Raw genomic sequence first — 549,789 nt, 5'->3', positions numbered from 1 at the left:
GAGATCACAAAGTTTGCCCCCAGCTTCTGCTACAAACCAACCAACCCAGCCTATAAAGGTTCCTGGAAAGGTGGCTGCCCCAGGACCTTTGCACTTGCTTTTACTCTGCCCACTCCCTTCCAGTTTCAGCTCCTGCAGGGCTGCCTCGAAGCCTTCCTTGGCTGCTCTTGGGTGGGTCAAAGCCCCTCTTGTGTGTCCTTCAGGCACTTTGTACCTCTTCTTTACAGATGTCATTTTAGATTTATTTGTGTCTTTATTTGTTTGTTTTCTCTCCAATGGGACTGAGCCCGATGGAGGCAGGGCCAATGTCCGGGACCATGTCCAGAGATTACTACTCAAGGAGTGATTAAGGCCATGAACATAATCTGCAAAGTCAAGACAAGTTGTGGCCTTAGAGTGCGTGGGAGGCAGGACATCAGTCTGAAGAGAAGTACCCTCTGGGAAAAAGGGCCTGTGTGGCTACTCTTTATTCAAATGGACATAATGAGTAAGCACTAAAGCCACAGGAGATGGCAGCTATCTCAAGAGAAGCACATTCCGCGAGACCTGGGGACCTTGCAATACAGATCCCCCACTCTGCTCTCCTCTGCTCTCTCCCGGTCAAAGCTTCTGTCAGCTCTTAGGCGGACCATTAAAAAATTCTCCCACCCCACTTCCACTCCTGCTCTACAAAATCCACTTTCCACACAGCAGCTAAGAAAATTGTCCAACAATCTAAATAAAATTGTGTCACCACCCTGTCACAGCTCAGTGTGACTCACCACCCCAACCCCTGGGCTGGGTGGCCCCCTGCCACCTGGCTTTGACCTGCCCCTCTCCCCACCAGCTGTGCTCCAGCCACGCTGGCTGCTTTTGGGGACGTCAGACATGCTGAGCTTGTGCCCACCCCAGGCTGGTTCCCTCCACTGGGAAAGCTCTTTCCAAAGATCTCTCCACGGCTGTCCCTTCTCTCATCCAGGTGCCCATCTGACTGCTACCTCCCGGGAGAGGTGAGCGCCTTCCCTGGCCTCCAAGCACGTAGCTCTCACACTGTGCTATTTCACTGTCTTCCTAACTCTTATCCCTGTCTGCGTGGTTGTTTTTCTCTTGTTGATGTTCATTACTGTCTTTTCCTCCCAGGGCCACGATCCTGAGAGCAGGGCCTCCTCGCACAAGGCTGGAAGGGTGCCTGGGACCGGGAGCAGCGAGCACAGGTTTGCAGAGGGGAAGAGTGAACACATTTTGAATTAACACCAAGGAAAATAACGGTGAGTGAAGTGGAGGAGAAACAGAGTCTTGGGATTGCGAGGGGCCTAGATTCATCATGGCAGCCCTGACGTGCACTCCCAGAGCCCGTTTGACCTCTTGCAGTGACTGAGAGCTAATTACGGCTCAGTGGACGGACATAGGGGGATAAACAAAAATAGCCAATAAGGTGACCCTATCACAGGATCCAATGAGGCGACACTGCATACTTTTCAGGAGCTAATTTAACAATCCCACTCTGCTTCACCACTTGGCATGACATGTATGAAGCACATGCACAGTGGAGACGCAGGCGTGTAAAACAATCGCCTAAGTTGCTGCCACAAGGGAGGGGACGGGAAGTCGAGCCTCGGGAGGCAGTCGGAGGTGAGGCCTGGCTCTGGATTCCAGCTGTCTCAGCGCTGGTGAAACACCCGCAAAGATGAAAACGGTTGATGGGGGGAAATGGCCGTCACGATACAGTCACGTGCCCATAAAGATGTTTGGGTCAATGACAGACCACATATAGGACACTGTACCTTTTTCTATGTTTAGGTATATTTAGATGCACAAATACTCACCCCTGAGTTACAGCTGCCTACAGTACAGAAACTCGCGGTACAGGTGCACTGCCTGGGAGCAACAGGCTGCACCTTTTGGCCTAGGTGTGCAGTAGCCTGTACTATCTAGATCTGTGCACCCTATGATGTTCACACAACAGAATCGCCTAACAGTGCATTTCTCAGAACATCCCCCTGTTGTCAGGTGATGCATGACTGTCCCTAGCACATAGTAAGTGCCCAATAAATATTTGTTTCAGTTCTCTCCCGATTGTTTCCACGGGGCAGACGACTGTAGCGCTGGGCACAGGACCACTCTGCTAGAAACGACATTTCCAGACTCCCTTGTGCTGCATGGGGCTGTCTGACCAAGTTCTGGGCAACGTAAGGGGCAGCTTCCTGGTGGGGCCTTAGACCCTGGGTATGACGCATGACCCCTCCACTCTCCCTTTACACGCCCCGCCTTGGAGCCCCTGGGCTGCAACCCAGCTTCTGCCACAGAGATGAGCAGTATGCCCTGGGGCGTGACAGGGCGCAGGAGGGTGTCACTGTTGGAGCAGAGCATCCCGCCAGCCCACTCCCAGAGTGGGTGCTGGGGCAGGGGGAGTGAACATCTGTCTCAGTTAAGGCCTTGCGTGGGGCGGGGTTAACAGCAGCGTGGCCTTTACCTCGCTAATGCAGGAGTCAGCAGGGAAGGCTGGACCCAGGCACTGACCTTTGAATTGGACATTGCAGGACAAGTAGGGATGTCAGTGCCATGGGCGCAAATGCCAGGAAAAAGGAGCTCCATTGTATGCCAAAGCCTGGAGTCCCTTGGTCAGACTTTCCTGCCTGTCAATCACACAGATTCCTGTCCTCACCTGACCCCAGCACCACCACCTCGGGTCAGCCCTGTGACCCAAGGTTCTGGAAATGCAGGGCTGGACACACCAGCTGCTGAACAAAGCATCCAGGACTGTGGGAAAGCTATCGAGCCAAGAGTAAACGGCCCCAGATCCCATAGGAATTTGAACTTGACAGCAGGCTTCTGCTTCTTATCTCTTCTTTTAGGGCAGATGTCACTTCTTTTAAAATTGTGATGAAAGGTATAGCCCCTTCCCTAGAAAGTGTTTCTCTCCCCACCCTCCACATTTGAACACGTTTTCAGACACTGAAGAATCCGGGCTCTGGATTCCAGCGGAAAGACCTCAGGGGCAGTGGTTGCAATCAAGAGAGGGGCCTGATCAGATCTGAAAGCCACGAACTCTCACGGCAGTGTGGTGACCAATAGGTGGGAGGTGAGCTCAGGTGGCAGGTCCAGCTAACAGGGCTGAGAAGCAAGTGACCGTGGGGGTCTAGACCAGGCGGTGTTCAGGGCATGGAGGAGGTGGATGGGCTAGGAAGGGGAGGCAGGCATGTGACCAGTGGTAGGGGCAGATTCAAAGGTGAGAGGGGTTTCCTGCAGGGAAAGCCCCGTGGTGGGGGCCAGTGGAGAGCGGGTACAGGGACAATGACTTCAGTTCTTTGACATCTCTGGGTTACAACAATGAGTGTAAGGACTGCAAAGAATTTAGGTGGTGATTCCTGGAAAGCCCTGGAAATTCAGGTAGAAGTTTGGAGAGGGCCCAGGCTAACATTCTGATCCTGGTGGAGTACGTGTGACAGCCATGGAGTATAGGTGACAGTGATGTCCTGGCCTCCTCTAGGGAGGAGCTGTGAAGTGAGACAGAAAGCAAGGTCTGGAGGAACCCACCTCCCAGGGGCAGGCAAACTGGAGCCCCCACAGAAGGGGAGAATTAGGGGAGACAGAAAGACCAAGGGGCAGAAGGTCAAGCCCAAGGGACCCTGAAAGGCCACTGGATTGGGCAGCCCAGAGGTCACGGGAATCCCTTGACAATGTCTTTTTCTTTTGCTAACTGTGCCGTGAATGTCCTTGTCCTTACTAAAATCACCGCCAAATATTCAGGGACAAGGAGACATGACCTCAGCAAGCTACTTGCAATTGGTTTAGGAAAACATACATGTATATTTAGAGACACAGTGATAAGGCCAGTGTGGCAACGTGCTCCCAGGGGAGAATCTGGGCGCAGGGTTTGCAGGAGTTCTGGCTAATATTTTGCAAATGTCTTTAAGTCTGAAATGCTGTAAACATTAAAATCTCCTAGATGTAAGAAGAATACTTTGGGGAGCCCAACAGTGGTGGCTTTGCCTGCATGGACCAGGCTTTGGGGAAGCTTAGGGTGACGGAAGGAAAAAGGGAGGAGACAGTGACAATTTGAGGGGTGAGATTTTGTTTAAAGATGGCGAAAGTGCCTGGGCTTATTTTAGGGCTGAAACAACTGACCCAGAGAGGGACTGCGAGGGGAGGGGGCCAGAGAGGGGCGTGGACGGTGCCCCCCAACCCCCAGCCCCGGCTGCAAGACGCAGGATCCGGCAGAGAGGTCAGCCTGGGGCCGGAATGGGGGGGCACTCTTCCAAGGGCGGGCGCAGGGGGAGGAGGATGGTGGGGATGTCGGCCCCCAGCGACCAAGTGGCCCCAGGAAGTGACCGCCCTTTTAAGGCGCACGCGGGCGGTGCCGAGTCAGCGTGGGGGGCGCGGGGGTGGGAGTGCGGTGGGCCCCCACCGCTCCTGGGGGCCGGACCCCGACTCGGCTGCAGACTCGGGGCGGCTCCCGGCCCGCCTCTCGGCCCCTGGTCTCCCCGCGTCTCCGCGCTGGGGGCGTTTCCGAGGGAGCCGGGCGGGGGCACCTTCGGGCCGCCCCTGCGCCTCGAAGACCCTCGGGCTCATTCGGAGCCAGTGTCGTTCTCTCTCCGCTCCTGCACCTGAGCCCGCTCTGGTGCTCGCCCGGCAGCAGGGCGGGGTGAACCCCGCTTTCCTGCCCTGATGCGGGGGTAGGGGACGAGGAGACGGGCAGACCCGGGGTCAGCGGGTTCAGCGCCGGGCTTGGCGCGGGGAGGCTGCCAGGACCCCGCGCAGGCAAAAAGGGGGCAGCGTAGTGACCGTCCTCTCTCGCAGTGGGCTTTCATTTCACACAACCCTCCTTCCGTGGGGGACCCCCTGCAGGTGCAAAAGCGGATGTGGCCGGGCCGGGACTAGGGTGAGGCGAGTGGGCGCAAAATCTAGGGAGGGGCGCCAACCCCCCATCACCCCAGTGATGGAGATAAATAATATTTTAGTGCAATGTTTTTAAAAGTCTAAATGTATGCGAAAAATTCATGTTGAACAAAATATGCCAGAAAACCTACATAAAGGCTCAGCGGCGGGAAGCTGATGGAATGCCGCGCTCCCGCAACGCCGGCCTTCCTAGGTGGACGGTAGCACGGAGCGCCGAGGCTGGCAGGTTTCCATCGTGGGGGGGGTTTGCTTAGCAAATAGATTTGTCCTTGGAGGTGACTTGGACACCACCAGGCCTGCGGCTGGGACTGGACGGGTGGCTGAGACCGGGTCTTTGGGGTGGAGCCACATTTGGGACTGTCAAGAATTGGAGATGGGAAGGGTCTTGCCCCAAGGGTTTGCAGGCTTAGACACGGCCACACAAAACGTGGCCGCCCCCCGGGTGACAGCCCAGGGGGCCACCCAACCTCCAGAAGCACGGAAGGTCCTGGTCACTCTTGTGCCTACCTTTCCCCTTGTCCCCTGTCCAGCTGGGTTTCCCATAACTATTTTCAAGAAAGACACTTGGATTTTTAGAAAATGGAATTTTGGAATCCTGGCCTCAGACCACTGTCATCCGCCCTCGGATGGCCGTTTCCCTCTGTGGTCAGAGCTACCACGTCAGACTTTTGAGGAAAGGGATGATTTAGTTTTTGATTCACCCTGAGGATCAGACATGCACATCCTTTTACACTTGTTTGTCTCTTGGGGGCTCAACGCGGTCCCACGGAACCCACTTCACAGAGACGGCGTGCGGAGTAGAGAAGTTTCATGACCTGGCACGGTCGCCCCGAGGAACTGGAACTGGGTCCTGTTAGGACACCCACTACCTCTCCCTCCACCCGACGTCTGAGGGGACGTGCTCTCTGCCAAGGAAAGGGCCACTGTATTGTATTTATTTTCATTTTATTTATTTATTTATTGTTTATCCCTGCGAGGAGGGGACTGGCAGGGGACAGGGGGTGCCGGGTGGGGAAGACCAGGAGCCACTTTAGAGATATAAAAAAAACACAAGGAGTGACATGGATGGGTTTCAGAGCTGCTACAAGCTGGCCCCCTCCCACGTATTAATCACGGTGACTTACAGAATTTCCCAGGGGCTGCCCAGAGAGGGTGTGAACTTACAGTCCAGGAAGGCAATTCCGGCACAAACTGGATTTGGACTTGAACATTCGGATGTCTTGGCTGTGTATCTGGCCTGCTGGGGCCTGGTGGAGCATTTAAGGATAAGCTCTGGGGCTCTCAGCAGCGAGGCACAGCTCAGCGGACTGCACTTCATCTCAGTTCTTTCACATCCGCCTGGAGCAGCTACACGGTCCATTATCTCTCATGAGTCAGGGCCTTTTGAATTTGTTTTACATTTATTCTGAAACGACCCAGAGTTGGCTGAAGTCATCCATCATTCAGCTCTAGACTGTCAACCCACCCCCGACCCCGTTTCCTAGCCATTGAGTTTAAAAGAAAGGAACAGAGTATAATGCTCTTTTGTTTGATTTTGCTTTCACTCTTTCCGGAAAATGGGTCTGTGAGTGGGAGTGGAAGGACTGACTGCAAACCCATAGTGTGAGACAGAGACTCTGCAGCCGCTGGTGAGTCGCCTGGGGGCGCCCTGCGTGTGTGTGTGCGCGCGCGTGTGTGTGCGCGCATGTGTGTGTGCACGCGTGTGGTTCTGGGTGGATGGATGCACCTGGCATAAGAAGATGTAAAAAGGCAGAAGAGCCATCAAAAGAGAGAATTGACCCCCTGAACTGGCCTTCCCTGGGGGCTGGGAGAGCTCCCACCAAGACCACCTTCGACCTGGATGCCTTCAGTGCAGCCTCTGCCCCCCTGGGAAATGATTCACTGCCAACGTCGGGTGTTTCGTCGTCTCTCCTTCATGCCTACCCCGCAGGAGACGGTGCCCTTGGTCAGCTGGACACTTGCCGAAAGCATCCCCGTCGTGCCGGGCACTGGTCATGCCCGAAGATACTGACCCATCCTAAACAGGGTAGGCAAAACACCCATGCCCAAATCAGACTGGAACTGCAGGTTATTTAAAACAATGCTTTCTTCTTGTGATTTCCTGTATGTCTTATTAATTTAAAGACTTCTTTAATAGTTATGAAAATTATAAAGCTCATAAGAGCAAAAAAAGCAAAAGGACTTTTAATGCTACAGTCGGTGTAACTGTCTACTTTGTCTAACTATGTGGTATGTCTGTGATTTCAGCCTAGTTTGCTTAGATATATAATGAAATTAATTCTATTTTCTTATGTTTATACTTAGGAGATGGGATAAGTGCATTCCAAATGTGGTTTTGTAAAACACTGGGCTTTTTGAAGGACTCAGCATCCACTGAAACTGATGAATGACTGGACGGCAGAAGGTGGCCAGATATGGACTTAGTTCTCTCCGCCCGGAGCTGCGCTCCTGTGCCTTGTGTGTTACGTCCAGGCGGGACGGCAGGCCCGGCGTTAGTGCTGACAGGCGCGGTGAGGGCCAGGGCACATGACCCTGGGGCTGAGTTCCTGGGACTGAGTTGCTGAGCAGAGGCACGTGGCAGTAAAGCACCTGGAAGCTCTGGGAGCCCCGTCCCCTGCATTTAAGGTATTCTAGGACCAAGCTTTTTAGAAAACCTAGAAATAAGATATTCATTTTCTTAAATGATTTACCCGCTTCTAAATAATGGCAGTCCCATCACAACCATAATTTATTTCAACATCAGTAGTTTGAAGTATGTAAATTACATTTATGTTGTAAAAAAAAAAAAAAGTTTCACTGAGCAAGAAAGAGCACAGGGCAAACATTTAATTTATGTAAGAGGAAAACATGTTTGTCATGAGTTTAGAAGCCCTCATTTGTATGTTAGCAATTTAATATTGATTTAAAGGATCCTTCTGTTTCCTACATAAATCTGCCTCTAGGGGGCAAGATTCTATTTCCCTCTACTATGGGTTTCTACACAGTTCTAAGGGTAATATAACTAAATTTCCTTTACAAATTGAAGGGGATCAGGATATGCCACCCCAAAATATACCACTTTGGTGCGAGGATTATCTTTTTTTTTTTTTTTTTGAGACAGAGTCTCACTTTGTTGCCCGGGCTAGAGTGAGTGCCGTGGCGTCAGCCTAGCTCACAGCAACCTCAGACTCCTGGGCTTAAGCGATCCTACTGCCTCAGCCTCCCGAGTAGCTGGGACTACAGGCATGAGCCACCATGCCCGGCTAATTTTTTTGTATATATATTTTTAGTTGGCCAGATAATTTCTTTCTATTTTTAGTAGAGACGGGGTCTCACTCTTGCTCAGAGCTGGTCTCGAACTCCTGACCTCGAGCGATCCACCCGCCTCGGCCTCCCAGAGCTAGGATTACAGGCATGAGCCACCGCGCCCGGCCGAGGATTATCTTGAACTGAAGGCAACTGGGAAAAAGCAGACATAGGAAAAGCTTTCTGCCCTTCCCCCCCTGCCTAAAGGCAGAGCATAACTCCCTTGCGGAGGCGTCCCTTTCTCTGTTATACCAGGAAGGTGGGTGACTCTCATTGCCGGAGATGGCCTGACATGAGTGCATAAACAAATGCACTAAATGACCCTTATCTTCCATTAGTTTTCCCCATATAGTCACCTTCCCACAATTTACTGCCCCAGGAAGCCCATCTCCTTTTCCTTTGTCTTATCACTACTCCACATTTTATCACCCTTTGTTAAAATGATATATAAGCCCCCTGAGTTTAACCACTTCTTTGGGTCTTATTTCTTTTCTGTGAAGGCCTCCGATCATGTAACGTTTAAAATATTAACATCGAATGAATTTGTATGCTTTTCCTCCTGTTAATCTGCCTTTTGTCAGTCTCATTTGCACACCCTAGGGACAGAACCTGAGAGGGTAGAGGAAGGTATTTCCTTCCTCTGCAATATTCTCTAATTAGATTAAAGATTGGTGTTCCCATGATTTGATCTGTAAGATCATATTATATAATATATAATTTTGGGAAAGAAACATCCGATTTATCACCATAGCATTGATCCATTTGAAAAATTCTTTCTAGACCGATTTGTGTCCTCTTCAGCACCCTAAGAATATCGGTTTCCTCAGTCCGGAGACAGACAGATGAGAGACACGTCGTAACTGCAGAGATTTCCAAGGTTAAATAAACTCACAAAAAACAAATGTGAGTGCTTCTCTCCCTTGGAGCGTTTTCTCCCCATCGGCCAGTGATTCACCAGGGGCTGCTGCCACTGGCTGTGTTGATGGGTCGTTATTTGCTGATGATACCCAAGCCTTTTTGCTGACCCTGGGTAGGAGACAATGTGAAGGTGTGAGGAGGAAGTGGCTTCCAGCTGCCCCCAGATGAGGGTGGGGATGAACCACAGCACAGAGCCAGGGAGGGTCATCACCATCACCTTTGTGCTCCTCCTCCTCCCTCCCTTTCATCCTCCTCCTCCTCTTCCTTCTCCATCTCCTTCTCCATCCTCCTCCTCCGTCCCCTTCCTTCTTCATCTCCTTCCTCCTCCTCCTCCTCCTCCTCCTCCTCCTCCTCCTCCTCCTCTTCCTTCTCCTCCGTCTCTTTCCCCATCCTCTTCCTCCTCATGTGCACGTGTATACTTTGCCTAGCACCAGAGCACCTACCTCGTACGCCTCATCTCACAGCCACGGAGGATGGAAACCCCTCCTGGGACTCCGCTCCTATCCAGAACACCAAGACCTCAGATCCTGGGGTGAGCAGTGACCAGTGTGCCACGTGTGTCTTCCTGTCTGAGGAGAGGGGCAGATTCTAGCTGGTCACCAGGTGCAAACAGAAGACCTATCAGCTCAGGGCCAGTTTTGGCTCCTCCGAGAAGATGAAGAGCTCCCAGAAATAATTTATTCATTAGTCCAACAACCACCCAGAGCATCCGTAATGTGCAGGCACTGTGCTAGGCACGGGCTTGTGGGGCTGGACGAGTCAGAGACGGTCCTGCCCTCAGGAGAAAGGGAACCAGCCCTACCATCTATTGTGAACAGATGGAACAAGCATCCTAAGATTGTGATCACTCTAAACCCAGGACAAGATCAAAGAGATCAGAGGACTGTGATGTAGAAGAAGTAAAAGGGCCTAGCTGCTCCTCGGAGCTGGAGCTAATACAGTGGGAGACTTCCCGGTGTGGAGACCTGTCCCTTGGCTCATGCTGCCTTCCTCGGGACATCTTCAAAGCCAGCAGCGTTGTATCTGTCAAGGAGGAAAAACTTTTCCTCTACACTCTTAGGTTCTGCAGTTGGGGTCTGCAAATTAGACTGATGAAAGACAGATTAACAAAAGAGAAGGCATACAAATTTTAAGTGATGCTTATATTTTAACAGAGGGCAAGGAGAGTCAAGACCCAGAGTCCAGCAGGGTGGGAGGAAGGTGCCATAAAGGAAGGAAACTAGGAAGGCACGTGCCACTGGGGACACAGGGAGGCCCAGGGAGAAAGCACATCTTCTGGAGAAGCAGGGCTGGGGAGTTCTTTCTAGGAGAAAGAGGTGAGTCACAGGGGTTGGGTACTCTCTGCCAAGCGGCATGGCAGGGCCGACTGGCGCTGACATGGCCGTGGAGATGTGCCGTCTGCGTGGTGTGTTACGCCCCAGCCTGTCTGCTGACACCGCCCGCCAGAGCCCCCTGGTCCTTGCAGCACCATTACGAGACTGTGGCGGCCCGGGCCCAGCACTGGATGAAGCAGAGCGGGGCGTTTCCTGACTTCTTCCTACTGACGCCGGAACAGTTGAAAGGCAAGATGAGCGAAGTGAATGGTTGGTTATTTGGATTTTGACTTCCTGGATCCTACACACCTTGAGATACCGAATAAAGAGGCTCTGAGCAAGAAGTAGAGCCCGGGGGCCAGGGACAAGAATATGTTTGTCCAAGGAAGCTTTAAACTGAATGTTGCAGAGGATGGAGGAAATGCTCAGAATCAGTGATTTGCTTGCCGTGGAGGACAGTCAGGCAATGCAGAAAGAACTAAAAGACAGGAAGGACCCAGTGAATCACACGGGAAACAGGACATTGATCAGAAACAACACTTGTGGCCCAGAAGGGGGCCTCAGGGGTCAGAGGTCTCAGAGGCTGTGGAGTGAGACTAAGAACGAAGCAGATGGTACAAGAGCAGGTCGTGCCACATCCAAAACAGGGAGACCGGCCATGAGTCTGAGGCGTGTGGGATGAAGAGGGACTTACGGTGATGACAAGCGAGGGACAGAAGTTACACTGTTATCAGAGCGACCATAGGCCACCTGGACGCAGGAGGAATTCTGTCTCGATTCACACAGAGCTCCCCAAATGGGCAGAGCACTGAGTGCAGGGGCAGGGCATCTGCCGGAAGCTTCTGTTCACCAAAATCAGATTCCTACTGAGCATCAGCTGTGAGCCAGATGCTGTGACAGGTGCTGGGGACAGTGGTGAACAAGACCGACATCTTGGTGCATGCCCCCTTGCAGCTGACGTTTGGATGACAAGAAGCAAAGAAAAGCCAAAACTAAACAAGTAAACAGCCCAGTGAATACAATAACTAAGTTAATTTAGGTACGCTAAAGAAACAAGGGGCTGAGACGGGACATAATTGAGGGAGACCTACAGAAGGAAGCCCCCCCAGGATGTGAAATTCACCCTGAGGCCTTAGAGCAAGGGGTAGCAGGAACAGCAAGTGCAAAGGTCCTGGGGCAGGAAAGAGTTGGACATATTCAAGGAAAGGAAGGAACAGGTGGGAGTGGCGTGGAACGGGGTTGAGGAGCAGGACAAGGGCTTTCAGAGTTCTCAGCAGGGGGTGGCATGATCTGCTTCATGTTTTAAGAAGGCCATTTTGCTGCTATGTGGAAATTAGATTTCAGGGACTTCTGAGTAACTCTTGCCTTGCCTTGTTAACAATTTCATGTCTCCCAGGAAAAGGCCACTGTATGGCGAGACTGTCAGCCAAGCAGAACTAACAGAAACGCAGAAGTAAGCGACTACGTCATCTGAGGATTTGTGATATCTGAGAAGGGTAACACGGACAGGATTGGATGTGTTTCCTTTTTTTTATTTTACTTTTAAAAAAAATTTCAATAGATTCAGGGAGTACAAGTGGTTTTTTGTTATATGGATGAATTGTACCTAACAGGTAGTTTCTGATCCCTGACCCACACCTTTCCCTCTGCCCCGCCGCCCCCAGCCTCCCAGGTCCACTGTAGCACTCTGCATGGCCTGGGTGTGTTTTCTGACCTTCAGCAGAGAGACTTCAAGAGGCACTGAGGAGACTTGTGATTCTAAGACGTGCATCTCAAGAGGGGAGATCAGTTCAGAAAAGCAGGAAATTCCGACTGTGTAATTGCAAATGACTTTCTTTCCAATGAGGAAACAATGGACAGTGACGATAAACATCATTCCTTTTTAGGAACAGTTCCCTAGAAAGGAAAGAAAGTTACCCACCATGGACAAATACAAGACCGACAGAGGCCTCGAAGGATAATCTCAGGAAAGCAAAGCACAACGGAAGGGAAACTTACAAAGGATCAGCAGCAAGGAAAAGGCTTTCACCCTGAACCTAAAGCACGAAGCCAGGGGCGCGGCTGGGACAGAGGTGCGGTGCTGCTGGGAGGCGGAGAAAGGGCATTCCTCTCCTCTCAGGTCGTTTCTGCGTTCCTATCAGGGCTATCTTCGGGCATGTCATCATTCACTGAGTAATGAGCCAGAAACCTGACCCCAGAGGGGCAGGCCACCCTGTGACTACATGACAACCAGGACAGAGCTCTCGAGGGCAGGGGTTTCTGCTTGCTTTGCTGTCTGCAGCCCTACCCTCGACACCTGACACCAGGTGACAACGCAGGTAGTACAGTGTGCATGATCAAGATACGTGCAAAATACCCAGGCCACAGACTCTCCCTGAAGGGGACGTTTGCCCTTTGCTTTTGGCCTCCTGACCTCTGCTTCGGCTGCCTCTGCTGACTGGAAGCCTTGGCGGGAGGTCTGGCTCACCTTCCTGAACAGTCTCAGGGACGGACTCCCTTCCCTGGGACTCTGAGGCCTGGGGCTGGCTGACGGACACTCTTGACTGGCACGTGTGGAAGCAGAGACTGTTGGGAGGTTTTGCCAGTGGAGATTTTGTAGGCAGCAGCACTGTCACCTCTGTCCCTGCGGGCACCCATGGCCTGGCCCTGTGCCGGGCAGCCAGCCTTCCCTGGTCTCTGAATGGCTTCTCTTTCTTGAACACTTTTTATTCTGAAATAATTATAGATTCACAGGACGTTACGGGACCGCGCAGAGAGGTCCTGGGTACCCTTCACCCAGCCTGCCCCCACGCTGCCGTCGCCCGTAACCACAGTGCACGCCAGGACCAGACCCTGGTACGGGGTGCGCAGTCCTGGCTGTCCAGAAAACCCAGCTCCCAGTCTTCCTACCGGCTGCTGCCCCACCCAAGTGTCCTTCCAGTAAATTATCTTGCTGTCTCAGTTAACCAGGGTCGGTTTTGCCATCTGTAACTGAGAACCTTCATGGGTCCAGTTCCGATTCGAAAGGTTAACACGACAGTAGGGTCCAGAGGCCTCCCCGCCCGTGGAGCAGTGGAGGCGCCTGATGGGGTGGGAGGGGGCCGGGAAAGACAAGAAGGGAAAGAGAAGCTCACCAGGACGTGTCTGGACTTTATTCCCCGAGCGGCAGGGCCTGTCACAGGCTGACAAGACCAAAGAGGCCTCTGGCTGCAGATGAGGGATGGGTTGGAAGCAGCCGGGTTAGGAACTGATGATAAATCAGCCAGAGACGTGATGGGGCAGGGGCGGGGGAGGCGATTCAGGAATGATTCAGAGTGGACTCGGCAGGTCTGGGACGTGGGGACGAGGAGGAGGGGAGAAGGAGGAAGACGAGGAGGAGGAGGGAAGAGAAGGAGGTGAGGAGGAGGGAGAGGGAAGGAGGAGGGAGAGGAAGGAGGGGGAGGAAGGAGCTAATGGCAGGAAGGTGATAAGGGCTTTGAGTCACAGCCTGGAGCTTTCGCCTTCACTGCAAGATGAAGTGATTGGATTTCAAGGCTGCGAGGAACCGGGCGGCAGCTCCTCCCAAGACCTTGGGCCTGGCGTTATCAGCAGCATCATCCGGTGTGGGGGGATGTGGTGGGATCCCTGTGTGTCCCAGGACTCGCTTTCCCTCCTGCGGGTCGTGGAGGCTTCACTTCTGACGCCCCACTGGGTCTGCGTGTGCTGTCCCTGGAGCCGGGGTTTGGCTGAGGTTTGCCAGCGCTGATAATAATCCCCTTGTCCCCGTGTAAGTTTGTAATAATAACATAATGACATCTAACATTCTGAAGCGCTTCCTCTGGGCCAGATGCTTTGCTAAGGCCTCATACCTTTTAACTTACATTTTAAAATTGCTATTTCAGGAAGTCAGTATATGATTGTCCCTATTTTGCAGTGAGATCAAGACACATGCAGGAGCCAGGCAGAAACCAAAGTGTCAACTTTTTTTGCTTTTATTGTTATTTTAATTGACACATAATAATTGTACTTATTTGGGCACAGTGTGATATTTTGATACAAGCATACGATGTATAATGATCTAATCAGGGCAATTAGCATATCCATCACCTCAAACATTTATCATTTCTTTGTGGTGGGAACATTCAAAACAAAGCATCATTTTTATTACTGAACAAAGGGGCTGTCACAGACCACAGCTTGGCCTCACTAGGTCTCCCCTAAGTTGGAAAGCCACAGGCAGCACTTGGCCATGCCCAGGCCTCCTGCACTGCACCGTGGAGATTCGTTGAGCACCGAGGAGTGGGCAGCGCCAGCAGGGACAGGGGCCCAGTCCCTTCCCCCAGACGCACTGATCGAGGAAGCCATCCTGCCTGGGGGAAGGAGTGAAGGAGCCGAGAGAGGTCACCAGGGCCCCACCTGCCCAGTTCCCCACCTGGAGATGCCCCCGAACCAGGCACAAAGAAAGGCCTGATGTTCTCTGGAAGGTTAATGACAGTGCTTTGCTGACAAGGCCGAGACAGCATTGATGGAAGGAGGAAAGGGCCCCGGTGTCAGAAGCTACAAGGACCACAGGGTGTGAGGACTGAGGGTTGAACAAAAGCCTTCAGAGCCATAAAGGTGGAGAGGAGGGGACAGACACACGAGTCGTTGAGGAAACAGAATGCAGGAGGCCTGGTTTGACTCCTTAGATGTGGGGGTGGTGGTTATTCCTGGGGTCATGGGCTGTTCATCGAGACCCAGGTTACAGGAGGAGAAACAGACTGGGCAGAGAGGTCATAAGACTGGTTTTGAATAGAGATGTTATGCTTGGCCCCTGGTCATCAGGGAGGAGATACTGACTGGAATGCATGTTGGAACCACTAGCACGTTCACACAGCAAACCTTCATCACACACCCGCGATATGCCAGGAGCGTCCCTAAGCGTAGGCACATCATGGGAGAAAGACAGAGACTGAGCAGATTCTTGCCCTCATTGGGGTTTGAAATCGGTGTGGGAGACAGACACACAACAAAAATACATGTAAGTAAATGTGTGATGGTGAATTACTCTAGGTGCCACGAGACAGTAACTGGGACTAAGAGAAGGTATCCAATGGAGAGGAGGAGACAACCATCGCCAGAGGAGGGGAAGGACACTGCAGGCAGGGGAGAGGCCCAGACAGCATATGCAAAGGCCCCGTGGCAGGGGGAGGTGGGTCTGCCCAGGGAGCCAAAGTCAGGCCAGAGTGGTGGACAGTCGTGATTGCAGAAGACAGACACAGGGGACAAAGTTGAAGGGTTAGGCAGGACGGATCATGTTTTGGTTTTATTCTAGGTTCTACAGGAAGTCATCTAAAAGATTTATGCAAAGAGGCTCCTGTAGTAGTTCAGGTGAGAAATTCTGGAGACCTTGGTCTAGAGTGATGGCCGTGGAGAGGAGGCGGGGCTGCGGGAGGATTTGAAAAATACTGTATTTTGGAGACAGAACCAATAAGCCTTGGTGCTGATGTGAATGCAGGGGTGGGAGACGGAAGCAGCCGGAACCCGGGTCTCTGTCTGAGCAGCTGCGAAGAGGGTTGCCACTCGCTGGGAGAGGGAGCCCGGTGCCAGCAGGGGCATCACAAACTCTGCCTGTCGTGCCTGGGTTGAAGAGGTGGTGAGACGTGGAGGGGAGATGGCAAACAGCTGATTGGAGTCGTGGGTCTGCAGTATGGAGCAGACGTCAGGGCCACAGTTGGAAATTTGCAAAACATCAGCTTACCCATGAAGTGTAAAGTCATCGGGGTACAGGGGACAGGAGAACTTATGGAGCCATCAGAGAAGGGGGCACAAAGCCAGGCCTGGGGTGCCCCGCTACCCAGAGAATGGTGGGGGGTCTGCAGGGAAGGGGCCGGAGATGGTTGAAGCAACGAGAGTTGGAGTGGGGGCGGCTTCTTAGGGTAAGAGCTGGCAGGCAGGGCGGTCACCCTGGATGGAAGGCCCCTAAATATTTGGGGAGCTGCCACGTGTACGAGTGTGGACTCATTTTGTCCACACCCGCGGTATGGTCTCTGGCTCAACACGAGGAAAAGCTGCCACATCCAAAGTAGCGCGTGCTGGCCAAGGGGACCCGCAGGGAATTCAGCTTCAGACAGGCACTCGCAGGGGACCATCTGCTGACGCTGAGATCGTGTTATTCTGCTTCTAGCTTCTGCCCAGAACAAGGGAGAAAAAGAATTTGCTCTATGTCAAGGCGCGCTTTTTCACACAAATACAAGTCACCAAATCCATCACTGGACGCACATTCGTTGCGCTCCTGCAGCGCGGGGACCGGGCGTGGTGGCGACGGGCGAGGACGGCACCGCCCGGCCCCCCGGGGCTGGGACGGAAACCGAGCGCCCGCACGCGTGCACGGTTCCGCACCCGGAAGAGCGACGTCAGCATTTCCACATCTTCCCGCCGGTCGCTGTCGCATAGCGAAAGGTCAGCGCAGAAAAAGAAGAATGAGTCAGTGGAACGGCACATTGGGCATGAGACACATGAGTCCAGCACTTAGGCAATTATTAGAAAGTCGAATAGATACGAAACCGTCTCACTCTCTCAAGTAAAACTTCCCTTTTCATCAAAAAAAACCCCTATTCCGTGGGTTCACCACTGACATAACCCGCTACGACGAAGGCGGTGAGACGGGACGTTCCGACACTGAGCGCTCTACGCCCAGACGCCTCCTTCCTCCTCCCCGCGTCCCTTCCGGCCACGTGTCCGCCCCGACGGAAGCGCCGGTAACGGAACCGGAAGTCGACGGTGGGATCGGGTCCGTGGTGTTCGCCCCTTTCTCAAAACGCCTCAGCCTACTCCTTTTCTAGGCCTTCCCCGTCCCAGAAAGTGCCAGGGGTCCTTCACTAGCCCCTGTCACTCCGCCACCAAGTGTTCTGTGCGCAGACTCAGGACGGAGGGGGACGCTGCGCAGACAGGAATCAGGTCAGTCAAACCGGCGGGAAAGGAGGCTCGGGGAGGACGCAGGAAGCCCACAGGGTGGGAGGCGAAGGTCAGCGCGCACGCACGCTCTCACGCACGCACGCACGCACGGACGCACGCGGCGAGAAGAGAGTGGGCCGGGCGGGTGGGCTCTCTCGTCCGGGCCCCACCTGTGAAATAAATCTGCTCCATTGCTTTGTTGTAAATTCTCATGCCACCTGCGCACACAAGGGTCAAATTCCGGAGAGGACAAGGGTGGGTCTGATTGGCCGAGCCTTTGCCACACCCTCTGGGAAGATGGGGCGCACTGGCTGACGCCCTACCGTGGGGGGACGGGTCCTTCCTCCCAGCGATTCCGTTCCCATGGGGGAGATTTGATAAAGGCCATCGAGGAAGAAAGGGAGCCCATCTCCTTGTGATGGGGTGGTGAGGTGGGGTTGGGGTTCAGGTGGCCGAGCAGGCCCTAGGGAGGGACAGCTTGGAGGCCCCGAGGTTGGGGGAGCTGGAGTAGGGTGTGAGTGGCAGGCCACAGTTTGGTGTTTGGAATTTTTTTCTAAGTGCCTTGGGAAGCCATAGAAAGATCTTTAAAAAGAAAATGACATGATCTGATTTTCATTTTAAAGGACTGCCCTGGCCGCAGGGTAGAAGGCCGCGGTGTGGGAGACAGCAGTCAAGGGAGGGAGTGCACTTGGAAGCCCAAGCGGCTCCGGGCTGTGGTTGAGGACTTGAGGATTGGAGGGACAGGGAGGTGTCGTAGGTTATTATGTGAAGGAGGAAACTAGTGTCACAGACACAGGGGACACAGTGTGTGAGTCATCTGAGAGGTCCTTCCACCTAAGGAAGAACGAGCAGGTGCCCTGGAGCCAAGTCCAAGACCCAGGGTGTCCTTGGAGGAGCCCGGGGGGACCAGGCTCCCAGACAGGCAGGCCACGGGACAGGAAGGAGCAGGAGACACCACAGGCCCAGATGAGTGATTAGGTCCAAAGTCTGTGGAGGCTGCGACAGGCCAAGCGCTACAACAGGTCCACAGGAGAGCACTGGAAGGCCAGCTGCCTGCTCTCTGTGGCCCTGGTTTTGTCTTCTTGCCAGGGGGCAACGGAGAGGCAAAGGCCCACCGTCCTGGAGGGTGTTGACTGAAGCAGGTACAGAGTTTGGTGTGGGGCCAGAAAACGGAGCTCACAATGAGGAATGCTTCCTATTGTCCCACAGACATGCTTGCACAAGTGCATGAAGCTCTGTAGCCAAGGACATTCATTGTCTGTAACGGCAAACAGACTGATAAACAGAGGAGACAGCCTCAAAGTGCACAGATAGGGAATTGGTTAAACACGCCGTGGGGCATCCGTACCATGGAAGCTGTGCAGCTGTGACAAAGAATGAAGCAGACTTATGTGTACCAATGGAGGATGATGTCCAAGACGCTGTATTTGAAAACAAAGGAAATCATAGAACTGTGTGACCTATTTGTGTGAAAAACAGGGGCATAAAAACATGCGCTTGTATGTGCATTAAAATTTCTGGAAGGAAAAACAAAATATTAACAGCATCTGAAGGCTAAAGCTGAGGCTAGAAGGGGCATTTCTACTTTTTACCTACTTGATTTCTGTTTCTATGAGCATATCTAACTTCTATAATAAAAATATTAATTAATAAAAACTGTTCTATAAAACAAGGAAAAGAATCATAACATACTAGAAATAGCCCATAATTGGGTAGAGGGTGAGTGCCGAAAGTCTGCAGCAAATGCCACACTTAAAGATTAAATGAGAAACATTCCTTTAATGTCAGGCATGGGACAGTGGTGCCCCCTGCCACCACTTCTATGCAACCGTGTGACAGATTCAGGTTCTAATCTGTGCATTAAGAACAGAAAAAGAGACAAAAGGCATAAGTTGTAAAGGAAAGAATAAAACGGTCATAGTTCACAGACAATATGATATCATCTGCGTAGACAGCCAAGAGCATTTCGGAGCTAATACCTTTTTTGGAACTAACAGAATTTATCATGGTTGCAGGATTTCAAATTAATGTATAAAATTCAGGTGTATTCCTACACACCAGCAACAATATCATTTTTAAACTACCACTTACAAGAGCAAGAAAAATTACAGAAACAAAGAATAAACATAACAAAAGATATGTAAGGCTTTTATAAAGAAAATTATAAAACTACACTTTTAAAATGATTATTTATAAATTATGTAATTTATAAAATTGTTTAATATTAGTGTCAAAGTATGTGAATTAAAACGTAAAAGGACAGCTGTATACCCTCTCCATGAATAGGAATATTCAATCTCTTATGAAGATGTCAGTACACATCATATTATATATTAATGTAAGTTCAATGTGATATCAATCAACAGCCCAAAAGGATTTTTGAGGAATGGGTAAGTTTATCCTGAATTTTAGAGAGAAGAGCAAACAGCCCAAACTGGTTAAGATCATTTTGAAGGAAGACGACAAGGCAGGAGGTTGAGGAACTTGCCCTCCTAGAGATCGGGACTTAGTAATGCACAGGAATTAAGGTACGTGGTTTGGTCCTGAAACAAACTAACAGAACAGAGCTCTGAAATAAACCCACACAGATATGGATATTATTTATTGTGACAGAGATGGCATAAACTAGTGATACCAGAATAAACTACTCGATAATTGGTGCTGAATGACTGCTTAACATAGAAAGAACAAATGAGATCCCTACTTCACACCAAACACAAAAGTAAATTCCAAGTGAATTAAATGTAAAAAGCAAGATGTGAAAATATTTGGAAGAAAAGTTAGGAGAAATATTAAGAAAGGATTTCTTAACCAAGACACAGAAACTAGAAACCATAAATATAAACATGGAAAATTTATTAAAATTTAAAACTTCTGTTCATCAAATAACACAATGAAAACAAAAGGATAATACAAACCACAAACAGGGAAAAGATAGATGTAGTTTATAACCAGCAAATGATTAGAATTTAGAATTTACCAAGAACTCCTACAAGTAATTAAGTAAAAGAGAATCCAAAAGAGGCAGGGCGCAGTGGCTCATGCCTGTAATCCTAGCACTCTAGAAGGCCGAGGCAGGAGGATCACTTGAGCTCAGAAGTCTGAGACCAGCCTGAGCAAGAATAAGACCCAGTCTCTACAAAAATAGAAAAATTAGCCCAGCATGGTGGCGCATGTCTATAGGCCCAGATACTCAGGAGGCTGAGGCAGGAGGATCACTTGAGCCCAGGAGTTTGAGGTTGCTATGAGCTATGATGACATCACTGCACTCCAGCCTGGGCGACAGAGCGAGACTGTCTCAAAAGAAAAAAAAAAGAGAGGGAGAGAGAGAACCCAAAAGAGAAATGGGCAAAGGCTATAAACAGGGATTTCACAAAGAGTAAACCCAAACGACCAATACATAACAAAAGATGCTCAACCTCAAAATAATAGAGAAATGCAAATTAAAATCACGATGAGGTATCATTTTACATCCATCAGAGGAGGGGAAATGACATAGCAGAGTTGGAAAGAACACAAAGAGCCTGAACTTGCATAAGTGTGATCTCCATACAACCATTCTGGGGAGCCATTGGCAATACACAGTGAAGTTGAATATGTGCATTCCCCAGCACACAGTAGTTCCACATTCTAGAGACTCTCTTGTGCATGTACATAGGAGAGGCACAACAATATTAAATCCAGCTGTATTTGTACTAGCAAAAGATTGAAAACATTCTAAATCAGGGTGGGTAAACCAGACCATGGACCAAATCTTGTCCATTGCTTATTTTTGTAAAAAAGGTTTTATTGAAACACAGCTATGCCTGTTTGTTTGCTGTTGTCCAAGGCTGCTCTCCTACTGCAGTAGCAGAGTTGAGAAGTTGCACAGAGAATGGAAGACCTGCAAAGGTGAAAATATTTACAGTCTGACTACTCACAGTAAAAGTTTGCCAACCTCTAATCTAAATATTCATTGGGCAATATAGATGAATAAATGCTGGTATATTTTTAAAATCGATACTACAAAGCGGTGAAAGCAGTAAACTACAGCTACATGGATCAACATGGATAAATGTCAAAAATATAATATTGTTAAAAGGCAAATTACAAAATGATGCAATATGATGCTATTTATATGAAGTTTGTTTTTGTGTTTAGTTTTTTTTAGGTTTTTTTTGTTTTTTTTTTTGAGACAGGGTCTTGCTCTGTCACCCAGGCTAGAGCAGAGTGGTGCCATCCTAGCTCACTGCAGCCTCAAACTCCTGGGCTCAAGCGATCCTCCTGCCTCAGCCTCCCGAGCAGCTTCGACTACAGGTGTGAGCTACCATGCCTGGACTGTATGAAGTTTGAATACATACAGAAAATATTATGCACATTTATGGACATGTATGCTTGTAGTAATAGAATAAAAATATGAATGGAAATAACCAAATTGAGTAAAGAAGTTCCCACTGGGTAAATGGGGACTAAACTCAGGGAGGGGGTTACATATGAGGCTTGCATAGTATCTTTACTATTTCATTTCTTTAAATGGCATAACATGCAAATATGGAAAATTTATTTCAAAGTTGGGTGGTGGGTATGTGTATGTTCATTGTATTTTTTTTAACTATACTTTTTCAGTATTGTTGGAAATATTTTCTGATTTCAAAACCCAGAGCCCTAGTGCCAGGTCTCCTGGTCTGGCTGTGTCAAGGGGACAAGTCCCCTCCTCTGCGCACTGCTGTTCTCCTTTGCAAAGTTGAGGGTTGCCTTAGAGGGTCTGCCACGTCCCTTCCGGTTCCAGAATTCAATGACCCATCAGCTGATGAGTGGACAAACAAAATGTGGTCTACCCACGCATGGAATATTGTTTGGTAATAGAAGAAATAAAGTTCTGACATGTGCTTCCACTTGGACAAAACCAGAAAACATGATGTTAAGTGAAAGAAGCCAGACACACAGGACTGCATACTGTATAATTCTGTTTACATGAAATGTCTGGGACAGCAAATCTACAGACACGGGAAATAGATTAGCGGCTGCCAGGGGCTGGGGGAGCAGGAGCGTCCCAGCTGATGGCTAAGGGGTGAGGGTTTCTCTCTTCGTGGTGTTGAAAATGTTCTAAAATTGATGTGGTGATGTTTGCACAACTCAGTGAATATACAAAAAAACCATAGAATTGTACCCTTTAACTGGGTGAACTGTACAGTCTGTGAATTATAGCTCAATAAAATTACTAAAAATAAAATCCTCCGTTTTCCACAACAAAACCGAAACACCTCAGTGATCTTATTCGTGAATATTCACTTTGCATCAGCACTGAGCCACCAACCAATGTCATAGTAGAATGAATCTGCCAGCTAGTCAGAAGAGTTAGGGACAGCCTATTAGAAAAATTGGGTGTTGGTAATTAACTTCTGCTGCACCTGAGACAATCTTTTCACTTGCACAGATTTGGACATTGGAGAGAGAAAGATGACTCCAGTTTCCCCGAGACAATTATACAAGGGGAGCCAGGAAGCACAATGTCCTGCTAATTAAAGTGCACACAGACGGTCCTGTGCAGCCGAAGGTAGAGGAAATGAAGTTCCGACTCTGGTGGCTGTCATTGCTACCAAATAAATAAAGCAAATAAAAACACTGGTAACAAAAGGGATGATTAGATTTTTTGTCACTGAGGTCTAGTTCTAACACGAGAATACAGTAGCTTGGGTTGTTTCACAACCAAGTGAGTTTGTTTCCAACTGTAAAAGTGATTTGGTGCCGGATATCAATTTTATGGCCTTTCCCTGGGTGTAATAGCTGGAAAGTGCCCGAGGAAAGCCTCTGTCGGAAATCTAGAAACGCTCCCCCAAGGTCCCTCTGCCGCCGGGGGTGACAGCCGGCGCTGGCAAATAACTGCATTATTTCTGCAATAAAGCCCGATACGTCCACAGTAAAAGTTAATGATTAGGTTCGTACTTTCAGACACTTCAAAAGAGTCTAGACAGAAAACACTAAAAGAAATCTTTGTATATTTCCTCTTCAGACTTCCACTGAGTAGGATTTTCAAGTTACTTCAATACCAGACTAAAGCCATTAGTGTATTTTATTTTCATTTGTCATCCAAATAGCCCCTCTTAAGAAAGCTGTTAGGACTCTCAACATAGGTCTACGCTGTCAACCATGTTTGAAAACATTAAAAAGCTATAGCATCAAAACATAAATGCCAAAGGCAGAACACTCTAGAAATGAGAAAATAACATTTCATCACTGTAGGGTTTGAAGCTTTTATCTCTTTTTCTAAACACTATAAATACATCCTTCCTTATTCCTTCCCCGGTGGGAAGAGAACAATACAGAAATAGAAAGCTTGTGCTGAGTAGTTATATTCTGCTCTGGTTTTAGAGTTTCATAATTAGAAAGACCCTCACGTATCCTCTAGTCCACATTTTCATTTGATAGAAGAGGAGACCAAAGCTTAGAGAGGCCAAATAACTAGTCCAAGGTCATTGCCTTTCAAACCCTTGGAGAGTTAACACATTCACGACTGATTTACGACTTTCTGCATTTAAGACCAAGAACTCTCATAGCAAAGAAGATCGCTGTCATACCTCGTTCATTTAATCCAACAAAGAGTTATTAAGCACCTACTGCATGCCAGGCACCGTCCTAGGCTTTGTGATCCCCGGTGTAGTGACAGCTGCCCTCCTGAAGCTGGCCTCTAGTGGCCGGGGCAGATGGGCCATGAGCGTGCAAGTCCACAGAAGTGCTGTGACCAGGACTGAGGAGGTCCCAGAAGGCCCCGCTGAAGAGGTGACATTTGAGCTGAGACCTAGCTCACATCAGGGACCAGCCCTGAGACCGAAGAGGCTATGCCTGCCCTAGAGGAGCACAGGACAGCAGTGGCTCACTTGGGAGCCCATGAGAAGCCAGGGAGCAGCAGGACCAGGAGGCCAGCCAGGTGGGCTGGGGTAGCACATGTCGGGCCTCCTGGCCAAGACAAGGACATGGGTCTTATCCACGTCCTACGGAAGCCACAGGAGGGTTCCAAGAGGGAGTGACAAATCTGACTTCCCATTTGGCTGCATGAGGAGAATGGGTGGGCAAACCTCCCTGGACGCAGCAAGTGGTCTGCAGGCCTGCGCCTCTCTCCTGGGCAAAGAGTGTGTCTGAGTGTCCTGCCCATGTGTCTGTCTTGTGGGGCCTCCGTCACACTCTTAACTGGGACCCACAGGAGAAGGCACATTTGCCCTCAAGACCAGACTGTATAACAGAAACAAATGTTCCACTAAAATATTCTTACTGAAGTGCTGTATTCCAGTATTTTCTGTTTTGTTCTATTTTGTTAAAAAGAAAAGAGGTTGGTTGTAGTCCACTAACTAGGTGTGATGGCCAATGTGGGGACACAGCCATGAGCCAGGAAGACGCTGCCCTCAGTGAATCCATCCGAAGGCCTCCCCACCCACCCACCCATCAGGCCTGCACAGACTTGCGGGGCCGCAGACAACAGGACCAGTGCAGGCCCTCTTCCTTATGTCGAAATATTTAAATGTTATACGTCAGTCTGCCACAGTAAATACAATAAAACATGTAGACCTACCCCAAACTTTGGAGGGGTTAAGAAGTATAAATAGAGCCTCCAGACCCTGGCTCCTCCCTGTGCCCACCTTTGGCTCTGCCCCCTCCCTAGCGCCCCCCCCCCACACACACACACAAGTGGTCACCACTTGGCTTCCCCTCTGGCCTAGAAGTATACACACCGGCCTTGTACACACTCAGAAAGTTGGCTTAGGGCCATTTGGGCCAGGAATTGTGGGATCCCAGATAACCAAAGTACAATCTAGAAGTGGGGGCTGGGCTCCTTGTCCTGTGGGGAAAGGCACAGCCAGTGCAGGGCCAGAGTGGGGCCCCCTAAGGCATGAGATGCAGAGCAGGGGCCCCAGCCGGGGGTGCAGGTGAAATGGACGTTCCCGCTGAGGCACCACCTTGTGCCTGGCTGCCTTCTCCGCAGGTGTCTGTCTTCTCTGATTTGGGTTGAACACAAACTTCCTTAGCTTGTAACTTTCATAGCTTTAGTTCGTAATATTCAGCTGTAAAAGGCCAGCTCCAATATCTAAGAGGAAGGCCAGGTAACTGGAATTCTCTTGCGCATCTTGGTGAGGCGTGCCCGTCCCGACGAGATGCCTTGATGGCTGCCCCCCCCCGGGCACTCTGGGAGCATGGGAAACTATATAAAAGTATGAAGAAGAAAGCAAAAATAAATCACAATACTGCCTCCCATGGATAACCACTGTTAGCACCTTGGTGCATCTTTTTGGGCTTTTTTTCCATATATATCTGTATGTCTTTATCTGCACATCCAAATATATATTTTGCAGGATTCGCTAGCAGGCTGCATATACTATTTCATCACCTCCTTCACTCAAATAATATAGTGAGCATTTGTGCCTATTAAATATTCTTCTAAGACTGGGTCATGAGTGTGTTTTAAGCTTTTGATAAATTTTTCCAAATTGCACTCCAGAAACTGTGTAGCACTTTGTGTTGATGCCAGCCGTGGTCGAGGGCCCTCGTACTCAGAACGCCTCACCATGTTGGGCGTGACCCCTTGAGAAAGGGAAGAGGTCAGGAGCACTTTGGGAGTTAGGGCTTCCACATGTGGATTTTAGAGAGGTGCAATTCAGTCCATAGCATCTATGGCATGTATACACCACATGTTGTTTATTCATTCATCTGTCAATGTTGGGTTGCTTCCACCTTTTGGTTATTGTGATTAGTGCCACTATCAAAGTAGGGGTACAAATATTTCTCTTTATCCCTGTTTTCAATTCTTTTGACTATATACCCGGAGGTGGAATTGCTAGATCATCTGGTAATTCTGTTTTTAATTTTTTGAGGAAATTCAATACACAGCAATTCCATAGCACCTGCACAATTTTACCTTCCTACCAGCAGTGCACAAGGGTTCTGATTTGTCAACATCTTTGCCAACACTTGTTATTTGCTGCTTTTTGATAAGACCCGTCCTAGTGAATGTGAAGTGGTATTTCCTGTGGTTTGATTTTCACTTACCAAATTATCAGTGACGTTGAGCATCTTTTCATGTGCTTGTTGGCCATCTGGATATCTTCTTTGGAGAAATGTCAATTCCAGTTCTTTGCGCATTTTGTAATTGGGTTGTTTCGTTTTTTGTTGTTGTTTAGTTTTAAGACTTTTCTATATATTCTAGATGTTAATCTCTTATCAGATATGTGATTTGGAAATATTTTCTCCCATTTCCAAATATTTCCAACCCTATGGGTTTCCTTTTAATCCTGTTGATAGTGTCTTTTGATACACAAGAATTTTTCATTTTGATGAATTCCAATTTTTTATATTTTTTTCCTTTTGTTGCCTATGCCTTTGGTGTCAAATCTGAGAAATCATTGCCAAATCCAATGTCATGAAACTTTTTTCCTATGTTTTCCTCTAAGATTTCCATAATTTTAGCTCTTATGTGTAGGTCTTTGGTCCATTTTGGGTTAATTGTGTGGTATTAGGTGAGGGTCTAACTTCATTCATTTGCACATGGACACCCAGTTTTCCCAGCCCATGTGCTGAACAGACTGTTCTTTCCCCATTGAAAGGTCTTGGCATCCTTGTTGAGAATCATTTGACCACATATGTAAGGGTTTATTTCTGGACTTTATTTTGTTCCATTGGTCTATATGTCTGTCTTTATGCCAGTACCACACTGTTTTGATTATTATAGCTTTGTAGTGAGTTTTGAAATCAATTTTGTTCTCCTTTTTCAAGATTGTTTTGGCTATTCAGGGTTCCTTGAGATTCCATATGAATTTTAGGATGTGTTTTTCTGTTTCTGCAAAAAAACATTATTGGAATTTTGATAGGATTGCTTTGAATCTATAGATGCTACTATTACTTCTAAAAAAGTTTGCCAAATTGGCATATTGAAATGGTCTTTTGTTATATTTTAATTTCCATTTATTTTATTGCTAATAAGATTGATTAGCCATTTGTATTTCTTCCTTCTGAATGTTTGCTATCCTTTACCTATGGTAGTTTTTTCTATTTTTTTTTTTTAGTTGGCGTTTCACGTCACACATATGTAGGGTATTAAGAATAGCAACACTTTTTTTTGTTATATAAAATCTGCAAATGTTTGTTGGGCAGCTCTTCAGGCCAGGCACTTGTTGGATGTTGGCTGACATGCTGAAATGCAAAAAAAGCCAGAATCCCTGCCCTTGTGGGGCAGAAAGGTGGATAGACAATATTGAAAGAATTACCCAAATATGTAATTATATTTGGATGAGTGACACAAAGGTAAAGACCAGGGGACCCAATCTAATCTGGGAATTGGGGAAAGCTTTCCTCAGGAAGTGACGTTGGACGTGAGCTGCTAATGATGAGTTGGAAATAACTAAAGATTGGGGTTGGGGGGAGGATAGGGGTTGCAGAACGGTCCTGGCAAAGATATTAGCATGTGCAAAGGCCCTGGGGCCCAAAGCAGCTGGATGTGTCCAAGGACATGAAAGAAAGTGGTTTGAGCTGAAATGTGAAGAATGAGAAGTGAAGGGAAGTGGAGTCCAGGCATAGAAACAAGAGAGCTGCAGACAGAGGAGAGGACATCAGACAGTTGGTCAGCAACCCTTTATTTTGCCCTTCTAGACACTGTGTGCAGCTGTGACTAAGACAGCCATTGAGGCCTGGGCTCGTGCTCGTGGTCTTCTCCACTCCATTTTCTTGGATGAATTCACTACCCATCACCCTGGTGCCTTCTTTGATTGGTTCATTCATTCATCCATTCATTTATTCCACAGATATTCACTGAGCACCCTGTGATGTGCAGGGTTTGCTCTGAGCGGCTGGGGCTAAAGCAGTGAACAAGACAACCAAGCCCCTGCCCTTAGGGACAGGAGAGATGGACAATAAACAAATGTGCAAACAGATCAGCTAATCCCAGATATCCACATGTCCTTAGAGGTGAATTAAAGAGGAAAGGGATGGAAAGTCATGTGACTGGAGCTCTGTGCAACCGACATGAGGCTGGCTGGAGGGGCTGGTGGGACAGGCCCCCAGGGTCAAGGTAGGATCTTTACCTTATCCTCAGGGTGAGGGGAAGTCACAGGTGGTTTTCGGCCAGGACGTGGCCCCATCAGGCTTGGGGCTGGGAGAGGTCCCTTTGGCTTTGTTGGGGACAATGGAATGGGGGCAGCAGAGTGGACCCCAGAGATCGTGGGAAGCTATTTTGGTGGCCCAGGTGGGAGGTGAGGGTGTCCTGAGAAGGAATAGAGGCCGTGACCGCAGAGTGACGTGGATAGATGAAGAGCAATCCACACCGCCTGGCAAAGGATAGTGCGGGGCAGGGGGAGAGCCCAGGAGGTAGCCCCGGTCACCATCTCTCAAGACATGACCCATGGAGGGCCGGGCTGGGGAGAAGATCTTGAGTTTGGTCCCGGCGAGTTAGTGCCTGGAGGCACCTGTGGAAATAGCAAGTTGGGGAAGGCAGAGGAGAATTGGCAAAATGCACATAGGGCAAGTGTGTGGATTTGAGATATTTCAGAGGTGAAACAGTAAGATCTTCAGATACGCTGGCCACTGGCGGTGAGGGACAAGGAAGTGACAAGGATGACAGTTCGTACCACCTAGAAAGACGGTGCTATTTTGTGGCAAATATCTTTCCTCTTTTGTCACTTGCCTTTTACTTTTGTTTTGGGTGAGGTTAATTTAGCTCACTGTAAGGGAACAGTTTTCCTGCACATTTTATTAGCACTAAATGCAATACATTGCGGTCGCAGACATTTTGGGCCATGTTAAACCAATATCTTAAAAACAAAGCCCTCGGTATCCTCAGGAATAATTCAAAGCGACGCACAAACCCAAAGCCGGCTCATCACTACTCCTAAGGTCAGGAGCACCTGAGTCTGCCAATGACGACCTCCCACCATAATCTTCCTAGAATGGTTGAATTCCTGGTGTGACTCAGAAAAAAGTTTGATATTGTAAATTGACACCATTCCCTGAAAGTTGCACACACCTGCTGAATCATTTTTTAAACAATCATGAAAACAACAATTTCTCTTGTTCCCAGTGCAGCTTTGAGCCACAAAAATTAATTACATCACCTAGGAAATTAGCCTTGTGTTTTGCATCCAAAGGTCAACGTTCAGACCGAGAAATGGTTTAGTGCTTTCAAACACAGGGCTTAGCATATAAATATTTATCACACGGAGGACAGGAACTCATTGTACACGGCTTGTTTACCTTATCAGGCAGTTACCTGGGGCAAAGAGTCCACCGTCTGCTTCCTGTCCCAATTTCTCTTGCCCAACATCTTGGGCAATTGTTTATTTGACAGAGTGTTCCGTCCCATTCCCTTTCTTCTGAGAATAAAGGCTCAGGATGCTAAACAAATAAGTCACTTGGTCCATGATTACCTGATTTCCAGAGATGGGAGAGCTCTAGGTGTTTGCTAGAAAGATCCAACAGCAGTCATGAAAGAGAAAACAGCCCCCGCATCCCCGAGAGAACAGGGTGTTTGCATTTCTCGATCTGCGACTTTGGCCTGTTGGGGCTCGAGTTTCAAACGCTCTGGCTGGGTTTTGTGGAACCTCTCGTCAAGGTTTGGACAGTGAAAATAAAGTAACAGCGATACAGGGGAACAATGATCCGTGGCTACAACACAGCCTTCTATTTTATTGCTCTTCTCTGTGTTTATCCATTGCAAGCGTGAAAGAGACGTTGGCCAAGTTGGCTTTAACCTGGCCACGTATTTATGTTGGCCCCTCTCAGCTTCGATTTCGCAAGGTCTCATGCTAACGAGCTGAGGCGACTGTTACATAAGAACGCCCAGCTGGGCTGTGCGCCAAAAATTCAACTCAGCGTTTTCCACCTCCACACAGGGGTCCCGAGGAATGGATTCCTGAACCTTTGGAACTGAAGTCTCAGGTTGGATTAAATCAGCTGATGGCAGGGAGACTGTCAACAACCTGGCTTGCAAGTTTGCCTTTCACATGCCCTGACATCCCGGTTCTCGCTAAGAAATCTTTGCATACCCCGCATGGGGTTACCAGACTCTGCCTAAATCTCTTATTTTAGTCTCGTCTTGCAGAGCTACTAATTCTAAAAGTTTACTAGCAACTCTACACTGTTATATTCTAATTTGCGTTTAATTTTGCATATATTTAACTTGCATTTCTTCTTGCAGTTTAATTTGGTTGGTCATTTGTATCTTTCCTTTCTGAATGGCCTGCTGTCCTTTGTCCACTTTTTCTGTTGGAGTTTTAATATCACATCTTTTGTTATATAAAATCACCAAATATCCACCGGGCACCACTCTAGTCCCCAGCGCTGAGCATGGGTCCTCTTATTAGTTTTAAATGTGCCCCTTCCAAGCTTCATTCTTCCAACTAACTTCTCAAAATTTGAGAAACAAATTCATATTAATATCCAGTGACCCCACGAGGGCAAGGTATGGCCTATCTTGTCCACTGGCGGATTCCAGCACCTAGATGTACCTGGACAAAGTAAGCATTTGATAAATGAACAGAAAAGTCCATATATTATAGACATTTTTCTTTATTTTTCCCCCAGCCATCTTCTTTGTAAACTAAAAAAAGAAAATTCTAACCTTTGAGTCCAGCCCCGTCAACCTTCCATTCCCATGAATATTTTAATAGTTCTTCTTTAAGATATTTTCTTGACATAGAATAATTTTAAAAAGCACATGGTATCCTACATTATATACAAAAGTGGGGTATATTTTTAGCTTTGCCTCCAAAACGCTTCTTGATGTATTTTATGGGCATTTGGCCACAGCAATCTATTGAGCCAATGCCTTCATCAGGATGGTTCACTCTAACTGCCCGAAAACGGAGATAGTGGACTTCAGCCTATTATAATTTGTATGACGATGCCAGTTCCCTAATTCGTTAGCTCCCATTTGCCCACCCCAAAATGAGATTTTGGGGCCACACAAACCCCACATACATGAGGAATATGTGATGTATCACTTCTGCAGAATGAACTAAGGAATTCCAGGAGGGTCTCTTGCTCTGGGACCCCCCCACACACACACATACGTTCAAGTTCACCTGTGCCTGAGTTCCACCTCTGTGCACGCATTCAGTATTTATCGAGTGCTGCCTGTGTCGGTTCTTATGTGAGGCAACAGCAGCAGGGATTTGTGCCTGGGGCTAAAGATTTCCAGGCGTTCTTTTTTAAAAAGTAGGTTCCACTGGGATAGACGTCACATTAATCACCAATGCCTTGGTGTGAATCGATTTACGAGCTCCCTTAAGGTCACCAAGCCCAAAGGGGTGGTGTCAGCCTTCCCACCCGGCTGTCTGGCGCCATGTACGCCAAAGGAGTGTTGTCCTGCCACGTCCACATTTTGGGAGGATGCACGTGTATTGCAATGATCCTGCCATTCCCCAACCTGTTTTGAGTCACCTGCTTGGAACTTGATCTCACTCCAGCTCCACCATTAGGCAGCTAAGATATTATAAGTGAATCACTTCATTCCTCTGGCCCCAGTTTTCTCATTGGCAAAATGAGAAAGAAGATTAGACCCAATATTTCACAAGATTCTTTCCAGCTCGAACAGTCTGTGGTCTGGAAGTTTCCGCTTAACCATGGCACTTCCATGCGACCTGAGCTTGGGTTCTTCTCTGGAAGTTGGGGGTATTTGGCCTTGCCTGGCCTCTCCTGCTGGTTGCTGTGTGGATAACGTGAAATAATGGCTTTGAAACATTGCAAATTACAAAGCACCAGGTGGATGGAGGTTAGTCCTGCTGCATTCTTCCGTCCAGCCTCCTGGCTGTTGCTACGTCTCTAGCCTGCCATTCACGTTGAAGCTCAATTAATACAAGAATGTGTCGAACATCTACTCTGTGCCCGTGCCCTTGCAGGATCTAGAGAAGCAGTGGGCGCATAGAGCCAGCGCTCGAGGAGCTTACCTTCAGGTGAGAGACAGACACAGAGACGAGACAACTGAACGCACACAGACGCGCTGCCAAGGGAACCAGCGAGAGGCCAAGCTGAAGATGAACAGCTCACCCTGGAAAACAGGGTCATTGCAAATGCCATTAAGATGAGGTCCTACTGGAGTAGGGTGGGCCCTCAATCCAGTATGACTGGTATCCTTAGAAGAAGAGGAGACATCCACAGAGAAGGCTGGAGTGGTGCAGCCACAAGCCAAGGAGTGCCAAGGAATGCCAGCAACACCAGAAGCTGGGAGAGGCAGGAAAGGCTCCTCCCCTGCAGGTTTCAAAGGGAGCTTGGGCCCTGCCAACACCTTGACTTTGGACTTCTGGCCTTCAGAACTATGATACCATAAATCTCTGTTGTTTCAAGCCACTCAGTTTGTAGTTCTTGGTTATGGCAGCCACAGGAAACTAATATCGATGCTTAGGAGTCAGACACAAAAACAATGGGGCGTCAGCCTGGAATAATCTAAAGGATCAGAATCCAGTTTAAAAGAGTTTCAAGTGCAAAGCTGAGAATGGCCATTCAGCCAACACAGTCTGCAAAGAAATGGGGTCAGTGCTCCAAAGTTAAAAGCAGAAGTCTTGATTATAGAGGCAGAACAAAGAAATGTAGTAGAGTTCTAACATTTTCTTTTTTCAAGACAGGGTCTTGCTTTGTCACCCAGGCTGGAGTGCAGTGGCATCATCACAGCTTATTGCAACCTCAAACTCCTGGGCTCAAGCAATCCTTTGGCCTCAGCCTCCCAAGTAGCCGAGACTACAGAAATGTGCCACCACGTCTGGCTAATTTTTTTCTTTTTTTTTTTTTTTCTTTCTTTTTTTAGAAATGGAGTCTTGCTATTTCGTTCAGGCTGGTCTCAAACTCCTGGCCTCAAGCAATCCTCCCAAAAACTCCTGGCCTCCCAAAGCCCTGGGATTACAGGTGTAAGCCACCACGCCCTGACGGATTATAGCATTTTCTATTCAAGGCTGGTTTATGAGTTACAACAATTTAATTAGTTACAGTTTATTTTCTTTCCCATACAGCTTGTTTTCTTTTCCTTTCCAATTTAAAAGTGTGTATTTGACATTCCATCTTAGACAATGTGATAGTCATAAAGTCTTTGTGAGAGAGAGGAAAGAAGGAAGTTAATCTATAATGAAGATCAACAGTTAAGAGAGAAGAAGCCTTCCCTGGCCCTTTTAGTAATTTACAACATTTGACAAAACAATGTCGGTAAGGGAGAAGGCTAATCTATAACAAGAGAAACAAAGGTTCCAGCTGCCTGCTTCCAAGAAACAGGTCCCATAATCAGTCCCATTCATTCCTTAAGGCTCAAAATGTTTTAAAGTCCCAGCAATTTAGGCTTTGAATTACTTATTTTCACAGGGAGAAGAGGACTCTACCCCGAGGGAAAGGGTTTGCAGTGGTTCTGGGGTGGCAAAACCGCAGCAAGTTTAAGGAACCAAAGGAAAGCTCAGAGGTCCAGCCCCACCTGCACGCGGATCCCTGGACCAGCTGGTGCGGGCGAGCCGGGCAACGTACCCAGATGCCAGCGAGGCGACGGGGCAGGAGAGTGGCAGAGCCTGGCTCATGAGGAGACGGTTCTGCTGCAGGACAGGGAGGGCACGGTGGGAGCCCAGGAATCTCATCAGCAGGAGGTGGTGCAGTGAGAGGAAGGCAGTGGAATGTTCTGGAGTGTATGCTGTAGAAAAACCTGACCGGACCAGGGCTGGATTGGGTGTGGTTGTCCTGAAAGCAGAGGAGACACGGGATACATAGATGTTTTAATGAAGTCAGTTTTCAGGCTGGTGGATCGATCGTTCTGCCCTTCATTAAAGAACCAAGGGGGTTTGGGTCGGGGTGGGGACAACACGAGTTTTGCTCAACTTCTTCTCTCTTATTTGTCAGTTTGGCTACAATTTTGATTCCAAAATCCAACCCCCCTCCTCCTCAAGAGTGTCCTGTCCCGAAGTGGAGTCTCAATTATGTCCTTTCATTTGACTAATCCCCCACCCTGACAGGGGAGCTCTCCTTTGCACAGGAAAGTTCTGCTGTGTTTGCGAAAACAATCGGTCCTGTTCTTTACCTTGTACCTGGCGAGCCTGGGTTTACCAAGATCGTGCCGGTGCACGTCAGAAAGGTGCCTGGCTTTATTATCTAAGGCTGTTCTCCTATAAATAAATAATGAATGTGCTGTCCCATTCCCATTTAATTAGGAGCTTTATAAGCTAACCGTGAGCCAGGAATCTCATTGTTCCAACAAGGAGCAGCCAGGAGTCCGCAGCGGCCGTGCCTGTGGCCATGAGCCCCTGCCGCGATGTTTCTAAGACTTGTGATGATGCTGATGGTAATAGGAGGACAGACCAGCTTATGCGGCGGCCGTTTTTATATGAAAAGCTCCGTGAGATGAGGCTGGGGAAAATGATTGTAAACATAGTGTTTGGGATGGCAATGAAAAGGCAGAGGCAGAATCGTGCCAACGGGGGACTTTAATTTTAAAGCCACATAAATGTCTACCCCACGTCCCTCTCTCGTCACACATCCTCCGGTAATGTCATCACCCTGACAGCTGTATTTATTGTCCACATAGCCTGGTGACCACGCAAACTGCACTGTCGTGAGCTTCACATGGGTCCCCCCACTTCCTGTTAGGTGTCTGACGTCAAAGGCTCCTGCACCGAACATGCCCCGACACTCATCTGCCCCCTGCCCCTCCCAACGCAGGCTCTCCCCGTGTTTCCCTGGCATGAACGGCGCCGCCTCCCACCACCGCTGACTCCTGCAGAGGCAGCCTCAGGCGTCAGGGTTCTGTGTCCCCCACCCCTCCTGCCCTGGGTCGTGGCTGAGTCTCCGAGGGTCTTCCGGGCTCACTCCAGTCTGCTGCCCTCCCACCCACTGTGCACGCTGCAGCCAGGGTGATCTCTCAGGAATGCAGATCTGCTCATGTCACCTCTCTGAGAAGAAAGAAAACAATCCTTTGATATCTCCCCATTTATTTCTCCAAAGGTGAAGCCCAATTTCCTCAGCCCGGCACCCCAGTCTGTCCGATTCCTCCTCGCCCTCCAGGGGCAACTCCCTCCTCCAGCCTTCCCAGCCATGAGGCCTGAGCTGGGTGCCCACCGTGGGCCCAGGGTGCTCTGCCCTCTGACAGGCACACGTTCAACCTTGCGGGGGGTCGCCTGTTCACAGGGCGAGGCTTACTCACACGCGCAGGTGCACAGAGACATTCATTTCCCTGCTTCTTTTAAATCGGCTTTGATGCCAAGCCTCCGTCCTGCCGGGTGAGGGGAAAGCGAATGTCGGTCATTCCTGGGGCTTCTGGCGCTGTCACCATCCCGGGCGGTGCCCTGGCCAGAGGGAATCATCGGAGGAGACCCCCTGTCCGAGGGCCAGGCCGGGTAGCTCTAGCGCCTTCCCAAGCGCACCCAGCCCTGGCCATGCCCGGGATGCTGGAATTTTGGCCCGAAGGGAACCCTGGTGCCCAAGGTGCTCCCTAGAGAGGGACGCAGGTTTCCTTCCCTTACAGCAGCTTAATTTCCCTCCATGCACCTGTCTGGGGACTCCCCCGTGAGGGACAGCCAGCTCCACGTTCCCAATGAGTCTGAGATTTTCCAGAAAATGGGAGGTGGGTGGCTTCCAGATAACTCCCGCTGCACACATCTCCCCTGGGGAGGACTCGGGGAGAAGGGAAAATATTAATACAGTGAACCAAACACAAATGGGTACTTAGTAAGTTACAGGGACCTCGCCTCCCAGCACAGCTGTCCCCGTCACACATTGAATTGGCCGCACACAGTACCTGGTAACCAGAAAAAGACCAAGGATGAGGTATCAGCCTAGACCCACCAGACGCAAAAATCAGTCTGGCGATGCCACGTGTAGGCACGACATGGAGACTCAGGAGCACTTAGGCACCGTGGATGGGACTGGTTATAAGTCAGGGCAAACACCTTGGAGAGCAAGTCAAAAATATCTAACAAAGTTAAAAACCCAAAATTCCGCTTACAGGGTAAACCTGAAGAACCCCTTGCTCCAGTGTGAACACACCTACGATGTTCATTGCAGCGTTGTTTGTGATCAAAAAAAACTGGAAAGAACCTGGATGTCCATTAACAGGTAAATGGATAAATAAACTGTAAAATGTCGTGATGTGGAACAGTGTAGAGCTGTGGGCGTCCACGGTTTTCACTCACAGACCCCTTAACAGGATTTTGCAAAACAGTGTTCCCCTCACATACTTCTAAGTTGACATCCAAAATATTTCATCTTAAGTTTGAAAAGTTGAAGAGGTAGTTTCTAGGGTTCTATCCACTACTCTTTCAAATGTATCCAGTGAAATATAATATATTGATTTTTGTCTTCTATAATCCATTTTTTTAGAAACACATGAAGAAACAGTTGTTGAACAGTCAGAAGTTTTTCAATTGTTTGGGATGAGTACAATGAAAGATGCAAACCAAGTACGTCAGTTTAAATGTTTCCTACCAGATATCAAATGACTACCAAACAGAATTAAATAACATATCTGAAAAGGTAAGAATTGAAATAACAAAAATTGGGAGAATATTTGGATCTACTAGAAATGAAAGCAGGCTTTGAATGTTAATCTGAATAAATTGAGCCATGGAAGTAAACAATTTGGAAAGTGAAAACTGGTTTAGGTGCTTGACTTTAATGAATGATATTATAAAAGAGACCTCAATATTTTTTCTTAGCTTTATAAAAAAGGAATGTTCAGTTATTAAAGCTGACATTAACACAATGAATGGTAAAGTGCTTGAATGCATGAAACTAAAATAAATCTACAAACAAGGTATTATAGAAACAAGAAAATGACATATAGCAATTTGAAAAACTTTATCAATTTCAAGATTAAAACTATTAGATTCTTTAATAAGTTGTACAAAATGTATTTGCTATTTAAGGACAGAATATGAAAACATTTTAAAACCTTTAAGTGATTCCAGTTTATTGAATCCTTTCTTTCCCTTGAATAAGCCAGTGAAATCCAGTTTCCTGAATCCTGAAACACAGCCAAGTGAGGTTCCTAGAGTCTGTGGATCAAAGATGAAAAAAATTAATAAAATGAAGCCAATGAATTAAACATATCTCAGTCAATAATTTTTATGACTTCATTGATAATACAAATATTGAATGTTTTAATCTCAGGAAGTATAAAAATAGCTAGAAACATTTTTAATGTAATTGTCTTAGTTCAGTAGAAGCGGAAGAGAATTCGGCATCTTGACCGATACAGGTGATGTTAAGAGAAAGTCTCCAGTTACAGAGACCGTAGCTGACCTAATAACTAATGGTGAGGTCCCTGGAGGAATTTAATGTTAAAAAATAATTTTTTATCAATGATAAAATCGTATGACATATAATATTAAATGAATACATGTCAAAGATTTTCCTTAACTCATTGTTGTAGCAGCCAATAAGATGTGCTCCAAGGAGAATTCAGAGAACAAACATATAGAAAATCAGGAGTGCCAAAATAAATATCAATAAATTTGCAAATCTATGGGTCAGTATCCCCAGGGCAATCATCAATTGCATCTCCATTGGACAAAATTCATTTGCATGTCTATGGGTAAGGATAGATTGTATTACTGTCAGTCTTTACAATTTACAGCTGTGAAATAGCTCAAAACAAAGGTGTCTATACGTCGGAAAAAGTAGGGCACCAATACTTTTTTTTGATCCATTTCAAAGTTTCTCACAATTTTTCCTGACAATGTCATTGCCTATGTCAGCTCACAGCTGAGACCTGCTAGTGGGGTCATACAGCCGCTGGTACCCCTGCCCACAGACAAAAATTGTACCTACAATTTCTAAAGATAACAAGTGATTTAGAGCACTGATTCAATGAACGATTTATGCTCCAACTTATCACTTTGTAAACAATTTTATAAAAATATATAATTTAGACAATGAAAAGCCATATTTTACATATTTTATAAAATGTTTTTGTATTTTATGAAATCTATATGTGATATGTCTCATAGCACGATTTCTAGATTTCTACTACAATGACGTGATCAAGCGTCATGACTATCACTTCTGCACATCCGGACACTCACACCCATGGATGTGGGGCCTGGACACAGCCCAGGGAGGCGCTGCCCCACCCGGCAGCAGGAAGGGCCCGTACGCAGTCAGGTGAGGAGGAGGCGAAGCTGCTCATTTGTGATTAAGGAGTCTGTCGTTTATGCTTGGACTCCATAAACCAAGAACAGGGCCAGGCTCCTGCAGGTGCGCCCCACACCCAGCCTCCCCCACCTCAGGAAGGGCCCCAACACCTGCCAGGGTTCACAGCTGGAATCCAAGCCTCATGCCTGACCCTTCCCTCTCCCTCACATCCCCCAACCCATCCCTCAAACACCCCTGCCAGTTCTACTTCCGAGGTATCTTCATCTCCCCTCCTTCCCCCCCTGAAATATTATCTTATGTGTATAAGATAGTTCACAGGTGGGCAAAAACCTCACAAGAGACTTCCAGATCAAGAAGGTAGGAGCTGTGGCCAAGAGTGACCAGTGCTGAGGGGACAAGGGTGCTGACAGAGGTTGGGTGGTCTCAAAGGAGGAGGGGACAACATGGAGAATGGGACTGTTGAGAAAAAAAGGCTAAAGACAGAGACATCAGTGAGGAGGCCATTGTAACAAAGCAAAGAGGGAAGAGAGGGAGGACTGAAGCTAACTGAGATTTTTGGGTGTTGACAACTGAGACAGGAACAGGGGAGGATGGGCAGGTCTAGAGGAAAGACTTGGCCACGCAAGTCTTCCAGAAAAGTCAATGAGTGTGTTTCCACAGAACATAAGGGGTGAGGGACCCCGGGGGCACAGCACTGGCCTCCTGTCCTGTGGGGACCAGATACTTGCATGGACTGCTCGTCCCATCCTCCCAACCCCTACAAGGCATGGGGAAGCTGAGGCCCCAGGAGGCTAATCCGCTTCTCTAGGGTCTCACAAGGTGGAATCTGGGGAGCTTCCCCTGGCCTGGAGCCACCACACAACACCGTAAGTTAAGGTAAAGTAGCAGGTCCCAGAATTACACATCCAGCCATAAGGAAGTAGAACTTTCAACAGCGCCTTCAGCTTCTTTTGCAAGAAAACCCCGAGTAGGCAGGCGAGGCCGGTGCTGCAGCAGGCATCAGAGGGCCCGGGGGCCGTGGGGTTTTGGAGGCCAAGTCACCGGGCTGGGCCACCGGGTCAAGAGTGTGGAGATTGAGGGCAGGGAGGAGGTGTCTTCTGCCTGTGCAGGGGTCTAAGGTCACTGCTGCTTCCTGGCCATCACTTGAAGATGCAGTTCCGAATGTCACACCTGTGAAGAAGACCCGGCTGGCCAGAACACCAGGCGCAAGACACCTGTGGCCTTTAGACCACAGTGGCCGTGCTGGCCCAGGTCAAGGGCGCCAAGGAGGCAGCCCCCATCACTCCTGGCGCCAAGTTCTCCATCACTCCCGCCAGGCGGTGCCCTGGGAAACAGGATGGGCGGGTGCTGTGCTGTTCCTTGCAGGGTGACAGGGCTCGGGCTCTGGGTCTGTGCTGGCGTCAGACCCCCATTCCTTGTCTCCGCCCTTGCCCGGGAAGTGGCTGTCAGGAGCTGGTGTTGACAACTGTTCCACTTTGTCCAGAAGAGACCTGGGCCTGCTAAAGCCACCTTCTCTGCCGCTTCCAAGCCCAAGAGCCATCTAACCTCTGATCCATTCACCCAAGAATCCACGCAGAGAACCAGGCTCCTGCTTTCACCGAGGGTGTGCACACGAGCAACCTCCGCTCCCCACCCACCCCCCAAAGCCCACTCATTTGTAAGAGACCCACTGCAGCTCCTGAACCTTGTCTGCAAATCCTGCTTAAAACGAGCCCCGGCGACAGAGGGAATTCTTGTTAAGTTTGCGGTGTGATGATGTTTGTTTGTTCCTTACCTTTTATAGATACGTCATGAAAAAATACTATGAAATAATATCTGGGATTTGTGTCACAGTAATGAGGAGGCAGGGACGGGTAGGGCATTTTTGAGGCTGGAATGGGAAGATGGAGAATGATGACACTCATTTTTATATGTTTGAAATTTTTCATATTGAAAGGTTTTAAAAATATTTTAGTAGATTTTAAAGCAAAGCTACGTGTAGTTTCTCCACGTCCCCCCTTAATCTCCATCAGCGCCTCCCACTGCGCTGGGATCGGAGTGTTTCTGTTCCCCGTTCCGAGTCGAGGACAGAGGGGGGCTCCATTGCTGTGGGTTCTGCTCCCGCAACCTGCCGGCAGCTTCTCTTCTTTAGGAAGAACACTCTTCTCAAACTGCCCCCAACTAATCAGAGGAAAGACATTGGCTTTCTTTTCGATCCTTTCTTGTCTTCCTTTTTTCCTAAAATGAGAAAGAAGCCAAAAACGAGAAGAATTATGGTGTGTTGCCGTGAGAGTGTGAGGGTCGTGTGCCAGGACTTCTAGCTAGGAGGGAGGGAATTTCCACTTCATTCCCTAAAAAGAGGTGGCATGTCCTCCTTTAACAAATGTCTGCTGCTGGCTACTGCTTAAAATTTACATCTGTTGGATACTGTCTGATGTTTTTTGCAGAAACTTTACCTGTGGCCTCAGATATAAACTATTTTAGAAACCAAAGTCCATTGGACTTCTAGAGGAGCTTGTATTTTACCATCACAGATTTAAAAAAAAAAAATTAAGCAGAAAACGTAATAGATTTATCAGGGTCTTTTTTACAATCTTTACAAAGATACTCATGAAAACTGACTCTTCCTTCCCATGACAACCATTTTGTAAAATCACCAGCCAACCAGAACAGTTGCCACTTGCCCCAGGCAGGTGACAACTCAGGATACTGTTGCTGACAATTATTTCTCTTGAAAAGGGGGTCAATTGATGGTTTTGCGATGTTAGTACAAGAGTGTTCAAAATGGAGCCAATATTTGAAGTTTTGTTTCCCACTCTCCTTTGAGAACATTTTTTGTTTGTTTCCTACAATACAAAGAGTCTCCTGTGAAAACTGAAAAATGTTTAACATATGATCATTCATGAAAAGTTGATTATAGGCTGGGCACGGTGGCTCACACCTGTAACCCCAGCACTTTGGGAGGCCGAGGCTGGAGGATTGCCAGGAGTTTGAGACCAGCGTGGGCAATAGGGAGACCCCATCTCTACAACAACAAAAATTTTTCTTAATTAGCTGGGCGTGGTGGCGCGAACCTGTCCCTGCAGCTACGCGGGAGGCTGAGGCAGGAGGATCACTTGAGCCCAGGATTTGGAGGCTGCAGTGAGCTGTGATGACACCACCGCACTCCAGCCTGGCAACAGAGTGAGACCCTGTATCCAAAAAAAAAAAAAGTTGATTATTTCAAGAAAGGGGAGATATTAAAAATTTCATAGCTTAAAAATTTGGAAATTGAGAAACACCAGAACTTCCAGAATAGCATCACAGAAGTTAATGTTCCCAAACTCCTAAGCTCAAAACCCAGACAAAATATTCAATGCAGCAGAAACGCTTCCCTTCTGAGGCTGTCCCCTTTGCATTCTGATTAAAGGCGTGTTCTGGGGAACAAACGGGATGGGAATAAATCTGTTTTTCCCTTTTCTCTGTTTGGGGTCAGCTGCTTTCGCCGCCTTCCCAGCGCCTCCCAGGAAGGGGCGTGCGGAGCTTCATGAGCGAGGCTCCAACGCACCATGGAGACGTTGTGCCGTAAAAGTGTCTTCTCTCATTTTCAAGGTAAACAAATGTTATTGCCACCAGGAAATAGACCAGATGAAAAGAAACCGGGGACCTGGAAGAGTTGCCCAGGCAGTAATTCTTTTCAGTTTCCAAGTTCATTACCCTCATTAACTAAAGTCAGCGGGACAAAACACTAAGTTTCTCAACAGGCCCGTAAACACAAAGCCTATGTATCTGAAATCTGTGACTATGAAATAACTAAGCTGGTTTTTCTCCTTGTTCACAATACATTTTCCATTTTTTCTCTTCTGATGATATGCCTGGTAATGCAGGCATCCTCAATCTTGTATCCTGCGTTACCAAGCGCTACTGATCTCGAACTCATTGGCAATTTGTGGGGTGAGAGGTAAACAGCAGTAACCCAAATTTCCCAGTGTAGATGGTAGGTAGTAAGTGCCTCAGATGACTCAGTAAGAAACATGAGTGTCTGATGGCGGAAGCCGTCATGGGTCCCCCCTGCCATTTGTAGGAAAGAGGCACATGTTTGGGAGGTTGCTGGGTTTGGAGGCCACACACGCTACACTCGAATGACGTGTTCTGGCCAGTTTACCATGTGACCACAAAAGCCACCAGCTTGGAGAGGGCCAAGGGCCAGAGAAGGTGCTTCTGCTTGACCAGGCTACACTGCAGTGGCTTTGACTCTCACACGTAAGGTCCAGCCTCATACTGTGGGCAGTCGCTGCTCCTACTGCCCACTCCAGCCCCGCAGACGCACTGGCTTTATAGGATGCTGTGAGGGTTCACTTTATGGGTCAACTTGACTGGGCCATGGGTGCCCAGATATTTAGTCAAACACGAGTCTAGGGGTGTCTGTGGGGGTCTGTTTGGGTGAGGTTACATTTGAATGGGTTGACTGAGTGAAGCCGGTGGCCCTCCCCAGTGTGGGGGGCCCCACCCAATCGGTTGAAGGCCTGAAGCAGTGCAAGGGACGCCTCAGGAGAGTCCCCAGGCTCCAGACTCAGGTCCTTACGTCCCCATCATGTAGCAGCATGACAAAGGCTGGCTCTCCCATGAGGAAGGGGCACTCCTCCTGCCTGACTGTCTTGCGCTGAGATGTCTGTCTTTTTCCTGCCTACAGACTGGAACTGAAATATTGGCTCCTCCCGGTCTCGAGCCTGCCGGCTTTCAGGCTGCAGCTGCACCATGGCCCTCTGGCTTCTCGGGCCTCCAGCCTCGGACGGGACTACGCCACCCCCGGCTTGCTGCCTGCAGGTCTCGGGACTTGTCACCCTCTACAGTCATGTGAGCCAGTTCCTTACACACACACACACACTTGGTTCTGTTTCTTGGAGAACGCTGCCTAGTACAGACGCTGAAATGGCCTCTGAGAGCGCGGTTAAGTCATCAGGGGGGAGTCAAGAGCTTGCAGGCGGCAGCCACTCTTGGGAGGTGGGACAGGGTCTCACTCAGTCACCCAGGCTGCAGTGCAGTGGCTGGAGCGTAGCTCGCTGCAGCCTCCAACTGCTGGGTTCAAGCGATCCTCCCACCTGAGCCTCCCAAGTAGCTGGGACTACAGGTGTGGTTAATTTTTTATTTTCTGTAGAGATGAGTGTCTTGCTATGGTGCTCAGGCTGGCCTCAAACTCCTGGACTCAAGTGATCCTCCCACCTCAGCCTCCCCGAATGCTGGGATTATAGGTGTGAGCTACCATTGCCCAGCCTGTATTTTCAATTTCTTGAGGAACCTCTTTACTGTTTTTCCATAATGGCTGTATTAATTTACATTTCCATCAGAGAATATCCTAACTAAGATGTTGGTTGGGCTGTTTTCACATAGAGCACATGACAGGGACTTAGACAAGATGGAAGGTTCATTTCTCCCTCACGTACAAGTCCAGGCGCACAGCAGGTGGGCTGGGGGGGCAGTTCTGTTGCATGAGGTCAACCTGCAACCCGGCATTCAAGCTGCTCCTGCAACCCGGCACTCAAGCTGCTCTGCTGTCCCCAGGGTGCTGTCTTCATCTACACGGTCAAAGCCAGCCCACACCCTTGTGTCCGTGTGCCAGTCCTGAGAAAGGGGGAGGACGCCGAGGGCGAGCAGCATCTTTGACAGACACGTCGTGGGAGCTCAGCGGCACGGCCACACCTGCTGGGGAGAGGCTGGCTGTGTAGTCGTCATCGTGTGGGCAGCCAAACCCAGCAGGGGTTGTTTCCAAAAGAAGAAAGGGAGTGGACAACAGGAAGTGACAGCGGTGGCTGCCCAGACAACTCTGCCCAGCTGTGAAGGAAGGAGCCAGGAGGCAGCTGGAGGAACTAATGGGTCGAAGGTCAAAGGCAGCACGAGAGAGAGAGAGAGAGAGAGAGAGAGAGAGAGAGAGATGGAGATGTTGAAGATACAAAAATAAGAAAGAGATCACAGCAGGGCGCAGTGACTCACTCCTGTAGTCCCAGCTACTCAGGAGGCTGGGGCAGGAGGATCACTTGAGGACAGAAATTCGAGGCTGCAGTGACCTATGATTGTGCCCACTGCATTGCAGCCTGGGTGACAGAGCGGTACCCTGTCAAGAAAGAAAGAAAGGAAGGAAGAAAAGGAAGGAAGGAAGGAAGGAAGGAAGGAAGGAAGGAAGGAAGGAAGGAAGAAAGGAAGATCATAATAGAGGGAGAGCTTGGAGAAGGAAGGCGCCGTGGGGCTAGTGCACAGATGGAGAACTTGGCCTTGGAAGGGGAATGGAGGGAAAGAGGAAGGAATGGAAGGAAATACAAGGAGGTGTGTGGGTCCGGTAGCCCCAGGTGAAGGGCATCTGTTGGTTGCCATCTCCTGTGTAAAACAGGAAACCAGGTGTCCTGCTATGATTGCCTGGGGAGGGGAGGGGCTTGGCGTTTGAGAGAGGCCTGGTTAGGGACGTATGCTGGGACCCTGACCGTGGGAATCGTGCCACAGCTCAGCGGGACTGAGGAGCGGGTGAAGTCGATGACCACGGTACACGGTAATCCCGATTTCTTCCAGGGGTTCCAGAGCAATCCAGGTACAGGCTTCGAGAAAGCAGACAGTTGGGTTTCTCCAGTCAAAGTCCATATGAGGAAAGAAATGAGGATGTTTTCATTGGACACAATCGTTTCAATCTGTGTCCCAGCATGGGGTAGAGGAAAATGGTTTGTATTTCCATAATAGGTCTGGGGGAAAGGACTGGTGAGACTTAACATTTCCGTAAAGTCACATTGACATTTTTTTACTACTTAGACTTTGTAAACAAACGTATGCATTTTTTTGAACAAGTACAATTCATTAATGCAGAACAAAACCAGATATATCCTGCTGTGTTCAGAGAGATGTGGCAAGATGACCAAGCTTGGTGGTTCTGTGCAGTGGAAGAGGGACAGGCTGGGACCCTGCTGTGTGGGGGCAGCACAGGAAGGGCATGGCGTGGCCACTTGTCCTGGGTCATCGGTAATTAGTGAGCGTCATGGGCAAAGAGTTTTATGGTCAGTAATAGTTTTCTGTAAATGAAAATTACTCCTCCTTGCTGGGCAATTTAGTTATATCTGAGTTAATCCAGGAAAGTCTTATTCATATTAACTATGACACATCTGAGTCAATGACTGTCACCCAGAGACTTAAAGAGGTACTGTTGTCCTTTCAGTTCTAGGACGGACGCCTGCAGTGGCAGGGTGTTCTGAGGTCATTGAGGCTTCTATGACCATCTCCAGGTGAAGCTAATGGGGTAATCGGTGCTGGGGTTGGAGGGTTGGGGTCTGCTGTGGGCTTTTCCCCTCCCTGGTTTGACAGAGCTCATCAACTACACGTGGAGTACAGCCAGAGACTGTTCATTTTCTCTCATGAGCGTCCAGTTTACTGGTTCAGTTTTCACATAGAGCCAAGTTTTGAAGACATGATTATTATAATAACAACAACAATGATAGGACTTTTTTCCCCTCAATTAGGTCTCCCAATTAGGTCTTCAGTAATTTCCTACGGGGAGACCGGTGAGGGAGAAGACAAGCTTTCACCTGCTTTTAAATGTATTATGCTGTCCAAATACGTTCATGAATTTAAGCCTGTATTTTGTGACACATGAGTTTCTCCCTGAAAAACTCAGAACAACAAAAAATGTCATTTGAAACATGGTCGAACATAAATCTTTCAAGTTTCGACCAAGTCAGAGAGTGATTCTCCACTTGCCCATGGCAGCAGACACGCCTGGGTGCCCTGTGTGGGGTCCCCACGAGACTTAGGCAGGCGGTTCACCCCCCAGCTCTGCGTCTTGTTCTCAGAGGGACTGTGCGCGTTTATATAGTCACTTACGGTTTCAACACGGTGCCACAGCTGCGCAGGGTATTTGCATCGGGGAAAAAATAGCAGTCACCATTTTATTATGGGTGAAATGTGAAATGACCTCTAGCCATTCACTTCTTTGGTAGAATCAGGCAGATTTCATCAAGTTTCTGGGAATGGAAAATGTGTGTCAACGGAGTGTGAATGAAGGGACTTGCTGGACGTTATTTCGCTGGCTGCATTAGGAGTGCAAATGAGTCACAAGTGCCACAGAGACATGTGCAGATTTTCAAACGTTAACCTAAAATTCGAAAGTTAGAATAACCGTGGACTTAGGATAAATTCACAGAATCAGATTCTATTTTAAACAGATATAAATGTTACTAAGTCCTCTGTTTACTTGGTACCTTTTTTGTGGGTCTTACGTATTGTTAAAAGGATAAACTAGTGTGGAAGGAGATAAGCGTGCTTAGAGAAACAATGTTGCCCTCGCCCCCAGGTTTCAAGGTAGATTTTAATTCTTTCGTTCTGTCCTTCCTTCATTTGTAATCAGGCCTTTCCTGGTGGCCTGAATTTCTCACCACCCCCCAACACACACACACAGGCAAATACCACCAAGGACAAAGAAAACTTAGTTCAATGTGACATATTCCCTGCTTAATCAGATTCTAAGCTTATCATATCATCATGATGATGGACCTTTCCAACTGGGTTCCACAATTTTCAGCAGGTTTGAAAAATAGCATCAAAATGCATTTTTAAAGTATCTAATATTAGACACTTCTGAACCCCGAATCTTCTCCTCCCCTCTTACTCCAGTTAGTGCTGAGAAGATTCTACCAGCTTTGCCCAGGAGGCGCCCCCACACCCGTCCCAAGCCTTGCAGGGCACCGACCGGTCAGCCTGGACTCTCGCCCGGCCCAGAGGTGCCGGGAGATGGAGCCCGGGCTCTGCCCTTGACCAGTAGTGGACAGGAGCCGGCAGATATTAATACATTCTTCCCCAGGAGGACAGTCCTGAGACTAGTTTTATAAGGCACCTCAGAGGGTCCCGCCAAACGGAACCACCTGACCAACTCAGTGACGTGTCCTTGTACTGACTCTGACGGCCATGTCCCACTCCTCACTTCCGCGTCCCGCGTCTACGCTCCCAAGCACGCTGCCTTCAGCAAGCCCTTCTAGGCTGTGCTTGGGAAGGGACCCAGAGTAACTTGAGTTTATTTTGAGGAAAAAAAAGTCCCACTGAACTGTTACTTCTAACATTTTAGTTTCCTACCCACAGAAAGAAATTTTAATATTCCATTACAGTTTCATCAATTAAGCTTCATTGTCTCATAATGACACCTGCTGGCGTTTTGCCTGCAATGATTAAATAGTGTCTCTGCCTAGAGGCAGGAAGGGCAGGGCAGGGCGGTGCGAGGGAGATGGACTTTGAGGTTTCCAGGCCGGCCTCACCCGTTACTAAAGACGTGTCCTTGGGCAAGTCACTTAACCTCTGTGTGCCTGTTGCAGCCCATTTGTGAAATGACCTTAAGACAGTAAACCTAGAAATTAAAGACAAATAAAAGAGCAAAAAGACCTTTCACCTGGAAATTTAAAAACTTCTTATACCTCTTAAATCAATAAGGAAATATAAAATAAAGTTCAGAATGCCTTAAGAATAATGATGAAATACAACAAATCAAAATGCGCGTGATGGAAAGCTGAAACTCAGAGGAAAATTATAACATTTAACACCTGAATCAGTAAAAATGTAAAAATGAAAATGAATGAGTGAAACACCCAGTATGAAGTCAAAAACAGATACACAAGAGAGGACAAAAGTTGAATCTTTTGAAAATTCAAAGAAAATTGACAATCCTCTGGAGAGTTTGCTCTAGGAAAAGAGAGATAAGAAAAAAAAATCAGTAAGACTAAAAATGAAAAAAGGATAAAACTATAAAATCGGCAGGAATGTAAAATATTTATAGTAAGAGAATATTATAATTTAACTTGTCCAAACTGGCTAGAGAAGAAATAGAAAACTGAATCCTCTCGAAGTTAATTATAGCACAGTCCTAATGAGAACATCATTATGATTTTCAGCTGGACAAGTTGATTATAAAGGTCATTTGGAAGAATAAATGAGCAAAGAATAGGCAGGAAAATCCCCTCCAAAAACACAAGTGCAGTGGCTGGGGGTCGGCTGGCCCGTGCAGAGATTGAGGCGTACTGTATGAGCCTCTATAATTAAAGCAGAATGGTGTTGGTATGTGCCTATATAGACAGAGAAATCAACTAGCATAGAAAATCCAGAGACACACCCAACTGAACATAGAAATTTAATGTACAATTAAATTGAAATCTCAAATCCAGTGGAAAAATTTTAATATGTGATATTGAGATACTCAGAAGGCCCATGAAAAATTATAAAATTGAGCCCGTCCTTATACCATACACCAGCATAAATTCCAAATGGAATTTATAGTTGGGGGTTTATTTTTATCCAGTGTGACAGTCTTGTCTTTTAATTGGTATATTTAGTGTTTTTGCATTTGATATGATTACTGATATAGTTGGGCTTAAATCTACCATCTTTCTGTGTGTTTTCAACTTGTCCCATCTGCTCTGTATTCATTTTTCTCCCTCTTGTTTCCTTCTGTTGGATTAACTATTTTTTATTCTTTCATGTCTCTCCCACTAACTTGTTACTTATACATTCTTGCATCTTCTTTTGTTGGTCACCCTAGAGATTACATCTCGCAGCTTGTATTTATTAAAGTCTAAGATATATTGTATCTTTGCCACTGCTCAGATAGTGCAAGGAGCTCACAACACTTTAACTGTATTTACTCTTTTCTCACCTTTTGTGCTGTTCTTGTCACATACAGTCATATGTCACTTAGCAGCAGGGACATGTCCTGAGAAATGCATTTAGGTAAATTCATTGTTGTGTGAACATCATGGGATGTAGTTACACAAACCTAGATGACGTAGCCTACTCTACACCTAGGCTGTGTGGTGTAGCTTATTGCTGGTAGGCTGCACACCGGTACGGCATGTGGCCGTACCGAACAGTGTAGGCAGCTGTAATGCAACAGTGAGTATTTGTGCATCTAAACATCTCTAAACATAGAAAAGGTACAGTGAAAACACAGTATTGTAATCTTACGGGACCACCATCGTATATACCGCCTGTTGTTGAGAAATACTGTTATGTGGCCATGGCTATATTTTAATTCTGTATATATTTATATATATTTTAACTCCCAATGACTTACCATTATTTATTTCACGTAATCAATATTCACTTAGATTTACCCACATTTTCACTCTTTCTATTGCTCTCCATTCCTTCCTGTTTCTCCATATTTCACTCTAGGATAATTTTCCTTCTGCCTGAAGAATTCTCTTTGGAATTTCCCTGAGTGTGGATCTGCTGGTGCAAAATTATCTCCGTTTTTATTTGTTGTCAAATGTCTTTACTTTGCCTTCACCTTTGAAGTATACTTTGTCACACATAGAATAGGATTCATCACAACCCCTATCAGAATTCTAACTGCCTTTTTTACAGGACAAGCCCCACTCCTAAAATCCATGTGCGATTCCCAAGGACCCAGAATACCCAAGGCCATCTTGAAAAAGAACAAAAAGGGGTCACAATTCTTGGTTTCAAAACTGCCTACAGAGCTGCAGAAATCAAGACAGTGTGGTACTGACAGAAGGTAGATGGACAGATCGATGGAATGGAATTGAGAGCCCAGAAATAAAACCTACGTCTAGAGCCAACTGATTTTCAACAGAGGTGCCAAGACTACTTAATGGGGGAAAGAACAGTCTCTTTAATAAGTGGTGCTGGGACAATTTGATATTCATATGCAAAAAAAATAGATTTGGACCCCTACTTCACATCACGTATAAAAATGCGCTCAGAATCGATCAGAGACCTGACTGTTAGTGCTAAAACTATAAAACTCTTAGAAGGAAACATGCTCATAAGTCTTCATCATCTTGAGTTGGGCAACAGTTTCTTAGAGATGATACCGAAAGCACAAGCAACCAAGGACAATTCGATACATTGGACTTCGTCAAAAATAAAAGCTTTTGTGCATCAAAGGACACTATGAAGAAAGTAGAAAGACAACCCACGGAATGGGAGAAAAATGTACAAAGTGTGTCTGAGAAGGTTCCATGCAACAATATATTGCAACTCCACAACAAGAAGACAAATAACCCAACTTAAAAATGAGCAAAGGACTTGAATAGACCTTTCTCCAAAGAAGACAGACATGTGGCAAATAAGCACATGAAAAGACGCTTCATGTCATCAGCCATTAGGAAAATGCGAATCAATACCGAGAAAAGCAAAGAGATACTATTTCACACATACTAGGGTGGCTATGATATTCAGAATGGAAAATAACAAGTGTTGGTGAGAATGTGGAGAAATTGGGACCCCTGTGCTTTGCTGGTAGGAATGTAAAATGGTGCAGCCACTTTGGAAAGGAGTCCAGCAGTTCCTCAAAAGTTAAATATAGAGTTGCCATATGGCCTATTAGTTTCATCCCTAGTTATATACCCAAGAGAATTGAAAACACACCTCCACATGAAATCTTGTACACAAATGTTTATAGGCTGTGGTCCCCAACCCAAGGCCACAGACGGGTACCTGTTAGGGACCAGGCCACAGAGCTCTGCCACCCCCTCCCGTCCGTGGAAAAATTATCTTCTATGAAAGCAGTCCCTGGTGCCAAAAAGGTTGGGAACCACTGTTTATAGCAACATTAGTCACAGCGGAAACCCAAGTACCCATAAAATGAGGAATGGATAAACAAAATGTGGTACGTCATACAATGGAAAATTATTTGGCCATAAGAAGGATTTAAGTATGAATACATGCTATATCATAGATGAAGCTTGCAAACATTATGCTAAGTCAAAGAAGCCAGTCATAAAGGCCACATGTTGTATGATGCCATTTATGTGAAACGTCCAGAATAGGCAAATCCATTGACATACAGTAGACTGGTGGCTTCCAGGGCATGAGGAAAAGGGAGCGACTGCTAGTGGGTATGAGGTTTCTTTTGGGGGATGATGAAAATGTTCTGGAATTAGATGTGCTAGTTGCACAAACTTGCGAATATACTAAAACCACTGAATTGTATACTTTATTTATTTATTTGACCAGGTGCAGTGGCTCACACCTGTAATCCTAGGACTTTGGGAGGCTGAGGGGGAGGATCACTTGAGCTCAGGAATTCAAAATCAGCCTGAGCAAGAGCAAGACCCTGTCTCTACTAAAAAAAAAAAAAAAATAGAAAAATTAGCTGGGTGCGGTGGCGTGTGCCTGTAGTCCCAGCTACTTGGGAAGCTGAGGCAGGAGGCTCCCTTGAGCCAAGGAGTTTGAGGTTGCAGTGAGCTATGATTACACCACTGCACTCTACCCCGGGGGGACAGAGTGAGACTGTCTCAACAACTAAAAACACAGAAATTAAAAAATTAAAAAAATAAAATAACATCACTGAATCGTACACATTTATTTATTTATTTTTAAAGACAGAATCTCGCTCGGTCTCCCAGGCTGGAATGCAATGGCATGATCGGAACTCATTGCAACCTTGAACACCTGGACTCAAGTGATCCTGCCACATCAGCATCCTGAGTAGCTGAGACTGCAAGTGCATGCCACCACACCCGGCTCATTTTTTAAATTATTTTTTGTAGAGACGGGGTCTTGCTATGTTGCCCAGGCGGTCTTGCACACCTGTCATGAGCCACTGCACCCAGCCAAATTGTGCACTTTAAAAGGGTGAACTTTATGGTATGTGAATTATATCTCAATTTTTAAGTTTGAAAAAAATCCTTGCATTTCTTAGATATTTTCAATATACTATTAGATCAATTGTCTAGCATTTTATTTAGGGTTTTTGCATATTCATTTATATATGAGACTAGCCTATAATTTTGTTTTATAACATTATCTTTGTCTTGTTTCAGTATCGAGGTTCTATAACAAGAATGAGGTGAATAGTTTTCTTTCTTTTCTTATTCTCTGGAATAGTTTATACAAAATAGCAATGATCTGTTCCTTAAGTGTTGATAAAACTTGTCTATAAATCTATTGGAGCCTGATGTGTTTGGTGGGGCTGAGGGGTGGGGTATATCTTTGATCACCACTTCAATCTCTTTAATTATCAGTAGGGGATCCATATTTTATATTTCTTCTTGCATTTTATTAATTTATATTCTTGTAGAAAATCTGATTTTTAATATTTTATATGCAGGTATGAGCCCTTTGATTTTTAATGTTGTTATTAAGGCCTTTTCTTTTTCCTTCATAACTTTTGTAAGAGAATTGTCTACCTTAATAGACTTTCAACCATTCTTTCCTTGTAATATATGCATTTAAGACGATTAACTTACCGAAAAGTATCACTTTAACTGCAAAAAGCTTTGAGGTTTTTGTTATTTAATTCTAGATATTTAATAATTTCTAATTAGATTCTTCTTGTATATTTTTAGGATTGTAGAGGTTTTAAAAATCTGTCTTAAAAATAACTTCCATTAAGGCATGAAGAAGGCAGTTAAATCAAAATAAATTTAAAAAGTAAAAGATAACTTCTAAATTAATTACACTATGTTCAGAGAGTAAGGTCTGTATTATATCAATTCCTTGCAATTTACTGAGATTTCTTCATGGCCTAATAGTTGGTCAATTTTTGTAAATGTTCTATATGTGTTTTTTTGTGCTTGAAAAGGGTGTGTACAGTATGCAATAATCACAGTGTATAAAAAAATATATATAATCTTCTTAATCATATTATTTAAAATCTTACTCATCCATGATTTTTTGTCCACTTGATACACTGATGTATTCATTTGAAAATTCTTTTTAATTCTTTCAGCTTAGATTGGAAGGGGAAACTATATTTTATTCTTTACATGTATCAAAATTAGTTGCTTTGGTGCTGTTGATTTTTTATGATAAAATCATGGGATAAAACATTCACATACGAGACCTCTCAGATGTCTCGTCCTCTGTGTGGGGGGGTGCCAGAGTGCCCCCCTTCCAGTCAGGCCACCCTGGACTTACGTCCTAACTGGACTTTGGGTGTCCGGCCTTGCCTGGGACCAGCAGGTACTTCTTACTGGGGATGGAACCTATTTGGCGAGTTCTCCAATATACTTTATTGCAACGAAACCTGGTGCTGAGATTTCCATCTCTCTGACCTCTGTGCCTGCTCTGGGGTGGAACTTGGAAGAGAAGCTCCACACACTTATTGTAAGAAAGGGAATAGAGTTAGCGTATGCTGGGAGGTGCAAGCCTGCTCCACACTTCTGTCAACCACTCCTTTGTCCCCAAGGCCCCTGCCCTCAGGAGTCTGCACCACCACGGGCCAGAGTGAGGCCTCCCTGCCCCCCCATGCCCCCCCCCACCAACTCCAGCCCTCCCTGGTCCACGCTGCCATCCTGAGCCCTGAACTGGTCCTTGACGATTGGAGGCTACACCTTCTTTGCCAGTATATATAGAACAATTCTGAAAACTGACCAAATACGAGTCTGTAAAGAAATCTCAGTAAACTGCATGGAATTGCTATCATACAGACCATATTCTCTCTATTACATAGACCGTAAATAGAAGTTTTTTTAAAAATAGCTTAAAAAATCACAATCCTAACAGTGCACAAGATGAAATCTAAATAGAAATGATTCTTTTGCAGCTACTTTCTTGTCGCTGCTGTGAGTTTCTGGAGGACAGGGCAGCGGGGTCAGAGAGGTCCTTCTCAGTGCTTAAAATGTTCGACTGTCTTATTTTAACCACTTGTTTGGAGGACCTGTTCTTTGATGGCACCTGAGAGCTGTCCTGCCTTGTGTCCCCAAGTTCTCCTGTCGTCCGAGCAGAGCCTTTTCCCCGTGTGACCCCTCACGGCAGCCCACACAGGGCTGTCAACTTTGTCAGCTTCAGTTTCAGTGGAGGTGCCGCTTCACTTGGAATTTTTATAAACTTGTTTTGTTCCTAGCTTCCGACTCGCCATGTGTTCCATCCTCCTCCACAGGTCAAATGGAAGTGAGGCCTTTTATGAAGTTTCCCTCTTTTTAAACTGGAAAACTGGCAGCGATGTGGTTTAGAAGCCAGTTGGAAAGTCTGGGGCTGGCTGGCTGGCGGTGTTACCTTCTGAAGACGAGGGACGTTTACGAGTTTGTTTACAGAAAAGGGGAGAGCTGAGCTGTGTTTACTTGGCCCCGTGTTAGAATCTGACCATATTCATTAGACCTTTATGCTGAGCGATTAAAACTCATTGACTTAGGAACTTTCCATACCTGAGAGTATTATCAGGAGAAGGAAGAGGAAGTGGGTGTCTGGGTCGAGAAATTGAGACTCACTGGTGTCATGGGACAAACAGAGGTCTGGAGGGAGAAGGACGCTCAGAGGTCTTTTGCTGGCCCCACTACTGAGCAGCCAGCGGTGCTGGGCAAGTTATTCATCTCTCCAGGCTCCATGTCTGTTTCTGGAGCATTGAGGTTGCACCACATCATTTTGTAGAGCTTCCCATTCGTGACTCCATCATCCATGAGTAAGGTTGCCGCAAGCCCCGAAGCCCTGGATCTTGATTGAAATGCAGTCAAAGGTAGATCTGGAAGTCATTTTTAAAAGCAATTTAGATTGCTAAATATGATGTATTAGACTTCTGAAAAATATGACCAACAACTTCACGTTCTCAGTCATTCACCTGGACTACTGTTTGTTTGCCGAGAGCGAAAAAATTCTTGTGATAAAAGAGCAGAGTGTTTGGAGACTAATTGCACCTCTGGAATTATCTGGAGATGACAATTCCAGTTGTTTCGATAACGAAGAATCCCATCTGCCGTCCTGCACCAGAGGATGACACTACTTCAGCTCCTCGGCTCCTCCCGGTGCTTCTAAAAGTCCTTACGGCCTTCAAAGGCCTCTCGCACCAGCCCTGGCGTTTTCTCTGTCTCAAAAGGAGCCAGAAAATGGTTTCACAGACTCCTCCAATGGTACTTCCTAGAGGAAGCCCCAGGAGGCAGCCCCAGCATGTACCTGCCGCCGGGCCAGTTTGGGACACGGATCTCATGTGCTGAGGATTCGTCAATATCCCATAGCTGGCCGGGGCGGAGGTGGGGGGGGGGGACCCTCGAGGTTACGGAGTTGATGGCTTCCAAAACGCAGGCCCCCCGGTAAACAATCTGATTCTATCTGAAAGAGGCCACTGCTGCTGACCAGGTGGCTCCTGAATAGATAAGTCTGATCCATTGAGCTTAGTTGAAAAACAAGTTAAATGGAGTAAAAAAGAATCTCTTGAAGAGCAAGAACAACGTGGGCTGTGTTGGGGCCGTCAGCGGAACTTCGCTCAGCAGGAGCCACAGTTTTCATCAGAGAAAGGGTTATGGGCCCTTGAGGAAGGTTTCCAAGAAACAGCAAAATAGTCCCGATTCAGGTCCGGTAAATAATGAGGTGTCTGTCTGTTGGCAACTGAGACATCGAGCCTGAGTGAAGCCGAAAGTCAGGGAGGCCGGGAATGCACTGTCAGAGGCGGGTTCGTTGAAGGGGGAAACAAAGTGCTTTAATTAATACCAGCCGACCTGCAGACAGAAGGAGCATCGTGGTGGGAGGGCAGAGTGGAGATTTGTGGAGGTGGGAGGACCCCAAACTCACCCTGGACGGTCAAGTTTAAATGAAGGCCGAGCTCCGATTGTGGGTACTAGGCCACCGCTAGGAGCGGAGAGAGCTCTGACTTCTGCTCCATTTAAGTTCAAAAAGAATCTAAGTGATGTTGTTGAAACTTAGAAGTCAGGAAACAATGCTTTCAATTGCACGAAAATAGAAATAAGAGTCGAGAGTCACCCAGAAATCTTTCAATTCTACAGCCCTATAAATTATTGACAAATCCCTTCCTGGACAACAAAACTATTTAATAGGATCCTTTCAAGCTCATGATCACTTCAGAGGTCCTTATTTAGTCGTGAGAAGACTTGGGGCTCAGCTCTAAATCACAGCTCCGTGTTTTAAAACATTCCAGCCATTTGTGAACACAGTAACTCGAGAGAGAGCTTCGCTACCTTCATCACGTAGAACGCTGGGTTCTCGTGTTGAATATTTTATTGTAAAACACTGTCCTTTTTTCGTTTGTTTTGCTCTTTAGCACATGTTCATTATAAAACAACCACCCCACAAAGGGCGCTGAGGTACCTGAATGTAAAGGCTGTCGCCGCCTGTCCCACCTCAATACGCCGTTCCGGTTTGGTGAGTGCCACCCAGGCCGCTTCTTTGCACACACAAACTACATAATCACGTACCTCATTCCCCCTCAAGATTCTAGATGCAACATTCAAACCAACATCTAAGCATTCCTTTCTCTTGAGCTATATTTGATAACTAAGTACTTGTTTGAACCGTGATCTAAACCAGAAAGCTTTTCCTCGGGGAAAACGCCGGGCTCGACGCCACGTGCTGCAGTCAGGGCTGTGTTTTCACCTCTTTCCAGGGCTATAGTCGCTGAGGTGATCATGGTCAGAGAGCCAAGCCCGCGAGCTGGCTGGCACTGTGCAGTTCAGTCAGTCACGGAAAGGAAACGTAGGTGACATTGAGGTGCAGAAAGCGAAACCCCCAAGTACGGCACATGAGTGTGTGCAGTACTTTGAATTAAAGAAAATTGAAAGTTCTCAGAAATAAGCCCAGAATCAAGTTCTCTCTCTGACCTTCCCCTGTGCCCACATCCCTGACTTTCTTTCTGGAAGCACCAGGAGGGACTCTGTGCAGAATTCCCTTATCTAAGAAAACTTCTTTCCAAAAGAAATGCAATTGTCTTAAGACCCCTCGCTAGGAATCCTGTCAAACCACCAGGAAAGATCAGCCACCAGGGAAGGGAGAGGCAGAGCCGCCGCTGTGCCCAGACAGACGTCTCGTCTATTCTGAGGGCAGCTCCGAGAGATCACCTGGGAGGCTTTGTCTGCATAAAAAGACCACCTTCGCTCCCAGCGCACACCGCCCTCACCTTCCCACCACCTCCCCACAGCTCAGAGGAACTTCCTCAGCCACTGTTCTTTGGGCTCCTTTTTTCCCCTAAAAATCATGTGCGCGAATACTCCTATCCCCCTTCCCCTGTGGAGCACCTGGACGTCATTGGTTATCGGACAATCATCTGCCTGTGATTGTCCCATGCCTATGTGTGCTAAACAGATGTTGTCTCCCCTTTCCCTGTCAACCTGCCTTTTGTCCATCTGTTTTCAGCGAATCATTGGAGGGCGAAGGGGAAGCTTCCCCCTTCCAACCTCACAATATTTAGGAACCTGCGTAGACGTGGGACATCGCTCTTAACTTGCCTCTGTAGGAAGTACCCGAGAGCCAAGAGTTGTTTCACACCAGGATGAGCTTTTGATGATCTTTTAGGAAAACCTGAAAGGAAATGTAGTACCTCGATTTCATTTAAAACTGAAAGGACAAAAGAGACTGTGTGTGCAAAGAAGTTTCAAGAACCATTTGATCTCTAAACCCATCTGAAACTCACAGGGAGGGGCTTGTTTCTCAAAGTGTGGCCACCCCAGACCTGGTTCTCAGAAGCACCAGGGTGTCGTTAAACTTGCCGTCCCAGGTGCAAGAATGGGAATCTCTGCAGGAATAGTAACAAGCATGTAGAAAGCACCCCAGCTGGCCCTCAGTCACACCAAAGTTCAAAAATTGTCCAAGAGAACAGAAGAGAAGACAGAAGCTCCGTAGGTTCTCAGGGCTTGTTTCAGGCCCCCTGTGGAAGGAAGACGTCTAGGCCAAGAGACAGGAAGAGGTTTCCAGGGGTCTCATATGGCCTTGGCCAGCCACCGTGCACACACGGACATACATGGAAATCAGATACAAGGGGAAGGTTGCTCATGCAGAGGAAAGGAGGATTTCTGAAGCTAGAATAAGAAGTTTTTGGCCAGGTGTGGATGCCTGTAATCCTAGCACTCTGGGAGGCCGAGGCAGGAGGATTGCATGAGGCCATGAGTTCAAGCCTAGCTCTGAGCAAGAACGAGACCCCGTCTCTACAAAAAATAGAAAAATTAGCTGGGCTTGGTGACATGCACCTGCAGTCCCGGCTACTCAGGAGGCTGAGGCAGGAGGATCACTTGAGCCCAGGAGTTGGAGGTTGCAGTGAGCTATGATGACACCACTGCACTCTAGCCTGGGTGACAGAGGAAGACTTTGTCTCAAATAGAAAAAAAAAAGAGAGAGAGAGAGAAAATTACAGGCCAGTCTCTGTAAAATATTAGCAAAGCAAATCAATCAATAATAAGTAGAAAAATTTATCACAATTAAATTGTGCTTTCTTCTAGAAAGCTGGTTTAACATTAGAAAATTAATCAATGTAATTTATCACATTAACAGAAAAAAGGAGAAAAATCACATGAGCATATCGATGGATTTTTTAAAAACTTTTGATTAAATTTAATACATATTCATGAGAAAAATTCTTAACAACTGAGAATAGAAGAAAACTTCCCTAATCTGATAAGGATGTCTATAAAAAACCTACAGCATGCATCATGCTTTAGGTGAAATATTAAAAGCTTTCCCTGCAAGATTAGGAATGAATGAAGGATATCTGCTAACTCTGCCTCTATTCAGTATTGTTCTGAGGGTTGAGACAGTTCAATAAGGCAAGAAAAAGAAATAAAAGACATAAAAATTGAAAATCGAGGATTATTATTTCAGACATGTTTGTATATATAGAAAAGCTAAAAGAATCTAAACAAATTATAAAATTGATTAGCAATTAGTAATTTAGCAATTGCTAAGTGGATTTAGCAATTCAGTGAGTTTAGCAAGGTTACTAGATGTAAGGTAAATATACAAAAATTATATTTCTACATACCAGCAACAAACTGAAAATGAATATTTTGACAATGATACCATTTATAAGAGCATCAAGAAATATCAAACACCTAGAAATAATTAAAAAATACCTATATCCCCTATATTATACAACATTATTGAAAGAAATTTATAAAGACCTAAATAAATAGAGATCTATAAATAATGTTCATAGATCAAAAATACACAAAATTTTCAATTGTCATCAAATTAATAAATTTTTAAAAAATCCTACAGTTTAAAAATCTCAGAGGGTTTTTTAAAAATGTGTTTATTATGTATATTGAAAGACTGATTCTCAAACATGCATGGTAAAGGGCCAAGAACAGTCAGAAAAATGTTAATGAAGTATAAAGTTGAAGAACTTACTCTGCCAGATGTAGAGACTTAGCATAAAGCCATGTAAACATGGCAAAGGGACCAGTGGAACAGAAGAGAGTCTGGAAACAGCCCCCTACACATACAAGCATCTGATTTATGACAAAGGTAGCACTGTAGGGAGGGGAGGAAAGGAGATTTTTTTTTTTTATAAAGAGTGCTCAGTCAAGTGGATATTCATATGAAAAAAAATTAATTTGACACCTACCTCATACCAAAACTAAAAGCCAATTCTAGGTAAATAATAGATCTGAACGTGAAAGGTAAAACAATAAAATTTCTAGAAGAAATTTCTAGAAGAAGAAATTTCTAGAAGAAAATTCTAGAAATTTCTAGAAGAGTATATTGATAACTTTGAAGTAAGGAAAGATTTCTTAAGTAGGGCACAAAAAAAATACTATAAATAAAACAACTGATTAATTGGACTACATTAAAAGTAAGAACTTACAAAAGACTTGTACCCAGATACATAAGAAATTCTTATAGATCAATAAGAGAGACAGACAACCCGTTAGAAACATGGGCAAAAGCCTTGACCAGACGCTCTATGAAGGAGATACCGAGATGGCCGATGAACGTACGAAGAGGTGTTGAACCTCATCACTCACAGGGAAATGTAAATTATAACTATCGCTATATGCCGATATACCTCCACCAGGTGGCTAATAGTAGAAGATAAACATTATCAATGTGTGGTGAGTGAGTGAGCAACACTCAGTGCTAAGAGTGTAAATTAGTACAAACTCTTGGAAAACTGTTTGGCATTACCTTCTAAAGTGGTGAATAGAATGTCATCTATTTGCCCCAAAATGCCACTTCTGGGTATATACTCAACAGAAATGCCTACATGCAAACCAAAATGTGTATTACACCAAAAATGTGTATTACAATGTCCATAGCAATGTAATCTATAATAACCCTAATGTAGAAACTGCCCAAATGTCTGTCAACAGAAGGATGGATAAATATCGTAAGGTGTATTCATATAATGGAATATATTCAGTACTGAAAATGAACTACAGCTACAAGGTGGATGACTTTCAAAATCCAAATGATAAACAAATGAAACCAGATGCAGAAGAATACACATTTCTGATTCCATTTCCATAAAGTTTTTTAAAAATGGCTAAAGTAAGCCCTGGAGTTTAGGGATGGATGCTGTAGCTCTCGGGGTTGCTGGTCTGCACACTTACACACCCCATCCACCAGGAAACACGGAGCTTGCATCAGCGTGTCACTAAACACACTGCTTCGTTCAGTTGCCCTTTTTTTTTTTTTTGTAGCAAGGCATTCCAGATGAAGAAAGCAGAGTGTCGATTTAAATTCTAGTGCAAGCTCTACATCTTGAAGCTGACTGAGACTTTGAGTGTCACTGTTATCTATATATCTCCTACACTCAATGGGCTCGCCTGTAGCTGCAGTAGACAGTCCCAGTACAATGACAGTTTGCTGTCTCAAGCTCCCAAGCTTTCTCTAGCACCCTGAGAGTTTGCTCTGCCACTGCTATGGGTGGAATTGTGTCCTCCACCAAATTCCTAGGTTGAAGTCCTAACCCCCAATGTAGCTTTGTTTGGAGATACAGCCTTTATGGAAATAATTAAGGTTAAATGAAGTCATCAGGGTAGTCATAGGAGACACCAGGAAGTGAGCTCTCTCTCCCTCTCTCTCTCTCTCTCTCCCTGCCATGCGAGGACACAGCAAGAAGGTCACCATCTGCAAACCAGGAAGAGAGCCCTCACCAGAATCCAACCATGCTGACATCCCGATCTTGGACTTCCCGACTCCAGAATTATGAGAAAATAAATTTCTGTTCTTTAAACCACCTTGTTGACGGCATTTTGTTATGGCGGCCCAAGCTGACTAATAAGGGCATCAACGGATGCAACGGCAAGTGCAGGGCAGATGACATTCCCAGGGGCAGCTCTCAACGAGAATGTGGCAAATACATACCCCAGCTCCCCCATCCTCCAGCGGGACAACTATAAGGTGCTATGGACTGAATGTTTGTGACCCCCCCCCAATTCATCCAGTCTATGGCCATACCACCCTGAATACGCCCAAGCTCATCTTTGTGTTATATTTCGTAATATAAAAGTTTAATAATTTATGACATTATTAAGATCAAAGATTAAAATAATTTGGAAATTTTACGCTTTTAATTTATTAGTTGTATAACTAATATGGTTAAGTGTTTAGAAAGTTCTGCTTAGTAGATTCAGAATTTTAATAAATTGAACAAAATAGATAAAGCACAAAAGCTATTTGGACTTTAAGGATCCCAGCGACGTGTGGTCTGTTCTCTCAAGACGCGAGCAGAGGCTGGCTGGGACGTCTCTGTGAATGCCGAGTGTTGACCGTCCCGACAGGTGAACAGCAAATCCAAGTCAAGGCTGGCAGAGCGTGGCTCCCAGCCACTGAAAAGCAGGGCGAGCCTTGGGGGGCCCGGAGCTTTGCAGCAGCATCCAAGAGGGCCTCAGGCTCCCCGGGGTGGCTGCTTCTGCCTGGTTCCGGGAGCTGTCCCCATAAGGTTGCCAAATGGAGCAAATCAAAACACAGGATGCCAAATGTTGCCTGGAACATACTGAGCATAAAAATTATTCTCTGTTCATCTGAAATTCAAATTTAACTGGGCGTCCTGCATTTTATCTGGCAGCCCGGTGACCCAGCGAGGTGCCACCCCAGCCCACGCTCAGGGAGGCCCAGCACCCCGCGGCTCTCGCACTGCCTGGCGCCGAGACCCTGGGTTCTCGCTCAGCCTCAGCTCGGATTCCAACCACGACCCTGTGGGTTCTAATTCCCCTTTGTCCCAGGGTTTTGTTCCACAGGCACTTTACAAGGAGGGGATAAGTCTGGAAATCAGAATTCGTTTTCCTGCAGACATAGCATGATGGAGTTTCCAGGGCAGCCCATAACAATCCGTTTTAACTCACTACATACCAGTGTGTGCACAGGACAATAGTGCAACTTCAACTGATCCTGTTCTACGGAGTTCAAATAAATATATTCGAGTGTCGGCTGTGTGCTTTGCCTCTGCCAGGTGTTGCAGGAGGCTACAGAAAGGAATTGGAGGGTCCTGCCCTCCTGGAGTTTGCAATGTGGTATCATTACAGGACTGTCATTTTGTGACTTTTTCCCTACATGAACAAAATTTCTGGGTTTAACTCACAGTCTCAGGGTAGCAGCTGGTCCCCCAGCAGGAGGAGCTGTGGCAATAGGAATAGTGTGTGTGTATGTGCATACATGTGCATGTACACATATCTCCATGCCTCTGTGCACACGTGTGTATGTGTTGCACGTCTGCATGCGTGTGAAATTGTAGGCCATGTCAGAGCCACGGAGGCTGCCTGAAGAGTGGAAAACAATACTGACCAGAGATCATCAATAACCTGTTAACGTCACACAATGTAAGGAGGCACAGCATTTGTGTAACACATGCTTTTCACACACAGATGCGCACACACACCCCTGTGGCCCAGATCTGAATTGGGAGCCTCAAGGCAGCTCCCCTGATAAGCTGTGAACGCAGTAAGTCAGGGAACGGGATGGGCATCACCGCATGGACGTGGGAACAACCCCAGGAAGGACCAGAAACGAGGCCTGGGAGGCTCCCACCCTGCTGCCTGTGCACGTGGTGGGGGCATCCGCAGTCCTGGGTTTGAATCCTGCTCTGACCCCGACTGCGGTGCGTCCTCACACCCCTCCCCTGCCCCCAGGCTCAGACTTCTGGATTGAAAAACACAACAGGGATAATGCCCACTTCATGAAGTTATGATGATTACATGAGGTTAAAGTATATAAAAACCTTAACACAGTACCTGGCACAAGATCTGTTATTAAAAATAACATTATTCATAAAAATCAACGTCTTCATATTTTGCAGAAAAAGCGAAAATAAAAAGAAAAATCCAGCCTTAGAACCAAAAATCCTTGCAAAGTCAGGAAATGCTTTAAAAGGACCCCCTCTTCTTCCCCTTCCCGCGCCAGCCCAGGAACGGTGGGACTCTTCCACCACCTTGTGGACGCCCGGGGACGGCAGGTGAGCAGCCAGCGACGGACTGACCCGGCTTTCCAAGGTCCTGCGGGCACGCAGGCTGGCACAGCTGTTCCGGGTCTGACCTGTTGTTCTCTTTGGGATGACGCTGCGGCATGTCCAGTGTTCATGCTCTTTTCCCCCCAGCAGGGGGAGTGGGCGGGGGCTCACGTGCCCACCTGGTACTGGGGGCGGGGGTCCTGGCTACATGCTGGTCCCCCCCGCCCCCCTGTGACCCACAGGGCTGTGGGATTTGGCAGACCCCTGCTTTGCTGGGGTCCTGCTGCAGAGCTGGTGGGCATCTGCTACCCCATGGTCCTGCCTGTCCCTGTAGACCCCTCTGGGTCTCTCTGCCAAAGTCCCCATCAGCCTCCCAGCCTGACCGTCCTTCCCACGCTGAGGCTTAGGGTCACCCCCACCCCCCAGGTCAGGCCCCTGCCCATGGGGCCATCGCAGCCAAGGGAGCCTCACAGAACAAGTCAGACTCCCCCCAACACATACCCTGCTGTGCTCCCCCAGCCAGGCTGCGGCCCCCAAATTGGTGAGGGGCAGCGCTGCCCAGAGCAAACTCCTCCCAGGACAGGGCCAGGCCCGAGGAGCCAGCACAGGGAGAAGGGAGTTTGGGAAGCAGCTTAATCCTTCCTCCCTCCTCCCTCTCCCTCTTCCCTCTCCCTCCTTGTTCTGCCCCCTCCCCACAGCCAGGGCCTGGGGGGGTAGGGGGGGCTTCTCCTGTGCTCCTGCCGTGTTCTCCGGCTCCTTCCACTCTGGTCTCCTGTCTGGACCTACCGACAAAACAGGGAGATCTTGTCTACACAAGGGGAGAGACACCACACTCTGATTTGTCCTTGGAAAGGTTAAAAGCAAAAGTTCTAACCTTACCAGGTTCTAACTTCCCAAGGTTAAAACAGGTCAAAGGAATTTTAAAAATTATTTTGTTTCTTAATATTGCTTAGATTTCAAGCCTCTTCTCTTGCTGCAAAATCCTGTTGTGAATATCAGAAACCAGACGCTAACTTTGCTTCCTCAGCACCGTCAGTCTTCCTGCCCCTCACCTCCCCCAAACAGCTAACAGCTACTCCCCACCCCCATCTCCTCCTCTCCTGGGCGCAAGGCCACAGTCCCCAGCCATGGCCCTGGCCAGGGGCAGCTGTGTCACTGGGTCCCAGCCAGTGGGCTGTGAGTGGCCCAGGCCTCCTGCAAGCCCGGCCCCTCCCCCAGCCCACAGGGCAGAGCAAGACGGAGGGAGCCTGGATCCCTGGATGACTTCGTGGAGGTCCCCACCCATCAGAGCCTTCAGACTTCATGTGAACAAGAAATAAGCTTCTATTGTGCTAAAATCCCGAAATGTGGAGGGTTATTGGTTGCAGCCGTGAGCTCTACACTAACTAAATGGCAGGTCACCTGTGTGCAGTTGAGAAATAGAAGAACACACTGGGGAGCAGAGAGAAGAAGCAGCGAGATCGACTCTGCACCAACCAAAGGGCGAGCTCCGCTGCATCCCTGAGTCCAGCGTCCCGCCACTGTCGCGCCCCAGGGAAAGGCTGAAGGGGACGCTAAGGGAGATAAGGCCAAGGCAGAGGATGAACCACGGAGAAGATCCGCAAGGTTGTCTGCTAACACTGCTCCTCGGAAGCCAGAGCCCAAGCCTAAAAGGGCGGCTGCCCAGAAGGGAGAGGAGGTGCCCAGGGACACAGGGAAAAGGTGACGCCGGCCCGGAGGGAAGCGGCCCCGCAGACAACGCAGGTGCCCGAGCAGGCCCGGCGCAGGGCGCCCAGGTGTGGACGCGCCCGGGGAGGTGCGCGCATTTTTGGTAATTGTGTGCTTCTGGCGACCGTACAGTGTGAAATACTATTTTTTTTTTTTTTTTTGAGACAGAGTGTCACTTTGTTGCCCGGGCTAGAGTGAGTGCCGTGGCGTCAGCCTCGCTCACAGCAACCTCAAACTCCTGGGCTTAAGCGATCCTACTGCCTCAGCCTCCCGAGTAGCTGGGACTACAGGCATGCGCCACCATGCCCGGCTAATTTTTTCTATATATATTTTTAGTTGTCCAGATAGTTTATTTCTATTTTTAGTAGAGACAGGGTCTTGCTCAGGCTGGTCTCGAACTCCTGACCTTGAGCGATCCACCCGCCTCGGCCTCCCAGAGTGCTAGGATTACAGGCGTGAGCCACCGCGCCCGGCTGAAATACTATTTTTGATCAAGTTTTATAAAAATGTGGACTTGTGTTTTACTTTTTTTTTAAGTTGTGTTATTAGCACACAGAACACTTCATTGTTGTTTTCCGGGCAAGGGGCATACGTCACTAACAATGTCTCCGAAGCCAGACTGACACGGGGAAACACCTTTCCCCCTGGTTCTGGGAGACCCTCTTGCTCTCGGGAGGGATTCCCTGACGCCAACACGCAGCCGCCGTGGCACCAGCGCCTTGTGGACTGGAGAACTAATTCGCTTTTGTGTCCTATTGTCGCTCTGTGCCCTCAGCATGGTCTTAACTGCCTTAAACCCAGACACCTCCTGGGACGTGGCCCCCAATCATTGGTGACCAGTATGTCAAGCAATCTGGATTTTCCAGTGACACCACGGGATGGCGTCCCTCAGCGCAGCGGTTTCGTTTGCAGATTGTGGATCTTCAGATAAATTCTGCCATTTTCATTCCCTTTCCTGAAAGTCAGGGTCGGCTTGTGAAAGGATGTTAAACGACATGCTAAATGTGAAATGTCAACCCTCACTCTAAACCTTCCCTGTCTGGAGCATCAGATGAAGACGGCACTGGGTTTACAGTGGCTTTCTGATTCGGGTGGACCATGGAAGAAGAGGGTTTGAAAGTTGTTGTATACTGTTAACGACTGTCTGCCATGTCCCGCCTGAAATACCATGATTATTTATGAAAAGTATCTTTAATAAAGCTGCATACAGTTTGGCTTGGGAAAAAAAAGCACACTGGTATTTTTTCTAAGCTATGACTCCTGTTATAGAGAGAAGATAAGACAGAGCAGCTCTCAGAATGCTCATTCTCTTCGGCCTGGCCAGTAGCTATTAGGTTATTAAGTATGAAATGTCCAATTTCCTTGAGTGCTAAGTTTGTCAGTTAATATCTGTGACATTTCACTTTGACACATCTTATTTTATTTTTATTGTAAAGGTACATCCTCCATTCTTTCAAATGCACTTCTTGACTTGTGATTATATTGCAAACTTTTTAGAACAATTTTTGTACAACCATAGGTAAGTCAAAAATTTGTATTATTTTCAAATATGAGTTCCATCATAAAACCAATACAACACAGCTCAAATATCAACAAAGTGTGTGGAAAGGATGTGGCTGGTGAACACACAGTATGTAGATTGTTTAAAAATTTCCATTCTGGTAATTTTATTCTTAAAAATGAGCCACATGGATGACCCGAGACCAAGGTGGCTAATGATAAACTAAACACTGTGCTGGAAGTGAACTCATCTCAACTTATGCATAAATTAAAAACAAGGTTTGACATTTTTATTCTATTCCAACAATGTTAGACCATGTAAAACAAATTGACAAGGTAAAGAAGCTGGAGAGATGGGTACTACATAAATTAAACAAATGTAAAAGAAAAATCATCTCAAAGCTTGCCTTTCTTTGTGTCATGACAAAAAGGCGAACCATTCTACACCATATTGTTATGTGTGATAAAAAATAGACTCTTTTTGACAATCACAATTGTTTGGCACAATGACTGGGTAAAGATGAAGTACTGAAACACAGTCCAAAACCAAATATTCATCAAAAAAAGCTAATGGTGTCTGTTTGGTGGTCCAGTGCTGGTATTATCTATTACAGCTTCATGAAACCTGGTCAACTGAAATGATGAGGATGCTTGTGATTAAGCAGCCAAGATTGTTCAACAGAGACAGCCCAATCCTCTTGCGAGACAATGCTTGGCCACATGCCGCACAAACAATGCTGCTCAGACTACAGAGACTGGACTTAGAAACTCTCTGTCATCCACCGTATTCACCAGAACTTGCACCAACTGACTACCACTTCTTCCAGGCTTTGGACCACTTCTTGCAAGGAAAGATATTCAATTCTCAACAAGCTGTGGAAAACACCTTTCGAGATTTCATCACCACTCGCTCTCCAGGCTTCTTCGCTGCTGCATAAACAAGCCACCGTTAGGATGGCAAAATTGTGTCGATAGTTTAGGCACATACTTTGATTAATTGTACTGCTTCTTGTTTGAGGTATAATAAACTACACTTTTAATTCAAAATTGGACATTTCATATTTAATGACCTAATATTAAAATTCCCGAAGCTTCCCCTGCACTGCTCCCTGAGGGTGCGTGGTCCACAGTCGGTCTGCTATGAGCCCCACGGACAGGTGACTCACAAAGGACCCTCTCTGAGCTCCAGACCTATGTCTCTAATGGCGTAGAGTCTTCAAAGGCCCCTCGAACTCAGCATGTCCCAGAGCAAACCTGTGACTCTTACTCCACCCCCCACCTGCAGTCTACCTTCCCTCATTCAGGTACTTGAGCTGGAAACTTCTCAGCACTCCCCCTTCCTTCCCATATTTCCCACCCTCCACCTACCACCAAGTCCTGTTGGTTTTACCTCCTAAATACCTAGACAATCCATCACCCCTGTCCCTCTGCTGTCAACCCCTCCTCTCCCACCTGGGCCACCCCATTACCTTTTACCTGGTGACCCACCTGGGCCCCTGAGCCCTCCAATCCTTTTCCCACCCTGAGCTTTAAGATCTTTGCAAAATACGAATAAGATTTCCGTCACCCCCTCCCCTACATAAAACCTTTCCAGGCTTCTCCTTGCTGTCAGCATATGACAACTGCCCGGAGGCCCCACCTGGGCCCACCACACCTCCTCTTCTCCGGCCTCTGCTCTCCAGTGCTGACCCCTCTATCTGGAACCCGCTGCTCTCTCCACTCAGCCTTTACTGTGCCTCTCAAGTGTCCTTCCTCAAGTAACCCTCAGCCCCCTAAGGGGGTCAAATACCCCATTACAAACTTCCCCAGAGCCTGGTGCCTCCGCTCTGTAGCATTCCTGGGGCTGTAATGCCACCACAGGCTGTGTGATTATTTGATCTGGCATTGTGTGACTCAGCCCCCTCACTTCTACCCCAGGGCCTTGGCACTTGCTCTTCCCTGTGCCTGGCATGACCTTCCCCCCCTAGTGTCACCATGGCTGGCCCCCTTGCCTCCTCCAAGTCCTTAAGGCACCTTCCAGGTGAGGCCTCATCAATGACCCCATTGAAAACTGCAACAGCACCGCCCCTCGAGCCCACACCCCCTCCCTGGGGAGCGCTGTCTCCTGGCCTGCTGTTAGATTTCTTTTATGTCTTGTCTGATGTGTCCCCCTCTCTCTAACATGCCACCCCACAGGGGCAAGAACCTCGTCTTGTTCACTGCTGTGTCCTCAGTGCCCGGCGCAGGGCGTGCCCCGATGGGTTTGTTAACTGACTAAGTGATCGCAGGGTAGGACGCCCGGGCAGGCCAGCCGTGGGCACCGCGCCCGGCGCACTCCATGCAGCGCTCGTTTATAAATGACAAGAGGACGTGCACTTCTTTTAAGACCAGAAGAACCCGGGCCAAGGAAGATGCGTTAATCGCGACATCGGCGACCCCCCCCCGGGGCGAGGCAGCGCGAGAGCGACCGGCGCGGGGCGGCGCCGCTTTAAGGCCGCGCGGGGCGGGCGGGGGCTGCGGGCGTGACGTCACGGCCCCGCCCGCGGGGAGCAGCCGCAGCCGCAGCGCGGGCCGGGGGCGGCCGGGCGGGGACCGAGCTGCGCCCGGCGGCGGGACCCGGCCTGCGGAAGGGATGCCCCGCGTCGCCACCCTCAGGTACCCGCACTGCGCGTCCGCCCGCCCCGGCCTTGCCCCCGGGGTGCCCGGAGTGCCAGGATGGGGGCTCCAGGGCGGCACGAGACCTTTGTTCTTCTGGGAAGTCACATTAATTGACCGTAAATGGAGCCCCTGTGTCGCCTCCCGGGTGCAGAGCCCCCAGGCCCAGGCGAGGGTAGCATTCCGGTGACAGATTTTCCCATCCTTTGGCAAGGAGACAGAAACACCCGAATGCACCCCCGGCGTGCCGTGGCTTGTTGACGCTGGAGGCCTGTCCCCAGTCACCTGGGCAGGTGTCATCAGCTTCCGGTTCACCTTCTGCCCCAGGCCGAACCCTGTTGGTGGCCAGGGGCCCTTGGACAACCTCTGTCAGCATCCCAGGATGGCTTAGGAAGAGGCCAAGGATTCCTGCTTGAGCCAAGGGTAACATGGCAAGGTGGAAACAAGAGGCTTACAAGCAATTCGGTTAATTCCTCCCTCCACAATAAATGACTTCTCAAATTGTTTCTGGGCTACCATGATGTTTATGCTTGGCAGCTTGTATAGGGAAGTGGAGTCAGGTGCTGAGGAAACCCAGTTCAGTGTGTGCTTGGCCAGGGCTTTAGGGGAGAGTTGGCCTCAGGTGGGGCCGAATTGTGGAAGACAGGAAGCGAGAAACAGCCACAGTAACGAGCTTGCTGGATACATCCTCCCAAGTCCTTGGGGCCTTTAGTGGCCTGGGAGGACTTCCTTGAAGTAGTCACTTTGAGAATCCGTGGAAGGAGGGGTGGCCCTGAGTGACCCCATAGTGCAAATCTGTTGTCACATAGAGGAGAAAGAGATGAGGAAACAATTTTGGCTCACAGTAGGAGAATTTTAAGCATTCAAATTACATGGACATTGTTTATTTTTATTAATCATTTGCAGCTTAAATTTCCCATAACACAGTTTGAGGGATCAGTATTCTGAAAGCACTGAGGGCCCTGAGTGTCACCTCTGGGGGTCCAGGGACGTGTCTGCATTTTCTTTTGACTCAGTAAGATGGTCATAGAATGCGAAACAGATAAAGGTCTGTTGGATATTTGTATTAGTGCGTTAAAATTCTGTCATCATTTTAAATTTCACTTTCACTCATTTTTTATAATATTCAGAAATGAATTTTTAAAATTCTTTTTAGAATAAACTTTCATGAATAGCTTTTAAGAAATGTATTCTTTAATAAAAACAGTGATACTGATCCCTAACTTTGCAGGTGCGCCCTTAGCGAAGCCTTTTCAAGGTCAGGTTTAATTCTGGTGCAGATGGCAGAGAGGGCGGGGCAGGGTGTGAGGGTCTCACTGCCCTAGGACAGGCTGCAGGCGCTGGCAGGAGGTGATGGTGCGGTTGTCCTGTTGCAGGAGGTGAGACCTGGACCATCTACACAGTCCATGTGAAGGAGGGTCCGAAAGGCTGCCCTTTTCAAAAATATACTTCTGCCATATGCTGTTTAAAGCTGAAACTTCTCCAAACTGGGCCTACGGTTCTTAATTTCAAAACTAAAGGGAAGGTCTCTAATGCACGTGCACTTATGTTCACGTTCGGGGTAAAGTGCTGCTGGGAAGAGGGCGAGGCGTGTGCCTGAGGCGGGAGGGCCCGGTGGAGAGGGGGAAGGGAGCCGGCCACGGCGTGTGAACGCAGGGTGTGGCCTGCAGGTGGCGTCAGGTCAAGCTCTCCAGCTCACCTGTGCCAGCTCTCGCCTCTGACCCTAAGGAGACGGTGGTACCATGCGGTTGGAACGGGCACTCCGTTTCTGTGCCTTCAGTGAACCGAGCTCAGGGAGTTGGAGCAGCTACCGGGGTTTCTGGAAGGGGGAGCAGCCCATCGGCAGGTCTTACGGTGCGGAAGCGCCTGGGCTGGACCGATGAGGAACATAAACAAGCTTAGTCTTCTAAAAATGTCAATCTCGACTTAATCTTCATCAATGTATTATATTTCAAATGAAGTATTACTTGTCTGCATAGTTCTTGGGTCTGTTCTCATCTTACAGGAGAGCATGGCTTTTTCTAAGGCCACGAAATAAGCCATTGATAGACGTGACAGGAGACTGAGTCTCTGTGTGGCTCCCTTGCTCTATTACCGCAGAATAAGATGCGTCTCTTAGCAGGTGTTCAAGGCCCTTCAGCATGAGCTAAGGCCTTGCCGATGGCTCCCTCTCTCGCCACAGCCGCGTGCGGTCACTCTTGCCCATCTCTCTACACGATGGGTCCCTCCGCCTAGAACACCTTTCCTCCACTTTTCCACCTGACGCGAGGGCAAGAACTGTGTCATTCTTTTATTTCTGTGACCTCAGGGTCTTGGTACTCAATACTCAGCCGAATGGGAGGGTGGGTGGGTGGGACGAGAAGATGGGTAGATGAGTGGATGGAAAGACAGGGAGGTGGACGTGTCCCTGGGTGGTGGGATGGGTGGGTGAGTAGATGGATGGATGGGGTGGACGGAGGCAGGGAGGGTGGGTCACGGGGTTACCGCAGCGTTCTGAATCCTGCTAGGGTGTCTCTAGACCCAATCGTTTTCACCATCATGTCTTCTGAAGAGAAGGAAGACAGTCCCCGAGTGGGCGGGGTGGTGGAGGGGTTTGGGATACAAATCTGGAGTGAGGGATCTCAGAATGATCCATAGAGAGGGTCCCAGCTAGGGACAGTGTGCTGGAAAGTGGGGTGGTGAGTTAATGTCAGAAATAAGGGCTTGATTTCTGAAGTTAAACTCATTTTGAAGGAAAGTTTATAATATTTATCTTGGAAAATGACATCATCGCCAGGAAACCCGTCCATGTTGGGGATTTGCCCCGGTTTAGGGGCCGCCTTCTCAGGAAGGGCTTCGGAGGAAATAGAGTCGCTTGCTGTCGTGCGAGGCGGGTGTGGTGGGCCGCGACAGGGAGTTCAGGGAGAGTCCTGGAACCCCCGGGTTGTGTTTGTGTCTGTCTCTTTCCCTCTGATCTCAGGGGCTCTCCTCTTCCTGTGCTTAGGGAAACGGACGTGGGCTAAACACACGAGTCAACCTATTAGAATCGATTCCTTTAATAGTCATCATCGAGATTAATTCCAAACACTGCCCAGGAGCAGGTGTCTGAGCGGCACAGATGGCAACCCTGGCGGGGCAGGGGCAGAGCAGGAGGGCGGTGGGGGGAAGTCTGTGAAGGCCTCAGACTTGCTCCTTCCCTACCGAGGTCATGGGTGTTGTGACAATGGCTCAAACGTAGGAGTGGAGGATGGGGGGAACCTATCACCCCTCCCCAGTTCTTTCTATCCCCCCACTGTTTTCCTAAACTATATCTCTTGTTTTTGCGTTGTCTGTGACAGTCCAGGGTTCAGAGTCTGGTTTAGTTCTTTAGAGAGACCCTTTGCAAATGCCGTGAAAGTCTCAGTTCTCCTGACGGCTGGAAGTTCCCTCGTCCAGTTGAGGCTGAGAGGAAAGGGTTGTGCGAGGCCCTTCAGCCGCTCCTGGGAGGGTCCCTCTGGCCTCCCACGGGGGAGGAAATACGGGAACTGGGGAGGGGCTGTGACTCTCCTGCCGTCCCCTCAGCAGGGGGGAGCGCTCAGGATGCTCGTGGGTGGTCCCTGTCCCATGCCCCGTCCCCCTCCTGTCCGGTCCCCTAGGAGCTTCAGGGAAGGGCAAAATTAGCCGTGGAAATGGGCCGCAGGTCCTAAAATAGCCTGGCGTCCTCGGGGCCTGAGAGTAGCCACTGGGCTGCTCTCACTTGTTTGTGTGGCCGTCCTGACAGAGCCCCTGTGTGGGGATGGTCCCTTTGAGGTCTACTGCAGGGCCCTGTAGGACTGCGGGTCCCCTCTCTGAGCAGGGAGCGCCAACGGCTTTGGTCTCCGTGGGCAGATGAGCCACATGGATGGGAAAATGAGGCCAAGTGACATCATCCATGCAGTAGGCTCTACTTTTGGGGGGATGGTGTTTGTCTCTGAATTCCCCACTATGGACCCAACTTTTCCCATATGAAAAGGATGAGTGGATGGGGATGGGGGGACACATGGAAAATTAACTCTCACAGTGGGGGTCCCGGGTGAAAGTAACGGTGGGCCCTGCACGGGCTTTCCTCGCAGGGACACCCTGCAGCCCCACCTAGAATGATCCCCCCGGCGAGCAGCACCCCTCCGGGAGAGGCCGGCGTCCCCAGTGCGGCTCCTCAGGACTTCTGGAGGTCTCAGGTCTCCGCCTACTCGGGGTCCGTGACGCGGCACATCAGCCACCGGGCCAACAACTTCAAGCGCCACCCCAAGAGGAGAAAGTGCATTCGCCCCTCCCCGCCCCCGCCCCCCAACACCCCATGCCCCATCGAGCTGGTGGACTTTGAGGACCTGCACCCACAGAGGTCCTTCCGGGAGCTGCTCTTCAACGGCTGCATTCTGTTCGGCATCGAGTTCAGCTACGCCATGGAGACCGCGTACGTGACCCCGGTGCTCCTCCAGATGGGCCTGCCCGACCAGCTCTACAGCCTGGTGTGGTTCATCAGCCCCATCCTCGGTGAGCCCCAGCTCGGCCCCCATGCTGGATGGCCTCTGGAAACCTCCAGAAGCTTCCGGAAGCCTCAGTTGAAGCAGCTTGAGGGTCCTGAGGGGACAGGGAGGAGCAAGAGTTAAATTCCACTCGTCACTTGGGGCTGCGGGAAACAGGTGTGGCCCGTCACTGCCCGGGTTGTATGTAAGTCCCTTCATCTAAACCAGACACAGAGCAGGAGCTTAGCAAACCCCGGGTGTTACCGCCATCCTACGCCATTGTCATCGGGGGATCCAAGCAATAAAGCCCGGTGTGATTTGGATCTGGCAGGTCCCAGAATCTCTCGGATCCCCAAGGAAAGTCACGGCTGCTTAGTGCCTTGCAAGAGTCCAAAGTTGAAAATTTAAGGAATGCTGAGCAATTCTAGGGGCCTGTCTGTCTTTTGTTCCCTAGTGTAGGGTTTTGTCACTGACTCCGAATTTCAGCACCTTATTCTTTTGACACTTGGGGACGTCCGAGTGCAGGTGCTTGGGGACGTGAGGAGGCCGAGTATTGGTGTCCCGGCACTATGGGGACCCTGCGGTGACTGCTGCCCGCTCTGTTGCAGGGTTCCTGCTGCAGCCTCTGCTGGGTGCTTGGAGTGACCGATGTACCTCAAGGTTTGGAAGGAGACGCCCTTTCATTCTTGTCCTGGCTATAGGTCTGTCCTTTCGGCATGGAAATAAAATGGAGGAAAAAAAAAAAAGGCCCCATCTGCTGTTTTTGAAAGGAAAATCTAAAAGAGTGTGGACCAGAGCAGTCACCCGGACAGCCCCGAGCCCTCTGGCGTGGCGGCAGGAGCACCCTGCAACCCGCCTAGGGCTGTGGATCGCTATATTCCAGTGGGCTCTGCTTGAAGTTTAATTTCAATAAGTTCTTGGGTCCTAAAGATTTTAGACGAGCAGTGCACTGCTGGGGACAGAGCTGGGCTGCGTCTTCTGCGTGTGACTTTGTCTCCCTGTCTCCAGGGGCGCTGCTGGGCCTCTCGCTCTTGCTGAATGGCAGGGACATCGGGACAGCCCTGGCCGACACGGCCGGCAACCACAAGTGGGGCCTCCTGCTGACCGTGTGCGGGGTGGTGCTGATGGACTTCAGCGCAGACTCGGCCGACAACCCCAGCCACGCCTACATGATGGACGTGTGCGGCCCCGCGGACCAGGACAGAGGCCTGAACATCCACGCCCTCCTGGCGGGTGAGTCTCAGCCCCAGGCCGCGTCTGCGGAGCTGTGTGTTTCTGAGTGTACACGTGGAGGCCCTGCCTGGTTTAAAAAATAAGCTGATAAAATTCAAATATATGGATGAACGTTGAAGGGATAGAAAATATATATCTCAAACAGTATCTATCAACAATAATAGATATAATCAACAACAGTGTGTGTGTGTATGTGCGTGTGTATGTACATAAATAGAGGCATATTGATAAGTAGCTGATTCTCATTATTCGAGGTAGTCGTGTTCTACGAAGTCACCGCGGACGTGGAACTAGGGAACACGGACTCGATGCTCCTAGGAGAAGTACAGGGCTAGGTTCCCGCGAGCCTCTGGTCACAACATTTTCATCCACTGATCAGCACACAACTTTGTTTTATGGGTTTCTGCTTACAAACATCGTATTTCGTATGTACCGTGGACTCATTCACATTGAACCCGTGGGCCACAGCATGTAGCTCGAGCCTAAACAAAGCTTCTCTGACATCACGGCCTCCTTGAACTTAGGACACTAGACAGCACTTTAACACGGTGCTCGGGGGCCATTTTAAACCGTGAAACACCAGGAAAAAGCACAGAAATACAAAAAAGGTGGCACCAAGTGGACCACACAAAGACGCCTGTTTACAGTGTGAGAGTGGAAACAGCACAGCGGAGCCTTGTCGGGCCCCAGCTGGGACATGGTGGCCCCAGGAGGGTCAGGTTTCTGCTGCTCTGGGCGTGTCCTTGAGTGGTTGCAACAGCACCGTGGGTATCGGCTTTGGGGTTACACATCAATTGTATTACATAGTAAGGAGGTGAATTCACAAGTACAGAATCTGCAAATAATGAGGACAGAGTGTGTGCGTGTGTGTATACACACACGGCTATATACATGCACCTGCATATATGTACGTACATGACACATACATACACACGCCTGTGGCAAAACCTGAGAAACATTTCTATCAAAGTCAGGAACAAGGCAAGAATGCACTGACCCCACAGAGCCACTGCCAATCAGCCAGTGAGATGTCACCGCTGACTCTGTGGCTGTGTTTGGGAAACTTTAAGGGATTTCACTGCAAAATAGTGCGAGAATTCAGTGTGATGTCTGGTTATCAAAATGTTATGTACAAACTCAATACCTCTAACTGTCCTATATAAAACATTTACATCATTATGAAATAAAATAGAAGGAAAGAATCCCATTTAAAATAGCAATGGAAAAGATGTTTAACACACTAACTGCCATGTGAGTCGTATTTAACTCATGCTAGTTTTGAGCCCGGGGCCTCGTGAAGCATATGTAGCTCATACATCTCTTCACCTTGGGAGCCACAAGAGCTATTTTTCAAGTTGCATATAATTCATGCACAGAAAACAATAAAAATAACAAATTTTTCATTAAATTAAAAAGGATCACTTTGTTTTCAAAGTTTTTATTTTATTTTCATAATAAAACACTGTGGCCCCAAGGAAAAAAAAATTTTTTCTTGTGTGGCAGTCAATGTGTTAAAAATCAAAGGAAAGCCAGGCTGGGACAATGGCTCATGCCTGTAATCCCAGCACTCTGGGAGGCCAATGCCGGAGGGAGGATTGCTTGCAGTCAGGAGTTTGAGACCAGCCTGGGCAACATAGTGACACCCCATCCCTACAAAAAATTTTTTTAAAAGTAGCCAGGTGTGATGGCACACACCTGTAGTCCCAGCTACTCAGGAAGCTGAGGTAGGAGGGTCGCTTGAGCCCAGGAGTTGGAGGTTGCTGTGAGCTATGATGATGCCACTGCATTCTAGCCTGGTCAAGAGAGCAAGGCCTGTCTCAAAAAAAAAAAAAAAGAAAGAAAATCCAGGGAAAGGCTTAACAAGACACGTGCCGGAGCCGTGAAGAGGTTGGGTTGCCTGGTGGTTGGAGGCTCAGACTCTGGGATCTGAAAGCCTGAGTTGGTTCTGGGCTTTTCCTCCTGTTAATTCTAGGGCGCTGGGCAAATGGGTGTGGCTTGTGTCTCTGTTTCCACACGTGTGCTGACGTGTGTGCCGATGCCTGCTGACACGTGTGTACTGACATGTGTGCTGATGTGTGTGCTGACATGGGCCAAGGGGACTTCTGAAGGGGCCTCGCGGGGCCAGCGCTGGGTTTGGAGGGCAGGAGCAGGGGCTCCGGTTTCGACCTTATGTTCGTCTGTGTTGTTTCTTGCCTGTGAGAGTGCGTCACTTTGATCATTTAAAAAAATTAGTTAATAAGGTTCATCTGGAATCCAACCTTGGTTAAGGGTCACAAAACAGCAGAAGGGACAGGGGGACCAATTAGGACCATGAGCTTGTGAAGAAGAGAATGATGAAATGCCCAAGGGGACAGGGCGACTGGCCAGTCTGGGAGGAGGAGGCAGAGCGGGGAGGAGACCGCGGCTTTCAAGGGGACGTGGGCCGAAGTCTCAAGGCCAGTCTGGGGCACAGGAAGGGAGTTCCACGGTGGGACCAGGACACAGTTCCACCGTGGTCACGTCACTCCGTGGGCATGTGTGGAACGTTGAGCCGGGTGTGCCCGAAGCCCAGGCCTGTCGGTAGAAGTTATTATTTCAAAGGTAAACTCCCAACGTGGCCAGTTCTCCCCAAACCAAAAGTCACATGCTGGTTACACGCAGGTTCCTCCTCACGAGCAGGTGTCAACCGAGAGGACGCGCCTCTGCGCGGTACGCTGGCTTAAAGTATGGCCGAACCCCAATAAAACAGGCTAAAATACGGGCTCCATGACGCAGCAGAGAAGGACTGGGCGTCGGGGTTTTGGGGTGCCCGGGCATCGGGGTGCTGGGGCTGGCGGGGTGGAGCCATCGCGGGCTCCCCGGCCCCTGGGCGCACAAGGCCGGGCTGGAGGGACGCCCTTCGGAGGTCCGTCTGCTGCCCCTGCCCGGGGGCTGCTTGTGGCTCTGCGCTGGGGGGTGAGAAGGTGGCGGGAACAGCAGACACCGTGGAATTCCTGTCTCCCCTCCCTGTTTCCCGGTGGCTCACGGATCCAGAGGGCTGCCCGCCGGGGTGGGGCCAGGACCCGTCCTCAGTTACCACATGGGGCGACTCCCCTAGTGCTGGTCACACGCGAGGACGGCGTCAAGTGAACACCTGTGTACGTGCATGCGGCTGTCTGTGGGTTAGAGATGGACTCTTGCTGTGTCCCTGACGCTAGAGGGGACTCCACGGGAAGATGGGACCCAGTGTAAACATTCACCTCAGTGTCCCTAGAAGGTGATGTAAAAGGTGGAACGAAGTGTGGGCAGGTGCTCCTTCTGCCTGCACCGGAGCCGCGCCCCAGGGTTAGCGCCAGGAGAGGGCCGGGCGGGTGGCCGTGGAGGGCAGGAGAGGGGACGTCCCCGAGGGCCTGCCTGGGAGTCCTGTCCCCACGTTTCCTGGAGTTCAGGTGGGACAGAGCCTACCTCCAGATCCTTGGGATGCACTTGCTACTTTAACGTCCTCCTGGGCAGTGAGCCACCCTCCCTTAGGGGGTGGACGGACAGAGGGGACTGAAATCCTGTTTCTCTCCCCAGGTCTCGGAGGAGGGTTCGGGTACGTGGTCGGGGGAATCCACTGGGATAAAACCGGCTTTGGAAGAGCCCTGGGCGGGCAGCTGCGCGTCATTTACATCTTCACCGCGGTCACCCTGAGTGTCACCACCGTCCTGACGCTGATCAGCATCCCCGAGAGGCCCCTGCGGCCGCTGGGCCAGAAGAGGACGGCCATGAAGAGCCCCAGCCTGCCGCTGCCGCCGTCCCCGCCTGTCCTGTTCGAGGAGGGCGCCAGTGCCACCCTCCCCTGCCACACGGCCACCAGCTTCTCCAGCCCCATCTCCCCGCTCAGCCCCCTCACGCCCAAGTACGGCAGCTTCATCAGCAGGGACAGCTCCCTGACGGGCATCAACGAGTTCGCCTCGTCCTTCGGCACCTCCAACATAGACAGCGTCCTCATCGACTGCTTCACGGGGGGCCACGACAGCTGCCTGGGCCTCCCCGGCAGCCTCCCCCAGCAGGCCCTGAGCGTCAGCTTCCCCCGGGCCCCCGACAGCTTCCACCGCCAGGACCGTGGGCTTCCAGAGAGGAGGGAGGGCGCCCTGACCTCCACCTCCGACGGAGAGGTTTTGCGGGTGGGCTCCTTGGACACCTCCAAGCCAAGGTCGTCGGGGATTCTGAAGAGACCCCAGACCTTGGCCATCCCGGATGCGGCCGGAGGAGGGGGTCCCGAGACCAGCAGGAGGAGGAACGTGACCTTCAGTCAACAGGTAAAAGCGGATGTCCGGGGCCTGAGGCTCGGAGGGCAGTGTGCGGGAGTCCCCTGGTCAGTTAGACCAGCGGTCCCCAACCTTTGTGGCATCAGAGACCGGTTTCATGGAAGACAATGATTCCATGGACCGGGGGTTGGAGGGGGGCTGGTTTTGGGATGACTCAAGCACATCACATTTATTGTGCAGTCAGACCTCTCTGCTAATGATGATCTGTATTTGCAGCCGCTCCCCAGTGCTAGCATCACCGCCTCAGCTCCACCCAGACCATCAGACATTGGATTCCCATAAGGAGCCGCAGCCTAGATCCCTCCATGCGAGGTTTACAGCAGGGTTCGCGCTCCCATGAGAATCTGATGTCCCCGTTGATCTGACAGGAGCCGGAGCTCAGGCCTGACGTGAGCCATGGCGGTGTTGGTCTGTGGCCTGGGGGTTGGGGACCGCAGAGTCGGACGACAAAGGCAGGGCCGACCTGGAAGGAGTTCCCGGCCCGCCACAGATGTGATCTGAAGGGCTCTGACCCAACCAGACAAGCCCCAGAGACGCCCACTTCTTCACTTGCACGTTGGGAACCGATTCTCGGCCTGGCGCAGGGCCACCCGTGGGCAGGCGAGTGCAGGGCGCCTGCTGGGTGTTGGTCAGGCGGTCAGGGACCCGTCACCCGGCCAGGAGTTACAGGGAAGATTCTTTTGAACACTGTTACGTTTGCCCAGAGGTGATTCAGGCCAGGCCCGTCCCTCCGGCAAGTGTTACATGCGTCGCGTGCGTCCCGCTTGTGCCTAGTGGTTCCCCTCAGCGTCCAGGCTGCAGCCTGTGCTGGCCGCCGTGTGAACCTGGGGCCAACACATCTCAGTCTTCCTGGAAGACAAAAGCAACACGTAAGCCTTTCAGACATTTCTGTGACCTCCCTCGCGCCTTCAGCCATCGTCTGTCCTGGCGTCTAACGTTGGCTACGCCCAGAGGTTGTCAAAACTCCGGTTCTCAGGGGCTGTGGCATCTTCTGCGAAGGCAGACAACCTTCCGGAAGGCGTTTGAGTTGCATTTTGTACACGCTGGATTGGCTGTAAGCCACCACCGATACGTGGGTTCTGCCAGCGTTTGGAATCCGTGGTCTTGAGGGGACCACCTTAAGCGAAAGGAGGATTACTCTCCTGTTTAAGTGGCGGTACTCAGGGTGCGCTGCAGGAGAGATCCCTTCGGTAAGACCCTGGGGTTCCGTGAGCCTGACCTGCCCAGGTCCCTCCGGGGAGGCGGCTCTAAAGGTGGACTAGAGACGCAGCCCAGGGACACTGCTCGGGCCACAGCCCTGCCTGACCCTGTCCGGGTCCACATGGGACCGGGACAAATGGGTCCTCATTAGGTGCCTTCCCCAGGGAGCCCCATGTCCCTTCCCTGTGCCTGGGCAGGTGTCCCCGATTAGCCGGGGGATGACGGGACACGTGTCTTGAGGAGGCTGTTTGATTCCCCCTTAAGCACGACGGTGCATCTCGTGCACGTGGCTCTGGTGTGCTACGGCCAGCAGTCCTCGTGCCACCGCACGGTCACCTAGGCTTGGTTGTCGTCTCATCCTGAGGAAGGACGCTGCCAAGGTGTGTCCTAGTCCTTGCGGGGAAGTGTACCGAGGCTTCCCGGGGGCAGGGTCGAGGGCGTCACACACATGCACGTCTGCAAAGGGTCTGAAGAACCGAAAATCGCTGGGTGTCAGGAAAGCCCGTTGTGCAATGAGGGAGGCGCTCTGGTGGCCCAGTCAAGGGTGTCCTTACCCCGTTTCCGACGAGTGAGTGATCCGGCCTTTTGCCCACACTGCAGCATCCTGTCCCGTTTTATAAAATTCAAACTGGCCTCTAGATACGGTGCTTTAGGTATGGTTGAAAAATTTCCATTTTAATGCTTTTCCCCCCCATTTCCATCTCCAGATAGTGTAGTTTCTGCATCAGTTCTTTGAGGCAAGTAAAAATCACGTGCTAAATGTAAACACATCCGGGCTCGAGCGGGTTCAGAGGTGCAATGTTAGCATCTGCCCCGGCGGGCACCCGGCTCTGCCATCGCGGGTGCGCGGGGGTCTGGCGCTATGGGTGCTGCCGCCTGCCCACCCGGAAAGTCCCGGCGCTGCCAGCACCACACGCCCCTGCGGGGCCAGAGCAGCGTCTCTTTCTTCGCAAAACCTCTCGGGTCCAGAGTGATCAGGTTTCCTGACTGAGGTCTGCACCCCAAACCTTCTCGTCCCGGGAGTTTGCAAACCTGGCCAGCAAGTGAATTTGTCCGTGGGAGACTGTTCATGAGCCCCAGGGAGGAATCCAGCCCCCCTCGGTCCAGCCTCCATCCTGTTGACAACGGGGGTGTCTTGGACCCTGGGGAGCCCCTTATGAGGCCCGAGGTGCACGTGTGGACAGGGCCGCCCTGTCCTCTCTGTCCACCTGTCCAGGGAGAAGATGAACAGAGGAGCCCAGTCGCCTTGAAATGAGTCTTCCGCAGCCTTCCGTTATGGAAAGGAAGGGCCTGTGCAATGTCTGGATTTGAACTGACCCATACTTCTACTATTTCAAATTTATTTTGCATTTTTGCAAGGATTGTCACCCGCCCTGTGGCACAGATCTTGCATCCTGTGGCCAAACCGTGGGCACTCCCGGAACGAAATTCTATCCTTAGCTGCTCGCGGGTCTCAGGAGGGCCGACCTTCAGTTGTGCCTCTCGTGCGAGGCTGGCGTCTGGGGCTCAGTTAACACCGTCGAACGCGAGCACAGACCTTCCCGTTCTCCGTGTGTCGCGGCTCTGCAAGTGTGTGCCCTTCCTCGGCACAGCAGAGCGCGCTTCCCTGTGGTGGGGTCGGGGGCTCTGACGCGAGGCTTTCTGTCCAGGTCGCGAATATCCTGCTCAACGGCGTGAAGTACGAGAGCGAGCTGACGGGCGCCAGCGAGCGGGCGGAGCAGCCCCTGTCCGTGCGGCGCCTCTGTGCCACCATCTGCAACATGCCCACGGCGCTGCGCAACCTGTGCGTCAACCACTTCCTGGGTGAGCTCTTGGCAAAGCCTCCCCGTGGGGCCCGGGCCCTGCTGCGTGATGGGGACGGGGCCACCTGTCCCAGGGTTCTCACCCCGTGGGCCTCCCAGGACAACACCGAGGGCAGGCGTGGTGCAGGGGCCTCTCCGGGCAGCCCCACATGGAGCCAGGTGTCATGGTTGAGAGGCACACGGCCTCCCCCGGGCCCAAACCCGCACTCCGCACAGCCCTCCGGACAACTCCCCGGTGAGCGACGGGCCCCCTTCCCCACTGCGCCTTGCTCTGCCGTAGAGCACAGACCTTCGCGCCTGCCCGCGCGTGTTGCTGTGCGTAAGTCACACGGCTCGGCACACAAATGACTGTCGAAAAGCCCCAACTTACATTTCCGTCCATTTGGTGTCCCTTCGCTGTTGTGTTGTTGAACATCTGAGGACGATGAAGAATCTGATAGTCTAGGGCTCTGACACAGTGCGGGGCGTACATCAACAGGACCTCACAGAAGGCAGTTTGGCGACAGGCAAGGACCTTTAAAATGGTCGTGGTCTCACTCGGGGTTCCAGGCAAGCCCCTGAGCAGAGACGTATCAGGAATGCACGTGCAGAGTTCGTACCACAATGTGGTTTACGGGGATGGGGGATGTCTGTGTGCGACAGTAGGGGAGGGGTTTACTATATTATGGTGCATCCACATCGTGAGCTGTTTTGCTGTTGTTAAAATGAGTCTGTAACCCCACCTTCCTCTACCAGCGAAGGGTGGCTCAGAGGTCGGAGGAACGGAGCTCTGAAGTCTTACTGGTAATGACACCCACTGGGTCTATAGCAACCTTGGCTCCTCCTAGTATGTTTCTCCCAATTGAATCGCCCCCACCCCCGGCAGCTGGAGCACCACCGGCGTTGTCTCGCCTCGTGTTTATAGAAATATGTTTACTTAAAAGACTCAGGGGAAACCTACACGGTTTGACCAGAGGTTGTCTCTGGTGGGGGAGCTATAGGTAATTTCTTCTTCAATTTTTGAATCTCTGAAAGCGACCTGTCCCTCTGATAATCAGTAAAACCACGTTGCTTAAAGAAAGGGCACCCGCAGTGACCGACCCCTTTCTCCCCTGCAGGGTGGCTCTCGTTCGAGGGGATGTTGCTCTTCTACACGGACTTCATGGGCGAGGTGGTGTTTCAGGGGGACCCCAAGGCCCCGCACACGTCGGAGGAGTATCAGAAGTACAACAGCGGCGTGACCATGGGCTGCTGGGGCATGTGCATCTACGCCTTCAGCGCCGCCTTCTACTCAGGTGCCAGCGACCCCGGCGCACGCCGTCCCTGCTTGGTGGCGGTGGCCTTTGGTTGGGTCACTGGAGGGTGTTGAGTTCAGGAGGGCTGTGTCTTCACAGCCACAAAACCCCAAGGTGGGGGCGGGGCCCTGCTGACCGCACTGCCCTGGGCCTGGGGGAGACCGAGCTTGAGGGTGTCAGGGGACAGCCTGGGGGTGGCCTGGGAAGCTGAGTCCCCAGAGGCCACGGGGCCGAGCGCTGACCCTCTGTCTGGCCTGCAGCCATCCTGGAGAAGCTGGAGGAGTTCCTGAGCGTCCGCACGCTCTACTTCATCGCCTATCTCGCCTTCGGCCTGGGCACGGGGCTTGCCACCCTCTCCAGGAACCTCTACGTGGTCCTGTCGCTCTGTGTGACCTACGGGGTTTTGTTCTCCACGCTGTGCACCCTGCCCTACTCGCTGCTCTGCGACTACTACCAGAGCAAGAAGGTGAGTGCTGCCCTGCTCCTGGCTTCAGGCCGCTCCTCGGAGAAACCACGCCCGAGAAATGTGCCCCGGGACGGCCACACGGTCTCGGGGACGGCCACACGGTCTCAGGGCCACCCCGCTTCCACCCGCACCCCGTCAGGCCTGGTCACACAGGTCCCAGCAGTCCAGGGCCGGGCTTAGGGGGAGGCCAGTGAGGCACAAAATACGCAGCAGTCAAGAATTGTTTAATACTCACGCTAAGGGTTTATTACAGAAAAGGGACACAGATTAAAATCACCCGAGGGAGGAAGCGCACAGGCCACAGTCCAGGGAAAGCAGCAGACAGAAGCTCCTGTTACCTCCTCACGGGGTCGGGATGCATTGGCCTCCAGGCGTCAGTGCGTGACGATGGGACAGAGAACTGCCAACCATGGACCCCAGGCTCCAATTTTCAGAGATTTCCGGGGGCTCCATTATGCGGTGTGACTGGTTGACTGACTATATAGTTGGTCACAGTGTCCAGATCGACTGATACTCAATGACCAAAACTCCCGCCCCAGGTCAAAGAGTTGGTCACTCTGGCAGGACCAGTCTTTTCCGAGACCACACGGGTGTGGCCGGCCCCTAAATCAGACCGTACGGCAGGACCCAAGGCCCCAGGCAGACAGGGACTCTGGTCAGATGCTGCGTTTCAGGCCCAGGGCAAAGGCCAGACCTCCCCGTGGACGAGGCCACGTGCCTCACCTTGCGGTGCTGCGGCTCCCGATTCTGCGACGTGCTCGGTTCCGAGGGGCAGGCGGTTCCCAGCACTTGACTCCTTTCCTTCCACCGCCCGCTGCCAAGCCACGCCTTTCCCTTTGCGTTCGCCTTCCCTCCCCTCCAGAAGCTTCCTCGTAGCCAGCTCTGCAGTTCCAGCTACTGGAGATGCGGGGCCGGGCTTGCTTGAGCCCAGGAGGTCAAGGCCGTGGTGCGCAGAGATCACGCCACTCCAGCCTGGAATAAGACTTGGTTGTCACAGTCCGTCCTTCCTGTTCCCTGGTCCCCCTCATGGCTGCCTGTCCTGCACCGGCTCCCACAGGGTGCGGCTAAGAGGGGATAAGGACATAGAGACTGTTAAACGCAGGGTCACTCGCACAAACCCACACAGCCACTCTGCTCTCAGGCGACAGACACAGTGACCACTCACATAGCAGTAAGACTTACCAGATGTCACCACAGTATTTTCAGAAATCTGAATTAATGGCAAAAATCCACAGTAAACAAAAAAATCCAAATTTTAAATAAAGGCAGGATCCGTAACAGTGTCGGCCCAGCCACACCGGAGTCCGAGGCAAAAGGAAAGCTGTGGAACGCTGGTCCTGCCTTTTAGAAAAATGCTGGTATTTTCCTCGGCACAGGTGTTCGTTTAACAGCTGTGCCGAGATATAATTCACCGCACAATAGAGTGTCATTCACCCGTGTCACTTGCACAAGTCGGGGGGTTTTACTGTAACCACAGGGTCATGCAGCCTTCACCGCAATCCATTTTAGAACATGTTTGTCACCCCAGAAAGAAGCCCTCAGCACACCCCCCCCCCCCCACCGTCCCCTTCCCCCTGGGCCGCGGTGGCGGGCCTGCTTTCCATCCCCATGGACTTGCTATCCCGGACGTGTCACGTAAACAGATTCTCACAACGTGTGGCCTTCCACGTCCGGCTTCCGTGACTCGGTGGTACGTTTCCAGCGCCTCGATCCTTCTTGTGGGCATGTGATGTTCCCACCGTGAACTTTCTGCGGCGACTTGGGAATGAAGCCAGCGTGTTAAATGTTGTTTGGATGACCAAGTTTCTTGTGCCCCCTTGAGTCTTGTGCCGCAGTTGCCCGCCAGGCCTGGCCCCGATTTGTTTCAAGGAGTTTGCAGTCCCTGGCGGGGTCACCAGACCCGAGTGAAAAGCAGTGTCGCCGGCCTGCCGGGGGCTGTGGGTGGGTGGAAGCCATGACGCGCTCTCAGCTCCGGCTCAGTCACACTAGATGGGCTGTGTCCCCTTGTCAGCTCCCTGGAGCCCCCTGCCTCCTTCACTGGGGTAAACGGATGTGCCAGTTTGTGGCAGAGGACTGCCCTTCCCCATGGGAGGGGACACAGAGGGCCGAGGGCCACTCTGACCAGATTCAGTCGGAGCTGATGGGAATCTGTGACCTGCAGAGTCCCCTAGATGCTCGTGTGTCCCCAGCCTCCACTGGGCGGTAGGTCCAGGGCTGAGCACAGTGCCCGAGGCCTGCACCCCAAAGACCACGTCTTCGCCACTGTCCCCTGGCAGGTGCGGTGGGTGGAAGCCTCCAGCTGGAGCCACAGGGACCTCTGGAAAAACGGGCAAAGGTCCGGGTGCTGTCCCTGTGACAGGGTGATTCAGGCGAGTGACAGGCCGCCCCTAACACGGGCGAGGAAGGGGCCGAGTGGAGCCCGGGGCAGCCGGCTGTGCAGATGTTTCCTCCCGGGTGAGAGGAAGGGGAGAGCGCCCCGCGGGGAACGTGTCCTGCGAGAGCCCAGCCCCCCGCCCCGTTAGTCACAGATGCTTTTCAGTGTCGTCATCTCTCCAGACACAAACATTATTAAACTCCTGGCTGGACTCCCTGTGCACGTCAGCGCTGGAAAATGTGAAGCTGCCATCAGTGGGCCACCCGGGCCTGCAGGACGCTCAGAGTTCGGTCACCTCGTCACCGGGGTCCCGCGTGGCGGGCCATGGTGGGTCTCACTGACACACGTCATCTTCTGCTCAGTTCGCAGGGTCCGGTGTGGATGGCACCCGGCGGGGCATGGGCATGGACATCTCCCTGCTGAGCTGCCAGTACTTCCTGGCCCAGATTCTGGTGTCCCTGGTCCTGGGGCCCCTGACCGCGGCTGTGGGCAGCGCCAACGGGGTGATGTACTTTTCCAGCCTCGTGTCCTTCCTCGGCTGCTTCTACTCCTCCCTGTTCGTCATTTATGAAATTCCCCCCGGTGACACCGCGGACGAGGAGCACCGGCCCCTCCTGCTGAATGTCTGACCTGCGGGAGCCTGGGCTCTGGCTGTGCCCTGCCTGGGGTCCGGAGCAGGCGGAGCCAGGAGAGACCAGAGGGCCTTGGTGGACAGGGGGACGGGCCTCCTGCTGGAATGTAAATATGTGATAAAATAATAAAGGACAGCAGCAAAGCCTACGGTTTCTAGGTGTGCCTCCTCTGAGGGGTAAGAGATCACCCGGGGACTGGGCTACTCTCTCCAGGGGGACTTGGCAGGGGGAGGTTTGTAAAAATCACTTATTGAAAGTAAAGGTGTAACCCGGTGCTTCCCAGCCAGGGGCCGTTTTGCCACACACCCCCTCCCCCTAGTAAGACATTCGGCAATGTCTGGAGATACTTTTGGTTGTCACAACTCAGGTGGGTGCTACCATCCAGGGATGCTGTAAACATCCCACAGGGCACAGCCCCCAGCAACAAAGAACCGTCAACCCCAGATGCCAACAGTGGTGAGGCAGAGAGAGCCTGGTCTAACCGGACCACACTCTGGGCATTGCATCCCAGGGTAGAGTCAGAGCATACAATTCTTTTGGGTCAGAAGGTATCATATCTGTTCATTCATTCATTCACTTATATTCTCTCATTCATCCACTCATCCACATGTCCACCCATCCACATGTACACTCATCCACCCATCCACTCATCCACATATCCACCCATCCACATATCTAGCCATCCACATATCCACCCGTCCACCAATCCACCATATATCCACATATCCACTCATCCACCCATCCATATATCCACCCATCCACATGTCCACCCATCCACCCATCTACATATCCACCCATCCACATGTACACTCATCCACTCATCCACCCATCCACTATATACCCACATATCCACTCATCCACCCATACACATATTTACCCATCCATATATCCACCCATCCACCCATCCACATATCTACCCATCCACTATATATCCACATATCCACTCATCCACCCATCCATATATCCACCCATCCACATATCTACCCATCCATATATCCACCCATCCACATATCTACCCATCCACTACATATCCACTCATCCACCCATCCACATATCCACCCATCCACTTTATATCCACATATCTACCCATCCACTATATATCCACCCATCCACATATCCACATATCCACTCATCCACATATCTACCCATCCACTACATATCCACTCATCCACATATCCATCCATTCACCCATTCATATATCCACCTATCCACATATCTACCCCTCCACTATATATCCACATATCTACCCATCCACTATATATCCACATATCCACTCATCCAGCCATCCACATATCCACTCATCCACCCATCCACACATCCACTCATCCACCCATCCACATATCCATCCGTCCACCCATTCATATATCCACATATCCACTCATCCACCCATCCACATATCCACCCATCCATCCATCCACATATCCACCCATCCACTCCTCTACCCATCCACATATCCACTCATCCACTCATCCACATATCCACCCATCCACATATCCACCCATCCACTCATCCACCCATCCACATATCCACCCATCCACATATCCACCCATTCACCACTCCACCACCCATCCACATATTCACTCATCCAACCCATCCTCATATCCACTCATCCACCCATCCACATATCCACTCACCCACCCATCCACATATCCACTCATCCACCCATCCATATGTCCACTCATCCACCCATCCACATATCCACCCATCCACATGTCCACCCATCTATGTATCCACCCATCTACATATCCACCCATCCACATGTACACTCATCCACCCATCCACTATATACCCACATATCCACTCATCCACCCATCCACACATCCACATATCTAGCCATCCATATATCCACCCATCCACATATCCAGCCATCCATATATCCACCCATCCACATATCTACCCATCCACCCATCCACATATCCACCCATCCACTATATACCCACATATCCATTCATCCACCCATCCACATATCCACATATCCAGCCATCCATATATCCACCCATCCACATATCTACCCATCCACCCATCCACATATCCACCCATCCACTACGTATCCACTCATCCACATATCCATCCATCCACCCATTCATATATCCACCCATCCACATATCTACCCATCCACTACATATCCACTCATCCACATATCCATCCATCCACCCATTCATATATCCACCCATCCACATATCTACCCATCCACTATATATCCACGTATCTACCCATCCACTATATATCCACATATCCACTCATCCACCCATCCACATATCCACCCATCCACATATCCACTCATCCACCCATCCACATATCCACACATCCACTCATCCACCTGTCCACCCATCCATATATCCACCCATCCACATATCTACCCATCCACTATATATCCACATATCCACTCATCCACCCATCCACATATCCACCCATCCGTCCATCTACATATCCACTCATCCACCCATCCACATAGCCACATAGCCACTCATCCACCCCTCCACATATCCACTCATCCACATATCCACCCATCCACCCATCCACTCATCCACCCATCCACATATCCACCCATCCACATATCTGCCCATTCACCACTCCACCACCCATCCACATATCCACATATCCAGTCATCCACCCATCCACATATCCACCCATCCACATATCCACTCATCCACCCATCCACATATCCACTCATCCACCCATCTACATATCCACCCATCCACATATCCACCCATCTACCCTTCCACATATCCATCTGTCCTACACTGGGCCTGGTTTTGCACAGACCTGTGCCTGCTGCCTTCCAGAGCCCATTTACAGACCTGGATGGTGAAGTTCAGACTTCTTGTGAGTGTGACAGTCCTTTGCCATGTGGCCTCTGATCATCTTCCATCACTTGACACCCCAAACTTGATGAGGCCCTTTCTTAGATGCCCCTGGGAGGCTCTGTTCCCTGTCCTGTGATTCCTGGCCACAAGAGCAGGGTCATGGCCGGGTCACGGTTGTACCTGGTACACTGGAACTGGGCCTGGCATGGGGTTGTGCAGCCCCAGTATCCTCAACGCATGGTCCTTATGTCTTGGGAACATATAAGACATCCCTGACCACAAGTCCAAAACAAACACCAGTGGTCCTGGGGCCCATTGCCAGCCTCAGGGAGAGTCTGGGGTTTATGGCAGTGTCCCATCCCCTTGCTGTGACCAGTTAGGGCCAGATTGGCAGAAAGACCATGGCCCTTTTCAGGACACTGTGGCTGCCTCCCCACCAGGGCCATAGCCTCCCCTAATCCTCTCCCTCAGTGCCATTGCCTGTTCCTGCCCTGGAAGCCAAGGTGGCCCCTATGGGGTCACCAGGGTCCAGGATCCCTGTCTGCTCCTGGCCCACTCTGGCCTCATGTCCATCCTCCCCTGCAGCTGGGCAGCTGTGAACGCAGGTCTGAGCCCATCCCTCCTCCCCAAACGCCTTCTGTGGCTCCTCACATCCTAAGGAACCAGGTGTAAATTCCTCACTCCCATCTGGGCCCAGGCACCTTCCAGAACCACCACCTGCCACATGTCACCAGCTTCCCGTACTGCAGCACTGGAGCCTCCCGGCCACAGACCCTCTGCCTGTGTTCAGCCTCTTCCTGCAGGCAAAGTCCACCTCTTCTCTGCCCATCAATTTCTGATTCCTCCATTTAGGTTTGTCTGAAACACCACCTCCTCCGTGCAGCCCATCCTGGTTGGCATCGGTGAGTCCTTTCCCTGTGCTGCATGTCATGTGGTTTCACCCTGAGTGGTTGTGACCTGAGGCAGGTGTGCAGGTGAAGCACAGGGCAACTCAACGGCTGCTCAGGCTGCACGGCCCCTTTGGGCCTCCTTGGACCCAAGCTCCTGTAGTCCCCCCACCCCCGCCCCCACCCCGCTTTTTCTGGAACTGCAGACTCACCCTCCCACATTTACACTGCTTAGGAGACTTTCAGATTTTCTAGAAAATGTGGTGCTGGATGGCTGTCCTCTGGCCGGGGCTGTTTTTGCCCAGAACTGGTCAAATCTGCAACAGATGGAGAGTAGGGAGGCTCCCTTGTACTCTTGGCTTGTTGAATCCTGGGCCCTCTTCCTAGAACTTTCTAAGTAAACAAAGACGGCCCTTCCACATGGGGATGGTGGGCGGAGCAGAGCTGCAGAATGCCCCTGACCTTCAGGTCTGTCCCCAGCAGGTGGCAGTGGCAGTAGACACAGGATCCCGGGACTCACTGAGAGCCGCATGTCGGAGGGTCGCTCTCCATGTAAACACCAAGCCATGAGGAGGAGGATGGGAACGGCGGTACACATCCCGCGTCGTCCTCCCGACCGTGCAGGGAGGGAGGTCTCCTTACCCCATTTTACAGACCTGGACCCTGAGACAAGCACACCAAGTCCCCGGCCTCGGTCACAACAGGGTCACGTGCTCATGGCTGGCAGGGCTGGGATTCGAACCTGGGGAATCTGACTCCAGGCCCTGTGCTGCTGAACACTCTTGGAGCAAAGGTTGAGCCTGCCCCGGTGCCGAGGGGCGGGCAGCTTCCTTCCGTGTCGCCTGACCCGTCGCCTGCCAGCCAGCCCCTGCCTCGCTTCCCGGCAGCTCAGCTCAGAGGGGGCTTCTCATCCCATTGCGAGGAAGGAGAGGGGAGAAAGCCACTTCTCAGGCCACTAAAAACAAAACAAACGAAACAAAACAAAAACCACAATCCGAAGCTACTGCAGGCTTTCCCCTTGGCAAACTTGAAAACTGGCTCCCTTCCTTTGGAGGCGACACCCCCTATCTGCCTGGGGGTGCCGTGGAAACTGCATGTCCGACAGGGAATTGACCGTGAGGTCACAGCCCTCACTGGGGTTGTCTCAATCCTCCTAGGCTGTTGGACTAAGCCTGGGCCGCCCGCTGGGATACAGGGTGCCGGCTGTGGCACCCCGGCACTCACGGGGTTGGGCTGCCGGCTGCCGAGGGAACACAGGTGGACACAAGAACAACTGCCTGGGTCCACCGAGCAGTGGGCTTCCGGGTGCTTCCACACTCAGAGTGTGCGCAGAGAGCACGCAGCGCGGGAGTGGGTTTGGGGCTCCCGAGGAGGGCACCCAAGGAGGGCAGCCCGCACGTCCTGGAGATGGGGCGCCTTTGAGGCGCACAAGGGCAGCAGGGCAGCAGCTGCTCACAGGAGACTTTTGGGGAGCCCAGGAGACAGTTACTGGAGACATGATTCTTGGAAATTATCCACTACTGAGATCCATCTTGGGATCCTCTTCCATTCAGGGAACGTTTACTGAGTGCCTACTGCATACAGCCCAGACACCAGGGGGATGCATCAGAGAACAGAGAGAAGGGACTTCCCATCCTTGTCCTAACACCTGCGCCTGGGCCCTGCCAGCCTGCCTGCAGCAATCTTCCCCGCCCCCCGCGCCCCTGCTCTGTTTCAGCTGCTTCTCTGCCCAGAATACCCTCCCTGCCTCTTTCTCTCTCAACAACCTACCTGGACACCTGCTCCAGGAAAAGAAAGGGAAGTACAAAATGCTTCTTGCCATCCCATGTGTCCCCTCCCTGGACCAATCACCTCAGGGTGCTTTGACTCACCCCTGCACCTGGGCCACAGGCGGCTGGGCCCGCTGGGCTTTGTGACTGCTGCCACCTGGTGGCCAGGACGGGCATGGACTCTGTTCCGACCAGCCACCAAGGCAGAGGAAACAAAGGCTTTAAAAAGCGCGATGGCCTCAGGAATCCTCTCTGGGCCAACTAAAAAGTGCCCCAAAGTCCTATTTTCAATCAGATTCACACCACAATGGGTATTCGTGCCCCAGGGGTTCACCAGAGGCAGGTCCACCCAGCTCCCCCATCTACAAATGGTGTCAACCAGGGCTGGGGCCAGCGGGGCTGTGGGATCCCTGAGGGCAGCACAGCCAGTCAGGGGTCAGCAAGGCAGGGGAGTCAGGTAGGGGCCCAGCGGGGGGCACCAGGCTCCCTGGGAAGCGGGGCCAGGCGCAACCTGGATGAGGCTGAAAGGTCTGTGTGGTCACTCACGCCTACACCCCAAGGGCACATTTACACAGGTAACGAGCAGCCTCCTGCTGCAGGGCCCAGCATTTAGCAAGTATTTAGGGAGCGAGCGAGTGCCTTCCGCACATAGAACTTGGTTCAGTAACAAGATGCCCAGGGTGGGGGCTCCGACTGTGCACACACACAGCCGTGTTGGGCGGGCGGGGACAGGGGTGGCACAGGGGTAGCTTCTGCAGCCTGGGGCCCTGGTAGGTCAAAAGGAAACAATTATATCACTCCTGGCCAAGACAGCCACTAGAGAAGCCACCTTGGGTTGGAGGAGCAGAGAACCAGGGCCCAGAACTTGGGCTGCCAGAGCTCCCTGGGCAGCTGGGACTTACAGAAAGGACCTTGGATACTGAGACCCCCAAAGGTCAGCAGCATGGTGCCCGAGAGAGAGAACCCATGAGGCATTCAAATCCCCAGGTGCTCCTGGGCCACCAGGGGGCCAAGTGCTCCACCCACGATGAAAACTGCAGCTCCTGCGGCGCCCCCCCCCCGCCAGGCCCTGCCTTCAGCCAGGTGCTCCAGGGACCCCAGGAACCCAGGAGGGGCTCGCTTTGCCGCACAGCCCGAGTCAGCCCTGCTGGACGGGCATGGCTGCGTCCACCAGCAGGCTCACCGGGCCGCTCTCCCAGAGAGGCCAAGGACCTCTCTGTCCTGCTGGCCTGTGACCTGCTCAGGGGTCCACTGCAGGACAGACACTTCCACTGCTCTTGAGGCCTGGCACCTTGGCCCCCCAGGTGTCTGGTTAAGTGGTTCTGTTCTGATTCCAAAGCTCTGAGTTCAGGAATGTACCCAGACCTTTCTGGTTAGCGAGGGGACGTTGGGGCCATAACTGAAGTCTGTATTCGTGCCCCCTTCGCACTATCCTGGGTCTCACCATGTGGTCAGCCCAAGGTGGTGACGGGCTCCTGGCTGAGATGGGGTCCACACCTGTCCCCTCCAGCTTCCACGCAGAAGGGCCCTGGCCCGCTCTCTTAAGCTCTTTGCACCCACAACCCCACGGCTCAGTGGTGCCGATACCTGAGGCCTGGAGGCTTGCAGCTCCCGTGTGAGGTCACTGCGGATCTCCGCGCGGTGCATCCCTGCCCTTCAGGTAAGTCACCCTCAGGTACCCAGGAGATCCCTTTCCTGGACTTACCAGGGACGTTCATCAACAAGGCAGCCACACACTCAGCCATGCTCCTAGGCTGTGCTGTGGCGCTGGGCCTTGCGCCAGGCTCTGCCAAGTGCCACTTTCTTAGCCCACCTGTGGCGCACCCAGAAGGGGCTGCTGAGCCACCAGGCCCCAGCCAAGGATCCGTCCTCGGGAACAAAGGGGCAGAGGGTGCACCAGGGCCAGTGCTGGACACCAGCAGCATTTACCTTCTCCCTGTCCTCCAGCACATGTCCAGTCAGCATGCCCGGCCCTCCCCGGAACGGCAGGGTGGCGACAATGGCCACAGTTGTCCATACCTGAGAAACCGTCACATGTTCAGCTCTGATGAAGGCTTCTTTGAGCATAACACTACGTATCCACGCACTCGGGTCTTACTTAACCACCTTGAAACTCACTTCATAAATGTGTGCCCATTGAAAACTGCAGTTTCATACAGAGCACAGTCTAGAGAGCCCAGCCAAGAAAGCTCCTGGAGGCCAGGCCCGTCCTTCCTCTGCAGCCCCAGACACAATTTCACCTTGTCACACAAGGCCCTCTTATGGCTACAGGCCACCCGTGTGCCGTGGCCAAGCTGCTGTTCGAGGGACGCAGGAATCAGGAATCGCCTCAAGGGCCATCGCTCTGCGCGCCGCCGGGCCCTGCCTGGCAATGCTTCCTCCCGTCCTGAAATGGGCGGCAGCCGGCCCTGCTGTTCCCCGGCCTTCACCACCATGTGGCAGACCCTGCCAGGTGTGAGGGCAGCTTACCAAGAGTGAGCTGTCTGGGCTGCCTTTGCCCCATCTCCCAGAACATCTAGAAACTCATGACCATATCCCAGATGAAAAGGGGAGCATATACATTTCCAGGAGCCGCCCTGAAAACGTCCTTCAGGAAAAGCAGCACAGCACAAATCCACTGATGGCTGCTGCCCCCTTGTGGCCACGCGCCCCCCCCCCACTGGGGCTTGGACCCAGCCTCGGCAGCGGGGAGTGGGGAGAGGGAACAGGGGTGCCTGGCAGGCCTCAGGGAGAGGTAGAGAGGGGACAAGGCAGGAGAACAGCCAGGGACTGAGCACTGAACTGGTGGGTGGCTCAGACCTCTCTCCTAGGCAGGGAAGGAGCCATGTGCCCCATACACCCTGGTGACGTCCACCAATGACAGAGATGTGGGGTGAATGGCGAGGTGGGGTGTTCTTGGTCCCAATGCCAATACCCATTTGGGGCTCATCCTGCTGCTTGCAAGCGTACTCACCAGAGAAACCCTGTCTTCTTACCCGAGAGGACATGGATCCTTCTGGAAGCCACTCCGGGAAGGAAGCAGGGTCCCCAGCAGCAGGGAACACAGATGCTCCCTCTGTCCCTTCCCCTAGAGTAGGGGCCACAGTCGGTACCCCCATCCGCTCTCCAGGAACAAGACACAGTGCACTGGCAGGCACCTAGGTGTTGTAGTGTAGCTTGGTTTTATTTATGTCCACAAATATTTCAAAAAAATTACAAAATACTCAGATGGAGAGAACACAGAAGTCACGATTTCTGGGTGTCTACTCTTTTACACTGTGTTATCTCATGGCAAACTACTCATATATACATTTAGTTCAAGATATATATAAACGTAGCAAATCAGAATGTACACTCTGCTCTGCTTCTGCTGCAGTGAAACGTGAAGCTCAACCTTGACGACATTGAACAAGATACATACGAAACACAGAAAAGTAAAACCAAACTTCAAACAAAAGGAAGGAAAATCCAAAAGGAAACCAAGTGGTTGGGCTTCAAAGACACCACGAAGGTCTGCAGCCTCCCAAACAAACTGCAGGTGATCAGGGAAAGGGTTTTAGGTTGTGGGGTTTCTTAATGGAAGAATTTCAGTGCTTCACCTTGGGCTATGGGGAGAAAACCAAAACCTTAACAAGAGAACACCTTCAGACAGTTTTCAAGTACACACTTCAAAGTACTTCACTCTTTCTTGTCTTTGGAAAAATGGATGGTAGAGAAAGAAGACAAAGAAGGTTTAACTGAATGGTAGACGATGTGTTCTACCAAAACGAAAAAAAAAGAAGAGAGGAGGCGGCGGCACGGATGCAGGAGCTGGGGACAGCAGGACGTGCCTGCCTGTCCAGAACCCAGTGGGAAGAGGCCCTCCCTACTCAGCTGTGGGGGAACCTGCAGTAGAACAATCCGCCTTGACGGCAGGTCACCACCCCCAGAACACAAACGCCTCTATGCCAACGGGACCAGAAGTCTGATGACAAAGGATTGATCTGAGCTTGCCTCCCTACCAGGAACTAAAGTTAAGGCAGAAATGGAATGAGATAAAATGCAAGGAGAAAAAACTACAAACATTTGCAACAGACAAAACAATCTATCTCAACTGAAACCGAACAGTTTTCATAAAAACTGGAAATGCCCCTGATGCAGGTTTGAATCCAGAACCTGAATCTGAGCTAACACCTGCTGGTTTCTGGATCAAACTACCAGCCTCTCCTCCTGCCCCTCCCTGGCCTGGGGCCTGGACGCACTTCGTGTCCACTGACCCACAGTGTGGTTTCTTTTTTCTGACAATTCTTGGATGAGACCACCAAAACAGTGGCAGAAATGGCCCTTGAGAGTCTGAGAGAAGAGGGTTGGGAGGGGCCACATCCTGGAAGGAAGCCTGAGCAACAGGCGCAGATGTCCCCAGACACCCAACCTCTGCTTCGGAGAAAGTGCATTAACGTCAGAACTCAGGAAGCGCAGGCCCTGCTCAGGACAGCTCTGCTCTGAGGGGCTGACCCCCTCAACAGTGGTACCTCCCGGGTGGAAGCCGGCTTTCCGACTTCATGTCTGCGGACTGGACTCCAGTTCCTACTTCCAGGAGGAAGAGTAGGAGGTGGCTTCCCAGACCAATATGGGTCACTATCTACAGACTCGCTCCTGGGGTGAAAATGCAGGCTGCCACCCACAACAGTGCTAACTCCAGGGTCTCCCTCGCCCAAAAGCAGCCTCTGCTTTGTGGCCAGGATGACTTGGCTTGGTCTTCACCCCAAGAAGATCCAAATGATGACATGCACTAAGGGGTAGATTTCTAACAGAATCCTTTGGCAAGCATATGTCCTGGGTCTTTCATGTGCTGAGTTATTTGTATGGAATCATTTTCTTGAATTTTCTACAATGTTTATGAAATTCTCCGAGTATTAAAAAAGGCAATTCGTCCAGAACAATCAAATGTGTGTGCACAGAAATCTATAAGGAAATCTACAATGAGACACACACAAACATGTGCTCTCCACCCTGCAGAAACAGGACAACAGTGACGCCAGGGAACAGAAAGCGAACACTTAGACTCCCGCACTCCGTGTGCAAGTGAGGTCGGAGCTAACAGATGTCTGCATCGCCGGCAAAGCACGTGCTAGGAACAGACACAAGTGAAAGTCAAAGCAGCAAAACGAAGAGTTGTAACGCTGTCCCTGCAAACCCCTGGCTGCCCGCTGCTGCGGCCACGCCTAGTCCCAAGCTTTTGCCCATTGTAACTGGTAACGCCCATCTGCTCCCTTTAATTAAAGGGATAATTATATATAACTTTTTATTAAAAAATCAACTCTGTATTCTGTCAATAGCTGGTGGGAATTCACAATTAGTGACATGGCTGGAAAAAATAGATCAGAATAGTAGTTTGTGGAAGGAAAAAAAGGCTGTTCTAAAATTATTTATTTACAGACATAAAAGGCCATGCTGCAGAACTTTCTCAAATTATGAAGATTTCCTACAATGTATTAAAATAAAAGATTTTTTTAAAAATTATAGCTCTTGGATTCTAAACTCATATGCCGCCTATCTGCCAACCATGTGGGTTTTGGAACACACGCAACTGAGCGTGTCTGACGCACAGTGAAGGGTGTGAAGTGGAGTCTAGCACCTACTGAGAAATCAAGGAAAAGAAAACTAAAGCCAAACCCCAAGATCGCAGGGAGCTTTCTGAATGTTCAGTCCAGTCCAGGACTCGCTAAGTTTCTGGGGGACTGTCATGCGGGGGGACCCAAGCCAGTCTCAGGAAATCCTCTCGACAAACGAACACTATTATGTGGATACATTTTTAGTTGTGGGGTTTTTAAATATATAAAGAAATCTTTAGAAGATATTCTTTTTGCTTTTGCAGCTCCTATTGTATGTAAAAAGTCCTGTTTCTCCCCCCAAGAACTGGGGTTTCCACAGCCAGCATGAACAAATAAATAACTTATAATTGCTTGTCACCTTCTTTCTTCAGTCGACTGAAAAGAAAAAAAGGGAAGAATACTCAGTGTCAGGCCTGTGCAGGGGGATCGGGCGGGCTCAGAGCACCCCAAGGTGACAGGCAGGAGGCTGCAGGGTCCAGACACCTGCAGGCAAGGGCTCCCTGAGGCAAACGCAACCCCAACCCAGCATCCTCCCGCATGGCTGACCCACCCCTCGTGTGTCCCTCCCATCCACGTGGCTCCGTGGGGTCCCCTACAGGAGAGAGCTCCGTGGGCACACATGGAGTGGGCAAGACCCCGGCCTCAGACAGCTCCCCTCTCCCTCCCTCCCTCCTCACCTGTAATAATCTTCCTGACTCGGTAGGTGGCCGCCGTGCATGTGGGGGTGTCCGTGCAGCCACTGCTGCTCCATGGCCAGTCTCTGCAGCTCTGCAGACTGGGCGTGCATGGCCTGCAGCTGGTGGGCCGCCGACATTGGGGGTGGGATGGCCCCAGGCAGGTCTCGAGGGTAGGGGGCGCCTGCCAAACACAGAATAGCCTCCGCTACAGAAAGAGCCAGAGGATTGGCCAGGAGAATGGCAGCACAGGCAGTGACCAGCAAGGAGGCCAGGGGAGAGCGGACAGCAGCCAGTCAAGCCAGTCCTTCCCGCTCAGGCCGCAGCCCAGTGTTCCTCCTTCTGATGGCCGTCCCCTGAGCCCCAGCTACATGAGGCCGTTGGCTACGCATGAATGGCCCCAGCCCAGGGAGCCCTCTGAGAGCAGGAGTTTGCCCGCCTTGTCCCCACATGGACCCCTGCACACAGTGGGTGAGACCCCACTTTTGTCCAATCCATGAAAGAATGAAAGAATGAATGAATGAATGGACAGGGAGAGCAGACCAGACCTCCAACTCAGCTCTCACACGGGAGAGAGACCCCAACCCCTCCCCTATGGAAATCCTTACCAAAAACTGGATGACGAAGCATCTCGTGCTCGTGGGGGGGCTGTCCAAGCAGAGGGTTGGGAAGGGTCCCAGGGGGATAGGGGAAGCGAGCCAGGTGAGGGCCGGCAGTCAGGGGGTCAACCAGCGGGTGAACTGGGCCTGCTGAGCCTGAGAAAAGGAAAAAGGCCAGATGCAGGTCGTGCACAGCTCGTTTGATGTTTGCCCTCCTTGGCTGGGACTGCTATGACCTCCTCCTCACCCAAGCTAGCCCCTGGTCACCAGACCCGGATGCACCGACTGGCTGCAAATGACCCCGATCTGCAGTGGCTGCCCCCCACCTTCTGTGAGAGCTCCACGTCAGAAGGAGTGCAGAGCTGGCCACGAACGCACACGTTTCTGCCCACTCCTGCGCACTCCCTACGGGCAACACCCTGCCCAGTGCTGCTGACCACCCTGGGCCCACCCTGTGCCTGTTAGGTCCACAGGAACCCAGTCTTGCCCTGGCCAGTGTTGACCTGGCACCTCCTTCCCCAGGGCTGCCTCCCTGCCCTTCAACCACAGAACCCAAAGGTGGCCGGCAGAGCAGGTGCTGTGGGCCAGGGACTCGGTTCACTCTGTTCTCTCCTCTGCTGGCTCCAGACCGTACAGCTCTCACCTCAGATATCGCCACCTCTTGCCCCCACCCCTCCAGCTGAATGATGCATGAATGAACTGCTGTCCTCGTGCACCGTTCGTAAGGCGTATGAGGCCCACACCATGGGGGATCAAAGCTTCAGGTGCCAGAAGCACAATGGTGAATGCCCTCCTGTGTCAGAACTGGGCACACAGGTAGGAGAGGCAAGGTGGCTGCCCTCCCTCCCCCTGGGCCCTGCTCGTCAGCTGTTCTCCTGGCCAGCACTGAAAGTTGGCCCAAAGGGAAGCCTGCATGTAGGCTGTGCCACGGGACCTCCACGCAGGCCCTCGTCCCATGGGGTGGGCACACCTGCCTACTTGTGAGCACAGCCAGACTTTCCTCTGGCTCCATCTTGCTGAGCTGCAGAGGGAGTGGGGATGTCAGCTGTGCCTGCCTCTGCCTCAGGCCAGCCTTGCCCTGAGCTGGCCACTCAGGTGACCTTCAGGGGCTCCTGGGCAGCCCTGGCCAGGTGGGTCAGCTCAGTGTACTCAGTCAAAGCCAGAAGCCCTGCTCCCAGCCCTGTCCCCCAACAGAATAGAAAACTCCTCTTCTTTTTATTTATAGAGACAGAGTCTTGCTCTGTTACCCAGCCTGTAGTGCAGTGGCATGATCATAGCTCACTGCAGCCTCAAACTGCTGGGCTCAAGTGATCCTCCTGCCTCAACCTCTCAAGCAGCTGGGACTACAGGTGCACGTCACCACACCCAGCTGATTTTTAAAATTGTTTTACAGAGATAGGATCTTACTATGTTGCCCAAGCTGGTCTCGAACTCCCAGCCTCAAGTGATCCTCTTGTCTCAGCCTCCTAAAGTGCTCGCATTACCAGCATGAGCCTCCGCACCCAGCCAGGACTCCTCTAAGTTCTCCCCAAATGACAACCTACAGCTTCCCTGGGCAGCCCAGTGCCTTCACCTGCACCTTCCTTGGCTCCAGAGGCCACAAGGCACTGTGGCCCACCCCTAGTGAGCACAGTCCACTCCCCTCCACCCAGGCACAGGGCCAAGAACCTAAGCTTTACCCAGGAGGCTGCAAGCAGAAGGCCCGTGGGTGCTGCAGCTTCCTGAGGACTTGCAGCTCTGGAGAGCTGAGGGGCTGAGCAGAAACAACAGCTGTGTGTGATAAAGCAAAACCCCGAGTCCCAGGTGGATGCTGAATATCCTAAGATCTGCCAGGAATTAGGGATTTGTTCAGAAAAGAACACTCTGCTCTGAACAGTGACTCTTTCCTGACCAGACTATGCCCCCTTCCCGCCCCACCCTGGCTGGGGGCACCCACCTTGGTGGAGGGGGTCCTGCTGGTGGAGGTGGAGGTGGGAGTGGATGTGTGAGTGCTGGTGATGATGCGGAGTCACATTGAACATCTGCAGTCGGGCCAGGGGGTCACTGGTCAGCGACGCCATGCGCTCGGCGTGGATGCGCTCGGCCGCCAGTCTGTCAGGGTAGCTCATCTCTGGCCGTAGCTGGGGGCCCGCCAGGGCCAGTCTCTCCCTCTCCAAGGGGTTCAGGCCCGGGTGGAAAGAAGCAAAAGGGTGGGGGCCAGCAGTTGGGGGGATGGTGAGGGCGCTGTGCCGGGCGAAGTGCTCCATGGGATTGGTGGCTGGGTGCAGGGGGTCCAGCTCAGGTGGCTTCACCTCGAAGCCTGGCTTCATCCTCTCCCGCAACTCGCGCTCCCGGATCTCCCGTTCCCGGATCTCGCGTTCTCGGAGCTCCCGCTCACGGATGGTGGGGTCAACGTTGTAGAGACCAGGCATGTGGTAGGCCAGCAGGGGGTCGGTGGGATTGAGGGGCATGTAGAAGGGGTGGTTGCGGTTGGTGGGTGACATGACGTGGGGCCGGGCATACTCGCTCAGAGTCCGAAGGGCAGGTGTGTCGGGCCCGATGTACGGGGGCACGGCAGCAATGGTGGTCGGTGGTGGCTCAAAGGATGGCCGCATGTGGCCGGGACCACTGAGCTGGGGGTCACTCAGGCGGCCTTCATGTGCTGAGCTGGACACCTTCTGCAGAAGGAAAGGAGGGCATGAGGGGAGACACCAAGCTGCCTGGGCATCTAAGCGAGGTGGGCCCTGCCCTGACCCCATCCTGGACTGCCAGGCCAACTTGGTCCCCCCACCCCAACACAGAGACCTGGCCCCCAGCCTTCGCCTGCCACCGGGATGCCGTCCAGACCCTGCTGTAACAGTCTCACTTGTGCCTGCAGCTGCCCTCGTGCCCTAAGTAGGTCAGTGTCCCTGTGAGGTGGGCAACACGTCTATCCGTGAGGGAGACTGGGGGGTGCGCGCCAGTGAGCCCAGCAGCCCGGAGCCTCGCCCCAAGGCCCTGGCGCATTTCTCAGGCTGGCTCCCTGTTCACCCCACTGCAGAAGCAGGCCCAGGGTGGCCCAGCCTGTGACAGGCCACACGGGAGGGCTACTAGAGGCTCCCACATGGCCTGGTTCCACCCAAGTGCCTGGCTCTCGCCCCAGGTCCTCCCCCTCACGTTTCTCTCCGGCTCCTTCAAATTACGTAGGAGACACAGGCCACAGGCTGCAGGGGAAGGACAGCCCTCTCCTCAGAGGCCCCGGCAGGTGGACACCCAGCCACTGCTGTGAGTCAGCCTGGACCTGCCGGCACAGCGACCCCAGCAGGTCAGGGCCGAGCGGCTCCGTGGGAGAAGCGCAGGCAGGGGTGTGAACAGCACCCCACCCTCCAGCTGCCGGGAGTGAGCTGGGCACCGCGGACAGAGCCGGGCAGCCCAGTGTGGCTCCCAGGCCTGGGGGCAGCTCCCGGCACAGGCCACCCACCCCAGGACTCACAGCCGCCCGCTCCGCCTCTCGCTCCCGCTCGCGCTCGCGCTCTCGCTCCTTCTCTTTCTCCTTCTCCCGCTCCCGCTCCTCTCGGGCTTTCTGCTCAGCCTCCCGCTTGGCCTTCTCAATGGCCTCCTCCCTCTTCTTGGCCAGTTTGGATCCAGCCAGAGGCATGAAGTTCAGGTCTGTCCGTGCGCACGAGTTGTAACCCCGGTCCAGGTGCTTGTAGAACCTAAGAAAGGCCGCATCTCCAGTGCGAGCTCCTGCCAAGGCCCGGCCTGCTCCACCTCCCCCCAAAGCCCCACCTGCGCAGCCCGCCTGTGCCCCTCGGCCCGGGTTCCTAGGAGCCGATACCTGGCTGACTGGCTGGCATGGCTGGGGGTGTCCACCACGGTGGGCTCAGGGGATGGGCTCCTTGGAGGGGGAGGGGGGCTCTCAGGCTCCTCGGCATCGTCCAGAGCCTCCTCCTTGATCTGGACAGTGGGGAGTGGGCAGGATGCCCCCCCCGGCATGCTGCCCCCTGAAGAAACAGCAGCAGAGCAGGGCAGCTGGGCAGAGGTGCTGGGTCCCGCGGGTGGGGTGGAGGTAGAGGAGCAGGTCGGAGGAGTGATGGGAGGAGGCCCTCCAGGGACAAAGGGGTGCTGAGCAAATGGGGGCTGGGGAGGCCCCTGGTGGAGGCCTGAGGGAGGATGGGGGGCAGCGGGAGGGGGCAAGCTCTGGCTCTGGGTCAGCCCAGGGGGCTGGGCGGGGGAGGAGGGCAATGGCTGGCTCTGAGGCATGAGCTGCAGGGGCGGGGGGTGGGCTGAGGGGGGGTGGTGTGTGGACAGGGAGCTCAGGGGCTTCAGGGCAGGAGGGGGTGGCAGGTTGGCGTTCATGGAGAAGGGCGAGGGTCCTGAGAGGTGGGGTGGGTGCTTGTGGGCCTGTGGCGCTGGCAGCTGGGGGATGGGCGTGGTGGGCGGGGGCTTGATGTGAGGCATGGCCAGGGGTGCTGGCGGCAGGGGCTGCTCCCGTGGGGGCTGCTGGGGCTGCAGGGCTGACTGAGAGGCGGGGAGCTGCAGGCTGGTGTGAGGGTGCGCTGCAGCTGGGGAGGCCCCCAGAGGGGCCTGGCCTTGAGGGGTTTGGGGAGGGAGGCCAAAGGGCTGTGGGGGGCCTGGGTGCTGCAGCAGGGGCCCGGCCTGCAGGCTATGAGGGCCAGGTGGGCCCTGTCCGTGCAGGGAGGGCTGGGCGTGAGGCGGGGCGGAGGGCTGGCCAGTCGGCCCGGTCAGCGGCTGCAGCGGGGGATGTGGCGAGGGCAGCCGCTGCGGGTGCAGGGCGGGCGCCTGCTGGATGTGTGTGTGGGGAGCCGGCACTGCTGGAGCCTGCGGCTGGTTAGGGCCCTGGGGGGCTGCAGGGGAGCCCTGGGGAGGGCCTGCAGTGGCAGAGGGTGTGGGCCCTGGAGTAGGAAGCTGGGGTGTTCCCGGCGGGGCCGTGGAGGGTACTGGGGTGGCCCCATTGGGAGCCTGCAGGGCTGGGGGCTGGGCCTGCAGCATCTGCTGCTGGGCTGACGAGTCTGAGTCACTCTCATTATCCTGGGGGCTGGGGATGCTGGGGGATGTGCTGCGATTGTCCTGGTCGATGTCTTTGGGGTCACTGCTGCCCTCATCGTTGACGCTGCGACTGTCCGAACTCTCTCCCTCGCCTTCGGACGGTGAGTTGGGCTGGCTGATCTCCTGGAGCCAGAGAAGGGAAGCATGGAAGCCCTAGGAGGGCAGAGCCCTCTCAGCCCTGCACCGACAATGCCTGGCACACAACAGAGGTCTGCACAGAGGAAGCAGGACCACAGGTCCTGCCCTGACTCGGCCAATGTCAAGGGCCACTCTGGTCTCCACCCCACACTGTCCTGGGCCCTGAGCTCAAGCCCTGCCCCGCCACCCCCCAGAGAACGTGGGCTGTGGGCTTCTCACGGAGGTCAGCTGTCGTCAGCAGGCTCTGCTGCCGCCCTCACCTGGGTCTTTGTCTTCTTGGAGCTGATCCTGTCGGCCTCCTCAGTGTCGGAAGCCACTTTCTCCCGCTGGCGCTTGGTGCTCTTAAGAGGGGACGAGGCTTCTTCCTTTGCCTTCTGTGGTGGGAAAGTCCACAAGGAGCCGTCAGGCCAAGGCAGGGCGTCCCATCAGACTCAAGAGGGAATGACAGCTGTTTGTGGGCACTGTCCCCTCATTCTAAGTTCCATCTCCAGAAGCAACAAATCTCTAGAAGGGGCCAACCAGGGCCAGGAAGGAACAAGTAGCTGGGATGCGAACTACAGTTGGCCTCTGTATCTGTGGGTTCTGTGTACTTTTGGATTCAACCAATCATGGGTCAGAAACGTAGTTAGGGCTGCGATGGCCGCATCTGTGTGGCACGTGTACAGATGTCTCTCTTTCCTGTCATTATTCCCTCGGCAGCACAGTGTAACAACTATTCACACAGCATTGACATTTTAGCAGGTATTTAAGTAATTTAGAAATGATTTAAAGCATACAAGAGGATGGCGTGTAGGTTATAGGCAAATACTTCACCACTTTGTATCAGGGACTTGAGCATCTGTGGATTTTAGTATCTGTGTGGGGTCCTGGAGCCAACACTCTGTGGACACTGAGGGACAACTGTACTTGGCTTTGAGGGGAGGGAGCCCATCCAACCACTCCCCTTGAAGGCACCTTGTGCCTTTAAAGCCCTGGGAAACTCAAGGCAGAGGTGGCCCCAAAGGTCAGGGCTGGACCCCCCTTTCTCCAGGCCCCGGCCTCCACGCCTGCAGCTCATCCCTGCACACCAACTCCAGCCACCCAGTTTTAAAGGGAGGGCCAGACTGAGGACTCCCCACTACCGGCCCCCAGCACCTGACCTTGGCTGACTTCTTCACTGTCTCTGCTTTACTGTCATTGCTGGAGGTGCTGGCAGCGCTGGGGGAGTTCCGGCCGCTGGAGCGGATGTCTTCATTGATGGGTGAGGCGCGACCATCAGGGCTGGCTGGCTGCTTCTTCCGACCACTGCGTAGTGTCGACATCTGCCCACCCAAACCAGAGGCTGGTGACACTGGATCCCCAGTCTCCACATGGGCCCTCCTGGGCCCAGCCACAGGCAGGAGCCTGAAGAGCAGTCCCCGCCATTCTCTTAGCAAATACCAGTCCCTGGCAAACGACAGGCACCCCTGCCTGTCCCTCGCTGCACAGAGGTCAGCTCAGAGCTGTGGGAGGAGGGAGACGGGTGGGCTCCCACAGGAAGCAGAGCCATTCTCACACCCAACGCACTCAGCCTGAAGAACGTCCTGAACAACAAATGCTAGACACAAATGAGGCTTTCTGAGCGGCAGGAAACTGGCGTGGGCCACCTAATCTGACACACAGAAGCCATCTCTAAAGCACCTCCCCCTTTCTGTTTATTCCATGTACCTGCCCACTCTCCCAACCAAAGCAACCAAGTGGGAATTCAATCTCACAGGACAGGAAGTGACCCAAAGAGATGAAGCGTCAAATAACACAGCTAAGCTCCCAAACCACCGAGCACTTCAGCACCTTTCTGCAAAGCCACGAGGGCTCAGAAGAGGTCAGGGCACGCGAGTTAAGGCCAGCTCACCTGCTCCCTTCTGAGCGAGCAGTGGTCAGGCTGCCAGCAGCCTGGACAGGACACTAGGGGCAGAGCAAGGTGGACAGTCCCACCCACCTGCCAGAAGGGAAACAGGCAGGGGAGGCCAGTGCTAAATCAAAGACCCTGTTAGTATTCTAGGCCCCAAACCTGGAAAAACCCTCTCCCTCAGTCCCTGCCACCCTTTCAACCTAAGAAACAAAGTTTTTTTATGGCAGGTACTCTGCAGTGAGTAGAAAAATGTACCAGAAAGTACCCAAAACAGGACCAAACATTAACAACCACAAAAAAGAGTCTGTAAGTGGGAAACAGCAGAGATATGCCACACTGGAGGTGACCAGTCCATGGGCTGGGGAGAGCTCTGAGGAACTTGGAGAGCCTGCACTGGGCCAGAAACCCAGAGGTCCCTGTCAAACTAAGCTCAGGACGCGTGCCCCACAGACCCCTAGGAAGAGAACAGAGAGCTCCTCCCAGCCCCAGGCAAGCTACTGCCTCCTGGAACAACATCTCACCTCCAGGGATCTGTTTCTCTACCTAAACAAAACTTTCACTTCCCCCTGGAGGACACAAGCCCCCAAGCATTCCAGCAACCTAGAGAAGCTGTCAGGAGCCCCGTGGACACAGGGGACTCACCGAGCCCCGACTCCGCCTCGTCCTCATGCTATGCTTCCCACTGAGCCCATCGTCCTCCTCCTTGACGGGTTTGAACATGAATGGCGGGGGATCCACAGGCTTCTCGATGGGTGGGAGCTCGCCGTATTTCTTGAAGTGGATGCGGCAGTCGGTGCAGAGCAGAATATTCTCCCGGCCCCCGTGGTGCCAATCTTTGGAGGCTGTGTGAGGGGAAGGAGGGGTGCAGGGTGCCAACCTTGGAAACTATCCCTCTCTCTGGGGACATCTGGGCAGAGGGGACCTTCTATGGGCTCCAACCAACCCTGGCACCACCAGAACCACACAGCACTGGGCTTAGACAGGCACCTGTGACTCAGATAACCCAGGCGCGGTGCTGCCCTGCTCTCCCCCAGCACCGGGAGAGGGTTTCAGGAGTGTCCACTGGCCTGCCTCATCTTGGGGCATCTAAGAGGAGCCGGCAGCAAGCTCCTAGGAACCACGGTGCTCCCCCTTGTCCCTGCTCGAGCACGTGTGGCCTTACTACTGGTCAGTATTCCATACTGACTGCTAAATGGGGGAGTGAAACAAAATAAACTAAAACAAAGATTTCCAACCTTCTCAAGTAACCTCAAAGAACGATGCAAATGTCAAACCAATTACTGCCCCTGGCAGCTCACCAGTCAATGCACAAAATGCTCCGAGCCTACAAAGGCCTGAGCCTGACCTGGCACAGTGAACACGCTCCTCCACCCCCACCCCAGGGCATGACGAGGCCACTTACTGGTGGTGAAGCAGTGGCGGCAGGCGTACCCCTTCAGCTCCTGCTCACTGTCCTCGCTGTCGAAGTCATCCTCGCTGGCTGAACTCAGGTCCACTGGGCACAGCAGGCACAGAGTGGGGAGGGGGAGACACCATCATGCTCAGCCAAGACCTGGGGCCACCCTGTGACCTCTGGCTTGCCTGGGGTTCTGAGCCACCTGTCGAGAGGCTCCCCAGGCCAATGTGTGACAGTGTTCATGAAGCATCGCTTCAAATTCCTCAGGGTCAGTCAGAGAACAAAGAGCCTGCATGTGAGGGGCGGTGTGCAATGGCCTGCCCTGCCAGATTTTTGGTGGCTGATGTCACACCTGAATCCTGGGGCAGCTGGCACTGGTGCCCACAGCTGGTGAATTTGAACTGGGAAAAGTGTATCTGTGCTGCCTTTCCTGATGTACCCAGCATCCTGAGGAATTCTGTCTGCACTGAGTGGCCCTGCCAGTCCTGCTAGCTTACTTCTAGTTGTCTGCACGAGCAACACAGGTGACCCTCAGGTCAAGTGTCCTGGGCCAGGACAGAGCTGCAGGGCACTATTGCTATATCCCAGACTTTTAGAGGATGAGAAGTTGTGAGTCTCAGTATCAGATTGCATGTCATAGTGGGACCAAGAGGAGGAAAAAGAAGAAAGTGTTAATCTGATCTTATTACTATCAAAAGTGCAATGAGAATTTAAACAATGCATCATCCACTAAGTGGAAAATCTCAGCCCAAGGCCAAAACATATCAGGCCAAGGCCAAGGCCAAGACTTAAATTTTTATAAAAACTTAAAATGATGTTGAGTTTATTAGATGTATTTAAATGTACAAATAATTTTTACAACTCTCCCTACTAAATCCCACCCCCATCAGTGCTACATTTAGGTCAGGCTTCACACACACGTGCACACACAGGCACACCCACTCCACGATTCCCCTACACACTGTGGTGCTGAGACGCTCACTTACAGAATTCACTGGAAGGGGGTCTGGAAGGCGTGTTGACAGGTGTGGATGCAGTTCGAGTCTTGATCCTCCTGAACACGGCCTGCCTGCGGTGCCTGCGATGTGCGCGGGAGCTGGCTGCTTCAGGGGTTTTCTTCCAGTAGTAATAGAAGGTGATCAGCTCCCCCTGCAAGAAAGAAGGGCTGGCTGTGAGAAGTGTGCAGAGGGCTTCAGGTTTTCCACGTTCCCCACCACACCCTTCCTCTGCAGGGAGCAGAAAGCTGGGAGTGTAACAGCCGTACTGGAGTCTCGAGGGGACCAGGCCTGCTCAAGGAACACAGCTGTGGGCAGCACGAGCCCAGCCTGCCTCCTAGACACCAAGAGCACTCACTCGTCCAACAAGTATTTGTTGGGTGTCCTCTACGTGCCTGATGCCACCACCGTTCTAAGCGCAGGGGGCACAGCATCAACAACAGGCCAACAAACAAAGTGAGTGAGTGAGTGAGTGAGTGTGTGTGTGTGTGTGTGTGTGTGTGTGTGTACACCTGTGGGTGTTTTCTCCACAACATTCCAGTGAAACCACACAGGTGTGAGAAGGAAATAAATGCCTGGCCTCCTCAGAAACAACTAGCCAGTCGAGGTGCTGGGGGACTAGGGCCAAGTGTTAGGTCAGAAGGACAGAGACCCAGCCCCAGGAAAACTGCTCTCCCACCTCCCGCGTCCCAGCCCATGCCTGGACAAGCTGGCACAGGGTCCTGAAGGCAAGGCCTGGGCTTGACAAAGAAAGACTAAGACACACAACAGTGCTGATGCACAGATGAAATGTCACACGTCACCAGGTCAGCCTTTATGGCAAAAAGAGCTATTCTTTCCACAGCCCGGCACAAAGGGAGGAAAGACATCATTTTAAAAACACAGCAAATGAGACTTTTTAAAGAAAGGACATCTGTGGCTCCCCCACTCCCTCAGCCTCTGCAGGCTCCTCTCTCACCCGACACAAACGGCATGTTCAGCTAACACTCGCTGAATAAAGACCGATTTGTTACAACAAACATCTCAAGATAAAGTCTCCTTACCTGGAATTAAAAAAATAAAATCACAGCGTGAGAGAGCCTACATCACAATGCTCTTCTCTAATTAAATCAACACTGTAGAAAGTCAATTAACTCGACGAACTACCAGATCCTGGGATGTCGCCCTGGGCGTGTCTGTACCCCCGCTCCGTCTCACCACTCACTGTGTCTTGAATGTAGTAGCCAAAAACTGAGAAGGCAAAAATCTTCTCCGGTAACCTGAGATGTAGCTGAAAAGACTCGTGCTAGAAGGACTAAAATAGATAAACCAAAGACATGCAGCTGTCATGCGACAAACTCTTGTGATTGTCAGAGCACCCAATCCAGCCAGGTTTCATCCAAAACAGCCCCAGAGGCAATGGCTTTAGAACACAGTAACTAGAGAAGTGGGTAGACTTTAGGCAGAAAAATGGCTTTCTGCAAGGCAGGTAAATGCATATGTGCAGAGCACTTACTACCCAGAGCTGGATTTTATGCCTGTGCATTCTTGTGAGAAGTGGGACCACAGCTGTCATCAGATCCTTGAAGGAGTGCTGGGATGCAAGAACTTCTGAGTGGACTACTGTACGCCCATGGCACGTATCTCTTGGAGCTTTGGATGCGTTTCAATCTTCCCAAGCACTTAATGCTCAACAAAATGCCAACACTGAACAGATGAAGCACAACGCCAGGCCAATGAGGCGAGGGAGCCAGCTTCCAAGGCAGAGCACACTCATGTCCCTACAGGTACACACAGGTCCCCACTCCTCAATTCCATGACATGGCAAGTGAACGAAAAGGAAAAATGTAGACACTGCCCTTGGAATTTCTGACTCCTCTATCACATGCTATGCTGCAAATGCAGGCTACAGCTGTTCCAGCAGTGGCTGGAGCATCCTGAGCCCCAAGGTCATGATCTGGGAACCTCCTAGCTCCTGCCACTTCACTTCCCCTCTCCCTGGCTTGGGAATGCACTGATCTGTACCACACTGATCCTCGGGTGCTGGCTGGAGGAAAAAGACTCATAAATCCTGCCGGGGGATTAAGAGACCTCTGCTAACACAAAACTGACCAGGCCTTGGTATGCCTATGAGCAAATATGGCACAGAAGTCAAGGCAGGGCACGGCCACTCTCCCAACACTCTCTCAGAGCAGCATGTTCATCAGCTCAGAAGGCGGCTCAATCTGAAGCTTGAAAGAAGAATGAGAAAAAACTCAAAGTGGTTCCTTCCACCTCCTCCTTTAGCCGGAGTCATTTTAGGGGCTATCAAATGAGAGAAGCCTGAGATGTAAGAGGAAATGTTAAGCTACAGGAGAAGAAAGGGAACAAAATTGAGAGAGAGAATTCTGGTAGGAAGGCACTGCCTGGGTCTGTGACCAGCCTCAGAGTCTTACTTGAGACTGTTAAAAAGCAGTCACCCTTTGGCCGGGCGCGGTGGCTCACGCCTGTAATCCCAGCACTCTGGGAGGCCGAGGCGGCAGGTGGATTGTTTGAGCTCAGGAGTTCGAGACCAGCCTGAGCAAGAGAGAGACCCCGTCTCTACTAAAAATAGAAAAGAAATTATACGGACAGCTAAAAACATGTGTGTGTGTGTGTGTGCGTGTGTGTGTGTGTGCATATACACACACATACATATATATAAAATTAGCCGGGCAGGGTGGTGCATGCCCGTAGTCCCAGCTACTCGGGAGGCTGAGGCAGGAGGATTGCTCAAGCCCAGTACTTTGAGGTTGCTGTGAGCTAGGCTGAGGCCACGGCACTCACTCTAGCCTGGGCAACAGAGTAAGACTCTGTCTCAAAAAAAAAAAAAAAAAGCAAGCAGCCACCCTGACATTTCCAAATAGCATTTGTCTGTAATGCAATATTGCTTTACACAGTTACAATCGATTATTTCTATTTCTCAAATATGAATGCTTTGAAAGAGTCTCAAAGGGTTTTAAAAGATAGTATAACTTGCAGATTAAAAAAGGAGAAGCCAGGGCTCAGTGAGGCTAACGAACTGGCCCAGTGCCAGACCAGACAGAAAAAAGGCTCAGCACAGCCAGGCTGGCACTTTCAACCTTGACTCCTGTATCTTCAGTTAGCATGTAACAAAATCAAGACCCCAAAGAAAGAAACCTAAACACTGAAATCAACATCAACTGTTACTCAAGACTCAAGAAACAGTTTCTGAATAAGAATCAGAAGTCCAGATTCCAGCTTCAGAGTGCCCAGGATCAAAATGACCAGGCAGGAAGGACCCTCCTCCACAGCTCTGAAATCACAGTTGATGAGAAAATGAAAAAATATAAACTTAAAATTCAGGAAGGTGTGGGAGTGACTCGAACTGTCACACACTGCTGGTGGGAATGTAAAATGATCAAACGACTTTGTAAAAATTGTTTGGCAGATGACATCTACCACATGACCTAACAGTTCTACTCTTAGTTGTTTACCTAAAAGAAATAAAAACAGGCTCACACAGGTTTTCACACAAACGTTCACAGAAACCTTATTCTTAACAGCCCCAAACTGGAGACAACCCAGATGCCCATGAACAGGAGGATGGATAAACGGATTATGGGGTACCCATCCTCTGGAATACTACTTGGCAACTGAAGGAACAAACTACAGATACACAGACGGATCTCAAAACATCATGTTGAATGAAAGCAGCCAGACACAAAAGGGTGCACATTGTATGATTCCATCCTAGAAAAGGCCACTCTATAATCACAAGAAACCAAATCAGTGGCTGCCTAGAGGCTGGGGGTGGGGGGACAGGAAACTGCCTGCAAAAGGACCTGAATAAACATTTCAGGGTGATGGAAATAGTCTATAAATTGATTGTGGTGTTATTTACATGAATGTATACAGTTGTCAGAAGTCACTGAACTGTGTACTTAAAGTGGGTGCATTTTTGTGGTATATAGTCCATATATGGCATATATACCAATTATATGTCAGTAAGTTGATCAAAAAAAACAACAAATCCAGGCCGGATTTTATTAGCTGCCTCTCAACCACTGTAATGTCTACCCAGGGATTAAACACTGGAATGGAGCGAATCTAGGAGGATTAGAAACAGCATATTGGTGACTGCATGGGTGGCAAGGTCTTGAGCACAAACAAAAGAACATGTCGGGGAAAGCTTTGGTTCTACAAATAAGGAGTGAAGCAGCTCGCAGCCTTACCAGGAATGAAGTCAATTGAACTTTAATCAAACATGCATAGTGTGTGCTGCAGAGACCCGCTGCACATAAATTCAGGGAACAAAAGCTGTTGCAGAAATCAATAGCTTACTGAAACATTAACACAGGCAATCATTGATCAAAAGGCAGCTCCACAAAGGCAGCCTTGCAAATTAGCTCCTGCTTTTGTTTGCAAGCAAACACAGAGGTATAATGTTGTTGACATGAATGGCCTATAATGATCATTTTGTTCCCGATGCTCTCACCTCATCTCACAACAAAGTCTCACAGTCAACACATCTTATATCTTGGTACTATAATTGCACACAGCATGAGGGACTAAACCGGTTGACTAAACTGGTTAGTGCCTGGGCAAAAAAAGGGAAAGAAATGGGCTATCTCCAATCGACAACGTTACAGGCTGCAGCTTTTGCTAAGAAAAGTGCTCAACTTCATTGGTGTACATTTAGCAGATTCTCTCTCTACAACTCCTTTTTCTTTTTTCTTTTTTTTGGGGGGAGGGCTGGATTTTCTCCACAGGTCATAAACAAAAAGCCATTGGCAATGAATTGAGCTTCTGGCAGAGAGAGAACAGAGAGAGAGAGTTTAGCTGTTATTAGGAAATTGTGGGATTATTTTCCTGTTATTTAAGCAAGAATGCCCCTTTCTTTCTCCCTCTTAAGGGACCTTGGGGGAGTGACAGTGTAGAACTATTGAACAGGGAAGGCACTGGAAACATTCTGAGTATCAAAGACTCATTCTTAGCAAGTCCCTAGTATTGGGCCCAGGCTCTCTTATCCTCTGGCCCAGCACTAAGTCTGCAGACCCTTTGGGAGGCTGATGTGAAGGCAGGAAGAGGTAAGGCAGTTACTTGTGTCCCATATTAGAAGCATAAGGGTACACCCAACACTGAGTCCAAATTTTTTTTGTAACTCTATTATTAATACCACATCACCCAAAGAAGTCTGGGTAACCCCTGAGGAAGGGGTGAAGAAGGGGTGAAGGTGTGGTGGAAGGTAAGTTCTAGGGACCCCAGCTGGCCTTCTGTTTTTTTAAAAGGTCTTACTTTGTTGCCCAGACTAGGGTGCAGTGATGTCATCATAACTCACTGTAACCTCAAACTCCTGGGCTCAGGTGATCCTCCTGTCTCAGCCTCCCGAGTAAGCTAGGACTACTGACATGTACCACCATGCCCAGCTAACTTTTTTTTTTCCTTTATAGAGACGGGGTCTCGCTGTGTTGCCCAGACTGGTCCTCCAACTCTTGGGAATCAAGCGAAACTCCTGCCTCAGCCTCCCAAAGTGCCAGGATTACAGGTGTGAGCCATTGCGACTAGCCTTTTTTCTTTTTTAAATAGGCACAGGAAGGCCTCAGTCTTTTGGAAATAACCTTATATACACTTACCCCCTTTCAATTCAGTGCATAGAAAAGTGTTCCTTTATCTTCCAGTGCTACAACATGGTTCTACCATCAGAAAAGAATGATGAGGACTGCTGGCCTCACAGCCATGTTAAGCAAGGACCTGAACACCAGTGTCCTGTCTCCTTGTACATGTGAGGGGTAGGGGAGAAACACAGGCAGGCAGGCATCTAACCCAGGTCCCTGCACCGCGGCAAGTGCCCAGGCTCCAGCATCACCACTGCTGCTGAGGGTCAGCTGCAGCTCATTTCTTCCTCACCATCAGTTTTCAGAGACTGATGGTGAAGAAGGCATGGCCCACTACAAAGGAGGGGGCAGGAGGAAGAGATGGGGCGGGGAGGCAGGCCTGGGAGCTGCTCCTGGATAGCGGGATGATGCTGTTTTCCAGGTCAGTGTCAGCTGAGCAGAAGGTAACTGCGTGAGGGCACAGGGCCCACCAGGGGCAGAGTTGCCAAACACACGTTTGCACCCAACTGACCCCAGGCAGGGCTTGGAAAGCAAGCAGTTAGAAGAAATTAATTCTTTAAGACATGATTATCTGATCCTATGCTAAATAAGTATTTTAACATGAATGTGGAGAGAAAGAGCAGCTAAATAATCTCTACACGGTGCCTTAAATCTCAGTGCTAATGTGCAACGAGTTATAAACTGCTGAAACTGTCATTTGAAAAAATGCCCTACAGTCATCATCCGGCTCCTTCTTTGGTGGTCCAGGTAATGGGGATGAAGAAACCCACCACTTACTTAATGGATGGAATAATCTAAAACTTTTTTTTAAGGTGTATTTTCCAGGGAGAAGTTCCAGCAAGCAACAAATAATTAATTACAGACAGGGCCTCAAACTAAGAAGGGGCAGGGAGGGAGAAAGAAAGAAACATGGTTTTGAGCTGCTTCCTCAACCCCCCAGCCCAGAGAGTGGCCAAGACCATGAGGAAATGCGCTCTGGCCATGAGAGCCAGCTGAGACACTGTCCCCTGGAAGAGCCACTGCTGCTAAGTGCGGTCCTCCCTCTCCACGACCACCTCTGCCTGGGAATTACAGCCCCATTGTTTCAAGGGTAGTGAAGCAAGTCAGTGAAATTTCCTGGCACAGAATCCCATGCAAGTCATTCTTTCCTTTCACTCCCTGACGATTCACGGGCTGGGCCTTACAGCTGTTCAGAACATCTGAGGCGAGAAGTTGGGCGCTGGGCAGAACCATCAGCCAGGTTCAGGAGCAGCCACCTTTTACAGATCTTTTTCCAGCAGGCAACTGGTTGTCTTCCAGTAATGACTCTGGTAATTAAGGCAGTGTTCTCCTGGGCTCCTTCTTTTGTTAACCAACCGAATCCCCTAATCCCTAAAGGAGCCCGACACTGTCAGCAGGCTCTGCTGCTAATCGTTAAATACCACCTCTGTGGTCTCTGACTGCGTTAGGGAGAATGATGATCTGCTCGAAGGCACACAGCAGAGAAGTGGCATTCTGCAATCACAGCCTCCTCCTGCATTCGAGAGGCTGGAGGGCCCCTGCTCCCACACACCACCCAACAGGAAGCCCCACAAGAGAGGACGCAGCCTGCTTCCGGGAATGGCGATCTTTCCTTGCCACCTCCATCTCCTCTTCTAGGGAGACGCAAAGGGAAGGGAGGAAAGTATGTGAAGGTCTTGTGGTTTTGACCTGTTATAAATAGGTTAGGCCAGACTAAGATGTTCGTGGAGATGTTCCTAAATTCCAGGTACCCTTTTTAAGCTTTGAAAAAATAAAACACAAAAAACAAAAACACCTCGTTAGGCAGGTTTAAATTTTTTTTTTTTTTTAATTATTACCACTACATTTGTACAGTGGAAAGGAACTGGAACAGTACAAGTTTTTTATCAAAATTGCAATGGTATTTCCTAAGCTCTGTGTTGTTTCACTTCCTCACCTCAGTCACCTGTCGGTCTTACCTCTGGCCCCACACCTGCACTAAGACGTCTGCACCTGAGGTTCTGCTACAGCCCTTCCGTGGGCTGGCCTGTCCCCTCCTGCACAGAGATGAGGTTAGTCTTCCCAGAGCCCAGATCTTACCTTGTCATTTTCCCTCCAAACTATAGAAGGCCCAGCTGCTTTACCGCTTCTTCCAAGCCTTTCTCTCTGTCCCCAGAAGACCCTTCTACGTATTCCCCACCTCTCATGGCCTTTGGCCAGTTTGCTGTTCCTCAGTGCTTTCCTCCTGCCTGCAGGGCACAGTCCCACGGACCCCTCACCACCCCATCTCCTTAGTGTCCAGGGCTACATCCTCCTTACCACTCTGGACTCAATTCATCACAGATGTCACCTTCTTCTCCTTGAAGCCTTCCCCTTCTCTCTCTCTCTCCCCAACCGCTGGAAGCGATCATGATGTCATTTTTGCTCCTACATATCTTCATTCTTGTCTCTGCCCTGTACACACAGGCTCCCCTGGGCAGTAACCACAGATGAGGGCATCTAACTTCCCAAAGTCTGTGTCCATCTCATCTGGGAGTACCCCACAGGTCAAGCACAACATCTTGAACATAACTCGTATTCAGTAAATGTTTGATGGAATGATTATTTCCTGGGAATTAAAATTTGCCTGAAATTAACTCTAAAAGAATAAAACTTTTGGAGAATGGATAGGATCACCAACTTACTATTGTGCCAAGTAAGAGTATTACAAATAACTGCCTCCTGATCTCATCGTTTCATAAAAGAGATGGCATTTTATCTCCAAAAAAGTAAAAAAAACAGACTTAATCTCTGAATAAAAGTTCCTTAATTTGACTGTATTTACTGTCAAGAAAAGTGACCACATTGTTCTTACTGTTGTTTTACTTCTTGTGGGCCAGTGTTTGGAAGCAGCTGCTCTGCAGGTAGGTGTCCTGGGCTGCGGGGTTTAGGAAGCCACTGTCCACACTTCCTCAGCTCAGTGGCCTTATTAACAAACAAGCAAACCACCTTTTACTTGGCTATGAAATCTACAAGGATGACATTAAGCACCATAAATATGTGCTTTCCATAATATATTTAATCTTCACAGATACCCGAACAGATAAATACCTTCATTATCTCTGCTTCACAAATGAGGCAACTAAGGCACAGAGAGATAAAGTCAGGTGGCTAAGCTCACAGTTTCAGGTGGCAGCCCTGGGGGTCTGGTTCTAGAGTCTAATGTTCTTAACCATTACACTCTGCTATGCTGCTTCTCTAAAAAGTCTGACAACCATGGTTTAAAGAATTAAGGGGAAATAGACATCTGGATTTTTTTTTTTTTTTTTTAAGACTGAAAATCTAATTTGGGTTATCTTTCATCTCTGGAGTTCACAGTAACATCTTAAACCTTTTACCTGGACTTTTATCGGTCAGGGATGACGAGCACAAAGACCACCATGCATCCTGGTAACAACTGGCTGCCAGCATTCCCACCTCAGGGTGGCACCTCACCCCTAACAAGCACCCGTGATGTTCAGAACTGCACCTGCCTGAAGCAACTTCAGGGGTGCCAAAATCAGAAACACATTAGGTAGACACAAGTGCAGAATCAGAATTATGCCCATGCCTACAGAAGTATTTTCTGCTTCCTATACCAAGACCAAACTCTATGGACTATGTCCGACTGACACTGACGGCCTTCAACCAGGAGCATTCCCCACTACCTACTCACCAAACTTCAAGCCGTCCGCCAGCTTATGTTACAGGCTGCTTCTGGCTCTAGGTGACAGATGGCCCAGAGATATGCCAATAAATGGCGTTCACCTGCCTCTCGATCCAGAAGCAGTGACGCTTGAGTCTGGACAAGGCACAGTCCCTAAACGGATATGGGCCCTGCCCCCCAAAAGACTTTTGCACATGCTACAGACTACAAAGCTCTGAACTATGATCAAGGGCCGCTGGGGTTGGTCTCCTGACCCTCTGAGCCCTGGGTGGTAGTCCCTGCAAGCAGTTTCATTAAAAAATTTATCTACTGATCAAGTAATAGACAGAAAACTCTTCTACTTAACTAAAAATAATAAAAATAAATAAAAAATATTTGGAAACCACTTGTTTGAAGACAGATCAAGGCCATCACAAAGCCACGCCTGAACTGAAGGGCTCCCACCGTGTGTGGAGGTCATCCCAGCCCCTGGCACGGAAGCCCTGGGCAGTCTTGACACAGCGATGAGACTGGCCTTCACTTCACACGGAACCCACGCACAAGGGCCCACTTGGAGGCCTTTATTTTTAGTTTTCCTGAGCTGTTTGTTTAAATAAAGACTGTTAACATTTTAAGTGTAATAATAGCAATACCAGAAAAATCTCATTTTCTCAGTAAAGCCTCCCAAACCCCAAGAATGCATTTGTTGACATCAGTTTTCCTTCCCACAAGCTGAACACTTCATTATTTCCTGAATTCACTTTACTGAAGTTCAGCAATAGGGCAAGTGGGATTTCACTGCCGTTGGTTCTATCACATCACCTTTCTGAATGTTTTCTAGTTCCTGTAACAAAACCACAAAGGGGGAGAAGAGAAGAAAGGAAAAAGGAAAGCCATAAAGCTGTTAAAACCACCAATTCTCTATCTCGTAAACATTTTTCTATTTATTGGCCTTTCATTATATGTGCAATCTTATTATCCCTGCACAGCATCAAAGTGACATCCGTCAGGGTCACCCTATAAAATATACATTGGCAATGTAACATTTAATGACGGGAGCGGATGACAGATGAAGGGTGAGAGAGTGTGGCATGCTGCAGGCCGTTTTAAAGGGATCATCAGTTATATCTGTGCATTTCCCGAGGTGATAATTCAATGACAGGGGCTGGAGGGAAATCCATTTTTGAGCTCAGAAAGGATAGTTAGGAGAAAAATGTTTTTGTATTGGAAGCATGTAATGACTGCCAGGAAATGAGAACAGCTACTTTAACCATATTGCTTCTTATATTTTATGGTTTTTATGGATGCACAGCAAATTATCATGTACAATCCATTTCTGCAAGTTGAATTTTAAAAAAAGGACTTCCTCATTACAAAGAAAGGAAGGAGAGAGTATTTAATTTTGTCATTGTGTCATATTTGCTTAAAAAAAGGAGCAAAAGCAAAGATTACTCTTCAAAGAACAAAAACACAGCTACCGACAGTACCACACCCCCCTTTTAAGATGTGAAACATCTCATCTCTTTCACCTGAATTTTGGATTTAATCTAAGGCAAAGATCTTAGAAAAATTCAGACAAGCCTGCAAACCAAACTCGTGCTTATCTGTGCTCTTGTCTCAAACACATGGCCAGAGCACTTGCTTAGTAGAGCCTTTTAGCACAGAAATTCCAGAAGGAAGGTGAAGGACAGCAGCTATCTTCATACAATGGTATGATGGGCGGGACTATGTCCCTCACCCCAAATCCATATGTTCATGTCCTAACCCCCAGCACTTCACAATGCGACTTTATTTGGAGACAGGGTCTTAAAAAGGTAATTAAGTTAAAATTAGGCCATTATGGTGGGCCCTAACCCACTATGACTGTTGTCCCTATAAGAAGAGGAGATTAGAACACAGACACAGAGGGAAGACCACGTGAGGACATTGGAAGAAGATGGCATCTACAGGAGAGGCCTCAGGAGAAACCAACCCACCCTGCTGACACCTTGATCTCAGACTGAGAAAATAAATTCCTCCAGAACTGTAAGAAAATAAACTTGTTGTTGAAGCTGCGCAGTCTGCGGTATTCTGTCACGGCAGCCACAGGAGGCTAACACACAAGCCTAGGGACAGGGCTTAGTGTTTAGCTTTAAGGAAAGGAAAGGATCTGCTGGGAGGTTATGTGCACTAGACCACCAAGCCCTCCAGGCTGTGAGAAGGGCTCACGGAGCTGACTGCCAGCCAGGAAGGAGTAGAGTTTGATTGGGGGAGAAGAACAGGTGCCAAAGGGTGGGAAAATGGCAAAATAACCAACCACTCACAGAGCTGGCCACCCTCCCTACAAGTGGGGCCAAACCTACTAGCTTATTCTAGCAGCTCTAAATGGCAGATGCCAGGCGGTGCCCCACACAACTGCTGCATTATGACCCAGGAGAACCAGCCCAAGCCTGAAACACCTCACAGGTACCATGGATCTGAGACAGCTGGATCACCTAGAGGGACATGGGGGGAAGGAAGAAGACCATAAGATGGACAAACAGCTGACGGCGAACACAAAGGAAAAATCCCTCCAGAGTTTCCTCAAGCCTATTTTTAACCACTTAATTCTGGTCAGTTTCCACAGAAAAGAGCCAAGCTCCATCAGGCCTGTGCTAGTCCCTGCATGGCATTCCCCATGAGGCTGCGATACGGGGACAGGAAGGGCATGCAGCCCACACTTCAGGACAAACACATCTTTGAGGCACTCTAACATGGCAGCTCTGTCATCCTGGGGTCTCTGAGAGACTGGTCCGGGTTACTTACAAACATACATGTTGCAGTTTGGAAAACGCATGTGCTAGGAACCACCAGGGGTTTGGGTTATAATTCACGGAAACGCTGTGGATCCCCTAATCACAGACTGGGATACAGGCCGAAGGTTCTCTCCTCCTGGTCCATACCTAGGCCTCTTCAAGGGTCCTTGTCAGAGGTTGGCTAGCTCCCCAACGAGAGGCCCAGGAGGGTGTGGCTGGCGCTACTAGCCTATGCAGGATGCTGCGGTGTGGAGCCCTGGAAGGGCTCTCGGACGGTCTGGGGACTTCCTTCAATCTGCTGCTTAGGAAGCCGCTCCTTTGGCAGCACCCCTGCGCCTGAGGAAACTTGGGAAGATGCTGCTGCCTACTGTGGGGCTGGTCACCCAGAAGACAGCTAGAAGCCTCCTTGGCCACTTAAACTGTGGCAGGAAAGCTTCTAGGGCCACCTGGGATCACTTCCCCCAATACAGTACACCACACACTTAAAATTAGCGCACCTTATATTTGCATCAAAAACTTGGCAACTCTTGTTCTGGAGAAAAATCACCGCTGTTGTTGTGACAGATGGCCTCAGTCACGCCGCTCTAACATCCCCTACCCCTGCTGACATGGGTGTGGCAGGAGGGGGTATTGTCAAAGTCCTGCCAGGAAACACTTCGACCCCCAATGCCCCCACCCTCCTCATGCTTATGTAAAGGTTGGTGTGTGACACAAAGGTGTTCTTGGCCCTCTTCTGGGAAATAATTTTTCCTTCGCGGTAAAAGGTCACTCTCAGGCACCAGCCGTCTCTAGCAGAAAGCCTCACAGGGCGAGGGATGCTGCCAGATGAGCTCTGCACTCTTATTGCTCAAACCTGAGATCCCAGAAGCAACTCTAAAAAGTAGACAAACTTTTCATTAATTCAGGAGTTTTAAAAGCTGAAGAATTTCCAGTTGGAGAAAGCTTCAGAAACTGGCCTTTCTCCAGTTCTGCTTCACTTCTCAACGGACGACAAAACCCTTTGCAATGAAGAACAGAGAGGTAGAAATTTCCCTGTGAGATGACTTTAGACTTTAGCCCATGGCCACAGAGCTGAGAGAGGAACCAGAGTCAAGGCAGAGAGGAGCATTTCCTGAAACGTCCCTCAGGGCCCTCGTCCTAAAAGTGCCCGACCTGCTGTGATATCTGCCAGGACTTTGGAGCCTTCACCTCCTACCACATGCAGCTTCTTGAGTCCTTCCCTTGGAAAAAAGGGACTGATAGTTTTTCACACCCGTCCTGGGGTGCGGGCTCTAGGAACACCTTCTTATGCTTACTGCCCGCCCACTCCCCAGCTCCATGTGTTGGGATCCTAGCCACCTTCTAGGGCTAGTCATACACATCACCTCACACATGCTACCTTTCCTGACTCACACGGAGTGAGTTTCTGGTAAGTCTCTTTCCATGATTACCAATTCTCTCTCAGTTGGTTGCAACCCTTTTGTGGCTCACCCATCACTGAGTCCGGCAGAATAACAAGCTATGCCTACAACTTGATTGCCTGCCTCCTCTTCCCCAACTGGACACTAAACTGCACACGAACAGAGATGTGGCCACACACAACTTTGTACCCTGAGCAATATTCAGCAGAGAGCCTAATCCTAGACAGGTGCTCAGGCAAATGCTCACTGATTTGAACTGGGACGTGTTGCAGACACACAGATACATGACAATTATAATTATACTTCACCAGGGAATATAAAAAAATCACTGATATTCAAAAAATGATATAACTCAGTTTCAGTGATAAGAAACTTGGGAATCTTTCGGTGAAGCCTTTTGAAACTGAAATAAACATAAATAGATGGGGATTAGCTATGAAAATCAAAACTCTTCAAGATTATTAATTATTTCCATAAGACTTTACCTATCTGTGCATTAAAGGAAAAACAAGTCCCTTGATCCATTTAATTAGTTAGGGTTACGTTCAAAAATGAAAATGATTTCCCCATCCTAAGGGATGCTTAAGTGTGAAATGAGAACAAGAGTTCCATAGGTAGTGTCACTATCTCTGTGTGCTAATGTACAACTCGGAATTTACTGGACCAGATGCTTTCTTTTTTTAAACCAATATGTGGCTGGGTGCAGTGGCTCACACCTGTAATCCTAGCACTCTGGGAGGCCAAGGCAGAAGGGTTGCTTCAGGTCAGGACTTTGAAACCAGCCTGAGTAAGAGCAAGACCCCCATCTCCACTAAAAATAGAAAAAAAATTAGCCAGGCAACTAAAATAGAAACAAATCAGCCGGCCATGGTGGTGCACGCCTGTAGTCCCAGCTACTTGGGAGGCTGAGGCAGGAGGGTTGCCTGAGCCCAGGAGTTTGAGGTTGCAGTGAGCTATCATCATGCCACTGCACTCCAGCCTGGGCAATAGAGTGAGACTTGTCTGAAAAAAAAAACGAAACAAACAAAAAAAACCTACCACCAATCTGTGATGAACCACACAAGCCTTGGCTTGACACTGTTCTAGGAGCTGGGTCTTAAGTTGAATTAACAAAGCTGTATTCTGGTCAAATGACACTTTGGCACAAAAAGAATAACTTCCATTTTTCTGAGCCTGAGTGTTTCCTCATTTCATGCTGTGAGAATCTTCTGGACCTGTCTTAAGTGTACTCAAGAAGGAGGTTATAGTCAAAATCTTCCTCTAAGGGTTATTAGTGAAAAAAAAAAAAAAAAAAAAAAAAAAAAGGCCCAAAGCTCAAAAGCAGGAGAAAGTGAGCAGCAAATTCCTTCAGTGTGTAAGAGCACACACAGGCTTTTCCCAGGCAGACAGCGAGAGGCTCTGGGATTATGCCTGCAAGTTAGCCCTCCTGCTAGGCTCTTAGGAAAAAACAGACAGTCTCCTAGGCAGTGGCCTGAAGCACCAGTAGTGACAAGGCTTCCACAGACTTGGCTGTAGTGATGTCAGGTCCACCTCAGTGCCTACAAATATCCCAATTTCTGCAGAGCTGAGTGGCACTTACGGCTGCCTCCACATTGATAAGGAGTTTCAATTTTTAAATGAAAATGCGCGCGCGCGCGTGTGTGTGTGTGTGTGTGTGAAAGAGAGAGAGAGAGAGAGAAAGAGAGAGAGAGAGAGAGAGAGGGAGAGAGAGAGAGAGGGAGGGAGAGGGAAGAGGGGTACGCTGCTGGGGAAGAAAGGAGAAAAACAATTACGGTCACTGACTCTCTAGCTTTTTCCCACTGGAGTTCCCCACTGTACCACAAGACTCAGAAAATGAAATGACTAGGCTGGGGACAATGGCTCATGCCTGTAATCCCAGCATTCTAGGAGGCCAAGGCAGGAAGATCACTTGAGGCCAAGAGTTTAAGACCAGCCTGGGCAACCTAATGAGACCCCATCTCTACGGAAAATAATTAAAAAAACACATTAGCCAGGTGTGGTGGCACATACCTACAGTCCCAACTATTCTGGAGGCTGAGGCAGGAAGAGTACTGCTTGAGCCCAGGAGTTCAAGGCTGCAGTGAGCTATGATGGCAGGACTGCCTGGGCAACTGAGTGAGACCCTGTCTCTTTAAAAAAAAAAAAAAAATAGGAGAAAAAGAATAGTACAGCACCATTCTCATTGTGTTGTGATATTAAGAACTAATATATATGAAACACTTAGTGTAGTGCCTGGCATATTGTAAGAGATTCATAAATGTCCACACTTACTATCATTTGACATACAACACTGGAACAAACCAGAAAGACCACAGTGGTGGTGGCTGGCTGCAATGCCTACTCTTTTGCCTGACTAGAAAATAACTCCATCATCATCACAAACAAGTCCTAAGCAATGGAAACCAAATAAATCCATTATTTCTAGAAACAGCAAAAGCACTAAATATTTCTAAAATTCTGACTCAAAAAAGCAGAACTGAGCTGAAATTGGGTAAAAACAGTAAAGTTACATTTAAGAAGAAACAAAGTTCTGTTAGGTGGGCATGGTGGTGCACACCTGTAGTTCCAGCTACTCAGGAGGCTGAGGCAGGAGGATCGCTTGAGCCCAGGAGTTTGAGGCTGCAGTGAGCTACACTGACACCACTGTACTCAAGCCTGGGAGACAGAGCAAGAGCCAGTCTCAAGAAAAAAAAAAAGAAAAAGGAAAGAAAAGGAAAGAAAAGGAAAGGAAGGAAGGAAAGGAAGGAAAGGAAGGAAGGAAGGAAGGAAGGAAGGAAGGAAGGAAGGAAGGAAGGAAGGAAGGAAGGAAGGAAGGAAAGAAAGAAAGAAAAAGAAAGAAAGAAAGAAAGAAAGAAAGAGAAGAAATAAGGTTCTGAACAGTTCAAATGCTTCCACTGACTTAGGAACAGGTGAACTAGCTGCATTTCTGGGATGGGCTGTACCCATCAACTGGTAGTCACAAGGCACACGGTAAAGCACTGGTAATGCCAGAAATCTCAACCAGTGTGGCCAAACACCTACTGCATCCCACGTCAGTACTTTCTGCTGCAAATGGCTGATTCTCATTTGCACCCATTAACCTGTATTCAGCACAAATCCAAAGATACTACAATGAACGAGAATTTACTTCTGGAATCCAGTACCTGAACATGTAAGACTTTATACCTGCCTGTGCTCCTACTCCTGTACTGAGCTCCTTCAAGTCCTCCACTTGCTCTGTGTTCACGGGAAGGTGAATGAACTTCTTCTCTGAGACTTTTTCTGCATCTGTAAACTAGGGCCGGCTCACCACGGGCTCCTCCTAGCAGGGTAGTGGCGAGAGTGAAGGTATCAAAGGGGGGCCTGGCACACATGCTCAATAAATGACAACTAGTATTTTTATTCCCCTTCCATTTGGCAAAAGGAATAGAAACTCAGAACTCAGTTTGCCTTAATGGACTATTTCAGTTAAATTTTTAAAAAGATTTTTCAAAGAAGCATTTCTGCAACTAATTTCCCTCCTCCATCATGTTTCCTCCCAAACTACAGGCACCTTATAAACTCAAAGAAAAGGGAATGATAGAGACGGAAAATGTTGGTGGTGTTCGGGGCAAGTTCATAATCTGAAGGACAGCACAGGTCAAGGAGACCAGCATTCTCTCTTAAGATCCCAACCAGAACCAGCAGAATGACATATGTCCAATAGCCTCACTGATGCAACTAAAAGGCCTCGTTTCTGCCCAGCGCGAGCTTCCATTCTTATATCATCAGCAAGAGAAAGAGGACACACAATATTGCTAAACATTTCAGGAGGATAAGAGGAAAACCAAGAGAATGCACCTGCCAATCTGTACCAGGCTGCTATGGGGTTTATGAGCCGTCCCTGCACTTCAGTGCAGAATTGGCAGAAAGGTCCAGCCTGGGGGGCTTACAACATCCTTTTGTTTAATTATATGACACCATCACTCCACTCTTAAAAGTGTCAAAGAGCATACACCGATGTTAAAAATTACGCCTAACTACAACGAATTCTATTGCCAAACTTTCAAAATATTCTCTTGTGATAATGTGGGACACATTAAGACTAACAAACCCCAGAATGAGAACTGCTGGCTTAGACCACAAACACTTTAAGTAGAAATAAGTTCTAAAAGACTCTTCAGGAATTTAAGTCAGAAAGCAGTGAGGGTGCTCGCTTCGGCAGCACATATACTAAAATTGGAACGATACAGAGAAGATTAGCATGGCCCCTGTGCAAGGATGACTTGCAAATTCGTGAAGCGTTCCATATTTTTATGGACATGCTTGAGGCTCTGACTCGGAGGGATGGGCAGGACATGGACAATGTATATAACCTGAACTTATGTACTCCCATGATGAGCTGAAATAAAAAAAAAAAGAAAAGAAAAAAGAAAGCAGTGAGGTTTCTGGTGCTGAGCTGAAGATGAGAAACATGTCATACAACTCACCGTCATCACCCTTGGGCCCCCTGTCTCAGTGGGCTGGGGCAGTCTCTCCACCACTCCCTGCCATGTGATCGGGGATGTGCGAGCTGGGACGCACATGGAATTCGATCTCTGAGTTCCATGCACCCTCCTCTCACTGCCCCAGTTTGTTCTTTCAGGACAAGATGTCAATTCTGAAATGTTTCCCCACTACAAGGGTAAAGAGATTATGCTGATGTGCCCAGAAAATTAATGCACTGCTTTGGATGCAATGAGGTACCAAACCACCTACATCCTAAAGTGGTATTGATAAGATGAGTAGGGATCCTCTCCTGGGAACTCAAGCAATCATTTCAACAGTGACTCACACACAGCAGCAAATAAAGAGACAAGTGTTAGCTGCTTAAGGCAACAGCAGAGACAAGAGGTTGTATGCTAACTACAGATAAGAGAAAAATTGGCCTGATGAATATCACTTAAAATTCTCGTCACACATGATCTGGATCAGAAAGGCTATGGCGCCACAACCAGGTGCTTTGAAGGCATTTTCTTTGCTCCCTCTAGTTACAGACAACAGCACAGTTCCATACACTCTTACTTAACTGTTCCTGAAGGCTACTAATGAAGAAGCCAGGCTACCTGTTTTCCAGTCCCATGACTTAAATTCTAAGAAGTCCCAGCTAAACTTTATGCCTCACCCTTGTGGGCAGGAAGGAGAGTGGAATGTCATCAGTGCTCCTTGGTAACAGAGGGTAACAAGTGGCGATCAATATGCCAATCATGGGCATATTTCTCAACTGAAGCAATGACCACAATCACTTCAACAACAATCTAAAAATGAAACTCAGGAAACAAAAAGGTCATAGGAAATCAACAAGAGAGGACGGGTAGAGAGGTAAAAACCTACCTATTGGGTACAACAAACACTATATGAGTGATGGGCACACTGAAAGCCCCAACTTAAGCATTATAAAAGGTGTCCATGTAACAAAAACATTTAATACTTTGAAATAAAAAAGTAAACAAATAAAATAAAAAGCAGCATCTGACAAGCTCCTCTTGCCCACATCCTCCTCCAGGGCGAATCCAATAGCAGCTCTGCAGAGTCTGCCGGCCTTTGGGATCTTGTGTCCTCCATCCTCCTTTCCTGGAATTCCTAGCAACACTAGGTCAAGCATGGCCTTGGGCCTATGCTGCTCTTTAGAGGAAGCACAGAGGGAAAATTTTGCTCTTGAATTGCTCTACCTGTATTTTAGAACTTAACATGTTCACTGTCTAAAATCAAAACGGATTTAACATATAGATGAATGGTTGAATTAATAAGACCAATACCTATCACAGTATGAATAAGTTGACTATTCACGTCTTCACTGACATCCCCATGGTCCCTCCTTTAAGAGTTTCAGGCTGCCTGCCTGCCCCTCTGCCCAGCTAGAGCATCAGGGCGCCTCAAGAGGCCTCAGGTAAAGCAGAGTCTCTGTGTTTGAAGCACAAGTCACAACTGACCCAGTGGAGACTCTGAATCCAATTGCTAAACCTGAATGGTAGCAGGGGCAGGTTACTGTGTTTTAAATCCTGCTGTATATTAATTCATAAAGGAAATACAGGAATTCCCTGGGTGCCTAAAGGACCTGTAGAGTATCAGACAATGATGTGCTTCCAGCTCCTGGTGGCAAAACAAAATCGGATACTTGGTGAGCTTTTATATCCTGAAGGAAAGACTTCTACAAAAAAAAAAAAAAATCCTGGTTCAGAACAGTCAAAAGAAATACAAAGAAACAGCAGTTACCAAGCCTCCAAGCAGGTAAAGAAAGAAATGTATATGAATGTAATATATACTTCTGCTCCAACTCTTCAAAATACCAGCGTATTCTAGAAAACCTGTGGGACTGTGGTTAACTATTCTCTCCTTACAAATTGTTCTTTAGAATCAGAAAGACCAAAAAAAAAAAAATTACCATTGCATCCTATATAAATCATAAGGAGAAAACAGAGCCAAGAGAACTTCTCAGGAACCTCTCTCATCCCAAGCTAAGAGATACTTTCCACATTTGGGCGTTACTAATAATGAGAGCATTCATGAGGTCCCATCAGCTCACACAACACTGTCCCATAAAGACATTAAAGCCACACAAACAGGGCTTCCCACTCATGGGCCTGAGCTCTGAAACTCAGACAAAGCAGGGTCCCAAACAGCCAGAGAGCTTCCTTTCTGGAGGCAGTGGCCCCCAATTCTTTGAGCTGGGTTTTCAAGGAAAATTTGCCTCCAAGAGATAACATAAGAAACAAAGGTTTTGAAATCTATTCTATATTCTTTCAGGGGAAGGCTGCAAAACTTGGGATGCTGAAAATAGTGTGAAGAAAGGAAGGAGGACAAAAATATGACTTGAGCTGGGCATGGTGGCCTGCACCTGTGGTCCCAGGTACTCAGGAGGCTGAGGCGGGAGGATCACTTGAGTCTAGGAGTTTGAGACCAGCCTGGGAGATACGGCGAGATCCCATCTCCAATAAGAAAAAGGAAAAGAAAAATAAATAAATAAAAAAGACGACTTGGAAGGACTGTACTAAGTAGGAAAGAGGGGGATAAAGAAAATGCAATACTCAAATGGATCTAGAGATTCGATGCAATTTCACTCAAAATCCCAACTGGTTAGTTTGTGGAACAAGATAAGCAGATTCAAAAACTTGAAAAAGGAGCAGCAAAGTTCCACTAATCAAGATACTGTTGAAAAACAACAAGGTGGGGGGCCTGCCATACCACATTTCAACAATTATTCTACAGCTACACGGTAAGGTCCTGGGATAAGGGCATATCAATGGAACAAAACAGCACCCAGAAACAGATTCACATATTTATGGAAATTTCATTTTGATATAGCTGGCAATACAAATCAGTGGAGAAACAGGCTGGACTTCTTAAAAGATGACACTGGGACACTTCATTATGCAGAAAAAATTAAACCAGTCCCCTACTTCTCACTATGGACAATATCCAAATCCAGGGGACTTAAATAGAAAAAGCAAAATTATAAGGCTTTTAGAACACAATAAATACAGGAGACTGCCTAAACAACCACGAAGATTTCTTACACAATAAACAAAATTCAAATCATAAAGAAAACTGACAAATTTAACTCTATTAAGAACATATTAATATTAAACCTACCATAAAGAATATGAAAAGATAAACCCCAAACTGGAAGATATTTGCAATGTATGTTATTTACAGTGAGTGTCTAGAATTCTTACAAATAATAAGAAGAAATACAATTGAAAAATGAGCAAAAGATTTACACAGGTCCTTCATGCCAGAGGAAACACAAATGGCCAATAAATTTATTAGAGCATGCCCAATTATCATTAGTAACCAGGAAAATACACATTAAAACCACTCTGAGATATTTCAAATTCACCATGGCAGCAAATCTTTTGGGTCTGATTCTATCAAATGGTGGCAAGGATGGGAAATTACTGGTACTCCTATATACAGCTAGAAAAAAAACAACAATCTGGCTTAACTTGGTAAAATAGAAGATATGCATACCTATACCTCAGAAATAGCATTCTTAGGTATACCCTAAAGAATTCTTGTACATATGCACCAGTAGACACGTACAAAGATATTTACAGCAGAATTATTTGCAAGAGCAAAATGTCCATCAACAGCAGGAAAGACAAGGAGGATATGTTATATCCATACAAGGCTGTGAAATACTGAAGAACATAGAGCTGACTTTCAGGATAAAGTTGAATGGCAAGAGCAAGGTGCAAAAAGATATTCTTCCTCCATAATTCCATTTATATAAAGTTCAAAAACATGCAAAACTAAATAATATGTTGTATAGAGATACAAATATTTGAGGCAAACAACAACAAAAAGTGGAGTATTGCAGAATATTCAGGACAGTAGTTACCTCTGAGTAGACAGGGGACTGCATCAGAGAGGGAACAATCTGTGCAACCTTAAACCGTGTGCTGGTGGCAGTTCATTATATTTTGGTTTTTATACCATACACAAATTTTATAAAGACTTTTTGTAACTCCTCAACATTTAATAAAACAATATTTTCAAAACCCAGAAGTTTGTCAAATGTTCTAATTCTGCCACTTAAAAATGATTTCTCATCTCTACAGAGAATTTGGAAATTATATCCAAGTACTTCCTGCTCATTAGACAGTAGGATGAGGGCCTTTAAAAACTTCTCTTCCACCTGATCTCACTTTTCCCCATCCCCAATTCCCTGAGACTCCAACAACACATTCACTGCAGGGATGTCCTCACACTTGGGTTTCTTGCATCTATCTGTGTGAGCTCTTCAAATCCAAATGTAGGCCTCAGGCTGAGACCTTCCCTTCCCTTTCTTAGGATCACTGTTTTCCTGAGTGTTGTATTATCTCTAGTAGTACAGTGCTTATGAAATGACACTTCTTAGAAAGACTTTTGTGAGCTGGGAAGCCTGACATGAAGGGTAACTACCTCAAGTTAGTCTTTCTATAGATGTTAACAGTCTCCAAATTAATCTACAGGACAAGAAGGCTCAAGTGGTATTAAGAATATGTCTGTGAACTCATGTCAACCCACTCATGTTTGTCTAAAACCTGGAAAACTAAATATGTATATGGAGAAACAAGGTACTATAACCTTCACCCCAACATCCACTTGGTGTGCCATTTCCACATCTTGTTCTTTACTCAGCAATTTCAGAAGCCTCCTTGCCACCTCATCAGTTTACTTTTGGGCTTCTGTTGTTGTGCGGCTTGGTGGATGCACCTCCTTTAGAGTAGTCCAGCAGAGCAGACACGCATGAACAGCCAAGGCTGCTGTGCCTCTTGTTTGTATCAACACAAATAAGATCTTCAGCAAGACCCCACCAACCACATGTGCTCACCAGCCACAACAAAAAACCATGAGGAACAGGGCAGAATTCTCTTTGATAACTGGTGCTTTTGCAGTCTATTTGAGGTTCTACCCTCAGCTTGAAACTAAGGAAATTGACCTCTTCTGGGGCCAGGGATCACTTACCTTTGTCAACTGCAGTGAAGAGCTAAAAAAAACGTTAAAAGAACTATCCATCTATTGGGTAAACTAGCATGTTTTGCCTTCAGGTTAAAAAAAAGGTCTTCACAAGCACAAGAAATGAGATACAACCAAGGACTCACCTTCAGTTGGGCGAGGTGGGGAGCCCCATGGCGGGTCACAGATAACCTCACTGCTTCTCTCTTTAAATAAAGTCCCAACTGCACCATCCAGGGGACACAGTCCATCACCTAAGTGCCGCACGGCTTTGCATACAGCTTTCCATTTGTAAGAAATCTCAGCAGCCAACGTCAGCCCTGGCTCTAAAATGCATCTACTTCTGCAAATAATTCATCATTTCCAACTTGGCAATGGCAAAGGAGTATCTACTCCCCAAGATCCTGAGCCAAACTGGACTTCTTTGGCAGGAGTAAAATTACACCATGGGTTAAAGACAAGAGTAGTTAGATGGTGAGTGTATAATATAGGCCATGCACAGGAAAAAGGAAAACTAATACCAGATACCTAAAATCCAAGAACTAGAAGCAGTCATCCTGTGGCCTGAAGCAGAGCCATTTGCCACAACCAACAGCTCCACATCTGAGCCCAGAAGTACTCTGTGACTGGTCTGCAGAAGCAAGAACAGCAGCATACAATGGAGAAACACTTCCTTCCTACTCCAGACAGCATCCACGCAGAGGGAGGTCAGCTGGTGTAACTCCCGGCCATCATCACTCCCCCCGAGGTGGGGGACCAGCCCATGTTGGGGAGTCGCTTATCTGATAAATGGGAAAAACAAGCCTGGCCTGCTTAGTTCAGCACCATTCATGGCTTTGGGAGCTTGCTGCTCTTTGACACTCTTCCCTAGGGTAGGATCTTCCCCTACCCACTAATCTGTACCCCCCAATCTGAACGGTACCAGCAACTACAGGTAATATTTTGACCCCCATCTGCCACTCTTCATGTGAAACTCAGGGAAGGGAGAAGGGATACGATTTTATTGGGCTCACTACTCAGAGACCCAAACAACAGTGACGACAGAGCCACAGAAATCCAAATTTAAAACTTTCCCAAGTAATCTCTTTCTCCCTAGTAAATGTTTTGTTAAAACTATTTTTTTTTAAAATCACATTTACCTAATTAAACTATGAACAATTTGAGATTTTCTCAGGAAATTTTTCCATTCTTAGATAAATAAACAGGATGCATCTCAAAACCAGCTGTCCAACAGGGCATTCCTGATCTTCACTCCTGCCTCCCAAACTCACTTCCCCATCTTCATAAATAGCACTTTTACCTACCCAGTAGTGACATGCCTGAACTAGGGACCCTCCTTGACACTGTTCTTGCTCTTACTTGCCACGTCTGAGTCAACACCAAATCCCACTGGCCCTGCCTTCCAAAGTACTGCTGCAACAGAGTATCCTCACTCCTCTGCCTCCACTGCCACGGCCCCCAGCTGATCTCTGGGTCATCACTCTAACAGAATCCTACCCATTTCTTAACTTCTACCCTTGACCTACTACAACCCATTTTCCATATTGTGTCTTAAAAATAACTAAATAAAAAGAAAACAAATTTGACATGACCTCCCTGTTTTAAGGTCTTTACTGACTTGTCATATTCTTAGCATAAGAATTTAGTGAGGTATTCAAGAGCATGGACTTTGAAAGCCAAACTGTCTGAGAGTAGACCCTGGTTATGTGCTATTTCCTACTTTTACACACTTGTGTAGTTACATAGCCTCTTATCTGTGCAGTTAATGAATCAATGCATGCAAAGCACCTAGAACAGTGCCTGACACATCAGAGGCCCTGAGGACATGCTATCATAGATGCGGAGTATGCAAGCTCACCACGACCTGACCCCTCCCCATTCTCCTTTTTGTTCAATGCACTCCAGCTACGCTTATTTTCTTTTAGTTTCACCTGAGTTGCAATCTTATCCTATTCCACGGCCTCTGTACAGACTGGTCCCTTGGCCTGGGGGGCTCTTCTGATTCTGATAATTTAAATAAAACATTTTCAGATATACCTTTCCTGAAGTTGGGTCCCACTGATATAATTTCTCATAATATCCAGTATATTTTTCCTTTATAGCACTTACTAGGACTTATAACTATATACCTAATTATTCACCTAATTTGTCTTCTTCATATATTTAAAATTCTATGAACCAGGGAACATATCTTTTGTTTACTGCTGCATTTCTAGCATCTAACACAATGTTAGAATGTTGGGCATTCTATAGATCTTCAATAAATATTTCAAAATGAATGAGTATAAGGGAATCTAATACAAACTTGATTTGTCTGTTGAAGAAACAACCTAAAAACATGCTTAAGAGGTTACAAGTTAAGCATAATGACTCATTCTTATGAGATCAAAAACTTCACAGAGATCACTGTAATAAACAGAAATCAATAAAATATACAATTGACAAATCAAAAAAGCCAAATCCAACCAAATCATTTTATCTTTTTAGGCTCATATTTTGACCTAACCTAGACACCAAATATATATAACAAGCTTAGGCAAAACTTTTTCATCTCCCTTGGGTCTCATTCTTCATTTCTAGCTTTCTAAAAATTCAAAAACAAAACATTTGCTCTCCCCTATCAACACTGAACACCTGCTTTGAACACAGTTGACATCATCTCTACCCTTCCATTTAGTAGCTTTAATTATGGCCCCAAAGCATTCATAACTCACACTAGCAGTGGAGTCCACCTACAAGGGATGTGGAAACCCTAAAGAGTTACGGCCAGCATCTGTTATACCAGCACACCAGCGCAAACATCTGCTGCAAGGTTGTGGTGAAAAGATTTCTATCAACTAGGCCATGCTGTCTGGAAAATTACAAACCCTGGAGGGATGTTTGTGATGAAAGTTTCAGCCATTCATGAAGCAGCTGCATTCTGACGGATGCAGGCGACACACAGAGCGCCATGGCTGCAAAGAACATGATAGACCAACTGAGGGGTTATTTCCAAGGGTTTTTATTTCATAGGAAATGATAGAAGAATTCTAAACTATGTAGGGCATGGTCAAAAATATAGCTTGACACTACCCAATGAAGATGTGCACTAAAATAAAGTTATTAAGTCTACCATAAAAGTATGAGAAGGAGAATGTGGTGGGCTTATTCATGAAAATGAATAGGAAGATTCCCAGACAGGAATTCTGTTGGGATTTGTCCCTAAATTCCCACTCAACCTACCCAGGAGATTTCTTTGCCAGATACTGTCCTACACTTTGTATTACTACTTTATTTTACCTTCCCAGATACTTCTGTGAATTCATTAGTCTTAAGGCCCTTAAGTTCACTAATTGCTCTGGAAAGATCTAAACGTAATAGTTCTTATTTCCAACCCCATTAGGGGTAATAAATGCCACAGAAGATGCAGTGTCCTATTTGGTGTGGCCTGTATAACCAGCGGCCCAAAGCCAGGAACCATAGCATACGCACCTTCCGGGCTCTTCCAATTGGAGCGGCAGCAGTCCAACTGGAGTAAGCAGTGGCTAGAGGACCTCCTTTCTCTTGCTGAATCAGTCTGAACTACTTTGGGTGAACACTCCCCTTCTCCTTGTCTCATTTAATTCTACTCATAAAATGGGGTTGGTTTCTGGTCCTAACAAGTCAAGGTGCTTTAAGAATAATACACAATTATTCATAAAGCATACATTGGTACCTCCCAACAAATGGATCCAAGCACAAACAAGGCATTATATTTCTGTTATTAACATCAGTTGATTGGCACAGGTAAGACAAAACAATAACCTTCAACTCTAATGCATCCAGAACTGGGCAACTACATAAACCAGAGATGATTTAAATGACTGTAAGTTTAATGGCATCAAATTAAGTATGGATTACTAGTATCCTGGTAAACGTAAAAACTAGAGTAAATGTAAAAACGAAAGTTAAAAATATCTCTAGTAAAGATATCAAAATAGACAAATATCTTTTAAAACTTCCTTAATTTTCTGTTGATAATTTCAAGGCCAATTAGAAACTTCAGATAACAGGAGCTCAAGGCCCAATATTTCACCATGACAACTGACCACCACCAATCTCTATCTGGGGACTTACACACTGAAGTAATCCTCTGTGGCACAGTCCAAGAAGAACCCTTCATTTCTTTATTAAGGTGCCCCGAGAGCTTAAAGACAGCAAGATGGAAGGACAGTGACTAATACTTTGGGAAAACCCAATTAGCAGCATTTCTTGACATTCTCCCATCCAAGTACTAACCAGGCCCGACCCTGCTTAGCTTCCAAGATCAGACGAGATCGGGCATGTTGAGGGTGGTATGGCCATAGACCATTTCTTGACATTCTATAATCCCAACTTTCAATTTCCAATTCAAGTGCTTTAACTACACAGACCGGACAGAGCTAAAATCCAATGTAAACTGACACAATTCCTCTTGTACACAACACATTTGGAGTTTTACCCATTACTATTTGAGAAGTGCAACAGAAATCTTGATTAAAAGTGAGCCAAACATACTGTCAACAATTCCAATTTGTACAATTTTGAGTAATATTTTTTGCTTTTCAGATTCTCAAAATATTTGAGGTTTGACAACTACATACAGGTAGGCAGTTTGTCAACAACTACTCTACTACTCAATTAATCCTCACTACTGTCCTGTGAAATAGGTAATATTATCTCCTTTACATAGATGAGAAAACTAAAGTGCAAAGAGATCAAGTAATTTGTCCAAGGATAGAGGGTGGAAAAAGAATTCACACACGTTTCCATTTTCCAGCAAGTTAATACAAGAAGGAAGAAGTTACTGCGGAGATGACAAACTCATCATTCATAGAATCTCACATCACTTGGGGCTCCAGGGGGAATGAGCAAGAAAAAAGTGATGACAAATCACAAGGTCTTAGTCCCAAATCTCAGCCACAGTCACCTAATTGCTTCAGGAGATCGTTACTCAGATGAAATAAGATAAAATGTGTCAACCTGCTCTGCAAACCATAAAACTCATTACAAGCATATTTATTATTATCTCCATGTAGCAGTTACCGCACAGAGTTACACCTGTTTTTTTGTTTGCATTTCTCAGCAGACTAGGAATACTTTAAGGGTAGAGAAATGATCTTACTCGTTTTTGTATTCTCAGCATCCATCTAAAAAGTCTTTCAAATAGGAACTTAAATGTCTGCTGAATAACTGGCTGAATGAATAAATAAATGTAAATAAAATAAAAAAGAAAACACATTTTAAGGGCCAAACAGTCCAAAAGCATTCAATGTGGGATGTTTGTTACTAATACTAAACCTTCAGATAAAATATCTAATATCCTTAACAAGATATTGTATATTACCCCTCTTCTCCCCCCCTAAATAAATCAAGTTCTAGGAAACTAAAAATAAACTCAATAATACCAAAGTATGAGCAATTTCCTCTTTGGCCTGTTTGCATTACTTGTTTAGGGAAAAAAGGAACCTTTCCTGCTCAGCTGTGCAGGCATCTGAGGATACTCCAGGCTTGAGAAAGAAAAAAGTAGAGAGGAGCTTGACCTACAAGAACGTCATATTTGCTAACGACTGTGAGCAAGGTGTTTTGAGGAAACAATGTCAAACTTGTCTGGATCTTTTTATAAATAGGTTATTTTCCTAAACTCTTTTGTGGGGATGTAAGACATCTGCGTTTCTAAACAGAAAGAGGAAAAAAAAAAACCCCAAAAAAACCCATCCTGCAATGAATGCCTGCAGTAGGTGCACAGCAGGAGGGGCTCTGCTGGCTGGGCTGAGCTATTGGGAGTGAAGTAGTCGGTGTGAGCCCAGGGAAAAGGGACACACAAATCTGAGAAGGAATACTCAGATAAGGGCCATTTCTAGTACTATTATTCTGCTCTGACATAGCACAGGGACAGCCACCCCTCTCTCGGATGGCCATTCCATTAACTACCCACCTGGAGTGCATTCCAGAGCAAGACCACCCTTCCAAAGAACATTAGCAAAGCTTTCAAGCCAGTACTAAGAGCCTTAATGATAAATGAGAAGGCACAAAACAGCTGGGCAGAGATAATGTCTTGGCAACTACCATACTTCTCTTCTTCCTACCCTCAGGAAGGAGGAAAGGGGCAAGGGCTGCTGTGCTACCACTGAGGGCCCATTCTGTGATGACGATGTTTCTGTGTGGCACAAACTTGAACCCTAGCTTCTAGAGCTGGATTCAATGTGGTGTTTGTTTGAAAATGCCAAAATTCAAAACCTGATAAAGTTGAAGGATGTGTCATGAACATGACTTAAGGTATATGAAAACTCACATAAAAGTGCCTCTCCTCTTGGTATAGCAGAGGGGAAACCAGTCCTCTACTATCAAATCCTCTTATTCTTGACTTGAGTGATGGGATTTGGGAGGAACACAACAGAATTCTAAAGAATACTCAGCTACAAGCAGAATTTTCATCTCCTTTTCAGCTGTGGACTAAGGCAGTCAGCAGTCTAATAAATCTAGCTTAATTGTAACAGCATGAAGTATCACCCATTACTCCTCTTTGTAATTATACTTCCAAAAATAAAAACCAAACTCAAACTTAAAAAAGATTTTTCTTTTTCTTATTGAGGTGAAATTCACATAACATAAAATTAACCATTTGAAAGTGTAAAATTCTGAGGCACTTAATACATTCACAATGTGTACAGCCTTCACATATCTAATTCCAAAACTCTTTCATCATCCCCAAAGGAGACTCCTTCTCCCCATTAAGCAGTCCAAATTGATTTTTTTAAATGACACTCTTTGTGATACATCATGCTTTCTCCACAAAGTGTCAATTTATTCACTTTCTATACCATCTTCTCCTTTTAAAGGTAAAGGAAAATTCAAAGGGTTGTGGGGAACAATGCAAATGCTATTTTCCAGTCTACTGTGTGATTTTATATACACCTGGTAAGACAGCTATCTCGAGCAAAATGTGTGTCTTCCCTGGGAGGAAACAACATGCACTAACACTAATTGAATGTTTACTGTGTTGACAAACACTGCATCAGAAACAGCAAAACACAGTGGCCAAGACTGGGAACTCCGCAGCCACACTGCCCAAGTTCAAGTCCTGATTCAGCGTGAACTACACATCCTTCCAGCAGGTCAACATAACCTCTCTGCTGCAGTTCCCCTCACATGTCGTATGAGAACAGCAGCACTTATCTCATGGAAATGCTACAGATTAAATGAGTTTAAGTGCTCAAAATAGTGTCTAGCACATAGTAAGAGCTCGATCAGTATGACCTATAATTATTGGTGTCTTATTTGACTTTCACTACACATATCTTTGAAGGAGGTTCTATTTGTGCCCCTTATCAACTAGTGACGAACCTAAATTTCACAGGGTCTAAGAGACTTACCAAAAGCCCCCAGGGAATAAGTGGGAGAGTTGGGCCTTGAACCCAACTCTGAGTTCTGTTTGCTTAGCAACTATTCTGTAAAATCTACCACAGAACAAAATCTTTCTGGTCACATTTACCAAACTCACATGTTAAGCAAAATCACACTCACCTATGAAAACGTAAAATACTCAACATGTTTGAAACTTTGTAACCAAATGGCAGCTAACCCAACTTTGCTACTGTTCTATTTGCTGCTGGCCCCTCAGCTCTCTAAGCCTTGAACATTCATGCTCTTTAAGGCTATAATTACTTTTCCACCCCATATACAATCAGTCCCTGGCCCTTGTGATCTTCCCTACTCTTCCTGAGCACTATGCGCTGACTTCAGGTACTCAACACTCAGATCCCCAGCGACCACAAACTTCCGTCATTGGTACTTTCTGACTTCAGGTTCTTTGTTCTCCAATACATACTACTGCCAGAGTAATCTTCAAAAAGACTGACTACAACCTTCAAGTTTAATTCAATAGTATAAATATTTCTTGAGTATCTATGTGCAAGGCACTATGACAGCGATAACATGAGCAAGACAATCCTTGTCTTCAGGAGCTCAGTCCAGAAAAGAGGCACAAGATGTGATTCTGTGAGACAAAGCAGAGCCAGATAAAGGCCCTAAGAGAGGCTGGTGTTCAAAGGAGGGAGAGATCATAGGAACTACATCCCCTTTGGATCAGGAAAAGATTAATGAAGGAAATTAAGTTTAAAAATGTATACCATTTCCACATGGAGGAACAGAAAGGCAGGCACTCTGGGCAGGAAACTGCAGGAAGAAATGGAAGACAGGAAACCTGAGTGTTTGGTTAGGGCTTGAGGTGCACAGAGGAATGTGCAGGAAGGAGGCTGGAGAAGCTGATTTGGGCCATAATGTAAAGGGTCTTGACTCCCAGGCCAACGAGTTAGTATCGAATGCAGAAGTTGAATCTCCACAGCTCTCCTCTGGTCCACAGGCAGCTACACCCCAACTCCCACGGGCCACCCCAACATTACATCCTGCCATACCTTCACTTCTCATCACAGTGCTTCCCTGGCTCCCCCTGCTCTGCTCAGCGCTGGTTCCCACCCTCTCCCCACCACAGGAAATCACCCACATCCCTCAAGACCTAGTTCAAGCCTCACCTTCTCCCTGAAGTATGCCTTTGACTGCCCCAATCTAAAATAAGACCCCCTTCTCTTAACTGCAGCAACTGCCATTATACAATTTATTTGGCAATTAATCATGTAGTGCTTCTAACATCTGTTATCATTTTTTTCTTATTATTTAACATGGATATTTATGTCTTGACTCCCCAGTGACATGCTCATTATAACTCCAGAGGGGGTGTTTCCTAAACCTGGATGATCACCGGAAAATGCTGAGGAGCTTAAAAATAGATTCCATCAGGTGACTCTGATGACCAGCTGAGTATGCAATCCACTACCCCATGGAATCTAGCACAGGGCCTTGCTATACTGTGAATCGTTAGCTGTTACTACAAATATTTGTGATTTCCACCTCATGTCTCGAGAAATAGGTACATCAATGTGCACCCCCACTGGGATATGCAGCAGTCCCTGTTTCTTGCTACCCTCGCTTCTACTTGGTACTGTTAGACTTTTCGTAAATCTGATGGGTATGAAAGTAGTATTTGTTGTTTTAATTTGCATTTCCCTATTTGCTAGTTAAGGCTGCACAACTTTTCAGATGTCGTTCAGATTTTCTCAGATAAAACTGCCTGTTCTTATCTTTCACCCATTCTTCTATTGAACTAATTGTGTCTATTATAGATTTATACAAGTTCTTTGTGCATTCTAAATACCAATCCTGTTATATGTTATAAATATCTTCTCTCAGTCTGTCACTTTCTTCCCCACTTTATAGTTTCATATGAAACAGACATTTTTAGTCTTAATACAGACAAATATATTCTCATTTACTTTTTGAGTTGCACACAGGAACTGAACAACTCTGAGTATACTTTCTGTATTCTTATAAATCCTTTCCTACTCAGGGAACAATAAGCTATTATATTTTCTTACAGGTTTAAAGTCTTGTTTTTCCTGGCTTTAATTTATCTCAGAGTTAGGATGTAATTTTACTTTTTTCCCCATATGCTAGCTAAGCCAATTGGTCCCAAAGCATTTACTGAACAATTCGTTCACTGATAACACGTAAGTCTGTCTCCACCCCACTGACGTTTGCCTATTCTGCATCGATACCACTGTCTTAGCCACTCTAACTTTGCAAGTCTTATCCCATAGGGCAAAGCCCATCTCCCTTATTCTTTACTCAGAAAATTCTTGCTGTTCTTGGACTTTTATTATACCATACAATTAACTTTGCTAGTTCCATGAAAAAAACCTGTTGAAATTTTGATTGAAATAATACGGAATTTATGTAGTATGAAGAGAGTAAGGATGCCCTTACAATGTTGAGTATTATTTCCATCAACACTGGCACACTGTCTCTTCATTTATCTGTATCTTTTATTTTTTAAGGTCTTTTGAGTTATGTTTTAACATTTTTTAAAAAATATATAAAAGACATATTATGTGTTATATTTATTGTGAGGACTCTTATAGTTTCTGTTGCCACTGTTAACAGTCTTTTTTTTTTTCTTTTTTTTCCAAAGAGACAAGGTCTTGCTATGTTGCCAGGCTGCACTCCTGGGCTCAAGCGATCCTCCTGCCTCAGCCTCCTAAGTAGCTGGGATGACAGTTACACACCACCACGTCAGGCTCAATACTTTTAATCTATCACATTTTCTATTTGGTTACTGTTAGTCCATAGGAACACCATTGATTTTTTATCTTTAAACTGAGGCAATTTTTCTATATTTTCATTTTTCCACTAATTAAGCCTCTATATTTTCTATGTAGTTAAACATATCACCAGCAAATCACATTTTTTGTCTTCCTTTACATTCCTTGTGTCATGTGTGTGTGTGTATATATATTTTATATATACACAAACATACATCTATACATATAGAGTTTTTATCTCATTATGTTCTGTGGAAATTTGAGTACAGAGTCTAAATATTAGTGATGACTGCAGGTATCCATATTTTGCTTTTTATTTTAAACGAAGTACTAAAACTCTGCTAGTTTCATCTTTAAACATGATGTTTAATGTAGGTTTTTGGAAGGTACTGTTTTTCAGATTAAGGACATGTCCTACCATTCTAGTCTGCTACAAATCATCATTACAAAGAACGCTGCATTTCATTGACTATATTTTATACAACTATGGAAACAATCACATTTGTTTCTCAGTGAGTTATATTATGCGGCAAATTGCATTTCCAAAGATGTTCACAACAATATCTCCCTTCCCACATACTCTCTTTTATTGTGACCATGTTGCTCCTCCATCAAAAGATGGCGTCTTGGCCGGGTTTGGTGGGTAACTTCTGTAACCCCAGAGTTTTGGGAGGCTAAACAGAGGACTGCTTGAAGCCAGGAGTTTGAGACTAACCCGGCAACATAATAAGACCCCACATCTATAGAAAAAATTGTTTAAAGGCAGGACATGATGGTTTACACATGTAATCCTAGCATTTTGGGAGGCTGAATTGCTTGACGCCAGGAGTTCAAGACAAGCTTGGGCAATAGTAAGACCTTGTCTCTAAAAAAAATTTTTTTTAATTAGCCAGGCATGGTGGTATGCACCTGTATTCTCAGCTACTTAGGAGACTCAGGCAGGAGGATCACTTGAACCTAGAAGTTGGAGGCTGCAGTGAGCTATGACGATGCCACTGCTCTCTAACCCAGGCAACAGAGAGAGATCCTGTCTCAAATAAAATTTAAAAACTACATAAAAATTTTAAAAAGATGGAGTCTAACTTCCTTTCCCTTTAATCTGAACTGGCCTTAGTGACTGGTTTGTAACCAACACAATGTGCTAGAAGCGATGCTGCATGACTTCCAAGGCTAGGTCAGAAATGGCCAAGGAACACAGTCAGCCATCATGCTATGAGAAGCCTGGGCCAAAGGTAATGGCCAAGTATAGGCCTGTCAGGTGACCATTTCCATTGTGCCTACCTCTGTCATCATCACAGGCAGGTGCCAGACATGTGAGTAAAGAAGCCCACGGCTGTCTGTGTCACCCTGAGCCATCTGAGGCCCCAGATATCACGACGCAAAGGTAATTCACTCTCATTGTGTCCCATTCAGAATTTATGAGCCATGGAATCCATGAACCGAACAAACTGGTTTTTTATACCACTAAATTGAGGGTGGTACATCCTGCAACAGGTAGCTAGAACCCATGACTAGAGTTTCTGATGGTAAACTATCCTTGCATTCCTGAGATAAATCCTACTTGGTCACCATGTAGTACTTTTTATACATTGCTGGGTTTCAGTTTGGTAATATTTCATTTAGGACACTTCACGTTTCTGTTCGTGAAGTGAGAAACTGGCCTTCTAAAATTTTTTTTTTCTTAGATTGTTACTTATATGGTTTTGGTATCAAGGTTAAACTGGCCTTTTAAAAGAAGTTAGAAAATTTGCCTTCTTATCCCAGTCTCTAAAATTTTAGTTTACATAAGATTTATTTGTTAATTAAATATTTGTTATAATTCATCTGTAAAACTGGTGCTAGGAGAGGAGTGCTTAAAATACTGATCCAATTTCTTTAATAATTATTAGCATGTTTGGAATTTTTTTTTTTTTTTTAAGACAGTGTCTTGCTCTGTTGCCCAGCCTGGAGTGCAGTGGCCTCGTCATAGTTTACTGCAACCTCCAATTCCTGGGCTCAAGTGATCCTCCTGCCTCAGCCTCCTGAGTACCTGGGACTGTACGTGTATGTCACCATGCCTGGCTAATTTTTCTATTTTTTGGAAATGGGGTCTTGCTCTTGCTAAGGCTGGTCCTAAATTCCTGGCCTCCAGCGATCCTCCATCTTGGCCTCCCAAAGTGCTAAGATTACAGGTGCAACCCATCATGACTGGCCTTGGAATCTCTATTCTTAAGTCAGTATTGATCATTCTTTTTGCCATTTCTCTTTTGAAATTTCCTGCCGTAAAATTTTTCACAGTAGCCCTTGTGTGTGTCTGTGTGTGCGCGCAGGTGCATTTGAAATTCCCTCTGGCTACCTGTACTGACTCCTTTATTTGTTTCTAATATTGTTTACTTGGCCTTCTCTCTTTTTTTCCCCCATAAACAGTCTTGCTCTATTATGTTGCTATTTTTGAAGAAGAATCAGCTTTTGATTTAATGTGGATCATCTCATTTATTCCTCCTATTTCATGAATATCTGCTGTTATCTTTATTTATCTTTATTATTTCCTTTTTAAAAAATTGCTTTCTTTGGTGGTTGTTCCTTTTCTACTGTCCTTAATAAAACCTCAGCTTTTTAAATTTCAAGTCTTTCTAGTTTTTTTAACCAATGTCCCAGAGAGTCTGAATTCTGATATTACTAGTATTTAGCTCCCTCTTGCCACAGTAATTGCTGACTAGACTAGACTACTTCACTCATCATGAAAATAACCAACATTTGATTAAACAGAAGTGGGAGCGAGAGAGAAGAAGAGTCCGCAGATACCTCCAAATCACAGTTAAAACAAAGCAGGGTTAGCAATACACTCAGCTGCATACAGGGGCAGGTCAGCCGGTGGCGGGCTGGTGCTGGCGGCTTCAGGGCCAGGAGAGAGGGCCGCTCTGGCTGAGTGACGTGGCAGATCCGGAGTGCCATCCCTAAAGCTTGGCTCTTGACCTCACCTTCCTTGAGGATGGTAATTAGCTCTAGTTAGTAACCAAAATATTCATTGCCAGGGCTGGCAGGATGAGGACCCTGGTCCCTGTACCACTCATCTGCCTCTGGATAAACTGACCACTGACTATGTGTCAGGTTTTTTGTGTTGTTTTTCTGGGGGCGGGGGTAGGGGGTGTTGTTCAAAGTATCATAAATTTTTTCTAGAAAAGGAAGACTGCAGGCTGGATGAGAACACTGAAAAGAATGACGGTCGACCCTCAAGAGTGAGGGGAGCTCGGAGGAGCTGGCAAGAGTGCACTTTGATCTCATCTCTCTGGAGGACACTCTGGCACTACCTATTCAAAGACTTGAAAAATGCACATACTTTTGGAAGTAAATACTTCCAGGAATGGATCTTAAGGAAACAAATAAATGCCCCCAAACAAGAGAAAGCTAGTCATTAAGGCTTTTTTTTAAAACAATAGTGGAAAAAAAAACTCAAACAACAAAAAACTTGGAAAGTGGAAATAATTTAAACATTCAAAACTGTAAGTTAGTTAATAACATTAGGATATCTTTTAAAAATGCAACTGTCGAAAATGACTATAGATACGTGTTTTACCAAAAAGATCACATATAGGAAAGCTTTAAAATTAGGTTACAGAACAGAATGAGGCCATTTCTGTTTAAAATATTTACTGATATATGCCCGGTAACAGTATGAAGAACATGGACCAAAATGTTAACCAGTGGTCACCTCTTGGTGATGGAATTACTGGTGATTTTAATTTTTCTACAGTGTATTTTCCTATGCTCTCAAGGGGGAAAAAATTACTAAAAACATACCCCACCCCTTTTCCCAACTGAAGTATACTGAGATTTTCAACTGTAATAGCAGGGTTCTAAGTCAGTCAGTTAACCAGATTAATATTTTAAAGAGAAAGAGGCAGTAACACAACTTTCACCTTTTTTTTTAAAAAAAGGTGCATTTTTAGGAATAAAGAATCAATAAGTCTTCAATTAACCCTCAAATGGTTCAGGTGGAAACTCACCCCCCCACACACAAGAAAAAAAGGAGGGTTAAAGTAATATGATAAGATATTAATATTTGGAGAATCCAGGTAAAGGATATGGGAATTCTTTACACTATTCTCTCAATATTTCTTTAGGTCTGAAGTTATTTTAAAATAAATGGTTTGGAAAAAACAAAGTATCCATAGAATAACCCAAACTTTTTGAATTATAATAGTACATAATAAATTTATGTATTTGTGTGAGAGAGAGTACAGCTGGGAATAATTAAAACAGAGATTTCTACTTCATTTAGTCCACACAGATTCTTTAAAATCCTAAGAAGTACTGCTTACATATATAATTTCAGACCAAATTTTCAGCTCAAGCAAAAATCAGAGTTCATACAAGTTTGTGGGAGAAGAGGTGAAAAGAACTAAGCCACAAATGTTCTGCATCATTTCCACAAGGAATTAAAACAAAACAAAAGAAAACAAAAGCCAGGCCTCAAAAATCTACTTCATCAAAAAGGGCAAGAATAACTCTGGCCAGAATTGTTAAATCAGTGGAAAGTTAATGAATACTGAGGACTAAGTACAGAAAGTGCTGGCCATGGAGTTTGGGATGGATGAGTATTACCATCAGGAAACCCACAGGCACAGGCTCTTTTAGGGGCCAGTTTCTGTTTGGTGATTTGTACATTTTTTAGCATAGAACCTAGAAATCATGAAGCTGTGCTGGTCCATAACAAAACTCTTGGTGTGACAGAATTGTGACAGGCTCCCAGGACCTAACCCAGAAGGAAGCAGGGCAAGAGAAGGGGATGGAGCAGATTCCAGGACACTAGTCAAGCAGAAGTTTCAATCACAGAGCCCTCTGCTAGCTTGCAAGAGTTCGCATCTCAACAGCTCTAGGATACAAAAGATTACATGTATTTATACTTCACCACTATAAGTTGGCCAAGGAATCCTACTGTGAATAAAGAATCTCTATGATAATAAAATCTCACTATCCTTCTATAAAAAGCAAATCCTGTCCCAAATGCAAGCACGCACTACAGATATTCTATGAGGACAGCCTACTTCTAAAGGCCCTGGTTCTTGGCCCCCACTCCCGGACCTGGACAGGGCCTGTGAGGGCACCATTGTTAGTGTCACTGTACCTCAGTTTCTTCACCTGTACATGTGCAATACCAGCACCCCTCACAGGCATACTGGGAGGACTGGTGAAATGTCTTCTATAAATTATTCTCAACTGTAAGGATGAACAGACTTACAAATACCAGGTCAAAGCAGTATTTAAAAAAAAATTTTTAATACTGCAATTAACTTCTTTCTTTTGAAATGGAGACCCAAAGGAGGATCAAGAATATCACTCTGATGGCCTCCTCTACCTGGCAGAAACCCCAAAGACAGAGGTCTACCATGATTTTCAACTGACTAAAAAAAAAATCTCAAGACAAGTTGTACAACGGTTTCCTGGAACACCCAGAGTAGAAGAAACAGGGGAAACGAACATAGCTTACGTAGCTTGTTACCTTCTCCTATGAAAGCAGGCATTAGAAGGAAGAGACAGTCTGAGGAAGAAGAAATGCAAATATGTAGGGAAAATGTTGTTTCCCCCGTCTCTCTCTGCCACAAAAGCCTGGCATAGTGACTACTAGATTGCAGTGGCTTCCATAATAAAATGCTTAACCTTGGCTAAGTTAACCTCTTTAGCCACAAAAAAAGTGGGGGGGGGGGGCACCAAATTAAGCTTACGGGAAATAAACCTAATCAAAGCCAAGCAGTAACAAATAGCAGCAGAAACATTTCTACTGTATCACATCCCACAGGCTGGCTAAAAGCCCAGAATTTTCATTACAACTTTTCAAAGAGAGGGAGAGAAGGAGGAAAAAAGATTTAACAAAAGCATTATCAAGGCCCCAGCCCAGGATGCCCTGCTGTACAACCAAAATTTGTGAGAGGTCAGCCTTTCAGGGAGTCAAAAACCCAGCATGTGGAAACTGGCAGGCCTTTTATATAGTGGGAGGGGTTCTTAAAACGACTACTGTTTTGCACTGAAGTCTCTGAGCTTCACAGATCATTAAAGGTTTCTGAACCACAGAGAAAGGAGGGCAGAGTTAAGGAAATAAATCAAAAGTTCCTCTGGGAGCACAAATGCCTACTTGGAATAGGCTTTCAGCACGAATATCCCCCACATTAAACAACAGGGAGGACTTTTCAAAATAAAAGCAGAAAAGAGATTCATTTTGTTATAAGCAATGCACTTTCCTTTTGGTTTAAGGTTATGTGAGCTATAAAAAATGACTCCTGCTGTGAGTGCTGGGGGAGGTGGAGGCTGGGCTGGGGCCAGGGTAGTGGTGACAGAAAACAAGTACAAGTGAACAAAACACCAGAGAAACACTGTTTGGGGTATCCCAAACAAGTTAAAATGTCTCGTAATGATTAGGGGTAGGATGCGAGGTAGGAGAATGGTGTTAGACAGGAATTTCTATTATGTTCATTCCTTGCCATTCTTGCCTAAAAACTGAAATCATTTCCTCACAGCCAGAAAGAATTCTCTTGTGTTTCTTATGCAACATACATAGTTTAAGACCTGGGGTAACAGACCATGCCATCTTGAAGGCAGAGCTTCTCATTTCTTAAGGAAGCATCATCTGTCTCAAAACCAGAAGAAAGAGTATAGCATTTGAGCAAGAGGGAATGGACAACCGGGTACCTACGGATTTATGTTTAGCCAAGACAGTGGTTGTGAAGCTCAGATAGATTTAGACACACACACCACACACACATGTACATTTTGACCTTGCTCTCCTGTTATCCAGCAATAGTAAACAGAATGAAATGCTAGACAACCCACTCAGATTGGATGAGCTTGTTATAAAAACCAAGTGAGGCAGCAGAGAGAAAAGTGGAACTGTCTGCACTTCTTTCAGGATGCAGTTACTGTGAATAGCATTGCTTGGGGTAGAGCAGTCTAGACAAGGGAAAGGCTCAGTAAAAGGAGAAAGTCCAATTTGGGAAACTGACAGCAAGCACCAGAGCAATCATTTTACCTTAAAATCCAGGGCTCCTATGTTAGTCCATGAACAGCCCATTTCCAGAGTTTTTGCTTATGAGGGGGCAAGAGAGGAGAACTCTGTCATTCAAGCTTTGCTTTTAATAGCTGATTTGAAACAAAAGCAGCAAACAGATCAAGGTCTATGTCTACTAAATGGTTGCTATCATAATGTTCAGTCTGAGTTTACCAAAACACACAGGAATGAGTTGGGGAATTAATTGGTGCCAAGATTATCAGCATGGGCAAGGTTCCCAGGAGGGTCTGGGGTCATGATTAAAGCTAATGGTCTCTCCCAGGAGGAAAGAGCCTACTATTTCATGTATGATTATGCTGTGCTTTGGCACTGGAAATCTTTGCTCAGGTCTATTCTAAGTATCAAAATGGCCTCACTAATGGTTAGTCTGAGTATGCACTGCTGTATCAAGTAACATCTTAACATTAACACTTTCTTATTGTGGGAATTTAGAACTGGGCTAAAAATGGGAAACTCAAGACGTCCTCAACTCAACAGAACAAACAAAAGCTATATGTGACTTTATGCTACTCTAGGAAATGTGCACTGATGCACAGCGGGCACTGAATTAATACACATGCCTGCCTGCCAGGTGGAGGAGAGGACCAGCCAAGGGACAGGAGCCACCCTGGCTGCTCTACACTGCTGGGTCCATCTCTGCCACTTTCCCCTTTTTACGGACATCCAGTTTACAGAGGTCTCAAGAAGCTCACCTAGAATGGAAGTTGCAGGACGCAGCGGCATGACTGGACAGCGTGGGGCCAGAAGCCAGGGCAGAGGATGTGCCTGACCCAGGTAAAGGGCCTCCGTGAGGAAGGTCATGGCAATGATTCTCTATGTCCCCAAGGAACACGACCAGGACAATGTATGGAAGGTGAAGCAATTCAGATTTCAGCTTAACAAAAAGACTACATCCCAAACAACGAAACTGTCCAAAACCACCATGGCTGCATTTAGTGGGTTCAATGTCACGAGGTGTCAGGAACAGTAGGGCAGCCACTCTGTAGGAATGGAGGTGTCAGGAACAGTAGGGCAGCCACTCTGTAGGAATGCTGTAGAGGATTCAGGTAGTGGGAAAAACCTCAACAGACAAAAAAGACACTTCAAGGACTTTCTTTGGCCAGGCATTTCAAACAAGCTTTAACATTTAAAGTACTCATCCTTAAAAAAGCTTCAAGCCCTAGGTGTACATTCTTCCAGGACGTACACAATTCCCCAAGCCCTCATCCTCAGCTCCTTGGACTCCCATTACCACTAGTATCTGTGCCACACAGTTCAGCACCTGGTTTCACTCCAGTGTACACTATGCCAACCAGTCAGAGAGACCCTCAGGGATCTCTACTTTCTCACTATGCTCAGGAAGCTCTGGAAGTCCTTGATGATTGACTGGTACTAGGAATATAAACTATAAACTCTTTCATTTGTACTATCCAGTAAAACATCTTAAATCACTGATTTATAGAAAAATTTTATAACAAATATAAGTATTTATAGATATGCCTAGTAAGGTAGTTGGCATTTGGGAAAACAGTAATAATTACAACAGAGTATCATGCAAAAGAAAACGGTACACTTTAGTTTGAGTCTAAGACAAATATACCGAATAGATGAATATTCCTATTTGTAAACTTGCACATCTTAACGTAAGTACAAAATAACCACATAAAGCAGCATTACATTCTTTAATGTATTATTCTGCCCAATCATCTGGTGGCCGTAACATGGTACAGAGAGGTACATGGACTTTTCTCCTAAGTTATATGGGTAGACTTACATGGTCAAAAGAAATAACGCTTCAAGGTTTTTGGTTTGGGGATTCTTTTTTTTTTTTTTTAAGAGACAGGGTCTTGCCACGTTGCCCAGGCTGGACTCAAATTCCTGGGCTCAAGCAATCTTCCTGCCTCAGCTTCCCAAGTAGCTGGACTACAGGTGCACACCACCACACCCAGCTAGGGCTTCAAGTTTTGATAAGCAAATGTAGGTATTCAGGTCAATAGCAGCAGTTGAGCCCAGCTTCCCACTCATCCCCACTAAGGTAACAGACACACGAGGGAAGCCATCCTGGACCTTTCAGGCCAAGCCATCTGCCAGGTGATGCCATGGAGTGCCCTTTGTATACACAACATGAAAGCAAACAGCCAGCTGAGTCCTGCCTAATTCTTGATCTATAATATAAAATTATGAGATATAATATTTGTTGTTTTAAGCCAGTAAAAGTTACAATGCACTAAAAATTTTAGGTTTTTAGAAATTTGTTAAAAACTTTTGGTGAGTTTTCCCCCATACATTATCCAAAATGTCTACAGTTTGCACCCAGTTTACTGGCTCTCTCTGCTTTACTTTGTGAAACCAGCCATGTATATAGGTTCACTGGGCCTATTTCCTTTAGAATTTAATTATTCTCCTTATCGCTCCACAAATTCCAGATTCTCTTTTCAAAACTAAAACACCTCCCTCAACAAGTTAAGGCCACAAACCTCTGACCTGATTCAATGTAGCTCATTAGCACATTTCCAAAACAGAGCATTTGTGGGAAGGAGAACCAAGTTTTGATCTTAGGAGGTATGTGCCTAAGTTGGTAATCACCAAATCCCAAAGGTGCTGGCTGGACAGATGCTGCTCCAGCCCTTCAACATAATCAAACACATGAAACTAAACTAAAAACAAAAATAAACTAAAAAACTAAAGAAAAAAACACCAACTCCTGCACGTAGGAACAAAGAGACAAAGGCGGCAGCTGAAAATATATAACCAAAGCATCACTGAAGAAAATCTTTATCTTACTATTGTTCAGAACATACTCAGTGCTGTTTCACTCATACAGCAAAGAAACAGGATAAAAATTCCAGAGACAGTTTTCAAGATAATAAAATGGCATATGATGGTGACTCACTAACAGACTAAAAGAAAAAAATTCATAAACAGTCATAGGAAGCTGACAAAGCTGCAGAGATCTGGCAACACTGAACCTCCTCCACCTCCCTTGGCTCTCGCCTCCAGCACACACAGGGACGTGCGTGTGTATGCGTGCACATGCACTCTTTAGTGACTGTTCTGAAGCCAAGCTGCAATTGGCTAATGGCTTACTCTACTGCTTAAGACAATATTTTATTCTTGACTGGCTCAATAAACCCACTGAGAACAAAATAAACAGTGGTTTTAAACTTATAAATAATCTAGAACACAGAACCACTGTGCAAACAGCAGAGTTGATTTACTGCCCACGATAAACAGAACAGGAAGGCCCAGTGTGACACTGTGAACCCCAAGTTCTAGTCTTACTATCTTGGGACACTAGAGTTAACAAGCATTTTCAGTCCATTATGCAAAGTCTAAGGCCTAGGCTATCCGGATTTTAACTGGTCTTAAAAACAGCATCAAAGCAGATCCTATAAAGGAACACAAAGAGTAAAAGATAAGGAAAACATTTTTTAAAAACATCAAAGAGTTTTCATCTTTTAGGACCAATAATTATACATCTATGGTGACAATGTATTTCTAACCCATTATTCACACATTTGTGAACATACACACACATTTAATTTTTAACAAATATTAAGTAAGAGCCTGTTATAGGGTACTAAAGGTGACATAAAGAGGTATTAAAATGAGGTTGTAGAAGGCCATACATTCTATATAAATACATATATGCACACATGCACATATATGTGCAGAATAGAAATGCATGGAAGAACAGAGGAAGCAGAGTCAAAAGTCCAAGACTAAAGTAAAGTAAATCTTAATTTTTAAAGGAAACAAAATACAATTCTGCTGAGAGAGATGAGCTGGGCCCTTGCGTAACAGTACCCAGCTTGCAGAGGAGAGGGTGCCAGTGGCTCTCACAGCTGTGCAGCTCTAGCAAGACCTCTATAATGAGTAACTCAGGCACCTTCCAAAGAAGAACCCAAGCCAAGCTGGCCCCTTCACTAGGCTGTGAGCTCCATGAAGGTAAGTACCTACCTTCTCACTCACCTCAGACATCCCATCCTAGACAGCACAGGACTTGGGTTATCGAACTTTCCCAAAACAGCTCCCCCAAAACTCCCAACTGATGGTTTAGACATTTCAACGGCTAAATCTTTTTTTTTTTTTTTGCTGATGATATGATTTTATTTTATTTTATTTTATTTTTTTATTTCAGCTCATCATGGGGGTACAAAAGCTCAGGTTATATACATTGTCCATGTCCCGCCTATCCCCCTGAGTCAGAGCCTCAAGCGTGTCCATTCCCCAGACAGTGCGCCTGGCCCTCACCATGTAGTCATACCTCCATCCCCTCCCCCCACCCCCCACCTCCCCGAGTCAGCACCTTCAAGCATGACCATTCCCCAGTCGGTGCGCAACGCACTCATCATGTAGGCATACACCCATCCCCTCCCCCCACCCCCCGTCTCAGTCTGATATCCAATTGGTATCCTTCCCCAATGTGCATTTAGGTGAAGATCAGGGAAAATTATGATGCCACAATGGAAAGAATTCAGAGGAAAGATTTAAGACAAAGAATCATACTTCCAAAGTGGGGGAGAAAAATAACAAAGGCCAGTAATATTGAAACTTAATCGAAAAATTAAACACCTCAAAAAAAAAAAAAACTTAGCTTAATGAAATTCTGGTGTCCTCAGAAGGGTTTCTCCTGCTTGCTTTTCCTATTTACATAACACAACTAATGGTTTTCAAATTACATGTAACAGAAAAAAAAATTCATTGTGGGGGAGGGTGGGAGGAAGAGGAATGTATTTCCCATGGTGAACAGTCATGAACAAGACTGAAGTTAGGCTGGGTGTGGTGGCTCAAGCCTGTAATCTCAGCACTCTGGGAGGCTGAGGTGGAAGGATCACTTGAAGTTAGGAGTTCAAGACCAGCCTGAGCAAAAGCGAGACCCCCCAACTCTACAAAAAATAGAAAAATTAGCCAGGCGTGGTGGCACATGCCTATAGTCCCAGCTGCTCAGGGAGACTGAGGCAGGAGAATCACTTGAGCCCAGCAGTTTGAGGTTGCAGTGAGCTACAATGATACCACTGTACTGTAGCCAGGGTGACAGAGCAAGACTCTGTATCTAAAAAAACAAAAAGAGGTTAATGTTTTGCCTTACTTTTCAAAATAATACTATTAATTTTTATTCTATTTTACCTAAGTATTACTCAGGACATAACTCCAAATAAGATTAAAATGAACCAGATACTGAAGGATTATAATTTCAGATGTATTTTTAAACTTATTTTTTAGTGTTAGTTTTCTAACAGACTAGATGTATTTTTAAAACATCAGAAAATCAGGTTTTCAAAGTCAGGATAGGTTCAGACATCTTATAAGGCTAAAAAAAAAATCTATAACATAAAATATAAGCTCCAAGTGGATAAACTCATTGAACGTAACCACAGTGATCATAACTTACAGTCTTTCTAGAGACCAATTTAAACCTTCCATTTGTTTTACCAGCTAATAAAATGGTTGGGTCTATTTAGGCTTAAAAGTCATAAATGTCTTCATCTAAAAAGTCATCCAGGTAACCACAGTGCAGCCAAATCGTAAGAAATATGGGTTGGCAAACACCAATAGCAAATAAATAACTAATCCTTGTAGGCAGCATTTTGTTCAATAACACTTTAAAAGCCAAAGGCATTCTTCATTTGAGTATAGTTTCTGTAAGTAATACATTTCATATAATTAAAGCACCCTCATGCCATTCCCACTAGTTCTCTCATATGTAGAAGAAGGCCAAGGAAAAGCCTACATTTACACTAAGAAAAGCAATTATCCAACACCTTTGGTTTAAAAATCACCTAATTTTTTAATACCTCCTTTTCTTTCCAACATTAACACCAAAAGTTTCTTAAATGCAAATCACTTCACTGCTTCACTTACACAAAGGAATCAGCCAATCTCTCCTAGATTAACCTAGTTAAAACTGGACTACTGCCCAGTCACATATCCATATAGTTTAGATTATCAGAATTAATAGATTCAAGCCTCTTCTCCATTTTAATGGGAACAAACCCTCAGCACAGGAATAGCTATAGAATCACAGTACTAGCTGCCAAAATGCAGTGCCTGTTTCTACTGGCAATCACTTTTGCCTCAAATGGAAAATTCCAACTATTTATGTCTATGCAAGGACAAGTTATTAAGAAAAACAGTATGGCACATAAATCTACCCTTTTACCCATCTTGCCAGCCCCTCAAAGTACTTTTATTTCTTTTTCAGATACAAGGGATGCCAGTAAAAGCAAGCAACATCTGAAGACACTATGGTGTTAAAGAATATGTAAACTTCATATTGATAAGAGAAGACCATTCTTGCAAATAAGAAGGTTTGTTAGAAATGTAAATTGGGTTTAGCACAGCCTAACTTACATGCTATGACTGCATGCCACAAGGTAAAGACAAGGACAGGAGTTTTCATATAAAGATGGGAGTTACAATTATATTTCTGGGAAAAAAGAGGAGTGGGCAACAGGAAGAGAAATTATATTAAGAAATTCTATTATTGACAATGAAAATAAGCCCAGACACTTTTCTACATGTTTGAATTACTTTGTAATAATTTGAAAAACAAAATCAAGCCTTAATAATGAAACAACTTACAACTTTAACAGAATAAAGACACTTATTTTAAGAACAAAGGAATCCTATAGATTTAGGATTCTGCAAGTCTGCATTTCTGTAAACAGCAGTGCTTCCTAAACTTTACTGAACATTTGAATCACCTGGGAGCTTGTTAAAATGCAGATTCTGGTTCAAGAAACATAGACAGGGGCCTGAGAGTCTGCAATTTTAACAAGCTCCCAGGTGATGGTGATAATGCTGGCCTGAGGCGCACACTGTGCGAAGTGAGGATATACAGTGTTTGTAGCAGAGGGATAGGTTTAAAACCAGAGATCTTCTAAAAGTACTGGTGGGTGGCTGTGACATATTTGCATGTTCTCAGTAGTAGCAACCTATTCAAGAAGTCCATACTTTATTATGTAACATGAGATTAAGCATTAATGAAGCTAGGAAAATTATTTATCTAAGGTTATAATCTGAAGTTAAATAAACTTCATGCTGGAAGCCTGTACTGAATGCTAGAGTCATTTTTAACCTCTTAATATTAACAGAATCTTGACTACTCAGTCTTAAAGCCCTTTCTCAATAGTATTTATTCTTTGCTGGGGGGATATGCTCTATGCAAATGATATTTTGCCTGAAGAAAAGAACAGTTAATATCCAGTAGTTACATACATATTTAATAGAATTCATTCCCAGAAATGTGACTGAGAAAGGTGGTTGATTTTCATATTTCTCAAATTAAAAATTTAAATCTCCAACACTTTCTATCCCATTACTGAAAGTTAAAAAAACATCAAAACCGGCTGCCCTTTCACTGGGCTCTTGGTCCCATTCAAATAAGCAGTGACACATTTTTGATAGAGAATATCAACACAAAAGGCAGGTGTCCATTCCCGTAAGTCAACTTTCAACTCCCCATCTTCTTTCTTCCTTTAAGACTGAATTATTACAAGAGCTTCCTCTCTGGTCCCATCTTGTACACCTTCCCATAGTATAGCTAGGATGCTCTCATTTCTCTTCTTAAAAGCCTTCAGTGAATCCTGTCACCCCATTTATCCAAACACACATCTGAGTTCAAGGTCCCCCAAAGTCTAACTCCAAGCTATAATTTGGGCCTAAATCCTACTGCATCAGCTTATGCAACCTCCTCTGTAACCACGCTCATGTACTTGCTGGGCACGTTTTACAATTTCCTGTCGCTGTGCGTTTGCTCATGATATTTCCCACAGCTGGAAAGTCACTTTTCCTCCACTCTCCCAATCATGGCCTATCAAAAAGGAATCCTTCCTTCAAAGCCCAGTTCAAACACCACCCGCTCCAGTTAGTGTTCCCGGAGACCCCAGCCTTTGTGCTCACTACGTGGGGCCACCAGGGCCCTTGGCATATACTACCAAGCACAGCAGGCATGTACATGTAATGCCAGCTCCCTGCAGTGCAGGGGTGGCACCTTGCTTCTTTTCACAGACACCTTACCCATTACAGCACTCAGTGGGTACCCAGAACTTTAAAAAATTGAACTATACGGAATATTTAGTTTGGAAAATGGGAAGTAAACGAAAATGAGTTTCCAGTATAGTAAATTTTAATGCACCACCCACTGGGCTTACAAATAACATGGATTTAATCTCTGTTGGGCTAGGTACCAAAATCAAGAGATAAGAAAGATAGCTAAAGTTTGCCTTTTCACCTTCCATCTCCCTCCAGAGTCTAACACCTTGGGGCCCCCCTCTCTCTACCAAGTTGGGGCAGATCAAACTATCTTCTTACTAACCTTAGTTGCATCTGAGACAAGAACAGCAATGCCAGGTCACTGAGGAAGTGCTCCCTGTCTACAACTCAACACTAGCCAAATTTCTCTGAGTAAGGGGAGCCACCATAAACAAAGGCCAGGATTCAAGGGACAATCATCCAGGTGCCAGACACGAAAAGTCTTCAGTTCAAATTTCATAGACATGTTCTCAGAGTGAGAGAAGACACATGTCACTGCCACCTGAATAACTGTCCTATGATTTTGAGGAGCACTGCAATATAAAAATCACGAAAAATTATTTTTGGACCATCCATGATTTTGTATTATTCATAACAGGGGCTCTCCCTCCAGGTAATTAATATTCTTTATTAGGCCTCCTGTTTTTTCAGTCATTACCTTAATATTCAAAGGTCATGCAACATATCTACCCGACAATAAAGTAGCACTGCTCAAAGCAGAATCAAAATGCCTGGTTCCGTACTGTCCTCCCAGAAGCTCAGTGACAAGGCACTCTGCGATTTATACACACGTGCTAACACCTAAGACTCTGATGTGGTTTAGGACAAATAGTGGCTTGAGAGAGATGAGGTATACAGCCAAGAAGAATCTGAGATGCTCTGCCAAGATCTGTTACTGTATTTTACCTACTAATTATACACTTTATAAGCATATTGAGGGGAGGTAAATGGTTATAGAGGAAAAGATGATGGGGAGAGGGATAACAAACTACAGGATATTTGCCCAACCATGATACTAAAAAAATCTGACTTGCAGTTTTCCTCCTGGGTATCATGAGGTTAACACGTAATACCCATTCAACTAAACCTCTATAAATAGTTGGTTTTCCACAATCACAGCCACTATTCCCACTTCAGTGGGCAGCAGTGTTCAGAGAAAAGCTGGATTTAGCTCCTGTGCAATAAACACCAGACACCAAAAGAGCTAGGAAAGCTGTTTATGTCTGTGCCCACCAGGAACCCTTCTTTGACATAAATGCGCCAGATGACTAGTAAGAGCAGAAGGATCCTGGACAAAGCTTCAAGAGTGAGTTCTTTAAACTAGGCACTACCCTCTACTCCTTCCTGGTTTTTCAGTTAATAGAGTTTTTTGCAAGACTAAAGAAAACCAGGTAACTTCTTTTTACACAGGCTCAATATGTTAGTAAGTGGAAAGTAATTTTGTACTTTTCATAGCATTTAGTTACTTTATGTAGTATTTGGAGTAGATAAGAACAATCATTTTCAAATGTTTTCATGTACTCTTTATAGACGTTATCTCACTTAATTCTCAAAACAATTCTAAGGGGCAGGAATTAGAATTAGCACCTCGTTTTATAAACACAGAAATTAAAGGACACAGGGGTGAATAATCTGCCTAAGGCCTTACAGCAAGTAAGTGGCAGAGGGGGCAAAAACCTTCACTTACCTCACTCTCAGGCACAGCAACTGCTAAATATATGCCCACATTTTATAAAGACTGTAGCACCTATAAAATTCTCATGCAAACAAACATCATTTCAGAGAAAAGAATTCCCAGTCCTTGTCAGGATTTGATCTGAACTTCCCAATGAACAGCTCAAAGCATACAGCACAGTCAAAAGAGAGCATGAAGTGCTACAGTTACTGGTAAGGCCAAGAATAGAACACAGGTCTGCTGACCCTCATTCCTACGCCCAATCAGGCGTGTTCTTTTGGATGCTAACACCCTTCTGATGTTTCAAGTCACTTGAGAATGGCAAAAAAATGAGTTAACAATTCTGGTGGGTAGAAGAGAATATGAAAAGTATCTAGATTAGAAGGATTTACTATAAAAAGTGGCATGACCATAAGAAATCTACCCAGGAAGTTTTGAAGCCAGAACATTGGTACCTATAAATTTTCTCTTCTGCAGCAAAAAGTGAAAAATAACCTTTGCCCTTCCCTCCCTGTGGGTTGTGTAAATGATTAGCTTGGCTATGTTGATAACTAAAGAAAATACAAGATGAGTGCCTCTCCCAGTTCATTACAATACTTACACATTTACCCTACTCCCAAACTCCCCCAATGCAACTCAAAAGACAGCAGGACACTATGAATGTTTAGCCAGTGTCAGCCACAATAAATCCTCCACTACTGCAAATGACTCTCCCATTAGTTCCAATGATGGTGCCCTGATGGAAAGGCTGGAAATAGGAAGACTGTTTGGTGTCAGAGCAGGGAGGAGAAGAGCCACAATGCTTGGAAATGGCGACAGCGGAGTAGTGATGGGGAAAGGTCTTAGAAAAGAGACATGTGGAAAAGACAACCAGAAAACTAGCTCAAAGGGTTGGTGTAACTAAGAACGCCTCTATAGGAGAGAAAAGGCCATTTACTCAGTCAGAATCCTCAATAAGAAGGGACACTCAAGAGCAAGAAGAAAAACAGATTCGAAGAGTCTTCCCCAGGTTAATGGTTACTCACATCTGTTTCCACTAAGGAGATAAAACACTAGATAAAATTATCTGGCGTTTCCAAATGCTAGGCAGTCGGTTTTTAATTTAATACTTAATCTTGCTATTATGTTTGTTTTTTAAAACAAAAAGATAATTGTCATGAGATTTCTTGTATCAAATTTTCAAGGTTTGCAACTTTTAGCAGAGCACAGAGGTAGATAAAATTTGAGATATTACAATGTGGCCAATCATACCTTCAGGACAAATCTACTCATTGATATCTCTCTTACTCACTCAGCCAAACCAAATTCCTACATTTGGGTAAAGGCATTTTAATCTTTAAAAGTATGCATCAAGCTTCAAATAACTGAAATCCTCAGAAAACTTAAAAAAGTATTTATTTGACTGTTCCACATTAAATACCTCTTTCTAACCGTTCTGGAAAGAGCAAGAAGTTGATTATATAGATTGGCTTCATAATACATTTTAGTTTAGTATCTATAAACAGTTTTCTATCATTCTCAATATGACGTATCTCAGCATATTAGATGCATAATAAATATTAAAAGTTTAATCTACTTATCACTGATTGATACAGATTATCAACTCACACAAAGCCATGCTCGAAATCGCACAACCCTTCTTTCGCACTACAAGTTATCACTGTCCTTAAGGTACTATATAGTAAGTGTCCACAAAAACAGTTCATTTTTAAAAAGATAGAAGTAAATAAGACGAAATCAGTAAACAACACCCCATCAGAAAACAAAACAAGAAACCAAAAATTATCCCACCCACTTTTATAATGGATATTCTTCATCCATCTTCCACCTCCACTGCTTAAAAAAGCAGCTTAATGTCTAGGCAGATTAAACATAGATCACTCCCCTCCAAAGTCCTGAAGAGCACTTCGGTCACTGGGCCCTGCTTCTGCCTCAGACACTGAAATCGTTGGTCCCACTCCATCTCCCAGCCCCCCATTCCATGGCCTAGCCAGAGGAAGACTTTCTCCCCTACCCTGCTCAATACCCCTTGTGGGAGGGTCAGGAGGGCAGACAATTATAGGTAAATGAGAATGCATCCCTTCCCAGCACTCTCTTCATATAATTTCTCTCCAAAGTTTCCTCAGCAAACCCTCCTATAAGTTTAACAAGAGTTATCTGTCACATCTGACCCCAAGCTTTGTGAAATATCAAAGGAATTTTTAAAAAACTGTATTTAAACAATTTATAAGAACTTTTGTGTATCTGTCCAGCAAAAAGTACAAACTTTTAAGGCTGGAATATTAAAGGAATTAAAAGTACTCTTCCAAACATAGGAACATTAAATAAAGAAAAAAAAAATCCCAAACGAATTCAAAGTATAGTAAGCTATAAACCTATTAATTCTATCATCTGGTTTAGTTGATGACTTTTGCCAGTTACCAAATCCAAAGTAGTGATAAATGACATTTCCTATTTCAGCCACTATATTTAAAATTAGACATTAGCTCTCCAGCAACCACTCCCGCACCCCCTGTTCCCTAAGACCTTTCTGTTCTTACAGTTAACAACAGAGGTCCACGTTCTTCACGAGGATAAACATAATCTTGTTATTTTACCACCTAAAATCATGAGTTAAAATTAAAAGTCAAGGAAGTAAAATGAAGAGAATTCTAGAGGCCAGCCTGAGTTTGAGCACAGCACAGGGTTAAAGGAAACCATTTCATAAGATCAATGTGGAGAAGCACAGGAGCGAAGAGGGAAAAATCAAGTTACATAAAGTCCAATTGTACTCACTGTTTCCTTATTGGGAAGCAGCTCCTTTCTAATTCTGAAGAAGTTCTTGCCGTACTGCCTGAGTCCCTTAACGAAGCGTTTCTGTGATAAAAAAGAAACAACAAATGGCATGTAAAAACCAAAAACAAAACAGGATGTCAGCAAAGCAAAGATATCTACAATCAGCAGAATAACAACCACAAAGTCTCAGCTACGGAATATTGACTAGGCTGGGAGAGCATTTCCACAGCACAGCGAGGACCCACTGGCCAGAGCAGGCCCCCGGCAGCCTTCATAAGAACCCCAACCCCACACACCAGACAAGGCAGCACATTTAAGAGAAGGGCGTCCTGTGTCTGAAGCTAAGACGCAATCCGTCCCCTCGGCCACCAGACATAGTGTGGTGCATGGAGGTATCAACAAATATGTTCCATGTTTTAATAAAAAAGCCCAACTGCTTCCCACCTGAGAACCAAGCTTCCCAGAAGTGTCAAACAGAAGGGGGAAACAGAATCAAACCTGGTGGCTCTTCTCCAGAGGGCACCCTAGAGGGTTAAAAGGCCCCTTCCCTTAATCCAAGGAATTCACCAGGATGGCACCGATATCTCGGAAGCCCACTGGGAGCCCACCGGCCTGCCCGGCCATCTCCGTCGTTAAAAGCCACTCCAAGCCACCAAATAAAGAATCAGCACCCCTTCCTTCCTCCCAACGGCCCTTACCGCCCCCCCTCCATTTTCAAAGCAGCCTCAGACTCGTCCCCAAGCCCAGCCCGGAGACTTTCACTTTGTCCCATTCCTCCCATGCAGCCCCCTTCTCGGCCCTGTAGAGGCAGCTTCTGCCTCCCCGGCCCCCACCTCGGGGCTCCAAGCCTGGTCTGAGCAGCCGACCCTGGCAGCCACAGGTAAGCACGGTCCGGGGTGGCGAGAGGCCGCCGCCTGTCACTCGGCTCCCGCTCCACAAAGCGCAGGGCGGAGGCGAAGGCGGCCGCGGGCGGCTCAGCGTGTGACCGCGGCGGGGCCGCGCGGCGCGGGGCGCGAGGGGCGCAGGGCTGGGGCCGCCGCCGCCACCGCCGCCGCCGCCGCCGGGGGAGGAGGCAGGAGCGCGGCGCGCAGAGCCCGGCGCGGCCGCGGGCGGCTGCAAAAGGCGGCCTGGATCGCCGCGCCGCTCTCCCACCCGCCAGGCCCCGAGCTCCGGCCCCAGCCCCGCCCCCGGCCCGACCCCTGCTCGGCAGTCAGAGCCCGCCGGCCCCCGGCGCTGGTATCTCAGTGCCCTCCTTCTAAACAAGAGTACATCAGGGCGGCAAAGCGCAGAAACTTCCTTCCTACCGCGGCGAGCGGGGAGAGGGCGCCCGCGGGGCCGGGGCCCTTCCCAGGCTGCTCGGTCTCCAGCCCACGCTCTGGGTAGACAGGGTCGGCAGCGCCTGGGCCACACGTCCACTGCCCCCGCCCTGGCGCCTCAGCTGCGAAATGGGGGGCAGGCCCGGACGACCCCCGTGCTCCCTTCCGGCCGCGATTGTGGGCGGCCGCTCCGGCCAGGCGCAGGCATTAGCCTGCACTTCGCAGGGCGCCGTTTCGTTTCACAACTAAATCACAGCGGAAGCTTCCCAGCCAATAAATCACCTGCCCACCAGGAAGAGGGTCCTCCCACTCCCGGGGTTTGAGACCGGCCAGGCAAATTCAGTGAAGGGCCAGACTTGGCCTGCAAGTCCGACCTGCAATCTCCTACTCCAGTCCTGGAGGCTTTGCGTTTTTGGATTTTACCCTTGCTAAAATGTGACTCATCATTGTCAGTTTTCAATATAATTCATATAGTTTGAAGGAAAAATCTATTAAGGCACAAGAAAGAAGCTCTCCTCTAGTCTGAAGAAGAGTGACCTTTTTTACTTGACAAAAGTCTCGTTCACATGATCAACAGGCATCCTGGGCTGTGCGCACACTGCACATCCGCACACAGCAAATCCACGGGACAGGCTGCCCTGTCCTCAAGGAGCTCCCGCCTGACCAGGGAGGCACACAGGTAAACAGATCAATCTCTGGGCCTGCAAGAAAAGCAGCAGAGGAACAAAGGGTGGTGGGTGGAGCTAGGAGGAGGAAGCAACTTACTCTGCTTAGTGATGTCTTAGAGGAAGTGACAAGAAAGAGCATGAGCCTGCCAGGTGGGCTCTAGTAGGGCTTCAAGACAAGAAGTCAGCCAAGAAAGGCATACAGAACATTCTGGGAACTGCAAGGAGGACACGGTGTGCAGAATGGAGTGCCAGCAGATAAGACTCAAGAGGCAGGCAAGGCTCAGGTTGCAGGGAGCTTTTCAGGCCATGCTGAGGAGTTACGGTCCTAACTGTAGGCCAGGAGAGGTGTTGAAGTATGAGCTTTCCATGAAAAGACTGGATGAGGGCTGCTCCAGTGGCAGTGTGCCCTAAGCGTAGATCAGGGACAGACCAGTTAAAGACGCTGGTCACACAGCCCAGGTGAGATGAGGAGGACCTGAACTACTGGCACACTCAACCCCAGTCATCAGAACTTTTGCTTCTTAACCCATTCTTTAAGTATTTAGGTATTTACTGAGCACCTAGCACTTTCGGGTAGTTTAAAAAAAATGATAAAGGTAGCCATAGACCTTTATTAAGCTGTGATTCATTTTTAGCAGGTAAGATAAGTATGTGAAAAGTCATTACAGAACACTCTGAGACATTATCCAGCCACACACAGAACAGTCAGGTACAGCCCATCACTGAAGCAAAGGAAGAAGGCTAGACTGGAGTGGCCTGGGGCAGTCCAGAATGCTTCACCAGGCAGTGAGACCTGGCTGGATCATGAAGGATGGATGCTGACACAGGGGTTTGGAGGACCCTCCCTGAAAGACAGAAGTAGAGAATGGGAAGTGGGTTTTGGGAGACAAGAGTCTATTTGCAGTTGAGGTGAGTGTTCTGGACTCAGACAGACCATGGAACACCAGGACCATGCAACTGAACCACTTAATTACTAGAAGTGGCCCACACAGTGAAGGCAGCACGTGAGAAAGGCTGGTTCTGGAACACTGGAGTAATCGGAGTTGCACAAACGAATTCAGATCCTCCTTCTTCCATTTATTATTAATATGATGTAATCTTTTGAACATAATCCATTCAACTAATAGTTACTAAGTACCTACTATACACTGGGAGCCTCGCATATATTAATTCAAACTCCTTGCAACCTAGGAAGTACTATTATTATCCCCATTTTACATAAAAGGAAGCTGCGGCCGGAATTCAAACTAAGCCCCCAAAATCCATACACTTTACTGCCACACTCTCTGTAAAATGCAGAGAAGAGTCTACAGTGGTCACTATTTGCTGACATGGTACCATTATCTGTAACTCTGCACTCTCCTCTTAGACCCAACATCAAATCACCAAGCCCTCGGTATTCTTCCTATGAAAGGTCTCTCAATGCCCTCCTTCCTGCCCACTCTAGTGCTAGTCCAAGGCCAGGCCTTTATCCCTCTTTCCTAATAACTAGCCTATTAACCCATCTCCCCCATCGAGCCATTCATTTACAAGCCCCTGCCAAGGAATTTTCAAAACTACAGATTTCACCATGAGTCCCACACCATCTTGCCCACATCCCCTCCCTAAGAATAGCACTGTGGCCTCTGCAGGATGGTGCTTACACCCCTTAGCCCTGAATTCAAGGCCCTCCAGAATCCTATCCCTGTCTACCTTTCCAACCGGACGTCCAGTAATGGCAACCAGCCCACATTGGGACCTTTTTATGAACTCCAGAGTCTGGGTAAGATATTCCAGGTTCACCTCAAATCCCTCCCACTCCAAAGCGAAACTTCCCTGGCCATTCTCTCTCATTAGTTTATTTATTTGTATAAGGCCTCATTTACCCACAAGGTCCACAAAACTCTGAAAAGACAGGAATCATATCTTCTACCACTTTGCCTCCATATAGCACCAGGCAGTTGGTTCTCACCAAGTTTTTAATGCACAAGTGAAATCAACCAGGAGATGATATGGGCCTGGGCTAGGGCAGCCATCATGGAAGTGAACTGTTAAAAGCCAAAGAGTCCATTTTGAACTCTGACAAGAGTTGACCTCTTGACCCTATGATACCAAACTCTCCTTGTGTTCTTTATGCCATTTAGCCTAATTCTCTACACCACCTCTAAATGCTCATGTCTCCCCAAAGCTTTGTTCCAGGCTTTCTGCTCTCCATACTTCCTCCCAATATGATCTTCATTGATCCTTTGGCTCTAAATAGCCACCAAAATTCTCACTAGAATTTCTAAGGATAAATCTATGGTTGAAGTCCACTGGGAACACTCACTGGAATGTCTAACAGACATCTCAAACTAATTACTTCCAGAAATACAATTTTAATGTCTGGTGTAAACACAGACCTACCATAGCTGTCAGTGTATATCAATGACAATGCTATCAAGTGCAAAGCACCAATGGCCCCATTTAAAAAAAAAAAAGGAAGTAAAAGCTTCATGTGGCCTCTACTGTTACTTCTTTATGGAAAGCCACAAGGCCTCAAAACCAGCAAAACATCTGCTTCTCAGAGACCAGCCTCTACCTTGTGGTTTACCAGAAATGTAGAGTAGCCTTGAAAATCGAAACAAAGACAACCACTCATCACTGTCAATGGTTGGACTATGTCAATATGTGAAATAGGTTAGTGAGGCAGTAGCCTCCTTTCCCTCTATGAATTCATGTCTCTTCAAATGAAGACCTTGAAATTCTTAAAACTTTAATTTAATAATTAACACTATCAATTTATTAAAAAACAGGTACTATAAGCATCTAAATAAAAACTGATGGACACAGTCTGTTTCTTAACAGTCTTCTCTAGTAGTTGAGCTGAAATTCAACATTTTCACTGATGAAATTCAAGGCCTCATAAATGATGTCTATCTCTGTTAGCTTTTCTGTCCCTCACAGTATACACATATCAGAAGGGTGGAAGAGGAAGAAGAATGTGTTTATTTAAAAGGCAGTGAAGGCCAGGCATGGTGGCTCACACCTGTAATCCTAGAACTTTGAGAGACCAAGGAGGAAGGATCACTTGAGGCCAGGAGTTCAAGACCAGCCTGAGCAAAAGCAAGACCCTGTCTTTATAAAAAATAGAACAATTAGCCAGGCATGGTGTCATACACCTGTGGCCTCAGCCACTTGGGAGGCTGAGGCAGGAGGATCGCTTGAGCCTAGGAATCTGAGGTTGCAGTGAGCTATGATCACGCCACTGCACTCTAGCTAGGGCAACAGAGCAAGACCCTTTCTCAAAAAATAAATATATATATACATAAAAATAAAAGGCAGTGAGTATCTCTAGCTCGGCCACTGCTTCCAGGGCGGAGCACCGGTGTGCAGCCTGCCCACTCTCAGATGCACAAGCAGAGGGTCTTAGGAAGTTGGCACTTCTTTCTATGGTGCTGCTCTTGCCCAACCAACCTGTGTGCTCCTTGGGAACATAAAACAAGCCCTTTTCTGTTTCTGTGTCCCCACAGCCAGGTGAGACTAAAACACATATATATATATATATATATATATGTATATATGTTTATGGCAAGGAGATTGTTCTTTGCTTTGTGTTACCACTGAGGTTGCAGTTGTGCTCCAATTTTTAGACAAATTGCTATAGTTTTCCACTACTGAGTTGAAACTTCATATCACCATCAAGTTACCTACCCACAAACTCATAGTAGAGAAAATTTAACTTCTGGCTTTAAAAGGGGGAGTTACCTGAACCCAGCATTACTAAATTGATATTACTAAACTTGAGTTTTAATAGAATCTGGAAAGCTCTATTTCTCATTTTTGGTAGAGTGGAAAGAACACAAGGTTCAAACTCCAAAGTCCTGGGATCTAGTCTGCTTCTCTGTTCCATAAAGAAAATTTCAACATGGCTGTTTAGACATAGCCACTTTTGAAACAGGAGATACTTATTAGGATTAAAAATAATCAGGTCAAAATGCAATAACATTATCTCTTAACTATTAATGTGTTCAAAGTTCCTCATGCTACTGCTGAGCCTGCCCTCAGCTGCAGCCCCCAGCCCTGTGCCTGTGGGTGAGGATCGCCTCCCTGGCCTGCCCAGAGACTGACTCTCCTCTCTACACTCAGGGTGGCAGGTGGGCCTAGTGCAAGTAGCTTCACTATTAACCCTACCGATCAGTACAAATTGCATAAATTTTCATACGCATCATGATATGAAAGAGGTAGGCAAGCACCACCCTATGCAACAATAAACATGGCTAACACTGAGCGCTACAATATGCCAGGCACTGTCTTAAAGGCTCTACATGCACTGACTTGTTTAATCATCACAACAACCTTATGAGGCAGAGACAACTACTATTTCCATTTTACAGATGGGAAAACTAACCACATGTCACCAAATCCTTGAAATGGGGGAGGGGGGGTCAAGTGTGACAAGTGTAAACAACTGGAGAGCCTTGGGACTGTGGTGGGGCCTTGGAATGGAGCCAAGGGTGCAGATTAGGAATGCGATGCAGTGGCTGTTGCCTGTTTTTGTATTTCTAGATACCGTTTTCCCCAAAACCTAAAAGTGAATAGACAGTACTGAGCCGACAGTAAATCCTTTATAGGGTAAAGTGTGCTGTGCACCTTGTCCACATGTGGAACTCCCAACATGGCTCATCCTGGCATCACCTCAGGTGCTAGATCTGATCCCTGTCTGCAGCAGGAAAGGGAGCAGAAGAGAGGGGCTAAGCTACAAAAACAACTAAAAGATACCTCTGCATTAACCCCTGGCTGAGAGCTTTCAAAATTAACTCTCTCTGGTGAATTTTAACCAGTGTATTACAGTCAGAAACTCACTATGACTTCTGAAAAGCAACATCGACTCAGTCCTCTTACATAACTGTTTGGAAAACACTGTAGGTATTAAAATAATTCCCACTGTGAAAATGGCTCCTTCTGCTCTGCCCTGTTTTCTGCACAAAGTTTTATGTTAATAACTTATTGGTTCTCAGGGGACTGAAGAGCAGGCAGATCTGCAAGTAAGCAAACTACAGCTCCCCCCAATAGAGACACAGGCAGTCAGTAAGAAGAACAGATCTATGGCTCTGCTGAAGGCATAGAACAGTAGAAGAAAATTAAAGACGTGTTCTAAATGTGGTCCTATGTTAAGGAGGGGGTAGAGTGAAAAAAGGGAACACGATGCCACCAGGCAGAAGAAATAAAACATTTATACTACGAGATGCCTTCTTGTGCACCAGCAGCTCTTACTGACAGATCACTGGATGAGACCTATTGCATTTCAACCATATAATCCTGTTTGTTATAGATTCTTAGCCCCCATATCTAAAACACATTTCCTTCTGAAGGTTTACTATTCATACTGCTTTGAGATGTATCATTTGGTTTGGGTTTTACATATTTAAACACATTAATGAAAGGGTGACCTAAGGTACTACTCTTTCAATAAATAGTGCCAGAACCACTTTGCCTGGGAGGAGACCAGCAAGCCATGGTGGTATTTCCAAAATTTCCAGCATATGCTGCTCCTGATTTCTGACTTCAATCTAAATACACTTTGCACTTCCTAGTGTTATTCCAGGATAGCTAGTTAATAGTTTAATCAAACTAGTTAGAGTTTAAAGACAGCAAATCGGGCCATTTAAAATGATGACTGTCAAATCTCTCTCTAGACCTGACACTTTGCCCTAGCTCAGGCTTGAACCTACTCTCTCCATTCAGAGTAATGTCCTTCATAGTCTCAGGACATTGCAATCTCAACATGGACACTGACGGGTCCACAGACCATATCCTCCTCAAAGCAGCCCAGTCATGAACCCAGAAAACTGACTGAAATATTTTAGTGTTTCCCAAGTTCCTCGGGCCCTCAGGCCTCCATGCAGAGTGGGAATGGTGGTGGCAGAAGCACATGTGTGCTAATTGTCACAATACACTCTCCAAGTTAGTTGTCATAGGGCCCATTCTACAGAGGAAGGAACAGAAGCTTAGGTTAATCAAATGCCCTGCCCCAACCCACACCTAAGCACAAGCAGGGCCAGGATTCAAGTCCAGGTCCAGCAACAAAAGCCATGCCAATGGTAATAGAGCTGTGCTTAGCACAGCGAGTATGAGGTGCTAAGTGCTTCTGTGCAGTAATTCATGCCATGGAAGTTCACACGTGCCCCACGTGTGAGCCAGTGCTCCATCATGTAGGGCCCACCAGGCATCCTGTTTTCCAAATAGCCACTGAGTTACAGGCCTATTACCCTCACCTTACTTTTGGCACAGGTAAGACTTCTTCCTATGTCTGCTTCCTGCATGTACCTTCAGACCTTCCAGCACAGTCCTCCTCATCCTCCCCAACCCCTTCATCTCAAAAGCTTCACCTCAAATGCTGAATTTCTTATAAAGTAAATTCACCTGTAATCTCTATCAGGTAATAATCCTCTCATAAATGTCCTATCTACCTCACAGCCTTAAGGGCCCAATGTCTGCCACTTTAGTCACTTAAACGACTTTAGACCCACCCTGGGGATAGCCCAAAGGTCCTGCTCACCACTCCCCATCAGAATCCGTCATAGGATCAGTGTGCACTGAAGTCCCATCTACGACTTCTCCACTAACCTCACAGGCCTAACACCTCAAATCTCCCCAGTTTCTCTCTTACCAAGATAACTTGCCCTCTCTTAGCTCCCTGTGGCCCTCTTTCTGTCAGCTGTAGCAGAGTTCTCCTAAAAGAAATACGTGGCTTGCTCTGTGTCCCCGTTTCCACCATTTTTCCCTCTGCTTTCACTAGTCACCACACTCTCCAGATTCATTCTTCATGGACTTGCTCGTTCGGTGTGTTCCTTTCTGTCTTTCTGCGGACTCCGCCCATTGCTGGGCCACATCACTCCACACCAGTGACTGCACTCATCTTCTCCACAGCCTCAGAGTCTCCCTACACCCCTACCCCCACGTATCCCAATTCTGGACATCCTGTAGAATGTGTCCTCTTTACTGGAAGATCTGCAAGTCCAGACTATAGGTGTGCTAGGTAGCGACCTCCCCAGTGGGGCTTCCAATCACCTAGCATACCTTGCAGTGAAGCTCATTACTACCACGCCCCCATCCTGATCCCATTCTCCGGGTTTCTGCCAATGCCTTTCTTTCTTATCCAGTCTAGTCCCATCTTTCCCTACATCAATTCAACTAATATTTATGGAGCACTAATTCTGGTGAATGAGGAACTGTGTGAGAGCTGTTCCAGTTTAAATTCCACCCCTACCACAGAGTCCACTGTGCTCTCTCTCCCTCTCTGGACAGCAATCTACGTTTACCACTAGAATTAATAAGTACTCTTGCCATTAAAATGTCTACAGATCACCCACCAAATTGTGGATGTCTTTCCAGCAAGAGCTGAGTATTCCATGTCTTTTGTAATCCTCAGAGTGCCTAGAGCCAAGCAACATGATACCTGTTGGATAGCTGAATGGATGTTGGTTTTGGTCCTAGAGTTTTCCCAAAAGCATGAATGTATGTTTGGTGGGATGGAAACACAATTTCTAATCAACATTAGATTTATGTTTTCTTTTTCCCAGGAAGAGTGGAGAAGTAAATGAGATTTCAAAATAGGATTAATTGCTTAGAATCTAGGTGGAGAAAACATTCTTTTATATCTACTCATATCAGAGAAATTAAAGGGTGTTACACTTCTTAAAGTGTTATACATACTATAAAGGAAATTTTACATACACATATACACAAACTTAAACTATTAAAGCAAAAGCATATGTCAGAGATTGTATGCTGTATATCCATGCGAAAAATTTCCCACAAACAACCTGGCATGGCTCTGCCACTAAATAATGACATTTCTTGTGTTGGTCACTAGCCCTCCCTCAGGACTTCTGTGTCCCTGGGTGTAAGATGGGTGTCTGGGCCTCTATCATCTTCAAAGCCTCACATTCCACGCCTCTAGTTCTCCAACAGTGTGTAGCAGTGAGGCAGGGTAGCCTCACTCCTACATAGAGACAAGAGGACGATTAAACTCTTTCCAAAAACAGATTCTATTATGCATATTTGTCAACTGTCTTAGATACCTTTAAGATTAAATAAATTCTAGTTTTAGCAAAAAGGACCTGTTTCTCAGCCTAGGCCCAAAAGATTCTGCAGTACTTAGAAATCCAAGCTCCCTGACTAACAGTCCATCCATTGCTAAAGGAAGCCCTCCCTGCAGTCAATATGGCAACTGTTTAGCCATCACAGAAATATAATGCCAAACAGTTCGCTTCCCTGTTTCCTTTCCTCTCCTTTCTAATCTTCCAGAGGCCAGGAGGGTATGACTGAGAACTGGAGAAGGGAAGTCTAATATGATCCTGCCTGATTCTTCTACCCTCCTCAATTCATGAGTATCATGACAATGGACAGCTCCTGGTTTAAATCACTGTTTCATTCTCCCCCTCCCCCAGTTAAGATTAGGTATAGAAACATAACACAAAGAGTGACTGAAGTGCCAGGTCCTTTAGTGTCTGAGGCCAGCAAGAGAGTCCAGCAGCCCCTTACTGCGCTGGACTCCTCTGATGATATGCCTAGAAATGTCTACAAAAGCTGGGCAGCTGCCAACCCAATACTCATTCCCTGCCACACCTGTAATATCAGTAGAACCAGAGAATGTTAGAGCTAGAAGGAAGCTTCAGAATATCTAAGCTGGCCCAAACTCTCCTTTTACAGATGAGGACCATACATCTTTTAAATCAAATTAAACCAACAAGTCAAAACACATACCCACAAAATCTTCACATTTGTGACAAACTATATTTTCCAGATTCTATCCCACATGCCGCTCTTACAATGTGATTGCAACACTCCCCCACTGACAGGAGCAGGGTCTCTGCTCCCTCCTCTTGAGCCTGGGTAGACCTTTTTAACTGTCTTGACCAACAGAACATGACAGAAGTGATACCAGGTGACTTCTGAGGCTACATCATAAAAGTGACACAGCTTCTGCTTGGCTCTCCCTCTCTGGACATTTGTCACTGGACACCCGAGCCACCAGATCAAACGGTCCGGCTATCCTGAAGGGGGGTAGAGAGATGCCTCACAAGTCCTTGCTGTTCCAGTCGGCAGCTGTGTGAGTCTTCTTAGCCCAGACCTGTGAGTGAAGAAGCCTTCGAGATGACGCCAATCCCACCTACCATCTGATGGCAACCTCACCAAAGCCCCCATTTCAGAACCACACAGCTGAGCTATTCCTAAATTCTTGTCACACGGAAACTGTTAGACATAATAAATGGTCATCATTGTTTTAAGTTGGGGTAATTTTTATTATCAAGGGTAATTTGTTATATAGGAATAGGGAATTAATAACAAGTTTATTACTAAAACCACTAAAAACTTTAACCTCAGCTATTAAATGAATAAGCAACCTTCCAATTATACTTCTTCAGACAATGTGCATGCTCTGTCACTCTCTATAACCTTAATCTGCTTTAACATCTTGCTCTCATCACCGTACATGATATGATGACGTGACATGGTATGTCACTGAATGCATGAGGGAAGGGGCTTTGTTTTGCTATTTATCCCCAGCACTTAGAACAGCACCCAACAACATATGACAGACGATCGACAATCACAGGCTCAATGAATACACGAATATATCTGGGGGTGGTCTGCCTCAGTCTTCCCACGAGGCTACCTGACTTCTCATCATTTGCTCTCTAGCTTGATTCAGTGTCTTTTGATATGGATTCACTATTAAACTTCTAACTCTCTAATTACTACCCACAAAACCATTAGATATTCTCAGTTCAAATCCACTGGAGGAACCAAGCTGACTCCTCCATAACGCCAGCTCAGCACCCAGAGCAGAGCTGATGATTTCCTTTTTCAACATATCTGTGTGCTAAGAACCCTTCCCAGGAGGTCTCAAATATCAAATAAAAGTTACTCCATTTTTTATTCAAAGACCACATGCCCAGTGGGAAGATGAGTTCATGTTGGATGGTTTAAGTTGCAACTGAGCCCACTGGCAAAGGCCATTGGGCCACCTATATATCTCTGTCAATGCCCCTCTGAGTTGAGATGATTACGTTAAGTACACTGAAGTCCTTTCATTATTGCAGGCCTGACAAAAAGTACTGCCACTGGGTGAGTATCAGAGAGCATGCATCAATGCACTTTCAAGTCAAATGAGAACTGGCTAGTTAAGCAGCAGCATTAACAGATGTAGAAATTCCGCCAGCTAAATACCTCTTGCCAATTATGGATGGCTACACAGCTACACCCAAATTAAAAATAACCCAGCACTAATACCAGAACCCAAAGAGGCATTGGAGGCTCCTTCTCTCCCTGCAATATCCCTCTAGAGTCTCCACATAAATGCCCCCATAAACTGAGTAAAAAGTTCACCTTTCCTTGGCAAAGCAGATCTCAGCTCAGCAGGAAAGAGGAATAGCTAAAGAAAGAAACGTGGCTTGTCTATAAGTTACAAGGGAACGAAAAGGTGGAAATCTTTAGTGAGGAAGCCTTTTGCGAAAATTATAATTAAAAGAATCCAGATCAGTGGCTGCCCAACAGAAATAGAATGTGAGCCAAATATGTGAGCTAAATACATAAGTTTTAATTTTCTAGTAGCCATATTTTTAAAAGAAACAGATAAAATTAATTTTAATATTTAACTCAACAGATCCAAAATATTATCATTTCAACCTGTAATCAATGTAAAAATTAATGAAATATTTTATGTTCTTTTTTGCCCTAATCAGTCTTTGAAATTCAGTGTGTATTTTACACTGACAGCACATCTCTACTTGGACTAACACATTTCAGGTGCTCAGCAGCCACATGTGGCCAGTGGCTACCACACTGGAAACCACAGGTCTAGAATAATCCTGACTTCTTGTCAGGATTTACAAAATCCTGAATTTTGTAAAACATTACAATACACAAAGCATTGATAGTTTTCTATTAGGGAGGTAAAATAATTATACTGTTAGAATTATGGACAATGATATCATATATTCCTAAGATAAATAAAGGCATATAGGCCTGTTTTTTTAAATTAAGTAAAAATTGTCTTTCAGGAGAACTCAACTAAATCCATAAATTGGGGGGAAACTGAGGCCCTGCACTTTGGCTACTGCCATAGAAGGGGCTCCTGGACTTTGTTTCCCCTCCATGACAACACAACATGGGATTGGGCTCCTCATTTACTTCTGTTCAATTAAAGGATGATTTCAGAAGAGGGAAGAAAATCAATTATCCCTTTAGGAAATGTAGCCCAAGGTGGGAGTGGAGGGAGTATTTTAACGACAAAAGCCAAACCTAAGTCATAAGGCAGGTAGATCCCCATCTAACCAGTGGTCACTGTTGTCTTTCTATTACAGGCACCTTGCTATCCCCATGCAGGATGGGTCTCACGTTCAAGAGAGTCCCTTGAGGGAGGGTCCCCAGATCAGGGGCTGGTAAGGGGCTCCACCAGGAGGCTGCTCTGCTGGCTTTTGTTTGGAACAATAGTGCTCCTCTGATACCTCACTCTTGCTGAAAATACTGGTATTACAGGAGCATGAACACAGCTGTGTGTAAATTACACACACACAGATTAAATCTGTATATTTATAAGGAATACAAACATTCTAATAGCGCATTTACATACACAGTTGGATACACTGGGCTGCATGCTGAATGAAGTCTGAGTTCCAAAGTATTTCCTTAAAATTTTGCAAAAGGAAATGCTCAGGTGGCTGCTAAACCAGGCTGAGACTCATCTGCTCCCTATCCCCAGAATTCTCCCAGAAATAGAGTCCTCTTCATTCTCATCTGTAATGTTGGAGAAATTATTTGAGACCATAAGAAGACGAAATCTCAAAAAAGAGCTGTTAGATATTTTCTAAGAAAAATAAATCTATATAGGGTAATTTTCACAGTTAAAAGAATGAATACACATTTAAAGAGAAAGGCCTACTGAAACACTATGAATTAAAATAAAATCTTAAGGCTCCCCACCACCAGCTGACTGAATGGACCCCCTCTTAGCCAAGAGGATACTCTAAAACTGCATTGCTGCCCATGACAAGGGAGGTCAGACCTGCCTCATCATGCCCCCTCCCTTCTTGCAGATATCCTTTATAACTCATTAACAGGCCTAAGGCTATGCAAGACAAACCTGTAGGTCCTCCTCAATTTATATAACTAATCACTTGAGTCTAGGTATGTGTCTGGTGACTTGTTTCTGATTAACAGAACTCCTTATCTCAACTTAAAACATCCCAAGCCTTTAGACAAAGCTTCATCTCTTTAACCAACTACAAATCAAATTCAAATAGTCTGTAAACCCACCTATAACCTGTAAGCCCTCTCCCCTCCCCCCCTTCCCTGCTTTGACTTTTGACTCTGAGATGTCCCACCTTTTTGGGGCAAACCAATGCACGCCTTCCATGTATTGATTTATAACTTTACATGTAATTCCTGTCCCCCTAAAATTTATAAAATGAAACTGTAACGCAGCCACAGCAAGTCCACATGCTCAAGGCTTCTTGGGCATGGCTCTGGACCATAGTCCTCAAATTTGGCTCAGAATAAACCTCTTTCAATTATTTTATGGAGTTTGGTTTCTTTTTCATTGACATACCTGTTAAAATAGCATATAGTAAGGCAGAGTCTTTGGATTTTTTTTTAAATGTTGTGACAGACTTTATTTTTTAGTGCAGTTTAGGTTCACAGCAAAATTGAGCTGAAAGTACAGAGATTTCCCATATACTCAGGTCTTTAGATTTTTTAGCTAATTTTGAAAAATAGGGAGATGAGCAATCAGCATTTTATGCTCACTGTATTAAATCAAGCCCCCAGGCCTGAGGACAGCTGGGCTCTGGTTCTATGCCTGATTCCATCAAGGCCTCACAGCTGACAAGCCACTGACATCCCTTGGGCCTGAGTTTTTCATGGAAAGATAGCATCCCAAGTACCCCAATTTACCACAAAAAGTACTAACTTTTAAAATGTTGAATGTTTCAGTAAAATAAAGGGAAAAAGGGTAATGATCCAATGAGGTAAAAATATTAACCTATACATATTTGGCTAGACATATAACCACCATCTAATTATAGGCCCCAATTTTATTCTTTAAAATTTTTGCTACAAAATCCTCCAAATGATAGTTTCTTTTTTGTTTTTTCTTGATGCAGTCTCTATATAAACTCCTGGTTTAAAAAAGAAAAAAAAAAAAAAGAAAGAAAAAAGGCCCATTTTGGAGGCTTGGGTTTACCATGCTTACAGTCCCACCAATAAATCATGTCCCAATCTGGACTTGGAAAAGCACTGTCCACGGTTTGATTGCTCCAGCCCCAGGTTGCCAGGCAACCAACACAAGGGGGAAGTCTGAGAACCACTGACAGATAGCCAAGTGCCTGAAACAACAGACTTCTCTCTGTCAAAAATGTGTTTCAGAGAGCCACTTGCCCACCTCTGCTCTCTGCTAAACACTACATGATTGTAAAAATCAAAATCAAAAGGCCACTGTAATAAAAACACACTTCCTGCTCAACTACTAATTGTTCAAAAGCTGTGGGGAGGCCCAGATCACAGTGTATGGCAACAGAAATGTGACACTGTAAGTGAGATAAAGTCAGCAGCATGCGAGAAACCTGATCTAAATGCAGCTCTGTAGCTTCAAGTCAGGGGAGCTGGTGCGTGGCAGAAATCTGCTGCCTAAGAAAGCACCAGGAAGAAAATAATGATTGTTAAGATGTTAAAGAAACAAACCAAACAATAACTAAGAAGCCATAGGTCGAGATTACTTAATAATAAAACCAAGCTCACTCTTCATTGTTTTGAAACACAATCTAGAGGCAACGAAAATTTTCTCCCTCACAGATGGATTTCTTATGGTAGAGGCCAGGCAAGGAAGGTCAATGACCCTTGGGATCCATGCCTCCTGGTGGTTCTGGGTCGATTCCCTAATGCTTGACTGTAAACTGGATTACAGGAGATATTAGTGTCCTTAGGATGATAGCAGGTCTCACATCTGAGGGTCTAATGCAACATCATGGATACCTACGGTGCGTGTCCCAAGCCAGTAACATGGCCCACGATCATAGCGAGCATCAACTCTGTGCAGCATCCTTCCATGAAACCACTTTATTCAAATTGTCATCTTGGACTCTGGAAACTATCTCTGGTATTTGAAAGGGGTCAGGACCCAGAGCACAGTTCTTAATCTTTTTTGTGGCATGGACTCTTTAGCAGTCTGGTAAAGCTTAACCTCTTCTAAAAATGGTTTGCATTAATAAATGCCTAAAATAAAACAAAGGGGATTACAAAGCAAAGTGGTTATATTGATATCCAGTTATCAACACATTTAAAAGAAGTTTTGCTTTGTTAACATGTTAAATAACAAGATCTAGCAGAGGGTTTTCTTTGGTTCTTGCATGGTTTTTTTTTTGGTGGGGGGGTGTTTTGCTTTATTTTATAATGTGAGCTCAGATGATAAACTCCTGGAGGGAAAGGCCAGTAAGTTTTTTATCATTTAATCACCAACGCAACATGCAGTCTGGTTCCCTGCCTGAGGCTCCCAAGCCAGTCCTCTCCACACTACTAGCCCAGCTCCTATGGGGCCTGAATTCCCCCTGGGTTTTCCCAGTATCCAGAATTGGGCCGGGCATGCAAGATTTGTAGGTCCATAGTCTGCAAAGTACGGCATGCAGACACAAAAGACTTTCTTAAGGATACAAGGAGCCAAACAGTTCTAAGGGAATTCATTTCCAAACTCTCAACTTCCATACATTCCCTTTCCCAAAATTGATCAGCTGAAGAAGGCATACACTCCTGTGAGGGGGTGCAGCCTCTCTTCTTCCAGCTTCCTCACAATCTTCCCCCCATCACTTCACAAACAAAGGCAGCCCCCTCTCCCATCTGGAAGGCTAGGATGCAGCCCTGCCCCATGGGCACCAAACAAAGGGGCAATTGAGAACACTGCTGTTGGTGTTGACACAGTGCCTGACTGTAGTCAAGATGAGAAAGCCTATGTCAGACACTTCCTGATTCTCTGCTGTCAACAAAATTGAAGGAGGTCTTAGTGGAAGTGTCATCTGATTACTGAAAATCATGTTTGATGACAATTATATTTTTGGCATTATTATGGAAGGAATTCAAATAAATGAGTGATACTGTAACAAGCAAGATTCCCATCTACTTATTCTTGTAAACAAGGTTTCTGAGTATTTACATCTACAAATAAATGAATAAGGATAAAACTGACAGAAGACATGACCTCATTCTAACTGCATGTATATAATAATATTCATCCAAGAACTAATGTGTTTAAAAAACTCCATCCAACTTATGTTCAATAAATATTAAGGAAAAAGTAAAATTATATAATATTTTATGTTATTTAGATCAATTGTGCACTAATAATTATAATCATATAATTTGAAATAATTTTTCTTCTCATATTTAGAACTTTATTATTAAGGGAAATAACAATATGTACACATATTTGGATACATATACTTTTTGTTCCAGGAGAGTATGAAAGGGTGATCTGACACTAGATTTTCAAGTACAAAACATATCACCTCAGAGTAAAGTCCCTGGGAAAGTAGAATAGAAATATAAACTAAAGGGGGGAAAAAAAGATAAGATGCAACATCTGCTTTAAAAAAAAAGCTCCTGTATTTTAAAAACAGATGATGATGGTATAAATCACTATGGTATTTAAAATTCACTGGATATATTTAAAAGAGTGATATGACAGTTTTATTTTTAAATATCAATATCTATAATGTTAGAAATTTTATAACCTTCTGATGAAAAAAATTATATGTTAATTTAAACTTGGGAGGGGGTATATTGCTTTAGGCAAAATCCTTTCAGGGTCTTCATGGGGGAAAATTTTTTTTAACTTTGTGTCTACTAAAGGAAGGCACAGAAATTCTCTGGAGTGTCAAGCATGCTTCTACATCTCAGCTACATTTATTGGACTCTAGTTTTACCTAACAGAACCAAACTAGGGTCACTAAAAACACTTTCTAGAACCAAGACAGACTGCACCATGGAAGACGCTGCATGGCATCACTGTTGTTCCCCAAGGTACAGACTGTTCTTTATTTGAATTCCAGAGCTGACTATGGAGCTTCTCTGTTCAAGGAGAGGAAAGAGCTGAGTCCTCAGTGTGCCAGTGAAAGTACTCAGCACCCTCTATTCTGTCACCCTCGCCTCGACTCTGCCATAACCGCACCGGGCCCAAGCGCCTGGATTGGAATGCCATGTTATAGTGGATTCTAAGGTTTCACTTCAGCTCAAGGGGAGACTGTGCCATGTTAAATTGTGTCTACAAGGGATGCAGGAAGAAGGGGCGAATGGCACTGTGCTGCACATTTGCTGTCCCAGATCTAAATCCAATGCAGGCCAGGCCCCTGCTGTTCCCTGAACACGTCGTGTGCCCGAGTCTATGTAGCTCCTTACATGATACTTCTGCTGTCTCGGGAGCTTTTCTCGGGAAGGGAAGAATGATCTGGCTTGGATTCCTGAGTATTCTACTCAGCATCGCTGTGACCCTGAGCAAATTTACTTATATCTCATGCCTATGTTTTGTCATCCTCTTCTGTGTTCCCATCTTTCTGTGCACCCCACCATGCAGCTTCCCACATTCCACCCAGCACTACATTCTGGGCGTCCAAGCCCATCTCTACTGTTAGAATAGCACCTCCTTAAGGCGGGGAAGTCCTGTCTGGGGCCATCTGGGAGAGGCCTCTGCACCTGACAGGCATTTGATAAAGGTTTCTTCAATGATATTTCCCATTGTCAGTACCTGGGCCTTTCAGAGCTAAAAGGGGTCTAATTATTTAATTAACACTCTGATTTCTTAAAGAGAATCAATGACTTGCCCAAGGTATAGCAACTGGTCTGAGGCACAGACTTAACCAGAAAATCAGGTTTACCAACCCCTTTGTCTTCTCAGCATAAATACTCTAAAGAAAATAATTGCATTTCCACTGGGTAAGTTTTCCACAGAGAGATGAGGAGTTATTTGAGAAAAGCAGAAGCAAGGGGTAAAAAGAAAAAAAAAATGGAGGCAGTGTCAGAGTTCCTTGGTTTTAAGCATATCACAGACTGAAGAATAACAGGACATGGTGTCAGCAAACAATCACACAGGAAACCTCACACACCGGCAGTGGCAGCGCTTCTCCTTCCCTTGGTTAATTTGAGGGCAGCCCTGAGACCCAAGGGTAGCCTTCACAGCCTTCCCCAAGGCTGGCAGAAGACCCAGGCTCCTCTGGCTGCAGGAGGCCAGGACTGGCAGGACCTGCCCAATACAATCAAGGCTGGCTAACGGGGGCTGGGGGGGGGGTGGATTTTGTGGCCTAATAAAGGATGAAATGTTCCTTACAAAGAGGAAATGAATCACCCACACATCAAGCTCCTTCTGTATTTCGTTTGTTTATTTTAGACCTTTGCCTGTTGGATAAAACATATTACACTGAGAAAAGAATCAAAGAAAATGAAACCACAGTGACATTTAAAGGGAACTCCATTGGCTAGACAGAGCCTCATTTTGGGTTTAGCCCCAACTTCTCCCCATTCTCTCTCTCCTGGCCATAGGGAATATTCACCCACAGCTACCGTAAGATTATCAGCAAAGATTTTAACAAGAACAAGACTCCTCTTCTAAGCTTTTCCTAATCCAAAAAGTCATGAAAAAACTTTAGAGAATCTTTCTGACATTTAAAAATGTTCTGTTATCATGTCCCTCATGCTGAAAAATGCATACCTATGCGTGAGAAATGTATAGGTTTCTCTGTCAAAGACGACTGCATGATTTTACTTCCACGGCAAAGTTCCTAACTCTCATTTCAGCCAAATTCAGTCTGTTCTAAACTCTTAGAAGTTCTTGAGTCCTAAAGACATTCATCTGGTCCTGACAACCAGCAGTTTTAGGCAATTGAGATACAATCCCAAGATTATCAGATGAGATACAATCCCAAGATTATCAGATGGGGTCTAGTAATGTGAATTACTAGAAAACATAGATCACTCGACTGATGTGAATTACCAGTTGTATCATTTGCCCAGGCCTACTTGGAAGAGAATAGTAATATGGAATTCGAAGCTGCTTCTACGCTGAAGAAAGCAGCTCTATAAGCTAGGTAACCTCTACCCTACTATGAGTCTATGCAGAAAACTATCTTCTCCATAGCATCTACCTGAATTCGTCATAAGTTAATTTGTCTGTGTTCCCCATTAGAATGCAAACTCCATGAGAACAACAGCACATCCACTGCTATTTCCATCCCAGAGTTTAGACAATGCCTTGTTCACAGTTCTTACCTAATGTTTGTTGAGCGACTAAGGAAATAAATAGTAAGAATATATTCTGCAGTCAACACTCAAATCTGCAATCTTAATTATACATATTCTTCCACTCACCAAATCCTGTCTCCTTACAACTTTCTTCCATCTTCAACCTCTACATGCCAATTCAATTCAACTCAGTCTAGCATTTAATGATCGAATGAGCCCCACTGGGGAGCAAGGCACCATAAAAAATGGGCTGGACCTTGGGAAGCTCCTCACCCAGCAGAGTAGGCATGGGAGCTAGCTCTCAGCCCTCCTATCCATGGCCCTAAAGTGACCATCAGCAGCACAAACTCCCTCTTTCCAACCCTTCAGCCCTGCTACTCCATCTCAATCCAGATTATATCTACTTCTGACCAGGGACACCCACCCCTAGCAACCCCCAAACAGGGCCTTGTCATACCATGTCCCCTAGAGACCTACTGCCCTCTTGTGTGTGGATTCTCCAAATGCCCTCATACCCAAGCTCTCCCTCTGCCTCAGCTTCCTCACATTTAGATCTACACAGCATCCCTTTCAACCCCTCCAATTACAAGGAAGTTGACTTCTGTAGCAATCCTGTCTCACCAACTCATCAGCCACAGCCATGTGGGTTCCCTCATCACAGTATCAACCACTTGGCAAGCCCGCCTCCTCCTTATTCAGTGCCTCTGCACCTAGCTAAAAGTCTCTTTCTCCATTCTGTCACTCTCAGGAACATGGAAAGGCTTGTCCATAGCCTTTCTGATACTCTGTCTACATCTACCATTCCTGGTGCTCTTTATTCCAACCTAGTCATCCCGTGGTAGCCACATCTAAGATAGGAAACTAGAGATTGTCTCTGTTTACTACTGCACAGCCACTATGAGTCCCACCAAACCCCTTCTTCTTGACTGTGACCTTGAGCCCCTCATCTCTTCCACTACCTCAGTCCTGGTTTCTCAAGTTCTCTAGGCAGCCTGGGACTTACTATCGGTTATTTCAAAAAAGCAGCCGATACTGCCTGAGCATCCTGACCTGCACCAATATTCTACCCCAGTCTTTCAACTGACCTTACGTCAAGGACAGCCCCACTCCTATCATTCCCCACATTAAAAAAATATGTAATTATTCCTCATGTCCTATTAAACATAGCGTTTAATTAACAACATAGAATCAAACTTTTCCCGTGCCTTCTGATCTATTTCTCTTTGTCTTTGTCACTGGCTAATGGCCATCCTTCTGTGCCTCAATACAGATATTCCCTAAGAGTGACGTCCTCTTGCTCTGCACTGTTATCCCCGGCAGCCTCCTCAGATCCTGGCTCTGCCACCTACCAGCTCTGAAACCCTGAGCAAGCTAATCAACCTCTTCAGGCCCAGTTTCCTCAACTGTGAACTTTCTCTGTAGACCAGAAGCTTTCCTATCTTTAGATCATTCCTAACTGCGATACCTACTTGCATCTTCTACGGTCACTCCATATTCAACAAAAACTCTCCTATTCTTCCTTAAATTAAGTACTTCTAATTTCACATTTTTATTAATAGTACCACCAACCTCCTCCCTGTACCCAAACACGAAATCTGAATGTCATCTCTCCCTTTTTCCTTGGTTTCCACCTCCTGTTAGTTAGGTTCTCTAGAGAAGTCTTGAGGTGTCTGGAGCCAGGAGGCTGAGGTTGGACTGCAGGCTCCACGAATCACTCCCTTGTGGCCTAAAGAAGGATCTCTCTCCTGTGACCCCCTTCCCCATTTGTAAAATGGCAACGTATGAGTCAATTCATGTCAAGTGCTCAGAAGAGCACCTGGTATGTAATAAAGGTCTCGTTATAACTCTATAAGTCTGCTCAATTTGCATCCCTCCTCTGCTTCCTCTACTTCCACCTTGGCTACCCGTTAGCACCCCGATGTCCTGGCCACGCTCCAGATGAATTAGATCAGAATCTCCAGGCTGGGACCCAAGTCTCTGCTGTGTGTGTGTGTATCTAAAGTTCTTCATGTGAATCCAGCATGCAACTACAGTGTGAACCACTGCTGTCAACTTACAGCTCTCAACATCTCTCACTAGGACCACAGTCCTTACCCAATCCAGTGGTCCTCAGGGCCTGTGACATGGATGCCCAGGTCCCACTCCAGAGATTCTGATCTAACTAGTCTGGAGGGCAGTCTGGGCACTGGGACATCTTCAAGTCCCTCTAATGATTCTAACATGCAGCCAAGTTTGAGCAGTACTGATTCCTTCCTCCACTTCGACTCATCTACTGCCACACTGATCTTCAAGGACAGCTCCAGTCTTATCATTCCCCACACTCAAAAGTATATCATTATTCTTCATTTCTATGGAATTAAACATAAACTTCTCAGTCAAGAATGGGAGGTTCTGAATCAGTTATCTTACACATTCCCCCACCCATAAGTTTCATTCAAACTGGGCAACCCACTATTAACCAACCACCCACATTCTTTTATGCCTTTGTTCTTTCAGTAACCTTTGTCAACTCTGCCTGGTGAAATCCTACCCATCCTTCAATGGTAGGATCCTCAAATAACACCTCTTTCACAGCACCCTTCCTGATCTTCCTGTCCAAGAGCAGAGAGCAGCTGCCTACCCTCTGCAGCCCTGTGGACTCTAGCACACCATCTGGAGCAGAAGAGGCACTCAAAAAAACTTTCAATTGTGTGTTCTCTCTAGGCTGTCTGTGGTGACAATGTCCAAATCAAGCGCCCATTTGTACCTACTGCCAAGTCAGTCAAGGATACCACAGTGGGATAGCTAGTCGCCTGCCACACTGCCAAGCAATTATCAAGGTTAGTGGTAATTCCCACAGAGATCTTAGCAGAGAAAGAACACATGCAGTTTATTTGTCTTAAGTCAGTGACATGTTCCCTTTCTTTTGTACAGGGGAAATCAATAATGTCTTTCTAATCTTGTTTCCAAAAAACTAAGCCAAATAGCAAAAATGTCACTTAAATAATAGAAGAACAAACTAACAATGATGGGAATAGAAGATTCAACTAGAGGAAGAATTATGACAGTGAGCAGTAGATAAAGGGGTTTCACAAGCATCCAGCAGAGCCCTGCATAGAGTAGGTATGGAAACACAGTGGAATTAAATTCAGTGTAAAGTGAAAAATAAAGTCCTTCCTCTCTTTCTTTATGTAGACTTTTTTAAAGACAAATCTAAAGTTGATTATCTAGACCCAGACAAAAATGTTTGGTTTTCAACTTCAAGAATCCACCACCCCTTTTGTAAAGAGACCAAGGCTCAGAAGAGTACACCCCTACATAGGTACATCCTCATAACAATGGAAGGCTTGAGTGCCTGAAATGACTTTTCAACCAGTGGAGAGTAATATGATGTAATGCTCACAGACTCCTTTAATGTGTAAGCAACCAGATTACGCATCTCAAAGTATGACCTAAAAGCAAGAGAAATCGAAGTGGATCCTTGGAATGTTTGGCGGGGATTTTAAAAGGAGAGAGAGAGAGAAAGAAAGGGAATGTGAGCTGATAAGAAGTCAGAGTTCAACGAGGGAGACAAGCTACCAAAGTCAGGATGCTCTGGTGTCATAAACTTGCAAAGTAACTACAAAGCTGACAAAGAAGTTGAGCTGCCTCAAACGATGATCTGAAAGTAATTTTCTAGGTTTTGTTATTGCTAAAGGATTGGAGACTTTCATTTCCATGGACTGGACTGAATGGGAAGATCCCTAAAACCCACAGTCTATCCCACTCTTTAAGCTGCTTTGGGAATTTGAAACAGCTCTGCCTGATGAAATCAAGAGTCCCAACATAGGAACAGTTACCACAGAACAGGAGCCCAATGCTTTCTATAAGCAAAGCTATTTTTTAGATTAATGCTAGATGCGTTTTAAGTCCAGGTCAAATGGTTCCCCAAACCTACACTTATCAAGACCTTGTTAAATTCATTTTCTAAAATTCTCTTTGAAAAATGGATAATCAGGCTTACTTAGCTCTGTTACCCTAATTAATTAGAGGCCCTAGATGGAAAGAGAAAATGACTAATATTTAGTACATGTTTAGAAAGCAGCTTATTAGCGAATATGTGATACCACCACAAATTTTAATTTTAAACGGTGTCTCCCAGAGAAGACTCAGAGCTGTTGAGAGGAAGACAAGGGACTGAAGTAACATGGAGCACAGCCACTGGTGACAGGTCATCCTTCCCTTCCACTCTGATACAGCCAGCAATACTCATTAACTTACATCTCTGCAGCCTAACAGATTTAGTTTTATCAATGCTGATGGGAAATATTAAAAAAATAAATTTATAATCAAAACTTATAAATCAGCTGCAAAGGGATCCCAAGAATTTTTAGTAATAAAAGGACCCTGCGTGTGTGAGCGCATATACGTGTGTGTTTTCAAATTTCTTAAACAGGAATGACCACATCGGCTTACGATAAAACACCTAGGCATTTTTTTACCTGGGAAGTAAAAGGATGGGGTGGGCAGTAGACCCAGGCCGGTATCTAGTCCAAACATACCTGCCAGCCATCAGTGACTGCAAAGACCTTCCCTTCTCCCTTCCTTCTCCTTTGCTTATCATTTCTTACATTAAAAATCTAAGATCCAAGAAGTGGTGGCTGGGCATGGTGGCTCACGCCTGTAATCCTAGCACTCTGGGAGGCCGAAGTGGGAGGATCACTCAATGTCAGGAGTTCGAGATCAGCCTGAGCAAGAGCGAGACCCGTCTCTACTAAAAAATAGAAAGAAATTAACCAGACAACTAAAAATATATAGAAAAAATTAGCCAGGCATGGTGGCACACGCCTGTAGTCCCAGCTACTAGGGAGGGTGAGGCAATAGGATTGCTTGAGCCAGGGAGTTTGAGGTTGCTGTGAGCTAGGCTGACGCCATGGCACTCTAGCCCGGGCAACAGAGTGAGACTCTGTCTCAAAAAAAAAAAAAAAAAAAAAATCTAAGATCCAAGAAGTGAGGTGGGAAGGTTCTACCTCCTACAGTCACAGAGCTGGCTGCTGGCTGAGGATTGACAGCCAGGTCTTCTGACTGTCTGGCTGGTCTTCTCTCTACAAACCACAAGGCCTCTTCTTGCTGTGTCCCCCAACCCACCCAACAATGAGTCCTCCAGATGGGACAGAGAAGAGCATGACACATCCTCTTAAGAAAGTAAGTGTGCCTTCCCCACAGTGAAACCCATGCCCTCAGACAGCAGAGGCAGGAGGGACACTGGACAATGGTGACAAAGCTGTAGTTCAGGGTGCCCTGGGCGTTCTCCCATCTTCAGAATAGCATCTTTCTAGCGTTCTTGGGAGCATGATTCTTAAATAGTTAATAAAATGATCCAGAATGTCAGAGTATACCTTAGAAAAACAGGCTCAAGACACATTCAATATTGGCTATGGCGCTGAGAGACTTTTCGCCCTTAGGCAGTATGGTGTAAGTCCAGTCATTCTGGTCCATTCTCCTACTTTTTGGTTCTTTTTTTTTTTTTTTTTTCCACTTGCAACTTTCCCTGCCCCGACCTTAATAGTTCTTTGGTATATTTATTTAACAGTCTTCTATTTCTCATTGCTGAGATTAACTACAAGGGATAAGCCCTTTGCAAGGGAAGAAAACATTCTAAAAGTGATAAAACATGGGGAGCACACTAGAGGTTCCCAGGAAACTTGAGAGAAGAGATCTGTTACCCACATTTCACAGTCACAAAAAGACTGCCCAAGACAACAGGCAGCCTAAGGAAAAAGACTGGCAAACGAAGAAAGTACTGGGGTATATGGGAAGGGTGTGTTAATCAGAAGAGCAGGATTAATGCAGGCTACCTATGGAACTCCTTCCTTCCCTCTCCATCATTCCTTCTCTCATAGCAGAACACCTCAAACACACATATTAAAAAGTATCAGGCAAAGAATCAGCTTTTTCATTGGAATCTCGAAAATAGAGCCACAGACAACTGGAAGGAGTTAGTTGCTCCTTCCAAAGGAAGCTACTAAGTAAAAAAGAACAGGGGAATGTCCAGTTAATTCTGCCAGTGCTTAGAGCATGACCTGGCTCTGTGCTGGTCAAAGAAGCAACTTCCCTAGATGCTGGCAACTTAGGAGCTCACCCAGTTGGGCCACTCCACTGAAGTGATTTTGAGGTTTCTCTTCTATTCAACCCTATCAAATGACATTTTCTGATTATCAACCCTGCTCTGGGTGCTAAGCTAGGTTCTGGGGATACAAAAAGAATTAAACTACAGTCCCTGCCCTCCAGACTTCCCAGTCTAGTCTGGAGGCACTGAAATGAGTGAGCATGGCATCACAACCCAGTGGGGTAGATCCCCATACAACACAAGTGTGTATACGCAAATCTTCAGGAGAGCCCTGATGACCGGACAACTTCCAGGCCTCCCTCAGTAAAAGGTCACTCCTCATTCTAAAGGACCTCATGAACATCTTAACCTCTCATGAAAATGAGGGGTTGGGGAAAGAAGAACAAAACACTAGAGAACATTAAACTTGGTCCAGCACTCTGATTAGTGTACTCAGCATTAATCCTCTAGACATTAAGAATAATCACCATAAGTCTAGACAAACCAATGCCAGTTGACAATGCAAGCTGGCCTACCCTGTCAAACAGCAATATTAGAGGGCCTCTTCCCTGAATTGAGTCACAAAGCCAGGATATTTGGTCCAAGAAAATAAGATTTCTGAAAACACTTTCTCTTTCTACTAGGTGGTATAATTCAGAGTACGGTATCTACAGTCTTAAGTAGTTCACAGTCGTCCCTTCTTGAATTAAAATTTGTTAGAAAATGCCTGATGACATGAGTTACTACTGCTCTAAGACAGAGGTACAGTGGGTAGCCTTTTCTTTCCAGGTATTTTTCTTGCTGCCTACCCAGGAAAAACTGCTCTTCTGACAAATGTTGAATTCACAGTAAACATATGTAGTAAACATTGTCTAAAGCAGTTATAAATCCAAAATGCTTCAATCTTAACACAATGAGCTGCTGCAGAAGTCAGAGCAATGCATGACTCAGAATCCTACATGACTGAAACCATGAAAACATTGTTAAGGAACATGTTCTGCAAGGAGAAAACAGAACAGCCCTCAAAACTTCCTCACTAATTTGGTAACAATAACTTAACTGTGAGGTACAAATCAGGTGTGAACACACTAGTCTAAGATCCCCATGGCCTTCTGACCTCATCTCCTCCCCCTCTGCTCCAGCCACACTGAGGCATCAGTGCTATGTCTTGAACACACTATCAGGCAAGCTTCTGCCTCAGGGCCTTTGCATTTTATAGTTTCCTTGGCCCAGAACACTCTTCCCCTAAATATTTGCAATGCTAGCTTCCTCAATTTTTTTTAGGTCTTTACTCAAAAGTGATCTTCTGAGGCTACCTTAAGTAAAAGTTCAACCCCATTATCCCACATTTCATATCACTTTTCCTATGTTTTTCATCTTTAGCACTTAGCTAAGACTCTGCATATGTCTCCTAGTGACCTCGTTTTAATCTGTTTTCCCTGCTACAATGTCAGCTCCATGATGGCAGGGATTTTTTTATGTTTTGTTCACTGCTATATCATCAGCATATCAAATAGTGCCTGGCAGAGTATTGGTGCTCTGTAAATATTTGTGGAATGAATGAATGAATTTCAACTAGTAATCTAAAATCAGAACTGAATGTGTAGCCTAATAAACATGAAGGGGTCCATCCTATCTTCATGTTCACACAGGGTCAAGAATCACAGAAAGCTGGCAGGCATGCCACCTGCCAAACCGACATGAAACAAAGGGAATGTAGACTCAGAGAGACAGACTTGAGTTACCACAGCAAGTTGGTGAGGTCAATTTCAGGGATTGTCTTTCTCCCCTTACGATTACCAAACATATTTTGCTTCCTAATACCTTAATACTTTGCTTTATAAATGTGGAAAACACATTAAAATTCACCCATATAAAGATACTTTAGAAAAATATCTTAAAGCAAGTGCTAAAACAACAGGTCTAAGTTGGCAACAGCACACAGGGCATTAGGGGAAGAAGAATAACTAACAAAACACTACTAGTGAAAATTTTAAAAAATAGGCTGGAGGCTGGCACCCTAGTGAAGGCAGCAATTAGGGAGCTACCAAGGCCATTGCTACTTCTACCTAAAATAGACTTTAGGGTTTTGGGTGTTTTGGTTTTTTGTTTGTTTGTTTGTTTTTTTAAAGAGAGTCCCGCTCAGTCCCCTAGGCTAAAGTGCAATGGTATAATCATAGCTTACTGCAGCCTCAAACTCCTGGGCTCAAACAATCTTACTGGCTCAGCTTTCCCAGTAGCTGGGACTACAGGCATATGCAACCCAGCACACCTGGCTAATTTTTAAATTTTTTTGTAGAGGTGGGGGGGGTCTCACTATATTGCCCAGGTTGGTCTTGAACTCTGGGTCTCCAGGGATCCTCCTGCCGTGGCCTCCCAAAATATTAGGATTACAGGTGTGAGCCACCACACCTGGCCCTTGTTATAGTTATTTAGTTAGTTCTTAAGAGATGGGCTGTCACACTGTTGGCTGCAGTGCAGTGGCACAATCATAGCTCACTGCAGTGTCAAACTCCAGGTCTCACGCGAACGTCCCATCTCAGCCCCCAAAGTAGCTGGGACTACAGGCATGTGCTACCACGCCCAGCATGACTGTAGATTTAAAGACAGAAGTATGCTAGGAGAGAGGAGACAGTTTTAAATGAGTTACTTCCTTTCATGGCAAGGTTCCCGTTTTTATCTTCCTGTTTTCTTCCCCAAACCCTCAATTCCAGTTTCCAGTCTAATATGTCTCACCTGTGAAAATGTAAGGCTCCAATGCCACCTATACATAGAATGTTCCAAGCATACACATTAAAATTGACTCCAGTTCTGTTGCTAAGAAACTGCAGAAGAAAAAACGTTTTCCATCCTCATCATTTATACAATAACCACTCTGTCTACAGGAGGATAAATGCAATCTCTCAAGCCCCCTTGTGTTTTGTTCTCATTTTTTAAATGAACAGAGAAAGATGACTGAGTAGCCAAAAGTGTATGCTATCTCCATTTTTTTACATGTCCTTGAAAATGAGATGGAAAACATGGTTTCCACAACTCACTGCTCTAGTATTTATTAATCTTTCAAGTTGAAGATTATTCCCCGTCCCCCGTACTCCCCCCAAGCAAAAATGAAAAATATCCCATAAAAAGTACCCTCTGATTTTAAAAGATTATCCTAGCAGCAAGGAATAATTTAGGGTACAGTTGTGTTCAATGTGGGATTCCCACATCTCAGTTTTGTTCTACATAGTCCCAACCCCTAACCACAGACACATGCATAAATACACGTGCATACACATGGAGCCCTAAAGAAACGCACAAGGTATTGCTGACTTTTTATTTTTTGATCTAAATATGGGGCTGGGGACGACCAACTTCAAAAACATACTGGTTAACGAAAATGAGAAAGAGAATGATCTTGTTTAAAAAGAAAGAGAAGTTAGAGCATATTAACTTCTTATGATAAGGAAACCCCCCATCTATTACTTAGCACAGCAGCCACCTGAGACCCCCACCCCTCACAGAAGACCCGCATCAGCATAATACTAACCTAACACCTGGTGCTATTACCTGGCACATCAGCATAACACTAAACCCATTACCTGGTGCATCAACATAATCCTAACCTATTACCTGACACATCAACTAACCTATTACCTGGCAGGCATTAGTCACCTGAGACCCCACCCCTTGGATCACCCCAACTTAATAAAAGTGGGAAAAACTGGGTAGACGGGGCTCAGAATTTGGTGGCGAGACCCCTCTGAGCCTGCCGGCGAATAAGGCGAATAAACCTTGATTCTCCGACTCTCCATGTGCCACTCAGTTTGTCCTCGGGACCACCCGCTGTAACCCTTGCTGTAACACTTAGACAACAGCAGAAAGAGGAAGCCTGGAAAGTAATAAAGCCATGTATATGACAGGCAAGGTCACAGTTGAAGTTGTACATTTAACCCAGAGGTAACTTCTAAAGACATGAAATACTGAAATAAATCTTTGAAATATCTCTTTCCTTCTAATGCTTATCCTACCTCATTTACTAAAGGATTTTAAAAATACATTTGTCTTTATAGCTTGTTAAACAGTAGAATCTTTCTGCAAACTAATTGACAGAATTGATTGCCTTACATCAACTTTTCTGCACATATAATTGATTTTTAATTCACTCTCATTTCCGAAAGGACTTGACAATACACTCCAGTCTATCTACGCTATTGACTTCTTTAAACAAGGCTCTGGTTCAAAGGCTAAAGAAAGTTAACGATAGGAAAAATGGGCCAATTTTATTAAAACTTAAAACATTAGGCAAACCTCACTTGAATCTAGATTTTTCTTTTTTAATATCAAGGACTAATTTTTACCATGGGTTATAAAAAAGAATACATAACATGAAGTAATATGTGTATTACATATGTGTAAGTAATATATCTACATTTTATTTCCCTTATTTTTCCAATTCCCATATCTATGAATTTAGTTGTTCATAAGAAACAGTATCAATTTAGTTTGAAATTGGAAGAAGGGCAGCCAGTAGAGAGAAAAATCTACTTTGATTCAATTTAAAATTTACTAAGTATCTATCTAGCATGTGATGCACTAAACAAACCATGTCTATATTTTGGGTTAATAGCAAAGTTTCCAAGTGAACTGTAAAATTTTTCATGTTAAAGTCTTTTGAAAAGTGAGAATTTCAATGTTATGACTCAATTTACATGCAAATCTGTGCACACATAAATTAAAAATGACATAAAACCATGTATGTACATAAACACAGACAGGAGAGAGCAAGAAACCAGTAAGCAAACTGTTAGATGATGTGTTAGTGGTGAGGTTTTAAATCCCCTTTAATATTTTTATAATGTTGTTCTAACAATGGAGAAAATTTGCATAAAATTCTAAAAAGAAGTGAATGGGTTCATACTAGATGACCTACAGGATTCTCCTATCATCAACATTTCTCGAATGACTACATAGAGTGGTCTACAACTCTGAAAATTTTACCATTCCTAAATATAATTAAGCCTTCCCCTACATTGCTGATGTAAAATTTCAAAATAAAACACCAAGATTACGGCTACTTTCAACCCACGTGATGGTAACCGCAGCCTGTGAGAGCCTCTCTCCCTTTTGTCATTATCCCCAGTGCTCTGCTTTCACCTCCACAGCCTCCTGCTGGTAGGACCTTAACTTGGATTTTACTGTGAATTCCATTTTCTTCAGCTGCCACTCAAATAGTAAATAAAATTCACTGTATTTTTGCCCCACTAAGCAGCTCTGTCTTCTGGCACACCCAGATGCCTGGCTTGAAAAAAGTGAACAATGAAAATGATGTTTTCTCAAGCAGACATTCCAAAAAGGGCATAACAAAGGCATCTGAAGATGCTGCTGGGGAAAGACCATACAAATAGCTGTGCGTATGCTGTGTAATTCCTTGACCAGCTGCGCAGGTTCACTGGATTACAAATTTAGAAAATTACTTCGCCATTTCATGTAAATTTTAAAAGAAGGATTTTCATTTCTACTTATGATACACTGGGCTTTACACTGAAGGAAGGCTTAGATGTTTTAAAATTTATGAACTTGTAAATAGATCCATGTACGTGGCCAATTAAGGTTTATCACCACCACGGATTAACTATCTTTGGATAAAAATTTCAGAGCTTAGTTGTATCTAGGTTGTTCACCTCAATGCATTACATCAAAATTGGTATAAAATATTTAATGGGGGGCATATTTCAAGATAAAAGCTACCATTACTCAAGATGAAATGGAAACACCTTGCAGTAATATCACAAGCAATAAAACCTTTTTCACCTTGTGCAACACCTGGATTTTTGCTGAAAGCTAATTCAACATGAAAATAATTTCAAAAACCAAATACAGCCAAGTGGATAGAAAGCAAAGGGTGAAATGCACAGCTCAGTGGAGCACCCAATCTTACAACCTTGCAAGTCAGGCCAAACTCTACAAGGAAAATGCAGGCCCTGAATTTTAAAAAGAATTCAATTAGCATCCTCAGTATTTCCATAATCAACAGCTGAATGCTAATTGAGAGCACAGCATCAAGCAGCAACGGAATCCCAGTGCAATAAGCAACAACCAGCAGCAGCAAATGCTACCTTCAGCTCACATGCATAAATAAACAGAATTAATAACTACCCAAGCATGGAAGGGTGACTTAATCTGTTTCGATTAGGTGTAGTTCAGCCTGGGGCCTTTGTGTTATATTTGAATGTATTCATCATGTTTAATTAAAAACCTAATAATCTAGGGTTTCAGTTTTGGGGCTTTTTTCTTTGAAGTTCTAATCTGTATTTCCTCTTCTATTCCTAAATTCTACTGATTTAGATGACTTCCTGAAAGGAACAGTACTTTTAGCACGATGTACGTGAACTTGTTTAACCATCAATACAACTCTCACAGGGAGTAGCCGCCATTGCTTTGGCTCCCTCTTTGCCCACACCACAGTATTTAATAAGCTTTATGAATTGGGTTAGCATTTCTTCCAGAATGTTTCTCTGGTTTGACCCAGTTTATTTGGCCTGAAAGATATGCCAAATTAACTGGGCATATAGATATAAGATATAACACTAAACCTATTACCTGGTACATCAACATAATACTAACCTATTACCTGACACATCAACTAACCTATTACCTGGCAGACATTAGTCACCTGGGACCCCACCCCTTGGATCACCCCAACTTAATAAAAGTGGGAAAAATTGGGTAGACAGGGCTCAGAATTTGGTGGCGAGACCCCTCTGAGCCCACCAACAAATAAACCTTAATTCTCCGACTCTCGTGTGCCACTTGGTTTGTCCTCGAGACTACTCGCTGTAACACTTGCTGTAATAATACCACATCTATATGCACACAAACTGTCAGGGAAATTACTGAGAAAGTGTGAGATGGAAGGCTTCCGATTGTATAATCCGAGGTCTAAGATCTCCAGAATTAATGATTATCTAAAGGCCTAGGAAAAAGAGGTTAGGTGATAGGATGATGATGATGACGAAGAATTTGGGAGCTTTTACCAAAAATAAAACTTTTAAGGTCAGCTTTGGATATATGTAGAAGTTTTTCTCTTTGATGTTGATTCATAATTATTAACTATTATAAGTTTTAAAATGCTGGATTAAAGATGATCTTAATTATAGTGAAGAATTTTTTAAAACAATAACCTTGAACAAAGAGTAACCAATGTTTAAGCCCCTCCTAGAGAGAGACATTATCTTCATCATTAATAAGTCCTCATGCTTAGTAAGTTTATAAACCAGGAGGGCAATCAACTCAGAAATAAAGACTTTGGGGAACAAACAGTTGACAATTACAGCACAAAAGTTAGCATGAGGAGGCAAAGGATTATCTGCCAACAAATGATGCAAACAGGAGATGCAGTTCAGAAGAGGGAGCAATGGCTGTGGGATGGGCAGAGGAACTGAGCTAAGCCATGGAGACCTGTCAGGGTCCAGACTGGCAGGACAGCGGTTAGTTTCTTCACAGAGCAGGGGGCCTGCCAGGGTCAGGAGGTACCTGGGCCCAGTCTGTCTACTGCACAGGGGGATTCATGCCCTCAGGTACTTATTCCACCAACCTTCTCACAGGGGCAGCTGCTTCCCAGTATTCATATAAATGCAAAGAGAAATAACCGTTAAAGGCAACAAAGTTTAAAAATAACTGTTATAGAATATTCCAAGTATATAGAAAACTGGGATGGGGGAAAAAAGGGAGGTAGGCCCACGTACTTTGTTTAGCTGGGACACATTTGTTTTGCTTATTCCTGTGATTCCTGAAGTGAGAAAATGTGGTAAATTCAACACGAGGGGTCCACATGAACACAGATGTTTTTTCATAGCTACTGCCAGGCTCAGGTAAAGAGGGGACTGCCTTGTTGCCACATAGATCTATTCAAAGATGTGATCTGGATGCATTCATCAAAAGCTTCCTTCAGTCTTTCAATTATTCAATCACTCCCTCTTACTCACTGTTAAGGTTTCAGAAAGTGAAGCTTCGCTTCCTACAAATAAGGGAACCATTTGATCCCTAGGCTCTGCAAGGGTTGGATGACTGCCAAAACACTGCTCAAAACAAGAAGCAAACATGATAAAAATGAGCCCAAACTGACATGGATTTATGCAGTTAAGGATCATTATCCCGTACTCAAAATATCCACCACTCTGGAGTCATGTTTTGTTTTTCAAAATAAAGCCAGGCTCTTTCTGATGGGTAAGACCCTCTCCCATCTCACTGCTAAAAACCCCTGAGCAGCTGCAGTGGGGACACAGTCAACTTCTTGCCCAATATAAGCAAGAGCTGTAGGAAAAGGAACTCAGCTTTCTTTTAAGCAGGAAAAGAGGACTTGGTGCTGTATATTTTTAAAATTCTAAAGGGAATGAAAGGTCACAGGACAAGGGAAGGGAAGGAAGGAGGGAGGAGAGTTGTGGCTGGGAAGGAGCTGGAGGCAGGAGGAAGAAGGGGGTCCGTGGGGGAACACCAAGAAGAGGCAGAGAGGCACGGAGAGGAGAGATGACGTCAAAAGGACATGGGGACAGAAGGGAGATGCTCAAGAACTGCAGGAGAGTAAGTCACATGCTGACACAGACCTAGAGACTGTGCTATGCCAGGCCAAGAAGAGCGAAAGAAATCTTGGAAAGAGTGGTTAACCAACGGCCACATTACACATACCTGTTCCATCCTTTTCATCTCCTTATGTCCTTTTTCCACAAAGGCTCTTTGTAGAATTTTAAAATCTTAATCAAATCTCTTATCTCCTCACATAAATATGTTTATACTGAAAAATAATGTCAATATGACTTCTCAAAACGACTGAATTTATCGTCATTATTTTGGCCATTGTCTGAACATTAAAATATGTTTAAGATGTTTCCACCTCTTTACCAATCATGTAAGAAATTAATATTTTTTTATTTAAAACAGCTACACTAACTTCATCATAAGTCTGATAACACTTAACGTCTTGAGGGACTATTTGACAGCAGCCTATTACCAAACCCTCAAGGGCCATTTCAGTCCATCTCTGCTGCCTCCCAGTTTCGTCCTCATTCCTCTCCACCTTGCCCACCTGTAGCCAGAGCTATTCTAGGAACACAGTCTCTGCTCTACTTTCCATGTACATCTCAGATCTCACCACTTCTCTCCGCCACGCTGCTCCCGCACTACTCAGTCACCAGCCCCAGCCTGGACTCTCACAGGAGCCCCCCCAAGGCCACTGGACTCAACAGCCAGAGTGAGCCCCACCTCCAGAGAGAATCACTCCTCTGCTCAGAAGCTGCTCCATGTAGAGCACATTGCAAGGCCCTGACCACGGGTCCCCACAGGCCACACCTGATTCTGTTCCCTCTGGGGCACACCCTCCTCCCCTACACCCACCACCCGCCTCTCCTACTGCTCCCCACTCCTTGCTGTGCTGCAGATACATTCCTACCTATTTCTTCAACACGCCAAGCATGCTGTCACCTTTGGGCCCAGAATTCTCTTCTCTCTGATATCCAACAGGCTCCCCTCCTCACTTAGCTAAGGTCTCACCTAAATAAATGTCACTTACCAGGACCTTCCTGATCCCTCTTACATAAGACAGTGCCCCCATAGGTGATTCCCCATCCTCATTACCCAAGTCTGTTTTTCCTCAGTGCTCTACCACCACTTGACAATACTGATTTACGATGGTTTCCCCTCAAAACATAAGACTCTTAAGGAGGGACCTTGTGTTCTTCTTGATACAGCTTGTCTAGCACAGAACTGGGCACACAACGAGCACTCAGTAAATAATAATGAACAAAAGAGAGCAGGATCAGGAAAGCACATACAATTTCTAAACACTTTCTCAACACACAGGTGAGGAACTTGCAATCAGCATGTGTCTCACTGCCAGCTTTCATCTAAATTTCATTCCACTTGAAGGGCAAATGTCAAGCAGTAACATTTGTACTGAAAACTGTATTTGCACAAGCACAAGCAATGTGTTAAGTCTTTTATAGCAATACCTTTTACAAGTCACAAGATGGGGATGTGGCTTCATGAGAACTCTGTCTGCTGGGTGGGAATCTGTGGGTTTGCAAGTCTGTATTTGTGGGCACATTTCTCTCTCCCCACATCCTTCAATGGGCCACAACAATTGAATCAATATGCATAACCTGCTGTATTTACTTAAGCAAGTCTATGCTTCTTACTTTTAATTAATGTCCTTCAGTAGGTTGGGGTCCTGCAAGTCACCAACCTGACTCTAGGTTATCTATCAACTGATTTTAACATGCTTGCATCTTTAAATAGGGTGGTATCACGAGCTACCTTGCACCAAAAATAAATTCAAATTCACTTTTGTAAGGAGTAACTATCGATTTCTCCTGTCTTTCCATGAAATTTGGGCAAATCTTTCCCATCATCTATGGAATCTAATCTTACTAAAATCAAGTCTTTCTGTACAATTATGAGGCTTAAAGAAAGGCTCTTTCCTTTTGACTAATGGATGCCATGGATAGACTCTCTGCGTAACTGAATTTTCTGAATGAGCTCCTTTCCCTGAGTAGCAGGGAGGTCAGATGCCAAGAAGCAAACGCCCTAATGACCCAGAACACGAGGCAGACGCAGGTTCATGCTCACCACTTCATCCTCGGTCCAGCACTTCTCGATCAGCTTGGGAACAGGCTTCTTCACCAGGCGCTGCAGGGCTTTGCCAGCATCATAACCACTTTCATGTAGCTAAAACAACAACAATTTTAGTTAATTAACTGCACCAAACAACAGAACTGGAAACAAATCAACAAAAGGCAAGCCCTGCATTTACTTTCTCTAATAGTGCGATCCCCAACCCCTGGGCCACAGACAGGTACCAGTCTCTGGTGCCCCAAAGGGTGGGGACCACTGCTCTAATAGATGAAATCAAGAAAAGGACATACAGACTGACAATCATTTTAGTCAGCATGGTAATGTTTTGGAACCATGCCCTAAGTTCTAGCTGTTCTGGGAGAGGGAGACAAGAAAGGCATAGAACACAGTGGCAATAATAGGAACAGGATTAACAACAAAGCACACCCCTAGTGAACATTTGGCCTGGCGGAGTGCTCAGCACATTCCATGCACTCATTATCTTACCTAACACTGTGATGAAAGTATTTTCTCATCTAATCTTATGGGATAGGAACTATTGTCACCCTATTTTACAGATGAGGAAACTGAGGCACAGAAAGATCAAGTAAAAGTACTCACCACACTGAGCCAGTAGCTGGTGGAGCCAGGACTAACACAGCCAGCAGGACACCCACTCTTGCCCCATTCTCCCCAAAGCAGCCTAAAGGCATACTAGATTATGTTCTTTCCTTTTAGCATTTCTTCAGTTTTTCAACTATAGTAATTTCACTAAAAAACATTTGAAGTGCCTTAACTATAAGAGCTTTTTAAAGAAAATAATTATGTAATAGTATGCTAATTTTCAGTACATATGTATGAAGATTCTGGTTTATCTACACACACCATTCCTGGTAGGACCCAATTTCTCTCATGTTAAAGCTAACCAACTTTTCTCACCCTGTATCTTTTCAACCCAGTGCACTGCCTGATACCACCGACTCCTTCTTCCCTTGCCAAGACATTCCTGGTGTGACTTCTATGACCCCAACCACTTCTCTTAGTCCCAACTTATAGATGGTAGAGAAACAGCAGGTAGAAAGATAATCTTGCTCTCTCTACTTCTCCAAACTGTTACTTATCACTCAAAATTCTCACTGGAAATCTGCTTTTCCTTTATACAGCTAGTCTCCTGATACAAGAATTGATTTTGGCTAAGACTTGTATCTCCAGTGCCTAACACAGTCGATAGTATAAGGTGATACTCTAAAAACACTTGCTAAATTAATAAGGAATAAATAGATTCCTTCAACTACTGTCCCTGGGTAGACTCAATCCAAGTCTAAATCTCAGTTTATTCAAACTCATTCAGCCTACGATGACTGAGTGCCTAGCACGTTCCAGGCAATGAATGTATCAGACCCTGGGATACAGCAGTGAGCAACACAGGCAGAGGAATTGCTGCCCTTATGGAGTAGACAATCTGATCTTTTCACTTGTGCTTCACCCTCTTATTTTGACAATCTGCCAGCATTTGCTGAATACCCAGGACAAGTAAAGCACAAGCCTTAATAAATCATAGTCCTTATTTCTAAGAAACTCACAAACTGGTGGGGACACAACACATAGAAGGGGACAAGATCAAGTAGGTTGCCAGTTGCCTGGGTGTAGCAAAAAGCTATGGAATCACAAGATTCCTTTAATAGAAGACTCATGAGAAGGACATGCAGACTGCCTTCCTAGCAACTGTGGCAGCCCCAGGGTTAGGCACACAGTAAGTGGCAATAAATATTGGGAATGAATGAATGAATGAATGTTAGAAACATACACAAGTCTCTCTTTTAACTATTTGATTACTGTTGAAAGGGATATCACACATAATCATTTTCACTGCTCTCTCAGCAAAATGGAAAATATTAAAAATTTAAATTTCCAGAGCATTCTCCCTGTTTAGAGGACACCAATTTATTTTAAATCAAGACTGGAAATTCCAGGCTGTATGTCTGCTATAAGTCCACTGTCTTAAAACAAAACAAAATATCTACAACAATGATCAATGCTGGATCTCACTTTGGAGTGGTGGTATAGTGAATAAATGTTAACATTTACTTTTATGACATTCCTCATTAGACCCTTTTTAAAATAAAATTGCTACTATAATTTGCAAATGTTTGAAAGCTATCCAATATAGCATCCTTTCAGAGGTACAAAAGGATTTATAATAAAGTTAGATTTTCATACTTTGCCTTATGTCCAAACAAGTATATATTTGCCAAGTTCTACAATATAATAAGAATTTATAATGACAGCTTAACATGGATTAAAACTGAATAAAAGGAAAAAATCAAATGCCTGCTCAATTGAAAAAGCACACATTTTAGTGATAATCTGAAATCAAATCAAATTGATCAAATCATAAATTTCTAATAAAAGGCTCATGGCAAAATTAACATTTTATGAGGTCATTACAGTTTCTAATTAATTATAAGAAAAGTGTGAAAAACTATGGACTCTGGAGCCAGAATGCATGGATTCAAATTCTAGCTCTATTACTTACTAGGTATGTGACCTTGAGCAAGTTACTTACCATTGTGCCTCAATTTCTACATCTTTAAAAATGGGTATAATAATAACATTGACCTTTAAAGGCTATTGTGAGGATAATATTACAAATATGTTAGCTACTTCTTTAAAAAAGGAAAGAAAAAAGGGAAGCAGTCTCATCTTAACTTTTGTCAGTCTTCTAGATTAGACAGTAAGTAGTCTTTTCAGAAACAGAAAAATTTTTTTTAAACTATAAACAAAAACCACTTATGTTTTGCATAATTACCCATGTCAACACTTTATGAAATTTTATTAAAACTCTGGTACAGTACACAGGAAAATTTTAATTTTTCAATCTTATGTGCCCAGTACTAGGAAATCATGCATAAGAACATAAGGCCCACTCTAAAAGCAAACTGCTGAGTGCATGTTTAAATCACATCTCATTAATCCCTATGACATTCCTGCCTTCTGGTGAACCGAGGAACCAAGGAGAGCTGTGAACTATAGATGGAAGAAATGCTTCCACTAACTGGATGAGTGCACTGTCGTGGTTGGTGAGCTTGTTCAAGAGGGCTACTGCCTGCACGTACCTCTCAGCTACATTTCTAGTGAGGTGCTTAATTGAGAAAGAGGCATTTTCCCTAAAAATACCTCAGTATTCTTGCTTCTTTTATAAAAGTTAATTTCAGATTGAACTTTCCCCTGAAGAAGCTGTTGCAATTTATGTGGTAACTGGAGCTTCTACCATTCCATTCTCTAAATAATGGGTAATTCCCTCCTTTTCTTTGACCTACTGTCTGCCTGGCCTCTTAAAATATTCCTATTCCTGATCTTTCCATGATGTAAACCCAATAAATATTTATTGCCTACCCCTCCCACCCCAATATAAAGAAACATTTGAAAAGTAAAAAGTGTGGAATTATTTACCAAAAGTGATGAAATACTTCTTGAACGGATGAAGGTAGAACACTGCTATGCTGTCATCAGTGTCTCATAGGGGGTAGGACAAGGCTGGGTCAAGTGGCTGTTCTGTCATGCCCTCCTCCTGGGGACCAAAGGGCATCTTTCTAAAGGGTCACCTTCCTCTCTACCTTCTAGGAATCTTGTCTGAGAATATTCTCAGAGAGAGCTTTACTTACAGAGTTATAGAAATACTTTGATTATATTTTATTAAAGATACACTTTTAACATAATAGAAGTTGTTATGGCCCAAGCAGTTCTGGAATAGGGAAGATTATCTTCATAGCACTTCGGGGAAACTACTGGAGTTCAGGGCACCCTTCATTCCTGCAACACATATTTATTGAGTGCTTAGCTGTGTCAGGTACTCTTCTGAGTGCCAAGACAGATGCAGCTCTGAACAACAAAGACAACAGACATCAGAAACTTATGACTAAGAGTAGTGCACAGCCTGAGAATCAGAATAAATGTGCGGTTCCAGGGTGATATATCTATCTAAACGTCACATCCAAACTCTAGGGTCCTAAAAGGCTGGGTCTACCTTCTTTGCTTAATGCATCATGATCAAATAAGCCCTTCTTAAAAGGGGTTTGTTTTCTGGATGATTATGAAGACTTTCTTCAGATGGGGGCCAAAACAAAATTCAAGCAGGAGCTCAAATGGATATTTCAAGTGTATTCCTCATGTAAATTAGAGCTGGTAAGCCTACCAAATTACTGGCTATCTTAAATCTCTAAAAATTATTATGAAAAACATTCCCCTCTAATATGGCATCAAGCTCTGAAGGAATGAGATAATTTCATCTTGTAAAAATCATTATGTAGGTTTCAAATTTTAAACACAACCACACAGATCACAATCACACAGAAATATCAGGAAATTCAACGCAGGCTTTCCAATATTGCTAAGGTAAAAGGTCTTTCAGGCCAGGCGTGGTTGCTCACACCTGTAATCCCAGCACTCTGGGAGGCCGAGGTGGGAGGATCGCTTGAGTTTAGGAGTTTGAGACCAGCCTCAGCAGAAGCGAGACCCCATCTCTACTAAAAATAGAAAGAAATTAATTAGCTGGGCAACTAAAAATAGAAAAAAGTAGCCAGGTGTGGTGGTGCGTGCCTATAGGCCCAGCTACTTGGGAGGCTGAGGCAGGAGGATCACCTGAGCCCAGGAGTTTGAGGTTGCTGTGAGCTAGGCTGACATCACGGCACTCTAGCCCAGGCAACACAGCAAGACCCTGTCTCAAAAAAAAAAGAAAAAAGAAAGGTCTTTCAATGTGAATAAGGCTTTCTACCATTTCCCTAGCTGTTAATAAGGCTGTTCAAAGAAACTGTAATGAAGATGAAGGAAACAACACTCTCAAATGTCTTATAGCTTCACTCTGTAGCCACAGAAAAGCAATTAAAGCAAGATAATTAAACCTTTCTGTCCATTTTGCAGCCAAGTCAGGCTGGTAAAAACTGGAATGAAATGCAATTTTAATGTAGAGTGCAGAGAATTATACATTTTGGAACTACTGCAAAAAGCAGGGATCAAGATTCCTTACTCAATCAGCTTCCAATCTCCAAAAGCTACTGATGGGAGAAACACTTAAGTCTTATGCCATCTCTGTCACCCGGCCCAGCACTACAGCTATGTCATTTAAGCAGAAACCACTTTCAAATTCATCACCACAGGTGTGTGGTGGTTTTGTTTCTGGGGGGTTTTTTTTGTTGTTTTTTAATCCAACGACCAAGGAAATGTTTACTTGTAAATCTGTCTGCCTCTTTTCTGCATCACTAAACTGCTTGACTACACTTCTAAACAAACAAAACCTGTCTTCCCTAAACTACAGGTCAAGCAAGATCTTAGATTTACAGCTGGGGAATTTTATAGCAAAACAGTGATTCTTCACCAATCCACTAGCCATTCAAGTCATTCCATCACAGAACTATCTGTTTTGCTGTTTTCCTGCAATTTGTCCTTTTGCCTGGGCTTGCTCCACAGAATCCTCAGAAATGTGTTTTTTTCTTCATTTTTTGTTTGTTCATTGTGAAAGAGCAAATGTGAACTCTTCCCCTGTTAGGTTGCGTGTCTAGCCTTCTTCCGCCACACCTTCTGCAGCAGAAATCCCAGTGCCCATGACATCCAGTGGGAAGTGCCAGCCCCAGAAGCAGGCTGCTCACACCACATTTTCTTTGCCTTCCATTCATTCAACAAAGAGTTACCAACCAACTCCGTATGCCAGTTATGGTGCTAGCAATGGAGACACAGTGGTGTACAAAGATAGACAGGTGTGAACTATGCAAAGTGGACTTGGTAGGGGATTTTGGTGCTAAAAACAATAGCAGCTTCCAAATAATCAACGCTTGGTGGTTTCACTGTAACAACAGTAACCACTACACTGAATCACTCAGGCCCAAAGACACTGAGCCCTAAGTAATCGGACATACTAAGCCAGCTATATAAAAAGCTCTCAAGGACTCCAGGTGCTCAGCAGCCCCTTCTACATAAATTATCAAATAGTCGGTGCCTTGTGAACCCTAGCAAAAACAGCATAGGATTTGAGGCAGGTGACAGATTCTTCTTCTAGCTTTGTCCCAAACCAGCTGCGTTGAAGTTCTCATCTGTCAAATGGGTATAACACCACCAGCCCTCAGCTGCATCACAGATGGAAAGCATTAAATGAAATGAAACGTGTCAAGTTACTCTGAAATGTAAATAGCTATAAACTGTGTAGTGGTCCCATCATGGAGAGTAATATTTTAGATACATGGCTCCTACAAAACAACTAGAGGTTCAATAGAGCCGATGACACTGGTAGTCAATCTATATCTGCAATTGTCTTATTACAGCCTCTGACCTCTTCCTGAGTAGCAGAAAGAAAGGATCATGCTACAAGAAGAAAAATACATTTCTGCGTAATTACCCAGTTAAATCTGCTACTCTCACTCTGCCTGACAAATCATTCCCTGCTTATTACTTTCTATAATTTAATATATATATAAGTGCTTTACTGGAAAGCTTCTCGAAAGAATAAATAATACTTAATGACTGCCTACAGTTTAATTAACTCATGATTGAACTTCTCATGGATTGCTATAAACATTAAATTATATCCTTCCTCAAAGCTGCCATAGATAGAAATCTTGTTTCAAGCTTTAATTCTCCTGCCTAAACAATTCTGAAATTTCAGCAAATCTGTATGTTGGACAGAGAGATGAGAGAATCCACCTTAATGCCTGGTTATAAAGTATGTTATTTTATAGAGCAAGGACGAGGTCTTAATTTAAATAAGATTGAAAATGTGCACATGTCCGAACACCCCATTAATATTACAGCAGTCATTAAACATCTCTGGATCTCGGCAGTCTTATTAGCATAAACTCTGCGTATTACCACAAGGTTTCAAGTTTCTACTCTGCCTTCTCATCTTAGCTACCATTTTCTGTCTGCGTGATGTTGCAAATAAATTTTCCTTTTGGCATGGCTCAGCTGTCAGGCACCTCTGTTTTATAATGAACCCATGAATTACATCTCCCTGCTCTGACATCTCTGGTCTTACACATCAAAATATTGTTCTTCAATCGTAATTTATGGCTTAATTTAAATGTCCCTTTTCCCGTGACCTTTTAAGATCAAATGGCATTGCATCTGGCAGTTTCTACTACGCCAAAGCACAATTTTTCAAATGCAGCCATTATAATAACTGTAGAAAAAGCCTATTTAAGTTGCACTGTATTTAAGCTAACTATTAAATAATTACTGTCCATTAAGAACAACATTAGATCTCAAAGTCTTTTGCTATGCAAAATATGCTGTTTATAAATGACAAGAAATTGTCAAAATAACTTAGAAAGGAAAAAAGGTAGGATTTGGAATAGATCTTAAATTTTTTATGTAATCTTAATTATTTTAAGTGTTAACACAAATGAGAAAGACCTTGCCAAAATCTGTCCAAGAGAAAGTCTTTAAAAAAATTCTCATAAACCACAATTCAGATGTCAATACATTTTCATTCGTACCTCCATCATCATCAACGATCTTGTACCAAATAAAAAATATCATACATGTAAATGTTAAAAAAAAAACTAGACTTGAAACAAAAAGCACAATGTTTATTTTTATTTGGCCACTGTCACTCTAAATAATGCTGTTTAAGCACCAGAGAGGCTTAATTTGTCTGAATATTCTTATGGGAGCACATTTCAGAGATAATGACAAAGACAAAGAATTTAACTGCTGAGAGTAGAGCTTGAGGGAAAAGTCCAGTTAATTTTCAGAAGGAAATATAGTCATTGAACCAACCTTCTTGCCCCTCTCCATCACTTTTTAAAACTACAAGGTTCCAGGAATTATGCCAGCCCCTGGAGTCTTGACAGGAGAAAGGAGGGAGAACCAATATTTGTTGAGCAGTACACTTTGTGCCAGGAACCGTGTTAGGCCTTTATGATTTCATCATTCCACACACACTCTTTCGTGGCAAGAGTACTACAAATGAGGAAATGAAACCAAGAGGTTCAGTATCTTGCTCCAGGCCACTTCCCTAGCGAGCAGCAGCACAAGGATTCTAACATAAACTCATGTTCTAGGAAGAACCTGGGGGCAGTGTCTGTCTCCAAATGTCTCTACTGGAGCAGTGGACAGGCAATCTGTTGGTAACAATGAGCACAGGGACTTTTCCAGCTGCAATGACAAAACAAGCACACTATCTTTTCTTAACTCTGAGCTTGGAGCTGAGGGTAGGATAGAGGAAAGAAGGGAGCCAGCCGCTCAGAGAAGAGGAAAGACACACACATAAACAAAATAATGAAATAAATGCTATCACGAAAACACATGAAGTGCTAATGAAAGCTGATGGGGATGACATTTACTCAGTCTGGAAAATCCAGATACCTCCACAGAGTAGGTTTTGAAAATCAACAGAATAGGCAGTGTAGTATGATTAACCTTGCCTATATTTAATAAACAGCAACAACCAAATAAAAAACATTAATCTATACTTGAGGCCAGGGGTTCGAGACCAGCCTGACCAATATAGGGAGACCCCCATCTCTACAAAAATACTTAAAAAATTAGGTGGGTGTGGTGGTGCATGCCTGTAGTCTCAGCTATTCAGGAAGCTGAGGCAGGAGGATCCCTTGAGCCCAAGAGTTCAAGGCTGCAGTGAGCTATGACTGTGCCACTGTATTCCAGCCTGGGTGACAGAGTGAGACCCTGTCTCTTGAAAACAAATATTTTTCTAGGAGCAAGTAAAAATAGGCAGTAATATGTCTTAACATCTCACTTATAATTGAATTTCCTTAGGCTGGTACAGAAATTGCCATATTTCTCATTCACAATTAGCTACCACATAATATTACGCCTGGAAATTAGCAGGTCACTATCTCCTGGCTATGGTATTTTTGAAGGTGTTCTAGATCCAAAGGAAGAGCATCAAATTCTGGCCTTTCAACTGAGGCCAGTAAAGCTACTTTGGAAACACAGAACAAACCAAATTCTGAATGTCTTGGCCATTTTTGAGCATCTGTCCACTGTGAGGCTCTATCAGACACTGTCTTCATGCAAACACATACCAAGAGCCTGAGGAGGTCCTGGTACCAAAGACATGGTTTTAGGAGTTCTGTAAAGTTGAAGCCTAAGCAGGACAGGGTTCTTGCTCAGATCTTCATTCAGATCTTCTCTGCCACCAGCTGTGTGATTTTAGGCAAATTAATTATCTCTCTAAACCTCAGTTTTCTCAGCAGCAGAAAGGGAGAATAGGGTATCTATATTGGAGGACCATTTAGGATGAAATAAGATCCATGGTCATCACTGACATTTGGAAATGCTCACTTAAGTACGGCTGACCAGGAAAGGATGGAGGGAGGGTGAACAAGGAGAGAAGTGAAGGCCCAAGAACTCAGGACACAGAGACTTGACATCAGAGGGAGAAGAGACTCTAATAACCACGAGATGACAATAGGAAGTATATTCATCTTTAAAACCAGCCACACAGGCTTTGACTCCCCATGTGCTAAGGAAGGAGAATAAGCTATAGAGAATAAGACACATGAATTTTATTTTACAATACAAGACAAGATGAAAGATGGGACTGAGAAGGGAACAGAGAACTTGGTGATTTGTTGGGGACCTAGAGAAACTCAGCTTGAGGACCAAGAATGAGTGTAACTCTGGTCACAGAGAGAAAAACTACTGGCACATTCATGAACCTAGCCTGTTTATATTGCTTTTCTGAATGATAATTATTTGTATGCTGAGAAAGACCTACTTCTGGCCAGAAGTAGAAATTAGAACATGTTTTCCCTTACTCCTAGCATCCTTACAGCCTTGAAAACAGAAAAAAATATGTAACATGAAACTAGGCAGAAGGCTGGAGGACGACAGAAAAACCACAATTCTATCCATCTCACATAGGCACTAGTGAGATCTATTCGCACATGGTAAAAATGACCTAGCAAGTATATGTGAAAGATTTTAACCAAATTCCTTCAATTTTCAATTAATTAAAACACACACACACACACAGAATCATAGCCAGTTGCATCAGTGTTAAGAAAGAAACATTTATAAAAACTGCTTTAAATTGTACCTAGTAGAATTTAGGTCCAGAAATCACTGCTCCCAATCCATGGACTGGGCAATGCTTAATCTCGGTGTTTTCTTTATGAGCAATTCCAAGGTTGTGCAAACAATATCATACTTAATCTTTCTGGCAACGATGATAAAGTTATGGAACAAAGAAGACCAAAGAGGCACACACTGAATCATATAAGGTTCCAGAGGTGGGAACATTTCTGACCAACTGCTCTTTTATCTGGAAACCTCAGCCAAGACCAGAGTTTTATTAACTAGGAAATAAGCAAAAAGCCTCTGGGCAATCAAAGTAGTGTCCCCACACAATCGCCCTGGAGAATCAAGAAGTTCCTCACGCTGAGCCTTAGAAACTTAGCTGCCTAGTAATTCTAGTTTTCGTAATCTAATAACAGATCTCAAAAGAAAAAAAATTGGAAAGACTATATGACTTCAAAACAGAGGAACAAAAAGAGAAAGAAAACTTTAAAAATAATAACAACAAAGAAACAAACAAAAACAGAGGAGCAGCAGAAGACAGCCTGACTGTGGGAGACACAAAAATTTGGCAACAATTATGCAAACCAAAGACCTTAAACTCTAACAGCTCCACATTACTTTGGGTAATAGCCACCAGTAATGATCACTTAAAGGCACCAAGTAAAGGTAGACTTCATTTGGGAATATATGAAAATGTACACCTCATTTCTGAAATGGATTTAAAAAGAGAAAGAAAAGGAGGAAAAGAGCTAATCTGTGAAATTCTTAGATAACTGGTATTCAAAGTACTGTGGTAAGCCCAACAAATATTGTGGGTGGGGAGAAGGTGGGCCAACCACAGACAGGCAGCAGGGAAGGCAGGAGAGGGGCAGCCCTGTGTAGTTATTTACAAACCCAGCGAGTGGGTGGGTAGGGGTAACAAGCAGCCTTTTGGAGAAAAGAGCTGGCCCGGGTAACATGGGTTGTCAGAGTCCAGTAGGGCTGGGCTCCAGGCAGGGCTGTGGACTGGAACTGGAACAGACAACAGAGATTTGAAAAAGCTATAGCTTCAAGGATAGCCTGGGATTAACTTAGGCCGGCTCAAAGATCAAGCTTATAAACAACACAAGAGCTTCCCCCAAGGGCTGCTGAGGAGCAATGCCCTCCCTACTCTACCAGGCTGAGGCTAGGATTGGGGCAGGCTGGACCTAGAGCTGCAGGGGGCTGGGGCAGAAGCTGAGGAAGAAATACTAGGCAATCTGGGAGGTCAGAATATACCAGTTAATACAGTAGCTATACATGACAGTTTTGTTATCTAAAGAACTATATTCTTTGCACAGAGAAAGCCAAATACTGCTGAGAGAGAGAGCGAGAGAGCGAGAGCGAGAGAGAGAGAGAGAGAGAGAGAGAGAGAGAGAGAGAGAGAGAATGTGTTTTAAGATATAGGGGCTTACTAATATGTTGTCCAGGCTGGCCTTGAACTCTTGGGCCCAAGTGACCCTCGTGCCTCAGCATCCTGAGTAGCTGGAACTACAGGTGTGTACCACCACGCCCAGCTTCCTTACAGTATTTTATAAATCAAATGTCCTCAAGATGTTACAGAAATATCACAGTCACTACTGGAAATATTTTTATACTCTCAGTATCTGAAAGTCCACATTTAAATCTAAACAAGTCATAACAGATAGGAAAGGATAGAAAATAATAATGAACTATTACAAACAAATTCAAAGTAAATACTATAATTTATTTTAGTAATATTTTATATAATAGTAATTTTAACTGTGGTAGGCCAAAAAATGAGAAGCAGAAGATACCTACATCAATTCTTGGAACCTGTGAATGTGACATTACTTGGGAAAAGGGTCTTCACAGATGTGATCAAATTAAGGATCTTGAAATAAGCAGATCATTCCAGATTATCTAGGTGGGCCCCAAATCCAATGACATGTACTTGTACAAGAGAGGTAGTGGAGAAAGAAGACACAGGCACACAGAGGAGAAGGCAATGTGAAGATGAACAGAGAGAGATGCGGCCAGGAGCCCAAGAGTGCCGGCAGCCACTGGAGCCTGGAAGCTGTGAGGCGTGAATTCTCCTCTAAGGGTGAGAGGGGCGTGGCCCTGCTGACACCCTGATTTCAGATTTATGGCCTCCTGAACTGTGAGGGAATAAATTTCCATTGTTTGAACCTACCAAGTGTGTGGCAACTGTTACAGCAGCCATAGAAAATTAATATACTAACCTTCAAAAATTAGGAGAGATTTTATAAAGAGCATTATGAAGTATACTTCAAGCTAGTATACGAAATGTATACTAGGACAAACATCATAAATGCTAGTATTTTACAGTACATTGTAAAGCTTGTGTTAATACATGAGCCCCTTTGAAACTCATGTGGTTTAAATCATACAACTGATTTCTTCTGATTTTGTCTAACAATTAGCTGCTTATTTACAATGCCCTCCCCTCAGAAACTCAAATATGTTTTCACTGAATAAATAAATGAATAAGTCACTTTATTAAAGCGGCTGTTTAAATATAAAAAGGCTAAGGGCTTTTATCTTGATTTGCTAAATACTGTGTTATTAACACTTAACATATGCTCAAAGATGTAAAAATTCTAACTGGTCAACATTAAGTGGATATTTTTCTAAACACCACATAAATCTCAAAACACTTTACCACTCTTTAGCACAGAAAAAAAATCACCTGATAAAGAAATTTCTTAAATTAGTAAATGACCTTTCTAACTTTTGCCAAACAAAAGTAAAAGCTGAATCACATTCCTTAGTCCCTGCTGAGAGCTTAGGAGTCAGGAGGGAGACACCTGGAAAGATTTCTAACTGGCTGAAGAGCAAATACTCCAAGTTACAGATTCCCTGGATATTTCAAAAGGACTGCTGTAAGGCACTGGCCTCAATTCTATCCTGTCCCCATGTTTAAATTGTTCTCTGTACATAAATATAAGACAGGTACATTTATTAATTTGTAGATGATAAACACACCTCACAGAATTGTTATGAAGATTAAATGAATTCACTCATAAACAAACTTTTATCTAGCACATGAGCACTCAATGATTACATTTTAATTTTGTTATTATTAATGACATCAGACAGCTGACCAATAGTTGATACCTGATAAAATGAAATTAACAGTGATAAATTTAAGGTCCTGTGCCTGGTTCCATATTCAGTGGAAAAGCTCAGGGGTTACAGATACGGCTTAGCAAATGCAAATACACAAAGAACAAATGAAACAAAGCAAAACAAGACTGACACACAGGACAAAAAAGAACGCGATGAGGACACATTCAAGTTAAGCTGAAACTGCACTGAGGTGAGCTTTTAGTGTAACTGATGGGCCATCCTCTTGTTACCTTATGCTGATCAGACCTGGGGAATGTGGCTTTAGTGCTTGTGCCACATTTTGCAAACAGACAGACAGAGCTGACCTGGAGGAGAAAGAAAATGGTAATATATACAAAATGCTGATACCACAACATGGAGGACACTTGAAGGCATTACCCGCAGTGAAAGAAACCAGTCACGAAGAGCCACATGTTGTACGATTCCACTTACATGAAATGTCCAGAATAGACAAATGCATAGGAACAAAGTAGATCAGTGGCTGCCTAAGGATGGGGAAGAGGGAACATAAAAATGGGGAGTGACTACTAACGTGTTTGAGCTCTAAAATTGATTGTGGTGATGGCTGCAGAACTCTGTGAATATACTAAAAGCCATAAACATATACATTTTAAATGGGTGGGTTACATAATACGTGAATTATATCCCAATAAAACTATTGTATAAAAAAGAGAAGAAAGAAATGGCTTAAGAAACTTAAGCAGTTCACAAGGCAAAGCAAAGCCAGGGTCATGACAGGAAGGGCTGCATTAGGGGCCAGACAGTGGAAAGAACCTACAGCAAGACTTCTCTGGTAAAATAATCAAATATAAAACCACTGCTACAATAAGTAAGAAAGATTCCACTATCAGAGGTTGTTAATATAAGCGGCCTTCTATCTCCCCATCCACCTTAGAGAAACTTAGGTAATGAACGCTCTGTCACATTTAGAGGAAAAAAGAGAGTAGGTAAAGTTCAACTTTTAAGTAAGCTACAGATTATCTAAGAAAAAAAAATCAATGTATTAAATTTAAAAAGTTATCTTTATCCAAATAAGACAAAGAAAAAGAATAAATCATATAATTTGTGTTAAAAGTGGTATTACCTGGAACTTTAGAATAGAACTGTGAATTTCTCAAACAAAAGAGAGCCATGTTGGTGTAAATGTCTAAACACTTAAATGATTTTCAAAACAATAGTTCAAAATGTTTCTAACTGGTCAAAGTACAAAAAAAGGACAGTTGAAAATTATATATTATTATGGTGATAATCAGTTGAAAGGTTTTGGCTATACCAGAAAACCTCAACTCCATGGTTTATTTCTACACCTTCACTAATGCTGTAATTAACAATACAACAAGCAGTAGACTTCAATATCCTGTTATTATATAAATACAACACTAGCAACAGTGCTTGTCAAGATTGATTTATATAAGGTACTGTTCTGAAATTTATTGGATTTCCATAATAAGAAATCATATAGCACATCAACCTTTCTCATTACTCTTCAACAACAAATCAAAAATCCTCAAAGAAAAAAACTACTACCCTACCTTAACCTAAGCCAGCAAACATTAACCATTTAATGTTGACTCATCTGAATGAAAAAATAATAAAAAGGGAAGAATGTAAGTAAAGGGTGTGGGTAAGGAAAAAGTGTCAGAATGAGCCTGATCACATGTGCAGGCAAATTGTTATAAAAGGGCCTCCTGGCGATTCCTTATGTGGGAGCTGAGAACTACGACAGACACATTCATTTAAGTCAGAAGCACTACAAAGCTAATCTAGATTCAGATGCTTCAGTGAAGTCCATTTAAGATGAACAAACAAAATCTCTGACATCTACAGACTTTATTTTTTTAGAATAAAAGAGAAGAAGATGAAAATGACTCTTAGAACAGGCTTATCTGCATATTCTGCTATGCCAACTTTAAAACATCAAGTTCTGGATGATCAAGTGTGACACAGACTTGAATCTGATTTATTTATTTATTTGTTCAATTGTTCAACAAAGACTTAGTATCTCTATGACATGTACCAGGCATTGGGCTAGGGCTCAGAAAACGAAGGTGATTAATACTCAATGGTTAACAAACAGTGATATTTACAGATCAGAGATAGAAAACTGTTAAGCTACTGGAAGCCTTGAATCCTTTGTTGAAGGAGGTGCAGGTGTGCATAAATACATAAGCAAACAAATACACACTCTCTTGAATATGTAAAAAGCTTAATCCAAATGTCTAAGAGCTACCCATATTTCAGGAAATAAAACTGTCCAGGCAGAGGTGAAATCTTTGCTACATGATTATAAATCGTACTTATATAAAGTGAGTGACTGCATGTATGTTTAGTGTTGGTGAGGAAAGATGAACATAAAAATGACTAAATTACTGAGAAAGAGAAGTCAAAACAATTTGAATTTTATTAGGAAATGAGAAAGATACCTAAGCCCAAAGCATGAAATCCAATCAGTTTAGTAAAAATAAGTCAACATTTTCTTTCTTTTTTTTCTGGAGATAGGATCTCACTGTCTCCCAGGCTAGAATGCAGTAGTGTCATCATAGCTCACTGCAACCTCAAACTCCTGGGCTTCAGTGATCATCCTGCCTCAGCCTCCCAAGTAGCTGGGATTTCAGGCATGCACCACTACACTGGGCTGATTTTTTTTACTATTTTTTGTAGAGATGAAGTCTTACTATGTTGCTCAGGCTGGTCTCAAACTCCTGGCCTCAAGTGATCCTCCCAACTCAGCCTCCAGAAGTGCTAGGATTACATGCGTGAGCCACTGTATCCAGCCAGTGTGTTATTTTCTAGAAAACCTTAGTCCCAAAATATAGGGCTTTTCTGCAGTTTCTAAGTGTGAATACAAAGGTCTATTTTGTAAAAGGCCAAATCAATGGAATCCTCAAACAGGAAATAGGAGTGCGTTTACCAAAATATGTATAAGACATGTATATTGAAAACTACAGAATCTTACAGCAAGAAATTAAAGAAAGCCTGCCACAAGCCTATAGTCCCACCTACTTGGAAGGCTAGGCAGGGGGACTGCTTGAGCCCAGGAGTTTGAATACAGCCTGGGAAACAGCAAGACCCCATTTCCAAACAAATAAAAATAAAATAAAATAAAACTTTAAAAAATAGATACATCATGATCATAGATTGGAAGATTCAACATTGTTAGGGTGTCAATTTTTCCCAAAATGATCATAGAGTCAATGCAATACCAATTAAAATTTCATCAGACTTTTTAAAAATTAGAAATTGGCAAACTGATTCCAAAATTTATATGGAAACACAAATGACCTAAAACTAAAGCAATCTTTAAAAAACAGCTATAAAGCAGGAAGATTTACACTACCTGAAGTCAAGACTTCCTATAAAGCCACAGTATTCAAAACACTGAGTTCATGATAAAGATAGACATTAGATCAATGAAACAGAACAGATTACAAAAAAGGACTCAAACACATAAAATTTATTGTCAATGAAGGTGTTTAGGCAGTTGAATGAAAAAAGTCTTTTCAACAGATGTTGCTCCAACAACTGGTATCTGTGTGGAAAAAAATCAACTTTCCCTCCCTAACTTGTAACACATGTAAAATTAATTCTAAATGAATCACAGACCTAAAAGTAGGAACTAAAATTTCTAGAAGAAAGCAAAGATATAATCTTTGTAATCTTGGAATAAACAGAGATACCTGCATGAAAGGAAAGTAATGATTACACTTCAGCAAAACTAAATATTGAAGACATAATTAAGGAAAAAAGTCATAGCATGGAAGAAATCATTCACAATACATAGATCAAAGGAATTCTATCTAAGGCCAGGTACAGTGGCTCACATCTGTAATCCCAGCACTTTGGGAGGCTGCAGCAAGAGGATCGATTGAGGCCAGAAGTTCAAGACCAGCCTGGGCAATACCGCAAGACCCCATCTCTATAAAAAATTTAAAAATAAGCTTGTGATAGCATGTGCCTATAGTCCCAGCTACTCAGGAAGGTGAGGCGGGAGGATCCTTTGAGCCCAGGAGTTTGAGGTTGCAATGTGCTGTGATCATACCACTGCAAGCCACTCTGGGCAGCAAAGAGAGACCCTGAATCTTTAACAAAAAAAAAAAGGAATTCTATCTAAACTATAAAAAGAGCTCTTAATAACTAAATTATAAAGGACAAACAATATAATTTTTAAAAATGGGCAAAAGATTTGAAAAGATGCTTTATAAAAAAAGATATACAAATAGGCAATATAGACAAGAAAAGATGCTCAATACTTTTAACAATGAGAAAATTCAAATTAAAACATGAATGAAATATCACTAATACCCATTTAGAATGGCTAAAATTAAAAGGACCAACAATACCAAGTCTTGGTGAGGATTCTCAAGAACTGAAATTCTAACACACTACTGATGGGAATATAAAATGGTACAACTATTCTAGAAATCTGTTTCACAGTTTTTTACAAAGCTTCCTATATACATATAATCCTGCCACTCCACTCCTAGGTATTTACTCAAGAAATTGAAAATGTATGTCCACACAAAGACTTGTACAACGTTGATAACACCTATGTTTATAATGGCCAAAAGCTTGGAAACTGCCAAAATGGCCATCACCATGTAAAAGGATACAAAATTGCTGAATATGCATGTCCATTACGACGGTATACTAGTAAAAAGGAACGAACGAACTACTGATACATGAAACAACATAAATGAATCTCAAAATCATAATACCAAAAGAAGACAGACCCAAAAGATTATATACTATATGACTCCATTCAGACAACATTCTAGGAAACACAAACTACTCTAAAATAACAAAACATATCAGTGGTCATCTGAGGTTAGAAACAGAAAAGGATTATAAAAGGGCATGAGGCAACTTTTAGGGGTACTGGAAATGTTTTGTATCTTGACCCTCATAGTAGTTTCCTAAGTGTATATATCTGAGAAGACTCACCAAGTTGTAGGCTTTAAATCAGAACAGTTTATTATACATAAATTTTATAAGTTGTTTTAAAAATTACACACTAAAAATCTCATTTATGAAAAAAAAGTCAAAATAAGTAGTAATCCAACAGTTTCCATTTAAATATAGGTCCATATATAACTGTCATAATGAACTGACAGTTCAAAAATTTTTCTTTCCTTTTTTTTTTTTTGACACAGAGTCTTACTCTGTTGCCCAGGCTAGAGTGCTGTGGCATCAGCCTAGCTCACAGCAACCTCAAACTCCTGGGCTCAAGCAATCCTCCTGCCTCAGCCTCCCGAGTAGCTGGGACTACAGGCATGCGCCACCATGCCCGGCTAATTTTTCTATATATATTTTTAGCTGTCCATATAATTTTTTTCTATTTTTAGTAGAGATGGGGTCTTGCTCTTGCTGGTCTCGAACTCCTGAGCTCAAACAATCCACCCACCTCGGCCTCCCAGAGTGCTAGGATTACAGGCGTGAGCCACCACGCCTGGCCTCAAAAATTTTCCATTAGCAATTGCAGTTTTAAAAATTAAACTATTTATTTAAATGCACTTATACTTAAATAGTCCTACTGGGATGTTCAACACACTCTGAGGTGGCCATACAGCAGATTGCATATATTTTAAATTTCTATTGCCCTGGGTAGTAGGAAATACTCACTAACCACTCACAGGTTTTTTGTTTATTTTTAGAGAGATGAGGTCTCACTATGTTGCCAAGGCTGGACTCAGACTTCTGGGCTCGAGTGATCCTCCAGCATCAGCCTTGCCCCAAAGTAGCTGGAACTCCAGGCATGCACCACTGCACCTTGGCTCCCACTCACAGGTTCATTCTAAATTGATAAATGCCTAATGTTGTTTTAAATCTATGCTATCCTCTAAGAAAACAATAAATACTTCTCACATAACAATGTATATATCTTTTTAATTTATTACTTAACAGAGCTCAAATCTTCTATTACTCTAGGGAAGTCAAAATAAACATTAACTTCTCTCAAGATTTTTTCATTCACTTCACTTTTCATTAAGTGACTACAATTAAAACTCTCTGTCAGTCAATACAACAATGAAGTACAAAAATTAAAACAGCCCTGAACTTTCTATTCATCACAAAATAAGCACATAGTGTACAGTCCTTTGGTAGCTAAATGTACCCGTATTACATAACTCAAGACACCTGAGCCATCGTGGGCCAGTCTAGACAGGAAGAATTTCAAGTGATGGAAAGGCAACGTCATGGAAACAAAAAATCATAAAACCAAAACCCTCTGGGAATGCTAATGAAACCTCCAGAAAGAACGTGTTGCAAAGAACTGTGAACAAAAAGAGCTGAAATAATTTCTATACAGAAGCATGTTCTACAGAATTCTTGGTGGATCTGGAATAATAAAGGGAATAAATCATATAAATTCAAGAAAGTGCCAAAAATAGACATTTAATTAAATACAGCAAAATTTTCATTATTTGAAATTCAACTGATTAGCACAGTCATGAAAGCAGAATCTTTTTAAATAAAGCTTTTATACAAAAAACTCAGCAGAAAAAAGTCCCCACCAAAGAATTTCTTTGAATGTACACACTTTTAAGGTATTTTAAATTCATAGACATTCACATCCAATCTACCAAAGCCACTGTGTGCAGTATCACCAATCTCTGAGTCTTAGCTTCCTCACCTGTAAAATAATCTCAAGGGTCCATTTTGGCTCAATCATTGTATGTTCAGAATAAAGATTTCTTATTTAAAAAAAACAAAACACTATCAATCACTGAGAAAGTACACAAATACGCTCTATGGTAATGTGAAAAAATATTCAGTTATTTAGAGCACAGCATACCCCCAGCAAGGTCACTCAAATATTATATGATATCCAAGAGGCCAAATTAGACAGGAATAGAAATCAATCATATTGTGCAGATATTTATGTTTCCTCGAAAGCAAGCTGGGTAGTAGAAACTGTGTAGTAAAAAGATCCCTAAATCAGGAATGAGGATTATTTTCTTCCCCCTGTTAGGAGCTTTTGGGATTGTCAACATTCAAGTTATCTGGCCTTTTTAAGCCTTGGGTTTTTATCTATTTAGAGACTGGAACAGATGATCATGAAAGTCCCTTCCAACTACAGTGACCTCTCAAGAAAAAAAAAAAAGGCAAGTAGGGGGAGGGTCTCAAATGACATTTATTTAATCATTAGAAGAGTTGCTTGGCTTCAGGCTCAGTATCCTATGCAAACATACATAACCATGTAGACTCTAACAATATATCAGAAATTGATTCTGTAAATATTCACTATTACTTCTTCAGATTTGATGATTTCACATTAGTAATCAAACAGAGAGGAATTATTTCATGTAACTTTAAAATACATTAATTTGCCTATACAGCTAAGGTCAAAAAAGTGTCCAAAAAAAAAAAAGTAAACTGGTTTCAGTAATCATATTGTTTGCAGTAGTGTGCTGTCATTTTGAGCTGCTATGCGTATATTACGAGATTAAAGCAAATGAGTAATTATGGTGGTATGCCATGTAACCAACTCAGTAACATTAGGCTCATTTGTTTCATTTTACTCTGGATTTTTAAGAAATTGTTATTTTTAAAACTTAATTCTTGTTTTATAAGCATGTGAAATATTAGCATGGTTCCAAAATAAATTCTATAAAAAACAAGTTTATCCCCAAATAGCCTAGCTTCTTCCCTGTCCCTCTATGCACTCTGAAACACATGGTCTCAAACATAGTAAAGAAAATTGAAAGCACAGCTCTGGATTCCAATCTTGAGTGTATGGACCTTGGATTGTGACTTAATCTAAATTTATTTCTTCATGCCTAAAAAGGTGGATAATAATAAAACCCACTTTAGATGGGTATTGGGAAGATTAAATGAGATCTTCTATGCACAGTACTCGGCTTGTAAGACCTCTGTAAGTATTAACCACCGCTATTAGGATCTCATTTGAGGTTCACCACGATCCTGCAGCAAAGACATATTAGGAAATGACCCTGGAGGTGCCACATCACTGGCCTGACTTTACTGCACCCAATGGCCAAGATCACAACTCATCTTTAGATCCCAGCACCACGCCACAGTGCTCGCTCCTGAGCCTGCAGGCTACCTCATGCTCCATGCTCATCACACGTTCCCTGCAGCCAGTCCAGGGAAAAAAGAACTGTCTTCCCACCCGGGATGACTTCAAGAGACTTACTGTGTTCAGCGCATTGAGAGTCGTGTCATCCCGAGAGGCTGCAACGCATCCATCTTCTGTGGAGCCTCCATCACACATGCCTGCAAATGCCGCCATGCTCCTTCAAAGGAAAGGAAGTGTTTTTTCTTCATCAGTACATAGTAATATCAGTACAGAGATTTCAACCCTCAATTTTCAGAGTACATTTTCAGCCCAGACCAAATGCCACTACTACCATGCATGATAAACCAGAGTTCTCAGTCCTGCCTGTGCTCTTGTAAAAAAAAAAAAACTTTTTAAAAATTCCTCTACAGGTAACCTTAACTCACTCAGAAAAATGTTACCTTTAATTGGGTTCATTTATGTTATTTCTTTCTGCTGTATCAGTACTAAGATTTTAGATTTGAGGGTATGAACAATCTAAATCCATTTGTCACAATACTCTACTAGATTACAATCTTTTGAAAGAAAAGTCTCCCCCAAAACATGTGAAATTAAGTCCTCTGAAATTTTATTTCCTCTCATTCTATAGAGTGAACTACCTTTAGGTGAATTAAAAGTAAAAAATCAGAGATAAAAACCTCTTAGTAGTCACTGACTGCACCTAAGTATTCGCATCTCTACTGTACACCACCGTGCAGAGCACTGCTGACGAGAAAACAGCTAAAGCTAAAATTCAGATGCCTTGATCCTTGCTTTAATGTTTTTTCTGTTGCACACCATTAATGCTGCAGTAAGTCCCAGAAATCACTGAAGACAAAGGAAGGTTCTCGGCCTGCTCTAAGACACGAGAGGAATGGATTTAAACTTCTCTTTTGCATCTCAGGCATTTGAATATTAGCAAATTCTATGGGATAATCACAGGTAAATGTTCTCATGTAGGTAAGCCACAAAAATGTCAAGTTCAGTTTAGACACTAATGAACAACCACGAAGTACAGAGATAACATAAAATCTGTAATGGGATTTAAGATGGGCTTTAATGACTCAAATTAACTCAACTGGACTGAGAGGTATTGATAATTGCATGTGTGGCTTACAAGAAGGAAAAAATGACTTTACCATGATAAACTACTTTTCTCTGGCAATAAGGTCAGGGCCCTGATTACAGAGGGTGTAACAAAACTTAAAGTCAAAGAATGCACAATATATAAATAAAATCTCAGGGAAAAAGTAGAAAGTTTATTGTCTACTAATCAATTCAGATGGCCTAATTTGGAGAGCAGGATGGGGCGGATTCCTATTACCTTGCTGCCCTCAAGTACATAAGGAGGTCACAGTCATTTACTCCAGGCATCCAGACCAGTTCCTCATGTTGGGTCACTGTATCACCATCTGGAGAAGGAAACGGTTGCAAATCTGGAAGTTTGGCCTGTAAGACAGGATGGAAACATCACAATCAATACATACATTATAAAAAGCTGTTTGGATTAGCAGTACTTGAGAACAGATGCAATGGTTTACTGAGCCTCTTTCTTTGGACAGGAGAAAAAGAACAGCAAAACCATGAGTCACATAAACTGGCCACATATACCACATGTCAGGATCATTTCGCCATTGAAGATTTCACAATAGATTGCTTAATCTCTATTTAAGGAGTACCAAACAGCATCAAAGTAAACCAATGCCAGCATGATCCAAAGAGTGAAACAGAAATGGACACATGTGAATAAGATAAATAAAAATAGAAAATGTCTTAGGAGATAACAGCTACTTGATAAAGAAAGGAAACACACACACATTTCCAATATAACAAGTTTACAAAGAAGACACAGGCAAATAATAAAACCTCACTTAAGGATATTTGCTAAAACATTAGGTGAACTATCCTATTAGATTAATGTTACACTCAAGACAGTCAATAGCAATACAAGTCATGGTCAACATCAAAAAAAGAACAAATATTAAAGTTAACATTAAATTGATCCCTGGTGAGAGAAATCAAACTAGTGGTTGCTTCAGGAAAACGGGAACTGCTTGTGATAAGGCAGGAAGGAACTTTCTGAGATGACAGAAATTTTCTGTGCCTTGATATGAACCATCAAAGCAGACTGAATAGTATATATAAGATAGGAACAATTCACTGCACGTAAAGTATACCTCTATAAAAAGAATTTTTATCGGGAGGCTGAGGTAGAAGGATCACTTGAGCCCAGGAGTTTGAGGTTGCTGTGAGCTAGGCTGACACCATGGCACTCTAGCCCAGGCAACAGAGCAAGACTCTGTCTCAAAAAAAAAAAAAAAAAAAAAAACCGAATTTTTTAAAAATGTGGACAACAGTGCTCACCAACTAAGATTCTAAGTCACTAGATTCAAATACCTCTGGTATTTTCTCATTCTTACTCTGCTGGGGCAGGGCAAGAGTAAGCAGGTACTATTACTACTATAACCATCAGAGACCTATGAAAAACAAACATTTGCAAGACACAGATGCCCTTATCTTGTCAAATGGTGAACATGGGCACATTAGTCTGATATTTTAAACTAAGAGCTGGAGCTAAAAAGCTCCAGTGTACACAGAGCCCAGGAAAAAAATTTAAGTGAATTAAGCAGGCAGAGTATAAGGCAGTGCTGTTCAACAGAAATAAAATGAGAGCCCCGTACACTAGCCCTCCATTGGTTATTAAATTAATTAAAAGGTACTATTGTTGGGGAGTGGGACCAACACCCCACCCCCAGAGAAAAATAGACTAGAAATATAATTAGACAATTTATAGAAAAAGAAGTGCAAATGTTTCTTAATCATAGGAATTGATGGTCAAGCTTGCTGACAACAGAAATGCAAATTAATGATACAGATACAATTTCCCATCTATCATATTGACATAAATCCCAAAGTTTGACAATGTATAAAGATATGAAAAAAACAGCACTCATGGCTGGGTGCAGTATCTGATGCCTATAAATCTCACACTTTGGGAGGCCAAGGCAAGAGCATTGCTTGAGCTCAGGAATTTGAGACAAGCCTGGACAACATAGTGAGACCCCATCTCCATAAAAAAAGAAAAGAAAAAAAATTAGCCTGGCGTGGTGGCACATGCCTATAGTCCCAGCTACTTGGGAGGCTGAGGTGGGAGGATTGTTTGAGCCCAGCAAGGTTGCAGCGAGCTACGATCATGCCACTGCACTCCAGCCTGGGTGACAAAGCCAGACCCTGTTCCTTAAAAAAAAAAAATTAATTAAAACATAGCACTCATATAGTAAGTTGCTAGAGTGAAATGAAAGTGGTACAATTTCCCTGTGGAGGAGAATGTGGCAATACCATCAAAATTACAGGTGCACTTGCCCTCTAAGCCAGCCATCCCCCTTCTGGGGAGGTATCCTGAGGATACATTGGCAAAAACATAAAAATCTATATGCACAGGTTATTCACTGCAGCATTACTAGTAAGAGCAAATGACTGGAAGCAACCATACTCCCACCAATAGAGATTCAAAGAGTAAACTGTTATATCCACACATGGAGTTCTATGAAATGGTAAAAGGGAATAGAAGGAACTCTGTATACTGCCATGGAGGAAAAAAAATCAGGTCATACTGTTAAAAGAAGAAAGAAAAGTGGCAAACAGTGTGCATATTCTGCTACCATTTGTCTCACAAGGCGAAAGGGAATAAAAATATTAATATTATTATAATAACAATCTCATAAAACTCTAAAGCAGTGGTCCCCAACCTTTTTGACACCAGGGAGGGACCAGTTTCAAGGAAGATAATTTTCCCACTGAGCGGGGGGCAGGGGGGATGGTTTTGAGATGATTTAAACACATCACATTTACTGCGCAGTCAAACCTCTCTGCTAATGATGATCTGTACTTACAGCTGCTCCCTAGCGCTCGCATCACCGCCTCAGTTCCACCTCAGGTCATCAGGCATTAGATTCTCATAAGGCAAGTGCAACCTAGATCCTTCACATATGGCAGTTTACAGTAGGGTTCGTGATCCTATGAGAATCCAATGCTGCTGCTGATCTGACAGGAGGTGGGGCTTATGCAGTGATGTGAGCAATGGGGAGCGGCTGTAAACACAGATGCAGCTTTGCTCACTCGCCTGCTCTCACTCCCTGTTGTGCAGCCCAGTTCCTAACAGGCCACGGACTGGTGCCATCCTTGGTCTGGGGATCAGGGACCGCGGCTCTAGGAACTATTTCAAATAACTCTAAAACATACTAATGTGCCAGTACAGCCCTAGTGGGATATGTTCTAGGGGCAAAACAAAATATAATAGTAAACTGTTTTTAATAATCATATTGTTTGTAGCAGTGTGAGTACTGAGCTGTATATCTATATTATGGCACTAAAGCAAATGAATAATTAGGTTGTTATTATTAAAAAATGGGATCTGAAGCATGGTAGAAAGATCCAGGTGAAAGAACAGTAAGATTAATATAAAGCCTAGATAAAAATTTGAATTTGAATTAGAAATATCAGTATAAATTTACAATGTATTTTATTTTTTTTTAAAAAAAGGGGGGGAAAAGCCTATTTCCTAGGCTTTAGTGTCAACTGAAAAGGCCTAGAAACAGTAACCAACTCTGTAAGAACAATTATCTTGGCACCCAGTTTGTAAACATCATTTCCCAAATGAAGGATCCTATGAGGAAAGTTTCATTCCAGACCTAAAGCAGGAAATGTACAAGGCGAGGCATAAAAATCACATCATACCAGATAAAAGGCACCTACCAAAGACCACTGGGATTAAGTCAAAAGGAGACACAGCAGGAAGATGCTCCTACTGGCCCAAAACATTTAATCACCAAGAAGAACTGATTAAAATTGATTAAAAATAAGAAATAATTTAAAATCCACTGGTGACCATTCAAAGATACTGTGGAATCATTGCATTATTTTGAAAACCAGTAAACAGAGGGAAAGAATCAAGCCTTGCCTTTCCTGTGTGATTTCCCATGTGATTTGGGGATCCAAATGGTTGATAAGAGAGAAGCTTAATTTATTCAACAAATGAATGGAGGAATGACAGAATATCACTATTTTGAAATCCCTAATAAAATAATAGACCTAAGGAACAATCAGGGCCAGGGGCAGTGGCTCACGCCTGTAATCCTAGCACACAGAGGCAGAAGGATTGCTTGAGCTCAGGAGTTTGAGAGCAGCCTTCGCAAGATCAGGACCCCATCTCTACTAGAAACAGAAAAATTAGCTGGGTGTGATGGTGGGTGCCTGCAGTCCCAGCTACTTGGGAGGCTGAGGCAGAAGGATCACTCGAGCCCAAGAGTTTGAGGTTGCAGTGAGCTACAATGACACCACTGGACTATACCCAAGGCGACAGAGCTAGACTCTGTCTCAGAAAAAAAAAAAAAGGCAGCCAGTGGCTGCTAATTATTATTAATATCATCAGAAGATATATTTGCCCCTGGTAGAAGTTTATACCACCACCATGAAGTATTCCTGCAGGAAGTAGGGCACCAAACTAGAATGTGACTAAACCTCCAGCTTTAACTACTAATTCTCAAGAATTGCAAAGGACACGTAACAAGTTTAATGATACGTGAAGATTCGATCAGCCAAATCTAGACCATGGGATATTCCATAGGACAAAACACTCAGCTTCTTTAACACATACGTTGGGGAAAGGCAGGACCTATAAATTAAGACATTTAAGAGACATATCAACCAATTGCAATGATTGGCTCTCATTTAGATTCCAATTTGAACTATAAAAATATAAAGAGAGAAAGATACAAACAGACAACCAGGGAAACCCCAACACGGTAAACACCTGAATATTAAGAAATTGCTAATTTTTATTTGCTGCGATATGTTGTGGTTGTGTCTTCTAAAAGCACCCTTACCTTTGGAATATCTACAAGTAAAATGATGTATTTGTGATTCATTTCAAAATAATGGCAGAAGAGGTGTGAGAGAAAATAAACAAGTTTGACTTGATATTTCTGATAGCTGATTAATGAGGAAAAAGGCTTTATTGTACTGTTTTTTTCCCTGCTTTTGTATACAGTAATATTTTCCCTATTAAAGTAGAAATTTTTAACATGGTAAATGTTGCCAATTCATTAAAGTAGTACTGTTATTTTTGGTGCTCCAAAACATTTCTTTTAAAAAATAAAGCATATAGAATATATTTAAAATCTGATGTAAACATTTGATTTTAAATGATAGTATACAAAAATCCAAGCATAGTAAATATGCCCCTTTTCCAAGAATTTAAGCATCTTTTACTTAGGAACCACTTTGTCTGTTATGGTAGGAAAAAAATCTGTAAAATAAAAGTCTGGTACAAAGATTTCAAGACACAGGAAACATAGTGAAAGAAAAAAAAATGGGTGGGAAAATACACTGCAAGAGAAAGCAGAGAAAGGGAGATGTAACTGAGTGGTACCAGGCACTAGACTCCTTGATTAAAAATATGGTATGCTCAGTGTACAGCGAGATGGGCTTAGATGGTACAGAGGCGGTAGTCAGGCCCACCTAACAAATACACTGAGAAAAGGCTATACTTGAACAAAGCAGACATTAAGTCAAGTGTCCTCCTGCAGCTTCTTTCTGCCTGTATCAGTTATAATATGTTATAATTCCAAATCTGGAATGAGAAGTGTCTTCTAGAAATTATATGCTCCTGATGGTTTCTGTATTTCGGTTCTAGCATCTCTTCACTTCTTAATTTTTATTATGAGTCAAAATAGGTTCTCAAAGAATGTGAACGACATATAGGAAGTACTTAATATCTAGACAGAAAAATGAATAACTAGACAGACTACCTCTATGCCCTTACAATGTTTGCTGCTACCTGTATCTCACGTACCTAGATATGACAGTCATAGTTGTTGACTCCCCAACATCCATTCCAACTCAAATGACAGTGTATGTAAACCATGTTAAACCTGTTTTCTTCATGGTTTAGAAATGGACATATGACCCAATCCATGGCAATAAGATATGGGATTACTGGGGACATTTTGGGGAAATTTTCCTTGCTCCTAAGGGGAAAAGAAGGATGATTTCAATGCTTGCTGATTTCATTCATTGTAAGATCTATTATTATTTTACATGCATTTAGAAAGGATTAATGTGGCCAATGAATTATAACCACACCACAGAATGTACAATGAAGCCCAACTTCATAGGTAAAATGGGAAGGAAAAAAGAACATCTTAGAATGAGTGAAATTCAGCTACCATGGAGGACAGGTGATAATCTCAGAGAAGCACAGCAGAGCCCCGGGTCCTTCCTGACCAGGATATCTTGACATGTGAGACATAAACAGCCATGTTGAGCCAGAGTCCTGCCAAAACAGCCTGATACTGACATCAAAAACAGAACAGTCTTAGTAAACTCAATAAAACATGAAAGGGCACAGGTCATGACATAGCAAGCTTCTGACTGAAAAGTATCCTAACCATCTTGACTCTCTTGAAGGAAAAGAGGTTTTAAAAATCTTTTTTAATGAAAGTATGTGGTGACCAAATGTTCAGCAATGGATGAATGGGCAAACAAACTATGATACACACATACAATGGATTCAGTCTCAAAAAGGAAGGAAATTCTCACACATGTTGTATAACACTGGTGAACCTTGGAGTCACTAAGCTAAGTGAAATAAGCCAGTCACAAAAAGACAAATACAGTATGATTTCACTCATATGAGGTATTTATACATGGTAGAGTAGTCAAATATGGAAACAGGAGATAGGATGGTGGTTGCCAGGGGCTTGCAGGAGCGGGGAACTGGGAGCTACTGCTCAATGGGTATGGAATTTCAATTTTGCAAGATAAAAATTCTGGAGATGGATAGTGGTGATGGCTGCACAACAATTAATGTACTTAATGCCACTGAGTTGTACGCTTAAATATAGTTAAGATGGTAAATTTTACATTACATATATTTTACCACAATTTTTTTTAAAGCTATGTGGTGATCTAAAAAAAAAAAAAACACACACAAAAAAACAAAAAACTAAACTCATACAAAATTCCCTACAGCAATAACAACAATTCTGAGATGCTGCTCAACAGAATAAAGGGCCAGCAGACTAATAAGAAATAAAAATCTAAAGAAGCTACCAATATTTACTTTACCTGATGACTAGGACCAACACGGATTTCCCCCTGGGTACTGTTCAGCCTCCTGTCACGAACAGAGAAGATTAAGTTAGCACAATATAGTTTTGACATCAACATTGACGCATTTTTCAAGGAAAGTAATTCACTTCAAATTACTAAGAGATAACTCAAGAAGAATTAGTTTCCTCACTACTTCTAATGTTGCCCTGTACATGTCCACCAACCCCATCTCTAAAAACCTTTTCCATCTAAAAACCTGATGACTGCAGCTTCCTGTCTATCTTCCTATACCATCATTCTTTCATGCCTCAGAGAGGCAGACATTTAGTACAATCCCAGTCAGACATTTCTTCTTTTCAAAAACATTTCAGGGTACCCTACCATTAACCTTATTAAATATAAATGAGAAAACTTATGGTTCCTAGGACACACATGGGTCAGTCAGCCAATCATTTATTCATTCAATAAATAGGTATTAAGTACCTACTATAAACCAGGAATTACCCTAGGTATTAGGGATAAACCAACAAACAAAATGCTGTTCCTGCCTTCTTGGAACTTATATTCTAATTGAGGGAAAATAAACAAACAATAGGTCAGATGATGATAAGTGCCAAGAATTAAGTAGATGGTAAATGATGAAATATTATACAGGACTTATTTAATAACAAAGTAGAGCATGCCCAGAGATGAAAAAGTAAGGGAATGAGCCCAGCAGGCACAGGAGGTGAGAGAGCTTTTCTCCTTTTGTCTCCGCCACTCTGACTGCTCTGGCAATACTCTCCCCTCCCTTGCTCCACATCCGTACTGGCCAGGTTCCCTTTAAAAGCCATGATTTTCAAGAAGCCTTTCTTGATCTCCTGCCCATTTCACCCTCATCCCTAAAATGTGTGGTATTTTCCTCTTTTCATTCCTTCATAAAATATTTGTTGAATGTCTTTTCTTTTGTCCCAGGCCTTGCACAGGGCACTGACTGGGTACATAGTGGTAGACAAAGAAATCCTGCCCTCCCCAAGCTCTCTAATACCTGCACCTTGGAATCATGACTATCTGTGTGCTATCTTAGGAAAACCTTTTTTGTGCCCAGTGACAAGACTTTCTTGTATTTTACAGGCACCACCAAATTTTCAACAGTGCCAAGGAGATGGCTTTTAAATAGTGGCAGCTGTTTGATGATAGTTTGTTGACTTGGGCTGAACTGAAGAACATAACAAAGCAAAGGACCCAAGAGGAGGCACATTCTCTCCTTTTTCTCTCATAGATCTGATACCTACACCATTATGTTTGAAACTGTTAAAATGAATTTTTAGAAAACCATTATTTCCTTTATGGCCTTTGGGCCCAGTACTTTCTTCTTTTAAAGCAACAATTTTTCTCATAAAGAACCTTGTTTCGGCAAAGGTCGGTAGTGGATGTGACAATGAAAAGAGTAATAAAAAAAAAGGAGGAGGAGGAGGAGGAGGAGGAGGAGGAGGAGGAGGAGGAGGAGGAGGAGGAGGAGGAGGAGGGAGGGTGACGACAAAGACAACGACATCACATGGTCCAGTCCTCAAGAATCTCACACACCATCTCGCTGGGGAGGTAGCATCCATCCCCAGACACCAGAGTAGACCCAATCGCGATATTCATAAACACAAGACGGTTCTGGACAAACAGTACAAAAAACGCTACGGAGAGTTATCAAAATTAGGCAGGTTTGGAGAGGAAACACTCGCTGAAGTGGCAGAGTTCCAAGAGACCTCTAAAGGAGATAATAAGCCCAACAGCAGGGCAAAAAAAGAGGACTTTCCAAGCGGGAGTAAAACCACACAGAGGCAACAGGCCAAAAGAGAAGTCTGCATGAAGGGCTGACTTTCCTACACAAGTCATCTCCATTTCTCTAGCAGAGGAATGCCACGTTGAAAAAATAAGCTGAAAGATGGATTGTTCTCGTAGGCTTATGTAGGAATTCTAATAGAAGAAGCTGTTTTAGGAGGTATGCTGAGGATTCAAATGAGCCAGGAAGCTATTTTAATTATGAGTACTTCTTTAAGAAAAATAAGCACTCAAGTGTTACCACTCTTTCCCTTCCAACTGTCCCTGTTTCCTAACTAGCTCTGAGCAAAACGAGCTGCCTAAAGTTGCCTCCTTTATTTCTAAATACTTTCCAAATGCTTTCTTGCCTACAAGCCAAAATTTATCATCTTAGAAAGCTTCAGCCATAGCCTGTCCAGTACTTGTGCCTACAGCTCAACCTTCAGGTTCTTCTAGAAGGTGTTATTCCAGAGTTCTCAAGTGGTAGATATGGATTCATTTCCACATAACTGCTATATAAGTCCTTGACAATCCAGGACAAATTCCCCTGGTTCATTTTTATTTTAATAAGCCAATATTATCAGTTTAGCTCAAAATACAATGTGTCATGATAATAAACCCCCAAATACTTTGTTGAGTAAAACTACTTATATCCCACTTATTTCCATAAAAATAGGAGGAAAATAATTATTAATATACTAATAATGATACAAGTAAAACAAAAAAATGTGTTGGGGTATTTTAAGAGACTGAATTGAAAACTGTTACTCTAAGTTTATATCAAGAAAGAATACTAATAAGGTAAGTAGGTTATAAAACACAAAAGTAAAACAAAGTAACTTCTTAAAAGCTTGTTTAAAAATCACCCTTTATGACAAAAGTATTCTAAAATCATATGCAACTTTTAAATATCAGGGTTTTGTTGCAAGGAAAACAACAGTTATTTTTCAGCAGGATTAGGATCTGAGGTGCAGACAATGGCATTAGCCTACCATATCTAGGAACTACAGAACATAGAATAAATGGCAGAAATACTTTTTAAGTCCACGGTATAAAAAAGTAGATGGCAACATATCCCATGAGAGAAAAATGGATGCATCTGACAGAAAAACCGTCTGAATATGAACCAAAAGTGAAAGACAAGAAGTGGGCTTGATGGGAAGCTGCCGGTACCCAGCTGTACCTGGCATCAACTTAACAATCAGAGTCCTCCTCCCTTCATTAAATATTCTCCTCCTACTGCTGCACCTTACTGCTCCCTTCTCGAACGCGGTCTTTGTGGTTCATACCTCACTATTAGAAGATGATACTCTACTCTGACTAATTTGAACATCTCATACCTCTATCTCCTCTGGGACTATAAGCTTCTAGAATACAGGAACTGAGATTTAATCGATCTTTTGTATTCCCCAGAATCTAACACAGTACCTGCCTAGCATTATCTATGCATTCAGGAAGAATTAAAAGTTTCTTGGTTGCATGAATACTTCTGGACTATTAAAGTGTAAAACTTGACAAAAGTCACCAGAAATTAATATTTAAACATAACGTCAACAGCTTATAGGAAACACTCTTAATCATCACATGATAAATTACTACAACGTGGCTTTTATTTAACACAGAAATTCTCAAACGTTTAGGTCTGAAGACCCTTTTACACTCTTTAAAAATTACTGAGGCTAGGTGTGGTGGCTCATGCCTGTGATCCCAGTGCTTTGGGAGGCCAAAGTGGGGAGGATCACTTGAGGCGAGGAGTCAAGACCAGTCTGGGCAACACAGCAAGACCCTGTCTTATACAAAAAAATAAATACAGTAAGAATTTCAACAAATTTGTTTTGGAAAAATTTCAAAATGTTTATTTGATTTAAAAATAGCAATAAACTCATTACATGATAACGTGTATAACATATCATTATTAAAAGTTGTATTTAAACAAAAAACTTAATGAAAAGTAGAGGGTTTATTTTACTTTTTAAAAATCTCATTAATATCTGACTTAATAGAAGACAGCTGGATTTTCTGATACACTTTTACATTAAATCTGTTGCAATACGTTATTTTGGTTAAAGTATATGAAGAAAATCCAACCTAACACAGCTATGTAACTGGAGAAGGTAGCCTTTTTTGATACTACACCAAAACTCAACAAGTGATAATCTGATAAAGGTTTGTGCACAATGTGGATCTAAAAGCTTATGAATAATCTTTTAGATTCTGTTACATTAAAATCCATCAGTCTGTGTTGCCCTTTGAATGGATCTACTCAGACATGACACTGTAATGTCATGCATTGGTTACATGGAAAATACTGGCTAGGTTTTGTGGATCTTTCAAATATCGACAGAGTTCATCATACAGTATTTTTAAAAAATTACATTCATTAATATTACTACCCATCTTATAAGAAAATCCTTTAAGTGTAGAGAAGCTACACTTAGTGGTGTAAGTGGTGGGTACAAGTTTTCCAAAATTCTAATTTTTACTTGAAAGTTCAAATTTTAGCATTGGCAAATACTATCAGTAGTTTTCTTTGAAATGACAGGCTTGCTACACTCATTTTCAAGAAAATGTCTGCCAAATACCCATATCTGAATGACCACAGTTTATCTGCCAGTTGTTCTTTCAAGTAGAAATGGTGCTCCATGAAAAAGTGGCTAGTTCCACTTCTAATTCAAATGACTTGATGGCACAAGGGCTTCTCCTCAAGACGGTCATTGTCCTATGGTACGCAGCAGCAGACTTTTATGTCACTCCCAATTTCACCATACAGAGTATTAAAAAGACAGGAAGTCAATGATTAGGATTTAATAAAAATAATAACAGGGTCCACAAACCACGGTTTGAGAAGCACTGATTATGATGTATTTGAACTTTAGAAAATACTGCAGGCTGAAATTCCAAAGGCTCCTTGTCTAGAAGATGCCAAGTTCATTCTTTAATTAGTAACAACAGTAGCTTACATTTGAGCACTTAATATCTGTTCTAGGTGCTCTACAGTAATATCTCATTCTGGGTATTAAATCATTTAATTCATATTTTGATATTATAAAAGCATTAGTATTGATATTCACAGAAATTCAGATCTCACTCTATCCTGTGTTTAAAATAGTATAGCTACTAAAGAGGTTTTCGTTTGGAAGCACAATGCTACTTAATTAACAAAGCAGGTCTAGGTAGACAGAGTGATCATCAGTTTAAGAGGGAGAATCCAGATTAAGGGCAGTACGAATCCCAGCCAAGTCAGATGAAGGGCACCACTGTATGCAGTAAGAAAGCAAAGGCTGAAGTCATATCCCAGCATAATGCAAGACACACAAACACACACGCTCACACACACATACACACCCCTTTGTCCTTCTCTCTGGGTTTTTCACATACATTATCTTAAATTCATGTATATTATATTAATATTTACTGGCAAATATAAGCAAAACAAGCAAACACAAGCAAAATAGCAATACTAGCTATCATTTAGTAAGTACTTCTTATGCCAGACGAACAATATTTCATTATTCCCATTACAATCCTCTGAGGCAGTATCTCTACTTTATAGATAACAACAACACGAATTGTAACACAAATAAATCAACTGACATATCCACTGAACATTTCCTATGTACCAGGCATTGCAAGCTAAGCAATTTCCATTTATTTTCTTATCTATTCTTAAAGACGACTCTCTAAAGTAGATTCTATCACAACCTCTATGTGTACAGACAAGGACACTGAAGCTAAGAGATGCTATGCAGTTGCCAAAGATCATACAGCTACCAAGTGGTAAAACCAGGATTCAAACTCAAGTTCAGCTGATTCCAAAGTCAGAGCTCCCAATCACACTCCCATATGGCAGAGTAACTAGGTTACTGAACCAAAATTATATAATTAATTACAAACAAAAGTATGAGAATCCATATCCTTTACCCTATTTCAGTTCACTGTTCATTTCAAACACCAGAGCAAGTCAAAATAATCAAAAAGGTTTTTTTCAAAATTCGATAATCATGTTGACGGAGAAAACCTATCAAAGTTAAAGGACAATTGATACAACATTCTCTTTTTTTTTTTTTTTGAGACGGAGTCTCGCTTTGTTGCCCGGGCTAGGGTGAGTGCCTTGACATCAGCCTAGCTCACAGCAACCTCAAACTCCTGGGCTTAAGCGATCCTCCTGCCTCAGCCTCCCGGGTAGCTGGGACTACAGGCATGCGCCACCATGTCCGGCTCATTTTTTCTATATATATTTTAGCTGGCTAGATAATTTCTTTCTATTTTTAGTAGAGACGCGGTCTCACTCTTGCTCAGGCTGATCTCGAACTCCTGACCTTGAGCGATCCACCCACCTCGGCCTCCCAGAGTGCTAGGATTACAGGCGTGAGCCACCAAGCCCGGCCCGGCCGATACAACATTCTTGAAATGACAACATTTATAGAAATGGAGAACAGATCAGTGGCTGTCAGGTGTCAGGGATGGTGAGGAGATGGAGCGGGGGAGTGGGTGTGACTCTAAAGGGGTAGCAGGAGGGAGGTCTTTGTGGTGATGGACAGTTCTGTTACTCTGGTTGCTGTGGTGGTTACACAAAGCTACACATGTGATAAAATGGCATAGAACTATACCCACAATGTACTAATGCCAACTAACTGGTTTTGATGTTGTATTACAGTTACATAAGATGGAATTATTCTGTAGTATCTTTTGTAATATCTTTGAAACTTCCTGTGAATCTAAACATTGAAGTTTTTAAAAAGTCAAAGAAGAGGTACTACAGACAGACTAGAAATCAGAAAGAAAGCCAGATAAGAGAAAAGCTGATTAAATGACAAAAAGATTCCCCCCAAATAGACTGCAGACAGCTGAATGAATAACTGAAGAAAGAGAGCCACAGTTCATGAGTAACGAGATTCCGGAATTAACTCCAAGTCACATATTTCTTTTTTCCCTATATTTACTGAGGATCTCGGCTATGTGGTTATCATGATAGAGATATCCCTATGTGTGAATCATATTACAAAAAAAGAATTAAGAACTGCCACCATCCTCCCCAGCAAAAGGAGGAATTTCTCTGTGTACCTAATGTAAATTGTTTTTCAGAACAGCTGAGGTTCAGCCTCCATTATTCTACAAATCTTTGCTTTAGAATATGAAAAAATAGTACCAGAAGCCAAATTACAACAATAATGGTAAGTCATTGTGTTTATTCTGTAAGTATAAAAAACAAAAGAAATTCATTGTATATGAAATCTGATACAAAAGAAACCGATGTAACAAAGCAGTATCCATAGCAACTACAACTTAATATTTCAGTCCTCTTCAGCTGCAGTGGATTAAATAAAATGACAAGATGTTCTCTTTGAAAAGTAACCTGTTACCATGGAAACGTTTTAGTCTAAGAAGTAAATAGGGAATGGACAGAAAGGAGCAGGGAGCCTGCAAATGAATATAAAAAGGGAGAAGCATCTTTGCAAAGGAGATGAGAAGGCTGACGGCCAGATGCAGGGAGGGCTTCTGGAGAAAAGCGTGTCAGCTGGATGCAGGAGCCTGCCGAGACACAAGGGCTTGCGCAAGAACGTGACACAGTCACTTCTCCACCCCGAAGAGAGGAGCAGTTCCAGGGAGGCAATGTCCTTTCTGTAAATGTTCACTGAAGATGCCCAGATATCTCTATGTGATTATGGTGACTGTTTTAAAATAAGGACCTGATTCTACAGGCATGAGGAAGGGACAAGGACATAAGTATGGGGAGAAGGCATGAACAGACAGCACTGCCATGAAGCAACTGAAGGCAAGAACCGGTAGAACTGAGGCCTTTCACAGGGAGCTGGCATGCTTACCAACACAAGCCAGACCTTACCCCCTCCCCAAACCTGGGGACGTAACAGCAGCATGGCCTGTGGCCCATTCACAAGGGGCTGGGATTGACAACTCTCAAGTCAGACCCCTGTTCTGTGGCAGGTGTCATGTGTGAATGAGATCACTGAGCAATCTCCTTTTTCCTGTCCTTCAGACAGTAAACATCAGACAGTGGGTAATTCTTATGTTTTCCATAGGGTGTTAAGTTCAGCAGGAAGACTCTAGAAACTCTACTTACTAGCACATTTAGAGGGTGACCACGTAAGGAGTCTGTGGGTCTAGAATGAAATACACATTTTAAAAAACCCAAAAGGAGATTTATCCAAATCACTTTTTTTAGATGGATTGTGGGGCAGGAGTGAAAATGAGGATCAGAAAGAAGACTGGGACAACATACTAGGTTTCTCAAATTTCTCCAGGATGAACACATACCTACAAAGCAGTCTCTAATAAGTCCAAAATTTCTTTAAACTCTGATATAGTGTCTTAAAAACTTATGCAAATTTTTATTCTATTCCATAATATAGTCCCTTTATTTTAAGACAGAAAACGTCCCATGACACTGGCACCTCACGACTGAGAGGATGAGAGGACTTGTCACACACACCTGAGTCTAGGTACATGTGTATGTTCAGGTGTAGGGAAAGAGCATAGATTTCAGAGTCCAACCTGAATTAAAATTTCAGTACCAAAGTTTTGTTGGCTCTATGTGTGATTCTGAGGACACAACTCAGTCTCTCTGAGCCCTTAGTTTCCACATCTATAAAATGATGTTCATAATGGCTACTTTGTAAGGTTGCTATAAAAATAAAAGATAATCTATGGAAAGAACTAGACATAGTACCTCCTGCATAGAGGTCATTACTATTATTAACTCTAAGTACTGGCAAAAAGTGAGAATGGGAGCTAATCCCTCTATTATGAGTTCTCATAGCACCATCTACCTCTCCTTCAGCCCAGATCACATTCACGGTTTTATATTTATTTTGTGTCATTGTTTCTTTCAATGATTGTCTTGTCCTCTAGACCAAAAAAAGTACCACGTGAGTAAGGAACCAAGTCTGTTTTTAGTCACCACTATAACCTAGAGCCCACTGGCTCTCACTAAATATATTTTAAGTGAATGAAGGGCTCCAATATTCTAACTCAACTATTGTTTAGCCATAGATAACAACTAAGGGATTTGTTGCAAAATTAGGATAGTTATGTCACCTATGATAGAAGGCCAGCCAACTGCCTAGCAGGAAGAAAATTCATCATTAATTACTCTAAAAAAAAGAATCAATTAACAACTGAAAATGTTAATGGCTCCAAATTCATACACAAATATGAAAGGTCAACACAGGCACCTGGTCCACATGCAAAATCATAAAATTCTAAATTTGCTGTGATGGAAGGCTCCTGAGAGACCATTTGATCCAGGCTTCTAGCTTAATAGAAGAAACCAAGGCCTGAGAAAAGTGTTCTTTTGAGAGGTCACACTGAGCTGATTACAGAAAAGGATTCCAGGCCACAGAATTAGCTTTCCCACATGGTCCTCTTAAATATAATTCAGTGTCCAGAATTGAACATTAGGCATTGGCAGAGGAATAATAAGAATTTCCAAGCTAATAATAAGATGCAGTAAATATGGCCTCCACACACAACAATGTGTGAGCAATATCAGGAAAACATTGTTTTTTTAAAAAAACTTAACAACAGGTGAGAAAGATCTAGTTCCAAAGTACTACAATGACCTTACTCCATCGTCTAAATTTCTTATCTGTCTTATCCGTTCCCCATTATGCAGTAACATACAGTGTGTTTGGCTATGACATGTAACAACATTCCATTTCAGGCTCCTCAGGCTTGACTGTAATGAACGGCCTGCTGCAGAGACGGAAACGGCTTCAAGGACCACAGTCTAGCAAACCTGCATCCACACATATATGAAGTGTTAGAAAGGAAACAAACAAAAAAGTCCCACCATGACTGAAAACAATTTATAAAGCAGCAGTCTTTGAAGATTAAGCTGATCTACTGACCAAAGAAGATGCTGGCTTTCTGCACATTCAAATCAAACTGCCTAATAAAGCTGAATCGAGCAGTCCCAGAAAAGAGAGACTTTGAACCAAGTAAGCAAGTCTACAACACATGTCTAAAGGTCTCTTTGTTCCCACTAGGAAGTCTCTGGAAAATGTTATTAAAAAAAAAGACAATTGCCTTATTCCTCTTAACTGTAATGGTGTGAATATGAGAAGAGGAGGCAAACAGGCATTAACAGACACGTAACTATGTTAGACAAAGTGGTAAGAAAAATGTTTAATGCTAAACACATTAAATATTATAAGATATGGAAGCAGAGTTTCTTCTAAAAAGAAATGTAAAGAAAACCATAAACACCCAAAGAGAATAAGAAGAAAGCAGATCAGTAAATGGCGGCTAAACATACCGGTCACTAATTTAATTACCATAACTCCTAAAACAATTCCTAACACTGTCTTAGTTGAACAGGTTGATCATAAACAATAAAGATGTTGAAATAATCATTATCTATATGAGATTGCAGATTTGGTCTTTGAATTATTTATTTATTTATCCCTGAGATAGGGTCTTGGTCTGTTGCCGGGGCTAGAGTGCAGTAGCATCATCATAGCTCACTACAACCTCCAACTCCTGGGCTCAAGCAATCCTCCTGCCTCAGCCTCTCTCTCTCTCTGTAGCTCGGATTATAGGCACACACCACCATGCCCAGCTAATTTTTTTCTGGTTAGAGGTGGGGTCTTGCTATTGCCCAGGCTGTGGCCTTTGAGTTAGTACCAATGATGTACTAAGAAACTATGTGGCAAGCACTTTCATATTGTTTTTATCTAGTCTTTTTACAACAACTATGAGAAATATTTATCTCCTTATTACGCTTGAGAAAACTGAGGTTCAGAGGAGCGAAGGAATTTGTCCAATGTCACAGCTTGTCCGATGACACATATTAGGTGGAATTTGAACCACACTATCCACCAGCTCCAAATCTCACCTTTTCTTGTATCATAGATGATGTCATTCATTTATTCAACATACTGATGCCAAAGACCCATTTGCCAGGCACCCTACTGGGAATTGAGACTAAGAACAGACAGGGTCCTTTCTCCAGAAGTTTAAAGTCCAATAAGGAAGATGATCAATCAAATAATCACAAATAAATGTGCAGTTCAATGAACACTGATAGAAATAATCTCTAACACAGTTGAATTAAAATGAGGTGTTCTACCTTAGATACAACGTATCAGAGTATACAACACGAGAAAATTAGTTTTCTTTCATATTTGTTTTAAACATACATTCAAGCACCTGTATCTGCCCAAATCAGAAACTGCTCAAAAGACATGATAATTATCTGTGCTTATTTAGGAGAAGCCTCATAAATTCAGCTTCAACATCATTTCAAATTTTCCTTTAGCCAGTATTTCTAGCTTCTTTCTCATCCTGTCGGACATTTGTTTGATAGTGTTAGAATAAATGCCTCTCTGGTAGAAAGACAAGTCAGTTCAGTACAAAACAAAAAGTAAAATGGAAAAGAAAAAATGAATTCAGAAGAAAAAAATGATCAGGAACAAAGAGCTGGAGAATCACAGATAATCAGGTCTTAGGTATAGCACGGTCGCCTAAGTCACAAGTCAACACACCAGCCAAGAGTCGAGGAAGCAGGGAAAAGCAGAGAGATGTTACAAACAGATCAAGAAAGAAGTGCCAATTAAACACAACCAAGTCCATCCCAGATTTCAACCAAAAACAGACTGCAAAACTCATGTTGACAAGGGAACACTTTAAATATAAGGCTCAATCTCAGATTTTGACTCAAGATTCCACTATAATGACAAGAAAAGCCAGTAGTATAGTAATTTTATGAACTTTTATGTTTTTTTTAAACATATACTTTCAATGTTCTGCCACATTTCCTGACACTCTAAAGTGCAATGGGAGGGGAAAAATAAGCCAAAATGAAACAACCTGGCCAATGTTCAAGCTACACAGACCAAAGACAACTTCACCAACCAAGAACATAACTTCCCATGTGCTGCTCCTTCACCTCCACCATCACCAGACAAGCACAGAAGGCCTAAAAAGCAGAGCTTTAGCATTCCAAAAATATTTTCCCAAGACAGAAAAATACAGAATACACACCACACAAGTAATAGTTCTAGTGACTTAATTTATTGGATTTGAAACATAGAAAAACTTGACTCTTAACAACAGAGGGTACCCACAGATCATAGTAACCACAATGCAGATTTGTACTGGGCCCAGCCAGGCCAGCCAAACCAGCAGGAGGAACCTGACCAGAGCTGAATCGGCTATGAACACAGCTTCCTGTTCACATTTTTGTTTGTTAAGTGTAAAGAAAGTTTAAGGAGACATAAAGATCCTAGAACACAAAGGCAGTATTTGCCTGACTCAAATAATGAGTTTTCTCCTTAAGTCTGCATGGATCCCACATGTACACGACTAGAAAGTACTGCAGTGCCCAGTTCCTTTAGCCTAGAAGCAGAAAAATTTTACTAAAAGAGAGAAGCAAAAAGGAAGAACAATGATGTTTTTAAATAGCATGAAATACAAGTTCCAGAAACAACAGTACATGGTATGGGAAAAAGTAGATACCTACCCAAAACTCCCACGAGCAACGTTCAAGTAAATATGGTCATATGGGAAGAGGGCCCTCACATGGATGGAAAGACAGATCATAAAAATAGTAATAAATGCACTAACCCTAACTTATCCCTCTACAGTTCATCTCCTTTGGTGCAATCTCAAAACTGAACTTGCAAGAATACAGATTATATACTTCGGCGATATTTCAGTAACTAGAATTCACCAACTACTGCCTTCCTAAAAACTTTCCACCAAGATCAGGGGTCTCCTCTGACAAGAGTTGACCACACAAAGCTCCATATTCATATTACACAACTAGGAGCTTACAATAAAAATTTTTACAGTAAGAATTTACTGTGCATTGTATCGATGCACAGTAAACTCCTTCTCTCTCCTATGAGGGTTCTTCCATTGCAACTTCTCCTATATTGTATGCCTTCTTTTATCCTCACAAATGCACAAAACTTAAGTGTCATTTCAAAGTTTTTTCCAATCTTTATCAGAAGAAAAAGAGGGAGAGGAAACAATGCAGAGTAACTGATATGATTTAAAACCTTCACATACAATCTGCTTTGGTAAGAATTCAATTTGTCCTGGATCTGCTTGTTCTGAGTGGCTCCCTAAGTTAACGATAGTGAGAGCCATCTGTCTGAGCCCTGTCTGCAACCAGGACACCCAAAAACCACAATTTCCCTGGGTAGCAAAAACTAGTGCCTGGTAATCAAGCAGACACTTGTGGCCTTGTCAGTGCTTCTGCCTTCTCAGGTACCAACTACTCTTCTATTACCCACTCATAGAATTCACAAGTCACGCAACAAATGCCATCCTATTCTAAAACAAACATCCAAAAATAAACAAAATACCTAGAACCTCAACTTCTAACGCAAATGTCAATACATACATTTTCTAAAAAATGGCCAAGAAATTTTCCTAAGCTCCAAAATGAAGAAGGGTTTGCTTCCTTTTGAGGCAAAAGACATAGTAGAAACTGATGTGACATAACCTTTCATTTTTTTGAAAACCTCATTTTAAGGAGATATTTTTGTAACCATAATCCACAAACAACCCCTGCATATGTCAGACTTCAGAAAAAGAAAAAGATCACAAGAATTATAATTTGCTCTGGCAAACAGGCTCTCAATCAAAACAAGTTCCACCCACCTTCAAAGCAACCAATAGCTGCCCACCTACCACCCTTCCTAAAACATCCAAACAGAGCTGCTCTCAGGCCCAGGCATTCCCTGCCAGCCACACGGGCCACAGGGCAGCCTGCAGGCTTGCTCTGCAGGTCTTGAAGGCAAACAAGCTCAGCAACACGCACCCAGCACGACTGAGGTTACGATTACCCAAGAGAGGAAGAGGTGAAGGAAAGGGGAAGGGGGACGGAGGGACCCACAAAGCTTCACATTCTACATTTGCTTAACGCATCTCTGGATAGACCCATTTTTAGCTCTGATTTTACGCTTCGCCACACCACCTACATGGCCAACCAGGGCTGAATTCAAGGCTCTCAGGAACATGCACTATGAATGATGAAATGATTCATAAACACCTTCAGAAGTGAGAAACAGCAGCAAAAACCATCACTGTTTTGGTGAGGCCAGACGAAGATAGCCTACCTGCAGGGGCTGAATGGATCATCCATGACTAACAGAGGCTCTGGAGAGTCTAGCTGAATTCCTGAACCTCTACTTACTGCTAAACTCTGCCCTTTTCTACTCTAACAACTCAAAATGGAGGCACATGCAGTCTGAGAGACCTCATAGAGCTTTCACTGAGCTTGTGCTATGACCTAAGCCTTCACGCAGAACGCAGAAACTTCCCCTCACACTGACAGGACTGAGCATGTGCTGTGACCCTCCCTCATCCACACACTGTCTCTCGACGACGCAATCAATCTCAACCCTGCTGTTTCCGTAAATAAAGCCCAGCCAACAGACTCTGCAGCTTCTCCCTGCACACCAAGCTAGTGTGCAGGGAAGTGGGGCCTTCGAAAGGGGATCTGAGACAGCCAACACCAGGGAACTCAGCAAGCCGAGCCATGCAGAGGCTTCAGTTAGACGTCCTGCTCTGTCAGGATGACATCAAGTTTTGTCTTTTTTTTTTTTTTTTTTTTTTTTTTACAATAAACAGTGGTTTTAAATAGCAAGCTCTCCAAGAAAGAAAAGAATCAAATGACACAGATATAAATGACCACACATAAGATTAGTTAACAGAAATACTGCAGCACATTTAAAAACATAGTAGTAGCTACTTAAGAGAAGCAATTCCACAAATTTATTTTTGAAAACTTTAAACATTTTGGAAAAGACCAAAACAATCCAGGTAAAGCTATGGAGTGCTTGGCATTGTCACACATGTACAGACACAGTAGATGGTACCATGGGTACCACGGTAGCTAAAGAATATTGTATTTTATGCAAAGAGCTTGATCTTCCTTGGATAGGAAACTCCAAAATCTCCCAAGCAATAAATGAAAACATTTCCTGAAGTAATACTAGCCCAGTCAAGTTTAGCCTGAATAATGTACTTTTAACAATACGAAGGGCAGGAAGGTTCAAATCAAGAGTTCAAAGAACACCCTGCCACAAACATCTCATTTGAGGGGTGCTAATTCAAAACTCTTAAGGCAAATAATATTTCTAAAGCCATGTAAGCAAGGCCACTCCACGCCAGTCATACTAAGCACTATAAAGTACTCATAGTACCAGCCAAGACATTTTCTGTTAAATCCCTTAAAAACACACTTTATGCCCTCTTCTCCGACCTCCACCTCCCGCAAAAGAATGGGCTGTCCACCATAAAAGAAGCCCCAGCTCTGGATGTGCAGGCCTAGTTTCCACTTGCAAACTAAGAGGTGATCCTATATCTTATTACTTAGTTACAATTTAAAAACAGAAGGAAGACCAGGAACCTACACAAGATTATAAATGACAAGGTAAAAAAGGAGAATCAAGTAATTCTCCTGCCTCAGCCTCCCAGGTGGCTGAGACTGTAGGGGCATATCACCACACCCAGCTAATTTTTCTATTTTCTGTTGAGATGGGGGTCTCACTATGTTGCTCAGGCTGGTCTCAAACTCCTGACCTCAAGCAACCCTCCTGCCACAGCCTCCCAAAGTGCTACGATCACAGGTGTCAGCCACTCCAACCAGCCTTGTTAAACTTTTAATGACATGGAATTATGTTCACAATAGAAATCAGATTAATAAAGGAATGCATAATTATATGTATATTGTGTGTAAACACTTTAATTATAGCCTTAATATATATATGTACATCTATATGCACACGCAGATATTGAAGGAAAATATACAAATATGGAATTACAGAATTATGTATTATTTCAGTTTGCTTCTTTATCTTTTGTGTTTGTCAAGTTATTCTCTAGAAAGCAAATACCATTTTCCTCATTAGAAAAATTAAAAGTTATTTTCCAATATAGGCAAAAGAATATTAAGTTGTATATGAATCAATCTATGATGAAACCATAGAAGTTAAGAGCATAAGCTTTGGAGTCAAGTAGGCAGAGAGTCCCCTGTTAAGTAACTGTATGTGTTAGGCAGTTATTTAATATAATATATAAATTCCTTCATTGGTAAAATAAAGATAAGACCAACCTCACTGAGCTTTATGAGGATTAACTAAATTAAAGGATCAAGCAGAATAAGCATACTCTACATGGTAGCAGTTGTTATCCCATGCATGTTAAACAGATGGCATTACAAATTTGATTCCTTGATGTCACACTCAGAAATGTCAAATGCTCTATCTACTAAAGCCTAGTTTTAAATCTCTTAAAACTTTGTTTAGATGCCCTGAATTTGATTTTCTGGTTATCTTGCATATTTATGTAGTAACAGGTGAAAAAGCTTGTGCTCTGGACTTAGCCCATGGTTTGGACTCTGGCCTTACTCCCTGCTTGCTGGGCAATCATGAGCAAGTGACTAGACTTTTCTTAGCCTAAGATTTCTTACCTTCAAAATTAGTATGATAATAGTACCAAACTCAATGGATTACTATGAGAGTTAAATAAGATTACACAGCCCTTCCCCTACCCTCACTTTCCCTTCTTGACAATAAGTCCTGAAAACATTATGAGGAGCCACCTTAGGTTAAAAAGAGGGAGGAGGAGGTGAGGAGGTATGGGATTATCAAAGCACATCTGTGTGTGGGAGAAAAAGTAAGTTATAGGAAATTATAAGTAAAGATATCAAGGATAATGAAATAAGATTTCTTACTTTAGAAAGGAGTATTACAAACAAGGAAAAAGGAAAAAAACAGCAGGAATCCTGTGGTATTGGATTCAAGTTATGGAGAATTCATATGAACTCATGAATATACACACAGAAACACAGATGTAAACATGCGCATTATATATGACACAGATAGATACATACTCAAACAAAGACGCTCTCTAGCTCTATTTATGCAGAAGGCCTGAGAACAGTGGCAAAAAGTAATGAGCAAGCCTAGCACCAGATCTTGGTTTCTAAATATCATTCTCCAAAATCTGGGATAATCTGACCTCAAAACAAATAATTACAGTAACAGACTATAAACAATTAAATAAAGTAGGAAGCCATTAGTTCATCCTGATCTAAATTAATGAATTAAAAGTTTGATAAAGAAGAGATCTACTTAGAGCAATCTCCCACAAAATGGTCATTAGTTACAAAAGCAAAAAAAGAAACTACAATGGTAAAATCTGGCAGACACCACCTTGTTCAACTGATTAAAGTGAACATTATCAGCAACGGGACAAATGAAAATTGTATACTACCCAACTGAACACACAACTTCTGTGGCATCTATGTCAAAGATATATGATCTAAATCTAATAATAAGGAAATGTCATAAATGCAAATTGAGGGACAGTACACAAAATAATTGGCCTATATCTTCAAAAGTACCAAGGTAATGAAGTCAAGGAACAACTGAAAAACTATTCCAGATTGAAGGAGACTAAACAGACCTGACAACTAAATCCATAATGCTAAATGGGATCTTTTGCTATAAAAGTTTTTACTGGGAAAACTGGCAAAATTTGAGTGGGGTCTGAGAATTCCATGGTAATAATATTTCATTGTTGATTCCCTGATTTTGAGGGTTGTATTGTAGTTATGTGAGAAAATGCCCTTGTTCGTAGGAAATACACAAAGTACTAGAGGTGTGATAGAGCCTTATGGTGAAAACAATACTTTCAAATAATTCAGTTTAAAAAGTTCTTGTGTTATACTTGCAACTGATCTGTCAGATGGACACTCTCACAAAACAAAATAAAATGAATTATGAAAAGAAAACACTCGAAACAATGATCGGCACATAGTGTTCTAACTGTAGTACACTATTACTATTAATAACATTATTACCACTGTCAGTCTGGGAGAGATAAAATATAGTCCTTGCAAATGCCTCAAGTTTATGATTGCTACTAAATATAACAATATTTAAGCCTCTGTATTGCTATAAAACTCCAACCCAGGAAGTAAAAAAGAAGGAGGAGGCAGAGGAAGAGGGAAAAGGAGAGGTGGAATGGAGGAGGAGGGGAAGAAAAGCAGAGAGGCCACAGGTGACCACAGATAACCACAAACATTCTCCCCTGGACAAAATCTGAGAAGATGACTGAGCCCTCAACTTGTTTTCCATGTGATTAGCAAGAGAAGATTCATGTTCAAAGAACAAAGAACCAAGAATATAGGCTGCTCTGAAGGTAGTGAGTTATCTCACTTGATTGTTCACAGTCACTTACAGACTGAACTCCTTCTTCTACCACTTTCCCCCCTTCTCACTACTGCACTTGACTAGTCTTAAAAAAAATAAAAAATAAAAATAAATTTAAAAAAGAGCCAAGAATATAATTGTTTTTGTGGTACAGTCCAAGCCTCTGAGGAAACTGCTCAGAGGAGGAAATCATTCTTTTATAAGATATTATTAGAGAGAGAAAATGGAAGGGGAGAAGGTGGGAGGGAGGGGAGGGTAGCATCCATACAAAATGCTACATTTTAAATGTCTTCACTGTCCCTAAATGTACTGTAGAAACTTAAAGAACCCTTCATTTGGCAAGGGTAAACAAAAGAACAGCTCCCTGGGAAAATTCATGCTAAATCAATATGACAACTCCTCTCAAACAGCCACCATCATATCTGCTGCTCTTCCTGGGACTCCATACTCCATTACTTCCTTTCTCTCCTCACTCACAGATCTAAGGCAAAATTTAACTGCTATAGGAAATAAGTTCATTTGCTATAAAAAGCCTAAATCCATTTCTCAATAAAAATTGTTTCAATTTTGGTTCTCTTGAGATTTTTCATTAGAATATTCTGACTGCAGAAATATATTATTTTACATTGATACCTTTACTCATTGAATATTGTTGGGTAAGTTTCATTGTGGTCAATTAAGAAATTTACCTTGCATTCTTAACAAATGTGTATTTGCAGAAAATTTTGTAATCAATATTCCAGGCAGAGTTAAGAATCCAGAGTATTCAGACTTTTACGTCAGCAAATCAACCAGATGGCTACCAGTCTACCTGGTAGAACAATGACATCCTGAGAAGCAGTATATGTTTTGCTTTTGCATTTAACATTTTACAGGATTAAAAAAAAAAAAAACACAATTTTAATTTTTCCCCCCTAATTTTTGCCCAATTCCCAAGAACCAACAGCAACAACAAAATGACAGTTTACAAAAGTGACCTGCAGGGTAGCTTTTATCATCACCATCTTATTGATTTGGAAATTGAGTGCAAGAAGCGCACGCCTTACCCATAGATACAAAGATGAAGTGGCAGCATGGGATTACAACCAAAACTGCCCAGATCCAAGAGAGGACAGATCTTCCCAGATGGTTGGTCTTAACACAGGATCAAGCAGTCAGATGAAACGGCTATTAGGTAACTAGACAAATGAAAAAGCTACTGAGGACAGTAAAGAGACGCATATAACCATGTCCTTGTGCTCATCTCTCTTCACAGGCTAAGATCAATCTATTTTAGGACAACCAAGGACGCCAGTGCTTTGGTCAAACATATATAAGGTCTACCTGGCTTTATTAAGAACTTGGAGTTGAAATTTATTGACTTTATTAAGTTTCTAAGAAGATTTCTGGATTAGAACCTTCAAACAAAATGAGAACACAATGATATTATCTTGCAGAGTATGCTGACACAGAAGTAAATTTGGAATGAATCTCTTCATAAAAGCAAAAGTAAACACTTTGAGTGCAGAAATGTCAAAAATAAACTTTGGAAGCAAAGCCCAATTACCTGAGGGTTCAAAGTTAGCTAGAATTAGATTCAAGGCTCTCTCATTTGTCAGTCCCTTGTTGTTTGTATCCTGTTTGGACAGAAACATCTGCCCCCAAATTTTTTGCCCAATTAAGTTTTGTTCCTTAAATGTCATGGCTAGCAATGATGCAGTCACAATCCCTTATCTAAGATCCTTAGAGTCAGAGGTTTTCCAGAATTCAGAATTCCTTGGATTTCAGTACTAAAGTGGATATATCATAGTATGTAACATCCCAGCAGTGTCTGAAGAATAACCCACATTCTATCGCATTAGTATTTTTACAGTAAAATTTATGTAAATTCACACAAAGTGAACTAAATTAAGAAAGTAAGTTGCCTCATATCAGGTTGGATCAGGTTTGGCCACCAGATGAGTTTTGGCACCAAACTAAACATAAAAATTTTCAGAGCTTTCAGATTTCAGAATTTAAGGTAAGAGATTATGGATGTGTATTACTACAGATGCTTTATTAGCATCAATGACCAGTATTCTAGGCCAGGCGCAGTGTAATCCTAGCACTCTGGGAGGCCAAGGTCAGGAGTACGAGACCAGCCTGAGCAAGAACAAGACCCCATCTCTACTAAAAAATAGAAAGAAATTAACCAGACAACTAAAAATATATAGAAAAAATTAGCCGGGCATGGTGGTGCATGCCTGTAGTCCCAGCTACTTGGGAGGCTGAGGCAGTAGGATTGCTTGAGCCCAAGAGTTTGAGGTTGCTGTGAGCTAGGCTGATGCCACGGCACTCTAGCCCGGGCAACAGAGTGAGACTATCTCAAAAAATAAATAAATAAATAAATGATCGTACTCTAGGTTAAAAAAAAATGAAACACAAATTTATACCTAATAATACCCAAGTAATTCCATGTCAATTACCAAGAAATCCATTCTTCCCAAAATTTAAAAACAACAAACCACAGCGTACAGAATAGTCTATTTCACACTATCATGTATTATTTCAATAAGTACTAATACTATCAGGCCCAAAAAGTTCAGAAAAACCAGGTCCCTGAGAAGATACAACATTCAGAAATATAATGAGCAAATTACAGAAAAAATAAAAACGTAGCTGAACACTGAGGTTTAAGAGGTTTACACAAATAAATGGGAAAAAATTTCAAACTTTCATTGCTGATCAATACACTAAATAAATTATTGCAAATTACATAAATCAACTTTTAACTACTATCAGAAAATCTGCTCTGAGAAATAAACAATTCTATCTTAAGGTTTAGTTTTAACTGTTCACCTCCTGCATTATTTAACGGGAGAGTAGTAATCATCAAAGTTTAGTTATAGAATCACTATTCCTTAAACTTCCAGTGGTTTCACTGATATATGCAATATTTCACAGGATCATTACATAATCAGAAAAACCATGTGACATTTCCTCTCCACGTTAACTTATATTTATTTACCTAAATGACTCGGGGTACTAAGAATGGGCATATAGCACTATGTAGCCATGACTACTTACTAGTCTTGCTCATTAAAATTAGGGGAAAACTATTCCAGAAACCAGCTCATCACACAGCCTCATCCTGCACAAATTTGAAACAAAGACAGAAATGAGATAAATTCTGAAGGGCATTCTAAGAATTGGGTTGTGCATAAGCCAGGTAGAGGAAACACAGTTTTTCTACACTCTTTTAAAATCAGAATATATTCTTTTGATCATTTGAGCAGCTATGGGAACTACATACCTAACTCCAAGCTTAGGAGATACAAAGTGGTGCTCAGGGTGAGACCAGTGAGCCAAGGCAGTAGACTAGACTAGCTCCACTGATGCTGATTTTTACAAGGGCCTCTACACTTTATCTATGAGGAGTTTGAGATCTGCCTCAAATAGGCATGCAAATATTTGTTCAATTCAATTCATCCAACACGTCTCAAGCACTTAAAATATACTGAGCATAAGGTAGATATAGGTAGGGAAAAATAATATCCCTCTACTGCATATGTAACCCATATTTTAAAACAAAAGTGATGGGTAAAGTATCACCCTGAAAGACTGCCAGCAACACACAATGAAAAATCAGACAGGAACTTGTGTGACTCTCTAGCCTACAGAGGTAAGTTGAACATCACTTTTAACAAGCAGTCAGCAAAAACAGATGTATAACAAAACTAGTAAAAATTAATTTGGTTGGTTGTTATGAACCTGATAAAAGCTATTTTAGTTAATTCACTAATACAATCTAACTTGTACAATATGACAACTATTTACCAAGTGGTTAAATAAACATAACATCACTGAAATAACATCCAACTCCTTTGTATCCACACAGAAATCCAATTTCAAGCATTCCACAATTCACCCAGGCAATAGGAAGATAGCATAAGGCATTCAACGAATGCAGATGTAAAATAAACGTTTCAAAATATAAGATGTTTTTGAAATATTACCATTGGTCAGCTTCTTTATCATTGAAACATGGCATACTTTTGAAAAAGAAAAAATTGAGGCCGGGAGTGCCGGCTCATGCTTATGAACCCCATACACTGGGAGGCCAAGGCAGGAGGATCTCTTGAGGCAAGGAGTTCAAGACCATCCTGGGCAACATAGTGACACCCATATCTACAAAAAATAAAGAAAAAGAGCTGGGCAGTGGCATGTGCCTGTATTCTTAGCTACTTGGGAGGCTGAGGCAGGAGGATCCCTTGAGCCCAGGAGTTTGAGACTGCAGTGAGCTATGACTGCACTCCAGCCTGGGTGACCGAGTGAGAACCTGTCTTAAAACAGAAAAAAGAAAAGCTCAAACTTCACTCACTGTAACGGTACTCTTAGATGAGCACTACATTATCATACCTACAGCTGCTGTCTAGTATCTAAAATCTAGTATCAAGAAAAGAGACAGACATACATACTGATATACATACCCCAGGAAAGATTTATGCAGCCTAATGCAACCACGACAAAAATCATCTTCCCCTTTACCGACCCTAGGTTGACTGTTTCAACATCATTCTAAGTTTAACATACGGTTTCTCAGCATCCTCCAGAAAAAAGTTTTCACTCAAACAATACCCATTTTTCAATTATACTTAATGTTTTTACTAACTTCCTCAAGCCAACCATCTTACATTTCTTTCTAAACCTTCACAGTTTTAGATATCTCTTGGGTGTTCAGAGCATAAATTACTTGTTTACCCACTAATATTCCTATTTTTAAATCCTTAATAAAACATGCAGTTCTGTGATCAATACAGGGCAAAGTGAATATATACACTCTAATAGAAATTCTTCCATGTGCCACATTAAACTTGGGTCTATTATAAATATAAAGAATTCTTTGTGTTAAATTATTTTGACCCTATGGATTTACATTAAAAAATAATAATAATTCTAACTGTTACATGGATCTGGATGTACTAAGAACTACTAGTGTCTGACTCACACTAGCAGTCTTACTAAAGATATTTCAGTGAGTGCTCCTGGAGTTTTATTACCAAGAGTGAACAAAATAAATCAGTAACCAAGAAACTTCCCAAAATAACCTAGTCTTTTTCAACATGGTATCATGGAAGGTTTGACAGAATGTGCATCAGGGAAATAATCTATTAATTCTTATTAAGTTTAAAACACTCATCAACAACAATTATGTCTTTACTCCACCCTCTCTCAACTCAAATTTTCTCACTTTTCTTTCTTTTCCTTAATAAAGTAAAAAGCAAACAAGCCACTTTAGATGCCAAAGACATTAATTACAACACCTCCAAAAGAGGTTTACCATAGGATTTTGCAGTCATTTTTGTATCTTACTAGTATATTGTCCACGCACACACATACACACAAGTAAGAAACGGAGAAAAGTTCTCACTGAATGGACACAAGTAACTCACTTACCTTGTTTCAGGGTTGTAGCCTAATATGTAGAAAAATGAATCCACTCGAGCTTTAAACTCTCTAGCAGCAAATATGTCAGAAAAATGGGAGATATTACACTTCCCTCTGAGAAAAAGAAAAAAAAACACATTAGTAATACCCTCAATTGCTTTGCAAACCAAAATACTATTGGAGGGGTAGAACTAGAGGAATCCTATAACTAAACCCATGGTACGTGCAGAATACAGCTCAAATTCCACACCTGATAACCTATTCAGTTTGTTTCATGACTGCTTCAATACACAACTTTGTAACTTAACTCCTTTTATTTCATCATTTTACTTACAAAGAAAAATTAATTAAAATACAAAGATAAACTGGAGGCAGGACTGTGATAAAAGAAACAAATTAGAAATGAAGCAAAAAAAACTAAAACCACAGTGAAAACACTTTACAAAAAAAAAATCAGTCTAAAGCCTATCTAAATAATCAAAGAAAAATGGACCTTTTCTTCCTGCAACATTATCAGGGGCAGAAAGTATAACTGTTAAAGCTAAAATGAATAAGATTCAACATTTCTTTGGAATACAGCTTCTAGCCAATAAATATTTTTCTTCTCCTATAACATCCAAGAAATTATCTTACTTGGAAATTAAAACCTAGAGCAATTTTAACTGTTTTAAAATAAAGACAGACTCCAGTGTACAAGGAGTTCCCAAATTTTCAGGTAATGTTAAATGACTGTAAGTTAGAAATCACTTTCCCACAGAAATGTTACAACAAAGAGCAGTGAGGTTTCCAGGTTCATCTACCAACAAAAATTAAACCACTTGTAGTTGAAAACTCTATAATGCATACTACAGAACTGTTTAAGCAATATTTCCATGCACCAGATATCCACTGTAATTGCCAGAAACATTACACCAGGCAGTAGGGCCCAGCTTCCAAATATGCACACACATAGGTAAATCCTAGGGTCCCCAAAGAGGCAGGGGAGATCTAAGAACTCCAACTCTCTCAGTGGTTACAGAAGGTAACTTTAATGTCAAGTGGAAGCCAAGGGCTGCAATGAGGTTAGATGGAATTGAAAGACCACAATTTCCCATTTGGCCATGGCCCCCCACTACCTGAGTAAGCTACCTACTACAATAAGGATTCCTTCAGTGTGCATGTTAAAAACATACACATCAGCTAATGGCCACAGTGTTAGGGAGAGAAACTGAGTTGGGCATCAGCAGGGGTACGTTCACGCACTCCCTACCAAGAAATTAAAAAGCAAGGTCCTTTCCCTTAAAGGCTTAATTAAGTAACTATGTGACCAAAGCCTCAGTAATGGAGAGAAGCTAACATTTGTTCAGACCATCTCCATTTTTTAAAATTAAATAACAATAGTGCTGATTTATTAAAGTGCCCTTGGGAACTACAGATTAGAAAATAATCCAGGGTTACTGAGCACTTGCAACATGGCCAATACAACTGAGAAAAATTGAATTTTAAATTTTATTTAATCTTAATGAATGTATATTTAAATAACAGCATGTGGCTGGTAGCTACCATATTGAACAGCAGAGATTTACACAACATTCCCATCATCACAGAAAGTTCTATTAGAAGTGCTATAGAATATCTACTATTTGTAGATGACAAGATCCAATGCAAGGAAAATACATAATAGGCAACAACTTTCCAAGCCCAGAACTACTCCTTTAGTATTTAACTGGAACTAAATAAGCTTTTGGGAAAGAAAAGGCAGATATGATCACTTTTACAGATGAACAATAAGCTGACTGTGAAACTAGTCATCCATCCAAGGTGATTTCATCCCTGAAACCCAGAAGAAACAGGTAAGTTCCTTTATCAGTAAAATAGGGATAACACTTCCTACACCTATGTCATAAAGATACTAAGATGACCAAAGACAAAGTCTATGAAACTCTTTATACTCCTCAATGCTATATAAAATAAGTTGTTATTTCTATTATTGCCCATTACTAAAGGAAACTGATCCTTCTTTTATTATTCTTTGTTATTTCACCCTGAAACTGGAGTAATTAATGTATTAATTAAAGGTATAGAAACCCCAGGAACCCACAATTCTCATCAGAGGCACCAGAAATCAGACATGTTTAGGCCAGAGTTTATCAGTCTCAGCACTACTGACATTTTGGACTGAATAATTATTTATTGTCAGGGGCTGTCCTACACATTATAGGATTATTTAGCAGCATCCTTGGCCTCTACCAAGTAGTACCCACACACACGTCACGGTGACCATCAAAAATATCTCAAGACGTTGCCGATGTCTCCTGGGGAGGGCAAAATTACTGGTTTAGGGAAAGGAAAAAGCAATAGGAATAGAAGCACATCATCTGATAAATAACTATGTAGTTCTAGTAAATGGATTTTCTCTACCATTATGCACTCTATCTGCTTACTGTGTATATATATCAAGGGTATTGATTTTAGTATGTTAAACCACTTTTTACTGTTTGACATAGTTTTAACATTCATTCTTTGCAGTTTTCCAGGAATGCTATAGTTTGTAAATAACTAGTTTTATTTCTTTACCCATTCTTATGCTTCTAATTTCATTGTACCTCTAGTACAATGTGGAAAGTGGTAGAAATAGTGGACATTCTTGCCTAGTTCTTGATCTCAGTGGAAGTGTCTCTAAGGCATTCCCATTAAATGTGACACTAGCTTTAAAGATAATCAAATCAAAATCATAGCTTTGGAGATAATCATATAATTTCATTCCTTAAATTAATTTGGTATGTGATATTAATAGAGTCTGTAACATGGAACCAAACTTGCATTCTTGGAATAATTTCCAGCTGGTCATAATGTACTTTTGTAATGAGGTATTAAAATTAAAAACAAACAGGATTTGATTAATTAGAACTAAATCTTCTTGTTAATTTCTAATTTTATCATATTTCCTTTTCTGTACATTTTTATTGTTGCTGTTATTAATAACAGCTTTATTCAATAGCCTAGAAACAACCCAAATGTCAACAGGGAAACAAATAAACCAATGAGAAAAACCAGAACAGTGGTTGCTTCTAGATGGGAAGTTGTTTTGTTTTTCTAGCCTTCCTCAATAAAATGGGTGAGAAGTTTTCAGAGGGAAATATCTTGAGGGAACTTTCTGTGATAATAGATATATGCCAGGTCTTGTTTAAGGTCAAACAAATTTATAGAAATATACTAAAATGCACACTTAAAATCTGCATTTTGCTGTATATTTAAAAAATGGGCCAGGCGCAATGGCTCATGCCTGTAATCCTAGCACTCTGGGAGGCCGACGTGGGCGGATCGTTTGAGCTCAGGAGTTCGAGACCAGCCTGACCAAGAGTGAGACCCCGTCTCTACTAAAAAAATAGAAAGAAATGATCTGGACAACTAAAAATATATAGAAAAAATTAGCCGGGCATGGTGGCACATGCCTGTAGTCCGAGCTACTCGGGAGGCTGAGGCAGGAGGATCGCTTGAGCCCAGGAGTTTGAGGTTGCTGTGAGCTAGGCTGATGCCACGGCACTCTAGCCTGGGCAACAGAGCAAGACTCTGTCTCAAAAAAAAAAAAAAAAAAAAAAAGAAGGACAATAAAACAATGAGAATCATTAGTATATAGTTGTGGCTGTTTAAAAAGCTGGTATTCTCTTTCAGGTCATGGTAGTTCACACCTGTAGTCCCAGCAATTTCAGAAGCAGAGGCCGTAGGATTGCTTGAGGCAAGGAGTTTGAGACAAGTCTGGGCAACATAGTGAGGCTCCATCTCTACAAAAAATAGAAAAATTAGCCAGGTGTAATGACACATGCCTGTAGTCCGAGCTACTTGGGAGGCTGAGGCAGGAGAATCACTTGAGCTCAGGTGTTTGAGGTTGCAGTGAGCTATGATGATGCCATTGCACTCTAGCCCAGGTGACAGAGTGAGACCTTGTCTCAAAAGACAAAGAAAACAAAAATTAGCCAGGCATACTCCAGAGGCTGAGGCAGGAGGATCACTTGAACCCAGACAACTGAGGTTGCAGTGAGCTATGATTGCGCCACTGCACTTCAGCCTGGCGACAGAGAATCCATCTCCAAAAAAAAAAAAAAGTATGTATTCTTGGTAGATAACCAGCCCTCGAGCCCTGACTATTGAGCAGAGATGAAGACAGGGTTACCATAAGCAGGTAAGGCCACTAGGATTGGCTCTGATGGGTTGGCATCCATTTGAAATATTTTTCACTTCACCTCTTACTGAATAGTGCTTACACTTAAAAATGTGTGTGTATGAGCCAGGAGTGGTGCTGCACTCCTGTAGTCCCAGCTACTTGGGAGGCTGAGGCAAAAGGATCGCTTGAGCCCAGGAGTTTGAGGTTGCAGTGAGCTACAGTGACACCAACCACTGCACTACAGCCTAGGTAACAGTGCAAGACCATCTCCCCAAAAATAAATAATATAAATAGATAAATAAAAGAGAGAGAAAGAGAGTGCGTGTATGGGTAGCATTTTAAGTATTCAAGATTGTTTACCAGAGCTCTCTTCTCACCATGCTCTCTCTCAAAAATAGGACATCATTTGATGGTGTTTGTGGAAGAGATGATAAGAGAAAATCACCATCATGCACACCTCACTGAACTATATGGTTTCAGGGCGTTCAAAGGTCCTTTATACCCCATTTCTAAAACAATGCTTCACTGTTAACAGAAATATGACTAAAGGCAGGGAAGCCCCATATCTTAGGTCCTGTCATTCATCAGTAAAGAACTTTTGCTGGAAAAGACTCATTTCAGCAATTCTTTGGTATAGGGCCACAGACAGTTGTACACCCTGGACATTGCACCATTTGAAAAGTCCTCTGGCTAGTGGGAGGAGACTATTTAAAGAGGATAAAGGAGAGAAAAGAGAATCCATCTTATGCAAGGAGACATTCCAAATGGAAATCATGGCCCAGAAATTCAATCCCTTAAAACTATTGGTAACTGGGGAAGTTGTCTTATATCCAGGTGTATGCAAACCCCGGAGAAATTCATGAAGAGGTACACCAGCATGCAAAGAAGGTTTGTAGTAGCATGTCTGCTTAAAACTATGATTATTACTCTTACCTGAATATGAAAACAAAAGATTTTGAGAGATTCACTATTGTGTCTATCATTAACATAAGCCATTTTATTAATGACAGGTATAGGATTTTTTAAAAAAATTTATTTTCTCTGTTTCTTTTCTTCTGTTTCTCTTGTCTTCCTGTGGGTTACTTGAACTTTCTCTTTTTAGAATTCCATCTTGACTTGTCTCTAGTATTGTTTCTGAGTATATCACTTTTCACAGTTTTCTTAGTTGTTGCTCTAGGCTAACAACATACTTATGTAACTTAATCACAGTCCATGGATATTGACATTTTACCAGTTCTAGAGAGGTATAGAAGTCTTACTTCCACTTAGGTCTCTTTGCCTCTCCACTTTTTAAATATAATTCTCTTACGTTCCTTTGTACACATTCAGCATAAAATCAGTGTGTTCTTTTCATTCATTTGTTGTTCTTTTAAGATTTAAGTTAGGAATTTAATTTTTATTGACATATTTAGTGCAACTAATTTTCCTCTGTTGACCACTTTAAATGCACAAAGATTGTGATATAGTATTTTAACTATCATTTTAAAAAAATTCTTTAAAGCTGGGTGTGGCAACATTCACCTGTAGTCCCAGCTACTTGGGAGGCTGAGGTGGGAATATTGTTTGAGCCCAGTTGTTTGAAGCTATAGTGTGTTATAAATTGCTCCTGTGAATAGCCACTGCACTCCAGCTTAGGCAACAAAGCCAGACCTTGTCTCTTAAAAAAAAAAAATTCTCTAATTTCAGTTTGTACTTCCTCTTATACCCAAGAGTTGTTTAATAAGAAGTTTTTAATTTCCAGATGAAAGGGCCTTCAGTTCTTTCTTTTTGTTAGTAAACTATTCTGTTATTGCATTATAATCAGGTATTTTCTGTGATATAATACATGATCAATTTATTTTTTTTTTGAGACAGAGTCTTACTCTCTTGCCCTGGGTAGAGTGCAGTAGCATCATCATAGCTCACTGCAACCTCAAATTTCTGGGCTCAAGAAATCTTCCTGTCTCAGCCTCCAAGTAGCTGGGACTACAGGCACACTTGATGACGCCCAGCTAATTTTTCTTATTCTTTTTTCTTTTTTTGTAGTAGAGAGGGGGTCTTGCTCTTGCTCAGGCTGGTCTCGAACTCCTGAGCTCAAGAGATCCTCCTGCCTCAGCCTCCCAGAGTGCTAGGATTACAGGCATGAGCCACCGCACCTAGCTTCACGATCAATTTTTGAGAATGTGCACCAAGATACGTAAAAAGAATGTATATTCTCTATTATCAGAGGACAGAGTTCAGTATGTCTGGAAGATTAAATGCTTAGGGCAAAAAGTACAACAATGTACAAAATCTATGAGGAAATTTTTTAAACATTCTTGAAAAATATAAAAGTAAATGTGAACAAATATAAAACTTCCCCTGTTCTTAGATAGGAAAACTCAACATGGTACTTCTCCATAGGTTAATTAACAAATTCAATAAATTCCAGTATAAATACCAACAAGCTATTTTATGAAATGAAACAAGTTAATACTAAGGTTCACATGGAAAAACAAATAATAAGAGGGGAACAGACATTAAAACATACTATAAAAGCTCTATAATTAAGAGTATAGTGCTGACACATAAATGGACAAAAGAACCAAAAACAGAAGAGCAAGTCCAGAATACACATGGAAAACAATACATGACAAAGGTGGCAATTCAAACCACTAGGATCAACAGACATTTTAATAAGTAGTGCTGGGATAACTGGATAGAATTTCTCTTTAAATATGATGTAGGAAAAGTCTTTCTAACTATGACTCAAAATGCAGAGGCGATAAAAGACTGATAAATTTGACTAGATAAAAGTAAGTTTTGAGGCAGGGTGTGGTAGCTCATGCCTGTAATCCTAGCATTCTGGGAGGCCAAGGCAGGAGGATCGCAGGAGCTCAGGAGTTTGAGACCAGCCTGAGCAAAAGCGAGACCCGTCTCTACCAAAAATAGAAAAAAAAAAAAAAGTAAGTTTTGCATAATAAAAACTACAAACAAAATTAAAAGAAAACTGACAAAAGTAGAAGAAAATATTTGCAATACAACATATAACACAGGCATACAAAGAACTTTTTAAAAGTGAAAGACAAAAAGACAAAAACCCAAGAGAAAAGACATGAACAGACAATTCAGCAAAAAGGAGACAAAAATGTCCTTCAAATATGAAAAAATGTTCAAACTTGCTCATGGTTAGCTAAATAAAGTAAAACAACACAGATATCAGTTCTCACCTATCATACCGGCAACATTTTTAAAAATATAATGAAACATTCTATTAGGAAAACAGGCAGTCTCATACATTATTGGAAGGAATGCAAACTGGTACGTGTCTTCTGGAGGGAAATTTGGAAATATCTAACAAACCACATATATACATAAACCTTAAAACTCAGCAATCCCACTACTATAAATCCACCCTGAAATTACACACTCACCAATAAAAAAATATACATATGCACAAGGATATTCACTGCAGCATCATTTATAAATTATAAAATCCTAGAAACAACCTAAATGCCCGTACACAAGAAAGCAGCTGAATAAACTATGGTACATCCAAATAATGCAGCAAAAGATAACGAGAAACATCTCTAATGAACTGATGCGAGCAATTCACATACATACTGTCCAGTGAAAAAAGCAAAGCACAAAGGAGTATTTATAGTATCCTCCCTCCATATAAGAAAGAAGAGGTTATAAGTAAACAGACACGTATTTGCCCATTTGTGAAAACAAAATGCTGGAAGGATAGACAATCGAGTAAAACGATCAGTTACAGCACACAGACAGGAGAGAGGGGGAGTGGAGCACGGGAGCATGGAGCCAGGGCTAAACAGTCCTCTTCTTATCGCTCTGACCCTCAGAACCACAGCAGTGATCCACATACCCTCACACACCAGTAAAATAAACCGTCCTAATCAACCAGGAGGAACTAAAACTGGGATGCAAACGCTAATGATGAAAGTAAATGTATTATAAATGAACAAACACACTTAAGGAGCTATGAAAGAATACAACGGACCCAAATAACTTTGGAAAAGTCTCTTGCCTGTATACTATGAGGCAAAAGGCAAAAATCAAGTCAATAAATGTGTTTCTCACAGGAACATGGATTACAAATTCTGAAACTAAGTTACACGTATTTGAGAATTAAACAAAAACAATATATTTTAAATGGTAAGAACTGGGTTTCTTACTGTTGAAGACAGAAATTACAAGTAAAGGAAAGGGGAAGAATAAAATAAACCTTGTAGTGTTGGACTGGAAGGCAAAATTTTCAGTACAACCTCATGGTCTGGGGGTGGGGAGGAGCACATGCCTGAGTTAGCACACATGCACACACATCCCAGCTCCGCCAGCTGAGAGGGCCGGGAAGCAATGGCACCCAGTAGTCATAAGCAGGCCTAATACCCACATCGTGGTTTCTAAACACTGTTCTCCACTAAAAGGGACCAGGATCCCTGCAGAATGGTTAATTCCAGCACTAGGATTGAGAAAATATAAAATGAGTCTGAGGATATCCTGTAGAGTCAGAAAATAATAAAGTGCTCAAAAGAAAAAAAAAAAAAAAAGATGGAAGCTTGCTGAAAGAAAACACAGGGGCCAATCTGAAGTAGTTCTCAACGGCCAAAGCTTGAACAATTTGAGCAATGAAACCAATAATGACAATATTAAATTATAACCAACAAGATAAAATAAATATCCACAAGTTCATGCTGATAGAAATATTTAATTAAACAGATTAATGTGGAAGAAGGGAGAGTTCTTTCCTACAGAATTCCAATTAATAAATGTAGAAAGAAAGAGGAAAAATAGAAAACCACCAGCAGCCAGCACGATAGTAATAACTGTGGCAGATGAAATCCACTGGCAGATGCGAAAATCACTGGGTAAAAGTTTAAGGAGGGAAATGATTTGCATAGTCTCAAAGTATCTCCCCCAAGTTAATTAACTACAGGGGAAAAGCTGCTTTACAGCTAAGAAACCTGGCAGAAACCACATTAATCAAGTGGTCAAGGTCAACATCACCAGTAATTACCTGTATCAACCTCATGAAGCCCATGATAAGATATACTCAGACACATACAAGTTCTGCAGTATTCTTGCCAAAAATGTGTAACTTCAGCAAAGCCAAAGTGAGGAACATATGACAAAATAATTAATCAGTACTCTTTAAAAGTAACAAGGTCATAATAGGCAAGAAAAGACTGGGGAACCATTACAAAATGCAGGAGACTAAGGAGAACTAACTAAATGCAATGTAGGATCCAAAATAGGATCCTAAAACAACAAAACCAAAGAAGTACATTGTTAGGCTGGGTGCGGTGGCTCACGCCTGTGATCCTAGCACTCTGGGAGGCCAAGGCGGGAGGATCCTTTGAGCTCAGGAGTTCAAGACGAGCCTGAGCAAGAGCAAGACCCCCTCTCTCCTAAAAATAGAAAAATGAGCCAGTCATCATCTCTTGTGCCTGTAGTTCTAGCTACTCGGGAGGCTGAGGCAGGAGGATCACTTGAGCCCAGGGGGTTTGAGGTTGCAGTGAGCTATGATAATGCCACTGCATTCTACTTGGGGCAACAGAGTGAGACTGCCTCAAAAAAAAAAAAAAAGTACACTGTTGAAATTCAAACAGAATCTTTAGTTCAATGGTATCGTATCAATGTTAATTTCCTGGTTCTGACAATTGAACTATAGTTATGGAAGATGTTCACATTGTGAGAGGTTGGGGGAGGAACATATGGAAACTCAGTATTTATAACTTTTCTGTGTGTCTAAAAGTAGCTCCAAATAAAAAAACAAAATTTAGGCTGGGCACAGTGACTCACACCAGTAATCCAAGCACTTTAGGAGGCTGAGGCATAGGGATCACTTGAGCCCAGGAGTTCAAGACCAGTCTGGGCAATATGGTGAGACCCCATTTCTACAAAAAATTAAAAACTTAGTGGGGCATGGTGATGCACCCCTATAGTCCTAGCTACTTCAGAGGCTGAGGGTGGGAAGATCCCTTGAGCCCAGGTGAGTTCAAGGCTGCAATGAGCTATGATCGTGCTACTGTACTTCAGCCTGGGTGACAGAGTATCTTATTAGGTGTTCCCACCACAATACAGAGCCCTTCGTCTATTAATAGATCAATAAGGCATTAAATGATGAATGAATAAACAAAGGAATTTGTAGGTTATGGTGCCTAATTAAATACTAAACATGTATAGACCAAACGATAAAATGCTGTAGGTCAAAGTTATTTCACATATAAAAACAATCATGGATTAAAACCAGAAAATGAATCTTAAACTGCAAAACTAAGAGCTCTGGGACAACATGAAATTCCTTAGGGAACTTGCAGAAGCTAAAGGATTTTTTAAATGCTAAGAAATGATTGTGAAATTGTCCACAGATATAACTGATCTATCTCAATCCCTAAACATATGTATGATTCTAGCTGCCCATAATAAAGTAAGGAGATAAATTAATTCAAGATGAAAAAAAGGAGATTAGAAGCCCAAAAGAGCTAGTTTATGGTCTCTTGGCCCTGGTCTTCCACAAAATCCATCTTAAAACATCTTCCTATAATATGAATCCCTAGGTAAGATGATAGCTTATAACCTGACCTACCTTAGGATGTTTTTTCCCGCAAGTGACTGCTTAACATAGGAAGCAGAAAATTAGAAAGTTGGAAAACAGCCCTAAGCCAATGAGACATTTATGATCTCCTGTGTCACCCTCCACAATCAATACTGGAGAATGCATTGATGCAAGTGCACAGGAAACCTGAGAATGTTCCCCAGGTCACATGTTCTCAGTTCAATCTCAAATCAATCACTTCACATCCTTGGACCATCAATAAAACATTATCCTCAATGGGGAAAAAAGTAACATAGCAAACAAACTGCAAGCTACAGATTATCTGCTCATTCTTGGAACAGCCCCAGATGGCTCCCTGAGCTAAATTCTTCTCCTTATACCTGAAGTATCTGAATATCTAATCAATCCATCAAACAGGCCACAGAAAAATAAAATAAGTGGGTGTTGAGTAACTGGGCCATCAATAACTCAGTACAAAATTTCATTTAATTTCATTTTTTCTTTTCTTCCTTTTATACTTCTAAGAACCCAGCTGAGATTCAATGAGCAAAGTACTATGCATGGTACATAGCGTAGTACCATGCAAAGTACTATGATACGAGTCCGAGTGTCAGAAGCTCTGTGAGTAGAAGCTCTGTGAGGAGCTTTCACACACTTTATCCTATTGAATGTTGACCAGAATGTGTGAGATGTTCAGGATTCTGTCACTTAGCCATGTGACCTTGAATACATTTATCAAAGAAGAGCTCAAAGGTTAATAAACTTAACACTGGTCACAAAGCTATGTGACAGTGCCAGGATTCAAACTGAAGTCTTCTATAGTTTCACAAGCCAGCTAAAAATGCTTACCTGGGAATAAGGAGAATTCAAAAAATACTCTGCTCAAGATGCTAACTGTAATTGGCATTTATTGACGAGCGTAATAAAATAAAGAAAATAAGCAGTTCTAGAAACTTAGCTTGAAAGGGAGGGATGAGTGACAGCCAAGGTCAAGCATTCAAAAATGGCAGTAATGCTGGACCTCAACACACATTTCTACAACTGCGAAGGCATCACGGTCTACTCTGGGTAAAGTCCCTTACTTTAGGTAGGGAAAAGCTACAATCTCACAATTTACAGAGAAGAGGCTACAGAGGAATTTTGTTTTCCTTTTGATTCATGATGGCTAAAGGACAAAGCTCTCTCTCCTCTTTTATAACCCAACTCTAACATCAGCTTGAAAGAGAAACTTATACATCAGTTTCCTCCTGAGTGAATGGAATGACAAGAGCCCCCTCAGAGTTACTGTGAGCTGGATGAATCCATATAACTGCGCTCTTTGATCTTTGAGAAGAATGGTGCTAAGCACTAACATTATCAGCCTTTCGTTTTTCTTTTTTGTTCTCCTTGGTTGTTTTTTTTTTTTCCCCATTACATTCATTTGATCCCCTTTCATGTGCCTATGGACTATTTTATTTGTGTCTCTCTCAAAATTGAATTTATTTTTGGTAGTACTGGTTTATGCCTACGGAGAAAGAAAAAAATGTTTCTGTGGATAAACTGTGAAAAGAAAAATCGGAAGAAAAAGTTAAAGCTTAATCCTCTCCCCTCACCCCCACCAGACATCAAATATTTTTAAATTAAAGTAATCTAGCACTGGTGAAGAGAAAAGAAATAAACAGAGATCCTGGGTACACTGCCACTCCATTCTGTTTCATCAGACGTGATATGACAGGCAACCCAAAGCTGCTTTCACGTGAGAACAATGCTGCTGAGAACCGAGGTGGGATCACTGAGCAACGGTAAGAGGGACACAGATGAGCACCAGCTGCTGGCAGTGTCAGCAAGTATTAAACTAATACTGACCAGGCCAGACCATTCCGTAAGAAAGTGAGCACTTACCAGCTGATGTCTCTGAAAAGATCCAATTGTCAAGTTACAAAAAGGATGCTTTATTTGAAGCCAACAAAATCAAATTTAAGATAAAAGTTTTATAAAACATCTACCATTTTTTATGACCACTTTAAAGAAAATACCACAGGAGAAAAAGTTCTAATTAATAAAGGTTCCCGTCACATACCCAGTGAAAAGAAGATCAAGTAGTACCACTTTAGAACTCTGGCTGTCGTGGCCAGTGAAAGGTCAGTGACTTACACAACAACGTATCTCCCAAAAACATCTGTAGGCCGGGCGCGGTGGCTCACGCCTGTAATCCTAGCACTCTGGGAGGCCGAGGCGGGTGGATCGCTCGAGGTCAGGAGTTCGAGACCAGCCTGAGCAAGAGCGAGACCCCCGTCTCTACTAAAAATAGAAAGAAATTATCCGGCCAACTAAAAGTCTATATAGAAAAAATTAGCCGGGCATAGTGGCGCATGCCTGTAGTCCCAGCTACTCCGGAGGCTGAGGCAGTAGGATCGCTTAAGCCGAGGAGTCTGAGGTTGCTCTGTGCTAGGCTGACACCACGGCACTCACTCTAGCCTGGGCAACAAAGCAACACTCTGTCTCAAAAAAAAAAAAAAGAAAGAAAACATCTGTAAACCTAGCTAGAGTAAATTCATCTGAGTCCAGCCGGAATTATCTAGAATAACTTAATCTTCTAAAAATGCTAAAATGAGATAAAAAAGACTCTACAAATCTGAATTGCATTGATAAATACTCAAATGTATTCATCTTAAGCAATTATGTCAAAATATGTTGAATAACCAGTCACATATCTCACATACTTATTTAACTGAAACTCTAAATCACAAGCAATAGTAAATAATACCAGGATGATAACTTTCAAGGAAATAAAGATATGATAATATAGAGAGGGTATAAAAAACTAAATTACACACACACAAAAATAGAGAAAGGTAAAGCCAGATTAGTGAAGATACAGGTAATCTCTAAAACTTTAATAATCCAGAACTGATACTGGAATGCAAGCTTACTGAGACCATCACAGTAGTCTGATTAATACAATGATTACCAAAAGAGATCAGGATAGATTAGCCTTTTTACCTCCCATAGCCAATGGTTTCTTCAGATGAAAGACCACATCTCTGGTACTTACCTAAGAGCAGCAGCATGATAAGTGTCAACGTAATCAGAAATGAAGAGCTCTCGGTTCTTGATAACCGGGTCTGTAATGACAAGTTCTCTTCCAGAGTCTGTCAAAAAAAAATTCATTAATTAAGAGGACATTAAAATTGAGTTTCCCAAAACAAGTAGGAAATTGTTGCAAAACTTTTCTTTCACGTGTACCTCATTCTAGAGAAAGCACAATAAATAACCAGGCCTGGTTAGCATCAAAGTATACAAAATAGAAAACAGTAATAATATATATATAACAGAATAACAAGAACAGTATATAGGTTTTGTGAATTAATGAAGTATCTTATTGGCTATGTTTTATACCCTTTATTAAGTTCCTACAGTTAGAGTGCATTAAGCACAAAATGGGGGAAAAAAAGTAGAGGTAACTAGCATATCCTAACAACTCGTCAACTACTAAAATATTAGGTGATCCTATCCGTTCTTATTTTCTATTGCTAAATATTCCAAAGTAGAGTGAAATCACACACTGTTTCAGTTGAAAAGAATAGCCAAGTTACTACTTTTAACAAGGAACCACAATTTAACTGCCTTGACAGAAGTTTTTATAGTTCCAAGGAAGGAAAAAAACCCAGTAACAAAAAAAAAATCATCCTTCAAAATTATTTCTGACTACTGATTTGCTGACTCAAAATCTATCAGCAAAAGCAGTGGGAAGAGTGGGAAAAGCACAGGCACCAGGGCCAGACCGAGTTTGATCCCAGCCCCAGCTCTACCAGTTAAAAGATGCGCAACTCCCTTAGCATCTGTCAACCTCAATTTCCTCATCTAGAACTAGGGAGTAACAAAACCTATGTTGTATGATTAATGCGTGACAAAATAGCCTAGCATGAGGCCTACTACCTATCAAGACTCAATTTTTTTAAAGCTATTATACATCTGTACAAACATAATTCTACAAATTATGTACATATCTCATGTGTCAATAAAGTTATTGAGCAGAAACTACAATGCCAGAAGGAGAAAAAAAATAAGTTGCCTGGAAATACTTCCCTATTGTTCTGAAAGCCAGGAATCAAGCTGAATTCTGAAACATAATTCAGAAAGCTTTGTTTTCAAAACTGAAGTTCACAATCCTGAATAGGGAGAAGTTCAATAATACAGACTGAAAAGGAAGTATATATACATACATAGATACACACACACACACACACACACACACACACATACATACATATATATAATTCTACAGGGGTTTAAATATTATTTGTTCATCACTAGGTGAGAAAAAGAAATTAAAAAAATGAAAATTACTGTTATTTCCAAAACAGACCTATCTCTATCCCAAGTTTAAAGGGAAGATACTATCAGCACATGTTCAGAGGTTTAAAATAAAAAAGCAAAAGAAATGAAAGAACTGCAGGTGGAGGTGGGGGCAATTCCAGTAATGTTCTTATTCATAAAAAGCTTTTTCAGAGAAAATTTACCATAGTGGTTATGTCCATTTAATGAATGCTTTTCAAAAGAACTTTGGCCAAAGCTAAGAAATATAAGAATCAAACCAGAAGGACATATTTACCATTTTCATTATGTCGATCCTGAACCAAATGCTGATACACAGAATCTGGGACTTCAGATTGACGGTAGTACCATTTGACGTTCATGAGTAGATGGTCCCTCTTACTCTGAAAAGGAAAATCTAACAGCGTTAGGAACAGGATTTCAGGTGTCCACAAGTGTCTATCATACCCATGACCAAAAAGCCCCTGTAACCAGGTGGACAGGTAGATAGGGAGACACACAATTACCACCAGGACCACAACAACACATAAGTCAGTTATAAGGTCAAATTTTATTTTTTTAGAAAGTCCCAGCCACAGCACCCCTTTCACCTTACCCCTCTGAGTGGCTTATTTTAGGAAACGAAGGAGACCAATCTTAAATCTGTATATTTCCCCAGTTTGATTAACTAATTCATTCAATGTCACATTTTAATTTAACATTAACTATACAATACTACATGAATATGTCTTTCTATCTTAATCTGTAATCACTATGGTAAATATTTATAATCAGTGTTAGCAGACCATCAAGACTCATTAAGGACAATAAGCTAGAAAGAACTTACCCAGCAAGGCCTGGTACAAAATCTTCTCCTCTCCAAGGTTCGCCTATCACCCAGACTGAATTAAAGACTCTCTCCACTTTTTTGCCACAGTTATTGCTATATGCCAAACCAATACAGCAAAGTATGGGTGGTGATGAAGGTACTATAGAGTCTAACGAGCAGGAATCCCATCTTATTTATTTTCAAATCTCCTGACAATAGAACAGCTTATACTTGATTGTTCACGAATAATGAAGAGTTCTATGATGATTATGGTCCTGTAGACGTTTGTAGGACACTTAACCATGTTATCCCTAAAAGTTAACTTTGTTCCCAGTTTGTTCAAAGAAAAAGAGATCAAATATTGCCATATTGCCCTTTCATTCGAAAGTTACAGGGCTACAGCTTGAGATAGATCGTCTCTGTGTGCCCGGTCGGGAAAGATCTTGACAGGGAGTGCACTAAGGTTCCCATGTCTCATAAAATACTTTCCCAACACAAGTGGGGCCATAACAGACTTCCCCAAGATGAATGCTGTATCACTCCTTTTAGCAGCCTCTGCTTTCTCAGTACATGCCCATTGCTCAGAAATGAATGAGAGCTAAAGTTCAAGAAATGCCTCATATTTATAAAGCAGATGGTTAAATTCTAAAATATGTCAAAAGAGCCCTGATTAATGAAGGAAGATGCTTCCTGCTTTAATGAGTGTTCATAAATACAGCCTGCATTAAAAGACCAAAAAGGTTCCAAAAAACATTTGCTAAAACACCTAAGCCATTTATAGAACCAGGAAAAAGAAAAAAACTGCCACAAGTCTCAACAGAACTCAAATGTGAATAAGTGCTGTTACAAAGTAAATATTATAAACACAAAGATTCTTACTTTGCAATTAATTGTGTCAAACAGACATACCTACAAAAATAGGGCATCATCACTGTTTTGAATAAAACAGACTGTACACAGAAATAATCCTACATGATGGGTACTCTTTAGTTTTTATTCATTCTGTACTTTTACATAAAAAACTCTAATGACAAAAAGTCATTCCACACTCCTTGTATCACAGATTGGAAAAAGAGATCAAACAAATATGCTAAATAAATAGAATGTTTTATGCAGGAGCTTAGAGAAAGGAGTGATTAAACTTAGCAGGGGATTAGGGAGGAGGTAACATCCGACCTGGGGCGAGGGAAATGGGAGCAATTTCAATGGATTCTTTATAGGCAAAGGAGGAGACCCAAGAAAAACATAAAGACAGACCAAGTACAGAACATATCCAGACCCATATGGTCCATCTACATGCAACACATGAAGACATTCTGGGTCAATATTGAGAATAATCTGAATCCTGAATTTCTGATCTTATAGAGAGCTTACAGGACAACTGAAGTCTTCTAATGCTGACTACATGCATAGGCAGTGACATACAAAACACCAGGACATGAGAGAGCAGATAGGAAGTGTAGGAGACCAGAATATGCCACCCCAAAATATGCCTTTCTGGCACAGGATTATTTTGCCAAGAACTTAGAAAGGTAGAGGGAAAACTATTTTCCCTTCCCTAGAAAACCTACAGTTTCCTCCCTGGGAAGGATGATAAAAAAGCAGGACCAGGATGAGACTGCTCATCACAGAAAGAAAAATATAAACCAGGAGAAGGGGCAGAGCCTGTCTGGCAGAGCTCAAGGATAAATTCATTTAAGTAAATTATACTGTCTAATATAGACTTTCTCAATCTCAGCACTATTGACATTTGGGCCAGATAATTCTTTGTTGTGGGGAATCTGTCCTATACACTGTTAAATATTTAACAACAGCCCTGACTTCCAACCACTAAAAAGTCAGTGGTACCCATCCTCCAGTTCTGACAACCAAAACATCTCTAAACATTGCTAAATGTCCTCTAATTATCCCCAGTTGAAAACCACTGGCTTTTTTCATTTTGTTTTGTTTTTTAAGGAAAGCAAAGGCAGAATGGAAGGAATGAAACCTGGCTTAAGCACTACAGGGCAGGGACCATGGAAAGAAAACAGGAAAGCCTGTCGCCATTCAAATCCCAACTCCACTGCTGCCCAGGTACATGATGACTCTGGGCATGATAACCAAGATTTTCCACATCTCTTCTTTTCTGTAAAATGGAAATACTGAGACCTACCTAAAAGAACTATTCACAGAATTAAAGAAAGCATCTGGAACTGAGTAGGTGCTCAAAGAAATGTTACTTCCTTTATTAGTAGGGGATTATAACCAATAGTTCACAGGAAACTTTTAAGAACTTTGCTGAGAATTGTAGGAGTTATTTCCTCACCAGAACATGGTTGCTTGCAAGGGATGACAGCGGTTTCTTGTCACTGAACTACTAATACATGCTTCAAGGCTTACTTACAGTAATGAATTACTTATTAGAGCATATAGGAATCCAGATCTACTAGTATGCACAACAACGTTTTCAAATCTACACCTCTGTGTATTTCTGTAACACATTTAAGATATCTGAAAAACCTAAAGGGCAACAGAAATACCTTTTAGGTACAGTCACTTGCAATTGTACTATATCCATTTTTCAGAACCAAGCCAGCAATTCTGGTAACCTTCTGAGGTATAATATCTACATTACCTTCTGACCTCTGCCCACTTATTGATTACGCACAGATAAACTGCTGCTCATTTATTTGTATCTAGATTTATGACTCCTAGTATTACAGACTTTATAAATGCAAAGGACGTTGGATTTCCTAATGCAGTACTAGCCAATAACCAGAGAGTGGCAGCATTGCATTAAAAAAGACTCCAGAATCTTATAATAATTCCACAGATAAAACACAACAAAGGTAGACTCAAAGTAAACAAAAGTTTTAAACAAATTTAAGTAGCTGTAATAGGCAGAATCTTCCTAAATAGTTCAGCAATTAATTAAATATTAAAAGTCTACTAAGGGTGGCAGTGTATCATTTCAGAGGGTACTAGACTAAAATTAGGTAATCTAGGATTGTAGTTCTGTCTGCAACCACTAGTTACCTTAGTGGAGTCATCTAGCCCCCTGAAAAGTGAAGAAGGGATAAAACAAGACGATTTCTATGTTCTCTTTCCATCTTTACTTATGTCTAGATGACTTCTCCAAACAAAGCCAAGTAGATAAAATGATGTTGTGGGAAAATCCTTAATGTTTTCTCCATATCTACACAATGGCATTGGCTAACACTACCATCCTAAAAAAGGTTTACAAATTAAAATGTCATCCATCTTCAGTGGAAGCTGACTACCGCTGGCTGCACTGAGCAAGAGCAAAAGGGAGCAGAGAGCATCCTCTGTCCCAGTAAACACTCCCAAAGCTGCCCTCAGGCGTAAGAACGTTTGCTCAAAAGTTAACCACAGGTAATCTTCATCTAATTCCACTACTCGCTAGTCAAAGACTTTTGCTCAAAATCATAGAAAATAAAGCCAGAAATGAACTTAGAGATCATTTGATTCAACCCAAACTGCCTGGTTTTGAATCCTGGCTCTGCAATTTACTAAGCTGTGTGACTTTGGGTAAGTAACTGGTCTAAGCCTCAATTCTATCAAATATAAAATGGAGGAAAAATAATCTCTACCTCATTAGGTTGTGAAGATTAAATAAATTAACAAAAATTGAGTAGATTAGCTCTCAATAAATGTTGGATATTACTATCACTGTTTTACAGAAAAAGAGAGTAGCCAGGATACAGTCAGTTGCTGCATATAGACTGCTTTCCTAATATTCAAAAGATTCAAAATTATGGTAGTAACAGTAATACAAAAACAAGTCATATAGCAAATTAAGAGGGAAGTATCTTCACTTTTGCAACAATTCTAGAAGCTTATCAAGTATTTCTAACAAATATGCCCCATTATTTACTAGTGATATAACTGAACAATGGCTTAAAGGTCAAAGTATTTTTAAATGACATGTTTTAAACAGAATGCAAGAGATGAGGCAAGTGATGAGAAGCTTCCAAGGTGGGGGCACTGTGAGATGAATTGCTGAAAACAGAATAGCCCCCTGGGAAGTAAATAATTATTCACCATTTTACCTTAAAAAAAAAAAAGTTACAGGTGATGGGACACACCAAAGCTAGAGAAACCCATAAACCAGGAGCACATCCAATCAGCTTACAGTAAGGTTCCATGAGAGAGACTCCATGCAAAAAAGAGAAGAAACTGTTTCTAGATTAAATTATACATTCTTCATGGCCTGGATTTCTTTTAAGGAAGTAAATAGAGGACAACACCCATCCCCTCTACCTGAGCTTAGAAAAAAGACAAACTCCTAATGGATGGGTACTTGGGAACAGAATAAGGAAGATTTCTGTAATGCTTTGAATGTCAGACAGTAGTGTTGAGAATTAACAAACTTAGAAGTTAGAACTGAAATTAAACATTCAGAATAGATAACTGACAAAGGCAGACTAGGGGAAAAGGAAAACAATAGAGAAAGGCAGGCCAACAGGAGGCTGCTACTGAAGGGCAACTGTGTTCATCTATCAGCACCACACAACTCAGCCCACCAAACACAGACACAGAGTCTAAGGCCAAGAAGGAAACATCCTTTCCCAGAGATCTTTTATGGTTATTAATATAGTATTTTATTTCTTTAAATAGGCAATCTGAGTCTTTCCCAGAACCAGTATTAATATCATCCTCAAGAAAATGTTTTACCACGACATAAAAAAATAATAGTAATCAAAAAAGCAAGGGTTGGGGGAGGGAGTTCATAAGTGACCAATAGGACAAATGCAGAGATCCCTTTATATAACACGGAGGTGGCCTGCAAGCCAGAATGGAATGACAACTTTAAATTCACCCACGTTACAGAGAAAAGAGCTTCTTTGTCCCATCAACCACATTCTAGTTCGTAGTTCAGAGCTAGGTGAAAGCAGATCAAAATTCTTACTTATATGCCAATATAGCCAAACAAGTTTTCCCAGAAATTAGGGAAATTTGTAAGTAGAAGTGGCTAACATTTGTATACTGTATGGCTTAAGAAAATACCTTCTGAAGAAACTTTTCATGCATTTCCACAATACGGCAATAGTAAGGTTAAGAGTCACATGAGTATTAGAGGTTTATTGTATAATTCAGAAATGTATATATAAAACTTTAAACTGGCAGTCAGGTCACTAATAAGCATGTAGTGGGGTGGAGGGAAACTGTCTGCCAGAGACATCATGGTCTCACTTCAAGTCTCTTCTGCCAAGCGGTTTAAAGTGGCGTTTCAACCCTGCCGAGTACGTCTCTACCTACAGGGCAATAACTGTTAGGTATGTATCACCCTCACTAAGACCTTGGGGACATAGTCATAGCGGCTTCAATCATTCCTGACCTCCAGGGAGAACAGGAACAGACAATGAGGTCCAAAGATCAATCTTCTTCAAAGGTCAAAGTCCAGGCACAGCACTACAGCCTGACTATCCCTTATTCAAAATGCCTTGGACCAGAAATGTTTCAGATTTTAGAATTTTTAGATTTTGGAATACCCACATTTACATAATGAGGGACCCAAGCCTAAGCATGAAAATTACTTTTTCATATGTACTTCATATACATAGCCTGAAGGTAATTTTATACAATATTTTTGATAATATGTGCAATCTGTCACATGAGGTCAGGTGTGGAATTTTTCACTTATAGTGTCATGTCAGTGCTCAAAAAATTTCAAATTTTCAGATTAGGGATGCTCGATCTGTATTACACAAGCCAATCAAATCTAAAGATAAGCTTTCCATACCAGTCAGAGGATCTTACTTACCAAACTTTGTGCATAAATACCACGGATAACTGGTATCAATCAAAATGAAATCAGAACCAGGAATCCCGCTTCTGGGTATTTACACAAAAGATTTAAAATCAGTATGTCAAAGAGCTATCTGCACTCCTGTGTTTATTGTAGCACTATTCACAACAGCCAAGTTATGGAATCAACCTAAATGTCTATCAACAGGTGAATGGATACAGAAAATGTGTCATACATACACAATGGAATACTATTCGGTCTTTAAAAAAAATTCTCTCATTTGCAACAACATGGATGGAACTGAAGAACATGATGCTAAGTGGCATAAGCCAGCAACTGAATGACAAATACCACATACTCTCATTTATACATGAATCTAAAACAATCCAACACATAGAAGCAAAGAGTAGAATGGTGGCTACAGAGGATGGGGGTTGGGGGGCGGGGAGATGATGGTCAAAGGGTACATCAAAGGAAGAACAAGGAGTATTTTCTTTTTTGAGATCAACTCGCAGCATGGTGAATATAGTTAATAATAGTATATTGTACATTTCAAAATTGCTAATAAATGTCAAATGTTCTCACCATAAAAAATAAAAATCATAAATCATAACATCATTTTGTAACCCATAAATATGTACAATTATAAAATGACAATAAAATAAAATTTTAAAAATGAAATCAAGTAGGACTTATCATCTTGTAATATTTCAAGTCGCTACTCTACTACTAATATAGGACACTAAGAATATACTATTTTATATATCTATATACTATCTATATAGCTTTATAGTGATTATAGCTCAAAATGCCATGAAAGAGGTATAGAAAAACGTTAAGTGCCACCAGGGCTCAGGCCATCAATGTCCATGTATCCCAGAGTTCTGCCCTGACATGAGAACCAGGAGGTCACGGAGAAAGCTGAACTAACTACTGACTCCACGGACGTTTCTCAAAGGAAATGGCTTTGAATATACTCTACAAATAATCGTACTACCGTGTACATATCTCCCAAATGTACTGAGTCATTAATTAAACATTTCCTTTTATTTGAGAGGGTAGAGTGAGACCAAGTATATTTTTTATTGCCATTGAGTAAACAAAGCATTCACTCTTGTTTAATACTAGAACACACTTCCTCCAACTTTCTCATATATTTTAGTGTGCAAGGGGGCCTGAAAGGATCTAAAACCTGAAGGAATTGTCCTCTGTGTTCACTGCCAGTGGTACCTGAACTGACCTGTAGAAGAACCACGACTGTGGCACATCTTCCTTCTGGTGGCCGTGCCACTGTAGTTTGTAACATACCTAAAAGCACAATTAAATGGGACACAAAATACTGTGTAATACTGTGCAATGATAACTGAAAATTTATTGGTATTTTCTTTTTCTGTTCTTTTCTTTTTTTTTTTTTTTTTTTGAGATAGAGTCTTGCTCTGTCACCCTGGGTGTCATCGTAGCTCACTGTGGCCTCAAACTCCTGGGCTCAAGCAATCCTCTTGCCTCAGTCTTCTGAGTAACTGGGACTACAGGTGTGCACCACAACACCTGGCTAATTTTTCTGTTTTTAGTAGAGATGGGGTCTTGCTCTTGCTCAGGCTGTTCTCGAACTCCTGATCTCAAGCTATCCTCCTGCCTTGGCCTCCCAGAGTGCTAGGATTACAGGTGTGAGCCACCGTGCTGGCCCTTATTGGTATTTTCAAACGGAAATAACCTGGAACTACTGAGGGGCCTGCTCAGAACTGGCACAATGAATTCTTACTTGCAGAAAAATAAGCAGATGAAAGAAACAGAGACAGACCACGTCCATTTGACTAAGCTGCTTACTGTCTTTAGGCACTGACTGGAATCAAGGTTACAGGCTCATTTTGAAAACCTATGAGTGGCACTCAATCCAAAAGAATGTTTTCAAGAGATTGCATCAGCATCTGAGTCTGTATAAGAGGATTTAAATCAACTTGTATCAAATGGTAAAGCATGCAGGTGGAACTCTAGGAGAGCAGGTAACTTTTTACAGTGTTTACAATCCAGACGTACAAATAACTGGTTACATACAAATCACCAGAAAGATGATGCAACTATTAATAAAAATATACTGAAACCGGCTTGGATGATGAGAAATAACTTCAAAACCACTGCTTCTTGATGATGTCTTTCTTATTCATTAAAAAACATTCTGCCTTTTAATTATTTTTACAGTTTAAGTTGAATAAAAATCAAACAGTATTCTGGTAGGACCAAAAGGTGCATGAAAATGAAACAATCTCTCAATTACTAATTAAGGAGTCAAAACTCATCAAGGCATTTTTATCTAGAATTATATCGTGTATGAAGACTGAAATTTTCAGACAATTTATTCCTGTATTTGTTTGCAGTAGAGAGACCAAGCCTCAGTACAGGTTTAGTCTTAAGAAAATTCTTACTTTTTAGTTTCCCTTGTTACCTAGGAGCCTAGATCACTAGGTAACCTCTGATGTCCTTATTGTCACACACACACAGATGACCTACATGTAATGGGGGACTTTGCGCATAGGACCAAATATACCAAACTAAAGAGCATTCCTGCAACTTCCCACACGTATCCCATATTGTACATCATCCTGACTGTGATGGTTAATATTAGGTGTCTGGACTGGATTAAGGGATACCTAGGTAGCCAGTAAAGCATTATTTCTAGGTATGTCCATGAGGCTGTTTCTGAAGGAGACTGGCATGTCAGTTGGTAGAATGAGTAGGGAAGATCTGCCCTCAATATGAGTAGATACCATCCACTCAGCTGGGGGCTCAGAACAAAAAAGTACATAAAAGGCAAATTCACTCCTCTCCTAGAATTAAGACATCCTTCTTTTGCCCTTGGACAGAAGAACTCCATGTTCTTCAGCCTTTGAACTCTAGGACTTGTACCAGTGGCCCCCAGGGCTCTCTGGCCTTCAGCCTTAGACTGAGTGTTACACCATTGGCTGCCTTGGTTCTGAGGTTTTAGAACTTGGACTAAGCCATGCTACCAGCTTCCCTGGGTCTCCAGATTGCAGACAGCCTGCTATGGTTTAAATGTTTATTACCCTCCCAAACACATGTTAAAACTTAATCCCCAGTGTAACAGTATTAAGAGGCAGGGCCAGCCAGGCGTGGTGGCTCATGCCTGTGGGAGGCCATGGTGGGAGGTTCACTTAGCTCAGGAGTTTGAGACCAGCCTGGGCAAGAGTGAGACCTCATCTCTATTAAAAACAGAAAAAGTCAGCAAGGCATGGTGGTGCACCTGTAGTCCCAGCTACTCGGCAGGCTCAGGCAGGAGGATCACTTGAGCCCAGGAGTTTGAGGTTGCAGTGAGCTATAATGACGTCATCATACTTTAGCCTGAGCAACACAGAGACCCTGTCTCAAAAAAAAAAAAAAAAAAAAAAAAGGTTTTTAATTTTTTTTTTTTAAGGAGAAGGAAAGAGGAGTTTATTAATTGATCAGCAAATGAAGTTGGCAGACTCCCATTTCAAAGTACCAATGTCCTCCTCTGAGTAGAAGTACAGAGCTTTTAAAGGTTCTGATTAATCCCATAATTCCGTCTTTGGCTAAGACAATCTCGTGGCCTCCACCTGGATTGATCCCACCTTCAGCTAAGACAAAAAAAGAGGTAGGGCCCTTATGAAGTGACTGGATCATAAAGGCTCTGCCCCCATGAATACATTAATCCATTCATAGATTAGTGGATAAATGGGTTATTACTGGAGCAGGTTAGCTACAGCCTTTTATAAAAGCACGTCTCTTATAAAAGCCAGGCTAGCTCTCTCTCAAGAGCCCTCTTGCCCTGTGACACCTTCCACGATGCAGGTTATGATGCAGCATGAAGCCCTCACTGGAAGCTGATCAGATGCAGCCCCTCAACCATGGATTCCACAGCCTCCAGAACTATAAGAAATAAATTTGTTCTCTTTATAAATTACCTAGTCTCAGGTATTCAATTATAGCAACAGAAAAATGGACTAAGACACAACCCATCACAGGACTTCTCAGCCTCTATAATAGTTTGAGCTGAATCTTCTAATATCTCTCTCTGTCTCTCTCTCTCCATCCATCCTTCTGGCTCTATCTCTCTAAAGAACCCTGACTAATACACTGACAAAAATACTAAACATGACCAGGTGAGGTGGCTCACGCCTGGATTAAGGGATACCTAAGTAGCCAGTAAAGCATTATTTCTAGGTATGTCCATGAGGCTGTTTCTGAAGGAGACTGGCATGTCAGTTGGTAGAATGAGTAGGGAAGATCTGCCCTCAATATGAGTAGATACCATCCGCTCAGCTGGGGGCTGAGCACTTTGGGAGCCCAAGTGGAGAGGATCGCTTGAGGCCAGGGGTTTGAGGCTGCAGTGAGCCATGATTGTGCCACTGTACTCCAGCCTGGGCAACAGAGAGACCATCACCACCACCACCATCCATCTCCAAAAAAACAAATAAACAAACAAAAATACTAAACATCAGATTCAGCCTCTAAAAGGCCCTAAAGTTCAGTTTCAAAGGTTCAATTTAGCAAGATGAATTTTCAAATATCAATTAATATTCTATACTTGGATGGCCAAGATCTGGTGACCAAACACAAAACAAATCCCTTCCTAAACACCAGTATTCTTGTCAGCTGCTATGGTTATATCATTTTAACATAAGCACAAATTCTCTATTTGGCTGAAAGGATTTCCCTCATAAAGGGAAAAAAAATAGCAGTTCATAGAGAGTACGAGAAATTGCTAAATTCCCCTTAATATCTACTAAAGTTTTAAACATTCTACTGAATTTCTTTTTTAAAAAACCAAGCCTGAATGTCATAAAATTTGATATCTTTGTAATACTTTGGTTGTTGTTTGTTGATGGTGGTGATATGGCAGAATTATTCATTTTGAGGGAGTGTCTTACACATGACATAGCCAGAAAAGCTGTAGAGCTCAATTACACATCAAGGATGGGTCAGATGTTATAGCAGTGAGCAGGATGTTAAAGAAGTGGGCAGGGGAGGCAGGGGTACCTGGGCTATAGGCAACCAAAATTTTCTAGAAGCTTCACAAATTCAACTTTTCAAATCATTTAAAAATCATGTATATTAAAAATAAAAGTTAATTTATGATTAAAGATCCATCACAGAGATTTTGCTATTAAAAAGTAAAAATAATGCTGAAATACCTTGAATAGATTTTATTGAGTCAACAGACACGTTTTACAGAAGTGGTTCTCAAACATCTTAAGTCTCAGGATTCCTTACATTCTTATTACAAAATTATTGAAAACTCAAAAGAACTTTTTGAGACAAGGTCTCACTCTGTTACTCAGCTAAAGTCCAGGCATCATCATAGCTCACTGCAACCTCAAACTCCTGGGTACCAGCGATCCTCTTGCCTCAGCCTTCTAAGTAGCTGGGACTATATGTGGGTGCCACTACACCCGGCTAATTTTTCTATTTTTGTAGAGAAAGGGTCTCACTCTTCCTCAGGCTGGTCTCAAACTCCCTACCTCAAACAATCTGCCTGCCTCCATCTCCCAAAGTGCTAGGATTCATATCTTATCAATATTTACTATATTTGAAAAAAATTTTAATTTTATGTTTATGAATTCATTAAGAATGACAGTAATAAACCCACTATACGTTCATGTCAACATAAATAAATGTAATTTTTAAAACCAAATTTTGGAAATGAGTCATACTTTTATTTTTAAAAATCTTTTATGTTTGGCTTATGAAAACAAATTCTCACATCTACAGCTGCTTCTGCATTCAATCTGTTGAGCTCTATCAAACATCATTTAGCCTCTATAAAATGCACTGTACGCTTCTGAGAAAATGAGAATGAAAAAGGAAAACGATGTCTTGGTATCATTATGAAAACAGTTGGACCCTGCAGACCCCTGGGCCATAGTTAAGAACCGTTGCTCTAGAGGATGAAGTAAACGAGCTGCACAAATGATCCCAGATGACCTCTCTTTCAGATGCTACTCATTTAAATAAGATATGCATGCTCCCTAAACAGAACCAGGACTGGAGATTTTAAAGCACAAATTCATAGATGAGAGATACTATTTAACAATAAAAGACTTTATTGTTATTTATACAACCAGACATTCCAGTAGTGAGCAGAAAATTAAGGAAGAGAAGAAAATCTAGATAAGAAGCCCTTGTTTCAAATGTAAAATATTTTTCTTTCTAAAAATTGAGCTCATGATATCAAGAAATGTCTAAAGCTTGATTCAAACAAGGATGTGCTGGTCTCCTCTAAAAGGTACTGTACTTTAAAACAATAGTGACCCCTTTACGCTGAAGGTATGCAGAAAGTAGTAATCTGGATAATTTTATCTACCAATCTGCAATTCAAGGCAACTTTGTGCTTATTTCAAAAATGATACTGCTTCCTGAGAAAACTGGCAACATTAAACAAAATCAATTTTTAAGAGGAAAAAAAGGACATTAGCTTACAATATTTTATCAGATCATCACCTTTTATAATGATGAATATATCCATTTTACATGAATGTAGCAATATTCCTACCTCTCCAGGTGATGTACCATTGCTGTCTACATAAAACTGCAAGAGTATAGAGCTGGTAACACAATAAAATAAAATAACATTTAGCAGCACAAGTATTTGTACCTTTAAGGAGCACTAGACATACAGGCTTAGAAATTATTGATTTAAATAAAGTCAGCCTGCACAGTAATAGGAAAAATTACAGCCAGCAACTTACCAATAAATAAATTTGAATAATTGGGTAAGAAAAGAAAACCTTAGTAGGAAAACTGAAAAATTACATTTTCTTTGTTTATGTAAATTAGTCTATCTTGTCCTTAATATCTTAATTATTTCTTTTTCTCTCCTTTAGACTTAAACCAAAACAAAGACTGTAACCTTAATGCCTGTTAGTCTATTTATAAATGTTCCATCTACAACCATTTTTCTAATACAAACATGCCCTGATAGCTTATCTCAGTCCACATGCCAGACAACAAAGGCCTACCGGCCTGCTGGCAAGGAGAAGTCGAAAGCAGGAAATGAGAAGCCGTAGTTAATCCCCAGATAATCGATCAGTTGTACTCAGTCAAGTATGAGCTAGCTGAGCTGGGAAAATGCTGCTTTTAAAAAGAAAGAAAAAAAGAAAATCAAAGAGCTTGTGATCAGAGCCACAACTCATTTTAAATAGGATAATTTTTGTCAAAAAGATTCTGCATAACATTCAAACATCAATACCAACATATATAAATGTTAGTATCTTTTGAATCCTTTGTCCTCTATCTTTTTTCAGAAACAAGTTTTAACTTTTGGGCTTTGTTTCTGGTTTTGGTTCATCTTAATTACTGAAGTATAAGTAAAATTAATTTATTTACAGTTTTGATTAGTTTTGACAAATGTATATAGTTGTGTGCCCACCACCACAATCAAGACAGGGAACATGTCTATTCCTACCAAAAGACAAACTTTTAGAATTGAGATTTGCTATGACAAAAAGGCTTGTGTGTCAGTGTTGTTAGAAAAACAACATTCTAATCTAAATTCCTTTCTCCATTTTAGCACAGAGAAATTAGCATGGAGAAAAACAGCTCTGAGTTAGCTGTAACACATCTAGCTACTGCAAGAGACAAAAGAATTCCATGCTCTTTAAAATCAAATAATTTGCTATATAAACTTCCAGGCTGAGATGCTATATGATCTCATGAAATTCCCAGAATACAGATAACAATTATAGTGATAAATGTAACAAAAATAAATAAAGATAATGTCAAATTAGGCCGGACGCGGTGGCTCACGCCTGTAATCCTAGCACTCTGGGAAGCCAAGGTGGGCGGATTCTTTGAGCTCAGGAGTTCGAGACCAGCCTGAGCAAAAGCGAGACCTTGTCTCTACTAAAAATAGAAAAGAAATTATACAGACAGCTAAAAACATAAATATATATAGAAAAAATTAGCCAGGCATGGTGGTACATGCCTGTAGTCCCAGCTACTCGGGAGGCTGAGGCAGGAGGATTGCTTGAGCCCAGGAGTTTGAGGTTGCTATGAGCTAGGCTGATGCCACGGCACTCTAGCCTGGGCAACAGAGTGAGACTCTGTCTCCAAAAAAAAAAAGATAACGTCAAATTAGCTTTAAGGTATACTTTCCTCAAATCACATGATCAATATTTATTGAGCACATATGCTAGATATCAGACATTGTTCTGGAGATGGTCACTGAGAATACAGAAGGGGGACAGAGACAGTCCCAGCCATGGCAGAGCTTGGATTCCAATGGAGCAACAGACCCTTTGCCAATCCCTCCAAACCCCCACCCCGTAAAACATGCCAAATAAGGGTTAATTGCTGTTAAAAAAAAAAAAAAGATATGAGGAATGCAATTGACTGCTTAGTAAATACAACCCCTAGGCAAGTAACATTTATCTACACTGTTATTTAATCTCTTTGGGTATTATTTTTCTAATTAGTGGTCTTCTCAAAAGCACCTGAGGATGGCAGGAAAAAGTATATTGTGACCTCGCTGCTTCATATACAGAGAAGGGTCTAAATAACTGATGAATCCACGCACCAACATTTTTATCTACAGCAACAAAGAAGAAACCCAAGTGTGCGCGTCTTGCTTGCTTTTTAACTACAGCTGAGCTTGTTCATGAAAATTCCCAAAGGTTCTTCTACTTTATTATTTTTCTTTTTAAAACTTTACTATGAAATAATTGTCAGGCAAAAATAATGTAACTATTCACAAATCACACCTTAAGAAATAAAACATCACCAAACCTGAAGAAGCTACTTGAACATCTCCTGGGCAGGTCACTCTTAAGCCCCAGAAGTAATCACCACCTTGAATTCACTGTTGATAGCTTCCCATGCGGTGCTTCATGCTTTTATGTAATACACACATATAACTAAAAATAGATAAGGTGTTGTTACGCATGTTTTTATACTTTATATAAATGACACTGCACTCTTCGAGTTCTTCTGTAATATGCTCTGTTCATTCAGCATTATGCTTGCATGATTCATCCATACCCCAGTTCATTCATTTTAAATGATATTTATCACCTTCATATACAATATACCACAACTTGTTCATAAATTTTCCTGCTGGCAGACCTCAGGGTCATTTACAGTTTTCCACTATTACAACCAAAGTTGTTATAAGCACTCCTGTTCACATTGTCCAAGTTTGTCTAAGGCACATAAAACTTTTCTATTCAAATTATCAAAATTACTCTGAATGTTTGGTGCCACAGCTAAGTTTTCAATTTACAGTACTGGTAAAATGTTGTTCACAGTGTCCTCCTATAGCTTGTTAATCCTTGTAGGAGTTGTAGCGCTGTCCCAATTTTATTCTTCACATTGCCAGCTTGCTGGGGTTATACTCTTTCATGAATATATGGACTTTGGTAAAGTCTAATTCACAAAATTAAAATTAAAATGTTAATTCACAATAACTAAAATTTACAAACACACATAAACACAAACATTATGCATAAAGTAAGTATCTCTGGAAAGATACAAGAAGCTGATAACAATGATTGCCTCTATGTAGGAGAAGCCTAGAACAACATGTTATGCCAGAAAGTAAAAAGTGCTCAAAGAATTATAGAGACATGTGAAAAGTGCACAGAAACCAGCCTGAAAGGACTCAAATTCGAAACAATTTGAGAATCTATATATAATGATAGTAATAGATTATAACCTATAGATGAAACAGGAAACCATGAATACACGCTGATATAAGTAAATGAATAAATCAAATAGTTCCTGAGTAACTGCATATTTTCATAGTCACACAGCACCTTTCCATAAAATATCCACTATTACAAAGGATAAAAAAGAAACTTTACAATGGAGAGGCCTGGCAGAACCAATCTCGACCAAGTGAGCAAGGTGAATACCAATAACAAAACAAACTAAAATTGTACCCTGGCTGGCAATGTGCGAAGAGAAGATCCTTAACCTGAATCTAATAATTAAGAAACATGCAGTATAAATGCAAGTTGAGAAATCTTCTATAAAATAACTGGCCTGCAGTCTTCAAAAGTGAGAAGGTCATGAAAATCAGGGAAAGACTGAAAAACTGTTCCAAACTGAAGAGGACTAAAGAAACATGACAACTGAATGCAACACATAATTCTACAAAAGACCTTGGATCAATTGGCAAAATATATATGGGGGTCGGAGGACTAGACAGAAATAGTGAATCAATGTTAATTTTAAGTTTCAATAGTTAAATTGTGGGCCGTATAAGAAAACGTCCTTGTTTGTAAGAAATATACACTCAAATGTCAAGGTGTGAAGGGGGATCATTTGGCAACTTATTCTCAAATAATTCGGGGGTCAGGGGGAAGGTTCTTTGTAATGTACTTGCAACTTTCCTTTAGGATTGGCAATGGTTACAGAAATGATTGAGGAAAGAAATTTTCATGCCAAATATAAACATACATAAGCATAGGCACTGGTCACTAAAAACCATGCTGAAAAATAGACTTAAAGTTGGGTAGATGATGAAGAACAAAGTCACATGTAATTGTAAGCATAAATGCACGTTATTGTCAGTTAAAAATTACTTTCAGGTGGCTGGGCGCAGCGGCTCACACCTGTAGTCTCAGCACTTTGGAAGGCTGAAGTGGGAGGATCCCTTGAAGCCAGGAGTTTGAGACCAGCCTGGGCAATTTAGCCAGAACTTGTCTGTGCAAAAAATATTAAACATTTAGTGTGGCATGGCAGTGCACACCTGTAGCCTCAGGTACTTGGGAGGCTGAGGTGGGAAGATCACTTGAGCTCAGGAGTTCAAGGCTTGCAGTGAGCTATGATTATGCCACTGCACTACAGCCTGTGTAAGAGAGTGAGACTCTTACCTCTTTACAAAAAAAAAAAAAAAAAACCTTACTTTCAGGAATTTAGCCTATAATAAGACTGTTGAACTTACACCAAAAATACTGTTAGAGAATAAAACTGAACAGGAACAAGCCTATACAATTATAGCTGTCCATGCCAACAGTTTGGTGACCAATCTTTTACATTTAAAAATTCTAACAACATAAAGCAGTCTCGTTTTCAACTACTTGTAGAAGAAAGTCACATACTCATTTGTCCTCCATGTATGCCATACTGCCCTTACACACAGAGACCACCTGACCTCAAAAATGCTCCCAATGTTTCTGAATTTAAATAGGCACAGAGCCTTTAAATATGAAATCTAAAGGGTCTCTTACTGAATTTAAGATGTTCCACTCAATGCTACCTTATAAAACAAGCCCTAAAATGAAAATAGAGTATTACCAAATTCTATTCATCTTATAATATTGAGGCTGTACATATACTTAAAAAGGGGAGGAAGTCATTAACATGGTATAATTGAAACCTGCCCTGAAAGAAAGCAATGAGCACTGTTTTTTACCGTAACATTTTTGTCTATGTTTGCTATTTCCACAAACTCCTCTTTGATTACAGATTATGTCTTTCCAAGAAGAGTATCTGGCAGCAAACTGCTGACAAAGTATTGATGGAAGTCCTCCTTACACACAGCCTTATTAGCATTTCCACTGCTGCACTGCACACACTGGCATTATAAATCACACACACTCAGTGTCATGCACAATAACGAAACGGTTCCCTAACAACTAAGAGTATTACAAAGGCATTGAAATAATCTTTGAATATATACTCTGATAATTAAATTCCATTATAGTTTCTACCTTTAAACCTAAAGGCAGGCAATACTGAAATTGAGTGCCATCTACAGTGCCCTCACATTTGCCATGAAATGTCATTTATATTATATAGTTCACATCTAATTACTGAACACAACCAGCCAGAGCATCTATCACTTATATTAAAACACGCAGAACTCAGCAGTCGGGCTGTTGGGAGCCATCACGTGGTTTGAATGGATTTCTCACCTTTCAAATATCAAGGGGTCCTCTTTCCCAGAACAACTCACTATGGGGGTTGGCCTTTTAACAAAGAGAGCTGCCCAAGTTGAAAGAAACATTCAAAAGACAGGACATGCTGCACAGCATAGCTCAGAGCTAGAGACATGGGTCTCTTGTGTTAAAATACACACTAGTAAAAGATTCTTTATATGAAAAATAAATTCATGTAAAAATGGAGCTTTTGTCAAGTTTTCTAACAAAGAAGTAAAGTTATATTAATACCTAAGGAGCTCCTGTTGTTGGCAAGTGCCCCACAGAAATCAGGGAGCCCTCCTATCCAGAAGATCTATTAATTTCCCAGTTTTGAAGAACAAAGAACCCTTTCTTGAAGTCCTTGCTTAGAGCTCCAAAGTTAAACTAGGCATCAAGCAAATATGCTCCTCTGTGCTCCACTCTCTGTGTTGATATCTGGAATTCATGCATAGTCACCAGGATCAGTGCAAGCTAAATTTCACAGATTTGTAGAAACAGACATTAGAGCTCTCTGTCTACTTCCATAAAATGATTACCTTTAAAATAAGGACCAAGACAACTCCCCTAATCCTCTATGTTCAAAAAAGTTTTTACTGTCAAAAGAAAACGTGAATAGCTGACGCTTGGCAATTAACACATAATACAGCCACCACTTACCTACTAATCATATTACCATATTCTATAATTTGAGGGTAGAAATTAACTATAGAGGAAATTAGCTATAGAGGAAATTTCTGGCTCTACCATCAATGTTATGTCAGATAGGCTAACAAGAGAAACTGGCAGAGTTCTAATTGGCAGCAAATAATTACTGGGACAAAAAATGAAATAATACCCAAGAAAATTTAATCTGATCACACAGAAGAGGAGACAGTAGAATCAATTGCCTGCATTTATAAAGAAATCAATATCTGGTAGCTACACCTCAAATCAGGCTCTACAACAACGGTTCTTAAGCTGTAAGATTTTCTCATTCTCTTTTTCTCTCTCTCTCTGTCTCTCTCAAATGTGCATGCCATGCAAACTATTGCATAAAACATCTGAATGTTCAGGGGCTCCCGGTTTAAAACACTATTACAGCTAGGACTACCTGCCATAATGTAATGTTTATTGATTTACTGTCTATATCCCCACCCAGCACTCCATGAGAACCTATGATCCACAAGGGCAGCACTATCATCAGTTTTGTTCCACAGGTAAAACAATGCCTTGTTCACAGTAGACATTTAACTAATAGGAATGAATGAACGATTGAACGAATGCCAATAAAAAACAAAAATATGACATAATTACCCTAAGCAACAAAACATTATGTTGCCCTTGTCTAAAGGAACAAATAAAATTTTTTTAACTTAAAAAGCTTCATCTGGCCTGAACCTAGTGAATAATATGCTACTTAACTAAAGCCAGCTCCTTGCCCATCTACCCATTTTTTATAGCACATGGATAAAAAGAAAAATTCTTTAGTGTTAGCCTATCAATATGAGGTTCTAAACCTCTAAGCAAGTCATGCTAAGGGTAGATCACCCCTGGGTGATTCATTAAACACATGTTAGCTCCAACAAAGCTAGTATTATTTATTTATTTTTGAGACAGGGTCTCATTCTATTGCCTGGGTTAGAGTGCAGTGGCATCATCAGAGCTCACTGCAAAATCAAACTCCTGGGCTCAAGCAATCCTCCTACCTCAGCTTCCTAAGTAGCTGGGACTACAGACACCACCATGCCTGATATATATATATACACACACACACACACACACACACACACACACATTTTGTTTTTGGTAGAGACTATGTCTACGTTGCTCAGGCTGGTCTTGAACTCCTGGGCTCCAGGCATCCTCCTGCCTCAGCATCCCAGAGTGTTGGGATTACAGGTTTTAGCCACGGTACCCAGTCCAAGGCTGGTTTTAAGTAAACCAGTAACTTACAATAGATCATAGATTCTAAGCAGAAGTATTGAATTTTAGGTTTTCCATTTTTGTGCATTATGTGTAAATCTCTCAGTTTACGATATCACAAACCCACATTCAGCTATTGTGCTAAAATTTTGACTGTATTATTTAATAGAGACAAAAAAATAAAAACTACTGCCTCTCATCATAAGCAGAAAATACCATGACTGTCCCCATTCCCAAAAGTGTTAAAAACAAAGTCTAGCATATTTCTATATAGCTGAGTGATGATATTCCAAAGTATAGTCTATATAACAATATATTTTTATATCATATAGAAGTGAAATAGCCTCAAATTAGGTGAGAAAATTAAAACACATTTAAAGAAAAAGAATGTATAAAGAATCATATTTTAATGAGGGTTCATTAAAATTATGTTTATATTCAAATCTCATCAAAATGAAAGCTTCTTACATAGCAGAAATTCATAATTTTTAAAATCTGACCACATTTATCCTGCACTTTCCCTGAGGAAGGTGAGATAAGAAACAGTTCCTAACCTATAGCACTTGGTAAAATAAACCCTGTCATGTCATTTTCTTATAAATATATTTGAATGGACTCTTGAGAGTGTCTTTCTGTGATCTTCTACAAAGTAGTCCACAAAAATGTATGGTACATAGAGCATGCACTCAGAGAGCTCCATAAAAATAAAATCCTCCCACTTAACACTGGGAAAACCATATAATATTATCTAGATATAATATTCAATCTCCTTCTTATAAAAAGATCACATTCATAAAATGGACTATGTAAAAAATATATAAATATTTATGAATAAGACACTCTTCATGCTTAAGTGAATTTTTTATATAAACATTAACAAAATAGCTAGGACATAAAAATAGGGCACAGAGGTAATTCAAACTAGGTTGTAACTGTAGGAGCCAGAATACCTAGGTCCACTGTAATAAAAAAAGATGAATAAAAACTAACTGAATATAAATAGTAAAATGGAGGGGCACTTACAAAATTCAGTGACATTATAGACATGTCAAGTAATTTGGCATTATCTTCTCTTTGAAGTTCACCATCCCATCACAGGACCCTCTGTAAACAGCCACTGGTAGGGGATAATGTAGGCAAACTTATGTAAAGGGAGAATTTCATTACTATAAGCTATCATTATATATCTTAAACATCTAGGGAAAAATTTCATGAATAATAGTTGAGGTGATTTTAATAGTTCACAGCATAACCAGTCTTTAATTATATTTACCACATAACCAGCCCATGTCAGACTTCAGCTCATACACTACAGTGAAACCTGCTAGACAGCTGAGCAAAAACAAAAGTAAAACCTTTGATTTCAGTTCTACCCTAATGTTTTGCACAATAAAATACACATACATCTAAAATTTGGATTAAATCTAAAAACTAAAATTTAATGAAACAGTATTATAAGATTCACACTTACTAAAATATAGAAAATGTTTTCAAAATTGTTTTCTAATCTGCATTGGATTTTTAAAAAACTGAGTCATAATTTATATGTGAAATGCAGAGATTTTAGATACACTGTTCAATCAGTTTTTATAAAGGCATACAACCCAAACCCAAAACATTTCTACCACTCCAGAAAGTTTTCTAAAGTACTTCCCAGTCAATCCCCACCCCACCCATAGAAAGCCACTATTCTGATTTCAATCAGAGACTAATCATAGGGTAAGATATATATTTAATTTTTTAAGAAATTGTCAAACTGTTCAACTGCACATACCATTTCATTCCAACCAGCAATGTATGAGAGTTTCTTGCATGATGACACCATTGCCAATGTTCAGGGTTATCGGTCTTTGCCATTTAGCTATTCTAGTGGCTGTGTTTGGTATCTTATTGTGGCTTTAATTTGCATTTTCTTGATGACTAATGATACCGAGCACTTTATCATGGGCTTATCTGCCATTCATGTGTCTCTGTTCAAGTCTCTGTCCATTTTTAAAAACTGATTTGGGCTGGCCACAGTGGACCACGCTTGTAATCCCAGCACTCTGGGATTACAAAGGAGGATTGCTTGAGGCCAGGAGTGTGATACCAGCCCGGGCAACATAGCAAGACCCCGTCTCTACAAAAAATAAAATAAAATTAGCCAGGCATGGTAGTATGTACCTGTAGTCCTAGCTACTCACAAGGCTGAGGCAAGAGGATCACCTGAGCCCAGAAGTTGGAGGCTGCAGTGAGCTATGATTGTGCCACTGCACTCCAGCCTGAGTGACAGAGCTAAACTCTGTCTCTTAAAACAAACAAAAAAATCTTGATAAATATGGGTGGATTTATTTAATTTTGAATTCAAGAAATAAAGGGTACATCTTAATCCATGGGATCATTAGCATTCTAATCTTACTTTGTATGACATTACCAATATTGGAAAGTATCATTTTGTATTATCAAAATACTTTGTATTCACATTAAATAGTAATATTGATTCAATGGCTGTACATTTTGACATTTGTTCCATTTTAATTATGCAATAACATTTCATAAATATATACTTATTTAACATGGATGCACATACACTGAAACTGTTATGACACTATAATGGCTAATGTTTACATTTGTAAAACATGTAAAATTTTGGCTTTAGCTGCTTGCTGTATATTACATCAGATAAACGTATATAATATAAGTAATCATATAAAATAACAACTTTCCTCAAATCTTCAACCCAACCCACCACCCACTTGCCCCTCTGGCTCCATGTAAAATTTTCCCAAAAAGTTAACATATTTTTAAGATTTTTATCTTTTTTTAAGAGACAGGGTCTTGTTAAGTTGCCCAGGCTGGAGTACAGTGGCTATTCACAGGTACAACTATTGCATACCATATCCTCTTGCTTCAGACTCCCAAGTAACATTTAAGGATATACTCTTCCAATAGGAAAAACTCAAACCTCTAATACATATAATACCAGGGAGTGGTGGTGGTAATGGTGTGGAGAACAGCTTATTTTCACTAACAATGGTAAAATTTCACAGGCCGTTCAGAGCATCAATTTCAGATGATAGCACCAGGGAGTCCTCTTGTATGAACCTGAGCCTGGCCTAGAAAAAATTTTAGAAAAAAATTGTGCCACTGATATGGGCTGGACCACCTCAATGGGGTTAGGGAACAAAAACTAGCTAGTAACTGATAAAATATTCCTTTGTCTGGTCTGGTCTTGTCTTCTGTACCTATTCCTCCCTCATGTTTTATACTGGAATGGCGGCAGCCATAGAGACAGCAGGTAAAGACTTAAAAATTCAAGTGTCTGTCGTCCTGGGAATTAGTAAAAAACTATTACAATAAAAACTAACATTTCAGGAGTACTGCAAAGATGGCAGCATAGTTTATGGATGTCCTTGAATTCCCACATAAAAAGAGATTAACAAAGCAAACCCCTGCGACAACGCAACAAAATGAAGAAACAAGGTATCTTTTCAAACCCTCCAAAAAATGCGGGTGAAAAGGGATAACCTACCAACAGCCATAGGCTCTGTGGTTAGGAGCATCTACATGAGAGAAAACAGAAATAAGCCCATGGAGGGTACGGGGTGACTCAGCTAAAATCAGAGGGATCTCCAAAGAGCAACCAGGCAATGAGGTGGGCCAAGGTGTTAACAGCAGCCAAGCCTGGGGGGTTGCCTATGCCAACGGCAGGTTAGCACATCGGGACCAGGTAAAACTAATGGTGCTGAAATAGTCTAGCTACTTGTGAACTTACAAAACCAACACATCACAGCTCCCTGGCAGCACAAGGCCCCACTACAGAGGAGAAACTACAGGTAATGGAACATAAATTCAGCAAAACAGACAAAGAAAAAAGAAGATCCAAATGAAAGTGAAGGAGGGAAACAGTGGGGAAATCACAGACATTAAGCTGTCATGTTTTTTAACACTACATGAAAACAGAAGAGAATGCTCTGTGAAGAGGAAAAAAAAACTATTCTGAACTCTATCTTCTAAAAGTTCAGAAAATTAAGTTCACATAAAAATGAGCAAAAGGAATAGTAACCTCATATAATGTTACTATTAAAAAAAAGAATAACACCCCTACAGACAACAAAAGCACAAAAACTAAGCTCATAAAGAAATTAAAAACTGCACACCAAAACTGTAATGTACTATTTCAAAACAAGCTAAACATATTATTAAATAAATTATACCAGACATTGGAGAGCAACATAGATCAGAAACAAGAAAACAAAGTGACAGACAAAAATCATTTTAGAAATGAAGACTAAACCAGAAGGAATACAAGAGTGAGTGAACATAGCTAACAATGCCTTAAGAAAAAGAAGCAAATGTTTAAAAGTAAAAAGAAATAAAAAATATTTAAAAAATTCAGGAGGAAGTGTCAAATATTAAACATAGGCAAATAACAACCAATGTACAGATAACAGGAGCTCCTTTTGAAAAAGAAACAAAAATCAAAGGAACAGAATACCAAAAACTATAATGAAAGAAAACTTTCTTAAAATAAAAAGATTTGAAGCTTCACACTTCAAAAGCACACCATATACTTACACAGACTGATTAAGAAAACCAACATTAAGACATAGTCTACTAAAATTATTGGACTTTAAAGGAAAACAATTCTTCAAGAATCTAGGCAAACAGATGCATAAATTATAAGAAAAAGAAATTAGATTATCACCAGGCTTTGGGTGGTAGGGTGGTGGGTGAGAAGTTACTTAACGGGTACAGTGCATTATTATTCAGGTGATGGATACACTAACAGCCCAGATTTCAACACTAAGCAATATATCCATGTAACAAAACAGCACTTGCAGCCCTTAAATTTATACCAAAAAAAAAAAAAAAAAATTATCACCAGACTTTGACAGCAATGCTTTTAATGTCAGAAAAAAATGTAGCTGCACATTTAAGGCACTCAAGGTAACAGAGTATGAACCAGCAAAACTAACTTTCAAGTACAAAGGCACAAACAACTTGTTATAAACATTCAAGGAGTCAGTAATTATTGTTATCACGGTAACAATACTAACCTTTCTAAACAACCTACTAGAGAATAAACTTCAGAAAACCAAAATGAAGAGAGACACATCTACACGAGGACTAGTGGTAGAGATTAAATACATAGTGAGTGAATTGAAGAACTGAGACTAAATGAGGGTCAAGAAGGAAAGACTATAGTACACAACCTGACAGTGCAAACATACTACTATAATGTGGGAGAATGGAGACAATACAAACAAAAATTTTTTCTTTTACTGTTTTCAGAAATCATAATTTGTGGTGGAAGTATTAGTATTGTTACTCGGAGACTACTGTATGGGTAGATGAGATAAAGAAGTAATTATGGGATATTATAATTCTGTCATCCCCTGTGTCCTTGAGAACCAGAAATCTCTGTGTGAAAGAAAGGAGATACAGATGGAATACAGTTGAGGTTCAATAAAAACTCTGTAATCCTGGATTTAAATGGGAAATATCAGTATGACTTATAAATTATAATATCTATTTCCCAGCTCTATCCGCTGAAATCATAAAATTTTCACATCATTGACATATAAATCAAAACGCTTAGAAATAATAAACAAGCAGCAATGAGAGTCAAATGTCCTAGATTATGCTCTTGAAATATCATTTCCCACCAAAAGAAACTGGGGATTTGAGAAGAAATTCTTATTATAAATCTGTTTCAGGAAATGTACCAGATGAGGACGGAACACCTTGGCATACAGATAGCAAGGAAATTATCAAAGATTCCCAGGGTCCTATCAAAAGGACTCAGGAGCGAACCTGAAGAGGCTCCCACTAGCCAACAATGGGGCGATTTGGCTTCAATAAGGATTAAAAATTGCAATTAATTGAAATCTATCAAATATGTTTAGGATACCAATCCATTATGTGAAAACTGGATAATAAAAAGAAGGAATTAAGACTTTATCCTGCCTTTCCTATATAAACTGTGCAACTGTGCAACCAAACAGTAGATGACAGGAAGCACTACCATATACAATTATTCCACCTAATAAATAAAAATGAAATGATAGAATTAGAATCTTACAATTTTGCAGCTCCCAAGGAATTAATGGATATGGGCTAAAAACATCAAAAAAGAAAAATCAGACATTATGTGCCTCCTGATAAAAGACTACTACAGTACCTGTACCCTTGCCCAAATGGATCAGACCTGAGTCTCATCGAACCTCTGGAACCAGCTACTAATAAACAAGAAATTCAGAGGACAGAGGCACATCTTGAACTGCACTATGCAGTGAATAAAATCAAGATTGCAGGAGATTCTCCAGGTCAAACAGCTTAGGTTCATCAACAAATAAAATTTAGGAAAATAAAGTGATGAAGGGAGATAATCTACATATTATCTTGTAATAGATTTAGACGACATATCATAGGCCAAACTATAGCATCCAGAGAACCACACCTGAGTGACAAAACTATAATGGAACATAAAGAAATGATTACTATAAAAGTCAAGGTAGTGATTAATTTTGTAGGGAAAGAGGGGACCGTCATTGCAAAGGAGCCTGAAGATGGCTGGCAAAGTCCTATTTCCTGACCTAGGCGGTGGTTACACATTATAATTCATTAAGCTATACATATGTTTTGTGTGGGTGTATCTGTGCTTTATTCTACAACAAAGAGGTTTTAAAAAAAGAAACACTAATAACATACCTCACCTGCTTAGAAAAATGCATCAGCTAAAGCTCTGTTAACCACAGAAAGAAACTTGGGAGAAGGGGAGCACACCTAAAGGACAAGTCACGTCAGGATAAAGGTGAACTTCATGCCTCAGATTTCAGCTGGAGACCAGATGCCACAGACGCACCTCTATGTGGTAGCTAATAGATGGATTCTACCAATGCTCAGAAATTTAAACATTCCGTAATTATGAGGTTTCTAGTTAAAAGACAAAATAGCATCCAAACCAAAAGAGCTAAATTAGAAAATGTATATAAGAAAATAGTGACACAATACAAGGAAGCAGCTGGAATTGTCACAGGACTCTACAAAAGGATGGATAGCTGCTTAGCACATAATAGACAATACCTTCCCAGTCTGGATTTATCATAATGATATGCTTAGATTAAGAATGCAGCCCAGGCAACTAAAATTTAAGAACAATTTTGAAATATAAACAAGCAAGACAAAATTTATGAGAGAACTTGCATTAATTTGGTTTCTCATACTCATAATAAATGCCACAGGCATAAAGCTTCTGATGAAACAAACCCCTTACCAGTCTCTGGGTCTGAAAAGCCTTAAAAGAGTCTGCAGCATCCCCTTCCTCTCTCCCATGTTGAACAGTGGGTCGAAAACCAGAAAATTCTAGACATCCTGTTTTCGGTGTCTTTCCCATTTGTTCTCCATAGATTATGATGCAGGAAAAAAGCATAGGCTTTACTGTTATGGAGATGTGGGTTCAAAATCTGGCTATCAATACACTAATGACCTTAGGAAAAATTACTGCACCTCTCTGGGCCTCTATTCAAAATCTGCGAAACCAGAATCATTTCCACCTACCCTTACAAGGGAACACGAGGAGTTTTTCTAACCTCAGTGCATCTAATACACATCTCAAATTATTCCAGTGAACCATATTGTATCCTACAATACAAATTCATTGGCAGCAAAGATATATGTTTTTGCTGCAAAGCAGATAAATGTTGATTGATAACTTCGAGTCCCTCCCCTTCCCACCAACTCTCACTGATAGTATCCCTTTATTTGGTTCATCTCAACTATTTTAGTAGCTTCCTAATTAGTTCTTTCTTTCTCTAATCTAACTTTCTTAAAACATAGTTTTGATCATGTATTCATCTGCTAAGAAGTCATCCATGCTCCGCCAATGAACAACAAATAAAATCTAGTTTCTCAGCTTTCAGAGCACAGCCTACAGTTCTATCTCTGACCACTTCCTTCAGTAAACCAAGCTAGACTCCAATATTCAACAAAAATAATCCACCTCTATCCTTTGTCTAAAAAGCTTTTCTGTTTTAAGATGAAATTCCTTCCAACCCTTTGAGCCCCACCTCAAAAGTTCCCACTTGGAAACCATTCTCACACTTCTCTAAGCCCCACTCTCTGACATGCACGTCTCATTACTCCTGCTCATCTTGAACCACTCTGTGTGTTGAGGCTACATCTTATTCATGTTCTTACATTCTACAAATACTTACTAAGCTCCTACTATGTGCTAGGCACTGTACAGCCCTGAAGCTATAGCAATAAAAATAAGCAAACATCTCTCCCCTCACGAAGCTGGCCATTCTTGAGGGGGAGACTAATTCATATCTTTTCCCACCTACACAATGAACTATTTTGCTTACAGTATTCATTTAATAAATGTTGTCTGAATTCAATAAAAACATTTTAAAAGACCAATTAACACACTGGGGAAATTTAAAGTAAATCATTGACAACCCTCACTTAAACTCTACTCTGCAAATCTGGCATGTTCTAGTGAGGCTTTTCTTTTCCATAGTCTGTCTGCCTCTTTTTAAATTCATGAAAATTCCACAAAACGTGTCTGGAGGAGAGCAGTCCCCAGGCCCACCCTTCCCATCTCCCCCGCCCCAAAGGGAAATTGCCCTGTCCAGTCTCTTTGGGTGGCCATGCTTTATTTGACTTTGGCCTTGACAACAGACTCTATAAGTAGTGACCACCTGACCCGACAGGCAGCCAAACCCTGAGCAACCCAAAACATACATGGTCCAGGATAAAAAAACAACATGGGCCAAATTCCATCAGCAAATTGAGTCAATGACAACTAAGTAACAGCAGTTGAAGTGGAAATAATGAAACACAGATGCCATAAAGGTAGAGACTGGCCTTTTAATTATCTTTTTCAAACAAAATCTTTACAAATTAGTTCTGATCATGTGCTCATCTGCTAAATCATCCCTCAAGTAGAAACAAAGACCCAGAGCTTCCCTCATGGAACCCCCTTTGACCATCTTGCATACTGACCCTCCAAAATGTACTACATCAAAACATGGCTTAAGAAATCACTAACCCAGATAGAAACTAAATAATCGGAGTTTGCTAAATTTCAAGTATTTAATTCACATTTTCATTCATTCACTCATTCATTCAATACCCTATTTATTGAGTATTTAACTGAGTGGTAAGTCCTTGCTCTCAAAGAGCTTTCATGGCCAGGCGTGGTGGATCACGCCTGTAATCCCAGCACTTGGGAGGCTAAAGAGGGAGGAGTGCTTAAGGCTAGGAGTTCTGGACCAGCCTGGGTGACATAATGAGACCCCCATCTCTATAAAAAAAAATTTTTTTTAATTAACTGGGCATAGTGACTTGTACCTGCAGTCCCAGCTACTCGGGAGGATGAGACGGGAGCAAGTTTGAGCCCAGGAGTTCAAAGTTACAGTGAGCTATGATCACACCACTGCATCCCAGTCTGGGTGACAGAGTGAGACCCTGTCTTTTTTTGGGGGGTGGGCGGAGGGAGCTTTTATTCTACTGGAGACAGGCAAAAAACAGTAGGGCCTTCAGTTCCTCCTTTTTTTTCTTCTTCCTGACCAAGAAACACAGGGTGCCTTGACAGCTCTGTGATCTCGCCTGCTGCAGTTTTCCCTTGCTGCCTTGAACCCAAGCCTGGGCCTTGAACATTCCCAGTCACTGATAAAGGCTGTTGTCTGAAACAATGAAAGATGGAACATATGGCAAAACTTATAGAAACTAGTCCCAACCCCAAACCAAATTCCTTGAACCCTAAGATAAACTCTATAACCTGACCCCTTCCTTATGGACATCCTAGGTAGAACATCTCTTGTCTCAGTGTCTGCGGTGAGGATGGTGGAGTCCTCTGCATGTCAGTTCCCCTAATAAATACCTTTTTCACCCTGGTGTTCAGTGCTTCTTTCATTAAAATCCCAATCAGCACTCAGGATGGCTGAAGTCAGCCCCTCGGGGAACTCCCCTGCTGCCACTTTTGAGGCTGAGGGCTTTGGGGCAAATCCACCTGAAGGTTTGGCCAGAAAAAACAAGTAAACAAATAAACCAAGTAAACAATTTCAGATGATAATCACTGCCATAAAAACAATAAGACATTAAAACATCTTACAAGATGACTAAGGAGGAAAAGGAATGAAGCCTGAATAAAATGGTAAGAAAACTCTCCTGGAATACGTGACATTTGAGCTGAGACCTGAAGGATGAGGAGCCAGCCACTCAGAGATACAGAACAAATCCATCAAATCAAAAAACCGAGTGTTTAAAACCTACACTCAACAGTACTAGGACCACAGAGAATGTCAAGAATGTTTAAAACGATTTTCTCCCTCAAGAGATTTAAATTCTATTTTGGGAAGTAAATTAACTAATGAAACAAATTTTACAAAATTGTGCAGACTTAGCTGAAGGCCACAGACACCCTGAAGACAAAGGAAAACATGTGAACCACTTTGCAGCCTACAGGTTATATTCACTCAGAGGCCGAGCTAGTCTATTTGGTATTCTCATTCTGGCATTTAAAATGCTGGGAAAAGTACACAAACTATGCCTTTAAGCTGTCCAAAGTGGATTCTGAAATTTTTTACATCTTGATTAGTTCACATTTAGGAAATATGAAGGCAGTGCTTCCAGGCACCTGAGTAAACACACTGTCACTATGTTATTCTGGAAAATCTAGTCCTCAAATTGTATTTCCTTCACTCAACTATAAGGGTTACTTGACTTCCCACTCTTGTAGCCTCCTCAGCCATGCTGATTCACAGTTGCTGCTTCCTTCCGAGAGACCACATGCCTGGTCTCATCCAGAAGCCTCTAGTAGTTTCTTTTTCTAGAAACAGTTGAAAAACTACTGAGTAGAAAGAGTTGCCAACCAATTAGTCTCCAAACTATCCTGACCCAACTGTATTGTTCTAACAGTGTGTGGGAGCAACTGAAAAGTTACTCGGCAATGTCAGATGTTCACTGAGTATAAGCTCCCCAAATGTTTGTATGCTATAAACAAGAAAGCCAGTGGACCTCTCCAACTGTGACTCTGAAGAGAGGGCTACAAGAGATTTCTGTGGCATTGCCACCAGATCCACTTCATCTTGTCCCAACCCCCACAGGGCAACAATAAAAATAAAATAAAAATTAAACCACCTGTGCTGACAGATAAGGTATGTTTTTCTCTATAGATAACTTGGGAGTGGCTAGGCACAGTGGCTCACACCTGTAACCCCAGCACTCTGGGAGGCTAAGGTAGGAGGATCACTTGAGAGCCAGAGTTTGAGACTAGACTGGACAACATATGGAGACCCCACCTCCACAAAAAATTAAAAAGACATGGTGGCATGTGCCTGTAGTCCCAGCCACTTGGGAGGTTGAGACGGGAGGATCGCTTGAGCTCAGGAATTGGAGGTTGCAGTGAGCTATGATCATGTCACTGCACTCCAGCCTGGGCCACAGAATGAGACCCTGTCTTTAAAAAAATTTTTAAATAAAAAATAAAATAACTTGGTGGTGTGAGGAGGCTTTTCTGGATAAAACAATTAGAAAAGTTATATATTCTACAAACAGAATTGTTGAGAGAGAGTGAGTCTGAAAGCAAGAGAAGTCTTGACCCCTCCCAGAAGTCACTGACCTTTTGTGACCATTCACTGACACTGAATGGCAAATGACCAGCAGCTCTATCTTTGCTAGTAAAAGAAAAAATAGCATGCCAATTTATGCCTTTAGATGAAAAATCCAAGCACCATCACCTGTTTTCGATGCAAAACAGCCTATGTAAGTCAATTAATGAACCTTGCCCCCACCATCTTCCCATGCTCCAAATGCAGTCACTATGACAAAAATTATCCCTATGCTGAGAACTACAGAGGACAAACACCACGTTAAACCAAGATGAGTTAGGCATACCAGTTTCTCCACCTATAACCCACTTTCCTTTCCTTCCCACTGCCCCGCAAGTGCTAGGACAACTGCAAATTCACTCCAAATTCCCCCCCTCAACCTTACCAATGGACAGGTCCCATCACCTTGTGCCTCCTGTGCGATGCACACCTACTATGGCAAATACACTGCTTTCTAGCTACTTTAAGGATACCTGCTTATGCCCTGCACATCCCACAAACATTTGCACATGCTGAGGGCAAGAACTCGGATCCTCTCTTAAAGATGCAGCTATTATCTTTTTTTGATCCCTTCCCCTAAAGATGCCTAGTACCAAACACTACATAATGTGAGGGTTTAATAACTTTGGCTTAAAACACACTGGAAGGAAACAAAGGTTTTTATAGAAAGAAAAAATATTGCAATGCCAATGTGAAGTATTACGTTCATAGTGAAGATATTCCCTTCTCAAAGTAATTCCCTTCTCAAAGGAACAAAGAAAGGAATAAAGATTTGAAAACACAAACAAAATTGAACTAAATCACAAGCCACTTCATTCTTACAAACTTGTCTTTAAAACCCTCCTTTACGACTTCCACCCTAAATGCGTTTACATGCACGACGTAAGAGGTTCATGCCAGTTCCAAACCACTGAAAAAAGTGCCTTTCTAAAGTCACCTTTGCAGAGTTCTACCTCCACATTTTATCCTAGGAGTCATATTTGCATGAAGATAATCCACATTAGTTTAAGAGAATGAACTCTAATTCAATTCATATATTTAGTTCTAAGTCACTAAAGTATAAATATATAAGAAAATCTGTTGAAATATTCTTTTCTACAAACAATAACCACACAATCTCTTACATCATTCTACTCTGCTTTTGGTGTTCTCAGTATGTTTTATTCATCTGAGATACACGATGGTTCTCCTAATCCCAAGAAATGGCTGTAGCCTTGGGGTAATTACTACTCGGGAACCAGGTTGTGTTTGTGGAACTGATTCTATACTGAATGGTCCTAACTGGTAGCAGACATGTCCAACTACAAATAGCACAGACTGCTAGTTGCCTACTTCCACTCTTCCCATTTTCCCTAATAATAGAGCTTCTCTATTACTGGAACACAGCCAAAAACAATTCCTCCACCTCACTTGAAGGTAAGGAGGCCTCTGTAAACCAAAGCTGTTAGGTAAGGCTACCAGAAAAGCTCTGGACCAGCCTACCTTGGCTTTTGCCTTTGTGTCCCTCCTTCAGCTGCCTGGCTCAGGTACAGGACCAGTGTCCCCCAATCCACTACAGAGCAACGCTTTCATAAAACACAATTAAAATGCCGTGGCAATGTCAAATAGCTACAAAACCTTCTAAACAGTTACTTTCAGTTTCTGTACTTATCTCCTGGTAGAATGGTAACAAACAGTTCAGTTCACTGTAGTGATTTGAGTAACTCTGGTCTAGAGCATGGACCTGGGGGCTACAGCGACAGAAGCCATCTGGGGCCATAAGACCTAGAAAAGGAAGCCATCCGTGAGCTGAGGGTACTAAGCAGATAGCAGGAGACTACACACCTGAGGACTGGGTCTTTCTACTAACCCTGGGTTGCACACCCTGGAAAACACCTTGTATAATATGAGAACGCAGACATATCTTAAACCACTGTGATTTGGGTATTATTTCGTATAGCCAATCCTAACAACTGACAATCCTATATTTGTATACAACTGCAAATTTTTCAATTTACCACTTTTTATTCTCACATGAGAATGCCCTATGAAGTAAGCAGGATGAGTATTATCTCGATTTGACAGCTATGGAAACTAATGTCCTAAAAGATTAAATAGCTTGTCTACAGTAACACAGCTAGTCAGTACAGAACTGAAAACAGAAGCCAGCTGGGTACTCTTTCCACAAGAACAATCTACCCCTCGGAGAAGTGAAATTACCTTATCACAATCATACATAAAATATAAATGATCAGAGGTGTGTACTTACAGCAAATTACATAAAGTGTGTATGCCACTGGGTAGAAAGATATAACAAAAATGCTACGGTCAACTAGTAAAGATAAAATCAGATTTAATGGCTACACTGAGAGTCTACTACATTTTACAGTGGGAACAAAGCATTTGGGAGAGGAGACAGAGGGGCAGAAATCACAGACAATTTTTATAAGAACTTAGCCAGCGATGGAGCGAACAACTGAACTAAGAGCATATAATACATATCACATCAGTTTAGGTTATGACACAGCCCTCAAACTATAATCTCAAATAAAACCTGAAACACTAATATCAGATCTATATACAATCTGTCAATAAGTAATTATCTTTCTTAAAAGCAGTTTGGATAATAATGCCATAGTTAATAACATACTGTCCTTTGACATAAATAAGACTTCTGATAATCACTGCTAATCTGCTGAGTTCTGAGCCATGCTTTCAATGGGGAAGTGAGGATGGCACACAACACCCCCTCACGTCCCAGGAGGTCTCTGTGAGCAAAAGTCTATAATCAAAAAGCTGCTTGTATGGATTGGTCATGTCAGCTGTGGACTAATTGTTCTTTGGCAAATTTTCTTCACTTATGCGGGTATCAAAAATTTTATTTCATTAAAATAATGCTAAATTATTTGTCTATATCAGTACTTATCAATTAAATACTAACTGAAACAGAAAAGGCATACATTTCATTAAATGCAGATAAAAAGCTCTTCTGTTGTCCTGGATATTTGTTACAACATTGAAAAAAAAAAAAGCACAAGAAAAATTACCACATAAACTTTAATGTATTTTATTATGCATATTTAACCTTTCATATTTTCCCTACAGATATAAGCTAACTGTCAAAGAAAAAAACAGGCTTAAAAAAGCATATTTAATGGCTCCTAGTATCTAAACATGCTATTAAAAATCCTCAAGGATCATTAGTGAGAATGAGTTCTTACACGGAATACCTATCTCCTAGGGCACTATACAAAAACAAAGGTGGAGGGGGTGGTAAGAGCTGTAGGTTAGATACAGATATATAAAATAAGGATTCATCAGCTCAAAATAATACAGGAAAGAAAAAGAGCAATTCCTCACTAACTCTCCAAACCACATTCAACTTTTAGGTAGGCATGAGGCCACAGTGAAGATGGAAAGGACACTCTGGAATGACTTCTTCAGGGGCACTAATCTCCAGCAGTTTATATGAGCTCAGGGGTCGGCAAACTACAGGCCCACCAGGCATATCCAGGCCACCACCTATTTGTGTAAATAAATTTTCACTGGAACACAGCCGTGCAGTCAGTCACGTTCATTTGTTTATAGATTGTCTATGGCCAACTTGGGTAGCTGCCACAGAGAAGATAAAGCTGAAAACATATACTATCTGGTCCTTAACAGGAAAAGCATGCTGTCCCTGAGTGCAAAAAGCATCTGTCGATAAGTAATAATGTTACTCATCAGTTGGCTGAGCAGTAACACAAAATAAGATGGCTCTCCTTTAGAGACTGGCAGGAATGAGCCTTCTGTCTCATAAGCACCTTGGGGTGAGGGGGTGTGTATATATGTATTCTTAGTTCATGATATAAGATTTGCCCAGAAAAAAGCTGACCCAAATAAAATACAAAACGTCTCCAACCAGTTTGCCAGACACAGGTCAAAACATGACATAAAAATCCAGTGAACTGCTCTGATATTTTCATCTCCCTGACAGAGAAACCCAGGTTTAATAAGAAAACAAATTTCTCTAATGAATTAACTTCAGAGATGTATGATACAGTGTGATCTATCTTTGGAAACGACGCTGACACAGAATCCCTGACAGTGCTCAAGTACCGCTCCCCCAGTGACCTGAGAGAAATTTCATCTTCAGTAATCCTAAAGGTCAAAAGCACTAATGAAAAAATCACATATGCCTATGGCATGAGCCAATAAAAGAGAAAGTTAACTGGGTTTCATCTCTCAATAGTAGTTAAAATAGCAAGTGTGTAATCATTTAATTTGTACTAATGCTAATTTTTTAAACAGACCTGGATTCTCAAAGAAATTCATGCTGCCTCTTGTTAAACCAGGTCTCTAAAATGATAACCCAAAGGATAAGCCAATGGAAGAAAAAAATCTACAGGGTTGGAAAACGGTGAGAATAAAAATCAGTATTAGAATTCCATGACTAAGGCATTTAGATAGAAAAGAATTTATCCTGCAACATAGCTAAGAAACTCCTGTCGTACGGCTGCTGTCACAGGGAAGGGATAATGTCTGCAGCACAGGCTTCCTCAATCCGATCAGAGCCATGTTACATATTAAAGTGCACATACAGGAGACCACATTTGATCTGGAAAATAATCAAGTCTATAAAGCAAGGGAGTCTCAAGTAATTTTTTTAAATAAACATTTCACTAGCTTTTTTAAAAAAAATGATCAATCCTGTTGACAGTTTTCCAGTCCATCTTCTAGAAGAATTCATTCCTCTACTCAACTAACTGCCTGGCATTCAGCAGTGACTGTAACTACTTCTTTAAGAAACAGCAGGAAGGTGAATTTCATCCAAGCAGGAAATAAGACCAATGGCTGTTCAGGTCTCAGCCATTCTGTCTTTCTCCCCAAAATATAAAAGGACATATATATGCTCAGAAGAATTTCAACTACACTCAAGGCAGCTTTATAAAACAAGCTGAAAATCTTTGGTGTGTTCTCCAAATTATTGTGACAGGACACATGTGTGTGTTCTAAAAGCCTTTTTCACTGGGATTTTAAAGCGTACAACAAACCAGCCTGCCATACTGCTTCCAGACAAACCTAGGCCCTTTACTTACAAATTCAACTATAATGGACCAGACAGCAATGCAGGAGCCGTAAATTTGGTGGGGGAAACAGGAAACAACTCAGAAAACACTGCAAAAAGCAACACAACAAAGAACAAAGGAGGGGGTGTGTGATGTGAAGCACAGAAGAGAAAGTAAACTATGTGTGGGAAGACAGGGCTGCCCCCAGCAGGTGACAGGTGGCACCTGATGGGCATTCCTGGCACTCCAGCATAGCCACACCATGGAACTGGGAGCTGGGTGGGATGCATGGTTACAAAGCAGCACAGCTCTCTCACCCACCCTCACACAGGAACCCAGCCTAAGTCCCTTCTCCCAGGAGAACCCTGCCACATGCCATAGCCTCTTCATGGCAACTGGGCATCCACCAGGGCTGGACTCCACACACAGAAACCACTTCCAGTGCTCAATTACTAGAAGTTGACCACTTGGATTTCAAAGACTTCTCTTTCTGGCTTTCTTCATTAGTTTGCCTTCCCTCTCAACCCTCTCCCCTCCACACTAGAAAAGGGATTTTTAAATCTGATCAGTTTTCCAGGGGAAGCAGAAATGTGATTTTACACTCTTCTTTAGCCTCACCTCATGGTTTTGCTAGAGACCAACATCTCCTGGCTTTGTCCGGCTAACCATCCTTTTCCTGAGGCTAAATTTAAAAATCCTACATGACAGTACTGTCGCCACCAAAAGAATACATCACACCACCAATTCTGAAACACTGAAGTAGAAAATCTTCTCTCTGCACAGACCACAGAAGAGCAGAAGGCTTCAAACTCCACCCAGCAGATTCCAATTATGCCCTTCCAATTGACAGGTCCAATTAGGATTCCACATGACAGTGCCTCCTGCAAAACTACTCCCAGCTGGGAGACAGTGGCAAAGGAATACCCCTGAAGGCTCTTCCTTCTCCCCATTCCCAAGCCTTCATATCATAATGGGATGAGTTACACCACCAGCACCCAAATAGCACAATGGTAGTTTCTTTTTTCCCTCCCTGTGGCTGGGATGGGCTGCTTTTCTTTTTCAATCTGTTAGCTGAAACCATACCAGCCACCTAACAAAATTAACAACCCAACCTTGCCACAGTTAAAAGCTACAAAACAAAAGCAAGCCCAACTTCTTCTATAATTTCCCTAAAAAAGGGAAGAATATAAAGCTCAGTGTATGTCAATCAATGCATCCGGTCAATGGAACAGGCCAAATATATTTGATGTTTGCTAAGGCCAACACTAAAGTAATCTGTTAACTATGTGCCCATAGCTACAAAAGAGAGAAAACAAAGACAAGCAAGGTGAGGGAAAAAATGTGTATATGTGCCCAACCCTCTGTTTAATAATTCCAAAAAACACAAAGCCACTTAGGCAGAAATAAATCACAAATCTATTCAAGAGCATTGTAAAATGGAAGGGAATTATCCAAAGGGATTCACCAGTCTACTGACTAATTTTAATACAAAATGCCTCACAAATCTCCCTATGCCTCCGACAAATCACCAGCTGAGGCAAATCCCAGATAATGAAACATTGTAAGAAGGGCTCTTTTTAATAATTTAGCCCATCAAGGAGTAAGTATTGATTCTTGTTTTCAGCAGAAGGAGAGAGTGTTATCTTTAGCCTTACAGCTCAGTGACAACATCAGGGAATTTAATCACAGTGCCTTTCCTGCCATGCAATCCTTAAACTGTCACCTAGGATTCTCTATCATTCCTCATCCATTTCTAAAGAACCCCTGGTCTCATGGATGTGCCTTCCCTACTTAACCCACAGTAACCATAGCAGCATTTCAAGTTCGACAGATTAAACACATCTGTCAATTATTTGCCAGCTGTTTTTCCTTTTAAAATTTTAACAATGCATCAGATATTTTTGTGCATTTTCAAATTATTTGTTAACAAATCTGCTCATATCTTAAAAGCACAATGATAACCATAATGGCAACTGTGCCAATCTCTGGACATCTGTGGATATTTTTAATATATCCAAAACAATGCTATTAGCAAAAGGAAAAACCTAGGAGAAGCGGTATCACTATTTCCTCATTCCAACACAGGAAGGTCAGAAAGTCCCCAACATTCAGGGAAAATCAACCAAGTATGAAATTCAGCAGTAATACTAATTCAAGAGTATTCCCGCATCTTTAAATACTAGAAAAATAACCAAAACAAAAAAAACTTTTAGACTTAAAACAAGCCGATGATTTCTGATTCAAGTACAAAGCAAACTGCATCCCTGCATCCCACTCCAGTTAAACTACCCTAAAACTCCACTATTGTATTTAACTCTCACTTTTTCACTGTGGACAATTAGTTCTACACTCCCACAGACTGTATGTGAGTGGGAGGGGGAACAATCACATCTGCTGCTCATTTGCCTTGAGATGCTATTCCCAAACATCTTTCCATGATCCTTTGGATCAAGGTACCTTAATCCTAAGTACCTTCATGTCCAAGGTCACCACACACATCTTTTATTACGGGCTTTCTATTACAGGGCACCAAAGGCATTTGGTAGCGGCCTTCTTAGGTCCTTTGCCTTTCCATCCAAACTATACATTATTACAAGGCCCGGGGGCAGTGCAGCAGCACATGGAGTCAGGCATCTAGGAGAAACTTCCTTGTCTCTAGGTTGCAACCAAGGGCAGCAGTCTCATAATGAAAGTGCATCCCTCTTATGTGGTAACCACTTATCTGTTGTAAAAGCACAGTAAGCTTCTCCATAATAAAGATTCAAAAGGCCAAAAAATCAGCAATATGGACCAGACATAAAATAAAGAAATGAAAAGCAAAACGTAACAGCCTTATGCTATGTTAGCTAGAAAATCTACATGCATGTACGTGTTTATGTTTTATGAGTTACACAAGTCCATTAGAATTCCAACAGTTCAGGAGAAAAAAAGTAAACATGAGCAACACTGATGTCCACTAGCTAAAACTACAGCCAGGAATAGTCTTTTGGTTCCACGCTCCTCTCCTTTACAAGGAAGGTGGAGAGAGACTCACCAGTCACTTCCCTTAAAACAATAAGCTTATACACAGTAGGTTTTCCTGGCTGGTATTAGACAATCTTTCTCTTGACAGTCTTAAATGCTGTGCTTGGTGCCAATGGTCCCATGCATTTAATGTATTCCTTTAAAAAAAAAATCCTTCTTTACTTTATTTAAAAAATATATAATCAATGTGCCTTTTTCTGTCTTGTAAATAAAACAAACTATTAATTCAATGTTTAAGGAGCAACTTCTCAGAGCCAGGAACTGTGCTAGGCACTGTAAACAAAAAGATGGATAAAAGACGGCCCTTCTCTCAATCTAGCCAAAAGGACAGACATATACAGGCATGGCGTGAGGGACTCTTGCTGACAGCGTCTACTAGAGAAGAGCAAGAGACTGGGAGGTTGGACTGGTGGGCAACAGGAGGTGGGAGAGGGGAGAAGGTAATTCTTATCTTCATTTCAATGAGTATCTTAAAAATTTCAACATATTCATTTTCTGGATTAAACATTTTACAACTTTATTAACAGAGCTGCAAGATTTCAAGTTCACATATAATCAAATAACTAAGTAGTACTACTATAATTATCACAGGCTGGTAAATAAGTAAGATGAACCCAACATCCCACTGGCACATTTGTGCCAGGTGAAGGCAAAGTCACTTCATGGCAAGCTATACTTACACTGATAGAGTTTTCTCAGTGATGATAACCAAAATAACAAAAAGCAATAGAAAAATTAAGTCATCACAAGGAATCCAATAGCCTACACATGCCATACACCACCCCCAACCTTGAATAACCTGGGACCTATGCAATCAGTAACAAATTTATGTCACAAGTGGCTATTTTATTTCAGAAAAACATCATTACCCAGTCTATTAAATTAATGTTGTAACTTAGAATTTTATTGGTTTCACAGTTTGGTTTGAAATTAATTTACAAACTGCCTGTTTTAGCTGCATTAGGGGTATAAGCACATATATTATCCCTAATTTGTGTGTTGGGGAAGGTAGGAAATTAAGTAATAAAGAAGAAGCACAAAAACAATTTTCTTTGAGTCCATAATATACTCAGGTTTGAGAAATGTAAGAGGTCCTGAAACTGCTTCAGAAGTTCTACACATTCAGCGAAGGATAAGATCAGATCCTCTTTTGCAACGGTTACTGTTTGCTAACAATGGCTGCCCATCAGAATCCCCTGCGAAACACCTGGAAGGCATATGGACTCCTGGGCCTGACTCCAGAACTACTGAATCAGTATTCTGGTTTTACATGCAAAGAAACTGAGGCTCAGAGAGATTAAGTCACCTGATCACAAAACCAGTAAATGTCACCAATGTGATTCAAACCAATGCCATGGTTTTAACAGTAATAGTGTGTGATTTTTTAACTACCTCCATGAACTGGGGGTAGAGCATACAGGCAGCTTTGTACTATTCTTTCAACTTCTCTGTGAGTTTGAAATTCTTTTCAAATAAAAAGTTAAAAACAAAACAAAAAAGAATGGAAAACAGGCTGAGACATGTTAAAAGGTAGAAGTGGGATAGGAAACAGAAAAGGATGAGACACCAACAAGAACGGAACCAGGCCTCTGAGAGAGAGGGTAGAGAGGCAGAATGCACCATCTCAACAGAGCAGGTTGGGTGGCTTTCAATTTTGTTTTGTTGTGGGAACAAAGGAGGTCCCAGGCCATAGTAAGGCAAGGGGGAAAAAAATGAAATTTAATGTATCAGTAAGATGGGATTAGGGAACTCAGAGTCTTTCTGTATTTTGCTATATTACAAGCTCAAATTAGCATTTACAAACTGGCCCCAAAACCTCTGCAATATGTTTACTGAGAAAAGCATTCTGAGGTCTAAACAACTGATCACACAAAAATTTCTAAACTCCTCCATTACAACATAAAACACTCATTTCTGTGCTAAACTGTAAAGGCAGAGTTCTAACAGTGCTTCCCTTCCAGAAAAATCTGTGAAGCTCAGAATTAAGGTTTATCTTACTGAACAAAGAAAAATCTCAAGAAAGTTGGATAGTGGATAATTCTTTGTAATCCTAATGGATCAATGTGAAGTTGTACCAGGAAATCTACAATTTTTTCACCGACTTCCTTTTAACAGTCAGTCAATACAATGTCTCAAAATAATTTCAGTAAGAAAAATCTACTGCTATTCTCTCTCTTTTTTATTTTTTGTAGAGACAGGGTCTTACCATGTTACCCAGGCTGGTCTCAAATTCCTAGACCCTAGCTCTCCCCCGACCTCGGCCTCCCGAAGTGCTGGGATTATAGGTATGAGCCACCATGCCCAGCCTACTACTATTCTCTTTAAAAACGGGGTATATCAATTCTTTCCCAACTTATTTTAAATAGGTAACTAACAGCAAGTGATAAAGTAGATTGATTTATATTACTGGCATTAGGAAATAAATATGTTTTAAGCATTAAATACCAAACTTTTACATTACATAGGTGCAGCTATATTTATTTCCCAGCCAAGCACAACATAATATAGTTGGAACTAGAAATTAAAAGTAATTCAGCAACATCTGCTAACAACAGAGAGATGAGTTATGCTAAAACATCTTTTCTACTCAATGATCAAGATAAAGGAAAAGTCAGGTCTATATTCTTTACCCTACAAAATCTGATGTAAAGTGGCCCTGTGTGACCTTTCAGTACTCACAGATATAGGTGACATGGATATTATGAAATTGCTCTACAAAAGGCTTTTATTAATCTTAATTATCAAGCTATATATACATATATATATATATATATATATTTTTTTTTTTTTAAGACAAGGTCTAGTTTTGTCTAGCCAGTCTAAGTCTAGTCACCCAGGTTAGAGTGCCGTGGCATCATCATAGCTCACTACAACCGCAAACTCCTGGGCTCAAGCAATCCTCCTGCCTCAGCCTCCCCAGTAGCTGGGACTATAGGCACATGCCACCATGCCCAGCTAATTTTTCTATTTTTTGTAGAGATGGGGTCTTGCTCTTACTCAAGCTGGTCTCGAACTCCTGGCCTGCCAAAGTGCTAGGATTACAGGCATGAGCCACCACCACACCTGGAGAAGCTACATTTCTAATATAAATTTCTATTTTCAAGATTTAAAAATTCTACCCACTTTTACATCTACCTGGATGTCACCTTGAAAATTTCAAGACAGATTCTAAATTTTAAAAATTTCCCAATCTATATCCAGGAAATTAAGGGAAAAGGAAGAAAGCTATAACTGAAATTTACTAATGGGTAGGAGTACTAATACACATACTTTCAAAAGTTACCAAGGCATAAATATTCGGGATACTCTAAAGAAAAATTAAATCTTTAAGCAGTTTCAATCTCTTCTCACAAACGCTTTGATTATGTTAGCCATCAAGCTTTAATCAAGCTGGCAAGTCTTTTTCCTTCCATCATAAGAATTTCAATGGGATATGAAGGGATAAGACTAAAGGTGGGAGGAATAGAGTAACTTTAAATCTGCTGAATAGATGGAAATATACAAATTTCTGTTCCTTTTATACAACATGTATTTTGAAAATGGGTTGCCAGTTCCTAAAAATGGACACAAAACTATGTACAGACTGAAAATCTAAGATTTTCTATTCATAGATTTTCATTTAGAGAATACATTTTGGGATAAAAGGGAAAAAAATACATTCATTTTAGGGTGCGGCAAATACCTGATATTCATTGGACTGTACAACATGAGATCAAAGCTAGAACAGAAAATGCCAACTTTCAGACATGAGGCATAATAATTTCTGCAGACTTTGAAAAAATATTAAATTTAGGTGTGTCACTTAAAACTTCATTCTTCAGAAAACTCTGGTATCCTTGGGAAACAGTGTCATCTCTTCTTCCATTGAAGGCCTTGATATAAATAGAAGATATTGCCATTAAAAATACTATGATATCCTAAAGTGAAGGGTAATGCTAAAAACAAAATCAGGCTAAGTAAAATTGCATGCTTACTTTTCTAAAATGTCTTTGGTATTCTATTGGTAAAACTAATTCTGGAGAACTTGTAAAGCCTGGAAGCTCCACATATTTATTTAGTTATTTTTCAATGTAACAGTACAGAACACCCCAAATAAGGCAGAGCTGAAAGCCCTAACAGTGCCTGTAAGTAAAAAGGAGCAATGCACTATCCCTGAAATAACAGAAAGCTCAATAAAACCTGCAAAGGATCATCAAATCTAAAATATATCTATGGTAACAAAAAGCCTGCTTCAATCGTAGGCAGTTATAAAAGCATATGGTTATTGAAATCTGTGTTCTGAAAATGTGGCTTGATGCCTCCTTTTGGAAAAAACGAGATGAATATAACGAAAAGATAGCCATAAGACCAAATTATCTGACAAGTAGCTTTAATGGGGAAGCAGGACATTAAAAACTGCTCCAGGTGAAAGGAATTGATCTGAAAGCAAGGGTCCATGTTCTCTGACGCTGATATCAGATGGCTTTTGCATTATAGATCAGTTGAGTGTTTTAGGAACTTTTACAATTTGTTACATTAAAATTCAACAGCTAGTAATCACCTTTCATTTAGGTTAGCTGGATTAATCCCAGCATTTGTATCAGCAATTCTTCTAAAACTCCAGTCATTTTAACACCTTTCACTACAGTCAAATATAAAAGGTAGAATCTCTCATGATCTTTCTAAATGGTTATTTTTGGCATACTTAGTATCAAGTGGGGAAGCCACAGTAAGTAAAAGCAATATAGCCTCAAAAACTCCTGCACAGCTAAACAAGAAACCAGATTAGAGTTCTCCCTAAGCAACAAGTAGATAAATACAATCAGCTTCACTTCTAAAATGGCATTTCATAACACATTTTCATTTTTAATTATTAAATGATACCAAAGTCTCAAGTATGAAAAGTAGTAGTGTTAAAAATGATACTTAACTAACAATAAATGCCTTACTTGTGCAAAAAATTATGCTGTTTTAACACTGATTTGACATGTAGTCACAATCACTTAAAGTAGATATTAAGCGAAGCATTTGGGGCCCTTAAAGAAGTAAATGGTGTGCTGCATAAACAATTTTAAGAATGTATCTTATGGGTCAAGGAAGGTTGCATGGGGCAGTGGAAAGACAGCAACCTAAGATACACGAGATGAGCCTTCAGGCCTAAGTAGCCCCCTACTAAACATGGACTTGCATAAAGCGAGTCCCTGACAGTGTGCACTAGTTCCCTAACGCTTAACTGAAGTAGAATTGCCTAGATGGGTGGAGTGGATTTATTCCAAGAAATATGCAAAGCCCAAATTAATAAATCCAAAGTTTTACCTGAATCCCTCTCCCATCACCAAAATAACAAGTATTTACAAACTATTTTTCAAATATATATAGATGGTATTAAGATGAATGAAAAGGGACGTCATAGTACTGCGGGTTATGCATTTTTAAAACAAAAGGACACTAAAGATATAACCATCACCATTGCTAACAGGAAAACAAAATTTGCTGACACTTAAAAAGGGTTTTCACACCATACTACTGATATCACTGTCCATTTATTTATTCAGCGTAAGGGCCAGCCGTATAACTCTCAGTGGCAGAAGCCATCTACTCTTCCAACTGAATGAACCACATGTTAGCTCAAACTCTCTAGTGAAGTAGCAGTGAAGGTGGGCATCAGGGCAGCGATAGCCCAGGAATCACAAAAGTCAACCATGAGGACAAGGAAGAGGATCCAGGCTAGGGTGAGTCCCCCAGATGTAAGCCTCAGTCCTGTCACTCACTAAAGGCAAGATTTTTATGCAAATGTAAACCTAAAGTTTTCTTGTCTGGCAAATGAAATAAACATCACAAAATGTGTGGAGATTAAATAGGTTACACTATGTGAAAAGGGAAGCAGTGCCCTGGCACAAAGTAAATGCTTAATGTTAGTTTACTTCCTTAACAGCAAGCTGATACGAGGTTTTAAATGACCCACTGCAGAACCTTTACAGAGCAGCAGTTTTTAATCTTAATTTTAAAATTACTTTCATTACCTTAGGAATCTACTGATAAGCATCCATAGTCAAAAATTATAGATCCTCCTTCCAGAAAAATGCACACACATGTAAGACTTTGCAAGCAATTTCAGGAAGTTCACAGACCCTTTTAAACTCAAAGAGACCAACCAGAGGCGTATGGCCCTTAGATTAAGAATGTCTAGAAAACTAATTAAGTTAAAACCAGAACTTGTATAAATCAAAAGTGTTATGTGATAATAAATAATGCTTAATGTATGCTTGTTATATGCTAAGTACTGTGCTAAGGAATTCCATGAATTACTTTATTTAATTTTTGCAACAACCATTTGATGTAGATAGCAGCATTATATCCATAAGTGGTAAAACTAAGGGTTAAAAAGGTTAATTAACGTGTCCTGTGTTACAAAGAAACATATCAAGAGTAAAAAAGTTCCCTAAAGGAAAATGTACCAAAGACAAAACAGTAAAAAAAATAATGATAACTGAAATAAAATAATTCAAACCACTATTATAGTACTGCCTTAATTATGTGTGCTGGCCACTCAACAGAGGTCACACAAACAAAAAGATATGGCTAAAAGAATAAAAACACTAAATAACTAAGGACCCTTACTAGCTAGCCCCTGATCTCCTAGTGAGGAAGATGATGGTGCAGCCAACAAGAACCCTGGCCTGCACAGCCACATCCATAACAATGGAAATAAACGTGCATTTTAAGTCCCCTAGAAAAGCTGCACCTTTTTTACATCAGCTAGAGACCCCCTCGTGCTGCCATGTAGCTTCTATGAAACCATCTGGGGGCGGAATCCTCTCTGACCAGTCTAGGGAGGATCTGGGCAATGTTATCTTTGCCTTCTTACCTCCTCCACTACTCTCCCCCCCCAACCCCCACCACCAGTGAACACAATACTTTTTGCTAGAAAACATCCAAGTAACAGATTCTCAGTAATAAGTAAAAATGTTGTCTCTCCAGCACAAATACAAAAATGAACAGATAAGTTAAAAATTTATAAAATTAAAACTGATGAGTTTATTCCCTCATTACCATAGAAACACATATCATATATACCTGAATGTGCAAAAAAAAGTTAAATTATGATGCAATCAATGCTATCCTATAAAAACTAAATTAACAAAAATAGTCTATTAGGGAAGACATCTGGTGTATCATGGCAAGAAATGTTAATGATACTGTCTGCAACCCTGTAATCAATTTTTTCTCCCAGCAGCTCTCTCATTACATTGTATTAGATCTGTGTGCCTGAAGAATTTATGAGAGCTCCACACATGGGGGTGAGTTTTGCCAACTGGATCCAATTCAGATCCTGCTCAAATGACTTTGGCAGCATGAAGCATCATTAAGGAACAATCAATACAGTTAGTTTTATGCAGCATCATCTTGACTGAAAGAAGATTTATCATCTTACTACAAAATCTTCTCAAACCTACATATAATGCATCTGAGTGTTCCACCAATCATGAACTTATTTAAATCCTTGGTGGAAACAAATACTTTTATTGCCAAAAAAATAAACAGTAGTCATCACTAATTCCAATATAAAAAGTTTACTAAAAATCAATGTTATTATGGACAAAATTTATAATCCATTCAGCAGATCCTGGTTAGTGACTATGATAGTAAATAAAACAGTCTAACAATGACATTCACATTGATTAGAGAATAAAACAAGAAAATATCAGCCTGAAAGATAAAACCCATTTCTTGGCTACATATGGAAACACGATAGTAACTGGTAAAGGCTGAAGCTCTATAAGTAGGTAGTCAAATTGGGAGTCTACTAATTTGTCCCTTAGGATGTAAATATATCTCTCCAGGGATTAAAACCAGGCTTTTATTCACTATGTTGGGTTGTACCTTCCACTGTGAATGGCTATTATTTCAAGAATTCCAAGGCTTCCATAATGTGAACCTTTTTTTGGTCTAATTCTTAAGTAATTACACAAGCAACTATATAAATATCCTATTGTTATTGTGACAGTTACTCCTGATTTTGTTACAATTACTAATATCCCATTGCCACTATCTTGGTCCTTTTCATCTTACCCATGAATGACAGCCCTAACCTCCTAATGGGAACTTCCACCATCTTTCCCCATTACACATGGCACACTACTGCCCAATCTTCTTAAGCAGTGGTTTGCAAGTTGGCTTGCCTGGAATAAAACAGCCTGCAAAAGCCCTCTACTGCCTATCACATAAAATCTTAACTTGTCTAACCTTGAAGGTCATTTATGATCTGGTACCATTTTACATCTCCACCTCTGCCTCCCGAGACCCACTAACCTGTGCTCTTCAGTGACGTCCTGTGGGTCATGGGGTCATCTTCTCACGACTCCCAGGCTCATTGCCTATGTTGTTTATGGAGGTAGGCTGACAAGTACACCTGGGAAGGCTCCTCCACTCTGCCTATGCACACCTTACTGATATGTCAAAAACATACCCAGTTCCTCAAAATTTAGCTACCTTCACAGAACTTCCCTGAGTGCTACAGCCCACCTGGAGCACTCTCTCCAAGATATTAATATTTTATACTGCAACTGAACAATCCATCATATATTGACAGCATCTTTATTGTGTATATGTGTGTGAGAGAGATAGCTATTCTCCTGTATTATTTTCTAATTCAGTGTGAATTGGAGCCCCACAATCACTTCTTTACACTGGTTTTAGTAACTAAAATTACACTTTTCCTTAGTGACTAAGAGAAGTCTTGGGTACCCAGTAGTCATTCAGAACAATAAATATCTGTCTTTCAGAAAATGTTACTATTAAATCCTCCTAAAGGAAGGAAAAGGAAGACAAGCAGGTACTTTCATAAAGGGGGAGATATGCTACACAGAAATAAATCCTATAGATCATCAGCACAGGGCCCCTGTGTTCTAAGGGGTAAAGCACTACAGTCGCTTCATCCTGCTGCCTCTCAGATGTCCCACATCACCACCAGGTAAGAGAGGAATCACCAGGGTAGAGCTGTGAAAAGTATAGCTACACGCCATCACAAGCCTTTTGAAGTGCTTATTCTACATCTAGTGTTGCAGAAAAGCCTCACTATTTCTAAGCAATATTCTACAAAACATCACCTTGAGAGGACAGCAACCAAAATGGTTTAGATTGGTGGCCCATGAGTCCCAATGAGCCTGGGGAAATGCACATTCCACAACTGGACTCAAACTTACCCCCTTTAATCCCCATTTCAGTTGCCAACATCCATACTCGCTGCTGATTGCCAGCTCCTGCTCCTTGCAGCAGCCCAGCATGCTCTCTGCTGGTGCCCAAATACCCTTCCACCAAACCCCGCTAACTTCTGGAACTGTCCTAGAGGGGTAAGGCAAGTCCCGTATTTGGCTTCCTCTGTGCATGTACTTGTTAATCCTTTAAAAACACATATAATACAGCACATTTTTAAAGGGGCTCTGGGGAGGGAGGTAATATTCCTATTTTATACCCTATGGGATATAAAATACTGATAGCTTTTAAAAACGGGATTCTCCTTACCCCTACAGGCCCTCTCCCGGCTTCAGAAAGATGTTGTGGTGGCTGTGATGCCACCGGCAGAGAGCATGCTGGGGGGTCACACAAAGCAGGAGTTGGAGATCTGCAACAGGCCTGGGAGTTGTGGACCTAAAAAAGAAAACAGTTTTAAGTTAACGTGCCCAATGCCTCCTCATACCCTGGTTATTAGGGGCACTCAGCACACAAGCAAGTATCTGCAAAAATCCTTTAGCAGATGGCCTCTGAACTCAGAAAATTTGTTCTACCACTAAAGTTAACCTTTCTGCATTAATCAAAGCTGTTTCCTTATTTCAGTTTGAGCAAACACATAACCCTTCTGGCTCCACACTTTCATCTGAGTCCTGTCATAAAGCAGTATGGTGTGTGCCCCTCAAAATAACCAAGTTAAGATGTGACACAGTGCCAAAGCACAGTTAACATTGGCATGCTTTGCTTACAATAACAACAAAAAACTCAATGGTGTCATATAAACACAACAGTAAAATGAACCACAAGTGGACAAACTGAGCTTTCAGAAGAGTTTCTAATGAGAGATGCTAGCGACATAAGACATGTACTTAATACAGAAATAGTCAAGGCATTAGGGTGGCCAGAGAAAGACCCTGCCATTTTCTCAAAGTTCAAGTTTAATTTTGTAAAGGTAAAGGCAAGGAAAACAGACAAAGACCTAAAAACAGAGGGAAAAAAAGACAGCATTCAAATAAATTATAATTTTTTCAAAATGCCCACTAGGTAAGTATAATGGAACAGGCACAAAGCATAAAGTTCAAGTTCAAGAGACATATCTTTTTATAGGCAAAACCAGTTTAGTATACATGACTTTTTTAAAAATTAACTTTGAAAACATTTAAAACCAACAAAAAAAGATTGGAGAGCAACTTCTGAAAGCCAGCACAGTCCTTACAAGTACCAAAAAAGATGCCTCAAATAATAGTTTGAATATGTTCCCTTTCAAATATTTTAGAGAGCACATAACATTTTTTAAAAACTAACCAATCCAATTTCATGTGGTTTTAAATGAACTAAAAAAAAAATCCATAAAATAAAAATACTTATATAAGAACCTCTGTTCTTATAGTTGTTTTAAAATTACAGATAAACTTTTTAATATTAAATCATTATTAGAGTGTCCTGTTACATATAATTCCCTCTGAGAAGCAAAGAATCACTCTCTAACAACTTTCAGTAAACCAAGATTTTCATATACTTATTTTTGAAGATTTCTTTTAAAAGACAAATACCAGGAAAATAGGGAAATAAGCTAATAATAGGAATGTTTTCTCATGATCACTTTCTTTTCTTTCTCAAAAGATTACCATCCAGAGTACATCCTGGGCTCTATACAGTACACTTTCTATGCAGTCAGTCTCTGATACCCAAGGACTCAGTGACAATATAGATATCAAGTGTTAGTAGCCATAACATTCTCACTACACACCTTTCTCCTTGCCCTACCAGCACTGCAAATTCCAAATCAAAGATTCAATTGTGCACTTGAATACACAGTATATTCAATATTTTTGCCATAAGCATCAAAATAAAAATGGATTTCTGGTTAATCTCTTACCATTGGGAATTCAATTAACCAGACCACTCAAATGCTTATTCATTCAAATTAACAGTTTTAAATTAAAAAAAAAAAACCCTACGAAAGCATTTCTACGCACTTGGTATTATTTTAAATACGTAAATAGTTCAAATAATTACTAAAACAATTTAAGTATTTTAAAAAGGCATTTTTTCAAAGCATATCATTGTTCTTACATACAAAATCAGAATCAATATTATCTCAGTTTCCCTAATTTTTTTTCGGTACTTCTAATAGCTTTTTCTTGGACTACTGAATTGATTCTTAATACAAACATCTACATATACATATGCATTACAATTTTCCAGTTCTAAAAAATCAAGTTTGAACAACAAGACTTTACCAATATTCTTGCACAGTAGATCTCTGCAAATACCAGATTGCCTCAAACTTTCTTAAGCTCCTTTAAAAAAAAAAATTAGAATACCTAGAGTTTTCTGCACTGAAAAAATTTCACATATAGATAACAAAAGTTTAGTAAATGACATTTTTAGATAAATATTTTATAGAAATGCATATAATTAAACAAAATTTTTTCAATGGTTCCTGAAATAGAGTCCTAAAGCCCAATTAAATTAGAAGAAAATGAATCATCTGACCTCACACCAATCATGAACAATTAAAACTTAAAATCCCAAGTGGTCTACCCTGACTGTCAGCCATGAGTAAAACAGATTGCTGAGAAGCCAAATTAATGGTGCCAATAAGATGCTCAGACATTATTTATTCCCAAGGCTTCACTGTGACGTCTACTTACGTGAATACTACTCTGTTTATAAGTTGACATCCACAGCATGCACAAAGGATGTGGTGGCTCAAAAAAACCTTCAACATCATTGCTCCATAATTTGGGGGTAGGGAAGTTGGGTATAGATATCCAACCACCATCTCCTCTGTGTCCATCAACATCAGGGCTAAGGAATTTCATCCTACCTCTTGCCTCTTAAAGGATTAAATGAAATTATAAATTTCAAATTTATATGTGAAAAGGCCATTTAGTCTTTGTATATGATAGCTATACCACTTCATAACAAACTTTAAGGTTTTTACTTCATTATCTAACAATCCACACGAGTCACAAAGGTATAATTAGGTGGTACTGACCTTTTGATAGGGTATAAACCAAGAGGGTAAAGAGAAGGAGGAACTATAGAAAGAAGTACTCAGTTCTGCAGGCCTAACTTGAGGGCCTGCTAAAAACAAAAACAGAAAAACAATCGCTGTTTCACGTAGAAACAAATCATACCATAAGGCATTTTAGTTTGTAGTTAATGTATACAACATATCAAACTACTATTAAGGTTCTTAAAAAACTAATCCAGTGAATTTTCTCCACTGAAATGTTATTTCACTCAATATTTAATACATATTTACTGTGGACCTTACAGGCAGGCAATGTGCTAAGCATACAATATACAGCAGTGAACAAAACAGACATCATGTCTGTCCTCACAAAGCATAAACCTAGCGTGCCAACTAAATAACATCACGATCATTGTCACTCTATAGAGCAGTAGACATTTTGTAGGTTTGACCTTTTAATCTGGGTGCTTTATATCCCAACTTCACAGATAAACAAAGAAAAGCTAAGAGGGTGAAGTGTCTTGCCCAACATCATGAAAGATAGCAACTGATGATGTGAACCCAGACAACCTGAAAAAAAGTGTAAGCTCTCAATCTGTGCAATCTACCACCCCTCATCTAAAGCCCAGAATAACATATCCCATATTCTAAATAGCTATGTTCAAATTACATGGATTTCCTGCCCACCTCCCACAAAAAAAAAGGGGGGCTCTAGTAAAAGATTTACCTACAATTAAATGAATGCCCATTTCCTGAATGTCCATACACCATACATTCTGTGCTAAGTGGTCACAAGAGCCAAGCTGGGATTAAAAAATTTTGGTGTATAAGCATAAATTTGATAATTAAGTCATTGTGTGTACACATGAATACATGCACAAAGAGTGCATGTTAATGAAGTCTCTTCATGATTGTATCTCCCAGTACTACCTATGTTTCTGACAAAAAACAAGAAGATATAATTATTCATCTTCAATAAGTTTTCATTATAAAGAAGGAAAAATAGCTTCTTGTTGCTTTTAATCTATTTCTAAGAAACCAAATTTGGGGGAGGGGGAAAAACTTCAATGATAAGTAGAACCTAAGCAGAAGTTAACTTCTCTGCAGCCTTCTCTTCTGCTGTGCTTTTAGGGAAGCATAAATAAAGGTTGATGGGTAGCAATCAGCTTTTGAAGTAGGGTTATGAGTACAGACCAGAGATCAGAGAGAAATTCCAAATGTTTTTCTTCCAGCTGCTCACACTTGGCAATGAAACAATGAGAGGGATATGGTATTAAATCATGAATAATGTGGCCTCCACATTCACAGCAGTAATGGAGAGGTGCCTTCTCCAAGGTAACTAGTGGTATGCAGCCTTAGCTATTCCATGTTCACAACCAGCACTTAAAATCTATGCTGTTAGGGGCATAAATGATAGAATAGCATTCTCATCCATGCAAAGTGGTAATAATACATTAAGCCTAACTAATAGTCAACGGGAAGCAACATAACAACCCTAATGACATATCCCCAACTCCAAGGTATCTCTATACCAGGCTTAATTTTAAGGACAATTTTCCCAGTTTTAAAAAAACAATTAAGGAACCAAATTGAATCAATGATATTAATCCAAAATGGTACTTGTAATAGCTACGTATACTACCTGGAAACTCACTGGGTCTAAGTAACAGCTAAAACATCTACGATTATAAATCTAGGAAACCAAAAGCATATTTTCTTCTATCATATGAATGACAGCAGCTCAGGAATCCACATAGAATTTCCATGTAGAATATTAAAGGAATGGCTTCAATTACTGATCTGTAAATAAAAAATTAGGTAGGAACTACTAAAAGGAACTCCTTGGTGCTATACTGAATGAAAATTACTAATCTCAGTGATCTTGTTAGCATTCTCAGAGTCCAGGATTATTTTTAGATAGCAAATTATCTCTATTATGCTTCTTAATGCCTGGGTTTCTATAAAAAATGAAATGTTATTGTTTTTAGTAAAAGAAATCTTTCTTTTAGAACAAAAAGTGAATGGCTTTCTCCTCATCGATCCTATTCAGAATGTTCTCCATAGAAGACTGAAATCTAATGCCACAAGTTATGTCTGCAATTAGAATCTAAGATCACTGAGGGAAGGAAAAATATTTTACACTTCTTCAGTCCTCTTTATGGTGCTGAGTTCACCAAAGAACACAAAGTAGGCTTTCAATAAATGCCTGTAGGAGGCACTGTTTATAGCCCAAAACATTCCTAATTGCACTCTTTGATATAATGCTCCTTTGTGATACCGACTCATTCAGGAACAAAACCCTCAAAGCAAACTAAGTCACATGGTGACCTATAAAAGCCATAGGAGGGCAGCAGAAGAAAGGATTGAATTTGTTATGCTAGGCCTTTCCGGTGCAATTACTGAGATCCACTCAAGCTAGCCCAAGTAAAGAGGCCTTTTACTCAAAGGGAAAAACAGTGGGAGGAGCATCAGCACAGGCCTCAGCAGGGTAGAGAACACACAGCTAGGGGCACTGTCACTTCCTTTGGGTCTGCCGCTCTCCCCAACTGTACCAGTCCTCTGCCTTTCCTGGTTTCCTACCCTACCTAGCACGTCAGCTTGCCTATGCCTGCCCCAACCTTGTTCTCTACATTAAGGCAATTCTTGATGTATCCTTCCAGCTTTGCCCCTCTGCTAACTGCTTCCAGTCTTTCAGTTTCCCAACTATAAATTCTAAAAAAGAAATTTGGCTCAATTAATCTTTTCATGCCAGGCCATAAGGATCATGGATTGCCATTCCATATTACTATTTTTCCAAAGAGCTAAATAAAGATTTTGCCAGCTATTTTACTATTTAGTTCAGAAACCTATGGTGCAAAGCTACCTTATTTAACTGATGATCTTTCTTTCTCCTCCTAATAAGCATATGCTGTCCATAATTCCACATTACCTCTCTTTTGAGCCCCTGCTTTTGACTACTTTTTCCATAGATACTTTGGTAATGTATTCAAACAAAACTAGATCTCCCACGTTGTAAATAAGCTCAATCAAATGAATACTTCCTAAGAGAATGAAAGCTTCCTAATAAAACACACAATTCACTTCCCTTGGAAATGCTACCTTTAAAAACCTCAGCTCAATTAGGAACTTAATTACTTTGTACTATCATAACCTCCACCTACCTCTGTGAAAGTGTGGGTTCTAAATTAATCTACCAGCGTAGGATCGTGAGGTCCACATGTGTTCTGATTGTTATGTATTAATAAAATACAGGCCATCGATTCTATCCCATAAGCAAGATGACGTATCATCTAAACCTGGACATTTTTGAGAGTGAAAGGGGAGACTGTTTAATAGTTTGGTGGGATAGCAGACACAGACCAGGACATAGAAGCAGCTATGTTCTAGACCACAGACCCAGATTCTAGAGGAATGCAGTAGCAGACCCTAGAAGACAACCCAGGTCCCCACATAAAATACAAAGATGCCTCTTCTCTCATATAGAATTATAATAGTTCACAAAATTTCACCCAGGGACCCTCAGGTTCAATAAATTGGCATTATGCTAGTCTTGGCGACTGCTGGTAAATGCCTCCTCATCCCCAGTTCTCAACTCATTAACTTTTGTTGCCTTTAACATGGTAATCATACCTGATAGGTACCATAAAGGGCATCCGTTCAGTTATTTTTAGCCCCTAAATATATCTTATACTCAAAAATCCACCATGGTAAAGTGCTTAATTTTCATTTATGGTATAAACACATCTCAGTTACAACTCAAACAAATTTTTTGTTTTATAATAGCTAAAAAGATAAAATACATAATTACTCAACATTTCAAAGCTATTGGGTTTTTGTTTGTTTGTTTGTTTCATTGCTCCACTTGGTATGGTATCTGTTGTGGGCAAAACCAAATTCAATTTCTTCTTTTTAAAATCTTGCAGAGAACCAAAGCATATTGCCTTCTGCTCTTCTTTTCCCTTCACAGCTTAGGCAAACGGGGGGAAAAACATTTTGATTATTTTCATCTATTTGGTTATCTTTTAGTAAGCATAGAGACCAGGAAAAGAAGAAAGTGGGAATAACTACATTTCTTCTAGGAGCAAATATTTCATTATCTCTGTTGTTTTCATACAACTATGAGGAAGTGCTGAATACAGAACCTCAAACAAATACATGAGAAATAGTAGTGTGTGATTTAGAAAAACATATCTAAACATATTGCACCCTACTTCCCACATTGTTTTTGCAGACAGCTTTAATGTGCTATACTAGACCAATACTGACAACAGAAGCTTCAGCTTTTATTGCTGTTAATACCCTGAGCAATTACTGTAACTCAGCAGGAACCTCTGCCCAGAACAGCAACTATCACATTGTAATCAGCATTTCATAAGAGACACTGTTCAAACATGAAGGCACCTGCTAACGTGTAAAAATTGTACAAAAGGGGTTCAAGATCTAATAGGTAAAAGAAAAATCTTTTTAATTTTATTTCATAGCTATATATTTTCCATGGTGTACTGGTATTTTTACTAAACCAAATAGTAAAATAATCACACAGAAAGACAATGAGCAGGGAAGGAGCAGTAGCAGCATCCACCACCAAAATTAAAATTCTTCTGGAAACAAGGCCACTGTCCACATTTCAGGTGTCAGTGCAGTATCTATTAAAAAAAAATTCTTTAGAAGGAAATATATAATAAATAGCAAAGAGCTCTAAAAATGGTAAAAACGCATATTGACATAAAACCTGAATAGAAAGCACTTGATTTACAAGATTAAAACTGCAAGGCCACCTTGCAAAGCGACTAGGGAAGTAAAAGCAACCTACCAAGAATAAATAAATCTTAGAAGTAAATTGTACATATTGACTTTCTTTTAACACAGTAAGCATGCAATAACTATAACTTTTTAATAAAGGAAAATGACACGTAATTTTTTAAACCAGCTAAATCAGAATATTCTAATGTGATGTTTGGAGTCATTAAAAATGATAAAAAGAAACAAAGGAGATGCAGAGTTAAAGATCTTTTCGGACTACATTTCTTTAGACTGAACTATCACATATAATTAATGTCAGAACACAAATATTGTCAAGTTACAAAAAGGCTTCAAAATAAGAGCATTCACAGATACTGATACATATCTCTACCCAGATACCGAGAGTACAGACAGTGGTTCACAATCTTCAAGTACAAGGATCCCTTTGTAAGATCAAAATGGTTCAAAAGATTCCCAGATGACACTACTTTGTTAGTATTTCATGTATCATTGTTTGAGGAAAACACATAAAAAACAGTGATTATTAACCGTGCTCTTATATAAGTGAATTTTTAAAATCATAACAGCATGTTAATACATCTGAAAAACAGTTGTACAGAAATGTATGAGATGTATTTATTTATATAAGACTGAGAATCTTTATTTACAGCCCTTTGCAACTCCACAGACATCCAGGGATCCAAAGCCTAAAGTGTGAGAACCACTAGTCTAAAATCAAGAGATTTCATAATGGGCAATATCAAGACTTATGTATTCAGGAAAAGTTTTTAATGAGAAAGTAAAGAAGCTATGTGCTCACTTCAGCAGTACATATACTAAAATTGGAAAGAAAGTATAGTCGCTATATCATGCCCAAGTCCGACTTCCTTCTCTTAACCTCTACCCCTGACAGGGCCCCAAAACCAGTTCGAGATGCACTCCATACCCACCAAAATATTGGAGGAAATTACAGTTCTCCACCAGAAACTATTCTCTGGCCCATTTATATAATTTTTCCTACTCACCAACAATTTCTAAATTTATTTTTACCTCAGGCTCTTAACAATGGCTAAGAAAAAACATACTACTTCAGAAACTCAGGGGAATCTCTGAAATTGTCAGAACAGCTACTAAAGGGACAAAAACTCCAGAAACATTGTTTACAATATGAGCATATAACAGTAAGTGCTATAAAACTGAAAAGATAAAACTAGTAACTGCCTTATTTCAATGCCAGGGCCACAGGGCAGTTGGCACTCAGAAGGTCAACTGGTGAGCACGCCAGTGGTGACAGAGAGGCATACACCAGCCGCTGGAACTGGAAAGGGGAAGGCACACAGCAGAATGAACGGCACAGGAAAAAATGCTTACCAGTTTGAAGTCTTGAATGCTACAGATGAAATACGGTGTGTTTGGCCTCCGACTCTCGATATACACACAGTCTTTAAAAGAAAAAGAAATTTTAAAACAATGGCATTTACCTTTAAGGGAACAAAGACAGGGCCCATAAAGCCACTGCATAAATAACATAAATAAATAACAAGGCATATACTTTTTATAGTAAATTTCTTTTTGAAGGTGATATTAAATTATAAGTAACTTCAAACTAAAGGAAAACAGACCTTTGGTTCTTTCTGACCACTTTTCTAATAATTTAAAGGACTTGATACAGCCTAAACTATTTTCTTCAAAGTCCCTGAAGAAGGAGGGAAGGATCCCACAGGATTATCAATATTCAGATGAAATTTAGATAAGAGAAATTACATGTTCAAGATCACACAAAATCCTGAATATCTTATTCAGATAGATGTTCTCATGTCTTCACCAAGAGAAATGGCTTTGCCAAGTGCTACTTTATTTTTAATAAATATTTTGTGAGGAAATAAATGAAATACGCAAATAAGACTAGCTTGACTGAACATGCTATTACAATGATCTTTTCATCTAAAGCAAGAAAAAGAAACTAATCTAATCTCTTGTAGATAACTTACTATTTTAACCTAAACATATTTTATTTTCTAATTGTAAAGAAAACCAAGGCAACCAATCAGATGGAATGACGTAAACCAAATTACATTTTCTTCACGGAAGAAGAGTGCTTTCTTAAATTACATTTGACAAGGCAGTGGTTGGGTAATTATTTTTGATGCTCTCCAGTCTAAAAGGTTGCTTTATAAAATAGCACACTGAGACATTATTTTTTTCAAAAAGCAATGACTTTAAGGAAAGCAGTGGTTAAAGAGAAAGATAAAACCCCTCCACATTACAACCCAAGATCATCATAAGTTTAGGACAGGAAAATCTATGTATTATTTACTGAGAAATAAAGGTATCCACAGTCAATCAAATCTTCTAGGGAGAGTGACCATAATGCCATATTTAAAATGCCATTCATTTTATCTCTTTTCTTTACCCTTCAGAATGAGTGTGTCTTAGGATAACTTAGGTGCTTGACAACATAGGCAAGTTCCTCTACTGCATCGATTGTCATACATGTTAACAGCCAAGAAAGAACACAGGAGCAGTGATTTGGATTCATCCCTCCAGTGGACAGTCTAATCTACCAAGAGCACTAGCAGACCCACCAAGAGGCAGATCATGAAGCAAGCCCTCACTAAAGGCCACATCCTTCCAAGAAACTTTCTTCAGGACATCAGGATCTCTACCCAAAAGTTACTCCAGAAAAAGAAGAAAGCTAAATGCCAACTATTTAGGCCTTCAGAACTCCCCAAATTATTTCTCTACTCAGAGGCAAACTCAACAGAGATTCAGTCCCTGAATCCATGCAAAATAGTAACTGAGGAACCAACTATTGACTGAGCTTTCTCTCGTGTTCCAGGGTCCCAGACACTGAACAATTCTGCTTCAACATTTAGGCAATATCAATCTAACATGCTAACCATCTTAAGGGACAAGCAAGAGAATTTTTCCCACCATGGTAGATAATTCTTTCATACCCCTAAACTTGGTATTCAAGTGAAAATAGAAGAAACTTGATTCCCTAAATAAAAACTGTAGCTCCAACTTACATGATTTTGTAACAACTCAAAGTTCTTAATTTCTTAATTAAGAAATTAAATGCTGTACCCACTTGTCAGTATTTCAAATTTCTAAATATCAATTATTTACTCATCTTACTCAACCTGAATTGTGCTGCAATGAACATTCTCATGCAAGTGTTGTTTTGATAAAAATGACTTTTTTTCCTTTGGGTAAATACCCAGTAGTGGGATTGCTGGATCAAATGGTAGGTCTACTTTTATTTCTTTGAGGAATCTCCATACTGTTTTCCACAGAGGTTGCACTGAATTGTTTTTATTGCACACCCTCTTACTCTGAGAAGTAACACAGCTAAAGAGAACTTATGTAACCTATAATTACATTCAGGAAAATGATTACTTGTAAATACACCAGGATGTAGCTCTATTTGAGAAAGAAGGAAAGAAACATTCTGGTATGTCAAGGGCAGCCACTGACATCTGTTTGCTTAAACACTTCTCAGTAGTGGTCTTTTTGGAGGCTGTCTCACACATGGCCCGAAGAATGCTGCCATGAGGAATAAGCCAGTATGAGAGACATCCTCAAACCTGACATATGGAATTACCACAATTACTTATTAATGACTTATTACTAGATTAAAAGCCACTTCTGTTTTAAAAAGTTACCATAGCAACTCAAACTGATCTAAAGCTATAAATTCCTATGTGGCAGTCCAATACACAAGGCTAGTAATCAGCAAAACAGCTATCAGGTGATCTCTATCAGTATTTTGAAACTCATATGAAAAAGGCAGATAAGCTCACTGCAAAATTAAGTGACAAAACTTGGAGTTTATTTTACATAAATAGTCAGAAAACACAGGATGGCTAAGATCAGGGGTAATACGACCTAAAAATTTTTCATACCATGTTTAACTTGCCATAGGAATGGGGGGGGAAATATTGTTTTGCCCTGATTTATCTAATTCATTTTTAAAATAAAAGCATAAAAAATTATTGTAGAGTCAAACTTTTCTTTATAACCTTCCCACAAAAATTAGGATGACCCAACAGAAAGAGAATACATTCTAAGAAATTTAAAATTTTTAAGAGTTCAAGTCTCACAGAAAAAATATTGCTTCTTATTACTCTTAAATGATATTCAAAGCTGAGTGTGGGGGCACACACCTGTAATCTCAGCTACTTGAGAGGCTGAAGCAGGAGGATTGCTTGAGCCCAAGAGTTCAAGATCAGCCTGGGCAACATACTCAGACTCTCATCTCAGAAAAAAAATATTCAGAACAAAGTTAAATTAAAGCCAAATACTCATATAAGATGTATTTCCCCCTTGTTTCATTAATCAAGCAGCTATTTAAGAAAATAATTTATATAAATGTTTACAGTTAGCACAAAAATAAAATGGTCTACTTGGAAAGGAAAAGATAAGAATATAAGTCAAGAGCAATGTTAAAATCTCAGTTGGAATATATGCCCAGTAATCTTTTAAAGCCAAAATGATTTGGCAAGATTTTCATATAATTTATGAGTGCACAGATTGTCTGGAGCTGGTTATAAAATTGGTTTTAGTCAGCTGGATCAATGACTCTCAATGAAAATCCCCCACAGCCAATACAAGAACTGTAACACCTTTTTTTTTTTTTTTTTGAGGCAGAGTCTCACTTTGTTGCCCGGGCTAGAGTGAGTGCCATGGCGACAGCCTAGCTCACAGCAATCTCAAACTCCTAGGCTTAAGCGATCCTACTGCCTCAGCCTCCCGAGTAGCTGGGACTACAGGCATGCGCCACCATGCCCGGCTAATTTTTTCTATATATATTTTTAGTTGTCCAGATAATTTATTTCTATTTTTTTAGTAGAGACGGGGTCTCGCTCAGGCTGGTCTCGAACTCCTGACCTCGAGCGATCCACCCACCTCGGCCTCCCAGAGTGCTAGGATTACAGGCGTGAGCCACAGCGCCCGGCCAAGAACTGTAACACCTTTTAAAAAAAAATAAAAAGAGCTCTTTTTTATTAGAAAGCTAGCAGTTCTGAAAGAAATGAGCTAAGCTGACGTGATCCATTAAATGCATAATGCACATTTTCAAAATTACCCATATGAAAACACATGTTTACCAGATTGAGCAAACGGTTACTGCAGGGCAAATATATATATGTGTGTGTGTATATATATATATATTTTTTTTTTTAATCTTAAAATCAGCATGCCTGCAATGGGCCAGAAAAATGAGTGAGACTATTACCATCAATTTCAATTATTCCAAATAACACATGATAACTAATTTTTTCTTTACTAGGGATGTCTAGAAATGAAACCAAGGGTCTAAGTTGAGACTTACTCTCTGACACCTGCCCTCTGCCTGGGACTGGATCACACAATTAAGTGACCTCAAATCCTTGTGAACAGAGAGCAACAAAATCCATAATTTGGGCAATGATACTAAACAGGGGTGTTTCTGGCTGTTTCTCACAACCTCAACATAGCTTTGCATCCAAGTATCTATTGTGCCATCTGTAAACAACAGAGCATTTGCTAAGCTGGGGAAGGAAGTCAGCCAAAACGCGCAAAGGCAGATTCTCAAGGCAAAGAAAGCCCTCTCTTCTTTTTCAACCCTCAGCAAATCAGCAGGTTTATGTAAATAGAACAAGAACAGGTTCCTCTCAAGGGTAAAAATCACAGCCTGAAGCATCAGGCAGTTTGTCATTATGAAACACAAAGAACCTGTCAGCATCTTTCCTGACAGCCTCCTACAGAGCAGAGTGGACACTTACTTCACCCACTAATTTAGCAAGCAGTGCTGTGAGCCCCAGCATTAAAGCTGTGGTCACAATATGCAGGCAATACTCAGCCACTGCTCTGTCTTGTAAAGAATTTCCCTTTCCATCAATGCCTTTTCTACCTATTAATCTTTGAAATACCTTCTCATCCCTTTGCAAAGCATGGAAGTGCCACTCTAATACAATTTCCAACAGAAAACCGCCTCTTGCAAAAAGCACATATGAACAAAGCCTTTCTCACAAAGAGACTTCTCAGAGACCAAGCAGGGTGGCACAGTGGTGAACATGGGAAATTGACCCTCAGGACTGCTTTGCTTTTCTGCTTTCCATTCCTCTTACACAGGATCCTTCCACTCTCGACATCAGAGAAAACGGTGGGTTGGTCAGATATTACAGAATAAAAAGTCCTCAGTATTCCTCTATTTAAATATGGGTGTCTGCCCAATTTGCAAAACACAAAAATAGTGTATATGTACATGTGTGTGCATGGTAGAAAAGACACTGAAATTCTGATACCCAAATTCCAACCTAGGGGCACAGACATACTACATGGCCTCCAAAAAACCCTCCCATCTCTAGTTTCCCCATCTGTAAAACAGTCAAACATATCACCATTCCTCACCTCTATAAATAATAAACAATGTACTAAAATTCTACATAGTAAACATTCCAAAATTATATGAGGAACAAATGAATAAATGAAGATGCAATAAAAACAGAAAAGAAGTTAATGAGATCCTAGCAAGAAAGTTGCTATGCTCTATCAATATAAACAAAATGAATGCTGTTTCCTAACACTTTTTTTTTAAATAACTCAACTGCCAGGTGGCCTACTTGTGGTGTTCTGCTAGATTTCTTTTCCTATGAGGGGATATTCACATTGTCTGGTGATAGTGAAGAACTTAAAAGGGAACAAAAATTGGGAAAACAGTACCTCAGTAAAGGAAACTTTCCCAGTCCTTACGCTTATTCTGTGTTTTAACTCTATAAACTTATCACCAAAATTGGCTGCCTCATCTTAAAGATTCTAAACTCAGTGGAAAAAATATCTCAGGTAATATAAATCCTTCTTTTATAAGCTTCATAGTAATTAAATTCTATGTATTGAAATGTCTATAGATCCCTAAGTGGTGCTACAAAGCTTACAGGGGCTTTTGTCTGAATACAAGACACAATATACTTCTAGCAAACATTTGTCTTTATCCTCATTGCTAATAGGGAAAATTAAATTATGAGAAAAAAAAAAAAACAAGTTGAGGGAGAGGCAGCAGGTCATAATAAACTAAAAAGGGGATTTTGTTTAAATTCCCACATGAAGACCAGTACCGATTATCTTTCTAACTTTAAGAGGCGATGCTGATGTTTCAGAGTAAGTGCTGCAGCACGACCACTCTCCGCTCTTCCCAAATCAATCATATGCTACAGGGACTTGAGAACTCTGTAAAACAAGAAGAAGCAAGACCACCCTGCCAGCAGCAGAAATCTTATTAGCTATATTGATATGCTAAATATTAGCCATGGTTTGATACTTGCATTACCCAAGTAAAGAACATTTTAAGTACTCTCATCTCCATATTTTATTCTAAACATGTTCCTTTAAAAGCCCCCCTTATAACCTGTATTGAATCACTATTATGAAAATGATTCTAGACAGTTTAACATCCAAACTCCAGTTAAATAATGGGCGCTCTCATCGTTTATAACTTCTGTTTATGTGTATCTTATGTGCCATAAGAGAACAAAGGTTATCTGAGTGACAGCCATCTACCTACTGAAGAAAAGTGTTTATAGCATTAGAGACATGGAGGAAGAGAATTTCAAGACCCTTGCTCACTCTTTCTGCCCCTTGATGCTCCACCACTGTACCTCACTTCCCAAAGCTTAAAAATGCAGGTAACAACCATACATACGCTCAATTCAATGACTCCTATCTCTCCCTCCAAAAAAAAGTCTGCTATAAAATCCCTATTAAGTAGAGGATGATTACTAATGGAAATGCTGACAGATCCTGAACTCAAAGATCTGGTTACCATTTAGGAAACCAATGCAGAAAGAGTCCAAACACTTCTAGGAACACTATGCCCATATTTATAGAAAAAAATCATCAGTGACAGGTAGGTTGGCTAAAAATTCTTCTCTCCCTGTATGGCTGACAACAAACAAATTGCTTGTCTGATCTTCTGGTGTCACATCCTGCAGAGCAGATTTCAAGCAACACTGCTTGCTCCCCTTTTCAGAAAACAACGCACTAGGAGCCTGGGCTTTACAATAAATGATGCAACCAATTTGCAGTGCTCACTGGAAATACACAGGAGAATTCATAATGCCTGGGTTATAATTCTTACTTGGCAAATGATTTTATTATAAACTGGTACCACAGTGACTCCATTTTCTTTACAGGTTTTCTGCTACTGTTTAATGGACTGTCAGTATAATTTAGATTTCATCTATTTAAACTCATTCAAGCCTGGCTCCTGATTGTACAGTAAATGGAACATATTTCTATTCAACGGAATTAATGGCAGTTAATTGTACTCTGCAGTTCTCAATTCTGTAAAAGCAACTGCTTCACAGACCAAGCATCAAGCTACAAAATTTCCCACACCAATTACTTCTCTGTACTTTATAGGCATCTTCCCAATCTTGGAGGCCTTCTTTATAATGTATATATTCCTTCCTATTCAAATATCTACCTCCAACTTTCCAGAAAGGGTTAGAACTTAAATATAACCAAAGTATAAAAAAATTAAAAGTTAAATTGTCAATCTGGACTGAAAGATGCTCTATTATTATGGACTTTTTTTTTTTTTTAAGAGACAGGCTCTCGCTCCATTGCTCAGGCTGGAGTGCAGTGGCACTATCATGGTTCACTGTAATCCTGTACTCCCAACCTCAAGCAATCCTCCTGCCTCAGCCTCCTGAGTAGCTGGGACTATAGGCCTAGGCCATCATGACTGGCTAAGTTTTTTATTATTTTTTATAGAGGCAGGATCTCACAATGTTACCCAATGTAGTTTTGAATTTCTGGCCTAAAGTGGTCCTCCCACCTCAGCTTCCCAAAGTGCTGGGATTACAGGCATGAATCACCATGCCTGGCCATTATGGACTTTTTTAAGCTAGCAAAACTGAAGATTATTCTGTCTTATACATATATTTTTTACTTACTATTGGATGATTTTCTTATAATATTTCAAATCAGTCACAATGTCAACATTAACTGAAATTTATTAAAAGTAGACTAAATATATGATGTGGATTTACAAACAAGGCACATGGCACATATTAAGATATACTGAACTGGACTGCTTCTGAGATGGATATTCTGTTTAACAGAAATTTACTTCTGAGTTTTATTTACCAGACAGTACAATAGTCCCATGAGTGATTTTTCTTCTTGAATGATTAGTCTTTTACCTAAGTATCCACACAGCTGTATAAGAGGTGTGCAAAGGAAAAAAAGGCAAGCAAAGATGAACCTTAAAAGAAACCTATCAAATCAGCACCCAAATAATAAGGCAAGCACCCAGAATTTGCTGCTCCAAAACTACAAACAGCAGGGTCACAGAATGACAGATTACAGTTCACATAAAAATAAGACAAGTAAAAGAAAAGCACACATACCCTTTTCAATCCCTTTTCCAGCTGGATACTCTACACCTGCTCAGCTGGCTTTGATCCTATGAAGCACATTTCAGTCAAGCCCCATCCATGCTCTTCCTTGTGCTGCTGCTACTATGAGAGACACTCTTCCTCTACCTGGTCCTATCACAATCATGTCCAACCTCCAGGTCCCAAATGTCACCAACTTACAGTCCATCCTATTCAGTTATTTGCCAACTCGCTATTAGTAGTATACAACTTTACTTGAATCAGTGTAACTTCTCCCCCACAAAATGGGGGATTGAGAGCTAAAATCCTGTTTCTTTTTGTTTATCTTGCCCTACCATATCTCCACAAAACACCTTCCAAAGTTAGAAGATTGTGCTCTTACTTATTGGCTGATTGATAAAATACTACAAATACTACTAAATACTGCTAAATTCTACTAGCTTGCTCAAAGTCTATAACAGTTTCAGTGGGCTTCAAACTTAATCTTTGCTTTAATTTATACAAACTTTAAGAGCAAGTAAAACCTGCTCCCTGACAATCTAATTCTAACCACACCTCCTGCTTCTTCTCCCTTAAATCGTTGTTTACATTTGGGCTTTTGTTGTTGTCATTCATTACTGTTGTTTGGGCAGGTATTTTAAAATTGAAGTCAAAGACTAAAGATATTTTAAGAATAATTTAAAACACGTAGTCAATGTAATACGACAATAAATATTGAGATAATAAACATTGATATGATTTTTAATCACTGTCTCTTTAAGATTCTACACGTAGTAATATTCTGAGGCTAAAAAGAATTCTTTGGGGGTGGAGGATCTTGTCTAGTAATCTAGTATCCACCTGTCACTTTTATAATCAAAATTAACGCAGATTTGAGCAAGGTAGTAGTATTTCAAGTATGTAAATGCTTCTTGATTCCCAAAATGAGACGAGAGATTTTTATTGTTTGAGCCATAAGAGACTCTGGATGCTTTCTATATGAAACTGTACTCAACACACTTCAACAAATGAGTGCAGCTGCTCTGGGCTAATGTAACACTTAATGAGAGTATTGGTTTAGCATGCTCTTTTGTAATTTGTACCTTGCAAAAATCATGTTTTGAACATCTGCTAAGATAAAATGTATTAGAACTTTGAGGGGAGGGTTGGAATTAAGATTTCTCCAGGTGTGTGTGTGCCTGCACGAGTTTTGTTTTTTTGTTTTTTGAGACAGGGTCTTGCTCTGTTGCCTGGACTACAGTGCAGTGGCATCATCATAACTCATTGTAACCTCAAACTCCTCAGCTCAAGCGATCCTCCTGCCTCAGCCTCCTGAATAGCTGGGACTACAGGTGCATGCCACTATGCCTGGCTAATTTTTTTACTTTTTGTAGAGATGGGGTCACACTACGTTACTCAGGCTGGTCTCCAACTCCTGGCTTTAATCAATCTTCACACCCTGGCTCCCCAAAGCCTTAGGATTACAGATGTGAGCCACCGTGCCAGACAATTTCTACACTTTATTTTCTTATTTTTTTATTTTTATTTTTATTTTAACAGGGTCCCACTCTGTTGCCCTGGGTAGAGTGCGGTGGTGTCATCATAGCTCACTGCAACCTCAAACTCCTGGGCTGAAGCAATCCTCCTGCCTCAGCCGCCCCGGTAGCTGGGACTACAGGCACAGGGCACAATGCCCAGCTAATTCTTCTATTTTTAGTAGAGACGGGTCTCGCTCTTGCTTAGGCTGTTCTCAAACTCCTGACCTCAAGCGATCCTCTCCCTGGGCCTCCCACAGTGCTAGGATTACAGGCACAAGCTACCGTGCCCAGCTAATTTCTCCACTTTAAGCAAAGCAGTAACAGCCTGGTAATAGGCAAGTCTTGTCAAAATTACATTAAAAAATGAGTATAAAAATATTCTACAAGGAACAGAATGACAAACTTATAAAATATTCACACACAAACTTACTGGGCATTGCCAATGTGCCAGGTAAGAGCTCACGATACTGAGGTGAAGAAAAATATTGTTCTTCCCTTGACAAGTTCACAATCTAATATAAGAGCTAGACATGGAAACAAATAACTATATGTCTTTGACAATTTTAACAGTACCTGTTTCTTAGTCTCTGTAACAGAGACTGCTGACTAACCCTAACATGCATTGTCCCCTTCTTCCTTAATAACAGAATAGCTGGTGCTTCTGGGCACATGGCCCCTCAGAATGAAGACCACATTTCCTAGCCTCCCTTATAGCTGGATCCATCATGTGGCTAAATTCTGGCCACAGAATAAAAGCAGACCTATAATATTTCAACTTCTGGAAACTGAATCCTGAAAAGGGAAAACCTTGCTCTCTTTACCCTTCCTGGTAGCCTGAAGGCAAACATATGGGCAGTAGATGGGGCATGAAATGGAGCCTGAGATGACAAGGAAAATGGCCACACACAATTGAATAATAGAAGCTTTGACTGCAGCTAAAGAACCAGGCAGAGAATCCACTTCTCCTGATTCACAATTCAGTATTTTGGGCCACTGTACTCAAATATCTTTAAGTTATTTTCAAATGGGGTAAAATATTTAAATTTCATTCATGAATAGGGTGGCAATCAGAACACTGATGTGGGGAAAATATTCTGATTTTTTTAAATAGAAAAGCTAGGAACAGATGACCTTGGCAAGTGCATTTAAAAATAGAACATATAGCTCTTCATTTAGAATGACCAAAATAGCTTGATTAGATGGCATAAACTATAAGCTTCTACTAGGATTCAGAATCAACTCTTAGAGGCAGATAGTAATCAGATAAAACATATTCCACAACTTCCTCACTGAAGAGACTTAACACCTAAGTCAAGTTCCTAGCATGATTCACTCTAAGGTTTCACAAGCAAGAAAGGGATGGTCACTACTCCTGCAAACTGGCTGGCATTTTGTATAGGGGTCAGGCAGGTGGTATATACCAGCACTACACTACCGCCTTAAATTCCAGGGCTCAAGCAATTCTTCTGCCTCAGCTTCTGAAGAGCTGGGACTACAGATGTGCACCACCACACCCAGCTTGTAAGGGTTTGACTTCAGGACTTGAGAGGGAATATGTGGCTGCTTCTTCCACAAAAATATGGGGACTACTGATGAATTTTCTAGAATTCATATCATTTATTAAATGATAAAATGTTACATCATTTATATAATAAAAATGTAAGCCAACCAAAATTCATAGTATCCTAAATTCTCAGACTATAATCCATCCATATTTTACTTCATAGTAGAAAAGAAGATACCTTCTCTATTGTCACGGCTCTATCTCCTTCCCCTGCCATTAACCTATGAACCAAAAACAAAGCACACAAATGTGTCTAATCTAATCACAGAGGTGAAGATTTACCATCGAAAAGATGATGCAAAGTCTCCTGCTCTACGTAGACAACACTTCCCCAATTTCAAAACCACAAATTCAGTCACGTGCAGAGGCCAAAGTCCCATGATACACCAGGGCTAGTGAGAAAGAATTATAATACATGAACAATCTTCAAGTGTCCAGATACCCCTTCTAACTCAGCCATTCTTCTCCTTAGGAAAGTGAGCTGATATAAATATATAAATGTTCATCACTGTTGTTCGTAATGGAGAATATCTGGAAAGAACCTAAAGTCCATCAATATAGAGCGAGTTCATTTGTGATACATATCCATTAACGTTTGAGCACCTAATGCTTTCTTGTGCCATGGATGACTTCAGCGTTCTACATACCCAAATCTCAAAAAAAAAAAAAAAAGTTTTTAAATGTACAAAAACAACATATATTGAAACACTTATGAAAAAACACATTTGCAATATAATGATAGATGTACTTCTTTACTTATTTATTAAGTAACAAGATTTACTAAAGGTCATTCCCTTAAAAACCTTCGTAATTTCAAATAGTGAAAACCATAAGCATTATCTTGAGATGTTTTTCCCTACATAATCTGACAGGAGAAAATCTGTAATTTACATTGGTGTCACAGGTACTGCCAATACTACCGTGGCTTATCATCTACCTTCATAAGTGAAGTGAATGCTAAATATCATCTGAAAGTTAATGAATTGGTGAAAGTAAAGATTCAATTTTTTCCCCACCCAGGTTCAAAGTTGCTTGAATTTTATTCAGTCTCCTTGGTTGGCCATATACCCTAGGTTATGAACCCCGGCATGAATAGCATTACCAGATGGTTCAGATTTATAATTACTGGCATGGCAATAAATTAAGCACATGATAAGATGCACAACACAAAACTGTGAATAGCGTAACTCCATATTTGTTTATCAAGCTGACTATACAACAAATATTAACAGTGGCTTAGTGGTTTTAATTTTGAACTTTCGATTACCTAAATTTTTCAATTTTCTTCCTTGAAAACGTATTACCTGTTCATCAAAAAGGAAAAATGCAGGAGGGAATTTATAGGGGAAAAATAAAAAGAAAAGCCTATAGCCAAATATTATAAATGTACCCAAAGGGAAAAAGAAAAAGCAGGAAATGAATTCAGGAGAGAGAATATAAAAACGGACCACCTCTAATCATTACAAAAGTTGGGTTACAGAAACAACACTGAAAGGGATGTTGGAAATCTATACGTTCATGTATCAGATCCACAGCACTTAGAATCCTAACAAGTGGGAAATAACAGAAGTAAAACATATGACAAAATTGATGGTCTCTACAAACAATCAGACTCCGCCAATCCTGGCTTGAATGCCAACCCGCAATTTTTAAAAAGACTCTACTCCATGATACCAGGTATCTATTTTTTGCATAGTTGCTGCAGACTTCAAAATCATTCTAGTTTATGAGCCTAAAAGATAGCCCAGAGTTTTTCTCTCTCTCAAAATGTCTTCCAGCCAGCAGAGAGAACAAACCGGAAAGTGAGATAAAAAACTCCTTATAAGGAAGATGCATAATCTCCTCAAGTCTGAGTCTTGCTAGAGTAATTCTCAAATGCAAACTTCAAAACCTTAGGTGTATTTCTGCACTACTAAATAGTGGTAACTAAACCACTGCTTTTCAGCTAAACTGTTCCTGACAGTGTAAAAATACAACATACCAGGTGAGACCTTCTTGTGACATTTCCTTCCTCTCTACTAAAGAGGAAAAATTGTAATTATACACAGTCTTTTAACATTTCCACAATCAATTTGGTAATTGTACAGTATATATGTTTTATAATATCAGTATAATACCAGATGCTCAGAACAAGTAAAGTCTGAAAACTAAATACATACCATCTAATAATAACAATAGCCTGCCTTAGGGCCAACAGTTATACATAGTTTTACTAATAGAGCACAAAGTAAAATGCTAATGTAAAAACTGAGAATAAAAAGCAACATATTGAAATCATATTAAAAATCTGCATTATAAACTCACTCCATTTTTCCCTTTCACATATCCATAATCAAACCCATCCCATTTTTTCTTTAACTATCTCAATTTCTATTGATCGGTCTACGGTGAGACACTAACACTCCATCTGTCAAGTACCAACATCTGCCCAGCACACAAAGAAAGCCAGAACAATGCCTGCAGCCTTCAAAGGGAAATATAAAACAACTATATCTTTGCCTTTTACAGTTCAGTTTACACATTTTACACATTACACTGTCACACTGGACTTTACTGAAAGGGAATTCCTTGCAAAGGCAACTCAATGAGGAAATTTAGAGATATGAGTGAGAAAACAAATTTAAGGGTTAAATGAGTGAACAACTGTGGAATATCTTTCATATATAACATATACTATGCTGCCTAATTAGCTTGAGCATATTTTTAATGATGAGATAATGAAAAAGATTTAAAGCTACCGGTTATTTAATGACAATCATTATGTATGAATTCAATAGACTTGAAGAAGTGACTTTAGAAGTTTATCTATTTCTGGCTGGGTGCTGTGGCTCACACTTGTAATCCTAGCACTTTGGGAGGCTGAGGCGGGAGCATCACTCTAAGGGCAGGAGTTCAAGACCAGCCCGAGGCAACAGTGAGACCCCCACCTCTACAAAAAATGAAAAAGTTAGCCAGGCATGGTGGCACATTCCTATACTCCCAGCTGCTGGGGAGGCTGAGGCAGGAGGATCACTTGAGTCCAGGAGTTTGAGGTTGCAGTGAGCTATCATGACTCCATTACACTCTAGCCCAGGAGACAGAGTTGAGACCCTGTCTCAAAAAAAAAAAAAAAAGGAAAGAAAAAAAAAACAAGTTTATCTATTTCTAGGCATTGAAGCATTCATTTAAAAGAACCAAGAAACTAACTTACCTCCCTCCCATATACTTATGGTACTTAAAACACGTATTATAAAATTTATACTAACACAAAGGAAGGAGTAGAAATAGAGAAGCATGTATCTTTACTTTTTCTAGTATTTAGGGTATTCAGATATCTCCAAAGCAAAACTCATGCACACAAGCATCTTCTCTGCAGTATTTAAATGTTTTTAAAAGAAAAACAAACCACTCTTCTCCACATACATTTTAGACTAATTCAACAAACATAATACACTGCTCCATCTTTAAATTCACAGACAATATTTTTAATTTTGGAAAGTCTGGTTTTCTCAGCTGGTGGAGCTGTCAGAATAAATAGAAGGCAGTATCTGGAAAGATGACAAACACATGGGTCAATGTCAAATACAAGCCAATCTCTGTCAAGAGCAGAGCCAAATTCCTGCATTTCAATTTAAATTATGTTATCCAACTCAAATACCACCATGCCACTTCAAATCAAAATTGTTTCCTTTTAAAAAGAGCTTTTTACAAAACTGATAGAGTGTAACAGATTAAACAACTCTTTCAGCAATTTCTACAGCTACTACAAAGCAAGGCATCAATGTATAATTAGAATAAAGGGAACATTTAACAATTAATTGAGCCAGCTAAAGCTAAACCTCCAGAGCTTAGAGTTCAAACGCTTGCTCACCAAGCAAAAGGGCAGAGGATTTTAACACAACTGCAGGAAATCTCAGTCCAATTATACTCTAGGTAAATATAAATCTTGTTGCACTATGATTGGAACTCTATTCGTCACAGTCCACCAGACTGATTTTAGTATCCAGCCTGAAAACTCAAACAAAAGAACCCTCTACCCCTCTGTTGTCTCTCCCCACACTACTGTATTAATCAAGTACTTTTGGGTTCTGTGCTGAACAGAGCTGGGCTCTGGAAGGCTTGCTTTTACAGCCAACCTACGTCATACAACTGTGAGGTGATAACATCTCTGATAACATTCCTGATCTGTAACAGTTTATAATGGCCAAGTAATTCACTGTCTTTCCTCAGAGAGTTTCTGTTCAGATTGTATGTAGAGAATGTGTATAATCTTTCTAAAATAAAATTGAAATAAACACGTAAGCTTTCAAAGTGGCATCATTTGGGGTAGCAATTGCTTCACAAGGATATCTTCACTGGTAAGCTTCTTCAGAAGAATTTATACTGAATTAACCAGGGGGAGAAATCCCAACAATTACCTTATTTATAAGGCATTATTCTGTGTCGGGTAGAGCTTCATAACAAACAGAAAAAGTTAAAATTTAATACCTAAATGGTTTCAACAACACAAACATGTTAAAATTATTAATTTTTTTAAATTTAATGGGGCTAGATGTGGTGGCTCACATCTGTAATTCTAGCACTTTGGGAGACTGAGGCAGAAGACTCACCTGAGGCCATGAGTTCAAGACCAGCATGGGCAACATAGTGAGACTCTGTATCTACAAAAAATTTTTTTAAATAGCCAGACATGGTGGCACACGCCTGTAGTCCTAGCTACTCAGGAGAGTTGCTTTGCCTGAGCCTAGTAGTTCAAGGTTATAGTGAGCTATGATAGCGCCACTACATTCCAACATGGGTGACAGAGCAAGACCCTGTCTCTAAATACAAACATACAAAATTTAATTGGACAGATCAAACCAATTATATTTTTTAATGCTGCATAAAATACTAGGTGATGAAAGAACTTTACGGATTATAAGAACAGGCTGAACTAGAGGTTAAGGCCAGAAAACCATGGGCAAACTGTGGCCTGCAGGTCCAATCTGACCTGCTGTCTATTTTTGTATGGTCCACAAGAGAAGAATAGTTTGTGCATTTTTTTCATGCTTGGAAAAAAAATACAAAGAATAATTATATTTCTTGACATAGAAATTGTATGAAATTCAAATTTCAGTGTCCATAAATGAAGTTTTACTGAATCATAACCACACCTACTCATTTATATATTATTATCTATCACTGTTGTCATGCTACAAAGGCAGAGTTGAGTAGCTACACCAGATTAACTATCCAGCCCTTGATAGAAAAGTCTGTTGACCACTGCTCTAAAGATGCTCACTAAATAATAAGTAAAGCAGCTCAACTGATAATGTAAATCTTATACCACAGAAGACTACGATGTAAAAGAGGTTTTAATTGATAATGACACATGCTCAGAAACCATCTGTTTATAAACTGCTCAAGAATTTTTCTAGATGTTAGTATCAAACATACTGGCCTATAGCTTGCAAAATACACCTTTTAGCTAATGCCTTCACAAGGATAATAAAGTGTTTCTAACATCACATCTCCAAGTTCCTTATTATATACTTCATTTGGGCTGAAAATTCAGCTCATTTTATGAATCTAGATCATCAATGGCCAACATTCCCATACCTGCACCCAAAAAAATCCACTGTCATTAATCAAACCACCACTTCCAAATGAACCTACGCTCTGGCTCAAAATCCCAGGCCTTCAAAGGGGCCTAGCCAATCACCTGGAATAGAAGATGAAATCCATTTGCCATCTTTTATCTATTAACAGATGATCTCTCCTGGAAGAACTTCATGAAACATCATCTCTCGTCAAACAAGACTGTGTGAACTAGCAAGCATTCCACTGAATATCATTTTAAATATCCACAAACATTATATCCTAAAAATGAAAAAAACGCAATCTATCCCAACAGGTTCAAAAATCTTATCTTTGGAGAGGAAAAACATTATCTTAGGATCCCATCATGTTCATTAGTCTTTACAGCCAAACATGAAATGAATGTTAAAAAAATAAATTTAAAATTCAGACAATCAATCATAAGTGAGTTATAGACTTTTGTCAAGATTCAAAGAATTAGACAATGTGAGGCCACAGGCCATCTCCTTTGGGAGTTTTGACAATGGAGACTTAGTAACCATAGTAGACTTAGTAACCACAGTACCTTTTAAACCTAGGAGGATTAAAAATTAAATAACCTTAATTAACTTGGGTAGTAATTAGCTTCCTTAACTTGATATGCATCTTTCATCCCTTTGAAGATTTCGAAAAGTATAGAAAGATTTAACAGAATCGAAAGTATCATATTAATATTTTGGGGCTAAAAGAAATCAGGATACATTTGATACTTTTATTCTTTTTATAGTTGAAAGAATTTGGCCTGTGAGAACAATTGTCTTGTAATTCCAATTGAAAACAGTCATACTTTGAACAATGACTTTAATATATGCCTGGCCTTTCTAAACTTGAGTATATATTTATTTAATGCCATCACAGCTCTTGAGGTAGGTACAAAAGGAATAGGTTGTTCCTTGCCTCAGGTAATCCCAAAAGCAATAGTAAGCTGGATTATGCTGTCCTCTCTCTGTATGTGTAACTGATTTAGATTTGTGGTCAAGATTGAAACCTAAGCACAGAAATATCTAAGAGAGTTTTTTAGGCTTGCTTCATTTATAGGTCTAATTTTATAAGAAGAGTTAAGTACTTGGGAAAGTTTGTGTTAACAGACTTATTAAAAATAAAAACAAAATAATAAACTATAAAGGCAAGCTTTAATGCTGAAGATATTAACTAGTTTATAAGCAAGACCAATCCATAATTCAAAATCCCTTAAAACTGACCATTAACATTTATTTAACTTATAAATGGGATAAGATTTACAAACTGAACTTTTAAGATGTAGAGCAGTGTCCTTTGATTTCTAACTTTAACAAATAATACCAGTTTTTTTAAAACCAAAGTAAATTTTCTGGGTAGTCATTTCTGCATATAAGTATCAGTCCTGAGGACTCTCCCAAACGGTCCTTCCATCAAAGGTCTGTATTTACCTCCCAACTCCTGAAGGAAGCATAGCTGAGACAATGCTTTCCACTAGAGGCACCTAAAACACAAAGAGCTAAGCACTCTAGTCGCGAACCCTGCTTATGCTAATAAATATTTGGGGAATGAATTAAGTGCCTATAATGTGCTAGACACTTTTCTAGGCACCTGGTATACATCCGAACTGAAAGGAAAAAGAGCCCTGTCCTGCAGCAACCAACCAACAGGGGAAAAGACATACAACAGAAATGAAAATGAAGGTATCTAGATCAGGGAGGAGGATAAAAGCAGGTAAGGGACTGTGAAAGGTGGTAGGATCCATGGACTGATAAATCCTAGAAGGATCAAACACTAGGAGTCAGGGGATGCCTGCAGGGAGGTGAAAAACCAAGAGGTAAAAGAGTCAGATCCATGAAATTGAGATGGTAGATTACCAGAAAGTTACATTCCTGATTGTGATTATTAATTCATAAAAACACCTTCAAAGAATCACCATTTAACATGTTCTTTTGGCCATTATCAAGGGTGATTTTTAAATGGCCACATAAAGAACACCTCTACTCTTTTTGGAATACACTGTGGTTCACTGTTTCTTATGTAGACATTTGTGCTTTAAGACAATATATACATGCCACATTCACACTCCTCTTGCCTAGGTAAAGTTGTACATGAACCAGCATCAGTTGTACATTCCACTGACATCATTCCTCTATCTACCTATCACACACATAGCAAAATAAGGTGTTTCTAAATATTCAGTGTGTGATAACAAGTTCTCATTGACTCTGGTGGAGTCAATGAGTAGAGTCTCCTAATAAAATGAATACAACGAACATATGCAATTTTATGGCCATCCCACATCTATTTGCCCTACCAAACTGCTCCCCAATTTCATTGTGGGGAATTACCTCATCCCCACCATGTGCAGGTTTGGGGCTAGCAATAAGTCTAAATTTCTGTCTTTTTTAAATACAGATATGCAATTCAAGTTAGACCAAATAAATTTACTCTTCTTGGACTATGACTCTTGAGCTCAGTGACAGCAAGGGCAGGAAAAAGCTGAAGGGCACCTATACCAGTGGAAGCACCTAGGTGGAAGAGTTAGTAGTTCCCACCAACCAGTCATCAGAACTGCCCTTGGTCCAAGCAGGCTTTGAAGACTTCTCTCCAGCTTCCCACTCATTATATGAGTTACTCCACCAACAAATTATCCTTTGTGTTATGTGATCAATATTTTCCACCTTGCATTCAAAAAATTTTAATGAAGACAAAATGCTCACTTTTATTAGATCACAGAAACTTTGTATTTCCCTTCCAGATGGGTGAATTAAATCCAGAATCACAATTAGTCTAAATATTCTGAAAAATTTATCTCTTCCCATTCAGCTTACTTTACATAAGTGTTATGCATTTACCTTTTTAAAATCATTCTCTTTACACATAGCTAACAAGTGACAGATACACAGTTTTTTTTTTAAGAGACAAGGTCTTGCTCTGTTGCCCAGGGTGGCCGCCAACTCCTGGGCTCAAGTAATCCTCTCACCTTAGCCTCCTGAGTACCTGGGACTATAGGTGCTCACTACTGTGCCTGGCTAGATAAACAATTTTTGAAAGCAGGTGAGATATATTAATAAGTAATTTTAGGAGTAAGAGGGAAAAGGCAAAATTATATGATTTGCATCTTCCAAGCAATGGGTCTGTCGCTTTTTTTCTTGTAACACAGGTATATCTACTTTTTTTATTATCTCTGGTATTTTATGCAAATGTCCATTAACCAATTGTCATAAGTCCATACCATCTTACAAAATAGTTGCGTGACCTCGACCTCTGAGCCTTTGTTTCCTTATCTGTACAACAGGGAAACAATGCCTAGGTTATGTATGGATTTTCTAAGGACTGGAAACAACATGTACAAAGTAAACCCAGTCCTGGAAAATAGCAGATGCTTTAAAAATGGTGGTTAGTTATTATCCATGGTTTTAGCTCTCTCACCCACTCACGTTTTCTGTTTACACCAAGTTCACCGTTCTCTTTATAATCGGGAGCTTTAAAAGAAGATGCAAATGATTCCCAATCATTTGTTCAGAATTTAATTCTGCAGCTGCCTCTGTTCCTCTTGAACTGTGTGCATTGTATTTCATATCAAAATCTCAAGTCATGAAATCATATCTTTCTTTTTTTTTTTTTATCTGCCTAAATTCTAGTCTGCCACAAGTAAGTGACAACTGTGCTGGGATGCTCATCTTCTCACCCTCAAAGCAATAGACTCATTTTCTGTCTGTGCATTAACTTGAAAAAGACTAGGAAGCCCTGGCCTAGATGAGTGATTCTCAAACTTTAAATGTGTTTAAATCACCTGGGAATCTTATTAAAATAAAATACACATTCTGATTCAGTAGATGAGGGAGGAACCTGAGATTCTGCATTTCTAACCAATCCCTTCAGGATGCCATTTGTGGCCAATGCTTGGAGCAGACAGCAACCAGAGTACAGGTTTCACAATACTTAATTAATAATCCTTTCCTTAGGAAATCCAAAGAGATAGGATTAATTAGTCTCCAAAAAAAATCACTTCCCATTTCTTATTGCAATAACTTTATTTATTTATTTATTTGAGACAGAGTCTCACTCTGGTGCCCGGGTTAGAGTGCCATGGAGTCAGCCTAGCTCACAGCAACCTCAAACTCCTGGGCTCAAGCGATCCTCCTGCCTCAGCCTCCCAAGTAGCTGGGACTACAGGCATGCGCCACCATGCCCAACTAATTTTTTCTATATATTTTTAGCTGTCCAGATCATTTCTTTCTATGTTTTAGTAGAGACGAGGTCTCGCTCTTGCTCAGGCTGGTCTCGAACTCCTGACCTCAAGCAATCCACCCACCTCGGCCTCCCAGAGTGCTAAGATTACAGGCGTGAGCCACCATGCCTAGAATAACTTTAGAGTAACATTTTCTCTTCTTTTACTCTCATAGAAAATATTAATTTTTTATGCACTAAAGAATTACCTTTCACACATGTGAAATCTGAATATCTTCCTTACACTAAAACATAATCATTTCTTGGAGCTCAGAAAAAGATGAAATAAAATTTCAATACAAACAGAAGAAATAAAATGTTAATTAATATAATCTGCAACCAAAAGTTCACTATAATGTGATTAAAATTTAAAAATTCCTTTTTCCAACTGATCCAAGGACATACAACTAAGAGGGCTGATGAAGCCACCCAAACCTGGGTCACTCAAACCTGAGTCTGCCTAACAACAAAGCTCTTCCTGCCTGTTCAGGGTTGAATTGTATCCCACCCACCCCCAAAATTCATATGCTGAAGTCCTGACCCCCAATACCTCACAACGTGGCCTTATTTAGAAACAAGGTCATTACTGCCAATATAATTAGTTAAGATAAGGTCATATGAGGTCATAATTACATTGCAGATGTAATTAATGACAGTGAAGTAGGGTGGGCCCTAATCCAATAAGACTGATGTCCTTATAAAAAAGAGTAATTTGACAGACACAGAGATATGCACACACGGAGAATGCTATGTGAAGATTATAATTATGCTTCCACAAAGCAAGGAACTATCATAAACTTGGAGGGAGGCTTGGAATAATTCCTTACCTAGAACCTTCAAAGGAACATGAGCATCCCAACACCTTTCTCCTGGACATCCAGCCTACAGAACTTTGAGACAATGTATTTCTGCTGTTTAAGCCACTCAGTTTGTGGCACTTTGCTACAGCAGCCATAACAAACTAATACACAGCCTCACTGTACTTCCTTGCAAACAAGAATAAGGTCTAAAGATGATCGTGCAGGCCGGGCGCGGTGGCTCACGCCTGTAATCCTAGCCCTCTGGGAGGCTGAGGCGGGTGGATCGCTCAAGGTCAGGAGTTCAAGACCAGCCTGAGCGAGACCCCGTCTCTACTAAAAAAACAGAAATAAATTAAAACAGAAATAAATTATCTGGACAACTAAAAATATATATAGAAAAAAAAATCAGCTGGGCATGGTGGCGCATGCCTGTAGTCCCAGCTACTCGGGAGGCTGAGGCAGTAGGATCGCTTAAGCCCAGGAGTTTGAGGTTGCTATGACCTAGGCTGATGCCACGGCAGCACTCACTCTAGCCCGGGCAACAGAGCGAGACTCTGTCTCAGGAAAAAAAAAAAAAAGGTGATCGTGCAGACAGGTCTGGTATGCCAGATTCTGGGCTTGATTCTGCTGGCAACAGGGATATTGAAAGGCTTTAAGAAGGTTAATATTGCACTCTGGGAGGCCGAGGCGGGTGGATCGCTCAAGGTCAGGAGTTCGAGACCAGCCTGAGCGAGACCCCATCTCTACTAAAAATAGAAATAAAAATTATCTGGACAACTAAAAATATATATGGAAAAAATTAGCCGGGCATGGTGGCGCATGCCTGTAGTCCCAGCTACTCGGGAGGCTGAGGCAGTAGGATCGCTTAAGCCCAGGAGTTTGAGGTTGCTGTGAGCTAGGCTGACGCCACGGCACTCACTCTAGCCCGGGCAACAAAGTGAGACTCTGTCTCAAAAAAAAAAAAAAAACTAATTTCTATATGGGAAAAAAAATCTGGAACTTTACATGAAGTTCAGAATAGTTACCATACTCTTCAACAAAACGACTGTTCCAGGTTAATGACATAACACAGTGAAATACTTTAATCTCATTCTTGGAAAAACATCAAACTGGGCAGCTTTAATCTGTTAATTACATCTCATATGACATTCATGTCAATCTTCACTAGTTTTACTGGCTTCTGTAAGAAAAGTATCTTGACACACACAATACATCTAATGAAAAGGTTAGGATTTGCTGGTGTCTGACAGGGTCTGACACTTGTTTCCCTGCATCTCATCTAAAAGCTGGGTCTGTCTCTCTCTAAGCAAAGCTATAAAGGCCACAGTACACTGAATGGCCGTAATACATTTTCTAGAAAACCAAACAGGTTAGATGGCTTCAACTATCATCATTGATTTGAGGGCCTGAAGCACAAAACATTGGAAAAGAGGTTAACAAAAGCAATAAACCTTTGTCTGAAGGCCATTAAAAACACCCCTCTAGCTTCCAGTCAATCCTGTCCCAACATAAAATTTCCTGTTTCCAAGAATCTTAAGGCTTACTTTTCTCTACCATGTATTCCATTCTGCAGGGTCATCACAGACTAACTTGTGGTTGAATATAAAAAGGATGGATTCAAAGGATGAAAAATACTAAGCAGGTGGTTAAGTGAGAGAACAAACATCATGGGAAAACAAGGAAAGAACTCAAAAATGCACAAACTAGGACAGAAGACCAAGACTGATACAAGAAAGAAGTCAGTAAACCAATCTGCTCAAAAGTGGGTCATGTGTTTGTTAAACTGAGTCTTCCTACTCAAAGCTATTATCCACTTTCTGGGTTCCAAGCCCTCCTTAACATATAAAAAGTATATTTATTTCATCATGATACTAAGATCCTTCCCCCATCACAAACACTGTAAAGACACAAATGTAATGCTCCTTACCTCCTGGTCTGTAGACAACATCATCCTCAGTGATGTAGGATGTTATCTCACCAGTATCTGTCCTTTCATAACGAGATTTTTTTTTCGGTGGTTTCTTTTTGTTCTTTTTTGTGGACTCCTCTGTGGTGGCACTATTGTTGTCATTGTCCTCGTCTTCACTATGATCACTCTCAGCATAATTTTTGGCTCCACCTTCCAAGGTACAGCTGCGGCGTGGCCTTGAATTCTCACTCTCTCTTGCCTTGTCTCTTTTGTCTCTCTCCCGGTCCCGATCTCGGTCCCGGTCCTTCTCTTTGTCTTTGTCTTTGTCTTTGTCAGCTGTCATGATTCGCCACGTGCCTTCTTCTGTCCTCTCACGGCTAGGCCTCCGTGAAAGGTAGACAGTAAGCCTGGGCTTCAGTCTTCTGAATTTCTCACTCAATTCCAGGGAAAATCCAACCACTCCAACAACCCCAACGTTTCAAAAATGCTGGGAGAGAAAAATGAGAGAAAAATGGTTTTACTTTAATGTTTTCTCATATTTCCTTCAGAAAATAACGTTTTGTTAAACAAAAATGTCTTGCTTTAAACAAATGTCATGTTTTACACCTAAAAACTTCTCACAGACCATATGAAGAAAATTAAGACAAAGTGATACAAAATTTAAATATATAGTTTTTGGCCCCAGCTAGCAAATGGTTTGGGGTTTTCTACCACACCAATAATGAAAACTGAATGCATAAGAGTAAACTATACTTCCTGTACACCAATTGTTTTTTCCTTTTTAAAGACAAAGTAAAGCATACCCTACCGGACAACATATAATGTATATTATTATACAAAAAAACCTTCATAAACCACAATATTAGAGGGGAAAAAATCTGCAGTAAAAATTATTTCTATTTGAAAAAATAGTAATAATTTATATAGCCTGTAAAATGTCTCAGGATATCACACAGAGCACTATATTTTAAAGACTCTTTCTAACTACTCTACAAATTCCCAGAGCTCCTTTCAAGAATAAACATAAGATTTGACTCAAATGAAAGTGAGAGCCTCAAAGCAAGATTCTTTCACCTTCAATTGCATTTTACACATCTTCTCAGTCTACCATTCTAGTTATGTTCCAAGAAAAATGGTTTCTCTAAAGATATATCATTTCTGCTTTAACAAAACACAGCAACTTCCAGAAACAATCTTCTATCTTTAGGGAATATTAGGTGGTTTTTACATTCTTTCAAATTTCCACTATAAATAGCCTCCTTAATAAATTCCTCTTCAGAACTAAAGCCAACAAGAAAAGTCTGAAGTTTTTAAGAGTTTGCAATGAGAAGAGTAAATCCCAAACTCCAACCCAATACAGTTCTTATAAAAATTTTATAGCAGGGGAAAAAAACTTCTTTACAAGTCAGTTTTGGAACAGACCTAATAACCAATCGTTTATCTTTTGTGATCTTTTACATCTTCCCCAATATCTTATCTAACTTGTTCAATAATCTTTACTATATACTATCTAGATGTCAGGTGTTCAGAACTAAAAATACAATGAGAGAAAAAAAAAACTCATGGTCCTTGTCCTCAATGCTCAAATGCAACAAAAGGAGGCAACTGATGAATCTATTATAAGAACCATCTGTTTCTCATGCAACTAGGGCCACATAGGAAACAGCACATGCAAACAAACAAAGAACTGTTCCTCTTTACTTAGAGACAACAGCAAACAAATCAGTTTGCAGTTACATGCCTCAGAGGCAGAGAAAATATTCTTTGGTCATGCCAAAACCATAAAAATTATATACTCTCTCCAAAGCTCTTAGGTCAAATCTGATACCAGAAAAGACTTCCCTGTAAGCATGTCAAATATCCTTAGCCATTCAGAAAAGTAAAAAATGTTAACTATAACACAACCTTTGGGAGACAGACAACGAAAGAGCAATAATGCTGATCATCTATAAGCAAGGTCAGAAGGTTAAAAGCACGTAGCACAAACCAAGATTCCTTCCTCCTACATAGGAAATATGCTTTCAGATAGGATTTCAGTTGTCTAAACACATTTAAAGAAAAGGAAAAACTATTCTAGTGCCTACCAAAGTTTTGCCTAAATGAATTACCTGCTAAACAGACAGTAATAAATTCCCAAGTCCCTGTAGGTCACTAGTGCCAGCAATTGAAAATATACAAAGAGACATATTACTGTCTTCACCAGTCTTAAGTTTAGAGCATGAACAAGCCAATCATGCAAGAAAGAAAACTATCAGATAACACAGTTGTTAAAACATTCCTCTTTGACACTGAAAACTTACCAAGGCCTACTGGGAGTCCCAAAAGCAGCTTAGGCTGAAAAGCTCCTCCTCTCTCAGTTGTACTTTCCATCAGAAATACTTACAATAAGTTTAAGAAAAAAAATCATTCTCCCTAAGGGTAACAAGATAGCTGCTCCAGAAAACTGTGTAAAAAACTTTATTTCAACAGCACAATTCACAATTGCAAAGATGTGGAATCAACCCGTGCCCATTAATTCATGAGTGGATTAAAAAATGTGGTATGTATACACCATGGAGTAAGTACTACTCTGCCATAAAAAAAGAAATAATACCTTTTGCAACAATCTGGATGGAACTGGAGACCATCCTCATAAGCAAAGTATCACAAAAATGTAAAAACAAACACCACATGTACTCACTAATAAACTGAAACTAACCGATCAGCACTCATGTGCACTAATGGAAGTAAAACTCAATAGAAATCGTGCAGGTGGAAGGGGGGAGAAAGGGATGGGTGAGATCATACTTAATGGGTATAATTTACACTATATCTGGGTGATGTGCACACTTACAATAACTTTGACTCAAGCAGTACAAAAGCAATCTATGTAACCAAAACATTTGTGCCACTATAATATTCGGACATTTTTTTTAAATGGGGAAAAAAACTTATTTCAGCAAAGAGAAAAAAATAATAAATCCAAATCATACATTCAACACTACTCACTACAAAATCACATGCAGTTTCCATTTACAAAGAAAATAGAATGGTTTCTGCCAAGAGGGAGAAAAAAGAATTCAAAAAATAGAGAAGATGTCTACAAAATGAAATCCAGTGTATAGAAACATAAAAGCAATGTTCTTAGTTACCTGAAAGTTGGCTCTCTTCATATATCATATTGCCTATATATTAATCATATATTAATGATTATTATATCATTTACACATTAATAATACATATTTATATAGCCAATTTTCAGATAACTAAGAACATAGATAACCAAGGCAAAAGTCAATCTAATTATCATTTACATTTGGCTCTAAAATATAGCTCACTGGGGATATACATTTTTTCTTCTGTAACATACTAATAAAAATTTTTCTGAGTCTCCATATACAGTGACCAACATACACCAACAATGTGACATCTGGCCAGGCATTGTGGCTCATGCCTATAATCCCAGCACTTTGGGAGGCCAAGGTGGAAGGATCACATGAAGCCAGCAGTTCAAGACCAGCCTGGGCAACATAGAGACCTCATTTCTACAAAAAAATAAATAAATAAATAAATAAATAAATAAATAAATAAATAAATAAATAAATAAAATGTGACATTTGAGAAAAGGGACCCAGAGAGGAACCAGGTGGCAATGACAGTTGTCATTTCAATTTGCTAGAAATGATCTACAGAGCAGAACACACAATAGTGTCATTATAGCAACATGAGGTTTATACAGAGCAGGTCCCTCATTTGATTCTTTCAACAACTCAGTGAAGTGAACCACACAGAAGTTGTCATGCCCACTTTATAGACTATAAAACTGAGAAGAGATCATCTGCATGAGGCCACATCGCCAGTGAGTACAAAGGCTGGATTCTAAAGCAGCTCTTACAAAGCAAAATCCTATCTGATCTGATTAAGACCTGCTACTACTTGTTCTGCCAGGGTCTCTACCTCTTCATATGTACCAACTTTTTCTACATGTATCCATGCTGATAATTCGCACACATAGATTTAGGAAACACACACACCCCTCCAGCCCAGAAGATATTTTTCTCCAGGAAGAAAGCCAAAATTATTGAAAATGTCTATATGGATCACTGTTCAACCTAGTGAAGCAGGAGGTTCAATATAACAGATTTTAAGTAATAAAAGGAAGAAAATCTAATCTAGAACACATTTCAGATTTATAACAAGCTTCATCTAGTCATTGAACAAATGCTTCCTTAATGCCTATTATGTGCTACTTTCTGCCCTAGGCGCTGGGAAAAAGCAGAACCACACACAAAAATCTGTACCTTCGTGGAGTTTATGTGCTAGAGAGTGGAGAGAAATCACAAACAAAAGGGACCCGCCCCCCCCCACCCCAGAGAGGGGGGGAGGGAGAGAGGGAGGGGGGAGAGAGAGGGTGGGCAGGAGAGAGAGGGAGGGAGGGAGAGAGGGAGGGAGGGAGAGAGGGAGGGAGGGAGAGAGGGAGAATATCTTAAGTGGGGAATCTAATGGGGATAGGGAGTGTAGGAGGACTGCAATTTTAAACAAGATGGTCAGGGCAGGCTCCACTGACATTGACTTTGATCCTGAGTAAGAGAGTTAGAGAGAAAGCCATGAGGATACATGAAGGGAGATGATTCCAAAAGCAAATACCCAGAGCACGAGCAAGCCTGGCATGCTCCAGACGTCAGAGGCCAGAGGGGCTGCAGTGGCATGAGAAGAGGGAGAGTCCAGAAAGGTGAAGGGGCAGAGAGAGGAGGGCCTAGAACCCATCAGGCCTTGTAGGCCAGTGTAAAGACTCTGCCTTTTACTCAAGTGAAATGAAACGACTCAAATGATACGACTCGAACTATACTTTGGCAGGGATGTGAATAGCAAAGAAAGACACAGTCTGACTTCTGTTTACATAAGATCACCCTGGCCACTAAGAAAAACCTAAAAGGATGCAAGGGGCATAACACGAAGAGTGGTGAGGGAGGAGGCTTAGGCAACAACCCAGGGAAGGCGTAAAGGCAGCTGGATGGGCCCAGGTGGTGGCAGCAGAGAAGGGGAGAAGTCAAATTTTCTGTGTATCTTTAAGGTAAGAGTCAAATAAGATGTACTGATAAACAGTGATGTGAGGCATGAGAGAAAAAAAGTCGAGAACAACTTCAAGGTATCTGGCCTGAGCAGCTGGATGGATGAAGCTGCCATTATGTAAGTCTTCTGAGAGAAGACCAGGAGCTCCAGTACGAACATGCTAAGTTTGAGAAGCCTATAAAAACCACAGAGATTCTAAATAGGCAGAGGTCCAGGTGACAGACAGAAATTTAGTTTTTAAAGCTGTGAGACTGAGTGAGATCACCAACGAAGTGAGAACAATTTTTTGATAAAAATTTTAAAACTCAAGAAACATTTATTACTCATGCTTGAGTAGAAAGGATATTCAAAACAGACTTGTAAATTATACATTGCCAAAAGCAGTACCCCTAAGAATATACTTTTTTAAAGTATATTCCTCACTAATTTTCTGATTATAAGATTGTACTTCATTTTATTTTAATAGACAAGATGTAGTCAGTTGGCTTAGTTTTGTTTTAATCTAATCAGGGTCAAGGCTTTCAACAGAGTCAGTGATATAAAACTGCTCTTCATTACTTCAAGTTATTTCAACCTCTACAAACATCATTTCATCTCTTCAAACTAAAGCCATCAACCACCACAAACACCTCTTACTATTTCCCAGAACCAAGTCAGACAAAGTATCAAAATTTCGGTCACGCCCAGCATCCAAACCACATTTAAGAAAACCAATTCCTGTCACTACTTAAGCTGTCCCAGGAGGTTATCCCCAGGACAGAACAAGGAAAGCTGGACAAAGAAACCAAGATCTAAGATCTCGGCACTGCCACATGCTCTACTGCCTTAGGCAACTCACTCTACCTATGAGTCAGTTTCAGTGCTGTAAAATGGGACAACACCTGGCCACTTCACAGTGCTGTTAAGTTAGGTATACTATATGTATACCTATAATTATTATAAATTATTAATACAAAGTACTTTACAAATATAAACTATGAATAAGGTATATTTATTTCAGTTATGACTTACTCTCTACTATAGTAGGCAATAGCCAATAGTGTTTTCTGTTGCGCAAGATACAGATAGCCAAAACATCCCTATCTTCAAGAAACTTACCTATTTGGGGGGTAAAATTTATCCAATTGCATGACTAATAAATAAATCATATAGAATTAACTACAAATAAAGAAAAAATTCAAAAATATCTCCTCTTAGATCATGTAAAACTAACTTATCCCTAAAAACTTAGCCCTCTCTTCTGAGTTCTAATCATCTCAGTTGCTCCAGCCAGACTCTTGGTAGGATACTTGACTCTCAACCAAATGCAGTGAGTGAAGTCTAATTAATTCTTCCTCACTCAAGCATAGCAAGTAATATTTATATTTTTCCAAATGCCCAACCACACACCAGGCATTTGGCTCAGCTCTTACAGTCTACCAAACATCCTATCTGAAATTTATCCATTGCTCCAACTGAATCTTAAGAATTTAACTTGTCTACTTCAAGCCACCACCATCTCTTATACAGATTAATACAATTGCTTTCTAACAGGTCTTCGTGATTACTAAATTTTGTTTATGTCTTCCGTCTAATCTGTCCTCCAATGCAGCCAGCCAGCATATTTGACACACCACATTTTTAAACAACTTTATTGAGATATAATTCACATATACCATATAAATCACCATTTAAAGTATGCAATTCAATGCCCGCTGTTCCTTTTCAAAGATTACAGAGACCTTCATGTCCTGGCTGCTCATTCACCTCTCCCGTACTGCTTCCACCCTCCTGTGCGCTGCTGCCACCTCAAGACACTCCTTCAGTCCCTGAAATCCACCTGCTGGAATACTCTTCCCCTTCCCTTCTCTGCCTACCTTCTACTCACCCTCAGGGTCTCCACATTTCTGCTCTTCACCTCCAGGATGCCTCCCAGACCAACCCAGAGTCCACCCTCTTATTTCACCCCATCCTGCCTATAAAGTGGCCCTCATCAATCCTACTATTGTTAACTTGTGTCACTTCACTAACTGCAAGGTCCATGAGGACAAGAACCATGTCTATCACATCATATTTCCTGAAACAACTCCCACTAAAAGTTTCCTCTTTGTAGCAAATCCCCCGTTTAGCAGCAGCTGACAGGGATGACTACATACCCTCCTTCTGGACAGTCTCTATTCCTTTTCCTTTCCCAGCACAGTCCTCTCCTGGGCCTATTTAACTGCTCTGCCTCTTGTCAAGGTACTGTCTGGAGCCCTCTTTTATCATCCTCTACTTTCTACTTGGTGAGTCTCAGACATGCCCATCACCTCTCATCAGATACCATGCACACACAGGAGATCCACAAATGTACATGTCTACCACGCTTTTCCTACTGCTCCAGATGCATGCGACAACTGCCCACCTGAAATCTCCTCTTGGATGTACTGAAGGTGCTTCAACATATCCAAACCAAAGGCATATTATATTCTGGCCGAGATGAGCCCCACTCCTAGATGGTTTCTCCATGCTCATTCTGGTATACAAGTTGGTATCTTTAGTGCCTGCTTTCTGTAATCACAGTATCATATCATCAACAAATCTTGTCCTTGTTACCTTATAAATTTCTCTCAAATTTATCTACTTCCCAACACCTCCAACACCACACTCTTAGTTCAAGCTACTAGTATATGGCTTTCCTGGACCACTTCAATCAACTTTTTGATTGGTCTCTTCAAATTCACTCCTCTGAACCCCTACAATTCTTTTTCTATACTGCAGCCAGGGTATACCTTTCAAAAGGCTAATGACATTATGTGTCAATCCCCACTTTGCAATACTTCAGGGACTTCCCACTTCTGGTAGATAAAATCCCAAATCTTTACCATGATTTGCAAGGCATTTATCTTTTTTTCTGGCCTCATCTCACACCACTATCTTATACTCTACATTCAGCCATATTATCTTTCTCTCAGTTCCTTGAACACATCATACTCCTCCTACCCAGAGTCCTTTGTTTGTGGTCTTCCGTCTGTGATGCTCTTCCCCGGCCGAGGCATCCCCTACTCTTCCTTCAAGTCACAGCTCAACAGCAATGTTCTGAATATGGCCTTTCTTGTCCAAAATGAGTAGGTTAAATTCCCTTCATGGAACTTTCCACAACTGTAATTTTACATTTATTTGTGTAATTTGATTAAGTCTTCTCTCCACCGTCAAGCTAGAAGTTCCATGAGGGACTGACCCTCAACTATTTTTGCCCTCTGTTGTATTCCCACTTCCTAATTCACTGCCTGGCAGGCACATAGAGTAAAAATTATTTATTCTTCCTTCCGTCCCTCTCACACATAAGCTGGATCAATAAAGAGGGCATTATAATGAGACTTTTATTTGGTAAAGAAATATTTCATGAATAAATAACTGAAAAGCTACTTAAGCTGGTTCATAAACCATGAATAGAATTAGGAGAAGCAAAAAGAAAGAGAAAGGCATTCCAGGTGGAAAGAACTTCACTTAAAAGAATGTTCAATTAAATAGCCGCCCTTGATGGCAGCCACAGGGAAAAAAAAGCAGTAGGAGATAAGGTGGAGATAAGTTTAGGTAGAGTGGGTGGAATGGATAACGGGAGGCCCTAAAATAATAAAGCAGCTAACACTCACTGGGCACTTAATATGCTCTAAGCACTTCACTCATGTTAACCCACTTCATCTTCACTATAATAAGGGTGATAGCATAATTTATCATCAAAACTGGGACACGTCTGAAAGTGAAAAGAGACACAATTAGTAATTATGCAAGAAAAACACATGTAAACCAGGTCATATGATCATCCTAACTATAATCCTATTCAGTAGGTACTACTGTTACGTACTAAAGGAAAAGTAAGCACAGAGAGGCTGAGCAAGTTGACCAAAACACAGCTACGTGTTGGACTTAGGATATGAACCCAACCAAGCAGCTGACTCAAGAGCCCATATGACAAGGCTAACCTGCCTTAAATCACATGGCCTCAAAAGCCAAGTTATCCAATACAGTAAGATAAACCAACAGGGTGCTATTGCTGGCTATTGAGATGAAAACAGCATTTGGGGAACATTTATCTTACCTAGCAGTAGGTGATATTTTCCATCAAGAGTTGTTAGCATCAGCCAAACAAGCTTGCTTTCAAATCCAGTATTTCTAAAAGCCTAAATAAGGAACCAAAGCACCTCAAGTACTTCTGCCTTTCCCATTTCTGCATTTACTGTGTCTTAAAAAATGCTTTAGCATCCTCCTTTAGGAACAAAATGAGATGGTTCCAGTGTAGAAGACCTAAGTGAGCAACCCACTCCGCTGCGCCCTGGCTCCAAGAGAAGCAGCTGCAGCCAGCATGCAACAGAAAACCAAAGAGGCATGCTACAGCTGGGCGACTTGCTTTCAAAGGGAAATCAATTTTCTTATCCCATTCCCTTTCAAAACATGCCTGGCAAAGAAAATGTAATGACTTTTGCTCTGGAAAGGGAAATGTCACTCTAACACTTGTAGACACTGCATAAGAAATAAGGCATTCTCATAAACAGCAACCTGCTAGGCAGAATACCTCAAAATAATGCCAGAGAATATCTGATGAAGTTGCAAGGTAACAATGAAATATGAAGTCAGCAGATCTGTAAACTCATGCAGAAATAAAACTTTCTTATGTGAAACTGACGTGATTGAGAGATTTTCCATGTTATAAAGTTTTCCACCTGACCAGATCCAACCATATAAGCAAATAGCTACATGTACCCTTGCACAATTTTCTACATCTGGGGTTAATGAATATCTAAACTCAGTCAATCCTGCTAAGAGTTTATACACTCATTCTTTCAACATATGGCTTATTGAAGGGACCTAAATAACTGCAATCGGCTGTCCAGGTCAAATTCAGAAACCAGCACTTGTGGTATCAAAGCAAGAGGAGGCACAGAATGAACCCTTTAATCAGAAGGGGGTTTAATGCTGAGAGTAGCATTTCCTCATCCCTTGAGGGCTCTGGAAAAACGGAGAGAACAAAGACTGGGGGACTCTGACAAATAAGACATCTTAATTTCTTCGAAAAAGACATAATAATAAGAGACCACTGCAGAGGGTGGGGAAAGTACCCAGAACAGCAAAGCCTTAGGTTACAATTAACAACCCAATTAAAATTAAATAAGAAACAATATATAACCTTTATTATTTGAAGCAGGAATTCCCCAAAATCAGAGGCTCCAGGAGGTTTTGAATAAAAACCAAAAATCCTGGCTTTCTTTAAAGAACACAAAAACTCATTCATACAAGCCAATTGCTTTCATATCCTTTTAAATGTGAAGCTTTTGCCACTTGTGTATATAATATTTTACCTCATACACTGCTTACAGTTGGGTCTCTTCTACTCAGTGAGTTAAGGGAAATTCACTGTTCACTCTAAACAAGGGCTTCTCAACTACAGTATAATTAACATTTGGAACCAGTTATTTTTTTTGTTGTTGGAGGGGCTGTCCTGTGCATTATAGGTTTAGCAGCATTCCTGGCCTCTACCCATGCAAATTCTAATAGCACAACCAAGTGCCCCAAGGAGAACTACAAAAGGTATCTCCAGATACTGCCACATATGCTCTGGGGAGTAAATTTGCCCACAGGTGAAAATCACTGCTTTAAACAAGTCATTTGTCTATTGTAGAGATTTCAAAGGGTTAAGCTTCTGTGTTGCTTCATTCAAAATTATGCTTGACTAATATGGGATCATAAAACTAACACCATTGTAAAAACTATAATGTGCCATGGTCTTTGTTCTCTGAAATAAACTAGACTACTTCAAAGCATTGCCCGAAACAGTAATTCCACAGATGTTTGAAGCTGAATTAGGAAACAGAAGCAAGTATCTTGAAAATCTTGGTGTTTACTGGTAAGCCCTGAAGGTTGTTAGGAACAACAGTACATACTGGTGACCCTCTGGTCACAGGGCCAAGTGGAAGCTTCTGTTGTCACACAACTAAAGAGAAAACCTTGTGCCCACAAATGCCAAGGTCAAGGGAAACCAAATGCCTATGAAACCGAAGCCCTGATCTGAAGAGGGGAAAAAATTCCTAAACTCACTTTCCCAAAGCATGGTTGTAAAAGAAAACCAAGAGAGGAAAAGATAAATATAAAAACCGAGCAGATGGATAAATAAAACGTGGGATATCCCTACAATAGATTATTCTTCAGCAATTTTAAAAAATGAAGTACTGACACATATTACAACATGGATGAACCCTGAAAACATTACGCTAAGTGAAAAGAGCAGTCACAAAAGCCTACATATTGCATGATTCTATTTATCGTAAATGTTCAGAAAAGGCAAATCCACAGAGAAAGAAAGCAGATTAGTGGTTGTGCAGGGCTTAGGGAAAGGGATAAATGAGGAGTTGGCTGCTGTGGTTTTAGGGTTTCTTTTGGGGGTGATGAAAATGTCCTCAAATTGATTGTGGTGATGGTTGCCAGTATCTGTGAATATACTAAAAGCGATTAAAGTATACACTTTCAATAGGTAAATTATATGATATGTGAATTATATCTCAATAAAGCTGTTTTTAAAAAAACCCACAAACAAACATACACAGGCAGCAACATTACAAACTAACAAGAAAAAGCTCAGGCTTCACTACAGCCAAATAAAGACATATCTGGCTATACAACTCACAAAAATGAGCTTTAATAACCACCAAAGAGGCCCTCCTACAAGCTGTAAGGTGAAAGAAGCAGGTACCCTACAAAGGAAAACCCATCAGAATAATGTCAGACGTCTTAACTGAGACCTTACAAGCAAGAAGAGACTGGGTCCCCATTCTCACTCTTCTTAAACAGAATAATGCCCAGCCTGGAATCTTGTACCCCACAAAACTAAGTTTTGTATATGAAGGAGAATAAAGACCTTCTCAGACAAGCAAAGGCTGAGGGAATTCATTAAGACAAGACCTGCCCTCCAGGAAGTACTCAACACAGTATTACACACAGATCAGCACAATAAAAACTCACGAATGTTAAATCATCCAAAAGCTAAAGGTCAAAGGCCAGATACCACAATGGCTCAAGAGAGAAAACAAAGCAACAAAGTTCAACTCAACAGGATGAACAGAAATCTACCCCAATTACCAATTCTCTCAATAAATGTGAATGGCTTGAACGGCCCACTAAGGAGACATAGGCTGGGTGAATGGATAAATACACATAAGCCAAGAATCTACTGCCTTCAGGAAACACATCTAACCCACCAGGATGCATTCAGACTCAAGGTGAAGGGATGGAAAACAATATTTCAAGCAAACGGAAGCCAAAAGAAAGCTGGTGTGGCACTTCTGATTTCAGACAACTTAGTCTTCAAATCAACAAAAGTGATGAAAGACAAAGAGGGTCGCTATATAATGGTGAAGGGTACAATTCAACAAGAAGACATAACAATTCTAAATATTTATGTACCTAACTCAGGTGTACCCAGATTCATAAAGCAAATCCTACTTTATCTAAACAAAATGATAAACAGCAACACCATAATAGCCAGAGACTTCAATACTCCTCTGACAGAACAGGACAGATCCTCCAAACAGAAAATAAACAAAGAAACAACGGACTTAAACAGAACTCTAGAACAAATGGGCCTGACATTTACAGAACACTGTACCAAAACCACTGAATATACGTTTTTCTCACCAGGTCATGGGACATTCTCTAAGATTGACCATATCCTAGCCCACAAAGCATGTCTCAAAAAATTAAAAAAAAAAAATTATACCATGAATCTTCTCAGACCACAGTGGAATAAAATTAGAAATTAACTACAACAGAAACTCTCATCTCTACAAAAGTCATGAAAACTAAACAACCTTCTACTGAACGATTATTGTGTTAAGGAGGAAATCAAAAGATTCTATGAACTAAATGATAAAGGAGACACAAGTTATCAAAATCTGTGGGACACAGCTAAAGCAGCCCTGAGAGGAAAATTTATATCCATAAATGCCTACATCCAAAAGACAGAAAGATCACAAATAAACAATCTAATGAATCATCTCAAAGAACTGGAAAAGGATGAGCAAACCAACCCCAAACCCAGCAGAAGAAAAGAAATAACAAAGATCAGAGCAGAACTAAACAAAATTGATAACAAAAAAACTATACAGAAGATTAACAAAACAAAAAGTTGGTTCTTTAAAAAAATAAAATTACACTCCTCTGGCTAGATTAACAGGAAGCGGAAAAGAAAGAACTCTAATAAGTTCCAACAGGAATGAAAAAGGAGAAATTACAACTGATGCTACAGAAACACAAAATATCATCTATGAATACTATAAAAACCTATATGCACATAAACTGGAAAATGTGGAAGAAATGAACAAGTTCTTAGAAACATACAGCCTCCCTAGGCTCAATCAGGAAGAAACAGAATTCCTGAACAGACCAATATCAAGTACCGAAATTGAAATAGCAATAAAAAGCCTTCCTAAAAAGAAAGGTCCCAGACCACATGGTTTCACACCCAAATTTTACCAGCCCTACAAAGAAGAACTGGTACCTACCCTGCAGAAATTACTCCACAACATCGAGAAGGAAGGAATCCTCCCCAACACATTTTATTAAGCCAACATCACCCTGATACCAAAACCAGGAAAGGACGCAACAAAAAAAGAAAACTACAGACCAATATCCCTTGTGAATATAGATGCAAAAATCCTAGCAAACCAAATCCAGGTGCTTATCAGAAAAAATAATCCATCACGACCAAGTGGGTTTCATCCCAGAGATGCAGGGATGGTTCAACATATGCAAATCTATAAATGTAATTCACCATGTAAATAGAAGCAAAAACAAAGACCATATGATCCTCTCAATAGATGCAGAAAAAGCATTCGACAAAATTCAACACCCTTTTATGATAAGAACACTTAACACAATAGGCATAGACGGGACTTACCTAAAAATGATACAAGCCATATATGACAAACCCACAGCCAACATCATACTGAATGGGGAAAAATTGAAAGCATTCCCACTCAGAACTGGAACCAGACAATGTTGCCGTTTATCATCACTTCTATTCAACACAATGCTAGAAGTCCTAGCCAGAGCAGTCAGACAAGGCAAAGAAATCAAGGGCATTCAAACAGGGGCAGAAGAGGTCAAACTATCACTCTTTGCTGATGATATGATCTTATAACTAGAAAACCCCAAAGATTCTGCCATGAGATTACTGGAATTGATAAACAAATTCAGCAAAGTCTCAGGTTACAAAATCAATGTACAGAAATCAGTAGCATTCCTATACGCCAACAACAGTCCTTCACAATAGCAACAAAAAAATTAAAATAGGAATATATTTAACTAAGGAGGCAAAAGACCTCTACAAGGAGAACTACAAAACACTGAGGAAGGAAACAGCAGAGGATATAAACAGGTGGAAAGCCATACCATGCTCATGGGTCAGCAGAATCAACATTGTTAAAATGTCTATACTACCCATAGATTCAATGCAATCCCTATTAAAATACCAACATCATTTTTCACAGACCTAGAAAAAATAATTCTACACTTCGTATGGAACCAGAGAAGGCCCCGTACAGCAAAAGCAATCTTAAGCAAAAAGAACAAATTGGGAGGCATCAATTTACCAGACTTCAAGCTATACTACAAGGCTACAGTAACTAAAACAGCATGGTACTGGCACAAGAACAGAGACACAGAACAATGGAACAGAACTGAGAACCCAGATATAAAACCATCCTCATATAGCCATCTAATCTTTGACAAAGCCAACAAAAACATACACTGGGAAGAATAATTCTTATTCAAGAAATGGTGCTGGGAAAACTGGATAGCCACATACAGAAGACTGAAACAGGATCCGCACCTTTCACCTCTCACAAAGATCAACTCATGGTGGATAACAGACTTAAACCTAAGGCGTGAAACTGTAAGAATTCTAGAAGAAACTATTGGAAAAACTCTTAGAGACATTGGCCTAGGGAAAGAATTTATGAACAAGACCCCAAAGGCAATCACAGAAATAACAAAAATAAATAAATAAATGGGACCTGATCAAATTAAAAAGCTTCTGCATAGCTGGAAACTATCATGAGAGCAAACAGACAACCTACAGAATGGGAGAAAATATTCACATATTACACATCGATAAAGGGCTGATAACTAGAATATATATAGAACTCAGGAAAATCAACAGGAAGAAAATTAAACAACCCTATCAAAAAGTGGGCAAAGGACATGAACAGAAATTTTTCAAAAGAAGATAGACTAATGGCTAACAAACATATGAAAAAATGCTCAACATCTCTAATCACCAGGGAAATGCAAATCAAAATCACAATGAGATATCACTTATCCCCAGTGAGAATGGCCTTTATCAAAAAGTCCCAAAACAATAAATGTTGCCATGGATATGGAGAGATAGGAACACTCATACACTGCTGGTAGGACTGCAAACTAGTACAACCTCTGTGGAAAGCACCATAAAGATACCTTGAAGAGATACAAGTAGAACTACCATTTGATCCAGCAATCCCCTTACTGGGCATCTACCCAAAAGAACAAAAGACATTCTATAAAAAAGACACCTGCACTCGAATGTTTGTAACAGCACAATTCACAATTGCAAAGATGTGGAAACAGCCCAAGTGCCCATAAATACATAAGTGGATTAATAAAATGTGGTATATGTACACTATGGAGTTCTACTAAGCCACAAAAAACAATGGTGACATAGCACCTCTTGTACTATCCTGGATAAAGCTGGAACCCATTCTACTAAGTGAAGTATCCCAAGAATGTAAAAACAAGCACCACATGTACTCACCATCAAATTGGTATTAACCGATCAACACTTAAGTGCATGGATAGTAATAACATTCATCAGGTGTCAGGCAGATGGGAGAGGGGTGGAGGGGACGGGTATATACAAATGTAACGGGTACAGTGCACACCGTCTAGGGGATGGACACGCTTGAAGCTCTGGCTCAGGTGGGGCAAGGGCAATGTATGTAACCTAAAAATTTGCACCCCTGTAATATGCTGAAATTTAAAAAAATTAAAAATTAAATAAATAAATAATTTTTAAAAATGAGCTTTACTTCTGCAATTGAGAAAAACTGCCCTTTAAAGCTGTAAAAGTATAGTTAACTAAACAAAGTAGAGTTTTATTTCATGTAATGTTGAGCATAAAAGAGAACCTCCTTTCGACCACAGTAATCGTTAATATATAGGAATTCTTGGTCAGGCTTACTACCTCTCTGCATAACATGTTCAAAAAAAGTAGGTAAGTTGGACAGGGTTTCTTTCCGTTTGTAGAGCTCCAAAATTCCAAGTAATTTGCAACCATAGCACATAAGCTCTCAGCATGTGATGAAAGGAAATGACAGGGTGAATTTTATACTTAATACAATTACACTTCACACATATAGGAAAAATCAAAAGCATTCAAAATGCACTTCTAATCCATGGGTACAAATTACAACAAGGGAAAAATGGAACCATAACACTCACTAGAGCAGTCCTTCTAAACACGGAATCTCTAAATCTAAACTGAAAAGACAAAGTAAGTCTAAAACCCAAAAATCAATTTGCTGTTTTCTATGTCTGAGCCATTTTAACTGGGTGTGATTCTCTCTAGGTTGACCAAATGTATTAACCCTGCTATCTTTGTTATTAATAACCGATGTCATTCCAAGAGAAAAGCTGAAGAGCCACTAAAACTATTCAATTCCAGATGCCAGCGACTAGTGAATGACCTGGGAGGGCAGAAGTGGGGAAAGTCCCAGAGCCTGGACCACAACACTTAAATGTTGTAGTTATAACACTGATCATCAAATAAACATCAATCTCTGGAGCAGATTTTCTGTCAATTCTTCCATTATTTCAGCAAATGTCTATCGAGTTCATACTACGTACAGTCCTAGGAGTTATGACCAGAACACATGCAATCTCTAACAGTCTACGGGGGAAAGGAGCAGATAATAAACAAACAAGTAAATACTATCAATATATCCATAGTATATCAGTTGGCCATAGCGCTACAGACAAAAATAAAGCAGGGTAAAGGGGATGGAGAGGTCATTAATTCATTAAAGGTAATCAGTGACAAGGAATCATTTGACCTAAAGGAAGTAAGGTGCAAGTTATGTGGTTATGGGGTGGAAAGCATTCTGGGCAGAGAGAAAAGCAGTTACAAAGCCTGAGGAAGAAGCATACCTGGCATGTCTAAGCAATAGGAAAAGGCCACAAACACTGAAGCAGCAAGGGCCAAGAATAAAGTCAGAGATGGAGAGGTAACTGGGCAGCATTTACCCAAATAAGAGAAAAGCCATGGCAGAGTTTTGCATATAGAAGTAAAATCTGAGTTACTTTTTAATAGATTCCCTCCAGCTCCTGTAGAGTTAGGAAACAATTAATATTAAGGCACCACCATGGTAGTAAGGAAGGTGTAATGCCGTGGTCAGATTCTGGATACATTCTGCAAACAGAGCTATCAGAATCTGCTGACAGACTGGATGTGGTACGAGACAAAGAGGAGAATCCAGGAAGACACTAAGGTTTGAGCATGAGCAACTAAGAGAGTAGAGTTGTCATTTACTTTTATGGGGAAGAAAAGGAAAACTGGGAATTCTGTTGGAATGTATTAAGATGCCTAGCAGATATCCAAGCAGAGATATATGTATGGATCCAGTGGTCAGAAAGCTCTGAGCTATATATCAACCTAGGATTCCTCAGCACACAAGCAGTACCAAGAACCACAAGGTTGGGTGGTATCAAAGCAAACTACAGAGTTGTAATATTCAAGACTGCAAAAGAATACTTTGAAACAAATAAGATACTGTGGACCGGCCAAATAAGTTTGTGACTGCTGGTGAACTTGCAATGATAGGATGATGGAAAGACTGTAACTGGACCATGCTCTGAAAAACCTGAGCTGAAAACAATACACGGTTTTATTCACAGAGAAGCCCTCCACATATGTAACAGTTGCCCATGGACAAATTCCATATTAATGATATTACCAAATACTGTATTAATAAGATCCAGGCTGCTTCAGTCCTTCCTGTTTGTTTTCCACTCTAGGAAGACACAGACGATGGGAACACCTCCCCCTGCTGTTCCATAAGGAAATGTATCAGCTGTAAAATGAACACTTTGCCCGCCTTTCTGGGCTAATAAATTAAGGAGAGAAAACAGTGAAAGATCATAACCTTACAAATTAATAAAAAATAGTTATTAGATTTTTTAAAAGAACATTCTTAACTAACATTTTTGAGGGCCCAAATTAAAAATTTTAAGGTCCACATAAAAAAACGAAAAAGAAAACATGTAGCAACCAAGTATATGAATTCAAAACAAAAGTTCAATTCCAGAAAAAATGAGATTTAATAGGTTCACTAGTGATGTTTAGTCGGTGTCACAATTTGAATCCAAAAAAGATTCAAATAAAGCAACATTCACACGTTTTAGAAAAAAATATTGTTTTTAAATACTTGATATAAAAAACTTTAACTTGATTCAAAAATCTATGTGCATTAGCACAAGAAATTAACAATTACATTTATCCATGAAATACAGAGGAAAGCTGCTAAATTTAAAGAATAATCTTACTCTGGAAATACAATTTAAAGAGATCAAATTATCAAATTCTGGTTAATGACAAGAAAAATGCTTCCAGCAACTAGACAAAAGCCAATATTATTTTATCGTTAGCCATCTACTCCTACATGTCCTATATGATAGAACAAATTTTTTCACTACAAGTGGGAAAAAGGAAAAGTATGAAAGGAAGCACAGGACAGCACAAACCTACAGAATGTCACCTAAAGTTTCCACCGCAGGTGTCAGCAATAACCTCTTTGGTTATTCAGCCTCAGGTATACTTGCCTTCTGGTCCCAATATGTTAACCCCATTGTAACTTCTCAATCTCCTCTCAACATAAAAATAACTCGTAAGAATATGCCAGCACCCTTGCATCATGTGTTTACAACAAAAAATCTTTAATGCTGGTTGTTCAGGGTAAAATACTAATTCTATCTACAAAAACAAAACAAAAACTTGAAATATGAAATCAGCAATAATTAGAACTGGAGGACAGAATGACCAGAATCAGATGGAGAAAATGTTTTTCATTTCCACCCCCCTGATAAGAGGAAACAGCCACACATTCAAGAATAAAATAGTTGTTATCTTTATAAAGGAGCTTAATTTATTACTTCAGAGGATGATAAAATGGGCCCACATCACAGATAATAAACCCTCAGTCCTGTTCAGCATGTAACATATCCTCTAATAAAAACTCCTTTATCCCTCCTGACCAGGCCCACCTGGGAATAAAAAAAAGAGAACATCAAGTCTACATCCTGGGTTTCCAACATAAATATGACTCCTCTCTAAAATAAGTATCTGGCAAGATCTTGGAAAGAAAGTCATAACCAAGAAAACCATTAATTTGTGAAACAAACAATGGGCTCCAAAAGTGCCAAAATAAGAAAAACAAAGTATTATGTTTCTTTAAAGAATGGGGTGAGACAGCCTAATGCTATAAATGTTTTTATACTAAAACACACCCCAATTAAATCTACAGCAAATTTAAAATGCAAACTTTTGTTAAATAACATGTACAAAATTGCAGCTTTTTCCACAATCAGTGGCCTAAGAGAGGCCTCATCTTGACATTTATAAATTATTAACACAGCTCTGTAAGTATCACTAGGCTAAAAGGGAACCTTTTGATTTATGGACCTGAACGACCTGAACATTATCATCAGAAGGAAAATCATACAGACTTCTTTTTCAGGGTGTTTAAAAAAAAGAGCTATGTCTTCAGAGTTTTACCAACTAAGTTTCATTAAATATGAAAGCAACTGAATAAGAGCACACTTAGGAACAATAACTGTGACAACACTGAGCAGAAAAGGAGGAGGCAGAGATTGCATTTCTTCCACAAGCATGCAGATCTTCTAACCAGACTTGTATTGGTCATGTGTTGACAGGCTTAATCAATAGCACACAGTGATTCTTTTCTAAGTTTTCATCTCACAGTGTAAGATAAAAAGACAGTACAGCAATTGCCAGATTAAATAAGGTCTATTTTCCAACTGGTCAAATTCCCTTGACAAATTTCCTCAATGCTTTTGTCAAAGAAAAATTAAATTTATATGCAAATACTCATTCCATACTCCAGAACCACAAAAATATCCAAAACTCAGTTTATTGTCCAATGTAAATGTATACTGAAGAGCTCCAGTCTCTAGTGAACTTTAAGATAATTTGGGAAAAAAGCAATATTCACTACTAGAGAACATAAATCCCAAAATCAACTGACAAATGCAACCTGGAAGGCTGAAACATAAAGGGAGCATAGGGTTACAACAGCATTCTCCAAAGAAATCCTCTCTCTCACTTCAGCAAACAGAGGAATCTCTTCTCAAAAGCTTTTAATGGAAAAACGGCCACTTGTGATTAAGTTAATTTGATCAAATCCATGGGACACAGATTCCTTTCTTTACTCTCCTTCCTGCTTTACCTTGCAAATTCCAAATTGACTAACAATATGACTGACTACCTAGAGACAGGCGTGCCATTTTCAGCAACTAGTAATTTACAGTATTGTTTTAATCAGTGGGATGTGTTACTTCTTCCTTACAGGTCTGTCACTTTTGATATCTTTTAAAGAAACAGATGACATGATACAGGATAGGATGCATTTTTAGAATATTACATAATTTTAGAATTGTGCAGAAAAGGCAGTAATAGAAAATGGCAGTTCTTCAAACCAATGAAAAACCCACAGAAATCCCCAGTAGAGATTTTTAGGCATCCTGGAAGCCCCTACTGCCACATCCATACCTAAGCCAATCCTACTTTCCACCAGGATCAAAAACTGTAGGTTATATGGTTGTTGGTGGCACTATAAACTTTTCCTATAGATTTTAGGCTTGGTAATCAACCAAATGGGAATCTAAAACAGAAGAACTGATGATGATGAGAGAGTATTTATCTCTCTAGCTTCAACCACTGGGGGTAGAGAGGGTAATGATGCATGTTAACTACATGAGAGAGAAAGGAATGCAAGAAGTTTGGGAGGGTGGCTGATGAGTTAAGAAATTTACATTTTTAAAAGTATTGGTGGCTGGGCATGGTGGCTCATGCCTGCAATCCCAGCACTTTGGGAGGCTAAGGCAGAAGGACTGCTTGAAGCCAGGCTGGACAATATAATGAGAACCTATCTCACCCAAAACCTTTTTTTTTTTTTTTTTTTTTGAGACAGAGTCTCACTCTGTTGCCCAGGCTAGAGTGCCATGGTGTCAGCCTAGCTCACCAGCAACCTCAAACTCCTGGGCTCAAGCGATCCTTCTGCCTCAGCCTCCCAAGTAGCTGGGACTACAGGCATGCGCCACCATGCCCGGCTAATTTTTTCTGTATATTTTTAGTTGTCCAGATCATTTCTTTCTATTTTTAGTAGAGACAGGGTCTAGCTCTTGCTCAGGCTGGTCTCCAACTCCTGAGCTCAAACGATTCACCCACCTCGGCCTCCCAGAGTGCTAGGATTACAGGCATGAGCCACTGCACCTGGCCACCCAAAACATTGTTTTTAAATAGCGGGGCATGGTGGCACATGCCTGTAGTCCTAGCTATTGCAGTACTAGCTACTCAGGAGGCTTGAGCCCCCAGTTTGAGGTGGCAGTGAGCTATGATCACGCCAATGTACTCTAGCCCGGGTGACAGAGCGAGATTCTGTCTCAAAAAAAGTGTTGGATCTGAGCTGCCCATTATAGGGCCATCTAGACTGAGGAGGTTATGTATCTATGAGGCAGCTGGACACGTCTACACTCAGGAAAAAGGACAAGTCAAGGATACGGACTTGGGAGTCATCAGCACATAGAAGATAATAAAATCCACAGAAATAAATGACATGACCCAGGAAGAGCATGAGAAGAGTATAGGGCTAAACACAGAAACCGTAAGCATTTTCCAAACCAAATTCCTCAAAAAAAATTCTGGAGGCCCTATGACAGGCAGCCAAAAACCAACAACCACAACAATAAAACCCGTGTAAAGTAAGTGTGGGACACACTACTTATAAACACAGATTAAGTATCCTTTATCCAAAATGTTTGGAACCAGAAGTGTTTCAGATTTCAGATTTTTTTGGATTTTGGAATATTTGCATTACACTTACAAGTTGAGCATCCCAAATTTGAAAACCAGAAATCCAAAATCCAAAATGCTCTAATGAGTATTTCCTTTAAGCGTCATGTTGGCACTCAAAACATTTCAGATTGTGGAGCATTTCAGATTTCATATTTTTAGATTTGGGATGGTCAACTTGTACTATTAAAGTTCACATGGTGTACTGTCATATAAAGGGTTTTAAGAAGTCTATAGGTAAGAAAACACTTCAACAAGTTAGCTATCGACAAAATTAAACACCCACAGCAAATTTCCCAGTGTTGTTCATCTCCACATTACAAAACTTATAGATGATAAATGCCACCTCTCATTTTTCCTTAGAACAGAATGTAAGCCATGCACAAGAATGACAAATCTTACAATTTAACTGCACTTAACTAATCTTAGGAGTTCCTGGTGGGAATCTGACTCCCCATATACCCGGCACATCAGCATATGCCTTAACCATTGATTAGGTTTTAGAAAAGTAATCTAAAATATTCAACTGGCCCTTCTTTTCATATCAGAGACTCGACGCCAACAAAGAACTATATAAAGAACGAGTCTCTTCACAAAACGTTCTTAAATGGCAAGCTGAAGGACTAAAGAAAGTAAGTCATGTATTTTTTACTTAAAAAAAATTTTTTTTAAGAATCTGCCTGTCTACAAGAAGAAAGGAGCCAACTCCCTCAAGTGAGGCATTAAATTAAAATGTAAATAAACCAAACTACCAAGAAGGGATAACAGTAACAAAAAAAAAGAGACTCTGCATGCCTAAAACCACTTAGGGCGCCATGGCATTGGAAATACCTCTGGCCTCAATGTACCCTCACCACAACCCTGGCTCCACTGAGGGACAAAGGCAGACTCTCCCTGGGGTCACCAGAGACTACCAATCAACCAAAGGTATAAGCACCACACGGGGTGGACAAAACAACAAGCAGGTGGTTATTACTGGTCACTAACTCGGTCTACACAAACTGGACAAAAACATTTGGGACAGTTCTGCGAGTCATCTTCTGCATTCCCAGTGCCCTCATTTGTTGTGGACCTTAATTCTTACTCTCTATAAACATAAACGCTGCCTACCTTTTGTCTCAATTTTTAATATCCTCACTCAGTAACTTGTGAGGAAAAATCATGTCAAGCTCAATTACCTCCTTCAAGAAAGTGCCCCTTCAGACCTCCCTATACAATCTTGTTCACCCCCTCAACTCTCCAACACATGCCTTCTCCACACATCCCCTCTGCCTGAGCTTAGCCTCTCGCCTTTGCTCACAATGTGGGCACTGCTAGCTCGATAAGCATTTGTGAAGAACTGCACATCATTCACACCCACCTCAAGCCCTACATTGTCTGAGAAGTAACCTTTGATGCTTCTAACCCATGCCATGCCATTCTTGCCTTTCTTTAATTTCTTTTGTAATGACAGGCTGTATTTTACAGGTTAGCAACCTAACATATACGACTAACACAAAATACCTTATTATTCACTAACTCGGATGTTTCATATATCATCTCCTCTCATTCTTCTTTGTAAGGCTCAAGTGACAAACACACCCTTGTCCTTGCTACCTTTATAACTGTGGGCTAGTCAATTTCTCCGTCATGACTTCAGTTTCTTCACTGGCAAAATGAAGATGATCGTAATGTATAATGTGCCCCATGGAGTTGTAGTGAGGAATAAGTAAAATAACCCACGTAAAGCACCAATTCACACAATGCCTAGCAGATACAAGATACTCAATAAATGTCAATGCTGCTGCTAACAACATAGAGACCCCATCTCTACAAAAAATATATATATATATATACACATATATATACATATATATAAATACACACACACACACACACACTAGCTGGGCATGGTGGCACACACCTGTAGTCCCAGCTCCTCAGGAGGCTGAAGCAGGAAGATCACTTGAGCCCAGGCGTTTGAGGTTGTAGTGAGCTACAATGACAACACTGCACTCTAACCTGGGTGACAGAATGAGACCTTCCCTCAAAAAAAAACAAACCCACTGCTGATAACAAACCATGTGCTTCACATCTTCAGAATCTCATAGCACAGAGTTATTCAATGAACACTTTGCAGAAAACACTATCTAAAACACATCTAGCTGATCCTAGAAAAGATCTTTTAGTTTGTATTGTTAAACAGGAAGAGTTGTCGTTTCTCCTCAAGAAGCTTGCCTTGACGCCTCATGGCCCTCCAAAGGCTTCCCGGGCCCTGGGAGCCTGGCTTTCCCAGGCCAACCACACTGAGGCTGCAGAAACATGGTCCTCTGGTCTCTGCTTAGATCCACAAGAACAAAAACTATGCCATGCTTACCTATGAAAGCAGTCAAAACCCTGACAAATTAATAAAATCAATTTATTAATTAGACTTCATTTTTCATTATCCACTAACAAGCTTTCCTCTTTTATAATCAAAGGGCACAGATTCTTAAGTCAGAATGAAATGGGTCTTGTTAATGTTTCGCTTAAATAAGGCTACTTTTGGGTTTGCATTTTAAAAATTAAATTACAATTTTCATCTCACATGCTAATAGTGCCTTTATAGGAAAAAAGTATATGTCCACAAAACATCTAAAAACAAGAGAATACCCTCAGATGTTATACATTCTATAGCTATGTGAATCACTTAAGAGCTTTAATCTAGGGCTGTGCTGTCCAATATGGTAGTCACTATCGACAATGGCTGTTTAAATTAATTAAGTGAAATAAAAAATTCAGTTCCTTGGTCACACTAGCTGCATTTCAAGTGCTTACCACCCACTTGTGGCAAATAGCTCCATATTGGACAGCACAGATACAGAAAAGTTTCATCACAGAAAGTTCTATTATATACCACTGATCTAGAACTAAATGTATATAAGAAAAATATAAAGAATCTCATTTCATCAATAAGCCACTCTCTTTTAATCAACTCTAATAGCTCAGGGGGCTTTCTGATTCTCATAAAGGCAACACAATATAATTCTTCTTAAAAAGATAGTGAGAGAGTCCCATAGCAATATAAGATCTTATTCTTCCATTCTTTCAGCAATTTACACAACTTTTTTTTAAGACTAGTCAAGTACAGTAGTGAGAAGGGAGAAAAGAGAAAAATAGGAGTTTGATCTGTAACTGACTGTGAACAATCAATTGAGATAACTCACTACCTTCAGACCAGGCTATTTACACAACTTGATCTGAGGCAAAAAGAGCAAGAAAGCATTTTTCCCCACTATACATCTATCAAACATAGTCATCTGCCAAGTTATTATCTTATACCACCAGCACTCTTCCTTTGAAAACTCCCCTTTCTTCTCTGACTCACTCAACATATTATGCCATCACTCTAAAATCAGGGCCTAGAGTCGCTAGCAGATAGGCTGTATGTCATGACAGCCTGTATAAAACCGTAAGTCTATCCACACTCAGAGGATTTTCCTAATCCTAGGAAATTGTTGTGTGGGTATGCAGGAGGCCACACACTTTTCTTCATAATAAAAGCAAAATCCCAATTTCTGCAAAGTTAGTAAGTTGCCTCCATATTTATAACACAAAATGACAGGTGGAGTTTTGTTTTTCTATAAATTGAGCTTTTAGGAGCACACGTTTTCAATCACTTATTCCTCAAGAGTGACTGAAATACCTCCAAGCACTCCCTGAGCACTTCACAGTACACTAGCACTGATTACCACAGGTTGCTTATACACAGGAAGAGAGGCAACCGGGGAAGAACTCATGACTTGGGGCAGGGATGCAGGGATGCTTTATAAAACTTCTCTAGAATTTGAACCATAAATGTTTTTCCATTATGTAACACTATGGCACTGCCTTTAAAATAATAATCAGGGGAGATGTGTTTTCTGAGTGATGCAGGGAGAGGAAAGTGTTATCACAAGGGTGTTGGGGTAGGGGGGAGGAAGGTATTTAGTACATGCCAGATTGGCAGTCACATGACATCAATGCCCTTTTCATATAGATTTGCTGGAAAATGGGGAAAGCCACATAAACTTGTTCAATGATTACCATTCTGACTTTTTGGTTATTATTTCATTACAAGAAGAAAGTCAAACCAAAACCCTTGAGTGTGTATATGAGCTGCATTTCTCTAGAGGCACTTCCATTCACTCACTGAGTGCCAGGATCTCTGAGGGGAAAGGTCAGCCATCTGCCATGAGAAGCCAAAATGTGAACTATACCTTTCTATCCAAAAAACCTGTGAATATGAGAGAGCAAGCAAAAGTGGGGTGGTGGTCTATAAACCAGGTTATCCCCAGAGAAATCTAGTTTGACTGGAAAGGATTCCACAGAAAATATTTCCAAAAGGACTTTGACAAAGGGAAGGAGCAATTCAAGAACGAGGACATAAAGCATGTGGATGGGGGGGTGGGGGAAGAAAGGGGAGAAGTCTGAAAAAAGTCTCAGCTCTTAAGACAGGAGAATCAGAATTGTGGGCTTCAAGGTAAAAAGGAAAGAGTCTGAAATGTAACATCTATGTTTAAATGGGTCCTTGGGAGAAAAGAAAGCACTCACCCAGGATAAAAGGAAAAGAAAGAATTGTACCACGTAAGCTCCCCGTTGAACTGTGAAAAACCTTACCAATTTAGAAGTGAGAGAGCACCCTTTCATTGTTCACATCCAGCTCAGATTGAGAGCAGGAAATTGAAAACACTATAACCCAGGAAAGGAGAACAGGTAAGTATATAAAAGAATGAGAAAACTGTTTCCCACTAATATGGGTCAATACTGCATACTGCAGGCATACTTAACCAAAAAATACACACACACACACACACACACACACACACATACACACAGATATACAAACACATTATTACTTTGTGTCCTCTACAAATGCTAAATACAGGTCAAAATTTCCAATGGCTGGACCACCTAGATAGAGGACCAGAAAAGGGAAGTAGGAAAGCATGTAAAACAAAGGAGAGAATGGAAATTTTTAAATACTTCATAAAATACTTATAAACACCACCCAAGAGACAGAAATGCTAAAAATGAGGGGGGAAGGTCTGGGGAGGTCCCTAGAAACAAATTTCATAGTCTTTTCTAATTTGTAAGAAAAACTAAACTAACAGAACCATCCAGAAAGAAAAACAAATGGGGTGGGGGAGGAGAAGAGAGCAACAGCCAACAAGCTGCTCTCCTATCACATAGCTCATCCAGGGGTGAAGGGCACTTCCAAACCAGACCAGAAGGGAATTTTATATAAAAGGAATAAATTATAAGGATCTCATAGATGACTATTCATATACTAAATAATTTTTTAATAACCAGGAAGTCTTTCTCTTAATATTTTTGTCAAGTGCTTTGAAAATAAGGTTTTAGAAGCCATAGCACACCTTGTCATCTTAAAAGGGAAGATACCTGGCTCTTTAGTTTAGCTAAGCTTTAATTTCTATAGTAAATATTTGACTTCAGAACATTTAACACTGTGGCAAAAGGGCAAATATTTACCTAGCTTAATCATTCTCTATATATTATTCTACTACCCCTGTAAATACAAAATGTGAGGTGAAATCTAAAAATCATTAATGCCTAAATTCAGCCAGATTAAAATGTGCCGTTAAATGTCTCAACAAAATTTCAGATTGCATAACCCTTTTAAGTTGTACATCACAAGCCTTCTGTTAAATCAAGAAAATAAAATGGAATTTATCTGTAATACTATAGACCAGCACAGACCAAAATTCACCTGAAATAGATACTCATATAATCACCATGGATTTTCACCAGTCCCAGTGAAAACAAATAAATACAGTCTTTAGTTCGAATTTTAAAGGCAGAATTAAGGAAAGAGGGCAAGAATGGGAGGGAAAACCAACTAGTTTTTTTTTATATCCTAATAGTCAATTTTTATACCTAATAGTCAATATCCCAATTTTTTTATCCTAATAGTCATATTGAGAGATTTGGGAAAATATAGTAACTCAACTTGGTTCTAGGCTTGGGAAGTAATAAGCACTTCAACATAATAAACTCCATACCAGAAATATTTTTGTATATTCTACTCTCATTTCAGAATAAAAATGCAAAGCCCTGATGAGATTTATCAGGGCTTATTTTGATCACAATCTCCATTACTCTGAATCCTAGCTTATTTTAGCTAAGTGACAAGAGTTTTCTGCCTTCTTCAACTCCAAGCTTTTCCCCTGGACTGAAGCTCAGATATATCATGAGATTAAGTCTGTTTAGTCATGGGAGGAATGGGACTTGTCCCCTTCCCTATATCATGGGTGGTCTATAACAAAATTAGGCTCTATATTCTTCATAATTTCCTGACTAATAATTGCAATGAAATCACATCTCATTTATTTTATAACATTTATGGAGTCTGATACAATAAATGCTTCACATTTCAACAAAAATCTTGCTATCAATAGCACAGCCTTTTGTTTGCTTGAGCTACACAACCAATTTCTGTTCTGAGGTACTATGAAAATATTATGTGGCTTCTTGGTTTTGCTGTTTAAATGAAACTTTCCTATGTGCATTTTTGTTGTTGTACCAACTTTCATAATCTGTCCAGTTCAATTTTTACCCACCATGAACTATCTCCAAATGATTGTGACCATGTTTTGTTTTATGAGTACATTTTCTGTGTCTTTGAGGTCAAAACATCCACTATGGACTGACAATAAGCCTTCCAAAGTACAGGTGGTGAAAATTATTTTCTACAAAATATACTAACTCACTAATGTCTCTATGTCCAGAAATATGAAGCATATAACTAGAAATGCTGGCTCTAAAATATAACCTAGAATAAAAATTAGGCAGGCAAGTAATGACTTGTTTTTCACAGGTACACCAGCCTCAATCAGGTTTTTCAACCAAGTGTTTATTAGAAATAACAAGTGATTCTTTTGTGTGCATTAATTCAATCCAAAGAGCAATCGAGAATCTGAGTCTCAGGAAGATAACAGACTCAATGATATGATCCGGTAAAATAAGCACTGGTGAAGCCCAAAGACCTCAATCAGAAGTTAGGTCCTATTATTTACCAACTCTGCCTCATTTTCTCCACCTTAAAAAATAAAAAAAAGAACAAGACTCTTAAAATCCCATTAGTATAATCACCAAACTTCAGTTGAAGAACTTCATAAAACAAATGTTACAAATTTTCAATATTTTAGGTGCCAAATGCCTAGAGGATTAAGAACACCAAAGGTGAATATTCAAGTAGAAGCAGAGCATAGGGCTCACTCCCACACCCAGCCATCATCCCAGGTGTTCTATAACTCAACTACACATATGTATCTTCACCCTCTTGTTTTCCTTTGCATCCCATTCCTTCCTCCAGGCTTGTGCTTCATTCACTTTTCCCCTCATTCTCTGCTTGAGAGTGGCACACTAGATCTACTTAGATCTAATAATTCCACTTAAAGACTAAAAAAACTAAATGGCTGGACCCTGCTAAAGAGAAAAGAAAGGGGGTGGGGGACTCCTACAAACTTCTCCAGAGACAGAGGAACTCTACAAACTCTCCAGACTGCCTCAGGGAAAACGGTCTCCCAGAGTTATATGCTGCTTTTGACAGAATACCAACAAAGGCATAAACATAGAAAATACCATTCATGGCAGAGACTAAACACAAAAAAATACCTATTTATATGATTTTGTATTTTTTTTAATTACAAAAAATTACAACTATCAACTCCCTAGGGACTATTACAGCCTATTCTTAAAAAACAAACTTAATACATAGGGCTTCCTTCAAAGCTAGACTAACACTATTTCATAGGTTAAATGCTAATTTTTAAGTTTTGTTACCACTGGCCTTAAATCATTACATTAGAATACCAAGAGGATCTTAGTGATTAAAGACAGATACTAAATAAAATTTCCATTTAAAGCCATGCTAAAACACGACAAATTTTTCCTTGTTCAAAGTTGCCAAAAGCCTTCATTTTAAAGAATACTTTAGTGACCAAATAGATATTCAATGAATCAATGTACCAAATAATACATTAGACATATTAAAACATGTCTTCAATTACAGCCAATTATGCTAGAAAAGCCAGTATCATCAAGCTCATGTCATAAAAGAAGGAATAATTTCTCATTTAAAAACTACCCTGCCATAAACAAAAAGCCCCTCCTTCCTCTCACATGATGGAATCAATGGTGGAAAAAAGAACCTTATGAAATCATTCTTCAAATTGTTGTATTAGCACTAAATGTCAGACTTATAGTAAAAAGGAGCTTAAAACCAACACATTTTAATTAGGAATTTTTTTTAAAAACCAACAACAATCATGAACTAACCAATCATCAAGTTCAAAAATATTTAAAAAATCTATGTCCTACAAACAAATAATAATCAGATCCTACAGAAGTAAGACCAAGCACAATCTGATGCTCTCCAACCCCATCTCCCACTATGACAAAGTCTTTGCGTCACCACTATCTTGCCTCCTGCACCGGCAGTGGGCAAGAAACTCAAGTTGGTCACCTTCAGAAGCTAAATACCAGAGACAGACGGGAAATCCCTTTGCTAGTCCAGATAATTAGAGTTAACCACCTGAGTGCCAAATCATAACTCACATATGCTTTCAATTTAACCGGTTTTCAATTAAACGTCCATTTTTCAGGTCCCAACTGATAAATTTAGCTAGTATACACTTAGCTTATTAGCTTCTTAGTAAATTTTTATTTACTGTTTCTATCACTCTGAAAAGCAAAATAAATTTAACAATTGTTTTCAAATGACTGTTACAGAAATTAAAGGCAATTGAAATTAATTAATTATAGAGTATCTGGGTACTACATGTCAATATATAAGATTTGATTTTCAATTTAGAAGAAGAGGTATTGGAGGATGAAAAAGGAAAAAATATATAATCAAACTAGGTCATCTACTAACAGTAAAAAGAAACGTAATTTATTTTTCTATGTTTTCAGACTTGGCACAATCCAGATGAATTAATATAATAATTTATAAACTATTCTCAGTTGAATTCATTCACCAACACCTGAAAATGGTTTATTTATCAAGGGAACATTAATTTCAACATGTAAAATAATTCCTAACACTGTCACTAGATCATGTTTTTGCTTCTTTGTGTTTTAAAATTAAATGCTGGGATTGTTTGGTTTTGGTTGTTGTTGTTGTTGTTTTTGTTTTTTAAGTCAGAAACTGAACACAAACATTCTCTCTGGACCCCTTATTTTGAATCTCAATCACCAGCAGACCAAATTGAGGACCTCCTGAAAGACTGAAAAATTGAAATAGGATTAAATGTTTTGATTTTAAAGACACATTATTGAAAAAAAGTCCAAATTATCTGCCTCTCAACATAACTTTCTAATACACCCCCAAAGAAAAAGAAATATAGCCATGTACCACATAACATTTCACCCAGCAATGGACTACACATGATAGCTGTCCTATATGATTATAACGGAGCTGAAAAATTCCTATTATCTAGTGACAGTGTAGCCATCATAGCATCCTAAGTGCAATTACTTTATTTTTTTTAATAAATTTAGTGTAGCCTAAGTGCACAGTGTTTATAAAGTCCACTGTAGTGTACAGTAATGTCCTAGGCCTTCACATTCACTCACTACTCACTGACTCACCCAGAGCAATTTCTAGTATGGTGTATTATTTTTTATCTTTTACATCGTATTTTTACTGTACCTCTTCCATGTTTAGCTATGTTTTGATACACAAATACTTACCATCATGTTACAACTGCCTATAGTATTCAGGATAGTAACATGCTATTCAGGTTTGTAGCCCTGGAGCAACAGGCTCTACCATATATCCTAAGCTGTGTTGTAGGCTATGCCACTTGGGTTTGTGTTAAGTGCACTCTATGATGTTCGTAAAATGACAAAATTGCCTAATGATGCATTCCTCAGAGTGTCTCCCCATTGTTAATGCAATGCATGACTGTATTTAGATATGATGTCTTCTAAGGAGTCTAATATCAAGCCATCTACTCAAATCAACCACATTCAAAGCATAAGCTTCCCCTCCCTCTCTACCTCTATACATTCAATCACATTTGATATACAGAAATCTCACCCAGTGGTCCACTTCTGCTTTGTCTGGAGGCTATGGCATGGTGGAGATAGCATCAGACATGGAAAACAAACTAGTGACTGAGGGACACTGAATAAGACAACTTGACCTCGCAGAGCTCTGTTTCCTTCCTCTGTTAAATGGGAATTACGATCCTACCTCAAGAAATTAGGTTTAGGTTTGGATTAGGTGCTGAGGATTAGGTTTAGAATATTTCAGCGTTAGGAAAAAGAAAGGTATTATTATTAGACTTGTAAACCAAGAACTGTACCTCTATCTTTATAGCTTATCATAGACCTACCACATATTAAAGCTTTTGCAAATGACTATCAAGATAGATCCTACATTAAAGTGCTAGATGCATAAAGGAAACTCAATTAGTTAAAAAGTAAAAACTTCAGGCAAATTCCTCCTTCCTTCTCCATCCACCAAATACCAATCAACTTTTTCACTGATCAACCAGGTTGTCTTGGCATGCTCTGGTCACAATCTCATTTCCTTCACACCCACGGTCCTCATCCCCTGGGCTGGGCTGCAGTCGGGTAACAAACAGTCTGTGGCCTATCAGGAACTGGGCTGCACAGCAGGTGAGCGGTCAGTGCAAGCGAAGCTTCCTTACAGCCACTCTCCATCACACCTGAGCTCCACCTTCTATCAGATCAGTTACTGTCTCCCATCACCCCCAGATGGGACTGTCTAGTTGAAGGAAAACAAGCTCAGAGATCCCACTGATTCTGCATTATGGTGAGCTATATAATTACTTCATTGCATATTACAATGTAATAATAATAGAAATAAAGTACACAAAAAATGTAATGCACTTGAATCATCCCAAAATCATCCACCATCACCGCCCATCCCGTCTGTGGAAAATTGTCTTCTACGAAACCGGTCCCTGGTGCCAAAAAGGTTAGAGACTGCTGCTTTACACCATCACTACACTAAATTAGGCTAAGCAGGATTGTTCTGCTGGTTTCCAGGTTCCAAAAAAGAGAAAACAGTATTACAAGTTCTCTTAATCTCTGTCATCTTGCAAAATCTAATACTAAATTAAATGTGTGTATATTAAGTAAGTCACTAGAAATTTTTCCACCTACCAGGTCTACAAGTGTCTAGACATTGTCCTACAAACTACAAGGACAAGATTCTTTGAAAGAGTTTTGTGGACAAATGAAGCAAAAGAAATCTAATAGTTTACTCGTAGACAGTAAATCTAATTGTCGATTTAAATTCAATTTAAAGAAAGCTACCTCAATATTTATGAAGCTCTGAGGCCTGATCAGCATTTCTGGAAGAGATGCCACTACTCCATGTCTTGATAAAACCCCACATGTCAAAATTGGATTTTAAAGGGCTAATTTGATCTTCCCATAGAGAGGAAATTTTAACTACACGTTTCCTGATTCAAGAGTTTATCTACTACACATAGAAAGGCTTTCTAGGAAGCATATGTGGTAAGTAGATGGCAAATAAAATATTTTTAAATCAAAGTTCCAATAACAAATATCATCACTTCCCTACTTTGAAAGCTAAAACTGTATTCCCAAATATTAAATAACAAAATACTAACAATCCTAAGAAATCCACAATAAAAAGTTATTCATTAAAGTAACCTAAATAATGGGCATGGATATCTTTTCATTGCTACAGTACTGTTTAGAATTGTTTTCAAAGTTCTAAAATGTGACTGCTTTAGAGGTGCCAGATGAGACTAATTTAAATAACCTAAGATTGCTCAACTCACCTCCAGCTTTCCAGGTGCTACAACGTATACACAAAGAAAAGAGCTGCTGCATAAAACCCCATTAGATGAGTAAGTTAAAAAGCAAAACCCCACAACTATGTGTGATTTGAGGGAAAACATAAGTTCCATTTAAACATGTTAAGTTTTAGATGCTTATTAGACATCCAAGTGCAGATGTAAAGAAGGCAGCTGAAGAGGTCTGGACTAGAGATAAAATTTTAAGTTCTACTCATTTAGGTAATTTTTAAAGCCATGTATCCTAGGGAATGATGCAGCAATTCAACAAATATTTATCAGACACCTATTATGTGCCAGTTACTGTTCTATGTGCTGGGGATACATAAATAAACGAAACAGTTAACATCCCCTGCCATTCAGGACTTTACATTTTGGTGGAAAGAGCAAGACAATAATAAATAATAAAAATAAATAAGCATGAAGTCTGTCAGAAGACAAGTACCCTAGGGGAAAATAGAGTAGAGTAAGCGGAACCTGGAGCAGAGACTAAGGGTCAAGGTGAGCCTCACTGAAACTTGTAAGTGGGAAAGTGAGCCACACAGACATCTGGAGAAACCTATCCCAAGCAGAAGAAACAGGAAGTGCAGAAGCCTTAATGATCTTCACCAGAGCAGTGGCCCTGGAACAATGAGGAATGGATTTAAAAGAGAACTGGAGATCTAAGTACAGAAAACTCTTGTTGAGAAATTTTGCTGCAAAGGGAACACGGAAATAGGCAATAGCTGGCAGAGTAAATGGGATTCAAAAGTGGGAATTTTTAATTGTTTTAAGATGAGAGAAAAGCAGCATGTTTGTATGCTTTTGGGAATGATCCAGTAGAAAATGAAACATTAATGATATCAGAGACAGGAAATTACGTGAGAGGGCAGGGGGTGGCATCTCAGATAGTACTCTCAACAACTGGTCTATATATTAATACAAGTCACCAGCAAGGCAGCGTGCACCCTGCAAGGTAGAGATAGAAGTCTGCAGAAAATCTCTTTGGGCTGCTCTGATTTTCTCAATTAAGCAGGAAGCCCAGTATGAGGACAAGGAGGAAGAATAAAAGGAGAAAGTATGAAATAGTCATCTAGGAAACTGAGCAAATGAATGGGCTAGGAAAATAAGGTATGATTGCCCAGTAGCCTTAAAGGCCCACTTGAATTTGATGAACTAACTGGGAACCAACACTACAAAATTCACCTAATCTGAGACATAAAGGTTGACTGCCTTTCCATTAACAAATGAAAATGTTCTTTAACAAACTGCTGAAGATGGCAAGTATCTAACATATTTTGAGTATGCCAAATATAAAAACACACTTGGAGAAGAATTGTAATTTCTCCAGATAATATGTTGTAAGAGATTACATACCATTTTCATACCATATTCGCAATTGCTTTATCATACATACCTTGAAGGGAGTCATCAGTCACTGAAGGATTTAATAACCTTGGGCTGAAGTCAACTCCCTTATGTCAAACCACTGTAAACAAAAGCTGGGTTTCAATGCCTTAAGGCAATTATGTATTGCAATAGTGAAGCATCAGTTTAGTTATATCCTTAACTCACAGAAGTACAAACTGACACATAAAGATCATCTAACATCATTTAATTCATCACCAGGAACTGCTGCATAAAAATCTACTCCTAATAATATCATGGTGATGGGTGAACAACTTTGTGAATACAGACTGTCCCCAACTTATGACGGTTCGACTCATGATTTTTCGACTTTACAATGGTACAAAAGCAAAACACATAGAGTAGAAACTGTACCGAGTACCGATAACTACCATTTTTACTTTCAGTACAGTATTCAATAAATTGCATGAGCTATTCAACACTTTATCATAAAATGGGATTTGTGTTAGATTACTTTGCACAACTGTAGGCTAGTGTAAGTGTTCTGAGTATGTTTAAGGTAGACTGGGCTTAGCTATGGTATACAGTAGGTCAGGAGTATTAAATGCATTTTTGACTTACAATATTTTAAACATAGGATGGGTTTATTGGAATACAACCCATTGTAAGTCAAGCAGCATCTGTATACTAAAAACCATCAATTTGTACACTTTTTTAAATGTGTAAATTTTCTCTCAATAAAGCTTTTTTAAAAACCTATTGCAAGGACTGGGCATGGTGGCTCACACCTGTAATCCTAGCACTTTGGCAGGCCGAGATGGGAGGATAAATTGAGGCCAGGAGTTCGAGACCAGACTGAGCAACACAGTGAGACCTTGTCTCTAATAAAAAATAGAATATTAGCCCAGCATGGTGACGCCCAGCAGGGTGGCACCCACCTATAATCCCAGCTACTCAGGAGGCTGAGCCAGGAAGACTGTTTGAGCCTAGGAGTTCAAGGTTGCAGTGAGCTAAGACTGTACCACGGCACTCTAACATGGGTGACAGAACAAGAGCCTGTCTGGGGGAAAAAAGAAAAAAAAAAGCCCCTTAAAATCTCGTTCCACCTGAGGGTTAGAAAAAATAATAAAAATTTATTCCAAGCTTTCAATCTCAAAGGAATAGTTTTTATTATCACTAAGTAAAGATCTGATTTTAACTTCTTGAAATTTCAATAGAAAAAGGAGCAAACACAGTATGTTTGGTGGCTTATAAACTGTAGAGATTCAGAATTCCCTCAGAATGAAGGGCAGAGCTTGGGTTGGAGTTTTGTTTTGGTTTGTTTTTTTTTCTTTTAACTGCTTAAAATTTGTAGCTTCTAACAATCCTATTTCACCCCTTTGATGAAGATGTACTCAAATCACTTTGACTAAAACAAACAGCAATCTTTTGATTATAGATAGCTACAAATAACTCCTACATCCTATTACAGACTCATCAGCAAGACTGAACAGCAAACCAATACCTGGACCAAACTTAAAAGATAAAATGTCATAAGTACTAATAATCCATTGAGGTAATATCACATTTCTTAAGAGTTAGGACACTTCAAAGAAATTTTATACTTCAAGTCTCACCAGCAGGCCAAAGAATTCATAAATTTCTTCCCAGAGATAGATAATTGAACAATTTCACCTCTGAAGTTTCAGTTCCCATGTCACAATGTGAGAAATGGGAGATTTCTCCACCTTGAAAATATAATCACCACAAAGACTAAAAATAAAGGTTATGTTCTTGTAAGCAAAAGGATTAGAAAACTGACAATATTTAGGTGTTCACTGAAGGAACAATGAATACAGAAGTCTGAAAACACACCTAAAAGGCTTAGTCACTTCCAAAATGGAAACTGTAAATGTAAGCAATTCAATTAACTTCTCTAGACTTGGATCTTATTTTGTATAACATGAAAAGCCAGTATCTGCTCTGCCTCCTTCATAACGTAGCTGTGAGGATCAAACCAGAGGTTAGTGAAGGCTGATCAGTAGGTGTAAAGCCTTCTGCAAACTAAAGTATGATCCCCACTGCACTGTGGAAAAGCTCAGTCTCTATAAGATATTGATCACCTTCTACTCTGTGTATACAAAATTTATACTCTGTATTAGTCTGCCATAACAGAATACCACAGACTGACTGGGTGGCTTAAACAGCAAGGACTTATCTCTCAGAGTTCTGGAGGCTGGGAAGTTCAAGAGCAAGGTGCCATCTAATTCAGTTTCCCAGTGAGGGCTCTCTTCCTGGCTTGTAGATGGCCACCTTCTAGCTACGTCCTCAACATCAGAGAGAGCAAGCTCTGGTGGGCTCTGGTCTCCCTCTTCTTACAAGGACACTAATCCCATCCCCACTCTGAGGATCTCATCTAAACTAATTACCTCCCAAAGACCCTGCCTCCAAATACCACAAAATTGGGGGTTAAGGTTTGAACATATGAATTTTGAGTCCACAGCACTCTCTTACACAATTTCTTTACTGTCTTCAGGCTGAAATTTAACCACTGTATATACACTATCTATGTATCTACCTAGTGAGAGGGTGAGAGTGAGAGAGACAGAGAAAGACTTAAAGGATGTTGTACTTTTAAAAGGACTATGGCAGCTTACTAAGATTTGGACAATATAAAATTTAAAAATAGATGATGGCATTGGGATGATAACAATAGCTAAGATTTACCAAGCATTTATCTGTACCAAGTACTGCTCTAAGATCTTTCCATTTTACCCTCGAAGTAGCCACACAAAGTAGGGATGATTTACAGAAGACGACCCTGAGCACACGGAGCTTCCCTCAGGTCACACACCTAGTCTCACAGGTCACAAGGGCTACATAAGACCTCTACTTATATTCCTTCTCTTTTCCATGGAACAAAGGAAAACTGCAGGAGGAGGAGAAGAATTGAAGATGAAACCATGAATGAGCTGGTACATAAAATGTAAGTATTAATGTTCATTTTGTGCCTTTTGTTAGACATCTCCAAAATTTTATAAGCAAATGGCTCAAAGGAAACTTGATCAATCACAGGATTCTAAATCCATAAGTTAAAAACCACATGCTCAGGAGATCAGTTTTATTTTAGTACCAAGAGCCAAGAAAAGTTTCTCCTCTGGGTCTTCATAAAGACAGTAGTCTGATGCGGTGAACAGAAGCCTCAGGAACCCCGTTATAAACTATGCAGTATACACAAACTATGCTCCACACATGTCCATATAAGTCAATGTCCTCAGACCAATATAATTCAAGTAAACCAAATCTGCCTAAAATAAGAAATGCAAAGCCCTCCTAGTAATTCAAACACAGATTTAGGGTTCACTACAATAGGGGTTCTTTTTTTGAGACAGAATTTCATTCCATCATCCCATCTAGAGTGCAGTGGCGTCATCATAGCTCAATGCAACCTCAAATTCCTGGGCTCAAGCAATCTTCCTGCCTCAGCCTCCAGGGTAGACAGGACTACAGGCACACACACTACCACACCTCGCTAATTTTTCTATTTTTGGCAGAGATGGGGTCTCACTCTTGCTCAGGCTGCTCTTGAACTCCTGACCTCAAGCAATCCTCCCTCCTCAGCCCCCCAGAGTGCTAGGATTACAGGTGTGAGCCACCACGCCCGGCCTGAATAAGGGTTCTTAATGAGAGGTCCATGGATGGGCTTTAGGGGCTCCATGAACCACCTGCAATTGTGTACTATGGATATGTACCCACACAGTCACAAACTCTATTCTGGGGGAGAGATCATATCTTCCACCAATACTCAAAGGAGTCCCTAATAAAAATAAAGAATCCCTTAACAGGAATTAATGAACTGTATAACCTTCAAAAGAGCCTATCCAAATAATCTTTATAACCAAGGCTTTGGGTAATCATAAAGCACAGTAAGGTTGATATTAAATTCCAGTAAGTAACTAGTATTGGATAAATGAAGAGTCAAATGTTCTAAATAAGCATAGCTGGGAAGTATTAATAGTTCTAACTTCCTTGTAGAAGAACACAGTAACTGTCACATGGTAAGCCCTCGGATATTCACTGCTCCAGTTAAATATAAGTCTAAATATAAGACTAAATATAAGTCCCAAAGAACGGATCAAATCTTCCTCATTTCTGAGTGCCTTGATCATTCAAATAAATATTCCTCAATAAATAAAGGAAAATGCAAATATTTAAATCTATAAATATCTAGCCAATAAAAACCTTAGCAGAATGAGTTGATTTCTAAAAGTTCAAAATATCCCTTTCTTTTATACAATTAAATCTTTGGGAAAATAAACAACACAGGGAAACTGAGAATAAATAACACTTACATAAAACCACTAACAAATTAATCCTGTAGTCGTCCCTCAGTATCCAACGGAAATTGATCCCAAAACCCCTGAAGACACCAAAATCTACAGGTGCTCACCTATTCACATCCTCCTGTATACTTTAAATCATCTCTAGATTACTTATAAAAGCAAATACAAAATACATGCTATGTAAATAGTTGTTATACTGTATTTATTTGTATTATTTTTTATTCTTGTATTGTTACTTTTTTCTGAATATTTCTGACCCAGAGTTGTTTGAATCTACGGATACAGAACACGAGAATTCAGGAGGCCAACTGTAACACATTTTACATGAACTATATCCTAACATCATTGTACCAGAATTATGCCTATTAAAAATTCTAATCAGACTGTATTATTCCTTTTAAATTTCACCTTTATGCTTTCCGCTTACAAGACAGAAAATGAGACACGTGTAATACATAAAATTTATGGTCCTCATTTCTCCCACTCTATGACAAATAGTAGAGAAAATCAGAATTGTAACACAACTGACATTAGAAATGTGTAGTTACATGAAAAAAATTCTAATAACTAAAAAGGGTTAAAATCCACAACAGTGATAACACTGAATACTAGCAAAAGCATGTGGGGCAACATAAACTCTCTTTCATTGCTAGTAGAAATGCAAAATGCCACAGATGCTTTGGAAGAGAGTATGGCAGTTTCTTACAAAAGTAAACATACTCTTAGCATATAACACGCAATCATGCTTCTTGGTTATTTATCAAAAGAAGATGAAAACTTATCTCACCACAAAAACCTGTACACAGACGTTTATTAGCAGCTTTATTCATAATTGCCAAAACTTGGGAGCAACCCAGATATCCTGCAGTAGGTGAGTGAATTAAATAAACTAGTACATCTACACAATGGAATATTATCAGTAACAAAAAGTAAGGATATATCACACCACAAAGAGACGCGCGGAAAAACCTTAAAAACATATTGCTAAGTGAAAGAAGCCAATCTGAAAAGGCTACAAACTACAGGAGTCCAACTACATGACATCTGGAAAAGCAAACCTATGGAGACATCAAAAAAGATCAGTGGTTGCTAGGGACTTGGGGAAAGGGAGGGAAGGAGGGATGAATAGGTAGAACACAAGATATGTTTACTGCAGTAAAACTCTTCTATACATTTAATGGTGGATACATGTCATCAAACATATCAAAACCCACAGAATGTATACCACCAAGAGTGAACCTTAATGTAAACTATAAGCTTCAGTTATAAGTAATGTATCACTATTGGCTGGTCAACTGCAACAATGTACCACACTAAGGCAAGATGTTAAGAGAGGAAACTGAGGGTTAGGGGACATATGGGAACTCTGTACTTTCTGCTCCATTTCTCTGCAAATCCAAAACCATTCCTTAAAAACTTAGTCTATTGACTGAATAATCGTTAAAATTTTTTAATGTTTTAATGTACCATACACAATAAAATTTACTTATCTAATCATAAATGTTTATGTAACCAACTTAAACCTGTTGACAAAATTGAACACCAGTTTTCTTCCCTCCCCTGCCCAGAAAAAGCAAGATTGCTTTAATCCTTACACTTCCCAGCGTTCTTTGTTCTTGTTTTCTATTCAAAGATCAAAACTCAAACTGCTCCTGCCCCCAACACACTTAAGAGTGAATATTAATTGCTACAATCCCTTCCATGAACATCTAACTTATTGAGAAAGGTGAATATTCCATTACTGAACACTTCCCCATACTTATTCAGTATCAGGTAAACAGCACAGAGCACAGCCTCTGGAAGAAAAGAGACTGTCTAGGTAGGTGATCAAAGAACACACAAATAAGGTTCAAAATTTTTCTACTATTAATAATTTTCCTCCCCTCCAAAAAAAAAAAAAAACCAACAAAAACTAAATTGCAAAATCAACAAAAAAATATGATTCAAAGGTTCAATCTAGATATAAGTTTTTCTATATAATTTTAGTCAACTAATAAATAAATGCACATGTCTTTCTTTCTCCCACCCTACTCCTACAATTTCAAAATTGCTGGATGTTTCGAACTATTTTCCTATATTTTACATGTAATTTAAGGAAACTGTTCATTTTATTAAGTAAATAAACAGTAGTATGTGTGGCCAAAAATAATAAGATTTAAAAATTTGAGTGCTTCCAAAAGAACTGTTATTAAATCTTTGTAATAGAAAAAAGCATTCATATTGGTGGGTAGATTTGGGTATTGAAGGTCTTGTCTGATTTTTTTTTAATTGGTAATACCAAAAACTACAGTTACAGACAGCTCACCATATAATATTACATGTGTTTAAGATGTCAACTAAATATATTTAAGATTTTTAAAATATCTAAAATGGTAAACAGTGAGTAAAACAACAAAAACATTTTTGAATAATAAATCAATAGAATAAAAAGAACTTGGCTATCTGCTTCTGTACATAAGCACTCAGGTTTTTTATGTAAAACATAGATTGGCCCAACTAAGAAATTCTGAAGGCCATGCAAAAGGAAGTAATTTCAACTGCCATTTTACTAACAGGCATACCAGTCAAGTCACTACTACTGTGAGGTTTAACACGTGCAAAGACCTGAATGTACCACTGTTTCTAACCATCTATTTTTAAATTATTAGTAGATAATCTGGTGAGCTAGGGGTAAATACAGCTGTGAACCCAGCAGCACACACCATCTGGAGGCTTTTGACTAAAGTAATTTTTCAAAGGCACAGTATATATTAACTCTCATTCTATTTTGTTCCTTTGAAACTCAATACTCATATATAAATGAACATTTTTTAAAAACAACAACTACAAAAGCTCGTTTGCCTTGTGGAAACAAGCCTTGAGAAGCATCTAATTGTTCTGCTTTCGAACCAAGTGATTTTTCCAAGTCATTAATGGCATAAATACTTTAATTTTATAAAGATCGCTCATACTTACCCCACCATATTCTTAAAATCTTCAAAAATAACTTCTGATTAATACTCTAAAATCAAAACATTTTCTACTTTCTAAAGTGATTTATATCCACTACCTCATTTTATTCCCAAAACCTAAATACAACTGTCATTACTACAGAATGCCATTAATGTTGACCTCTTAATACATAAACTAGTTAATATCCTTAACCTCCAGCCTCTTCTAGCTACCATGCTGTGATACCCAACCTCTCAACATTTTCTTACCATCTGCAAACTATCTTTGACCCATCAGTTCCCTGGTTCTCCTAGGCTGTTCTGCTGATCCCAAATTCTCAGAGGTTCCACTGATTCCTAATTAATTCAATAGTGTTTCCTCAGTTCTCATTCTCTAGTCCAGAACCTAGACCTAGCGCATGTGACTCAACTGTCAACCTCTACTCTGAAGCACTTTTTTCCCTTTGCCCCCGTTATGCAGCTTTACCTTTCAGACCTCTTTCTCTCAAGTCATTCTTCCACTCCTAACCTTGCTTCCATATATACACATATATTGACATTTTTTGGAAGATACTGTATTAGATGATGTTCTCAAAAAGAACAAATTCAACATCTATGGGTTCCTTTCAGCCAACATCTTTTTCCTTGCAATTCTACCAAAAAATTGTCAACTTTGTCTGGCATGATCTAGTCTTAATAAAACCATCCTACTTATTACTGTTCTGATTTCATTATCCTCAAATAGAATGAGAATTTTTAAAGAACTGTCTACCTTCATTTAAGGGTATGTTTTAAATTTTTAAAGATAAATATGGTATTTGATTTTTCTAAAACCTCAAGTATCTTCAAGGAAACCTGATTTGCTTAATTACCTTATCTTGTCAACAGAATTTTCAAGAAAGCAACATGAGGCCCAGCAATTCTATATCTAGGAATTTATCCTACAGATAATCTTATGAAAAGGGGAGCAAAGGTTTATGAACTATACAAATGCTCTTTGTAGTACTACTTATAACAATAACAAACTCCCCATAAACAGTCAAAATATCCATCAACAGAGGACTACACAAATAACTAAGACATGTATTCTTCCTAGACCCATAAGTACAAATATGGAGAATGAACAATGCCAGAGGCAGAATACTACAGTATTTGCAATGTAAATATTTGTGGGTATTTATGGGGAAAAGGAAGGAGCTACTTTTTATGTCTGTTTGAAATGTTTTAACTTCTTAACAAAAAATTATTTCTATAAGATATATTGCCACAAAACCAATTGTTTTAATGGGGGGAAATAGGCTAGAGGCCAGAGTTTCAGACTTGAAATAACAAAGTGTTCCTGAAGAATTTCAAAAATAAAGACTTTAACAGCTCTAAACTCATTCCTATAAAACCTAAAGATCACTGAGCAAACCCATCACTTTTGGGTTCCATGGAGCATGGAGTTTTTGCATGAGTATCTTTTCTAGCACTGACATGTACAAGCATTATCCCAGCATTAGCTCCTTCCATGTGGGATTCAGTGAGCATCCCCTTGTTAGCGTGTGGGCCACTGAGCTCCCAGCAGGGGAAAGGAAGCCTTTTCGCCATGGTCACCTTTTATAGGATGAGTGATGTTCAAGTCTGAGTTAAGAACAAGGGATCAGGATTTGGCTTGGAGTCCTGGCCTCACCACTCACTAGCTGTGCAGCCACAGTCTATCTCTTTGAGCCTCAGTTCCCTCACTTGTACTTCAGAGGGATTTAAACCTGGAAGAATTAAATAATTCTTGCAAAGACAGAATAATATAAGAAGATGAAATTATCCATAATCCCATCATCCAGAGATTAGCACTATTCATCCTAGGTATATTTCTTTCTGCTTCTTTCCTCAGCCCCTGTGAGTAAAGTGGGTATGCACATAATTGGAATCATAAACAGTTTGGCATCTACATAGTTTTTTTCTGAATAAGTTTACATCTTATTTTTGTATCATGATGATTGATAATGACTGCATAATATTTTCTTTTATCAATGGGCCAGGACTCAAACATTCCCCCGCTTCTATTATCAGCTGCTTAAACTGATAAATCGGTATCTTAATTTCTTTTCTGTTCTAGTTTTTTTCTTTCCCAGGAAAAGTCACTTCCTCCTTCCCTACTCTACCTATGAGCCAAAAATTGTCAATAGCTAATAAATCCTACTAGTAGTAAGAGAAATGCATTTTTATCACAAAAAGTAATAGTTAAAACTGTGACTTAAACTTCTCATATTAAACTTCAAAAAAAAAAAAAAATCACTGGCATGCCCAAAAGTTACCTTTAGAAGTTTAACAAATCATCACGCTCACTTTTACTTGTTTTGTCTGCCTCCACTGGAATGTAAATGCTATGAGGACTTCATCTTTTTTATATCTTCAGCAACTAAAATGGCACCTAGCTCATAATTAAGTGTTCACTGTTATTACATGCCCCTATACCCTCTATGTAAATCTGTAAATTTCCCACATGAGGGAACAGAGAGACTAAGTAAACTTATCCCAGGTGTCACAGTGAGTAAATGGTAGAACCAGGAATAGAACTCAGCCTAGCTATTATCACCATGCTATACTAAATAAATTAACTAATTACACCAGCAGACCTCTATGTGATAGCATTAAAAACTGAGTAAGGATGTGCTGATTAATTAAACGTCAGTGGTATTTTTTCACTGTTTTTCATTACAAATACATAAGTATGTCAACTATATCATGGATTAGATTTTGGAGGGCAAATCTAAAATCCCAATCACCATTAACTTGAAACTGGAAAACATACTATGGGGGAAAAAATAACAGACTTACAATTTAACTCTTGCTATAAGCTGTTTGGACTGGATCTAAGATACTTCTTTACTTCCCTCTGGTTTTCCTTGGATTCAGCAGTCTGCTGACAATCTAAATGTTTTAATTTATTTTAATTAGAGAAACCATTTTCTAGATAAATCACATTAAGTTATCATATTTTAGAAAATGTTGCACTCTATTTCCTCATTCCAGGTTGTTTTATGATGGATCTATTTCTTCAATGAGATTTCAAAAAAAAAAAAAAAAATCACAACCTGAGCCAAGCTCCCTTTCTGCCAGCCCTCCACACCAGTCAAAACCCCCTGTCTTCTATCAGTAAACTGGGCCTCTGAAAAAAGTACCATATTAAGCTTTATTAACAAACAGATTTCAGGGCCTGATCGATGTGGTGACGTCTCGCTCTCCGGGGCCTCCGTGCCAGGCGAGGGACGGCCCATTCGTGGTGAATGGGGGCCGCTCTTCTCGTTCTGCCCTCGGGCACCTCACCTCTCCTTTCTCGCCTGTGGGCGGTGGGTGGGAGGCACGGGTTTTTTTTTTTTTTTTAATAAAAAAAAACAGATTTCAATCAAGTTTCTTTCTATGAGTTTTGCTCCTTTTTAAAAATGTAGTGGGATAATCTTAGAAGCCCATGGTGGAAATCACAGCTCTGGATACTACTATCTCCTCAACAGTCATTCACATCACAATGTATTTTACATCCTGAAAAGCCTGACTTCGTTACAGGCTTATTTTTCATAGATTCAGATTTACTCAATCTTAAAGTAAATACTTTCTAATAACTTGAAAACAATAATATTTTAAAATTTAAAGTTGGCCACACATGCCCCTGAGCAGAGACATTTGTAAATGCTTCTATTAATCATCCATCCCACAGCCCAACTGCTGTTAGTCAATAGCTCTCTCAGTCCCTTTGGTACAGAATAACAAGAGGTAAGAGACAAGAGATAACATTCTAGCTGTGTTATTAATCTCCACTGATGCTAAGGTTTGTTTCTGTCTGAGTTTTACAAACTAATCCTAGACTCACAAAGAATCCAATTTTTGTTGTTTTTTTTTTTAAAAAAAAATATTGGCTTCCTATGTCATTATAAAATGGATGGCTCCACTGGCCTCTCAGACTACAACAAAAACAAGCAAAACCCTTTCACCTTGGAAAAGCATGGTAAATGTATTACCAACTAATAAGTTACATGGTTTACCAATTTCCTCAAAACCAAAAATAAATCTGTCACAAGTAAACTATTACATGAGTAAACAAAAGCTTGTCACGTTTTATCATTTTCTTAAAAGCAAGCACGGTGGCAATGGGAGAGGGATTAAGAAACACAGCCAGCCAACTCCATAAAACCTCCAGTGTACAAACTACCCTGCAGGAGCAGCCAACACATTCTGACCTAACTGCTGTACACAGTTGCACTAATTAAAATGAAAAGCTAGTCTGCATAACACACAGGCAATTCACTGAACCTTACCGGTAAGTTGATGGGGTTCACCATCACACTCTTCCTTCCTCTAAGCTACAATGTAATAAATAAATTGGCATAGAGTTGAAGGTACTAGGATATGAAAAAATACATACACACACATACATTCAAGCATTTCAGAAATATTCACAACCATGTAGACTGGAACATATCCTATAGGCTTATAAAAACATATACGTACACAAAGGAAGTGGTACAGCTACATTACGTCAGCTCTCGCCTCAATTCATAAATGCAAAACCACAAAACAAGACAAAAATCTAAACGGCCTTTTTCTGGAAACCTCAGACTGAATGAATGTGGGTTAAGTCTTTAAATATGTTATTGAACAGTTCTCTTTGATGCATCACTTTCAACAGCCACTGGGAGGGAAAAAGTGTAATCTTAGTCAATTCTATCATGCAACCAGATCAAATAACATTTCAAGCGCAGCCTGCCAAACGCCAGCGCCTGCCAGAGTACAATGAGCACTCAAGTGCTTTGGGCTGAAAACCACCTTTCACTGGTCCCAGAGATCTTTACAAAACAGTCTAAACACTTCTAAATTACAGAGTTGGAAAAAAACAAATACAAGCTCCTAACAGCTGTCCCACACTATTGTGAGGTTGCTGTTAAGCATCTAAAACTCTGCCTTATGTTATTTTACTAGGCAATGTAAATATTCAGAAAGGCAACTGCTCTTAGAGCACAAATCTAACACACACATGAAAATGTAGAGTTGGTTGTGCTTCTGGAAATAATTGTCCACAGATCAACGGGCTTACATGGGATATTGCTCCCATCTGTAAGGTTTCAAATCATGTCTACTTTAAATTTGGAGTTCCCAGAAAGAAAAAAAAGCCAGAACTCAATACAGTAATTTTGGCACAGAATTTTAAGGACTTTGTCAACTCTGTTCTCAACTTTTACTCAGTGTCTCAATGTTAAAGCACACAGGCACACTATTTCAAAGGGAAAATGTAATCTCTCTGTTGACTCCCATGTTCGTTCACATAGCATTTTTGAGATTTTCCATATGGCTGACAGGCCTCCAGCCAAACAATGCCCCACAGAGCGCGGTGGTGGTGGCACATGTGCACCAGGGAAGCTTAAAAGCTGAGAATAAAACAAAGTAACCTATTACATGAGTTTCTTCCTCAGCAAACAGAAAGTGGTCAAGCAGGTCTCCCCACAGCTTCACAGAACAAGATTTGGGTAAACAAGGGGAGAAAGCAGGGAAGCCACAGCCTCACACCAAAAACATTTTAACATAAAGCAGTCTTCTTCAAGACTAACCCTGCCTTTTAACTACTCTGGCAAAATGACTTTATTTTGGTCCAAGAAGAAAATTATATTTGTCACTTAAGTGACCCAAAATTACTTTGTAAGCAAGTCTATCAAATTCATTTTTAAACTTAAATTTATTCCACAGTAAGTTTCTGCTCTAACAGCGACTTTTGCATTATACACTCATCTTCAAAAACGTTTTCTTTTCAGAAGAAAAAATAACTACACACATATATTTAAAAATCTCTGCCCCAGAGATGTTTTCTATTAGATTTATTTGAGATTTCCAGAGTTGGAGGCAATTTAAAAACTAGTAAGCCCAAAAGCAATGGGACACAGCAAATACTGATTTCCTATTCCTGGAAAGCCATCATCCTTCTCAGTAACACCGGAGTTCATCTTTCTAGGGTCAGATGGAACACTCCCGTACACCCACCTCCGAGAGCCCCTGCACCCACACTTGTCCAACTTCCTGGCCCAAGACTTGCGTCCCCCTGGTAGCACGAGGTCGCCGGCCACTTGCCTGCGGCCCGTTGGCAGCAGGAGCTGAGCCCACGGGCCTGGTCCTCCTCCTCCTCCTCCTCCGATGCAGAGCCCCGGAAACTCCCGGCCCGTGGGCAGGGGCGGGGCGGAGCGGCGGGGGCTCGAGGAGTGAAAAGCACTTGCTAAACAAAAGGAGGCCCTGGTGGCCACAGGGCAGCGCAGCGGGGCGCAGGTCCCCGCGGCTTTGGAGGCTCCAGGAGGCGGTGGCCACGCGGGGCTCCGCCCGCGGCTGGGGGAATTGACCACTCCCGCCCGCGCCTGCCGCCCGCAGCCACCGCACTCTGCTCGCGCTCCTTCAGCCCGGGCGGCCGGGGCAGTGCTGCCACATGCCTGTGACCCAGACGCCGGGAGAGAAAGAGCAGCCTCCCCGCGACGGCGGCGGCCGGCAAAACCCGGACTGGAGCCAGGCCTGCGCCGCGCGCGCCCCTACATGGGGCCGCCGCCGCCGCCGCCGCCGCCGCGGGCACGCGCGCACACAATGCCGGCTGCAATTTTATCTCCGTTGCTCGGCCAGCCTCCACTCCCCTCAATCCTCCCTCCCCTCCCGACAGCCGGAACTGGGAGTCTGCGTGATTGATGGCAGCTCCTAATAGCGTGGTCAGCTAGAAAATGCATCTGCAAGCAACATATTAAAGAGGCAGCGCATCCCCGTGAGTGATCAGCATTTCACACATCCTAGAGCTGCCTCTGCTTCTGCCAAGAATATTAATGCCAACCACCCCTGACGTCTAACAAATGCAGATGAAACATCAACAATCATAGACAAGCCAAACATTTGTTTCAAAGATGCACAGGAGAAAGCAACACTGTTTGGTGTCAAACAACATTTCTGACCCCAGTTTTCCTTACAATTTAAGAATTCTCTATAAGTCATTTGTTTAAAAATCTCTCCAATCCCTCTTCCACAAGAAAATAAAGACCCATCTGTTAGACAAGACACAGCTTAAATTGGGCTTCGCTGAAATTCATCTAATAAGGAAGCAAAATAAATGCACATTCCTTACCATGTGGCTTTAAATAAACATATAACCCACTGGCTACCAGATTCCAGACTCCCTCATTAATTCAATTTTTATATGCATCTTAACAGAATTACCAACTGTTAATTTCAAATTAGTTTCTTCCCCACCCCCAGTGAAGGCTGGTAAAAATATATCAACTTGTTAAATTTTATTAAAATTAAACTACATTTATACCATGTATTCCTTAGTGCTAACAGCCAAGCTCATTTTGCCCTCTTAAATAAGACATTCTATAGGAATTTTTTTAAAAAAACATATTGCTATAGACTATGATTTCAAACTATTAAACTCACTCAGTGTCAACCCAAATTAGAAAGTTATGAGCTCAAAATTTAAATGATCACTTTTGGTATCTTCACTATTACACCTTTCACCTTCCAGGCAAGTTTCAAGGGACTATCAAATAGCTTTATAAATGTTAATTAGACCTTCCAAGGTCCCATAAAGCTGCTGAATTATTGGGTACCCTCTTACCAATAGGCAGAAAAATTTAGACAGATTAAAGTGATTTGCCCAAAGTGTCACAACAAGGTGTGGTGGGGGGCTGAGTAGAACCCAGGGGTCTTGCCTCATTGCCACAGATAGCCAAACGGACACACATTTGCTATTTAAAGATCATTCTGCTGATCTCTTTTAAAGAAAAATCAAGTTATTTTCCAGGAGATAAAAATATCTGTCTAAAATTCCTAACACAGCACGTGCACTAAGAGCAAGGGCAGATGAAGCATAATGTCTTTGCCACCCTGAAAGGTGGCTGTGATCAATACAAATCAGAGGTGGTCTATAGTGCAAATCTAGCTCTGCTATAAGCTCTACTAAGCACCATTCCTCAGTGAAACCATCCTAAGGGGGACCTGCAACTTGAAAATTTGCTTCATAACCAAGTGGCTCTGAGATTACTCCACATATGTCAGAGATGAAATCGATGCTAAAGACTAGCTACAAAAGCTACTCCTGCACTTGGACACACTTCAATTTTCTAACCAGCTGTATACAGACACATGCACAGCCTGAAGAGGGTTTTTTTTCTGCAGACCATTTAAAAAGTGCTGGTTTACAGTGAGTTGGAAAAGACTGGTGAGAACAACCAAACTGCTCTATTTTGAATCCATACTGTACCTCCTCTCACATGGATTCTAAATGCTTTGACAGCATTTTATGACAGTTAAATGCTTTTGTGCTTGTATTGTACCCTCTGCTAATCCACCTGCACCCAGCCCTCCCACCTTCCAAATACACTAGTCTTCCCATTTTTCCCCAGGTATCAAGATTTCTATTGCAGGTCTGCACTGCTTCTCCCCACTAGAACAGGAATAGTCTCCCTGCCACCCCCACCCCCACCACTAACACACACACACACACACACACACACACACACACACACACACACACACACACACACACACACACACACAGAGTTTAAAGCCTGCTCCTCCTTCAGATCTCAGGTCAAATACCACTTTTTCAGGGAAGCTTTCCCTGAGGCCCCATTCTAGGTCAAGTTCCTTTGTTATAAGTTCTCACAGAACTGTGTTCCTTTTCTTGATCGTATTTATCTCAATTTGTAATTCATTGGTGTGATTTTTTTTTGATTAATGTCATAGTCCCTTCTAGATGGTGAGTTCCATTAGAGAAGGTCCTATATGTTTGCTCATCATCAAATACCCAGTGTCAAGCACACAAATCTCTGGAATATGTGAATCGAGGGCAACGACCCTGCTTTTTACTCATTTCATACATTCTCTGAACATTTCTTGGCACAAAGAAGCCTATCTCAAATAAGTAGGAACTATGCAAATAAACATCATATCTTCTATTAACCTTTAAAAGTCTAGTAAGCCAGGAGAGGTATATACCTGTAGTCCCAGCTACTCAGAAGGCTGAGGCAGGAAGATCCCTTGAGCCCAGGAGTTTAAGAGTCCAGCCTGGACAACACAGCAAGACCAGGTCTTTAAAATAATAAAAAGTAAATTTAAAAAAAAAATAGAAGTTGGCTGGGCTCAATGGCTCACGCTTGTAATCCTAGCACTCTGGGAGGCCAAGGCGGGAGGATCACTTGAGCCTAGGAGTTGAAACCAGCCTGGGCAAGAGTGAGAACCCATCTCTACTAAAAAAAAAAAAAAAAAAGGAAAGAAAAATTAGCCAGACATCTTGGTACATGCATGTCTGTAGTCTTAGCTACTCAGGAGGCTGAGCCAGGAGGATCTCTTGAGCCCAGGAGTTTGAGGTTGCAGTGAGCTATGATGATGCCACTGCACTCTACCTGGGGCAACAGAACAAGACTCTGTCTCAATCAATCAATCAATATCTAGTAAAATGGATGATTTTTATCCCCACTTTATAGAGATTTAAATAATTATGCCTGGGGTTACTCATAAAAACACTGAAACCCTAACTGGGGCCCTACTGCCAAGCTACACTTAGAAAAGAGAGAGAGAGAGTTAATGAGGAATAGAAGCCATCATTAGTTTATTCAAACCAAGTTCTTCCTACTTACCTGGCAAGTAAGCAATATGCAAACTGCAGCAGGTAAACTGTATAGACAATAATACTAAATCTTGTACACACACAGAATAATGTAAGCAGAACATATAATTTTGAAAGTACCTTGTACACTAGTTTGTCTTCAAAGCTTCTGAGAATGCAAAAGTACTACCAAATTCTGCTGTTTTATCAAGGAGTTAATCCTCACCTCTCTTTTGCACTTATTTTCAGTTTTTTCCTCTCTAAATAACAGACCTCTCTATTTCCCTGACATGGAATACTACATAAGAGCTCTTTTGACCTGAGGACTCCCAGCCAGTGGCGACAGACCATTCCAAACCCCACCACCAACTCCTCAAAGTGAAAGATTTGTTTTAAACTCCAGTGGTGTGATTTTGTAAATTAAGGGATCTGCAGAGGAGAAATCAAAGTTATGACAAGAGCTACAATTTTTCAAGTGTTCTGCACATACGCATATAAAAAAAGAAAAAATAATTGTGTGAGATGAATGAAAAATATTAGAAATACTCCATCCTCCCAACTTAATACTCATTATCACATGGTATTGCTTGGTTCTCACATGGTATCTCTCTGGCCTTGTCTACCTCATTGCTTTCTTTTGTCCTAAGCTCCGTTCCACACAAATTCCAGCTACTGGTTTCATAACACCCTTCATTTATCAAAACAGCCCTGTCAAGTTGAGTACCATTAACAGATAATGAGAGGAGACAACAGATGTGGCTGGAAGCAAAGCACTCCATATTCTACAGGCCTCAGCATGCAACCAAGTGAGCTGACATCTGACTTTATCCTAACAGTTATAATTAAATCGAAAGTCTAGTTAAACCAACATTAACGCTATGACCAGGAAAGCACACATGGGAGATGTGAAGTATAACCTTAGCACTAGCTAAACAGAGCCCAGGTTATTCCACACACTTAACCTGGAAAAACTACCCTGCACTTATTCTCTCCAGCACTCTGCTTCTGTCACAGCAAGGAAGAATCCTGGGCATATCCTCTAAAGATGGCGGCTTTGTGCCACCTGCCCCACCCCCACCCCAAGATGTGGTGGGAGAGTTGGGAGGATTACCTTTTTACATGAAAATTTAAAGAGTAACATTCCTCTAGTAATAATAACTATTGAGGTCCATCAAAATAACTATCAAGTTGAGAAAAATCAACATTCTTTTCTTTAGCATTATCCAGTACAATCATTCAGATCAAATAACTTAGCTCACCCCAGTGTCAAAATGTCAAAAGAACACCCAAAAGTCAATCAAAGATGGAGAGATTTTGTTTTGTATTACAGTAGACCCCCTTATCCATAATTTTGCTTTCTGAGGCTTCAATTATCCATTGTCAACCATGGTTTGAAAATAGGTGACTTACTACAATAAGACAGACAGAGACCACATTCATATAACTTTCATTACAGTATAGTGTTATAATTGTTCTATGTTATTATTATTGTTATTAGTCTCTTACCATGCCTACTTTATAAATTAAACGTTCTCATAAGTGTGTAAAGGAAAATAACAGTAAAAATAGGGTTCAGTACTATCGACAGTTTCAGGCATCCACTGGGGGCCTTGGAACATATTCCCATGGCTAAGGGGGGACTATGGGACTACACAGAATATGGAGTTATCATTCTAAGCAAACCATCTACTTCTTTCCCTTTCCAACTCACCAAAATGTCACCAAAAAAACTCTATATAGAGAGTTTTCAAAATAAAAAAGATATATATTTTTTTAAGACCTTTTATAGTCTTTAAAAATTTGGATATGTTCCTACAGAAAATCCAAGCTATTCCACTCAACAGGTTGAAGTCTTTCCAGACTTTCCTCTAGAATATATATATATGCACACACACACACACACACACACACACACACACGAACATATGTATTCATTTGTCTGAGGGTTCACTCTGTTGATTTTTATTTCACAAGGATGAACTCCTACTATTCATGCTATACAGCCACTCACTTCTCCCACTTTACAGCCAGCCATTAACATTCCATTCCTGCTTATAGAGTCACAGAACTGTACAGTGTGAGAGTACCATAATTAACAAGTCTCTAATTGAGACTTTCACATTTTTTGCTCTTATAAACATGCTGCAGCAAACTTCTTGCATGCACATCTGTGCATACAGGTATTTCTATAGCGTAGGAATCTCTAGTTCAATGAGTATGCACTTTTTTTAGTCAGAGAGATTCAGTTAAACTGTCCTCCAAAAAGCTGGACCAATTTATATTCTTACCAACAGTAGATACTAGTCCCACACTCTCATTTTATTTGGTTTTGAATTATATACTTTTCTGGATCTACTACCTTTCTGGCCATTTTCTGTTCCTTTCCATGACTCCTCCTAAATATAGGTAGTCCACATCTGCCCTCCTCCTCTAGCATCTCTCATGAGTGAGGAGATTCTCAAGCTGCTTTGCTGTTAGTGATTCCAAAATTTTATTTTTCCAGCTGAGTTTGCTTCTTAGCAACAGACTCACATTTGCAAGTGGCATCCCACACAGTGGCATCCCACAGACATTCTCAAATCATCCTAAACCAAGTTCAACTGTTCTTCCCCATGTGTCCTGGTTTCCCCAACACAGTCCCAGGATATCCCTGTTGCCACACTGTGGCTATCAATAGCATGTCCTTCCTTCTTAGGAGGAAATTTTGACTTATATCCTAACAGGTATGTGAAAACAGAATTAGCACATTAAACACAAAATACTTCAAAGCTTTTAGCACTACTGAATGATTCATACTATTCTGTTTTGATAATAGACAACTATCCATAGTTCACAAGTCTTAAATGCAAATCAAGGTCAGGCATATACTAATATAAATTTTTTAAATAATCTTCCTTATTACCTATCCATTCATATCATGTCACTTTCCATTCAGTCAACATTTAATGATCTACTCACATATGCTTCTTTGTAAGTAAAATTGCTAAAGAATGGAAATATAAAATATTAAGTATAAATATATTTATAAAAATATATTTTATAATGTATAAATATAAATATATTTATAAAATTATAATTATAAAATATTAAATCAGTTAGGTTGGTGATAATTACATCCATGAAAAAAGACTTACAGAGAGAACCATGAACATATGGTACAATAATTAGGCAAATATTCCATGAGTATTAGAGAAGTCCTTTAATGTCAGAATCTTTATAAATATGTATTATTTTCTATTTAGCAATAAAATTATGAGAATTTCAACCTAGGTAAGTACTGTTGAAGTCTATACTATACTCTTGAAAAATAGCTAGAAATAACATCAGATTATAAACAAATAACACAGACTGGCCTTTAGTAAAATTCTAAACAGCACATATTCCAAAGTTAAATATGTAGATACAATATTACGGTTGATTATTAATTACAACTTTCCTTTTGGTTTTACACTTTCCAATACAGCCTAAAACATCTATTTAAATGGTAATAAACTACTAATAAATACTTAAAGTATTGTTTCATGAAATAAAAAATTATCAACATTATTAAAATATATTCCAGGAAAAACACCAAAACTTGCAGCACCAAACTCACTTTTACAAGAACAGAAAGTACAAGCACTAGGGTTCCTGTGGTCACTGACATCAAACTCTCCTGACATAGTCATCAATTGAAGGTCAGGCCTGGAAGTTTTTATTTAATAGTTTTTGGAAGTATGCAGCCCTCTCTCATCAATGTAGGTTGTGAAATAATCTTTAAAACAACAGAAAGAGAGACCTCTAATACAACATATACTTTAAATCTCTTAAGGACATTTTCATTTCTATTTCAAAACTCACTAGAGAGCTTAGACCATACAGATGAAATTACAAACACTCTGAAAATGCAAAACACAGTTAAGAACAGATTTCTGGCCAGGCATCGTGACTCACATCTAATCCTAACATTCTGGAAGGCCAAGGCGGAAGGATTGCTTGAGGTCAGGAGTTCAAGAGCAGCCTGAGCAACAGCGAGAACGCCATCTCTACTTAAAAAAATAGAAAAAATTAGCCACATAGTGGCATGCACCTGTAGTCCCAGCTACTCAGGAAGCTGAGGCAGGAGAATCACTTGAGCCCAGGAGTTCGAGGTTGCAGTGAGCTATAATGCCACTGCACTCTAGCCCAGGCGACAGAGGAAAAAACTGTCTCAAAAAAAAAAAAAAATTAATACCATTTGCCAGTTGCAAGATCACAGGTAGCATTACTGATCCAGTAATTTTCTGTCTAAAAACAAATCACTTCTCTCCAGAGAATGTCAAAAGACTCTAGTTCAAAATATATAATCAAACATGCTATATAACGCACTGGCTAAAACAAAAATCAAAAGTCACAGTTTCAAGAATGTTCAACCTAAACAACACAGGGTAGTTTCTTGTCTTTCCTTTTGGGGGAGAGATTAGAGGTAAATGAGATTGTTGTAAAGACAAATGCTGAACATCCATTCTGGAATTTTATTTTACCTGACTAGAAAAGCAAATACTTGGCCTGCAAGAAACACAACTTAGTACAAAGGAAGACACAGGCTAATTTCCAATGTTTATATCATCTGATTAATTCCAACAATAAAATCTAAACACTGATCATCCCCTCCAATCTTCAGAGCAAGCTAACTCTACAATTAAAAAATATAAGGGCCCTATCGGCCAACTCTGGCATGTTTAAACGATTATAATGTAAACCATGTTCCTTCTTACAAGTGAAAGGAAATGACTGCCAAATGCTTCCTTTGCAATCTCTCCAGATTAGGGGAGGCCTTTTAATGTGAGATTTTCCTGACATTCCAATTGTAGCAGACATTGAACAAACAGAGATACCTTAAAAGCTGACCTGGTTCTATTATCTTTTATTGAAGGCCTAGCAAAGATCAGACATGAGCCCTGTGCTATTTACATTTTTTGGTACATTAATCACTTTTATACTCAAGAGCTTTACAAAAATTCAATAGATTTTTTTTTTAATGAAAATAACCACAGGATGTAACCATAGCTATATTGGTCTTTTTCTCAAGAAGGTCAGAAAAGCTTTAAAAACAGGAAATCAGAGCTATAAGGTTGAGAAATGTTTGTTTTAATAGTCCAAGGCGTCAGGGTTGCAGTTTGCAGTCAGCTGTTATGGAGAACTACAGTTTATTCTTTCCAGCCAAGGATTAATGTCCCTAGGGAAAAGACTAAAAAGGTACCCATATAACTAGAAAAGCATAGCAAAATAAGACTTGTTATAAAATCTGAATCATAAATCTAGCAAGATATCCTTCGACATCAAATAGGAGCTAATTTAGTAACTAGAAGAGGAATTATTTGTCTTTTGTGATAATTTATCAAGGCTAAAGAAAAACCATAGTAACCAATGCTAATGTAGCCTCCTAGAAAAAATTAGCAGTGGGTTAAGAATTGATACTTGCCATTTTATATACATTTTCTATTGATTACCTAATTTTTAATCATTATACTGATATTAAACATTATAATCAAACATAATAAATCTTTCTTGAATGCAAATAAGTCAATGAAAACTAACTTAAAAAATTTTTATCCCCAACAAGTTTCTGCTTTTAAGAAATTTTTAAAAAATAATTTTAAAATGCTACTAGAGTCCTAAACAAATTCATAACATATCTACCATCAAAGATATTTTATTTTAAAAAAATACAATTTGCTGATTTGATTCTTTATTTATCCTTTGTTTATGCAAGCCATCAAAAAGAAGGGTTTTTTCATTTGTGGACTCCATTTTACATTGAATTAAATGTTATATTATGAACACTTTAAGCCAAAAAAATCCAAATATTATAGTACACATAACATGCCAATTTAAAATTCATTTAGTGTTTAAAGGGTAGTGATTGGAAAATCATAGTATCACCATGAAATGCTTTAAAATATGAAGATCTATTACCACAGAAGTTTGCCATCTACCTCCAGGTGTGTAAAGAAGGGATATAAATCAAAGTGATTTTCAATTTGATGATTATAGCTACTTTAAAAGTTTTTAATGTTTACCTCTACAATGTCCCTAGAGGGGACTGAATTCCCTCATTTAACAGATGGGAATAAAATGAAAATTCCCTCAACCTTATCTTTTTCCTTATGGGTCAGAAGGTATCATTTTAATCATTGTATCTTTCCAAAGGCATCACTCAACAACTAATTCTAAAAGGCTCCTACTGGTTTTCAGTTTAGTGTACACTGTGTTACTCTCAGGCTTCTTTCCTAGAAATTAGAAGACAATACAGTGATGCCTTCAAAATTTTGAGGAAAAAGTCTCCAACTTAAAATTCTATACCCAGCCAAACTGTGAATCAAGTATGAATATAAAATAAAGACATTTTCAGACACACGCAGCCTCAAAACATTTACATCCCATGCACTCTTCTCAGGAAGATACTCCACAAACAAGAGAAGGAACCAAACAAAAGCCTGTGAAAAGTGATCTCTGAGGAGATGACCAGAATGACATGAAAGGGAAAAACCCCTTCCAATAACTCAGTGACAGATTTAGACACTAAGTCAAGACACGGGGTTCCAGGAGGACATCGCAGAAAGTGATCTATAGATTATACCTAATATTTTCCATTACATTGAGAGGAGTTTAAATAGTTCTGCTGGAAAATGTGAGGCTAATGATTTAGAGACAGGAACATAGAAAACTAAGCAAATAAACAAAAAAGAGAGACAATTATTAATTCCAGGAATAAAACTGAACAAGTTCTGTAAGAAATGGAATTAAACCATATCACAGTATTTGTTTCAGCTATAACAATATATACTTTGCATAATAATACAAATATTCAATACTGATTTAACCACAAACTGTGATGTAACTGCATTGGGAAGTTGGAGGAGGGGAAAGTAATATAAAAGGCTAAATAATCATTTCTCATTGCTGAACTTAGCAAATAATGTCTAAAATAGAAAATAAAAACATAAGCGTATCCTTTAGCAATACTGAGATAAGTAGAAAAACAAATGGTTTTAAAAGTTACAACAGGTTGCCTCTGGGGAGTGGAACTCAAGGTTGAGAGGGATAGAACACAAAACTACTAAAATAAATAAATAAACCTTGTGATATCATTTGATTCTTTAAATACATACACATATTACCTAGATAAAATTACATTAAATTAAAAATTAACAAAAACATTGCTGAAAGGCCTTAGCTACTGTTTTTTTTAAAAATTCACTAATACGTACTATTAGCATTCTACAGTGTGCTTTGGTCACCTGGTGAAGATAATAGTAAAATTTCAGAATTCAAAAGAAAAAAAGAAAAACCTAGCCAAAGAGACAATCAATCATTTTAACTGAAATTTATTTTTCTTCACAGGGGAGGCTGTACTACATTTTGCTATCTGTTGGCAAGACTCTTGAAATTTAGTCACTCCATAATTATAATCTGAAACCAAAAAGAAAGAAAAAACATAGAATCACACACACACAAAAAAATTTAACAACCAAACTCAATCACTATAATTTTAATACACATAAATGAGAAACATATCACCAACTGAACAGCTTTTAAAAGCTATAAGCTGTAAGCAAAAGTACAAATATATCATCTAGCTTTAAAGAACATGAATTTTAAAACAATTTTTAGCATTTCAACCATTTGTCTATTCACAATTATGTTACATAATCAGCTGATGGCTTTTTTTAAAAAAAAGAGAGAACAAGATAGATAAAAGAAAGGAAAATCCAGGATGTTTTAAATTGCAAGCTAATCATTAGGTCAACAGTGGCAGTTTTCAGTGTCTCTCAAACGCAATGCCTTGTCATTGATTGAGAACACTACTGAATTTTAATGCTGTTGTTTTGTCAATAAAAAGTGCTTACCTATACCTCACAAGTTCATTAATAATCCTCAAAGAAGACCTAAATTAATGCTTAGCAAGCACTTTCTCATGAAACAAAATTTCCTTTAGTTCTGGTTTCTTAGAACTAAATGTGCCAAGTGGCAAATTAAGATGTGGAAACATACCTTAAAGGTTATGCTTTGAAAGTATTCAATGGCTCAAACAGAGGTTTCATTAGGCAGTAGCAAAACAAATACTGGAATACCTATTTCATTTGCAATCTGTTAAGTTTCAGATGGGTAATTTTACAATGACCACCAAGAGCTATTAGGATAAACTCTGAAAGGAGACAGACACATACTCCCTAGATTTCATTAGAAGGACTGCAAGGTAACCAGAATGGATTCCATTTTCAGCATTAAAAGTGATCAAAAGAGTCCAGTAACCCACATAGAAACTGCCATTGTGCTGACTATACTGTGTGTGTTTAGCATCCATGGGAATGCTGACATGTTCACTGCAAGTGGTGATGGAAGAGTCAATTAAGTAGTGGGAAAGGGCTTGCAGCAAAAATTTAAACTACAAATAATCTATTTACAGGAGAACAGTATAAGACAAGCTGGCTAAACTATAATCAAAGTCTGTATTTCCAGTTTCAATAGTAAACACAGTTGTTAAGAGTGGTTAACACACAAGACCATAAGTGCATGCAATTTCAAGTAAGAAACATCTGTTTTACCAATAGCATCCTTGTTATAGTCTCCATTTCTTTGCTCAGGGAGAATGTGAGAGTAAGAACAAGAGCAAGTACAACATATGAAAGAAGAAGTCGATTCACCTTAGGCAATATTGAGTATTTCATATAAATTCCTAAAATTATAAATTCTAAAGATGTTTCTAGAGCTTTAAAGATTTTCTTTAAAAATAGGGTCAGATGAGAATCTAACCTCTTCTACTGCTGTTGTTTAGTCCCCACTAGCTGAAGCAGTGTGCCTGTTTCTACACTGAAGAGTGGCAAATTGAAGAAAATCCAGCAAGCACACAAGCAAAGGCAGAAATGCCTTATATTTCATAAGACAAAAGATATGGTGTAAACCTCAAGCAAGGCAGTAGACAGTTGAAATTGCTTTAGTTCTGGAGATAAAACTGCAGTTTAATTTCACCAATGGTGAAGTTTAGCCCTATGTATTTTCCTGGGTGATTTAAGTGGTGCAGGATGCTCTGCCTCATCTGGTACTCTAAGAACAGGTTCATCCCTAGTTCCACCTGATCTTCCCCGTCTTTACCACATTTAGCCTAGTAGTGGAGGGCTCCAGGCCTGGAATCAGATGGCTGGGGTTCTTCCTGCTTTACAATTTACTAAGTGGGTAACCAGTAACCACGGGCAAGTTTCTGTATGCCCATATTAAGTCTCAACATACTCATCTATACAATGTGATTAATAATAGTACCTACTGCTCAAGGTTATCATGACAAAATGAAATAATTCATGTAAAGCCTTGATCAGAATGCCCAGCCCACAGGAAATGCTCAATGATTAGGTACTATTAGCATGGTCATCTTGGACTCTGCCATGAACTTATTTTAAGAACCTGGTTAAAACAATCAGCCAGGGCCTAAATTCATCCCATCAGTGAAGTTAGTAACTCATTGTTTGGGAAGCACATCACTGTGTAAAGGGAGGGTGGTGGGGGATGCAGAGGGGAGCAGCAAAATCAGCATTTTGCTTTTCGTCCTTGTTACCAGCACCGCTGCATCATGTATAATGGATGGGGATGGAATGTGTTAGACAGACGCTCACCTGGGTCCTGCAAGCCTGCAAGCTGAGCATCTATCACAAAAGGCAGTGCCTGTCTCAGCAGCAAACCAGTTTCCTGCCTCCTTCCTCCTGTCTCCTCCCTCCCCTTTACCACTCACTACTACAGAGAGTGCAATGGAGCCACAAAGCAGCTGAGCAATGTCAAAATGCTGCTGTTCAAGCGTTCCATCTAACAATTTTTATGAAATAAAGTAATCTATCACTAAATGATTCCTTTTGTTCCAAATTTATGTCCTTAAGATATTGTCATTAATAAATATCCAAAGGGGCCCAAGATATATCAGAAATGGGGGTAGGGGATATTGATACATTTCCAGTAGGCACCCTGCTATATATTTACTAAAGCAGAACTAATGAAATGATTGAAGTAACACCAACTTGTATAACATAAACATAGAGGAACAAATGATTGAGATTTGCCATCTGCTTAATTAAGTTAGAGGAAAGACAAATGTCTATTAAAGAAAAAGTCACAAGCACTGTATTCAAATAATTTCCATTTCCATTTTCTTTGGACTGACTGATAAAAATAGGCCTACCAACAGTTAATGGATTAAAAACTACCACTATTCTCAAAACACTTAAAATAAATTATTTAAATACTTACATGTCTACTACCACCCCCAGAGAATCAATCACTCCCTTCTTCATGCCACCTCTCTACCCTCAACATAATTCTACTGCTGCATTTCTCACAGATTTAAAATTGTTTTCTATAATTGGTTTTCACTGCTACATGAAGCCACTTCAGGGCATGGAGCATGTTTTATTCATTTATGTATTCCCAAATCTTCCTAAATAATTTATTCATTAAGTAAAGAAATGTACTAGGCCTACTATGTGCCAGATGTTTCATTCATTCAACAAAAATGTATAGAACAGGCACTGTTCTAGGCACTTGAAGTATATCTGCAAAGTACAAACAGAGTCCTGGCCTCATGGAATTTACATTCTGCAGGGAGAAGCAAACAATAACCAAAGATTTAATAAACACATTATACAGTATATCCCAAGGCAGTAAGTGCTAAGGAAAAAGTAAAGCAAGATAAGGAGGATTAAGAGAGTACAGAGGGTCCCAGCTAAAGTATTAAAATGGGTGGTCATGGAAGGACTTACTGAGAAATGAAATTTGAGCAAACCCTTTAAGGAGGTAAGGAAGTTATCCAAGAGCATCAGGTGGATCTCTGGGGAAGGGCAAATCTAGGCAAAGGGAACCACCAGGCCAAAAGCTTGTTTAAGAAAGAGAAGAAAGGCCAGAGGGGCTAGAACATAATGGGGGAAGAAGGAGTGCAAGCAACAGATGAGTCAGAGGACAGAGTAGGCCTCATAGGGGTATTCTTATAATTGTATAACTCCAAGAGTAAACAAGCAGCACACATCCCAAAATATGTATATTACTATATGATACATCCAGGCCCTCCTAAAAAAGCATAAGTTTTAATATTTCTCATGTACCCCAACAGGTTATCTTGCACATCGTCCTTGGAGAAGCAGCACCCTACTTTAAAGACACTGCCCTAAGCTGTCACAGCTTGGATAGTTCACACTACATTCTCAGACAGCTGGGAGCAGTGCACAGGTCTCCCTTCCTAAGCCTCTCAACATGCCTAGGACTCACCTACAGGCCTGAACGTAAGATCACAGGATGTGGAAGAGTTTTTGTTTTTTTCCACCCAAGAAATTCTTAAAACCTCTTCTGAGTGGAAATGAGGCACCTTACTAGGGCCAGTGGGATTTGGCAGCTTTGTCTCTCTGATGGAAAGGCTGCTGACCTCTATTAGAGATTTTAACTACAATCTGGCAAATATGTTGTCCTTCCTGACTGCCTAAACACGCGAGATAGATCACTCAGTGCCAGTTAACATCATAACGGAAAACTAAATCATCCTAATAATGTAAAACCTCATCTCTGTCTTGACAGCAATGGCATAGAGCTACAGGCATATCTTGTTTTACAGTGCTTTGCTTTCCTGTGCTTCCCAGATATTGTGGGTATTTTGGTCGGTTTTTTTTTTTTTTTTTAACTAATCAAAAGATTGTGGCAACCTTATGTGTCAAGCAAGTCGGTGCTTTTTTTCTTTGTTTTTGCTTTCTTCAGCCTTTTTCTGTCTATAAAGCCAACCTCCTCTGATCGACTCACTGGAACAATTACTCTGTTTTATGGAATAAAGTGTTACCCATTTCTAGAACTACAAATAAAGCCAACTGAAATCTTTAAACTAGATTTGTTGTAATTTTGCCTTTTGACAGGGGACACAACTTAACCTGTAACACTGGTCTTTCTGCTTCTACCTTTGTTCACCCAGCCCCCGTCCGCCTTTCCCTTGGCTATCAAAACAATTTCTCCAAAACTCAATTCTGATGACATCCCTTTCCTGCTTAAAACCCACATTAGCTTTTTTCATCTACACTGTGAATGAGGATGATGATGACTCTAATAGTTACTGAGTGCTAACTATGTGCCAAATACTACTCTAAATATTTTCAATATATGACAATATTCCTATAGGATGGGTTTTATTATTTCCTCCACTTTATTAATGAGCAAACAGAAGGACAAAGATGTTAAATAATACCTGTTCAATAAAGCCAGAGTCGGCCCTCTGTATCCACAGGTTCTGCATCTGTGGTTTCCAAATATTCAGAAGGGGGGAAGTTTAGTTGCCTCTGTACTGTATAGATACTTCTTTCTTGTCACTATTCCCTGAACAATACAGTATAATAACTATTTACATAGCATTTGCATTGTATTAAGTATTATAAGTAACACAGAGATGATTTAAAGTATATGGGCAGATGTGCATAGGTTATAATGCAAATAATATATACCATGTTATATAAGGTTCTTGAGCATCCTGAGATTTTGCTATCCTTGGAGGGTGGTCCTCAAACCAATCCCCCATGAATACCCAAGATATGACTATAAAATCTGTTTTAGAACCTGGATTTAAACTCAAGCTCTGCACCCCAAGCTCTGCTATTTGACATGGAAATCCAATTAATCGGTCAATATAGGTTTCCCCTTTTGACCCCTTACCTACCTATGACAAACTACCCACAGTACAAACCAATTCGAACTTTCATTAGAGAACAGAGAGGATGTTTAGAAGGGAATGTTGATCTATCCTGAATGTCTCACAAAACATCAAATCAGCTAACCATTACCAAAATGGGGGGAGTGCGGGGCAGTGTTACATAAAACTGCAGAATGACAAAGAGGAAGAAAATCTAACAACTCAGCTACAATATACCCTCAGGTTAGAAATAAGGATGAATAAACAATTCAGTGTCTCAAAGTGCTTTTACCAAGAGATCAGTAATTAGATTGAATGGCTGTGGTTCAATATAAAGTACACAAATATGATTTTTCTTCCCCTCTAAATAGAACCCAGGAGCAACCTCAGAAGTTATTCAAGAGGGCTTTTAAAAACAAAAAGTGTTTTTAACCGCTAATCATTTTTTTTCCTCAAATGTTTTAGAATGCTGCCTGACAGTCTTTAAAGGGTTGGCCATTGATTAAACCATTTTCATGCCCTAATGAGTTTGAGCCCTATTAATTCAGACTGTGCTGTGTACACTGAATTTTCTCATAGCAAGGATCAAGAGAAATAACAGTTCTTCAAATTAAGCAACTGCTTAATGTTAAGTAGAAAAACATATGTCTGCTGTGAAATATATGGTGTCCAAGTATTATTTAGTGCCAACAAAAGCTAAGAGGCTGTGGTTTTAAGTTTAAGCAGGAGGAAGGAAACCCCTTCCTGTACAGAAGATAGATTGGCTCTTTCAGTATTTCAGATAAAAAAAAAACTATAATGCTAAAAAATCAAAATTAGAAACAACCTATTTTCTAGCTCTGTATTACCATCATTACATTGCACAAATCCTCAGGTAGGGACAGAACACACCAAAATAGAAATCACAAGCTGAAATCGCCTTGAAGGGAATCTCTCCCTTAAATGAAGCTCTTATATCAAACAAATCTATATAGTTCCTGTGCATTTTATAGAGCCTTACAAGTCAACTTGGAAATCAAAGAGTTTTGTTCCATAGCCGTTGGCAATTTTCTACATTTAATATCTGACAAAGAAAAGCAGCTTTAATCTTTTACTGCCCGAAGGTATTCTATCCCTAGACCCTAAAGTTACCATTAAAAATAATATCATTTACATTACCTATCATACTAAGAAATACATTTATTTTCTCTTTAATAGTAACAAAAACCCTAGATATTTGCTTAAAGTTGTCAATAAGTAACCACTTCTATACATACATCTTTCTTTGGGTTTCCAGCTCAGGCATTGGCAAAAATGGCCCATGGGTTAAACCTAGCCCACCGCCTGCTTGTAGAATCTACAAGCAAATAATTGTTTCTAAACTTACAAATGGTTGGAGGGGGATCAAAAGAAGAAAAATATTCCATGACACATGAAAATTATATGAAATTCAAATTTCAGTGTTCATAAATAAGGTTTTATTGGAAACAGTCATACTTACTCATTTACATATTATCTATGGTTGCTTTTGTACTACAAAGGCGAGGTTGAATAACTGCAACAGAGACTGGACAGCCCACAAAGCCTAAAGTATTTACTATTTGGCCCTTTTCAGAAAAAGATAGCCCATTCCTATTCTAGCTATTGTAAAAAAGTTACAAAGCATGTCATTAAGGAACTAGGGGCAGCTACTTGACCAGAAGGGGTATAATTACTAAAAAGGAAATGTCCTCTAATAGGCAAATCTAGAGTTGGAAAGCAAATTCCTGATAGCGTTGATCAGATGACATCTCTATTTCATGAATTACCCCAGATCTAAAATTTTGATGATAACATGTGATCCTCTTAAGTAATACTCAAAGGCACATATCCATATAAAATAAGACATTTAGACAGACAATGCAAGACATTTGATAACCAGAGCTGGAGAAAAATTTTTCTCTAGAGCAAAAGGAGCTGCTGCCACCAGAGAGAAGAACAAAAAGAAGAGCATCAAGATGGAGACTCAAATAGGTAAACTTGGGAAATGGTTAAATTGGGGAAACCAAACCAATGAGGTTTAGGTAAAGTGGGATAAAGTTGGGAAAAATAGTAACTAAAATTTGCTCCAAAGGACTGGGATGGGGTATTTTCCACACTTCCGAAAAACTTAGCCCTGTGTTTTCCAAAGTGTGAAAAATATATTGAGTGGTATATGTTGAATGGACTATATTTAAATGGTATTTATATCTTAGGGTTAAGAAAAAGTTCTCCTATATATTTCAAAATACCAAGAGACTCTGGCAGTTTACATTCAAATAAAACAAAACCCCAGTAATACTATCTACATCAAAGTAATAATCTGTCACTTGCTAGAATTAAGAAAAACGTTTAGTCAGTCTGTCAATTTCAAGTCTGAAAATGAAGCAGATACCTCAAATCTTCTGTAAAATCAGGGATTTGATTGCTTTCTCTATAAACTATAGCTACTTAAAAATTTTGCCTTCTATTTCTAGGTACTGTGTAAAGAAATACTCAATATTCTTCCCCCAAAACACTCTATTTTTTAAAGAAAAAGTCCTTGGCCTATAGAAATACTCAAATCTTCCTCCCCAAAAACACCCTAAATAACTTTCTATTTTTTTCTTTAAAAAAAAAATCTTTGGCCAGGCACTGTGGCTCACGCCTGTAATCCTAGCACTCTGGGAGGCCAAGTTGGAAGGATCGCTTGAGGTCATGAGTTCGAGAGCAGCCTGAGCAAAAGCAAGACCCCATCTCCACTAAAAATAGAAAAAATTAGCCGGGCACAGTAGCACACACCTATAGTACCAGCTGTTGGGGAGGCTGAAGCAGGAGGATCGCTTGACCCCAGGAGTTTGAGTTTGTAATGAGCTATGATGATGCCACTGCACTCTAGCCAGTGCAACATAAGCCTCAAAAAAAAAAAAAAATCGTTTAGTTTATCATACCAATTCAGTATAAATTTTTAAAACAATTTCAACAATTTCAGGTGAAAGTTCTGATGTATATTGTACAGTTCATACACATGAATGCTTATATTATTCTCTGTGATTAGGATGGAAAAAATGATATGCACACAGATCATGCCAGAGGTGAAGCCAATACCCAATACCAATAATCAAAGCTAATACACAATACTCATCCCTGTTTCTGCACATCAGTTTTTTTGTTTTTGTGTGCATGAGCGAGTGTCTTTGTTTTTTTGTGGGTTTTTGTTAGATACAAGGTCTTGCTCTATCACCCAGGCTGGAGCACAGTGGTGCAATCAGCTCACTGCAGCCTTAAACTCCTGAGCTCAAGTGATCCTCCAGCCTCGGCCTCCCAAAGTGCTGGGATTACAGGCATGAGCCACCATGCCCAGCCACTATCATTCTTTAAAAACTACTGGTTTCTGGCCGGGCGTGGTGGTTCACGCCTGTAATCCTAGCACTCTGGGAGGCCGAGGCGGGTGGATCGCTCAAGGTCAGGAGTTCAAGACCAGCCTGAGCAAGAGTGAGACCCCGTCTCTACTAAAAATAGAAAGAAATTATCTGGCCAACTAAAAATATATATATAGAAAAAATTAGCCGGGCATGGTGGCACATGCCTGTAGTCCCAGCTACTCGGGAGGCTGAGGCAGGAGGATCGCTTAAGCCCAGGAGTTTGAGGTTGCTGTGAGCTAGGCTGATGCCACGGCACTCACTCTAGCCTGGGCAACAGAGTGAGACTCTGTCTCAAAAAATAAAAAAAATAAAAAAAAATAAAAACTACTGGTTTCTTTCCAAAGAAGAAATAGTTGTAACCAAGTCAAACTAACTACTTTATCCACCTAAAGGTAGAAAGCAACCAGAGGATGGAGTAACTCTCTTAAATAATTAGACAAACAAAAAAAGAGAAGACAGATTTCACTTTGGTTGGTATCTATAAACCAATGTGAACACACCAGAAGCAGAATCTCTATATGGTATGTTTCTTAAATTTACACTATTTGCACTTATATAGGACCTTTCGTTCAAGAATTTCAATATGCTTTAACAAACACACATTTCAAGCATGAAGGTAAACTTGAATAATCCTAGATCAGATAAAGAAATTGAAAACCTTGGGGGAAAAAAATCATACTTTATTTGAGGTCATTCTAATAGATCAAAATTAAAACTAAAAACTAAAAATCCCACATGTCTGTCAGTCACACTTAACCACAGGATATACCAATTTCCACACTGTAATAACACCAGAAAACAAAGACAAATAATTGCTTTCCAAATTTATAATAACTTAAAATCTTGAAACTAAAATTCTAGGAGACTCATTAGTTTGCCCTTTGTAATCCCCACTTTCTATTTGTTAGAAAAAATCTGAAGGCTCTAAAAGCTTCTTAGGCTTCAAAACAGTTCTTTCCAAGCCACAGTTGATTACTTATGTGTAAATGAGTAAAAAACATACAGATTAGATTTCCCTGGAAATACACAAAAGTTTGAAAATTAGAAGAAAAAGTGGCTGTGATAGGCATAATATGCTTTGGCTTTTGCTAAATTCAATGTTCTACAAGTTCTGAAAGGCTCAACATTGACACAGACATTTACCAACTCTTACAATTTACCCATCAAGCACCTGGGTTCAAACTTTCCACTTTAAAGAGTTGTTGAAAATGTTTCAGAATCAGTCAAGCTCTTCCCATTTGTCCAAATTCTCTGATATAGAATTCAAATTTATTTCCTACCCAAAAAGATTTGAAAACACAAGATATTCTATTCCTTTTGATACCATTCCTTTTTCTTAATGTTCCACAAATGCCTGAAAAGCAAACTCAATTCAGTTTAGTTGAACAAGAGAATTCCAGTTTTTCTAAGCCAGTATATTTTAAACCAAGCAACGATATTCCCTAGGACCAAATAATTATGATATATTATCTAAACTTTCTAAGCCAAACCAGAGCATTTCTTTCTAAAGCTCACATTTCTACCAAAGTGGTAAACCGTGTAGTGGGGAAAGAGTTCAGAAAACCTGGATTATTTTTTCAAAGCAAAATTTAAGTGCCAAGAGAAGCATAACATGCTGAGTTACACTGCCCTCTAGAGTTTCCTTCTGATATTCTTTTTAGTCTGAAATAATTAAATTCTGATCATAAGACTTCTAATTATGTAAGCTTTCAGTATTCTAATATTGTAGATTGACCTTTTTTAATGGAGTAGTATAGTAGCAGTCATTATTAAAACCGATAATATTTCAATTACCCACCATTATTAGAAGTCAGTAGTACTTCCCCAAAGGACAGGAATGCACCCGAAACAGAATTTTCTAATTTGCATGTATTTTTTAAAAGTTGTAAATAGCTCAAACTGAAGAAGTCCCTAAAACAAAGATCACTTATGGCATGTATTAATTAATCCATGTAGTCAGGAATTCTGTCTAGCAAAACCCCAACTTCACACATTTGACCACACACAAGAACCTCAGCCAATATGGCCAATGCTCCCCAGGAACTACTTCTGCAGCTAGCATCTCTCTCAGCTCCTTCCTTTTCTCTTGTCAGGCCACCAGAGATACTAAAGGGATCTTAAGGCACTAAGGAGAAGCCATTGCAACCAACACCTGTGCTAGCTGCAAAGCACAACCACCAATATTCACTTTTACTGAGTATGCAAGCAATGAGCAACCTGCAAGACTTTAAGTAAATTAAAATCATCCCTCTAACCTAATAACTCCATAGGCACCTGTAACACACCATAACTTGAGACTTCCTATTAGTCTTTATATTTAAGAACTTATTAAAAGACACGCTTTACCATGCACCACTGGTAGTATAGCTTGCCTCAGCAGCTATAGTAAATGACCAGGGTTCCTTCTTCTTTGTTTTAGTCTAGATTGGCAAGAGACCCTAAAAAAATCAACACCACTCAAACCACGTTTAGAGAGGAAAAGGTCTATATTCTTTAACACCAAAAAAGCATGCCTCAAAAAAGAAACCAAAATTTAGATGCACTGTTCCACGCCCAAATCTCTATATTATTACTTCTGAAAGCAACCTAATAAAAGTAATCTTGGGGCTCCAATAAATAAAAATAATGCCATCCTTTGGGGAATAGATGTGAAAATAAGATTTCCATAGGGTCTAGAAAAGGGACTAGCAAACTAGGGCCAAGAGACTGCATACTGTTTTAGAAAATAAAGTTTTACTAGAACACAGTCACACCTATTTGCTTACATATTGTCTTTGGTTGGCTGCTTTCCCACCACAAGTGCAGCATTGAGTAGTTGTAACATAGACCATATGACCTGCAAAGCTTATTTACTGTATCTGGCTCTTTACAGAAAAGGTCTCCAGAGCAAAACTTTGAGGAAGGTCATGTGCATGAGCTAAAGAGGGGAGTTGGCTTGGAAATGGAAAAGGGGGTTACAGCAGCTATCCACTCTATACTGAAAATTAAGTGAAAAATAAAAATTAAGGAAACGAAATGATGGGAACTCATGGGAAAGAAGAACTGACAGATGCAACTGATTTATCTCACATGATGGTTCACATTAGGCTTTTCAAGAGACTGAATGCAGAGTGCTAAGGTTTTCTTTTAGGAACTTTAAAAAATGCCTATAAGGATTGAGGTGGGGGGGGGGAATAGAATTTTCTACATAACATACTATTTTACTACGAGCAATGTTACATTAAGAGCTCACACCTGGCCGGACACAGTGGCTCACGCCTATAATCCTAGCACTTTGGAAGGCTGAGGCAGGAGGCTCACTTGAGCCCAGGTGCTGGAGTTTGCAGTTGAGTGCACTCTACCTGGGGCAACAGAGGGAAACTATGGCTAAAAACAAAAACAAAAAAACCCCTCACACCTGAGGTAGGTGATATTTCTGTCAAAGAGAACATTTCAAATGAGCTTCCAGATAGCTATGACAATATGTACAAATATACCCAGATATCACAGTGAACTTGAGGTAAATATAAAGAATTCAAATAAGTGAACCATCAAAACAAAGATACTTTCCCAAATATACAATATGAAATATAATTAATCTCTTTGAAGGTAACTATATGTAAATACCAAAAAACAGCTTGAAGATGATCTGGTCAAGAGACTCAGATTCTATTCTAGGTTCAGCTTCTCATTATATCTTAGGAAAGTAATTTCCCCTCTTTGGACTTCAGTGTTCAAATCTGCAAAATGAAGGAGCTGGGATACATGGGTGGTTCTCAAGCATCAGCATGCATCGGAGTCACCTGGAGGGATCTGTTAAAACAAAGAGTGTTGAGTGCCAGACTTAAGCTTCAGCTCAGAAGCCATCACTCTCATCCTCACAACCAAAAAAACCCTAAACAAACTGAAATCAATGGCTTTTCTTAGATCCATCAGAGAACTGAGGTCACAGGGCAAACCAGCACCCCAAAATCTGGAGAGACAAGAAAATACAGAGAATCACAGACAAGATCACATTATCTGAAGCAAAAGCTACAAGAACCAAAAACTAATATAGTAACCATTACTTGAATGGTAATTTTGGCAAACTGCAGAAAACTAAGAGTAAACCAGCTCTATCAGACCTAGGGAAACTCCAGCCCCTTCTTGCCTTCCTGTCTCACAGAAGAGAAAAAAAAAAAAAGAAAAGAAAAAGCTAAGAAACTTCTAAAGAGTACAGCCCAAGGACTTAGGCCCACAAAAAAAAAAAAAAAAAAAAAAAAAAAAAAAAACCTGAGATTTAATATAAAATTACAGAACGCTTCCTTCCCCTCCCCAACATCTTACCGTCACACCAACAGAGCTCCAGTATAAATAACCGTGGATTACAACTGACAGCTGCAAAACAAACTCTATTTAAGGAGTTCTTAGGGAAACCCAAAGCCAAGGAGGGTGGCGGGAAACTATATGAAACTGAAGCATCTGGCACCTACCTCTACAGCAAACATGAAGCACAGTATGGCATTTTCTTACAAAGCTAAACAGAATCTTCCCAACAATCCCACAATTGTGCTCCTACATATTTGACTGAAAAACTTACGTCCACACAAAAATCTGCACACAAATATTTGGAGCAGCTTTATTCATAATCACCAAAAACAGGAAGCAACAAACATGTCCTTCAGTTGGTGAACGGGTATGCAAACTGTGGTACATCCATACCATGGAATGTTATTCAGCAATAAAAAGAAATGAGTTTTATCAAGCCAAAAAAGGAAAAAAAAAAAGAGGACCATTCAATGCATATTGCTAATTGAAAGAAGCTAGTCTGAAAAGGACACATACTATATGATTCCAACTACAGGACATTCTAGAAAAGATAAAACTATAGACAGTAAAAACTATGGACAGTGGTTGCCAAGGGTTTGAGGGAGGGAGAGATGAGTAAGTGGAGCACCAGAGTTTTATGGTGGTGAAACTATTCTGCATTGACACTGTAACAGTGGATACAAAGCATTTATGTATTTGTCAAAACCCACAGAATGTGCAACACATAGTGAACCTTAATGTAGCAGACTTTAGTTAATGTGTCAATATTGCTTCATCAATTATAACAAGTGTGCCACACTAACACAAGATGTTAATAGTAGGGGAAACTGTATGTGGTAGGTATATGGGAACCACCTGTACTATCTGCTCAATTTTTCTATAAATATAAAATGGTTCCAAAATATAAAGTCTATTTAAAAAAGAAAAAAAAGTGTTGGTAGTCACTCCCAGAGTCTTAATTCAGTAGGTCTAGAGAGAGACCCAATAATTTACATTTTAAAGAAATTTCCAAGTGATGCTTAACGGAAAAACCCCAAATTCTATAAAATAATTTAAGGAGGTTAATTCTGAGCCAAATATATGCAACCACGCCCTGGGGAGCCATGCCCAAGAAGTCTGGAGCAAGTGGTCCCAAAGAGGTTGGGTAACAGTCTGGTTTTATTCACTTTAAAGAGACAGGGATTGCAGGTAAAATCATAAACCAATACATGGAAGGAGTATACTGGTTTGGCCAGAAAAGGAGAGACATTTCAAAGGGAGGAGGGGTTTACAGGTTATAGGTGGGTTCAAAGATTCTTTACTTTGTACTTGGTTAAAGAAATAAAGCTTTTTGTCTAAAGGCTTGCAATACTTTGAGGAAGCCTGTTAATCACAGACAAGCCACAACATACTCAAAGTGATCTGTTAAGTAAATTGATGGCCTGCAGGTGATTTAACCTTTGCTTTGCATGCCCTTAGGTCCTATTAATAAATTTATTAATACTATCTTTACATTAATACTAGTCAATTGTAAACTCCAAACGGTGTGGGGTTTGAAGGGAGGGGGGGTGTGTGGCTATAATGAGGCATGTTGGAACTCCCTTCTCTTCACAGCCTGGAACTCCGAAACGGTTTTTCTTGGCCAAGAGGGGGTCCATTCAGTTGGCTCAGGGTGTGGTTTGGAAAGAGAATTTTATTTTAGTTTACATGCTGCTGGCTCAGGGGTCACACTTTGAAACCACTGGGCTAAGGCTCCTTCCACTTCTAAATTTTATTATTCTATTCACTAATGTTTTCATGAGAACTCTGGCAGCCAATCTCCAAAATGCCCTCCAACGATCTGTGCCTCCTAGTATTCAAAGCCTTGTATGGCATCATCCCACAATAATGTATTCCAAGGCTAGTTCATAAAAGACGCTACAACTTCTACCTTGCTCTTATATATCATGAAGACACTCAAACAGCCCCATAGGTTCCATGTGGCAAAGAACTGAAGCTTCTGCCAAAAGCCAGCACAAACTTGCTGGCCATGTGAATAAGCTGTCTTGGAACTGGACCCTCTAGCCCCTGTCAAGCCTGCAGATGACTGCAACCTCAGAAAACATTCCAAGCCAGAACCACCAGGTAAGTTACTCCCAAATTCCTGACCCACAAAAAGTGTGAGGGATAATAAATGCTGAATGTTGTTTTATGCTGCTGTTTTGGGGTATTGTTACCCAGCAATATATAATTAAGAGAGGAGCTTACTATAAAATATGTATATAATAATAGAATTGTGTTATTTCCTCTTGCCTTTATTTTGATACAGCTGAAGTCCTGAAAATGTGTCCAAATTAATTACAAAGTGAAGAACAGTTTAAAGAGCTCTTCCACTTAAAGTATTACAATTAATTGTACAATTTCTTCAGGACAGAAAGGAGATGGGGTGGAAGGAGAAGGGATGGGAAGGAAGGGATAGCAAGACTTTCCTCATCTTCTCTAAGCCATTACTGGTGATCCTAGAGTACAAATCTGAGAGTTTCACTTTACTGCTTAAAATCCTCTAATGGTTTCCCAAAGCTTACAGAAGTGAATCTAGACAGTGTTCAAGGTCTGGGCTATTACTGCCTCCTAGTCTCGTCAGACGTTGTAAAGGGTACACATAAACATGGGCTTGATTTACATGACCTTGAACAAGTTACTTAACCTCCCTTCCTCAGTCTCCTCATTGATAAAATGAGGGTAATTATACTATCAATATCATGGTTACTATAGGGATTTAATACATTAAATCACAAGCCCACTTAGAATACTACCTTGCCTAAGTGCTCAATAAATGTTACCTATCATCAGCTGCCATTTCATCTTTCATAACCTAGGCTGCTGCAAACCATTATGAACTACTAGAATTTTCAAACTCATCCACATTGTTTTATACTTTTGCACCTTATAAAAAAGGACTCCCTCTTTTTGGAATGGCCTTTCTTAACTTATCTCTCAATCATCCTTCTAAACTTCTCAAAGGTCCCTTCTTTATACAGCCTTCTCTGGTTTCCCTTTTACTTATTGTACCCCCCATAGAAAAGATTTATTTATTCTTTGCCTCTCTTACAAAACTGTACGCTTCTTGATAATAACACCTAATATTTAGGTGTGCCATCCACTACGTTATATTAGGCACTTTACATGGACTAACTTAAACCTCTTAATAACTCATTATTATCATCCTTGTTTTATTCACAGTAAAATTTATACCACATATAAATACGAAAACAGGAATTCAAGCCTTAGCTGTTCAGCTGCAGTTTTTGTTTGTTATCACCTAAAATCTAAGGATTAGGAGGCTGACATCTTGACATCTTGAAAATATCAGGGAGGCACTTAAAATTTCCAGCAATTAATATAAGCACACAGTAATTTTTTTTTTAATTCATAATATATATACACATGGTACTATAGAGGGCTCCCCCCCCACACACACACACACTTTTATCAGCTTCAGCTTCTTGTTTATACTTTCTGGAAATATTCCATACATACACAGCATACACACATATATACATTACATACATACATACACACTTTCTTCAGTGTGAAGAAAGCATGTCAGCACTACAACAGACTTATCTTAGGACAGCTCTTTGGTTAGAATAAATTTAGAAAATTTAAGAAAGACTAGAAAACTGACAAGTGGGCCGTATATTCAAGGAGAGCTAGGAGTTTGCCAGCCAGATGGAGAAAAAAGGAGAAAAAAAAAAATTCCAGTCACAGAGAAGAAATCACAGAGAATTTAAGGCTGAATTGACATTTTTTTATCTCCAAGGAATCAAAAGTTTATCACTCTTATTTCCTAAATCTCCAAAAAAGTGAGTTATTGAGAGAACAGTCATACATTTGAGTAATTTCCATTTCTTCAGTCACTGAACCTTTTAAAAGGAATGGCAAGTTGAAGAGAACTCACATGAACCGTAAACAGTTCTGAGCTTTATCAATGTCCATTAACCACGCAAAAGTTATTCAATCCTGAGAGTAAAACCGAGTAAAGTGGTACTATGTGCAGTACATTTCAACTTCTCTCCTAGAACACTTCAACCTACAACACTCAAAGCTCAGACTGAATGAAAACTTAAACAAAATACTGACACTAAATACAAGTTTTAAATCATTTTGGATTGTTGTTAACTAGCAGTTGTTCTGCAGAAATATTTTAAAAAGCTACTAAACAAGTTACAAATCTAGGTATGACAGAAACAGAACATAAGGATGTGGAGTAAACAACTATTCAGAAAGTGTGTCCAATTTACGTCCCACCTCAAAGTCAAGGGGCAAGCCACAACCCCACTGTGGGACTGGCCTGTCAAGCCCTCTAGTCCCTCCTCTGCTAACGCTGTTCCCTCTGTTCAGAAAGCCCTTTCTCCAAGGGGCAAACTTGCACCACTTCAAGATCCAGCTCAGCCTTCACCTCCTCTGGAATCCCTGATCAGAATCTCTAAGGCAGAAGTTTCTAGCACTTTATTCATGCCTTTCCTCTAACACCTGCCACTCACTCTAATATACTTAATAAGTGTCTTCCCACTCCCTAACCTCAAGGTGAAGCCTGCAGCCCTGGTCATCTTTCCATCCCTGTCACCCACCACAGTGCCCAGCACTCCAACAGTGGCACAGTCAGTAATCATGTTTACTAAGGGTTTATGTGCCAGACACTGTGCTTGGTGCTTTCTGTACATGAACTCATTTCACCCTCACAACAACCCTTGAATAACATATTAATATTATGAACAATATATCACTCCAATAAGGCTTCCTCAGCCTTAGGGGGCTCCTCTTTATCTGAACAGGCTGTGACCTACAGGACTCTATCCTGGACCATATGGTCATCTCTTTCCTCTCACTCTTCCTGGGCAATCTCCAGTCCAGGTCTTCAGTCCAGAGATCATTCCAAACTCATACATATAATAACAAGCTCTTGGCTACCTCCATATGGCTCTTCTGTACTTAAAATTGATCACGTCCCAAACTAAATTCATTGTCTCTCTCCCCAAATGTATACTTTCTCTGTGATCTTATCAGAGCACTGTATCCAAACCGCACTGAGTCCAGTCAGGAGAGAGAAACCACACAGTAATTTGAATAAGGAAAGAAGAAAAATCTCTAACAGGCGACTGGAGTAATGAGAAATTGGCTAGTAAGAAGTAAGAAGACCTCTAAAGAACATAGCAATAGATGATATAAAACATAGCAGCAAATATATTATTATAAACATAACATATATTCACTACTACCCTTAGGGTTGAGAAAGTGTACCCAACCAAGAGTTTCCTCAACCCTAGGGCCGAGATCCAAACCTTGCTGGAGAGGACTCACACTCAGCAGAACTTCAGAAAACCCACCCTCTGAAACTTGCCATGAATCTGTCCTCTAGAATGCCAAGGAAACTTTGTTGTAAGGAAGTGTCTCTCTGGAGGTACTCGGCTACAAAACTGCCTGAGTTGGGGGAATGCTGCTGACTGCTGAGAGTAGCAAGAGCCTGGGCACTGGAGAAGCCCCACGTGCCCTGCTGCAGCAGCCTGCCCAGCAAGCACACTGGAACCAGCAAGTAGAACTCTGTCCTTCCTTCACTCTCTCTCCAACACCCTCTACTGACAAAGCTTAACATCACACCAGCTGGCAGAAGAAAAGGGTCCAGACCCATTTTTAAGGAGCAGGAAGGAAGTGAAGGACATGCTTGGAGGTAAGAGACAATAAATCAGTAATTGGTACAACCACCATTATCTATCAGTTACCCAAACCAGGAACCTAGGAGTATTCTTGATTCTTCCTTCAATAATCAAGTCCTGTAGCTTCTATCTTCTACGTATTTCTTGAATCCACCCACTTCACTCCATTCCAGTGTGAAATGCTCCAGTCCTGACTCACAACATCTCTTACATTATTGCCATCACAGCCTTAGGCTTTCTACCTCAGATGTGTTCTTTTCTCGACTGCAACCATTATGATCTTTGTAAATGACAAATCCAATCTGTGTACTTGAGCTACATTAAATTTACTGAAAAATTTTTTCTTTCTTCAGCAATAAATTAACCTTAGCTTACTGTAACTTTTTTTACTCTACAAAACTTAATTTTTTTAAACTTTTGACTCTTTTGTAATACCACTTAGCTTAAAACACACATTGTACACCTATACAAAAATATTTTCTTTCTTTATATCTTTATTCTATAAGCTTTATTCTATTTTTCAAAAATTTTTTATTTCCCTTTTTAAACTTTTTTGTTGAAAACTAAGACACAGGGCAGGCACTGTGGCTCATGCCTGTAATCTCAGCACTTTGGGAGGCAAAGATGGAAGGACTGTTTGATGCCAGGAGTTCAGGACCAGCCTGAGCAACATAGCAAGATTTTGTCTCTACAAAAAATAGAAAAACTAGTTGGGTGTAGTGGCACATGCCTGTAGTCCCCCAGCTACTCAGGAGGCTGAGGCAGGAGGCCCACATGAGCCCAAGAGTTTAAGGCTCCAGTGAGCTATGCACTGCACGCTAGCCTAGGTGAAAGAGCAAGACCCTATCTCAAAAACAAACAACAACAAAAAAAAAACTAAGACACAAACACACATATTAGTCTAGGCCTACACAGGGTCAGGGTCAGGGTCATAAATGGAGCTGTCATCTCCTATGATGATAATGCCTTCTTCTGGAATACCTCCTGGAGGACCTGCCTCAGGCTATTTTATACTTAACATTTTTTACAAGTAGGCATACACTCTAAAGTAATGATTAAAAGTATAGTAAATACATAAACAAGTAAAATAGTTGTTTGTAATTATCAAGTATTATGTGCTATACACATGACTGCATGTGCTATACAACTGACAGCACACTAGGATCTTGTACAACAGCATCAGCACAAACAGGGGAGTAATGTACTGTGATATGACATTACAATGGGTACAACATCACTAGCCAGTAAGAATCTTTCGGCTCCATTATAATGTCATGGGACCACTGTTGTATATGTGGTGCAGTCCATCACAGACCAACACATAATTCCTTGTTAACTACCTCTCATAGTTCATACTTTTACCTTTATGAAGGCAAGAAAAATTTCTTCTTCATCACTGAATCCAAAAGAGTTAGTAAGATGTCTGGAACAAAGTAGACAGACAAAGTAGATCAGCTCAGTTAATGAATGCTGAAAGAAGCAGGAGAAAGATTTTATAAAGCAAATAATAGCTTAAAAGGAGATTTGGGCTTTGACATTATACTTGATATGTTGATCAGTGTACACGCAATAAAATGATTACACATACATACTTCTAAAGATGAGGAGACAATGCCTTTGTCCCATGACCAACAATTAAGATAAGTAAAATATAAAATCTATTCCTTAGAGAGAAAAAAAAAAGCTAATTCAACCAGCTGGTAATACAAATTTATAAGACTTCAGTGTATTATATTATTAAGATAAGGAAAGAGACTGTCAGTTTCCAAGGTGAACAGTGCCATCCTAATGTAGTATGTATATCAAAGGATTCAGTTTATTTACACCCAATAATGAAAATCAAATATTACATGACATTCCATAGCACACCATGCTTCCCCAGTAGAAAAATCAATACATCATATTTGTTTTCAGTAACTTGTTTGCCCAACTACAATTCTGGAATCACTATGCAATGCAAACAGTCTTCTCAAGCACTTTGAACCTGTATGAAATCAAAACTAGGCCCTCTCTGACACTCTGAAAGGGAATCTCTCTGGCTGATGCCAGGAATTTGGTCCAAGCTATAGAACTGAAATGGCATGTAAAGTTACTCTGAGACTTTGGGAAGATACTTAGCCAAATCCACAATATTGAACAATATTGAATCTTATCTGTTGAATGGCCAGTGGAAATATATATTCAAGACTTTGGGAACCTGCATAAGCCAAAGCACTAAAGGAAGTATAACTTTGAAGACTTAAGGTATTTTTATTGTTATTGTTTATTAATATCATTCTTCTAGTCCAAAGGGGAAAAAACCCTTCTTAGAGTAAAAACAGTAGTCTAATACTATTTTCAGCAATTCAAAAATTTTGTATAAAATCTTTAATCCTCAAGATATATTGTTGACAACTGTGTTACAGAACTTAAATGTGTGTTAAGTTTATTACACACTTATTTTAAAAAGATATGACAAGTATGCAGCTTTCAATAAGTTACACAATTGAAAATAAAGCACCAATTGTCTAAGGAAAACAGCATTTATATATAATACATATTTTTTGTATACAGTAACAAATCAGAAAACTGTATTACTTTCATATTAGATTAGCTGCACTTTACAACCTGTGCTTTGAGTAGGAAGACCCTAATAGGTAACTGGTAATACACAAGCCTGAGAACATCAACACCAGAAAATAGTTCACAGAAACCACTGCAATATTTTGCATCAGGGGGCTACCAGTCAGTTCATTATTATTAGAACATCAAATATCCAGGCAGTTTTTTGACATAAGACATTCCAATGATTTTTTTTATTTTTTAAAGAGACAGGGTCTTCTCTCTGTTGCCCAGGCTGGAAATACAGTGGCATGATCATAGCTTCCCGCAGCTTCAAACTCCTGGTGACAACTAATCCTCCCACCTCAGCCTCCAGGATTACAAATGTGAGCCACCATGACTGGCAACTAAATTACCTTTTATTAATAAGTAAGTCACAATTTCATAATATGGGACCTTATAACAAACGGAATTGGGGTTTTTCCCAAAAGGTTCAAGGCCTCATTTGCAAACAATATTCTCCTCCTAATAACTAAATAAAATAGCCCCAGGCTTCTATTCACTGGCTTCTCAAGGTCAAAGGTGTGAGACATTAAATACAGTTGGACCTCCATATCTGTGGGCTCCTCATCCGTGGATTCAACCAACAGATCAAAATATTTTTTTTAAATGGATAGGTACATCTATACTGAACATGTACAGACTTTTTTCTTGTCATTATTTCCTGAACAATACAGTACAACAACCATTTACATCATTTTTATATTATATTAGGTATTATAAATAATCTGGAGATGACTTAAAGTATACAGGAGGATGTACACAGGTTATATGCAAGTATTACACCATGTTATATAAGGGACTTGAGCATCCATGGGATTTTGGTATTCTTGAGGAGTCCTGGAACCAATCTCCCACAAATACTGAGGGATGACTGTATTAAGCTTTGGGGTTAGAAGGTAGAGGGTAAAACAAAGAACAGTAGCGTTGGAATAAAACTCAAGATCACACAATTAGTAGTAGTACAGCCTCAATTAGAGCCCCAGAAGAATGGCTGCAATGTACATGGATTTTAACTAACAATGGCCGCATACCTTCTCAAGATCACAAAATAGAACCAGAACTAAAACAAACACACACACACACACACACGTCCTGATTACTAGTCCAGTAATTCCTCCCATTCAACTATGCTGGTGAGTTTACTGTTAACTGTACAGATGACAGTTCAGCCATTCTGATCAGAACATAATGTCATAAACTTTTCTATCTTGCCCAATACTCAGAACAGTACTAACAGCAAAAGCATAATAAACACAGGCTGACTGCTGAACTTGAAATACCAATTACAACTTCATCTGTAAGAACATTCCACAATGTAATTACTAGAGTTTCCTTGGTTAAAAAAAAATAAAAAAATAAAACCTTTATACACACACACCCAGGACAAATATGCACACACACTCCATACAAAAATATTTTTAATACTAGTCCAAAGTCAAGAAAAGAACTCAAGTACCTAATATGTTCATATGATTTTTTTTCTTTAACTGTTTTTATTCCAACTGATACATATTTCATTTTCTACAACATTTCTTAGTATATATATCCATAGTCTAACTGAGAAAAGCCAATCAATAAAGTGAAACTCAAAGAAGGCCTCCGGGATATTCGGTCCACCACGACTGATCTTGCTTTTACATCTGCACAGCTCGGTCCCTCACTTATTTGTGCAAATGTCACCTTCCCCAGCCACTCTTTAAACCCACCATAACACTCACTCCCTCAGCCAAATTGTAGCCTGCCCTCTCCCCAAGGCCCACTTTATTTTTCTTCATGGCACTTTTCACCATCAAGTCTTCACGTATTTATTACTGTCTGTTTTCTCCCACTGGGATGTTTTCTCCACGCATAAAGTGATGTTTGGGTTTGTTTTATTCACTGCTGCTTCCTCAGCACTTAGAGCTATGAGACACAATAGATACTCAATAAATATTGGTTGAATGAAAGAAAATAGACAGAGTCCAAGAAATTGATCTTAATATTGAAGCTGTGAAATGAAAAGCTTTCCAAGTGGGAGTGGACATACATTTGAGAGGTGATTCCCTTTAATTTAACTTAAAGCCCAAATAACTCTATAAAATCAAATTGCTATTCAAAGTGTTCCCAAACATCACTATGGCTGCCCCTGCGTAAATGCCTGAATACATTTTAACAAAAAGCAAAGAATTCTATGTCCTGCTACAGCAATGGAGAAACTCTGCCTGTAAAAAATATAAATTACTTAAGTTCCATATGTGGGTAGTGGGATTTTTTTTTTTTTTTCATTTTAGAGACAGGGTCTCACTCTGTTGCCCAGGCTGGAGTGCAGTGGCATGATCACAGCTCACTGCTGCCTAGAACTCCTGGGCTCAAGTGATTCTCCCGCCTCAGCCTCCCAAAATGCAGGGATTATAGGTGTTAGCCACTACCTCCAGGTAAAAGTAGGATTTTATATTATATAGCTCATAACATTATGAAGTCTAGACTAACTACAGAGAGAATTCCATTTTACATTTGTTTGTAACAGAACTTTCTCCAGATACAATTTCTCTAATACTACAACTCTTCATAAACACTATATTAGTTGCATTCTCAAACACTCTCACTACCTAAAACTACTGTCCATAACACTATAACTGATGGGTAAGTTCTGAATCAAGTAATTCTGATAGAGAAAATTATACTATCAGGTATGCCATTTGGCCATTACAACAGTAGGGAACACAGAACTGATCTAAACAGCTGATAATATGGTCAGGAAGAGAGCACCTTCAGATTTTAGTGAGAAAATAAAATAAGAAAACCCAGAAGTAGAGGTGTTAGTTAACAAGTATTCAGTAAGCCAAAGCATACATAGTTCTGCACTGTTTTGCAATTAAGACACAAAAGAAATAAAACATATGGTCCCCATACTAAAAGACTTTTAAAATCTGTTGAGACAAAATAAACAGGACATATAGGATAATGGACAAAATGTCAACAGTCTAAAATGGAACACTCTGAAATCATCTAGACCCAAGAAAACAGAAACCACATATTAGGACAGGCCTGGCGTGGTACCTTATACCTATAATCCTAGCACTTTGGGAGGCTAAGGTAGAAGAATCTTTTGAGGCCAAGAGTTCAAGATCAGCCTAGGCAACTTAGCAAAACCCTGTCTCTACAAAAAATAAGAAAAATTAGCTGGGCATGATGGTGCACACCTGCAGTTCCAGCTACTTGAGAGGCTGAGGCAGGAGGATCGCCTGAGCCCAGAAGTTGGAGGCTGCAGTGAGCTATGATGACACTACTGCACTCTAGCCTGGACAACACAGTGAAACCTTGTCTCAAAAAAAGAAAGAAAAGAGCGAGATTCTGTCTCAAATATTAATTAATTAATTTCTTGAGAGGTTACTATGTTCTGAGAACTATTCCTGCCACTTGGAATTCAACCATAGACAATGCTTTTATGGACTTACACTCAGGGGGGCATCAAACAGTACATAATAAATAAGCAGGCCTGGCACAGTGGCTCACGCCTGTAATCCTAGCACTCTGGGAGGCCGAGGCGGGTGGATCGCTTGAGGTCAGGAGTTCGAGACCAGCCTGAGCAAGAGCGAGACCCCGTCTCTACTAAAAACAGAAACAAATTAGCTGGCCAACTAAAAATATATATAGAAAAAATTAGCTGGGCATGGTGGCACAGCCTACTCGGGAGGCTGAGGCAGTAGGATCGCTTAAGCCCAGGAGTCTGAGGTTGCTATGAGCTAGGCTGACACCACGGCACTCACTCTAGCTGGGCAACAGAGCGAGACTCTGTCTCAAAAATAAATAAATAAATAAATAAATAAATAAATAAATAAATAAATAAATAAATAAATAAACAAATAAATAAATAAATAAATAAATAAGCAAGCAAGCAAGCAAGCAAGCAAACAACATATTAATAATTTAGCTCTGAAAAAAGTAAAACAGGATAAGGTAATGTAGAGTAATGAGCTACTTTTTTTAAATTATGGAATAAAGAATTTATAATAAGAATTAGGTCTTTACACAATTGGGGAAGGAGCTAGGGAAGTAAGGATCTGAAAAGGGGAGTTGAAGGATCACAGAAAAGTCACTGATCAGCCCTGGTGTGGCTGAACAAAGTGGAGCTTGCGGAAAGCAAGACAGGTCTTGCTGCTGCCATGGGCCCTTCTTTGAAAAGATGTGGACTCTGTGGCTACTGCCTCTGGGAGTTCACAGCAAAGCATCTGGTGCAGGGTGTTGTGTCACTGTTTGTCAACAGGGCCAGCAGTCACAGAGCAGGGAAGATGAGGACAAGCAGGAGTTGCCTGCATCTCACCACCTCTAACCAACCAAAATACACCTCCAGAGCACAATGGCTGCTGCTTCGTTGCTGCTTCCCACATCTCAGGGAACTTCACTTTCAGCCAACTCTAACCTTGAGTCACACAGGGAAGGGAGTTCTGGGAAATGTAGCTCCCAATGTAACCAAGATGACAAGAGAACAATTCAACACTCTGATCAAGGAAAGATGGGAACAGTCTCCGTTCTTTCTTAGGCACACAGAGAATGGGCTACTTTAGACTGGTAGCCAAGGAGGGCCTCCTTGAGGAATAATATTGAAATGAGATCTAAATTATAAGATGGAGCAAATAAACCAAAAACATAATGGAATAGCATTCCAGACAGGTGGTTATGATAAATGCAATGTGCCTAGGTGAAAATTGGCTTGTCAGATCCTCAAACAACACAACAGACAGGAGGAAGTGGACAGTGGTCAGAGGTTACATCAGGGACTTAGAAGAGCCAGCCATGTTGGCATATGGCCATGGGGAAAAAAAATCTATATTTTATTCCTAATGGGATGAGAATCTGAAGGGCTTTAAATAGGAGAATGATGTGATCTATGTTTCTGAAAAAGCACTCCACTCCCACTGTGTAAAGAATAGATCATAGAGTGACAAAAGTGGAAGACTGGAGAGGAATTAGGAGGCTACTACTTCTAGAATCATGCCTGGCACATAATCAGTAGCCAATAATAATTCTGAATGAATGAATGCTACAACAGTCCAGGTATGAGAGAGAAGATTAGGGCTAAGCCTAGCGTGGGTGGTACAGTGGTACATAGGAAGAAACCATCCTAGCACTGGTCAACACCTGGTGAGTGTTAGAGACCTACTAGTCTTTTAAGAACCAGGAGGCTTTTTTTTTTTTTTTTACTGAGCAGAATCCAGGCTCTTTCAGCAGCTGCTTACCCATTCAGGTTGTGGTTAACAGCTTGGACTCTGAAATGGAACCTTCTAGATCTGATTTTGATTCCATCCTTTAGCAGCAAGTTATTCCCCCTTCCTGTGAGGCCTCATGACCATCACCCTCAGAAGCAGCGCATAGTCTCAGTTTACCTGCCACGACTCCCCTCCCCACCTCTCCCAGCCTGGTCAACATTCTGTCACTGCAGTCTTCCCCTTCCTCTAACTACTGTATGCTACTGGTATCTCCAAAAAGAGCCTAATGACTGTGAACAATCAGTTAGCTTAGATGAGTCTGCAACAGCCTCACAGATAACTGTTAACTTCTGCAAAGAACTTAACTAAAGCAGCTCTTTCTTATATATATCACCAGTGTGTTTAGCATTAATATTTGATCTCTGTAACTTTTCTGCAGCAAATGCTTGATAACGATCAGTCTACCAATGCCTACAATCTGTCAGGGAAGGTACAGTGTTGAATTTTCCCTAATAATACTGACTGACAAATTAAGTTCTTTTTTTTCCCCCAAGTTTACATGATAACCAACTCTGGTCCCTTTGAGAACTACTAAATATTCCAATTAAACTCTAAAATATTTTATCATTTGAGCCTTCAAAATATCTACTCCCAAAATAAGACTCCCCCCTCCTAGAAGCCAAGGATTAAAGACAAGAAACAAAAAAACTTCTCTATCGGACATCAGAATATGAAAAACATCATTAAGGTTGCTGTCATCATCCACAAAGGGTCACCCCATGAAGCTCCTGCAATTCTATAATCTTCTTCCTTTTTTTTTTTTTTGCCATAAAACTTTTTAATTTTGGCTACCAAATATAATCATACTCTTGCCACTGACTAGCCCATATTAAATAGCAGAGATTTTTATAACATATCAACAGTGCCTTTAAAACTAGAGTTGGACTGGGCGTGGTGGCTCATGCCTGTAATCGTAGCACTCTGGGAGGCTGAGGCATGAAGATTGCTTGAGGTCAGGAGGAGTTTGAGAGCAGCCTGAGCAAAAGCAAGACCCAGTCTCTACAAAAAATAGAAAAATTAGCTGGGCATGGTAGTGCACACAGATAGTCCTAGCTACTCTGGAGGCTGAGGCAGGAGAATCCCTTGAGCCCAGGAGTTTGAGGTTGCAATGAGCTATGATGACGCCACTGCACTCTACCCAGGGTGACAGAGCAAGACTTTGTTTCAAAAAAAAAAAAAAAAGAAAGAAAGAAACTAGAGTTAGAATAAAGATATATTTTACCCACTGCTGGAATCACATTATTTCTTTATACCAAATGCCTTTGGATACTGTGTTCTTTTACCATGACAGCTGAAGTTATGCAGGTATCAAATAGACTGTAAGTGCAATACATATTCCTTTTAATAAACTGCCAGGAAAAGGAGTAGAGAAATGCTTAAAGCTGAGGATACAGTGATAGGTACAGAACCCTCCAGGCTTTGTGTAGCTCTAACACACAGATCTGTATGACTTTAGCAACCAGGATCTATCAGTCAGTTACCCCAGGGAATTCATTCCCTGAGAGGACTGGATTTTGTGGGCATCTTCTGTAACTGTCAAAAGCTGCACATAGTAGACTGAAAGAAAAAATACTGAAAATGTCATGCCAGTTATCAACAAGGCTTTCCCACTGTAAAGATATTTTTCCTGAAAAAGTGAATAATAATTTAATCAGTATTTTTAAAAAATGAATTTAAATGCGTCTGATTAATATATGCATATATATTTTTTCATTCCCTAGTACATGCATAATATAATGAAGCAAACACTATACTAAAATCCTGTGGCTGTTAATGAAGACTACGTGTAAAAGATCTTTCTTCATCCTAAAAGACAACAGTAGTTCAAATAGTGGGAGAAAAGAAAAAGATGGTATTAATGAAAGAAAAACTAAACATTTAAAATGGGAGTAGGATCTGCAAATTGGATTGTAGTAAAGACACACTCAATTTGTCTTTTTTAGATAATTCCTCCTACACATCTTTTCTATAGTGTCTGTCAAGGTTTGTGAAGGAAATAGCTACAGATCCTTCAAGCTTTCAGAATTAACGGTTATATTAACAGGAAGAATATCAGAGATTTTCACTGTCAAAGAAGAATCTTACTAAATGCTTGAGAATTATAAGCAATTAGGATTTTAAGATCTCATTTAATTTATGGGCTTTTTTAAAATGTCACCTTTATTTTTAAACAAAAAAGAAGTCACAAATATTAGCTCTGATGTTAATATAGCCAAAGAGCTGAAAGTTTTCTTAATAGACCTCCTTTTATAATTAGAAATAGTAATTTTTAAGCACCTAGTAGTATCAAGATATATTTTATAAAACTGTTTTTGCTAAAAGGGTGTTTTCTCACTTGTATATAATACTGGGGAAATGTTTGCTATTTTAAGGTTTCTGGCATAGACACATTTAAAATATTATTTAACTGGAGACTGGAAAAACTGGTGCTATCACTACATAAAAATGACTTTCCTTTCAGATTCTGAAATATCTTCTCTTGAATTATATATTTCTATATGCAAAATCCATCTCCATTTTTTTCTATTCTCTCTGAAATTAATCTCTACTATTTATCAGGTATGGAAAGTTACCAGGTTAATGAGATTCTCAGTCACGTGTCTAGCAGAGTGGCATAGCAGAAGCGTGCTGGGCCGGTAAGATTCTCAGTCACAGTTTGCCTTTCATAGCTTCGAACTATTATAATATTGAACATGTCGTTTGAAAAGCAATTATCAACCTTGACTAGCTCCAATATGGACTGCTCCAAAGTGTCTGAAACGTCTGAGCACATTTCCCTAAACAGGGGTTCTGCTGCCCATCATGACAATCTCTCCCTAACTCTGGAAAATACTTACTCAAGCAGTATCTGCTTATAAACACTCAGCAACCCCACCTCTGCCCACCTCACCACTGCAAAAAACATGTCGGACAAGCCAGGAATTATACCAAGCACTTTGGATCTAGTCTCTTACTTGTTCTCTATTATACCCTAAGAGTGCAGTATTTCCAAATAAATAGCAACCTATGGTAACACAAAGGCAATATTCTTACAAGAAGTATGTTTTCATTACCTGGCACCTACTTAAAAACCTCTCTGAGAGAAGAATTTAAGGGAAGAGTGAAAGGGGGAAAATTCCACTCATTTCTTCCAGGGCTCCTGAACTATACCAAAGTCAAACTTATGTTAGCCTGGTTAGTTTTGCTCTGCTAATCCACTCTACATTACCAGATGAAAGAATATATAGAGCACGCAGGGCTTATTATTTTAAAAAGCCCAAAGTACTGTCTTTATTCCTATAGCAATTAGTGTTGCTAAACAGAGAGCCAGTGTTAACTCCATACACTACCCAGCAAAGCCCTTCCTTTGCAGTTTTATATTCTTCTACCAAATCTTTAGCTTAGGATCCATTTTATTAAAAAAAAGAAGTAACTTACACTATCAGTATCATCACTTAGTTATAAACAAGGCACAAAAGAAGCAAAAGAAAAGGCAAACCTGGAGGGGAAAAACTTGATTCCAAGAAGTCATAATGGAATGACAGAATGTCTCCTACTTGTTTGTACTATGGGAATATTCCCCAAATAACTGTTTTAAAAATGCAGAAATGTTAAAAAGACTAAAAAAGGAGGCAAATTCAAAATAATAATAATAATAGGTAAAACTTACACAGCTTTTAAGTTATGTGGCAGGCACTAATCTAGAATAATCCATTTAATATTCACAGCAGCCCTTGAACAGCCACTATTATTACCCCCATTTCACAGATGGCAAGAAGGCCAAGTAACTTGCCCTTGTGTCAAACAGCTAATAAGTAGTAAAGACAAGATCTGAACCCAGACACTCTGTCTCCTGAGTCTGTGCTCTTGTACAATGCATGGTAGATAAGACACATGGTATATTATACACTGCTGCTCTTCAAATGGAAAAAACAATTGATTTTCACCCAAAGACTGTCCTGTGATGCTGAATTTTGACTTTGCTTTTTATTTCTAGTCCATCTACCTAAAAGAAGCATTTCTTTTGCAGCTTTATATTCTTGTACTAAATCTTTAGCTTAGGAACATTTTCATTTAAAATAAAAAGGAACACTCTCAGTATCATCTAGCAGTTAGGAGATATGGAAGGCATTAAACTACATTATTCCTACAATCCTTGCAAGAGAAATTCAGGTTCACAGGCGACTATACCAAAGTAATACACAATTATAAAGTAGTAATTCAGAAAAGTTCAAAGTAACAACGTATTTTATCTCATTGAGGGACACATTGTAAAAGTAAGAACACTGACAACAGAGATAATTTAATTTATCCTTAGTCATAGGCTATAGGTAAAGCACAGTTTCTTAAAAAATAGTCACCAGTTCAAATCTGGGTGTCCCCTCCAAAAAAAGAATAAAAACCTAGTCAGTCCCCTTTCCTATGCTATAGTCAATGTTTCAAGTAATAAAGTTATTTCTTTTGTAGGAAACTGATATGATTAAAACAAATAAAAGAAACTTACCAGAGACAGTTTCTGTTGAAAATAATCCAAAGCACCAAACTTTAAACCATTTCATAATTTTTAAATTTTGCTTTCATAGATATTACATTACAGAGAAAAATATTTCCAGAAATATTTTAATGAAAGTCCTATTTAAAGAAACTTTTGATTAGAAACTATTAAATTGTGCATTGTTTTGAAATAATAATAATCTGTCCTGAGCTATTTGAAAGAGATGTATAGTATGTTATTTTAATAGGACTAAATGAGGAAGGATCAATATTATTTTAATTTTTAAAGGTCTGTTTATGAAATGCAATCATCCTTCATTAAAAATGCAAGCTGTGCTTCAGCAAGAGGTTAGCGTAAATGATTCATAGTGAGATCTCTCTCCAGTATAATCTTCCTCTCCTGGGAGTTTCCTTCAAATGTTTCATCAAACCACTCAAGCTATTATTAAAAATGCTTCCCTATGATAAAAGGAGGAAAAAAAAAACCAATACAAACACACTTAGCCATTCCCATTCACCACGGCCTCTTCCATTTGAGTGATTTATGCCTTTTTCAGTCAAAAGTAAAATTAATTCTTCATATTCCACACATTTTTGCAATTATTTCTTTTCACAAGCATTTTAAGTTAAGGTTATTTTATAATATTCAAAACAAAGAATTCAGATTTTTAAAAGCAGGTTTTAATACACTTGCCTATTTTGGTATTTCAGTGTGAGTACTGTCTTTCACTGAAATTAAAGGAAATCTGCCTTTTATTTGATGGATTTTTAAAAGATTTTAAAATGTTAACTCATTAAAGTCAAGGCACTCCAAATTTAAATTCAATTCTCTTCAATTTAAAAATGCTAATGACAATAGCTGTTTCAATGCAGCAGCATCTGGCTCATTATAACATTCAGTTTTAACTAATAAATCCTTAATTATTAAATTCTGGTGTTCACTTTCTTTCAGATGGATAAGCCAAACACATATTGCCACAATTATGAATACTTGAGGTAAATTACTTATATCACAGAAAAGCCTTCCTCTTGTTTCTCTGGCTGTTAAATCAGATCCCAAGTATTTAAGGGACACACATTTGAAAGACCTACCATTAAACATTTGAGCTCTGGTGTATGTAGGTGCCACATTTATTGGCTAGCAAATATTAATAGTTAACTCTGCTGGGTGCCTGCACATAAAGCACAGAGCAATTTGTCTGTTTGTGCAAATGGACCAGTTTTTTTCCAAATGCTTTTTCAGAATAAATGTGTCAAAACTGAACATAATCATATGCCCTAATTCTAGCTTTACAAAGCAGACGTCTAGCTCCATCCAACTTGATGTTTTTATTAAGGTGTTAGTGAATATATTTAATCGAGGTATTATTGCACATCATGATGTCTAGTTAAAGGTTGAAATCCCTGAGAGAATATATCTGGTTTTAAGCCTTAATATATGTTAGGGAGTTTTTCATTTTTCTCTCCTATTCCCAATTCCTATTTTTTTTTTTTTTTAAATCAGCAACATCGACAGTACTGACTGAATATTTTACAATGGAGTTGCAGAGTATGTGTGTTCAATCGTTTGGCTTCCCAGAAGATTCATTACAGTTACATTAGAAAGTCAAATCAGGCAATTCTGCAGTCTGGTGAAAGCTAGCATATGAAAGAAGGTTAATACAAAAGAATTTCATTTTAAATAGAGGACATTTAGGACTTTAAAAAGCAACATTATGATAAATTTTTCAAGATATTTGTTCTTGCCTTAGCACTTGCTTTACAGGTCTAATTTCAGAGATGTCTAAATGCTTTTCTAAGAAAGAGTGAGCATGTATGGGAGGAAACTGTTTGATCTACAAGGTCTGCCATCTTAATGATCCTCACAGTAAGAACACTGCAGATGTATGTTTTACCCTCACTCATGGGGAAAGAATCCATGGTTCTCCAATTATGCTGATCAAGCAGGAATCAAGTAAAAGTCAACGTGTGTTCATTTAAAACGTTATAAAGGTTTTGAGTGATTTTAGTACTTCTCTGAGTGTAAATAAAACTAAATGCTGGGATTTTCAGATCTTAATACACATTTATGTGATGAAAATCACTAAGTTAATTGTTGTCCACGATTAGTAGCAGGTATAGAAAAATCTTCGCAGATAGACATATGTTTAACTGGCACGTGAGTACAATAGTTCCCCTTTCTCTAGAATTCAAGCCTCAATAAACCCCTAACTAATCTTATTTATGATTTGTTTCCACTTGTTTATATATAAGCAAAAATAAGAACTACCTACTGAAATGTAAGCCTCTTCATTCAGTACAGTTGATCTACAGAATACAAATTTCAATTCAGTACAAAAGCTCACCTTTGCATGAGCAATTCCAAAGCCCAAATATCATGGCAAGAGGGAAATGGCAGCTAGCAGAGGTAACAGACATGAAAGGCAGCTGGCTGTCTTCAGTGCTACCTTTGGCAGCAGTACAGATGGACTTTGTAGGCCACTGGCTATGCTTAATTTAATATGAAGCTAAATACAGTCAAAACATCTGGTGCACTACTGATGGTTATCATGATAAATTAAATCTGACATCACACAGAAACCCATTCAATATTCTATTTATATATCCTTTTTACCTAAAACACCAAACTAAAAATCTGCATTTATTTTTGTTTTACATCTCCTCTAATAATCTATTTTAGAAAAGGCAGGTTTGTGGAATCTAATGTTTATACAATTTGGGGGGCCTTCTTTAAGAAAAAGATTACAAAATTTTGTACATTAAATGTCAAGGGGCCATGCAAATGAAGGTCCCTTTAGTTTAAGCCTCATTAGCTCAATGGACAATCCGCCTCTGGGGAGGGTTGAAAGGAAAGACTAAACGGAACATCAAGTGGCACATGGCTTTGGTACAAAGAAATAAAAAAATTTAAAAAGCAGACAATTTAACTGGCAACCTACAGAGGAACAAAAAAGACTTTCTGGGCAAGCACATCGGCAAAAATAAACTACATTCTTAGAATCAGTTTATAACACATACTTCTATTAATAAAATGCATACCTTCAAATCTATAGCATACTACTGGAACAAAAGCAGTATTATAAAGGAAAAAAGTTAATGAAAGAGCAAAATTATCAATTTTATAATAGTTTATAGGTCAAGGAACAAGTGTAATTTTTATAAGCAACTATTTCATAAAACAGAATTAGATCAACGCTAACAATTTGTTATTTAAAAAAGGCAAAGCACTACTTACTTGTAACTGAAATAATTACTGCCTAAACCACTATATTCAAATTACTGCATTTTTTATTACATTGCTTTGAAGGATACTCAGTGCAAATAATTTTTCATTCTACTGCTATAGAATATTAGCTTCACCCACACTCTTTCAAACAAAAAGGACCTAAACTCTGATTCTGCATCTAAAGGAGGGGAAAGCACATCATATAGTAAATTCTGTATAATCAAAATGAGAACCATATTTCTGTTTAACTTTTTTCATCTTGACTCAAGAGCTGTAAAAAAAAAGTTATTAAAATTAATGCATCAAACTATCATAATTCTGTCCTTTTATTATTGGTAGGTAATATTCTAGAATATTAGTCTGCTTTGTCATACAAGTGTATCTTTCCGAAAGTTCCCCTTTGAAGATCAGGATCACTTTAACATTAGAAGGAAAACATGCAATTATATTAATTTGGCACTGAATATCATCTCGTTAGTTTTAGTGGGTTTGAAACTTTGAAAATGATTCCTTCATTAGAAAGCCACTTAACTTTCCTTCGCTGCTTCCAATGGCACTAGTGAAGGTGAAAGATAATGAAGCTACTTGCCATTCAAAACAAAACACACAAAGAAAGTGACAACTGGCAAATGCCAGAAAGTAAACATTTTCCTATTTCTGTTAAATAAAATTTATTTCTAATAACCACTGTCCTGTGTGAACTTTCCCCAGCAAATTATTGCTCCATTTCTCCCTCACAAATAATCGATCTTTTCGAAAGTTAACACTGAAGAAAAAACCACTGAAAATTCTCATCCTCTACTCACCACTAAGTGAATGACTACATGGGCTGCCAAAATCAAATTCTCTACTGCATCACTAATCTAATACTAAATGTAATGCTCCATGTTAAGGGACAAAGAATTTATAGCATTTCCCATAATCTCATCAGAAGAACATATGTAAGACACTAGGAAGAAAAGCCAGATAAGCTCATGGTTGCTGGTTTGTGTATTATGGTTTTTCTCAACTCCCCACATAGCTGATCAAACACCGTAGTTGGGTTAAGAGAGCTGGTATAAAGTACTTCACTGATATTTTTTTATTTAATTGAATTTCACCTTTTTTTCATTCTAAAGTTTAGTTCAGCCAAAATACCAAACATTCTAATTCTATTCACCAAAAATACTCATCATAAAGATATTTATTCAATATTATATAAGGACACAAAATGGTATTCACAATAGCTAAGGTAAGGAATCAACCTTAAGTGTCCACAACAAATGAATGGATAAGGTAATATATATACACAATGGAATACTATTAAGCCTTTTAAGAGAAGGAAATCCTGTCATTTGCTACAACGTGGATGAACCTGGAAGACATCATGTTAAGTGAAATAAGCCAGGCACAGAAAGACAAATACTGCGTGATCTTACTTACCTGTGGAATCTAGAAAAGTTGAATTTATAGAAGCAGAGAGTAGAATGGCAGTTACTAGGAGCAGGGAGGGGTTGGGGGTGGTGGGAGAAATGTTGGTCAAAGGATACAAAATTTTAGTTAGGAGGAGTAAGTTTAAGAGATATATTGTACAACATACACTTGTGTACTATAGTTAACAATGTACCATATTCTTGAAAATTGCTGAGAGAGTAGATTTTAAGTGTTCTCACCATAAAAAATAAGTATATGAGGTAATACATATTAATCAGCTTAATTTCATGATGTATACATATTTCAAAACATGTACACAATACATATATACAATTTTTATTTGTCAATTTAAAAGTGGGATTATTCTCTCACCTCAACATTGAAGTACTATATAAAAAGATATTTAGTACAGATTGTCAAATCAAGCAAAAGAGAACTATTAAGTCACTGAAACATTTTATTTTTCCTTCAGAAAAATGAAAAATTAGTATTTTACTGTCAATTATTACCTCTGACAAATTAATTTAAATGTAGAATCCCTTTCATGCAAGAGAATTATTAAAGCAGGCAGTACACCTCAGAATTTACTGGATGTAGCATGGAAAAGAGCATCACCCTTTCCAAAGGCAAGGATGAAGGATATACTCAATGACTAGAAAGAAGACCAAAACCACACAACTGAAACAAGCCAGGGCACCTTAAGCCTTTGTTGGCACAGGCTCAAACTGTAGGTTAATTTCAAAAAGAAGAATAAAAGACTTCTACAGTTACTTCACAAGAAGAGTTAAAATTTTTTAAAGTAGATTCTTACTAAAGAAGAAAAAACAGGAAAACAAAAGAAAAAAACAGAATGGAAACAGCAAAATTCTTCCTCCTCCTCTTTGGAAAATATGGTTTAGTACAGTTTTTAAAAACTCAAAATCAAGAGATTGGGTACCAGTCCTATCCCAATAACTAAGTTACTCTGCTATTTTGATTGCAGCTTGTGTGCATTATACACCCACTATTGCAAAACAGCCATAGAGAACTCAGAACACTACCCAAATTCAATATACATGAAGGAAAACACTACAAAATTCAAATGTTAGGGACAATCTTCCTGCTGACATATGTATGATAACTCCTTATTCTTATTATATATGACATTTATTGATGATTGGGGCACTATTACATGGTGTGACCCAGATTAAGGCCAATTTCCCATATGAGAAAAGGGAAATTTATCTGAGACATAATTCAAAATAAATTCTCCACAAGTAGACCTAGGCCTATAATAGTTGGACAATCAATCATTTATATCAATCACCACAGTTCAGAAAAGTCAGGCTTGGATAAGACGCTGAACAAAATCCAAGATGAATGAAAAAAAAGGGTCCCAGGTCAGTCGAAAAGCTTTGTTAGCACGCATCTGGAGAGGACCTGGTAGAGGTGTGGCAGAGACAGCTCCTTGGTGTGGAGGGCTAACGGTCATGTGGAGGGTAGCAAGAGGACCAGAAATAGGTAACAATTCGTACAGGACTTTGATGTGAGCCCTGTTTCTATGGGGTTTTTCTCTATTTATAATAATTATTTCCTTATATTCTCTATTAATATTAAGTAAAATTTTTTTTGCAAAATTCAGCTGTGTCACTTATACTTAGTGAAAACAAAGAAAAGGATTTTGTACAAATTCAGGTTTAAAAAAGAGCAGTGATACACCCTTTAGGATCAGAAGCAGTGGGAACCAGCCACAGTAGTAACATTAGCTACCATTTATGGACCACTTACTATATTCCATGTACCATCATACATTATTCCATTAATTTACAAACAACTCTATCAGGTGAGTATTATCAGCTCCATTTTACAGATGAGGAATGGAGGGACAAAGAAGTTATATAACTCTATATAACTCTAACAAGGTTACATAATAGACAGGTAGCAGAACAAAGATTCAAACCTAATCTTTCTGCTCTCGTGCTCACACTCACAACCATTACGCTTTCCTGTCTCCCCAGAATGAGAATCAAACTGAAAGAACCCCAAAGAGAAATAAAAACTCAAAGGAAGAATCTGAGTGCTCCAGGTTAACAGCAGAGCTAACGGACAGGGAGCCACAGAGGCAAGCAAGAAGAATGAGTTCTTTAAACAACGTCCTCTCTTCTGGAGCACTCCTGTCCTAAAACTAGAGGATTTTCAGGTTTCCCAATGTGAAATTCTTACTAAGACATAACATTTCCCAGATCTATTTACATATTTCCATCTACCCAATTACAAAAGCACACATAGAGTTCACTGAAAAGTCGTATTTATTAGCCTCTTCTTCCTCAAATAAGTTTCTCCTACTCGGTTCTCAAATGTTTAATGGTACTGCCATAATCCAAATTATCCATGCTTAAGCACCCCACCCTGATGTAACAATATGCCTTGTTCTAACAATTGCCAAATCCAATTGATTCTACCTTTACAACATCTCTCATGTGTATCACAACTTTTCATTTCCATTACCACTTAGAAATGTTAGAGTCCCATTGCTTTTCACCCAGTCTCCAGTCTCTACCTTTCATCACATATTAGAAAAGAGTAGTTTTCCTAAAACACAACTCTATTGTGCCACTCCTTTGTGCTAGTAAAGCTTCAAAAAAGCTCATTCCCCATCAATCAACCCTTCAAAGATTCAGATCAAATGCCTCGTTCTCCATCCAACCTTATCTAATTTCCTTCCTCCTTCAGAAGAGGTCATTGTTTTTGCCTCTGAATTTTATAGCACTTCAGTAATAATACTTCATTTGACCCTTACCAATTTCAGCCTCGCATCAAAAATACCTGTATTGACATAGAAGCACCTTATGAGTAGGGTCGATGTCTGATTCATCTGTGAGTCTCCCACAGATTCTGGTGAGAATATACTGCACATAGCAGGTATTCTAATATTTGATAAATGAATGAAAAATTCTAAATCAGCTTTCTGGGTATAACACAAGCTTTTTATTTTAGCACAAGGACTTGTGTCTATTGATTTAATATTTAAAAAACATATAAACAAATCTATGAAGAATAATCGTAATTTCCATGGAACCAGCTCTTTAAATTTTATTTGGTTCCTAGAATAACCAGGGCAAGGTGCTTATTTTGTTTGAAGACAGAAAAGCATAGTATCAGTCAGAAAGGTCAAGCAGCATGTAATCCTACTATTCACTGAGGACAGGAACCACCACTTCATGGGGCCTCAGCTTCGCTACTTCTGAATGAAGCCTGGGGAGGGCTTTCTTCCGACAATGCACCAAATTATGTGAGATGCCTACCCTTTTTAAACACCTTCCTCAGTTCTCCAAGACTTCTTTTCCAAATACTGATGTGCTGCCATCAGGTCAGCTCCTCTTATCTCTTCCTAACCCCGCCCTTTCTGGCAAGGCTTATGGAGAAACCAAGCCACATAGATGAAGACTAGAAGTTCAAAATACCTGAAAAATCTGTGACCATGGAAAATTAACACTTTGTCTTCCACAGTAAAGTTACATCATTGAGCAGGGAAAAAAATTAAAACATTATCACAATCCTTCAATCAGCAAAAATCTAGGCCTGGAAGAGCCAAGGAAGTTAGGCCCAATAAGCTGAGAAAAGAAAGCACTGACTCTACAGAATTTCATATCTGCAATCTACAGCAGGTTTGGAGGACAAAAATGAAAACAGGAGAATATTCCTAGACATCCTGATGGACAATGATAATATTTACCTCAGTAAGTCACATTCACAGAAACAAATCCAAATTCTATTTTAGTCGTTTCGTACAACCCTGTAAAAAAGCATAGGGTATAATTCACTTCTCAGTTCAGAAATAAGAGGTCCTTCTTGAAAACTAAAAGAAAAAATATCTATCTCCATGATCAGATTTTTCCATGCAGCATTAAAATTTAATGTCTGGCCTATAATTCAAGAAGTTAAGGTATTAGTTGACTAAGTATATTTATTCTCACGCAAATAGCTAACTTAAGGTCAAAAAGACCTCTGCCACCAGCTGCGGTGTACCAATCCTAGGAGGCTATTTCTCAGAGCCTCATGCTTCTTATCAACTCTGTGGTTCCCATTCTCAGTCTTCCCTTTCCCTCATCTCTGCCTCCGCCAGGTCAAAGAGCATCCCCAGGGCAGGCTGTGGCTGCTCCTTCTGCACTCAGTCCTAGTCTCAGAGTATGCACAGGTTTCACTTGACCTCTGTCTCTGGGGCAAGCACTCTATGCAGAGTAAACAATGCATCACTCTCTATAGGATCCTTCCCCATCATCATCTGGAAAACATGAGAGGAAACAAAGGATGCACAAAAGTCATGAAATACTGCCTCAGGTCCAATTAAAACTCCCAAACAGAATTTTTTTTTTTAAGTTAAATGTTAAAAAAAAAAAGAAAAAAGCTACATGCCTCCATGTGCCAGGCATAATCTCTGCTACTTGTGCTTACTGTCTGGTTAGAAAGGAAGTATAAATAAACACAACCATCATAATCACAAAAGGTGGGTTGAGTGCTAACAGTGGGTGTTCAGAGAAGGCTCCCTGAAGGACATTACATCTAAACTGACGCCTGAAAACATAAATAAACAAGAGTTGACCAGGCTAAGAAAAAGGGAAGAATGCTCACCACTAGAGGGGCTTTACCTAGGAAAGTAATACAATCAGATTTGTATTTTTTTTTTTTTTTTTTTTTTTTTGAGACAGAGTCTCGCTCTGTTGCCCAGGCTACAGTGAGTGCCGTGGCGTCAGCCTAGCTCACAGCAACCTCAAACTCCTGGGCTTAAGCGATCCTACTGCCTCAGCCTCCCGAATAGCTGGGACTACAGGCATGTGCCACCATGCCCGGCTAATTTTTTCCATATATATTTTAGTTGGCCAGCTAATTTGTTTCTATTTTTTAGTAGAGACGGGGTCTCTCTCTTGCTCAGGCTGGTCTTGAACTCCTGACCTTGAGCGATCTACCCGCCTCGGCCTCCCAGAGTGCTAGGATTACAGGCGTGAGCCACCGCACCCGGCCCAGATTTGTATTTTTAAAACATCAAAATGCTCCAAAGAAAATAGCAAAAGACCAATAACTACAAGATAGATGCTCAACATCATTACGGAAATGCGCATTAAAACTACAATAAGATATCACTTCGCAGTCACCAGAATGGCTACAATCAAAAAGGCAGATAATAACAAAAATTAGTGATGATGTGGAGAAATCAGAACATTCATACATTGCTGGTGGTACTGTAACATGTTGTAGCCACTCTGGAAAACAGTTTGGCGGTTCCTCAAAATGTTAAACGTAGAGGTGCCATATTACCCTACAATTTCAATCCTAGGTATACATTCCCAAGAGAAATGAAAACAAAAGTCCACACAAAAGTTTGTACATGAATGTTCACAGCAACATTATTTATAATAGCCAAAAAGTAGAACCAATCCAAATGTCTATTAATGGATGAATAAATGTGGTATAACCATACAACAGACTATTATTTAGCAATAAAAGGAAATGAAGTGCAGATGTATGCTACAACATGGGTGAACCTTGAAAACATTATGCCAAGTCAAAGCAGCCAGTCACAAAAGACTATATGATTCCATTTACATGAAATGTCCAGAATGGACAAATCCATAGAGACAGAAAGTAGATTAGGGGTTGCTTAGGGCTAGGGGATGGATAGGGAAGGAAATGAAGAATAACTGCTAACAGATACAGAATTTCTTCTGGGCATAATTCAATGTTCTGAAATTGTGGTGATGGTTGCACAACACTGTGAACATACAAAAACAACTGTATGCTTTAAACGGGTAAGCTGTATGATATTTGAATTTTATCTCAATAAAGCTGCTGTAAAACAAAACAAAAGATCAAAAGGACTACAGTGGTGAAGAACAAATTGGAAGGCAGAGGATTTGAATAGGCAGACTGGTTTCGAAGTTGTAAAGTAATTCTGGCAAAAGACAGTGGCCTGAACTAGGATAATGGACTAGGAAGATAAATGAGAAAAAAAAACAATACTTGATTCTAAATGGTGGGGGGGAGAAGAGCACAGCCCAGGGTTGCTAGCTTAGACAACTAAGCGGCACTTACCAAAACAGGAAAACACGAAAGATACGTTTGGGTGAAAGGAAATTCACTGTACTTTGAAATTTAATTATATTTACAAAAGTTGTATAAGTACTTGGAGAAGGTTTTGTTTTAAGGGGTTGTAAGCTTTTTTAGACATTTGTTTATTCAATTTTTGAATGTAATTTATGTTATAAGTGGAACTAAATGTTTAAAGAGAATTAAGTGCATTTGACTTGAAATAACATGTATCAAAAGCTATATTGAACAAATTATTTTCTTTTATCTTTATATAAAATGTACTGGATTAATGAATATACTAATAAGATTTATAAATTGAATTAAAGGCTTAAGGAAAACTGGGCTTTAGATTTTTTTGACTTTAATAAATTGACTATTATCAATAATTTTGTATACCAGAAACCGTAAACAGTCGCGTATTACAGATATGTAGCATTGGAAATTGAGAAGTTCCAATTTGATGGCTTCTATTTTCTCTATGAAATAGGCAGTGAGGTCATCAGTTCAAGAGGAGGAAGGGAAGGATGGGTGGTGAGAGAAAGTGAACCAGGAATCCTAGGTTTAATAAACAGGTGAAATAAAAGCAATGATGAACAGATAAGATGTGAGGTGGAGGGCTACAGACCTGGCATCATCACAGCCCTAGTCTGCAGCGTGGAGACCATGACTTCACAAAGACATCCATTTGCTGAATGATGCCTTTTTCTTTACAATTATTTAGTGGCATAATGACTTTCTTCCAAATAAAGTTATATATATATATATATATATATATATCTTGTATATTTGGCTACTCTGAGGTGTAAAAAGAACATGTTTCCAGAATTTTGATTGTCAGCTATAACTTCAAGACAGACATAACTAAGAGGAAATTTGATTACAAAATGTACTTAAAGAGAAATACTCTATATTATGATTCTGACCACGGTAAAAAATTATTTCCAGAAAAGAAGTGTAAACCATATACGTATCCCAGAAGATAATGAAAGTATCTTTTATTCATTATACTTTATTATCATTTCTATGTCATTTTTCCTGTAATCCCTAAGTCAGGATTCTAAACTAGTGTTGCCCAGTAGAACTTTTGGCAATAATGGAAATATTCTGTACCTGTACTGCCCAATGCAGCACCCACTGGTCACATGTGGTTACTGAACATTTGAAATGTGGCTAGTGTGACTGAGAACTTAATTTTAAATTTTATTTAATTTGAATTAATTTAAACAGCCACATGAGGCTAGTGCCTACCATATGGAATAGCACAGGATATCTTCCTGTTAAAGAAAATGAAGAAATTTATGGGCCAGGTAGGTGCCCAAAAGTCCTAAGTTTATAACACAAAAGATAAAATAAATATCTGAATCCACTCATTCATTCACTTATGAATATGTGTAACAACACTGATGCTTGCCCCTGAAGAGCCTTTGGTTCAATTCTCATAGTATAGGAGCTCCAAAGCCTCAAAAATGTAGGTGTTGACTAGGGGGACAACGGCAACCCATTTTACATCCCAAGTTCCAAGAGAATCCAGTATACTTAAGAGAAGGAGCCCATCAGTCTTAGGCAAAAAAAATGTTTATCAGGCATCTTCTAAAGGCCAGCAGTCAGCAAACTATGGCCCACAGACAAAATCTGGACTGCAACCTGTTTTTGTAAATAAAGTTTTATTGGAACATAGCCATACCCATCTGTTGTAAAAGCACGTATTTATGCTTTGGGCCTATAAGGGTAGAGCTGAATAATTGTGACAAAGACCATGTGGCCCACATAGCTTAAAACAGTTGCTATCTGACCATTTATAGAAAAAGTTTGCCAACCCCTGTTCTAAGCTAAGGGGTGCAAAAGCTGTTTGTACCAGGTAAGCAACAAGGAGACTCCATAAGTCACAATCACCAACTGAAGAAAGAATTCTTGATATCTAAGCCATTCGGGTTATAAGAAAAGGTTAAGCCTAAAAACCATTTTTAAAAAATCTTAAACCTAACACTGTTTTCTGTTAATTTGTGGCAATGATTTGATGGAGTAAAAGACATTATTTACCTGGGGGGAAATTTTCTGCTGCATTTCATTTTGGGGAAAAAAGCAATTTCAAGAAAAAAAACAAAAATAATCACACATGGAAGATTTACTTAAAATACTGCACTTCCAATCCCAATCCATTGTATTTTTATTTATTTACTTATTTATTTTGAGTCAGAGTGTCACTTTGTTGCCCTGGCTAGGGTGAGTGCCGTGGCATCAGCCTAGCTCACAGCAACCTCAAACTCCTGGGCTTAAGCGATCCTACTGCCTCAGCCTCCCGAGTAGCTGGGACTACAGGCATGCACCACCATGCCCGGCTAATTTTTTCCATATATATTTTAGTTGGCCAGCTAATTTGTTTCTGTTTTTAGTAGAGACGGGGTCTCGCTCTTGCTCAGGCTGGTCTTGAACTCCTGACCTCGAGCGATCTACCCGCCTTGGCCTCCCAGAGTGCTAGGATTACAGGCATGAGCCACCGTGCCGGCCCCAATCCATTGTATTCCATAAGAAATTACTAACCCAATAAATGTCCATGCACAAAATGATAGGTAGGTTGCCTAATTCAGAATGACAACCTTAAGACACTGAATTCTGAACCATTTTAAAGGATGTAAAAAACATTATTTTTAAAGTACAATGATATATTGAAGATTATCTAAAACAAAACTTGAAACAACCACAACAGAAAGTTCTGTTTTCTATAATACAAAGAGCTGGTATCACTGAACACAGTGTTTTCAGCTGTCATGGAAAGAAAATCCTCACCTCAGAATATTATTATGATAAGTAAGGTACTGTCATGAGGTACTGTACCTGACACAACGGGTATTTAATTAAAATAAAAAAAACTGTTGACTGGAAGGAGTCATTCCCCATGGATTATGAATAATGAGGGATTTACTTTCTCAGTAACAAAAGCTACATTTGCAATATTATAGTAGCATTGAATGTTTTGGCCAAATCTAGATCTAAGAAGAAATGTCACCTAGTGATTAAGAGCACAGGCTCTGGAAGCAGACTGCCTCAGTTACTTACAGCCCTCCCACTTACTAGCTGTGTCCTCAGTTTCCTCATCTGCAGAAATAACTGTACTTGCACTGCATGAAGAACATGGGAAGGATCACAGTGACCTAGAACAGTACCGTGGCACACTGCAAGCACTCAATAAACTGCTGTACTTTAAAAACCTACGGCTAATGCACTGCCCACAGGAATGTAAATTGGTACAATCTTTTTAGAGGCTAACTTAGCAATTTCTATTAAAATGTAAAACATGCCACCTTTCTTTCTGGCGGCAGCCATCAGTAAGCCAAGATGGGTACATACAAGTACATCCAGGAGCTATGAGGAAGAAGCAGTTTGATGTAATGCACTTTCTTCCAAGGGTCTGCTGCAGGCAATGCTGCCAGCTCTCTACACTGCACAGGGCTCCCTACCCCACCCAGCGGGAAAAAGCACACAGACTGGGATATAAGGCCAAGCAAGGTTATGGCACATATAGCAGCAGTCCCCAATCTTTTCGGCACCACGGACCGGTTTCATGGAAGACAATTTTTCCACAGATGGGGGTGTGGGGTCCTCAGGCAGTGACGCAAGCAATGGGGAGCGGCTGTAAATACAGATGAAGCTTCACTCACTCACCCTGCCACTTCCCTAACTTTCGTGGAAGACAATTTTCTCCCCCCACGGCCCGGGGGTTGGAGACCGCAGATTTGTGTGTACCGTGGTGGCCACAAACACCCAGTTACTAAGAGCGCCTGTGACAAGCCTGTGTTAACCAACTAAAGTTTGCTCCAAGCCTTCAGTCTGTTGACAAGGAGCGAGCTGGATGCCACTGTGGGGCTCTAAGAGTCCTGAATTCTTACTGGGTTGGTGAAGATTTCACGTGCAACTTTTTTGAGGTTATCTTCATTGATCCATTCCATAAGGCTATCAAAAGGAATCCTAAAACATAGTGGGTCACCAAACCAATCGACAGGCACAGGGAGATATGTAAACTGATATCTGCAGACCCCAAGAGCCGTGGCCTTGTAAAGGGTCCTAAGTGCCACCACACTATTGGTGGTTCTCACTGTGCAGTTTGGAGAAGACACAATACCCTCCAGTTCCACCATTACCACTAATATGAATAATGTTTGTAAAATTCATACCTTAATGAACAATTTAGGATGGCCAAAAAATTGTTTTAATGTGCCTAACTTTTGACTCAGTAATTGCACTTTTAGAAATTCATTCTACAAAAATATTCACAGGCTGATGAAAAGATATTAACAAGGATGTTAACTGCACCTTTCATAATAGCAAACAACTGAAAGCAACCCAAACATCCATCATGAGGGAACTGGCTAAATTATAACACTAACATATCTTCCTGTGGAATACCATGTAATTATTAAAAATAGACTATGTATTGTGTGCCTATGTGGGAAAATGTTCATGATTTGTGGTTAAGTTAAAAAAAGTCAAAGTACAGTATATAGAGTACAATCTTATTTTTGTTAATTAAAAAAAGATAGAAAATACAAATAGCATAAATGTTTTTATAGAAGAAGTTAGAAATAATATACACCAAACTAGTAACAGTTATCATTTGGGAGGTGAAAACTATTAGGAACTTTTATTTGCTAAATTATATATTTCTGTATTATGTAAAATTTATAATTAGCATATAATACTTTTATACTCAGACAAAAAGAAAGCCCTTTAAAGTAAGTTTGTTAAAGACTTTAAAATTGTGAGAAATTGTTTATGCTGCAAATGCTATTTTAGGAAAAGATATAAAACTATATATGCATATATACTGTAAGTATGTGTATATATTGTAAAACAGTAAAACTGACATATATACATATATGTGTGTGTATATATGTTTTTCCAATTTTATAATCTATATGACTACAAAAACAGATTCAAAGAAAAGACCAAAATACAAACAGCTGTTATCTCTAACAAATTCCATAAAGGTAGGGGCTTCAACTGTGTTATATAGAAATACATACTCAGTAACAAACATATTTTGAATAAAAAAACAGATCTAGATTGGGCACGGTGGCTCACACCTGTAATTCTAGCACTTTGGGAGGCCAAGGCAAAAGGAATGCTTGCAGTCAGGAATTAGAGACCAGCCTGAATGATAGTGAGACCACAAAAAATAGAAAAATTAGCCAGATGTAGTGGCATGTGCCTCTAGTCCCAGCTACTCAGGAGGCTGAGGCAGAAGGATCACCTGAGCCCAGAAGTTTGAGGTTGCAGTGAGCTATAATGACACCACTGCACTCTACACAGAGCAACAGAGCAGGACTATGTCTCAAAATAAATAAATAAATACAATTTAAAAATTTTTAAAAACCACCGGGCACGGTGGCTCACACCTATAATCCTAGCACTTTGGGAGGCCGAGGTAGGAGGATTGCTTGAGCTCAGGAGTTCAAGACCAGACTGAGGAAGAGGGAGACCCCGCCTCTACTACAAATAGAAAAATTAGCCAGGCATGGTTGTGTGTGCCTATAGTCTCAGCTACACAGGAGGCTGAGGCAGGAGAATCTCTTGAACCAAGGAGTTGGAAGTTGCAGTGAGCTATGATGACACCACTGTACTCTATCCAGCAGGACAGATTTAAAAAAAAAAAAAATCTAGATTTAACCTACATTGGACTGAAACTTAGTATTACTTCAAGTAATTTGTTTCTGATACATAACGTTGATTTACTTCATCCTCTTGAAGCATCATTCCAAATAAAATTCTACAAAGTAAACTTAAAAATCAATCAAAGAAAGGAATAAGATTACATACTGTACCTTTCTTTGACAGGAACTTTAGTTTGGCTTTGAGGAACTAAACAAGGAAAATCAATGTTTGAATGGAAAAGAAATGTACTTCTTCAAAAAAAATAATAAGATCTATTTCCACTGAACAAGTAAACATCTGGTCTGTACCTTTAATACAATATCAAATAAAAAAGAATTTTTGTTGATTGAATTACCAAAAAAAGTTTAAGGGATTTTTAAACTTCAAAAATGTCAATACTGTTTGACATCTCGATTTAAAGATCTGTAAGTGAAAACATCTGTCTAAACAGAGATGTTTAAGAAATATTCCATTCTTTGAAATGCTATAGCAATAACATGAAATTACATTAAATCATATCCAGATGGTATGTCTTCATAACAAGTCTCACCCAAAGAAAGCAGATGCTGAGAATAAGTTGCCATTTTTCTACAACTCACTATTAATTGAAGGTAAAAGAAATACCACCACTACATAAAAGTACAAGCACAGTATCACTTCCAGAATTTATAACACATCAAATAATGTTCTTATTCACATTTTGCTTTTATGAATCAAATTCTTTATATCTTTAAATTTTTTCATGAAATACTTCAGCATACAGATGACTATTACAGAATAATACATGGGATACCATGTACCCACCACTAAGATTTCTTTTATTTTATTTTTTGTAGAGACAGGGTCTCACTGTCTTGCCCAGGCTGGTCTCGAACTCCTGGCCTCAGCCATCTCTCATCTTGGCCTCCCAAAGTACTGGGATTATAGGAGTGAGCCACCACCGTACCTGGCCAAAGATTTAATAAATGTTAACATTTGGCCATATATGCTTCAGATCTCTTTTCCCCTAAAGCAATTAATAAAATAGTGTAGATACAGTTAGATCCTCTCTACCTTTTTTTTTGTTTTCAATATTTGAAAAGGAAGAACTGGATATGACCAAGCTTCAAGGTTCCTGGATTTTTTTTTTAATTCCGTAACATTTTTACTATGCTGGCTCTTCAATGTTTAAATTCCAGCCTGCAGCAAAAACTTACTATGGTCATATGAACCAATCTATCACAAATTACCTTTTTTTTTTTTTGAGACAGAGTCTCGCTTTGTTGCCCGGGCTAGAGTGAGTGCCGTGGCATCCGCCTAGCTCACAGCAACCTCCAACTCCTGGGCTTAAGCGATCCTCCTGCCTCAGCCTCCCAAGTAGGGGGGACTACAGGCATGTGCCACCATGCCCAGCTAATTTTTTCTATATATATTTTAGTTGGCCAGATCATTTCTTTCTATTTTTAGTAGAGACGGGGTCTCGCTCTTGCTCAGGCTGGTCTCCAACTCCTGAGCTCAAACCATCCACCCGCCTCGGCCTCCCAGAGTGCTAGGATTACAGGCGTGAGCCACCGTGCCCGGCCTACAAATTACCTTTTAAAAAAATAACTATAAAAGCTATCCTCAGAAAATAAAGTCTCTCATCTTTGCCCACACCTATATTATTAGCATTTTGGCTTAGCTTTGCTTTAAATTATTCCTTAGATCTTCACTGTAGACAACAACCACAAGTGGCTATTGAGCTCCTGAAATGTGCTAATTCAAACTTAGATGTAAGTGTAAAATCCACACTGGATTTTAAATATTTAGTATGAAAAAAAGAATGTAAAAAAACTCATCACTAATTTTTATATTATTTACATGTTGAAATGATAATATTTTGAACATATTAGGTTAAATAAAATATATTATTAAAATTATTTTTACCCATTCCTTTTATTTTTTTCTAATGTGGCTATTAGACAATTTGAAATTACCTATGTGAGTCAGATTTAAGGCTCACCTTATATTTCTATTGCAATACCATCCTAGATGCATGAGTGTTAACACTAGAACAAGAACCACAATTTCAAAATCTAGACTTAGAAAAACATACAATGGTTGAGATGGTCAAAATGGTGGAGCTGTGGCTGGTACCTAGGTGATTTAGCAGAAGAATCCTATTTAGGAAAAAGCAGGGCTCCCCTATTATCTTTCTACATCAACAGAACAACTCAGATAAACCTTTACTTCATTTCATTTTACTCATGAGTATCTGGAAAATTATGCTCCTTGTCAATTCTTTAGTAACTTAAATGAATTGAAAACAGATCTAATACAATTCATTCATTCCTTTAACAATGTTTATTAACTGGGCACGGGGGATACAGTGATAAGACTGTGGCTTGCTTTCTGGGGTAGTGGAGAGGGGAAGTCGTGCAAATAATGAACAAGTTAACAAAGATGAAAAACTCATTTCAGAAAAGCGCTTTGAAGAAGTCATGTGAAAAGTCAGTAGTCAGTCTTTCCAGTCCAATCCTATCTTTAGAATCAGTTTTTAAGAATCTTTGGATGCTCTAGACACTGAGATTTATTTTAAGGGTGATAAATTCGTCGTTTCAATGTGTTCATATTACAAGCTCATTTTCTATGTAAATATTTTCAATCAAAGCATTCTGCAAAATACATGTACTATTCACAAGAGTACCACACAAGAAAATATAAGGCAATTTATGTGCCCTTGTCATGATTCTTATAACACTTAAATGCCCAATTTGGCTTTTAATGCTTAATTAAGAGGAGGGAAAGGTCCATGATTATTTACCCTTTTTCACTAAAGAAAGGGAAATGAGAATATTTTGCAGTAAAGCATGGCAAAATAAATTCCAAATTGTTAAACATCCAGGGTCTTCAATATCAATCTTCTGGTCTAGGAAATGGCACAAAGACCCAGACTGACATGGTCAACTTCCACTCCTTCCTTGCAGAAAAGACAACTCCATACTGGGAGTTCATACCACATATAAAACATTAATATGTATGGCTATAACTAAATGTTTGAATTGGCCTCCATAAATGATATGTAGATCTGGTCAGGGGTTAAAAAGTAACCCTTCACTACTGTCAACTCTCAGTGCATCCATGCACCAAAACACTATGCAACCATTATAAACAATAGTAATTTAAAGACATAATACACAATTGGGTTAAAGAAAATAGCAGATGTTAGAAATGCTCAATAATTGGATTCAGCCAGTAAATTATAGCAAATCATATAACAGAACACTGTACCATTATTAAAATAATCTTCAAAGTACATTTATTAACATTGAAAGACAAGAAAGTGCTCATATTTTACTAAACATAGAGTAATTTTAAAAACATATCTAATAGGACACCATTTTTTACATGTATTTATATGCCTGTGTAGGAAAAAGTCTGGAAAAGTATATCACAACTAGCTAACTTATCTACGGACGCTTTTAAGCTTCTTAATTTTTAAGCCTATTTTCTGACTTTTCTACAGTGAACATCTACCACCACTTTATATACTAAGGTAAATTAAAAAGTTATGTTTAAAGCAAGTTACAAAACAAGTTACAAAGCAGTGTAACCATTTGATATCAATGACATTCAAAGACAGTGAGAAAGAAAAGGAAATTACAAAAAGAATTGCCACAGAGTTTGTTGTTGTTTGTGTTTTTAGAGAAAAGGTCTCACTGTGTTGAACTCCTGAGCTCAAGTGATCCTACTGCCTCAGCCTCCCAAGTAGCTGGGACTACACAGGGGCGCCAACAGGCCCAACAGAGTTACCAGAGTTTTAATAGGATGGTCTCTGGGTGATCCTTTCCCCTTATTTATTGAAGTCTTTGACATGTGCGCATAGTCTTCCTTCTCAACTGAGTCCTCCCATAATCCAGCATGGCAACAAGAACATACTTCTCTAACGTCTAACCAGGTATCTGGTTCCTAGGTGTCTTCATCTCCCTGAAGCCACTCACTTAGACAACCACAACTTGCTCCATTTCCAAAACCAGCCATTCGAGGCATTCCATTTTCTGACCACAACCTCCGCAATCCTGAACACTCGAGGTGCATTTGTTCTCCAGCCTTAACAGAACCTTTCTTCCTTTGATCCTCTGTTTTCTTCCTGTCAACATCTTTCAGGTTTCTCTTCCACTTACTCTGGCTTCCACTCACTGCTTGTAGGAATTTCATGTTATCCCCTTCATTTTAGCAAACTATTTAAAATCTATACCCAACCTAATTTGCTTCAATGACTTAAAAAAAGAATCAAACAAAAATTATTATTCTATCATGTAGAAGAGAATCATGCTTTTACTTCATCTTCTCAAGGAGATAATCACAGAGTGGGCTCATCCTTTGGCATATAATTTAACTCTTCAGTGCCCCAACTCTCATCTCCTGTTTCCCTCAAAATTATTTCATTACTCTAGCAAAGCAGAATTCAATCATGTGGACTCTCTATCTAATCCCCATACCTCCTCTCACAATATCATCTTTCCTTTCAATTCTTTAATTCATTTTTGTTTTTTTCTTTAGAAACAGAGTCTCATTCTGTCACCCAGGCTGGAACGCAGTGGCACATAATCATAGCTCACTATAGCCTCAAACTCCTGGGCTCAAGCAATTCTCCCACCCTCAGACTCCTGAGCAGCTGGGACTACAGGCATGCACCACCACACTCAACTGATTTTTTTTTTTTTTTTTTGAGACAGCGTCTCATTATGTTGTCCAGGCTGGTCTCAAACTCCTGGCCTCAAGTGATCCTCCTGCCTTGGCCTCCCAAAGTACTGGGATTACAGGCATGAGCCTTGGCCTTCTGCACCTGGCCTACTTTCAATTCTTTATAAATTTTTCCCATATCTGTATTTTTTAAAACCTAACATTAAATATACATGGTAAGTATTTGATAAACATTAGAAATTTGACCTCTCCCATCACATAAGCTTTGCATATATTAACCCATCTAATTCTCGTAACAATCCTATTGGTAGGTATTATTATTATCCACATTTTATAGTTGAGGAAACTGAGGCCCAGGAAAGTTAAGTAACTTCTTCATTAATAGTAATATAAAGCTTCTATACTGGTAAAGCTCAGATTTAAAACCAGGTAGTCTTGGCTTCTAAGTCCGTCTTAACCATCATGCAACACTGCCTCTCAAATCAAAGCAAAGCTTCTGTTTAACTGAGAAATCTTTCAGTTGAATACATGGTTAATAATTAATTTCAATGTATTAAAGTAAACATCAAATTGGTACATAGTTTTCATACCAATTGTAGTAATCCCTAAATTCTTAATCTACTTATCATTCATAACATAATACATCCTATTCTCACAAATCATTTCCTATATAAATTTCCTAAGTTAATTTTAGTTTTTTTTTTTTTTTTTAAGATAGGCTCTCACTCTTTTTGCCCAAGCTAGAGTACAGCAGCATCATCATAGCTCACTGCAATCTCAAACTCCTGGGCTCAAGTGATCCTCCCACCTCACTATCCCAAGTAGCTGGCACTACTGGCATGTATCACCACACCTGGATAATTTTTTTCTTTTTTTGTAAAGACAGGGGTCTCATTATCACCCAGAGTGATCTTAAACTCCTGGCCTCAAGCAATCCTCCCACCTTGGCCTACCAAAGTGCTAGGATTACAGGCATGAGCTACCATGACCTGATTTCACTTTAAATGGCTCGGTGATTTTTTTTTTTTTTTTTTTTTTTGCCAAAGTTATCAGTTACTTTCTTCCCCCAAAGATTGTCTCATTTCATTTTAAGTATATAATGTACAATTTACCAAATTTTAGAACTAAGTTTTCTTCTTTCCTTCCTCTAGAAACCAATATTTGAGCTTTCCACTGAATACTTTCTCTTTTACTGAATGTTAAAATAACATCAAAGTCAAAAATTAGAACTACTTATTCTGCGCGAAGCCAATAAGCACTTTAACCTTTGAAGGAACTCTAAGTAGATCAAGAAAGAAAGTTATCAATATTTTATCGGCTAACATTTACACTGCAACCTACTTAAAACAGTAAGTTATGTGGCTGTTATAATTTCTGGAAGGTATTCGCTTATCTAAGAAATCTAGATTTTCTCTTAGCCCTTCTAGAAAAAAACATACTATCAGGTGTCATCAAACATTTTTCTTATGTTTTATATCATAAAAATTTAATAACAGAACCTACTGAAAGGAGAGAAGAGCAAAGCCTATCTTAGGTTTAACTTTTAGAACTTCTTAAAGGACAATATCAATAAAATGGAAAAACAAAAGAGAATGAACATTTTCTACATGAAATTAAAGAAAAACAGTATGGTAGAAAAAGCTTCAACTACCCAGACCTCAACTGAAGCCCAAATCTGATATTACTAGCAGTGAGACTTTGCATAAATTAACCTCTCTGAACCTCCATTTCCTCATCTGGAAATTAGTAATAATACTATCTACCTTGAAGAATGGGTTATTAGAAGTAGTAAGAGAAGCAGCTAGATCATTCCGCTTTCTCCAACGCTTTTTTATATTCACCACACTAAGGAAACAGCAAGAACTGACTCACCTCAAATATAAGCCATTATATAAAATTTATCTAATATATCAGTCAGTCAGTTAAAGCAACAGTCCCCAACCTTTCTGGCACCAGGGACCAGTTTCATGGAAGAGAATTTTTCCACGGGACCGGATAGGGTAGGCAGGGGATGATGGTTTTGGGATGATTCAAGCCCATCACATTTATTGTGCAGACAAATCTCTCTGCTAATGATAATCTGTATTTGCAGCCACTCTCTGGAGCTAGCATCACCGCCTTAGCTCCACCTCAGATCATCAGGCATTGGATTTTCATAAGAAGCTGCAACCTAGATCCCTCCCATGCGCAGTTTACAGTAGGGTTAGCGTTCCTGTGAGAATCTAATGCCACTGCTGATCTGACAGGAGGCAGAGCTTATGTGGTGATACCAGCGATGCTAGGGACAGGGAGCAGCTGTAAATACAGATGAAGCTTTGTTCACCTCCTGCTGTGCAGCCAGTTCCTAAGAAGCCAAAGTACTTGGGGACTGGGGGTTGGGGACCACAGAGTTAAAAGTATCGAAATAATTCTCACTGTGATCACCCTGCACAAGCTGTTGTCCTAAAAGTGCCACTCCCCTATTCAACGATAGGAAGCTGTTTCTTGAGGTGTAGGTTGAACAGGTCATCTAACTTTCTTTCAATCAAGATTTGGTTATAACCTTTTTCAAAGCAATGTTTTTCTGTTACTAGACAGAGACACATTTCACTTTGAGTAAAAGTTCAAACTGGGCATCCGAGAGCCAACTGGATCACATCTAATGCCATCCAGTTTTATTAAAGATGTTGCCAAGTGGCCAGGCACAGTGGCTCACGCCTGTGATCTGAGAGGCCAAGGCGGCAGGACTGCTTGAGCTCAGGAGTTCCAGAGCAGCCTGAACAAAAGTGATACCCCATCTCTACTAAAAATTAAAAAATTAGCCAGGCATCGTGGCGTGCACCTGTAGTCCCAGCAACTCAGGAGGCTGAGGCAGGAGGATCACTTGAGCCCAGGAGTTTGAGGTTGCAGTGAACTACAATGAAGCCACTGCACTGTACCCAGGGCAGAAACGTCAGATTCTGTCTCAAAAAAAAGAAGTTGCCAAGTCCCTAGAGAATTTATAGAAATAATAGCAGGAGAGGAGAATTACACAAAACAGAGGATGAGAAATTACTAGTCAACTTTACAATCTAAAAGTTTGACTTTAATATAGACTTTATCAGTTAAATTTATAATAAGTTACCTGAAAATTTTCTCAGCCATGCCAAAAATCATAAGATCTATTTGTACACTTTAGCAATTTAGTGAAAAAAGCAATTAACCAAGCTCTTTAATTATCAGGAATTGATGATACTTAAACTTTCTTTCAGAGGTCCCTACACATTTTAATTTTTGATAGCACTTGTGTGTGAGGGGGCAAACACTATACATAAATAAAAAATACTGTAGAAGACTTCGTTTTTGCAGAGTTTTAAAAGAAAGTTGATTCTGATACTTAGAAATGCAATTACTGAACAGTTTTGGGTTTTTTGGTAGGGACAGGGTCTCGCTATATTGCTTAGGTTAGTCTCAAAACTCCTGGCCTCAAGGGATCCTCCTGCCTCGACCTCCCAAAATGCTGAGATTACAGGCGAGAGCCACCATGCCTGCCCACTGAACAGTTTTTATTTATAATATCACTTGTATTCTATTCTAAGGAAATAATTATAAGATGACACTTGTTGCAATATAAGCTCCATGACAGCAGAGATTTTTTTCTATTTATTCATTACCACATCCTCAGTGCCTAGAAGTGACACTTGTTATTTATTCAATGAAAAAAAAAAAAGAGCCATACAGTGTTACTTACAATAGCAAAAAACACAAAACACTTATGATGCATTATGCATTCATTACAATAATGGTGAAAATTATATAATTACATGGATATGGTTACACTCATTAATTTTTTTAAAACAAAAACCATTAACTTAGGCATTAAGACTGGGTTATCATATGAAGAAGAATGAAACTAGACCCCTATCTCTCACCATATATAAAAATCAAATCAAAGTGGATTAAAGACTTAAATCTAAACTTAAAACTATAAAACTACTAGAAGAAAAACAGGGAAAACACTCCAGGACGAACATTGGTCTGGGCATAGATTTCTTGAGTAAGATCTGAAAAGCATAGGCAACCAAAGCAAAAAATGGACCAGTGGGATCACATCACGCTAAAAAGCTTCTGCACAGCAAAGGAAACAGTCAATAACATGAAGAGCTAACCGAAGAATGGAAGAACTGGGTTCTAATGCCAGCTCTATCACCAATTTGACCTATACCTTGGGGTAAATGACAATCTATTAGGGTTCCAGTACCCTCATGTGTACTGTTTCTTCCCCAACTTCTTGGCTTTGGCTAGTCCTGATGGGACTATCTTGGATAGAGATTACAGGGAGAAGAACATGCCTGACTTACCTCAGAAAGCAAAGACTAAAAACCAGCATGACAGATAAAAGGGGTATGCAACCTATATCAAACCAAACACACTATCCCATTGACTAGGAGATCCCCAGTGACATGCTCTTCAAGCCACAATGACTCAGAATAATCAAATTTTACTCTAGGGTCTCAAAGGCACACTTGAACCACTGTACAATAAACAGCCAGTAATTTAGGTCATCTGATCCAAGAGAACAATGCCATCAAGGGTACACCAAAATATCAAGCCCTACTCTCAAAAGAACCAAGAAATAAAGCACAGGTGGAAAGGGAGCAATTTCACCTGCTAGAAATAAAAAAAGTAGATCCATGTGCCAGCCAACAACTTTTACACAATGGAATAGGATGCTTACCTCTCTGCTAGAAGAAAATAAGCAATTCTCAAGTTCTTAGAATAAAAACTATTATAATCTTACTATATTCATTTTATATATCATCTGAGAAAAATCTATGAAGACGTTTTCTCTTTTACAGAATCTTTCAGATGAAAATCTCAATGACTTCCCAAGCAGCACTTGCCCTTCAATACCCACACCTCCACCTCACTTCTGTGGCCCACATTCACATGCTTTATTAGCGCCCACAATTAACGAAGCATGAGAGCATAGTGCAGTGGTTAGAAGCATCGACTCTTGAGTCAGACTGCCTGAGTCCAAAACTTGGCTCTGCCACTTCCTAGTTGGGGGACTTTCGCCATTTGGGAAAATGCCTCCATTTTCCACAATTATAAAATGGGAATAACAATACCTACTACATAGGATTGTTACAAAGATTAACTTCTAGTAGAACAGTGCCTGGGTAAGTACTAAGTGTAAAATAAATTTCTAAAAATGTAAGGCCAATTTCTACCAAGGCCTACTCCTACAAGGAAAACTGAAGACAGAAATTCTCTTTCCTTATAGTCTAATTACCAGGCCTTGCAACTTCTTAATACAAAAGAGAAATCTCAAGGGAGGAACTGAGGTTACTGCCCCATAGTTTTACTGACAAGCAGTTTTTAAACTGCAGATTCATGGAGGGATTTGGGTGAGCCATTAATTCTCTGCAATTATATCAAATTTTTAGGCAGTGTGAACTGCCATAAATGTCTTCACTAAATTTCCACTAGCTCTAGCCCTATTTCTCCATTCTCCTTTTCGGTAAGTATTCTCCAAAAAGCTGCTATACACATTCTCTCTTAAATCCACTCCAAGGCTCTCGACCCGAACACATCACCAAAACTAATCTTGCCAAGATCACCTCTCCACATTGCTAAATCCTTGATCTGATTTAGCAGATTTTTGACACAGTTCATCTCCCCCTCCTGCTTTAATACAATTTTCTCTCTTGGCTTTCAGGATGCCATATAGTACAGCCTATAGTTTCCTGGTTTTCCTCCTTTTTTGGTGATCTCTCCTCAGTTTTTATTGCTGACTATTCTCCCAGACTGTTTAACGTACCAGGGCTTTATTCTTGGCCCTTTTCTCTTCTTTATACGTCAGTGGTGATCTCTTCCAATTTCCCAGATTTAATTACATTTGCCACAGACTCACAACTATGTATCTCCAACCTAAGTATCTCACATGGATTCCAGACTCATACTATCTTAAAACTGTCTACTCGGCACCTCCACTTGGGTTTCTAATACTATGTTAAACTCAGTGTGTCCCAAACTAAGCTCTTGATCTTCCCCGAAAAACTTGCTCTAACCACAGCCTTCCTTTGTCAGCTTCTGACAACTCCATCCTTCCAGCTGCTGAGTCCCAAACCTTGGAATCATCCTTGACTCCTTTTTTTCACCTCTACCCTACAATGAAATTCATCAGAAAATACTGTTGCTCTACCTTCAAAATATATCCAGAAGCCAAAGACTTTTCAGCACCCTCCCTAAGGTATAAGAACCACCATTTCTCCCACGATTATTATTACAATAGCCTCCCACATATCTCCTCATTTCTACCCAATAGCCTCAGTCTATTGTCAACACAGGAGGGATCCTTTTAAAATGCAAATCACATCATGTCTCTTCTTTGCTCAAAACCCTCCAATGCTTCCCCATTTCAATTTAAACCAAAGTCCTTAGAAGGTCCACCAGAGGCACCAGAGATCCCCATGCCCGCTTACCAGTACATACTACATTTTGCATCCATCTTAGGAGTTAATACAGATGTAGTGGGTGGAATGATGGATATGTCCTAACCTACAGTTCCTAGGGATTGCCAAAGACTGCCAGCAACCACTTGAAAAAAGGAGAGAAGCGTGGAATGGATACTCCCTCAGAGCCTCCAGCAGGAACCAATCCTGCCGACTGACACCTTGATTTCAGACTTCTGGCCTCCAGAACTATAAGACAATAAATATCTGCTATGTTAAGCCACCAAGCTTGTGTTTGTTATGGCAGCCCTAGGAAACTGACATACCACTCTTCCCCTTGCTCATCCTGCTCTGACCATGTTATCTTCCTGTCCCACTTTAGGACTGTTCCCCTGACTATTCCCCTCTACCTGGAAAGCTCAAGCTCCAGAACTCACCGTGGCTAACTCATGTACCATTTTAACCTTTTTCTCAAATAGCACCCTCCCTATGATGCCTATCCTGACTTCCCTATTTAACTGCAACAACCACCATCCTTGTCCAACTTTCAAACTCCTTCAAATATTCTATTTTTTCAATAGCATTTACCAATTTCTAATCTACTACAAATGTTCTCATTTATTATTATTTACTGACTCCACCAGAATATAAGCTCCACAAAGGCAATGTTTTTAGGTTTGTTTGGATTTTTTTCCCCCCATTTTGTTCACTGGTATATCCTAACATCTATAAACTATGTCTGGCAGATAGTAGCTACTCAATAAATATATGCTGAATAAATCTGTTGAATGAAAGTGTACATGTCTTTTTCTGGAAAGAGAGTCCACAGTTTTCATCAGATTAATAAACCAATCTGCTACCCAAAAAAGGTTTTTAAATCTTTGGTCTGAAGCTTTAAGTGGCTAAGAAAACAAGGATTCTAAAATTCTATCTTAAAAGACCCCAACGCTAAAAAAAGCAAAAACCAACAATCACATAACATGATGACTGCATATCTTGCAAATAGCAAATATTATAAGTTTAAATTTCATAACCCCAAAGCCAAATTTTGCAGGAAAAAAAAGACAGTCCACTTTAATCTAATGGCTTGAGAAGTATCTTCACCCACTTTCCACAGAACCTTCTACGCTAAAGGGGTGTAACTGAGCTAAGCCAACATTTTTCTACAGCTAAAGCAACAAAGAATATCCAACAATGTGAAGCATTCACATAAGCCAATGTAGTGCTACAATGCCTTTCTCTACCTAGATAAAATCCATCCAAAGTAGGGGAGCAGAATCCAACCAAACTGTAACTGTCTATCATCTATCATCACACGGAATAAACAGATGTTTACTCAAAATACAACATCGTTGTTTGTAAGACCTTGAGAAACCTTAGTAGAATAGATGTCCTTTACATCCACAGCTTTAGTATGAACCATAAAGCATCAACAAAGAAAAGCAGTCAGGCACAGCAAAACTGTTAATGGATTTTGGTAACAGCAAAAAGGCACCCACTGCATTCCTTGTTATTGCTGTAACATGTTTCACAGCTACTACTAAACAGGTCTAGTTGAACATAACCACAGTAAACACCAGAATTCAGATTATTTATCCAAGCATACATTCTTTAGACATAGCTTTTATATTAAGTAAATGACCATTACAGAGGAGAATTTACACATCTCCTGTTACAGAATCTTTCTTGTTCCACCAGCAAATGGATTCACAATAAGACCAAGTCCCAGCCCTTACCTTTCCTACTTCCTTTCTCCAACTAAGGAATTTCCAGGATACAGAATCTACCAAATACTTTGAAGAGAAAGGCATTTTAAATACCACTAATACTTTGCCTTGAGCTGTTTTTTAACTAGTGGTAAGACTTTCATCTCTCAGGACACATCACTTTACAAAATCCCAAACCTGACCACTCTTCATCACCTTCACCACCACCACCCTAATCCAAGCCCCCATAGCGTCTCACCTAGATTCCTGCAATAGCCTCCTAGCCAGTCGGCCCACTTCCACTCTGACTGGCAACAGTTTAACCTTTACACATCAGCCAAAGGGATCTTTCCAAAACAGAGATCAGACCCTGTCACAACCTGATGAAAACCTTTCAGTGGCATCCCATTATACTTAGAGTGAAAGCCAGACGCCTTACTGTAGTCTACAGGGACCTGTATCACCCTGGCTCCTGCCTTTCTCTCCTGACCTCACCTCCTACTGTCCTCCCAGAGATTTTCCACTGTTACTTGACCACACCAACAGGCTTGGGGCCTGATGTTCCCTCTGCCTAGAAGGCTCTATTCCCATATCTCTGCATGGTTCCTTACCCTGTTCAAGGCCTTGCTCAAATGTCATTTCTTCAAAGAAGCTGTCCCTGAATAACCTACTTAAAACAGTACCACCCACGCACTCCATCAGTGTCTCTCCCCTAGTCTAAGCATCACAGTTGCCTCATTTTATAATTTGTTTAATCTGAATAAGAATTGAGACATATATTTCCTTGTTCAAAATAAAATTTGGGCAAAATAAATACCACTGTATAGGCCACTCACTTCAAAGTTAGAAACAACATAAACAAACATATACACCTTTTTATCTCTTATTTATAGCTTTTTTTAAAAAAATATGTGCTTTAGTGTATGGTTTTCCTTTATCATTTTTTTTTTATTTTTATTTACTTTTAGAGACAGACTCTCTCACTATGTCACCCAGGTTGGAGTGCAGTAGTACGATTATAGCTCACTGCAGCCTTCAACCCCTGAGCTCAAGCGATCCTCTCACCTCAGTCCCCCCAGGAGCTGGGACTACAATTGTGTACCACCATGCTTGGTTAATTTTTTTTTTAAGAGATGGGAGACTTGCTATGTTGCCCAGCCTGGTCTCAAACTCCTGGCCTCGAGCAATCCTCCTCCCTCAGCTGGGAGTGCTGAGATTGCAGGCAAGAGCCACTGCACCCAGCACCATTTTAATTTAAAAGTATTAAAAAGAAGTGCTATATATATAAGAAAGTTTATGGTAGTAGTACTAGATATAGTAGGAAGAAGAATAATGGAAATAACCTAAATGCCCAATAGTATGGAAATACTTAAGAAATATATATATATTAAAAAATACAATCATGATAAATAATAACAATAGTAAGGAGTACATAGAAGCAGGAAAGTATTTACTAAGGAGATTTTTTTTTAAGGAAACTGTAAGTACAGGGACAAAAAAGTCCAACCTTTACATTGCACAAATATTTACTAAACATGTAGCATGTACCTAACCAGCCCTGACAGATAAGGATTTAATAGCAAACAAAACTACTCAGTGTGCTTTCAGAGCTCACAGGGTAGCAGAGGCCACTGACAAGTGTGTGTGCACTTACAGTGCAGTGTGATTAGAGACATCACGGGGCAGTAAAGGTGCCAGGGAGAGCACCCTGGGCACAACCCTGACTGAGGAAGGCTTTCTAGACGAAATGATGCCTAAACTGAGACCTGAAGAATAAACAGGAGATAATAAGAAAGGGAAAGAGGGGGAGGAGGCAGAAGAGAGAATAAAGATAATCAAGAATGAATCAGTGGGTGTCTGGGGTGAGACACAAAAGAAGAGATGAAATGGAATTATACATAAACTATGATTTATGCTTTTAATAAAAAACTAAAATGACTTCTATATATGATGGTTACGGTTTTTGGCAAAATTGATTTTGTATAAAATATGATACTAAATAAAAGCCAACAGTGATATTTTACCAACGACTCAGACTTCTCAAAGCCCATTTGTCCCATGCTACCTCTTTCCTTCATTCTATCTTACCTAATCAAACACTAGCAGTGGCAGGAAGCAATTTTAAAACACCACACAAGTGCACACACACCTCTCTACCAGGACTGCCAGTGCACTTCCTAGTCCCACATTACAAATCTGGGGCCAAAAGTACCCAGATAGACTTACTCTCCAGTCTCTAGCTGACTTGCTGCTTACCCCAGTCCTTTCGAGTGCCAACAAAGACTCTTTGCCTAGCATTCCAAGTTTGTCTTCTTTGGTCTACCTAACTTGTCTCACCCTATTCCTCCCCGCAGAGTCTGTACTCCAGCAAGGTTCTCTTTACTGACCCCATGCAGGCCATATTCATTCTTGCCTCAGGCTGACCCTTGCTTGGACTGTCCTAACCTCTCCTAGTCCCCTATTCAAATAGCACCCATTCTTTAAGAACCTACTCTTAGCTTCTTGATGAATCTTTAGTCATTATTTTTTTTTTTTTTGTCTGAGAGAAGGTTTCATTCTGTCACCTGGCTGTGTCATAGTAGCTCACTGCAACCTCAAACTCCTGGGTTCAACCGATCCTCCTGACTCAGCCTCCTAAGTAGCTAGGACTACAGGCACAGACTACCACACTAGGCAAAAGTCAATTTCTTTAATCCACAATAATCTCTAGCTAACCTGAAACTGAACTGCATTTGTTATACTAAATAATAAGTACTTGGCCATATTACACTTTGTTGTAGAAATCTCTAAACGCTGTGTTCTTGCAAGGCCTGCCTCCTAAGTTATGAGGCCAAAAGTAGTAACTTTTATCTTTTTTACATCTCAATTATATCAACATTACACTTGGAAAACATACATCCAATACCTGTTGGCTGGCTGACAGATCCTGGATGGAAAGTTGAGCCAGGCAGCATTCAGTGCCAGCTGTTTTTCTCTAGAACTACAGTTTCAAGCACCTGAAGATTAGGACTGGACTTACACATTCCTTTAGGAAAGGAAACAGAGCATATGTACTGATAATACAAGATAGTTAAAAGACCAACCCCCACCCCAAAAAAAAATGAAATAAAAGAAAAAAAATTTATTCCTAATGTGGGCAAACACTGCCATACTGCAAGTCTCCCCAACAGCTTATCTAGCTAATAATACAAATAAGTAATAAATCTATTTGGTAAATGAATAGATTTAATGTAAGAGAAATATGAAGGTAGTAGGTGTGACTAACAGCTTAGAATTTGATTAATAAAGCTCCAAGATGATACCTGTGTCAGTTTTTTAAAACGCTAATCCAATATTTTTAAATGGTTTTTCAAATCCTTCATACAGAGATAAACTAAGTAAGCCATTTTCCAGGAAGGAAAACAGTCAGGCTTTACTTCTTTAGGGAAGAAGGAAGGTTGGCAGGGAAGAATGAACTGAAAAACCAAATACTGTGTCCCCTTTATTCAGATAGAGCTCTTTTTCCAAAGAAAGGGCTCAGGAAAAATGAAAATTATTTTTATATAATCTCTGAAAGAATATTCTTAAAAGTAAAAAAATGTAAATAGAAAGGTATTTTGGATTCAGGAGAACACAGGATTAGGGTGCCCAACCTCTTACAAAAAGAGATTTGCTCTCTATTACCTAGAAACCATTAGTGTCACGGAAAACGTGCCCAAGTTACAGCAGGCCACACATTCACAATAAATGCAGCTGCCTGCAGGTGGGCTGTGAAGAACCACATTATTGATAAATAAGACTTCTTGTTGTATTAACTAAACAAGTGCTATGCAAATGCCCAGGGTGTATGCACACTTATCACTCTCTGGACTGTTGGAGCATGTTTCTACTATCATTACAGTTCTTTTCGGAGCATATTTTAGTGATTTTTTTGTTCGTATCTGTTCCCCCATTTTGGTCATGAACTCCATGAGGGCATGTCTTACTCATCTTTGTATCCTCAGTGCCTAGTATAGTGCCCTGCAGCAGGCACTAAAAATATTATTGCCAAATGAATGGACAAGCCCAATATATCACTCCGATAATCCCCTATTAACACCAACTGCCCAGAGAGAAACTTACATGAGCAGCCTCCTAGAAGGTATGGCCTGAAATTACAGATCATTTCTAAAACAACAGTTATGTTTCACTTATTAATCACCTGGTCTATCCTTTCATAAGTTTTGCTTTTCATGATCAGCATAAGCACATGGAAAGTATGATTCTTCTCAAGTCTCTTTTTCCAAACTAAACATACAACTCCCGGGCACCTATAGCAACCACAGAAGAAAATGGAGAAGTAGAAGACATTAGTTTCAAACCTATAATTCTCCAAGAGTCAAGCAAAATATTTAATGCAAAATGTGAAGGAAAGAAAACTTGTCAGAAATCATTTAAGGACAAATAAAGTACATTATCACTAAAAATGTAGAACAATGCCCTCCCAGAATTTGTCATCAACAGAACAGGCAAAACTTCACAAAGAAAGATAAATTACAAGAACACCTTCTTCATTTACCGAAGCCCAGGTTAGATCTCTCATAACCCATTAAGTTTATAATTGAAAGAGTACCGAGCACATAACTTTTTCTCTGCAAATAAAAACAAACATCAGTTCAGTAATTCCTTTCAGAAACCAGGTAATCACAAGTACAACAGGTTTACCTCATCTTTGAAATACACTATGTATTTGGCTAATTTCATAGTTATAAGTATTCTTATGGGATTCTCTTCTAATAGCCACTCAAACGGAAAATTTCAAATACTGACCTCTAAGTTAACGTAATACAAACAACAGGTCTTCCGTCCAGAATTAAATAAATGGCCACAGTTCCTTTTTCAGTAACACCATGAGCAGGAAGCTAATGCAGTCCCCAAATCTTCTCTGTAAGTGGATCCCAGAGTGATTGTGACATACTAAGAGTACTAAGAGTGCACATATAGTTACTCCAACAATCACCTCCTAAAAGAAGACAGACGACTGTCACTGTGTCTAACTAAATGAAACTGAACCTCAAAAATGCAGCTATTATTTGCTATTATTATTAGTGTTATTAGAGTTTTGTAAACTAAACAGGAGTCACAGATGAGCTCAAAACAGGTCAAACTCCTCTCTCCTTGGTACTCTAGTGACATTCAATTCTCTAACACCTCCCCCCTAGATGCTAGATTCTTTTTAGCAGTGTCTTACAACAAGTATTTTTTTCTCAATTCTAAGAAGGTTTAAAGAAGCTGTGTAGGGTGGAAAGCAGGGGTCTATTTTGATATTGGGAGCCTAAAGTGAATCATTTCAGAAAGATGTGCAGACATGGCTGAGGCTCAACTTCATGACAGCTGTATCAAAGGCCTAAATTTCTGAGGCTCATAAATTACTGTGGTAAGCATATCAACAGCATGTGGTACACTGCAAGCATTCTGCAGCCTTAACATTTCCATCCTCTACAGTCCTTTGTTATCCTCAAAAGAGGCCTTGGATTTCAAAACCAGTCCCACATCAGCAAGGCTGGCAACTAGCATCCTAGAAAATTGCAAGAAGTGTAAGAGCCAAGCAAAACGGACTAGGGAATGCAAGGAATTTGTCGGCATCTATGTTCTTCTAAGGAAGTGATGAAAATATGGCCACTTCCTACAGGATGAGGAACTACCCCAAATAACTAAACCAAAAGTGAGAAAACTTAAATTATATGGGCTCCTCATGGAAAAAGACACTTAACCAGACAACTCTCCTCTGAGTCAGGACAGCCTAAAGGGGAGGTTGGGGGAGAAGGACCCATACTAACTATTCTACTTACAAGTTAATCTTTGACTCCCAGAAAGCAAATAGGCTTCAGTAAGAGCTACCTTCCTGAATGATTAGACTGCGATAAACTACTTGAGAGAGAAAAATATAGCCTCAAATAATTTCAGGGGCTATAAGCTAACTCTAGCTCTCTCTACACCTTTATATTAAAAGGTCCTGAACCTGTGATTGAAGTGACAGGAAAAACTGCTACCTGCTCCAATTCCTAATAGAAACCATCTATTGATGCCATCCCCATTGTATTTTCCACAAACAATATATTTATAGATTTCTGGGATTGAAAAGTTGCTGAATTTGTTAAAAGAGAAGAAAAGGGCAATGCATTATCACTCTCATAAAATGCCTTTTTGATGTCTCTTGTCATAAGATGAAAATTAAAAAGTATTTTAGGACCAAGCACCTAAGAACAAAACAATATATATCTGAAAACTAATAAGCACTTACTAATATCTACATAAAAATATTCAGAATAAATACATCTGCATGTAGTGTAGTACAGGAAACATATCAAGAAAGTACAGCCTGAGCAAAAGTGAGACTCCATCTCCACAAAAAAACAGAAAACTTAGCCGGGTCTGGTGGCATATGTCTGTAGTCCCAGCTACTCAGGAAGCTGAGGCAGGAGGATTGCTTAAGCCCAGGAGTTGGAGATTGCAGTGAGCTATGATGATGCCACTGCACTCTAGCCCAGGTGCTGGGAGTAGGGGAGCAGTGGATTTCTCCAGACAACATTACAGAGGAAAAATATAGCTAGATTAAGCAAGGGTTGTAGGCCACAGTAGTCCTGAGTTCTGAGTTCCTGCATGCGAAAAAGATTAACTAAAGTACTTCACATTTGTGGAGTATTTTTATATTTTCCAAGTATTTCCATATCTATTTTTTCATTTCAGTTTATATACTATTTGTCCCTATTTGACAGCTACGGAAGCAGAGCACACAATCATACTCTGAGCCCACAGTTCAGGTGGAACTGGAATCCAGGTCTGCTCACATTGGCTAGGAGTCATATCAAGATTTTTTTTTTGAGACAGGGTCTCACTCTGTTGACCAGGTGATCATAAATCATCATAACCTTGAACTCCTGGACTCAAGGGATCCTCCTGCCTCAGCCTCCTGAGTAGCTGGGACTCCACAAGTGAGCCACCAAACCTGGCTAATTTTTCTTTATTTTTTGTAGAGATGGGGTCTCACTTATGTTGCCCAGGAGAGGTCTCAAACTCCTGGTCTCAAGTGATCCTCCTGCCGTGGCCTCCCAAAGCACTGGAATTACAGGCGTGAGCCACTGTGCTCAGCCTCAAGCTTATTTTTATAATGCAGAATCTATCATGGTTCAAGACATTTTAGCGAAGCAAGAAAAAACATAAATTACACAGCACAAAGTGTTTTAAAAGACCCAGTAATTCTCTCCTATCTAATCAACATCACATCTTTTTTTAGCAAAATATTGTTTCTAGAGTTATAAATAGCATTCACCCAGTTCTCAGATCTCACCTTGACTCAAATGGGCATAGTACACAAGAATAAGTGGGGTTTTTTTATTGTCTACTTTATATTTATTGTTATTTTTTTCAGGACAGTGCCTCTAAGCCAGTAAACAACTGTCAAGTAGAAATGGAAACAACCACAAGCTAAGTTAAATGCTGCATTCGAGCCACTCAAAGTTCACAGTAGTTCCATCCTAGATAATTGGGCCACTGACCCAAGTGTCAGTCAGCATCATCTTCAATCTCCCTATGAAGAACTAAAGGAAAGGAAAATCTAATTAAAAGCCCAAGAAAAAAATCCACTTTAATCAAAACTACAAGTAAAAGGCCAAGGGACTTTACAGTAGGAGAAAACCTTAAGACATGAAAAAACTGGTAACAGGAAAACAGATGTCAAGAGGGAAAAAGAGGAGATATTATAATTGAAATGATTAAAACCAAGGCAATGAAAAATGACTTTCCACTGGGTGCGGTGGCTCACGCCTATAATCCTAGCACTCTGGGAGGCCAAAGCAGGCAGATCATTTGAGCTCAGGAGTTCGAGATCAGCCTGAGCAAGAGTGAGACCCCGTCTCTACTAAAACAATAGAAAGAAATTAGCTGGACAACTAAAAATATATAGAAAAAATTAGCCGGGCATGGTGGCGCATGCCTGTAGTCCCAGCTACTCGGGAGGCTGAGGCAGTAGGATCGCTTAAGCCCAGGAGTTTGAGGTTGCTGTGAGCTAGGCTGACGCCACGGCACTCACTCTAGCCTGGGCAACAAAGTTAGACTCTGTCTCAAAAAAAAAAAAAAGAAAGAAAGAAAAGAAAAATGACTTTCCAAACAGAAAAGGCATAAAAATATGGAAAAATATGCAAGATGAGGGGGTTAAAATGCAGAGAACAACAATCTTAAGGATATTTTACTAGGAAGAAGAACAAGCAACGTGAATGTTTAACTATGTATAAAAGCAAAAGGAAGAGAATAATACATTTGGTTCTATCAAAATCAATAGAAACCATCTACTGTGAGCCTCTGTTGACATCTTTCCCCAAGTGAAACAGCAACACAGATCAGAATCCCGACTTAGCCAGAATAAGAGCTACTATTCTCTAAATCATCCCTGGGCAATGGGCAGGAGCTGCAGAAGACCCAACCAGACGGGAGCCAATGCTACAGGGCAGAAATAGTTTACTCAAAAGAATCAGTCAAACAAACTACTGGGATGCTTTTTTCCACACTAAATATCTGTGCAAATCACAACAGAAATACACACAGGCCAGATCATCACTGTTCTTAAAGCAATTCAGTCATCTCATTCACACACACACACACACACACACTCTTTAGGTGGTATTACTTACCAGAGTAACTACAAAGGAGTTGTATCACCCACCTAAAAAAACTGACTTACTAATTTTAAGCATTTACCATGTTGTAAAATCTTTTTACCTCAGAAGCCCTTTTCACCTCAGATTTCCTATTTAAAATATTTTTAGAAAAAGTTGGAGTTTGTATCACCTCTAGCAGTTGAAAACCAGTTTCAACTACAAGCTATTTAAAAGAAATCACTCCCCATCCAGTACACCAAAGCACTGAGATTCCAAAGCAGTTGTCACGCATAACTCCATTTCAGAACCCAGCTAAGCCTGACTGTACTCTCCAGTAAGAGGCCTCAGACCAGAAAAACAACAGGAAAAGCTGCATTTACCCATTTCATATTTTGGGCTTACTATGCCAATGGAAAGAAACAGAGGATGTCAAGTTCAGCTTAACAGGTATTTACTACAAATAATGAATACGTGGTTGGCACTCAATTTTAATATAAATGACTAAAACCCAGAAATTATAGTCTTTAAAAGGGTAAATTTTTTTTATGTTGTTCTTCTTTATTTCTTTTACTGATTAATTTATTGTTTTTTGAGACAGAGTCTCACTGTGTCACCCTGGGTGGAGTGCAATGGTGTCATCAGAGCTCACTGTATCCTCAAACTCCTAGGCTCATGCAATCCTCCTGCCTCAGCCTCCAGAGTACCTGGGACTATAGGTGCAAGCCACCATGCCCAGCTAATTTTTCTGTTTTTTGTAGAGATGGGGTCTTGCTCTTGGCTCAGGCTGGTCTCAAACGCCTGGCCTCAAGCAATCCTCCTGCCTCGGCCTCCCAGAATGCTGGGATTACAGGCGAGGGCCACAGCGACTGGCCTAAAATGGTAAATATTATGGCATATGACATATCTCTATAAAGCTGGGGGGGGGGGGTATTTTTTAAAAAATAAATGGGGCTGAACGCAGTGGCTCACGCTGGGTGACAGAATGAGATTCTGTCTCAAAAAAAAAAAAATGGTACTCAAAAAGAAGTATTCCATATAACCAAGTGTCTCTATTACTGAGATACCACAAAATGTGTATTTTTTAATTGTGATATATGAAAAGATCATCAACTTTACTCATGGTCAAAGAAATGCAAATTAAAATATGTATACTTTTCACCTATTGGATTAGCAAAGATTAAGAAATTTTAGGCCGGGCGCGGTGGCTCACGCCTGTAATCCTAGCTCTGGGAGGCCGAGGCGGGTGGATCGCTCAAGGTCAGGAGTTCGAGACCAGCCTGAGCAAGAGTGAGACCCCGTCTCTACTAAAAATAGAAAGAAATTATCTGGCCAACTAAAAATATATATACAAAAAAATTAGCCGGGCATGGTGGCTCATGCCTGTAGTCCCAGCTACTCGGGAGGCTGAGGCAGTAGGATCGCTTAAGCCCAGGAGTCTGAGGTTGCTGTGAGCTAGGCTGATGCCACGGCACTCACTCTAGCCTGGGCAACAAAGTGAGACTCTGTCTCAAAAAAAAAAAAAAAAAAAGAAATTTTAATATCCAAGGTTGATGAAAAGGTAAGGAAATCAAAACTCTAAAACACTGTGTACACACTGACACATCTTAGCAATTTATTAACAGCACCTTTCAAAATTAAAATGCACATACTAACTGGTTCAGCAATTCCACTTAGAATTTATCTTGTAGACATACCTGTACAATCGTACAACAGTACAGATATGGGGAGGCAAAGAATCAGAAGTACTTTAAGTGCCCATCAAACAGGAAAAGTATACATCCATACAGTGTCCCACTGTGCGGTTGTTTTCAAAAAAAAGAATAAACATAAGGTATAATTATTAATGCAAGTATTAAACTGAAAAATATATACTTGATATCAAATATAAAAAGCAAAATTCAAGACGGTATGTATGCTTATATGTACAGATAAGCATACTGGCGGAATGGGTGCTATGCTGAATATAGTATGAATGTATATATTAATTTTATAATTACAATTTATATTAAATTTGAACATGAGGCTATCAAATAAAGTTTCATCCTGGTGTTAAATCTCCGCATGCTATGATCTCAACCTGCCTTTCCAGTGCTCTGTGGTTCCAGCCAAATCAATCTGTTCTTCCACTGAGAAACCAGCCCACCTTTAAGCTCCCTCTCCAAAATACTCTTAGACTTCAGTTTGAACAGCTACCAGCTTCAGCTTCAAATATAAACTATCTAAACTGAAAAAACTATGTCTGCCTGCATCTGGTACAGAACATTTTAAAGGAAATAAAATTTAAAAAAATAAAACTTAAACACAATTTAATAATCCTCATCATGGAAGCAGCCAAAGTACTCATCATTTCCCAAGATTTCCAGCCTCTCTGCCTTTGCTCCATGCGATTTCCTGCCTGAAATCTTCTTAGCTACTTATCACACATCCAAATCCTGCCAATCCTTCAAAACACAGGTTAAACACTACCTCCTACACCAAATCTTCTCTAATGCCCCAAACCAGAGCTGATTCTTTCTTAAACCATAGTATCATCACCTCTTGAGGGACTTTGTTCTACCTAGTAATCAGTTGTATACGTCTTATCTTTCCCATTAACAAGAAAATTTGTCAAGGGCACAATTTGTATCTTGGTCATTTTGTATGCCCCATTTCACTACCATTAATTAAACTCATACTTCACTAAAGCACATAATAAAAAGAGAAGGGCAAGAATCTAAAAGAATCTAAAAAAACAGGCTAGGCCAGGCCCAGTGGCTCACACTCACAATCCTAGCACTTTGGGAGCCCAAAGCTGGAGGATCACTTGAGGCCAAGAGTTCAAGACCAGCCTGAGCAAACATAGCTAGACCCCACCTCTACAAAAAATAGAAACATTAGCCAGGTGTGGTGGCAGGTACCTGTAGTCCCAGCTACTTGGGAGGCTGAGGCAGAAGGATCCCTTGAGCCCAGGAGGCTGAGGTTGCAGTGAGCTATGATTGCGCCACTGCACTCCAGCCTGGGCAACACAGCAAGACTCTCTCTCAAAAAAAAAAAAAAAAAGAGTATCAAAGATAGAAAGGTAAGATCCCTCCTTCTTCACCCAGCTCCCCAGTGCCCTGGTATGCCACCTGAAAAGGAAATAACTATGACCGATTTCATAATACAGGGTTTTAAGAAGTCCTTGGACACTAAAACTTAATAATACATTCATAAATTTGGTTCTAAGCACATATTTTATAAATGGCATTTCCAAGTAAATTTATTTACCACAATTATACAATTGCACAGTTTATTTGTATGCTGGGGCAAATAAAATATGACAATCAATAGATGGAAAGATAAACTGTCCAAAACTAAAGTTACCTGAGCTGTGAGAAGTCATTGTTCATTATCAGGAAAATTACAGCATACATATAACTCAACTTATTAAAGTTTTTATATAGCATCAAAACTGCTTAAATACTCCATAAAGACCCTAAAATTCTCACAGAGCTATGAAAACAAAGGTGCTAAGCAATTCCAAATAAATTATTAAAACGTGTAGAGGTTCTGTAACGCTAGATTTCTTAAGAAATATTAATGTGGCCAGGCACAGTGGCTCACGCCTATAATCCTAGCACTCTGGGAGGCCGAGGCGGGTGGATCTTCTGAGCTCAGGAGTTCGAGATCAGCCTGAGCAAGAACAAGACCCCGTTTCTACTAAAAAATAGAAAGAAATTAACCAGACAACTAAAAATATATAGAAAAAATTAGCCGGGCATGGTGGCGCATGCCTGTAGTCCCAGCTACTCGGGAGGCTGAGGCAGTAGAATCGCTTAAGCCCAGGAGTTTGAGGTTGCTGTGAGCTAGGCTGACGCCACGGCACTCACTCTAGCCCAGGCAACAAAGCGAGACTCTGTCTCAAAAAAAAAAAAAAAAAAAAAGAAATATTAATGTTAATAAACAGTTAATAAAAGCATTTTTCAATATGTTAATAGTAACAAGATGTCTGTACATTTTTCTAGTTTACAAATGGTAAGAATTAAAAGTCTCTGAAAGTCTTCAATCATGTTTAACGTACAAAATCACCAAATGTGTTAATACTACATGACTGGGATTTATGGCACAGACTGCCCAATACAGCGTAATACTGATTCTCCCCTTCTTCAAAGTAAGAGGATCCCTGATTTTTCACTAGGTACATAGCCACCTCCAGCTTCCCTTGCAGCTATCTGTGACACTGTGATTCAGTTATAATCAAAGGGACACAGAAGAAGTGGTGTGTACAACTTCTGGGAAGTCTCTTCACAGGATAGGGATGTGCGCAGCTTTTGCCCTTTCCTCCTTCCTGCTGGTGAGAATGTAGAACTGATATGAGACATTGGAGAAGCTATCTTTGACTAAAAGGAGAAAGCTACATGTTGAAGGCCGGGTCCCCTAATGAGCATGAAGGTACCATACTGGCTCAGAACTGCCTATGAGTTACATGAAAGAAAGGAAAACTTCTATCTTGTTTAAGTCATTGTTATTTTGGGTTTCTGCCACTCACTGCTGAACCTAATCCTACCTAACAGAAGGCAAAATTATAAAGAAAGAATACTATATGTATTTATTAAGTACTACTTCATTAAACAATTTCTAATATATATTTTAAACTTCCTATGTTTAAAATAAAAACTCATTTCTGGTGATTCAAATAACTTAGAAGCTCTAAAATGGTTTTCCTATGCTATATTTGAGATATAAAATTGTTAATATCAAGAATTTGTCAAAAAATCAGCTTCCTGAGTATGCATTGGGGTCAAGAGATTAAGGCTAATCTCCTTTATCATCAACCTCAATAATACCATACAATAATATTATTCATTCATTTGACTAATGAATGCTTACTGCATTCCTCACACACAAGGTACACTGAAGTGACCCCGTCTTCTGGAGTTTACAAGCAAGCAATGAATCTGAAGCTGCAGAGACTGAGTGAAAGTCTCTGCCTGACTCTTTAATAGCCTCCACTTTAATCATCCCCCTTCCACTGTCATATTTTTGTTTCACACTGAGAATAATATGATTAAGCTTCAGCTTTGCTCTGCTAATATAATAATCTACAATCATATTCCTCAAAAATTACACTCCTGTTACCAAAAGTCGAATCAGCATATTACCAAAATGCCACAATAGCTATCACTGATGGTGGGTCACTTTTCCAAATGGCAAATGTTATTTATCACATGACATTTTTTCTTAATTGTATCTTACAGGGTAACCTTATCCTTACATTTGAAAAATACTTTGCAGTCCCCCTCGCCCCAGGTCCCAAGGATTGTCCTGAAAAAAGTCAGAATGCAGGGCTGCTAGACAGATAGCCACATGTTTTTAGTTAGTCCTCACAGGCCATTAAACCAACCTCACTGGAGAGCTGAAACTGGACCAACAAAAGAAGCTTTGCTCTCTCCCTCCATGCCCTGCCTTCTTTAACCTAAGAACAGGCAACACTAATCTTATTGGGTCAGAGTCCACAATACTTACTGGACCCTGTTTTTAAGTATGAAGATTAAATGAAGATTAAAAGTTTACACATATATATGAGAGTTTGCTATCTTGCTCTTGCTCATTTCTTTCATACATGCTGTGGAAGACTAATGTTTGGGTCTTCTGTTAGGTAGCCAGCCTAGAAGTGAGATTTAGGAGGATGGGAGAGCCCTTGCCTAGGTCTTAAGCAATAAGCTCCAACCCAGTTTACCAGACAGCTCTACGTTGGTATTTTCACTAAAAGCCCAACTAATAATAAAGTAATATTTGACTTTCCTATTTGCCATTGTTCTTACATAAATCTCCTTCAGGAACTTCACAAGTAAGAGGAACAGCTAAGCTATGACACTCTGATCATTTATTAACACCCCAAACTCCACTATTACTCTATGGTCTGTGCCATTCACTTGGTACTTAATCCTACATTGTTTTGTAGCATTTCCTTATATTCATGGGACAGTAAAAATTTTAGAATTGGTACCTTAGAGAAAACTTAATTCGAACCCTCTAGAGTTGACCCATTGCTCCTTCAAATCTCCTGGTTGTTGAGCATTGCAGATAACAACGAAAAGGAACATAGTGAAAAGCTAGATCTCTGGATGACAATGATAACAGTAATAATAAAAATAGCCTATATTTATTGAGCACTTACTATTGCCAGGGACTTTTTAAGCACTTTTATATATTAATTACTTTGGTCCTCAAAACAAACCCATGAGATGAGTATTATTATTCCCATTTTACAGATGAGGAAACAGACACTAAAAGGTAAATAAATATTAATAACTTGCCTGAAGTCACAGAGTTAAAAAGCAGTAGGCTGTGGATTGAGTCCAGAGCTCTTAACTACTTTTCTACAATAGTATAATGGATAAGAGTGGACAAATATAGCTTGGAAGTTTTGAAGCTTAGTGCCCAAAAGATATCCAAAGAGGCAGAAGGCAACATGGATCTGAATTTCAGGAGAGAGATTAGAGCTTTATTTATAAACTGGCAAGTTGAAAGCACATAGATGTTAAAGAAAGACAGTGCTGAACGAGAAGTTAATGGACAGAATTATGAGGAACACCAGTATTTAAAACACAGTTAAAACATTTCAGGTCAAAATGATGATACAGGAGGATGGTAAGTATTTTTGTATATTACATATATATAACATATTACAAATCAAAATATATAATGGTTATACCTACTCTATGCCAACTACAGCCATTTAACTATAATGACTATAGGTTTGTGGTAGCATCTGTTTTTTACTGTACTGTTGGCCATAATTAAGATTTTTCATATTAAACCCTTACGTAAGAACACAACCTATAATACTGTTCCTAAGAAAGAAAATAATCTGCTTTAAGATCTATCTTCAGACATGCTTTCCAGGGAATACACTGTGGTGAAAACAAAGACAGCCTAAATAGATGGACCATATTTCAATGACTCTCATAGTGTTTGTTTTACATTTGCATACCAATGGAATTGGCCCAAGTCTTACACAGTTTAATTGGCAGCATCTTTTCTGATCCTTAGTGGTACATAAAATAATGATGCATCTTACAAATGATGGCATCTTAGATTCAATGAATTGTCTTTTTCAGAATACATCTAATTCCATATGTGAGCATACATACTAGTATAGTTATAGGAAAACTTTCTGCCTTCAAGGGGTTTATAATCTAATGGAAAAAACATAATTTGCACTAAAATATAAATGTAAGTAATAAACATTAACACAAGATATGAAATAATTGAAGAAGTGGGAAGGTTAAAGAACTAAAGAAAAGATACTTAAATGGTAGGAAATAAGAGTAGCCAAACCAAAAAAACTTTAGGCAGTGTGTCCCAAGTACAGTTTTTTTTTTTTTTTTTTTTTTTTTTGAGACAGAGTCTCACTCTGTTGCTCGGGCTAGAGTGAGTGCCGTGGCGTCAGCCTAGCTCACAGCAACCTCAAACTCCTGGGCTCAAGCGATCCTCCTGCCTCAGCCTCCTGAGTAGCTGGGATTACAGGCATGCGCCACCATGCCCAGCTAATTTTTTTTTCTATATATATATATTTTTTTTAGTTGGCCAGATAATTTCTTTCTATTTTTAGTAGAGACGGGGTCTCGCTCTTGCTGAGGCTGGTCTCGAACTCCTGACCTCAAGTGATCCACCTGCCTCGGCCTCCCAGAGTGCTAGGATTACAGGCGTGAGCCATCGCGCCCGGCCTATTTGTTTGTTTCTTAAATGTTTAGGGGAGGGAGGGAGGGACAAGGGCAATATACGTAACCTAAACCTTTGTACCCCCATAATATGCTGAAATTAAAAAAAAATGTTTAGGGAAACTTGCCTGTAATACGTCATGGGGTTGTTTTTGATTCATGAGAATATTTTTCAACTGTTGGTTCAATTTCTGTAATGATTACAGAACTATTCTGGTTGTCTCTTCCTGAGCTTTATTAAGTTATATTCTCATAGGAATTTGTCCGTTTGATCTAAGTTTTCAAATTAATGACAAAGAAATTGTCATTATTAACTTTTTTATTGTGGTGAAATATACACAACATAAAATTTACCATTTTAACCATTTTTAAGTGTACAGTTCAGTAGTGTTAAATACATTCACATTGTTGTGCAGCCAATCTCCAGAACTCTTTACATTCACATTGTTGTGCAGCCAATCTCCAGAACTCTTTACCTTGCAAAACTGAACATTTAAACCATTTTTATTTATCTATTTATTCTGAGACAGGGTCTTGCTCTGTTGCCTGGATTAGAGTACAGTGGCATCATCATAGCTCACTGCAATCTCAAACTCCTGGGCTTAAGCGATCCTCCTGCCTCAGCCTCCCCAGTTGCTGGGACTACAGGTGCAGGTCATGATGGCTGGCTTATTTTTTCTATTTTTATTAGAGATGGGGTCTCGCTCTTGCTCAGGCTGGTCTTGAACTCCTGAGCTTAAGCAGTCCTCCTGCCTCGGTCTCCCAGAGTGCTAGGATTACAGGCGTGAGCCACCACGCCTGGCCCAGAAACCACTTTTTTTTTTTTTTTTTTTTTTTTGAGACAGAGTCTCACTTTGTTGCCCGGGCTAGAGCGAGTGCCGTGGCGTCAGCCTAGCTCACAGCAACCTCAAACTCCTGGGCTTAAGCGATCCTACTGCCTCAGCCTCCGGAGTAGCTGGGACTACAGGCATGCGCCACCATGCCCGGCTAATTTTTTCTATATAGATTTTTAGCTGTCCAAATCATTTCTTTTTTATTTTTGGTAGAGACAGGGTCTCACTCTTGCTCAGGCTGGTCTCGAACTCCTGACCTCAAGCGATCCACCCGCCTCGGCCTCCCAGAGTGCTAGGATTACAGGCGTGAGCCACCGCGCCCGGCCCCAAGTACAGTTTTAATTAAATAGATCAGTTAGCCAAGGTGGCTCATGCCTGCACTACTCTGGAGGCTGAGGCAGGAGAATGGCTTGAAGCCAGGAATTCGAGAGCAGCCTGGGCAACACACTGAGATCCCCACCCCAAAAATAAACTAACTAAATAAATAAATAAGACTAAATCTGAGATAAGAATAGGAGAAAGGTAGGAAATAAATGATATCTCAACATGGGTAGAGGGAGAAGTAATATGAGGTTCTGATCGTATCACTCTCCTCTAATAACCAAAGTAAACCATTGTTGCAGATGACTAATCAAGAGGAAAAACATTTTTTAATCAGTCATATCTCTCTCCTTTGAACCTCTGTGACAGTTTTAGAGTAAATCCACAAATTTTTTGATACTCCTCCCTTCAAGAGGTAGAGCTTAATTATCCTCCTCAAGTGTGGGCTGGATTAAGTGACTTGATTCTAACTAATAGAATATGGTGCAAGTGACAGTATGTGACTTCCAAAACTAGGTTATAAAAAGCATTGATACTCCTTTAATACTCTGAAATAAAAATAAAATAAAATAAATAAAAGAAACACATTCAGGGTTTGTTTTTTTTAAAAAAAAAAAAAAAGCACTGAGGCTCTCCTTGCTTTCTCTATCTTCCTCTGGTCACTTGTTCTGGGGGAAGCCAAATGCCATGTCATAAGGTCACTTTAGTAGCCCTAAAGAGAGGTCCACGTGGCAATCAACTGAAGTTTCCTGCCCACAGCCATGTAAGTGAGTCATACTAGAAGCAAATCCTCCAGCCCCAGTCAAGCCTTCAGATGTCTGCAACCTCAAGACAGAGGTCTGAGCCAGAACCACTCAGCTAAGCCACTGCCAAACAACTGACCCACAGAAGTCATGAGATAACAAATGTTTACTATGTAAAGTCATTAAATCCTGAGGCAATTTGTTATACAGCAATAAATAACTAGTTCAAGCCCATAGCATTTTGTGTCTCTAAAACACTTATCTTTTTCTTCTAACAGTTAATGCGTATACCAATAGCCAGTTTAGAGAGCAATTTCTAGAAAGCTATTCTCTTCATCTTTGCATAACTGTAAGGCTTAATCCAATGAACTGTAGAGTTAAATACTTGCTTTTATTATTCATATTTGTTGAAAGATTCTTGCCAGTGCTTACACAATTTATTGCAGTTGTCCAAAAATGAAGTGACTAAACCTTAAATATAACTCCAGAATGACATATGTATAAGATGGAAAAAGCAGTCATTTTGCACCCTTAGAAGCACTAAAGTGCAAACATTGCTTGAAGAAAAACAGTACAGAGCAACAAAGCATTATTGTGACAGTAACACTCAGAACTTATTCCTTTATTAAGGGGAAAAAGAACAAGCTATCTGGTTAAGAAAGAATTTTTACATGTGTTTCTCGAACTGTGTTTTACAGAATATTAGTATCTCATGAGAAGGTCACAGATATTCTTTGGAGCAAGGGGGGAAAACAAAAAATAACCAAAAAAACCTCTATAAGACATTTCTGAGGCTTTAAGGTGCTAATGTGCATTATAAATTTATCCAACCTCAAAATACTTAAAATATTTGCAGCATATTATTAAAAGTATGCTATAAATACAGTTTGGGAAACACTGACTTGGGTAGGCTGATAGGAAGACAGGTAGGTGGGTAGATTCACAGAAAATAAAAGGAGGGTAAGATAAATGCAATAAAATGATCTCACCTAAAAAGGGGATCATAACTACCAGTTATGACTATGTAATCTCTTAAAGCAAAATAAACTGTTAGATAGAATAAGCTATCAAAAGCAATAACAGCCATACCAGATGTCAGGGAAAAGGAAGATGGGAAAACATGATAGGATATAACAGAAGAAAAGAAATTCCCTTTCCACAGGCCCCATGGCTCATAATGTCTCCCATTCCCTCAGCTCCAACTGTGTCCCTCCATACAAGCACATAAATTTAGGGGTGAGCACCCAGCCCAAGGGCAGTCCATCTGGGGGCTGGTGGATAGCTTATTAGGTGGTCTGACCCCAAACCGTTAATCAACAGTGGTAATAACTAATGACCTATCAGATCTTCTCTTTGGGGAAATTTTAATTAAAGACACAAAAAGTCCTTCGTAGTGGAAGTGGAAGCAGAGGCATAAAGACACAAAAAAACCAGAGATACAACAGCTGAATTAATAATATTAGAGGATTAGGTGGGCCAGCCCTGGCTGTTTAGTGCCTTCCTTCAGTAAAAAATTTAAGTTAGCATATTGTTGTCTAACCCGAACAGCCTCATGTAGTGGCCCTGCCAGGGAAAGATGGATCACAGACTGATCAGTCATACTCTCCTTCAGTCATGTGCGGTGACACACACAGAAAGGTGGGAAAGTAAGGGGCAGGGGAGGACTGGCTCTGGGTTTAATAAGGAACATTCAGTTTAAATTCACCTGAATGACATTTTCATATACCAAACATCTACTTAAATCAGTGGCCACAGCCTCTGCGTCCCATTAGGAACTAAGCCAAGCTGCTATTGTGTGGATACACTTGCCCAGCATAGCCAGGTTCTCTCTAGCAGGGAGGTTTCCAGTCAGTCCATACACACAGACACATGCCCACATTCTCGCCTACTCACACTCCCCCAGAACTGTGTTCACCCCACCCTGTATTCCCTCACTCCCCACCTCAAAAGTAGGAAGGGGGTCAAGAATGAGACCTCCAGTAACCTAAGGGACATGCACAGGTGCCAATGAATGTGTACACACATGCTCTGCTGAGCGTATGTGTGGCCATGTGCGCTGGAATGGGTTTTCGTAGGAGGGACTCGCCCATGCTGCAGCTTCAGGACTCTAGAGATGCTACATGGCCATGCTTACTCACAAGCTCTCTTTCAGTTAGTCCAGGACAACAATGCTAATACTGTCCCCCTTTAGAGTGGTATCCATATTGCTATACACAGCCTGGACAATCATACACAGCCCTGGCACTAGGGTATGGCACAACAAACTCTTACTGCTGAGGAGGCAACAAGGCATCTGGTCACTAAAGCTGAGTGGGATCCCTGCCCCTAATAGTATCCAGTATCCAGGAGGCACTACTGAACCTGGGGCTATTGCTTTTTAGTGAGGCCTGACTCATACCGCTTAAATTTCTGTTCCACTTTTCTCCAATACCCTGAGATGACTTGAAAGACTTTTCTGTTTCTTGCAACCAAAACAGCCTAACCAAAACCCTTAAAAGTCACATGTATAACTACTTTAAAATTAGGGCATGATTCATGGCTTCAAGTTCTGATGCAAAACCCAAGACAAATAGGCTATGAGGATTCCTCAAATACCAAATGGTTTATAAATTAAAGGTCATATCATTTTGTAACATAACCACATAAGGAAAAATTTCACAGTCAAATGTATTACTTATGTTTGCTGATATACTGGCAAATTTTACTAATTAAAAATTATTTTACACTGGCAGAAACAGGTCACTTTACCAAAAACTTCTTACATTAACAGTACTCTCTGACCTGGTTACCTATTGTACAGACATGTATTACATCTTACACAAAGTTAGCTATACAAATCACAATTCCAACCAAAACTCCAAGGTAGTAAATGTATTTATTATTTGGGCATGCTTAAGTTATTTGTAGTCAAATATTCATTAAGATGGCCTAAGCAATCTTAACAATTTTCTAATGTTTTGTAAATTTTCCTTATTTAATAAACACTAGAACTCTGTCAGACAAGAAACCAAGCACAAGCCAAAAGGCTCAGCAAAATCACAAAAAGGACTAACAAAGCTCCAACTTTGGAATAATTATCAGGATACTAATAATTAATAATCACTTAAATATGATTCAAGAGGAATTCTGGTTGTTTAAAAAAAAAACCCTGTGATCAACTAGAGCACAGTATTATCAGAAACTGATTATGTAAGACAATAGCTTATTGTTTCAGGATGTGTATGTGTAATGAAGTTCACAGCTAGGTTACACTAATGACTCACTTAAACATTTGAATTTTCTGCTATCTTAACCTTTAAATCAACTGCATAAGTAGCTGCCAAAAGCAGTTAGTAGGAAAGCATACTATTCCCAAAGGAACTTGGTATATACAACTTATTTTACTACTTAAATGTTTTTTTGATTACTGAGATTTAAACAAGATGTTAAAGATTCAAAACTAATTTTAAAGTAATGGGTGCTTACTAAATTCATCATAATATTTGACATACACAGGTTTTCAGAAGGGCACAGATTATATTCTTGTGTGTGTTTTCACAACACCTGGCGTATTTCTGTTCAATATTACACATAATTATTGCAGGACCTGACAATGATTACTGCCCCATTTTTTTTTTTAATTTTTTGACTGACAAATAAGTCAAAGTTGGAAAAGTAACTGGCATATTTTTTTTTCTTGATTTGGATTATCTTTTCATTATGAATTGGTTCTCAGTTACTCTAACTTACTTGCAATAAAACATTGGCAGAGAATATAGTGGATTAAAATTACCTGACTCCATTCCCACTAAGTAAATGATACATTTGAACTCTTCATGTTTCACTGTAAAAGATACACAAATTTAGAGATTCTTCTTCAAATTTTGAAAGCAAAGTGAATCAGAAATCACATTCCTAGAAATTGCCAGTCTGAAACAAAAGATGTTTACCCTACACGAGTCCCCTGCAAACCTCTCTAACAGTTCATTACATTTAAAACAACTGAGATGGGTTAGGATATGTGATAATAAAAATCATTCAAGGCATTTATCAAGCAGATTATCTATGAAACTGCACCTTGGTTTACAAGCCTTTGAGCAGAAATTTGGTCCTCTTCTGTATTAATCTGTGTATACACTTATTTCACGTTTTCTCTGGCCTCCAATTTTATTTTTTTAAATCTAATCCATACAATAAATCATCCTATCAGACTTAATTTTATTTATATGATTACTGAAAACAACAGTATTGCAATACAACACTATTATATATGCAAAATTGCTGATTTTAGTGATTTCCCCATCCCAACGCCTCCTCTACCCTTATACCCAGGTTAAATATCTGAGAAAAACCTCTCTGTCCAGTGCCAGGATTTTACTTTCTATAGCATAGGTTCATTTGACGTTTTATTCATGACATTAATAACTTTTTTAAAAGGCTGCTAGTGTATGTACAGTTTCCAACACCTGGAATGCAAATAAACCCACTTATTTTGTTTAATATTTCAAGACACACTATATTTCTCATAAAAGATGGAAGAGTATCAATTCCAAAGAGTCCTTGGAAGTCACAATGTGTAAATACTTCTGATAACAGAACAAATTAATGTCAAGACACAGCCAATAACATAATAAAGCCTCCATGCAACCCTGCCTGTCAAAGGGCATCTGTATTAGCAGCTCAGGAAAGTGGCATTTGCAGAAAGGCACTACAACTACGTTTAAAAGAAAATCATTAAGCCTCAACCGTTAATCCCCTCCTCCACCCTCTCGACCAGATCCTTCAAAGCAATTAACCAGTAGAAGGTGCTATTCTGCAACCCACAAGTATTCACAACAACCTCCATCCTTGGGCCAGAGCTGGGTTTTACCCCAGGTGGACTCTCAGCCTATTCCCTGTCCAGTATTCAAAGGAGTCCCCAGCACAAAAACCCAGATCTTTTCTTATAACCCCTATTTACAAAAACAACACTGACAGCTCAATAGGCAGCAAACCTGACCATCAAACCATCACACCATTAATAGCACATACACATCATTTTGCTAAATATTAACCTGAAATACAATCTTTATAACCTTAACTGAAACGATCTATTCCTACCTACAAAAGACGACCATGGTCACACTCACTACAATAAGGGTCAAGTGAACAAATCACTGTCCCCAACAAAGTCAGGGGCAATGAGGAATACGAAAGCACTGAGAGCTGAATATAAGGCCAGGACACATAAAGAGGGATTTTATCTTTACATACACAAAAAAGAAAAGAGCAGCAGAAACCAGGGCTGCAAAGGGAAGAAAGGGAGGCAGAAAAGAGAAGTCTGAACATGTTTTTGAGTGTCCTTTAGTTTCCAATGTACTCTTCTGCCTCACAAGGTTGCAAAAAAGGCCAGACATGAGATGGGTGGAAGAAAGCTGAAAAAGAAAAGCACCCTCCCTTCCCCCATCTTCTCTCCTCTCTCCCAAAAAGAGCTGTGTTTGGCTGTGTAAACCTAGTCCCAAATATGGGAGAGAGAGAATGAATGTGTGTATGGAAGAACAATGAGCCCTCAGCCTGGTATTGTGTGTGTGTGTGTGTGTCTGTGTGTGTGTGTGTCTGCCTCTGCCTCTTTTCCCTTCGACCTTAACAACAACAGGGAGAGCTGGAAGCCAGCTTTCCACCCAGACTAGGCCATCAAAATCAACACCAGTTTATAATTTACAGTGGAATTAACTGAGCAAGCAAATCCATGGAAGGAAATACCTACCCAAAGATGATTTTATTATTGTATAGAGCCATCCTCTCTCCCCTCCCCCAACAGACTGAGACTAAAGAAACCAGTGTACACCAGACAAAAAGGTCTCTCTTTAAATGGAAAGCAATTATGAAAACTGTTTCAAATCTAAACATAGGATGCATTAATTCGCGTCTGTTTTATAATTCACAAAGTTCATCCTTTTACTAGTTATCTTTTTTGTGTTTAAAAAATTGCTTTGGAGAAAGCTATTTCAGGATTCATACAAAACTACTTTTTAAATGTACCTTAAAATAGCAACACATACTGAAACATTTAAAGCACCCAGTTTCTCAAGGACACATTTTGCTTAAATCAATGTTTGAAGTCTGTAATCCAGAAAAATTGTAAGCAAACCTTGGAAAAGAGACAGAAGAAAATGACAATTCAACAATGAATCATTTTGTTTTCCTTTCAACAACTTCTCAAGCAACCAGTTTCAAAGGAAACCTGCAATAGTTTTCCCCCCTCCCAACACACATATACACACACACTCCAGTCTATGTAAAACTACTTATCTTCTTTCCGTAACCTTAAAAAAAAATAAATAGAAGCCACTCACAGAACTAAAACATGATAGTAAGAATTCTGCTGCAAGTGATTTTGGATTTCATAATTTTCTAATCACGTGGAGAACGAGAAATTTGGAACACAAAGGAGGAATCTTCCCCTAAGGAGAAAATTATATTTTAATAAAAGTCCGCCCCCAAGACCCCCAAATCCACAAACATTCAAGAAATTTAGTTTCAGTCCTTGACTTCCTTCCCTCCCACAGTTCAGCCAATAATTTGGTCACATGAAATAGTTTAACCTCAGACAAGTACAAGAGCATGAATAAGAAGCCTGGAGGGAACAGGGGGTCAGAAGGCACACAGGACAGCCACCTGGCCCGGACAGGACCACAGAAGTCCCTGGCCCTTATTCCCCGCCACCCTCCTGCTCTGCCTTCGCCTGACTCCCCTCGACTTGTACTCCAGCCTTTTCTTTCTGGCTCACCCCAGACGAATGACTGCTTTCACGGCCGACCCTCTTTGCTTCGCCCCCCCAACACCCCGTCACCAGGATGGGGGGCCAGAAAAGAAAGCACACGACACGGCGCAGGCAAGTTGGAGACTTACCTTCCCCTAATGCGCTACACCATCAACAGAGGTGTTTGCGGCCCAGCTCCCGGGAAAGTGGAGGGGACGGGGCGGGAGGCCGCGGGGAGGCTGCGGGGCCGCGGGGCGCAGGGCCGAGAGGGGCCGGCCCGCGGGGACGCGACGCGGAGGGGCTGCCGGGGCTTCCCTGCCGTGACCTTTACTGCGACTTGAAACTAGGCTCCCTCCTCCTCGGTCGGGCAAATCCTTCAGAAGCGGGAGCCCAGGATCATATCTGGTTTTGTTTTTCGGAGGGCGAGGGTGCTTCCTAAGGATGGTGGTGATTATTTTCTTTCCTCAACTAGGAGAGAAAATGAGGCAGAGACAATGTGGGGAGCGAGAGAGGGGAGGAGGAGGGGGAAGGAGGCGGGGACCGAGGCCCAGCGGGACGAGCGTCTCGGGGCGTGCGGGAGGAAGGAGGCTCTGGAGCGCTGGGGGCGGTTCGCGAGCGTCTGTGGGAGCAGCGGCACCTCCGCGATGGTGGCGGAGCCGCGGCGGGGCTGCTGCACCGACCCACCACCCACTCCCCGCTCGGGCCCGGCCCACCTCGCAGTATCACGCCTCCCCACTGGTGCAGTGCGGTGTGACGCGCCCGGGGGCCGGGCCAATGGGAGGCGGAGGGAGGGCGGGGGGCGGGATTTCTTCCTCTTTTTTTTTTTTTTTTTTTCCCCCTTCTTAATAAAATGAGCAGATGAGGCGGCTGAGGAGAGGTCGGGATTCGTCGCCGCCGCGGCCCGGGTTTGGGGACGCGCGCTCCAGGCGGCGGCTCGAGCCGGTGGGCTGGGCTCCCCGCCGGGGGCGCGTCTTTGTGCGAGGCCGGCCCTCCCCGCCACGGGCCGCGCTCCGGGACCCGCCCCGGTGTCCCCCGGGCGGGGCCGGCTCGGTGGAGCCGGCGGCGGCCGCCGAGCTGACCCGCCCCGGACCCGCGGCGCGGAGCGGGCAGGTCCCGGGGGGCAGGGGTGGCGAGAGTCCCGTTGCTCCCGTTATTACCAGTGTCTTGATTTGCCTTTTCCGTCTTGTAAGACGCCTGTTCATATTCCTGGAGGACTGCAGAGTGGGTTCAAAGGTTTCCCTTAAGGACTGTTTCGAAATTCTGATGAGCCGTTATAATATTGTTTAAATAATGTAAATGACAAAAGATGAATTAAGAAAGAGAAAAACAAAATGGGTAAATCGCGCTGCTTATTTGAAAAGAATAATATAATATAAAGTCTCATCAAACATAAAGAAGAGATCGTAACTACAGATACAGAGGGGATTTTAGAAAAGAGCGGGGTATAACTCTATACCTAAGTTTGAAAAAAAAAAAAAACAAGGAAAAGGCCAAACGTCACCTTCTTTTCTTTGAAGAATGTAGTATTGTGTTCCACCTCCCGAAAGGCTGATAATCACAGAGTCTATGATGCTATTTAATATAAGGAGTAGGGGCAGGCCAAATGCTCACATTCGATTTAATACAATTTATAGGATTGAGGGGTTTAGAAATTTTAATTATGACTAGCAGTTTTTGAAATGCATATCATGTTTATTGAGTTTTTTCACAGACCCTGGCATGAATCCAGGGTGAATCATCAACCTATTATTGGTTTGTTAATATTCTGTAAATGCGTATTGGTGTCCAGAAGGAGTTAAGGTCCGCATATAATAGAATAATTAAGGGACAGAACATAGCTCAAAATAATTCCTTCATCTATTTCAAATAAAGTGATAATTTTCCCTTTGGAATATCTATTCAGATTATAATTTCCACATCCAATGGTTTCAAGAATAATTTGGACTAACAGATACTATTGGACTGTGACCCAAGACATTTAAATGAAAACAAGTGGGTCCCTGCAATTACCTTTCTGAGTAACTTACAGCAAGAAAAATCCTCTTTGCTGCAATTTTCTCAGCTATGAAATGGAGAAACTAGTTAATACCTCCTTATATATCTGATAAGGTGAGAACCGAATTTTAAAACATAATAAATGTGGTAAAATGGTTTCAACATTCTAGATATGGATAGGACTATTTGACATCAGTTGGGAAATAATGAAGGATAAAGTGTATCAGTTAAATGGCTTCAGTTTCCACCAAAATCTGTATTTACAGGAGCACTATTTCTAGTAAAGTTTCAGCTCTGTGGTGGGCAAATGGACAACTTCCAAGAGGACGCCTGTGGATCCTGCCTTGCCATTCAGCAGGGAGGAGAGAGGCTCTCTAGATTAGGAAAGAACGTTTACTATAGCATTAGGGATTGGCCGTCATTTTCGTTTATTTATAAAAATGTAAATTTAGAAGTCTCGAAATTCCACATAATTACAAAGCATAATATTATGGCATCAGACCATAAAATTAGCAAACTAGACCTATTTATAACAATCCCATGCAAGAATTGTGTTCCAGCCATAAAGCCAGAGAGTATGGACTTCCTTCCAAGGATCTGAGAAGCTGATAATGTATTAATAGTAACAATAACCTCCATAATAAGAACAACTATTAAACCATTGACTGACAGCTTATTATGTTCCAAGTGCCATGCCATGCCCAGCATGTTACATTCTTTAGCCCACTTATTCCTGACAACAGCGCATGAAGTGTATTGTTATTACCTCTATTTTCAAAGTCAAGGAACTGGGGCTTAGGGAAGTTAAATAACTAGCTGAAAGTTAAAGAGGTCAAATATCTTGTGGGATTTTTTCCCCCATTATGAAATTAGAAAAAGTTTACTTATTCTCTTTTCAGCAGGCTTTTGAAAATGGGGATGACTTTGGTTACTGAATCTGACAATATCAAAGACTATCGTTAGTTATTTTATGTATCTTGCTAAAGGTAAGAAATTATCTATTTATTTATTTTGTATGCAGAGGTCACATCAGAGCTGTAACACCATTAGCATTTAAAAGAAGACAGGGGAAAGAGGGATTGTTAGTAAATGGTGTTGGGAGAACAAAATACCTATATGAGAAAACAAAATCAAGATGCATACAAAAAAATGTAGATTCTTATTACTCCTAACAGTCCCCCCAAAAAATTACAGATGGATATTTTTTAAATCTAAAAAATGAAACCACTAAACCACATATATTCTTTTGTATATGCAAAATATTTTATAATTTTTTAAAGTGAAACCATAAGAGTATTAGAGGAATACTAAAACTTTTTCAAATCATGGATTGAGGAAGCTCTTTCTAACATGACAGGAAACCCAGAAGCCATAAAGGAAAAAACATCAATAAATTATACTGCATAAATACTTTACATCTTTATAAAGCATAAAAACACCATAGCAATGCAAGAAACAGACAAACTGGGGGAAAATATTTTCAACACCTATAAGCAAGGGCTGCCTTCCTTAATAAAAAGAGTTCTTACAAATCTGTAAGAAAAAAACTCAATAAAAAAATGGACACAATGTATGAAAAGGGTCAAAAAAACGTGTTCAATAAACATGATATAATCATGAGATATATGCAAATTAAAATCATCTCGTAGATTAGGAATCTTTATTCTTACTTCATAATATCTAGTATTGATAAAGATATGGGAAAACAGGCTCTCTGATTCACTGTTGGTAAGAATGTAATTGTTTCATTTTTTAGACTACAATTTGACACTATCTATCAAAATGTTAAATGTTCACAAACTTTGACCCAGCAATTCTGCTACTAGAAAGCCATTCTACAAAGAATCTTGCATAAGTGTACAAAGACATCTACAAAAGGCTTGCAACATTATTTATAATAGTAAAAACTGGAAAAACTCAAACATCCACCAGGAAAGAATGTTTAAATAAATTATGGTACAAACATAGGATACTTTAGAGCTTTCAAAAAGAATGCGGTAAATCTGAATTGATAAAGAATGATAGCCGCGGTTCAGAGTTCAATGAAAAAGGCAAATCACACAACAATTATGCAAAATATAATTCATTTGTATTTTTAAAAGAACAAATTTGTCTATGTTTCAAAAATGTCTAGAAGCATATCCTCTAAGAAACTACACTGAGCCCACTGGGCCTGGAACTGAGAATGAGGAGGGAACAGGAGACTGAATTTTTATTTCATTAGACTCTGTTCTATTTGATTTTTTTTCTTTTCATATCAAGCATGGATAATTTTCATAATTAAAAAAAAAGAATTCAAGTTCTTTGAACATATGGCTGGTAACTAGCCTTCATAATTCACCAGAAGTACTCAAGCTTTAGAACATGTAAATTATTTTCCCCTAAAATGCCTTAAGCAGAACTAGGGTGCTGTAGCAAACCTTGTAGCAGACTGAAGCTTGTTTCTAGGCATTTTCTATGAAATTGGCTTCCAAGTTTATGTAGTGCAAATACAAGCCAATAATGAGCTGCAGCTATCTCCCGTTGCACTTTTTCAGGTTGAGCAGCGAGCGGCACATCTTTCTTCCCACTGTGGTACCTCTGCCAGTGCTTAGCTCACCTTGCATTTACCCACAGCGGGTTTTCGCTTTACAATTTATTGCAATCAGAATTTCTCCCTTTCTAGTCAAGCCAGGTAAGTAACCTCTGGTACCTTTGGAAAGTCCCGGCATGGAATTGGAATGGAGAAATGGGTGATACTGGGCTTATTTCTGGCACATATCCAGTTGTGAGCACACACAGAGGTGAAACAGCTCTTCAAAACAAAGAATCAAAAATCAGAAACCCAATTCCTTTGTTTGGATGTGATTTATTGTGGATTAGCAATTACGGTGCCCAATTCAACTCCAGACTCAGAGCAATTTTATTTCAACCAAGGTAGAAGTGGATCTGTTTACAAACACACTTACGGGTAGATCTCAAAGAAACCCTGCTTCACTGAACCACATCAGATTCAGCGGGGTGGTGCTCTTCCCTTTCAGTCACACTTAGTCAATGCCACAGCATGTTGTCTTGGGGCACTAGGATGCCTTTTGGATGAGATCTAAAACCCAACATCTGACTCCTGACCACTTGTGGTTATTAAAAAGTCTCACAGGGCTTCTGAAAGAATTAAGGGGAGGAGATGCCGATTTTCATTGTCTTGGCCAAATTCCAAGTTTGATAATTAGGCGTCCTCCTGCCACTGTCTTCCTGCCATTTCACTGAGACGTGCTATTCCACACTTCCTGTTATACACAGCTGTCCACTGTTAACCGAGAGCCAAAGAGCCAGCGAATTCCACCCTGGGGGAAGCTGCATTTCAAGATAAACATTTCCTCCACATCTACTGGTAAATTACTTAGGTTCACCTTGGAGGAAAGGTGTTATTTTCTAGGAATAAGAAGGGCATAATAATGGAGAGATAAAAACTATCCCCAAATCCTATTTTGTCTAAATGCCAAACCAACAAGACTCACATTGATCACAAAAGGGCCCTAGGAAGGAGTCTCCTCACAGAAGAAAATGTATTTTAGATTCTTAAATTGTATTTGGGAGATCCAGACTTTGATCTTATAACATGGATGTGGCAGGTGCTATTTCTTCAATCCAAGGAATCTTTACAAACAGAACAAAGAGGCAAATAACTCTGTAGCCCAGGGGAAACAGTGAAATTCACATCTGCCTTCCAAGCTTCCATGTCCCTATTGACACGCCTTGGACACTCACTTTAGTGCATCCCTTCTTTTTGCTCAACCTTTAAGGAACCTTAATTTCAAAATGTCTTCATCCCTGTTTCTCTCAACCCCAAATGTCTGCTTCTAATATACTCCAACTTCTGGAATAAATTCTGCTACATTCACTTTTTTTTATGATCTTAAAAAGAGCATTTTAACTTGGAAGCAACCAAGATGTGCTTCCATGGGTAAACAGATAAACTGTGATATATCCGTGCAATGGAATATTATTCAGCACTAAAAAGGGATGAGCTATCAAGCCACAAAAAGGCATTGAGGAAACTTAAAGGCATATTACTAACTGAAAGAAACCAATCTGTGTGCGATTCCAACTGTTTGACGTTGTGGAAAAGGCAAAACTATGTCTGGAAAAGACATTCTGGAAAAGGCAGTAAAGAGATTAGTGGTTGACAGGGGTTTGGGGGAGGGGAGGGAAAGATGACTAGGTACAACACAGGGGATTTGGGGGACAGCGAAACTATTATTCTGTATGATGCTGTATTGGTGAATATATGTCACTATACATTTGTCAAAACCCACAGAATGTACAGCACTAAGAGTGAACTCTCATATAAACTACGGACTTTAGTTAATAATAAGGTATCCATACTGGCTCATAATGTCCCACACTAATACAGGATGTTAATGTTAGGGGAAGCTGGGGGGAGGGAAGAGGGTATGTAGGAACTCTGCACTTTCTACTCAGTTTTGCTGTGAACCTAAAACTATTCTAAAAAAAATAAAATCTATTAACTAAACAGGAAAAATAAAGAGCATTTTAGTTCCGTTCTTTGTATTGTAAGCAAGAGAGACTCACCCAGCATCTCAAGTAACAGGAGATTTGTCATGAGGATGTTCCTACACAGAAGCCCAGGCAAAGCTGAACAATCCAGCATCAGGAAAAGAAGGGTCTAGAAGCAGGGCGCCAGGAAGCCAAATGAGGCTGGCATCACACTGACTAGTTTCACTTTCAAATTCATGACCACAAACCTCAAATGGACTCTTCACGCCCTTTGGCCCCAGGAAGGCCAGGACCCCCGGCTCTCTGCCCAGCGTTCCTGTCACTGGTTCCCTGTTCTCTCCTCTCTCCCCCAAGCTAGCCTCCTCACTCTTTACCATATAACTTTTCTTTACTTCACTGTCTCATAATTTCAGCTCCCTCATAATTGTGGCTTGCATGTGGCCTCTCATGGCTTCTTGGCGGAGCCTTCTGTAGCTCGTGACTTATCAGCTTCAGCTGCTTCTGCGGACAGCCTCATGACTTCAGCATTTCCTAGTTAAAATTCCTAAGAGGGAGAAACCTAGTTGGCTAAGTTCATCATTTTAGGCCCTGCCCCATCCTGGTCACTAAAAGATGCCATGTGGTACAAAGCCAGGCAGCTCCAGGGCAGCTGCTTCCCCAGACGCTGGCAGGGGCAGCTTGTCTGCAGAAGGGGTGACAGCTCTCCTGATGTGCCACACAAATACAGTATCCGTCCATTATCCACAGGGATATGTTCCAAGACCCCCAGGAAATGCTGAAACCTCAGATAGAACTGAACGCTCTATGTACTGTTTTTTCCTATACATACACGTGATAAAGTTTCACTTATAAATTAGACACAATAAGAGACTGACAATAAACATATAGAATAATTATAGCAATATACTATAATTAAAGTTATGTAAATGTGGTCTCTCTCTCAAAACATCTTATTGTACTGTACACACCTATGTTCGGGTGGCAGTTGACCCCAGGGGGGGCAGTTGACTCCGAAGCCTCAGAAATCGAAACCACCAATAAGGAGTTACTACCGTAGTGTGCTTTTGGAGTGGGTGGTATCAACAAAAATGACAAGAGTAAAAGTGAACTTCCGCAAGTCAGCATTTTATTTTTTGAAAGCCCAGACCTTACAATAATTATATTTTTTATAATAACCTTTACAATGGACATTTGTCTTTTTTATAGAGAAAACCCCCAAAGAAGCAGCAGACCACAAATTGCAGAAAGTTCATGTTCTCTTGATCAATAAAAATTCTATAAGAACAACCCCTGAAACACAGCACCCCAGCCCCTGGCAGCCTCATTCCACCTTCCGCTCCTATGAGTTTGCTCTGGACACTGCATACAAATGAACTCACGCAGTACTTGCCTTTGTGTGACCTGCTTATTCCACTTAACATAATGTCCTTATATGAGTTCGCTAAGGGCTGCCATAACAAAATACCACAGGCTGGGTGGCTTCAACAACAGAAATTTATTTCCTCACGGTTCTGGAGGCTGCCAGTTTAAAATAAGGTGCCAGCAGAGTTGGCTTCTCTTAAGGCCTCTCTCCATGGCCTGTGCACGGCTGCCTTCTCGCTAGCTGTGTCTTCGCATGGCCTTTTCTCTGTGCACAAGCACCCTGATGTCTCTTCCTCCTTTTATAAAGACATTAGCCCCCTCAGATTAGGGCATCACTCTAATGACCTCGTTTAACCTTCCTTACCTCTTTAAAGGCCCTCTCTCCAAACACAGTAGCTCTGGGGGTTAGTGCTTCAACATAGGAATTTTGAGGAAGCACAGTTTGGTCCATAACAACGCTCAAGTTTCATCCGTGTTGTGCCATGTATCAGACTGTCTTTCCTTTGCAAGGCTAAATATCATTCCGCTGGACAGATATGCTGCATTTTGTCTATCCCTTCCTCCGCTGATGTGCATTTGGGTTGCTTCCACTTCTTGGCTAATGTGAACAACACCGCTGCGAACGTGGGTGTGAAAATATCTCTTGGAGGCTCTGCTTTCAGTTCTTTCGTGTATATACCCAGGAGTGGTGTTCCTGGGCTACATGGTAATTCTAGTTCTAATTTTTTGCAGAGCCACCACACTTTTTTCCACAGCAGCTGCACTATTTTACATTCTCACCAACAGTGCACAAGGATTCCAATCTCTCTACATCTTCTCCAACACTTGTTATTTTCTGTGTCTTTTTTTTTTTAACAAGCAACCATCTTAGTGGGTATGAGGTGATATCAACAACCTAGCCTCTTGAACTTGAACTTCTCTCCTCCAGTGATCTTAGTCTCTTACTTTTACTCTAAACCTTATATTTTAAAAACCTGCAACTCCTATTTAATTCCAGTGGCAGGCATCGCAGCCTCCAAACACCTGTTTCTAGCTATTTTGTCATTCCTCCATTATCCCGATTCCAACAGTACTTTGACTCCAGTGGAAAGACAGCTAATCCATGGGTCCTACCACCTTTTCACTTTTCAGGACTGTCCTTAAATTCAGAGGTACTCGCCCTTCGTGAATCTAAAGAGATGACCTAAGTAAACAATCAATGCTCACTTTCATTTCTACTTGCTCATTTCCTTCTCCTTAAGGACACTTTTTTTTTGGGAACAGATCTCACTGTCACCCAGGCTAGAGTGCAGTGGTGTCATAATAGCTCACTGCAACCTCAAACTCCTAGGCTCAGGTGATCCTCCTGCCTCAGCTTCCTGAGTGTCTGGGAGTACAGGCACATGCCACCACATTTGGCTAATCTATTTTTTGTAGCAATGGGATCTCAGAATGTTGCTCAGGCTGGTCTTGAACTCCTGGCCTCAAACTATCCTCCTGCCTCAGCCCACCAATGTGTTAGGATTACAGGCGTGAGCCACCAAGCCTGGATATTTTTTTTTTTCAGAGATGGGGTCTGGCTACATCACCCAGGTTGATCTCGAACTCTTTGCCTCAAGTGATCCTCCCATCTCAGCCTCTCAAGTAGCTGGGACTGCAGACAGACACAAGCCCTCATGCCCAGCTTCCTTAACAACATTTTAAGCTGCTTGAATTCATATGACAGAACAAAAAATACCCACTTAGCTAAGATCACTAAAATATAATACAAATCAATTCCTCTTGTCTGTGTAAAATAAATGTTTTGTCCTATAATGTTTACATTGATTAACTTTTACACAGAGTAAAATAAATAAATATTAAGTATACAAAGGTATAGGCACTGTTTTATAACAATTTTAAAAATTTCCTGAGAACATATGGTTAGAGCACATATGTACAATGGTCTGTATCTGTGGGTTTGTGAAGAATTCTCCTTGTAAAGGCAGATTCTTGGCTTCCCAAGACAAATATGAATTAGTCCTAATATATCATCAATGACTCCATATCCTCCCTCCCCTTCGCCCCTGTTTACATTCCGTGGTCAATCATAGTCCTCTCTCTGTTATATACACCCTCTCACTTTCTAATACTCCCTGGGCAAAACCACAACCTTGGTGATAATTTGAATTTGCTGCCTACTAGGCACCTGCACCTGTCCAGCCAAATGAGGCTGGCATCACACTGACTAGTTTCACTTTCAAATTCATGACCACAAACCTCAAATGGACTCTTCATGCCCCTTGGCAATCATACAACACTTACCCAGGTTAATTTCTTTCCTAATTTTCTAGCCAGTTATTTCACAACCTCTCCTTTCTGCTCTAACCTTCACCACTTCCTCCCTTGCCCTCACTCTCAGGTGATGGCTTTCTTTGGAGTTCACTGTGAATATTGACACAATCAGCAGAGAAATTGCATAAACTTCCCCACTCCCCACTCCTATCTGTCCTTCTCTAAGTCCCCACACACTGGCTTCCTGCCCACTATCACAGATGAATCATCTCCACGCCTATCAAAGCCCAGCCCTCTGCTTGTGCACTTGATCCTATCTCCTCTCATTACTCAAGCATATCGTCAGAAATTCTCCCTGCTATATCCGTGTTTTGCTCTCTGCTGGATAATTACCATTAGAATATAAATAAGATGTTTCTTTCTTCCCTCTTAACCATACTTTACATGTTATCTACTCCCCCATTTCTTTGCTCTCTTTAGCAGCAAAATGCCTTTAAAGGAATGATCTGGATTTGCTATCTCCACTCCCTCTTCCCTGTTCTCTTTTAAATCCACTCCAATCTCACTTTGACTCAACTTCTCTACCAAACTTTTTCTATCAATATCACTAATGAGCTCCATGTTGCTAAAAAGAAGAGCCAATTCTCAGTCTTCCACTTTCTTGATCTTTTGGCAGCCTTCGATACAATTGATTATTATTGCCACTTCCTTGACAACTCTCAATGATTCTTTCTGTTCTTCCCAGCCTCTTAATGTTGGAACCCCCAGCTCAGTCCTTGATCTTCTCTACCTATGCTCAGTATCTTGTTGATTTAATTCACTCTCATTTCTTTAAAGACCATCGAATTGCTAATGATTCTCCAAATCTACATCTTTGACCCAGGTATCTCCTGTGAACCCCAGACCCATATACCCAACGGCCAACTCAACACCTCCATTTGGAGGTCTAATAGGAAAGTCAAATTTAACATGTCCAAAACTAAGCACCTGCTTCACCTGAGGTCTTTGCTGTCTCAGTAAATGGCAACTCCAGCCTTCCAGTTGCTCAGACTAAAGGCTTCAAGTCTCTCATATTCACATCCATTCTTATCTATCAGAAAAACCCCGCTGGCCAGAAACCGACTGCTTCTCACCACCTACTATACCAGCCTCGTCCAAGTCACCATCCTCTCTTGCCTAGATTATCACAAGAGCCTCCTACTTACTGGCCTCCCTGCTTCTACTCTTTTCTACTCTTGTCCTTCCATGGTCTCTTTTCAACACGACCGGCCATGATCATTTTAAAAAATAGGTTAGATCATGTCATTCTTCAGCTCAAAACTTGATAATGGCTCTGTATTAGTCAAGATGACCCAGGTCATGTTGTGGCAACAAGTCCCCAACATTTTAGTGACATTTCTTTCTCATGGGCCACATCCATCTTCTCAGGCAGGTTGTGGCCCGACTTGGGCTTTCAGCTCAGAACGCCTTTTTTTTTTTTTTCTTTTTCCTTTTAGAGACAGGGTCTTGCTCTGTTGCCTAGGCTGGAGTGCAGCAGCACAACCATAGCTCACGGCAGCCTCAAATTCCTGGGCCCAAGTGATCCTCCTGCCTCCGCCTCACAAAGCGCTAAGACTACAAGTACACACCACAACACCCAGCTAATTTTTATTTTTGTAGAGCTGGGGCCTCTCTATGTTGCCAAGGCTGGTCTCAAACTCCTGGTCTCAAGCAATCCTCCCACCTCAGGCTGCCCCCAGTGCTGGGATTACAGGGGCCACTGCACCCAGCTTATCAGGACACTATCTTGAATGCTTCTGGTCACCTTGGCAGAAGGGTAGAAAGGGCAAGAAGATGTATCACTGGCAATTAAATGTTCCTAAAGTGAATTCTCAAAACATAGTAGCCATAACTAAGTCATATGGCTTGATATATCCTTAAGAAAGACAAAAAGTGTTGTCCTACTCTGTGTTCAGAGGGCAGAGAGCCAGAAACACTTCGGCAGCTGCACTGTGGACCACCACATGCTGCCACTGGTGCTCAGAATAAAAGCGAAGTTCTCACAATGGCCTGGGACCCCCTGCATTACAAGCCCTCATCCTCCCCTCTGGACTTCATCTTCCACTCTCTCCCAGGTACGATCGCACCTGAGAGCTTATTCCTCTACCTGGACTGCCCTTCCCTGCACATAGCTACATGATTAATTCCCTCACTTCCTACTCTGTGACCACTTCGTTTAAAATTACATCCTACCCCTTCTCCGTACTCTGTCCTCACCCCCACTTCACCCTCCACACACACCTGGATGAATACTGCATGAGGGCAGGTAGGGTAGGTGCTTTGTCTGTTTGTCCACTGGTGTATCCTGCTGGTCCAGATCAGGGTCTGGCACACAGCAGGGGCTCAGGAAGTGTTGACTGAATGAATGAAACTCAATAATAGTCATGAAAATACAAATTAAACCCACAAAATACCAGATAGCAAAATTTACAAATCTGACAATAACAAACCCTGATAGAGATTTAGGGAAATGAAATTCTCCTGCACTGCCGGAGAGAACGCACAGGGTGCAGCCACTTTGGGGAGCAATTTGACACTCAGTAGTCAAGTCGAAGATGAGCATGCGCTGTTTTAATTCAGCAATTCCACTTCTCAGTATTTACCTTGAAGAAACTCTTCCATATGTGCCCAAGGAGACATGCACAAAGGTGTGCCTAACAAAGTTGTTTATAATAGAAAAACATCCCCCAAAACAACTGGAGTTTCCATTAGCAGGACAATTGATAAATAACTGCAATATAAAAGTGAATATCACACAGCAGTTAACATGAGTGAATTTAATTTATTTATACACGTATTGCCTTCCAGTTTCTGGTCCGGCATGTAAGGAATGTGGAAGTAACTTCCATCTACACGAGGAAAAAGCTGAATAAACTGAAAATCAACAACTTTTCTTAGATCCATCAGAGAAGTGAGGTTACACGCAAACTGCTGACCCCAAATGTGGAGAGGCAGACAGGCAGACTCAGAGAATCACATCTTACCTGAGCAGAAACTGAGGCGAGGGACAGTCCAGGGTAGGAAACCCTACACAGTAATCGCCGTATTGCCAGGGGCTCAGTGTGGCCAAGTCTGAGAGTTGAATCCTCCAGGGGCACAGTGTTAGAGGAGTCCTCACAGTTTTGTGAGCTGTACCTCTGGGAGCCCCACCAGGTTCTCACAGTGAACACGTGGAGAAAAACCCCCTCATGCTTCCGGCAGGGGGAGGGGAAAAGTAGCCATGTGGGAATCCACCCAGAGCATGCTGTTCTTCTTAACAAGGCCTGCCCTCAAAATAAACTATAGCCATACACCGCACAATGATGTTTTGGTGAATGGTGAACCATGTACATGATGATGATGATCCCATAAGATTGTAATCCGGTATTTTTACTGCACCTTTTCTATATTTAGGTATGTTTAGAAACACAAATACCATTGTGTTAACAATTGCCTGCAGCGTTCAGTACAGTAACATGCTGTGCAGGTTTGTAGCCTACGTGCAACAGACTATGCCATACAGCCTAGGTGTGTAGTAGGCTATACCATCTGGGTTTGTGTAACCACACTCTATGTTGTTCACACAATGACAAAATTACCTAAAGACACATTTCTCAGAATGTATCCTGGTCATTAAGTGACGCATAACTGTATCTCACCAGAGCCTGACTGATCTGGGGAAGTGTAAACACCCAACTCCAGCCCCCTCTAAGCCCACATGTGGGGGAAGGGAAATACCCAACTGCAGCCCCCTCCAGCCTTCCTGTGTCACCTAAGGGTGTGGAAGGACTGAGAAGTACAAGTGAAGGTAACAGCCCAAGGCACAGGCTCACTGAAAGACTGAGATCTGGCCAGGCTGGTGGCTCACACCTGCAATTTCAGCACTTTGGGAGGCCAAGGCAGGAGGATCACTTGAGGATGGGAGTTTGAGACCAGCCTGGGCAACACAGCAAGACCCTGTTTCTACAAAAAATTTTAAAAGACTGAGATCTGATCAAAGGCCTAAAGAACACTTCCCCTCCCCCCACACTTACTACCACATTACTAAAGGCCTAGCTGTTAATATCACAGTTCCTTCTACCCAGCACGTCACATCTAGCTCTCGACAAAAAATTACAGAGCTCACTAAAAGTGAAAAAGCAGTATGAAGAGACAGAGCAGGCATCTGTTCCAGACTCAGATATAGTAGGGATGTTGGAATTATCAGACCAAAAATTTTAAATAACTATGATTAATATGCTATGGGCGTTAATGGAAAAAGTATTAATAGATGACACACAAAACAAATGGGCAATGTAAGCAGAGAGATAAAATTTCTAAAGAAGAATCAAAAAGAAATGCTAGAGATGAAACACTGTAACAGAAATGAGAAATGGCTCTGTGGGCTCATTAGTAGACTGGACATGGCTGAGGAAAGAATCCATGAGTTTGAAGATATGCCAATAAAAACTTCCCAAACTGAAAAGCCAAGAGAAAAAAGACTGAAAAAATGAAACAGGATATCCAAGAACCATGGGATAATTGCAAAAGGTGTGGGACATATATGTAATGGGAATGGAAGGAGAAGAAAGAGAGAAAAGAACAGAAGAAATATTTGAAGCAATAATTACTGAGACTTTCCCAAAATTAATGTCAGACCCCAAACCATGGATCCAGGAAGCTCAGAGACCACCAAGCAGGATAAATGCCAAGAAATCTACAGAGGCATATCATATTCAAATTGCAGAAAATCAAAGACAAAGAAAAAAATATCAAAAGAAGCCAAGGAGTGGTGGGGGGGGGGAGGGGGGAACTTTCCTATAGAGGAGCAAAGGTTAGAATTACACTGGACTTTTCTTAATAAACCATGCAGGTAAGAAGAAAGTAGAGTGAAATATCTAGTGTTGAAAGAAAAAACTCACCAATCTAAAATTCTGTATCTAGTAGGATTATCCTTCAAAAGTAAAGGAGAAATAATTTCTCAGATAAGCAAAAATTGAGGGAATTTGTTGCCATGAGACCTACCTTACAAGAAATGTTAAAAGAAGTTTTTAAGAGAGATGAAAAATGACATTAGGCTGGGCGTGGTGGCTCACGCCTATAATCCTAGCACTCTGGGAGGCTGAGGCGAGAGGATCACTCAAGGTCAGGAGTTGGAGACCAGCCTGAGAAAGAGCGAGACCCCGTCTCTACTAAAAATAGAAAGAAATTATCTGGCCAACTAAAAATATATAGAAAAAATTAGCTGGGCACGGTGGCACATGCCTGTAGTCCCAGCTACTCGGGAGGCTGAGGCAGGAGGATTGCTTAAGCCCAGGAGTTTGAGGTTGCTGTGAGCTAGGCTGACACCACAGCACTCAGTCTATCCCGTGCAACAAAAAAAAAAGCTAGACTCTGTCTCAAAAAAAAAAAAAAGAAAAGAAAAGAAAGAAAGAAAGAAAGAAAGAAAGAAAGAAAGAAAGAAAGAAAGGAAAGAAGGAAGGAAGGAAGGAAGGAAGGAAGGAAGGAAGGAAGGAAGGAAGGAAGGAAGGAAGGAAGAAATAAATTAATTAATTAATTATATGGACAGCTAAAAATATATAGAGAAAAAATTAGCCAGGCATGGTGGCCCATGCCTGTGGTCCCAGCTACTCGGGAGGCTGAGGCAGGAGGATCGCTTGAGCCCAGGAGTTTGAGGTTGCTGTGAGCTAGGCTGACACCACAGCACTCAGTCTATCCCGTGCAACAAAAAAAAAAGCTAGACTCTGTCTCAAAAAAAAAAAAAAGAAAAGAAAAGAAAGAAAGAAAGAAAGAAAGAAAGAAAGAAAGAAAGGAAAGAAGGAAGGAAGGAAGGAAGGAAGGAAGGAAGGAAGGAAGGAAGGAAGAAATAAATAAATTAATTAATTAATTAATTATATGGACAGCTAAAAATATATAGAGAAAAAATTAGCCAGGCATGGTGGCCCATGCCTGTGGTCTCAGCTACTCGGGAGGCTGAGGCAGGAGGATCGCTTGAGCCCAGGAGTTTGAGGTTGCAGCCCAGGCAACAGAGCCAGACTGTGTCTCAAAAAAAAAAAAAAAAAAAAATGACATTAGCCAGAAACTCAGAAATACATGAGGAAAGGAAGAATGTTAGAGAAGAAGTAAGTGAAGATAAAATAATTTACATGTGGTGATACAAAAGAAAATCTAAGAAACAATGTTGGAGGAAAAAGGTAATATGCAAAAAGACATTTATAGAATGACACCATTTAGAAGAATTATAAATACATACAAACAATGCCATATATACTATTAATATATGGATACATAGATAGTAAAAATACAAAAATGTACACTAAAAAGAGTCAAACCAACTTCAGGATAGGTTGCCTCTGGGGAGGGTGACAGGAATGTGACATGAGAAGAACTTTTTAGCTGTAGCTGTAATATTTTATTTCTTTAGAAAATACCTGAAGAAAATATGAAAAAAAAGAACATTTTTAAAATCTACTATTTTTGTACTTGTCAATGAAAAGTTATTAAAATATCAAGAAAACAAATAGTAGCCACAGAATGCTTCTATTATAATATCACAAAAACCCACTTTCTCTTTCCCCTCAATATTTTTAAAGACAAATCCCTGGCACTCAGTTTGCAAAGACCTTTTCACCAGTAGCGATAAGCTCAGCAACATCAAAGAAGGGACAGGTGCCCTTTACCCAGTAAACAAAGGTTCCGTTTGCTTTGCATAGCATCTCACATCCTCAGAGCTGAATTGAATGGGAGTTAACACCCAGTTTAGAAAACGGCTCTTTGGAATCTACGCCTGTTCAGGGAGAAAATTTTCTTCTGCCTTTCATGCCAATGCAAAAACCTCTGGGATCTGCGCTTCTGATCAGCCCTACAGGGACTGTTGACAGCTGACACCTTCAGTTTATATCGCACCCTTTCTTTTAAACTGATATTTTGGTTCTTAGAGGACAAACATAAACATCTGCAAATCAATAAAATGGTCTTCACAGAAGTAAACAAGAAATGATATAAAAATCGTCCCATTTAGTCAAGGCTCTTAGAGCTGTTCTAGACCTGTAAGATGGAATACACATACAAATATCATTAAACACAAAGGTGAGAAAAATGTAAAGTGAGGAACAGAAGCCAAGTATTTAGAATTCATTAAAATTTACCTCAGAATCTTACCATGTTTCATCAGGGTAGAAGCCTCAAAATCGTCTGGTCATTTTGGTCTCAGGATCTTAAATATTACTGATGACTGACATAGGTTGAATTTTGTCCCCCCCAAAAGCTATGTTGAAATCGTACCCCCTAGTACCTCAGAATGTGACCTTGCTTGGAAATACGGTCATTGCAGAGGTAATTAGCTAAGACGAGATCGCGCTGGAGTAGGGGCCCCTCGCCCAATATGGCTGTGTGAGGACACAGAGCCTTGGGGAGAAGTCACTGGAAGATGGAGGCAGAGATCTGAAGGACGCGCCTGCAAGCCAGGGAAGACCAAGGATCGATGGCTGTCACCAGGAGCTGGGAGAGAGGCATGGCACAGATTTTCTCTCAGAGCCCTCGGAAGGAACCAACCCCACCCACACCTTGGTTTTAGACGTCCAGCCTCCGAAACCATGAGATGATAAATCTCTGTTGTTTTAAGTCACCCAGTTTGTGGTATTTTGTTACAGCAGCCTCAGAAAACTAAGCCCCCAAGCCAAAGAGCTTTTATTTAGATGAAATATATCTCCTAATATTTATCGTATGAAATGTCTTTGAAACTCAAGAATAAAGGAGGGAGCGAGCTGTCGGGGCAATGGCCTCCCCTCAGGGCATTTAGCCTCTGGGAAACTCCACCTAACACGTTTGACAGGATGAGAGAGAAAAAAGCAAGTATCACCATGGCGTTATTATGAAATTAGTTTTGACCTCACAGACTTGGAAAAAGGGTCCCCCAACCTCACGTTGACAACTGCTGATGAACCCAAATCAGGCTCAGCGATGGGAAATGGCTTCCCCTAGTGGGGGCCTAACTGGAGTCCTGGCTTCCTGACTTGTGGGGGCTCCTGGAATCACAGAGCCACACGAGGAATGTTTAGGGGGAGAGGAAGGCAAGTACCTAGTGTGAAGCCAACTGGTGAGTCTTGACCAGATATTGCTCTGCACTGTTACATCGTTAAGCATAGGTCCTTTAAATTGGCTTGTGCACAGCACTCATTTATTTAATTAAATTTATTTATTTTGAGAGAGTCTCACTCTGTCACTTGCCTAGGCTAGAACGCAGTGGCGTGATCATAGCTCACTGCAACCTCCAAAATCCTGTGCTCAAGTGATCCTCCTACCTCCCCGTCCTGAGTAGCTGGGACTACAGGATCGTGCCACTACACCCAGCTAGTTTTTCTCATTTTTTGGAGAGATGAGGTCTTGTTATGTTGCACAGGCTGGTCTTGAACTTCCAGCCTCAAGTAGTCTTCCTGTCTTGGCTTCCCAAAGTGCTGGGATTACAGGCGTGAGCCACCGTGCCTGTCCTCATTTCTTTTAAAAAGTGATTTTAACGAGTGTGGACCACATTTTAAAAGACCCTCTTTTCCTAACATCTAAGACAAGGTTTCTGGTTCTGATTCCAAGGGCTCCTTGGGTGCTCACAAACCCCTGGAAATTATAAGAAGGAAATATGTGTGTGTGTGTGTGTGTCTGCACCTGACACACATATCTGGGGGGAAGGCAGGGGCACAACTCTCCTCAGGTTTTCAAAGAGAGTCCATGACTCAGAAGATTACAAACCGCCGCTGAGGGCAAGGTCACCCAAGGAGTGGCTGCCTTAGAGCCTTCCTCTCTCCACCGTGTGCGGACTTGGGCTCTGGCTGCTCCTTCCTCTTCTCTGGAAGGATGAGATCTGCACAGCTCTCAGGCTGATCTGCTGGCCCCTCCACTGGCTCATGACATGAAAACAGATGTTCACGAAACAGCTCATTCATTAAAAAAAATCACATGAAGAATGACCTCCGCCTGTGGTAGTCATCAAATAACAGAATAATTCAGGGCTGGAGGGGTAGGGAGGGGGTCTCAAGATGCATAGAGCTCATTTGTCTTTTTGTTCTCTCAGTTTGGCCCAGAAAGACCAAATGTTCATAGAAATATGAACCCTGTAACAATAGCATTTAAAATTCCAAATATTTTAATACTTGAACATATATTGGATGGATCTTGTTGGACTAAATTCAGATCTAGGTGACTAAAGTGAGATTTCTCTAATTGGAAATAAGTAGTAAAAAAATTATATTGGAGAAAAATAAAATCTGGTCTTTTTTCCTCCAACTATCTCTTAATATCATGATAACCAAGTGCTTCTGTTATTTGCCTTTGCATGTTCGTGTTCATTAATCAGCTGCACTCTTCCAAAATTATATTATTTTTGGAGGATTCTGAGTAGTGAAAATTAGTAGCTCGATTTCTCAGCTAAATGCCAAAAATATGCGGCATAAAAACAATTAAAAAAATAACTTCAGTTGAACAAATGTTTGAAATAAGTCACCACTTATTTTTGTGTATTTTGTGGCACAATGAAAAGATGTTATGACCGTTTCTGGAAAAGGAAACTTATCTTCCCAGAGGCATCTTTGTCCACCTTCAAATTCACACATGCTGAAACGGCTCACGACCACTGAAGTTCCTGCCCCCTGAGTGGGATTACATATCCCCCCACATCCCTGCTTATGTATTCTGTGTATACCTCACAGCAATTAAAAAGTAGCTCGTTCTTGGTTTTCATCTGGTAAAATATCATGGTTTAATTAAATTATGTTGGTCTGAGTCCAAAACAGTCTCTCCACGGTGTCACGGAAGTTATAGGTTTTCTAATGGATGCCAAGACTATTAAGATTGTGCTTTATGATCATTACGCATCCATGGATTATGTTCATCTATATTTTACAGTTCATTATTTAACAGTGCTCATCTAAAAGGTTAAAGTCTTTATAGAATCATTTGGCTGATTCTTAACTTGGCTGATTTACAAATAATTTCACAAATATCTCTGTGCCACCATTATTTATCTACAAAGATCTGATTCGGGGTATGGAATTTTTACATTACAAATGCTTCATTGATTTAACCAGATGCCCCTCAGCGTCTCCTTTTAGCAAATAATTAACACCTTGTCAGATAAATGCGATATACATGCACAATGTGGCAAACTGATTTTTCATAAAAATAATTTTTCCTTCATTATAAGTCTCAGAAATCAGTAATCTAGGTTGTATCTGCTGGTCATTAATGCACATTAATAAGAGCCTTCATATAAAAAAGGAAAGCTGAAAAAAATTTTTTAAATGAAAATATCTTTTTCATAACAAAACATTTTGTGTTTCTAATGAAACTAATTGAAAGCACAAAAATTCTAAAGGGATCATATAAATGCAATAAATCATCCTAAAGATTAAAATGCATTTAATGCTTATAGGGCTGTTTCCTGCTCTAGGGAAATGCGCTAGGGATATGCTGGCCAGATCATTGAAATTCTAGCCAGCAGCCCCTTTGTCAATCTGTCTCTTACGGAGGAACACAAGTCGATTTTTGATGCTCATTAAAAACAGCCAAGTGATTCCTTTACTCACATCTTAACTCAAAGATAAAATGTTTTCATATATTAACAAAGGGTAAGAACGTCAAAGCTATCTGAAACAACTGGTCTATCAGGCAAATATTTGTTCCCTTCCTATGCAAGGCTGTTTCCTGGGAGCAGAGCATCACTGTGGAGTTAGCAAGTACCTTGGAGGACCCCCTGGGATGCTTTGTTCTGTGTTTCATTAACTGCACGGCTTTCCTTTAGGGTTGGCAAGTAAACTCTGCGGCATTTCTGAGGATAGACAGGAATGGGTCATCTTGCATTACTTCAGTTTAGTGCTGCAGTTTTGCCAACGAAGACATGGATGCACAGCAGGACGGTTAATCCATAATTACCAAGCTGGGGATCAGACCAGGAAGGGTCTTTGCAGAGGCATTAGCTCTCTACTGTGACTATGGGGGCAGCAGAAGTCAATGTCGAATTTCACTGCTCACCGTACACAAAACTGCCATTACTTAAAGGGTTAAACATAACAGAAATATCTAAGTGGGGGAAGCTTAGGCGACTGCTTACCTTTCTAGTTTCCAGCCTCCAAAGGTTGGAATGCCCCAGGGCCCAGTCCTCAGCTTCCTTCTCTCTCTACCCGCGAGACTTGGGTGCCACATGCAAACTCACAGACTTAAATGAAACCATATGCTGGAACCCCCAAATATGTATCTCCAGCCCTCTTCCCCAAACTCCAGACTCATGGATCTACATGCCTACATGGAAGTCTTATGGGCACCTTAAATTTATTAGGCCTAAAACCAAACTCCTGCTTTCCCCCCTCAACCTGCTCCTGCCCTGAGCGTCCTCAGCTCAGTCGGTGGCAAGTCCCTCCTTCCAGTGGTCCCAGCCAACATCTTCAGAGTCATCCTTTTTTTTTTTTTTTTGAGACAGGGTCTCGCTTTGTAGCCCCACTGGAGTGCAGTGGCATGATTGTAGCTCATTGCAGCCTCAAAGTCCTGGGCTCAAGCGATCCTCAGAGTCATCTGTCAGTCCCCTCTAGCACACAGCCGGCATCCAGTCCATTGGCAAGTCCTGCCTTCAAAATAGATCCGGGCTCTCACTCCTAACCAACCACGGCTGGTGCATCTACCCCGGTCCAGTGTGCCATCATCTCTCACCTGGATGACTGCACTGGCTTCCTCGTGAGTCTTCCTGCCCTCCAGCAGTGCATTCTCACTAGAGCTACCAGAATGATCATTTTATTTCCATGAAGCAGGGCCTTGCTCGGTCGCTGGGCTGGAGTGCAGTCATCATAGCTTGCTGCAGCCTCAGGCTCCTGGGCAGAGTGATCGTATAAAACTTAGGGCATGTTTTGCCTTCCTCCCCTCAGACCCTCCCTGGCTCCCATCTCATTCAGAGAAAACCCGGAGACATCACCAGGGACCTGCAAAGCCCTGCGTGATGTGGCCCTGTGTTGTTTCTCCGACTCATTCCCCGTTAATCTTGTCCTGACCCGTTATGCTGCGCTGATCTCTTGGTTGTCACTCACACAAAGCTAGCTGCCGGGCTTAGCATCCCACGACACTGACATGACCATCCTTTGCCTGAAGGGCCCTGCTGTGGCTTGAATTGTGTCCCCCCAAAAGATATGTCTGAGTCTTAACCCCAGTACCTGCGACTGTGACCTTATTTCGTTCTGTGGTCTGAAGGCTTATCCCTTAAAAGGTGTCTGCTGAACTTAATTCCGATGTGATGTACTAAGATTTGAGGCCTTTAGGAAGTGATTAGGTCTTGAGGGCTGTGCCCTGGTGAGTAGGATTAGTGTCCTTATAAAAGAGGCCTGAGGGAGCCTGTGTGCCTCCTCCACCATGTGGGGACACACAGAAGGTGCTAGCAACAAGGAGGACCACATCTGCTGGTGTCTTGATCTCAGACTTCCCAGCCTCCAGAACTGTGTGCAATGAGTTGATAACATATTGTTCATAATTAGCCAGTTTAAGGTATTTTGTTATAGCAGCCCGGATGGACTAGGACATTCTTGCAAAGGTAGTCAAGGTAAGATGAAGTCACGCTGGATTGGGGTGGACCTTAAATCCAATGACAGAAACACAGAGGAGCCACGCAGGGAAGAAGGCCATGTGATGATGGCGGTGGAGACGGGGGAGTGACGCAGCTGTAAGCCGAGGAACCCTAAGGATGGCCCACGGCTCCTGGGAGCTGGGAGCGGTGAGGAGGGGCAAGGTAGAGCCTGCAGAGACAGGATGGCCCTGCTGACACCTCGATTTCAGACTTGTGGGCTCTGCAACTGTGAGAGAATAGATTCTTGTTGTTTTAAGCCACCCAGTTTGTGGTCACTTGTTACAGCAGCCACAGGAAACTACTACAGGTCCTCCCTCCCCCCAAATCAGATGCTCCACACTGTCACTTGGGGAGGGGCTTCCAGGGAGGGCTCCCAGCCCCTTCTCCACATCCTCTTCTTGGGTCACCCCAGTCCCAACCCGGGGGACTGTCCTGTAGTCTGGGTGGGGCAAGGGGTGGTCCCTTCTTTCTCAGTTCTCTTTCCAAGTTTCTCAGCCTGACGTAACCTCTGCTGCTTCCCTGGGCTTTCCCTGTTGAGTTTCAAAAAAAAGTGGATGTTGGCTGTTTCTTGACCTTCACAGTCTTGCTGTACCTCTCACTCTTGAAGATTGTAAAGGCCTCTTATGGGGGGGGGGGAGTTGCACAGGAAGTGGGAGAAAGCCCACAAATATTACGGATTCAAGATTTCGAAGACATAATCCTGCTTCCTCCACTAGTGCACAAGTTGGATCCACCTGAGGGCCCGTGCTAGAGCGAACACAGACCTTAACCTCTTCATAGCCAGTTACCTCCTCCCTCACTGCTTTCTTCCACATCCCATTCCGTCAGCCAATCCACCATGAGAAAGAGCGAAATGGCAGGAACCAGTGGTATAGATGGGACCGATAGGGACAGGTACCGGTGAATGGGTGTTTTTCCCTGCAAAGAGCTGAACAAATCGAAGTCATTCTTGCTGCTATAATGGGCCCGGAACATCACGATCCCGGCTCTGACATTCCCATGTTGGCGTTTCAGGGGTGGAGCCGCTGCCTTGCACCACCACCTCCAGCTGGCCGCTGATGACTCAGGTGGCAGAGGGTTGGTGGGAGGCAGCAGATGGGAAGATGGTCCCAGAGACCAAGAATCAGAGGACAGAGGGCTGTGTCCTCTGGGTGGGAAATGTTCTAGGAACAGACACAGAGAGCTCAGCAGAGTGAGGACCCTTTTAAGTGACTGGAAACGGAAAGGCAGCCAGTCAGTTTTTTTTCTTTTTCTTCTTCTTATTCTTTTTTTTTTTTTGGAGACAAGGTCTTGCTCAGCCTGGAGTGCAGTGGTATGATCATAACTCACTGTAACCTTGACCTCCTGGGCTCAAGCAATCCTCCTGCCTCAGCCTCCCAAGTAGCTGGGACTACAAGCACACACCACCACAACCAGCTAATTTTTCTAATTTTTTGTAGAGACAGGGTCTCACTATGTTACCCAGGCTGGTCTCAAAACCCTGGGCTCAAATGATCCTCCCGTCCTTAGCCTCTCAAAGTGCTGGGCTTACAGGTGTGAGCCACTGCATCTGGCTGAGTTTTTTCTTATGGAAGAATGGTTAATATTGCTGCGTACTTTCTGTTCCAACTTCATCTCATAACATGGTGGCTCGTGACTGCGCCAGGAAGATCACTCTGAGTACACTTGAGTATAAAGCTCTGTAGGAAACCGTAGCGGCATAACAAAGAGACCCTCCTAGATGTGCTGTGAGGAAGAAAAGGGTAGAGAGGAGAGGTTGGCGGGGGCTTTATGCATAGCTTGAGGCAAACCAGCTTACAGTCACCAGGAAAAGCAACCGGTCATCCCCCATCCCCCGACCCCCACCTTCGTGGACTACAATCAAAACCATCCCAGTCACTGGTGCAGGGGGTGGGGGGGAAGTTCCCATACACAGGTCAGCTGACAGCTGCACACAGGCTGGAGCCCAGCAGCTCACCCAGGGCTCCAAGGGAAAGGGGCTGCCTCCCAGAGCTGTGCTTCGGGCCCAGCTGTGTGTGGTTCCCTGAAATCAACCTGCTACCTTGTCCAGCTGCTGCAGAAACAGGTGCGGGCGCCTTCGCTCAGGCCTACACAGCAAGAACAAAGGGCCAGATGCAGGTGCCAGGTCCCACCTTCACTCAGCCTCGACTGCTCCGAGGCCCGAGAGGGAGGACTTACAGCTCCAACACAAAGTAAGACCAGCCAGGATCTGAGCCCGCTCCTGCCTCTGCCCTTGAACTGGTACTACCCCTTGTAGGAGCTGCACATCCCCCTTCCCTCTGCAGAAAGCTTTGAAGGAGAGCTAAGGACAAGTGAACCCTGAAGCGTTTACCTTTGCCAAAATGATTATTTTCCAAGAAAAAGCTCTGCTTATAAGGGTGAAAGCAACTGAGTTCTTAACAAATCACCTCGTAATCTATTCTAACGAAAGCTTCAGATACAGTAGGAATCCCAGCACCCCTCCATCCTCTCCCCTGTCTTTACAAAGGAAGAGACCTTTAAGACTGAAACAAGCTGTGTTTCCAGCTGAGGTTCAGAGAAGTTAAGTGACCTGGCCAAGATCACACAGCCAGGAGGTGGCAGGAGTTCCTGCTCTGAGAGAGGTCATCGTTCACCCCTTTTCTAGCAGAGGCATTCCAGTCTTCCTTTGGGAAAGGGCCCTTCTCCGATCTCAGTCCATGTTGTTGGGGAGGCTCACCTGACCCCAGAATCTGAGGGTGAGCATGTGACCCAGGCCTAACCAATCAGTGATTTCATCTCCCTTGGCCATAGTGATTGGTTCAATTTGAGCCAATGAAAGTCAGGATTTTGTTGGCACAATTGAGAGGAAGAAGCTAGGGTCACTGAGCTGAATGTATAGAAGCGTTGGGGTCACCAAGCAGAGAGATGGAGCGATATTGAGTCCTGATGTCATTGTTTCAGCTTCTGGACCCAGCCATGCCTAGAAGCCACATGTCAATAAATGTCCTTTTTGGTTTAAGCCCCTTTGAATTGGTTACTGCTGCTTGCAAGAGAAAGATCCTGAACTACCCAAGCCCACGTCCTCTCCTGGCAACACACTGCCATGAGGCCAGATCCGCCATCCTAGGTCCCCCGGGGGGCTTCCACTCCAGCAGTAACTTAGCCTTAGCTGTTCTCTGCTCTGTAAACCTGTGTTCACCTTAAACTCCACCCCAATGAGGTCCTGGCACAGGACAGTTGCCCAATCACCAAAGGATGAGATGGAGCAGATGAGCACGTGGGCACTGCCTTGTTTTCTCCCTCGGATCACATGAGCTCTGGGGACTTGGAGCAGCGCCCAGGATGCTCTCTGTGCACTGCCTTCTGCATCCTTCTGGGTCACCCTGCTGGCTCTTCATCCTTCTAGAAAGGAGACAGTTAGAGACAAGTGAAATGGAAGCTTGCAAATGCCACCTCAAAGGAGGCAGGAACATGTGTACCCGTGTGTGAGACTTTATAAGCTTTGTATTTTGTGCACTTTTGTTATTTTGTCATCCAGGGATGTTTCCTCATGCTGTCTAGGAAAAAAGAAGGAAGCTGTTGCAGAGAAGGGGAAGCCAAGGTAGGAGCCTGCCTGTGCCAGTGTCTGCATGAGTTTCCAGCATCACCGTTAGTTTGACAAACGCAGCTGCTCTGCCCCAGGCTCATGTGTGGCACTGTTTTGGGCCAGAGCTTCATCCAACATCTCAAGTGATGTTTGATGACACATCACTGCCCAGCCTGTGCGCAGTTCTAGGGATTTTGCTTGCCAAAAACCCTGAGGGGCCCCTGTCCTCACTCTGGCATGTGAATGGGGCTTAGGGAGTGGCAAGATTTAGTACATACAGAGGCTGTCACTGTTATTTTGCAGAGATCAGTTAGGACAAAGGACCCCCTGGTGGGCAAGGGCATACTTTTGGGGGAACTCAAAGTCTGCAGTAAATTTTTTTTTTTTTTGAGACAGAGTGTCACTTTGTTCCCCTGGCTAGAGTGAGTGCCGTGGCATCAGCCTAGCTCACAGCAACCTCAAACTCCTGGGCTTAAGCAATCCTACTGCCTCAGCCTCCCGAGTAGCTGGGACTATAGGCATGCGCCACCATGCCCGGCTAAATTTTTCTATATATATTTTAGTTGGCCAGCTAATTTGTTTCTATTTTTAGTAGAGACGGGGTCTCGCTCTTGCTCAGGCTGGCCTCGAACTCCTGGCCTAGAACTCCTGACCTCGAGCGATCCACCCGCCTCAGCCTCCCAGAGTGCTAGGATTACAGGCGTGAGCTACCGCACCCGGCCTAAAGTCTGCAGTAAATTTTAAGTCTCTATACTTCTGTGTCACTTGAATCCAGGTAACATTAGTATGGAGACATCAGTTTTGTGTTTGTTGGTGGATCAAGCTGAGAGTGGCCTTCTTTTGGGAGGAGGAGCCACAGCCCACACTGAGAGCCCCCAAATACATAGCCTCCCTGGGTCAGAGAGCAGTTGGTCAAGCCTTTGTTTTTTTAGTCATCCTCTCTGTTTCTGCTCCCAGTTTGTATTTGTCCAGTGCTGGGAGTATTTCTCCAGTTCTAGAGCTTACAGAGGCGTTGGCCAGAGACTCACATGGCTCTTTTAACTCCGCAGGCTCTTTTTGCCAAATACTTCAGCCCATTTTCTCTGGAGGCTGACTGGCTTTGATGTTGGCAGCCCAACATTCCGTAAAAAACGGGGGAAAGGCATGACCAGGATGACTAAGAGGAGGGACCCAAGGATCTGATCACTCCCCCACCCAGCTAGAGCTGTCCTTCCCCAGACCAGGCATCCAGGGGCCCTGTCTTTTATGGTGTCACTGATTCTCTTTGAACGGCCCCAGAGCACCCCTGCAAACAGATGATGTCACTTGGGGTGGTGGGAGCCGGTGCAGGACATCTGAGGGAAATTCTCCACTCACGTCCAAGTCTGACCCCAGATGCCTCCAAACGAGCCACTTTGCATAGAACCCGCTGGTTCCCCTTAAAGCAGGTGCACGTGAACTTGGGCATTTATGAGTGCCCCAGGGCTGGTCCCAGGAAGTGCCCTTCCCAGCCCTGGTTTGCTTGTTTTCCTGGCATGTGGCTGGCGATGCCAAACACACCTGTGAGGGAGGGAGGACCCCGCCCAGCACCTGCCACACTGCTTTGCTGGGGTGGGCAGGTGCTCCCCAAAATGTTCAAAAGCAAGGTGGGCCAAGGAAGAGGTCTCACTTTGACAGCATCCCATGGCATCTGCAGTGACCCGGGAGAGAGCAGGTGTTGATGAGGACTCGCTGTCCAGGAATTTCCCCTTATCCAGCGGCAGCTCCATTCTTCTCTCTGAGCTTTGCCTGGAGCTCTGGGCTGGCTCCGTGCTGGCTCTGAGCCCCTGTGAGCCGCGGGATACGGTCCACTCGTAAAGGCAAAGCTGGGGCCGCAGAGCGGGGCGGGAGGCGCCAGCCCAGGCCAGCCAGCCTGGCAGGGCCGGCGGAGGCGCAGGGTCTCAGGGCAGCCCCACCGCGCCCCCTGGGGGCTGAAGACGGCCCTCGGGTGCGCCTGGACCCAGACACTGGCCACCTTCTGCCCGGTCAAGGAGGAGCCAGGACGAGGGCCCTGAGCAGGGCTCCTTGCATTTTGTGCCCTGTGGCCTCTCTTGCCTCGCCCAGGAGGTGGATGGAGGGCACGCTGCTCTCATGCCAGGGCAGGCACGAACGGGTCCGTATAGAAGGGCTCCCCTCAAGCCCCATGACCTCGGGCACGGTGCGTTCTGGCCAGGAGTCAAGGTTCCACACTGGCAGACAGACTAAAGGTTTCATCCTAACTCGGGAGCTTCATTTTCCCGGTCGTGGCCCGGGTCAAGCTCAGCTAAGGCCCCGGTTCTGACAGCGCTGACCGGCCCCGTAAATGCACTTTCTAACAAGATGTACAGCTGAGGGCGGGGTGGGTGCTGGGGGTGGCCATAACCTCTGAGCACACTGTCTAAAAACACCCCCTTTTCAACAGTTTTTAAGGTGATCTGTGGGTAATTAAGACTTAGATTTAAAAAGACATCTTTTCAACAATTGGTGCTAGGACAACTGGATATCCACAGGCAACACCTTATATGGACATCAGCTCAAACGGATCCACAGACCTAAATGTAAGTGCTAAACTACTAAACCTGTAGAAACACAGGTGCAAACCTTTGAGACCTTGGCTCAGCAATGATTTCTTAAATATGACACCAAAAGCACAAGCAACAACAAAAGATGCTGATAAATCAGACTTCATCAAAATTAAAAACTTTTGTGCGAGGACACTATCAAGAAAGTGAAAAGGCAACCTACAGAATGGGAGAAAATATTTGCAAATTATATATCTCATAGTATCCAGAATACATAAAGAATTTTACAACTCAACAACAAAAAGGGCCGGGTCCAGAAGCTCACACCTGTATCCTAGCTCTGGGAGGCTGAGGTGGGCGGATCGTTTGAGCTCAAGAGTTCAAGACCAGCCTGAGCAAGAGAGAGAGGCCGTCTCTACTAAAAATAAAAAGAAATTATAGGGACAACTAAAAATATATATAGAAAAAATTAGCCAGGCATGGTGGCGCATGCCTGTAGTCCCAGCTACTCGGGAGGCTGAGACAGAAGGATTGCTTGAGCCCAGGAGTTTGAGGTTGCTGTGAGCTAGGCTGACACCACGGCACTCTAGCCTGGGCAACAGAGTGAGACTCTGTCTCAAAAAAAAAAAAAAAAAAAAAAACCACAACAAAAAGACAACCCAATTTAAAAAATGGGGGGCAAAGGATTAAATAGTCATTTCTCCCAAAAGAAACACAAATTGACAATAAGCACATGAGAAGATGTTCAATGTCATTAGTCATTAGGGAAATGAAAATCAAAACCACAGTAAGGGTCCAGTGTTGTGGGTGACTCACACCTATAAATCTAGCATTTTGGAAGGCCAAGCTGAGAGGATAGCTTGAGGCCAGGTGTCCAAGACCAGCCTGAGCAAGAGTGAGACCCTGTCTCTACAAAAAATAGAAAAATTAGCCAGGCATAATGGCACACGCCTGTAGTTCCAGCTAGTCGGGAGGCTGAAGTGGGAGGATCCAGTGAACTCAGGAGTTTGAGGCTGCAGTGAGCTATGATGACTCCGCTGCACTCTAGCCTGGGGCAGCAGAGCAAGACTCAGTCTCACAAACAAACAAACGCTGCAGGAGCAGGAGTCTGTTTCAGAAACAAACCACAATGAGATACCACTTCACATCCTTAGGGTGGAATAAAAAAATCCAAAAGATAACAAGTGTGGATGAGGATGTGGGAAATTGGAATCCCCAAGTGCTGCTGGTGGGAATATAAGATGGTGCAGCTACTGTGGAGAAGAGTTAGGCTATTGCTCAAATCACTATACATAAAGTTGCCATATGACTCAGGCATTCTACTCCTGCGTATATCCCCAAGAATATTGAAAACATATGTTCACACAAAAACTTGTACAAGAATGTACATAGTAGCATTATTTGTAACAACCCCAAAATAAAAACAGCCCAATGTCCATCAACTGATACATAGATAAAACAGAACGTGGAATATCCATAAAGTAGAATATGATGCAGCCATAAAGAGGAAAATGAAAGGTTTGTACATGCTACAGCATAGCTGAACCTTGAACATATTAAACTAAGTGAAAGAAGCCAGCTGCAAAGGAACACATAGTCTATTGTTCTGATCCGATTTGCACATTGCACATTTTATTTATTTATTATTTTTTTTAATGAGGTCTCACTTGGTCACCCAGGCTGGAGCACAGTGGCATGATCATAGCTCAGTGCAGCCTCCAATTCTTGGGCTCGGGCATCCTGCCTCAGCCTCCCAACTAGCTAGGACCATAGGCATGGGCCACCATGCCCGGCTAATTTTTATGTTATATTTTAGAGACAGGGGCCCTGCTATGTTGCCCAGGCTGGTCTGGAACTCCTGGCCTCAAGGGATCCTCCTGCCCCAGCCTCTCCAGTAGCTGAGATTCTAGGCAGGAGCCACTGTGTCCAGCCAAGTTGCACACTTTAAAATGGTTAAAATGTTCACATCTTGTGGGACCTTCAAAGAAATGTTTAAAATGGTAAATTTTATGTAATGTGAGTTTTATCTCAGTTAAAAAAAAGAAGCCATCAGAGGGAGCAATGAGGTACCCGGAGTGGACAACCAAGGGTGTCCCTTTTGATGCAAGAGCGTGGCAATGCCTCTTGTTCTTGTCAGAAAGAGGCAAGAGAGCTCCGGAAGTGCCTACGATCGCTTCGCTGGTCTTACCCTGGTTTTTGCTGGGCAGACTCTCTGGGCTGGGAAGGCTCTCACTGCCCACTGAGGGTCCTAGTAGCCCCGGGCCAGCAGGCAGAGGAGTCCAGGACTGCAGCATCCATGAACTAACTGCAGCCTCCCGGGTCCAAGGCACTTCCTGTCTTTGTGACCTCATGATCCCACCTGCTAGAAATGTCTTGAGGCCTGCTTGGCCCCACTCTCTGGGCTGCTCTCTCCTTTAGTTCACCATGTGAGCTCAGCCTTTGGACTGCAATCATTGTTTTTTTGAGAGATCATGGCAATTTTTTAAAGAACAACTCTCTCTCCTTTTCATCTTGAGCACCAAAACCTCAGAACTCCCAGGTCCTCCAGGCAGAGGTTGCCACGTGCCTGTGTGTGGCACACAAAGCCCACCGATGCAGACCCTGGGGCTCATCCCCTTGGTCATTCATGCCAGGGGCACCAGCCGTGTGCCAGGCCTGATTCTCTGCCCAGGATCCAAGGCAGTGAGCAAAATGCAGTCTTGTGGAGCTTCCAGGGTAATGAAGGAAGAACAAATAAAAAGCAGATGCACAACATTTCAGGTGATGTTACGTGCCTTGCAGAAAATGAGGTCATCAGGGGTCAGTTGGGGCAGGCCTGGGCAGGGGTGTCAGTACGTGCATGTGCATTTCGGGGAGATGGCAGCACCCCCTGCCTTGAAAGTGTTTCTCAAAGCATCAAAGCTCAGGCATGCTAATAGTCTGGCAACACACTAACCCGCAGACACCAGACACAGCCGGGCTCAGCAGAGTAGGTCAAGACCTGCCCAGCCTCATGGCCAGGGTCAAACCCAAACAGCTCCAGGGCCTCCTTTCAAGGTCAAGATACCACTTTACACCTACTAGGATGGCCATACTTTAAAAATAGAAAGTAACAAGTAATGAGAACGTGGAGAAATTAGAACCCCCTACGTTATAGGTGGGAATGTAAAAGGAGAGCAGTTGCAGGTTCCTCAAAAGTTATGGAATCACCACCAGCATCAGCAATTCTGCTCACAGGTATATACCCAAAAGACCAGAAAGCGGACACCTGACAAAGCCATGTTCCTGACAGCACTGTCCACCACAGTCAGAAGGTGGGAACAACCCAAGTGTCCTCACATGGGTGAATGGATAACAGACGTGGTCTGGCCCTACAATGGGCTATTATTCAGCTTACAAAAGGAGTGACATTCTGATACATGCTACAACATGGATGAACCTTGAAAACATGCTAAGTGAAATGAGCCAGACCAGAAAAGGACAAATACTGTATGATTCCCCTTGTATGAAATACCTAGAATAGGCGAATTCCTACAGACAATAAATAAAGTTTTCTAGGGGTTGGGGGAGAAGAGAATGGGGGATTTATTGCCCAATAGGTACACAGTTTCTGTTTGGGATGGTGGAAAAGTTCTGGAAATAGATAATGGTGATGGTTAGACATTTTGGATGTCCTTAACTCCACTGACTTGTACACTTAAAAATGGTTAAAATGGTAAATTTTATCTTTATTTTACCACAATTAAGAGAAAAGCACGATGACCTCTTCTCCGTAACATCAGGGCCCTGGAGGACGGAGACCCTGGTGGAGATGCCCTTCCTTAGACCCGTGTGGTCTTGGTGGCAGTCAGGGGCCAAAACGGGGCCTGCAGGTGAGTGCCACCAGCTAGCCCAGGTCTCAGAAGTGGTGGCTGTGAGTGGGTGACGATGGAGGGTTTTTAATTGCTCCTGAATTAATGTGCTTGCTTCTCACCCCTGGGGCGCCTGGGTTTAATTACTGTCTTAGGTCACATATGCAAATGAGTCTGCTATCATGCCTGGTCTCAGCGGACAGCAGCTGGATTAACCCAAGCCCTCCCTGCCGCAGGAAGCTGGAGCACCACTGGCCAGGCTGGGCTGCCTCCCATGAAGGTGGTGTTTACCGCCCCCGCAGCCGCCGCCGGTTCCAGGTCAAGATGAGCTGAAGAGTTCAAGGTTGTGCTGGGGGAGTCCTTGCTACCTTTAAGGCACAGGGAGATCAACTGTCAGTGGCAAAGGACCTGAACTCATAAATCCTTGGGGATAGAGGATTTTTATAGAAAAGGAAAGAACTGGAAAGACAGCCTGCAGAAGAGACCGTGGATCACAGTGGGATTAGCCCCGTTTTACAGGTGGGGAGACAGCACTGCTAAGTGGAAGAGCCAGAATCCGGCACCATGTTTCCCCCGCCCCACCCCGCCGCCTGCAACTGTGGCTTCGGGGCAGCTGCCTTCGGGGTGGGGGTGCTGGGAACCCACCGCTTATAGGAGAGCTGACTTAGACACATGGAATTCACTGCCAAGAAGCAGGCTCCTAGGATGGCCCCCTCCCGGGCGCATAGCACGGCTCTGTGGACCGTGTTGGTGGCTTTCAGTGGCCACCACCTTCCCGCCTCGGCTGCATCCATTAACCAGGCGTGGGTTTTTCAGGGGAAGCCTGGCTGCTTTTCATCATCTCCCTGGGAGCTGGTCATTCTAGCCCTGCCGGCCATCCTCAACCCTGCGACCCACCTATTTTTCACACCTGTGGCTCTCAAGCCCTGCTGCAGGCTGAAGTCGGCTGGGGAGGCTTTAAAAAGATACTGATGCCAGCTGGGTGCAGTGGCTCATGCCTTTAATCCCAGCACTTTGGGAGGCTGAGGCTGCAGGTACTGCTTGAGGCCAGGAGTTCAAGACCAGCCTGGGCAACATAGCAAGACTCTGCCTCTAAAAAAGAAAAGCTTCCCAGGTGATTCCAATGTGACTAAGTTTGAGACTCTACCACTTCAAGTTTTCGATTTATTTTTGTTCTAATGTCAAGAGGTCCAGGAATTTGGAGGCTGGACAACCACAGACGAGAAATACATGGACTGTGGAAAAATATTTAACACAAGTTTGAAAAAGACAGAAAACAAAGAAAGTGCAGAGACCACTAACAAGTATTACTGAAACTATTTTAAAGACATATAACTTCCTTTAACATGCCAGACCTACCTTTTTTTTTTTTTGAGATGGATTCTTGCTCTGTTCACCGGGCTAGCTCACAGCAACCTCAGACTCCTGGGCTCAAGCAATCCTCCTGAGTAGCTGGGACTACAGGCGTGCATCACCACATCTTGCTAATTTTTTATTTTTAGTTGTCTGGCTAATTTTTCTATTTTTAGTGTAAAGAAAAATAGGCCTACCTTAAATGTTTCACTGAGAATGGTTTTCTGGAAACTTGGCACTCATATTGCCCATCTGCTTCAGACAGAGCCCCCAGGACAAGGTCCTATAGCCTGCAATTCTGCCCGGCTTGTCTGCTGGCCAACGCCAGGAAGTTTAATCACAGTCAGCTGTCCTCATCCGGGGCCTCAGTGTGCCAGGGCCAGTGTGCTAAGCCACTCAGCTCAGCTTGCAGTGGAAATGCCACCAGCCCCGGTTCAGCATCCTTCTCTCTGGTCACACAGATCTGAAAGGGCTCCTGCCTACAGCTGCCATCTAATCTCAAGAGCGATAAATGCCTTTTTCTGATAAGAAATGCTCACATTAAACCAAAATTACAAATACTAACGCTAATTTGCTGCCTCAACGTTGGGAAAAGCAGTACGTAAAGACTGTCAGGCCCAGGTCAGTGATTTACTTCCCCTGCAGAATCAATTTCCAAAGGGACATCCGTCTCTGAACCCTGGCAAGGGTTAGTGTTTTTGGTTGTACGTTGGGACAGTTGCATCGCGGCAGGTGAAGTATGGCTTTGTTATTGTCATTTGGAGATCAAGGAAACGTGCATGGGTGCCAAGCTGACCAGGGATGCACTGTGATGGCTCTGTGATGTGTCAGCTTGCCCAGAGTCCCCAGTCATTCAATCAAATACTGACCTAGGTGTCGCTGTGAGGCTATATCCCAGCTGTAATTAAAGCCACTAATCAGTAGACTTTAAGGGATTATCCTGGATGCTCTAGGTCAGTCCGACTGAATCAGCTAGAAGGTCTTTTTTAAAAACAAGGCTGAGGTCTCCCCAAGAGAGAATAAATTCCACCGTGAAGTGACAGCTTTGCCCATGCCCCTGGATCCAGCCTGCCACTCGTCACTGTCCCATCTGACCGGGACTGTGGATTTCCAGCTTGCTTACTCAAGCCCCACAGTTACGGGAGCCGGTTCCTCCTCCCCCTGGTTCTGCCTCTTGGGTTAATCCACGACTGAGGTGAGCAATGAACAGGAATGTCCACAAGAGGGCGTCCGAGCGTTAAAACACAAAATTCAAGATACTCTGATCCTTTGACCAAGTTATTTTAGGGAAGAAAAGTAAAATGTTAATAAAATATGAGACCTCTTCAAGGGACAGATAACAACCACAGCATTTCATCTCTTGCTTTTAGATCAATGTATTCCTCACATGCTGTGTTCAAGTTTTGTATCTGTACTATCAGGCATTAGCTACTGAGCACATGAAATAAGGCGTGAGAAACTGAGGAACGGAATTTAATTAATTTAAATAGGGTTTCAAGACCTTCTAGATGCCCTTCTGCCTTCCTACAGAGAGCTAGCTTTAAATTTTTCTTTTACCTGCTTCCCCCAGAAATAGAGATCCACATCACAGCTTTGCCCAGGATGGTCATCTTTTTGGAGTCCCTCTGGTTTAGACAATTAGATGGTTATGTGACCTAGTAGCCGCCATCCTTAAGATAATTTGTAAAGAGCTCTGCACCGAACCTGCATTTACTCCCAAATAGATGTCCCATCTTGAAGTCTCGGTCTGCCTCCCAGCTTAGACTCACTGCTGACCCCACACCCCTGGAGGGACACGACACAGCTCCTCTCTCATTTTTTGTCTCAACTGCCCTTCCTAAGGACTTACGCAAATGACCTCAACAGATTCTCCTCCCTTTCTGTCAGAACATAAAACCTCTAGTTCTCAAAGGCCTACCCACTACTGCCATGCCCATGAACACTAAAGACAGACTGAGATTATTCTACAGACACACACACACACACACAGTATTCTCATGGGTTGCGGAGGCTTTTTATTTTGCACAAAACCACTAGGGATCTTGCCTGTGGCCACCTTGGAGATTACACTGCTGGTATACATTGACTCCAGACGCTTGGTGGAAAGTGAGGTGAAAAACAATGATTTGGGCCAATTACATTATTACAGAGCTAGGGTTTCTAACAGGGTTCCAGGTGGTCAAGCTTGGCTTCTGCAGAAGCTCTAAGGAAGCAGCGAGAACACCACAGCAGTGGGCGAGGGGAGGTAACTACCAGAGGCCCCTGCAAGTGCTGGTCGGGGGGCCTTGAGCTGCCCAAGCTGATACCAGGGGCGGGGTCTAATTAGCTGACAAGTGATGATGGTTTGGGGGTGCACCTGCCCACAGCTTACTTGGCCAGGGGGTTTCTGAAGCTCCTGCCAGCAAACTTGGCCTTGCTGCCCAGTTCCTCTTCGATTCTTGGGAAGCACAAAGATAAAGGGAGGGGGAGGGAAAAAGAAAAGTCAAATCTCAATGCCGTGAGTTTTCCTACCCTGGATGTGACCCAAGACACAGCTCACTCCTCCTGGGGAGTTGAAAACGCAGAACCTCCTTTTCTACTTCTTGAACTCTCTAAACTTGTGCTTCTCTGAGATGCCAGGAATAGAAAAGCATTCAGCTCTCCTCACCGCCTCCCCCAGTTCAGCCCACAACGTGTTGTCCACTGACTCTCCCTCCGTGTTTCCGATGGGCAATGTAGAATAAAGACCACGATTGCTATTTCTTAGAATATAAAAATTGTAATGCTTTTTCAGGAAAACAAAAGAACAAATAATGGCATGGGTAAAAAGAGGGACCTTATTAAAAGACAAAATGGGTGTGCTACTTGGATCTTGATGTTAAAAAGACTCTAAGACAATCGGAGATGAGTGAACAGACTTGGTATTGCTATCGTGGAATCGCAACTAATCTTGGGCAACCAAATGTAAGGGGGGTTATGTCAAAAATCTTTATCTGAAAAGTTCTTACTGTTTTTGTATGTATGTCTGAAAATTTCAAGGATAAAGTTTAAAAAAACGGATAACATAGGAGAACTTATGAAATGGGTGTTCCTTTTCCCTGTAAGTCTAGAAAAAAGTAACTAAAGAGGGGGGCATAATCAATCAACACCTACGTGCACATATGGAAATAACATTCATCGGAAACCAATCAGGTGTGAGGGAGGAGGAGGGGATGGGTGAATTCACACCTAACCGGTGTAACGCACACTTTCTGGGTGATGGGCACACTTTTAACTTTGACTCACACAGTACAAAAACAACGTATGTAACGTTTGTACCCCCGTAATATTCTGAAATAAAAAAAGGAAAAAAAAAAAAAAAAAAGAGGGGGTAAGGCTCCCTGCGCCCAGGGGCTTCCTGAGGACAGTGAGAACGGGAAAGGGGGGGAAACCAGAACACCCAATGGCACGAAATAGTGGAAACCCAGCCATTTGCCAATTTTCTTCATCTCTCTATGTCCTGGCTCCACATCCACAAAACCAGGGTAAATGAGCTGAAAACTGAAAATCACTAAGGGGCTCTTACAGCTCTAAAAACACTGTGGTTGAACTGTCAAAGGGGAGCCCATTCTCTCTCCCACCGGAAGATGGCAGCATTGTGCACAACAGGTTCCTGCTTCTGGCTGGTGCTGCTGGCTGCCAGGTGCCGTAGGTTAGGGTCTGTGCCTAACTCTGCTCCACCCTGACCCTGCTCAGGCCCCAGCACCGAGCACCCCTCTGTACATGCCCCGGAGCCAGGCGCTCCTGTGGAGGGCAGTGCCCACATGCAGTGCACACCCGTGAGTGGGTGAACCACAGGCCCATGGTTGTCAGGAACCCCCTTTACCTGAGGAGCTGGTTGTACTTGGCCAAGCGCTCAGATCGGCAAGGTGCACCAGTCTTGATCTAGAAGGAGAAAAGAAAGGTCACATTTGCTTGTAGTGGCCACTGAGTCTTCATGGGCATTTTGGGCAAGGGGAGGGCACCATGCCAGAGAGACTTTCTACACGAGGATCTCTGGCCCTAGGAAGGCGGGGGTAAAAACACACAGGGAGGGCACACAAGACCCCATCCTGTTCAGGCTCACGAACCATGGTCGGTACACAGAGGACACACAGCCCCCAATTCTAACAGCTTTATCAAGCACCCCCCACTACTGGTTTGGGTCCTCCCAGGAAGTTGAAGTCAGTAGAAAAATAAAAGAGAATCTTTCATTCTAAGCAGCTCTTTACCTGCCCGGTGCAGAGCCCCACCACCAGGTCAGCAATGAAGGTGTCTTCAGTCTCCCCAGAACGATGAGACACCATGACGCCCCACCCATTGGACTGGGCCAGCTTGCACCTGGAAGCCATGAAACAACCCAGTTGGCATGACCCCACGTCCCGGTACCATAAACCCGATGGCATTATTCCTCAGTGCTGGCAGGAGACAGATGGAGGGGCCAACAGGAGCTAGAGCTCTCAACACCTAGGGGCTTCGTGGAGAGCAAGAACATAAGCCTCACCCTCCTCTGAACTCCATCCCAAGATCTCTGCAGCCCTCTAGGCATGGCTCAAACACTGGGTCCGGCCTCCCTTGAGGACAGAGACTAGCCTTGTCTGACAGCCCCTCACTGCATTCATTCACTGCATAGCCTTCTCCGTGTGACATTAAGCCACATGTCTAGGGCCACGAAGGAGTCAGGATTCCGGCCACCACTGCTCAACGCCCTAGTCCCTGGTGCGCTTGCTTACTTTCAAAGGCACCTGGAGTTCAAACATGAAATCGGTCACAACTCCAGGGCGTGTGCAGCTCTAGTCAGCCGGACTCCCCAGCACGGGAACAAAGGGCCCCAGTTCTGATTCACAATCTCCAGCTGTGTGAAAGCTGCTCTCCTGCGAGGACACTTACGCCTGAAGGGACTCGGTGACGGAGCCGATCTGGTTCACTTTGAGCAGGAGGCAGTTGCACGATTTCTCACTCACGGCCTTGGCAATCCGCTTCGGGTTGGTCACTGTGAGATCGTCCCCCACCACCTGGATTCCTGCGCTGGCCGTGAACTTCTGCCAAGCTGCCCAGTCGTCCTGGTCAAAGGGATCTTCAATAGACACCACTAAGGGAGGAGAGACAAGCCTCCTCAGGGTGACGCTCCTGGTCTGCCAAACCACAACGCCCGCCCGGAGCCTCGCTTGGCCTCTCACCCGCCCTCATGCCACTCTCACCTGCGGGACCAGGAGCAGCTCCCCAACTCGGCCTGGAAACACTCTGCCTGCAAACACTCTGCCCCACCAACCCACTCCTGCAGCAGGGCACCGGGGCCCACGATCCTGGGCCCACAGACTTTTTTAAAAAAGAGGATAGTAACCTGCCTAAGGTGGCCTGAGCTTAGTGCCACTAAGAATAAGAACGGAGCAGCCTCAGAAGCGTGAAGACCTGAGTGACAGCCGTGGCCAGCCTTGACCAAGTCATTTAGTGTGGCGCTAAAATGCAGACTCGGGAGCCAGGCCTCCTGGTCAGAATTCTTGCTCCATCATTTGCTGCAGGCCCTCGGCAAACCACTCTGTGCCTCAGCCTCCTCTCCGGCAAAACGGCAGTGACAGTCCCTAACCTGTGTGCATTAAAGGATGCCCAGAGCCTAGAACCGAGCCAGCTCATAGGGAGCATCACACATCTCAGTAACAAGCAGCCACCGGGATTCAAGGCTGGTTTCCTGGTCTGCGTACAGGAGCACAGGTGGCATCTGCTCCATGAAGCTACTGCCATGGGGACGGAAGTAACTAACTGCATCGTGAATGGCTTATAACACAGTGTCATTGCTGGCACCTAAAGAACCATCTCCTGAGACTCCTCTGCGAGCCCTACGCAGGTACACCGTGTGCACCCCCGGCTCAGGCCCCGAGGGGAGGTGAGTAGCAGACACCCCCACTCGGCCTGGCAGCCATCAGCAGCCAGTCAGCTGCTGCAGCTGCGGAAGGAGGAGCACTCACCTGGGTAGTCCCTGACGAAGGACTTGTACAGGTCGGCCAGCTGGTCAGGTGTGATGTACCTGCTGGGGTCGTCGGGAGACTTGAAGTCCAGGTCATACTTCCCAGACCGGAAGAACTCGGAGGCGGCCACGTCCATGCCGATGACCACCTTATCGGTGTAGCCCGCTTTCCCGATCGCGTTCTTCAGCAGCTCCAGGGCTGGAAAGAGACGGTGGCGACAGTTTGGAAAATAGGTAGAGATAAAATTTCCCTCCAACAGCTGCCCAACAGGGACTGGAACAGACAGAGCAGGCGGTGTTTGGGCCCAACCATCGGTTTTGATGACATGAGTTACTTTTTTCTCCTTTGGGGCAAGAAACCATTGGTCGGAGCTGTTGGTGCATCACCAATCGGGAAATTCAGCGCAGCTCCCAGGAAAAGTCTTTCCCACTGACAAATGCTCCCAAATTTACTGCCCAGGAACAGCTGTGCTGGCCAAGATACAGTTACAGTGACCAGCTGAGATCAGCTGTCCCGAGGAGCGGGCTTTAAATAGAGCTGAGGCTGGGATCCAGGGGGAGCCCAGTGGGAGGGGAGCGCCGGACAGCAAGAGCCTCTCCCAGGCTGTGCCAAGAGCTCAGACTTGGGGTTTGCCTTGCCCAGCCATGCTGCCCGGCCCACAGAGCAGACAGACACTTGGCTCCTGCGACACCAAAGATCCTCAAGCTATTAGGCAAAACCATGGGAAAGGGACATTTTTTATAAAACACAAATGGCTAAGTATCAGCAATCTCATATGGCTGAATCAACGAACAGAGTATTTTCTTTCTTTTACTAGGTGCTCTTGAAAGCAATAGAAATATGTTTAAGTACTGTTTATCCTTCTAAAAAAAAGAACTCAGCAGTGAATAATTCTTGTCCCAAGACTTGTTTTTTTTTAATTTTTTAAAGACGCAGTCTCACTGTGCTCAGGCTGGTGTCGAACCCCTGAGCTGCAGCAATCCTCCCACCTCGGCCTCCCAGAAACCTAGGACTACAGGCGTGAGCCACCACACCCATCCTGTCCCAAGACTTTTTGTACTCTCTAGAATCTTCACACTTAACTATGCTAAGGATTCAAAGCAAAACCAAAACAAAACATAGCCTGTTTAATGATTACCCTAGTAGAATTTACTAAAATAGTTATCAACCATATTGCGGAACTAAACGACCAGGACATCCCTGTACACAAAGGATGTCAAGCCTTTGCCACCGCAAGGTCAGCAGGAATCGTGAGGAATAAACTGTCTCTCCATACCCCAGCCAGCCTAGCTTCGACAATGAGCAGGGCATTCAGAAATCAAACGAAGGAAATTCCTTCTATTCTCCTTTAAAATGACGTGCCCACTTTTCTGAACAAAAGGTAGAAAGATGACTATTCCCAAGGTGGCTGCGTGCAAGATCCTCCCGAGGGAGGGAGATGGCACGACACAGCCCAGGAGCCCCTCTGGTGCCTTTACCTTCTTTATTCTCCAGGATGTTGGGAGCAAACCCGCCTTCGTCCCCGACATTGGTGGCATCTTTCCCGTATTTCTCCTTGATGACGTTCTTCAGGTTGTGGTAAACCTCTGCTCCGATGCGCATGGCTTCCCCGAAGTTTGCCGCGCCGACGGGGAGGATCATGAACTCCTGCATGGCCAGCTTGTTCCCAGCGTGAGAACCGCCATTGATGACGTTGAAAGCCTGGGGAGGGGCAGGGCAGAGAAACATGGTACCAGGCCCAGACGGCCCCACGGAGCAGCAAGCCCCTCGCGTCCAGTCATCTGGCTTGCAGAGGGGCTCAAGACTTGGTCCTCAGGGAGCATCAGTGGGGCCAGGGGCAGCTGTGAAAGGCTCACCAGGGCTCTCTCTCTCTTTTCTGAGACGGTGTCTTGCTATGTTGCCCAGGATAGCCTCAGACTCCTGGGCTCAAGCAATCCTCCCACCTTGGTTTCTCAAGTAGCTGGAACCACAGGCACCCGCCACCACACCTGGCTCTCTTTCGCTAACTGCAATATTTATCGTGAGGAGAAACACACCCTAACAAGGATAAGTATGACTGCCATCCTTGTCACAAATGAAGAACCTGGAGTTCAGGGAAGTTGAGTCACCTGCTCAAGGTCATGCTTAGCAAGGGGCAGGGGAGCTGTGCTGGGAGTCTCATGTGCAGGAGATCAAGGAACAGAGAAAGCTGACACCCATGACTGCTCGCTCGGGAAGTTCCAATAAGCCACTCACCGGGACTGGCAGGATGACTTCGGAGTTGCCAGCCAAGTCAGCGATGTGGCGGTACAGGGGCACCCCCTTCTCAACAGCACCGGCTTTGCAGACAGCGAGGGATACCCCAAGAATGGCATTTGCACCAAACTTAGCTAGAATAGAAATAAACAGAGCAAAATGAAGGTGTTTCTTACTTATTAACCTTTCTTCTGCAGGCCTGCTGCCCATAGGTGCACCGCACCACGGCGCACCTTGAGTTGCATTCTGAACTGTCTCCTCACCCCCATCGTAACTCATGTTCAATGTTCAAGCTAGAAATGCAAACAGCACTCCGCGTGGCCCCGCCCGCATTTCTCCCCCGATTCAGAGCCCCTTCTTTGGTTGATGAACTCTAGCCAACTCCACACACTGCCTGGTTTATTCTAGAGGGCAAACCTCTTGAGTAGCCGTACAGACAAGCTGCCATCACCTGGTTATGTTCCCCATATTTTTTTAAAAATGTGATTTCTTAAGGCGAAGCCCAGAAACAGGAAGGGACCACATATTGTCATTTAGTGCATCATCAGGGATTGTATGATCTCTTCCTGGAAGTTTTTTAAAAGGTCTTCAAGAGACTTCACAATCTTCCCCAGCAAAGGTTCTACCTTGGGCCACTCACATTTATTTTCTGTTCCATCCATCTCGATCATCAGTTTGTCAATCTTCTCCTGTTCCACGACGTTCAATTTCTACAAGGCAGAGGGAAGGAAAAGCGCTCAGAAGGGGCAGGCACTGCTCTAGCTGCATGACCTTCACACTCCCACCACGAATCTATAAAACTTGGAACTGTGCACAATCAAAATCAATTCTGTGCTCTATGTTTGTTTAATACGTTAAAAAAAAAGGAAGAAGGAAAAAAAGAAAAAAGGTGTAAGGGGAAAAAAGAAAAATCAGCGGGGAGGCACAAAACTGCCTTTCACTTGCTCTAACGGTCTCAGGCATCTATCTCCAGCACGGAATCAGACATGGAGGCTCAAAGACATACTCCCGTGTCACAGCAGTGCAGTCCAGCCGGGGCGTCCAAAGTTACATGACACATAAGACAGAGTCGTCTGGTACACGCCACGTAACCATGCAGGCTGTCACTACCAATGACCGTGACTTTTGTGGGCAATAAACAAACATCAACACTCCTTTCAAATGGCAGCTCTGCCGCCCACTCTCGGCACCTGAACGACGGTAAGCCTTCATCCTCAGGGGAGGCAGGATTTCCAGAGCCCAAAATCATTTAACAAAACATCTGATGATTGAGCAAAATGAGTATTTTTGGTGGACTATAAAGTAATAAAACTGATGCCTTGAGAACTCGCTTAAAATAATTTTTGAATAAAAACCAGCATTACTTTTAAACTTCATAAATGAATCATAACAATGCATGGTTTTATATATATGTAATGTTCTTTATATAAAAACTAAAACACGCCAAGAAAATTATCTGTAACCCCATCATGCCGTGTTAACAGATTGGAGTCTTCTGTGGTTTTTGACAAGGCATCCCTGTAAAAAGCAAGCAGTCACCCAAGCAGACAGCTTCAGAGGCCACTCCGCACAACAGCGAGGTATGCTTCCCCCAGGGGAAAACAACCGTCAAGGGATGCCCTGCTCATCGAGTCAGTCATGCCACGTAAGGGACAAAGAACAAAGAGTGTGTGGGGGTTCCCAGGAGACTGGCATGCAGGGCGTGTGCAGGCAGAGCGGCAGTGAGAAACTTCCACTGGGGACCAGTCCAATGGGGAGCGATTACAGAGGGCCCCAGAGGTCAGGCCACAAGCAGCACGTCGGGGCTGGGCCGGGCATGGTGGCGTGCGGGCCTGCATCTCAGCTACTTAGGAGGCTGAGGTGGGAGGCTCTCTTGAGTCCAGGAGTTTGAGGCCAGCCTGGGAAACATAATGAGACCTCATCCTCTATCCCTCAAAAGCAAGCTGGGGACAGAGTCAAAAAAGCATCTCATTTTCCATCAGATACAGGGGAAATTCAAGGAGGGGAGGGACTAGACAAGGAGGCTGGGGCTGGGCTGGGGCTGTGCTTAGCAAGCTCCTCTAGGCGGGCGTTTTCCAACTGTTCGCATCTGGGGAGCTCCACTGGAATCGTGTAGGGAAGGGTGGGGGCCACCGGGAGGAAAATGAGACAAAACCCCACTGAGCTGCTCAGGTTCCTAGGTCCTCAGCTCTGTTTTACCTACAGCAGCTCTACTTCTACCTGTTCTGCATTGAGGTTTCAGGTAAGATTTTATCTAACAGGAATCCCACTGTTAAAAGCAAAGTCAGTAGAAATATAGTAAATAATTCCAAAGTTCATGAGAAATTAGTCACCATGGACACTACCTCCAACACCCCTGAGAGCCGCTCTTAAACTCTGGGTCTCAATTTCTCAAAGGTCAAGATAGTTGTAGGAAAATAAAAAAAAAACAACAACATGGCTCTAAGACAGTCCTCACTCCTTTGATCCAATTCCACATGCTATCAGAAGTGGACACACGGGCAGCGGGCTATGTTAGTTATGTCATTCGTGGGCTGGGCTATGTTAGTTATGTCATTCGTGGGCTGTTCTCATGCACGACAGGGAATCCAACTGGTTTCAGCAGCTCTCAGAATAAGCTCTTCCGTAAACAGGAATGCCCCTGGGCCTGGGAGACGCTCTGGTGGCATTAATACCCATGAGTTTTCAGGAGGCAGGTCCTACCTTGCTAATCAGGGCAGGCGCAATAGTTTTATTGATGTGCTCAACAGCCTTTGAGACACCTAGAAGGAACAATCACATCAAATTACTGACATTACTTTTAGCAACAGGCTTGAGCAGCACTGCTAGAGAGAACTACTAATGCTGTTGACCCAGAGCCCGCCAAGAAACGGTCTGTGGGGCCTCTTTAAACCCCCACCCCCACCCCCAGAATTGCAGAACTGTCCGGCCCAGTCTGAGTGCTCTCACACAGCAGCCCAGGGGTTAGAGCCACACGAAGAGCAACCCGCTCAGAACCAACTGCCGGAGGTTAGTTGCAAGACCATGCGCTGGAAATACAGCTGCAGAAACTAGAGGCTGCCCAGTGAGTTACCTGAGTGCACAAAGCTGGTGCCAGGAACTCATTAATATACTTAACGGGTCTGGAGATGCCTGCCCAGTGGCGATGGACGAAGAAGGAAAAATGAGACTCAGAAGAGAACAGGTGAAGAAGGACCGGAAGGGAGAGAAAGCAAGGAAACAGGAAGGTAGAGAAGAGTATTTCAGGGACCATGCGTTCATTGGCCCACAAATGCCGACTTACTGAGAGCTTACTTCCAGACAGGTACCCACGCAGGCCACTGAACAGTGGGGACATGCTTACGTGAGGACAGCCCTCTCTGCAGCACTCACGGGGACTGCACGCACAGCCTCCCTCCGGCACCGTCCCTGCAACCCTAACCTCCGCGTTTCTCCACCCTATTTCCCTATCACCCTCCTCTGCAGCCTTTTTAGACTCTGCCCCAACTGCTCCCCCCTCAGTGTTAATACCACACACACATCTGTTCCGTACTGTGGCCCTTCGGAGGACCACACACCACGGTGGTATTGTGAATTTTTTTGCCAAAGCCAATTAGAATGCTACATGCTTTTCTGCAATTTGGTCACAAAGGTTCTACCTATAGAAAGGCGAGAGGTGCACACTAACAAGTCAATTTTAATATAGCCGACCAGAGGCTGGCTTAGCCACAGAGCTTCTGTGAATAAGGCAACAGGAAAAATGGTCCCAAACCACAATGACTCATCTGTAGGTCATCATTAATGGTCGGCCATTAGCTAGACTTTCCTTAGATACTTTCTTGTCCTTGAGGAGGGCAGGTGGCCTGGAAGGCCCACAGAGCCTTCCTGAGAGAAGGGAACGCTTTGCCTTAGTGTTAGTTAACAGGTCCTCCGCCCCTTGGGTTCCCTGCCCTGACCATGAAGGAGTATTTCACAGACTGGAGACAAACTGCAGTAGAAATGAGCACTGAAACTCTTCACCCCGAGTTTCCAGGCTTAGGAACCCTGGAATGGACACGCCAGCTTTCCCAGCACTGCTCCTGTTTATGCAGTGAGTTAAGTCAGGCTCATCACCCGCAAACGCAAGCCCCACCCAGAGTAGGAGGCATCTGGGAAAGGCCAGGAGCGGGCTAGAGGTGGGGAGGCTGTGGCTCTGGGCTCCAGGTCTTACCCTTCCCCAAATAGCGAGTCTTGTCATTGTCGCGGAGCTCTAGGGCCTCATAGATACCAGTTGAGGCACCACTTGGCACAGCAGCTCTGAAGAGACCTGGATGAAGAGAAAAAAGCAACAGGAATTCAATTACTGCACAAGTCTAGGTTCCCTCCCACTCACAGATGGCATCTGTCACCAGAGAACACTGTTTCTTCCTCCTACCAACTAGATGATTCAAACTGTCTCCTCCGTTCTTCGTGCCCTTCACGTTTTTATGATTTTGCAATGCAAACTCTATTGCAAAGCTGATGGATTTCTCTAGTATAAAATGGTCTACAGCGGAGCTTCTCATACTTTAATGTGCACACATACTACCTGGGAATCTTGTTAAAATGCAGATTCTGGCTGGGCACAGTGGCTCACGCCTTTAATCCTAGCACTCTGGGAGGCTGAGGCAGGATGATCACTTGAGTTCAGGGAGTTCAAGACCAGCCTGAGCAAGAGTGAGATCCCATCTCCTCAAAAAACAGAAAAATTAGCCAGGTGAGGTGGTGTGTGCCTGCAGTGCCAGTTACTCGGGAGGCTGAGGCAGGATTGCTTGAGCCCAGGAGTTTGAGCTACGATGACGCCACTGCACTCTAGCCAGGGCAAGAGTGTGAGACTCTGTCTCAAAAAAAAAAAAAAAGCAGATTCTGATAGAGGAGATCCAAGAGTGTGAGCCGAACGAGCCTGCAGCTGGTGCCTGGCAGCTGGTCTAGGGACCACCCTCCACAGCACTGTCCAGCGGGAATATAATTCGAGCCCGTAGGGGATTCCGGATGTTCTGGAAACTATGTTGAAGTTGTGAAGTAAAAATGGAATATCTATCAGCTCAACAGGAAATCTCTGTAGCTCATCTGTTTCAGTATGGACAGTAATAAATACTATTTTGGGGGTTTTTCTGCCAATAGGAAACGGGAAAACAGGATGGAGTAGCAAAAAAATAAAGACAATAGAAGCTGTGGAGTTAAAAACACAAGCAACAAATCAGGCAATCTCGCAGATACAGAAACTAGCCATCTGGCTAAACCTATTCTGTGAAGCATAAAAATGGCAAATCTTGGAGAAGGCACAAGGACAGTGTCAAAAAATGTGCTACAGATATCTGGCTACAGGGGGCAGAGAGGTTTAGGGGAGCAGAAGTGTAGGCAGCCTCTCAAAGGTGGAAGGAATTTCCGCATCTGAGGAGTGTGAAGACCTGGTGCGGGTGTGGAGGCAAATGAACCAAGAGAAAAAGACCAACCAAGTATTTGCATCAAATGATGGGTCAGTGCCCCACGCTGCATTTGCAATGCACGTGTTATCAGGACACCCGTTCTTCTTGAAACACCCTTGCTTCCCACATAGCCATCCTGCACTGGATTAGGTGAAGAGACGAAAACAAGAGGCTCAAAGTCTATGGACTCTGGGTGACAATGACACCCTGTAGGTCCATCACTCTGGTGCAGGATGTGGATAGTGGGGGAGGCTGTGCCTATGTGGCGGCAGCGGGTACGTGGAACTCTGTACCCTCTGCTCAATTTTGCTGTGAACTACAACTGCTCCAAAAGTCAATAAATGAGAGAGAGATATGAAAAGCTCTTAACAAACCCACCATTTCATGTTCATTGAAAAGGATTAAGACACACAAGAAAGTAAGTTCCATTTATTTCAGTTTCAAAATATTTTAGTTTTAATCATTTTAAAGTGTTTCAAAGAAAATGCCCCTCTCCAATCAATCTTCTAGCATCTGGGATCTTTTATAGTTGTTTCAAGTTCATTAAGTTCTGAGTGGAAATTTCCACCTGTTGACTAAGCAAGCCGATCTCGTGTGATGAAGCAACATTCTCGCAGCCCGTGAGAGCCCTTGGTTTTCACCGTAAAGCACATGTTCAGAAGAAACCCCACCGGGAGTGCTCCCCACACAGCAAATAACCCAAGGCAGAACACAGCGAAGTCTCTGCTCAATGAAGTTGAGCCTTGAGGACCCTTCTTTTGCTGAGGGCGAGGGGAGGGGTAAGAGCAAGGGTGGGGTTCCATCCACCGCTAGGCCTGTGACTCACAGTGACTCAGTTCTGACTGGCAGTGCCATGTGCTCAGCATGGCTGAGTGATTCTCCTGCCTGAATCTCCTTCTCCAACCTCACCCACTACGGCCATTTATAAAATAGCGGAGTCACTGCTGGAGGTAACACAGGGCTACTGAGACACTGGATTTTCTTCTAAGTAACAACAACAACAACAAAAAAAGGCAAGGAGTTTTTAAGAGTCCCCATTCTATTGTGTTTTTACATGAGAAAACTCCTCCTATGGGGACTTACAGCCCCATTTGGTTAGTAAGAATTAATAAGAGCTATGGACTGGTTCAATGGCCAAAAGTAAAAACTGTCCCTTATCCTTGGTTTAAGAGTGATTTCTGGATAGACAGATGAGTGCTATATTTATACTTGCAGGCACTCCCCTAATCTTTCCTTATCAAGAGAGAATGACCATCCTATCACACCATATCTGCTTATTTGGTCACGGCAAGCTGTTAGCCAACAACTAGTGATGGGTCCTTTTAGGGACAAGATCTCGCCTTACTTCCTTACCTCATTGACCTAGAAGTCAACTTGGGGTCTGTTTTAAATACCAAGAAGCAGCAAGACAAGGACTCCATGACCTACAAACCCCCAAGCCCCTTAGTCAGGAATCACAACCTATTTGCATGTGCAGACAAGAAAGAAAAAAGCTGTTAAAATAACAGATACTTTCTTGCCTAAGGCTTCATCATAAAAATTTTTAAATGAAGTGTGGTAGAAAGAACTATGGAAACCAAGGTGGCACATACCTTTTGCGGTGAAGAGATCGACCTCAACAGTGGGATTCCCACGAGAGTCAAAGATCTCTCTGGCATGGATCTTGAGAATAGACATGGTGAATCTCTGTGGGGAAACACACAGTTCATATTTTCCATAAACCACCATGCAGCATTTGCTCATTCATTCAAGGGATCACTTCTGAGGGTTCCTGGCCTGGCAAAGAATCTGCACTGGACTAACTATTGGATGTAGGAAAGTTGGTTAGAGTGGAGGAAAAAAGGCTGCCGGAAAGCAGTGGGACTTCTCCTAAAAACGAAGGTTGGGCCCAGCTCTGGAAGGCCTTAAATCCCAGCAGCTGATTTCTTGTCCTATAAGCAAAAAAGGCTAAAAATGTGTGTGCCAGGGAGAAATCAAATGCAACTATAATAGAAAGATTAATGTGTTGATGCATGCAGAATGGCTCAGGAGGGAGAAGTCTGAAACTGGTTGTTGTCACTAGTTAACAATGAGGGCTGGCACAGGAATGGAAAGGGTGGAGAACAAATGGACCTGAAGGTCACAAGAAAAACCATCCAGAACGATGCCAAAAAGAAGGGGGTGGGGGGAACCAGGAGAAAAATCTGGCTTATAGTACAATAGTGAATTAAAAGTTTGGGATATAATTCATCAAATTAAATTTGAGGTGACAGTAGCATGTTCAATTGGTTGATACTAAATAATCAGTTAGAAATTTTGAGTTTGGAGTCAGGAATAATTAGCTCCTTGGTATGTGTGTTGTGATCTTTGCTGCCACTTTCTGGACCTTTCAAATTTCACAATATTTGGGTTGTTAGCAAGATAGGACATATCAATAAAGACATCTAATTAGTATTTCTTTCCAAGGGCATTTTACTTCACCTAAAAAACCTATTTATGAAATGTTGTAATTTGTAAATAAAGATTCTATCTTTGAACACAAGGAAACTTCGAGGGAAGAAGCTTCCTTTGAAAACATCTTAAAAAATTGCAGCAACAAAGAGCAAATGGCAAGTCCTCAAAGAAAGTCCCTCTCTTGCTCTTTTTCCTTGGGGAAACTAACTGAACAATTTATAGAACTGAAGTGGATGAGAGGAATTGAATTAGTGTTCAGAAGCCATTATCTAGCTGGGCTTGCCTCCAACATCTTCTCTAGAATGTTATGAAGCAGCAAACCGTCTTTTTAAGTTTCAAAATTAGATACTGAAATCACTTCTGCGGTTATGCTGTCTATGTAACAATGGAGTTTTATTCCTTAGCCAAGAAAAAGGTATCTAGTTTTTATTTATGTTCCAAAGAGCAAACTTGTTTAAATTACTTTTTAAAATCTTTGTTAATCTTGAATTTTGGCAAATTATATACTTGCATAAGATTCCCATCACCCCAAAAAGTTCTCTCAGGCCATTTCCAGTCAATTTTCCCTCTCCCCCATTGCCGGGCCACGACTGTGATTTACCATGTGGATTTCAGATGCACTTTTTTTTTTTTTTTTGAGACAGAGTCTCGCTTTGTTGCCCCGGCTAAAGTGAGTGCCGTGGGGTCAGCCCAGCTCACAACAACCTCAAACTCCTGGGCTCAAGCGATCCTTCTGCCTCAGCCTCCCAAGTAGCTGGGACTACAGGCATGTGCCACCATACCCAGCTAATTTTTTCTATAGGTATTTTAGCGGTCCATATAATTTCTTTCTATTTTTAGTAGAGACGGTCCCGCTCTTGCTCAGACTGGTCTCGAACTCCTGAGCTCAATCCGAACTCCTGAGCTCAATCCGCCGGCCTCGGCCTCCCAGAGTGCTAGGATTACAGGCGTGAGCCACCGCGCCCGGGCCAGATGCACTTTTAAACATAATTTTATTACAATACCTCCGCATTTTTGGTTTCATTCATGATGCGAAAAATAAAACATAGCTTATCTTTAAAGTGGACTGAAAAACTACTCTCCAATGTCATAAACGCTCCGGGAGCAGACTGGGCGGAGGGTTGCTATGATTGCCAGCCTTCACTGCTTTTAGCTGCTGCGATTGAACCCCGCCCCAGGGGCAGATTAAGTGGACCGAGCAGTCAGGGCCTAGGTGGGCTCGAAAGCCAAGTGAACCAATGGACCACACCGCCCAGGGGAAAGAACACATCGCAGAGGAAACTACCAACAGGAAGTTTCTTAAAATACGTCCTAAGGCAGATTAGGGCCCGACTGTTGGTGGCCAGCCGGGGAGCTGGGAGCAGCTATTGCCTAACTTGGGCGAGGTCGCCCGGTTATCCAACGGCTCTGCAGCGGTTTGTTCAAGAATAAGCACCTTCTCGAAATCACATTAGTCACTGCTTATTCCGGAGCAGCAAGAGGGGGGACACCCAGACACTCAACTGCAGGCCGCGAGCCGAGAGTGCACGCGGGGCCGCGGTGGGGGAGGGGACTGTAGCATCTCGGGCGTCTCTCCTCTCCCGACCCCTTCCTCCATTTTAGGAAGGGCCTGGCTCTAATGACCACCGGGGGTTCAATATGCGTCTCTCCAAAATTTTTCTACTTGGTTATTGATGGAAAAACACCTTCCACTCCCGGATCCCGCTGTGCTAACGGCCCGCGTGCGCTGCTCCTGACCTTGCGAGTACAGTTATCCTGTACTCCGTATATTAACTCCGTAATCACATGTTGATCTGCACCTTCCCCCCTGCAAAGAAATCGGGCGCCCGCCGCGCCCGGAACCCCAGGGCGTTCAGGAGGCGCCGGCCCCGCCCGGGGAGGGCGGCTCGCACGTGGCCGGCGACCCCTCCAAGCCGAGCCCGCGGGGTCGCAGTCTCCCTAATGGGAAAGGGCCCCACAAGCCCAGAAACCCCCCGCGCCGGCTACCCGACGCTCACTCGGTAGCCCTTCCCCGGCGTCCTCACCTGGCCCCCGGCTCTCTTTGCCCAAGACAGAAGCAGAGGGTTGCTGCAGACACGAAGGTGTGCGTTAGGCCGGCGAGGTCTGTCGCCCCAAGTCCCCGCAGCTCCTCCCAGCGCTGCCCGCCCCGACTTCCTGCCCAGCTCGGCGAGACCCCGCCCACTCCCCCCCATCCTCCGAGCCACGCCCCCTCAGTGTCGCCTCGCCATTGGCCCGGGGCGCCGTCACTCCGGCCTTCATCTCCAGGAAAGGGGCGGGACTGTGGCAGCCACCGCTGCCGGGAAAGCGGGGCGACTAGCCGGGGACCCAGGGTGGAGGGCCTGTGGGGCTCCAACTCCCCAGTGGTGATGTTGGGGTGCATGCGAGCCCCAGACCGGCACTGGGACCCCTGGGACGAGCTGGGGTCTGTGGAGCCGGAGCGCCGGGCGAGGGATGGGGACGGAGCGGCGGGCATGAGGGCTCGGGGCTCTGTCACGTACTGCGAGTCCCGCACGCACTTAGCGTCGCTCCGGCGCCGCTCGTCCAGCCCACGACCTTGGTGACGACCTTAGCGGCCCGCCCCCCTGCCCGTCCCTTCAGTCCCCTGCCCCGCCGCGAGACCCCGTCGGCGTCGGGACGTCGCGAGCTCAGGCCGTACTTGGGGGGGAGGGGGGGCTGCCGGGGGCCACGTGCGCCCCCCGCGCGTGCGCGCTGCGCCCGGGCTCCTGCGCGCCACCCGCCAAGGTGACCCTGTCCCTTTGTCCTTGCTGCAGCGGCCGGACGCGAGTATCAGACCCAGGTAGTCAAAGAGAAGGTTCACTTTCCTTTAATTTTACATAATGCTTTTTGAGCGCTTCCTGCGTACCAGGCATCTCCCCGCAGGCTCCCCCAGTGTTAATTCATCCTCTAGCTCCTGTCCCTGTTGAATCTTGAAAGGAGACTTCATATCTCTCCCCACCCCGTTTCCCATCTGGGGAACTAGCTCAAACCTACCTGGATACTTGTGACCCATCCATGTAATGATTTGGGACAGGAATTTCACATAGACCCGGGGGATTTCTCAAAGTTAAAGACCGGTAATATTCCACTGTGGTCTGGCGAATGAAAACCAGGAAGGAGCTGGTGGAGTGACTTTATCTTTCTGATCAAGAAAGAACTCACAGCCATTAAAAAATCATCTCAGCCCTCTCCACTCCAAGGGAGGGCTGAGATGATCACTTCACTTTCTGTGATAGTTATTTTTGTATTTTTTCAGCATTTCCCTGGTCTGTGAGTGTGAGAGCTAAAACAATTTTATCTCCATATTTTCCTCACTGTCCTGCAAAGAGAGATTGAAATACTACTGGAATTTAATTGTTATTTCTTCTGGTCAGCTGCGAGAACTGCTTTTCTTCTTTAACCTCTAGAGTTTTTATCCTGGTATCTACTGACTTAGGATTCATTCCATGGCATTGGATAAAAGTGAAGGCCTATTAAGACCATGATAGTTGCTTTCCATTGATTAAGAAGTAAGAACTTTAAGATTAAATTTTAGCAAAAAAGCAACAAGGGAATTGTGAAATGTTTCATTAAAGAATTACATGAATTTTGCAAGCGGAATTTGTGATTTTACCAGCAATAAGCTGACTTTTTGGCTACTTAAGACCAATATCCCCAGCCCCATGACTCAGCAGCTATATCAACAGCCAACATGTCTTAGGCCTTGTAAGAACTCTAAGAAATCAGGCACTTAGAGGCTTTATTTTCAGAGCAATTCTAAGGTGTGGTTCTGGGAGGGCTCTAAGCAATCGCTTTTATTTTACATTAAAATTGTTAGAGAGCTAAAGATAGAGCGATGTAGCTCATATAACTGCTTTCTGGCCCGAACCAGTAAATCTAGCAGGAAATCAAAGGCAGAACATGATCCCAGACTGCTGCTGTTGCAAGATTGTTGGAGGCCGCAGCACTGCATTCTGAGCCAGCACCCCAACTTCACATTGTAGCTCAAATGTTAATGATTAGTAGAGATGCGCTCAAATCTTTTCCAAAATCAACAGGCTGCCAAATGCCCTCCCTATCTCCATAGCTCCTGAGGTTAGCAGGCTGTGGGGTTCACATTAGCTTGCAGTCAGTACCAGGGCATTTGTTTACCTTTTATAGGCATTTAGTTATTTCGCACTTACAGTAAGCTTATTGAGCAATTTTATTGCACTGCAATATCAAAGGCACTTACTTTGTGGTGGGCAGGGAAGGGAAATGACTGTCCAAGGCTATCAGAATACCACACCATGAAGCACTGCAGCTGGCACTTGCAGGCGACCAGGATTGTATGAAAGTGACTCTGCATCAACCTATGGCCCACCTGGATTCCTGGTTCTACCTGTGATATGTATATGAATACCCCTGGGTGGCTTGAGAAAGTCACATTCTTTATGAAAGAAGGTCTCCAGGCAGATAGGAAACTTCAGAGTAAGATGAGGGGCCCTAGGGAGGTAAGATACCATCCACCTCGATCCCCTGAGGGCCTTCTTCACTCCTCTGGTATCTTAGCTCCCTAGAAGGCCCTCGGGGGATCTAGGCTGGACAGTCCCTCCTCATAACAGATCCTGAGGTTTTGATGTTTGTTCACCACTAAGTATTTCACATGCACAGAGAGTACATAAAGTGTATATAAATTTCTGTGTTCCCACATCCAGCTTAAGAAATGGAACATTAACAATACCATTAAGGTCCCCTGTGTGTTTGTTCTTCTCTGGCCCAAGAAATAACCACTATTCTGAATTTTTTGTTTATTACTCCCTTGGGTTGTTTTTTTTTTTTTTTTACTGGCTTTTATATGAGTTTTTGAACTTTATATAGATGGCATCAGACTGTTGGTAGCCTTTTGCTACAATTTTTAGCTCAGTTTGATGTTTGTGAGATCCATTTCTGTAGCTGTAGATGGTTCATTTTCAGTACTGTGTGGTATTCCACACATTCTGATGACATACATTTGGGTCATTTCTTGTTTTCTTCCCCTCCCCCCTTACTAATACCAACAATGCTTCTGTGAACTTAGTTATAAATGTCTCCTGAGCATGGGAGCAAGAGTTTCTCTAGAGCAGGAGTCTCCAACCATGGTGAGTTGTATTACTTCATTATATATTACAACGTAATAATAGAAATAAAGTGCACAATAAATGTAATGCATTTGAATCATCCCAAAACCATCTCCACCCCTTCCCAGTCCATGGAAAAGTTGTCTTCCATGAAAACAGTCCCTGTTGCCAAAAAGGTTGGAGACCGCTGCTCTAGAGCGTATATCTAGGACATACAGCGAGATGTGGAATTGCAAGGTCATGGCCTATATGCATCTTCAGCTTTGTTTTCCCAAGTATTTATACCTCTGTGCACTTTACCTGCAGTGCATATGAGTTCTGACCCAGTTGGGGGGGGGGGGCGGGAATCAAATGCAACTCTTCACAAAGTCACCTGTAGGAAGTGGGGATTGGGCAAGACTTACATTTGGGGAGATGTGAGGGAGAGCACAGTAGAATTTTTAAACAAAGCCATGTTAGGGAGGTGTTTGTCAGGGATGTCCAAATGAGGGGATCCAGGAGGAGGAGAATTAAAGGAGGAAGCCCGGGCTGGGGAAGCAAGGAGCAGCACCCCTGGGCTGAGTTCCCCCAGAGGAGTTAATGAAGACTGAATGGGGCTCTGGACAGCAAGAGATTACCTTCAGGAAAGCCAGGCATGGGAGGAGAGCATCAGAGATCTCTGCTGGGCTTCTCTCAGGGCCCAGCTCCTTTATCTGTGGGATGGGTGTGATAAAGCCAACCTCAGGAAGTGGGCTGGGCAGCGACAGCTCCAGGGGCTCTTACCATCAGTACCGGAATCACTGTTTGAAGCCAGAAGGGAGGCCTGGTGGGCACTAAACTCTCTAAATAGCTGCAGTAGGTTATCAGACCAATTGTCTTCTCACTTCTGTTCCCACTCTGCTTTTCTGAGTTCTTAAGGTTGTCACTGGAGAGCAGCTGCAGCCCTGGGGGCCAAGAAACTGTGATCTTGTGGCCCCCTGAGGGCTCCTGCTTGTCATCCATGCAGGCAGCATTACTAGAGGCAGGCATGCAGGCCCCTGGGGTGGATGGCTTCAAATTCACAGCCAGAAGGGAGAGAGGTCTGATGATAATTATGTGAGTTCCAGGTGGAAAATCAGGAGCCAAGTCCTTCACAAGGGCGTGGCCCCTGTAATTCACTGAGAGTAGGATTCCACCAAGGCTTCACGTGGACAGCAAGATAATGCGAAAATTCTCCCCCACCTTTCACAGGTTGATAATATTGCCTTACTTATTGATAATGTGGCCTTACTACCTGCCAGGCACCATGTTGCTTACACGTGTAACTCATTTAATCCTGTCGACAAGCCGTGAGTGTGTTCCATGTGATCATCTCCACTTTTCAAGGCACAGAGGGGCAGCAGCTGGTAGCAGGGGAGATGCTGGGGACCAACCCAGGCAGCCTGGTCACGCAGCCTTTGCCCCAGGCACTCAGCATCCTGCTCCTCCAAGATGAGGTTAGTCCTTGGATTTGGGTGAAATGCCACAACATGAAACTTAGTCCAGGGAGCCTTCCCTTAATTTGTTTGCCTACACAGGACTCTAACCCCACCTATAATTTAGCTGTAGTCGTGTCAGGATTTGAGAAACATGACCCAGGAAACTTTCATGTGTGCTAGACACTGTATTCTCTCTGGAACAAGTTTGTATTAATAGCTGGAAGGAAAAAGCAGCCTGCAAAGTCAGGCCAGTTACATTGTATCACAATTTCAGTTCCAATTACAAAACGTCCCCAGCCCCACACTGGAGAAATGCTGAGCTGAGGTGAGAATGGATTTCGGCCCAGCCTTTGTCAGAGCCTCACAGGATGCTCTTGGGGCTAGAAACGAAATGCAGATTGACTGGAAGAGCAATTGGGTAGATTTATCACTGGCCAAGTGAGTCTCCTAAGGGACCGATCTCAAACTCAGAGGCAGCATCCTGGGTGGAGGTAGGGATGACATGCTGCTAAAAAGTCACAGATCTTCAGAGCTGGGTCCTCAGGTCATCAGGCAGCAGCACAAGTGAACGGCTGACTCAGAATTTGCACTGCACAGGCCAGCCAAGGTGCCAGGCGACAAACTGCCCCTTTGAGGGGCTTGTGAGTGCCCCATGCCACAGCCCCTTCAGAAATCCATAATAATAAATCTGACACAGGATTAGAGTTTTTTAAAAATCCACATTGGGAAAAATGATTTAAAGATGTAGCAAGGAAAAAACAAAGCCTTACCCTTAGGGAACATACATTCTAGTGGGGTAGGAGGACGAAGGCAGACAGGCTTTCAAAATACACGTGAATACACACATGGCCCATGTCAGAGGTGACATCTGAGCAGAACCTGAGGAAGTGAGTCACTGATTCCAGTCGGAAGGAAGCTGGTATGTCTGAGGAATTGAGAGGGACCAGTGATGCTCTTGAGGAAAGACTAGGAAGCAT

The 549,789-nt window shown here is 41.9% G+C and overlaps 3 protein-coding genes, 3 long non-coding RNA genes, 1 other non-coding gene and 1 pseudogene across 22 annotated transcripts; 5 read left to right on the top strand and 3 right to left on the bottom strand.

Annotated features, from left to right (window-relative positions):
- Positions 1 to 6,845: 6,845 nt before the first annotated feature.
- On the top strand, positions 6,846 to 11,895 carry LOC123634525. 2 transcript variants are annotated; one of them, XR_006733945.1, is made up of 3 exons: positions 6,846 to 6,904; positions 7,183 to 7,503; positions 11,791 to 11,895. It is a non-coding gene; the product is annotated as an uncharacterized LOC123634525 (long non-coding RNA). The 2 variants fall into 2 exon arrangements; XR_006733946.1 differs by lacking the exon at positions 11,791 to 11,895 and adding an exon at positions 8,944 to 8,968.
- Positions 11,896 to 17,071: 5,176 nt separating this feature from the next.
- LOC123634524 lies at positions 17,072 to 37,291 on the top strand. Of its 3 annotated transcripts, none has more exons than XR_006733943.1 (4): positions 17,072 to 17,291; positions 36,213 to 36,320; positions 36,585 to 36,664; positions 37,203 to 37,291. It is a non-coding gene; the product is annotated as an uncharacterized LOC123634524 (long non-coding RNA). The 3 variants fall into 3 exon arrangements; XR_006733944.1 differs by having other exon boundaries at positions 36,585 to 36,737; positions 37,207 to 37,263; XR_006733942.1 differs by lacking the exon at positions 37,203 to 37,291 and having other exon boundaries at positions 36,585 to 36,779.
- Positions 37,292 to 69,194: 31,903 nt separating this feature from the next.
- Positions 69,195 to 87,103, top strand: SLC45A1 (solute carrier family 45 member 1). The gene is made up of 9 exons (XM_045546232.1): positions 69,195 to 69,240; positions 73,311 to 73,731; positions 74,312 to 74,404; positions 74,712 to 74,936; positions 78,471 to 79,198; positions 82,057 to 82,210; positions 83,307 to 83,483; positions 83,744 to 83,949; positions 86,686 to 87,103. Exons 2-9 carry the CDS (start codon positions 73,335 to 73,337, stop codon positions 86,950 to 86,952), a joined length of 2,247 nt encoding a protein of 748 aa, XP_045402188.1. The 5' UTR covers positions 69,195 to 69,240; positions 73,311 to 73,334; the 3' UTR covers positions 86,953 to 87,103.
- Positions 84,186 to 94,364, bottom strand: LOC123634523. 2 transcript variants are annotated; one of them, XR_006733941.1, is made up of 3 exons: positions 94,348 to 94,364; positions 90,862 to 91,604; positions 84,186 to 87,051 (listed from the first exon to the last, which is right to left on the bottom strand). It is a non-coding gene; the product is annotated as an uncharacterized LOC123634523 (long non-coding RNA). The 2 variants fall into 2 exon arrangements; XR_006733940.1 differs by lacking the exon at positions 94,348 to 94,364 and having other exon boundaries at positions 84,186 to 85,013; positions 85,132 to 87,051; positions 90,862 to 92,486.
- Positions 94,365 to 95,560: 1,196 nt separating this feature from the next.
- On the bottom strand, positions 95,561 to 492,967 carry RERE (arginine-glutamic acid dipeptide repeats). 9 transcript variants are annotated; one of them, XM_045546222.1, is made up of 23 exons: positions 492,446 to 492,967; positions 347,698 to 348,166; positions 324,092 to 324,162; positions 315,289 to 315,414; positions 266,061 to 266,166; positions 264,501 to 264,597; positions 250,794 to 250,898; positions 227,410 to 227,458; positions 220,607 to 220,731; positions 219,382 to 219,481; positions 198,081 to 198,179; positions 161,185 to 161,265; positions 108,683 to 108,845; positions 107,703 to 107,795; positions 106,943 to 107,142; positions 105,570 to 105,731; positions 104,691 to 104,804; positions 103,061 to 104,415; positions 102,716 to 102,938; positions 101,201 to 101,921; positions 99,274 to 99,420; positions 98,669 to 98,849; positions 95,561 to 98,366 (listed from the first exon to the last, which is right to left on the bottom strand). In XM_045546222.1, the coding sequence occupies exons 2-23, from the start codon at positions 348,020 to 348,022 to the stop codon at positions 98,333 to 98,335; spliced, it is 4,677 nt and encodes a 1,558-aa protein (XP_045402178.1). In that variant the 5' UTR covers positions 348,023 to 348,166; positions 492,446 to 492,967; the 3' UTR covers positions 95,561 to 98,332. The 9 variants fall into 9 exon arrangements, with proteins under 9 accessions (XP_045402178.1, XP_045402177.1, XP_045402179.1 ...); XM_045546221.1 differs by lacking the exon at positions 492,446 to 492,967 and adding an exon at positions 427,274 to 427,334; XM_045546223.1 differs by lacking the exons at positions 315,289 to 315,414; positions 492,446 to 492,967 and adding an exon at positions 427,274 to 427,334.
- LOC123636126 lies at positions 126,252 to 126,358 on the top strand. The gene has a single exon (XR_006734337.1). It is a non-coding gene; the product is annotated as a U6 spliceosomal RNA (small nuclear RNA).
- Positions 452,279 to 453,092, top strand: LOC123634521 (annotated as a pseudogene).
- Positions 492,968 to 528,236: 35,269 nt separating the features above from the next.
- ENO1 (enolase 1) lies at positions 528,237 to 544,509 on the bottom strand. 4 transcript variants are annotated; one of them, XM_045546217.1, is made up of 12 exons: positions 544,326 to 544,509; positions 541,461 to 541,554; positions 538,632 to 538,727; positions 537,146 to 537,204; positions 535,083 to 535,152; positions 534,443 to 534,576; positions 533,686 to 533,908; positions 532,208 to 532,405; positions 531,132 to 531,333; positions 530,474 to 530,582; positions 530,089 to 530,147; positions 528,237 to 528,681 (listed from the first exon to the last, which is right to left on the bottom strand). In XM_045546217.1, the coding sequence occupies exons 1-12, from the start codon at positions 544,491 to 544,493 to the stop codon at positions 528,612 to 528,614; spliced, it is 1,482 nt and encodes a 493-aa protein (XP_045402173.1). In that variant the 5' UTR covers positions 544,494 to 544,509; the 3' UTR covers positions 528,237 to 528,611. The 4 variants fall into 4 exon arrangements, with proteins under 4 accessions (XP_045402173.1, XP_045402175.1, XP_045402176.1 ...); XM_045546219.1 differs by lacking the exon at positions 537,146 to 537,204 and adding an exon at positions 537,516 to 537,574 and having other exon boundaries at positions 544,326 to 544,412; XM_045546220.1 differs by lacking the exons at positions 538,632 to 538,727; positions 541,461 to 541,554; positions 544,326 to 544,509 and adding an exon at positions 537,516 to 537,607.
- Between the last annotated feature and the right edge of the window lie 5,280 nt (positions 544,510 to 549,789).

Source organism: Lemur catta, chromosome 3, assembly GCF_020740605.2.
Source record: "Lemur catta isolate mLemCat1 chromosome 3, mLemCat1.pri, whole genome shotgun sequence".
NCBI lineage: Eukaryota > Metazoa > Chordata > Mammalia > Primates > Lemuridae > Lemur > Lemur catta.
The sequence above is the reverse complement of the archived record's forward strand: the minus strand, read 5'-3'. Positions and strand labels throughout refer to the sequence as shown.

Excerpts from the sequence above, each read along its gene's own strand:
- ENO1 (XM_045546217.1), bottom strand. The coding sequence starts at position 544,493 with ATGGGGGGGAGTGGGCGGGGTCTCGCCGAGCTGGGCAGGAAGTCGGGG. Across the intron at positions 537,205-538,631 it reads GACTCGCTATTTGGGGAAGG|GTGTCTCAAAGGCTGTTGAG; the intron begins GTAAGACCTGGA and ends TGTTCCTTCTAG. Across the intron at positions 528,682-530,088 it reads AAGTACAACCAGCTCCTCAG|AATCGAAGAGGAACTGGGCA; the intron begins GTAAAGGGGGTT and ends GTGCTTCCCAAG.
- SLC45A1 (XM_045546232.1), top strand. The coding sequence starts at position 73,335 with ATGATCCCCCCGGCGAGCAGCACCCCTCCGGGAGAGGCCGGCGTCCCC. Across the intron at positions 79,199-82,056 it reads ACGTGACCTTCAGTCAACAG|GTCGCGAATATCCTGCTCAA; the intron begins GTAAAAGCGGAT and ends CTTTCTGTCCAG. Across the intron at positions 83,950-86,685 it reads ACTACTACCAGAGCAAGAAG|TTCGCAGGGTCCGGTGTGGA; the intron begins GTGAGTGCTGCC and ends TCTTCTGCTCAG.
- RERE (XM_045546222.1), bottom strand. The coding sequence starts at position 348,022 with ATGACAGCTGACAAAGACAAAGACAAAGACAAAGAGAAGGACCGGGAC. Across the intron at positions 219,482-220,606 it reads ATGTACTTGAGGGCAGCAAG|GAGCATGGCGGCATTTGCAG; the intron begins GTAATAGGAATC and ends TTTCCTTTGAAG. Across the intron at positions 104,805-105,569 it reads CAGTGAAGAAGTCAGCCAAG|AAGGCAAAGGAAGAAGCCTC; the intron begins GTCAGGTGCTGG and ends TTCCCACCACAG.